Here is a 576,716-nt window from a genome sequence, read left to right as displayed (position 1 = left end):
CCCGGGAGCACATTGCCGGTTTTCCCGTGCCTCAGGGGGAAGCGTGTCAGCTGGTGGGTGCAGGCTGGCATGTGACTGGCGTGTGCCAGGGCACTGGGGCACGTGGCTGGGCTGGCACTGAGCCCACTTCTCTACAGCAGGGCTGACTTGAGAACCAGGTTAAAAAAACGAGTTTGTGAATCCTGCCATTGGTAAATCACCCTAATTTGGCCATTCATCTTTTAACAGATATGTGCTTTATCATTCTGTAGGAAAACTCCATCAAGCAACTGAAAGATTTTCCCCAGTGAAATGCAGCCTGCTGTGTATTTTCTTTTCTTCTACTTCTGGATTTCAGGTGGCATTAAATAGCAGCATATTTATATTTCTCTGCTTTTATTTCTTTGTTCCTATATCTGGAAAGACTCCTTACCTAGCAAATTATTTGAAAAAAGCCCTCTTACACTTCTTTGTTAGGACAAAGCTGCTGCTATATCTGTACAATTGCAGTGAGATTTGGATGCATGTGTACATGTAATTTGTACAATTAGCAAAGCCACACCCTATAAAAGAAATTAGTTATGTAGGTGGAAAGGATGTATGTCAATACTGGGAGTAGCTGCCAGCATAGCTGCTTCAGTCAAATACCTCAGCTCTGTCAGTACACTTTTCTCACTACAGCAGACTCCTCTCACTGACCGCCATCAGTCATGGAAGGCATGTGATGAAAAGCCTTCCCTCTTCTCCAGTAAAAAGGTACTTAAGAATATGTGTGGTGCTTTTCTGAATTATAGTCCCTGCTTTTAAATATATATAAATGAGCAGTTTAACAAGTGAATTTACATTCTGCAGCCCTCAGCTGCAGCCCTGTCTTTAAATTCAAGGTGCTATCCCTAAAACAACAACATTTTTCTTCCTTGATTGCACCTACATGATGTTCCTGTGGGCGCATTTAGGAATACTATCATGGCAATTTGCATATCTATTTTAACTCTTTTAAACTGTGTGTTTACAACAATACCATGACAAAATTTGTCATCTCACATGACATTCTGTTTCTGGAGGGTCAGTGTTTTGCATTTTTTGTTTGAAATAACACAAGAGGTACAGCCAAGGGCAGGGGATGAAAAATTGCTAGACTCCACAATCAGCATCAGGAGCATCCACAAACAATAGTAATAATAGCAAACATGTTCATCTGTGAACTCCATAGGATATCGTTAAAAGCTGCTTTCCTTTCTCTTTAAATAAATACTTGATATTCTCTTTTCAGTTTAGCAAAAGCAACATTTAGGAATCATAATATTTTTCAGTGGTTTTCATGTGTCCCTTGTTGGAGTATCTTGCTGAGAAATAACTAGGAGCTCAGTATCTCTGAGGGGTTTTGCACATGTGAAAAATCTTGAACTCTGAAAGGGAAGGGAAGCAAGAGAGAAAAGAGGAATGGAGTCAGAATTCCCATCCTCTAGGGACGCTGTCTGACATGAGTTAGACCTACTTAAGTTTTAGATCACATCACCTTTACTCATTTGCTTCTAGTTTCACATTACTCTGGATCGGTATCAATTTGCCTAATAGATTATTCTATCCCTGACAGCAGCCAATACTGGCTGTTCAGAAGAAGGTACAAGAAACACATTAATGATCAATTATGGAAGAATCTGCCTTTTCGGCAGCAATTCACAATTTTTATATGCTAGTCACCTTTTGCAAAAAGGATACTGGGTGTACCAAACCACTACATGCAGATATGAATAATGGGTTTTCTGCCTTCTCTTATAAATGTTCTTTGAGCAGTCTAATAGTTTAAAAGTCTATGTTGACCACTATTAAATAAATTATGATCCATTGTGTTTTTCTTGAACTTTACAGGGAGTGGTAAGGTGAAGGGGGCCTCATGGCTATTGCATACATAATACATCAGGGTTCCCTTCTTCTAGCAAAAGAGAACCTGAAGCAGTCATTCTGGCATTAGGCTGTTTAGAACCCTGAAGAATAACTCAGAGATGTGTGGCTTATTCTCATCTTTCCAGCCTCAGTTCATTTGTATGACCTTTGCAGAAGGCTCCATTCCTCACTTTCAGAAATTATGTGGAATGAGGTGGTGATCCTAGACACTGAATTCTGTTTTGTGGGTTTACCTCCATGCATTGTACATGATTAAACAGAAATCTTGTAACTGAAGAAGTATGAGTTAATATTCCTTGATAATTTTTATTTGAAACAATGGGCATGTGTCTGAACTTAACAAAAGCTTTTATCCTCTTGACTTTTGATCATGCTAAGATTTGGACATTTTTTAACCTACTGAGTTAAATCTATGTCTAATTTTGTTTTTTAGGGTGTTTTTAATTCTATTTTTTTCAGATTTTTGAGCTGATTCAGATTGATGCTTTTGGGCATTGGTAGAGAGACCATATAGCAATTTTTTCAGATTTAAACAGATTTTTAAGATGGAAAGAATGTAGACAAAATAATATTTTTCAGTGGTTTTCATGTGTCCCTTGTTGGAGTATCTTGCTGAGAAATAACTAGGAGCTCAGTATCTCTGAGGGGTTTTGCACATGTGAAAAATCTTGAACTCAGAAAGGGAAGGGAAGCAAGAGAGAAAAGAGGAATAGAGTTAGAATTCCCATCCTCTAGGGACGGTGTCTGACATGAGTTAGACCTACTTAAGTTTTAGATCACATAACCTTTACTCATTTGCTTCTAGTTTCAGGACATTTTTCATTGTCATACAGTCTTAGTGCTTTGCTTTTCTGTTGAAAAAGCTGTTTTGAGTCATTGCATTTACTAATGAAAGTAAAACCAAAAAAGAGTCCCATTTAAGCACTAAATTCAGCACAGATTGCAGTGGAGGCACAGCTGCCTGGGTAGTCCTCTGCAGCTGGGGACAAGGCTGTGAGTCAGAGATCTGCAGGATTTAACCTAAGGGGCAATGGAGCAGGCCATCTGCTATTCAGGAAGGCCCACTTGACATAGGGAGAGACTGAGGTGGGATCTGCTGTGCAACTAACCCAGTAACAGTGACAGCACTGAAAAAACAAATCTGATTATTATAATCTTTGTGTCTCTTCTGAATACTACCAAAGCTGCTAGTCTACAAATGCCAGGCAAGTCCCCTGGGTATTGCTCTTTTCCCTATTGTGCTTAATGACTGATCAGTTCTATAAAATAGGTACAACACTCTGATAATGCTTATGTAAGTACCTGTTTAGTAATCCTTCTCTGAACATCAGGTTTTAACTGATGGAATTTATTAACATTTATATTGCCGTAGTGCTGAGAGACATCAGCAGGGTTACAGATACGTTGTGCTAGGTACTGTGAAAAGAGATAATATCAGCTGTAGTGGTGTAGTTTTGGTTTTATCAGTTCTATTTATGTATTTGTTCCTTGCTTTTATTCTGGTTTTATATAAGTTATATTGGTTTGCCCCATGTACCCCCATGTTAACCCCTTCATGGTTTCCCCTGAGTTATAATTATGTGTCAATCATAATTATGGGTTGAGTCCATCACCTCGAAGCCTCACCCTGATGTCTAGAAAGTTCTAGTGAAGGCATCGAGTGATTGCGCAGGGTCCCTGTTCTCCCCTCCCTTGCTTTATTGATTTGTTATCATATTTGTCATTTATGTTCAGGGTCACTCCCTTCACCCTTTGGATTGGTCCCAAGCTGTACCCTACCCACTGCTCCTTCCCTGTTAATAAGGTGCTGTACAGAGCGGAACCCCGCTTTTGTGGTCAAACTCTCTGGTGTGGAAGAAGTCCCACGTGGACTTAATAAACCCCAGCTACTGTTTCCCATCAGAGTCCCTCCTTTATTCCTTGTCGCTGTTCATGCTTCTGTGGGGCAAGAACCCACAGGATCAGGGAAATATCCCAGGATACAGAACTGTATGTATTCTGTGGCTGGTGCCAGGGCTGGCCAGGACGTGGGACACGGATCCTGAGAGACGCACCGCATCCCCGCAATCAGCATGCCACATGAATCCTTGCTCCATATATTTATTTTATTAAATATATCTTCTATATTTTCATTAATGCAAGGTGACAGAACATTGTAAAATTGGCCAGCAATTTATAGCTTCTTTATTTTTTAATTAAAACCGTAAATATGCTTCCATGTAGCAAAGAAGAAATTTTCTAAAATGAATTCAGAATTACTTAACCAGCTTCATTCCTTCCACCCACAGCTATAGAGGAATTTTCCATAAAGATATGGAAATAATTTGACTTAAAAAAAATATCATGGAATAAATGAAGAAACAATCACAAGTATTTTATCAATTTAGGCTAATATAGCAGTAGGTGAAAGATTAACTTTCAGTAATGCACAAATAACAGTTCAAAGCTCACAAACAATGCCTTTATCAGTTATCGAGGAGTAAAACATCATTTTGACAACCAAATGTAGACAGAAACCTTGTAACTATCATCTGCTCAGGTGCATGGGAGTTTGGGAGGAGACACAGCCAGGGCAGGTTAACCAGACTGACCAGAGGGATATTCCAGATGATACAACATCATGCTCAGTATATAAAGTGGATGAGGAAGAAGGAGAAAGTGGGGGTGTCTGTAGCGATGGTGTTTGTCTTCTCAAGTCACCATTACGTGTGATGGGGCCCTGTCTCCTGGAGATGGCTGAACATCTGCCTGTCCTTGGGAAGCATTGATTTAATTCCTTGTTCTGCTTTGGTTGTGTGCATGGCTTTTGCAATGGGAGACGAGGATTCAGTAGTTCGTAGTTCTGCTGCTGGAACTGGTCATCAATAAGGATGAAATTGAACTTACTATATATGTAGTCTGAGGAAAACTCAGAGAGCTGAATTATCTCAGTGCCCTGAAAGAGCCAATGCACAGTCAGAAGTGGGATTGTTCATGATTCAGCTGTAAGAGATTTTTAAGCAGAGTATGATTCTATAAGGGGTTTGAAGAATAGCACTTACATTTAACCAATCAGAAAAAGTGAGCTAACAGACATGCACTTTTGCCTGAGTTTAAGGAAGGAAAAATTGAAGACATGGAGGTAAGTGGAAGGTAAAAGGCAAAAGGGTTTTCTGAAGAGAAATTTGGCCAGGCCAGTCTGCTATCTATTCCTGGCAAAGGCACTTTTTAGACACAGAAAACACAACTGATCTAATCTACCACACATCATCTGAAGGATTCCTTGATACAGGATATTGATGCTTGAAGTTTACATAAATTCCTATAGCAAGCAGAAAAAATCATTGAAGAAAAGTCCCTCTAGGCTATTAAATATATATATACACCTATTCCAATTAGGAAGTCAGGGAGCCATGGAGCTAAAGAGACATTTTGAGGGAAGTAAAGCTGCATACTCAGCCCATTTTTATTCTCTTTTATACATGTAGGCTATTGACAGATAGGCCTTTAGTCTGATCAGTGTGACCATCCTCATCCTCCTGTGTTCTTATCTGAACTGCACTGCATTTTGTGTGCAGGAAGTTATTAATTAAGCTGGAGAAGATGTAGGAATAATTCAAGAATTTTAAAATGGATAAAGCCAGGGTTGTATTAGCTATCACAACAGTGATTCTTCCCAGTACTGATGAGGCCATTCTCGGCACCATTCTAGGCTCCTGAGAACAAAAGAGATGTGGAGTTTTTCCAGAGAGTCCAGTGAAGGACAACAAACATGATAAAGGGGCTGGAGCACCTCACATATGAAGAAAGTCTAGGAGAGCTAGAACTATTTAGTCCAGAGAAGAGAAGATCCAGGGGCATATTATTAATGCATATTGCACCCTCCCCCTGGAGAGAGGGTGCAAAGAGGTCAAAGCCAGGCTCCTATCAATGATACCCAGTGGCAGAACCATAGGGACAAAAACCAACAGGTACAAACTGAAACAGAGGAGGTGCTGTCTGAATATTGGGAAACATTTTGTTACTGTCAAGGTGACCCAGCACTGGCACAGGTTCCCAAATAGCCTTGACGTGGTTCCGGGCAATGTGTTCTGAAATTGATAGTCCAGCCAAATAATTCCTGTGGGAGGTGTGTATTAATTACCTTTCCCCAACTTGAAATAATTAAACATGAATTGCATTTAAAGTGCCAAGGTCAGAAAGAAATCAGCTATTTACTGTCATAAACTTGTTGAAAATACTATTCTCAAATCTAAGAGAAGCACTGAATGTATTGTGGCTAAATCCAGTTCTTTACCAACTAAAGTTAAACATATTTTTCTGTGAGTGAATGATGTGGTTGAATCTTTCTGGGGAAAATATTTAGTGGAAACATTTATCTCAGGTACATTTCTGAACTGATTCCCAAAAGCACACATCAATATCTTCATAGGAATTAGGATCTTTTTAGCTGTATTCCACAGGGTGGAAAATATTTGACAGGAAATATGTTTTTTAGCATGTTCAGATAAGCTGTCCTCTGGTTGTTTAAGCTTTAAGTTCTTATCAACTTAATAGTCATTCTTGCCAAAGCAGATACGTGAGCAGCTGAGGTCTCTATTTATAGAGACTTATGTTGAATCCTAGTATTTTGTTTAGGAAAAGGTGATATTGGTAAGTTGTCTCAAGGGTCAAAATTTACCACTGGAGCAAATCCAAATGGATTTTAAAAGACTGTCAACACAGAGGCTAGTGTGATGACTAGTGGTCTTAGTGTTGTTTCTTTATGGGGCACTGCTCAACACAAGGCCTGTAGATGTCTCCAGGAGAAGAGGGAAGATATGGGAAGAAGCTGGTTAGGCTCAGCTTAGCAGGCTGTAAGGACCAATGTAAAGCAGCAAATATTTTTAGGAGGAGAAAAGAAAGAAAGCTGGAGGAAAAGACACTGGAAGTCCTGAAGGTGGCCATAGGAGCAAGGAAGGAGCAGCCTGATGCAGATGGAACAGGGGCAGTGGTGCTCTGTTTCTGGAAGTAAGGTGATGAGTTTAAAACTCTTACTGGTGGTGCAAGTGAGACCTTCAAAGTCTATGAACTGCTGTCTGGTGGGTTGAGATGGGAGCTGGTGGTACCTCCTTCACACAATATTTAAAGCATTATGCTCATGGCAGTTCCACTGTCTGTGTGGAAAGCTCTGTGTGTGATTTGCCAGGATACGGCTTTTTATATGAGCCCATGGAAGGCTCAGGTGGAGGAAGGCTGGTGTTCAGGCACACATTTTGGCCCTGCTCTGACTTTGTGTTTTCTCTGCACATGTCGGCACATCAGTGGGCCTCATGTTCACACTGACACAGCCCAAAGAGCGGTCAGTTGCATTATTTTCTAAATCCCAACAATGGATCTGATGATGACACAAATATACACTATTTCTGAAAAAAGAACTGCACCGAGAAAAGCAAAGAGGATGGCAGATGGGAGCTGCATCTTACCAGGTGTGGAGGTTTACAGGGACTCCTTGTCTGGAGTTTTTGCTCATTATCTTTCATATGGTACTTATCATATGGTACTTTCTCAAAAAAAGCCAATGTAGTTCTGGTCTCTCAATTATGTATTTGTGTGATTGTATACATGTACATAACTATCTGTAATCTTTCTTTGTAATACTGCCAGCATGATTTTTAAAAAATCAGAACAGTTGCCAGTAGCTCTGTCTCTGTCTCTCTTTTACAGTGAAGGTACAATTTCACAGAGCAGATCTAACCATTCTTATTTCCCAGGATGTATGAAAGTTTGATCTTGTTAAAAGGAAAGACAGGAAAGGCACCTTGAGTATTATTGCTACTGCTGCTTCTCTTTAATGGTTATATGGTGACACGGCTTCACATAGGATTACTGTCACTAGCACAGAGGGGATGGGAGATTGGCTGCCTTGAGGAATGAGATGATATGAGGAAGGAAAGAGGATGTTACCTCTGCAGCATCTGGCTCCACCTCTCAATTTTCATTCCATGTGTTCTTTGTGGAACCAAAGTAGGGTTTGTAGCAGTTTCTTGCCTTTGCACCACTGCCATTGTTAGGCAACAGAAAAAAGAGTGAGAGAATTGTGAAAAATCTATTTTACTTAAAATAGCTGTACTGTGTAATTATTCAAGAGGGCTTGGTAAGCAAATGAGATAAAGCCAAAAGTTAGGCAGATCACCAAAGGTACAGAATACAGTGACAGAGTGATGCATAAAATTCTTTGGAAAGCATTGATGTAATTATATTACTTATATACTCATATTGCAGTGAACAAGATTTTCAGAGTGCTGTCTTTCTGCTTAACTGAAATGAAAGCCCTAAATTTATTAACTAAATTTTTCTTTGTGCAGCAAAGGCTGATTTTTTCTGCAAAAATCAGATTCCAGTACACTGACCCCTATGGAGTACAGCAGTTAGAGCCAGTCTGAGCCACTTTTTCTTCAAGTGTATCAAAAGTGTCACAATTAAGACTGTCATGGTAGGAGAGAAAATTGTAAAAGGAGTGAGAAGCCCAACAGAAAGGCATTGAGAAGAGGAAATGTTTTAGCCGACCTCCACTTGTCAGAACACGTTTCCCTCTGCAGTCTGGGCCATGCATGTGTCTTGAGTTTGCACCTGATGCCAAACAAGCAGCTGCTCTGCCAGCGGTTTTACCTTTTCACTCTCCAAAGTTGTGTCTATCCCATATATTTTAAGTAAAAATTTTGTCCCATAAAAAACTCAGTAATGAGAGATTTGAGCTTTCTATTGAAATTTTCTTGTAACAGTCTATTAGTAGATGTCCCTTTGTTTCAGGGAAGGGTAATTAAAGAGACAGAAGATAAAAGAAGGAAAAGAGGTATATCTCACCTTTCTGGCATATTTTCAAAGGATTCAATTAGGGACACACAAAACAAAATTTGTTTAAAAACATGATTGATGTTGGAGTTTTAACAAGGCGCTGTCAGTGGATAGAAGGGCTTTTTATTAATGCATGTGGTGTGATAGAAATGTGTGGGACAGGATGCCAGGCTGCTGACAGTGTTTGTGTGTTGTATATGTTTTACATGAAGAGATGGGCTGTGTAAAGACACTTTTTTTTTTTCTTGCACTGATTCATTTTTTTAATCTGAACTGAAACTGAACTGGAACTGAAAGATCTTATTGTGAGGCAAGCAGTTTTGAGTGAAAAGGGCTGTTAAGAAAATCTACCTTGAAGGAGAATATTTTATATACCGATTGTTATGTTCCCTAGAATTGAAATACTTAAAAGCTTAGTGATTCCACTCTATATCATGCATACTGCAGAGGGCTGAAAAAGCACTCATGATCATTTGATGTTCCTGAATTTCTGTATATATATATGCACATATATGAAGATGATATTTCATATTTCATATACATATATTCATCTATATACATATACATCTGGATGATATGTAAGAATGTATATAAGATACATTCATATATGTATATATATGTCAACACCATCAATAAGAGAAGTAAAATGCTGTTAGCACTATCACAGCTTTTAGAGGTAGAAGCTGTTTCTGATGGAGGGAAGGCTTTTCATCACATATAGGGAAGAAAAGCAAACTGTGAAATCCTTATTATCTTTGAAAATGCACTTCAAATCTGAGTAGTCTTTTTTTTTTTTTCTTACGGTCATTTAATCTGTCTATAAATAGACATTCTCTTTTTATTTATTTATTAATTCAGTAGTGAATAGTTGCCTTGTGCCACAAAGTAACCCCGATAAAATTAAAAATTTGATTGCTTTTATTAAGAGATTATAGATACATCTTGCAAACAGATCCCAGTAGCTCTGGGGAAACCTAAGGTGGTCTTGCAGAGTGTTGGAAGAAGTTAAAGTGTAGATACTAGTCAACAGTTTAAAACACACTCTGGAAATACATACAGTGACATTTTTCACTTGGCTTCTAAGGAAGATTCAGGCACTAGTTAAAGGTTACAGAAAAACAGAATTTCTGTTCAGGAAACACTAAAGAAAATGGTTTCATAAATTGGTTAATGGTGATTTGTTTTAACCCAAAAAGAAGTTGGGATTTTTTTTTGCTTTTCTTCCTAAAGATCTCTGAGATTTTTTACTTCAAAATGTGGATGAACACAGTAAATACGTTTGCCAAGAATGGGATTTGAAAGTGCTAACACTTAAGTACTTTATGACATTACTGAGATTTGTGTTACTCATTACTCAGAATGACATTACTGAGATTTGCGTTTGACCAAGTAGGTATACATAATTTGCCTTTCACCATGACTTGATCTTTTGCTTGGATCCAAGTGCTAAGAGCTGGCCCTGGAAGGAGCCCAGCATTACTCAAAGTGGTTTCATGTAAGTCTTAATTCAGAGCCCCCTTTTTTTTGTGATGCTTTTACTAACATCATTGAACACAGCCTGAGCAGCAGGTCCATTCACAAAAAATTGCAGCCAGACAATAAATCTTTCACACCTGCTTGTGTGATTGCTTTTGCTACAGCACCAGCTACTTAAAGCACTGAAGAATTGTCCAGTAAATAAAAGGTACTGTTAGAAACTGCTAATAAAGTTTAGAGAACCACACAGTGACAAATTCCAAAAGAGCAGTCTTTCGATAGAAATGATGTGACTTTAACACAAGTAGGAAAATTATCCAAGGGGTAGAAGATGAAAGGTTCAGAAAATCTAACTTTTTATAAAGTGACACACTCAGATACATTTCCTATAGGTCTAAAATGGAAATTGCCATTTAAGAATAAAGATTTTGAACAAATGGCAGAGTTGGCAGAAAGAGCTGCAGGACCTTGGAATTTGGAAAAAATACCTTACCACAAACATGCTGTGTACATATTACCAGAAATAAGGAGGAAAAAGCAATAAAATAAAACATTTGTCTGAATATATGTCACAAGATCTGCATTCAGACAATGGAATTTTTTGTCTATTACATCAGAGCCATTGGATGAGCTCAGTAAATTTACTATTTGAAAACAACCGGGAAAAATACAGCCACTTTTTCAATGAAAGAGCTGTTCATATTATAGCCAGCATAGGTATGAAAAAAAATGTTTGGGACAAAATATCTGAAAAGGAAGGGACTGGGCAACACTGTTAGGAAACAATTTTTCTATTGAAGAATCTCCTAAAATTGGCCAAATGCCTTTGCAACAGACAATGAGCTATATTTTCTGACTACTGAGTCTGAGAAATTCTTAATTGCCCATAAATCCATGTACTAGTAAGTTTGGAAAATTTAATGAGTTGGCAACAGACTTCAAAGAAAAGGATATCATACAGACTGAGTTACTAGAAACTTAAGGACAACAGATAAATAAGGACTCCAGATGAAGTCTTGGGGATTTAGGACAAACTAACCCATATACTTTGTAGATTAAATCTTTTCTTCATGGCCAAGGATATCTGTCTTCTACAATGATGATGACTTCTACATATAGTTTGAGGAATGAATTTCAAACAATAATGCATGTCTTGCCATATTGACGCTCATTTTCCTCACTTGTGTCTTTAGTTGCTTGAAAAAGAAGAGTCACATAAAGGATAACACTATAAACTTGTGAGAGTGATGAAAGGTAGTCAGGTCTTTGCATGGTCCCGTCTTCCCATGCATACTAACACCTCAACATAATCATTGTCATGTTTCTTGCACGCAACCGAGAAACTTCTACTACTCTCGAAGCTGTAATAGGATACCTCCTTGCTGTAAGCTGTTTTTATTTCTCTGTTCGAGAGAGAGAGTTTGACGCGCCCAACTTCTCATGATGATACTCATATATAGAAAAGTCTGGTTTTTGGAGGCTTGGACCTTGCATCCTTAGACTTGAAATTAATATGTTGATTGGGATGCTGATTACATGTCTGATCACTTCTTTAAAATCTATGTGTGGTCTATTAGAGCACTGTTCAAAAGCTCCTCCTTTTTCACATCTCAGTTAGGATTTGTGAAGGCTCTGTCTCCAACCTACCACTGAAGTGAAGACATTGCAGATAAAAAGCTTACAAACATCAGTTAGTGAGAGCAGCACTAGCAGATCATAGAATCATAAAATCTAAACTAAGGGTTGGAAAAGACCTTTAAAATCATTGAGTCCAGCCATCAACCCAGCACCCTCACCACGTTCATCATTAAATATGTCCTCAACCATGAGCCATGTCCATACAGGTCTTGAACACTTCCAGGAATGGTGACAACACCACTACCCTGCATACACATTCCAATGCTTTACATCACTTTCAATGAAAAAATTTCCTGATATCTAATCTAAACCTCCATTTCCTCTTGTCCTGTCTATTGTTGCCCAGAAGAAGAGATTGACATCCACCTGCCTGCAGCTTCCTTTCAGGTAGCTGTAGACAATGATAAGACCATCCCCTGCACTCCTTCCCCCCCCCCTCCCCCCCGCCCCGTGCTTCCTTTTCTCCAGATTAAACAAACCCAGCTCCCTCAGCTGCTCCTTATAGGACTTGTGCTACAGCACCTTCACCAGCTCCATGGCCCTTCTCTGGCCTCACCCAGGGACCTCAATGTCTTTGTTGTTGTAAGGGGCCCAAAACTGAACACAGCACTCAAGGTATGGCCTCACCAGTACAAGGGGATGACCACTACTTTAGTTCTGCCAGCCACATTATTTGTAATACAGGCCAGGATATCACTGGCCTTCTTGGTCACCTGGGCACACTCTGGCTCATATTCGGCCAGCTGTTCATGCACATGTTTGGCACCCCAGGCCTTTTTCCTCTGTCTCCAGCCTGTAGCACTGCAAGAGGTAGTTATGATCCAAATGCAGGACCCAGCATTTGGCCTTGTTGAACTTCATACAAATGGTCTCAGCCCATCAATCCAGCCTATCCAGATTCCTGTGCAGAGCCTTCCTGCCCTCCGGCAGATCAACACTCTCACCCAGCTTGGTGTTGTCAGCAAACTGACTGAAGATGCCCTTGATCCTCTCATCCAGATCATGGATAGACATTAAACAGGACTGGCCCCAATACTGATCTTTGGGGCTCCCCACTAGTGACCGGCCACCAACTGGGTGTGGCACCATTCACCAGCACTCTCTGGGCCTGGCCATCCAAACAGTTGTAATCCTGCAGAGTGCTGTGGGAGATGGTAACAAAGGCTTTACTGAAGTCTAGATAGAAAACATCCACAGCCTCTTCCTTATCCACTAGGCAAGCCACCTGGTACTGAAAGGAGATCATGCTGGTCAAGCAGAACTTGCCTTTCACAAGCCTGTGCTGGTTGAGCCTGAGCCCCTGGTTGTCCTGTACATGTTTCTTGATGGTGCTCAAGATGATCTGCTCCGTGACCTTCCCTGGAAATAAGATGGGATCACATTTGCCATCTTCTGAACACTTAGGATCTGCCTGGTGGACCAGGACTGCTGGTAAATTATTGAAAGCAATTTGGTGCGTGATACGTGAATAAAACCACAGAATGTGGTTCATTCACTTTGATAAAAATCTTGTAAAAAATGTTTCTATGAACATGTTACAGTATATGAAATAACTCTGCTTAGCAATGCAAATAAAGTTGTCCAATTCAAGTTTTGCCATCTCAGAAGCTATTGGATAACATTCCCACTAATGTGCTGTGAGAAGTCCTAAATAAAGCCCAGTCATTCCTAAGCTCAAATAAAACCAGTCATTTATGAAGGACTATGTAAATACAATAAGATGAAGTATATTGTGCCGTTTTAATTTTCTGTAGGTATTTAAGAAAATTTCCAAGTATTCTGGAAAATTTCCAGGTATTCTGGAAAACTCAAAACTATCATAATGACTACATGTTGCACATACTAAAAATGAAATTACCTGAAAACCCATTTTTCTGAGGCTTTGAAAATAAATATTAATGAAGCAGTTCTATTTTGTCTTTGCTAAAATGCAACAATTGTGTCCCCAAGAACTGGAAAGTATTTTTGAGACTGTAACTGCAGAACAGGTATCTGATTGTGGTTTATAATTTGTTTCTGATTTCTCATTGCTGATTGACTACCCTGCACCAGACTAGATTTTAGTTGAGAGTATTCCCCTTTTGCGTAGGAACAGGTCTGCCTAAAGACACAAAGAACTAGAACCAAAGTTTAGCCATTTCTTCATGTGTATTCTCTCCCCTCCTTCACAGAGTAACATGCAGTGACATTCAGCCAGATTTTTACTTGACTCATGGTGCCACGGAGAAAGATTACAGAGTGTTTAAGGCTTTCCTCCCTGGCATAAAAGGTCTGGCTAGTTAGACAGAATCTCAGCATAAAATTTATTCTTTTCTATGTGAGAACCCCAACTGAAAAAGTCACAGAAAAATAAAGCCTTTTCCAAACCATCTGCCCATAACTCTATTCAATACTCTTCATCAGTCTAGAAGTTTTTTCTTCATTCTTGGGGGACACTGACATGGTGGATTTCCAAAGTAAAAGGTGGCACCTGCTGTGAAAGCAATGGAGATTATTGGTGTGTCTAAATTCAAATAGTTTTCAATCTTTCAGTGATTATGAATGCTTCCTATCAAAACTGTCCAAGATGCTGTAACTTTTATATGGGTTCGTGCAAAAAGATAAACCTTGGAAGTTGCTGGACTGTAAAATAGCAGTACACTATAACCCTGGCAAATCTTTAAAAGATAAATCTTGGCAGCCACTGGACTGTACAACATTAACACATTCTGACACCTTTGGATGTCTGAAACTCCTAAGGAGGATCCTAGAGGTTGTTTTTCTCATGTAACAGAATGAAGAAGACTGTGTTACCTCAAAAATCCACCTGGTTTAAGTTCATTCACAACTATCCTGTGTAAGTGCATATATCTTTAGTGAACTCTTTCTAGAAAGGCAACAGTGACAATTACTTAGTTGGTTTATGTTGGCTTATACACTGTAATGATAGCTGTGAAACAAAGTCTGGCAATTCCAGTTTTCAGAAAAATGGCTTATCTTTAAAACATAAGCTACCAAAATAATCAATAATTTTAATGACAATGTAAAATTGTTAGTAATTTTGCAGGTTTAAATAGTTTATTCTTTTAAACGTTTCTAGAAATGCAACCTCTAACTCACTTATCTGAGACACTCTATCTACTAGAAACCTCTAGGAGCCTCTATTAGACTCAGAGTTCTCCATCCCTGCTGCAGGAGCAGCTACCTGAATTTTCTTTGTATGGTTTCACATAGGTCTGATGCAGCAGAATTTGCTTGACCTCCATACTTCCTTCTCACAAATTCCTACTTGCCATTTTCCTCTGTTCTGTTGCAGCACTCTGACTCGGCAATCTCCTCTTCACGCTTGTCTGCCACTCCTCTGCGTCCTTCCTGGTCCTTACATTAGTATCACTCAATTTCCTGTTTCTGAATGCATTTCCCCTCCCCACTGCTCCCACTGTATCTGGCATGTCCATATTCCTCTGTCCCCTGCTTGGTCCTCAGAGAGTAGCTAACAGACCATTAGCTTCCCTGATGACATCGTGTCTTCTGCTGGATTGCAAATAACAAGGAGTGGCATCCATCTTCACTGGTTTACCCTCACTTTGATCCAGAAACCTTAAATGGATCTGGCAACGAATCTTCTGAGTTAAGTATTGGCCTTGTCATGGTCTTGACGATGGGAGATGGAAAACATTTTACTTAAAGATCCAATTTCACAGGTTTTTAAATGAAAAAATAATAACTGTCATATGCTAAATTAATTAATAATATATTGGTAACCCCCCTCTAACTAGTCTTTCCTGTGATTTGAACAACAGGAAGGGTGGTGGTGTTGCTGACAGAGGTCCTGCACAACAACTGCAGAGGTGTGAGATTAGGGCAGACTTGAGAACGGGGTTTTTCTTCTGGTATTGCTACGACTGTGGTCCAGTGAAAACCTTACAAAATATTAGCATCATTACTGAACCTCAGTCCTAAATAAGTGAATCTTGCTTGCTTCACTGGCTTTCACCTCTCCACGGAAAGTTGTTCTGCGCTTTGGAACAATTCTGCCATTTCTGTGACAGCTGTCTGTAAAAACTAGAAATGATGGCAACCTCATTATGGTATCTCTTGCTGCACACCGTAGAAAACCAATCATGATCTAAAACTAATCCCTGGACCTAATAAAATATTTTGCCCTCTATGGCTTCAGAAGCTACATTTTATTTCTATAGCTAATCTACCCTTAATGTGTGGGGAGGGAGGATAATAGACCATGTCATCTCAGTGCAGGCTGGGAATCTGGGAATCTCAGGTGTGGTGGGTTTTGATAGTTTTGAATAGCAATCCATCACTTAACACACAAATAGAGGCTACAGTCTCTTTGCAGCAGCTCTTTTTCAACACCAAGATAACATCCATGTCCTCTGCAAAGGACTGTACGACGCCATCCTTGGAGAGGAATAGGTTTCAGACACGACTGGGCCTGAGTGGTCTGTTTGCAAGGTGGTTTGAGTGTAATTTTCTTCTCAAGAAACTGGTTCTCCAATGGTGAGGTGATATTTTTGTCACCCAAAGTTTTCAGCAAATGCATACCAAAGTACTATAACTAAATAGTGGATAACAGCACACAGAGGATAACAGACGTAGCTATATGTTACAGGGAAAACAAGTTACAGTGGCATATGCAAAACTCCATCTGAAAGCAGAACTGATGTAATGTGTACATCAGAGCAGTAGGTAATGATATCCTCTATTACTGTTCTTTTTGAGGAAAGTTTTGACACCAGAGGAAAATATTTGTAAAGACTTGCCTAAGGCAAACTGCATTTTATATATATATATATATATATATATAAAGTGAATTTACTGGTGAGTTCTTAAGAGGCTGGGATGCAATACAGCAAGAATAATTCCAAGTTGATTGTACAGTTAAACATTTTGACTCAATATAGTTCATCAAAGCAGCTGAGTTGTGTTTGGACTTTATTGTAAAATATACTGTGCATTTAACAATCAATTCCATGTCCTCATGAAGAAAGATCAAAAGTAAAATCAAAATCGAAATGTTAGATTTTCTTAATTATTTCATTATTTTACTATACAGTAGTTTTTTCATCATGGTGATCTTGTTAGAAGTCTGACAGGTCATTAAGGACCATGCTTTCCCATTATATTATGTAAGATACTTTACTCTCAGAGAGGTCTACAGTGCTTGCTTTTCACTTACATTTCCAAATAGAACTGTGGGATTATGCATCCAGGTATTTCCTTCATTATTTCTTATCACGAGCATGTGTTCTTTGACTAAATTTGAGAAGTCACTTGGATTGATAGACTTGAAAATTTAATCCATCAGGACACAGATTTAGCAAAATTTTAATATTAACAATTAACCAGTAGACTTGCTTGTTAAGAACAATTTCCCTGGAAATGGTATATCATAATCAAAAAGTAGTATAACAAGCCAAGAACTCTTTTCCAGCTGTATTTTTTGATGTTTATTCTGATAGAGAGGAACATAGTTATTGTTTAATTGTTTCCTTTTGAAATGTCCAGTTCAGTAGCTCTCAGCCATCAGTCACCCTGTGGCCCTGCAGCAGTAATTTGGCAGTTCCAAAGATTTTTAAGCCATCAGGGACCATTAGATCATCTTGTCTGATCTTTCTGCATAAAACAGGTCAGAGAATTTCATCTAGTTATCTCCTGTATTGAGTGGAACACCGGGTATGGAACCAAAGCTCATACTTATGTCACAAAGTTTACCTTTTTGTTGTTTCTAAATGGGGAATATTACCTTCTATTTCATACCTAAGCTGTGAAGATCCATTAATGCTTCTGAAGACTCTGAGATACGGGGATTTAATGCTCTATAAATGTGAACAATAGAAATATTTCCAGTGATGACTTAAACAGGATTTTTTAATCAATATGATGAATTGGATAGTGGGACAAATTAATCTGTGGTGTCTCCAGCAGGAAGGAGCTTTGCCAATTCAATTCAAGATTTTTTTATTATAATGTTTGCCGATAGTTTGGAGAAGGAAAGATATACAGTACAAAAATGTCATCTAAAAAATGCTAAAAATAAAAACGTCAAACAGAAAGTAATTTTGAATAGTCAGCTTCATTAAATTTAATTGATGAAATTTTCCTTAGATTTCAGATTAAAAATTCACAGTGATTCTCATTCCTTTTATCTTCATTAGCCCATATATGTGTTATTAATTAATTGTTAGATATTTCCTTAAACATGTGATGATATTAGTGGTGAGAATTTTAAACTAAAATTCTTTTACTCTAAGATGACTGGGACAATATAATGGAGCTTGCTCTGCTCAATGTGTGAGCCAAAGAGTCTCCCTCTGAATGCAGGAGGTATTGCCCAGCCTGTCTGAGATTGCAAAGTGCCTCCCAGTTCCATGCCTGCTCCTCTGCCTTTTCATCAGGCATAAGTAATTTATACACAAAGGGCTGAACCTCTGCAATGACAGAACAGGAGTAGATGGTCCAAGACATGTTTTCTGACTTCAGTGAAGGTAATTTTAGTATGCCTTAATCTTATAGGCTTTCTATCAATTGCTTTTGGGCAATCTACCTGACAAAAAAGCAAAGCTTTAGAAAAATACTTATGTTCACTGGTTTATATTTGCCTTTTTACCATCATTGTCCTTCAATTTTCCACACTGAGCAATATTGCTTTTTCTGCTTTGAGTCTTCTCTGGATCTTTCTTGAAGAAGTTCCTCTTCAAGCAGCTTTTGTGAACTTTCTTGATGGTCAGAATTTCAATTAACAGCAAATCTCCTTCGGAAGAGGATGTAGTCAAGGCCATTTCAGTTTATTTATATACTGTCTATTTATATTTACCTACAGTCTATGTATATTTAGTCTACTTAAAACACACACACAGAGTTATTTGCTGAACAAACAGTAGCTTCTCTCCCAAAGTTACATTTACAGTGAACAGAGTAAAACTTTTAAGGTTGGTAGTACCCGCATGGAGTAAACCACTATACGAGACACTAAAATTGGTGATAATGGTTTAAAACTCTGCCCTATCCAAAGATTATTTTAAAAAATATATAAAGTAATAAATTAAAGATACTAAGATTTCAGGCTTGTTGTTTTACCTCTGAACAGTGAATATGGCAATGTGTCATTGCCTAAGCCCGGCTGGCAACTAAGCACCAAACGGACACTCACTCACATAGCCCACCACAGTGGAATGGGGGAGAGAATCAAAACATTCAGGTTGAGATAAGAACAGTTTAATAATTGAAACAAAGTAAAATATAATAACAATAATAGTAAATGACAACAGCAACAACAACAACAATAATAATATAAAACCCAAGGAAAAATAGTGATGTACCATACAGTTGCTCACCATCTGCAGGCTTATGCCAGAACCCTGTCTCTGAAACACAGTCAGCCCCACTTCCAGGTAATTATATAGTGAGCATGCTGTTCTATGTGGTGGAATACCCCTTTGGCCAGCTCAGCTCACCTGTCCAAGCTATGCTCCCTTCCAGGTTTTTTGTGTTCCTCCTCACTGTCTGAGCATGAGGCATGAAAACGTCCTTGACTTCGGATAGGCACTTCTTAGGAACAAGCAAATCATCAGTGTGCTATTAACATTATTCTCATACTGAATCCAAAACACAGCACTGTATCAGAAACTGAAAAGAAATTATCTTAGGCAAAGCCAGGACACAATAAAAATAAATACTCTAAAATTTTTACGAATTAAGAGGAAGTTATTTCAGTCCATTGGAGATTTACAGATTCTGTAATTTAAGCTTTTGGGAAGCAGTAAAATAACTGCACTTCTTCATGGTCCTGTAGGATCTGCTTCTCTGAGCAGTTTGACTCTGATATCCACTGCAAGCAGCAATAAGTAGCTTACGGCCCTCTGTGCAGTGCTCCATTTCTTCCTTGGTATTTGAAAAGGTGTGTCCTTTCTTTGTTGTTCACCATAAAGGTGTGGAAGAGGAGGAGGTGACCAGCAGGGTTATGGGGGCCCAGGATTCCCAGACAATCCTGTGGGAAGGGAGTCCCATGGAGGAGACTGTCAGAACAGGGAAGGAATCTCAACATGAGAGCCAGTGAGCATTAGACAAATGTTGATGTCCTCCTTTACACAAAAACAATTAAAGCTGAGGGGAAAGAGGAATTCTAGTCCACTTACAATAGAAGAATAATACTTTTTTTTTTAAATGACTGTTTTGGAAGAGAATGTGGATAGCAGCATCATCACCATGCCTTCAAAAATGTAACTGGATTTAGCATATGTGACAGGTAACCCAAAAGGTGCAGAACTCAACATCCAGAATAAACAGAACAGACGACTGGGGATATAAGCATCATAAAGTCACTCTAGGACATGCTGTTATTCTTGGTTTAGGATTTATAACTTCATCCATATACAAAAAAAAATGTAACCCTTTTCAGAAAAAAAAATCATTAAAAAACTTCAGTGAAAAACAGCATAGATACTTACTTAGAAATAACAGAATAGAAAGAAAAGAAATCATTGTTAAGAACAATAACAAATCTTGAAGTCCTTGCAAAACTTGAAGTTTCCTGGCATGCAAAATTCCTACATTTTTCTTGCCAAGAGCAAGAAAATACATATTTCATCACAATGGCCTTAACTTTGACCTGTGCATTGTGGCTTTTATGTAGTATTTGTATTGTATTGATTTAGAGTGGAATTCATCTTCACTGCATTTAGTCATTTAAAGTTAAGGGTTTCATCTAAGCTATTTGTCCAGATTCCCGTTATAGTAAATGGAGAAAGATAAGATCCTCCAAATGGCAATTCATCCCATTTTAACATAGGTGTCTGAGATAGACTGGATGAATTACTCTCTACTTCAGTCTCTCTCCATTGCTCTAGAGGAGTGCAAGTGACTAGCTTAGCCCAAGCACCCAAATTTCAGATGGCTAAAAATTAGGAAAAATCAATCCCTCCCACATATTTTCTTTTAAGGGATGGATTTAACTAAGAAATATGTCATAGTCGATTTGCTATGTGTTATTTTGCTAAAATCTGATAACTGATACTTCTTTGGAATCATATACCTTAATGGGCAACCATAATATCAAATAATAGCAAAATTACATATAACTAAGTGGTTGACCAAAACCTGACATTAATGTGAACATAAGTCATTCTCACATTCTCTTTCAATGAAGTGCATTCATTTAGACTTCTGGTAGAAAAAAAAACTTGTTTTGTTTTTTTTTTTTGAGGGGGGGGTGGTTTATTTTTGGTTTTGGTTTTGGTTTTTTTTGGTGTGTTTTTTTTTTTTTAAGCACCAGTTATGATTTCATTTTAAAATATTACAGAGCTGAAAGAACTAAGTACCCCTGAAAAATCAGGCTGATAATATAATTTTTAGGGTCAGAGTAGGGGAGGAGTTGCAGTGTGTTTTTTTCTGTTTGATAGAAATAGTATGTTCAGATTTTATTATGTATGAGATGTATAGTACCCACAGCTATTAATTTCTTTGAGTGTCTGGGTTTGGAAATGATGCAATATATATCAACACTTGTCTCTTAGCAACCTCAATTAGTATTTGAAACAAAGGAGGGTTTGCAAGCTTTGACTTTTTCCCATGTGTTCACAAAATCTTGTTTGTGTGTGAACACATTAGTGAATGAATGCATTACTAACAATTTTTAAAATGGGGGAGACAGGCCATCAGCTTCATAAATTATGAGAACAAGTGTTGCAGGGCAAGCAAGAATGGCCCTTGCGGAGCCCTGCCTCTTTCCCTATGCACCTGACAAGATATGCACATCCCCTAGGTGGCTGAGTTAGCCATGCATGCCTGCACATCACAGCATGCTTTCCTTCCAAATGCTGGTTGGAAAGGCTAAAAAGTCACTGCAAATTAAGTGTCACACCTGGCAGCAGTGTAGGCAGCAGGTTTCTACCAGACCTTCTATTTCTTTCCTGTCAACAAATTGTCCTCTGACCTGGAAGGATATGTCTGGATGGCTACAAGCTCTTCAGAAGAGATAGGAAAGGAAGAAGAGGTGGAGGAGTGGCCCTTTATGTTAGGGAGGCTTTTGATGCCATCAGTATTGAAACTAATGAAGATGGAGTTGAATGCCTATGGGTAGGAATTAAGGGGAAGGTCAACAAGGCTGACATCCTCCTGGGAGTCTTCTATTGTCCATCCGACCAGGAAGAAGCGGTGGACAACTTATACTATAAGCAGGTGGAGAGAGTTTCAGGATCACCAGCCCTCGTTCTTGTAGGTGACTTTAACCTACCAGACATCTGCTGGGAACCTAACACAGCAGAAAAGAGGCAGTCTAGGAAGTTCTTAGAGTGTGTGGAGGACAAGTTTTTGTTGCAGCTGGTGAGTGAGCCCACCAGGGGAGGGACTATGTTTGATCTGTTGTTTGCAAATAGAGATGGGCTGGTGGGAGATGTGGTGGCTGCGGGCTGCTTGGGACAGAGTGATAATGAAATTATAGTGTTCTCAATATTTGATAAAATTAGGAGAAACATCAATAAGACTATTACATTGGACTTCCAGAGGGCAGACTTTGGCCTATTTTTAGTAGACTTATTCAGAGAGTTCCTTGGGAAGCAGCCCTTACAAACAAGGGAGTCCAGGAAAAGTGGGTGTGCTTCAAAACAGAGATCTTGGGGGCACAGGAACAGACTGGCCTTGTGTGCCAAAAGATGAGCTGATGAGGCAAACGTCCAGCCTAGATGGGAAACAAGATTTCAAAGGAACTTAACAATAAAAAGAGGATGTATCATCTTTGGAGGGAGGGTCAGGTGTCTCAGGAAGTATTTGAGGGGGTTGATAGGGCATATAGGAAAAAATTTTGGGAGGCCAAAAATCAGTGTGAACTTAATTTGGCAATTTTTGTAAAGGATAACAAAAATTTTTTCATGAATATTTAAATGATAAAAGGAAGGCTAAGACCAACCTTTGTTCTCTATTGGATGCAGGAGGGAACTTAGTAACTACAGATGAAGAGAAGGCAGAGGTGCTTAATGCCTTCTTTGCCTCAGTCTTTAGTGGGAAGATGGCTTGTCCTCAGAACAGCTGTCCTCCTTGGCTGGTAGATGGCGTCAGCAGAATGGTCTCCCTGTTATCCAGGAGGAGACAGTCAGAGATCTGCTGAGCTGTTTGGATGTTTATAAATCAATGGGACCAGATGGGATCCATGGTGATGAGGGAGCTGGCAGATGAGCTTGAGAAGCTGCTCTCCATCATTTACAATCAGTCCTGGCTCACTGGTGAGGTTCCGGATGACTGGAAGCTGCCTGATGTGACACCCATCCACAAAAAGGGTGGGAAGGGGGATTCTGGTAATTATAGGCCAGTTAGCCCGACCTCAGTACCCAGTAAGGTAATGGAGCAAGCAGTTTACACTGGGTGTCATCACACATCACATACAGGATGGCCAGGGTCTCAGGCCCAGCCAGCATGGGTTTAGGAGGGGTAGGTCGTGTTTGACCAACCTGGTCCCCTTTTATGACCAGGTGACTCACCTGGTAGATACAGGAAAGGCTGTGGATGTTGTGTACTTCAGCAAGGCCTTTGACACTGTCTCCCACAGAATACTCCTGGAAAAGCTGGCAGCCCACAGCTTGGACAGGAGCACTCTTTTCTGGATTAGGAACCGGCTGGATGGCCAGGCCCAGAGAGTGGTGGTGAATGGTGCTGTATCCAGCTGGTGGCCGGTCACCAGTGGTGTCCCTCAGGGGTCTGGGGCCAGTTTTGTTCAATATTTTTATTGACAACATGGATGAGGGTATTGAGTCTTTCATTAGTAAATTTGTGGATAACACTAAGCTGGGAGTGTGTGTCAATCTGTTGGAAGGTAGGAGGGGTCTCCAGAGAGACCTGGAATGGTTGGATGGCTGGGCAGAGTCCAACAGGATGAAGTTTAATAAGTCCAAGTGCTGAGTCCTGCACTTTGGCCACAATAACCCCCTGCAATGTTATAGGGTGGGGACGGTGTGGCTGGACAGTGCTCAGGCAGAAAAGGACCTGGGGGTACTGGTGACAGCAGCTGAACATGAGCCAGCAGTGTGCTCTGATGTCCAAGAAGGCCAGTGGCATTCTGGCCTGGAGCAGGAATAGTGTGGCCAACAGGAGCAGGGAGGTCATTCTTCCCCTGTACTCAGCACTGGTGAGGCCACACCTTGAGCGCTGTGTCCAGTTCTGGGCCCCCCAGTTTAGGAAGGACATTGAGACACTTGAACGCATCCAGAGGAGGCAACAAGGCTGGTGAGAGGCTTGGAGCACAAACCCTGTGAGGAACGTCTGAGGGAGTTGGGGCTGTTTAGCCTGGAGAAAAAATACTCAGAGGTAACCTTATCCCTCTCTACAACTTCCTGAAGGGTGGTTGTAGTCAGGTGGGGGTTGGTCTCTTTCTCCAGGCAGCAGCTGACAGAACGAGAGCAGAGCCTCAAGTTGCACCAAGGGAAATATAGGTTGGATATAAGGAAAAAGTTTTTTACAGAAAGGGTGATAAAGTACTGGGATGGTCTGCCCAGGGAGGTAGTGGAGTCACCATCCCTGGATGTGCTTTAAAAAAGATTGGATGTGGCACTCAATGCTGTGGTTTTGTTGAGGTGTTGGGGCATGGGTAGGACTCAAGGATCTTGAAGGTCTCTTCCAACCTAGTGATTCTGTGTGAGATTCTGTGTATTTAGAGTGAGAAATTATTTTCCCTAGATCCAAACTGATTCTATGTTCAGTTCAATTAAAACCAGGCTTGAAAGGATTTAAGTGCCTTTAACTCGTTGTATGCACCAGTTTCATTAGCCCTGAAATAGCAATATTTTCAATGCCTAGTCCTATGGATGTGTCTTACGGAAGTACAAGGTTCCTACTGATAGATAGGAAGATTTCACCAATAAAAAATTATTTTGGTTTCTTATTTTCTCTCACTAACTATAGCTATATCCGCTGACCATATTTTGTGAAATATCTCTTCCATCTCTAAAGTTTGGCACTTGCATATTCAAAAATAAATCACATTCCTGCTTCACAAGAGCTCGGTATGAATAAATTTGCATTCAGAACAAGTTGGTGGGGACAGAAGAGTGAGTCTGGCATTGTAATGACAGAGCTGTATTACTTATATTCATTTTGTGACACTTCATGTTGCTAGAATCACATCAAGCCCTGATACACACTGATGCCTTGGGAAAGTTGACCTGAAACAGAGACTGGACAGAGCTAGAGTATAAAGTAGGTATTTATTGGAAGGACTCCAGGACCCACCTTGGGCAGGACAAGAGCCTGACCAGGGCTACACCAAGGGTGGACTAAGAATGGTCACAAAATGGGTGACCCGTCACGAGATCTTACATTTTTATAAGTTTTGGTCCATTTGCATATTGGGGTTTAATTACAGCTTCAGATTGTGAGGTCTCATCCTTGTTTTCTCTCTTCAGTCCACCACTGTTTATGCTGTTGGAATGAAAGTTTTCCTTAGTCCTCAGCAGGAAAAGGTTTTGTTTTGTCTACCTACTCTGTGAAGAGAGCTTACTAGCACTCAATTTGAGGCTCAGAACTACACCCCTAGGCCAGCAAGGATCCGAAAATATGAAAGCTAAAGCTTGAGGCATCAGCACTCACTTTGCAACAACCATGGAAGACTATGTAGACTCCCTCTAATGCCTTGCCATTCCTTGGCTTGCCATTTCTTTCCTGTTCCTTCTGCTGTGCTAACACTTAAAGAAAAGTGAAGAGGAAACCTGTGTTCATCTCACCAAGGGTGATCTTATTAGGCACCTTTTACAAGCCTTACATCTCTGTTGCAACATCTCTGGCAGAGCAAACAAGCAGAGGATGCATCCAAGGTGGATATCCAGAAAACACATTGCTTCATTCATGTTGTTGCCTGTTGGCATTTACATCTTTTAATTAAAAAGGCAGAAGCACATTTTATCCAATAACAACAAACTGACTTAAGATTTTTTTTTCCTCGAAGCATGAATGAAAACTCCTTCAAGAGTTGAAACTTAAAGCTGACCATTACTTGGCCTGAAGCCACCGTAAAGAAGTCTGCTATTCTAACAAATGAGGATCCACAAATCCTTGGATTTATTACATATTCAAATGTTGACACTCACAGTTTGATTCCTTCAGGGAACTTGTGGGAAATAGGAGCTTTTAAAAATCCCCAAAAGTAAATTACTTAGTCCTCAAACTGGCCTATATTTATCATTAGTGTATCGAAAAGAGCAAAGTAATGATAACTTAACAGAAGAATATGTTTCTGCGTTATTTTTTATACATTTTTTTTCTTTTATGTGAATACAGCAAATATACAGTTCTAACATTCTAGCAGAAATACATGATGGCTATACATATAGACAGAGAAGTAGATGGTCACAAATGGATTGTCAGAAAGACCAAGCACAAGAGTAAAAAGAATTTCAATGGAAAAGAATGGAAAGATTTGCCTAGAGTGCTACAGCCATGACAACAGAAAACTTTTAAGCTTCAACTCTGTCATAAATGTCATAGAAATACAGTGACCCACTGTATTTTAGTGTGACCCACTGTAGTGGTTTGAAAGCCAAACAAATGAGAGGCTCCAAGTCAGAGATACAGTTTAATAGGAAAAAAGGAAAGAAAGTAAAATAAAATAGATGCAATAATACAAAAGACCACTGACAGAGTCAGAATACAACCTGAGCGTAGTGATGGAAGCAGTCCAGATGAGGTGGTCTTCCTGAAGCAGTGATCCTGTACAAAGGTCTGGTAGCTCAGGTCCTCTGGGAATCCAGTGGGTTAGCGCTCCCCTGGTGTTCAGAGTCTCAGCTTATATCCAGGCTGGAATGCTTGGTTCCTCCCTCTGGGCGGAGCATCTCACAATGGGATGGTGAGTCATGTGGCAAAGGTGCTGATGGGCCCATTAACAGGAGATAGTCCAGAGTGGGGGAGGCAGGGAGCACTGCCTCACCTGGTTTCCACAGTTCATGAAGATGGTGATAGAATATACTTCAACCCAGGACACCCACTTGTGTGTATCTGGTGTGCTGCAAATGCTTCTCCATGTTTTGTCTTCTCAAGGCATATCTTTTGTCCCTGGGTTAGTTAGAGGTGTCCACAGGGACTGACTTGCAGCTGATAGGACTGCAAGGCTGGGTGTGACGTTGGCAACCCAAGTCACACATAAACAGTGGAATTCCCCTCCGGCTGTGCAGACCCCAGTTGTGCTGAGGCTGAGGGCTGTCAAAGCCCAGCGCACTGAAAAACAGACCACGGGGCAGACCCACGTGGTTCTCACCCACAGGTTCATCCCTACACATCAGCAGGAAACTAATGGCCCCAGCCACCTGCCCTGTGAGGGAGAAGGAGGTGAGAAGCCACAAGCCTTGTGTGAGCCCAACTGCCATTTGTACACTGTCTGCTGTGACAGAGGACTGGGACAGGGCAACGTTAGCCACTGCCGGCTCTACCCACTCCAACAGCCCCTGTCTCATGCCTACCTGTCCTGTCTGTGTCTCTGACAGCTGTGGCTGTTTGCTAGTGTTCCCAGGAGCTTTGTGTCTGGAAATCTGGGATGGTACCACCCAAAGCAAGAAGATGGTAGAGCTTGCAGTTCCCATGCTGAACAAAAACACTGGATAAAGGCACAGGAGGGCAGACCAGAACTTATGACAGGGCACACTCCTTTGCATGTGGTCATCCACCTGGAAACCTCTGCATACAGAATACGATATCCAGTCCTCAGGGTTGATAACAGGCAGGGAGAAGAAGGACAAGGGGGTATTAAAGGGAAGGAATTTTAACCAGTAGGTGCTTAAACAATATGAATAGACCTTTTAAGACCCTGTAGCTCTCCAAAATCAGCAGTAGCTGGGTAAGAACTTTCCCATTGGAGTCCAATGATTTAAGTGCTGTGAAATTTTAAGTAGTCTGTAGTTACTTCCTCGAACGTCCTTTGGTGGCTTCCTTTATTGTTTCTTTCCTTTGGTAAATATGAATAACTTTTTAAAAAGCGCAAGAAAATAATTCAGCATTTGAAGGCAGATGCTTGTGATGACCTAACAAACTTTTTTTTCCTTTTTGTTTTCATCACTAAATACTTCTGTGGTTCTGTCAACGTTTCAAATAAGATTTCCAAGCACCAGTGAAATAGTTTCATGTTAGGGAGTTATTTTTATAATTCAGTGCATCCAAACTTCATGAAAAATATGCAAATCGCCTTCATTATAACCATATCTTGTAGCAACATGCAGCATACGTAGTGCCAAAAATGAATGCATTCATGGCATCTTTTGGGTCCTAAGATCCAATTATGTCTTTTGTTGTTCCTTTTTGGCTTTCTGTGTCAGCTGCATGCTCTGTAAAGTTACTGATTACTGACCTGTTGGCAACTTTACAAATCAGCTTTGAAATGCAAGCTGTCAGTAGCTCTTGAGTACCCCACTCCCAGGTTACCAAGGCCATGAAATGCTGCATTGAATTTTTAATCAGTTTTCCCTCTGCTTCTGCTTAGCTTTTTCCAGGTTAAGGTCAATTTTGAAACCAGCTGAATTCTTTAATAATCACTGTCTTTGCAGTCCTCACTGGGTTCAAAAGGAAGAACAAATTTTTCACTGCATTAATATTAATTTTTTTACTGTGGGGGCTTATTACAGGGGCATATTTTCTGTTTAAGTATTCATTGTTAGATCACAAAGTGCACTGCAGTCTAGCCAAAGTATCGCCTCATGAAGATAGGAGTGAACTGCCACTAACCAGAAATGTCACTGGTCCCACTTTTAAAATGAAGCAAGGCTGCTATTGCAACCCATTCTCCATTTTTTCCCTGCAGCCATGCTACTCAGAGCAGAAAGCTTGCCTCCTCAGACACATGTCCTTTGGCTCACCTTTCTAAAGGTGACAACTGTAGGCTATTTAGTAATTCCACCATCAAGCTTTGATCTCCATTTTAAAAAGCTGCAGCTCTTTGTCCAAGTTGGCAAGACCAGAATAAGTCTTAATTAGAGGGCTAGAAATTAGGAGCTAAACATGAAACAAAACAGTCATCTATATTTTCTCTTCAGTTTACCCACAAAAGAATTTATCATTTAAGAATTTGATTTAATGAGTAGGTGTTTATTTGTTTGCAGTGTGAAAAATCCATGAACGTTTTATTTTCAAGGATCCTAGTGATGCTAGATTCTACTAGATTACCTTGCAGCAATGTTTATTTAAAACTTCCTATGCTATGATGACACACTTAATTGGATTGCTAGCACCCTTTTTTCACTGTAGCTTCTTGCATGCTTTTACAGAATCTCATAACAATGTGATTTTTTCACCCTGTAGTGAAAAGACAGTTATAGTTACCCTTTACTACCAAGGAAAGCAGGTCAGTGGTAAGAGGAACCACTGAATGTGGTAGCATTTCTGGTTCAATAGTCAATAACTTATGATAAAAAGATGCTGGTATTTGGTCAGCTCTTGAGCCTATCTGTTCTCTTTGAGGTTACACTTGGAAGGACTGAGATTTCTGGGCACTGATAGCAGTACCACTCTAAGTGAACTCCTGCAGTTGTTTTAAAAGCTGTTTCCCCCATACCACTACGAATCTTAAAGCAATTGGTGACCATAATTGCTCAAGGGTAATCCAGGACATTTGAAGTCTGGAGTCCACTTTATGTCTGTGAGCAATGCCTCATAATATTGAATAGGTAGAGGTGCCTTAAAATAAGATTCAAGGAAGTTGGCATACTACAGGTATCTCAGAAAAAAAAAAAAAGTCACAAAAATGGAGGTAGCTGGGGAAAAAACTTACTGATTTTGAACACTGGATATTGAAAATTAGCTGATGATTCATGAATAACCTGCAAATAAAGCACCTGAAGAATCAACCACAAAGTTAAGCAAACAGTTCTGTGGTTTGCAGGTGGTTTTCTGTAAGGTTAAGTTCTGGTGCCTCTTTAGGCTGTAGTCAAAATTCTCCTGTGTCTGGGGTTTAATGAGCAGACCTTCCCCACACTATTTCTCATGCAAGTTGTCATTTTTTCTGCTTCCTTTTTATGGATGATGGGCAAGAAAAATAATTTGGTCAGTCTCTTCTAACTGATGGAAAATTTATTTTATTAGTCTCGAGGGAGCTTAATAATGTTCTTTTCTTCTGTCCTTTTCAGTGGAGATTCATCGATAGTTAACGTCTTTTGAGGTGGTAGGATGACCAGTGCATAGAAAGACACACTTGCTGGACTGTTATCAAAAGGTTGTTCCCTTATGAAGGGAACAGTAAAGATACTTTCTCAGTGACATTTACTTACAACATCTTTAAGGAATGTACTAATGACCTGAAAATTATGTCTTGTTAACAAAACAAAACAAAGCAAATTAGGTGCTTCACTGAAAATTTTAAGAAAAATTCAGATTTTCTCTCAAGTTCTTGTTGCATTGTGGAGCTGTGGGAGATCTCTTGGCTTCTGGGAGTTTCCTACTGTCCTACTGTTGGGCTTGGAGATGCTTATGTTCTAGTTTTAACAGTGGTCTTTAACCATCTCCATAGAGAAAATGAAGAACTGGGCAGATCCAAAACTGTTCAGAGTTTTATGGATGCAGGTGTCTATGCTGCTAAACCTGTCTTAATTTGAAACATTGGAGGTGATAGATCCTTTATAGATTTCCTATGAGCAGGCTGCTATGAATATGTAGTTACTGGTCTCACAGACAAGTTGGGACTTCACTTTACCACACAGGAGAAAAGCTTTCAATGAGAATTCAGTATTCTGGTGCCATTTGTAATTATTTTATTGAACCTATTTTAGTAAGTAAGTCCAGCACACTTTATTGACACAGTTGTGAACAAGAATGGTATCCCTTCCTCATGGTTTGGAAAACAGGACAGCATTGGAGAAAGAAATTATTCAAAGATCTTTGAAAGGAAAGAGGAGATAATAAGGCTGAAACTGAACAAGAAGTGTAGTAAATAGGAAATTTGAGGCAATTTCATTTTGAGAAATAACTCCTTAACCAAAGATAGCTGCTGATGACAAATAACAACAGTTATTTTTTTAGGTAGCACCCATAAGGTGGTAATTGATGAGCAAGCCACTTCTTGAAGGAGATCATTCTGTCATGCAAGATTTTTTAGATTTTAACTTTGTGGTTTTGATCATCACTTTGAGTTGATCATAGGAGAAACTATAACGGTTTCATTGATAAGTGACCTGTAAAGATGACTGATATCCCTGGGACTTAAACTTCAGTAGAGTCCACATTGCTACCCACACAGTGCAGAACTGCATAATGAGAGCATAAGAGAGAGTAATTATCTTTTCCAAACATGAACTCAGAATCTCTACCTTGGTAATATAAAAACCAAAAACCATGAAGAAAGCTTTGCTAACTGTTACTCTGACATGCTTTAGCTGGCAACTTTCAGGGTTTTAAGAAAGTCACAGAAGCTAAAGCGTGATATCAGTGTACTGTGAGGGCCATGAAGAGGATCAGGGCTGTTTGCACCTTTCCTATGAAAACAGGCTGAGAGAGTTAGAATTCTTGATCCTGGAGCAGAGAAGGCTCTGGGGAGAGCTAATTGTGACCTTCCAGTACCTAAAGGGTACTGAAAAAAGGAAAGAAAGAAGGAGAGGGACATTTTACTCCAGGAGACAGTGATACAACAAGGTGGGCTGGTTTTAAACTGTAAGAGGAGAGACTGAGATTAGATGTTAGGAGGAAATTCTTTACTGTGTGGTAAGGCACTGAACAATTTGCCCAGGGAAGTTATGGATGCCTCATCCCTGGAGGAGTTCAAGACCAGGATGGATGGGACTTTGAGCAATTTGGTCTAGTGGAAGGTTGCCTGACCATGGCAGGAGGTAGAATAAGATTATCTGTAAGATCTCTTTCAATCCAAACCATTCTAAGATTTTATGATTCTGTGACTATTATTTCTCATGGATATGAAATCCCCCATTATACCCCAACACAATGCCATGCCTCCCTACCATTTGGTATATCTTTAGAAGCAAAACAGCCAGTGAACTTCAGACACAACATTTCTAGTCAATGCTGCAAAGATAAACATCGTAGGGAACAGCTAAGTCAGTTTCTTTACAGCCCTGATGGAAAAGAGAACACTGCCATGTCCTCTTGCTGTCAATATTGCAGTGCTGTCAGGGGATGAGTTTTGAGAAGCAAACATACAGCAGGAAGTTTTAGAGGTACACTAAATTCTTATTTTACTTCCTGTATTGCAAGACCAAATTGGTAACGCTTGTTCTTAACTTAGTAGTGACCAGGGATAAAAAGCAGAGTTTGACTCATGCCATTGTGTACCACACCCTACACTCTGGAGTTTGGGTACAACCAAAAAGGTTAGGACTATTTTTTGTTTTCTGGCCTGGTTTTTGGTTTTGGTATTTTTTTGTTGTTGTTGTTTTTGTTTGTTCGTTTGTTTGTTTGTTTTTAGGGGTTTGGGGGGGTTTTGTTTGTTGGTTTGGTTTGGTTTGATTTGGTTTGGTTTCGTTTGGGGTTTTTTTGTTTGCTTTTTTTTCCCAGTCATCTATGAAGCAATGAAAAGAGATCACAGGAAAACCCACCTCTTTGCTCATTATGCTTTCTGCTGTTCGGTGTGCAGCTACTCACACGAGGTATGTATTTGCATGCAGCTTTTCCCTTGCTTTGCCTGTGACTAACCAGAGAGAGGAACTCCAAAGAGACTCGTTAAACCTATGAAAGCTGCCACAGTTTGTCACATGTGGCTTTGCACACGCAAGCAGAGCATTGCTTTTATTGTAAGCTGCAAGTCTCTCTTTCTGCAACAATAGTATTTCATGTCACTGCTTTAGTCTCAAGAGAAGCTGCTATTAAATGGTAGATGTTAGTTTAATATTAATAATTGTCTTAACTTCATACATCTACGGATTTTCATCTAGTAAAAGGGAGCTATTCATTTTTTCTCATAAAAACAACATTCCTCTGAAGGGAATTTAACAGATGTACGGAGGTTGATGGCAGGTGCAGCATAATGAAAGCAAGACACTTTGAACTGTCAGTGGCTCTCTAACTGCTCTTTGTATTACCCTGGCAGAGGTGTGCCTGCTCCAGTTCAAAACAGCTGCTCTCTCACAAGTGTACTCCTGGCTCCCATTCACCATCCTGCAAGGAAAAGCAAGGCTGCAGAAGGAGAAAAAATATAGAAAAAAAAAAATCTGGATCAGGTGAAAAACATCTGCCTGAACATCAGTATAGTTTAGAGCAGTCAAGAGAGCCTGTAATGTTTTATATAACTTGCATATTGTCATTTTTAAGGGGGAAGGCTCAGAAAATGAAGATTCATTAAAGCTGTAGCACTGGGTGTCAGGCGAACCTCTTTCATCATCCAGCACACCACCGTGGGGAGTGCTGCTCTTCTGCAGAGTGTTCTCCGTTTTTCTCCAGTTAGTATTAAATTGGAGCTAGGGCTTCTGCCACTTTTCTCCAGGAAAAGATATTAATAGGTCTTAGCAGTAAGGGATGTTTCTTTCTAGCTAAACTACAGAAAGTTTTTCTCCCATTTTATCTTATTTTAATTATGTTGCTAATTTGTAAGGCATTAAGAGTCTCTCTTTGTCCTTGTTTTTTACATTCTTCACCTTCTTGTCATTTGAATAACAGAGTTGCCTATATTCAACATTCTCCACTTATTAGTCTTTTGACCATTTAATCAATTTTGTGCCTTTTTTTCTTCATAATTCCCTCATTTCTGTCCATCTTTCCAGATGAAAATCTCAGAACTCTCTGCAATATTAATAAAGAATTCATAACACTGTAGTGAAAAGGTTTCTTAACATGGGTTTGGGGTGGCCTGTAAACCTCTTGTGGTAAAAGCATAATGTAAGCTTTGCAGCTAACATGAAATTATTAAGTCCTCATACTGAGGTTGCAAGATATAGAATATTGAGACTGGTGTGGAGGTCATTTCTAACGAGAAATTTCTAATGAGAAAGGGGCATCTCCCATCTAGAACACTGGTTTTAATCAATACTGATTCTGAATATCTTGCAAAACAGTGGATTACTCTACTGATTTAATTTTTGCATTGTATGTATTTGGAAATACATGTTTGACTGCATCTCCTATGAAGTAACAGACCATCCTACTTAAGACCATCAAGCTTATTGATATGCTTCATTCAAGAAATGGTGGCCCCTGTTCAGAAAAGCACTTAATCATGTGTTTAAAATTAAATATATCCTTGAGTATATTACTGAAAATCCCCCTGCAGAAGGGTTTTGCTGAACAAAAGTGGCTTTAGGCATATGTCTGGGTACTCTGCTGAATTGCAACTTGTGAGTCCTATTACTCTGTGAATTGAATGGAGTCACTCAAAGTGTATAAAATTAAGCATGTTTATGACATGTTTAGGGTTTTGGAGGATCAGTAGTTTATATCTGGGAGCACATATTCACATGAGGAGTCCTTTAATAATGAAAGGATTAGAGCTGGTCTTTTTTAAGCAGCAGTTTTTAAAAAAGTCCTTAATAAAAAGTGTAAATTGCAAAGTAATGATATTAGTTCAGTTCCCTAAGGCAAGCCTTACATCATCATGTTTGTATACAGTAAAAAGGCCTACAGAGGAAAAAAAATCCAGACCAATAAATGGATTATCGAAAAGAGTTTGGTAATGAAACTTTATGCAGCACAGCACTTGCCAGTGAAGGCAAAACGTGTGGCTGAAACACTGTTAAAAATAAAGGTTCTTTAGTCTGCCTAATATTTCACTGGCCTTTGAAACATACATTTACATAAGTATGTTTTCTTATGACCCCTTTGAAGAAGGGATTTAGTATTCGGATGCTGAAGATTCGTGCTGGCACTCTCCTTAAAAAATCCTTTATGCAACATGAGGAGAAACTCAGGAAATCAAGTTAGGAGCAAAACAATAAGGCAGGTCAGAGTGAGATGAACATATTTTGTCTTAAAGTGTGAAAAGGCAGACAGCCCTAAAGTTTTAAGTTTCTGTGTTATAAACTCGAGGCCCCAGTCATACGTTGTCTTGTATACATGAAGCATGAACTAATACAGTGCCCCTTTAGATCAATCATCTGCTTTTATTACCCTTCTCCTCTTTGTCTACTGGCAGAGTGGATTTAAGCTGTTTTTGTGTAATACAAAATTCAGAGCATCTAGCAGAGCAGAGGAAATCCAGATAAAAACTTCGTTTTTACAGACTGCTTACATACTGAATGAAGCTGCTCCCATCACCAGACACATGCTTTGACTCAAATACCTGTACTGTCCTGGTTTGTTTTCTAAGCAGTCAGTGCCCTTCTGTGATGAACATGGAGTACCACAAGGAGACAAAGGTGTAGGCTCAAGCAGTTGCTGCTCTGGCAAACACACTACTCAGCCGGGCTTTTAGGAAATGTATACACAGACAAGGAAGCTATGCTGCAGACTCCTGAGCTCAAACATTTATCATTAGAAGCATAATTTCCTGATATTAGAGGCTCTAAATTATTAGTCTTTTAATACATAATATCAATAGATGTAATGAAAAATGCACAGGATGTAGAGAATCCCCTGAATCTTAATGTACTCTCTGCCTTTGGAAGCATAATGCAGTGTCTATGTCAGCTGAGCTGGAGAAAAACAATGGGTCAAATGGTGAAATGGAGAGGAAGGCAGCAGCTAAACCTCTGATTCTGGTGTGTGAATGCAAATTGCCTCCATTGCCGGGGTCAGCACAAGCTGTGCCTCTGGAAATATACCGAGATGAGTGGGATTTCTGCAGCATGCATGGCTGTTCTGGCTCCTGCACACTGAGACGTTTCACACTGTGCACAGCAGATGGGAGCTGGGAAGTTCAGCCCAGGCTCTGAAGCTTGCATACATACACACACACACACAAAAAAAAAACCAAAAAAACCCCCCAAAACAACAAAACATGTATTGTGTGTGTCATCAGGCCCTGGCAGAGCTGCTGCTGGGAGCCTCTCACTGGACTGTATTGGGGTGCATGTGCACTTCATCCTTGCATGCCCCTTGCACATCACATGAGCATGGTTGCTCTACCAGCACATGGATGCTCACAGACAAGCAGTACTAAACCTTCAGGATCATTGCTGAGCCCTTCCTTTGCAGATTCTCCAGCAGACCAAACCCACTTTTTCACAGGGTATGGATATTGTGACTCGATGGAGTTTAAAGGTAACTTTCTAAGGATCTGCAATCATTGAAAGTAAGCAGAAATTTTATCTGAGTTTAAAAAATGAGTTGCCTTTTTAAATTGTAGCAGTAGCAGATGTAGCTGTGAATAACAACAGGCTGATGAAATCCCATACCCCTTGTTCTGCTTCAATTTCTTCTCTGCTTTAAGTTCTCAACAGGATATGCAGATGATCTTCAAGTGAGATGGGATCCTCCTCCTGTGTCAGGTTTTCTGAATCACAAATCCATCAAATTCAAAGAGACAACATTAACACCATATTAGTTTCTCCATCCTATTGAGTTTTCATATTGCCCTGTCCAGAAGCTTGGGAAAGCTGATTCTTGCAGAGCATAAGGCAGCCTCAATTAAAGCCAGCCAACTAAAGCCTCAGTAAAGCCAGTCTAACCTCTCTCCATTAGTCACGATCAAGAAGAGTGTATACTCGACCTTTTTTAACTGCTAGATGCACTTTGACTTTTAAAAAAAATTCTACTGATTCGGTTGTGCATTATTGCTGCAGTGATTTCTATTTAGGATAAAATAAAAGGCTGAATTTAATTTCATTTACTACCTTTATTTCCTCCACTCTTTTCTCCATTTCGTGTTTGCTCAAGTGTTGAGTATGTCTATATTTTTTATTATTGATTGATTGATTGATTGATTGATTTTCAATATTTTTAAAAAATTTTTGCAAGTTCTTACATGCAACATTTAATCTGTACATCATTGGTGTGGGAGAAAAATAACTTGGTTTTGATTGCACATGGCTGTGTATACTTGAGGACATTTCTTGATGCAGTGATTTCATGAGGTTAGTTGAAATGTCTAAATTGTAAACCAGCAGTAACCCTGAAGACAAAAAACTATGTTAAATTTCATTGAGAGGCTGGTTTCTGGAAAGATAGCCATGATTGAACAGACAAAAAGTGCTTTTTGAACTGATCTCTTCAAAAGTTTTTTTCTACCCAGATGCCCATGAAAATCTGAAATATACTGACACATATGGGGTTTCTTCAGCTCTTGCTTCTCCACAAGGCTAGTGTGAGAAATGTAGTTCCAGGGAAAGCCTTAAATATTTCTATTTTTCACTGCAAGAATCATTACTACCAATCCATCACATGAGCTGAGATTTCCAAACTCATTTCTAGCCCAATTTAGCAGACATACAACTTTGGATAATTGGGACAAGTTCTTTGTTCTTTTCTGAACAAAACTGTAGCTCCCTGAGCCTCTCCCTTGCCACAGCAGTTACTTCAACTTTGTTCCTAGGCAGGAAACTGCATCCCAGCATTCAAGTGCTGCTCTCAGGTTTTTGAAGCATAATGGAGCTTTAGGCCTTTGAGGGAAGGATGAGGAGGACTTGAAGGAGAAGGTCAGAGATTCCTAAATTAAGGCTTTTCATTTTGTTCTTGAGAAATGAAGAGTGAGATGCACCACTAGAAGCCAATTCACAGCTCAAGAGGCCAGAAGCATCCCCCGGAGATGTTTCTCCCACACTTCACTCACCATAGAAAGAGCCCAGGGTGACAAGGCTCCTGTTTAGGTGCCTGAAATAAGTGCTTAAAATTAAGTAGACTGGTCTCTCTCCTTTACATTATCACAAATCCCCTGTTTTTCTCTTTGGTAGAGCTGGCACAGGGCAGTTCATTAACACAATATTGATGTTCTGTGACAAGTGAAGAGGCCAATAAGTGAGGTGCTCAATGTAAATTATTTCACCCATTTGATACCTGTTTTTTCCTTAATTCTCTTAATGTTGCAGTGTGTTTTCCTATCCCCGTGACATTCAGTTGCATGTATTGTTAATATTGGCTTTGTAGCTTGCATTTAGATTACAGCTTGTGTGTCCCCAAAGTGGTATCAGTTGCCTGAAATCCTGACTCCTCAGTGTTGTGTGGCTTGCAGAAATGTCAGCTGGTCCAAGGGAGCGGTTTTAAAAGAAGCAGAGCTGATCTGACATTCTTCAAAGGAAAGCCTGGGAGACTCATCTCTGCACCTGGGTTTGTTATATACCCTGAGCAATGGGAAGAGAGCTGTGAATGCTGTCACTCGAGCAGTGAAGAGGGACAGGCAGCCATGTCAAAAATGACAACGTTTCTTTTACTAGTCTTGCAAAAGATGTCTGCAGTGATGTGACTGCAGATGACATCAAACAACATAAGTGGCTGGTTTCTGCAGTAGATTGAAATTCATCCAGTTCCCTGTGTTCACTGTGATGACTTTCAATGCTAATTCTCAGTGAGTGAGGCATGAAATATATTCACAGGCTATACACAGTTAGGATACTTTTAAGATATTTGAGGTACCTGTGATGTAAACATCTGTGCCTCTTGCTTTTGTGCATTTTTTCCTGCATTTCAATTATGCAGTCAAAGAAACACTGGAAAAGGGGAGGGCGAGTTTGCTGATCTAGTTCTTTTTCCTCTTTGAAAGGAAAGAGTGCCTCATTGTCTGAGTAGAGGGAAAAATAAGATAGAAACACACTTTCATCTTCACCAACAAGGAAGAGACCAGCTGAATTGATGCAAATGAGGTGTTTTGAAAGTGATCCCCAAAGCTTGCTGTATTCGTTAAACAAAATTGTGGGTTGCTTAAACTTTCATTTGGAAACCTAAATAATGTGAGATGGTATAAAAGATCAAAAAGTTTTAGCTTGAGTTTTACTGTGTGACTGCAATGCTCTTTGAAAATGAAGCTAAAGCCAGCATTCAGCACTGACAGTGTCCTGCACCTCCAGTGAAGCCTCTGTACTTCACTGTATTTTAAGAGGATGCTTCTCAGTCCTGACTTAAGATGACACTGCTTTTCTTAGGGTTGCCTGGAGGAGAGAGGCTGCAAAATGCAGGGAGAAAAGAGGATAAAACCTCCTGTGCCAGTGCAGAAGGTCACAGGAATGTGCTGAGTGAAACTGCTCCCTGGCATCTGTAGAACAGGGAGGACAGTCTGTCAGAACATCAAATCTAAGCCAAGGCAGGTAGGGTTATAGTTGTATAAATAGGAAAGCAATCTCTTGTTCAATATAAACTGATACTAGACTCTTTTTTTTTTTTTTTTGGAAATAGCAAAAAAACTTCTTTCTTTTTCATGCATTACAATCAGCATCTGCATTTTCGGTTAGCTCCTTTGCTATATACTCTGCTTTTACAGTCAGCTAAGAAGAAAGAGAGACATACTCCTGTCATGAATTTTGGATTTCAGTCTAATGGCTTTTTCACATAAAAGGCATATATAGCTTCAGCAGCAAGGGGCTGGCACTCCTCCCTTTCCCAGGGAAAAGACCTAGAGAGTAATGTGCAGCCTCTCTTCCTGACAGCTCACCTTGAAATCTGGGTTTTGTACAATGGAATAGCTTTTATAGGATAGGGTGAGCATATCTTCACCTTGAAATAGATTACCAGATGAGAAAAAATAATTTAAATAAAGAGAAGTACACTCAGGACTCTTGCAATCTGGGTGTGCATCCTCACCACTGAGCAGCTTGACTCACGAGCTGTGGTGGATCTCCCTGGAGCCCACCCAGAGGTTTGCACAGCCTGCCCTGTGACCAGGAGCTTCTGTTGGAGTGGTGTGTCAGTTCCTCAGCTCCTTCATGGCCTTCCAGTCTGCTGGCATTTCAGCCTGATGTCCTGGGCTGACACCTGCAGCACCCAAGCAGCAAACAGCCAGCTGGCTCCCTCAGGGTTTGTCTGGGGGCCCCCAAGGGACCTGCCAAGGCTGGTGAAGCAGTGTTGGAATGCTGAACCACTTGGTGGTGTTGGGCTCCTACACTGTAATAGCCTAGCAGGGGCTGTGGGTTGAAGTGTTGCTGGGAGGGCTTCAACAAACCTGCTGGATGGAGCCTCTCAGGGAACAGCCACAAGTTAGTTGTTTTTGGATCCTTCTTGGCTGCAAGCACATAAGATTTGTTTTCCTCCATCCAGGCTGAGACACCTCTGGGTGTGGGAGGAAGCAGAATTATGGGTACTTCTATTGGGATTCATCTCATCTACCTTTAGGCATTTGTCCCATGAATCTCTATGTACAAGCTGGTTACATCATGATCCCATTGATGAAAAATAGGTCCTGTTGGGATGTGATTAATCAGGCTGATGTTTTCAGCATCTTAGGAGCTTTTTAAAATTTTACTATGAGCCTCCTCTATGTTAGTATGCTTATTTGCAATACCTAATTCTTGTAGTCTTCTGATAAAGCTGCAGTAAGAACACTGTCCTTCCTTTTAAAAAATTAATTTCTCCAGATATCTGTTTCATAAAAGATAGCAAAGAGGAAAAAAGATTTAACTTTTCTCTCTTTTGAAATGCCAGGAAATAAAGAAGGGAAGTAGAGCTGAATTTAGATGGATCCATAGGGTCTATATATTTGTGACCTGACACAGTATCCATTTGCTCATTAATACCTCTTCAGCATTCAATAAAGTAGAATAAAGGCTTTTATTTTATTAAATATTAATTAACCTTTTAATATTTTTAGGGAAGGCTATAGGAGTAAAGTACTGATGGAGGGAGGTAACTGAAGGGATAACAGTAAATGAGACACAATTTCCCTGATTTCTAGCAAAAGCTCTCCTGGCTTTATGCTACCACTTTATCTAATTATATCCGATTTTTTTCAACAACAAAACATGTAGAGAAAGAAAAAGAGAAGAAAGCACAAACAGCTTGGCTCTTTGGAAAAAAAAGTTGTCACTGAAAGCAATTTTCCCCCCTCTTTGTTTACTGGTGAAGGTGAAGCAGTAACTCAACATGCAGGTACAGACGTGATAATTTACTTGTCAGTTAGGTGGTGGAAAAATCATTCTTAATGATAATTGTTGTATTAAGGTCTTTTTTTTTCTTCTTCTTTTTTTCTTAAATATGAAGGCAGCTGACTATTCTTTTTCAACAGTGCACTCTACTGTTATTTATTCCTGGCCCTTATCACCCCACACATATTTTTTCACCCATCAGAGTCAAAGAGGGGATATATTGTGTTTTATCATCCAGCAGAAAGGCTATTTGTGGTCCTGAGTCTGGTCTTCTCTATCCATTTGGCAATGCTATTCATGGCTGTTAAGGATGTGCAGATAGAAAAGGTACCTACGATTTGGTTTAATTCACTTGTTGACAGAATCAACCCTTACTCTTCTTTAGATGGCTATTTCTCAAATGCAGTACATTATAATCTTAATCAGTGATTTTAAAGTATCTTTTGCACATCTGTTGAACTTGTATACATAATGCATTGAAGTGATTTAGTTATGTATTTTAAGCATGCAAAATAAAAGGTAAGGGGAGCTACTTCTTTGGAAAGATAGTGTTATCTAATTCAAATGGCTGGAGGAAAAATGCAATTTTTTTTCATTTGTTTGCAGTGACGGGGATGGTATGCAGTTGACATAAATGGGAATCATGCAAATTAATTTGTTTTGAAAACCTTCACCCTGAAAATTCAGAAGATGCAGCAGCAGTGGAATGAGGCATCAAGTAAGCATCTCAGTTGAGAACCCAGTGAAATGACAGGAGAGCAGGTAAAGATTGCAGCTGTCATAAGTAGCAAAAGCTGTTCCTACTAAGGAGAAGAACATGCAGTTACAACAGAAGTGTGTTTTCTTTACTTCTAATTAAGCAAATAAACTAAAATAGAAAGGAACCTTGTGTCATACATCAGTGCATGCAGGAGGCAAGGTGAACAGGACACTGACCTCCTGGCTTGGCTTCTTTCTGTAACTCTGATGAGTAAAGCCCATGTTCATGAAGAATTCAAGTCCCAAACAAGATCTCTGATTAAAAGATCTGTGAAGGACAGGACTTGAGGTTATGGGCCATCAGCAAGGGAGATGCCACCAGCAACAACTTGTCATGAACACATATCTTTGCCAAACCCTCTACAACCCATCACCTGAGTGCAGGTCAAGTTACAATGCAACTATCCACCTCGATCTAGTGCAGCCCCATTGCAGATAAAACTTGCAGAACCAATGATTTTAATACGGCTACAAGTAAGACTTACACCAGGAGATAAGAATAGAAAGGAAGGTATGCTTTAGGGAAGGGGAGGTGAAAGATGAAGCTGGAGGTCAGTTTTCTGCTCCTACTGCTACCAGTGAGTTGGACAGCACAAGGGCTTAGCACGCTGCTCTCCCACAGCAGCAGTTACCACTCCAGAAACAATGATACTTCCCTCGAAAACAGCAAAAAGCCTGGCTCTTCAGGCCTGTAGTGTAACTCACGAGGTAAGAGAGGGTCACAACAATCTGGTTATCCTCAGCAGTTTTCTGTCTTATCTAACCAGATCCCTTGGCCCCAGCATGGCCAGATTGCAGATCTGTCCTGCCCAAAATGGGCAGTTTTCCTGTTCTTACTTGGGCAACACCACTATCCAGTCAAATTTTGATGCTGCTGCTTTAATAAAGCTGGAGTTTCCTTTTTTCTCCTTGTCTTCCTTGTGATATAGCAGAGCCCTTCAGAATATATTAGCCCTCAAAGTGAGACCTTCACAGAAAGAAAGGCAAAAACAATTTCCAAAATTTGGTAGTAATAAATAATTTCTTTATTAAATATATGGTAAGAATTCCATTTCCTTTTCACATCTCCCTTTTGTCTCCCTAAATCCATTTTATAGGAAGTTTTGCCACAAAAAACATTTACAGACAAGGTAGTCTTTGTGGATTAGGATGTTTTAAGCATCATTTTTCGTTTTCCACCAACAGAGGGAGTACAGTTATCTTTCCCCTCCAGAGCTTTTGTCCATAAGGCTTAGTTATGTGAGACCAGTAACTTCACTGTGGGTGTTACACGTGTTAGGGCAGGAGGTCAGTCAGGTCTTGGTTTGCAATCTTTAGAAAATCATGGTGCAGTATAAACCAGATCAGACAGTGTAAGATTAAATAAGAATATCTGGTACTGTGGGCAGAATGGATGCTGCACCAATTATGAGATGCATATCAAAATTTTGCAATGTGATGCACTCACTTAAGGACTCATAATGAGATCTGTTAATTGCATTGTATTATCTACTCATAACTGCACCATTACTGCATGTCAGCACCACTCCTGACAGGGCTGGCTTGAGGGGTTTTTACTGCCGTAGGCAAACTGGAAAGTGTGTGCCACTCTTAGCCGCATTTACTTCCAGAGTAAACAGTCAAAACAGTCAATTGTATCTAGGTCTCAATTTTAATTTAAACACCAGTGACTTATTTAAGTAATTAGGGCCATATTATCTGCCCCAACAGCCAGAAGATGTTTTATGAAGAGGGGTCTTCATAAGAGTAATTACATTTCTTTCTTGGTCCCCACTACATTATGAAGTACTTGTGCAATTGGACTGCCTAGTGAGAATTTGGGAAATGCAAAAAGCATGAGGCTGGGAAAAAACAGGTATTTATTGCCCAAGGCCATATGCTCTTTGTGACATCAGAACCTGGCTGACCTGAAGGGAAATGCCTGGAAAAGTTAATACTGGGTATGTCAGTGCTTTCTACCCTAAATTCTTCAGTGTGTGTCCTTTTGTGTCTTGCATTGCTCCCAAATTATTATAAGACATCCCCAAATTCATTACTTCTAATAAAAATTATACTTCTATGTACTATTGACCTCCATCATATATTTGCAAAGTCTTACCCATTGTTTTGAATGGAAATCATGATGAGTCCTAGAGAACCAGCCTCCTCTTTCTTGCACAAAACTGCCTCATGCTGCAAATTCACCAGTGCCCTTGAGAACAGGGCACTCGTTGGCTGGGCAGCTTGGCTCTGCAGTCTTGGTCTTGGTGTTAAACTTGCTGCTCTACCCTTCTGCCTGTATGGGAGATACCTCTGAATTCCAATGAGCTGCAGTTGACCATAAGGTTCTTTTGGTTACTGTGCACAAGGAAATGCAGATTTGTTGGCTCTATGTACGTAAGCTTTAGGTCCTGCTGAATTTCCCTCTAGATATCAAGCTGTGTGTGAGAGGAGGTTGGTATGCCTTCATCTTCTGTCCTGCCCTCAGTTTTGTTGTTTGCTACATGGGGACAGTGAGGGAATATGGGTGGACGAGATGTCTTACGGTAAAAATCAGAATCCAAGTATGTGGAGTGATTTTTTTTAATACGAGCTGAGTTATATCTGAGTTGGAATCAGATTATTTGATATAGCAAAAAATCAGGAATTTCTGACCTGTTTTTCTCCTCTGCAGTCAAAATATCTAAATTTATTGTGAGTCAGAAAGTTGAAACAATCAGTTTCATAACACAATACTTTCTGTAGTACTTTAATTGAAATTAATTATTTCTGCAATCCCAGGTTGAAATACTTCATCTCGGTGTACTGAATCAAGTTGAAATGTTTGATGCACAGTAACACTTCAGTCTCCAAAGGAAAGCTTTATGGGCATTGTACTTTGCTTGTCGTATTTTACCCTGCCTTGCAGGAAGGGCTAATTTGCTGTAGTATATTTACCATCAGCCTTGCAAATCATGAGATTCAGTTTCCTACATGACTTGCCCATAGGGGAAGATACATAGCATCACAGTCAGCCCAGGAAGTCCATGAGAAAACATGGAGTTAGGTAGCATCTGCATCACAGTTCCAGTGGGACTCCCACAAGGTGGTGAACAGATGCAACCTGACATCAGTATGATTCAAATGAAACATTTCTGCACAATAAACCAAAGCATTTTGATTGAGTGGGACCACCCTGGAACAAATAACTTTGTTTTTATTTTCCCAGTTTTTTCCTAAGCAGGTAACATAAAACATTTAACAAAAATCTTCCTGAAAATGCTAATATTTCCAATGCAAAAGAGTGTGTGCAAATGTTTGTGTACAAATACAGATACGTATAAATGTATCTGTATAGGCACCTATAAATTGAGGGAAGCTTGCATATGTTTCTCCTCATTTTCATTTACCTGGCCTGCTTGCCTGCATTTTAGAAATGAAGGAGAGGTGTGACCCCAGAAATCAAACTTGCTGTGTTAGACAAATGGGTTACTGTGGTTAAGAACATCAACTTGTTTCTATTTCCCTTCTTTTTTTTTTTTTTTTTTTTTTTAAATTGTGACTATGTCACCTTGAAAAGTGAGTTGATTTTGTGGTACAAAATATGCATTAGAGAGTGCTTGGTCTGAAGGACTGCCTGGCTCAAGGGATCAGTAATCTAATGTGGGACCTTTCACCCCTTAGCCACCAGTCTGACTCTGGCATAGGTGAGTAATAAAAACACAAATCTCTCTGCAGCTGGCAGCCATTTGGATGAATAAATAAACTGAGTTGATAATATCAATATAATTTGGCAAAAAAAAAATCCCACATCTGTGCAATAATTAGCATGCTTTTGGGTTATCTCAGCAAACATAGAAAAACCTGAAAGGGCAAGAGGATTGAAAAGAGCAGTGTGTTCATGTTTCTGTAATATTTCCCATCCTGAATTATACCAAAGCATTTTATAATTTATTAACTTTGGTCATGTTCCAGTGCATATCTCCCTGCAAATTCAAGACACCAGGATCTGTTTAAATCTGATCATCCACTCTACTTGATAAGGACACTGCGAACACTGAATTTGTTTGTATTTAAAATTTCCTAAAGAGGGAGTTCTGGGGCTCTGCTTGAAATACAAGAACACAAGGGAGCAAGGCGCTGAACTGGCTCCAGGACTCCCTTCCTACAGTTACTTGGCAACATGGCCCTGGCTCTGCCTCCTCGCCACAGTCCCCAGGACCTGCTTTTGGTTGGGGTTAATTAGATGTTGCTCAGTGCATTCCCTGGCTAAGGCTAAAGTCTTCTGGGACCTTTCTTGTGGCCTAAGGCTGAACTCACAATAACTATGCTAATGAATTAATGGGAACAAGCAGGAAAAGGGTGAGTTACAGAAAGCTATCTGTGTTTTTAACCCCTGTATGAGCTGGTGTTAATGTAGGGCTGGCAAAATCTGAAGCCTTGCTGGACATGAGCTGGCTTCCCACAGACCATTTGGATGCCTGCATTGCACTCCCTAGCACACTGGTTCCAGCAACATGGTGCGGAGGCACCCGGAGCTGGCTCTGGAAGCTGTACAGAACTATTTTTGCAGAGATTAAGCTAATAAGCTCTGCCAGACCTGGGCTAGCCTGCACAGAGCCAGTATGGATGTCTGCGTTTGTGGCACTATTTATCAGCAAACTGGATAATCTGCCAGGGATAATGGAGAGCTGACTATACATTGAATGTTTGTTTGCAAGGAAAATTATGTGTTAGGGTTTTGAGTCTAAAGTATCAGTGGATTAAAGTCAGACAGCTGACAAGATTTCAGCTCCTATCTGTCTGCTGGCCTTCTTCTCAGAGGTTGCTGCCCCTATGACAGGGGTGGCTTAAAAGCTCACAAAGCAGCCTCTAAGTAGTTTACAACATGTTGTGGTAGGGGTTTTTTTCTGGAATGATAGAAGTGATAAACAGTATTTGTGGTAGAAGTTTCAATAATCCAGGAGACTGATTCAGACACCTTGCCCCTTTTCCATTCTGTTTTCTGCTGGTATGTCAGGTTTTTCAATTGAGTTGCTGGAGAGGGAAATGTCTTGCTTCTGGATGCATTCACTCCATAAATGCTTAACTGTAGCTGCAGAGAGGATGATGAACATCTTCTTACATCCACCCCAAACTTTGCCTGTTTCAGAGCTGTCTGGATGAATTCATCACAGGCTTCATATTTGTGATGTCACATGAGCTTCAAGAGGAAGAACCATCAAAATACAACACACAGGCAGAGCTTTGGAGTTGCAACCCAAACATAACAAAGACCTAATAGTAGCAAGGATAAGAGAAGAAACTAGGAGGACCAGCTTCAAAGATTCACTCTTGGATGTTTTAAAGTAATAGACACAACTAAGAGCAAGTGCACATTTTCATTTATATGCGGTTGTGTAAGCATCCTAGAAAAAGTAACATTTAAATTCAGTAATGAAAGAAACATGCTGGAATTATAATATATACTGAAGTTCCCTATTGGTGTGATATGGCAGCCAGGAAAGATCAGATATTTAAATGTATGAGAACCAATTAACTGACAACAAGTACAGAAGTTAATAAATTATAATTTTATTCTATTTAAATATATGTATTTATATGTATATGCATATATATGAAGTTCGTTTTTCACAACAAAAAGAGCAAACACAAGCCCAAAAGTCTGTCACATCGGTTCTCGTGCCCTTTGTGCTTTTAAAAAGCAGGTAGAATAATGTTTGCACAATCCTTGTTGGGTGATGCCTCTCAGTCTGTGACTGCCAGTCATGGCAAAAGATTAGGTATGAATTTTTATGGCAGAAGTGTCTGTACAATCCATCTCCACACCATCTGAATGCAAGGTTTTGCACCTATTTTTCAGTGGAAATGCATTTTAAGCTGTAATGTTTTATTTGTTTTTTTACTGAAGGGAATGCAGATTTTTCCCCTGGCTTTAAGGTGGCAAGTACTGGTGCTTACAGTAGGGTCCCAGATAATACCGCAGTCCGTTTGTCCTCTCCAGGCTTCCTGAACTAAGCAGGAATCCTTGCATCTCTTTTGCACACTGTTAAAGTCATGGCACCTTTCTACCCCCACGTGCCTTACACAACACCATTAACTTTGTATTTTCATCTGTGAAAGATCTAATTCTAGGTACCTATTTCCTATTTCCCTTTTTAATAACGCAACCTGGGAAAGAAGACATGAGAATGTAAATTGCCTTGGGAAATGTTTTAGTAAATGTGTCATCCATATCATGTGACTGAATTTTTTGTCTGTTTGCAGCTTTCACACTTACATGAAATTTTAACAGTAAGGAGCTGATTCTAGCAAATACCAGTGCCCTTCAGGAGTACTCTGATGATCATTCATGTTACAATCCCTTCACAATGAGAAAAGTTTAAGTGGTCCTATAATAAACAAAAATGTGGCTAAAATGTTGGTGTAATTGAAGAAAAGACACAGTGTTGGTTTGATAGCTGCATTTTCTTCAAGGGTATGTATTCTTCAAAGGATGTATAAAACCCCATTGATAACTGATGGGCAGCAGAGTTCATGTTATTTGGCTTTAACTAGTGTGCCAAACCTGGTCTGTATTTGCTAAGCTATCACAGACACAGTTTTCATACTACTTGCTTTAATTCCAGCTGTTAAAGTATGGATACTCCTCCAATCCTGATGTGCTCATCAGGCTCAAGCCCCCACTGTGCCCTGCTGTGCACAAACTTGAAACAGTTCCAAGTGTTTTTCCCAAAAGTACTTTGGGCTGTCCAGTGGGTCGTGTTTCCTGGAATTAATGGTTGGGATGCTGGACCTCAAACATTTCCCTCTGGAAGATACTAGTTTTCATGTTAATCAGCTTGTTAAGGCCCTTATGACCAAAACATTAAGGAAGATGATCTCCATATGAAAAACTGTATTAATAGTTTTATTATATGTTATGTAAATATTTTCAGGATATAGAAGAACCATCTCTAAAAAACCCACCTTAATTAATTAGGAATATCACATTCTCAATAAAGTTACACAAAGAGGTCGGAAGTATTGGAATTAAGAGAGCAGGATTTCATATATTTTTATCCATTATGGCAGCCACAGCAAAAGTCTGTTACCTAAAACTCTTTTCCATAGCAGTCTGGGCTCATCCACACTGCAGAAAGATCCTCTTAGAAGGTGCCCTAAGGGATCACCTTAAGCTTCTATAGAGAAATGAGCTTTGTCTTGGTCTTAGGCCAAACGCAAGGACAGTCTTGCTGGTATTAAACACAGATAGGAGCTTCTTCGGACTCCATGACTCCCTGCTTGGTAATATAGATAAAGTCAATATGTTTTACAGGATCTGAGCATTTATTAAGTGCTGCTGTGGCCCAAATATGCTTTTAATGCAACAGTTAAACAAGACATATCAATGGAGAAAATAACCACTGGATTCACTGAAGATTGTTTCAGTCTCCTGAGGTTTCAGTGTAAATAGGGATATGTTCAACCCTATTGCTATGAAGTGAAACAGTCTGTGCATTATTTGTCTTAAGCAATCTATGATTACCCTAATGTTGTTCTGCAGAATCTTGGCTTCGAGGCTAAATATGAGGACAGTTGTGCAAGTTGTGTTCAGCCTCATCACTGAATTTGTCACTTAATAAGTGAAACAGTTTATCATGTCTACACAGGGATTTTTCTGTTATTTTCCTGCAAAAATTCACAAATGGGGATCATTTCATAATGATATGATAAGAAATTCTCTGTTACCCAGTGCACTTTTAGATTTTCAAAAGGCATGGGTTTCGATCAAAGGGAGGACCGTGAGTTCTGCACAGAAATGAAGTATATAAAATGAGGAGAACCCATATCAGATATGGAGCAAACAGAAACTAGAAAGTCTCCACCAGCTAATTACTGTTTGTTTTTAAATAAGAGCCTTGACCTATTTTGATCAATCCTCTAGTGTTTTTTTCTTGAGGTCCAAAAGTTCAATGTATGTTAAATACCAAACTGCCCCCCAAGATGTCATTCTGGATTTCTGGGTATACAAGGGATGGACTCAAAATTTCGAGCCAAAAGGCTGAAGATGAGAAGTTTAAAACCAGTCAGAAAAATATTCCCCAGTTTTACCTGTACTTAATTTTACTGCATTATGGAACAAAAATATGGGGAAAAATTCCTTATCTACTATTCACCATGTCAGGTGGAAATTTGGTACTGTAGCTACAGCCATGTGGTTATTCACAAAAGCAAAATTCATACTTAGAAAAATATGAAGAACCCACTGTGAGATATGTGTGAACAATATGGAGAAACATTACTTCCTTTTTTCTCTTAGGAGTTATTTCTATTACTACTATTTTAAATCTATTCTAGATAATGGTTAATGAAGAAGACTTGAAATAAGAAAAGAATAATGATAAACTGTAGTTCTGTTGCTACACAATTCAAACTAAAATCTGTGTTTGTAATAGTTTATCCATATATTTATTCAAATATATGAAAATTTATGCAAATTTCCACCCCATTGTTTTGTGCTTAGGTATACTATAAGGGATGTTTCAGGCTATGCAGCTTCCCTAGCTAACAACTCTCACTGTCTTCTGTTGTAATAAGATTCAAACAACAACTGATCTTGAATTTTAAAACTGAAGAAAGCAAGCAAAGGTGAAGTAATATTATCCAGGATCTTAGAAGAAAATGGAAGAGCTACCCATTCTTACAGGTGCTTTATATAACAAAATGCCTTTAGCTCATTTTTTAGCTTCTTGTGTCCATGCAGTTAGGCATTTAATTACCTGTTTACCAGTTTACATCTTAGACATTCAGCACTCAATAAATTGGTGATTGCATTCAGATGAAATTCAAGAGAATCATCACCACTCTAAATAATACTTACATTTATTGCAAATCTTAAATATCCCTTTCAAAAAAATTTAAGCCTCTAAAGTACATCCTTTCTTCTAAAAGACACAATAAATCACTTAAGCACCCCTCCCGTTCTACTGAAGAGGCATCTGATTAACAGTCTTTTTCTAATAGAGGTAAGAACCTGGGAGGGTCAGAAATGAAATCTAATGTCTCTTTTCAAAGCTATTCAGGAAAGAATCTGTGTAGCAGTTTGATCTGTATCTGCACTTGGATTGAGCAATTGTGTTCAGGCAGAGAATTGCCTGGCATTATCTTATGACTCACTTGACAGAGCTTACCCCTACTTTTCATTACCTGAGAAGAGATCATTACAAAACATACAAGTAGTATAATTTTATAGCAATCTATTTTGAACTGGCAAATTAAATGGGGAAAAGAGAGGAAATGGAATGCAGCAACCATAATGCTATGAATTGTGTTTTAAAGAAATAGGAGTTTAGCAGAAGTGTGGAAGAAAGACTGGGTTAGGGACTAGGAGTCTTTTCATTATCTTGTGACATGGCAGAACTGCACAAACCTGATCCATGCTGGAGAACCCTCTCACTGAAAAAGGGTGAGTATATGTGGGTGTCACAGGTGAAAAATATCTTCAGTTGTGAAGGGTAATAGTATGTGTGTATGTTCCAGCAAAAGTCCAAAATTGACATTTTGAGGTTTCAAACTGAAGCCTGCTGCTTACTAACTGCAACTAATACAAGTTGGCTCTAAATTTTTCTACGGCTTGGACTGCATAGCAATGAAATGTCTCAAGCTCTCTGGCCACCAAAGAGACACGTCAGGACCAACAACTAGAATAATGATCACATTTCTGCATGTAAACTAGATAGGAAGAACCCTGGGCTTGGGGTGGCCATAAAAAAAGGAAGTTGAAAAACTAGGGTTTCCAAAGAGAAAAAGTGTTTTGGAGATAAGAAAGACCAGGAAAAAAGATGTGGAGAATCCTGAATGGGGGAAGGGTGCTGGTAGTCAGAGAGATGCACAGAGATGGAAACTAGGAGATGCTCAGGGACTTTCACCAGTGATAGTCCAGAAGGGTCACTGTGAGCAGCAGGAACCCACAGAACTTCTGCCCAAGTTTCCCAGAACAGCAGCAACTTCTCTACCAGGGTGGAAATTAAGGGCTAGAAAGGGTGGAGTTGGAGAGCAAGGGAATGTAAAATAACCAAGCAGGCCAGGAACTCAAATCTTTCTGGTTATTAAGCCCGGTATACAGGTCCACTACTAGTTACTGTTTATTCTATCTCTCCTCTGGCAGTGGAAGAAGGTCAAGGTGACAAACAGAAAGGCTTGAAAGCCAGGCTTGGGGATTTGAAGGACTGCATTTTTTATTAAAATCTGTGAGGAATGGCAAAACCAACTAGAATCACTGTCCTCTAAATTCACAGCTGAAGCAAATCCTTCTTGAGAGAGGAATTAATTAGAGGGAGAAGAATTTTCCAGCCGAAGTTTTCTCATGCATTTGGTTTGGAGAACCAACATTAATGAAGTGTAGGGTGGTACCTAAAAGTGGGATCTCTCCCAGCCTTCCTGTGGGACCATCTCACCTCGTGGCCCTTTTGCTTCCCACAGATAAAGGTCAATATACCTGCAAGTCCCAGAAGTGAAATACAGCCGATTTTATGGGATATTCCTGAGAGTTGTTAAGTAGTCAAGGTGGTTCAAGCATCTACAAGATATAGATAAAAAATATAATCAATGGAGGAATAGTAACAGAAGATGCTGCAGAGACAGCTTTGAGCCTAAGGTTTTATTACGGAGACACTCAAATTGACTTACCAGCAGGACAGTCAAAGCTGCCTAGAAGCAACTTATCCACATGGTTTCAGGCACTTTTCTAGTACATGGATGCAGAAGGTATTTTTACAGATAAGATAGTCTTTAGGCAGAAATGTAAGATGCCTTAGAATGCTTTAAAGACCACAAGGCATTTTTTGGCACTTTGGCAGCTCTTAACTCCATGCTGAATGCCTTTGAATGAAATACAGTCTCTTTGAAAGATGCATCAACCTTCCCAACAGCTTCTCTGTTCCATAGAAAGCCTTTCTTCCTTCATTCCCATGACCTGCCTGTCTGCTCCTCTCGCTGCCAGCATCCTCTCTGCTGGAGCCACAGACTGCCAGCTCCTTGCTGCAGCTGTAACAGGAGGATTGCTCCAAGGGCAAGAGTCAGCTCCCAAGCTTCTTGAAAGGTCTCACCTGCTCTGGTCATTCCTCATGAGGGAAGACAGCCTGCAAGCTAGGAGCACAGTGCAGCAAGCACTGTCCTCTCTGCCATATCCACACTGAATTGAAACAGAAACAATACTAGCACAGGGACCAAAATGTGGGAATTCTACATCTTTCATTGTGGGATCTTATATATGCCTGTTTTACTTCTGTGTCCTCTTTCCCTGTGCCTTTTCTTTCACAGACACACACAGCTACAGTGGAAAGGTTTCAACTATTCCCCAAGCCTCACGTACATTCTGGTGCCTTCCTCCTGTAGGTTTGGAAAGGTGAATTTAAATTAAGTTAAATGAATAGTATGGCCAGGTGTGGCCACAGCTGTCTCCTCTGTTTAAATTCATGCTGTAGTCCTCTCAGAAGAAACCGTCACATGATTTTTCTGGAGCCCTGGGAGGAATGGGAAGAAAATGAACCTGTTTGGAGAGGAAGGGTGGCAGAGGCAGCAGGGTGCAAAAGCAAAGAGCCACAGCAGGGATCCAGGAACTGCAGGGAGGATTTGCAAGGGTAAATGACTTTGCAGAGAGAGCCAGAAGCAAAGGCACTGTGGGCCAGGGGGAGAATTGTGCAGAAATCTTCCTGCTTTTGTTCTGTTTGTCAATTGTATACTTTGTTGTATACAGCTGTATACTTTGTCAATTGGAGAGATTTGTCATTAAAGATATTGATCCTACTATAGTTCTAAGAAAAAATTGCTTTTAAGAGGTCACTATTAGAAGCCTAAGCAGATCTATCACAAACATCTGGCCTGCTCAGGGTCTCAATGCACTTAATGCCGACATGCGTGTTCCAAGAACAAGGTACTGACCAAAAGATTTAAGGCATCTGCAATTTCTGCTTGTTGTCATGGTCTAACCCCAGCCAGTAACTGAGCACCACACAGCTGCCTGTTCACTCTGCCACTTCCCTCCACCTTCACCCTGTAGGATGGGGAGAAGAAAAAAAAAAAAAGGTAAAACAGGTAAGTTCAGAACTGTTTAATACAGGAAGTAAATTTTAAAAGGAACTACAATGATAATAGCAATAACAATGACAATAATAATAATAATAATAATAATAATAATAATAATAATAGTAATACAGTGAAAGAGAGCAGGAGAGAGACAGAGAAAAATAAAACCCAGGAGAAACCAGTGATGCACCATACAATTTCTTACCATCTCAGAGATCAATGCCTAATCAATGCCTTGGTGCCCAGTCTGTCCACCAAGAGCAATTGGCGGCTCCTAGCAAACACTCCCCAATGAATATACTGAGGATGATATTCTTTATGAATTAATATGCCTTCCTGGCCATGTTTCCTCCCAGTTTTTTGTGTACCTACTCAGTGGGAGAGCATGAGACACTGAAATGTACTGTTAGCTGTGAGTAATAGGTACTCAGACTTGGGGCACTTTTAATAGATCTGCGTTCTTACAATTGGAGATGCTAAAGATAACCAAGCAGATAGTTGGGAGGCTCTTGTTCATTTTAGCTAATGATACCAATAGCATTTTTTTCAGTTCTTTTCATCTACTTTGTCTATTCTTTCTTATTAAAGCCAATTAGAAAATTTTCTAACTGCAATGTATTATCTCTGATATAATTACAAGTAAGTCATGAATACCAGTCATATGACTGCTAATGAAAAGCTGTTCTGTTTCTTAAATTAGCTATCTTAATATTTTCTGCAGTAAATTTTCTTCTTTATTTTTTCTAAATTAAGTTTGGAAAAGTGCAATAGAGCAGTAATGGGACAGGGGTGCTATAAAAATCATAGTGAATGGAGTAATTGTAGCATTTACAACAGATGAGATGTTTGCAATTAATTTTACAGTTACTGCTTAAGACAGTATTTTGGGAAATAAAATATTTTACTAACTTAAATTAATACTGTTTGTCGACATTTCATGTTGGAAAACATTGGGTAAAAATTTATTCTTCTGTTCTCCTTAGATAACTAAAAGATACATGTTACTGCCACCTTATTAAACTAGTATCAGCTCTGTGATTTCACCTCCAATATTTTCCTAAACCCTTGTTTATATTTTTAATAAAATTTAAGGTTTAGGTAAGGGAATAAAATTATAACTAATACAAAAGTTTATCTCTAAAACAGTACCAAAATACAAAAAATGTTTATGATTTAAGGTTGTTATGTGCCTGCAGTAAACAAAAGAATGTGTATGATGCAGCCACTGAGAATGGAAGTTATTTTCTGGAGTAGTACCTCTTCTGTTAATTTTTAAAATTGTCTCATCTTACGGGCAGACAAAAAGCCACCATGCACATGGACATGGCTATACCACAAAGACTGAAGTGGGGAGGTTCATGTAGTGCTAACGAAAATCTAGAGACTGAATGAGATGAGGAGTCTCCTCCACATGACATGTCATTCCTTGCCTGCAAACAGAGCCATTGCACAAAGGTGAATATTTCCCACTGCTTGTACACCCAGCCAGGCTCCTGCAGTCCCCAGACTGGCTGCAAAGAAGCAGCAGCAGCTATTTGTCTTATCCATTCTGGGACTGAATGATGTGAGAGACTCCCAGTTTTGTGAAAACAAACAAAGAAACAAAGAACCAACCAACCAAACAAACAACCCAACAACAACAACAACAAAAAAAAAACCCCACCAAAAAACAATGACTGGAACAGTCCAAATAACGTTATCTGATAAAATGGACATCCAAAATGTTTCCTAGGGTTTTATATTATACTTAAAAAGATAATTTCTGAAGGAAACTCATTGTACTGTGACTTTACCATGTATGATTTTAAATCTTGTCCCTGCCTACCAAAAGTTAGCAGCACTGAAAGCCAAGGTTCACTGTATAGCATTATGAAGACTGCAGCCCCATTAACATAAAAGTTCCAAAGAGTGAAACTAGTTGAGGCTATTGCCTAAAGCAATCCCATCAGGTCTCCTGCTGAAGGTATATATTCTACTGAAGAGAAACCACTATATGTGCTTTCTGCTTTGTAGCAATGCTTTTCATTTTAATCTAGCTGTATTTGTTCTTGTGCTTTTATTCCAAGCAAACAAAAATGAATTCTTAGCAATCTGGGAATATATTTCCTAATGCCCTGTAGCAAATACATTTTTTTCAGCGATACAGGCTACTGGAGAGGGAAAAGGAACACTTTATGTGGTAAGAAAAGACATCTAAAAGTGGAAAAGTGCAGGGGATGTTTTCTGACCAAGAGTAATTACACTGAATAGAAGTATTTTCTATTCACAGAGCAGGTAAGCTTAACTCCCCTTTTCTTCATGTTTGATCTAAAGCAGGAGCTGCAGTGTATGATCTCCATGGAACTGAAGTGCAAGAAGGTCACTCACAGACCTGGCCTTAAGAAGAAGAAACAAGCTTTTGAAACTTGTTTACTTACCCACTCTCTGGATGGGACATATATATAGTTTTAATGGCTCCATGTGGAAATGTGAGATAACAAAATATACAGTGCAGTTGTAGAAGCATCAAGTAAATCTTCATCAAAATATTGTAGCTTGTAGCACTACCATAAACTCTGCAGGCCCAATCATTAATGTGAAAGCCTGCATTAACAATAATGGAGTTTTATTGGCCTAAGAATGTGGCGTAAACAACTGGCATGAGATGATCTTTGTTGTTCTACTTCATGGTCTAAAGCACTGAATATGAAAGACAAACTTCAGTGGGGCTGGGAGGCAGAAATCAGGAATGCACTGCCTTGATTTGTGTTACCCAGGTTAATGCTCCTCTCCAGCCACATCACTCTGACTAGCGTGTCAGGTGTGACTGTAGGCTGACCCCTATCCCCAGCAAAGGATTTGCAACACTTCATGATGGGCACTTTGACCCCTTTTCCAGTGCTCAGGTTAGGCTGCCTATAGGTAGGTGCACGTCCTCATTTTGTACCTCAAATCAGCTACATTGTGTTATTTTTGTGGGAGCTTTGCCTTTGAGGAGCAATTCAGAGTGCCCTCAGTTACCTTTATTTTTAGATAAGAGAACACAATCCCTGTTTCTCATACTGCAGTTCAGTGGCTGGAACACCTGCCCAGGAGGTGGAAAACTCCTTTGGAGTCTAGTGCCGTTGAGCTGAAATGTCTGAAACCCACTTCCCTGCCCTATCCGCAGCAGCCTGCAGCACAGGCAGACAAGGTGAGGGCTTTCCTCCATGCCTCTTACTGCGACTGTGTCACTACAAAAAATCAAGAGTCACAGGAACTCAGAAAACTGGAGCAAAAAAGAAAAGGGGGCTTCGAGGTTTGCCAGTTAGCCCACCAGTAAGAGCAGGAATGAGTAGCAATGGCTCTTCCATTCCGCCATATTCACAACCTTCAGACAAAGCACATGAATCAGTCCCATGGACTTCAGAAAATGAAACAACCTGTTGGAAGCTTGGTCAAAATCTACGTACTAGGAGATAAGAATTGCTGACTTCACTTCCATTAGGTGGCTTTTGGACACACTGTTTTATCTAAGTGTTCTACAGCGCTGGGGGAAACTGTGAGCTACTGCAAGCTAGACTGATTTCATGTATACTTGTTCAAAAAACATTGTTTGCTTAAAGGTGGTTAAAGGTCCTTCTACTTTATAAATAAAGAAACTCTTAAAATCATCTAGACCTCGTCTGTTGTTGCTTTATTTTTGTGCACTTGAATGTGATTAATTGCACAGCCAGAGAGGACAATTATATTTTGTTGCTATGAGGAATTCCATAATCTCTGACAATGAAGTTATTTAACAATAGGCAATGCTGACACTTGTGTGTCAGGTGTATGCACACAATTGTGTACAACTGTAGGTACAATTTATAGTGTTTGACTGAAACAAACAGATCTATTTTGCCCTCTAAATTTCTAGTACATGATAAATATATACCACTCTAGTACTACCATAAGGCTGTTTTCACAAAGTCTGGGCAGTAAAGGGATTCATATAGAGAAAGTTCATGTTGCAATTATCAAGGCTTTCCATTCCTTGCACTGATGTTTTTCATTTTTATGTTCATTTTTATTGAAGGTTTATATTGCAATTTTCATTTCTGTAATGACAGTCCCTCTAAATAAACAGGAAATAAAATGTGATAAAACACCAGTCAGTCATTTTCTGGTAATTTCTTTGAAGACTAGAGAGCCCAACCTACATTATTTAGGTGCAAGGTAAGATGCAGTAAAATGTAACTGCTTTCCAGAACGCTGGACATAACTGTGATGGTTGTGTTGCTGAGAATCTTTGTATGGTTCTGTATGTGCTCAGACATATGTTCATTTCTCCATTTATCACTTGAGCTGAACATAAGCACATGTGGATTACTTTTGCTCATTCATATAAATTCAACAAAATTTCACTGGCAAGTGTTTTGAAATAATTTAGACTGGAGTTCTACTTTATGAAGACTTGTGATTTTCAGAGTTTAAGAGAGGAATAGCATTGTGTCTAGCCTGTTGCATGTGTCTGCACTGTTCCATCATTCATGTATCTCCTCTGACGCCTTCTCTCCCTGAGACTGGCTTTTTAAAAGCTTTTACCATAGTTGTGTTTTGAGGTGAAGTTTCTGAAGCTGTATAAAGACACACTTGTAACTGAGAAGTTTTGATTCTGGTTTGTAGGTTGTTTGCTCATAATTTTGGGTGAAGCAGAACCGTCTCTTCTTTTTCATGGATGGCACAGATATTCAAATATTCTTTATTTTGTATCTAGTTCATTTTCACTGAAATGAACAGTTACATCTACAGGATAACAAGTAAAAAAAAAAAAAAAACTAGTTAAAAACACTTTTAATTACATCCCTGTGTTTTTTTCTCCAACATCATAAATGTTAAATGTTTTGAGAAAAAAATTGTAATTACAATGCACTTTAAATTCACAGTTGAGTTGCATTTGTACATGATACCTCCGGTAGCAGAGTTGTCAATATACTCTTGTTTTCAGCTCTTGAGTGTGTGACTTAGGGGTTTTGTGTTTCTGGAACTCCCGGTGTACTGCATGTACTGTTCTTTGTCACTGATTCATACCATGATTGTTGTTGGCCATGAACTCTGGAGATATGCTCTGACAACCTTGCCATTGATTATACTACATACATCAGATTTTACTGAGACAAGCAACACTTGAATCAAGTGTTCTTCTCAAAAGGAAAAAAATAATGGAAAAGTTGGAAATTAGCTATCAACCAGATGTTCTGGAAATTGCTTTAAAATATCAGCTTTGAATGGTGGCTTTGTTTGGATTCAAATAAACATTTATGAAATTTTATTACAGTTTAGAAAAAAATCCAAGATTCTCTTTTGCATTATTATGTATTTATACTAGTTATTGTGGTGTTAGAACTGTGGCACATGCATTATTCTTGTCTCCCTGGAAAATCACATTTTTCTGAGGTAGGAGTACAGGACTGCCTCTGGGTCCTAGTAGCCTCTCAATTTCCTGTAGAAACATGAGAAACTCAATGGGCTCAGTCTACAGAAACCACAGGTGGGCCATCTACACTATGATATTACAATACTGTATCTTACAGCAGTGTGGAAGGGAAGACCAGCCAATACTTTCTAACCTCATCACTAGTGTAATGCTATGGTTCAATTTTTTTCATGAAAAACATACAATAAACTCAAAATTGTATCAAGCAATTTGTAGGACACGTGAATCATTTGCAAGTCCAAAATGACTGCAAAGCTGTAGCTGCTTGTGTAAGCAGGAATAGAGTCAGATATACTAAATGTGGTAATTAATGCATGCTAAGTGGTCAGGCATTAGAAGAAGCTGCCCAGGGAAACACTGCCCCTAGAAGTGTTCAAAAGGTGGATGTGGCACCTCAGGACATAGTTTTGTGGTGAACATGGTGGTGCTGGATTAATGATTGTACTTGGTGATCTCAGAGGTCTTTTCCAACATAACTGATTCTCTGACTATAATTCTATGATAAATGCCTATCAGGTACCCAGGATGCATGGCTGAATTTTGTTATCTTTGGGATTGAGCTGGGAGAGCACCCAAGGGGACATATGAAGGAGGAGGACTCCAGGCAGGAGCTGGTGCCAGCACAGTAGATGAATGGTGCCTGTTGGACAATCTCAGCAGAGAGGTGTAAAAAAGGAACGTCTGGAGGCTGCTCTGAAAAGCCATTTGGGAATCCTGCATGAATTTAGCAGATGGTTTTGTTGAATGCGACTGTACAGCCTTTACCATATTCCTGCATAAAACTGACCATTTTAAAATTTTTTTTTCTTAAATGATAGAAAATTCCACATATACAGTGGAATCCATGTGCCTGAGCCTTCAGCAGTAGTCATGCTGCCATCTGAGACACTGTTCTGTTAGCACAATCAGTACAGGCTGGGATATTTCATGTCAAAGTGGAATAATTTTTGACCACTGCAAAAGAACATCCCAAAACTTTGCTGTCACCACAATGGTTTTGCTGAATCCATACCTGCAGTAGAAATGAAATGCATCCCTATTTAAAATATGCCCTCATGCTGACTACATGAACAGCAACCACATGCTTGAGACCTTCAGCAAATATATGAGTTATGAAGCTGTGTGTAATTGCCCCAGTGCCCGAGGATCTTCCACACACTATCAATGGACAGTGACATCCCCCAGAGCTCACAGGGGCTCTGGCCTTTCTTGGGGCCAGTCGTGATGTTGCAGTTCTTGACCTGAACAGCAATACATAATGTGTGCTGTCCTCCTTGTAACACCCAAAGCAAGAAATGAAACTGCTGGCTGTTTACTATCATTTCTAATTTTGAATGAGTATTCCCTAAATATCAACCCAGCTAAATATCAGCTGGGTTTTTACACCAGTGGTGTGTTGGAACTTGCTTCCTGAAAGTAAAATATGATGTAGGCACTGCACTATCGACTACATACCTTTTCTCAAGTAGTACAGCCTTTTGCTAGGCAACCATGAAAGTGTTCTCAAATGCTCTGCTGCTGAGGTTAACTCTATATTTTCTTTAAAGTAGGCATTTAGGCCATTTCTGTTTTGGTTGAGTCAGCCCCCTCCAGAGTTACATGTCCCTGCCAAGAGGGATGCACAACATGTAAAGTTCACTGATACAGATCTCTTGAGGCCTCTGGTTTGGCTTTAGGGTTGAGAAAAAAAGTTCAGAAGGCACAATGTTTGAAACAAAGTTAGCTTTGCTTTTGCCTCTAGAGAATAGGATCACGGCAGATACGAACACAACTGAAGGTGCACTAAACCAACTGAAACCTGCTCCCTGCCTATTCCTTTAAAACAGAAATGTGAGTGCTGTGCTGAAGAAGTCCCACAGGACACTCTTCCCTGTAGCAAGCAGCATCTTCAACCTCCTATTGATTCCTTACCAAGGGATCTGTGTACATATACAGACTCCAGCAAAAAAGGAAAGGATAGATATCCACTTAAAGATACAGAGTGGTTCCAGACTACTACAATGATTTCACATGATACGTGTCTTTTATTTCTGTGAGATGTCCTTGATACTGTGTTGAGGTTACTTGTTGGTTTCAACTGGAGAAGCAGGCCAGAAAAATTTGTGCATGTAGTCTTGTGTTAGTAGCAAGATTTGTTCCTGCACATTATTACACTTCTTTAGAAGGTCAGTGAATCTTGGGTAATGTTACAATGTCTTCAGGCAGAGCCTCAGAAGTCCTAAAGAGATCTGATAAAATGTAAAATAATTTTTTGTGTATTTCATCTGAAAAGGAGTTTTTGAGACACCAGTACTAAATGTGCACATACACATATATGTGTGTGAGTAAATACATACCTCCATACGTGGTACATACTGATGAATAATGTTCTATGCTAGTTTACTAAAAGCCAGACGATGCAATTACTTTAGTGGAGTCAAACAGCCTCTCTGAGAATACAAAAATCTTTCAGAGGCAAGGCAGAGTCTTCACGGAGTGTTGTACATAGTGTTCTGAGGTCTGCTGATATGTCAAGTACTGTTTCCCATTATCCTCACACTTCTTGAGTTGGGCTGTACACAGTATGGAATATCCACACAACAAAATGTTAGGTGCCTTGATATCCTTTACTTCTTGTAGGCTGAGCCTGCTTTTTCATTGATTCCAAGACATAGCACTGCAGTGCACATAACAGAACTGACCTCAAGCCCTTGCCCTTGAGGCAAGGAGTCCTGATTCAGGCACAGAGCTCCTGCCTTTGTGGTTCCTCACACATCCCAAGGAAACACAGGTGTACAGGCAGAGTCTGTATGCAGGTCTATGTCCAGCTTTGGATGCAAACAGGGTATATCTGAGGACCAGGACAACACAATGTACTGTAGACTGCAACTCCAGGGCACTCTACAGTATCTGACAATGCAGATACTATACAGGCTAGGGACACTCGTGATTCAGGCCATCAAAACAGGAATCAATTCCTAGCTTTAGTGCACTTAGTATTCACCAAAAGGTTTTAATTATATAAGAACTTACATTCCTAACCTAGGAATCTGCATTTAGATAACCAACCTTTCCTTCTCCACCCAGTGAGGAAGGAAAGAAGAATCTGGTTAAAAAGCACAATTATGTAGGATGAGGTCAGTGTTAGCAGCATTAGAGCTGAAAAATTTCAAGCATTTTTCTTGTTGGCATTTATATCGAAGTTTGTTTGCTATTTGCATTTCTTTGTATTTCACTGTGAGTCTAGGATTAAAATGCACACTGAAACGCAGCTGAATCCATAAAGCATCCACTATAAAAATTCATGCTCAGTCAGAAACTTTGCAAAATTTTAATGAAACCATAACTAAATTCAAAGTTGAGTTAGCTGCGCTTTGTTACTTTGTAATGAAAGTTCTGTGCAGCCTTGCTCAAATGGAGAGGACTGCTGCTGCTCCTGTGATTAGTAAACATGGGAGACACGCTGAGCCAATGTCTCCCTGTGGCATTCTCACTGAAGTCAAAGTCACCCTCGAGATGAATTTGACCTGTTGAACTCTGTGTTTTTAGAACTAATAGCATAATTTCTTCTACATACAGCTACAAGGAAAAAGACTTGAAGGCTGAGTTGTATGCATTCAGTTTAACAGTGTAGAGAAAAGGTATGGAAGACAAATCTGCCACAAACCAGATTAAATTCTGATTTTCTGAAACGTTGGCTGAACTCCACCCCCCCCCCCCACACACACACACATTTCCTGCTTAATCTGAGGAAGAATCAAAAGACAGGACAAAGAAGCCAGTGTTTATATAGAACTGCACGTCGCCCATGAAAAGTTCCATGAATCACAGCATGATTTTTCAGTAACTTTTTTGTTGTTGTTGCAAAGTCATCAAATCAAATGTTTTTGAGGCTGTGAACCATTTTTATGGGAAATTATTTATTCTTTGTTTTGATGACACAAAAATTGGTTTTATGTTTTTAAATTGGTTTAAGTTGGCGAACTTACTCTTCTCTCAACCTTAATTTTCCAGTTTAACAGCTAAACGAACATAATTAGTAATTTATATAAGAGATTGGTCATACATCATTGGGTTTTTGTTTTTTTTTCAATGCAAATGATCATATTTTGAACATTCCACTTTGAACTATTATCATTAGGATGTTTTAGTTGATACATCATCAGTAATTTTCCTGTGGGTTTTCTCTGACAGCAGAACCACAGCATTTTTGGTCCTAACACCTGCAGGTCTTTAAATACATGTAGAGCAAAGGAACTTGGAGGCTATTTCTTTTAATAAAGCTTCACTAAATCCACAATCCAAATGGAATTGCATTTGGAATATCTGGCAGCAATGAAAGTCAGTATTTTGTTAATGCTATTGCTTAAATACAACTATTGCCTTGGTAAAAAGAATTATTTCTTTTAAAAAAATTAAATAAAGAAACACCAAAATAAACAAAAAATGTGGTACAGTCTCAAAGAAGACCCAGAAAGATGACATTTCTATATTTTTTAGATATTCATCTCTCATATCAAGGTGACGTAAATGTCATGCACCTACAATTTCTAATTTTCATCCTTTGAGAACAATTGGCCTGTTTTTTCTGTGGTGTTAACCTAAGTGGTCACAGAAAACAGGTTTGTTTTTGTGAAGTGTCAGTCATGAGACAATAAAGCCTGTGAAGATTGGAAATAGTATACAAAGGTGTCTCTTTTTCAGCTCATAATATGTTGTATGGATTCATCAGAATTATTTATGTACAACCTTCCAGGAATACAGGAATGGGAAAACCTAGAAATGTTAGTACTAAGAAAACCTGGCCAGCCTAAGGGAAACCTTCAGGACAAAGTAGATAAACCTGCTCAGTAAATACTCGTATCTGGAGACAAAGAGAATCAAGAGCAATTAAAACAGGCACGACTGAACAAACACGCTTGAAAGGATGACCTTGAATTTCCTTTATGTTTGCTGGAATTTGTTGGCCAGGATGAAAGACTGTGTTTTATTTTGCTGGATTCTGTGGTATCCTGGAGAAAAAGCAGATGTGATACACCATAAACATCTGGCAAGGATAGAGCAACCAGCCTTTTTTAGTGTGTAGGATGGTCAAATGGAATTAAGAGGTCCTGCCTATTTACAGAAGTTACCCTTTTACTGTATATGGGATAATCATATCAATATCTTACTCCTCACTTTCATAACTTGTTTCTACTGCACGTATTCTGGAGTTATCCATCAGACTGTGTCAGTTATCCACTGATCTGCATTTATCCATCAGACCATGAGTGAAATTTTCCAGTACTTGTACTGGATGGACCACTGTGCCTAGATATTGAGGAGGGAATCAAATGCAGCCAAGTTCTCAACATTGGTTCAGGCAATTCAAATACATCCCTTTTATAAAGCATAATCCATGGCTGAATCAGTAAGTGTGAGACTTACTAATGACTGTATATGATAAAATAAAAATGAATATAACATGTATGTGGTTTCTATGTATATAGAAAAGATAGTTTAGAAAACATCATACTTCACTTTCAGAAGCAAATTAATGAGGGTAACAAACTGGTTGGTTTTTTAAGACCTTTCTAGCATATTTGCATTGCTTTTAAACCACAATAATGGAAATCTTCTGCAGAGGAGAAAAAAAAAAGTGATGTTACAAAGGGACACATAATCATAGTGTTGTTTTATGAAACTATATTACATTGTAATCAACTGGAAGAGCTAGCAGGTTTTAATGCCAAGTGTGTTTTCTTATGATAAACACTTGTCAATATAACACTATCTCGTGCCTGCTATATCTTGTTTCCACCATGACCTTTCAAACCACATGCATGTTCTTTTCTCTCCCTCTGAGAAAACCCTAACAACATTCTAATCATCATGAAGAGCAATTAACTGTCTTCAACCAGCTGTGCTACTCAGCTCATCTGGGAATGGGAAAAAACCTGCTCCTTAGTGCAGATCCGCCTAGCCAGGCATGGCAAACAAGGCTAGTTCAGAGCAGTTCTAAATATGAAAAACTGGCACTTTCACAAAGTTTGGAAGCATTGGGTGAAGAGCAATGGTATCTCTTCTAGTAAAGAGAATCCTCTTTCCTGCTTGCTCTACAGTCTCTGTAAGATAATGTATTAGTTTTAATAATGTGCTTTTTAAAGGTCAGCATTTGAAGAACAGCAGTTATTTGTTGACATCACTGCAGAAAGCAGCCTTCCCTCACTGAGGAAAACTTTGTGGCAGAGGTATTTTCTGATTGCTGAAGAAAGAGAAATAGCTTCTTGAATGTGCAGTTGCTGAAAGGGCACTGCAGAGACTTTCAGAAACATTTTTGGAATTGAATTCTATCAAGTTGTATTTGGCTTCTTTCTTTTTTTATGAATGTGGGACTAAACTGTGTTATGTATCAGTCCTAAAGCTTTTGCAATTTTTTGTCTATTAACAAATGAAACAATAGTAAACACAAAGCAAGTAAAATTAATCTGTATACAGAATGCTTTCATAAATTAAAAGGTGGAGGCAAAATTAGTAGTTAACATTTGATAACTGGTTTTTTGAGTTTCAAAATAGGATAAAAAAATCAAGCAGACCATATGCTCTTTCCTGAAATCATCAGGGATTTTTCTCTGTATAATTGGAAGTACACATAAAAGAGGTGTTCCTTCATTTTTAACATACGTGTATTTCAAACAAGAGAAGTATTTTTTGTTTGTTTTACGTGGTCATTTTAATAGTTGCTCCTAACTGCCTTGCAGATTGCTCAGAAATTTAATCTAGCTAAACAGAATGTCTGCGACATGCCTAATGAAAATTCAAACATAATCGATTTATAATGGGGTAGATCCTACAGAAAATTTTTGTAGTTCCTTGAAAACTACAATCTTACTTGATTTTGTTTTGTTTCTCATTATTTTTACAGATATACAGGTAGAAAAAAAAATTGTGATTAACACATTTTTCACAAATATCTCAATTACGATCTTGTGAACTAGAATTAAACATCTGATGGAAGTGTTTACTGCTTTCCCTCAAGTCTGAACCTTTGTCAAATTGCTGATTTTTTAAAACTCAGATCTTTGTTTATCCTCGTGCTGTATATTTTCTAAACATTACTTTTTTTCTGACATTTTTCTCAGGAATAAACTACACATTATGACCCATTCTAATGTGCAAGTCTACGTGCCTACCATTTAGTTCTTGGAAGAGAACTTTTCTCACATCACTTTTCTTTAGCAGCCTAACCATGGGTTTAAACACAGATGTATCTAGTGGTTTTGAGTTCAATGCAACCCTTTGTGTGCATGCATTAGAGTAGGAGGCCAGGTGCAAAGTATTCACCAAGAGTCAGAATCCACCTTCCATTATTGAAGATCAAACTGCATGTCAACTAAATTATTAAGATTAGCAGTAGGTAAGCTAAAAAAAATCTTGGTATAACTTCCAATGAATTTTCAACTTAAGGGATCTCCAAAGAAACAGTTTTTAAAAAATGGGAAGGAAAACAGATTTAAAAAAAAAAAAAAAAAAAAAAAAAAAAAAAAAAAAAAAAAAAAAAAGCATGAGGCATAGTTCAATACAAAGAAGAAGGAAGATTCACAGCATATTACATGTGGTGCACAGAGAAGATGTATTTTGTTACATGGGGAACTAAGAGTAATTTTTACTATAGAAGTTCTTAAATTGCTTAAAAGGAGGGTGGTAGGTCAATTGCTTATAATTTTGCTATATTTAAAAAATGCTGCAGATTTTTTTTTTTTTTAATATTTGAATGGATTTTATTGGGAATATTTTTAGTGAAAATAGCAGAGCTGCTTCTGAGACAAATGGATCTTCAGCAGTATCTACTAGGACACCTGAGTTGTACAGAGCGAACAGGATAAAAGAACCACTGATAGCCAGAGGAAAGATTCTGTCTCCTTGAACAAATGGAACATATTCCACTTAGCAAGGTTTAGGCGGCTTGAGCAGAAAGCACCATATCCCCTTCATGCTGTGGAGAACAGCTCTCCCTGTCAGTGGATGAAGGGTACCGGCCATCTCCTTGGGCAGCCGAGCTGGTGGCCTGTAGAGGAAGTTGCTCAGGTTAGAGGGTCATGGTTACGTGCCTGTGAGCTGTAACAATTCATATCCTGTGTGGGATGAGGACACGCTCACTGAGGAGACATGAGGACAGCTGAGGATGAGATGGCGCTTATGGACAGTCAGCTGCACAAAAGCCACAATCTGGCGCTGGTAGAAATGAAAGGCTTCTTGGTTGTATCAACAATCCCTACTCCAAGACAGTATCAGATAAAAACCCAAGAATCTTTTGGTTTTGAGACCCTTCTATGCAAGAGTCTGTATTTTTAGTTCCTTCATGGGCAGGCACGTCTCAGTCTACCTTTTAGGTGGGTGAGGAAATGGGTCTTGACTGTGTGAAGCATCACCTTGGTGTGAGCAGAACCATTGTTGACACTTCTGGAATCCTTATCCCATTCAATAAGTCATTCTAAATATCAGCCCATTGCATTAACACAAACCTACAATGGTTGGTTCTCTGCAGCCCTGTACAGAGAAAGATTCTGCTTTCACCACAGAAGTGCCCTGTGTGGCCTAAAACAGTAATAGGTCTGTAAAATCCCAAAATGAGACAGGCAATACATTTGCCAGTGCTTGGCAGATGGCAGTGTGCTTCTGCCCTCATGGAGCCTGGGTGATTACAGACTTTGGATATAGCTCATGGTTCGGGATAATGCAGAAATCTGAAAAATAAAGGTGGAATAAATTGTTTTGCTGTAGATTTAGAAAAGTGAAGGTGAAATCTTTGGAAAAATTGTGGAAGATCCAGTTCCGTGGTTACAAAACAAAGTCCCTGAATGAAGACCTGCTCTGCTTTCAAAGGATGCTTTTTGGGCCTGGATGATCCTCTTTCAAAAGTTTATGGATTGCATTCTGGCTCAGAACACTTGTCCATGAACAACTGCCCCCTTAGACATGGATGCAGTCTGTACCTAAAATGATGAGTATTCATTTTAATGGCAGTAAGCAGAGCTGCTATCTATGAAGCACAGCTCTCACTGTCAGTATGATTAATGTGCTGCTCTTCTTTGTGAGATATCTCTTTTCTGACTCAGTTGCTGACTTATATCATTGTGCAATCTTGAGAACAAAAAAAAAAAAAAGGGGGGGGGCAGTTTTATTTCTGGGTGCTGTGAGACTAATTTAGACAGATTATTTGGAACCCTATTTCCACACTAGCTCCCCTGGCATTAAACTTCATTAAGGTCCAGAAAACAATAGTTTAGAGAGTGGCCTGAGAATAAACCTTTCTGATGCTCAAAGAGAAATTATGTACACTCTACACAATTAATTGTTCAAATGGACATACACAAAAGAGAAGTGCCAGAAATATCAACAAGCAGTTTTCATGCTGCTGGGAGGAATACTGAACACATTTGTTACAGCATGAGGAGTAAATATTCAGCAATTGAGAAAGCCTAGAAGGAGAATGGCCTATTTAGTTACTGAAATTCAAGCAGCAACTCCTGATTAATTACTTTGTTGGTTGATCATGGATTATGCATTGCTTTAGGAATTTCTTCAGCAAATGGAACAAATGGTAGACTTCTAAAATGAAATCCATTGCCTAAGATATGTCTCAGCATGATCTGCAAAGGGCATTTTGTGGCAGACAGGCTCTCATAGAATCATAGAATTGCCTGGGCTTGAAGAGGCCTTAGGATTATCTAGTTCCTTCTCCACTGCCATGGGCAGGGCTGCTTTCCACTAAACTAGGTTGCTCAGGGCCCAATAAAATCTGGCTTTAAGCACTTCCAGGAATGTGGCATCCACAGCTTCTCCAGAAAACCTGTTCCAGTGCCTCACCACTCTCACAGTAAAGAACTTCCTCCTAATATCTAATCTAAACCTACTCTCTTTCAGTCTGAAGCCATTCCTCCTTGCCCTGTCACTATGTGCCTTTGTAAATACTCTTTCTCCATCTTTCTTATAGGCTTTCTTCAGGTACTGGAAGGATGAAATTAGGTCACCTCAAAGCCTTCTCCTCTCCAGGCTGAATAACTCAGCTTTCTCTGCTTTTCTCCACAGGAGAGGTGCTCCATCCCTCTGAAAAACTTGGTGACCTCATCTGGACTTGCTTCACCAGGTCCATGTCTTTCCTGGGCTGGGACCCCAGAGCTGATGCAGCCCTGCAGGTGGGGTCTCACCAGAGCAGAGCAGAGGGGCAGAATCCCCTCCCTCACCTGCTGGCCAGACTATGCTGAAATGCAGGGTACCATGCTGATGGGCTCTAAAGCATGACTCTCCCAGGTAGATTCAGATATTATGTGCAGTGCATATGAGTTGAAAGATATGAACGAAAAGGAAGTGGTGAGTGCATGTGAGAAGTCTCATTGAAAATAGAACAGGCATTTGGCCTGGATAAAATCTTAGCCTGTGGCTCCCCAGGACAGAGTATAAAGCTTGGTCCAAATGAAGACAAACAGAATGAAAAACCTCTCTGTTCTGCGCTGCATCATTTCATGTTTTTTGGCTCACCTAGGGTGGACCAATATCTGTAAGTAAGAGAGGAAACATATATTTGAGGCAAGGCTGAATATGTCTCAGACCTAATCCTTTACAGCGTGCAAACAGAGATTAGCTTTTCACATTAAAAGCAGTCACCTCTCTTGGGTACTTTGTATGGATCAGTGTTTCAGAAACTAAGGATGAAGATGATCTGGATTTATTTTATTTATTTTGAGAATGTATCTGGCTTGTATCACCTTGGCATTTTGCTCATTGATTGCTGAGATTTGATTAGGGGGAACGAAAAACTGGAAAAAGGAGTGATCAAGTACAGAAGTGTATACTGTTCACAGTGTGCAAAAAAGTGCTAAAGCAGAAGAATGGTACTGCTGAGGGAGGACAACAGAAAAAGGATAGAAAAATAAAGAAATTGACTGAGGATAGTGATAACTGGTCGGAGCTGAGAGAGTAAGGGTCTTCTTAACTTAGCAGTTGAGGTAGGACCATGTATATAACCCACGAGATAGGCCCACTTTGTACATAGATAAGTGTGCAAAGATAATTTGTAATAGAATCTGTGTATGCAAAAGCATGCTGGAGCTTCTTTGCCATTGAGGTCTAACAAAAGCTTTATTTCAGATAATTTAACCAATGTTTCCTTCAAGCTGACAGCTGGTTTGCTTTCCCTTGAGGCTATGATACATTACTTTTTCTCTCCTCTTGAGTCCTGTCAAAAAAAAAGCCAAAACACGTAAAACCTAAGTTGCTTGTATTATCACTTGAAGTAAGTCCTTTACTTTTCATTCTTTTCTTGTCTCCAAAGGGAAATTACAAGTAACAACACCCTTTTATAGGAATAAAAACTAGACTATGAATCATTAGGATATTTTAAGGAACTGGTTTCTTACTTCAACAGTGACTTACCTTTATCATCCCTGCCCATGTAATTTTTAAAGTCTTTGAGAAAGATATAGCTAACCTTTTTCTGAAGCAGTACCAGTCCATGGACATCTGTGTAATGCGCACTTTATCAACAGTGGTCACAACTGGTGGATTCCTCAAAATTAACATATTTTATCACCATTGGAACACAATAAATGACATATAAATGCCGCTAATTTCACAGTACTTTTATGCAGTAACTAGTTCTTGCACATATTCTCGGGACTAAAGCACCCTAGAAAATACCAAATGAATGAATTCATATATTGCTCATCAGACAGAAGTACTCCCCTTGCATTTCCACTTCTGATTTTAAAGAGCCTTAAAATGTGGTCTAAGCACCTAGAAAGAAGAAGTAACATCAGTTGGAAAAAAAAAAAAGTTTCTTAATATGTTAAAATAGATAAGTGCAATCTCGACTGAGATCTTTGGCATTTACCTTTCTTTTTTCTTTACACAATTTAAAACATTTTATTTGGACTCTGCAAGGCCTTTAACAGGGTACACCACAATATCCATCTCTCTAAATTGGAGAGGGATGGATGGACTGTCCACTGGATGAGGAATTGGTTGGATGACCACATGCAGAGGGTAGTAGTCAACAGCTCAATGTCCAAATGGACATCAGTGACAAGTGGTGTCCCTCAGGGCTCTTTATTGAGACCAATACTGTTTCGTTTGTTCATAAGCAGCATAGACATAGGGATTGAGTGAGCCCTCAGCAAGTCTGAAGGTGACACCAAGATGTATTGTGGGCTAGACCACCTGAAGAATGGGATGGCGTCCAGAGGGACCTGGACAAGATTGAGACGTGTCCCATGGGAATCTCATCATGTTCAATAAGGTCAAGTGCAAGGTGCTGCACCTGGGTCAGGGCAATTCCAGTTACCAGTCCAGGCTGGGGGATGAACAGATCCACAGCAGCTCTGCTGAGAAGGACTTGGGAGTGCTGGTGGATGCAAGGCTGGATATGAGCCAGCAATGTGCATTTGCAGACCCATATCCTGGGCTGCTTAAAAAGCAGCATGACTGGCAGGTTCAGGGAAATGACTCTCCTTTACTTCACTGTGGTGATACAATTGGAGTTCTGCATTCAGTTCGGGAGTCCTCAGCACAGGAAAGTCAAGGATCTCTTGGAGCAAGTCCAGAGGAGGCCACAAAAATTATCAAAAAGCTATAGATCCTAAGAATATAGGCTGGGAGAGTTGGGGTTGCTCGGCCTGGAGAAGGAAAGGCTCTTATTGTTGCCTTTGAATACTTGAAGGAGACTTTCCAGGGAAGTTGTTCAACTGTGTATACACCATGATAAGTTTTTCTGTTCATTTCAGTGTAAGCTCTATTAGGTCTCCTAAACCACAGACTAGAATTGCAGTCAGTTCCCACAGCAGAGCTGGGAGCTCAGATATGGGCGATGCCCCTATTGTTAAGTGCTAAATAACATATTTGCACTCAAAATAATGAAACAGGTTAATTAATCCATCATTGAAAATGATCGAAGTTGTCTGGCTTTGCTCTGTGAGAATATAAGATTACTTAAGGACTCAAATACATCTGAAAAAAGCTTTTAAAAGTTGTACATTGTCTCTCCACTGCTAATTTTTGGTTCTCAGTACTTAAATTCTTGTCGTGGTAATGTTCTCCCAAGTGGTGTCCTGCCAAAAGGTATCATTTACATATCCAGATTATTTGGCTGTGAAAGTCACAACCAAAAGCTACAACAGTAAGGATACAAAGACTTGACAGTGTGAACTGCAAGCAAAGAAAGTTTCAAACCCAAACACCCACTTTGGCATATGCAGAGCAGCATGCTCTCATTTAGCTTTGCATACCAAGCATCAATTTGGGTGTTGCATCTTGGGTCAGGTAGAGTCTCGAGAAGGCAGGGTGCATCTTGCATGAGAGCACATGAGAACAAGAAGGACAGAAATATCCCATGTGAGGAAAGAGAATTTCTTCACAGACGTTCAGAGTGGAATCCTGATGAAAAACTTCAGCTTCCACAGCAGTTAAAGTAACCTATCAATAATAGAAATTAACCTGTTCTTTGTACTGCCATCTGAACATACTAGCATCTCTTGAGCCACTGCTTTATTCCACTGAAATGTTACTCTCTTGTTTCACCACCAAATTTCATTTTTTTAAAAAGGTTAAATTTATCTGGCAAAGTTCTTCAAACACAAATTCAATTTCTGTTCAAATTCCTTAAGATACTGTAATACTCTTTCTTAATGAGCATGCAGACCTTTTCAGGGTATATGACTTGGGAATTCTTAAAACATCATCATAAATTTGAGTTACATAGCCAATAAGGTTTCTGTAAAAACAAAACACATTATACTCCTGGTCTGGATTGAATGTGACACTAATTGCAGACACTATTGCTTATGGCAAATTGCCTCAGGGTGCCATTGTTTTAAAAGTGATCTCAAAAGACAGTAGTGTCTTCAGATTAGGCAAATTGGGATTTGAAATCCTTGTAGAAGACTGACTATCCTTTGGAATTCTTATACTAAAGAGGAATAGAAGATGTCCCTAAGTAATCCTAAAAGGAGACTACAGTTAATAATGTCTCAACAATCTCAAAAGAAGTTTAACAAAATAGTTGCAAAAATGTCAGAAATTCTCAGAGTTATCACAAAAAAGTAAAACTGTCAATGAGAGATTTGTTATAGAAACCTGAAACAAGATTTTAGCAACCCAACAGTTTTATATTAAAAATAACCCTCTATCATCTTTTCTAACTTTTAATAATACTTTTGACTTATACTGAGATTTCCAGTCGATGCTTGACAACTTTACAGATATTACTCATTATTTGTATTACTGTTTTATATGACTTTACATCCATATATTTATGTACATCCACATAAATAGACATATATATAGATATATGTACAGCCATATGTATTTGTGTAAAAAACTCACACACAAACGGTTTCCAAACACTCTGGGCCTATAAGCCACAGTTAACCCTCAGATTTATCAGCCACCTGCATTTTATATTTTGAACCAAAACAATAATGAATATTACTGCTTAATAAGGAATCATGGACACATTATAGACTGCTAATCCCCACCCTTACAAAACAAGAAAGTTCTGTGGTCTGGGTTTAAAAGCATTGCAGCATGACTGAGCGAGAATTGGGAATTGATTTACAATTACAAGATAATTCAGAAAGTTGGTGTCATTTAGTGACTTGACTAAATTTAGGATATATGTATTCTATTCTGTGCATAATTTTGGACAAATAAGTTCCTTGTCTTCTATCTGATAACTATTTTGATCCCTTTCACAAAGTGATTTGAAATCTACTAAACACTGAATAAGAATTATTTAGAGATAAATCAGGACCTAAATGTTTTGAAAGACAGGGAGACTACATTGCATAACAGACACAATAACCATGCCTCCTTTATCTTCCTCCAGGTCTTCCTACTTAAACATGTCTGTGGTTTCCCCTCAAAGGTTCAGAAAAAAAGATTCTAAATTTGCCAGATCAAGTTTCATGAGCTGCACACATTTAAAATTAAGTAAATTTTCTAAGTATGTTCTAAAAAGGGTTTTTAGCACCAGCATTCAAGATGAATTGCTAAACTTCCCTCTGTAATGTTGACTGTAGCTCAGTAAGAGTTCTTGAGAGCTGGAAATGCATAAATAACTTGGCAGAATAAGCTTCCTGTAATTATGAAAAAAATTCATATATTCAATCAAAATCTGATGTGATAAAATATTTTGAAATAGAAATATTTTTAAAAATTCTTTGAAAAGCAATTGTAAAATTGTTACATTTGTCAATAACATGTCTTCCTCCTTCTCCCAGGCCAGAAGTAGCCTAAAGATGAAGTTTAATTCTCAAAAGTCTATCTCAAAAGCACATTTTGACAACAATTTATTTCAATACCTTTCAACTAAACACAATGGACAGAAATATTTCAAGAACCTCAGTATGAATATGTGGGGTTTGGACAGTAATTATTGGCTATAGTGGACATTGTTATTTTCACTCTTCCAAGAAATTAGAGATACACACCTTCAAAAATGAAAAGTTCAATAAATGGACAGTAGCTCTAATGCCAAATGAAATGGCCATACTACTATTAGACAAAAAAAAAGTAGTTCTAATTTTGCTATCTGTGACATAATATTTCCTCTCAAGATATCCATAAATAAGTCTAAAATTTCAAACAATAAATGGTAACTTGAATTTCATAAGCAGGAACAAATAAATTTTTAAAAAATTGTTCATCAATAAAAACTAACAGAAAAAGGTCCAATATGGCTGTCAGTTAGAAAAATTCTGCCCTAAAAAAAAAGCACACAAAAGGAAGGATAAGAGCACAAAGAGAAAGGATAGTTAATATAAAATAACTGTACTGAGTGAGAGCAAAGGTCCATCTGACCAGTTTTACACTGACTGCCAAAGGAAGCTTAAGGATCCACTGTAAGAGAGCAAATATAGTTCTACCAGCACTTTCCCACTTTCTGAGAATTGCTCACTTAGGGACGCTAAGACTGTATACACAGTTCTTCATTTAACAGCCTTCTATGCAGCCTTCATCCAAATGGGTCTGATTTCCCTTTGATATTTTTGGCATGCAACAGACAATAAAGTATAAAAATAAGTTCCAGAGCATAGATATGCTCTCAGTGAAAAGGTATTCGGTTTACTCTACGGGCTTTGGTTGGTGTTTTTATTGTCTACTCCTAGTTCTTGTTATGAGAACTAGACTATAATTATTTTGTGAGCTGTATGGAGCAGGTGAACAAGAACTTAAAGACCTTTACCATATCTTTCCTTAGGAATCTCACTTTGAAGACATGGAGTCCAAGGCAGTTTAACTGAGCTTAGGTTGCATTCCCGAGGAGTGTGAAATGCATGGGATCAACACCAGCATGTTCTGGGAAGGGTTATGTGGCTTCCTCAGCTATGCGCTACTTGTGTTTTCCTGCTTGGGATTCTAAAGCAACACTCAATGAATAAGTGCACCATCTTCCACTCTTGTTTAAGAAAGCCTTTGAGAGTCATTTTGATACAAAAGAAATTGCACATTTGTGCCTCTTGTCTATTGTGACCTCATTTTATCAGTACCTTTGGCAATATATGAAAATTCCAATAATAATAAATATGCTCTCCTCAAAAGTCTCTTTCAGCCTGATCTCAGTATTTAACTACTTCCAGTTGACACCTCAATGGTTCTTTTTCTAAAAGATAACCTTTCTGTATTGCTTTTCCTTTTCACCACGCCAAGTCTTCAATACCTGGAATGTAAAGTTCCATGGACATGGTAAGATCAGTGTTTTCTGTAAACTGCTTGTGATATGAGAAAAATCAGCATCAGTGTGTTTTTATTTTTCTTCTAAAATATTTCATTAATGTTGTAGTCCATTCATCAGAGATTTTCTAAACAAATTCATTAACTTTTACAAGTTAATTCTCTTCCAAAGCCTTCAAAATGAAAGCAAAAGAAAGCATGTAAGTTTGAGCTTGAGTGATTCGTGTCTGGAATTCTCATCTACTGGTGTAATCCTTAGAGATCCTGCATTTTCCACTGAAAGAGACAGGATGGGAGAAAATTATTCATATTTTTTTCTTTTCTTTATTTTTTTTCTTTTTTTTTCTTTTTTTTTATTTTTTTCTTTTTTTTTTTTTTAATGCTGAAATAAGTATTTTTCTCTAGTATAAATTTACAGCTAGTTTGCTCCTGAACTGCATATACTTCTATTTGTGTGGTTATACATTTGAATCATAAATTAACCTGTTTGTGCAGAGGTTGCTGGCTGGGCATCAGCCAGATCCTTCAGAGGCACATTATTAAAAGTTTAGGTGAAGACACATTAACATTGATTTTCATTCAGTTTTGCTGAGGCATACACCAGTAATTAACATCCATTCATCAACACTGGCACCTATCACAGTACAATGATAGTACAAAAGCAAAATTTTTTTAAAAAAATCATTTTTGTATTTTAAAGTAAGCATGAAAGGTGTAATCTTGGTCTTTTTTTTTACCATAAGACTGTAAGATTTACGTTTCTTTTTAATAAATTGTCAAATATCTCAAAGCAAATTAAGGCCTTCAAAACATTACAAAACTTTACAGATTCTATGTAATTAGCATTCAATCATGCCTGTAAAAAAAAAGAGCTTTAAAATAGAATTTATAATATTGGAGAAAAGCATGTAGATACGTATATAACATGCAAGAATGGGATCTTGCATACTTTTAGCATTGTGTTTGCCATCTTTTAGGTACAGGCCCTGTGGTATTTCAGCCTGACCTTCTTGTAACTTTCCAAGAATTTTTTCCCTCCAGATTTCATCTGAGACTTCATAAGTGCATCTCACATCTTCTCTGGGGAAGTAGAAAGAAGCTATGGGATAATTTGCTAAAACGCCCAATGTCTGAGTGACACAGATATAAAATGAAGAGAGAAAACACTTTTTTCTCAGGTTTTATTTTCCCTATGTATTTATATAGAGAAAATAATTTTTTTCCTATTCATGTGTTAATTATTGACAAATTAAATGTAAACATAATAAATATATGAAGTTTAACTGCAGTCAATGATTTTAGAGGTCTTTTCCAATCTTAACAAGTCTATGATTTTAAGTGGAAGAGCTACTTTAAGTTGTGAGTGGAAAATACTTTATCATTTTTCCCTAAGTTTGTTCCTTAACTGAAGAGACAAAATAAAGCGTATCTAGTTGTAACAAATATTATATCTAAGACCCAAACCAATGGAGAAAAAGCTCAGAGTAACTGATGCATTTTCTATCCATTTCACTCTTCAAACTTTAGACTCTAAAATAGTGATAGATTAACTTCCAGACATGATATATCACTTTAAAATAGAAAATGCATTTTTCTAAAGCATAAGAAAATGAAATATTTAAACAAATGTTCACCAAGAAAAAAAAAATCCAGCTCATCTGATATTGTAAGAAATCTAAAAACAATGTTGTATATAGAGTAAAACTGGGGTTTTATGTTCACAGGGTTCAGGGATCTTTAGGTGAAGTGTCTCCTTTGGATGCTATTTTTTAAGTAAGAGATCAAGAAAAAAAAACTAGAAAGACTCTAAACAAGTTGCTCAGCTGGAGAGACACATGCAGGAACCAGAATCAAGAGAAAATACCCAGAATATATCTGTAATGTGCATGTGAAACATAAATGATGGCATTTATGCAACTTTGAACAGTGGGGTCCTATGCATAGAGGTTTTAGGGGACTCCCAGCCCTAGGACACAATAAATATGCTTTGATTTGAAAGTAGCTACCTAAAATATTAGAAATCAGTTTCTTCCTGATGAGAGTGAATGTATGCATTCTGACTGCCTGTGGAATTCGACCTGCTGCCTACAGGTTTGGTGTAGGCCCTTGGTCAGATTACCAAGAGAGTTTTCCTCTGTCTTTATAAATACACACACACACACACACACACACACACACACACACATATATGTATATATGTGTGTGTGTGTTAATCCACTATTTATTAAACATGCCATGAGAACACAAACTGACCAAGCACTGGCTGCACAAAACCAATGCAATGCAAACAGCAACACAACAATATGTGAAACCATTGATTCTTAATGATTATCAAATTAATGCTAGCTAACCTGGAGAGCATACAAGAAATTGCAAACAAGGATAGACATGAGAGAAAAACATTACTCACTTAGAAGAAAAATGGAAGGCCAAAGCTCAGCTGAAGTTAAAATTGCCTAGTGATATGAGGAGTAACAAGCAGATATTCTGTCAGTTTGCTCACAGAAAAAGGTTCGGAGCAAAAAGTTCAGAGGAAATGTGGCACTGTTGACAAAAGGGAGGAGACAGCCCAGTGATGGATGACACAGATAAAGCTGAAGTACTTCATGCCTTCCCCACCTCCCTGCTTCAGTCCCTACAGGAAAAGCCTGAGACCAGAACGCTGCATCAAGCCAGTCAAGCTTGGGAAGCAGAAGAGCAGTCAAGAGTGGAATTGTTTCAGGCTAGGGGCTACTTGAAGGATCCTGTTTTATTAAAATCCCTGGACCTGGATAAGATTAATCTGAAACTGCTGAAGCACGCAGCTGAGGTGACTGTAAAGCTGCTACTTGTCTGTGGCCAAAAAAAATTGAGGCAATCTGGAAAAACCCCTTAAAAATGGAAAAAAAAAAATAAAAGGTATTATGCCAAGCATTATAAATGGTAGGAGGAACCATCTGGAACTTACAGGCTATTCAGATTCATCTCAGTCCCTAGAAACAAATTCTTAGAGGATTTTTCTAAACATTTGTGCTGGCTGTGGCTCGGATAGAGGTTTGTTTCTTTTTTCAGAGTACCTGGTATGGGGCTGAAACAAAGCTGGTGTTTCAGATTTGTGACCAAAACAGTGTTGATAACACAGGGGTAGTTTTGTTACAGCTGAACAGTGCTTGCACAGCACCAAGGTATTTTCTGTGTCTCTCCCCACCCCACCAGTGAGGAGGCTGGGGGTACACAAGAAGTTGGGAGCAGACATGGCCAAGACAGCTGATCCCAACTGACCAAATGAATATCCCACACCATATGCTGTCATGTTCAGTATATGAAGATGGGGAGAGGCTGGTGACGGCCCCTCTGCTCAGGGACTGACTAGGCATTGATCAGTTGGTGGTGAGCAACTGTTTTCACTTGCATGACTTGTCTTTCTTGGGTTTTATTTTCTCGCTTTGTTATTTTTTTTTCCTTTTCCTTACTACTACTGCTGTTCTTTTTATTGTTATTAAACTGTCTTCATCTCAACCCAGGTTTTCTCATTTTTACTCATCTTCCCCATCCTGCACTGGGCAGAGTGAGTGAATGACTGCATGGTGTTTAGTTGCTCTCTGGTATTAAACACTGAAGGGCAGGTAAGGAACAAAAGTTTACTAAGGACTGATCGTGTTTATTATCTCAAGTGTCTTCAGTGATAAAGTGACTAGCCATGTGAGTGAAGGGATAATAGTGGATGTAACACAACTTAACTTTGCTGAGGCTTTGGAAATCTCTCAGAGCACTCTAATCCACAAGCTAAAGAAGAATGGGTTGTACAAATGCACTGTTAGGTAGGTTTAATATTGGCTGGACTTCTGTGCTCAGAGGGTAGGAATCAGGCATGGGATGTCCAGTGAACCCAGTAATGAGCATAAAACCTAGTGGGGTGACAATGGCTCCACAACTGTTTGGTATCTTTGTCAACAACCTCAATGATGAGACAAGAATTCTCAGTAAATCTATAGAAGATATTAAATTTGATTCACATAATAAATACTAAAGCTTCAACTGATGTAAAGATGCTGGCGAACTGGGCCAAAAAGATGCCCATGCAGCACATCCATGAGAAGTTGTTTCCAGACAGAATAATTCAATTCAGCTATGAGATGAGCAAGTGGGTGTGGAAGTGTAATAAATCCCTGGCTGAATCTAAGGCCCCAGTGTGTTCTCATCACACAGGAGGCAAAGTACATGCTGGGTTAAGTTAGGAGAATTTTCACTACTAGAAAGGAGCAAAGGAATTTATTATTCACTTCTACTGCATGCTGCCGTATCTCACCTATTGCATCCAGCTTTTGTCCTCCTGTTCAGGGCTGATGTGGAGGAACTGGTAAGGGTCAATCAGAAACGACATCTCCTATGAAGACAGGCTGAGAGAGCTGGGGTTGTTCTTCAATGTGAAGAAGAGGAGACCTTTGGGAAGATCTCACTGTGGCCTCCCAATACCTTAAGAGGGCTTATAAGAAAGGGGAGGAGGCACATTTCATATAGGCACATAGTGACAGGATGAGGGGGAATGGCTTCAAACTGAAAGAGGCCAGGTTTAAATTAGATGTTAGGAAGAAATGATTTACCCAGAGGGTGGTGAGGCACTAGAACAGGTTGCCTAGAGAACTTGTAGAAGCCGCATTCCTGGCAGTGCTTGAGGCCAGGTCAAATGGGGCCCTGAGCAACCTGATCTAGAGGATGGCATCCCTGCCCACAGCAGGGGGTTGGAACTAGATGATCTTTAAGGTCCTTTGCAACCCAAACCATTCTATGATTCATTCTGTACCTGGACTTGCTGCCAGGTAACCACCACAAACTACAGGTTGGGAGGATCAAGCAGGGCATTATGAATATGTTTTTCATCACCGGAATTCTGGTAAATGGTAGTTTAGCACAACACTAAGATTACACAGAGGAGTTGTGGATTCTCTTCTCATGAAGGTTTTTAGGATATGATACTCCTGCTTTTAGTAGGAGGTTGGATGAAATAATTAAAAGATCATTCCAATGATCCCCTTGTTCTGATTCTAACTTCCTGCTTTCTAATGCACTGAAGTTTCATACTGTTTCCATGTTCTTAAATATGAAGAAAATGTACTTTGACTTGTATTTATGCAGGCAGTGTTGTAGTCTGGGATGTTGGAGGTCTAAATTTATTTTGAAGAAACAGGAAAAAGTGATGAAGAAGTTAGAGCTGATTTGCTATTTATCTCAGTAAGGTGGTATGTATTACTGCTAGAAAGACTCTGACATGAATTTGAGTAAGAAAACAGCTTTTTGTGTCTTTGTTTCCTTCAGTTCAGGGATCAGGATCACCTTGGCACAACTATCTAGTAACCAAAAGAGCTATGGATGTTCTCATCAGTTAGATCTCAGTAAGTAGAAACTGTCAAACCGTAGACTGCAGAGAAGTATTCTATATTACCAGCCACTACAAGAACACTTTGAGTTATAAATACCATAAGCTTTAATGGAGAAGAGAACTGTGCCTGTCAGCAGAAAAAAAATACTATCAACCTGCGATGCCCTACACAAATAATGTCAAACCTGGGGCATGATGCAGATTAAGGTGCACTTTAAGCCATCTACTAAATGGAGTATTAGCTGGAAACTGGATTTCACCAACAATGAAACATAATTTAATATATCTGAAGGCCAGTATTGGTTCACCTATCTCAGCTGCAATTGCAGTGAAGAAAAAAAGTCCTTCTGACTGTAAGAAAGTACTCTCTTTTCTATTACTGATCTCAACAGTGAGTTTTGATCCTGATTGTGTTCCATGGCAGCATCTTGAAAGGAAAATATTTTTAGCCTTGAACACAAAAATACTCCCTGCTTCTCTGAGTATAATACCACTGTATCTCAATGGAGGATGAACAATGTTTTCATACCTTGCTAACTTAGAGTAGAAAAGGATGTATTTAATTTGACATGAGCATCTGATAGAAAATGTTAATCTGGGATTATCTACCCAGGTAGATAATCCAGGTTTATGAAATTAAAGTCTAATCTAATCAAATCTAATATATTTTCTGCTGTTATTTTGCCATTTGGCCTTTAACAAGATATTGGTCTTGCTCACCTACGTTAGGTTTACCCTACCTTAGTACTGTAAATAGGCTAACAAGGCCTATTCACTTTTTATAACACCTTAAGAACTGTAGAAACCAAAAATGCAAAGTATTTTAACAGGGAAGAAAAGATAAAAGGGAACATGAAAACAGTCCTTGACAATTCACTCTTAAGATTTTTAATGATTTACATGACTGTTCATGATAGAGAGTTTCTTTGATTGCAAGCACTTTCACTTTTGTTTTGTATGTTCACCCTTAACTCAGACATTTAATGACTCCCCAAAATTTGAGGCCTAAAGACAGGAATGAAAGAGTAAAATGAAGGGCACACAACTTACAAGATCCAAGGACAAAGTTAAGAAATTACAGAGAAAAATGCCAATAATGAGAGTGGAGTTATGCAGAGTTTTCAAGTCAGGAATGAGGATAATGAGAGGTTAATGACTAGGTCATAACAGAGGTTGTCCATAATGTAGATGATTACTAGACCAGCAGTTTGGATGAAATTGATAAAGGAAAAACAAGGAAGGCCAGTGATGAAGCAACTGAAGATCAAGTTTAGACCATATTTTGCATTGATACCAAAGAAAATCAACTAACTTTAAAATAGAGAAATTAAGGAAATAAAATTAATTAGAGAATTTAAAAAAGAAAAATAACTGGGGAGAGAGAAGGGAGAATATCTGTGCTGTATAAGCTTACAAAAAATCAAAAAAAAATGAATAGAGAGCTTGGAAGAATGCTCAAGTCAAGACTACAGCTCAAGAAGACAGATAGATTGTACTATTGCCACAAGGCTCTTATTTTCTCGCCAACTATGTAGTGCCTCTTGATTACATCCTGAAGAAATTCCATGCTTACACAACTAAAACTGATTCAATATTTGGAGAATACTTACAGAAATGCTTCAGATGGCATTCCAGACCTATGCAGACAGATTAGCTTCCCAGTTGTCTTACCAAACTCTGATTATCTTTCATATAACGTATTGAATACTACAAAATACATATAGTAAACATTCTATATTTAATGCGTATATTATACAAGTTAATAATATATAATATATTAAATCATATACAAATATGTATATATATAAAACATACATGGAGTATGCAGTTCTTCATACATGGAGTATGTATTTGGAGTTAAATTAAAGACATGGAGTTATGTTAGTCCTAAATTAATACCACATAGGTGAAGAAAAAGTATGCTGTAAAGTTTTTTACAGCATGTCATGATGAAAATGTATCAAATGCAGCCTTTGAAATGTTTGTGTAACAGGCGAAGTGTGGCAGTTGAGGTGGTGTCAGTAATGTAGGTTGTATGATAATATGGCTTTAAGAGAAAAAAGTTATGGACATGAAAAGATCCTGGAGTATCTGGCTTTATGTGGCAAGGTTTTGGTAACAGAGTGGCTACAGGGGTGACTTCTGGGAGAAGCTGCCAGAAACTTTTCCCATGTACCAAGAGCCAATGCCAGCTGTCTCCAAGAAGGATCCACCACACTGGCCAAGGCTGAGCCCAACAGCAGCAGTGGCAGCACCGCTGGGATAATATAGATAAGAAGTGGGGAAAAACTGCTTCACAATAGCAACCAGAAAGAGGACTGAGAACATGAAAGAGAAATAATCCTGCAGACACCAAGGTCAGTGCAGAGATTCCCCTGCAGCCCATGGTGCAGACCATGGTGAGGCAGCTGTGCCCCTGCAGCCCACGGAGGTCCCTGGTGGAGGAGAGATCCATCTGCAGTCTATGGAGGACCCCATGGGAAACCCACACTGGAGCAGGCTTCTGACAGGACCTGTGGCCCATGGAGACACAAAGCCCCTCTGGAGCAGATTTGCCATCAGGATTTGGAATTCTGTGGGGCACCTATGCTGATGCACTTTGTTCCTGAAGTACTGCACCCTGTGGAAGGGACATGTGCAGGAAGAGCTTGTGAAGAATGACAACCCATGGGAAGGACTTACCCTGGAGGACTTTCCTGTTGCAGGGACCCCACACTGCAGCACGGCAAGACTGCAAGGAGGAAGGAGCAGCACAGACAGCCTGTAATGAACTGACCATGACCCCCCTTCCCCTGCACCACTTGGGGGAAGGAAGTGGAGAAATCTGAGTGAAGCTGAGTCCAGAAAGAGGGATGACAGGGGAAGGTGCTTTTAGATTTGTTGTTATTCCTCCTCATCCTACATCAATGTAAATTGTTGACAAACTAAATTAATTTCTCCAAGTCTGTTTTGCCCATCACAGTGATCTCCCTATCCTTATTTCACCCCAAAAGTCTTCTATTTAATTTTCTTCTCCCCAATCCACAGTCCAGTTGAGACACTTGGTGGGCCTCTGGTAGCTAGACAAGGTAAACCCGCCAGAGATACCAAGGAGTTTTCTTATCTATTGTGAGTGAAAATAGGATGGGACTTTTGGATTTGTTGTAAGTTATCCACCGAACTGTTTTTCTCCTTTGCATTCTGTTGGTTATGAAAGAAGACCAGTTCAGCTCCAGAGCTACAATGCACTTTCCTTACTCCAACACATCTATCCTCCTAGGGATAAACATAATGTGCACAAGGGTGGAAAATAGCAGAGACTATTATTGACACTTTCTCAAGGTTTTACATAAGAACAAAGGAATCCTCTTGCTAAAACAACTTGTCTAGGTCCATCATTCAGACTGAGGGCTAGCAACAAGCTTCCCACAGGAAGATGTGTGATGCAAACCACGGGAAAAATGCTTCATTAAATGGCTCACGCCTATTCCCTAAGTCTGTGATTTCCTTAAGGCCTGAAATGTGAATTTTGATCTCCCTTTCAAAAATTCTATTGTTAGTAAATATTCTGAGACTTTTTTTTTCCTGCTAGGCATATAAATATCTAACTACCACCTAAAACCTGTTCAACTATAACCTTCAACAAAATTCTGTGACATAGATGAAAATTAAAGGCTTGTTACAGAGTGAATGTTTTGTTTCAGCAGTATGAAATTTGCCCCCTTTTGAATTCATTGAATATTTCTGTTCTTGTGATAGAAAACAAAAAAATACAATCACAAAGGGCTTCATGGATATTGGGAAGTATTCCTGCATTTGGAGCTGACTTGGAGATGAATGTTAGTTTTAAAAAAAAAGAGTCACAGGCTTTTCTACAGTTATCTATTTTCCCATTTAACTTCCAGTAACAAAGAGAAAAGGAGTACAAATTATATTGTACCACAACAGAATGATCAGTGACAAATGTCTGTCAGTAAGATTACCATTGCAGATAGAATATGTAAACATACGTTTCAAAACCAATTTTTCCTTATGCATTCTGTCTCATCACAAAGATGCCAACTGGATAGACTTACTTTGCACATAAGATGAGCATATTTAATAAAATGAGAGTGAAGGAATGATAACATTTTATTATCTTGTTTTAGAACACTTTCTTCAGTCCATTTTTCTGTAGAAATTGATTAAGAACAGTTAATCAAGGTCTGTCACTGGGTTGTGGTGGTGACTTTGTACACTGCAAAATAAAAAGGACAAATATAGCACAAAAGGAAGGCACATATGGAGTTGCTTGTGGTTTCTTACAGACTTCAAATAAAGAACAGATTTTTAGAGACTTTTAATAGAGAAACTCAAAATCACACTATTTTGTCTCTTCAATTGTTTCTGAAAGCAAATAAAAATATTACTGTGCACACCTTGCAAGTCCTTCAGCAAGGAAGGACTCCCTACCACAAGAATCAGTACCATTACTGGTATCACCCAGACGAGATTACATTCTCCTGTTTTCTAATATCTTTAGTTCTTTGTAGTGCTGTAGAACTAACTTAGGTTCATAATTTCCTTCATGTTTGATTATTATAGCATGCTTGTTAGCTAACACATTGCGCTTGCAAAGCTGTATCAGCACAATGAATAAACTCTACTGCAATAAGACAGTCATAAACTTGAGACCAGAAGATTGTTACTGACAGAAATCCAACTTTTCTTTTACTTTAGAAGTTTAGCTTAATTACTATTTATTAATTACCAGGAAAACAATTACATGCTGTAGATTTGGAACCTCACAAGGCTGTATCTACAGAAAGACTTTTAGAGAAAGCTGTCCTTTAGTAGTACATAGGCAACTTGTTTAAGTCAATTTTCTAGTTTACCTCTGTGGACCATGGAAAGAACTAAGATGGGACAAATCATTCTATAGAGGTGCCTAAGAAAGGTGTTTAGGAAGATGGATGTACTTCCCTCTGGAAGCAATGCTTTGTGTCTACTAAGATGGAATCTACTCTAGACTAGAGAAGTTGCCAAACTTCTTTAAAAATTTTTTAAAAAAGTAAGGTTTTTTATTTTCATCTGAATCAAACACTAGGTGACTAACTGTATAGACTTTTTTGAAGAGTGTTAAACAGAATCCAGAAGTCCTAATGCACTGAATTATTTTCTAGATTGCTATTTTCTTCATTGTATTTTCGTAATATATTTTTCCTATGACATATAGTATGGCTGAAAAATACGGGATTTTCTTCTTTGTCTCATCTAATCTGTTTCTTTCAAATATTTTCTTCAAATCTTATTTCACTTTATCTTAAACTGCTTTTCTTATTTGAGTTAATACGATGGTCTGAATCCTGACGTCTCTGAATAGTTCAACTGAAGTTGCAATGGTCTCATTTCTTCTGCAAAGTTCATACTTAGATGTGTATGGGCTTGCATCTTCAACCCCACTCATTGTGTAACTGATTAGGTTGGCCCTTATTGTGAGCTTCCTGATTTTCTTCTGGTATAAATTCACTCATTATAACAATGCACAGAACTGCAAGTTCACTGCTGTTAATGGAAGTCTGTGATGTTCACCAAAACAGGATCAATAATACGTAAGTTCTGAACATTCCATAGTATGAAGTGCTACAGTAAACATGTGATTTCAGTATGACAGGATTTATCACCTTTAAAACTAGGTAATTATTTTTCCTGATTGGAAAGTTTAAAATTATTTTCTATTTAGACTTTTAAGAGTTGTCTTATTACTCTTTCTTTGGTGCCAGTCTGTTTCACTGAAATGTATTAAAAGTAAAAATTTAATAAATCTGCATTAACTAAAAAGGAGGTTTTCTGTGGAATAGCAAAGCTAGACAGAGAGGACCTTCTTTATGTTCTGGTACAAGGTGAAGAATCCCCTGTGCTTAACTGACCTGGAAAGAGCTAATGCAGTTTTCAACGGACAGTCAATTTTTTTTTCCTTAGAAAAGACTTCCTATTTTTAAGAGGGAAAACGATTCCTATTGATTACAGTATTATCTAATGGTGAGGAAGAAGCTTGCCCCCCTGCTGCTGACTTCAGCTGAGAAGTCAATCATGACTGCTACAGATGAATCTGGAGGAAAACTACAAAGCATTTTACTGACTGAAAAATGGAAACTGGAGGAAAAGGATTATGTCTTACTTGGGACCAGGAAGCAAGAAGTAGTGAATCTTTATTTAGGAAATGTCCTGTTTCCTAATATTTCATTACTTGGCACAATCTATTCAAATTCCAGCTTTCAGATGTCATATGTTGGATGTCAGTACATGCACTGTTCAGAGACAGGGCATGGTGTTGCAGAATAAAAGGGTGCTACCATGAACAAGCAACACATCTCAGTTGTACAGAGACTTTCTCTGTGATTTACTATCTTTAAGCTTGTCACTTTCTGGTCTCTAAACACTAGTCAATAAGCTTAATGACTGGTAAAAAATTAGATGAAACTGCATAAGAAAAGGCAGGTCAAGCATGAACACTGCTGGATGAGTTTGAGTCATTTCCAGCGATCCAGGTATTTGCTATCAGGTTGCAGCTTTCTTGAGCACAATGGCAGGAATAAGCCAAAAGCAAAAACATAAGAGGTCAAAGAGCTACCTGAGAGATTAATTTAGTGCACTCATTTCACTTTCCATGGCTTAATGAAACTTATGTTTCCTTTGAATATTTCACAACTATCTGAATGAGATGTAATTCCATTCGAAACACATTAAAGACAGTTATTCTTTGAAGAAGGCTTTAAATAATAGAATCACATGCCTGAAAAGGACCTCAAGAAGAGATCAGTTCCATATTCCAGCTCTAAAGCAAACTGAACTGTGGTTATATCCATCTGACTGATGTTTGTTCTAAAAATCTCCAGAGATGGAGTGTGTACAATCTCCCATGCCACTACTATCTTCCTGGTTCTCTCTAGCCTTAGGACTGGAATTTGCTTCCTAACACCCAACTTTGTTGTAACTTAAGCCAATTATTTTTCAGCCTCACATACTGATGATAAAAACAATAAATTGCTCCTTTTCTTTGTGTGTCAGCTTTTCATTTATTTGGAGTCTATTGTCATACCTTGTCCTTAATTATGTACTGAGAACCTTTAGGCTTCAAGAGAAACATAATTGACCACTGTAAAGGTAGTGAGTTTATTTAACAGAAACAAATGTGTGACCAAGAAAACAAGAGTCTTAGTTAAGTGGTTACCCTAACTGATTAGCTGCTTCACTGATTAGCCTGCCAGCCTGTCCTTAGAAGGACCAGGATCATAAACACTGCTTCGTAATTCTCTTCTGCCTCCAATATTAATGAATCTGAATTCTTTAGCCAATTTTTCTTTCTTTACAAGGCCTACTGTTTGGGAAAGAGGCCGTGTTAACTGTAAAATATTCCTCTGTTATGCAATATTTGTCACCATAGCTAAATATACACCTATGTGTACGCCAGACTTATCTACTCACAGAATCTAAACCAAAACAAAAAAAAAGAGAGTACATATTCATTTTCCCCCTTACATCCTACCTTACACTGACAGTCTCTGCATTACTATCTCAATTAATTTTATTGCAAATCTGTTAAATATCTGAGTCTCTTCTGCCTAAGTCAGGAGCTTATGATAGTTAGTCTCTGGTTTAGGCCTGTAATCCCCCTTCTTACTGGCTGTATGACCTTCTTGCAAGATGGTACACTAAGCTGGCACATTTCAGTGTCTCATGTATTCATTTTCATAATGAAATAGAAGGAGTTTCTCCCTGTCCGTTTCAAAAGTGTTTTGAAGTCACTAACACCTACTTGCTGTGTTTAAGAGAATCCTTTTGTGGTTTTGTCCTTTATGACTGCTTCACAAAAATGCTGTGGGCAAAATATTTAGGACACTATTTTTACCTTGGATATCAAGTTTTCTACCAACCCTGCCACACTCAGAACCCTCTCCCAAGGTAACAGTATTGACTAACCTGCCTTTGAACAGTCTTGAAAGGATCTTGTTGCTTGGACTTGCAAGACCAAGTGGACTTGGTGGTCTAGGCACCTTACATAGTGTCTGTGCTTCACCCTCCAATAATTTCTTACAAAATATATAAATAGCATGCCAGGTGTCATATAAATACTTCAAACAAATTGATGATAGTACTATATTGCTAAGTGTCCTGGGATGACGTTGTGAGGTTTGTATCTCCAATCGTCTGTTGGGTCTGGGAGCAGGGGGAAGGGAAAGGCACGCGGTTTGTTTTCAGAAACTTACCTCCGCCGACTGGCCTTGAGAGTTGGGATGCAGCAACACACAGCGAGGGACGGAGAGATCTTCTTTTTTTTTCCTTCTTGCTTTTTTTTTTTTTCCTCTCTCAGTAGTTATTTAGTAAATTAGTGAGTAGCTAGCAGAGGGGAGAAGCTTCATTTTTTTCCTTCTCCTCCTGTTTTTCTTTTTCTTATTTTTTTCTTTCCTGTTTTTCTTCTTTTTTTCTTTCCTGTTTTTTTGTCCTCCTTTTTTTTTCCGCCTTCCCTTGGAACTGTTCCAATCTCTCTGGACTGAGGATACAGGGGAGCGCCATGGGGGCTCGCACCTGGAATTCACCAAGATTCCACCCTGTGCAGCAACGTTTCCCAGCACCAGAGGGACTAAGACAGAGCAACCACCTCCAGGAAGGACTTCTTTACCAAATCTGTCATCTCTCCAGAGTGGCATGAAGTTTTTGTCATCGGGTATTGTTCAATTTATAGTGCTGGGGAGTGCTTTGCCTGTTTAATAAACAGGGTTCTTTCCACTTCTTTCGGAGAAGTTTTTTTTTCCGAACCGGTTGGGGGAGGGGAGGGAGGGTCCCTTTTCCTCCCAAAATCTGACTTACACCTTTAACACTAAGTTTAAGAGTTTTGTGGCTATAGACATCACTCTAACAGAATTTTACTAGCAGATGTAACTGAAGAAGTTGTTTTGAATTTAAAAAACATTTTATTTTTAATGAAACATTTAGAGGAAATTTTTCAGCCCATCAAGCTAAACAATCAATAGTGGAAGTCCAACAAGGATTTAGTTGATTCCATTCAGCAAACATACTGTTAGCAATGATTGATGTAGACATGGTATAAAGTGTTAAAGCTGCATGAGAGCCCTGTTGGGTTTCCGAGAGGCCAGTGAGGGTGACATTGCAGAGAAAGTGCATTTCTGATCACCTGATCAATGTGGTGAAGTGGATAAAGTCTACTTCAAACATCCAAGGAAGTTTTTGGATCCTGTGATGCTGGTTCTTATAGGAACTTTGCATCTCTTGGAAGGACACTGTGGTGAGAAGCAAGCTATTCCAGAGGTTTCTGGATTGTATTTGAGGTAAACTCATGATGCAGACACTGGAAGGGCCAACCAGCTGATTCTGACATTCACTAGCTAGCAACAGCTCTTTGGGAATATGATAATCAATAGAAACCATGGCTGTAATGACCACAAAATAGCGGAGTTCAAAATCCTGAGGAGACAGAGGAAGGCAAGCAGTGCAGTACAGAGCCTGCACTTCAGGAGGGCAGACTTCAGCTTATCTGGGGAGTTGAAAGGTAGGATTCCATGGGAGGCAGCTCTGACAAACAAATGAGTCCAGGGAATCTAGTAAGTCTGTAACAACATCACCTTTCAAGCCTATGAATATTAATGCTGATAGTCAGGACATCAAGTACATTTATCAACAGACCGACTCAAGACAGAGATCCGCCAGAAAAGGCAGCATAAAGGAGATGGAAGCAAGGATAGGCTTCAAAGAGGAATTTCTGAAACATTGCATTAGTATGTAGTGATGGTGTCAGGGAAACCTAAGCTCAAATGGAATCAAGGTTTGCCAGGGACATCAAGGCAACAAGAAGAGATTGTGCATTACTAATAAAAGCTTGAAAAGGGGAAATTTATGTACTCATTGCTGAATGAAAAGGGTGATTCAGCAACAGTGGCCACTGGTAAGTCTGAAAGCCCTCTTTGGGCAGGGCCTTGTTCTTTGAGGCCTGTGTGATTAATGAGAGAGAAGAGAGGGAATACTAGCAGTGGATAAGGATCAAGTCAGAGATTACTTATGAGAAGTCAACTCATAAATGCACATGGACCTGACAAGCTGTACCAAAACTTTATAAAAGTTCCAAAAGGACAACTCAGAGAACTAAAGGCTGTTCATCCTTACTTCAATCCCTAGTTAATACCCAGAGCAAATACTCTAGGAACATATTTCTGTGAACCTGAAACAGAGGAACTATGTGATGGACAATATTGTCAAGTTTTCAGCCTCTTATGAAGGCTACAGTTGAAGGACTTGAAAGGCAGGTTGCCATTTGGAGAAACCTATGGGATGAATGGACATCAGGTTCAGGGAACAAAAGCTCTTCAAGGAGAGACAGAAGGAAATAGAACTTTTCAGTCTGAAGAAGAGACAGTTTTGAGGGGACCAGCAAACTCATAATACCTAGGAGGAGGTTATGAAAAGAACGTTGCAGGTTTTCCAGTGATGCATGTCAGAAAAACTAGAAACAATAGACAAGAATGAGAAAATAATGTTTCCAGCTGGGTATACCACATGAGGACACCCAAGAAGTGAAGTAGGTTACTTAGAGAGGGTACAGAGACTCTACTTTGAGGTTTTCAAGACCAGGTTGTGTAAATCCCTATGCAACTCTGTTTACAGCAGGATTTTACCCTAAATCTTTCCTGAGGTTCCTTCCAACCAGAAGTATCTTATGTCTCTATTAAAAGGAAAAAAACAAACTTTTATTTCTGAAACAAGTGGAAATTTGTTTTGTGTACTCCTTTTCTTCTCATGTGAAAGAGTGCTTCATTGGTGCTGTTTTCCAAAAGAGCAAAATGCCATGGTGGTTCCAACCATTTTAACACACTGGAACCATCCAGATTGTAAGAATGGAAGTTTAAACTTCCCAGAACTTGATGATGGGGTATTTGACTATTATCTGTGGCTGTTTCTAAAAGAAGCACTTTCTAACTTCTGCAATTGTGAGTTACAGATTTCATGGAACTACAATATAAATGTTGTATGTGTCTTAACTATTTGAAGAACGTGAAGAACATGATACTATTTTCAGCACTTTCATGAACACTGGTTGAAGCTTTATGTATGAGAATTCTGGATTGTATTCTGAATTGATATGTTACTATAGTGTTTTCTACAGTGCTATTTAATACTATTTGTTCTCAAGAACATATTAGTACATGTGACATATTTTGTCTTTTGGCCATTACCTAACACAATTCTTAATACTGTGTCTATATCAGTCATTACCAACAGTATGCTTGGTGAATGGAATCAGCTAAATCCTTGCTGGGTTTACAGTCTTGATAGGTTGGCTTGATGGGCCAACAGCTTCCTATTTACACAGCTTCATTTCTTTTACAAACCCTATTTGCAAACACTGTAGCATTGCTAGCATTTCTTGTTACGTGTTGTGAGTCTTTAAGTTTAAGGTTGTGAGGTGGTTGGCTGTTTTCTTTCCCCTTTCTGAACACCATATTTATCTCTGTCATGGAAAGAGGGAACCTGTATCATTACATTCAACACCATAAACTGCATGGGAAGGTCTTTGTTCTGACTCTGTGACTATACTCCTGTACATGAAAATGAATATTCTCCTATTCAACTGAGCATTAGCTGCCTGACTGTGATTTCTCTAGAGATTAGGCATTTTGTGGTGTGACAAGTCTGTAGAAAACCTCAGTTTATCCCACTGAAATATTTTGGTGCTCTAAGGTACAGAGGGAAGCAAACATTTGTCTCTCATATGGTCTGTCCTTTTTTTTTAACCTTGCTGACAAATATGTGAGACATAGACCATTTGTCTTAGTTTTCCTGTTTTCTCCTGGCTCAACACTGCACTCATTCAGTGTTCCCTAACTTTTAACTCAGAGGTCTTGTTGGCTATACACGTCGATAAATAAAATGGGTCTAAGGGCGGTTTTCTGGCTGTGAGGCTCAATTGCATACAATGGCTGCAGGCATACTACATAACACTTGGCCTTGAGTGTCACCTCAAGGGGATAAAGTGTCTGAAATAATGTGAGGGTCATATTGCAACTTTTAACACAGGGGTTTCTACTATGTAACAGAGAGAATTTGCTGCATGCTGTGTGTGTGGCAGGAGGTATGTGTCAAGGTCCCAAACCTTCAGAGACAGTTTCAGAGAAACCATCAAGGGTGATGCTGGGTATTGAGAGCGATTCCTGGAAAATCCTATCCTCATGCCTGGGCATTGTCTGGCAGGGTGCTGGTTAGCACCAGGCAAATCAAGGAGAATGAAGTCTGTTAGCAGTCAAGCAGTGTGATAAGCAATGGTCCAGTGCTGGAATTCAAGCTCTGTTTACACAGTATTATGGCTATACAGGCTTAATGCAAATGCATGCTCAGACACTGCGTCTCTGTATTTGTACAGGTACATGCAGGCTGAAGCCTTTTGTATAGCCTCTGCCCCTCCTTGTTGTTTGCTGTGTTTGGTGCTTCTCAAGGAAGTACCGTCACTTTTTGTGTACAGATTTCAATGAGAGGCTGTCTTAATCTTGTTCCAAGAAGTGCTCGTAAGTTGTGACATATTTAGGCAATGTAAACCTCAGTGGACCAGAGTGGGAAAGGGATAATAACTATGGATACTGATCCCTAGACAAAAAATGACATTTAACCACAACTATGTCCATGTAAACTTAAAAAATGTTGAGGTTTCATTTCATATATAAACAGCATGCATAGATTTATCTGTTGGATTAGAGTACTTTGCAGAAAGAACTTAATGTGAATAGTTCGGATGCTACAGATTTAATTAGCAGTGGAGAAAGTGATGTCCTATGCTAAAAGCAGACCACATAGCTATGAACAATTTCTGGAGGCTGTTAAGTTTTAAGCTCATTCTGTGGAAGCCTTTCTGTAACCAGCTCTAAGCTTCTTTATACAACAACAAGGACTAATTGTGTAGTAGGGAGGGAGCAGACAAATCCCCGATGCCATAGCACTTTTGCTAATGTTACTCCAAGCTGGGTAAATATAGTATTCCTGGCACACTAGAATGAATATAGTTAGTGTTACAGATTAAAGAGCTATAAACATATGAACTGAACATGTCACTGGGACAGGAATCCTTTATGTCAGCCATTTGCAGGCTCCATCAACCAAAACTACCAGTGGATTAGCTGTAGAAGTTGAAGGGCAAAGGCTCTGGTTATGAGGAGGAACAAAAGTAAGTATAGTACTGATAATACTGGGTAATAATAGATCTCAAAAACAATGCAACAAAAGTGGCTCTGGGTGGACATACTAACATTTGAGGAAAAGCAGAGGAAATATTTCAGGCTTGACTGAATAGTGGAATTAAATCTTGGTTACGTTTCTCCAAATAGAAGAGTAAGCACATCTTGGACCTCCTGTTGCTGAAAATCAACAGTGAGTGAGTACAGTGAACACTCTTCTGGAGGTCATTGATCCTGGGAACAGAAGTCCTAAGGCAAATCCCGAGCAACATGTGTAGATTTGCTGTTTATGGGATGAGGTAAAACAGTGTAAAAGAAGGAAACTAGTGCACGTATTTGAATTAGAAGAACTAGATACAGACTCTTCCCTGACATGGCCTGCTGTGTAGTGTTTTACTTCTTATAGTGCAGCTGCCACTATTCCTGATTTTTTTTAATCTAAGGTTTATATTTCCAGATTGTTGTTCCTCTGAAGAAGGAGTCTGTTACTAATATTGACCCTAGACACTAACACAGGCTAGGCCTTTTAGAGATTTCTTGAAATCTAATAATTCAACTTTGTCCATGCATTTTTGGGAAACAGGGAGGCTAAAAGGTGAAATGCCAAAAGGAAATCTATTTTAATTTTGTATTTCTGCTACTACCTGGGAAGAGAGATACCCCAAGAAACTATCCCCAGTCAAATTTTATAGAAATTTTCTCCAAGCTTAGGGAACATGTCTAAGCTTTTGGGCTTCTCTGAATCTGCTGCATGCTATAATACATGCCACTTATCTGGGAGGCAAGAAGCAGGCAACCAAGGGCTTAAAACAAAGGGAAGTAGTGGTTTTACATTCATTTTTTCCCACCTATAAATTTTCCTTTGATTTCATTTAATTTGGTAAACCTGGCAAGTTGCTGACAGGTGGATCTCCTACTCAAGTCTGTCTCGAGATTTCATTATCCTTTTTATTTCTAGCATCATTATTCAGACATCTCTGTTTTCTCTAGCTAATTAGCTGCTGTTTAAGAGGTGCACGTTTCTCAACATATGGTACACAGTTGCACTGCATGTGTGCTGTATTTTCATTTTCTAGTTTGAGTCTTATATTTCTGATACAGTATGTCAGAAATATCAGACGCCTATCTTACAGAACAGCACTTACAGCTTCACATTGAAATGTGCCCTAATTATACTTTCGAAATCCTTACATCCCCATGTCTTCAATTAAGACATCACAGCCATTACAGTACTGTGACAACAGATTGTGATTTAAAGATGATAGTATTTGGAGGTCAGAATTTAGCAGGAAATAAAAGTCACAGGAATTAAGTGTTTAAAATAATTAAGATTAAAAAAATGTACCTTTCCAATTCAGTGGAGAAAACTTAAACCCCATACAAAAATCCTCCACATGGCGTGATACTGTCTCTTTGAGACACTCGCATTGCATGCAGCTGTTATAAATCTTCTTCCTGTGTAAGACTGCAGAGGGAGGACCTGACTGGCAACACAAAGGAAGGAGCAGGTCTGTTTGCCTGTCTGGGAGAGACAGAGGGAGAGGAGCGGGTGGAGGGGGAGTGAGGCGCGCGCACACGCACACACACACACACGCACACACACACACACACACACACACACACACGCAGCTGAATACAGAAAGATTCACTCCTTCTGTACAGCCCACAGACCATCTATGCCTAAGTGATTCTGGTCCACCATTTGCATGATACATTAGCCTTTCAAGCTGTCTTGCGGAATTATCTGAGAGACCGTAGCTTTTGCTTTTGGCTAAGCTCATCTGCAATTGGTTTTATCTCCAGCACGTCTCCATTTCTAACTAATATTAACCTTATAGCAAGGAAAACAGCATACTTAGAGCTTTGTACATGCTGAAAATACACCAGTACACTCTAAGGGCTGAATTAAACAGCTACAGTTACATAAAATTAAATTTCTGTGTCGTTTACTGTACTGGCAAAATACATTTTTTTGCTTTTTTTAAACAACACCAACAAAACAATGAAACCCAACATTTCAGCTATATACAATGTCTCTGTGAAATTATATATATTAAAAAAGAAGTATTAATTCCTGAATAATTGTGTTCATATGGGTAGTTACACTCATATAACCATATCAGCTTCACTGTGCTGGTGTAACTGATAATATGTGCTGTACTTACTAGCTCTCAGGTCCCTTGAGCTGCAGAGATGCAGATGTAACCTTAAATTCTTTCTAAAGCAAATCCTGCAGATGCTTTCTACCTCCCTCATCCTCCCTCAAAAAAGCCTTCAATTGCCTCTATAGGATTAGCTTTCTTCTGTACCTACCCCCTCCATAGCGCGTCAAGCCTGAATCGCTGTCAGTCATCTGGTTACTTCCCAGCTCCTCCAGACATCCCCTCCAGCCAACGCACATATCCCTGCAAGCTCCTGCCTGAATCATGAACTGACAGCTGCGAGACAGGTAGCATGAGGATCATATCCAAGAGATGAACGAAAATTTTCAACAGAAGCAGAGCACCTATCCACTAATACACCATTTCCCTAACAAAAAGGAAAATAACATCACGGGTTTTTTTCTTCTTGTATAGCTAGCTTTTTTATCATGCACTGAATACAACAGAATTATAAGATTTTGAGTATTTCTGTGACAGCAAGTGTAACCACAGAATATATAAATATCTGTGAGATACACAGTTATTTCTAACGTCTGGGTCAGACATGAATGCTTCTTTGTTCTTATATCAAAGATACAACATGAGAGCAGAATTCCATTTAACATAAGGACTATACTGCACAGCAAGGGTAAGAATTATACCAAAATGGCTGCAAACATTTTCCAGCCTGTGGGTACAGAACAGAGCATCTGAAGAACTGGACTACTTTTCAGTAGTAGTCAGAGGCTGCAACTGCTATTGATTTAATGCTCAGCCCATTTAAAATGCAAGCCTTATTTAGATGCTTAATATAGATTTAGGCGTCTGACTGTAAACACTTGATTAAAAATATTGGCCTAGGTTTACAAATAAAGGTCAAAGGAAACATATTACTGAGCACTGGAAAGCAAGAGTAAGACAAGGAATAAAGACAAAAGGAGTTGCAAGGATTTACAGAGGACAAAAGAAGGAAGGCACTTTGATGCTATTTATTAATTTTATTATTAGTTAATTTCTATTTCATTTATTGAAATTATATAATTCTAATACAGCCATTGCTACTCTCCCACTTGTTTTTATTATTCCTTACTATTCTTTGCACCTATTTAGCCTGAATGAGAGCAGAAAATTCTGTGTCGAAATCCTGAGAGACAGCCTGTTCACATGAAACTTTCATCCAAATTTTAGTAGATACCAAAGGGTGAACCTTTAATTGGGCAAGGAAGGAACTTATGGATACCTAGATAAAGCTGTACATTTTCAGATGTTCGCCTGTCATAATGATGTCCTGCTGCCACACTTTCTACTTTTTAGCCGTCCAGCATGAAAATAATAAAACAGAGCCACTAGCAACCACCAAAAGAACAAATGCTTTTATTTATTATTCACCTGGATGTAGGATTTCAGTCAGACTTCTAAAGCATGTATGTGTAAATGCTGTCTATGTGGTGGTTATCCAAGCTTCCTTTGAATTCTGTCCATCCATTTAGTCAACCCTGCCAAGTCAGTCTCTATTACCTGTACCTACTAAGACATGTTTTAATGGTGAAAGTAACAAGTTGACTTAATAAAAATGCTGGCAGTGACACCAAGGAATGCTGGGACTTTGCTAATCTGAAAAATAATGACCTGAGGGGAGCTTTGTTCCTCCTTCTCATGGGTCCCTGCTAGAAACAGCCAAATAATTATAAAAAGGAACCAACTCAATAAACACAGTGGGAAGTACTGTGGATGTTATAATATAAATGCATTATAGATATTTTTCAGCTTTGATTTTTTAGATATGAATTTGCTAAAACTTTTCATGCTGATTGTTTGGGGGATTTTTATTATTTTTAATTTTTTATCACTACTTCAATTTGTATTACCAAATATTTTTTAAAAACTCAGGCAAATATTAAAGAAACCTCCACCTGAATTGAACAGGCCAAATACCATGTGAGTGGTATTTAAGAAGCTCTTTTAGTTGCACAAAAATAAAAACTTCAGATACACTTTTGTATTTAATTCCATACATATGGACATTTTCAGGTTAGATTTATCTCCCTTACACTGGGGACAATGTATTTTAAGCAAAGGCCAGATTAACTTCTAGTGTCAGTGGAGGCCACAGTTCCTAAGGGGTGCCTATGGCTGTGTTTATGGGGATTAGGGAAAACGTGGATCCCAGAGTGAAGGAGCAGTTGGGTCAGGTGTAATACTGTGTAAACGCATGGCATTTGTATAATATTCCAGTAGTATTTATTCACAACCCTGATTTCAAATAGAAATGATTCATGAAATGTTCCCCAAACTGATACATCTTTTTGACTTTGACTGAAATCTGTTTTCCTAACAGCATATGTCCACAGCACCATTTGTCTTGCTCTCAAAAGAGCACTGTGCCTATACTGCAAAAAATGTTGCCATAAAAAAGCATGCTCTCTGTTATCTGTTCAGTGAATGGTGTATGTGCCAGATATACAGAGGACAGAGGGACGGACATGAAGAATTTTGTCCCCTTAAGCCCATCATAGTGAAGAAAAAAGAAAAGAGGTGCTCTTCCATCCTGACTATACATTTGGTTGACAGTTTCTCTTCTGTCTCATGGCATCATATGTGTCATAGATATAAGTAGCCTCAGCTAAGTCAGTCAAAACAGAAAGCTTCATGCCATCTAAATAAAATAGACCTGCAATAAAGCACTGATAAAAGAAAAAAAAAGTAATACATGTACATAAAAAATGTAGTTCTCTCAGGATCTGGCTTTTTTACATAAAGGTGAATTTTAATCCAGTGGCCAATTCCCTTAGAACTCTTTGTCACAGCCTCTAGCATCTCTTTGGAAACGTTTTCACTAGAAAAGTAGGTTAAAAGAAAAAAAACAGAGCCATGTTAATTATCAGACTGAAAATCAGTGTCAACAGGAACAATTTGAGTTTACTACCAAGATGGGAGTTGATTGTGATTAACCCCATAGTTTCTGTACTGTTTAATCTCAACTCTTACATTCTATGAGTATATTTTTGCCATTATACTAATTACACAATTATGATAATACTGTGTTAGTTGAAAGAAGAATTCACGATTCTATTCTACTACGACAAAATATTTTAGCAAATTGAGGCACTGGAAACTGAGGCTGGCTTGCCACATGTTCAGAAGGAAAGCTGTATGCTCAAACAGTAGTTGATACTGCACTTATTGGGTTGGCTCCTTTTAATAATTATGTGTCTAATCCTAGCAGGGACCTGTGAAAAGGACAAAGCTCTCCTAAGGTAATTATTTTTCTATTTTAGTAAAGTCATAGAATCATGGAATCAAAAAATGGTTAGGGTTGAAAGGGACCTTGAAGATCATCTAGTTCCAACTCCCTGCCATGGGCATAAACATCTCCCTCAGCAAGCTGAGGTTGCTCTGAGCACCCTCCAACCTGGCCTTCAACACCTACAGGAACGGAGCATTCACAACCTCTCTGGGCAACCTGTTCCAGTGCATCACCCAAGCATTTCCTAGTGTCACTGGGAGCTTTGTTTTTAAGTCAGCTTGTTACTGTCACCATTAGAACACATCTTAGTAGGTAGGGGCAATAGAGACTGACTTGGCAGAGATGACTAAATGGATGTATGGAATTCAAAGGAATCTTGAATAACTGCCACACAGACAGCATTTACACATATATGTTTTAGAATCTGACTGAAATCCTCTTTATAATGCTCAGAAGAAGCTCTGATTCAAAGTTAAAGGATGAATATGGCACTTTGTCACGGTATGTCACTAAGGGTAGTACTTTAGGAGCCAAGATCTTCAGTGAATCAGAAACAAAATAATTTAGATTGAGATTCATCATTCCTTTTTCTCCGTGTGAAGACATCCAAAAAACTATGCATGCCCCATGGTAACCCAATTACTTTCATGATGGTAGCTCAGAACAAATATCAGAAAAGTTTCTTATTTCATGAAATTGTTTTTGCAATGGGCATGATCCCTTTTACTGATTACGTTGGTGGGACACTGATGTGGGCAAGGCCCAGGGTAACCCAAAGAGGCTCCTGAGAGACCTAAAATTATGAAATATTTTCATGTTGTGCTTTGCTGGATGTAAAAAGTGGGTGTGATTTCACCACAAAATTTCTTAAAACTTTCACAGAACACACTCCTCATCACGGCAACATGATCCCAAAAAAGGTATGGAAGAAGAAAAGCCCCAAAATATTAATAGTCTTGATAAATATTATACAAATTAAAGATACTTTTGATCTCTAACTCCTAATAGCATAGAGAAAAATCTTTCTGTGCCACGCAAGGCAGGAATTGGGGTGAGGTGAGGTAGAGGAATTGGCAATGATGGAGTAAAATCGGAAAAGAAAGAAGAATTGGAGCATTGGAAAAGAAGGAAGATGGGGTGGAGGAAGGTGTGGTTTAGGTTGTCAGTGTTTCTCATTGTCTACATCTATTTTAATTGGCAATAAATAAAAATAATTTTCCTTTAGTCAAATCTGTTTTACTCAGAGTGATAATTGCTAAGTGATGTCCCTGTCTTTATCTCAATTCATGAGCTTTTCCATGGTATTTTCTCCCCCTGTCCAGATGAGGAGGGGAGTGAAAGAGCAGCTGGGTGGGCGTCCAGCAGCCAGCTGCTCAAGCCACCACAAGTACACTGACTGGTTAAGTGGAATATTCAACTATATTGATACATTGTAGTAAATTGTTTGCCTTTAGTGAGCAACACAGAGTGGAGAAGTATTGTGTGCAGATGTTTAGTAGGATTCAGATAAGATTCCATATAAATTCCACAAGTCTTTGCTGATCTAAGCCTTTTGCAGTTAAAAAAAAATTACTCTTTCTTGATCTTCTCTCCTCCTCAGCATTCTCCAACACTTATTTTTATAATGCACTATCCAACTCATATTAGAGCTTCTGCAAAACACTACCTGTGGGAAACTCTTGCAAAGAACAGTAATAGAGGAAAGTACAATCAAAAGCAAGGAAGATTTTTGGAATATTTTATAGCTGTTGATAAAAATATAAAAAAGAATATTTGCATTAATCAATAGCAAAACATGAGAAATCTTTGCCTTTTATCTTGTAAGAAGGAATCTGAATAAATAGTTCATTAATTCACAGAAAAGAGTGGAAATATTGGAGGAATCAGAGAAGCAAATGCAGTATTCCTCTTCAGTGAAAAAAAAGCTACACACTGCCATATTGCAAGAGTAGCTTCCCAGTAAAATAGCTGACTATATGTTTCAAAAAAAAAAAAAACAGAACAAAAAGCCCCATAAATTACAGGATGAAAAATTAAGAACAATTCATTCCATAAAATCTTTGACCCTGAAACTCTAAATAAAGTAAATACATCAAGAACCTACTCTTGCCAATTTGCAGGAAATAGCTGTCATTTATTTCTATCCCAATCTTGCTCCTAAGGTCTTTTGTCTAGGACCTTAATTTCAAAGAGGCTGTAACGTATCTCCCAGCCTGATTGGAGCAAATTGAATCCACCTGACACTATCATCCAGGAATAATAATATTGCCCTTTCACAGAGATGAGAAGCTCCTGAGATCAGAATAATTCAGAGATTCAAGTTCTTACAGTCAGTTGCTCCACTGGAAAAAACTGTCATGGCTCCATAATGGGCAATAAACCTGTCACTATTTACACTCTCTAAGATTTTTTTCCTCTTATCTGCCATATCTAGCCTCTGGCTACAGCTTTCAACAGAATTGCCAAATGGGTAACAGCTGATGTACACATATATACCTTGCATATTTAACAAGTTCTATTACATATACTCCACATATTACTGTATTACAGAGGAATCCTCATCACAAACCTAATTTTTTCCAAGAACTGTAGTAACTCAGAATACAAGAACTTATATTGCAATGCAAGAGACAATGGTTGGGTAGCAGAAAACCCAAACGCAATGAGACCATGTTAGTGATATTCTCTTAATAATTCTTTTATTCTGAATTCAAATCACCTTGGATAGGAACATCATCACGTAAATGAAAACTATCCCAAAGATCTTCTGTGTGTAAAAAATAACAATATATAGGAGCATATGACACCCTTTGCACAAAGTTGCATTGATTTAGCGTAGCTAACAGCAATTCATTAATGAAGACATACCGACTACGAACCAAATTCTGCTCACTTTTTGCTTGAAACAAAGAAAAGGTGTTCAAAACAGTGGGAAAGTGAAGGCAAAACAGAGACAAAAAGCCACGAAAAATTTGAGAATGGTCCTTTACATTGTCTTAATGAGCTCCACAGATTTCGCCTACCAATAAATATTTTTCTCAGTGCTTAGCTACCATCCATGTATAAAAACACCATGTACAGATGGTGTTTTTAACAAGCAAAGAAAATCATGACAGGAACCAATGGCTGAAAGTTGAGCAAGGGAAATCCAAATAAATTTCAAAAGGAATCTGATTAACTTTTGCGAAGATACTAAGGCAAATGTTGAATTCCCCATCTCTTCATGTCCCAAATCAACACAGCCTTTAGAAGAAATACAACCAAATTTAGAAGCAAACTACTGGGCTTCAGGTAGGGCAGCTGAGTATAAGGTGTGCCACAGCACCTCCTGTATGTACAGGAGGTCTGACCCTTTGATCTTTGTATCTGATATTCAGATCTACAAAAACTTGTCAGCAGATTTACTTCCTGAGCATAGTCCCATTATAACCAGAAGATTATTTTATGAAAGTGCTATTCGTAATACCAGAACTTAAATTTGCAGATACTGTTAAAAGGAGAAAAGTTAGTAGCAAGATACAAGATCAAGGGAAGGAAAAGATAAAATAAAGAGCCCAGCTGCAAATCAAATTCAAGTAGATATGAAGAGTCCAAAGTAATTTTCATAGAAATGGTATCAAAAAACAAAACAAAATTTCAATTTGAAAATGAAAGAGCCAAATTTACTGTGCTTTTGCTAAAAGTCAACGCTTGTCATTTTCCACAGTAAAGTGTACTAGTATATATCACAAATGTAAACTTTTGAAAATAGGAAAGTATATACTAGAATGAAAATATTACTTTCCAAGTGGATGTCTTTATCAAATTGAGCAATCATAGTTAGAAAAGATTAATATCAAATGAAATATAAGGATAGTCACAGGTGATAAATTTGACACAATGATAAGAGAGGTTTCAACCTGCATATGTAGTGTCATATCCAGAAGCTGATTCTCTCTTTGTTTAAGTGGGATCACTGAGGTGAGTCCTGAGGCAATGAGGATCAAGAAATGTCAGGAATCTATGAAGTGTTTATGGAACACCAGTCAAGGCAGTGGAGAAACTAAAGTGTAAGACAATAAATATGAAAAGAATTAGACTGCTGTGTCCTAAAAATGCAGTGACCTAGAAAAATGTTCCAAATCCTAACATGAGCAATTAGTCAGTACTATAATTTTACAATCAGTTTTATAAGATGAAACTGTGTAGACAGTCACATCATTGATGACATACCGTCACATTACTTCTCTCATGACACTAAAGGCAACGGAAATGAAACTGGGAGAAATTTCTTTTTCCAGCATTCTCAGTACTTTTTCTTTTGCCACATTCTATCAAAATGGTCCTGTGTTTCCTTTGCGTCCCACTCTCATGTTGTTCAGGCTCTCTGCATACCTTTGGGAAATCAAGTCAAACAGGATAACTCCCTGCCTTTGCAATTCATGTCAATACAGCATGACATAGATATGATTCTGGTCAAACTTGTGTTTGGTTTATTTCATTACCGTATCTTACTACAAAAGCCACCATAACTATTTCTCACATTTATCCTTGGGAAAAGCTTTTGCCAGCTTTCTTCAACAGCTTCAATCAATCACTGACAGAGTGGTATAAGCTAAAAATCCCAAGATTTCGAAGAGAAGACAGGAAGTAGGAAGGAGGAATTTTTAATACAATCTACAAACATACAATGAAAAGTGGAGTCTAAATTAAGTGTTAAAAAGAGAGCAAATATCAGAAAATACTTTTCTTTTATACCCTAAAATATGAACGTTTTAAGCAGGTTGTTAAAATGAGGATGAGAAAAAGTAATAGAAATGATAGTGCACCAATGATCAGAGAGAGCCAATTATTTCAAACTATTTATTGTTATGATCTATTTCTTTGTTTCCTGCTCTTTACGTTTTATGACATTATAAGCTCACAGTCCTATAAACTCAGTTTGAGTACTAGTTTTGAACTACTGAACAGTGGCTATGCTTATCTGAATTGAAGAAAGAAAGAAAAGTTTTCTACCTCTTTTTCCTTCACAGTGTTTGCTTCTTACGTATGTTCTTAGAAATTTGTATTTTATTGAACCTTCCCAACATTTCTGAATGCCTCCAGATTTTGTTTTTTTTTCTATCTGAGATTTACCAAAACTGTACTATGATTTTGTATAATTTTACACTTTTTATTACTGTTGTTCATTCTGGAGGGTGGATTCACTCTGGAACCATTTTTTTCCTGCTCTGATTTTCTTTATTATATTTTAACAACTCTGGAGCAGCGTGCCTTTTAGGAATGGAGTTACTACCAGATCCCAGTCAGCTTCTCCAGTGGAAAGCCCGCTTGGGAAGAATTCAGGCAAAGCAATCAAACTCATACATCCACACATGCCACATGACTAGCTCAGCAAGGAGAGGCAAGAAGGCCTTGACACCAGATCAGTTCCAGGCAGGTTTATTTCCAGGTGCCAAAGGGGGATCCAGAACAAAAAGGGGCAAACATGCTGCGCTCAAGGTTAAGTATGAGGTTCAGCAGCCAATGACCTTGATGCATGGGAGTGGTGCAAACGCAGGTAAGGTCAGTGTCCTATACGGAAAACAGGGCCGATCACTGAGTCCCACAACCAATGGAGACACAGGGGAAAGGAGAAACCAGAGGGCCAGGGGCATTAGGGAGGGGGAAACCGGGGCAAACCACTGTGTGAAAGGTACCATTGGGAAGTCCTCTCTCTCAGGCTGGGCAGGTGACTCTGTGGTCTGTCCTGCCAAGGCCAGACCCTGGGTTTTATGTCGAGGGGCTGTAGGGACTCCATGCAAGTCTACAATTTCTCTGCTGTGAGTGTTTCAAACATGTTCTATGCAACTTCCTCCCTATTTTCCCTGAAATTTGCAAACACTTTTTAAAAATGTGAAAATATGAAAATGAATTTTTCATTTCATCTGCTAAAAATATTCAGAAAGCCATATCCTTCACCTGTTTTAGCATTCTAGCTTCATGGTCACCTTGGACTTAGAAAATTATTATTTCCTTTCCTAGTACGTATGTTTTCTTTTTGTATTTTGTCTTTCTCAACATTTATATTGCATGCATTAGTTTCTTGTCCTAATATCACTTTAAATGTTCCACATCTAATAGGACAGTCAGGACAAGAGGCAACAGACAGAAATTGATGCACAGGAAGTTCTGCCTGAAGATGAGGAAGAACATCTTTACTGTGCAGGTGACCCAGTGGTGGAACAGATTGCCCAGAGAGGCTATGGAGTCTCCCTCACTGCAGATGATTTCAGGAACCATATGGATGCAATCCTGTACAGTGTGCTCTGGGGTGATCCTGCTTGAGAAGGGAGATTGGACCAGATGAGATCCACTGTGGTCCTTTCCAACTTTACCCATTCTGTGATTCTTTGACAGGACACTCACCATACTGAAGATTACAGAAAATTGATATGCTTACCTTCTCCCAGATACAGTTCACTCCATGATATACTTAACATATACTGTAATCTTTCAGAACTTCCAACCAGCCACACCAAGACTGTTACTTACTTAATTAAAAAATGTATCATTTGGAGTAATTCTTAAGGGAAAGTAAGTATTCCAGATGTATGATCCAAAAAAGCTACAATCCATGAAGAACCACATAAACTAATGTGGTTGGAAGAAAGGAATAGAAATGTCTCTTTAATTGTGATAACCCCCCAAATATTTGTATTTGAATGATTCAAGCTCCTTGTTCAATCTTTATGCTTGCTCCCATTCTTTCTATTAATTCTAGTCTCTTCTCTCCTATGATTCTCCATAGTCTCATGTCTTCACTGGTACAATTCTGAAGATGTATTCTGGCCTGAAAATGTAGTTCATAAAGGACTATGCATTCCCCATTAGATAGATATTATTTTCTTCACCCTCTTCTCATAAACAGCTGAATAGTTAAATTATAATTATTGGAAAAATATTTGTTTCAGTGAAAGGAAAGTGAAGGAAAATTCTGGCTTCTGAAAAATCAAATTTTCCATAACAGCCAAACAATTTGATATAATTATGATGGTGAAGACAACTAATATGAAAATAAAAATATTAATAAGAGTAATAATAGTTATTATACTTCTTGTTGTTGCTGCTGTTGCTGTTATTATTATGAAAACTCAGTAAAAAATATTCAACTAGTCCAAAAAGGAATGAGTAGCTAACTTTAGTTAGTCCCGGAAATTTTTGATTTATATTGTTGAATATGTTTATTCCGACTTTATTAAAGTAATAAGGGGTTTTTTTCAGAAAGTATATTCAAAATATATTATGAAAGTAGTTAAACTATCTGATACATTATGCTTAGTTTATCAGTAGGAGTTAACTACTGAAAGAAAATATGACCAGAGGTCGAGATGTAAAGGTTCATTTTGTTTAGGTAATTCTCACGATTTAAAAAAATCATTTTTTTTAAGAATTTTTTAGAATTTTTTTTAGAATATTTGCTTTCACATAAATAAAGGTAATTAACAAAACTCATTAATTTCTCTGAAGGGAAGCTACTCACATTTCAATTTCCAATATTATTGTGAAGGAGGCAGAGACCTGTTATACCCATCTCTTCATTGCACACCTTCAGAATATTAAATGCAGGATGAAGGCCTGACCCTACTGAAGATCAAGACTCCCACTCTTAGTAGCAGGGGGAAGGATTTCACTCCCTCCTGAAGTATGGGGATCTACTCCAGGCCACAAAACAAAGTATTGACAGAAGGAAGATTTTTGTACATAGGCAGATATACATAAGAAGAGATCAGTTGAAAACACAGAAAGATGCGGGAGGCAGAATCTTTTTCTCCCCAAAGTTCAATATTCGATTGAGTATTTTGATGATAGCATTACGGTTCCTTTATCCAGGAGTCAAACAAATCTGGTTACGTATTTGTCCTGCTTTAGGTTTAGGACACACAGAAGCTAGATCAGCAGCTAAAACTTCATGTCAGCAATAAAGGATAACAACATACACAGTGGAGTTTCCTTCTCAGTGTCACATCTGTAAAAACATGACAATAAGATTACTTTTGGCTATGTACGGTTTTCTCTATATCTGTAGGAACCACGTTGTTTCTTTCTTCATTTGCCTGTTATTGATTCTACATCTCTAACTATATCACCTTTAAAAGTGAAAATGTTTTTTTATGACTGGAGAAGTCCATCTCAGTATGAGAGAAACACTATTTACAACACTGAGGGCTTGCTTGTTTACCATACTGTAGCAGGGTGAAAAAAATAGGCACAAGCTCTTTCATGTCTACTTTTGCATTGTGTAGTATGGAGCTGCAAGCTTCCTTTTGCTCTTACATGGACTCAAGTTGCCTGTTTTAGCTTCCATATTTCTTGCTTGACTGGGTGGTTACATCAACTACTGCCATTAATGGACTGCTAAACACATTTCCGTTCATGGGTTCATGGTGTACTATATGGAGAATGTGTCTACTGGAATCTGCTGCAGTCGACTGTATGTGAGTAACTTCAAACATTTTTTGATTTATTCACTGATTATAACTGAACAATGAAAAAAAAATGCAATATTGTGCACAGGACTTTATATCTAGTGGTCAACTAGTTCACATAGTGAGGCTGGTGATAAAAGTATAGACAGAACAATTTAGAAACTAATATCCTATACAAATATTTTTTATGCTTGAAAACAGGTTTGAGTCCTAAGAACAGCATGCCTTCAGGAAAGGCTACTGCCCTAGCACAGCGTGTTATCTCTAGCTGCACCTTAGAATGAGGATACGAACAGGAAGTAATTTTGAGGAGATCAATGTTTTCCCCACTGTGTAGACAATACGGGCATTTGAGATTTGGAATTGCAGCTTTCTTTGAAGGTTTGAGGGTGAAAAGATGCAGCGAATGAAGGAGAGAGAGCTGTAGTTTTTCCTCATTCAAGTAACAGTTTTATTGTTCAAAATCTACATTTTCAATATGGATTTAAGGAAAAAAAAAACAAAAACAACAAACCACCAATCATATATATTCCCGAATATGGAATAGAAATGAAAATATTTAGATTTACAGATTTGATCCAAACAAAATAAAGCATACTTCAAGCCTATTCTATGCCACTCATTATTAGTAGCATGGCTGGAGTGTGGAATAGCTTACTGTTCATGCAATAATACGGCCGAACTATGACTGGTCTGTTTGCTTTCTCAAACCATACTTATGCAGTGCCCCTGACAATTCCTAATTACAGCACCATGAGGGGTGTCTGCATGTGCATCTACTTGCGAGTATAGTGAGTGGGGACACACTAGTGAATTTGACTTCATATCAGCTCAAGAGGAAGAAGAGGACTTGGCTGTGGTCCTGTCAGTGTCACATGTGGGTGCTGCAGAGGGCAGCACCTAGTCCGTGGAGGGACATGCAGCCAGCTCTGCCTCTATTCTGTGTGTGACTGCACATGCCTCCAAAACACATGCTCAGCCCTCTGGGCTGAATCTGCAAATGGGAAAGAAGTAGACATCCTTCAGCTTGGGATGGAGACTCCTGAGTCTCTAGGCTGGGATCCAGTGCCTGGGTAGATAGACCCTTGGCTCTGTAGCTGATGGAAGTGGCATCTGTTTATAATATCCATTAACAAGAGTTAGGTATGAAAAGATATTCCTGTGATGTATTCTTTTGTGACAGCTTCTCCTCATCCAACATGCAGGACGTGAATGAACACCTAAAAGCAAAACAAGTTTTATTGTGGTTGGAGCTTAAGACCTAAGCTCTGAGGCTCACTGATTGAGAGGCTCACATGCATAGCCTCTCAAACAGACACAGGCACAAGCAAAACACTGAATCAAGGGTCGTATTTCACAAGTACTTTCACTTGTCATAACTAGAACACTATTTATCTAGAACTCATGGATGCTTTCCTCCAATCATGAAATATTTGGAGTGTGTGAGCTAAAAGTTGTTAAAAGATGTGGATGACATGGTCTGGCTGCATGCAGCTACCACAGAGCTGCAAGAGGAAATACCAGTCAAAAAACCATACAGTCCAACACAGCCTCAAGAAGAAGCAGGTGGCAATAAGCTAAGGAGAATGACTTACTCTTCTTCTTTTGTGATTTATTTTTGAGACATATCTTCATTATATAATTTGTTTAGTTGTAAGCGGTGCATATAAAATCTGCTGATTCATAATTTAAATTTCAGTGATATCTGCAGAGCAAACCAATTCTGAAGAAAATAAAAGGATATATGTGCAAGAAATTCTGGTGCACATTACAGTTACTGGCTCATATGAATAGAAACTCTTCTTTTAGGCTAAAAAGGACCCACTAAGGAAAAAAAAAATTGAGCATGTGCTTAATGCCACACCTCATCCAGGCTGCTTTATTAAGCAGCTCTATTAAGCAGCTTGAAAACTCTGTCAGGTTAGAACAGTTTTCAATGGCTTGGTTGTATTCTAAACAATTCTTCCTCTCACAAAACTAAATATATGGAGAATTCTCAACTTTTACTGCCACTGAAAGTTATGTAAAAGTAAATTTTTGGCAGGCATATAACCCTGCTTCCCAGTCAATGCTGTTGCTATCTACATCTGAAGACAAGATTTTAAAATACAGTACAACCTAACACAAATGGAATTACTTTGACCATTTTTACTGACTACTATTACCTTAATTGAAGGAAAAATAGTTTAAAGAGATGAGAAATGGTTGTGAGTGTACACAAAACTATACAGCAGATTTGTTTCTGTTGGAGAGGTGAGTATACCTGGAGAAAATAACAGCCACTCTGTCATTGGTACTGATTCATCGCATACTTAGCATTATATTAGAATTCCACTTACAAAGTATAAAAAGAATACTTCACTAAAAAAAACCTGCAGATAGAGTCTTGCAAATTTTTTAAATGATACATTTGTTTTTAAAAGGGTATTAGGCAAACTGGGGATTTCTAACGCTGCGAAACATGTACAGTTATGGTCCAACAGCTTTGCTGTTATCCATGCAGTCAGATTACTGAAGTGCAATTCTGTTTTGGGTTAACTTTATTTCTACACGGGTATTTTAGAATGGGTTGTTTTTCCTACCTTTATCCTGCAGTGGAACCCAGCATCTAAATTTAGCTAATGATAAAAGGAGGAGTAAGGCACATAAATGTTGAAGTTAACATCCACAATACAAACTCAACTGACATGCCATGTGCATTGACCAACCTAGGTTCGACACGTAAATGCACTTCTGCCTGATTAGTGGTTGCCTAAATTAGAGGCTGCACATGATTTCAAAGTTGGAAGATCCAGCAAAAATAAATGAGTGGTTTGTACCAGGAATGTTTATCTTACAAAGCAGGCATGCAAAGCCTAAGTTGTTCAATCAAGGTAATTGTTACTGTATCAATTAGCCTCACTCTATTAAATATTATTAGACTAACATCACAATTGTAGCTAAGGACAAAGACTGGAAGCAGTCTTACAATGAGTGGAAACATTAAGCAAGAAAACCGTAAAAATTCTGTGATTCACTTATACAATTAGGCAGTTTTTTTTCACAAAATTATGCGATCATGTGAAAAATATTATTCTGTAATTTGCTTGGCTGCATCTTTCCATTTTTGTTTCATTTTATCTTGCATTTTCAGTTGCTCTAAAATTCATCTGTACTGTGATAGTGCAAAATAACACTAGTCATAGGTGAGGATAGTGCTCAAATGTGCACCAGAAAGGTTACAGTAGAAAAAGAGAGCTTATCTCATCACATCAGCTCTCCAACAGTTATCATAGCATTTCTGACAGAATTCTAGAAGAAGCGACTTTACTGTAGAATGACAGGTTTCTTGTGCTCTTCTGAAAATGAAATTGTATGTTCAATGTGATGACATCATAAGTTGACTGAAGATGAGAGTCAATATCCCAGTTCCATGCACAGCTTAGAGCAAGTTACCTTGATATCTCAAAGCTCTCTCTAGCATGAAAATATTCTTTGAATGCCAGTTTCATGTCTGAGTCAATTCATGTACAGTGAACGAAAGAAAGAACTGAAAAAACTCACATTAATAAATTCCCTAGTCTATATGTAAGATGTTGTGCCATTCCTATATTCACAGATACCACATGTACATTACCACAACATATATGAATAGATTTTCATGCATGTGATGTCTATCAAAGACTTGCAGTCCTTAGAGGGACATGCCCAACCAAGTGTTTGAATGTGTTCTAAGTCTCATTAGTAGATCTAAGTGCCTATAATCAAGGTAACATAATTACATAATTGCAATGGATATTACTGCTTTATCTTGAAGAACTTCCTGGGCAAGGTACTCTCAGATAATAAATATCTCTTGCCACAGGGTAAGGTCTTTTCTAGCAGGGCATTCCTACATATGCCATTGTTCTGTTTTGAAGATTTTCCTAGGTGAGGTAGGCATACAAAATTAGAATAATACCTGACTGTCAGCGTGTCTTCCCTTCTTATATGGAATTCCAGATAAATCTGGATGCAATTCCAAGAAACTCCTTCTACATAGCTTTTTGTGAATGGAGTCAGTGAAAAGATTATGGTAAGGAAGTGGCATTTACTGGTTGCTATCAGGACCACTGCAATTGCACAGCAGATAGCAATCAAATACTGCTGATGTGCTTCAGACTCTGCTGAAAAATGTATACTAAAGCAGATGGCACAAAGATCTGAGGCCCAATATTAGTGTCTGCAAGATCTGCATAACACTTGCAGGGGGTGGGAGATGGCTGATTCCAAGAGCACATCTTACTCTGTTATCAAGCTGTGAAAACTCAATAAAAATTTTCATAAATAATGCGACCTAAAAAGAGTTATTCTGAATCATAGTTTGAATGCAAACAAGGTTTTCCATGTATTCACTGAAGATTAAGCTTACACTGCAGAGGTCTGTCTAACTTATTTTTTCCAGGGCCAAGTCAATGAACAGAGAAAGGTTCCTTCAGTAAACTAATTCAAAGCACATGAAATAGGCTCTAGACTGCCCTTCAGAAGAACCATTAGTCAATAGAGCCTTGGGAGGAAAGCCTGCTTTAGCTAAAATTAGCCTTTAAGGTTACATTCCTTAATGCAATAAAGAAATTCTTTACAGCAAAATGCTAATGAAAAACCAAGTACTAAATCTATTATGGTTATCAAAAGGAACAAACTTTTCTCACATTGGCCATGCATACTTAGTACCTTTTAAAACCTTCTGTGATAAGTTAATTCCAATTGTTTTTAACATCTCTCTGCTTCTCAAGATGGACACTTACAGTTTTATCATGTCCTGTGGATCCCAGTCTTTGCTCCACAGTTTCTTTGATTCTGTACTTTTCACACAAACACATAGGCTTGCAAATTCCATGGGTATGTACTGAATCCATAGAGAAGCTCTAATGGTTCATACAATGTATTCACCTCACAACTGCATGAGCTTTTACACTAGTATGCCATAATCAAGTTTAAAATATAAAATAGCTTGCCGCTACTTGACTTGTGTTTTTTAACTTTAAAATTCCCTTACATATATAAAATACCATGAAATCCTAATTGCGCCAGGAATTACAGAAACATAATAGAATGCCTCCCCCCCAAACTGCTTTAAATATCAGACAACTCAAAGAGGGGAAACAGCAACAAGAAAATTTACTGCAGCAAGTCCTTAAAAAACCCCAAGTGTAAACTTCTCACTAGCTAGTGCGCTATCTTCTAGACCACACAGTTCCTGAAATTTGAGACAAATGAAGAGGTAAAACATCACCATCTCCATTATTTTTATTAGACTGACTTGTACAGAAGAAAACTAAAGTGAACATATGTAGGAAAGAGCTTTCTGAATAATAAAATGAATTACTTTCAATACTTAATGAAGAAGCAAGATATTAAAAAACTATGTATCTTCTCTTAACATATGATAAATATATGACCTTTTAATACTGTTATTCTGATAAATCATTCGCACAGTCATATTTCTTTCAAAAGAAATCACTGTAATCTAATCAGTGCCATTAGAATTAAACTGGCAGAAAAAAACTCTTTGACCAGAAGAGAAGGACTTTACAGGTTACTTGGATGTATAAACTTAATTGTGTGATCTCACTCTATTCCACTGTCACCTCAGGAATATTTTCTTCTTTACAGTAAATATTATTCCTTAGGTTTTTTCAATATTTAATAGAGATGTTGCATTTGTTTCTCTGTTTTCTCTCTTGGGAAATGAAAGTGTTATATGTAGTAGGTCATTCTACACAACTAACGTTTTTATGGTAGACAGAAAAATGTCAGTACACATTTCTGTTCCAGAAGAGAAACATCTTAAGTCTCTCCATGTGAAGTATTGCCTTTTTCAGCTGTAAAGGAATGGGACAAAATGTAAATTATAAGGTCTTGTATTAAAACTATCCTCTACTTGTTCTTCTCTATAGATAGCACAATGAAAATTTTCTTCCCTTTCCCATGGTACAGAAAGTCAGGAAGGAAGACTTAGACAGGAAGTCCATACAGTTTTAACTTGAATAATTTAATAAAAAGAGGGAAGGACCATGAGACATGAAGTGATTTTCCCAAGCATCTCAACCTAAAGGGTCACCTGGACTTAGGGTGTGTTGAGTTGCAACCATATGTTCATAGGGTCCTGTAATACACAACAACATGAAAGATTTATCCTCTAAATTTTTCTACTATATTACAAATTACCACAAATACCACACACATTGCTACTAGGAAATCCACATCATTAATGAAACCCATGTAATTAATAAATGAATATCTATAAATATATATACACAAGCTATTAAATTACTATCAGCAATCAATAACTAGTACCAATCAGTAATATATTACCAATCAATATTGCAGTAGAACCATTAACAGCAATAACCAAACACTACTACATGTTACTACAAACATACCAGCAGTGTAACAGCAGATATGATAGGTTATCTATAAGAATATATAAATATTATCAGCAAGAAGTGAATTGGACAGATTTCAGAAGGGGCCACACTATCCAAAAAGAGGGTGGAGGGATCCCAGAGGGATCTAGTCACCCCAAAAAGGGGGAGGACAGACTGAAAAAATAAGGTAATAGTCTTCCTTCAAAACTGATCCATGTTATAGAGCCCAGAGTCAGGCAGGTGTTCCCAGTGAGAGCCCAAAAGCTGATAGAAAGTTCATGTGGGAGTCAGCTGTGAAGTTCTCAGAGACCAAGAGGCTCCATTTTGAATTAAAAAATAGGTTCTTTTTATAACACTGTGATATTGTAGGATACCCTACTTTCAGCAACAACTAATTTTGATTATTTTTTTGCCTGTAACAACCATTAGATGATGGTGGTTTTTGTTCTTTCAGAGCTAGGTGATTTTCCACCTTATCAGATTCTAAATTGCCATTGAAGTCCCTAGGGTTTGTGCTTATCCATGGTATCTCTGGTTTCTATGTGCCCTGGGTGCATTTGAAAGTGACCAGCTGCACTTTTCAAAGATGTCAGTATTTTTCAGCAGATAGGTTCTTTTGTTCAGTATTTGTCACCTTCCTATCAGGCCACTTTCACGGCTACTCACATCACCAAAGCAATTCAAATACGAGTGCCTGAGCCAAAAGGGAAATTCATGAGTTGTTTTAAGTATTCAGTAGTCTTTTCCACAGAACACCTTGCTTCCTAATACTGAGCTACTGCTTCTCACCTTAAAAAACGAAAATACTATCTGCACTTGGATGTTATGACCTCCATCATTCTTTTGTGATGAAAAATTACACCAATGCCTGGCACAATGACCAGAGAAGTAAGTCGAACGTTACTGAGTGAGCAAATGGAATAAAATTATACTGACTTTTCTGATTTGGGCATATATAAATACCAGCAGCACAACACAAATGGCCTTTAGACACTGTACAACTAAAACTGTCACATTCCCTCTTCTTTGAATGCTTTGATCTTGTGCATCCTGCCTAGAAATAATAACCCTCAGGTCTTGCTGCAAGATACAGTTACTCCTTTGCTTCATTCCTTCCTAATATTGATTAATATTGTTCCTTTTTAAGAGCTGAGTATCATTCACTGAATATAAAGGCTCAGAAAAGCGACCACTGTTACTTTATTTGATACCTGTTGCCCTTTGCAGATGGAAACCAAAGGAAAAACAACAGAAAATGACAATTCATTTAACAGATCAAAAGCATGATACTAATGTCAGAAATTCTCTAACTAATTTTCAAAAAGTTACTGACTTCAAGAAGAACTACTTTCTCTCACTCACTGCTTTTGCAACTGGTATTTCAGGGCAGTGGTTTCTAGATTGAAAATTGTGATAAAAAATTTTAGTTATTTTTCCCATACAGTGAAAAAAGAAAATAGACAGAGCTATGGTTCAACAATTAAGCCAAAAGAGTTCTATGTGAGTCAAGCTGCATACTTAATTAATTATCACTAAATGTTACCTGAATTTGATATCTGATTTGAATTCCAAGTAAGCACTGGTAAACCTCCCATTATATGAATAGTCAAACTGGCACTACTAAGTGAAATTTGTTTACACTGTTTATCTGTGCATCTCTTGGATGTATAGGATATTTACCCTACCTGTTTTTTCCCCCCTCTTTCACAGGTGGGGAGTGAGCAAGTGCCTGTGGGGCATAGAAGCCAGCCGGGGTTAAAACAGAACAATTGGTAATAATTTATATTAATGTTCCCAAGTCGAGTCCGTTTTTCTGTGATGGTAATTGCTGAGTGAGCTTCCTGTCCTTATCTTGACCCCCAAGTCTTATGTTCTATTTTCTCTCTCTCCTGTCCACTTGAGGAGGGGGAATGGCAGAGCTGCTTGGTGGGACCCTAGCATACAGTCTACATCAGCTCACCACAAACAGGAATGTCTAACTCCTGACTGCTGGAAATATTCAGAAATGAGGGGATTAAGTAGGGAAAGTGAAAGTCAGAATTAAATTGGATCTGTGACCTGACATCAGGATGGTCAGTCAGCTAAATTAAGAGCTAAACTAATCCTGTGCCTGCTAGAAAAAAAGATTGTAATGAACTTAACAAAGCTTTGGATCAAGACCTCTATACTGGAAAATTAAGGTACTCTCTAAAATCCAGAGCTGCCAATGGATCCTTCTGAATACTCAATGTTCTTTACTGATCGAAGATATATTTTTCTAGGGTGTGAAATCATCCTTCTCATGAGACCCTACCTTCAGTGCTGCATCCAGCACTGGGGTCTCCAGCACAGGAAAGTCATGGACTTGTTGGAGTGAGTCCAGAGGAGGTCACCAAGACGATCAGAGGGATGGAGCACCTCTACTATGAGGAAAGGCTGAGAGAATTAAAATTGTTCAGCCTGGAAAAGGGGAGGCTTTGAGGTGATCTAACTGAGGCCTTCCAGTACCTGAAAGGATCCTACAACAAAAATGGAGAGAGGCTATTTACAAGGGCACATAGTGACAGGACAAGGGAGAATGGCTTTAAACTGCAAGACAGCAGGTTTAGATTAGATACTAAGATGAAACTCTTTACTCTGAGAGTGGTGAGGCACTGGAACAGGTTTTCCAGGTTTGCCCTATCCCTGGAGATGTTCACGGCCAGTTTGGACAGGGCTTTGAGCTCCCTGGTCTAGTGGAAAGTGTCCCTGCCTGTGGCAGGAGAGGTTGGAACTAAATGATCTTTAAGATCCTTTCCAGCCCATTTCATGATTCTGTGATTCCAATGATTTTCTCTGAAGTGCCTTGGATGCCCTGTGTAGGAGGCAGTAGGAAGTGCCTCCTTGCTTTTGTTCCAGTGTTGTAAGCAGCTGCAGCCTCTCATGTAATACATAAACCAACATGCGAGGGACAGCTGCAGCAAACTAAAATATGCACTGAAGAATTGCTACTGGCACATGGCATCAGAGACATGGAGAAGGGTGCACCCTTTCACTGCAAATCCATGAAATATGGCTTTTACTGTGGGAAAACAGAAGCACAGATCACCTGAGAAAGCTATGCAAGCGCTGTAAACCTGCAACCAGCCACACTGCCAACTCCATGCATTAAAAATTACCGTTTGGATTTCCAAGAACAACTTAGGGATGTCACATGCCTCTGACTTTTAAGTCTCTCTTCACATTCCCCTGCTTTGGCAGACCAGACCTGCCTTCGAGGACTGCTGAAGCTTCTTACACACAAGCAAGGGCCTGCGGGAGGCAGGAAAGGCCGTGGTCTCGCCCGGCAGGACGAGATGCCGGCCAGCTCCCCTGCCTGCTCCCGAGCCCTGCTCCGTCCATGCCTGTGGTCCCCGGCGGGCCCTCCTTGCGGCATGGAACCATGCCTCTGGCTTCCCTCGCCCTCACCACCACGGCAGGCACTCCGAGAAGAAGCGGGGCTGGAGCTCAGATGCAAGTTAGGCAGCTGCTTCTCGCAGCCCTGCTCTGCCTTCTGCTGCGCAGCTGCTCGAGGTGAAGCGGAGTCGGAGGTAAGCTTAGTGCTCAAGTGGGAAGGACAGGGAACCCCAGGGATAGCTGACCCCTTCCATAATGCTTCCCTTCACCCTTACCACAGCGGAGGGGCTGGTAGACGGCCCTGCGAACAGCATCGGAACATTTCTGAACAAACCCCAGCTCCTTATTTCACTTTCTGCTGACGCTGTTGTAGGGAAGCAGCTGCTCTGTCCCGCTGCTGTGAGCTGTTCCCAGTCGGGGGCACAACAGCGGTCCATGCCCTGGGGACAAGCCCTGCGTGTGGCCTGGGACAGGCTGCACAACACGCTGTGTGGATGGGGCTCAAAGCAGGTACGGCGTCGCCGTTTTCCTGCTGCCCTGTAAAGCTGGGAGGTTCGGTCCTCCCTGCGGCCGCTCCTTTAAGGGGAGGTCGCGGAGCCTCGGCGCCACAGCCCGCGCGGGTGTGTGAGGACAGGGAGGGAAGGAGCCGGAGGACCCAGTCGGAGAGATATTTGGCGGTGTTTTCAAACATTTGAAAAACCTTTGGGGACAAAGAGAAGTAAAGGTGTGGGAGGATTTGTGGAGTCCTAAAAGAATGAGATAAACTTAAGGCGGTATAGAAGTTCAGGCGGAAGGTGAGAGACCCTCTGAGAGGCTGTGAGGATGTTGCCTTAAACTGACAGAATTGTGATGAGGTAAAAGCACTACCTCAGACAAAACCTGCAAATATGTGGTAGAAAACAAGCTCTACTTAGAAGCAGTGGCGTTAATAATAATTGTTTTGGTTGACCGTAGGGTCACAAGGACGATCTTTGGAGATTTCTGTCAGCCGCCCTAATTTTTACCCTTTGAATAAAAGGGACTACACAGGGGTGGGCCTAGAGACGGTCTACTCCATGGAAGCCGAAGGGCTGTGTTTACATGCAAGTGTCTTGGACTGTCTTAAATTACAAGTTTTGCTGGTCTGTGAAGGTGGCTAAAACCACAAAGAAACCTGACCTACTGATATGGGAAAGAGCAGCCAGTCAGCTGTTACCAGTCAAATTGCTACTCCTCGCCTATCATTGTAAGGCATCATTTGCCTATTCCAAATGCTTTGCATCTTCACGTGAAGCACACAACCTACAAAGACATTCTGTATCGTTTTTCAAACTGATTTAGATAATTTGTTCCCTAAGTTTGGCCTTTTCACAGGGCTTGAATAGGACTTCAAAACGTCATTATCGGTTCGATCTGAGTGCTTCAAGTGCATCAGCGGTGTTAGCCTTTGGAAGGAATGATATTTGCTTTTTACCCCCTTTAATTCGGTGCTGCTCTGGGATTTTTTGTTTTCCTTTTTGTCAGGACAAGAGATCTCTTCAGCTGCTGACTGACGTTTTGCAAGCTTGTTGGTAGGTATGTCTCAAGGCTCTGTATAAATATCTGGAGACCAGTGCCCATGTACAGGTAAGTTTGAACACAGAGTGGGCTGTGTGCTAGTGTCAGCGAGGAAAACATGTTGACGGCTCCCTGGCCTGCTCCCACAGGCTGACACGTTTCTGCTGTGTAGGTAAAGCAACATATGGGGTCCTTTTCTGCAGTCTTAGTAAAACATTATTTGGAAGTACATACATGGACATGTTCTTTTTTCTGCTGTGAACTTCCAGCAATGCTTGTATTTAGGTGGGAAAAAATGAAATGTCAGTGATCCTCATTTCTACCGAAACCCCAAAAGAAACCTGGTTACTTATACGCAGGGTCTTTTTTCATTCTAGCTGAAAATACTTATAACTGGAAAAAAACCCCCCACATCTTTATTTCTTCCACAGACATATGAGTATTCTAGAAGCAGCATAATTATCTTCACAGCTATTATTCCTTAAGTACTCAGAAACTCTCGAGTTTAAATGAAAACAGAAAATTTCCACAAGGCTGTATGAATTTTTTTACTTAAATTTTTTCTATTTTCTCTCTCCCAGTCCCTAAAAACTTAATCTTCTGGTAAGCTGTAATGGCATTGCTGTTGTTTTTCTGAACAGTTAAGGAAAACTGAGGTAGGGATAGTAAGCAAAGGATGTAGCACAGTTTCAATGGGAGTTTTGGAAAGGCTCTGAAGTGCCCTTTAGGATGCAGTGAACTGCTTGTAGAACTAGTGTTGGAAATCCTGGTGCTGAACAAAAGAAGAATTATTTTCAAAGCATTTCAATGTAAGTTTGTTTTTTTTTTTCTAACACAGGAGAAATTCTAACACAGGAGACAATTTCATTGTCTGTTGCATCTAGCTTTTAAAGTAAAGTATCAGGTACTGTGAGATTTTCAATGTTATTAAAGCTGGCAAAATAGTGTTCTAGTTAACATAACTGCACAGGCTATCTATACCAGTAGAAATGGACTCTACATTTAAAATAAATGCATCTTGACTTTTACTACAGTGGAACTTCCATGCAGGGATGTTCCCTTCAAAAGTTAAAGTATTTTTTCCACTTTTCCAATTTAAAGTTTCACTCCTTAATTTGGAATAATTTCTTAAAAGGGAGGGGGGAAAAAAATTCATATTGACAACTAAGAGATTCCATACGCAAATTAAGTTACAGCTTAAACTACTTCCGTAGAAAGACATTAAATTTTCTTTAAAAAGTGAGAATATAATGAAGAAAACCCCGCTGATCTCAAATATGGACTTAGTGTGCAATTAATTTTATTTTAAAAAGTAACTGCCTCTGATTTTAGTGAGTATGAGTAAGTCTAAAGGAAGAGTGCCAAATGCAGTATTTTTTTACCAGGGGCTCTCCCACTCGAGTATGTAGCATCACATGCAGCTGAAGCTGACTGCCTGGGTGAGCCTGAAGGGCATAGTTTAGAATACTAGCAAGGCTCCACCATAAAGAATCTGTCCTGTGGTTACATTGATGCCCATTTCCTGCCACCTAATCTGCTACAGTGGTGCCTCGCGTTGTTGTCCGACTGCAATATGTATTTTTCACAGAAAAAAAAAAAGTAGAAAATGTGAATTTTGCCTGCATTTGCACATTAAAATTGTAAACATGTGATACTTTTGAGTAGGCATAAATTTACTTGTGGAAAACACAGCTATGTTTGTGAAACATATAGCTGTAAAAAAACATGTATTAGATGTTAAAACTCAACATATTTAAAAGGTTTAATAGATACTCATTGTCTAGTCATATTCCAAAATGACTACTCTCTTTTATACTCTCTTTTATGCCTGCCTCAAAAATAAATGTTCTGATAGAGAGGTTCAGTCCAGAGCACTTCCAAATGATTTTTGCTGAGTAAGAGAAACATTTTTTGAGGCACCTTAGACAAAGGTTTGGCACTAAGAGTCTCCTCCACAGTCATATCTGGCATTTAAAAAGCCCACAAAAAGTTTTTAAGCATGGTATTAGAGGGAAGGGGCTGCAGTCTGTAAAGAATGTCTGTATCTGGCTTCTTATCAAAGTGTTGCAATTATTGATAATATCTGTAAGGCTTGCAAGCTTTCATGCTTGCTTGCTTTTAAAATGGGAACTAGCACGTGGCTGATTTGTTATATAGCATCTGAGCAAGTGTGTGCATGGGCAGAGTCAGAGACCAACTGGAAGGAAAGGAGCTGCTAAGTTCTTAATCACAGTGTGGAACCAGTGAATATTTCACTCTTCCTGCATGTGGTACACTTATTTAAGTATCTTACTGGTTTAAAACTTGGATCTTACAATTTGACCTTTTCTGCATATTTCTATTTCAAATGAAGAAATAAGCTTTTAGTTTGAGATTGAACCAAAACAGAAGTGCATTGCTTTTTCCTTGCAGATCCATAATTAATTTTCTACATCATGTTCATCCTCTCTGTATGTCATTTATCTTTCTTTTATGTGCCTCGCTTTCACTGAAATAGGTTTAAAGTCCCTCACCTGCTCCTCTTGTGCTCGCATATATAAAATAAAAGCAGTGTATCTTTTAATTCAGGATTTATGTACACATAGATTTCCAGTGACATTCAGCAGTCAACAAAGGTCTCTTAATATCCAAACTCTGCACTCCTACATTTGACAACATTTGAACAAAGCCCTGCTAGGGAAAAGGAGCAGAGTAGAGACATTCAGTGAGAAAATTCTGGTGGCTAAAGAGTAAATTTCACCTGTAGAGAAATTACTTTATAATAGACATGGCCTAAAATGACAAACATATAGATCATTGCTGTAGCTGTTCTTATAAAATTTGTCTCTAGAAAGGGTGTTTCCAAGAAATAATTTCCATTTTGCAATTAGAAGTGTTAAGCAGTCCTGCAAGTGATTAACTCTATGTAGGGAAAGAATCCTCCATGTATGATAGAATCAAAGAGCAGATGAGATTGAAAGGGACCTCTTGAGGTCATCTGGTCCAGCCCCTTTTTCATCCAAGGACATCTAGTGCCCAGGGCCATATCCAGATGGTTTTTAAATGTTTTCCAGGGAGGGAAACTCCACAGCCTCTCTGGGAAACCTGTGACAGTGCTTGATCCTCACAGTAACAAAGCGCTTCTTGATGTTCAGACAGAGGCTCCTGCATTTCAGTGTGTGCCCATTGTTTCTGATCCTGGCACCCCTGGAAAGTGTCTGGCTCTCCTCTTTGCACCCTCCCTTCTGGTTTTTACATACACTAATGACACCCCCCTGAGCCTTTTCTTCTCAATCCTGAACACACTCAGCTTTCTCAGCCTTTCCTCATAGGAGAGATATTTCCATTCCTTCACCACTGTGGCCCTTTGCTGGACCCTCTCCAGTATGTCCACGTCATCCTTGCGCTGAGGAGTCCAGAACAGGGCCCAGCACTCCAGCTGTGGCCTCACTAGTGTTCAGTAGAAGGGAAGGATTACAGGCTTCCACCTCCTGCCTGGGATACCGTTTGCCTTCTTGGCCTCAGCTGCACATTGCTGCCTCATGTTCAGCTTGGTGTTCACCAGGACTCACCCCCTGGCCCTGTAAAAACATTTATTGATTTGTGGGTTTGGGGTTTTTTTTTAAGTGAGAACTGGCTTTAAAGAATGTTAAGTTAGGGCCTAAAGATGAATAATATTTTAATGTAAACATATAGGCAAACCAGTCAGTCTGGTTTACTGTATCTCTGTTTTGAAAGTACACATGTATTTTTCTGCCCTCTTTAGGGATGATAAAATAGCTGCAGCCATCCAAACAGCAGTGCATGCTTTTTGGTGGAACTGTTTTTGGAAATTAACTCTGAATCTTTACCTATTCTATAGTATTATGAAGTGTGGAGAAGAATAGAAATATTAAAGCATGAATCCTCTCTATTGTTCAAGACCAGCACAGACTGTTTTCTAACAGTGCATCTATGTAATATGCTTTGGAATATGATAACCACTAGCAATTTCTAACAATACATCTATGTAATATGCTAACCACTCCTGCTCTGTGGTTAGATCTGTATCTTGCAGTTCTAAAATATCAAGATTATTTTGTTCTTAAGCACACTTTTACATAGTGTTTTGCATGTGGAAGCTAATGATCAGAATGTCTAATTTCTAGCCACACGGATAGATATCACAAGATACCTACCCTTGTGATGGGCCTTGTCAAAGTCCTGTCTGACTTTTGCTTTGGGAATATGCTAAATTGGGAAACTTGGCTGTGAAGGCAAAACAAACAAAAAGTATGTTTTAAGGGTTTTTAATAACATTATTCTTTCCCCTTTGTTAAAACATGAGGTAGTAGAATAAACTGCAAAGTTTTAATTTCATAGTGAAATGTCATGCCATTTCTAATAGCTCAGGAGTAACAACTTCCTGAGCAATGTAAACACTGAACACACAACATGTTTTCTTACTGTGATAGGACTCTCTGGTATTGTTCTGCCTGTCCCCATCCTTACAGTGGGTATATGCAAAGAGATCTTCAAAATGTATTTCTTATTCTGATGAAAACCTATTTTTAGAACAAGTAAAGCAGAGAGAAATGCATCAGCTGGGTGAAAGAGAACACAGCACATCTTCCCATCACCAGCTGTGTCTTCATGGGTTTTATTTTCAGTCCTGGTCTTATCTCAGTGACTTTTGGAGGCTCCCTGGTTTGCAGCAAATTATAGATGATCCTGTTTGATCCCTGGGAAAATACCTTTTTTTTTTCATCTTCTCTGAAGCCTGATTGCTTTTGTACATCTTGCCACTGCACCCTTATTCCTCTCTGCTGTGGGCAAACTGGTCTTTGCCCCTGCTACGCCAGAAGCTTATTTTTACATGGACTTAGTAGGTTTTTTGGGGGAAGGAGGTTTCCCCATTCACTCCAGGTGGTTCCATCTTCCAGGTCAAAGTAAACAGCTGCTTTTCCCCCTAAACTGCCCAGTTGCTTGCTGTGAAAGGAATACACATATTCAGGATACTGCTAGCAGCCAAATGAAAGGAAATACTTTCATTCACAGCCTTACACTTACTCTTTTCCCTTGTCTGAGATGTTCTTAGATAAATACTATATTGCATATCCTATTTGATACCCCACATTAAAGTCTTTCAAAAACACTTCATGTTTTTGCAACCATCTCATTACTGACTGCAGATTTGTGTGGTAGTTACAGGGCTATTTACCTATATAAATAAGTAAATAAAATTAAATAAGTGGGTTTTTTTGGTTTTTTTTTTTGTTTGTTTGTTTGTTTGTTTTTTGTTTTTTTTTTTTTTTTTAGAAATGCTTTCTACTCTACCCACATTTAACTTCTGGAACTAGATTATATAACACCTACCTAAATTATGCCAAAATGTAATTTTTGACTTTATCTGTGGAAGCCAGTAACTCATGTAGTGTGGAAGGAAATGCTGTAAGTCAGAGAGTGGCAGCAGCAGAAACAGAGTTAAGGTGTGAGAGATTGAGACGGGAAGTGAGGAAGGATCATTGGACCAGTGTGAGAGGGTGTGTTTCAGACCACAGAATGGCCTTTACTTGTTCATGAACACCATTTAGTCTGGCCAAGTTGTAAATTGAAATGTGGTGTGATTATTTCAAGGTGGGATATTTCAGATTTTTTTACAGTAGTAAATGGATCTGGGATGAGAATTATCCTCATGTTTTGTGCCCATTTTCTCACTTCTCTAAAGACAGTGCCTCCTTTTTTCTAATATTGGGGTTTTTTGTTTGTTTTGCTTCCTCGATCAGATTGTATCCTATACTGTGAATATTTGCCTGAAATGAGGTTTCTTCTCTTTGAAAGGAGACTTCCCCCTTGTCCTTCACTTCCACTCTTATCTGCAAATGAACATTAAGTCATTTTAAAGAAGGAGGAATGGGATTAGCAGAAGAAGATGAGTCAAAAGTTTTCTCTCTGTGTATACTATTGTATTTCTGGATCTTGTCTGGAAAAAAAATAATGCAAAAAAAGGGGACAAAAAGTTCAGCAGCAAATTGGAGAAAAAAAAGGACTTCTTATTTTATAGTGCATTTCCCAGTCACCTTTTCCTTCTCACTCCTTGTGAAATCACCCTACTTTGTTGCTGCCATTTTTATTATGAGTGGTGTAAACTATATTTCTGTTTAATTTCTGATTTTCTTAAAAGTGAGGATATTTTAAATGGGCCAGGGGACTCTTTATAAAAAGTCAGTTTGTCACAGGCAGCTGATTCTTGTGAATGAACTACTGTTAATGGCCTTCCTTCAGGATAGCAGTGAGGTAGTTTGAAGGTTTCGTGTGTAGTAGAACTTGGTGAACTTAAAGAAACACCTGGACATAGGAAACATAGGAAAGGGAAAAGGGAAAGAAAAATGCCAGTACCTAGAAAATGGAGGAGAAAATGAGAATAGCAGTTTCTGTTGAGAAGCAAATACTGTGCGCTCTGAAGCACTGAAGAAAAGGGGGAACAGCCATCAGGATGTGTATAAGGAGGGCAGAGAAAAGGAAGGTAAGATAGAAAGGAGTTTGAAAGGAGGGATGTAAACAGGTAGTGTCTTTTTTTTCCTTCTATTGTGCTTTTTTTAAATGGATTTTTTTCTTTTTTTTTTTTTTTCATAGGAGGATAGATAGCATAAATTTTCAGAAGTGAGTGTGTACAAGCTATTACTTTTATAGCCAGTTAAGAGTTTGATTATTTATGAACAGCTGCTTAGTAAAAATCAGGAAAATTGAACACTGATCTCAAGAGTAGCTTCTCTTTAACAACAGTGCTAACAATATATCTTTTTTAGTTTGGATTCTTCCAAAGAATCATAGAATTATGGAATATCCTGAGGCCTTGGAAGGGCCCCAGAAGGATCATCAAAGTCCAACTCCTGACCCTGCACAGAACACCCCAAGTGTCACAACAAGTGCTTGAGTGGTGTCCAAAGGCTTCTTGAACTCTGTCGTCAGGCTGGTGCTGTGACCACTGGCCCAGGGAGGCTGTTCCAGTGCCCAGCTACCCCCTGGTGAAGAATCTTTTCCTGATAGCCAGCAGAAACCACCCCTGGCACAGCTCTGTACCATTCCCTTGAGTCCAGTCATTGCTCAGTCTTTGGTATTTCTTTAATGTTTCTATATATTACTTGACCAATTAATGTTAGCACTTCATTTTTAACTTCTCTTAGGAAATGAACAGTTTCATCCTGTCCTGTTTCACATCCTTTTTATCTTCCTTGTGGCTGACTTTTCCCCAATAACACTTTGCCTTCTGTAAAAAAAGAGATTAAATCCCTATTGATAATTCTGTTTTAGACTGTTTAGAGTTCAGATGCATGGAGTTACAAACAAGTTTCATATGTCAGACATAACAATGCATACTCCAAATACTGGTTTACATTATGACTGTGTGGTTGAGGGTATAATCTTACCAGTAGAAACCTTACCTCTTACCTCATTTGCCTTTTCTCAGCATAGGGTATGCCATGTAGACCATGCTTAACAAAGAGGCAAAATACTAGGATGTTTAATTCTGTTTTCTTCATGGATTGTCCTCTATTGGATAAATTGCATTTCAGTTTTCTCCGAGATTTTTTTTTTAACTTGAAGGTAATGAATTTACTCAGTAGAGATTGTAAAAACTCAAACTCGATTTATATCAATTCCCCAAATATAATAAACTTCTGTAACTTTTCCTAACAAAAGCTCCAGTCACTTTGCTGTTGTCTGGGTTTTTTATGTACAAGGCCATTACTTCAATGAACCACAAAATAGAATACAGGAATGTGGTAGAGTATTTTCAGACCTGGTTTGACTCTAGCAGAATGTGAAGTGATTTGCATATGCTGAGAAGTTCTTCATTGACTTCCACGTTTTCAGTGTGCAGAGGGGTTGGCTCGGAGGATGTCTGTATAGAAGCTGATGGAGAATGCATATCTTTTATTCTGTAAACAGGGCACTGGTGAAACTAATAGCTGTGTGTAACTAATATCAACAAGCTTGACTTGTGTGTTTCCACCTGCATGGTCACCTAGAGGCAAGATATGTAGCATAATCTGCAGGTAAAAAGAAATACGGGCTGTTTTTTTGTTGGGTTTTTTTTTTTTTTCATTTCAAATAAAAAAATTTGAAATATCTAAATAGAAAATTATTGCGGTCACCCCACCCCCAGAATGATAATGTCAGCTTAGTTGAAAGAGCTGTAATTTTCTTCCTGTATGGTTTTGCAAAATTTGTGTGAAGTGAATTTTCAAAAAAAAGTGGAAATTATTAAAAAAGAATGCTCTTGATTCTCCAAAATTGAGACAACTAGCAAATACTTGCTTACATACATTATACTTTTACCAGTGTAAAGTTTGTACTTTTATCAGTTTCACCAGAGGTAGAATTCTGAAGTTTTATACCAAAATAGAAAATAGCTTGCAGTTGAAAAAGGTGAACATCTCACCTGCTTTCAACCTCCTGATACATTTCATAATGTTAACATTAAATGGCATTTGGAAATAACGAAAAGAGAGAATCTGGAGTTTATGCATGATACTTTCTGTTTTAGAAATATCCTTAAAGTGAACGCTGGTAGAAGATTTGTTTCGGTTTATCATAGATGGTTTTTCCAAATGTACATTGTTGATTTTTATTTGTCTTGAAACGTATGTGAAGTTGCCATTGAGTTGTGGATAACTGCAGGCAGAGATACCTCTTTAATGAGGCTATGAAAGTCTTTATTTCCAGAATGCGTACATTTTAAAAACAGATAAAGAAGTTCAGTTGGCCCTGTGAATTCCCTTGTACCTTTAGCAAATATTTTATTTCATTGCTTTTTTATTTCCATGCTTTTTATAGACTTGTGTATGATACACAGGCTTTGGACAAGACAGTGAAATGAAAAATTATTAATTTCTCCATAGATTCTGATCAATTTGCATGAAAATAGAACACAATAGGACTTAAAGGTCAATTCTTGCTTCACACTAAACCATAAGTTTTTAGTTTTCCTTCAGAGAACTCTGAGCACTGAAGTGTTCATTGCTATGTGTAAAAACATACTGTGTCCTGCCTGTGAACAATGGATAAATAAAGGCAGTATATCTAGAAAACAAAAACCAGTTGAATACAATGTAGAAGTATGCTAATCTCTCCAGTGCTTTTGAATCCTTCAAGTGAGCTGAGAAAATGCTGAATCGTCATCCTGATTCATTGTGGGATTTCTGCTGGTATGATTGCTTCTAATCATTGTATAACCCTTCTTTAGCACAGAAATGAGAGCTCTTGTACAGATGGACTTTTTAAAGATGAAGTGATAAGGAACACGAGAAGGTTGTTTGGTTTTTTTTTTCTAACTCATTAGTGCATCTTCTGTTTGGGTTTTCTCTGAGTTCAGCTCTTTTATCCGTTTTTCAGTTGGTTCATGAAAGAGCCCTTCCTGAATTATTCCAGTTTTGTTTAAGAAAAGCGACATCCTATAAGCTATTGAAAATTGTAATTCCTTTTGAAGAAAATAATCTTTCTAACATATGTGAGTAGGGGAGGGTTAATTTTACCATAGTCTTCATTTTAATGCACGGAACTTTTTTTTCTGCTTAGTATACTCACGTATCCATCCCCTTTCCAGGTGTTGTATGTCCTTTCATTTCATGCTTGCCTTGTATCAGATTAACTGTCATCCATTTTTCTTTCTCCCCATGCTCAGCAACATACATATGCATGCTTTTCTTTTAACCTAGCTGTGAGCCTCATGCTGGGCACCTATCTGGGAGGGAATTCACCTGTGCCTCTTCTGTACAGACACGTGTGGGAATAGTAACCAGTGCAATAAAAGGAAGGGGGTTTATGAAGATGTTCATATAATTGTGTGTTAGCTTGACCTTATTCTTGCTGAACAGACACATCTGATTTTGCTACACTTCAACAGTAAACTCAAAATGGTATTTATGATGTTAAGCTGTTTCTGCTTTTGTTCTTCTATGTCTTCAGCTTCTTACAAACTTCTGACCTGGTGACACTCTAGATCTTGCCACCTTTGTGGAAAACAGGCCCTGTTTTGAGCTGGCAGTAAGTGATCTCTTTTCTCCTTACGGATTTTAAAAAAATGTAGGGGGTTCAGAAATCCAGTTTGGATGTTAATTCATTTCTGTGTACTCTCAAGATTCAAGAAAGGACTATACCATGGTATTCCTTTTACAATACCAATATAGTGGCAAGTTGAGAACAGCTGTGACAACAAAAAAAGGTGCCATTTTTATTAGCACCTCTGCCACTATTAATACTGCTAATTAATCTGTGTAAATGATACTAGTAAAGAATTTTTATATGCCATTTATCAGATAGTCAGTAGTTAAGCAGAGCTTTATTTATTAAAATAAATTTCTTATATATAGGCATAAAAAGTTAGTTTCAGAGAGAGGGTTATAACCTGATCTCTTGACTTTGAACTTACAGGTAGTTCAAACGTGGATTCTAGAAAAATTTTGCTTGTCTTTCATTGGAAAATTTGCCATCTTAAAATCTTTTAGATTTTTTTTTCCCTAGCTGTTTAGCGACTTACTGAAACTCCATTGTGGTACCATTGAAAAATGGTGTAAACTATTATTTATTATTTTTACCTGAATTGCTTTGAAGTGGGGAACAGTGCACTGTGAACTAAGTTTAATTGCTTCAGCTTTGCCAAAAACACTTAAATAGTCTTCTACTACAGGAAATTCATGATCAAATTAGTGTGGATTTTGTTTCATATATAATTATATAGCTGTGATGGATGCTTGAGTTAATTACAGAAAATACATAAATTAAGAAATTGATGAAAATTACAAATAGTGAAAATACTTCAGAAGCAAAGAAGCAGAAGCAGAAGCAGAAGAAGAAGAAGAAGAAGAAGAAATGACAATGACTTGCTACAGATCATTTGCAGAGCCTAAGGGTACAAGTTAAGTAACAAATTTTTTTCCTAGATCTGAAGTTAGTGCTGCACTGACAGTCTGGCCAAGAGCAGGAGAGGTGCAGTTTTTACTCCTGGGCAGAAAATGAGAGATTTTCTAATGTGCAGAAAAATGAAGTTTTATGAATGGAGGAAAGAGTACAAAGCAGAAAGTGTGCTCTGAGCTTTTTTGTGCACTGAATTTTTAAAATCCCTATAAGATAAGGCAAGATCTTCTGTTGATGCATATTGCCACAATTGCTGTAATTTAGAATATCTGCACTATTTTCACTGAAACTGAGGATTTAACACATTTTGACAGTCTCAGTGACAGAATATGTTATAGATATTTGCTTGACAGAATTTGTACAATTTAGAGTTGGCTTGCATGATTAATTCTTTGTGCTTGTGCCTGCCCCCTCCACCAATTGTGCTGAGGGCTCTGTTATTCAGCTTGACTCCAGTCTATTCAGTTGAGCAGTGGCTGCAGGAGGCCAGACTGCGCGTCCTAGGGCCATACAAGTGCTATTTAGCAGGATGTACTCTGCAAAGCCACAGGCACTCAAGGGACTATAGAAAGAGGCACATCACTGACATAACGCTGAGAGCCTGAGCCATGTTATGGAAATGCTCATTGTGATGAAGTGTTTGGTATTTGTTCTCATGCTGTTGTATGTATATACAATAGGTTGCTGCTCTTTGCAATAAATAATTGGCAGCTAATGTTGTTGACAGTGCTATTGATAAAGTTTAAAACGTGTTAGGTGGCTGCTGTTCTCTTAAAACCTCTTTTACGTTATTGGACAACTTTCCTAACTTTCTGTATGCCACTAGAAAGGAGAATGGAATGAGTTGTTTGAGGTATACAGAATTAAGGGATGGGCACACATCCAGGGAATCTCAGAGGGAAATATGGGCTGTGTGCCATGCACTGAACTTGATGCTTATGTGCACATCTGATCTAGCAAGCACACACTATGCAGATGGTTAGCAATAGCACAGATCAGCTCCACAAAGCATGTCCAGATCCCACTAACCAGGGTGTCTGGAAATCCAGGTCATATGGCCAGTCTGTGATTTCTCTCCTCTTTCGTCTTCCCAATCCTAAAATTCTGTCTAAGGAAGGAGGAGAAAGAAATGAAAAAGAGGACATTCCAAGGCAGAAAGACATACCAGGCTCATGTTAATGTTGGACATGCTGAAAATGGTGAGGTTACCATAGGGCAATGAGCTTCAGGACCTCAGCTGAGCCTTAGTCTACTGTGTGTTTATTTTTACTTAGCTGTTGCAGTGTGAAAAGTATTCACTTCACTTAAGCTATGTCATAATAATTTACTGTAAATACTGAAATAAAATGCAAATTAGATACAGTTGGAAGAGAGCACATGGCAAATTACTGTAATACCACTGATGGCTGGTAACTCATATGCCTATGGTGGCATGACCAGTTTTGGTCAAGTGCTTTCCCTTTTAATCTACTTGCTCTTTAATAATAGGCCTTCTCTAACTAAAACCTGCATCAATTTATGGTTCAATTAATGTAACTTTTATAAGTTAGACTCTTTTCTTAACCAATTAAACCATAATTAAAAGTAGAATATTTTCTAAATCCTTAAGGCCTCTTCATTAAAATGGAGAAAATTCTTCTTCACAAGACTCTGGCTCATTTTAATTTCTCTAAATAAAAATATAGTTCATGTTCTCAAATAACTCTGCCTAAAAAATCTACTTGCTACTGTTTTAAAGTATCAATCTAATTTTAGGTAGTCTGGATATTCTCCTATTGGTAAGCAGATGTTTATGCTAATAATTTGCATTGAAAATTTTGATGAGTCAAATCAGGACTTTGAGCTTTGTGAATATGATGCCACATATGTACATCACAAGACAACTTCAGGGGGGTGTTTTGGTGTTTTGTTTGTTCAGGATTTTTTTGTATCTGTGTGCTGCATTTAAAAATCCATCTTTTTCCATCTCAGGATTTCTCCAACAGGTGTAGTCTCACTGATATCCATGACAGTCTCCTCTTTTTGACACTACAGGTTTACTAATTTTCTGAAGAGTTACACATGTGAATTATTTATCCACTTCATAATCCCAGGCTGTTGTGCACCCAACTCTGATTACCAGGATTCTCAAGCTCTGCCTGTATAAATGGTGAGCTACATGAGTAACTTAATTTTTGTAAGAGGTAAGACTTTTTTATTTGCTAAACGTTTTGGTCTGATAAAACCTGCAATACAATCAGAGCACCAACTCTTATGGTGCTGTCAGTCTCTCTTAAATTATCATTCATACTTTCCAGAAAATATAAAGATAACATCCAAAGAACAGAAATCAGTCTGATCCTTTGCATTGCACATTTACTATTCATTTTGTTAGAATTATACTGCTTTTTTTAGTCATTGGTCTTTGAATGAATTACCTAATGGTCACCTGTAGGTGTTTTAGGAGAATTTATTTAGTCCCGTTCAGAGGCCTTTTAGAAAATAATGGTAAATCATGTTTAGATGAGAGAAAAGCAGCTATTCCTTCAGGAACTGGAACTTCCTGTGCATAGGAAAAAGTACCATCAGACTTGGCTTTCTCTCATATTTCCAATCGAAAATATTAAATTAATTCAAGAGTTAGTGTATGAATATTTAGGGGCTTGTATCTTCCTTCCATTACACTCTGATTCTATCTAATTTGAGGGGTAAAACAGAGTTCCTTGATGCCACCATTACTCATATTTGGGCCTAAGTTGAATTTGTGTGTTGCATAGATGTAGCTAAAAAGAATTAATTTTCAGTGTTCGGACCAAATAGCTATTTTCTTCCCTCTTTTACTTGTTTTTGTAAGGTAGTCTGTTGTAACCCTTTAGGGGAATGGTCTTTCCCCTTTTGACCCTTCTGGAATTTCCTCCCTACATGTCCATACCTAACCGGCTGAATGCCAGGATCCTCCCAAAATAGGAGACTAGATAAGACCCCTGTATTTTCTTCGTTCTCTCTCTTGCTGCCCCTGGACCCCTTCGAGGAATAAACGCCTTGGAATAATCTGGGGGTAAGAGCCTCTTTTGGATCTTTTCTCCTGTCCCTTCGGAGATATTCCTCCAAAGCCTCTCCAGAGCTAGCCCCAGGGGGGGCTGCGGAGGGAATATTTCAGTAGTCAGTGAAGAATAAATCACTCTATCACAGTGAAGAGGGAGTTCATCTAGTAGAATTAATAATGCCCTATACAAGTGTGATATCCTCTGTGATTTTCTTCTGTTTTTCACATGTTGCCATTTCTACCACAGAAAGAGTTTGAAAGTAGTTCTCACTTTACCTAGAAGTGTATACATTTGGATTACATGCTTGTATGGAAATCTTTATCTCTACCCCAGAGCACTATGTTCATGAGTTCTTAAAAATGTTATCTATTCGTCTTGTGTTTGTCTTACTTCCTTTTAAGTTTCTCTTTAACTTTAGATCCTGCAGATGTTTCTTCCCTTTAAAATTCATAGCTTTTATCCCTTATTCATTTCAGAGAATATGCTTTGTTTTACAGATCTATGTTGCCTATGAATCTTGATTACAAATACTTCTATGTGCAGTTAATAATGTCATCATGTATAAATTTATAAGCAGCATGTTTCGTGCTAATTAATTTTTTGTTAATGCATTATTGTTTGAGGTATTCTGAGTGCAAACATGTAAATTCATATGCTGTGTAGTGTCTATATATATATAAAACCTTGGTCAGGTTACAGCAGGCCCATGCTGTCTTTTTTTTCTGTCTATGCTTAGTTTGGGAATGCCCAACTAATGCTGCCTTTTTTTTTTTTTTTTTTTTTTGTATCATATATATTATTGCTACTGGTCTGTAATCTAGCAAGTACGTTGTAGTTAAAAATGGTTGTACATCTTTCTGAAGCTTAACATGGAGATTTTCTAGCTGGGAATTGAACTTTTTAAAAGTCCTTGAAAAAAAGACTTAAAACTTTGAAAAAGTCCTTGAATTTTAATTTTGAATATGTAATCAGAACTACCAAATGGTTTAGGTTGGAGGGGATCTCTGGAGGTTATCTGGTACCACCCCCAGCTCAAAGTTGTTCTAGCATCACAGTTAGAACAACATGCTTAGGACTTGCACAGTCAAGTTTTGAGTATCTCCGAAGATGAAAATCCCACTATCTTTTTGTGAACCTTTTGAGGACTGACTGATCCCAAGATGAGGAATATTTTCCTTAGGAACTTCCACTGTAGAAATTTGGGACCATTGTCTTTGTGCTGTTTTTGCACCTCTGAGAAGAGCTTGGTTGTCTTCTGCACAACCACCTGTCATATTGTTGAAGACAGCAGCTGAACTTAGCCTTCTTTCCTCCAAGCTGATCACACACACACACACACACACACACACACTTTTCTTAGTCTCTACCCATATGTCATATGCTCAAGCTCCATAAGTTGGTGGCCCTTCTCTGGAGTTGCTCCAGTTTATTTATGTATTTCTTGCAGAGTGGAATGCTCCAGAGATAGTCTCAGATGTTCCATTTAGAGGTGAATAATATGTTCCGTAACCCTGCTGATTATATTCTGTCTAGTACAGCCTAATGTGCAGACAACCTTCATTGCCTCAAGGGCATGCCACACACTCCTGCTCAACTTCCTGTCCACCAAGATCCCAAGTACTTTCCTGCAAAACTTTTGTCAGCCCTCAGTCTGTACTGGTGCATGGAGTTGTTTTGTTTTTTCACGTGCAGGACCTTGCATTCATCTTCATTTGAAGGGAGGGGAGAGGGAGAGAAAAGGAGCTAAGTTTAGCACAATGGCTGACAAAGTGATAGGAAAGGAAGGAGCAGGAGCTGGGAACAGGTCTGGTAAAGATGTGGTTTAGAAGGTTATCGAGTCACAGATCATCACTGATGCCACTTGCATCCTGTTTTGTACTTAAGCCTCTTCATAATGCTTGTTCTTCTTCTTAACTGCAACAACAAATGATGTAGTTAGAGTTTGTGTTTGATGGTTACTAATCTGGGAATCAGCAACAGGTAACTTTGGAGTGTCCCAGAATGCATCAGTTTTCATGGTTCTGTTTGCAATTTTCAGATATGGCTTCATGCGACCTGAATTTAAAGAGCTTTTGGTGCCCAGTTGTGAGTGAGGCAGACCACCTGTTTTAAAATACCACTTGCTACTGTGATCCTTGAAACTCATCAGCACCTCTATTTGGAGGCTTGGGATTTAGAGTCTTGCTCTCTGACATTCAAAGCATAGAGGGAAACCCTTAGTCCCTGGACAAATATTCTTTTTAATAAATTGCCATGTAAGGATGAGCACCGTTTCTTCCTAGTGTAGCTTCTTTTTTTAAAAAAATATGGTTGCAGTTGCATGCAGAGAGGATAAGGAGGGAAGGTGTTCAGAAGTGAGCAGTAGCTTCTGTGTGTGAACTTTCACAGACAGAACTACTTTGCTTGGCATTGAGATAATAATGGAAAAGGGATATGGGAGGGATGATCCATGAAAGCCTGAAGGGTGAGGAGAATGAGCTGATTGGCAAGGCAATATCGGAAGGGGAAGATTTTTGCTATGATGCCTCTTTTATTCCCCATTCTTTTCTAGTCTGCTATTTTTTGCTTAATTTTTTCACATCCCCTTAGGAGGCCCACTTATTGCAGGAGGTCCTGTTCTCCTGAGTCCTGTCATAGAAAAAAAATTCCTACAACTGTGGAACGTGTAGTCAAAACAAAGAAATAGGTTATAATCTCAACGTTAAATCTATGAATTTTGTCACAAACTCTTCATTAGCTCTCTTTTATTTAATTGGTCACGTTCTTTAAAGTGTTTAGAACTTCACATCACAATTTTTTGTCTGTGTGTCCATCAACTGCTTGGTTAAGTTATAAACCACTGCAGTAATGTATATAAATTAAATATATATGAGTAGGGAGAAGGACTTCTTAACGTTATTTAGTTATCCTCCACTAAAGTATTAGTAGCAATTTTAAGTCCAAATTCAGCAAAGAATTTAAGCATGTTTCCATGCTAAAGTCATCACTGAGAAAAGCAAAGCATGCAATCTGACAAGATTTTTTTTTATTTGCCTGTAAAATAGTCCCCCCTGTATGTAACACATGCCTTGGTCTGATGGTAGTCTTATCAAGAAGTACATTAAAGATTGTAGTCTTTTCAAAAACCACAAAAGCCTTGAGCTTGTAAATTTTGTAAAATAATAAAATTACTTTCTGCCGAGATTATTTACTTAGTTTCAAGCTGGAAAATTTCTATACTTTCTATAAGGGCTTTTCTTGATCTCATTTTTTTCTCCATTTGAGATTTTTAATACCATTTTTGGATTTTTGTTTAATCAAAAGTGTTTACAGTAGGGACTATCACTTAAATAGGGATAACAACTAATAGTCACTAGGAGTCATGAAAACTAGAAGCTGAAAAGACCTATTATGTTGTTTAAATCTTTCCCCTGCCATTTTATGGTTGTTTCTTGTAGTGTCATTTCCAGTGCTTCCTTTGGTCCAGTTCTACTTCCTTACACTACTCACCTAAGAACACTATCACAATCTTGTCATTCCCTCACGTCCAGAATTTAGCTATGACAATTTTAACTTACTCTGACTTTTCCTGTATGTGTATGAGGTATCTCTTTTTGTTACCTTTAACTTCTCTTTTTTTTTTCAGTTTTGGACCTTCCACTATCCTTGAGGTTTCTGCTCTTCTTTAAGTTTGTATTTGCATTCTGTGAGTTTAATTTTTAATATTTTCTCATAAGCTGTTCCTTCCATTTCCATAATTTTTATTGCTTTTTAAAAAAATTCTGAATTCTCCAGTTTGGTAATAACTCTGTGGGCTTGCTCTTCCTTCTTGTTGAAGCCAGTGGGAAAAAAAATGAAGGCATGCTACTGCTCATAATTCTTTCCTGCAATTTTTATCCTGTATCCATAATAATTTTTTTTTTTCAGCTGACTCAAATGTATGAGTATTTTGCAGTTTCTGTATCCAATGGGACTAGGACTTTTATCTATCCTGAATGAACATAGTCATCACCTCGCTCAGATGATTCTTCTAGCTGGCAGGCCTTTTATTAACTTCACTGTGTCTGACTGGCTTCCAGACCTGATAGTTTGCATTCTGCCAGCTGGAAGCATGGGCAAAATTTGCTACTCAGTGTGCCTTCATGGAAATATTTTGAGGACATAATCAGTAGTTTTGAGCAGCTGAGGCCAACAACACTGATGAAAACGCTTAGATTTTTTTTTGCTAAATATTATAAGTACTGCCTAAATGAAAACTCCAGTGTGAATATTTTGAAAATGTCCGCCTGGAGATACCTGCTACTTTAGGTGCTTCCTCTCCAAAATAATGCCAAGTGTTTGTATCATTCCAGACAGTAAAATGTTTTCTTCATATGTATGGCGCCAAATGGAGAATGCTCAGGGTAAGTGTTTAAATGGAGCCACCAACATTTTTGCTGTGAGTGGGCATTTGATTCCTGTGATTCTTTTACCCATTTGTAATGGCTTTTGACATTTTGGACCATGTATTTGAGAAAAATGTTGGCTTTCGGTCTAACAGCAAGCAGTTACTCAATATTCTATGGGATTTCTGCACATACAGTTGCACTCATACACATGTTTTGGTTTTTTTGCTCAGTGATTTATGGGGACCAGACACTAGACAGTTCAATATAAATACTTAATAGCTGCAAAAACAAAGTAGTGCACCCCACTTTAGATACTAAAAAATATTTATGCCCCCCATGCCTGTAAATTACTTGTTTGAGTGCAGTGTGAGCTGTATTTTGTCTCACAACTGAGACAAGTTCTGCTTGAAATAAAGGAAATTATTTTCCTCTGATGTAGTGGTGTGTTTTGGGATTTTACCAGTTTTATATATACATCTGTTTTGTGCTGTTTCACAATGGTTCCCATGTACCCATTATGGGTTACCCCAGTTATTGTTATTAATCGATCATCATTTATGTGATACCTGGGTCCTGTCTGTCACTTTGAAGCCTCACCCTGATGTCTAGAAAGTTCTGGTGAGGACGTTGAGTGATTGGCAGGGTCCCGGTTCCCCTTCCCGCTTTGTTCCTTGGTTTGTTCTGTGGGTTGTCATTTAGGTTCAGGGTCACTCCCTTCCCATTCTGGATTGGTTCCAAGCTGTATCCTCCCCACTCCCCCACATATTCACCACATATTTAAGGTGAAAACCAGCGGGTTCAGTGGGCTTCGGCGGGCTGACTCCTAGGTGGAAAGAAGTCATGTGGATTTAATAAAACCCAGTTGAGTTCCCCACTGGAGTTCCATCCCTTTATTTCTCGCACTATTCACACTACTGCTGAGGCAAAGACCCACAGGATCGGAACTGTATTCCCAAATACAGAACCGTACCTTATTGCGATGCCAGTGCCAGAGCTAGCCAGGAAGCGTGAGTGAAAGCCCTGAGAGAAGCACCGCACCATCACACTCTGAGTCTTACCTGTATTTACCTTTTGTTTGGGTGAAGCCCACTTGTTTAGATGCACTTTCCACCTATATTCCTGTGCTGTGCTGGAGCAGTATTTGCAGGATGTTCTGTGGATTCTTACCAAAGTGATCTTTATAACCTTTTACTGGAGGGTTATAGTGGCACGGTGTAGTTGGAGGCCTCTCACAAGTGCTGTTCAATACTGGGCCTAACACTGTTGAACATATTTATCAATGACTTGGATGAAGGTGCAGATGCCACCTCAGCAAGTTCACTGACGGCACAAATCTGTGAGGAGTGGCTGGTACCACAGAGGGCTGTGCAGCCCGTCAGAAGGACCTCAGTGGGTTGAAGAGAACTCTGAAATTCAACAAATGCGGATGCACGGTCCTGCACCTGGGGAGGAACAACCCCATGGACCTGTACAAGCTGGGAGCTGATCTGTTGGGAAGCAGCTCTCTAGAGAAGGACTTGGGGGTCCTGGTGGACAGCAAGCTGCTCATGAGCCAGCCGTGTGTCCTTGTGGCCAAGAAGCCAAAGGTATCCTGGGATGCATTGGGAAGAGCATTGCCAGCAGGTCACAGGAGGTGGTCCTGTCCTACTCTGCCCTGGTGAGGAACATCTGGAATGCTGTGTCCAGTTCTGGGCTCCTCAGGACAAGAGAGATGTGGAGCACCTGGAGTGGGACCAATGGAGGGCTACAAAGATGACTGAGGGACTGGAACATGTCTCTGATAAGAAAAGGTTGAGGGAGCTGGGCCTTTCAGCCTCCAGAAGAGATGACTGAGAGGGGACCTCATCAATGTCTGTCAGTATCTGAAGGGACGGTGTCAAGAGGATGGACCAGGCTCTTCTCGGTGGTGCCAAGCAATAGGACAAGAGGCAACAGGCAGAAACTGATGCACAGGAAGTTCCTCCTGAAGATGAGAAGATCTTCTTTACTGTGTGGGTGACTGAGCACCAGGACAGATTGCCCAGAGATGCTGTGGAGTCTCCATCCCTGGGGATATTCAAGAACTGGCTGGATGCAATCATGTGCAGTGTGCTCTGTGGTGGCCCTGATTGATCAGATGACCCACTGTGGCCTCTTGCAACTTTACCTATTCTATGATTCTGTTAATACTAACCTGCTGCTTTAACAAAAGTCACTAAGCTGGGAAAATAGCAGAAATTATAAGTATATTGGCAAGGCTGTTATGGACTAGGAAGGACTATTTTTCAGATACTCATGGATTTGGAGGTAGGGACTGAGCTACTGGAATGGCCAGTGTGTGCTAAACACTTTGTTAGAACCAGCTTTGCTGGTTAATCCTTGAGAAGAATTTAGCGAACCAGCCCGTGGTGTCCCTTCTCATCTAGAGATTTCATGGGAGCCAGACAATAATTACCAGAGGGGTTGCTCAACTTCAGATGAAAAAAGTAGTTACTTGATGTACAGATACTCAGCAACTGCTCAGGCTTAGTGGCTGTCCTAATGCCCTGGGCCAGTGTTTCTGCTGAATGCCAGTGTTAGGAAAAGATAGGGAAGATTAAAGAATGTAAGGATTAGTGGCACTGTAAGGGCTTTCTATCCTTGGGCAGTTTCCACTGTTCATTTTCACTGATATTAATAAATACAGCGTGAGCCAAGAGGTAGTACCTTAATAGCCTTATTATGTGAAAATCTGCTCTTTTTTCCCCCCCTAAAAACAGTATAAAAAAGGAACACATTTTAGCATTTAGGTTATAGTTCAGACTCTAATTTCATATTCCAGGACGCTAGTAAAACTGTATGCTTTAACTTTTGCCTATGATGCTATGTTTATCAGTCTGGTAAACAGTCTACTGCTAGGCTGGGCAAGATACCTTGTAGCTCTTGAAAGCATACACATTTTAATGGACAGCAATTACAGTACTCTCACAGCCTGAGCTTTCTGTCCAGTAGAAAAGGGGTTAAAACTTAATAAGGGGTTGGGCAGGAGGGAGGGAAAAAAATCCTAGGCACAATGTCTCCACACAGAGAAACTGAGAACAATTAATTTGTGCTCCAAACTGCTAAGGAGAGCAGAAAAAAGCAACTAGTATAAATAATTAAAGCAGAGATTAGATAAATATTTGGGGAGGGGGTACTGTGGTGATGTAATTGCTGATGTTAAGGAGAGGTGGACTTCTGTGCTTCCCTTTTGTTCTAAGGTTTCCTACAGCCCATTTCTTAGTAACCTGCCATATGCCATAATTTTTAAACCATGTGTTTTTAAAAGCTTGCATAAGAAAGAACTCTTGAACATAGGCTGGGATGTGACTTTGTCATGCAATATGGCTTCATGATTCATTCATTTTCCCAGACTTTATTTCTCCAGAGCAGGTCTTGGATTGGCATCCTGAGCCCTGCAAAAGATCCACAGGGCTGAGTGGAAGGAATATATAATTGCTTCACTGGAACCAGACTTCGGCTGGGGCAGTGGCTTTCAATACACTGATGTTGAAATACATAGACGGGGAGGTGGGGGAGGTGTTCTGCAGTGTTGCAGATCCCAGGAATACCTGATTTTAGGAATAAGTAGAGAATTAGGATTTTTTACATGTTCACTATCAGCATTGTTTCTTGTTTCAGAGAAAACAAAGATCAGGAAACCAAGCTTGGGGTTTATTGTTTAAAAGGGGAAAAACCCAAACATGTTTTAGTAACAAGGGGTGGGTTCACATATAAATATAAAAATACCTGAAGAACATAGACAATTAAACTGGAGACTAATATTCAACAAATTAAATACTCTTCTACTGAAGGGGAAAGCAAGTGATTTACATCAAAATACTAAATGTTCAGTGGATAATTTCTAAAAAAGCCATTTAAAATAAAACTTTCATTAAAATACTCTTCAGAGCTCAGAAATACTTGCAAACACATCAAAGGACATAAGAGCTCTAATAATCCATCAGTTAAACTGCTGTGATTTTTGGTATCTGTTTTTCTATGTTCTATGTATGTATTCTCATCTTTCAAAATATGAATGAGTAACCTTATATAAACATCCTGTATAAATTGTGGGGTTCTGTGCCCTGTCAGTTTCTGTGGTAATCGGGGGGAGTCCTCCGGTACCTGCACGTACCCCGAGCTGAGCTCTCCCTCGCACACTGCAGCCAGCGTGTGCGGCGAGCCCAGCCTGGTGATCTTGGAGACAGGGAGATGCAAGGTACCTTTTTTTTTTTCCCCCCAGACTGTAAATGATTCCTATTCTTTGCTCCACAGAACATCCGATGTGGTGCCCAATCGGCTGAGAAAGCTGCACAGACGTCACTGTGAGTGTGTGTGTGTGTGTGTGTGTGTGTGTGTGTGTGTGTGTGTGTGTGTGTGCCTGCACAGCCAACTGCAGCTGGAACCTCCATTAGAGCAGCCCTATTGATTTCTGGTTCACACTGCAGTAACAGGGCTTGAGTGCAGGGCGGGGGGAGAAGAAGGCGGTGGGGGGAGCGGGCGGGGTGCGGAATAATCCCAGTGGTTTAAAAACAAGACTTAACTGAAGGCACATCGGGCTGTATGTGCATATGTATACATGCCAGTTTCCAGAGATATGCCGCTGAGCTACTTTCTTAAAAAACCACCACCAGAAATTCCCAGACAGAGCAATTACCAAATCTCATGAAACAACTGTCTTCCTGGGTTTCAGATCCCCACACACATGAACTAATGTCTGATGCTTTCTCGATGATGGGTTTGTACACCGGAGCTGGGCGCAAAATATTTTTGTTTTGTCAAAGGACTACAGGAGATGCGAACTTTAAATGGCTCTTTCTCTATGCACACATTCATCTGCCTGGGGACTATGGGGGGGTTAGAAATCCAGCTTGAGTGTGTCAAGCACAGGGCAGAGAGAGCTCCAGGAAGCTGCTCTGCGTTTACTGGCAGTCATTTTCTCGTGATGCATAATGCACAAGGTGCCAATGCAAGCTGAGGTGTAAAAAACAGGGGCGGGGGGGTGGTGTGGTGTGTGTAAAAATGGTGTGTCTGGTAGTGACTGAGCTTTCCTCTTCATCTGAGGATTTTTTCAGCTAATATCTGGGAATAATTTATAGCTGCATCTTAATATATTCTTGGTATTTCAGCACATCTGTGAAGAAAATCCTTGCAAAGCCAAGTGTGTCTTTTCACAATCACTGCATGTCAGTCTGGCAAACTCTAGCTGTAAGCAGTATACAGTGAAGGGGGGGAAAGCCCCCAGCACCGTTATCTGTTTAGGGGATGGGGGAAGGGGCGACGGTAATACCTTTAAAAACCCGAAAGGCGGTAAGCCATTATTAGCAAAAGCTATATTGAGCATGCTTGCCAGACAGGCAGTGCAGCGCAGCTCAGCTCTAGTTCCGCCCAGACATGTGCCTTGCCGTTTTCATTTTAATCAGTCTGCTCAGGATGGCTGCTGATTCATTTTGCAGGATGGCCCCCTGGGAGCCAAGGTGAAAGCCTGAGGCGAGCTGCTATTGCATCAATGCAGCACTCCACATCAGACACAGGGAGGGGAGGCAAGGCTTGGCGGCAGATAGAGTTCAAAATACCAGCCTCACTATTAAAAAAAACAAACCAGTACTCCCCTTCAAAATAAACCCCCAAAACCAACAAACAAACAAACCCATACAAAAACCTCTCTGTGGAAGTAATAATATTAAAAAAAAAAAAAAGAAAAAAAGAAAAAAAAAGAAAAAAAGAGAGTATAAATCCAACACCCCCCTCCCAGAATCATCACATAAAACACAATTATTGGAGAAAAATCTCTTCTGCTCCTTCCTTCCCCTTGTACCCTGTGAGATCTGGAGCTACAATTTCTTTTCAGTGCCTTGTTTAAAAAGAAAAAGGATGCTCTATATTTTTCTATTTACCTGATAACTAGTGGGGGGTTGGGATACCTGATTTAGCTGGAGACTTTGATTTGTGGGATTGACAACCTTATTATGCAGTGAGCTTATTATTGATATTATTCTGCTCTCGGTTGCCATGACCACCTTGTGAGAGACATTCAATTTTCTCTCTTCCATCATCATTATCTATGAGGCCATCTGTTGTGGAAAATGAATTCAGCCTCATTTGCATGACTGATAAGCAAATTTTTTTTTATCTATTTAACAGAAGGTCATATGCCGGGGATTTGGAGCTGGTGGAAAAAAAAAAAAAAGTGGAGGAAAAAAAAAAGGCATCTCGAGAGGATGAGTGGGAGTGCGTGCATTAGAGGATGTATGTGGAAGTAAAACAGATCCCTCAGGCCTGCTAGCCTATCCTACTGCATTTGTCATTCCTGCCAGGGCGACATTTTTTCCCCCTAAGCTTCTGCACACTAAAGAGAGTGAGAGCATTTTCCCTGCAGTCTTCTTGAAGCCCCCCTGTTTTTTTTACTCAGTGTTGGTGGGTGTATTTTAATATATATATATATATATATATCTATATATTTTTTTTTTGATTCCCTGGAATATGGGGTATCTTTTCAGTGTTCAGTGAAGAAAAAAGCAGCCTTTTCTGGGTCTCTGTGGTATGCTTCTTACTCCTCATCCTTTCAAAGTTGTAGTAAGCCAGGCGTTTCTTAACCATGCTGAAATGTCTTGCTTATGTTTAATTTGTAAATGGTTAGCAGTGCAGGTGTGGGCTGTGTTTTGTGCAGGGGGGGGTTGACTCTTGCAGCTAACTGGGAAGATTATTGTGATTTTTTGTAGTCATTCTGTAGCTTGTAGTTAAATGTCCATTGTTTGCTCTTTTCAAGTTCTTCTGGCAATACTGCTGTGCAGTTGAAATTGTATTGGGCTGTAGACTAGCTGATAAAAAAATCCTAAAGAATGTGTTTGCTATATGACCGCATAATGTTGCATGCATTAAGCATGTTGTTGTTTATATAAACTTGCTGCATGTGGACAGTACTTGTTTGCTGTGGAGAACCCAAGACAGAAACTTCACAGATTGGAATGCTCAATGACAGCTGAATGCAATTAAATAAAAGACCATAAGATACTATATTTTGCACTAAAATGACTTCTGAAAACATTGGATTTGTACTTTTAAGGGGAACACTTGTATAAGAGTAGCATTTTTGAAACAACACTATCTTAAATGTTTCATATCTATAATACATTTTTTAAAGAGAAGAAGCTTTGTAAATAAGGAGTGGTTAATTCAGTTAACTCTCTGAAAACAGGACAGTATCTATTTCGATTATAAAATAGTTGTAGTAAGTAGTCCACGTACATTAAGTGCAGACCTGTTAATCCTATTAATTTAGTGCTAAAATATAGCCAAACAGTATAAAAGAAAACAACTTATATCAGTAAAAAAGAAACTACCTAGTGTCTTAGAGAAGAGGTGTTACACAGGTTTGTTTCTTTTAATTGTCACTAACAAAGATTAAACTCAATGGAACAGATGCATGCCATTTTCTTCTGAGTTCTGAACAACGTGCACAGCCTCATCTAGGCAGAGGAGGTTTTTTAAAACCTTTATTTGTTTTCTGAAGAAGTAATGTGTGGATAAGGCTTTTTATATGTTAAATGCTTTGCCTGGTTGATTATACTCTTTTAAAGGCAGAAAAGCAGAAATGCAGTACTCTCTTTCTGGCAAATAAATACCTACGGATCTTATTTGTAATCTATGGGGATTTTTTTTTTATTTTATTTTTTTTTTTTTGTATTTCACACTTGCCATGGAAAAATGGTCATGGGTGCTGGATTTCAGGTGGTGAGAAGTTTCACTTTTATTGAGGTCAGCTAGAGACTAGATCTCTGACTTGTCTAAATTAAATAACTTACCCTAAACTACTTGATTAAATTTCCTTTTTTTAAAATGAGTTTATTTTTGTTTGTTTTAGAAGACACTCTGCAACTATCTAGCATTAATCTGCAAGATCTAGCATTAATTTGTTGTGATAATCTATTGCTGATAGTTGTTTAAAGGGAACTCTTTTTTCCTATCACTCTGATTTCAGAAAGAGCATCTTCCTTGTACATTTTTAAAAAGGAGTAAGATTTAATGCTTTTTTGGCATCCGCCATACTTATCATGCCTATTGGAATCTGTGGTGGAAGTTAGCTCACAGAACTAGTTTCACACTCAGCTCAGCCCAGTGCAGCTCTGGCAGCTGCAGGGGAGTGGAGGGTGTCTGAAACGATGCTAGTTTTCTCAATGGACTTCAGATGGAAGTAATGGGATACTGTGCATTAGCAGGCTGTCTTGTAGCACACAAAGGTTGAGGTCTCCGTCTTATCCCAACCTCCCCCTCCACTTGGATTGTCAGCATCTTCCAAAGGCTGGTGAATAAAACGTGCTAAACTTCAGGAAAAGCCTAACCGGTAACGCAGTCGATTCCCTTCCCCTGCCCCCCCCCCCCCCCCCCCCCAAGTTAATTACCGAGCTTGGTTGGATTCCTCCCGCCACCCTGACATTTGACTGCTGCTAATTCACTGATTAATCTCATTAATGTGATTATAGCAGGATTTGGAGTTGGCTGCCATTGTTCTGCAGACAGCGCTATTCAGCGCCAGCCCTCGCCGCCCCCCTCGGCGCGTCGTTGCGGTTCCTTCAGCACCGGGAGCTGTCCGGTTCACCGGGAGCTGTCCGGTTCACGGGGAGCTGTCTGCACTCACCGGCCCCGTGCCCAGCGACTGCTCCCGGAGGTAAAGGCAGGAGAGGCTTCATGCCTTCTAATTAGGTGGCGGGAAGATGGCTGTGGTAAAGCGCCAGTCTCTTAATTTAAATGCATTTAAATTCTTCCTCTCTTCCAAGAGCTGTCTTCGTCTGCATTCTGTTTTCTGGGATCGATCCATGGGGCATTGGAGTTTTAACAGCACTTCCTTGCAGCAGTGCAATTTAACTTTCAGAAGGTGAGGGACATTACAGGTGTTGTCATACTTAGCCAGACATTTTCGTCCTAGTAAAAAGTGCTTTGTTAAGCTACATGCTTTCATATATCTGGTGGGTTGTTTTTGGGTTGTTTTTTTTTGGTTTTGGGTGGTTTGGTTTTTTTTTTGTGTGTGTGTGTGTGTGTATGTGTGTGTTTGTTTTTGTGCAAAACCCCCCAGCATACTCCAGCTTGTCACCTGAAAATTTATGTTTGCCCTCACCAACACTACTGTGCCCAGGGTCTTTCCTGCAACTGCTCTGCAAATGCCATTTTCCAGAGTTTGACAATAGGAAGCATTTTATTGATTTAAAATTGATCTGGAAGATCTTTTTAAGGTCTCATTATACATATAAATGACTTTTGCAGTCTTCAGTTGCAACACTATTTTACATTCAAGTTTGTGGGTTACACAGTTTTAAATCAGACTAGGAATAACTCCTTTAAAGAAGTGAGTCACTTTAGCACTGGGGCTCTGCCCCATTTGGTATTTTTACTTTTATTATCTAAAAGATACAGTGTTATCATTTAATAACAGCCAACTGCACATGCGCAGTAACTTTTTTTTACTATCTTCTCTTTCATTTGTATTCTTTATGAGCATGACCCTGTACTGGGAAAACTGAAGCCACACATTAAACTCTAGTGTGTGAAGGATTTGCCAGGACAAGCAGCAAAGTCCTGCAAACCACTAAATTCAAAATACTTTAAGAGAAATTGTCCTGCTGAAATAAAGGTGGGATCTGTTAAAGAACACACTGAATTTTAAAGGATTTGAGTGTAGTAAATGTCAGTGAAACATCTGCAGGCATTGCAGTCTATGGGTAAATAACAATTTACATTCAAAACTGAGAAAGTGCATTTAACCCAAAAAAGTCTGTCCCTGTTTTCTACTATGACTTTCACAGTGTTTCCTAGTCACTGATATTATATTCTTAATAGGGTTTCCTAATTTTTTTATTTCCTTTTCTTCTCATTTCTTTTTCACTCAAAATCAAAAGCCCAGTGAGTATTGTCTCCTTAACTGCTTTAGAGAACTATACGTTTAAAGGATGTATAAAATAGCATTGCATAGGAACAGGTTTTAACAGTGACAGTCACAATATGCAAGCCAATTAAGGCTGCTCGTTAGCGGGTATATTCTTGTAATACTCCTGTCAAGCTGAAATTGTACTCCCTTATTGACAGTAATGGGTTTGTCTGATGCTTGAATTCTGTTTTCTGTATTTTTCTAATGTTTCAAGACTCACTAGATACTGAAACTAGCCAGAAAGTAAAAGAAATGGAAGGTTTTCAAGCATACTTTACCTTAAGTTTGCTAACCTGGCCAACTTAACCTGCAGGAAAAATACTGTGCTCTCATTAACGCTGCTTAAACATGACCTGCATCTCCTTTTCCCCATGGATAATACACACTGATGAGACACAGGCTGGGGGAGGGAGAATCCAACCCACAGCATTAAACCCATACTCTAGTATCTTATGGAGGATAATTAGGCCAGTGAATAACCAGTCTCCCAAATTTCTTTCCAGACTGTTTTTTTCTTTTTTTGTAAATGCTTCTAATTTATGCAGCGGCCTCCCCCACCACCCTTAACACTCACCAGTACAGTATTTATATACATCTTGTCCTGATTAGAGAAAGTACCGTTTTTGTCTTCAGTGGGAGAAGCACTGGGCCTTTTCTTTGTGTCACCAGAAAGGCTGGACAAGATGATGAGGGCTTTTTTTTCCCAGATAAATCACCTTTCAAAAGTTTAACAACACTTGTCCTGATGCATGTACCATATAGTTGCCTTCACTATCCTATTAAGGCTAGCTAGGATCTCACATAAGGAAGCTAGCTTTAGCAGAGGAAGAAGACAAGCCTTGATTTTTCAAATGCAAATACCATTATCCAAAGGTTCTGTGTGTAAACCTGACGCTAGAAAATGCTGAGATTCATCTCTAGGGGTGTAGATGCCTTATACACTTACAGGGGGGCCCTTTCATTGCCACGTGTGCATGTGTGCTTCTCAGGCTACGTTGATTTGTGTGGAAAAAACCCAAACTGACATGTCCTTGCTACGACACAAACATGGTAGCTCTCCCTCCCCGCTACGAGGAGGCTTTTCTTCGCGCAGACCGCCTCCCGCCCCCGCCCTGCGCGGTGCTCTCCGCGCTCCCCGCCCGCACCTGCGGCCCGGGTGCTCCCGCGGGCTCCGCGCCTCGGTCTCGGGGGAGCCCTGCGAGAGCAGGGAGATGTAATCAGAGATGACAGAGAAAAAAATTAAGGGAAAAAAAAAAACCAAAACCAAAAAACCACAACAACAACAACAAAACCCCCCCAACCTCCCCCAAAAAACCCACCAAAAACAAAACAAAAACCCAAACAAAAACCCCAAACCACGAGCGAGGTGGAGATGACAAGGGGGGGGGGGGGCGGGGGAAGAGACACGTAAGTCCCTTGGTTTTTTTGCGTTCTGGGGGAAACACTGCGTTTTCCACCAAAAGCGTGGATGTCGTGAGGACTCTGCTATTGTTAGTCCCTGCCCCAGCAGGTTGGCTTTCCTCTGAATCCCTGTGAAAAACTCCCCCCCATCCCCCCTCCCCTGCCATCGGAGTGTGGCCGTGGAGCCGCTCTGACGGCTCGGGGTGCGAAGGGCTGGTGCGTGGAGACTCGCCTTCTCTTCAGACCACAGCGTGGTGGCCGGCAAGGCTGGGTGGGGAGGGAATAGCAAGCTCTACATGTCTGGTGTTCACACGTCAGGCAGAGCGGGCTCGGGAGGGGTTACCTCCCAGGGTCTGAGGAGGGTGTTCCTCGTGACTTTTGGGTCAGTCTCCCCCGCTTCTGTCGCGGCCAGCAGGGGCTGCCCGCGGTGCCCTGCCAGCCGCGGGGCTGCCCGCACCGAGCACCGCGGAGCAGGGCGAGCCGCGGCAGGGAGGGAGGGAAGAAGGGAGGGAGGGGTGCGGGGAGGAGGGGGCTGCAGCAGCACAATGGCAACGAGGAAGGCAACGAGACCGGCAGGCGCGCGTGTGTGTAGGGAGGGCGTGTAGGCTGTGTGCGTGCGCTAGCCAGGGTCCTTCCCGTGCGAACAGCCTGCCTGCGGGGATGGACGCACAGGGCGGGCGGGACCCGGCAGGAGGCGCGGCGGTGCCCGGGGCAGGGGCCGGGACACGACAGGGCTGAGTCCGCGGGGGCGTGCGGAGTCGTGCTAAGGCAGGGGGGAGCCGCCGCCTCCGCGTAAAGATCACAGCCTGTCACGCTGCTACCGAAATGACATTTCGGGGACGGGTTTAAACGAAGCGACTCCCCGCTGTCAAGCCGCTCCCGTCGCAGGGGCATCCGGCAGCCCGGGGGCGAGCCCTTTGGGGACGCTGCCCACGGGCGGGCGAGTGTCTCTGCACAGCCGTGGAAGGCGGTGAGGTGTTTCTTCGCAGTCATTGTGTTTGTGACACGTTTAGTAAAGCGGTCCCTGGCTAGGCGCAGGCAGCGAGAGCCACAGGATCCACGTCAAATTGCTGGGGAAACGCTGTTAAGGGTTTGTACATGCAAAGCTGGCCCTTTATGCTTACGAGTCCTGGCTTCTGTTTGGGGTCTCGGTCACATAAAGCTGAGCCGCGCAAGTTGCTAATGGTGTAAGGCTGCTAATATTTTCTTCTGTAAATAGTTAATGTCTTTTGTTTCAAAGGGGAGAAGATGGTGTGAACTGGTAATATAAGCAAAGCTTCAGCAGAATTAACTCTAGAAACCCTGGTGAGGTACCCCAGCAGAAAAAACGATGGTTTCGATAATTACTTTCTTTAAAATACACATTTAGAAGCCTAATTTTTGGGACTTCTTTTTTATTTTTTTTTTGGAGGGGGAGAGCTTGTGTGTGTGTGTGGGGGGGAGTTCTCTATCGGAGACACCATTTTACGCCAGCACAGCGGCAGGGGAGTATTTTTAGCGGTCTCCCCTCCCGGGCGGCTGCGGCGTTTCGGCGTTCCCCTCCATTGGGTGGAACACAGCGCCGGCGCGGCGCCCCCCGCCGCCGGGGAGCCCGGCCGGGGTGCGCGGCCCCAGCCCTGCCCGCCTCCCGCCGCGCCGCGGGGGCCGGGCCTGCGCGGCCGCGCCGGGCACTGCACCGCGCCGCGGGGCCGGCGGGATGGATGCGCGCCGCGCTGCTTAAAGGATGCGGGCTCAGGCGGGGTAAGTCAGCAATCTGCTACGGATGCTGTTCTGCTGCAGTAATGTGGTCTCTAGGGGAACTAGGGCTTGATGCATGCTACACTGCCTAGGCTTCCTCCAGCCCGTCGCCTCTCTGCTGCTCTTAAATGGAGGTTACAGCTGATCCATCAGCCACAGAGCTGCACGCATGCCCACCTTCTCAGCCTTCAGTGGTGGAAACTTATTAATTTCTGCCTTCGACTTCAGGCCCGTTGGTTTCCTGTCTGAAAGCATTATTACTTTTGTCCATGTGGCAAAATAATTAGCATACAGATGAGAAGGGATTCTGCCTCTGAGCCTCAGTCGCAGGAGAAGATGTGCAGTGGAAAGTTGATTGGATGAATGGAGAACAAATGGTGGGCGTTCAAAAGCATTAGGAGAGTTTTGTTGTCGTGGAGCAGGTTTGTCAGTTTTCTGGGTGAATCTCGTAAGATGGAAGGCAGGGTGGCTGGTGCCGAGACGACTGCTTGACAGACTGTGGCCTACTTGAAGGTGCACGTTTGGACTGCATGCATAGATAATTCCTTTGGACTACTTTGTTTTGCAATTCTGCGGCTTTCCCTCTCCTGTTCCCTCAAGGTAAATATGTCATTTTATCACCATTGTTGTTTGCAGGGCACTTTGCTGTTGTTGACAAAGTGATGGAAAGTTCAACTCTCTGGGCAGTTAACAAAGGAATAGCTTGTACTTCTCCCACCCCAGCTCCACAGCACATACTCCTGTGCACGGAGCTGGAGGAGGCTGAGCAGCTCGGGGCCCGATCCTGCTCTCCCTGAAGTCAACGGGGAGTTTGACATTGCTTCCAGTGAGAGCAGGATCGAGCTCTCAGTGATTGTTGTTTTAATAACGACTGCTGGAAATGTCAGATTTCTGCTTCCTTTTTTCTAGAACAATGTGGGCAGACCTGTAAAATTAGCAGCTACTGTTTCAATGAAAGCCCCGCTGTGATTAGTTTTGATTGGTGTGGTATGCATTTTCTTGGTTGAAAGGAAAAAATATGCTTATTTAACACAAACTCACCAGTATTGCTAAAGCCCAAGTTGCAGATTGACAAATTACTAGTGATTCTCTCAGCTCTAAATATCTCCGCTACATATGTGTCCTTATAAAGGCTTCTTATTTTGAGAGAAGAAAACAAAAGAAAAAACTAAACAACCTATCTGTGAATTAGGTATTTTTTTGTCAGATAATAATACTGAGTCAGGCTGGAATCCCACTTCTCGAACAGAGCATCCATTGATAGGCATTTCTTATATAATTCTGATGCTGTGTATAAAATATGGGGTACTTGAGCCTTTAGTTACGTTTGCTTTTTTCATGTAGTCATTTAGAAATATTTTTATTCAATTCTAATGATTCCTAATCTCGTTAAAAATGGTTATTTTCATTTTAACTGACCTAATTTTGAAACTGCATTTAAGGTTGGGGTTAAGTGAGAATTAATATCTGGTAATTGACTTTACCTAGTTCTTGTGACTGTTGTAGAACAATTTAGTAGTTTATTTGCTTTAATTTGAGTGGTCTGGGGGTCTAGTTACCTTTAATTATATTGTTAGGGAGAACAACAGCTACAGTTCCAAATGATGTTTAGTTTTTGCCTTTCTCTCCTTTTTTTTTTTTTTTTTATTTAACTGCCATTTCAGTTCCATGTGATAGTTTATTTTCAAAAATTGCCGAACAAATAGAAGTCTGTCATGTCACTCTGCAAAGAAAAAAGCCCCCCAAATATTGGAACAAACTGTTAACCCTTGCTGGGCAGTTAGCAGGTACCTCATATGATTTATTAAGGTTGATCAAGTTTGGAATGATAAGGTTAAACTTGGTTGCTCTGGTGTTGTCTAATGACTATATACTTGTTTGCAATATGACACATTTAAAAACAATTTAAGATGGCAACATAACACTTTGAACATTAGAAACACAGTGTGATGCAAGACTATGTAAAAACCTAGGATCTTTCTAAGTAACTGTATTTTTCTAAAAACTACATTGATTTATCAAATGAAACAAAGGGAAAAGTAAATGATTACAATGATTAAATGTAGAATAAGGTATTTTTTAATCTGATCTTAATAGTAGATTCAATTTTGTATGTATTTTACAGATTGAACTTTCTGGAGAGTGAATATTCTTCCTCCTCCTTTCTCCCCCCCTCCGCCCCCCCATTTTCACCAACAAGGGCAATAGTTAAATGCTAAACATTTGGAGCGGTTTCTTTGTTTTAGATTAAAATACCCAGTTATATGCCCACATTTTCAAAAAGGGCATCAGTTTTATTGTAGTAGTTCTTGGTTCATAGTATGACTTTGTTGTTTTACTCTACAGTCTTGGATGTTACATATTATAAAATTGAGCAACTGTGTGTTTGGAGACAAAGACAATTAAGAAAGAGGAGCTACTTCAGTATAATCAGAGATATATGATTTCTTCAGATTATTGAGGGCTATTTTTGAGGGTTCTCTGTTCCTGTTCTCTTGTATTTTGTTTAATTTTTGTATTGAGGAGGATGAGTAAAATATGCGAAGGAATATTTTGATTATATACATATACATGCTACACAAATGCGGCAGACTATTAGCAAGGCATAGAAACTTTGCTATATTAATGGCAGAAAAAGAACTGTTTTGAAAACTGTTCTGTGCTGGTCAGGCTTTTATATGGACTCTAAAAGAAGGAAAATAAAATTCCCATCCATTAGCATTTCCGTGGGAAATGAGCCACGGGTGTTTCTTTCTAAGTGCATTGCACAAACACATTTATAAATCAAAGTTGTCTGTGTTAGAATCATTTCTTGATCAACTTTGACAACAGTCATTGTTTTGTTGAGAGAGTCAGTGGTGGAAAAGTACTTTGATATTAAATAGGTATGCAGCATTGAATATCCTTATGGAAATACTGAGTTTAATATCATTTTGTCTGAACTTGATAAATGTTTGCATCATGTTGATTAACTTTCAGGAAAGATGTGAAGTTCCTGATAGTATAGTACTAGAAAACTTTATGTCTGTGGATTACTTACTGACCTTTTCTTTCTCATAATAGGAGTGATGAGAAATGCTAATAAGATTATCAATGGTGTTTTAAACAGAAGTGCAGCCAGATTTCTATGGAGTAAAAATGGGTGCAGACCAAATAGCATCATCTTCTCCATATATCCTAGATTAAAAAGTCACAAGGAGAGCAAATCAAAGCTTTTGTAGCTTGTTGACAAAGATTGTGTCTTTAGAATCCTTCACAGTATTCTGCTTTGATTAGAATCACTGCCTATTTTAGCCATAGAGGAAAAAGCAGCAAAATGTAATGAAACTGAAATGAAGGGGAGAGATCTTGGGTGGGGAGGGGGAGTTGAATATGGAGACAGAAAAAAATCACAGTAGGATTTTTAATCCCTTAAAAGGGATCATACTTCTAGTCATGAAAACAGTAAACATTATTATGAGATCGGATTTAAAATCTGATCTCGGATCAGATTTTGAGTGTGTGTATACTAGTTTAACATGTTTGCACTGAAGCTACAGATATGGAACACAGTCTCCAAGTAAGGAAGCTGGTCAGCTTGTTTGTGGAAATAACCAGGGCTGCAGGGTGCCCCAGAGAGAACCATCAAATCAGGTCAGTATAGAACTGTCTGGTAGGTTGTAAACAATAAGAAATCAATGTTGTGTCTGCCAGTAGACCCTTTGGTTTGCTGAAACTCCCACCTGCCTAATGCATCTGGGCAGTTGGTTTCAGAAACCAGTTTCCTTCAAGATGCATTTTATGTTTCTTGAAGGTCTAGCATAACCAAATTGATTACAGTTCTGCACCAGGCAAGTGCATAAACATCTGTAAGGTCACAGATTCCCAACCAAACCAGCACTGGGGTCTTTTATTTTGTGAAGTATTAAAGGTCTGCATGTCTCATACCTTATGTCTTCCTGGCATTTTTTATCAGGAAGTTGATAAAAAAGGGCATGGTATACAACAAATATATATATCTTCTCTTGGTATGGCTTCAGCTGGTTCAGTTTGAATCTGGCAAGTGCTGTCCTTTGCTTGGTGCAGTAGTGAATAAAATTAGGGCAGAGCAGCAATTTAAGAAAAATTATTTTTATGAGGGGTTTTAAAAAGGCTGCTGTTTTGCTCATACTTTGCATGATCCTGCTTCTGACCCCAACGAAAAGAGAGCAGGAACAGGCTTGTAATATCATTTTCTAGAATGACAGGCCAAACATATTTCTCATGCGGCTCCAGTAAAATCAAAAGAAAGCATCTCACTCTCTTAAGATTTTGTTATTAATAAGATTGTTTACAGGCGGAATGTAATTGAGAGTATAGTTACCATTCAAAAAAGACTTTAGACTGCTCACTGAATGGCTAATTTTTTCCAGGCTTTCTGGAGATGTCATCTCCCTCACATCCCATCCCCCTCAATAGAAATAGTGATACTATTGCAGATGTAATACTGCAATATTTATATTTCGTATCAACAGCTTGCTTTATTTTTCCAAGGGAAATCCCCTTTTTTCTTCCCGTCTCTAGCCAATACTCGAGGGTATTACCAAGGGAATAAAATTTTATGCCTAATTTTAGTGTTCCTCTGCCTAATGTAGTGTGAATAAGTACCATGTTACAGCATTTAACCTAGTCCATCTTTGTCACTTTCTGAACAGTTCCTCAATTCAGATAAAATAGTCATAAATGCAGAAAGAGAAGATCTCCAAAGATCTCCAAGGTTTGTTTTGAGGATAAACTAGGGAGTAGATGTTCTGGCATTCCTTCAGTGCTGCATCAGGGCATTCTCTCACCTAAGGAATACTATTGAAAGGGGTTTCCCAGGCCTCTTGTGATACTGTAAATCAGTGGCTCATCCTTTTATTTCACGTCTCCTACGCCAGGATTGTTGAATCCAATGTGTTAGTTTTCAGCACTAGTGATTTGTTTTAGTAACATTTTCAGAGATACTAGCAATTCCTCTGTTGTCCCAAGAGGAAAAGACCATGTTTAAATATGAAACTGTGTTTATAACAACTTTGCATACATCGTGGATGTCATGTCCTATGCATAAACACTCAGGATTTTTTTGGGGGGTTGGGGGGGTGGGGTATGTGCATATTCAGGAAGAAATTATACTTTTATATCATAGAAAATTTTAAGGTTGACTACAGGGCTTTTTACTTTCTTTGTATCTTTATAATACTCTTGGTATGTCTAACACAAATTGTTATGAATTCAGAATTATATTTCTGCAGTGTCTTGGTTGTGCTGCATAGTTTGAATTAAAACTCCAGAAAAACAGATTCATTGGACTGGGAATTGACACTAAAAAGTAATGCTTGTGTTTTTTCAGCACGTGCAAGCACAAAGTCCATTCCGGGTCTTGCTAGGAAACACCCAGAGTTTACACAGGTCGAGTTAAAATGCCCTCACACATAGAAAAAGATGTCTGTTCCAGCAGTGGTAAGATGCCTGCACAGTTGATATGTTACATATTTACTAAGAGAAACAGATTTACTGTTCTTCAAGAATTTCACAATCTGCTGATCCTTTGACTGTAATCAACCTGCACCCAATCTCAAACTCCAGTTTTCATCAGACTCCAGATCTCATCACTTCCAGTGATGAATGCATGTTTTTCTCAACTTTTTAAAATACTCTGCGTGGTTGGATCTACTTGAGCGTAAGGGCTTTACTCTGGAGTTACTGGACCTCCATATTCCAGGAAAATAGCATACTTCAGTCCTCAGGGATAGTGGGCACAGGCCAGGCTGCAGCATTTTCACAACAACTAAGGTGGTTTTTGGACATTGCACGTGTAAGATGGAGAGGTTGTGATGAGAGGAATGAGTAACCATGTGACATCAGGGAAAAAGAATCAAACATTCAGTTAAAAGGAAACTGCTGGTGGAAAAACTGAGGTTCTGTTAGCCAACATACAGAGTTTGGATGCTAAGAAAAATTAGAATTCCTTGACCATTGGACATATGACCTCAAAAAAGAGAAGGAAAAGAACCTGAGAAGTGGATATGGACAGCAAACTTGTTAAGAAGAATTACACAGAGGAGTCAAGAGATGTACGCAGATGGAAGTCAGGAGTACTTCATGAACCCAAAGAGCAGCTGGAAAAGCAAAAAAGCTCAGGTAAGTTTATTTTTGTATGCTACTTCTACTTGTTTGTTTTGTTTGGTTTTTTCCCCAGCTCTAAGAACTTGTTCTTTTTCTTCAGTTCTTTCATTGCTCTCTTTGAGTAGTGTCTGATTACAAGGGGACAGGAAACAAAGAAAATGCCTTTCAAATAGCCAGTTTATTTTAGCACTCCTATATGCACTGTCAATTTTAAGTAAAAAACCCCAAAAGATAAAATACATCACACCCAGTATTCATAAATGTGTGCTAAATATAGATAAAAATATGTGTGCATGTAGAATTTCTGTGACTAAATATTAGTTCTTTGCATGTAGGGGCATTAACAATGGCAATGAAACTGACACCTCCTTAGTATGCCATTAAAACAGATGAGAAACAAAACTATGAAAAGTAGTCTTATAATTGTTTGCTAAAATTGTGTTTGCTGTGAATAAAATGTATACATGTAGTAGAACCTTCATACTTGCAGTCTCTTGCTTTCTGACAGTAAAGCAAATTCAAAACTTTTTTTTTTTTTAATTCAGGGAAACAGAGCCATTTTGATGTTGGTTCAGAGAAGCTGCTCACTGATTTAAACAATAGCAGCTATCCATTTCCATTCATGGATTTTCAGGTTGATCTTTGCATGAACATCCCCTTTTATCTTCAGGACACTGTCAGCATTTTTCAGCAAGTATTCTTTAAATGTTGAGAGTAAGGAAGGCCTCTTTTACTTCTCCTTTTACAGTGTGCTACTGCTCACCTTTATCAGCTCTGGAGAAGGGCTCATAGTAGAAAGGCTGGTAACATGTCTGGGTGAACTCCAGCTGCTCTGAGGAACCTTCTCAGGGGTCTCTGCCCTTTCTGAACAGATTGTTGTCTGACTTGGTATCTGTGGTAGTCCACACTCTGTATGCAAGGTCTTCAAAAGGTGCTAAATTTAAAGTAGCCATCATTGACAGACTTCCTGAACTGCCCACTACGGGGCTGATCCTTTTCATATCCTATGAGGAAAAAAAAGAAAAAAAAAAAAAAAAGAAAAATGGGAAAGGATGGAGATTTTTATCTACAGCCTGTCCAGTCTAACAGTGCCTTTTTTGTTTTGTTGTTGCTTATCAGTGACCTTGCCTGAGAAGAAGCAGATGATGTTTAGAAGAAAGAAAAGAAAGAGAAGGGTAGATATTTTCCCTAGATCTGTTTGGCCTTTGTGACACAACATGCTGGAGGAAAGGCACACTTGAATAGTTTACCTTGAAGACTGAGCATCCTGATTTAGCAAATGCAGGCACTGCAAAGCATTATGGATAAAACTGCAAAGCACTGGATGAAACACCCAGTCATTTCACTGCAGCAGTCACTGTGTTTCATAGACAGCTTTGCAGAGCAGGTCTCATCCCATATACCTTCTTCCTTTACCTCCTACCAGCCCAAGAGCCAGCACACATTGCCACGGTGTTAATTCCAGCCAACTCCAATGGAAAATAAGGGCATATGACAAGATTGCACGTATGTTAATGACTCATGCACCCTGGACTTTTTATTTGTTATTTTATCTGTTATTTGATATAGTTAATAAACTTTTATTTTCCAAAAACTGTGATGGATGTGTTCTGTTTGAAAGATTGGTATGGGACGTCCTTTTCCTGTGCCCCTGCTTCTTGCCAAATTCAGTAAAATGTGGTTAACTTGAAATTCAGGGTTTTTTAGCAGTCATAAGTGCAGCTTACTCAAAGAGCAGAACAATCAGATTCAAAGCAGCACTGCCAATAACACATATCAGAGTATGCTTCTGAGGCTTCCAGGAATTGTATTCAGATTGACTCCTATAATTGGTCCTTTGTATTCAGAATCATAAGTATTTCTACTCTTACTGAAAGTGTCTTTATTTTTGGTTTTAGAGGTGATTTTAATTTACCAAATATACATCAGAAGTCACTAAGCAATACATGTATCTTTGTTTCCAGATGCTGGGTGAATCACTTCAGGAACTAGGAAAGAAATGATAGAGCAGCTTTTTGAGAATTACAGTTAATGAAGTAGCTATCTTTAAATACTGTGGTCTAGGAAACTGCCTTTGCATTCCAATATTGCAAAAGGATTCCTAAAAATATGAGGTCTACATAGACTTCATTATTTAATAGAAGTTAGTGAGCCACTTTTTCTAACTATTCAAAGTTTCACTTGTGTTTATGTGCTTGGAAGTTAAGGGAAGTGTGAATGGGATACCTTGCTAACTAATTTGCTTGCTTTTATATGCTTTACAAGAGTCACAATTACACCTTTAAATAAATATATATATATATATATATACACACACACCCACCCACCTATTTATAACATATAAGATTTTTCAATACAAAGTTGCTAACCACTGCTAAACAGTTAGAGTTTGCAGGTTCCCAGGACCACCATGCCACTAATTTATTAGTGTATAAATGCTTTTTATTTTGTGGCATTTCTGTTGAAAGGTTGATATAAACGTGGCGCTCAATTTAGAACTTGAATTTCAATGTCCTGTACCTAAATGCTTTGCTTCTGCTATTGATGATGCTAGGTTTCTACCATGTTTGTACCAAGGGCTAAATATCATGAGGCTTGGTGTGTTTAAATCAGTTGTGGAGTGCTCCTACTTCATAGCAAGTTTTATTTTCTGCCTCCATCTTCTGCTTTACCTCAATTTTATATATTTCTTTAAAATCTGATAAAATTGAAACTCTGAACATGCAGGGAAAACAGGTACTAAAATATGAAAAGATATAAGAGCTCCACTGCTTTGTTCCATATGTTTGTAATGGTACTATAGACTTGAGTATGATAACATGGAAACATTAATATGGGGAAATGAAGGAAGAACCAGGGGGTCTCAAAAATAACTCCACAAAGAAAACAGGAATTGGGGGAAGCTGAGTTTAAACTCCTTAAAAATTCCTTAAACAGAGTTCTGGGGTTCCACAATGCTAAGCACTTCCTTCCAGATTTTCTGCAGATTGCATAATCTATACTGAATTTCAATATTCTCTTGTCTAATGGTGTCTTTTATTTGTATGGAGCTTCATGACTCCCTGTATGGAGTTCAAGGAACATCTGGACAACACTCTTAGGCTTATGATTTACTCTTGTGTAGTCCTGCGAGGGGTAGGGGTTTGGACTCCATCCCTGTGACTTCCTTCCGACTGGAGACAATTTGTGGCTTTATGATTCAGATAACTTGAGTTCTAGACAACATGTATTCCCAAGAGCTGTTGAGTGGCCCAGCTGCTTACTGGGAAAAATTTCTACTGTTAACTGGAGTTTAAAAGTATTTGTTGTAGGAGAAATGGGGCTTTTTCTTACTCATCTGTAGTATTTTGATTTAAGGATGAAGTAAGTTGGGAGGTTCCACCTTTTGCTCATTTTTACTAGCCAATGGATGAATAGGAAACAAAAATTTAGGGCTAGAGATTGAGAAAGCAAAATCAGTAGCTTTCTTGACTTTTTTTTAATACACATTTTGAATTTTCATATACGAGAATTACAGATTTCAGATCATAGTTTAATGTTTTTAAAGAAGAAACTTTCACCTCACTGTTAATTGTAAAAAATGTCTAAAAAATGTCTGAGTGTTCAGTCATACACTTAAGTGTTATTTTTCTGCTGAAACATCAGAATATTAGAACCATGGTAACAGCAAAAAGAATTTGCCAGATATCTATATTAGTACAAAGAGAGAGTACATTTGCATGGCCACATTTACAGAGCCAGTGGCCTAATCCTGTTCCACTGAAGTAATTGAGAATTTCTTGAAGGGAGGAAAGCATTCTGTGTTAATTTCTAGTTTTTTCAGCTGTTGACTGACTTTTCCAGTATGGCTTTTAAAGCAATTCCATATAAGATAGAATTATTAACCCATGCTTTGTATATTGAATTCTTGATTGCTTAATCATTTTGCCCAAAGTTCTGAATACTAAATTTGATTTTGACATTCATTGCTCTAAGTTGTCCTTTCATCAGCCAGTACCTTGGTTGTGATATGCTTGAAAACAACATTCCCCAAGAGGCATTCCACCCATGACATAAGCCGAGAAGTAATTTTCTGTCCTCTCTGGAGGCATGTTGCTGCCCCTGTTTACAGGTAGCCTGAAACACTAATGATTAAAACAGATCAAATTTAAAGGAATAGGATATCAGTACTAATCAGCCTTTCTCATTAGTTAGAAATGCGTAATAATGCATTCATAATTGTGATAAGATCCTGACTATAAAGTCATCTTTTAAATACAACCAGCCTCTATTCCTTCATTTTCCTTGAAACTGTTTTTTGCCTTGAACTATGCACAGAGCTTTTACTCACAGAAATAAAAAAAACCCTGAATGCAAATGAAAAACATACAATTCGTTATAAGTACATAAAGTTTTACATTCCTCATACAAGACAGCAGATAAGTTGGAATGCATTGCTGCAGATCTTGAGAACCAGCTGTGTTATATATTAATAGTGCTGGAAACATTGGGAGGAATCTCATGCTTTAGAAAGCAAGATGTCCGTTTATTGACAGAACATAGCAGAATAAAATCCTCATTCCTGTATGACATCCTGGCCTGGGTGTTCATATTTCATAGGGTCTATCAGTCTGCTGCTCATAACTTAAGTGTTTACAGAATTAGGGCCTAGGCATATGAAGTTTTGAGACAAAATGAGCTGTATATTCACTAAAACCAGCAAATGTTTTGAGTTCTTGTTGCGAAAAACTGCAAGTAGAGCAATAATGGAAAAAAAATCACAATATTTCTCCTTTCAAATGAAATAGTTTGATTTTGTATGAGAAATGAGTCTTTTAGTACTTCCTTAATTTACATTACAAAACAAACTTTGATTATGCTCAAAATTCTTTTCTTTAAATCAGAGGATCTCGTTCGACTCATATGACTTTTCTACTGTTTGGTTTGCCATAGATCTCATTTTAAATTACTGAGAATTAATACGTTAGCCTTACATGAAAAAAAATTCTGGAGCTGAAATTTGAAGGACTTGTGGGGTACTGTCTCATACAAGTTTGTTTAGTCCAGTGGTACTGATATCTGTGAATTACTAAATTTTGTGTAAGGGGCTTGTTTTTCCAAGCATTCAGCAGGTACTGCTTGAAAATCTTATGTCTCTGGTTAGAAGACACAAGAGGAAGGGGGTTCTTTGTACACTAGACATCTACATTTAGGTTTGTGTGCTTAAAAAATTGTTTTCAACAAAAGAGCTGTAGTCACTTGAGGATCATTTATGGTTATAGAGATTCCTACTTTGTCACTGAATGGCAGAGATATTGGAAAATAGATTTCGATACACCTCATTGCTTGTGTAATGTTGTGCAACTTCTTCTATCTTGTGATATGCTTATCTGAATTACAGTTAGCTTTGCATATAAATTAGCTGTATTCTGCTTTGCAGTACACCATTATCCTGATCCTTTTTCCCTTCTGCGCTTTTTTAGATCTTAAGAGAGTCGTGGAATGGCTTGGGTTGGAAGAGACCTTAAAGACCATCTAGGCCCAACCTCTCTGCCATGGGCAGGGACACTTTCCACTAGACCAGGTTGCTCAAAATCCCGTCCAGCCTGGCCTTGAATGTTTCCAGGGATTTGGAATCTACAGCTTTTCTGCACAACCTGTTCCAGTGCCTCACCACCCTCACAGTGAAGAATTTCTTCATCATATCTAATCTAAACCTACTTACTTTCAGTTTGAAGCCGTTCCCCCTTTTCCTGTCCCTTGTAAAAAGAACCTCTCCAGCTCTCCTCTAGGCTCTCTTCAGGTACTAGAAGGGGCCTCAAGGCAGAACAACCCAACTCTCTCAGCCTGTCTTCATAGCAGAAGTTTTCCAGCCATCCAGTTTTCTTCATGGCCCTCATCTGGACTCGTGCCAATCACTCCATGTGCTTCTTATGCTGGGGGCCCCAGAGCTGAATGCAGTGCTCCAGGTGGGTGTCTCCTGAGAGTGATGTAGAGGGGCAGAATCATCACCCTTGATCTTCTGGTCACGCTGCTTTTGATGCAGCCCGGGATGTGGTTGGTTTTTAGGCTGGAAGCGCACAATGCTGGCTCATGTCCAGCTTTCTATCCACCAGCAACCCCAAATTTTTCACCTCAGAGCTACTCTCAATTTCTTCTCTTCCCAGTGTGTATTTGTGCTTGGGATTGCCCCAACTCAGATGCAGGACCTTGCACTTGGTCTTGTTGAACTTCACAGGCCCACCTCAAGTCTGTCCAGGTCCCTTTGGGTGGCATTCTTTCCCTCCAGCATGTTGAGTATGCCACACAGCTTAGTGGTGTTGGCAGACTTGCTGAGGGTGCCCTTGATCCCACTGTCTGTGTCACCAACAAAGATGTTTGTCAATGCCAGTACCAACTCCCGAGGAACATTACTTGTCACTGGTCTCCACTTGGATATTGAGCTGTTGACTGCAACTTTTAAAGTGTGACCATTCAGCCAATTCCTTATCACTTAGTGGTCCATCTGTCAAGTCCATGTCTTTCCAGTTTAGCGATATGGGTGTTAAGCAGGACACTGTCACAGGCTTTGCACAAGTCCAGGCAGATGACATCAGTTGTTCTTCCTTCATCCACCTACACTGTAACCCCACCATAGAAGTCCACCAAATTTGTCAGGCATGATTGGCCTTCAGTAAAGCAGTGCTGGCTGTCTCCAGTCACCTCCTTATTTTCCATGTGCCTTGGCATAGTTTCCAGGAGGATGTTAGTAATAATCATTGCATCTCTTTTAGTACAAAAGATAGTTTGCAAATTGACAGTGTGGCTTGAGAGCAGACGTGTTAACACAACCATTTCTAAGCTGGGCTGCTTACTAATTTTAGTGGCTTTTTTTAAAACACCTTTCTTTGGGCCAACACGGAAAAGAAAGTGAGGAGGAAAAATCACAATGGGGTCTCCTTGATGTTGGTAAATAGAGTGGGGGTGTTTTTCAAATCTGTGACAGGCTTGAAGGGACTTCAGTTTGATGGTACCACCTGAGAAGTAATTTGAAAAATAGCAAACGGGAGTAAAAGTGTTAGATGAGTCTTTACTAGCCTTTGCCTGGTGAGCTGGGTGGAGGGGTGTGGTTCCTTCTCATTCTGTTTAGTGAGTTTCCTTTCTGTCATCTCCTTATTTGCCAATAAGCCAGTAAAAGTATGTCTCCATCAAAATGGTCAATATGGGTGCCTGGTGTGCAAGTATACCTGAGCTGGTATTAATCACTGACTTTGGGCTGGAATAGCTGTAGAAGGTGCAAGGTGGTTGAGATGATCCTCAGTTGGTTTTGTTTTGGGTTTTTTTTTGGAAAAGAGTCAATAATTTAAAATTTTATGAGGCGGATAGACTTATCAAGATAAGCAATCCCATTGGTTAAATAAGCATATTTCATGTTTCCCTCCTGTTGTGTGTTTTGCAAATAGGCTTTTTTGAGAGCAGGTTGATTATTAAGTGCCTGAGATGGCATGTTATGATCAAGTGACATGAAACATTTGTGCCTGATATGCCTTAATGAACTGTTAAAGCTGTGTATGCTGATCTAAGAATTAAAGAAGTGTAGAAGTAACAGTGCTTTATTTGATAACAAAAATAAAATTGTATTTGTGCTAGTCCTTGTAGGGGCATCCGCGGATGGCAGGGAGAAGGAATTCTGCTGACCTGAGATATTCTAGAATACGTGGTTTTATTGCAAGGGTCGTGGGGTAAAGAGGGCCTTGCCTTCAGCCACCAGCTTTGGCTGAAAGGAAGTCCCAAAGAGAGAGGGAGAAAGAACAAAGGGTAAAAGTTAAGAGAGAAAGGAGCAAGGGAGCAAGGTGGCAGGGTCAGAGAGCGGGGGAAGAGGTAAGAGAGCAGGGAGAAAGAGGTGAAGAGGCAAGAGCAGAAGAGGAGCTAAGAGAGCGATTTCCTTGTTACAATGCATTATATCTTCTTTGGTGATGAATATTCTAATTTACAATGGCCAACCAGTACAAGACACAAAATCCTATAGAATCTACATATAGCCTATAAGAACTATTATATTACCATACTATGTTATATTTTAAACTCTAAAAACTACTCTTTAGACTTTTCTGTTTTGCTACATTGACCTGTGGTTTCTTAGCCAGCAGAAAGGTATCATTCCATCGAAAGGGATTCTTCTTCAGCTGGCTAGGCTATTGTTTTCAGGTTATATAGTAACTAAGACTCGGTATCCTACAACTCAAAGTAAGCTTCCATTTCTGTTTTGATTATAGGTTTCATATTTTCAGAATCTTTTGCTAAACAATCATATTTATAAGGTTTCCCTGATTCATCTTGCCCAACATTGTAGTTAATGCTCATCCAACAGCTCATTTGGCCCTAGAGACCATATTGTGTATAATTCTTAGGTTTGTAGAAAAATCCTATTGAAAAGGAAATCTGAAGGTCCAGTACAATCTTCTTCTCAAAAGCATTGAAATCAGGATATAGCCATAATAATGTCCAAAATTCAGTCTACACAGTGGCATGCAAATATTGTAGAGGCATATGAGAGACTGTGAGAAAAAGGTGTATTTAAAGTCAGGTTGTCTAACTCTGTTTAAATGTCATGTTAGAGTGTGCTCCTGTTTATATATATATATATATATATATATATGTATATATATACATACATTTAAAAATTAATGAGTTCACCTGATATTGCCATGTACAGGTAATTTTATTTCTGGCAACTCCACATGTCAGTGGGAATAGAAATATCCCTAGAGTCAAGAGCTGACTCTTCTGTTGGATCAGGTGTCGAAAGGGAATCCACAACATCTGTGCAGGTCAGAAGGGTGGGAGGAAAATGCAAGCCTGAAGGCTATTGTATCTGGAAAGTATCTTTAAAAAATCCTCTACCTACTTTCTCTGTTCAAAAAACCATTTGGGAAAGGAAATTCTGTTTTAATCATAGAAACACGTTTCTGTTGCAAGTTAGAAAAGATGCAGTAGGAATCAGTTCAGCACCAATGGGGAGATACCATGGCTGACCAAATACGTCCTCCCATTTTAAGTTCACATAAATTGAAGTCAAAAGTTTGAAAAAAATACTTAATGTCAGGAGAAGTTGGACTACACAGGTAGTCATACACTTCATTAAACAGCTTAGAAACAAGATGGAAGTGGGACATTTCAGATTGTTTGGTTGATTAATAAATCTCTATTTAGTATTAAGGAATATTGGCTTTAATGTAAATATTGACACTGTGAAATAACAAAAGCTAGTAATTTTTGTGTTTCCACAGCTCAGCATCATGCTGCTATGTTTCCTGCCTGTTTTTATGCTAGCCAGTGTTGACCCTAAACATTTTTTGATTTGTGGGTCAGAGATGACACTGAGATGCCTTGATAAAAAAATGAAATGGAAAGAACCAAGATTCCATTTCTTTTTCTGTGCATAGGGCACAGGTGGGTTTCATTTGTTTTAGAACGGCAGCTTTGGACCGCCCTGGACACAATTAGGACATTAGGGATCAAACTTTTCTCTTGCAGTACTAGTGTAAATACAGTATTTCCAGTGATTGTACTGGCTGTTTTGAAGATATCCAACTCCTGCTGCAAGAACAGCTTGAATAATCTGGAAAGGACTGCAGGCCTAGCAGAATGTCAGGTGTGAACACAGAGTAGAGTTACAAATTTTAATTAAATATAAACCCCCTATCATTTATAGTTTAAAGTAAAAATCAAAATTGGGAGGTCCTTTTAAAGAGAGAGCTTCTTTCACTAAAAGCTCTACTTTTTAAGCAGGCCTTCAGGTACATTTCTAACCTCAAAATACTCTGAGGTTTGATATGATTTAGCAGTTTATGGAATCATCGCTCACCTTTAAAGTTCAGATATTTTTTCATGTCACACATGCCGTGACATCTGTTTTGCAGAAAATAAGATTGTTCTCAACAATGTCAAGTGGAGATAAAGATGGAGTCATAGGGGATAGTGAGATGTAGAATCACTTGAAGCTGTATTTTAAGGCTTTATGGCTGACAAAACAGATGTGCTTTTTCTGCAGGGACTGTCTTCTTCTTCTGTCCCTTTACAGCACTTAGCACAAAGTATTCAGTTGCACAGTTTGGACTGCTAGAAAGAATAACATATGCATGTTAGAAATCCTGTAGAGACAGGACTGATGTTTCACTGTGAGTCAAGGTCAGCTGTGGGTGAAGAACATGGTGTTGACTTACTTGGCTAACTTGTGGGAAATGCAATTTAAACTGTGTCTCTCACCATGGATTTGAGAGTGAAACAGTTATGTTACAGTGTTTTAAAGGAAACAACATCCTTAGTCTTTGTGTTGTCCATATCAATAACTACATAGTCAAAACTGCTGGACATTAGTTTGTATATAGTTATAGATATTGTATAGTTGTTTTGTATGCTGATGCCATCCAGCTGAACTTTCCATCATCAGTTGTGCTTTACAACAGTGCGTTCAGGAGAATGTCCAGTCCCTTACCAGCTGCTGGTAAGGTAAAAGACACTATTAAAATTGTAGGTGAGGCACAATTCCCATTTGCCTCAAATGCAGGTATGCATGTAAGTGATCCTGTGCGGGGCACTGCTGAAGATAAGCTATTCTGGCACATCTTTTTGATATACAGTGCTCTCTGTACTGAAGACTTGGTGTACTTTCATCATTCCACACATTTTCAGCCATAATCATCTCTGATTTTTGTATTATATCGGTGTGGATCTCTGTGGCAAGCTGAAAATTCAACAAAAGTGTTAGCTAATTATAAAATTCCTGAATAAATGATTTTTCTAAAAATATTTTTGAAATTAAAGTGTAGCAATATGTCAGTCTCTGTAGTTGCGAGCTACGACTTGTTGCAGGTTGTTACTCATTCTTGGAATGAGTGATACTGTTTGTTTCTTATAGCCTAGGAAAGACTATGTGATTACTCAGTTTTGTAGATAAGTGGCAGGAAAAAAAAAAAAGCTTTTATTTATAAAGCAGAAAAAAACCATTCTAGTAATGAGGTAATCCAATCTTATACATTTGATTTTTTTGGGGGGACAGAGAAGTGAGCAGATGACCTTTTTCCTATGGCACTGTGACTGCATAGCTGCAAAAGAAAATGTGAGAAATACAAAGAAAAAGCAATGCAAAGAGGTGAAACTGAAGGTTTTGGGCTGTTGAGTGAGACTGATCCTGCCTTTCTGTGAACATGGAGCAGGTGGAGACTACTAGCTTGCTGCTGCAGATATTGGTAATGATCTAGTCACACCCCTGTGGAACTTTGTGGCAAGGAATTTATCATGATGCAAAGTGAAAAAAGTCTTATCTCTGATTAACTTAAGCTTTGACTTGGGTCAGTCTCTTAGAAGAGCAAACACTTGAAAACTAAGGAAGTTTTGTGGGAGAAAACTGCAAGTCACCTTCTAATAAAAATATATGCAAATTTTTACACATCTGGAAGAATTAGGTGCATCATGTGATAATCTAGGACTATCATAATAGATAATTTTAGAGATAAGGATAACCATCTTCCATTGTTTGGTTTCTCTAGCCAATATATTTGGTAAGTAGACAAATCCTTAAAAACCGAAGCTCTTCTTTGATTCAGAATTGAAACAGGATCTTCCACAAGGAAGCAGCTGTGGTCTGAAAGCTTGAGAATTGTAAGCAGGATGCAATGGTTCCCCTGAGTCAATCTCCACATGGTATTAGAGTTACTTGCAGTAACTGGGATCTGTTGGTGGTTTAATATTTGTATTTTGGTAGTGTTTAGGACATCAGCCAATTTTGGACTTAGGAGGAGGTTCCTCAAACATGGTAGATAAAATCCTCTTTCCTAGTTTGCACTCAAGGGATGTAGGCTGAAACTGTTAGTCTTTTTGGATTCATCTTTAAGCAGGCTGGTTCTTTTAATTGCAGTAACAGATGACTATATATATATATATATATATTTATCTCCAATATTTGCAGTGGGTATTTAGAGATTCAAAAGTGAAAAGGTTTCTCAGCACCTGTACATGCTTGCATGAGTGGCATAATTTGTTTCCTGCTGACTTGTTTTGATTATTAGTTGGGCCTCTGCTGTACATGTCCAAAGAGACTGGCAAACTGTACACATGATAGTCAGTATTTAAAGACTGATCTTTAGACCAGTAGAGAAGGCAAATAGTTTGAAGTGATGATGAGAAACAGAAGATAGGATGGTAGTTGACCTTTTGAATATGTGAAAGAAAGAAGGATTTCTGCTAGAGGCAGAAAGAGTTCAGACCAAGTGAAGTAATTGTTACCTGAGATAATGGATCCTGTGGCAAAACTCTGATAGCGGATCAATGTGCCTGTTTACACTGGTGATTTAGCATAGCAGCCTGTGGATGGCTACAACTAAAATAAAGAGGGCTTCTGAAATTTGTAGGAGTTAGGATGATGCTTATTTAGTGGACCTAGAATGCTTACAGAACTGAATTAATTTTTTAATGCTTTAATTAATGCTCTGAGATACAGAAGAAAATATTTAATATGCAAAACAAATGTGCAGACTTTGTTAGACATTTTTCCTTCCATATACTTGCATAGACATACTTGAATGTTTTCTTTCACATACCTTGTTTCATATACTCCCTTGCCAATATACTCCTCTTTCTTTCTTTTTCTGATGGTATTAAATTTTTCCATTTTACAGGGTGGCCTAAAGATGCCTCTAATTCCAGTTTTGGTTCTTTGTGCTTCATCCTGTGGCCACTGACTATTGGGAAGACTTCTGAGACCTTCTGTGTTGGAAATGCATTTTTTTCCATGTATCTGTTTTCTTTTCTCAGAACTACCATTTGCAAAAATCCGTTGTGGTTCTGTTATGCAATGATAAACAGAGAAGATCTGAAGAAAAGACCACATGAAGCTATTAAAAAATAGGTCTTCTTTTTGCCCTGTAAAATACAATAGCTATTAATGGATAAAGACTGCAGGGCAAGATCTGGCCCTTCGAACTATTGTGACTGACTTCTCATCAGCACTTTCTGCAGTGTGGGAGACAAACCAATCATCAGAATCAGCAGTGCATTGTCCTGGGACCTCTTGGGGTTGGAGAATATTCCAGAACAGAAGTCAGGCTGTACTGCAGCTGAGAGTAGTGATCACTCAGTCCCAGCCCACACAAGGAGCATTTTGGAATCTGCTTGTGATGAAGCCATTCACCTTCTCCCCTGCTATGAGCAGAGGTGTTGCTGTGACAGATGCCTGAGGTCAAAGGGCTCAGAAAATGTGAGAGAAAGGGCTCCAGAAGAGAAACCAGCTTTAAGCAGTGAATTGTTTCTTTGGCTTCCATTAAAAAAAACGAAACAAAAAACCCAAAAAAAGACAAAACAAGACCCCAAAAAAGCCCCAAAACACCACACCCAAAACGAACAGAAACAAACAAAAACCAAAACAAAGCCAAAATCAAAAAACAACACACACACAAAAAACCATACCAGCAAGCCCAATGCTTTAGTACAACAACAAGGATAACTGTAATTGGAACATGTCTGCACTTTCATAATTAATTAATCATTAGTTGCAGTGAACATTTTATAGGTCACAAATTGTTTAAAGGTAAATGCTCCCATTATGTGAAACACGTATACCCAAGTCATATATCCTATCAGTTTGCTGTATTGATTTTCACCATTAGTATTTTGAGAGGAAATGCACATTAGTAGATGTGTCTTGGAAATGATTAGTGTTGGCTAGAACTAAGTATAGTGCAGGTGGGAGTGTGCAATCTCTCAACCAGTACTGCTCATGCACTGTAGTGATGGCAAGGCAGTTCCCCTAATATGCCACTGTTGAATAGCAGCTATAATTTTGCTGCAAGCTGAGTAGGGCTTCTGTGACAGAGATAAAGCCAAGGACTATAAGTACTCTCTTTACATTCAGCTATGCTTTTTATCCTAAACTGGGCAGGGACCAAATGCTTAGAGGTGAAATACCAATCCATTAAAGCACTGCACCACACGGGTTTCAGAGCGCGCAAGAAAATGCTCCTGCACCTCAGTACGAAGTCTGCTGTCTTTAGACATGCTGAACTAAAGCTTGATTTAAAAAAAGTGCTAAGAGGGAGGTAACAGTCAGCTCTGGTAGCAGAGGGCAGCTCTGAATGCAAAGCAATTTTGTATCTGAAAGCAGTGCTAGTGATAGGACTACTTTAGGAAGTCCATACTCCAAAACTTCGCACAGACCTTTATTCTCAAAGAAATCTTCAACTGAGTCTCAGGTAGAGTGGCAAGAACGTAGTCCACAACAGCCTTCTTTGAATCAAGCTTTCTAGTATGTATCTGGGGATTCTGGTTCTTGTGTGTTTTGCACCAAGAGCCCAGTAAAGGCTATTGGACTTGGAAGGAGGCCACAATAGGCTCAATTAATATTTTATTCAGTATAATCCTGCATTGGGTAGAATTTGGCAGTCCTGTAGTGAGAGGCTGCTGGCCTTAGTTGTCCTGTGAAGTCTCTTCCTGTCTCGTTGGTTCCCTTCTTTCACTGTGTATAGAAGCTGTGTTTTCATATTGTCTGATGGTGATAGAATCCCTTTAATTATCTCCAAGACTGTCACTCAGCCAAAGGGATTAATTCTTCATTCTTGTGGGATGGTAAAATCTATGCCTTGTTCATTGTTATGCCCCAGCAATACCCATCTGATAACAGTAACTTGGAAAACAAGTTTCCCCTTTTTCAAGGGGAAGAGGAAAGATTATGGCTGATTAACCAAAGGATATGCCATCTCTGAACTTTGTTTCTGGGAGTGCTCAATTCAGAGTGCAGATCTTCACCTGCATTCTTTACAAATGAAATAGAAATTACCTGTATATCTTCAAACATTTCCTGTAGTTTAGAGATCTTAAATCAAAAAGAGGATTGTGATGGCTTAGGTCTGGTCTCCTCTGTAGTACACAACATAGATCCTCAATATTTTATGCTTTGAGCCTAGCAAGTTCCAGCTGAATACTTTCACCTGGCTCTTGAGTTGTCATGTTCTACCAAAGATGCAAATACTATGAAGTGGATATTTGATGGATATGTAATGGATATCCACTGAATAAATGGTTGCATTGAATTTAATAAGTCAGAATTCACAGGATCAGAGAATCAGACTGGAAAAGACTTCTGAGATCATTGAGTTCAGCCTGTGACTTGGCACTAGCGTGTCAACTGGACCCTGGCACTAAGTGCCCTGTCAAGTCTTTGCTCAAACAAGTCCAGGTGCAGTTACTCCAACACCACCCTGGGCAGCTCATCCCAGTGTCTAATCCCCCTTTCTGTGAAAAATTTCTCCCTATTGTCCAACCTAAATGTAGCCTGTCACAGCTTGAGGCCATCTCATCTTGTCCTGTTGCATGCTACTGGGTTACAATCTCCTTTCAGGCAGTTGCAGAGAGCCATAAGGTCACCCCTGGGCTTCTCCTCCAGGCTATGTAACCCCAGCTCCCTCAGCCGCTCACAGGACTTGTGCTCCAGACTGTCCACCAGCTCCATTGCCCTTTTCTGGACTTGCTCCAGCACCTCAGTATTCTTCCGGAGTTGTGGGGCCCAGAACTGGATTACAGGACTTGAGGTGTGGCCTCACCAGTGCTGACTGTGAGGAGACAATCACTGTCGTGATCCTGCTGGCTGCAATATTGCTGATTCAGGCCAGGATGCCACTGGCTTTCTTGGACACCTGGGCACACACTGGCTGTGTTCAGCTGTGGTCATTGAGCACCCCCAGGTTCTTTTGTGCTGGGCCACCTTCAATTTATGTTGTGCTCATTCTTTCACATGATCTGTTCATACCTCTTGGAGCAATATAAATATGCAAGTCTACGTTTGTGGAGCATTTTTTGCTTTGAATGCTGTAGGGAGTTTTGCTAGTTTCTATGGCCTCGTGTCAACTGTGTGGTGAGGTTCTGCAGACTGATTTGGGGCTGTTTACTCTACTGAGCTATCCATCTGAATGCATCAAACTTTGTCTTCCTTGGAAGAATTGAAGATTTGTTAGTAGTAGGAGATGCCAGCTACTGTACTACTCAAATATTAAGGTCTTTCAAGGTCTTTTTTTTTTCTGTCCTGTTTAAGTGATAAGCATAAGTATGAATGCTGATGAAATGCTAATGTACGTGAGCAGGTGAGCTATGTAACCATTTAGCTTGCAATGCAGTTCATGAGCAGGAGCACATGCAGAACTCCAGAAAGTAGTAATTGGGAAACTACAGGCCCCTTATTTTTCCTGTTCCTTTATTCTCCATTGGGTAAATCTGGACCTGGTCCTCATAATTCTAACATCAAAATAACTTTGAATTGAAGAAAGAATGATGTTTCTTCTCTTCCATATTACTCAAACTTTTCAGAGAAGTATCCCAACAGGCCAACTGCCAATGAAAGATTCTTTTTGTAAACAGCACACCATCATTCTTATATGTTTTCTTAATTTCTTGGGCAACTGTGAGGTCAATCCAAGTACCTAAACTACTTCACTGAGGACTCATCCTTTTTAATAGGGAAAAATTGTCTTAATTTACAATTGTCATAAAATAAAATGTCACATTTGTGCAATTAAAGTGGGTCGAGTTAACTTCTTAACTCCAAAGCAACTTGTTCATGTATGTGACTGTGTAGATTTTAAACCTGTAAATTTTCAAGATGTTGTAATAGTTAATAATCAAAGAGTTTTTCAAGTATCTTCTGTGATCTTCGATATCTACATTGAAGTTGGAGGATTTTAGATTAAGTAGTGATAAAATTATCAATTGATATCTATCTATAAACTAAAGGAAAAAAATAGATTTTTATGGTGATTTAATTTGGACAACAGTTTCTGGACATGACAAAATTATCAAGAGTACTTTTAACATGTTAGCAGATACTTTTTATTAGATGTTCAGTAGCCAAAATGGTACATCTCACTCTTGGATCTCATTTAAGATGCACTGATATGAAATCAGTACGTTTCTAAGTATTTTTGGTCAGGACCTGGCTACACTTCTTTATTGCGTACTAAATACAACACAAATGATAAACTATTGAAAGGAAGAGGGGGCAAGGGATACATGCTTAATCTGGTATAATTTAGTGTTTGTGCCAGCTTCTTACATGGCTGTAAAAAAACCATGGTTATAGGTAGCCTATTTTCTTGATAAAACATTCAAAGCAGTTTAGTAATTAATGCAGAGGATGTGTTTACTATGGAAAAAATATAATCACCTGGTCATATAATGACCACAGTGCAAAATGCACTTGAACATACGAACAGTTGAAAGGAGTCTTTAGGTAATCATTCCAGAATATGTTCTCTGGTATATATACATGCATAAATACTGTGATTTATGTGAAAGATAATAGTGGACTAGTGTATAGAATGAGGAGCCTGAATGGTTTTCTTCATGTTCTTGGATCAGACCTGGATATCAGCATTACCTCCCACATACTCAGTTACTGGAACTCTGCAGTATCATGCCTCAGGACTTAGTGCAATTAGCCAGCTGTATGGACAGCTCTCTCAGGCACATGGAATGATTCTTGGGGTTTTCTGGTGCAGGGCCTGAACTTTTACTTGGATGATCCTTGTTGGCCACCCTTCCAACTCAGGACATTCTATGATTTTGAGATGTGTTTTTTTGTAATTCATTAACACAGTCTTTTTCTGAAATACACCTCAGATATCCATGGTTGAGCACAGTTAAACACAAGATGCCGAACAGGACAGAGCATTGTTTCATAGCAAAACATAACTTTTTCTTTCTGAGATGCAAGGCTATTGTGTCTTGCTCACGGTCTTAAGATCAAACCCCTTGCCAAGTATGTGATCAGAGAGGAATTTTCTCAATGTCATTAAGAGAGTCTTCTGTGTCAGAGACTTGGAGGATTTCTCTGGAGTATGAGGATTGTTGTACTTGCTGAATCATCTTGGTGTGTTCTAGCTGATCAGTTTCTCACCATTTCTGAAGGTATTTCTTATTTGTGGCCAAGTTATAACCCTTGTGATTTCCTTTGACACAAACCAGATCAAAAGGTGATAATACCATTTTTATCTGATACCACTGAGGCCACAGTGATCAGCCTGAGCTTAGACCACATGATACAATAGTTGTTTAGGGTTATAATGTTACTGAAACCTTTTGACAGTTTGGACGCTGATAGTGAAAATTCTCTTGCTTGACCCGGTATTTTTGGTTTGGTTTGTTGGGAGTACTGGAAAGACCAGTAATTAGCTTTATTTCACAGAAACACTGAACTCCACATTCATGCATATACATGCAATCAATAAAGGCAGAAATGCCCTAGTAAATAGTGAAGAAGTTGCCTCTGATGAACAGAAAATTTGTTACTCATATTTCACAGTATTGTTATAAATAGGATTGCCATAAAAAGAAGAGTTTATATTGAACTTACCAAAGATTATCAGTATTAATAGAAAACAAGAATTGGCTGAGTGTAAACATTTACATACATTTTGGATTCTGGCAGCAGGCCATTGGGGCCATCGCCTCATGCTAGGAGTCCTCAATGATGAGCCAGATTCTAAGGGAACTGGGAGGGAGGAATTTTCTGGGTGTGTTTCTTGAGTGGAGGAAGGGAAAAGTATTTGACCTTTTGATAAGGATGATAGGGCAGAGAGTGGCCTCTAGAGGAAGTTTGTGGGTACAGACATTTGTTCTCACTGGTCCTGAGAGGCCAGACTCCTGTGATATTTCATACCTTCTTATAAGTGATCTGGTTAGATTTGTTGGAGCAGCTGAGGATGATGAGAATGTTTAGAGACTGGCAGACAAACAGGAGGGGACATGACTACAAGGGAGCAGTGGTTGTTTGGGAAGAGCAGTGATCCTGTACTACTTGGTAGCCTGCAAATAGAGCAGTAACTAACCATGGCTTAGGTGTTGGGGTGGTCCAAAGCAGCAATGAACTAACTCACACTATGTCAAATAATAAATATGCCATTAAATTAATTTTCAAGACATGCACTCAAAGTTTAACCTGATAGCTGATGACTTCACAAGAATCTACATGTCTAGCATATCTGCTGTGTATGGAAATTGGATTTGTTAAGTGAGTAAAAGAAGAAAAAAATCTTTACATATTTTTTGAAAGATAAATTCACTTGCATTTAATGTGGTTTTCTTTGTTAATTTGGGATTCAGTCTTTAAAATGTGTTTATTGCTGCTTTCTTGTTTACCTTTTTCTGACATTTGAAACATTTAAAAATGTGGTGCCAAAGAAAAAACAAACAAACAAACTGATGTCATGGCATAGCATTTTTAGCATGTCCTTAATCTGAAAAATATTAATAGTCCCATTAAACAGAGAGAAGATATTAATAATCTTCAAGCTGAATATTTTGGTCTTTGAAATATTTAAGACTCACTGTCCTTACCTTAATAATCTTAGACTGGCTGTCTAATAAATTCCATAATGTGCTTCAAGTAAGAAATCTGAAAAAAAGTGAAAGAAATATTTTGTTAGGAATTTTTTTGGTAGTCATGGTAATTTGATGGGCTACTTGTAATATAGTGATCAAAAAAACTTTGAGCAGAAGTGTAATTTTCAAACTGTTGGTACCCATTTAATACACAAAATGTTTATCCCTCTCTTAAGAAACTGAGTACCTAAGATTTAGTAGGTGATTTCTTTTCTCCTCCAGCTCTGTGCTGTTAATCCAGGGCAATGCTATTTGCTTCTGTTTCTCCAAGGGCTGTTTGATGCATTCTGAGGTGGTAGAGAGGGCTTGTTTACAAGTTACACATGCACTTTGCTCTACATGTTTGTGCCTCAACATTACTTCAACAATAAAGCTGACTGGCTACGAAAAAAAGAGCAAGATTGGAACTGATGCAGCTAAATTGCATGCAAATATCACTTCAAATTGAAAATATTTACTATTCATATGTTGAGAATTAGTGAAGCCCTTGTATTCTGGCTCTAGTGTTTGCAGCAATTCCAGTCCCAGCAGGGTGAACAGCCTGCATGATCTGTCTCTGCTGACTTCTGTCCCCTGCTGCTTTCCTTGCTTTAACAATGTCTGACCTCGCTGCACTATTGTCATTTCCCCCTTTTCAAAATGTAAGTGTACCAGGACCTTATCAATAGTAGGAAGAATTAGAGAGAAGGCTGTGTGGTTTTATCTAACATGGATGTTGCAATAAATCCTTACGAAGTTTACACAGTACAGTGTTGCTTGCTCCATGGGACAGATGTCTTCAACTGGGTTTAATGCCCTAATTTTGCAACATAATTAGACTTCTCTTACCAAAATCTAAAGAGTGCCAGAGTGCCAATTTCCTATGCATTCCCCCTCTCACCTTTAATTTACCTTCTGAGTGTGCACATCCCTGCACGTCTTCTCACATGTGATCTATTTGTATTCAGTGTAATCCCATTACTATGGTTCCCATGCATCTGGCAGTCTTTAATGTATTTATCTTCATGACAGTTTTTCCAGACAGACATGTGTTTTTATCCTGTATTGCAGAGGAGAACCTATGTGCCTTTTTCCAAAGTTGTACAGGAAGACTGTGACGGAGTTGGCATGGTTATTGGACATGGCACTTGCTTATCCTTCTTCCTTTTAGCAGCAATATTGTAATCTGGCAGAAGACTTGAGTACCTTTAGTTGCTGTGTTAGGAATTCTGAATCCCTGTATCTGTTTGCAGCAGCCATTTTACTGGCACTTACGACAATGTCACACACTCAATGAGAAAATTTCTATGAGCTTTTGTGAAATGTTTAACAGTTTTGTGATTTCGTTCCAAATGATCTGAAAGATCAAAAGTACAACTAAAGCAAGTGTCAGTGAAAGAATGAGTTTTTCAGGTGGAGATACGATTGTGCCTTTGAGAAAACATGTCATGATAAAGGAATCAATGACATTGGGTAAACCAGGCAAAAGGGTAGGAGTGCAAGGGAGATTTAAACAAGATAAGTAAGATAATGAGGACAGCTGGGATATCTATGCATAGCAAACAATTTGCTTGGCAAATTTGTTCTTATTCCTTCTTCGTGAATTGTGTATGAACAGATTTTTCTCGATTTTTTAGTTACTCAAAACTGTTTGACAAATGTATCTTTTGAACAGATTTGTCAGACACATTGCTGGTGGACTTTCTTTGTACCATGTTCTCATTACTACTGTCAGATGGCTGGTGGCCATAGCCACATAGGGTTGGTTCTGTTCTAACACTAGTCAGGGTACTGAGCTGCTGCTGTGTGACCTGGGTGACCACTCTCAGCTGCTTATTCCTTGCAGTGTACATTCCAATAACAATCCATGGATAAAATTATTTTTAAGAATCTCTCTGATAAGATTTAGGAATACTGAACACTGTCAGTAAGGTCAAGGTCAGTTTACATAGCAGGAAAAAAAGGGCTATTTTTCCACACAGAGTATATTTGCAGTGAATAACTTAGCTAACTGTAAACACTGTAAATCCACTTTGGCAGATGGTTAAGTCTATGTTGTGACCCTCTTTCCTGCCCCAGGGATTGTTTCCTGAGTATGGTGTCATCTGGGTTGGCATTTTAATCTGAAAATATTTGTTAAGATGCTATAAAGCTGTCTAGATGAAGTTAAAAAAAATCAGTAAATAAGAAATTTAATTTTTTCTGGAAAATCAACATACACCTCACTTGTTTTAATTTTTCATATTTCTCTCAACCTGCTTAACAGTGAGTATTATAGTAATAAGCACTATTTATGTAGAGAACCTTATAGGTTTTATGGGGAACTTACTAGTTTTATGTGATTATCCATCTGTCCCAGCAAGCATTGTTTTTATTATTTAAGAAGTACAAATAGTATGGTAGAAGCTCTACTGAAGTACTGCAAGATTTGGCGATTCTAGCATATCTTTTTTTTTGCTAACAGAATGTATTTTGTAAAGAAGGCCAGCATACAATGCTTAATCTTTTTTGCCCTTAGCTCACAGATGCTACTGTAGGAGTATTGCAGAGGCTGACGTAGTTTTTAGCAGTTATGTTGGTGTAACTTTGTCTCTGTATAAAAGACACAGCGAGGAAGATCTGTTAGGCAACAAATAAGGCGAAGTACTGTATAGACTTCAACAGCTTTCCAGGTCTCTGGTATCAAGAAAGGAGCAATTTGTTTAAGTGAAGACCATAATGTTACTCAGCTGGCTTTTACTGTGATGGTGGTAGAGACTCTTACGAAGTCTCACCAGCTGTGTCAAGTGGTGCAGTCTCTACTGGTAGACAGGTCTGTCCTTCCAAAGTGGAGGCAAGGCTGCATAATGCAGTCAGCATCAAGTAACTCTTCCTTTAGCACGCAAAGGGCAATCAATATCTTTAGCAATGTGTATTGTGTGTAGGTGGCAAGGTGGTGGGGGGGTGCTGCAGGGGTGGCCTCTGTGGGAGGTGTTCAGGGTCTGCTGTGCCAATTTCAGGTGGTTCCTCGATGTACCCACTGCAGGACACCGCCGAGCCCGTCAGCTAGTAACATCTCTGTGGTATCATAAGAACGGGCAAAAAGGATTGCATAGGCAGGGAGAAGTGAGGGGGGAAAAAGTGTGAGAAACTCGCAAACACCAAGGGCAGAAAGGGGAGGAGGCAGAGGAAGCACTTATAAGCGCCAGGGCAGATACTCCTTTGCAGCCCATGGAAGAGATGATGGTGGAGCAGGTATTTTCCTGCAGCTGTTGGAGAGGATCATCGTGGAGCAGATACCCATACTGCAGCCTGTGGAGGATCCTATGCCAGAACTGGTGGATACTTCCAGAAAGATCTGTGGTCTTTGGAGAGCACATGGAGGAGAAGGTTTATTGTGAAGGCCTGCAGTCTGTGGAAGGACCCACACTAGAAGAGGGGAAAGGCAGGAGGAGGAGTGGCATAGAGGAGCTGTTATGGACTGACCTCACCCCTGCTTCCTGATTCCTTTAGCAGTTTGGGGCAGGAAAGACAGGAGGTAGAGTAGGAAGAAGTGAAGTTGAGCCTGGAAAGAATGTGGAGGTGAAGGGAAGGTATTTTAGATTTTGTCTTTGTTTCTCACCATTCAAGTCCATCTTTAATTCTCAATAAATGAAATTAATTTTCCCCATATTAAGTCTGTTTTGCCCTTAATGGCAATTGTTAAGTGATCTCAATGTTCATTCTTGTCTTGACCCATGAGCCTTTTCATCTTGTTTCCCCATTGTCGTGAGGAGGGGGAGTGCAAGAGTCATTGGGTGGTTGTCATCAACCTACAATCATATTACCAAAGGTTGCAGTTATGCATTTCTTAAAGTAATGTATCAGAAGGAGCAGCTCAGTAATTTGTGCTGAACAGCAGTGTTAACAGTATATAAACATTAACAAACTAAAAGAACTGGCATTGTGGGATGGTTATAATGTTGTTGCAGGCATTTGGAAATACAGGTTGAGTTTTCAGAGTTTGCATTCTGAAATGTTCCAGGATAAGTTCCACTCTTTAGCTTACATGATAATTTTGCTCTTTGGGTTGAGGGAATGAGAGGAAGAAGCAGGCTTTACTAGAGAAACTTTGTATAAGCAAAAGAGAAGGAAATATAGCCCAGAAAACATGATTAAACTTGCAAATTAGTTCTGTTTGTGGGTAAGTTTTGTCCCTGTTCAATTTGACATTATGGAAGTCTAGTTCTTAGAGGTTCAATGAGGTTAGGAACTAGCAAGTTTGGATAACTGAAGTAACTTAGGGATGCAACCTGTTTTATCATGTAGATCTGTTTACAGATCAACTGTTGATATAAACATTCACAAACATCTTGGGCTTTTCTGAGGTTGGTTTGATAGAGAGATGGACAGACAGATAGGCATTGCCTGGAGAAGTTGTGGAGCTTGTGGATGCCCCATTCCTGGGACTGTTCAAGGCCAGATTGGATGGAGCCCTTAGAAACCTGGTTTAGTGAGTGACATCCTTGCCTATGGCAGGGGGGTTGGAACTGGATGATCTTTAAGGTCCCTTCCAATCGTTCTGTGACAGTCACACAGGCACACATGTATATAAAAGTATTTTGAAAAGTTTTACTTCTCTGTACTTGTTTTTTGAAAAAGAAGCATGGAATCTGAACACATGCATACACGCACAGAGACTGCTTTCTCTTTGGTTCATCTTTTCCAGATACCTGAGAAAAAACTTCGCCTTGTGCAGTTTCTTGCATAATTTTGCTGACCAAGAAGCTGAACTCTTTTACTCACATGAAAAACTTCTATTTCATTCCATGATAATAAGAGTAATAACATGTGACAGGTACTGCTTAAAGAATATATGTGATTGGTGCAGGTTTGTATGTTTTCTGTGGGTTTTTACGACCGCAGTGGTTTTTAAGTGCATTTTAAAAAGATACACATTTCGTGGACAACTCTTTTAAATCTTCAATTTTTTTAAAATAAGGGCAGATACATTGGTTAAAGAAATCACGTTCCATAAGCTGAAGCCAAAATTTTACTGTATGAGGATGACACTAGGAGTTATCATTTGACAGTTATTTCATGTATTCTGTGAAAAGCGTGGATGGTATTAGTGCAGTGTCTAGTGAAGGGTTCAAAATCACAAATCCACTACCTTGATTAGTGCGAATTGGCATCCTTGTTGGAAGTATCAGTAGAAAGGCCAAGGACTGAATAAGCATGAAGAATGAATTAGCCTTTTGCTCCTGGGATGGTATCCTCCAGAACACATGAGGCACCCATACTTAATAGAATGTGGACTAAATGTTGAGCTGAGAATGCTGCCAATCTTTTACTTTTTGGGGGAAGTACAGTTATTTATGAAAAAAAAAAATTGGATTACAAAAAATAACTGAAAATGTACTCTAATTATTAGATAAACAAAATAATATTTTAATCTTTAAAATATATTACAAAATAGCCTGAGGGTCTAGTAGCCAAGAAAGAACAAGAGAATGAAATAAAATTGTAGGATTAATCTGGTGCAGTAAAACATGTAACATAAATAGCCATGTGGATGAAGGACTTGTTTTCAAAAAGACTTGTTTTTAAATGACTTGTGTACATGATTACTGCCTGTGCAGTTTTACACACATACCAAAAAAAAGTGAGAAAACAAGTCAAAGTGTATTTTCTACATCTAAACTTTTTTCTTTATTAATTTTGCCTTTCTTTCTGTAAAAGGAATATATGTATTTCTGTGTATCAGGTTGTGTTGTGGCACTAATGTATGATAACACATAGCAGTGGATACACCCAGTATGATAAATACTGAAAAGGTAACATAAATCAACCAGCAATTTATGCAGGAATGTCATTGCTGTGATTCTTCATACTGCACCTGTCCTCTAAGATGTCTGTGAGATCTTCCTGTGTTTATTATGTTTCAGTGTTTTTTAGCTCTAAACTTTCAACAATTTGGATTTGGTCTTTCAGTGATGTTCTGTTCAACGGTTGTACTGGCTTTCAGTGGTATTTACTGCTGTTTTAGAAGATACTTGTAAAATCAGCTAACTTCATACATAGAAAAGTGGGAGAAAATACATTTATTCTAACAGCTGCCTTTAAAGCGTTGCCAATTGAATATTTGTGGAGTCCAGCTTTGTGGGCACCTTTCTTGTGCGTTTTGTGGGCTGCATAACAAGCCCCCTTCGTGAGCTCTGTTTGCTTCCATTCCTGTAGTTGACTTAGTCTCATTAGAAATGTTTATTTCTTGTGTTTGATTAATAAATCTCCTTTCAGAGCACTGACTCTGTGAGTGGTAGCAGTGAAATTCTCTTAAAAATCAAAGGGAAAGTCGGTCTAGATCCTTGAAATTTAGATCTCTCTCTCAGTTTCCCATTCACTCTTCCTTCATCCAAGAGAAAGTCACACAGTATAAAAGGGTTTTGTGGTGTGAGTTAGTTAATGAGCTAAACTAGCAAAGGCATTCTAAATTAACAGCATGGTCTCACTCAAAATGCCCTGCCTTTGGTATCTCTCATTGTATACCGGAGAAACTGCTAACTGGAGTACATCAGTTCTCAGGACGCTGATCACCTTTCAGACCGTCTCAGAGCACTTGGTTTCTCACGTTTGAAAGTGTGTACCATAGGCCCCCTTACTGACACGCTCAACTGGAAGGAGGAAAGCTGGTTGTTGTGGTTCTGACATCCCTCTCTGGAACCTGCAGAGACCCGTGCTTGCACTGCAGCTGGTACTTGGCAGTGCATTTGCTTCGGTGAATACACTGCAGTATAGATAGACGCTTACAGCAGGGAGAAGAGCTATTTCGGCTAAAGGCCAGTACTAGCACAAGAGTTAATTGGGAGTGAGAAGAGGATTTCAGACTAGGAGATCTGTAAGTCTCTGGACTAGCTTCCGGGAAGGAGTTTTATGGGATACTTGAGGGTTAATTTGTATCTATAAGCTGTCTTCTCAATAGGAAGGGCCTCTGATCCATATCTATCCTTAAAAGTAGCCAAAAAATAGGAATGTTGTCTCCCTTGGCCAGGTTTCTACATTGAACTATAAGACAATATATATCTTCTGGTTACTTCTATCTGATTAAAAGCTTCATTATTAATTCAGCTGCTTACTTGAACACTGTCTAGGTTTTCAGACTGCTGTGGCAAGACTGTTGTCTTGTTCCAGGAGACAAGACTGTATCACCGCATCCTGTGTCACCTTCATTGGCTAATTCACCTGATCTCTCCCAAATCCAGCTCTGCCTCTGTTCCTTCCCAGACTGTCTCTGCTTGTGTTTTCTGTTCTTCTCTGACCTTCTCCCTCCTGTTTCCTGATGTGTTACTCAAGTTGTTTCTACTCTGGGTACTCACCTCTTCTAATGACAAACAGGGACAGGTCACAGGTGCTTTTTTACACGTAAATATTTCCCCAGCTCCAGTTACACATCTAATTTCTATTCTAAACCTTCCTATTTATCACTTTAGCATATGATGAACTTTAAAAGTTGTTAATTTAACTTCGTCACTGGAGCCATCTGATCTCTCAAGTTAGTGCTCTATTGCTTTTCTTTTCAGCTTTTTTTTTCTCCTCAATCTTCCTACTGTATTTTCAAAAATCTCTTACCTTTATTTTTTTAGCCTTATAGCATTATTAAATGTGTTTGTCTCGGAAGGATTTGCCTTTTTTTACGTTGTTGGAAGGAGCCTGCATAAGGTGCATGTGCACAAGAATTATATACTATAAGAATTATGTTAGAGAGCTATTATATTTTATGCTTTATCATTCTTCTGTGTGGAGAGGAGAGAAACAGAAGTTGGTATACACAGACATATATCTACAATTGATTAAATGAATTTTGAGGAAAGCTAATAGTCTCATTTGTATTTGGACCCACATAAATACTGATCAGTTAAGGAAAAAAGTTTAAATATGGGAATTGCATAAGCAGCCTAATTTTCATTCTTCACATGAGGAAGTAGTCTGATTAGGGACTTGGTTACAGGAAGAAATAAAAGCTGTTCCTTGTCTATATCAGGGGATTTGGAAATGGTGCAAAGATTATGTAGTAGTTAAGCAGTAAGGAAGATACAGTTTGGAGACTTTGAGGAAGTGCACAAATGCACTTGCTGTCAGCATCTCTTCGTAAGTCCTGATGGAGTGCTTTACTTGACACTTACATTGAGTCAGTTCCTGAGTTTGCAGCCTTAGTCCCCTTACAGAGTTGTGCACTGTGTAACCACACTGGCTTCAGTTCAGTTGTTCTTGATTTCTGCTATATCTTAGACCAAACAAGAAACATCTTGTCACGCAGCCGTGCACAGAGAAATGGCAGGGAATATATTTGAAATGTGTATATAGAAAGATTTTTCACCTGTCTACTTAAATGTGTGTTTGGTATCCGTGTGATAGCCCTGTGAGTTGTTTCCTCCCTCAGTGTCCTTCTGGTCTGCGGTTCAAACAGATGCTATCCTGAAAGGCAAACCCAAAGTCTGCTGCACACTCTCAGGCCTGCCTGCTGAGAGTTCTGTTAGCCATTTCCTATTTTCCCTATTGCTCCCTGAAGGACACTGGAGCAACATCTGTCCTGTTTAGTTTTAATGGGTTTTGTTCACATCTGCAATGGTCTGTTCTGAAGTGACTATACATACAGTAATGAGGAAGAAAGGCCTGTGGCATATACAGCACTCAGGTGGCCATGTTCTGTTTTCCAAATGCCTACATTCAGATCACATAAAATTGTTTTGAAAACAATATTGGAGTTCTTAATAAACCATGCACAATTATTTTTGTGGGTTATTTATTATGTAGTGTATATAACTCTTCATAAAAGCCAAATGTCATTCGTATAAAATGGTCATCAGTCACCTTTCAATGTTGCTTGAATCAGCAATCCTGCTGACTTCTGAAGGGAAAAAGAAATGTGATAAAGACAGAATGGTGGAGTGCTGGTCCTCAGATAAAAACAGAGCAATCGATTAATACCTAAATGAGAAATAGAGATAGGATGATAAAAACAAGTTTAGGGAAGGAATTATTTACCAGAGAGTAATTAAAACAGGAAAGAAAAAAAAAAAAAAAAAAGAAGAGGGCTGGTGTGTTGCAGTAATTAACACCTCTTACTACCCATTGTTTCATCTAACAAATTCATTCTGTCTCCTATTAGACCTTTATTTTCTATAGCTCCTGCCTTCTTGCCACCTGCTTTGGAAAGAAAACAAGTAATAGTTTTCCATTTAATGCAGTGTAGAAAAAAAAAAAGACTTTCTGAACTTAGAAGCTCGTGTGTTTGCTTTGGCACTGTTAGGTCTGCTGATGCATACCACTGAAGTCAACCTGGAGAATAAAAAATTTGTTACATTCCCTAGTTCTTTCATTCAAATGGGAGGGAAGTTAATTTGGCTAGTTGCCATCTGATATAAGATGCTTTACAGTTATGGGATTGAAAGCAATATTTTTTTTTTTTTTCTTGGAAATGAATTTCCTAAACAGACCTGTAAAGTTACATAAACAGGTCTTTACTAAAATACATTCAGAAAGATTCCTTCTTCACGCTGCAATATATTTAACCCACTTAATATATAGGAAAAATACCATGTGTGCTAAACAAAAATAAAATACACAAAAGAATGCAAAATGTTGGTTTGAAAGATTTGTAGTGCTTATTAAAGGTGTGAAAATAATTAAAATCAGAATGTTGCTTATCTGTAGAAAGACACTTGATAACTGAGTGCAACTCTGTCTTTTATCTTCCAAGATTTAGGTTTGTAACTCCTTTGTACAACTTTAAAAAGATGCCCTATGTGCCACTCTGCAAATTTAGTTTGGAGGGCTGCTCCCTTTGCTTCAGTGTAATCTCTCTGAAGAGCAGCACGTTTTATCTGGAACAACAGAGTCTGCAAACTGGCTGCGAGACGGAGGCTGGAAATCACACCCTAGCATGAGCAGGGTTCATGTGTTAATATGCTGATCCACTGTGTCAGACACCAGCTTAGAACTGAGTCTTGCCAAAAAGCACAGGTGAAATACGCTTGGTGAGCTGAGTGCTGCCCTGGATGAATAGAAATTCAGAGCTCAAAAGCAGTTAATGCCAGCTGGGAGGAATATGCAGGAGCAAATTTAGGTTGTAGGGAGGAAACACAGGAGCAAAAAAATCATTACTTTTGCTTATAAAGAGTGCTCTGAGAACGTCACGTAGGCAAGGAATTACGTAAGAGAGTTTGCTTTTATCCACCCACACAAAAATTTGCCTGTGGGTGCACATGAGGATTTAAATCTCTGTGCAGTGTTCAGAACTCTTTACCTCTCCAAATTAAATGTAATGCAAGTTTTGTGCCAGGTCTTTGTACTGCCACAGCTTCCTGATCTGAGAAGCAGGACACAGTCCTAAGTCAGAAACTTGTCTTTTTACTCTTTAGTTCCTAGTTTCATTTAAAACCAATACTTTAATGTGCTTGTGAAAGAAGTAGTACAGGGACAAAGGGCCTGGAGTGCCTAGCTGGCTCCTTTGGAAGTTCAGATAGTTTGGACAGATAATGAGTAATTTGTTAGTCACTAACTAGATTTCATCTGTATTTTGATTGTGTTGAGGCTACTTTATGGATTCATTTACACACAGCTTACATCAGCAGGAGGCTGATCTTCGTAAGGTCCAGCTATCTTTGCATATGTACTACCACTTCCTTCTGCAGTCTGTTCCAATGCTTGATAATCCTTTAAAGGGAATAATTTTTTCCTGATATCCAATATAAACTCCCTCTGGCACAACCTGAGGCCCTTTCCTCTTGTCCTGTTGCACATTACTGGCGAAGAGGCTGCCCCACCTGACTGCTTTTGAAGTAGAGAGCAATAAAGTCCCCCTTAGGCCTCTTTTTCTCCAGACTAAACAACCTCAGCTCCCTCAGCCTCTCTTCGTAGAACTTGTGTTCCAGATGCTTCAGCAGCACCTTTGCCCTTGTCTGGACTCACTTCTCAGTGTCTTTCTTGTAGTGAGGGGCCTGAGCTGTGTGTACCTTATGGTGTCCCACTAAGAAAAGCCAGGCATATGTGTTAACACATCATAGCAGTGATAATAGTAAGATTTAGATTTTCACCTTCTACCCCAGCTGCCCAAACTTGCTCTTTAAGGCTACATCCTCGACCGTATCATGTCCTGCGAGCCCGTCAAGCTAGAGGAATAAAAATACATGACCATCTTGATCCTGAGAAAGAGATGCTTCCTCGGACTTCTAGGAGATGTTGCCCTGACAGGTGCAAAGGCACACCAAAAACCTCTGGGTGTTTTGGGGTCAGACAGTGCCTGAGGAGGGTGAAGAGAACAACATTCCACTGCAGTGCCTGCATCCATACAATTTCCTGCCACTGCCATTTGATTGCCAAGCCTGTCTCCAAGATCTTTATTCTGGGCTAAGGATATACTCCAAATCACTACACCACTCTGTACAATTTGGTATTAACATGTATGCAGGCACTTCTGTGGGTGAGATTGGGTGGAGAGGGCTGCCTTATTATCTCTTTCCCCTCTCTTCTGAAGCCAGGGCTTCCAAAGGGTTCCTCCCATTACATACCTGGAATAGCACTGGGCCTGGGGGCTTTTGTTCACCTTTTGATTATGCAGTGTGAGAAAGCTATGTGTTTGTATAAATGTATATGTAGATACATTTTCTTCAGAATACTGTACCTTTTTTAGGTCTGAGAAACCCACATAAGCAGATTTTATAGGTAACTTCGCCACTTGTTTTCCTTCCCCTTAAAGGCACTCCAGCCCTGGTTTTGAAAGTTGATGTATGCTGGGAGATAAAAACTATGACTAGAATCGGAGTCCCTGAGGCTCATGTAACTGGAAAGATACTTCCCAAAGGCTTAGATCCCATACTAGAAAGAGTTCAGTATATAGATATTGAATATTCAGACCAATAAATGAATCAAAGCTTTTTTTTTAACTGCCTAGTAACATGCCATTTTTTATTATGGTCATTTCTCAGTTGTTAACTATATTGCTTGGAACCTTGATTGAATTATAAAATGGTATTATGAGTTTTGCAATTTCATGCCATGTATTTATATTTTTGAATATTCATTTACTGAAAATTTGCTACTTATCTTGCAGTAGAATTGCTTAACTTTAAAAATTCTGAAGCCTCTAGTGAGGTTAAATTTAAAGAACTTAGAATTCTGGTAAGGGTAACCTTTCAGGAAGTTTGGCAATGAGGTGAGACTACAGGGATGGAGTACAAACATGGTGAAGTTGTTTCAAGGGAGGTGCTGAAATAATAATATTCCTGATGAGTTTTTGATGGTGGTCTGGTGGTAGCTTTATAATAGATATTTTAAAGTAAGTATGTGATTTTGTTTTAATAGAGTGTTTTTATGTCTATAGCTGTTGGTATATTTTAACTACTGTATCACAGCCACAATGTACAAACTAGGAACAATCTAGTTTTTTTAAAAGTAGTGTAAAGTATTGCAGAACCAAGCAACAAGGTCATGTAACCCAGACCTGTGTTTATTATTTAGAAGCACACAACGGTGTATGGACTCCCTGTCATAGAAGAGCTTACTGGTATGTGTGCACAGTGTACACATCTCTCAACTTGGAAGAATTAAGCCCTGCACGTCAGTAATTCAAACACTTTTTTCAAACCACTGGACTTGTTCATAATTCACAGATTGCAACTGTTTCATGCACTTGTGGAATAAACAATGTGTCCTCTTAGAGACACAGACAATAGAGATCTTCTGCCAGCTCATGATTTTACATAGGTTTAAGCTGACTCAGAGATCTGAATATAAAATGTAGTATTTGGGGATTCTATATGTTTGTGACAATGGGGAAATTGTTAAAAGCGGATAGACTATAGACTCTTTTATCTGTTTGGTTGTTTTTTTCAAATTGCTCTGCAGTATTAGAATAGACCAGATTGGAGTGATTCATAGTGGGTTATCCATATAAGCTGCAGTTATTAGTAACTTCATATAACTGTGGAATATAGACTATGCTTTTACAAACTAAAATCGAACAACTTATTTGTGCTAGAGAATAATTTACAGTAAGTACTTTATTCAGTGAATTATTTCTTAGTACATTGGCCAGCTGATTATTTGCCTTCAAAAATTTTGTTGTTTGATGTTGGCAAATATTTCTTGGCCAGTAGCACTTATGCAAGTAAGATACACCATTTATTCATTGGAATATCTGACTGCCTACTGGCATTTTTTTTTCCAGTGTTAGTTGCTCTGAGCTGTTTATAAAATCAGGCAAAGAAAGATGAAATACATCCTGTATTAGGGGAATCCCTTGTACATGCATAATTTGCATGGCGTGTATCTCTTAGCAGATGCAGCAGAGTATAGGTGTCCTAATTGCAATCACTCAAGTTTATTAATTCAAAATACGTTTTGCAGATTGACCTATATTCATGGTAAGAAATGTGTACTTGTACACTCCATTACACGTTGTGGTAGACATGGCTGAAAAGAGAAAAAACGCATAAGCAGAAAACAGGTTTTGAAATAGCATGGAAAAGAATATTCTTTTACTATTTGATCAGAATTATTGCTTAATAAAATGTGTGGGATGAGTGAAACGTTACAATATTGAAAAAGTCCTTGCAAAGTGAATGGTCACATCAGCTTCTGAATTGTCTGCTGACGCATAGTGCTGCCAGAATAATCTATTTTCCCAGACTCAAGTATAAGTTCAATTTTACTCAGAATCAAGGAACACCATACAAAATGTGCGAAACCAGGATGCAAAGTTAAAAGGATATTGTGTTGCTCAGCTATGAGTGGTTATGATGATCAGAGTTCAAAAATGCATGACAAGAAATTATTTCAGTTTGAAGAGACTTTTGTGAATGAATGTGCAACCTGCAGTGTCAGTCACTGTTTTTTTTTTGTCAAGCAACAGTAATCTTAGTGTGTCATGCCAGGGGAAAAGGATGTATATCATATCCAGGCAAAATGTGGAACACAGGTCAGATTGTTGAGTTTTTCAGTGCTTTTATAAGACTCATGAAATGCCTGAGTTCACAAGAGAACACTATTACAGTCATGTATTGTCTGTATGGGATACCACAGTGATCTTGTGTGATTCATGCTGAGGAAAGGTGTTCCTGTATGTAACTCCATGGACTACAGGCAGAGGAAGCCAAATGAAATCAGTACCGTGACCCAGAATGGTGCGAACTTCCAGGTACTACTGTTCTTCTGTGCTGAGGAATCCAGCTGCCATTTTCAGTGCTCCACTTTGATGAATTAGTAGAAGTGCCTCTAAAGGCCTATTTTCCCTGTATCAAAGCAAATATATAGTTTACTGAGAACATAAGGTGAACAATATCCTCTCATTCCCAGAAAATTCAAAGGCTTTCATGGGCTGCACCTACTAGAATGTGTACTTGTTTTTTTTTATACCCAGTCATGACTGATAATGAATTGAAGTGCTTCTTAGATTGTATCAGGAAGGATTTGATCACAAAAACATAAACTGAGATTATGTACCTAGGAGTGGGTTAAGTTTTACATTATGTCGAGCTAGAGATCCCAAAATGTAAAACTGCTTGTGAAGAGTGGTATGTAATCAGAAAAGCAAACCTGTTCCATCAGCCAAGTTTTCATATTAAGATACTTAGTCAAATCTTAAGAACTGGGATTGGCTGTTTACCTCAAATAATACACTGTTAGCCTATTAACCATATGTATGAGTGTGTATTTGTGTGTGTAAATAGCATTTGGACATTTTTATGTCTCCCCTGCTTTCTGATTTTCTTTCCTCCCACAGTTTCCCTACCTGGCTTACTTTTGAGTTGGAAGCCTTTTGTTCCTGTCTTGTTTAAATGACCTTTCCCCCACTCTTCTCTCCTAGAAAGATACATAATTTAGAAATTGTTCCTTTTCTGCACCTGATTTCATAGGACCCACAGTAATGCCAGAAAAAAAGGGGATGATGGAAATGGTTTTGACACTGTATTTTAGTACATATATAGTGCCAGGAATGGAGGAGAAAATCCATTCCAGCATCCCTGTTTGGAGGTGAGAAGTGGGAGGAGGCTGGAGAAGAGGGAGTTTTTTGTGCTCTGGCTTGAGAAGATTGTTGTGAACACACTACAAGGACAGAAAAAAAAAAAAAAAAGGAAGGAAAAACATCTGTAATCCTAGCTTTTGCTTATGAAGTTGCAGATGAAGTGTGGATCCTTTTTTAAATTCCAGGAGGAACTCTGATACTATTATCCTTTTCCTTAACTCACCTTATTTGGAGCAGGGGTGTCAAGCTTGTTCTTCTAGAAGAGCTAGGGGCTCCACCCATGCAACTTCACTACTTGCCCTACGTGGCTTTAGGTGTTATGAGGTACAAAAAGTGGAAAAAAAGGTTGAGTCTGGGAAAAAATACCACATATTCTAGCTTCATCACAGTGCTGTTGCAATGTTGAATTTAAATTTGAAGTGAACATACAGATAATTGACTTTGTGGATTGACAATGTCGTGTTGTATAAGGACTGTGTTTAAAGCTGTAGGTAGCAAAATGTTGATTACAGTTTGAGCTTTCTAACATCCTTAAGGTCAAATTCTGCCCTAATTTAACCATCATTTAACCCTTCTAATTCTCCTGGTATTGCCCAGATTGAAAATGAGAGCAGAGTGTCTGTTCCAGTTTTACTACCTGCCCTACTTACCAAAAATTAACCACGTATTTAGTTATACTGTCTGTCTTACACACTACACATAACAACAATTTCAGTAAATGCTGACATTCTAAAAGGAATGGCATGAACCATTTGGTTAACATGTTCATAAACACATCTGCTTTGTTTATATCTTTTTTTTTTTTTTTTCTGTACTGACTGAATGAGTAAGGAAATTGTTAAAGAGAAGTCAGGCAGGGAGACCCAAGCTGAACTTAAAAAGAATCCAGTTGGATAGACTGAGATTTTGTTGACTAATTATTTATTATGAAGGAAAGTTAGCTTTGTCCATACTACTTATATGACTTGTAGGCATCTGAATTCCGTTCTAGCTATGGACGTTTCAGGAACATTAATGATCCAGTAATAAAGACTGAATTGCCTAAATCCCCTATTTCTGTCACTCTCTGTAGCACAAAATTAATTCTGAAGATCAAATGTGATACCTGCATGGAAAAAAAAAAACCCAGTCGTATTTTCCATTTTTTTTTAACATATCTTCAGTTTTCCCAGTTTTATTTGTAAATGTCGTGCAAGTTTGGAAATTCAAAACTTCAGGGATCAAATGAGTTCTTGGGTCAAAAAACTCCTAATTGTTAGAAAACATGAATCATGCAATATTGACTAGAATTAACAAGGAGATAGGGATCTGTATCTGTCAGGTCCTGAAACTGAGCATTTGCCTCATTGCCTGTTCTGTAGAATTGTTTCACCTTGTTTATAAATATAGCTTCAACATTTATGAACTATGATGTCTTGAAAACATGATATTTCAGTGACAATAAGATAAGTTCTTTACTTCATCTACTTGAAAGGCATCACTTTAGCAACAAAATGTAAAATCATACAGGTTACTAATTTTGCAGATTGTTTACTTAAGTAAGTCTTACCAACGTTTCAGCACTTAAGAAGCAATAGGTATAATAGAAGCATTATGTATATCCTTTTGTTGCTGAAAAAGCTTGTTGCTGTGCAATCCTTGTGAGAATTTCATGGCAGCATTACAGAATCACAGAGTCAATTAGGTTGGAAAAGACTTTAGAGATCATTGAGTCCAACCTATGACCTAACACTACCTTGTCAATTAGACCATGGCACTGAGTGCCATATCCAGTCGTCTTAAACACCTCCAGGGATTGTGACTCCATCGCCTCTCTGGGCAGCCCATTCCAATGCCCAACCACCCCTTCTGTGAAGAAATTTCTAATGTCCAACCTAAACCTCCCCTGGTACAGCTTAAGACTGTGTCCTCTTGTCCTGTCACTGGTTGCCCTGGAAAAGAGACTGACCCTCACCTCACTAAAACCTCCTTTCAGGCAGTTGTAGGGAGTGATAAGGAGGCTCCCCTGAGCCACCTCTTTTCCAGGCTAAATAACGCCAGCTCCCACAACCACTCCTCTTAATCTTGTGCTCCAGACCCTTCACCAGCCATTTGCCCTTGTCTGGATGCACTCCAGCATCTCAACATCCTTACTAGATTCAGAGGCCCAGAACTGGACACAGCACTCAAGGTGTGGCCTCATCAGTGCCGAGTATAGGGGAAGAATGACCTCCCTGCTTCGGCTGGTCACACTATTCCTGCTCCAGGCCAGGATGCCATTAGCTTCTGGGCCACCAGGGCACACTGCTGGCTCTTGTTCAGCTGCTGTTGCTCAGTCCTTGGGTCTTTTTTTTCCTGGGCACTGTCCAGCCACTCAGTCCCCAATCTGTAACACTGCAGAGGGTTGTTGTGAACAAAGTGCAGGACCTGACACTTGGACTTGTTAAACCTCATATTGCTGCATTCAACCCTTTGATCCAGTCTGTCCTACCCTTCAGCAGACCGACACTCGCATCCAACTTGGTGTCATCTGCAAATTTACTAATGGAAGACTTGCTCCCCTCATCCAGATCAACAAAAAAGGTATTAAACAGGTCTGGGCCCAACACTGTTCCCTGGAGGATATCACCAGTGAGCGGCCACCACCTGAATGTGGCACCATTCACCACCACTCTCTGGGCCTGGCCATCCAGCCAGTTCTTAACCCAGCAAAGGGTGCTCCTGTCCAAGCCATGGGCTGCCAGCTTTTCCAGGAGTGTGCTGTGGGAGACAGTGTCAAAGGCCTTGCTGAAGTCCAAATAGACAACATCCACAGCCCTTCCTGCATCCACCAGGCAGGTCACCTGGTCATAAGAGTGGACCAGGTTTGTCAAACTTGACGTACCCCTCCTAAACCATGGAGGCTGGGCCTGAGACCCTAGCCATCCTGTAGATGCTGTGGGATGGCACTCAAGATGACCTTGTCAGGATCCTTGTTTAGTGGATCCTTCTTCCAGCTCTTCTTGTGGATGAGCATCACATTGTCCAGGTTAACTTCCTGGTTAGCCAGGACTGCTGATAAATGATGGAGAGTGGCTTGGTGAGCTCTTCCACCAGCTCCGTCATCACCCTAGAATGGATCCTGTCTGTTCCCATGGAGTTGTGAGCATGTAAGTGTCTCAGCAGTTCACTAACTGCTTCTTCCTGGATTACAGGAGGGCTGTTCTGCTCTCTGTCTGCCAGCTCAGGAGGCCAGTCGTTCTGAGGACCACCTGTCTTATTGAAAACTGAGGCAAAGAAAGTGTTTAGTACCTCAGCCTTGTCCTCATCTCTGGTGACCATATTCCCCCCTGCAGTGGAGATTTTCCTTGCTCCTTGTTTTGCTGTTAATGTATTTATAAAAATGTTTTTTGTTATCCTTTACAGAAGTGGTCAGATTAAGTTCCGGTTGAGCTTTTGCCTCTCTAATTTTCTTTCTCCATGACCTAACAACTTCCTTAAACACTACCTGAGTGGGCTGCCCCTTTTTTCAAAAGTGATGCATCCTCTTTTTTTTCCCTGAATTCCTGCAAAAGGCAGTTCTTGCTCTGCACTTGGCATATATGAATTACTTCTGAACTGGGTTTCTCCAATAATTTTTTAGTACTAACCTGGCATAGCATGTATCACTGGCTACAGAATGAAGCAATGTTCTGTGGGAGTTAATCTAACAGTTAATTGTCTTTACTTCCTATAAAATAGAACCCTGGGTAAAAAGTGTGAAATAAAGTAAACTCTGTTCATGCATTTATTTCCTAGCTTTAAATATTGTCCAAACCAATATTTATTGTGTTTGGACCAGCATTTTCTTCTCAGTTCTGCAACATACTGAAAGTGAAACTTATTCAAGCTGCCTAATTATAAATTAATACCAAATATCATTACTTTTCATGATCATAACAGTGTTTAGTAATGAATTAAGGCCTTAGTTCAGGAAAAATCTGTAGCTGAGTAGATCTCTGAAGTGCTTAGCAGGAGAAAGTATGTCCAAATGGGTAGAGAAAACCACAGTTCAATACAGAGAAGTATTGAAACATCATTGCTCATTCATATAGAATGATAAATAAGCCTTTTACTCTGTAGTTGCTAAAAGATGAATGGAGCAATAGGAATAGTAACTACTTAAAAAAACCCCAAACAACCCAACCTCTTTCCAGATTTAAGTGTCAAAGGAAAGAAAATGCTGAGGAAGAGGAAAGGCGTGTGGACACACACACACACACACACACACACACACACACACACACACACGCACACACACACACACTTGGACTCTAGAGAGAGGAAAAGAATTGTGTCTTTTTTACAAGAAATAGTCTATTTCTGTGATCTTTTCTAAACTCAAGTAGTCTTTTATTAGTTCAGTCAATATCACACTTTCCAATCTGTGTAAAAAGAAATCTTCAGTACACAAATGCCAGAGTGCACAATTTATCTTTCATCTCACCTGTGAAATGCCACCCACCATACACTAATTGAGCTAAATGTCCTCAGAGGAGATCAACTAAAATGTTGGCAAGCTTATAGCTAGACTGGGAGCTCCAGAAGGAGCCACAACTGGGGTATATCTGTATTGCAATTGCAATACAAATTGTGATGAGACACTGTAGTGAAATGTAGAGATGCTTTATCTTTTAACTATAGCTAGGCTAGTTCCGATACTGATAGAAAGGAATGGGGTGTGGGCTACATGCCATGTTCCTCTTCAGTGTTATGAACATACTTTGGATGACAGACAATATCACAGCCTCAAAATTTATTTTTATTTATTTATTACTGCTTTCTTAGGAAAAAAAACTTGTGCAAGAAATTACAAGTAATTTTCAGTACAATACAGTGAATTAGAAAGAAGTCAGGTCCAGTGAATCACATGGCAATCACCAATAGATATTAATAAAGGGGAGGGGGAGTTGTATGCATACAAATTCATCACATTTTGCCTTTTTAGCTAAGCTTCATTGTCATTCTGTAAGGAAATACAGAGGATATATTAAATATCTTAGCTAAATTATGCAATTAAAGACAAAAAGTGAAGCATTCAATGATGTTCATCCTTTTGCATGTGCACATATGCATCCCACAGATGTTTAGAAAAGAGCTTGGCTTTTGTTTCCCTAGCAGCATTACCCCAAATGTATAGTATCAGTTAAAACTAATCTATTATGTTAAAGCTTAGAGTCTCTGTGCTCCTCTAGGGGAACTGAACCCTTGGGTTATGGTAGTTCTTCCCAAGCAGGATCCTGAAGTCCTCAGAGTTATCTGTGCTGCAGATGTCTCTTCTTTTTTCTACTGGTGTTAACGAGCCTCTCTGGACTTCATTTCCCCATTATTCAGTCCCTGTTTTGAAGTGGGGGTCTGCCAGAACATCATCTTACCCAGACTATTTGCTAAGTCTTCCTTCATTTGACTTCTGCTTCTTTCACCTCCATCAGAGTGGAGGCACCCTATGGAATCCTCTTTCATGGTCTTTTTTTCTCAGATTTGAATTTTAAAGTGTCTCTTTTTCACTGTGTTATACTGTTTCTTCCTTGTACTTAATGCAGTATATTCCTCTAAGAAATGGGAATAAGAGGGTTCAGTTGAACATCAAAACTTTCTATGACCACTGCGGCTTCAGTTAATAGTCACCTGCCTCTTTGCTTTTGTCCTCCAGCCTTTTATGCATCACATTAACATGCATCACTGTACTTTGAAAGTCTTTCATAAAATACACTCTTCTTCTCTGTCATCTCAGGTTTATTAGTGAGCTGATTTTTTCCTCAAAACTCGCTGTAAGTCTTGCCTACATGGAAGCATATAGGCATTTTCTGCTGTGCTTTTCCTTCATTTTGAAAGCACTATCCTAGTATTATCTCAGTTTTCTCTATTATTCCCCTTCAAATCCATCTTTAAATGTCTCTTTTGTTGTGGTGCCTGCAGAATCTTCTCCAATTTCAGACTTCTGAGCTAGACAGATGCTGTTCACTTTTTGTTTTCTTTGCTACAGTGCTTCAAAATCAATCCTAAGGTATTTCTGGAGAGCTTCTGATTCTTGTTTGGAAACTTGGCATGTTTTATAATTAAGTGTTTTATGCACTGAGGTGAAAATCAGCCCCACACAGAGAGCAGGCTGAATGTGCATCATTTAGATCCCAGAAATGCATTAAAGTAGACTGAATGACCAATGGTACAACAAATGGTAAATTCTCACATTTTAAATGCATGTAGTTCTGACAGGCTGCTTTGGCTACTGACCCAAGAAATTTTGACTGTGGACAGCTCATTTCAGTACTGTAGGTGGATTTTAGGAAATTCTAAGGTTCAGTTACTTTAAAAGTATCAGCATCTTTGAATACAGTGGTAGTAATACTTAGAAGATTCACCTTTTTTTAAGACTCTCCCCATATCCTGAATTTGCATCTGATGAACATGCAGAGACCAAAGATTAATTCCACACTGAAGCAGTAGAAACCTTGCTGGATGCAGTGAACAATACTTGGACCTCGTTCCCAGAGTTTCATACGCCGTTGCTGTTGTAAGTCATAGAATCATAGAGTGCTTAGGGTTGAAAGGTTGAAAGATCATCTAGTTCCAAACCCCCTTTCATGAGCAGAGACACCTTCCACCAGACTAGGTTGCTCAATGCCCCATCCAACCTGGCCTTGAACACTTCCTGGGATGGGGCATCCACAGCTTCCCTGGGCAACCTGTGGCAGTGCCTCAACATCCTCTAAGCAGATTATTTCTTCTATATATCTATCCTAAATTTCTCCCCTTTCAGTTTGTACCCATTACTCCTTGTCCTATCACTACAGTTCCTGATGAAGAATCCCTCTCTGGCTTCCCTGTAGGCCGCCTTCAGATACTGGAAGGTTCCTATGGGGTGTCCTATGAAGGCTGTTCAGCCTTCTCTTTTCCAAGCTGAACAGCCCCACCTTTCTCCGTCTGTCTTCATGGAGGAGGAACTCCAGTTCTCTTACCAACTTTGTGCCCCTGCTCTGAATTCTCTCCAACAGTTTGATGTCTTTCTTATTTTGGGAGCAACAGAACTGGATGCAGCACTCCAGATGGGTTCTCACAAGAGCAGACTAGAGCAGGAGAATCACCTCCCTTGACCTGCTGATACTGCTGCATTTGATGTGGCCCAGTTGATGAGGACAGACTAATGCAATTTTGTGTTTCGAACCAAACTTCTACTTTTTTGTTTGTTTCTTTGTTTTTGAATCCCTTAAATAATTCTGCAAGCTGGGATAATAATTTGAATTAAAGCATGCCACAAGAGGCCTGCTTGGATGTGTACTGCTGCTTTCTACTGTGTGAATATGCATGTCACTGCAGGGCAGTCTGTTTCCCCGTTCACCACTGCATCTCACCAGGCTACCAGAAATACTGTGCTACTTGCCTGCTACCTCCCAATCGTGATTTACAGTAGAAAGGTGAGACTTGTACAAATTATTCTCTGTCTGTAGACCCAAAGGGCTCTATTAAATGAAGCTCCATCAAGGTGTATAATCTTCCCATTTATTTTTCAGAAATAAATGTGGGGTTTTTTTCTGACTAATGCTAAAAATTAGCAGAGTTAGTAATGATAGATACAGCTACTTCAATGACAGCTTTTCATGGGTGCAGGATTTGATTGTATTTTTAAAATAACATGGTAACTTTGTGTCATTTTGCTGTAGATTTTGGAAACTACCGTAGTCCATAGGAATGTTAGTTTGCAGTCTTAGCCCTGAGAAATTTGGGGTTGATTTGAGTACTGGATATTTTATGCTATCTTGCAACTTAAAATTTCTGTTGTGTTATTTGTTTCTGTGAAAGCTTTGAAGCTGTGCTTGTTTAGTTCATAGCTAAAAGTAGCAATCAAACGTGAAGAAGCAGATTAATACAGTAAAGTAGATGGACCCTGCTGTTGACAAGCTATGCAGAAGACAGTAAAAGAATGGTAGCATGTTGCCTCTGAGATGAGCTCAGTTGGTCAGAGCATGGTGCTAATAACCCCAAGGTTGTGGGTTTCATCCCCTTATGGGCCATTCACTTAAGAGTTGGACTCGATGATCCTTGTGGGTCCCTTCTGACACAGAATATTCTGTGATTCTGATTCTAGGGGAAAAGCAGTGCATGTGATAGTTCTTGTTCCCAAACAAGTGGCAAGGGCAGCTTTGTGCTTTCCTATTGCCTCACAGAGAGAACTGGAAAATCAATGATTCTTCTTATGTGGTAACAAATGTATAAGCACATGCAAAAATTAGACCAATTACACTATTAATCGAGTTTTTAAAAAGGATTTCTTTACTCTAATGAAGTAGTAGAATAGTGTCTAACTGCAAAACTCAGGCATACGGAAACCTGGCATTTGTTTTGAATCCCCTCTTAAAAAGAATGATTTTGAATGTAAAAAGAGATAAAACTTTGCTGGTTTATTAGCATACTGAGTGTGCATGTGTGAGCAAGATGTTGAACTCTATTTACCTGTTACTTTGTCTCTTAAAGGAAGTAAAAACCTGTTCTTTCTTTTCTTTCTTTCTACCTTAATGTAGCTTTTTTACATACAAGCAGGCACAGTTTTATATATGTCTCATTTATTCAGTCACCATGCAGACTCTAAAATGGATCCTAGCCAAGTTGGCAAGGTACAAAGCAGGGAGTGCCTATATTTTCAAAATGAGAACTGAGACCCAAGGTTGTAAAGAAACTGCAAACATACACCCAACTAGAAACAGGAAAAAAGAGAGGCATTTTGTGTACCCTTGGCACAATTCAGATTTATGGCAGTTTGAAGGTGAAGCTGAAAGCAGCTACAAGAAATGTTAATACTTTAAATTGGCCATTTAACTTTTCAAAGAATCATGAAATTTTTAAGAGATCATCAAGATCATCCAGCCAAACTGTCAGCCCAGCACCACCATAATCACCCATCAACCATATCCCCAAGTGCCATATCCAGATGCCTCTTGAACACTTTCAGAGATGGTGACTCCACCACTTCCTTGGGCAATTTACTTCAATTTCTAACTCCACTTTCACTGAAATTTTTTTTCATATATCTAATCTGAACCTCCTCTGGCTCAATTTAAGGTAATTTCCTCTAATCCTGTTGCTTGAGACATGAGAGACCATGCCCACACTTCAATACAACCTCCTTTCAGGTGGTTGTAGAGACCAGTGATGTCTCCCGAGTCTCCTTTTCTCCAGGCTAAACAATCCCTGCTCCCTCAGACTCTTTTCATAAGATTTTGCTCCAGATGCTTCACTGTCTTCAGTCTGTGTAGATTTGTAGACCAAAGCACTTCACTGTTCTCTTCAAATTGCTCTGAAGAGAGGGAAAAAAAAGTACAATGTGTTATTCACAGACCAGTTATGGGAATTATTATAGAAGTTCTTTTAGAGTATTTTTATACCGTGGTGAAAATGTTTTGCCACTGGCTTTGATTCCAACTGAATGTTGTCATGTTCAGTGTATCTTGATTTCTGTACTGAGCTAGCTGTAAGTCGGGTGAGTTTTTTGTGCAACGTACTGTTACCCCTTAACCTTTAATATGTGAATTGTCTCAAAGTGACTTTTTTGGAACTATATTTTGCAACTCTTACTCAAGCTTTTATTTAATTCTAATTGTCTAAAGTTTTAGACCTCTGTCTTAATATAGCCCCATAATGGTCAGTATCTCTCTCCAGTCTCTGTAAAGAAAGGTTTTAGATGCCTCTTCCTGTGGTGTTCACCAGAGAGCCATCTTTGTTACATGCACAGTCTGAGGACATAAATGAGCCAAGCTTAGTGTGAAGAGCTATCTTGTTTTAGGTCAGATCAGTAGACAAATATTCAAGACCTTCCTTGCTTCTGAAGTACAGGTAGCAGTCTGTGTTATCCTTAAAGTACTTTAGCCTGAATATCTGATTTTTAGACATCCATTGCTTTATTAGGAGACATGCAAATAAAGGCTGCAAAGTCTACATGAAAAATGGCAGAGAAAGGGAATGTATCCTGGGAAATAAATTGTGTGAAGTGTCTCTGAAAATAGGAAAATTCTTGATCAAATTTAATCCAAATGTATATTAGATCAGCTTGGGATAGTGTTTAATCTCTTACTGTAGTTTTACTGAATAGGAAATTAAATAGCTGCTGGATGCTGCAGACAGGTGTTTGCAGAAAGTCTGCTTTTGCACATTTATCACATACCAATTAACACTCAGATGTGGTAGCACTCTCCATCCTCTCTATGCCTCCTGGTTTTTAAGTGATCCCCACATAATTCAGTTATGCAAGGAAGATGTGGTCTGCTGTGCCTTTTTAGAGGTATAGGATTCAAAGAAGCTGAAGGAGGTGACTGTGTGTAAGAAGACATTCCACAAGCTGAATTAAAATGCAAGCAGAGTGGCTCTAGATAAAGAAGAATGTTTATTGGTAGAGTAGGGATTCTACTGCAGTTTGAATGACTTCTGCTGCTCTTTCTTTATGTTAGACTCTCACCTAGTAAAGAAAATATGTAGGAAAATTTGAGAATTGGTTTACCTTTGGTCAGAGGCAGAGGTAGTCTTTGTGAAAGAGCAAAACAGCCATTTATGCACAGAGGTATTTTCTGATGTAAGCCAAAACAGACTGGCTGCTCTTTTTAATTTCAGTCAACTAAAGTGAAATTAGGCTTCCTGTTGTTTTTGTTTGTCTTCTTTGAGCAGAGTCCAGGACAGGAGATGAAATCTCTGCCACAAATATTGGCAAACTCCAGGGTCAAGCTCCTGTCTTTTCCATTTATTAAAAATGAGTGTTCATAAGATCTTGCAATCACATTGTTTAGGGATTAGATTTAATCTTTAAATTATTTTTAGTTAATTGATCTTGAATATACTTATTTGCCACCAGGTTAAATAGTAAATATAGAAGAGCATAGGAATATATATCTACCGAAGCTCAGTATTGGTATGTCCTGAATTTCTCTGGAATTCACATTAAACGCTTCTCTTTTTTTGTCATTTCCTTTGCCCTATTGTCTAATTTTATATGCAATGTATTTGAAAGTCTGTGGTCTTCAGATTTCTGGCAGGTAGGTGTTTGTATGTATACTTGTATTCCCAGTGCTTCTGCTTTAATTGCAGCCCCTTTTCCCTTGCAGCACGCTCTTGCTGACAGCGGGATCAGCTGGTGATGCTGGGCAGTGCTATTATGGCAGGACTCCTCACTGTGGAACTCCTGCACTGAGCCTCCTGTGCTGACTGCCAAACAGGCAGAGTTTTTAGACATTTGTTAATTCCTTCCCAAGTTCTACAAAGGCATTTGTAGAAGATGTGTGGGGTTGTATCTCTGGCAAAGCTCACTAGCGAAGGAGGGAACCTGGCAGTTTCGTTGTGAAGGTGGCCTCGCATCCAGATATTGTGATGGTGTGCTACCAAACAGTGCTGTGAGCACCTGCCATGTGTCCTCCATGCAGAGCAGCTCATAATATGTTACAGCAAGCATCAATTAAAAGTGAAGAAAAGTAATGTTTTTAATGAATCATTTACAGGAGTTGTCTTGGGAGATAAACTGGGGAAGAAATTACAGTTACACAGAGCAGCATAAATAAAAGTGTGACTCCTAACTGAAAGAGTAGTTTTCATCCTTAGAGGGCTAGGGGACATCCTTACTCAAGAATATTACATGAATTGCTTTTAGGAAAAGGGATTTACAGATGTCAGGGGCTCTTATATCCTCTGCTGATGTAGCATCACATTTTCTACAAAGTGTAGATACAAATTAAGGTTTCTGTTTGTGAACATAATATAGGCTCTTGCATACGAAAGAACAAGGCTGTAGTCATTAGGCATCAGAAAACTTTTTTTTTTTTTTTTAAATTTATTTACTTAGAAAATAAGTCAGTTTCCCCTATATTGCATCACCAGTACATACATGCATGTCTTCCTTTTCTTGAGCTTCTTGACTGTTACTGGCTACAACAAAAAAACTAAGTTCGGGGTAGGATTTTCCTAGCAGGTTTATAGTATCACTTTAGGATGTAAAATGTATCTTCTTCTTTTGCCTTCTGCCTTACCTATATACATGGAAAGCATTTCCTCATTGCATTAGGACAGAAAAGCATTGAAAAACGAGTGTGCACACACATGCATGTGGTTTCATAAAGATTCAAATCAATCATTGCTGCTGCTTTTCCTGTGCTCCTCCATGGTAATAAGAGCCACACATAGCTTTTGCCATGCCTCTCAGTGCATTTAGACATTCAAATGCATCATTCTTTCATAAAATATGAGTAAGTAAAAGTGCATCTCAGGTAATAGCACTGGAAGTGCAGATAGGAATTCTTCACCTCCAGTGCAGATTTGTTACTGGGTGGCAAACTGTTGCATTGGTGACAGTGAAATTTGTTCCACCATTTTGTCATGCAGTTTCAGAGCCTGCTTTTTAGCTTGCTTTCTCTATGCAAGTTGGTCTCCTAATCATACAGATCATAGATAATTGTTCCCACCACCTCTGTCTGGAACATCTTTGAAATAGTTTTCTTCTCGCTATTTTGAATGTGGGTTTTTATAAGTTAGAGACCACATGTGAAAAAAAGGGATACAGAAAAATAAAAGAATTGAATTACTAAAGAAATTGCTGATGTTTGAAGTAGTGTAAAGGCATAAAGGAAAGGTAGTATCTTTTAAAAAATGTATGTTAAAATCTGTAAGAAATTCACCAGTTTCAGAAGAGATTGCACAGAACCTCCAACAAGCAGAAAAGAGTGGAAATACTATGAAAAAAAATACATTTGCTAACTTTCTTAAAAAGGTTGTTTCCAAGTGCCATCACTTCTGTGAAAGTTCCTGTGTTGGCAAAGCCATAAAAGAACATAATTTTGTTGTTAGTTGGACAAGTGCAACAAAACAAATTGTGATGTGAGGGGGTGAGAGGGGAAGTTGGTGAGGTTTTCTTTTCTATGTCCAATACCACCTCAGCCTACAAAGGTTGCTGCTTTCCCAGTTTCCTAAATACCAATATGTGTGTCAATGTAAATAACAATGAAAGATGGCTTAACATAAATTTTCTTCTTGCAGTTGTTGATATGGAAAAGAAGAAAAGTCAGAGATAAGCGGTCAATCCCAAAGAGAAATGCTTCAGTTAATTCACAATCATTCTGAAAGGGATGGATCTTTCAAGAACGTGTCTGTAGCACTGTGTAACTATGCAGAGATTATTCTGCTTTCTGCAAAATTTTCCTGTGGTCCCCTTTGAACTGCAACATCTATATGCAATTGGTACAATTATATCAATTAATATGTACAAGTTTCTAGACTTGATAAAAGAAATGGTAGATTCTTTAGGTACAACCATGGCTGGGAGTGGTGCAGTCTGGTTCCACGCAGAATACTAGGGCCTTATCAAGTATTTCTATCATAGATTTTGAATCTACAAGACCCAGTTCAACTCTGATACCATTTTGGACTTCAGTGAAATGGTGCCCACTTCTGCCAGGTCAGAATTTGATTTTACAGAGATGAAAAAGCAGGGTATTTTTTTTAGAAATTAGACTACTGTAGAAGTGTATGGTGAATTTAGAGCTAACAGAAATGTTGCTAAGGATTATTTATGATGGAGGTTTTCAGCAACAGATGCAGAGACAGCATCAAACTATTTGCTTTGTAGGAAGCCTTTGAGTACGCTGTTAGCATCAAATGCAAACAAAATTTAAACATTAGTGACCTGCTCAGCTGCTTGGTGACTTAAAGGAGAGAGATCTATTACCAATCCATGAAATAATGTCTTCATTTACAGTGAATCTTCAACTCTAATACATTAAGAAAAATCACTGCTGTGTGGCCATCAGACTCCTATTCCTGCTTATGTGGTGGTCTCTGATGTCTGTGTCGCAGCTGGCAAAATGAGGTGCAGGTGAGCTGCCACCAGAGCTAGTTTTCTCAGCCTGCCCTGCCTGCTTGTGCCGGGGCTCATGCAGCAATGCCTGCCGTGAGACAGACCTGTTCAAATCTTGCCAACTTTGCTATTGTCTCACCCTCTAGTGGCTTGTCTGGGAAACAAAATGCAAATCATGGTTAAATTTGAGCACTAGTACTTAAATTCTAGGATGTTGTTCCCTGCATTTTCAACTGACAACTGTGTGTGGATGTACTTGCAAACTACGGTGTAGTGACTTATTTCAGTCTGCCCGAAATTAAGATGCTGTCCACTATGCTAAAAGTCTTGATTACATGGAATGTCAGGTAGAGTAGGGTTTTCCACTGTTTTTACCATTTATATAAGCCTGAAGTGTGTCTGTGGCAGTTTGAAAAGGTGGTGTTTTGATATTATTCATATCTAAAATAAAATCTCTCAGTATGTGTCTGAGACCTATGTTGTTGAAATGAGGTCATGGATTTTATTATCAGAGAAGCATACACACTATGAGGTCAAATTACACAAAATCAGTGTGAGGCAGTGCACTTAGTTTGTTACTTGCATAGCTTTTTTATTTGAGCTCTGTCTCTTCATGTTGATAGAAGGACGTTCTTAAAATCTTCTGAGGTCCTATTTATTTGTAATATCTATACGGACATCCAAATAGTGATAGCTGAACAAAAGAATTGTGAAAGCATGCATGTGGACAGGGTATTGACTTCTCACTGCTCCTACTCTATTGACATTCAAAATTATATGACAGAGGATTTTTTGCCTACAATGGATGGAGATAAAATATTTAATACCTGATGGCAGGTGAAAATCAAGGTGTTAATGGAGTTACAGAGCTTTGGAAGTATGGATCTGTTTATGCTGATCCTTCTTTTGCCAGAAACAGGTTGTGTGACAGCTTTGCTGAAAATGTGTTGCTCACGGAACAAGCAAAATTGTCACTAGTACAGTATAGTAGTTAATTTATGATATATTACTTGTTTTAGTTTTGTTCCACTTCTGCTCTTGCATTATCTATTTAGGTAGTGTTTTTTCAGGGTATGAGGAGTTGGTCAATGAAAAAACTTCAGTGAGTTAGATCTCATTGTTCTGCACACAAGAAAAAATTTTAAATTGTTTAAATTCATAACAGTACATCCTTCACTATAAACAGAGTGCTTTCAGATTTCAGACTGTTGAAATCATTGCATTACTGTTTCTCTCAAACTACTGTGACTGATGTTCTTTATGTTTCCATTGCAACTTGTGGTCAGTCTAGGATATGTTTGTTATTGATTGCTCCTTACCTTCAACAGTACCAGTATTTAGAGGAGTGAGCACATAGATCTCCAAGTCCAGAGACAAAATATGGCAAGATTTTAAAGCTTTTAAAGGGAACTCTTGCCAGAGAAAAATTTTCATCATTAATTTTCTAGCTTCTATAATCTTTCTTAAACTCTCCATCTCTTTGGAGATAATGCTGAGATAGTTTTTACTTTAATGAGAATATACAAACAGGTGTCTTAACTTTTTGCAGGAGCTGTTTGTGTAAGTCTGGGGTTTGTTCTGCTTACTCTGAGATTTACTCCAAGGAAGCAAAGAAGAAACACTCATTAAAATGAGCAACTACCTTTAGCAATGTAAAGCACAGGCAGGAGTGGCTGTGTGTTGCAGAAGGAGGGATGCTTGCATTTGGCATTCAGCATTTCTGTGTCTTGCTCTGTCAAAGGTCTGAGCCCAAGGAAGTCAAAGGTGTATGAATCGGCCAGTATGGGATTATTTGCTATTTTTGTTCATTTTACGTAGAGATCTCTCTTCTGAAAGGATTTTGGAGAGAATTAGCCCAAATTAGGATAGGGTAACTGCCTCTGTCATGAGCCTAAGACTGTAAGTGCCTTAAAAGTGAGACTTTTGTCTGTGGAGTTATGTTTGTTTATTTCCTAATAATACATGTGTGGAAACCAGAGCTTCCAGGCGTGATTCAGGTGCTTTCCCAGGCTCTGAGGATATACAGTATCTATTTGCATCACAAATTCGAATGCAGTACAAATAGAGTAATTATTCTGTCTCTAAAGAACTTGATTAATCTTCCTATCTGCCCACAGCAGAACTGTTTCAGCTCAGCTTTACACCAGAAGGATATATATTGTAGTTGGGCATAGGAAAGCCCCTGTTATGAAAAGTGTACAAGGCACTGGAAGCGGTGGGCCATAAATTTTGGATGGAAGTTTTGTTATTCACAGGTGGAATTCCTTAGAAATTATGTCTTTTAAAGGCTTTTGGATAAGGATGTGTGAAAGGGTGTTGACTGCCATATCTCATTTTTTCCAGCCAGTATGACTAGGATCAAACAGGAAAGAGGGAAAAAAAAAACCAAAACAAAAACCCAAAAACAAACCAAACAAAGGAGCAAGTTGCTGGTAAGGGGAACTTGCTCTGGGAGCAAAACTGCAGTGACAGAGCTGGTCAAGAGGTGACATGAGAATTTGGTGGGAGAGAGGAGCAAGAGAGCTTAGGAGGAAGGGGAAAAGCAGCTACAGAAAAGGAATAAAACATTTTGTAGTTAGCTTCGGAAAAAGCTAGGATAGGGTGAAGAAAGAGGTCAAAAGGCATTTCATTTGATGATGTAGTAGATTTGATAGATTTGAGATTTTAATCAATGTATTTTGACTCAACACCACTGAAAAAAGCATCACATACTTGTAAAACTTCTCAAGTATTTTTTGATTGGCTTTTTAGCAGTGATTTCAATACTGTACTTTCAGACCCTGACAGTTCGTGATGAGAAATCCTATTACATGATATAACTCTGGAATCTGTTGCATTTTGTAATTTTTTTCACTTGTGTAAAATTTTCTAGCTGTAACTTGCTGCTCACTAACCTTGAAGTGTAATAGTTTCATCACTGAGGTGGTGCCATATTTTCCTTCATGACAGAAAAAAAATGATAGCACAAAGATAAGGACAGATTTTCAGACTTTATGAATGTGAACTTCACATGTTTATTGATCTGCTCTTTTGAAAATGTAGCAATGTATGCCAAATCAAACCTTAAGGCATTCTAATTTGGAATCTTGCTCTCCTTGGTTTTCCAAGAAAGGCAAAGCAAATTTGAGGATTACTTGAAAGTGATTATAACCATCTCTACCTTTGTTCTAATCTTTGTTCTGATCTGGCCCACATTTTTCAGAACAATTAATACTTAGTCCAAATAAGGAAGCAGGTCAGTCACTGTTATTCCATACCATATGTACACTGTTATTCCACACCAAATGTACAAGCACGAATTTTTGCTTTGTACTACCTTTCAGTATCCCCATCAGGCTATGACATGAGGCAAAGCTTGTAAGGGCCCCAGGAACAACAGGCTCCTGCTTTCCTTTGGCTTGAACTCATGGCAGAAGAGGTAGTGTAGTGTCTGAAAATGCTGCAGTAGGTGTTCAATCAAGGTTTTGTCAGCTTCTACAAGGTGAACCCTGCAATTACCAGTTTGTGTTCTGTCTTGCAATGGAAATCTGTGTATTTACACAGATTTATTTACACAACAGGATTTATTCTGATACAGGTGTAGTGTATCATTATCTCCGTGTGGGCAAAGGTCAGTGAGCCCAACATTTGCTTTTGAGTTATCAGAAGGGAGGCACTTGATGATTTGTGAATAGCCATCAGATTTAGTTAAACTGATTATGGTTTTGTTGGGTCTGTCCTGGGGCCAGCTTCAGTGCTGCTGAACAGGAGAATCTGGGAAAGATCTCATTTTTAACATGTTCTAGAATTTGTAATGTATCCTATAATCTTTTATTTGCCTAAAGAGTTTAAAAATAATAAAAAAAAAAACCTTGGTTTTTTTAGGGGTAATTAATTCCATATTTAAGAAGAATTAGAATTGATTTTCTGACTTATGTTGCATCTTCTGGCATTAAAAAATGAAAGGAAACTTCACAGTAAAAATTACTATAGAGCTGCTATCATCTGAAACTTGGGAACAGACATATTTAAGGAAGAAGAGGGTCACTGCTTTCTTAAAGGTGATAGATGCAGCCCCCTACTTGGGAGTGAATGGTTTTTGGAGGCTAGATGAATTCCTGTAAGCTGGGCTTGTCAATAATGCTCCTTGAACTTATTTCACCAGCATTTGGTCTCTTCTATTTTTGCCCCAGTCCCTGTTCCTACTCTGCTGGCTAGCTTGTAGCCTTCCTGTTCTTTGCTTTCATTCCCTCCTTCCAGCCTCCTGGAGTGTCACCTCTCTGACTCTGGGATTTGGCTGTGCGGTAGAGCTCTGCTAATGACTGTGGTAATCAGGATGGAAAGGAAGAGTAAAGTCAGCCATCTTGGGAGACTGACACATTACTATGCAGATTGAAAGGTACCTGCAGTTCTGCCTTGTGTCATTTATCGGGCTGCTTTTAGATCTTGCGTGGTTTCCCAGAGTATCATGTATCAGTTTGTACCAATGCTGGGTGTGTTATGTAAGTGGTGGGAGAGGTTATCTCGTGCCAACGTCTCAAGTAATGCATATCATGACTCTCTCTTTGTGTGGTATCACCTCATACTTTAAGAAAGCACAAACACACAGGGCTCATAAGAGATTTACAGAGGAACTTTTTCTCAGGCAGATAATGATATGCAAATATCTCAGGATCAAAGGTAAGTCAAAGAAAAATGGCACTGAGTAGAATAAGTCAACTCAGCTAGCAGCCTAACTACGTGATAGACCCATGGGCAATTCCAGAATTGTCAGCTTCACTGCCTGTAGAGCCCACTAAGGGGCCAGATGCTGCTGTTGGGTGACAATTTTCAGCAGCTTGGCATCTGGGCTTTGTGATGGCCTGTCTGTCAGGTTGGAGTGGGAACTTTCACTGTGCTGCTGGGGTTGGACACAAAGAAAAATAGATTTTCTGAGGTTATGGTAATTAAAAATCAGTTGCATTTGGTTTTAAGTCAGATTTTACCTGACAGTTATTAAAGAGCAAATCCACCTCCAAAAAGAAACCTGCAGTTTTTCTTTATTTAAAGGCACACATTTAAATTGCGTGAACTTGCTGGTTTTTTCCAGGTTTTTGAGCAAACATAGGAAGCATGTCCATATACCTTTAAGCACTTATAAAAACTGGCTGGCCTGAAACTGAAAACATACTTTAAAAAGAAAACATAAAGTATTTGACTATCTTTTTGTTGGGCTTGGAGGTAAAAAGCAAAGGCTAGATTTCTTTTTTTTTTAAATAGTTTTTTCATTTTTATTAACACAATACCTCACTGGCTGAAATCAATTAAAACTAAACCAAGCCAGTGTCTCATCTTAGGAGAGCTCTTGCCGTCCGCGTTCTGGTGTAACTTCCACATAAGTTGCTATAGTCCAGGTAAAGATAGTAGGGTTTTACCCTGTATGGGTATAGCCAGCTGCAGGTGCAGGTAAATTCTGCATTGGGTGGGCTTTGCTTAGGGTTGAGCACATTTCCTTGTTAGCAATCAGTGGCACTGATTTGACTGAAGACATGTTCCACAGCTGAGTAAGTTCAACCCTGAGTAGGGGACTAACATACAACCAGTAAAAGGCTTGGATACTGTTTAAAATTTGCAAATGAACATGCCATTTGGACAAGAAAATGTGTAATTTGGGTGAGAGAATTTGCTACCTCCAATTACAAGTTTCTATTTTGAGTTGTTTCCTCAAACATAAGGGTCTTAATTTTCAATTTGATTTTTTTACCAAATCTAGTTTCATATTTTTTTTTTCCCTGTGAAAATGAACAAGGATTATTTTGCTTGACTTGTGAGTGGTCAGAGAAGCATTTAACAACATTTCAAAATGCATTCAGAAGCTACCTGAGATGCAGAAAATCCAAATACTTATAAAAGCCTTGAACTGTGGGATGGTTGTTTGCTGTAATCCTCCTCTCCAACACAGCAGCCCTATGCCCCAGTGAGTTATTCTAAAACCCATTCTAGAAAGGAAATGTAATGGCCAGAACATGAGTGTAACAGATTTTCCAGAATGTTTATGACTACTCCACAGAAGCCACTTTATATTTTCAAACATGTTGGTTTTCATAGATTTACTAGTAACAACTGAAAAATTAAACCTACCTGAGGTTAAAAAAAAAAAAAAGCTAACCTGGGAAACAATATTTTTGTGAAAATTCTGGCTCTGCTTTGATGGACTCCATCCAGTTTGCAGTCTGGAGTAAGATTTTTCTCTTATATTAGTTTTTGCTGCAGTTCCTGAGTCATCTTTCATGATATCTTTTCATTGACTGTAAAAGAAACTGAATCAGATGAATGAGTTGACCCTTTCATAATTTCTGAACAATCTATTCCATTGATAAATACATATTATGATAGATTTAATCAGTTTTGATAGTGCAGGCAGTAAAATACATTGCACCCTGATGGGAGACCTTTTGAAATTCTAATAGTAATAGTAATAATCATAATAATAATCAGGTAATTGAAGTCAGTTCAGTGTCTTTTCAGTACTACTGTATGTTTTCTTTCTGTTAAGTCTGAAGTAAAAACAAAGTTTAATAAGAGTGCTATAAATTAAGTTACTTCATTCCCTTACTCTTGATTTTGTTATTTAGCTGGTTCAAGAAGTTCCAGTTACTTGTATTCCTCAAAATATCATAGAACCATAGAACCATTTGAGTTGGAAAAGACCTCTCCCAACAAACAAAGGTAATAATATTGTGGCAGTTGTGTATTACAACTACATTGTTTCTGTCTTGCTGTGAAATCCTGATTTTAATGGGAAATCAGTTGTTTGAATCTAGATATTAAAAAGCCCAAACATTAAGTCTTTATTGAAGTGGGCAAACAAAGTCTTGATCAAGGGCTAATCAAGCATGTTGCAGCTTTGTGGGTACAAAATGTTAGAAGAATGAACAGGAGAAACCAGTGCTGGTATAGGTTGCCCTTCGAAGCCATAGATGTTTATCCTTGATGGTTTTCGAGACTCAGCTAACAAAAGTCCCTGAGCAACCTTGTCTGGCTTCAGTATTGACCCTGAGTGGAGAAGGGAGGTCTCTTTAAACTTGAATAACTGTGATTTTCTAATCCTATAAAAAGTGAGTTTGTGAAAAGAAGGAAATATTAAACGAAATGTTGGTATCAGGGTATTTCATAAATATATCTCTTGATGAAATTGTCTGTCTCTGCTTAGAAAAAAAAAGAAAAGAAAGAGATTCCCTGTGCCCTGCAGGGAGTTACAGTGGATTTGAGATTGTTCCCAAAGGTTTCACGTCTTAAAGTTTCTACTATAGGGTGTGGTATTAGAACACTGAAGATTACTCTGACACGTTGTTCCCAGCAGGTAATCCTATCCTAGCCTGGTAGTGTGATGAATGATGTCCTATCACAGTAGGCAAAGAAGTACTAAATTATTACCTCTGATTTAGCCAGAGGAACTGAATTGATGAAATTTTTAAATTGGGGTTTTGGAAGGAGTAACTGACCAAATGCATATTTTTTTATACAGTTTGACCTGTGACTGTGTAAACTCTTGACATAGGCCAGAAATGTTTGTTGCGTTGGTAGTGTTCCTGACTAAAACATCCACTGCTGTCACTCCAGAGGGTTCACAACTGGTTTTACTTCTCTTGTTTTGTATTTTTTCTCTGTTGGTATCTTCAGAAGGCTTCTTGGACTAATATCCACTGTCCAAAAGGAGGTATATATCTCATTTTTGCATAGATGCCACTTAATACCACTGAAATGACTTACAAAGAGAATTGCTCTTGTAACTTCTAAGTTTTATGATAGAAATTACTGTTTATGTTGAACAAGTCAAAGAAAAAGTATTTCTCAAATCAGAACACCTTTGAATTGGTCAGAGACTAATCTGCCTCATATGTCAAGCTGTTCCATAGAAATTCATAGTTCATTAGTTTATGTCTGTGCTCTTCATCATGTGCTAGACTCCTATACTAGTCTTCTTAGCAGTAGCTCATGTTGTGGTGCATGGTGGTACCTCAAAAGAGACTTTCTCATTAATTTGTCAATTCTGCTAGCAAGTGTTCACAATTGGATGAAGAAAACAAAGTTGAATTTGCCATGGTAAAGACAGAGAGAGAATTGCCCTGTGCAGACAGAGGTACTCACAATTCCTGTGTATTGAAGGTACCTGCTTCTTATCCCTAAAAACAATCCAGCTGTATTTAATTTTCACAAAATTTTGTTCTTTAAGCAATGAAAATGTGTTTCTTTGCTGATTGGAAAACGTTGATCCTTCTGACACTGCTTCTTGGACAGAGATTAAACCAGTTATGTCCATCATCCTCATAAGGGATTACCAAAATTTTCTGTCTTCGGGGATTATGCTATGCATAATTGAAAGACTACACTGTACAGAGAGAGCAGCACCTTTCTGGTGAGGTCTGCTGTGAGCACCCTTTCTGTGCCTTTGCCTTCTCCTCTGTGAAAGCCCACTTGTGGTGCCAGTTCCTGACTTTACTGCTGATGTCCTATTTGAGCTGTATGTTGTCTCTCCTATCTCCAGTCATATGCTGTCAAAACTGCCATTGTTTTGGACCAGTGCAGCTTGACAAAGCCAGGGATCAAACAGGAAAGATCAAGGAAAAAGAAGCTTTCAGAGACAAGAATTCCAGAAATTCCTAAGTCCATTGGATTTATCCCAAGTTTGACTTTCCTAAAAATAAATTGTGGGTTCTTTTCTATTCAAGAAATCACAGAATCATGCGGTTGGAAGAGACCTCCAAGATCATCAAGTCCAACCCAACCCCAACCTCAACTCAACCATGGCACCGAGTGCCACATCTAGTCTTATCTTAAACACATCCAGAGATGGTGAATCCACCACCTCCCCAGGTAGACCATTCCAATACTTTATTACCCTTTCTTTAAAAAACTTTTTCCTAATATACAGCCTGTATTTCCCTTGGCGCAGCTTAAGACCCTGTCCTCTCATTCTGTCAGTTGCTGCCTGGAGAAAGAGACCAGCCGCCACCTGACTACAACCACCCTTCAGAAAGTTGTAGAGAGTGATAAAGTCACCCCTGAGTCTCCTTTTCTTCAGACTAAACAACCCCAGCTCCCTCAGTCGTTCCTCACAGGGCTTGTGTTCCAAACCCCTCACCAGCCTTGTTGCCTCCTCTGGACTAGCTGAAGTGTCTCAATGTCCTTCCTCAACTGGGGGACCCAGAACTGGACACAGCACCCAAGGTGTGGCCTGACCAGTGCCCAGTACAGGGGAAGAATGACCTCCCTGCTCCTGCTGGCCACACTATTGATAATGCTGTAATCATAAAGATGTCAAAACCAATTATCTTTTAATTAATTTTCCGTTTGGATCTTTCTGTACCTTGTAGAGGATGAAGAATAAAAGGTTGAACAATGGATGGACTCTACTGTAAGAGGTAGCTTTACAAAGAAAAGGCTTTTACAATTAGCAGCGTGTCACTTTCTGTAGAAACAAAAAAAAATGCAAGTATGTGTATTCCTGAAATAAATCAGTGGCAAAAGAATTTATTTTTACAGAAGTACAAAGGTGAAAATGCATGAGTATAGCTGGAATATGAAATGATATGCCTTAGATTAGCGTAACAGTGGTTCTGCCTCAAATAACCTAAATTGGAAGTCTGAGAAAGACATTTTCATCAAAAACAAAGTCTTAAACTGACCCATTTTTTTTACTTGATAGTGTAGAGAAGCATGAACCTCTATGTTGCACTTTACATGAACTCACACACTTTTTTTTTCTGTGCAGCTCTATTTATTCTGATCTCTGAGTCAAGAGAATGATTTAACAAAGAAGAAAGATGTATGCAATGGCAGTAGATGATAGTAAACTATGAAATAACAAATTTGGAAAGCTGGGAAATTGGCCAATATTGATTTCAGACAACATAAGGGGAAATGGTTACTTTATGTCCATATAAAGCTATGGATAATTATTCAGTTTGCATTATCTTCCACTATTAAAGGTCACAAATAACAATCATTGAGATTTTTTCAGCCCTTTGCAGATTTTCAAATTCTTCTTGTCTAGCTATAAAATTATGTAATCAAAGATATCATGAGGTGAGAGTATATCTCATAGATTCTTGAAAACTTTTAGAAACAATTACGAGTGTAAGTCCCTTTTTTCTTTTTTTTTTTTTTTTTTTTTTTTCTTGTGACTGACTTCCTGTGTAAATTTATTCAGGTACATTAGATGATAAAACTCAAGTTTAGAAATGTCAGTAGCTCACACAAGTTTATGCAGACGTTTGCTCATGAGAGGTGTTGGCTTGCAATTCCTCAGTATTCAGTATGATTTCCCACTGCCTGCCAAGTGGATATTGGTACAGTCCTAACTGTAGGGATACGCTGTTGCAATATTTGTAAACAACACATACGTGAAAATTATTTTTAGAACAGCAACTGTCCTTTTAAATGTAAATATTCTTTTTTCCTGCCACAGTGGCAATTTTAATGTGGGCAAGTATGATTCCATTGGATTTTTTTGTAGGTGGTACTCTCAAATTACACAAGAGAAGGTTTCCCTTTCCCTTCCTACCCCAAGTATGCCTGTTTACTTCTAAGTTTAAAACGAAGTTGATTCATATGAAAGGTACTAAATTTTTGTTAAAAGAAGTTTGGGGTTTTTTATTTTGTTTGTTTTTGTTCCCTATGCTGTTTAGGTGGAGAACTACTTCTGCTTACATACCTTCGGAGGCATTTAATTAAATTTTTTTACCAGGTAATGTTATTTGGAAGAATGTTTTGTGTGTTGGATGTCAGAGACAACCAGTATTGTACTGGCAGAGTGCAGAAGGTAGTGGTTTTGGTTCTTAGGCAATTGCTTAACTGCAAACATGTGAAGAAGAGGCCTCTAAATTGCATGGACTACAAATACATTTATAAATGAACTTCAAGGAAGCAGTTGTCTCAAATAATTCTTCCAACATATGTACAGAGTAGGTTCTATTGCTCCTGAAGAAAACGCTGTTCTTGTTTCCTGAGGCCAAAGAGGGAAAAATAGGAGCTCTGAAATGAGGAGGCACACCTGTACAGAAAAGCAAGGCATGTGATAGTGAGTATGTAAGAATGTCAGTTATGCCATTATATTAATATTTTATGTTGCTCCTTTATTTTCTTACTGTCCTCTCCTTTTAGTCTCTCAAAACAGGAGTATTTCTGAAATCACTCCAATTCAGTGTATGGATATTTTATATTGTGCTCTTTGTAAGACCTTAAGTTCATTTGAAGAAAATAATGGAGATTTCTAAATAATTTGGCTACATCTGAAAATTTTAATTCACTTTCTTAAAGGCCTTACTTTAGAAAAATACTAACTTAATTCTGTAAATAATTTATATTATTAGGAGAGTTGTTTGCTTTGAAAGGACATTCAGAGATGGGTTCCACAGAATGGTCTGTCACCAGTATCTGTTTTACTTTTCATTTTATTCTTAGAACCTGTTCAGTTCTGTGGTGAGATATCTGGGTACAGAGCATAGGACAAAACTCCCTTTTCAACAAATGCTGTTATGGAAGTACCTTTTCCCTGCCCTTAAAAAACCAAGGATTTCAGATACTGCAGTCTAACCTCATCAGGAACATCAAACCATGCCAGTAAACTTCTGATAAGCCACTGGTACCAGTTCTGGTTTTTTTAGTGTTTAGAAACTTCGATGTTTTCGGCATACTTACCAACGCTTCCTCTAACAATTGCCTAAATGTTTTTCACTTTTAGATTTCAAATGTAATGCATCAATCTTCTGATCTGGATATGCAAGCATGGGGTTCTTTAAGAATATGCGTGGATGACATTTTTCAGTAATCTTTCTACTTAGGTACATTTCATATTCTTTCAGCACATTGTGTGACATGGACAGTCCTTGGTATTTGGCTGTTCTCTGTGTTCAGGTTCATTCAATAACATATAGGCCTAAAAGTTTCCTTATTTTACTTTTTTTTTTTTTTTAGACACTGAAGAAGTATAGCATTGTTCTGTCAGCTGTTTATAAGTAAGACAATATGTATATTTGTGGTACAAAAATGTGTCTTTTGATTTAGAATCAGAAATTTATCAGAAGAGGCAAAGACCTCTTTCTAAATTAAATGGGTGGTGCTTGAAAGAAATTAATCAGGTGCACTTTTAAAATTCCTTGGAAGGAAGAAGTTATATAACTACAAATAACAAAACTAATGCTGAAGAAAATTGAGAGTAATAAAGCTTTTTTGAGTTGTCTACACTATGCTATACTTAGAGCATTTTAATGGCAGAATGGGAATTACCTATTTAGTACTTTGTCTTTCAATGGAAATGGAAAAATAGTGCTAAAAAACTTAGATCTCAAAACATGCAAATAAGATACAGATACCGTAAAATTACCTAAACTCTATTGAAACTATCTGAGTATGTTTCAAATATATGGCATGGAAGCCTGACTGCTTTTTTCCCTCTTAAAACCAAAAATCATCATCAGTTTTTAATCTCTTGTTTTGTTGGTTTTTTGTTTTGTTTTTCAGTTGGTTGGGATTTTTTTGTTTTTTCCTTTTTATTTTTTTTCTTTATATTTCCAAAATCAAAAGTTTTTCAGCAGGTAAATCTTTCTATTATTTCCTAACTTTGTAATATTTAATTTTGTATGTATTGTAAGCTGGATTTGTATTCCATAGCCAATGGAAATAAATCCAGCTTATAACCAATGAAAGTGAATGACAAATGAGATGTGTCTGCTGCTGTTGTGTCCCTTCGTCTTATTTTGTGTCAGTGTTTATTTTCTCATTTCATTGATTTCAAATTTAGTATCTTGCTGAAGCTGAGCTATTGAAATTTTCAGGATATTGGTTGCAAGAGGAAAATTGTATATCTTCTGGATTGGGAAGTGGGTAAAGAAAGGGCTATGTATGGATGGTCACTGTTTCAGGTAAAATGCTTAAAATTGATGGTAAAATGCTCAGTGACCAAAGTGGTCTTCTATCTGTTATACATGTGCATATTAATTTTAGATATAAAAAAGGCGGACCAAGAACTATCACGTTTCTCTAGTTACGTAAGACATGCAGAAGCTAGGTCAAAATATATGTTTAAAAAATCAAATGACTAAACAAGGTTTAACACTTACCATGACTGTAATATTGTATCAACAGCCAATTCCAGATCCAGGCCTCCTCCTAACAGTTTGGTCATTACTATTCATGCTTTCAAGTCTTATATAAGAAATGGTAAAAGAGGTGACATTTGGCTCATGGTTACAGTGTGGTACTTACTGATAATTCAATTGATTCAACATATATAAATCCTGTTGCTAACTAAATGATGATTTCTCATCTGCTGTTCAATATGGAGACAACTAATCTAATGTGAATAGATAATTGTTGGGCAAAGGCTTGTGAGTGTGTGTACAGTTCTCTTAATATCTCTGTTCAAGGTAAAGACAAGCAATTAGATGTACAGGGGACAATGAGAACACTCACAGAAAAACAGAAATGCAAATATCTGAAAAACAGAATGCATGACCTAAAGAGAGACTTTCTGCAGTGTCTTTTGTGGATTATACAATGATCTCAGCTAAAGAAGGTGTCTTCTGAATTATCAGACCACACAGATCTGCTATTGAGTTAGAAAATATGTTTATAGAAAGATTTTAGGTGTACTGTTCACTCTTTCACTGTCTAAAAATGTATTTTTATATGTCCTTATTTTTCCCTGCCAATCACATAATCAGTTAGTCTCTGTTTCGTTTCTTGTGGGGCTAAGCTGGCTTCCTCATTTTTGCAGTTCATCAATACAAAACTGATTTGAAGCTGAGCTGTATAATAATAAGCCTTTCAGCAGCCAGGCTTGACACTTGCCTTGTAATTAAGGCCTTGATGGTTGTGTTGATGGCAAATGAAAGAAAATGGCTTTGTTCTCAATTCCAGAGGCTTGATTGCTGGTTCTCGTTCTCACCTGAATTCGACCCATTCTGCATTGTGCACATGATTGCTGGAGTGTGAGTAATTGCAGTGCTGGCGGATGACATTTTCATGAAGCACACTCTGCACTGCTCCAGAGGGAATTTACAGAATTTATAGCTGGGGAAGCTCATCAAACATGGATTTAGGAAATGCCTATGTGAAAAGTGGGAGCCCACAACTAAATATCAGAGCTTTTCTTTTGACATTTGCTTTTACATAAAGGACTGTCTGCAACCTGTCTTACCTTATGGTAGCAGCCTATTCATGACTAGATTTTGTGATTAAGTGAAGTTACTGAAGTTTGTTAATGCAATTTTTTGCATGTTTTCTTGTAATTTTTTGTTTGCTTGGGAAAGTAGATGGAAAATGGTTTTCTCATTTCCATTCATATTTTTACATTTCCTTAACCTTTCAACTATTTAAAAATTTTCACATGCCTCATGATATTTATTGACAGCAATGTATGCTTGGTTTTATTTAAATCCTCTTATTTTCACAACCTTTTTGCATTCCAACATATTTTGTTTATTTTAAACGAAAATGAATGTACATTTTAAATAGTTTTTTAAATAAAAAGGCTTCCACAATGGAAATATACCCTGTCATTTATAAATCAGTTCTTTAGAAAGAAATATACTCTGTCATTTATAAATCAGTTCTTTAGAAAGAAAACATTCATGACTTTTGTATTGACAAGTTCATGTATTTCAATGAAGGTTGTTTCGTTTGTTGTAAATAAGAATTGCATACTGAAACTTTGCATTATAGGTAACATATGCCATGATATGCATAATCTTCCCTCTGCCTTAGTACTTCCGCATTTTCCTCTCCATCTGACAGTTTGTGCCTGTCTCACATTCACCATGTTGGTTTCTGAGCCCCTGGTGCTTCTCCGTGCTCTTGTAACACAGTCACGCTGGAGTGAATACCTGTCGGTTGTTGCTGTGCTTGTACTTGCCCCTGTACCTGAACCAACACAAACATGTTTGGAATCCTGTTGACATTTTTCAATCACAGCTGCTTGGGCTGTCACTGACTTTGCACGTGAGGATGCATGACTGCTGTGACTCAGATGTACTGTTATGCTGCTGTCTGCCTGGCAAGCCAAACTATCTGCACTTAGTTTGTAATAATTCTTGAGGCTTCTCCATCATGGCAAGTCAAGAGTCTTTCCTCCTTGTAATTTGTATTACTGAAAGTCCTGAGCAATTGAATGATTGAAGGCTGCAGGTTTTTTTTTTTTTTTAAATTAGGTTTATTGATTAACTGCTAGGAGAAGTTGGGTGAGAAGTCCTTTGAGTTTCTGCAATAAATGTTTGATCCAGAGTAGTGATGATTATTTAAAATACACAGAAAAAAATCTGAGGTCTAAGGTGATGATGTTAAACAGTTGTTTTACGGCCTAACTTACCCTCATTTCAGTAGTAGAACTCTTTATCAACACTAATGAATGACAACAAGAGGATAATAAATCTAAACTGCTGACAGTTTTTAAATTTATGCTATACTCCTCAAGTAGTTTGGTAGCACAAGGGGAGACTTTCTAAGTGTCATACCTAAATTCATGGATGTTATGCTGCTGTCATTTACTAAAAATAGGGGGTTTTTGTAGTCTTAAATGTGAGCAAGATGAAACCTTTTGTAAATACATCTTGGTTTTAGTCATATGTAAGAGATTCCCTAATGTACTGTGAGTACAGGTGTTAAATACTGCTCCTAATCTTAAGTGTTCCTTAGGTAATCACTTAAAGCATTCAGGTTCAAAACCTCAAAAGTTCTTGGACATGTAAATCTTTTGAGAATTTGGGTTTCAGAGAGCCACTTCTTGTTCTTTGAAGCCATGAAAATAACCAAGGTTTAAGGCTGTGAACTACAGAAGTCTGTAGTTCATCGTTTCATCTCATTGTTACTGGAAAGCTGAGGTGCAGCCAGATACCTGAGCCCTAGCTGATATTCCACTTGCAGGAATGTTAGGGACCCCTCCGTGTCCATTACGGCAGCCCTCTGAGGTGCAGTTCTGCTCTCAGTTTTTTTCTCTTGCAACAATCCCACTCTTCTATTGCGATTTGAGTGGCAACTCAGCCCCAAGGGAGGAATCTAGTGTTGGATTTCACATTGTTTGTAGCAAAACAACCCATACCTGCCTTGGACTTCCAGTAGAAAAAGAGCAGCTTTTCAGCCTCTGTGTCCTTAGTCAGGACCTGGATGTAGAAAATTATTTCCTTTGTGGAAATGAGACCTGGATCAAAGAAGAACATGGTGAGAAAACCCTGGAGATTCCTAACTATTTTTCAAATCTGTTGCAAAACAATAAACTCTGAAGAAAGAAATGAAAACAATAGGCAGTGGACTAGAGCAGTGACATATGGCAGTGAACAGCTTTTGAACCTTGCTGAGTGAAGAGAAAATACTATTCTCTTAATTATGGTGATGGTCTGGGATCTGTTGGGGAATGGTGATCAAATATTACTCTATGCAGACTGGTTTTGGGTAACACTGGTATCTAACACAGCAGCTGTAAAGGTAAGAATCACCTTAATGGTTTAAAGTAGAAGTTATAATATTGCAAATGATGGAAAATGTTCAGCTGGTACTCTCATGGCCTTCTTGCCACTACCTCTGAACTTGAAAAGCTTTGGCTTATTTTAATAGATCTTTCTCTCACCCCATTTTAATTTTCACTTTTTACACATCTCGTCTTTCTCAGCAAGAATGTTAAGATCTGATTTAATTTTCTCTGACATCCGTTTATGCTTTTCTGCCCTATTATTCTCCTGCTTCTCCCCCTTCCTCAGTGACTTATCCCTAAGACATCTTGTTCCCTTTCCCCATCTCTCCTGGCTTCTCTGTGCTTTGCTCTGTGGCTTTTGCTTGGCAATGCAGATGTGGTCTTCAGCATCTCAGCACTGACTCTAAATTTCTCATGTCTCTTGCATTCCCTTCTATCCTTCACACCTACGGGAGAGAGGTCCTCATCTCATGCTTTATTTTCAGACTGATTGTGAGATGACCTTTTGGCAGGTGACAGGGAGCTGACTGTGGCTCACCCATGGCTCAGCCTATTGCATGAGACCATGGACTATTTTAAAATATTTGTGTCACTGTCTCTTTCTATAAATCTTAAACAGTTTTACTGTAAAGGGAAGAGTTTCTTACCTGATCTGCATCTTCTGCGCCCATTGCAAAAGCCATTGTTTCCTCTGGCACCAGACAGTATGTCCACATTATCTGCTCCTGTTTTATGATTTTCCATCCAGCACAATCATCAACAATTGCCTGTTTCCACTGAGAAACCTGAATTTCTTGGACAATACAATGAATGAGAGAAGTTCCATAATTCAGGAGAGATGATAGAAGGGCAGAAGTTTCCTCCCACCATTTATAAATGTTAGGACTCCTGTGTTTTTTTCTTAAATTTTTTTTTAAGCTAACACCTCTATCTGTTACGCTCTTAAAATATTTTTGTATCTAAATAGAATTTTAGCTTGTCTTATGCTGCAATATCTGTTAATCCATAAATTATTTATTCAACACCTGGTCTACTGGCTAGTCAAGCATTTTCAATTTCTCTTTCAATACAAATTTACCAGTACAGGGGTAAAACATGCTGTAATGTATTAGCTAATGGATTCTAAACATATCTCAGTAAGGATATAGTTTTTGTATCTTTGGGGACAAGTTGTACACCTGTTGGTGTATCTGCATCTACCGATAACTATTCCATTCAAGAATGCTTTACATTCACTCTCCTAACAAGCTAGTTCAGGTCTCCGATATGCACTTCCCACTATAGCTGATACATCAGCTTAGTTTTCTGCTTTTGACGGTATTGGAAGTCAGTCTGTTGTAGGAATTTGGCCTACGAATATTCCATGACCCATGTGAAGTCTTGTATACCAACATCAGAGGACACTGAGGCTTTGTCCTCGTAATGCATTTGTTCATAAGCATATTCTGATTTCTTGACTCTTTGCTACTGGAGGTTCTATGTTGTGTTTATGTTCTGTAGCTGTTGGCCTTGTCTGTCTCCAAAGGTGGGATACCCCACCTTTGCATCTGAGGCACTGCTTTAATTAGTGATAGCAGTTACTGTTCTCTTACCTTTCAGTACTAGTGAATGTAAGGAGGAAAGAAGAGAGGGTTACTGGGGTAAGGTCATCTGAAAGGTAGTCTGAAACCATAAATTGCTTTAACATGCATTAATAATATCCATGGTTAGATTTGACTGTAAATGCATTTTGGGATTAATTTAGTTCTCTAATTTGTTCACAAATAATTTGCAAAAAAAATTTGATCAGTAGGAACATAGTGATTTTTCTCCAGTGTTTTCCAGTTGTTTGTGCAGACAAATGTCAGCCTTACAGGAGAGTTATCTTTTCTGTTTACACTTAAGAACAATTAGTGTGTGAATAGTCATGTATAGTTTTAGTCTTTGATGAGTCAGTATTTATAACAACAAAGTAATTGAAGGGCAATGAATAACTAGCTGTAAATACTGTTTTTCCTTTCAGGATGTATCATCCTGTAACTATAGTCCTAAGTGTAGGCCAGTTTGTAAACATTATTTAGACTTCTATTTTTTTGTCAAATGTCACTAAAATATAAATTATTTCCATTTCAGGCAAGTCTTTGAGTACTGTACAAAGCAACCGTAAGTTTATTTGGAGCAGTACTTTCTGTGATGTAAATCACTGCAACTGAGTATACATAACAGTAATTTTCAAGTTCAGAATGATATTTTAGCATTAGCTTATATGATGTGCTACAAAAATGCTGAGAAGAGCATTTCTTATATATTTGCTACAAAAATCAGTATAGCACTAACACAGATTTTCTTTTGCATTTAATTCAGTTACACATAGTTTATCTGTTGCTTCTGAGAATTGTAATATTAAGTATCTTCACATACGTTACTATTACAAAGAGGAGTCAGTTGAGATACATCAGTTTGAACTGGCCAAGGGACATAAGAACTTGCAGCTTCCAAGTGACAGCTCTAAGGGTGACAGAGTATGACAGTGAAAGAATCTCCCCATATATGTTTCTTTTCTGTTCTGACAATGGTAAGGCAGATTTCAGCAGTATGATATATGAAAATACCTCTGCTTGATCAAGCTTGTTTGATATGGCAAAATAGGAGTAAGGTTTCTGTGTGCCCTTCCTCCTTGCCCATTGTTTTCATTTTTTCTGGGAATTGCTGGAAGATAAAGATCAGTAGCTGTATACTGATTAGCCTCTCTTTAATATATCTACATTTTTGCTAGTTAGGCTTAAAAGATGTGTCAGATTTTTTTTAAACATGGCTCAGGTACAACATAGGACTTTTTAGATCACCATCAAACTGAGACACTGGAAATGGGTCCAATGTACAAATGCAGTTTTCTGGACCAGGCTCTGTCTCTTTCATTTTGGCTTCTTTATGTTACAGTATTGCACTTTTACTTTATTGTTCAAAAGATAATCTTGCTGCTAAGTGATTTCAGTTAAGGATTAAAGGAGAGAGAATAAAAATTTAATTTGTGGCAAGAGATGGCATAAATAGGCCTTTTCCCACAGAAGAGTCAGTAGATGCTTGGCGCTTTCACTTGTATTCATTAGGTAGATCTGACATTGGTGCACAATAGACTATGGAAACAGCCCTGCCCAAAATCTGCCGCACAATACTTTGCTGCCTTTGCTGGTAATAGAACTCTTCTCCAATAGTTGTTGGTGAAGGAGGATAAAACCCAATCTGCTAATAACTCTTGCTGTATATAGTTCGCAGTCTGTCGTGTGTAGGTCTACAATCTGTAGGATAATACTTGTTATACAATTCCATTTTTTTTTTTTTTTCTCCTTAAGATGCCATTACTGCCTCCAGCTGGCTTCAGAAAACAGCAGGAAAAATCTGGAAAGGCAAATCAGTTCTCTACCCTACACTTAATTTATTCATTGGAAGTTGTTTTGATTACTTGCCCCCTGATTTTATTCTGCTCTGGCTCTCTGGGTAACTTTGTTTTGAGAAGGTGAATCTGCACACCCAGAGGTTGACCTTGGAAATGCCTCCAAATCAAGAGCTCTTAATGTAATTGCCTTTTGCCTAAAATTATTTGCTTTGTAGTAGGATTTTAAAGTGCAGCCCTGTGTGCCATCCTCCTACTTAAAGGCAATTTTCAAATTCCATATTGTCCTGGAAGTGAACACGCTGTTCACTGCAAGAGCCAGTAACACTTTGTGTTTTCACCATCCTCATTACCTTCTGCAGTCAGGAGAGCCTCCTGTTTTTTCACCCAGGTATTAGTGCACTGTTTTGCACTTTCTCCAGTGGGCTTCAGACAGGAGATAACTGTTTATCTACCATGTGAGGGATGCACACAGCCTTTCCAAAAAGGTCCCCTCAGTGTCAGTTGTGTATTTTCCTCATTGGTTTTAAATCCTTGTTTGGCAGCAACTGATCCTTTGAAACATAAATCCTAACCAAGCTACACTTCACCTAAGAAACATGGCATTCAGTATTAACAGGGATGCTCATCAACTGGCTGCTTTCAATGATAGTATTCATAAATTTTCCAAGACCACCAAATGTCAACTTTGGATATCTTCTTCCTTAAAGAAGAGCATTCACACACCTGTTTTTTTATACTGGAACACTTTTTCTTAATCATGCTTTTTTATTTATAGATGGAGTTTTATAAGTTTAGGAAACATTTACTTCAAAGCAGGGTTGGCACTAAGACTGTCTATTGGTGGATCTACGTGGAAGTTAATGTAAAATCTCACAAGTGCTTTGTAGTTCGAAGTGTGGCGTTGAGTGAAGAAAGTAATACACTAAACATAATGTTAGGGAAAACATTTTTTCACCGTAAGTTCTTTGTTTTCACAGATGATTTAGAACTTTATATTCTGATTGGAAAATACTTTATTTGCTATTCACTTAATTTTTTGATTGAATTTTTTGTAGCTATATTTCTTGGCCTTTGATTTAATGTTTGTTCTAGAGGTTTGGTTGTGGTGTTATTTCCACTGAAAAGTGAGACAGATGTCTGTCTAATGTCAGCAGTAGTGGGACTAGGCCCATGTATTTTTATTTATACATTATTCTGAATAGTCAGAAGCATGACTTCAGTGACTAAATTCATGCAAACTGTTATTTTCCCAAATATGTTGATAATCACAAATAACCTCATAAATCCTAATATGAGAGAAAATATTTAAATAATTTTTAAAACTCTCAAAGCACTTGAAGTAGTTGTAATTATTTCATCTTGCCTGAGAAAAACCCCCAAAAAACTAAAGCAAATTATTGCCAGAAATAACTCAAGTGACCACCAGTGTTGAAATACATGAAAGGAAGTACACAGTCTCTTAAAGGCAGGCAGTATTTGCATGAGAGGTGGATGCTTTCTTGTGATTTTATTTTAGTGGTTCAGGTTGTTTCCCGCACCTTCGGGGATAATAAGAACTGGGGGCTCTTCATGACCTTTCTGGGAATTGCTGGTTCTCAGCATCAGTCAGAATGTAACCTTTTTGTGAGATTTTTCTTGTCTGCTACTAAAATATCCACTGCTTATAGGGATAAAGTATCCATTCCAGGTGTTTTTGCCATTCATTTGCAAAGAGCGTAGCTTAGGGCATCTCAGAGCCCATGACATTTAATCTGTCTTTTAAATGTGCTTTGCTTGGGTGCCAAGCAGTAAGGAGAATCTGTACCTTAGCATCTTACCCTATTTCTACTTCTGCAAGGGTAACTGAATGTTTTTTTGGGTTCCCGAAACAAAGCATTATTATCATCCGTAGAATAGGAATGGATAACTGTGGGGGCTTTATTTTTCAGTATTCTCAGTGGCAAACGAGTTGTCTGTGGCTGTCTGTGCATTTGCCAAGCATTTGGTATTGAGGCAGACTCTGAGTGGGTATTCCCCCTGTGGAGATTTATATATGCAAAACAGTCACCCCCAAAACCACGTGACTGCTTTTGGATATTGGCTCTTTGGCTTTGAAGTGGAGGGTCAAGAGAACATAGTGGAAGCCAGCATTGTCAGAGCCCAAGGTCTGTCTGGACATATTTCAACAACCAGTTTTCAGATCTGTTAGTTCTTTAGTTCTCATTGTTTCCAAGAATTAAAAGTCATTGGTAGACATCAAAATAATGGCATTGGGAGAAGACTGGAAAAAACTTCACCCATATTTTGATCTTTGGACATGCCTTGGACTGAGCAGGGTGTTAGGATGTGGAGAGCACCCAAGGTGAGTGTCGTGGCGGCTGCTGTCCGTGTGCTGCAGCCCGACCCCGCCACGCTGCGCCGTGAAGCCTTCTGCAGTTTTGCCAAGGCCTTTCTTCTGTAGATAATGATGTTTTACACAAAGTTGTGTTTATAATTGATGTTACACAGCATATTGCCGCCGCCTTCTCCTTAACAATAAATCCACCTATCCTTATGTTGGAAAAGCTTTGTTCTAGCATCAAAGACACAAAAAGATCACTATAAAGATGCATGCATAACCATATATAACACACTTCTTTTTAACCAGTACATTTTTGGAAGGAATGGCTTATGCGTATTTCCTAAGATTAATTTATTCCCTCAGAATGCCACCTTAAAATCAAAAAAAAAAATCAAACAAAACCAAAACCCCATGGTGCCTTGGGAAGGCTGACCTGAAACAGAGACTGGACAGAGCTAGAGAATAAAGTAGATATTTATTGAAAGGCCTTTAGGGTACACCTTGGGTAGGACAAGAGCCCAACCAGGGCTACACCCAAGGTGGACTTAAAATGGTCACAAAATGGACGACTGGTCACAAGGTCTTACACTTTTTAAAGTTTTGCTCCATTTGCATATTGGGGTTTAATTGTCCGATTACAGTTCCAGGTTATGAAGTCCCATCCTTTCTTATTTTCCTTCTTCAGTCCACTGTTGTTTATGCTTTTGAGCCTGAAAGTTGTACTCATTGTTCTTGGTCTTCAGCAGGAAAAGGATTTGTTTTGTCCACCTACTCTGTGAAGAGAGCTCACTGGCACTTAATATGAGGCTCAGAACTACCCCCCTAGGCAGCACAGAATCTGAAAAACATGAAAGCTAAAACTTAAGGCATCACTCAAAAACCAACCAAACAAACAAAAACAAACAATCCCTCCAAAACAAAAAACCCCCAAACCCTCAAACCCCCCGACTAAGTAGAAATCAATAATTTTGAACTCTCATGAAAGGTTATTTGATTTATGCATAATTTTATTTTAGCCAGTTAAAAAACGCATTTGAAAAATTAATATTGAAACTCGGTTTTTAACTTATAAAATAATTTTATGAGGTAAATGATGATTGTTTTGTTTAAAGGCTCTGTTCCTGGGTATGATTTCAGAAATTTTCATATAGATTCACACATTATTTTGAAGATTAAAAGACCCTCTCTTTGTTTTTTAGAAAATTGTAAAAAAAAAAAAAGTAATAGTAGTGCATGTAAATATTTAGTGTATTTACATGCAAAGTTTGTTTAAAAGAAAATAGTACCATCTTCTAATCTCATAGAATATTTCCTTGCCTGAAAAGTAGCAAATAAGGAATTGAGTACAGTATCTTTTAGAGGATTTATGGTAATGCTGCTGAATTTAGCTGAGCATAAACAGCATGGTGAGCCCCTCAGGGTCTCTTCATTTTCCTGACACACTCCAGTGCTGCCCCATTAACACTTCGTCTGTTATTGCCATCTACTCTGTTTAATGAGTATCTTTGAATTTGAAGTTCTCTGCAAGAAACAATAGCTAAGATAACTGGTACACGTACTCTAGTCTTCGGCAGTGTATCTTATTCCCTTTGTAATTTTTTAAAAATAAAAAGTACTTGTATATTCTTCAGCAATATAGTTGTATCATGACATTACCTTTAATTACAGTAGGTGCTAATCACAAGCATTAAGTAATGACTACAGATATGATGCTGTATCTGTCTGTAGAAGGTAAACACATGCTGAATAGCTGCTAAAGGAGGTTCTTCGTAACTTCAAAATTCGTCTGGTTAATACTTACTTTTTAATGTAAAGAAGGAATAATTCTGCTGGAGACTTTGTGCTATCAAAGCAAAATATTTCTTCTTCAATCATAAGACAGAATGAGTAGGTGCTGTTATCTGGTATGTGGATTAATCCAGGTAACTGATATAAAAGGCCAGTATGTGTCTTACTAGATTGGATTCCTAAAACTGAGTTTATCACATTCCTCAGTATACATGAATGAACCATCTTAAATTGTTAAACAATAAGCCATATTTTCAGATGAGGACTCAACCTGAATTAAAGCTAGAATAATATTGCACTGGGATGCATCATAAGATTTAGTAACAATTCTGATTTTGCATTGACTATTAACTGATCAGCAAAAGCACTCTAAATCACTTAGATATTCAGTAGGTCTGGGAAGTCTTTGGAGGGCCAAATAAAAAATCTCAATAATCGAATAAATTTCTGTTCTAGAAAATTGAGGGCAATCAGTTGGATATTGAAACATGTTTTTGTATTAAAAGGATTAATTGAAAACATATTTTTAAAATGTAAAATAACGTGAGTGATTTTTTGTGTTCTGGTAAGCTTGCCGACCGTCATTAAAGTTGTTTTGTTTGTTTGTTTTTATTTTCAGAAAATGAGTCTGAAAGAAAATTGGTGAATTCAATCCAGAGGACCTACCAGCACTCTGACAGGCTCAGAGAGCAGAGTCTGTACCAAAGAGCAATTACCCCACCAAACGATTTCAGGTACAATTGACCTAAATATAGCACTCTCTTGAGATTATTGACAAGAGTTCATTTCCTGTAGTGCTTTTCCCATTTGCTACCCCTGGTAACCACTGTGATCTTATCTGCCTGGTGCTGCATGACTTCTGGGATGCAGTTAAGAATTCTGCTGTGCATTATCTTTAAACAGACAATTCATGCTAAAAGAGTCATTTGCAGTTAAATTAGATGATGCATATATTATTCTTGCTGCTGAAGTTACAAAGAATAGGAATGAGTGCCTGAATCCTTTTGGACCTGAGTGCACTGAAACTCTTTCTGCTGTGAAATCAAAAAGGTAGTATTAATTAATTGTAAATAAATAGGAAATTTTATTTTGTTAAACAGTAACAGTAGAGGCAGATGTGCAGGATGGATAGGTTGGAAAACTTGCTATTTCTTTCACTGTATCTATATTTATTATAAAGTATGACGTCCCCTATTGTCATCCTACTATGTCCAGGCAATCACAGTAGTTCTCTCATGCTGGCATTAAAAACAAATGAGTGTACAAATTGAGTGTGTAAGTGTACAAAATGAGGATTAAGTGAATTCAGAGGCTCGTAATGATGAAATCCATTTTAGTTTTGAGGAATGCATTTTTCTTAAGCATTGCTTGCAAACTTATTAAAAATGCTGGATATATTTGCATTCCATATATGTGGAATACAGAGAAAATAGATGGTATTCTCTTGGTGTTCATCACAGTGATTTTTTCTTGAATCATTTTTCTTCTACTGAATTTTTATTCATAAAATTGATAAATTGTCCAGAAATTCAGAAGGCTGGTATCAGATTCCTTGCTGATTAGCTGTTGGAGGGCCATTTGTCACAGTCCTTTATGAGCTAATATTACAGGACGCAGTTGTGCTGTGATTTTCCTGCATATCCCTTATGTTTTCCCAAAAGAACACCAGAATACTTTTACTTTATTAGTAGAGTATACTCTGCAATATAATTACAGGTCCCACTCTTCAAAGGAAACTCAAGAAGTTCAGTTGAAAACTAATTTATAAGATAGAGACATATGTAAACTATATCGGTCCACTGACTTGGTTCATTTGATGATGATGGACAGCAGTTATAAATGTAAACTCAGAAGTTCTATACTATAATAAGATGAAGCATGAATCAGTTAATTGCATTAGACAGTAATTAATTTATTATAGGGAAAATTTGGGTTAGATATAGAAGAAAAATTATGTGTGATTTATGTTTTGCCAATGTACTGTAAGGAGTTGATGAAACACAGTATGTCACAGTGGAAAGGAGTGGTAATTTGAAATAGAAGTGTAAGAAGAAAGCAGTAAAAGAATATGTAAAGGTGGCATGAGAATATACAAGGCATGATTAAATGGATTCTCAGCTCAGGTTGGTTGAGCTCATGGAACTTCTTGTGCTCCAGTTTGGGATCATGAGGCAGCTGTGTAGTGCTTTCTGTTGGACTGCTAAAGAAAAGAGTGTTGAAGTTTGAGATGAGAGGGAATGTACATGAGGAATTAATATGGATTCATGGAAGGATCTTTCCATTGTAGAGTCTTCTACAGAACCAGACAATTAAGGAACATGGGCTTAGGGGTGAAAAAATAAATCAGTGCTGCGCCAACGCAAAGAAAGAGAGGAAACTCGTAAGTTACCAGCAGCACCAGAGTCTAAACTGAAATGTTTACCTTCTAACATTTGATATTTTGCAAACAGAATTTCTCATATTGACTCTTGCAGTGCTGCAAAGGCTTACCTTAAAACTTGCTGTTGTTATTTTTCCCGTTTTCTTTTTGCCATTTTCTTTTAGATAAAACATATCTAAAGCTCGATACTTTTTTATCTGTAGAGATTTTCAGATGCACTCATTTTGTTAATGATTATCTTGGCATTCCAGAGACCTGACATGGCTGACATACAACAGTTGTACATACTATAGATGATTAAATCAGTTTGAAATTTAGAAACTAACACTAGAAAAGCCCATGTAAACTGACTATTCTGTGTGAATGGTCTTTATGAGGATTGCTCACTTCAGCTGATAACAGACAGAAACATCATTCTGGGCCTTATATTAAGCTTCATTGTGTAATATGGACCCAGTCATGGGTCTCAATGAAATTATGGACCCAATGAAAAGTGCAGCATCTTAAGCATTTTTTAATAGTTATTTTACATGTTGAAGGGATATTCTGGGCTCTTACAGGATGCAGACCCGTAGAGGACAGTATCACAGATTAGGGATTTTATACTTGTTTCTATATTCAGTTTGCTCTGCCATGGTAGTGAAAAAACATAGCAAAGCAACCCTAATTAGGCAATGTAGGAATCTCTGGTATGCAACATTTTTCTTAGCCAGCTTTGTATTATTTCTGCCTGTTCTGTGGTGCCTCAGGGAATGAAAAAAGTCTGGCCCATTAATTAGAGAATTAGTTTAAAGTTGGAAAAGATGAGTTCAGGTTTTGCCTACACCACAAATTTTCTACAAGACACTTAGCTAAGTATTGACCAAAATTCAGCACGACCTGAGGATCAGGGATTGTGACTGTACTTCCTCTGCCTTTGAAGCAGAATCACGTGTTGTTCTTCCTTGTTTGTGGCATCTTAGTTACCCCCTTAACAAGCGAGTAGTCAAAAATCCTCCCTCACCTCATTAGCTGAAGTCAATTTTGCATCCTTCTCTGTTATACTTGTCTTGTGCAAGGATACTGATGGAATGGCAGGGATGCACAAAACCGAGTGACTCCTGATGTTAGTTCGGGTAGAGTATTACAGAGATACTGTCATGGTGACAAGATAACATTGGCTCTTGGCAGTGTAAGTCTTCCTAGTACGACCTTCTGAAAAGGTGAAGTTAACCAATCAAAGTGTCAGATGTTGCTAAATTTGCAGTTTATAAATTGTCACTATAAGTGTAATTAGCAGGAATCATCACATAAAATTGTACTTCTTTTTCTTTGTCTCTTTCCAGACTTAAATGGTTTCAAAAATGAGGCAGTAGGATCTTTAAATTGCAATTTCTAGGCAGCATCTCTGCTCCTGTGAGCAGGCATGGCTGTTCTATTGCATGGCCCACCCAGCCCACTGATTGATCATGGGCTGCTGCTGATGTTAGCATATCAAAGAGAACATAGGACGTTAAAGGTAAAAATGCCAGGGCAGGGGCATATCACCACTAAGAATTAGAAAAAAAATTCTTGTGCTTTATTGGACGCATAGCTCAGTCTGACAGAACATCTAATCCCTAAATCATCTTGAAAATGGGTTGGGTTATAAAATCAAATTAAACCAGCTATGAAAGATCATGGTCTCTCTTCACTGCACTGGCAGCTATGTGTATAAATATCAATCCCAGGTCAAGAGGAATACACCACATAAGTACAAATGTTTTTAAGAGAAATCTGATGATGATAGAGCTGATTGTTTTTGTAGAAAACATTTAGAAAGTATTGGAGTAATTTGATTAGAAGAGGTAAAAAATTTTTGCTAAATCACTACATTTTCTTAATGTTGAATTCCTTCTTTGCTCCTACTTTAACATTTTCTGAAGAAGGGTTACCATGTAGCTTTATTTTTATTAGCTTCTAGTTACTGGTTTTTATCTTTATTATGTGATCTTAAATGATTCTTTTGTCCTTATCAATACTGGGTACTAACTTCTGGTGGGCAGAAGAAATCTTAGCACCCTTAGGCAGATTTTGCCTTCTTCCACTGGAGTTGGATTACTGTGCATTGCTCTAACTGAAGTATTCATTCTCAAGCCAAGAAAGACAGAAGACTAATTTGAAAGCCAAGTGAAGTTCAGAAAAAGACTTTATTGATCAAGTAGGGTTTGGGTCACAGTTTAGTTAGGTCAGAACTCTGCTTCTCATACACTAGAAATAAAGCTTTTATTAATGAGTCTACATATCAAAAAGAAAAGACTTTCATATACTGAGACCAAAGAGATGCAGAAGTGCATTTTCACAGCACTTCATTCATCTTCAGTGCACTGAAGAATGTCAAGGAAAGGAATATGATAAAAAAGATAAAAATTCTTATCCAGTCAGTAGCTAAAGCCAAGAGAAGGTACCCATTTCCTAGCTAATCAAAGCTAGAAAGAAACTCTCTTTAAAAAGTCTTTAAAAGTATGGCTGGAGGACAAAGCTATGAGCAGATTCTTATATGTTCAGCAGTCTTCTCTGTGTAGAAACAAAAGTACAGTTTTTGACTCCATATTAATTTTATTGCAAACAACACTTAAAGAAAGCAGTGCACTCTGAAAGTTTCCTCTCTTCTTTCCAATATATTTTTGGGAAGGTGTGGAGGGAGTAGATACTATTATTTCATGTTTACCTTGCACATTTCATGAGGGAGTTTCTTCCCTGTGGTTTGGGAGAGACCAGTCTGTGCTGCTTAGCAGCTCTCCAGTAGTATTGTCCCCACATGACCTTGTGGATGGATTTCTATTTCAAAATCATACAGAAGTTAAATATTGCCGAAAATAATGTTCACCCCTGTTTTGCTTCTTTCATAGCTTCTGGGGTGAAATTTATCTGTCCTAATGTAATGTCTTTTCTATCAAAATTATCTTTGGCTAGGCTGCCTTTATAGTCAATGGAGAGAAATAGACACTTTCAGGGCATGATTCATCTCCTCGGAAGGTAGACATCTAAGTAGGTCAGATGAATCAGACTGTACAATAGCACATTCCTTACTAGAGAGAATAAAGGAAACCTAGGGATCAGCTTAGATGTTGATGCATATATTGCAAATATCTAAAGTTAAGTGAAATTAACTTTATGTCTATAGGAACTAAGAGTTCAGTCAGAGGAAAAAAATCCTACTCTTCAGGAAGCACCCTTTTCTTCTGAGCTTGTGATTTCACTGTGCTGGGGTGCATGTTCATAGTCATAGCCATGAAGTGATAAATTAAAAAAAAAGTATTACACCCCCTCCTTCTCCTAACTTTGTATTTTAAGTATGATTTAATATTTAAGTGATGATTGAGTAGACTGAATTTTGTGAACAGGTAATTTTTATACATTTCTCATCAGTGATTCCACTGGTTCCACAGTGACATAATTTTTTTACCAGTCTCTGCTAATAATCTCTATGTACGTGGTTTCAACATGGTTTTTGGTTTGTTCTTCTGAACCATTTCAACACCAGATACTTTTTTCTCAATCAGAAAACTCTGCAAAGAGAAAGAGAAGATACGCATTTAATTTAGGGTAGTAGACTAATTTAAATTAGTCCTTCATAATAATCATTACTGTTAGTGCCAGAGTTTCACTAAATGCCCCAGTAGATGAGGTGGTTAGTACAAATATACCTGAAAGTCTCAACAATGAATACTTTCAAGGGCTAACAAATGAGTTTTGCAGAAAGGGTCTTCATTTTGGTTTGTGTTTGGTTGTATCAACTATAGTCAATAAAACGGGATATACAAGAATGAACAACATTATTTATTATATATTTAAAATACAAAATCAACAAATAAAGACTCACCTAAACAGCAATGAAGCTTTTTCATACACTGTTCTTCTCCCACTGTTTGCAAAACTCCAGATCCAAGCAAACCTGCAAGACTTTTGTCAGATGCATACCCAGGAGCAGCACAAGGATGACAGCCTGGAGTAAGCAGATTGATAGTGAGGCTAGCAGGTGCCAAAACATGCTGTTTCATGACCCAGTGTAAAGATGCCAAAAATAATCTCAAATGTACTTCAGTAAATAAAAGCAAAAACCCCTCAGGCTTCAGAAATAAAGTGTGTAGAACTGTCTGAGATTAAGCAAGAAACCTGAAGTTAGAAGACCACCATTCTAATTTTTTGCCTTGCAACAGATTAGCTGTGTTAAGGCAGTGAGGCACTTTGGCCAAAATCTGTGTTTTGCTACTTAAATAGATGGCATGGATTTTGAAAGAAAGTGGGAACAGAATTACAAAGTATTCCACAGATAGAAACATAAACTTAAGGTGAATCACATGCAGATGTTGACTAAATATCTACCTCATTTCCCATGTCTTCCAGAGTCATAGTATTTAGCTGTCCTCATTTATGGTAATTCTAAATGTGTAAGCAAAAATAAAAATTGCTTTGTAAGTTCAAATGTTCTAAAACCACTTTATCCTCAAGTGCAAGTGTTGTAAAATTACTTTTTGTAAAATCACTATATCACTGACCAGGTTGCTCAGAGAAGCTGTGGTGGGCCCACCCCTGGAGATGTTCAGGGCCAAGTTGGATGAGGCTCTGATTAACCTGGTTTAGTGGGTGGCAACCCTGCCTATGGGAGGGGTTTTAGAATTAAATGACCTTTAAGATCCCTTCCAAGCCAAGTCTTCTTATGATTCTATGACCTTACTGTTGAAGGTAAAAGTAGACTCATAGCTTTAGAACATGTTTGTTTGATCAACCTGAAAACTATTTGCTATAGATCAATATCCAGATGTCCATGTTAAACATTTGAATTTAACTTCAAAGACAGTGATACCAGAACTGTGCTAAGTGAACTTGTACTTGCAAAATGCACTATAAAGTTGTGAGAAACATTGAAATAGTTGGGACTCTGTGTTTGGTATGTAGTATAAGATCAATGAAATAAAATATATATCTGATATTGATATAGAGTCAGGGTTGAAAATGATCTAAAAAAGCAGCTGAAAAAATTTATTTGCATTTTAAACATTGTATTTAATTTTTAAATCCTTCTAGTATTGTAGAGCTTTCCATATCTGCTGCTGATTGTATATTGTGTAAGATATCTAGAAGTTTCTAAAAGATAAGGGATAGTAATTATCATTGAATCAGAGTATTCTGGTTTGATAGTGACTCACAAGGATCATTGAAGTCCAGTTCCTAGCCCTGCACTGGACCATCCCAAGTGTCACACCATGTTCCTGAGAGTATTGTCCAAATTCTTGAACTCTGTCAGGCTTGGTGCTGTGACCACTTCTCTGGGGAGACTGTTACCATGCCTACTGTTCCAGTGTTCCAGAACCTTTTGCAAATATCCAACCTAAACCTCCCCTGGCACAGCTCCAAACCATTCCCTCAGATCCTGTCACTGGTCACCAGAGAGATGAGATTGGTTCTTGCCCTTCTTCTTCCCCTCTTGGGGGACCAATGAGGTCTACTGCTGAGACAGAGGAATTGTGATTGCTGTAGTTTGACAGTTATGACAGGAATGATGGTTGCTGTAGTTTGTAGACACCCAAAGAAGTGCCCATGTGCTAAAATTTTCAGGGTGAAAAATTATTTTGATGGTAACAAGCAACTTTATCTTAAAATTAATTCATGAATGCAGAGCTAAGGAATCTAAATTTTAAGAGGTAAGGTATATTAAATGATTAATGAACATGTGTGTACAGTGCATGCTCTGAAGTTCTGAATGAGATGGCTCTGTGTTCTGTGAGAGATTAGAGAAACGAAATCTTCTATGTGTTCTGCCTGTCCTTCAGCAGGACACATAACTTAGCCCTGGTAACCCAGGCAGTGCACACAGAAACAAAACCAGAATACATCTTTTAAAACTGAGGTTCTACCTTAAATAAGTAGCCATATATTACAAATGTGATGGATGATATCTTTGAGTGCAAGAGAAAGTAAAGAATGAACTCATACTACAAAATATGATCTCTGATTAAATATGCTGGTGTAAGAGACATGGTCATTCTTAAAAGACAGAATATTTCAAATGAAAGCCACTTAATTGATCAGATAGATACCTATTTATCGACCCATATGTACACAAGGAGCCTGTGATTTTTACAAAGAAAAGGTCACATCCATATGAAAAAATGGTGGCAAAGGTTTGATTTGGCTTACACTTGTATGTGTTTGAGCAGGACTGATAAAAAGAGCCACATGCATTGGCTCTACATCTCTTGAAGTTAATAGAAGTTGAATGTACTCTTGTGAGAATCATTCATAAATTTTGTCTTGAATTCATGTACTTTAATTAATTTAAGGGACAGTGGTTGGCTGCAGGAACTACTGTGCTGTAGCATATTACATAGAAGATGTCTCTAACCTGCTTCTCTTGCCATTTATGATCCTAAAGGAAGTTTTTGGCTAAAATTCAAACTTTCTGTAGAAAATAGGAATAATTGATAATGAAATAGTCATTCCTATATTCCAGTTGTCATAACTCATTCCAGCATTGCATTTCCAATAGTCAGAAGTAAATTCTGAACTGAACGAATAAAATATAGATGGCTAATATATGTCCTTTAATCAGATCTCAGCTGGATGTTCAGTTATTTCATATTGTGTGTGGAAAATCTACATTAAAGAGTCCAAACACTCGAAAGCTAATACGTTTCAGAATTAACTTTGTTAAGGCAAGTTAATTTAATCTCCCACATGCATATGCATTGTGAAGACTTCTTTAATTATATGATCACATATTGTTTTTTCTTACAAAATCTCTTCCTCATTCAGTTCACAGAATATATGATAGTCACTTAATGAGCAGCTGTTCCATATTTTGTTTTCATTACATTGTTTGTGTGTGGCCCCACACCTTGTTTACTATAGAATATTTAAGCCTTGCTCTGGAGACATAGTTATTAATAATTATTAATTTCCTTTTGGGATTTTCCTAGGATCACAGTAGTGCCAAAGTGATGAGCAGACATTAAATTGGCATTACTGCAGGCCTCTGAGATAGGCAGACAGTATGATTTCAATTTATGGCTGGGGAACCATGGCCCAGAATACTGTGTTCAAAAACTGCCACTGTTATGCAGGACCATCCTGTGCTGCTGAGGTCCAAAAGACTTGACTCATTACTGTCACATGAAACTTTTCCAACTCAGGTCTTCCTGTCTCCAGCTATGTATGTCTCTAAACATTCATCTCTTCTGCAAATTCAAATCCCTCATCTCAGTGAACCACATGGAAAATGAAGAATATACTTTAAGTGACCACCTGTGAAAAGCTGGTTTGAATTACTATAATGGAAACTTTATGTCAAGGAAAGACAGAATCCTGCTTTCTAGACTGACATCCAGTAACTCTAACTATTCTTGTTCTTGTTCTTGTTTTAATGCTCTCCCATTTTTAGTGCATGTCTTCAAAATTCTTTCCCAAGTGAACCGTCTACAGTACAGAGTTCTGATTCATCCTTGCAGCAAGGCTGTCTTGTGCACTGTATGAGGAGGGTGTGTTCTGGTGACAATGGATGTGAGTCATGCCATTAAGTCTCCATGCTCATTCACACGATGAGGGGAAATTTGGTTATACAGGCAACCTGGCATTTTTGGCACCTTTGCTCTGGATTTGATCATGTTAAAAAGGTTTTTTGAAAATGTGTCTGTGCGAGAAAGAGAGATGGAAATAAAAACAGAGGGAAAGCACACTTACCGTTTTAAAATAGAAACTTCTGAGAATGTCTCAACCTCTGTCTAAATTGTGAGATGCTTGGAACCTTAAAATCCCCCACATAATGTTGTACCATTCTTCTATTAAACAAGTTGCATGGAATAATATTCTGCAAAACACTACTGCTGAAGGAGTAAGATGCAAGATACTTGTTTTCACTACCATCAGACTGCAGATGTATTTTCTCATGGCAGAGAAATAATGAGAAACTGAAATTTGATTCCCAGAAGACCCAAAAGGGGGTTTAGTTATTATTGATTCTCTGCTCAGTTCTCGGTGACCTTTTCTACCCCTGTTCACTATCTTTTAGAACTCTGAGTATAACCCAGTTCTGTGTCCTAAGGAGGACAGTTCTATTTCTCACCGCCCCGCTGGGTTCTTGTCCCATGTTCTTTTTTTACCATAAGCATAGTCTAGGTACTTGTTCTTTACCTCCTATTTTCAGTACCTTTCTGCAGTCAGTTGTCTGTATGCCTTTATCTGTCATTCCTCCAGGACTGGATCCCCAGGCTTTCTCATTCCCACTGGCTGTCTAGCCAGAACTCCATTGTCAAGGTGTGCTTCCAGTTTCTGTGCCTCCAACCATCTATCATTTGTTTCTTTGCACTCCTGTTCGAAATACTGCTATGCAGTGTTGGTTCTTCCCCTCTTTTCCTGTCTGCTGCTTCATTTTACTTTGGGCAGTAGGGAACTGATAGAACTCTTTGATATTTGTAAACATCATTGTAAATTTGAGAGCAGAGCCTCTGCTCACTTTAGGACAACTTGCATGAGCTTAATTTCTTTGCTGAAAATTTGAACTTAAATCTACTTATAGTCACAGAAGCAATGTACCCACGACTGATATTCAAGACCTGATCCTAGTCCAGGCAAACTTTCCTAGTCTTGCTGGATTCATATCATGTCTGCTTCAACTCAGGCATTTCTGCTTTTTTTTCTCCATTGCTGGTCATACTTTATCTGATCATCAGTCTTGAATCCAGATAGTTTCTGCTAGATGAAGCCACACTTTCGGGATGTTACATGGGTGCAACCCCAGAATTCACCACTGAAATTAAACTAGTTATTTATAATTACCAGTTATTTGAGTTACAGATGTCCCTCTCAACACATCCCAGTAACAACTGGGCAGGATAATCTCTTCTGCAGAATGTTAACGTAATGTAATAACTTGGATGGAGCCTATGCAGAAAAATGCTGCAATTTGAATTTGTGGGAATTGTACAGTGCCAGATACTATTCAGTTTACTTTTTGTACACTCATGTAAGATTTGAATGTAGAAGGGATCACTAGTTTATCTGGTGTCATCTTGCTTAATATAGGTTGCATACTCTTGAATCACTCTATAGCTGAAGAAGGCGTACTCATTATTTGAACTTAAATTTGAAATATCACACAATGGTGCTTTTGTCTCTGTCCTTCATAAGTTGTAAAGCTTTTCATAACTTCTGAAATATCTTTAGAATTTCTGACCAGCTCTGAGAGGGACTGATCTAGTATCTTAATGTGAAAAGTGGTATCTCATATAAAAGGAAAAAGCTCACTTGGCATTGTTTAATTATTGTATTTAATTCCCATGCTTTCAAAGTGCAAAATGTTTTAGAAGCCTCACAAAACTGCCCTCTGCTTCTTCCAGTTTCTGACTCTTTTACTCCATTGCACTTTGCTTTGTCATCTAGATGCCCCATTCTTTTCCTGGCAGGAAACTTGGAAGAGCACATGATCAATAAAAGATTGGGGAAAAATAGATGCCAGAACAGCCTAAACTTCATAACGTAGTCAGTGGGAAGTATTTTAAATCAGGGCAGGGATATTGGATTTGGGGCAAGACAATAATGATGGTTAGATTGATTGGAGTAATTATGGGAGATTTGTTCTCAGTTCCCTGCCTTGCTCACATTGGTCGTCTGCTCTTGTCTCTCTGTGACACAGTTCCTTATCAGTAAAATGGGAATAGTGCTGTCTCACAGATATTAGAATAGTTGCTTCACAGATACCATAGAAAGAAGGAAAAAATAATTACACTAAACCTAGTGTGTATTATGGCTTGTATGAGTACTGTAATACTTCGGAAGTTTTAAACCTGAGACAACTGAATTTTTCCAAACCTTTGTTTGCACAGTACTCCTCATTGTTTTATCTTCCCCTCCCCTTAAGTAATGTTCATGCTTTTGTGTTTTGTATTACCTTCCTCGCAGCACCTCATTACTGCTCATATTTCAGTATTGCTCCTCTTCCTCCAGAATTCCCTTATACTTTAAATTTGTGCATTAGACATGGTAGCTTCTCTCCTTGAGCTGTCTGTCCCAAGTCAGTATTAAAGGGCTTCTGGGCTGCATCAAGGTGGTGAGGCATTGAGCGTGCACGTACCAATGACAAGATGAATGAAGTAACAGTCAAATTTAGTGCAATATATTACTGTCTATGGGGAAGGAAAAATATGCATCTGATTTCACAGCAGGAGTCTCTTAGTTGTGTGAAGTATTTGTTTGATCTGAATGGCATGTTCTTAACTCAAGAGGAATTATTTGTGGAGTTAGGAAGAGCTTAGCTGTAACAGAGAGAAACAGCTTGGCACTGACCATGCCTGGACTCATTATGCTTTACAATGTCCTGTTTGTCTTCATAGCTGGGTTAGCCCAAGCTATGTTGATACTGCTGTGTCCTCCTGGCTTTGTTGCTCAAGGTGTGTATTTAGGGGACATATTCTGTAGCTGTCTGTGCTGAGATGTTTTAAAATTATTGCCAAGTTAATTCTACTACAAGAAGGCCTGTCTGTCTTCTGGGAAGGAATTGTTCAAACAACTGAACTGAACCTGTGTGGAAGTGAGTTGAGTCTCTTTTCTTTCTGCAAGACCTGCATAAAAAAGCAGGGGCAGTTTCCAGCTCACACAAAGGATAACGATGTAGGTTTATGTGCTGTCAAAATTACCTGATTTTCCTGTGAAGGGTTAAAATGAAAAATATGTAAGGCCCAGATCAATTACGGCTTTGACAACCGCCACCACCTCACTCAGCTTTAAGCACCTTGAGCAGTTCCCAATTCACACTGACCTTAAATATTGACTAACAGGGCATGATAAATAGCTCAGCATTTTGTAGAGGTAACTCAGAACAGTTTTGTAGAGCTAAGGGTCTATCCATGCTAGGTCACACTGGAGAGCAAGGAAAGGCAGCATTAATCCCTTTTTTTCTCCAGGAAGTTGGAATTTTGTAGATCCCAGCTGCTATGAGCTGGCAGTGAAGAAAATGAGTCCTCAGAAAAATAGCAACCAAGACTAAACTGAACAAAGAACTCTGAACAAAGTAGACTGGAGACAGGCAAAATCAGTCTATTTTGTATACAGTAGAGGAAAATGGGACAAAGTGTCATGCTGGCTGTATTTCTTGCCAAATCATGGCTTAAAATGTAGCTGTGGACCAGGAATATGATCAATGTAGAGAAGTAATGAATTTTCTAGGAGCTAGTAAATGTTATCCTCCCACTAGCTTAGTACAAATCTGTGTGTTAAAGGCATAATGTCACACATGGCACAATATGAAACAGAAATATTCCTTTACAGAATCTTTTTTATCCTGACAAACATGTTTGAGTTCAAACTTCTACATTTTTAATAAAAAACAGGCCAAATTTTCTGCTCATTTGTTCTGAATCTGGGAAATGATTTTTTTAAAATTAAGGATGATGAGCCTGATTCAACAACCTTACTTACGTGAGTAGTCCCTCAGTGACTACTCTTTTTATCAGTGCCAAGGATATCTAAGATCCCAAAGCACTTTCCTTTCATTTCCTGCAAAGTAAGACAGAAATCTTTTCCAGTTCTTAAAGAAGTTTTAGGATGCTTGTGGTCCATCATAACTGAATTTACAATCTGTAATGATGTGCAACATTGTTATCTGTTTTGTTTCTGTGATGCATAGTAAATACTCTAAGCACAAACCAAGCTAAAACTGGGGAGAGTAAAATGAAATACATATTGATACAAATAGAGTATTATCCTCAGTCAGAAGAGTCGTGTTCAACTGAAAGTATTTCTCATGCATTACCTGCCTTTCTCCTTTTCCTTAGCTGGCTGCCAAGGGAAGTGGTTGAGTCACCATCCCTGGAGGTACTTAGAAGATGTGTAGATGAGAGATTTAGGGGCCTGGTTTAGTAGTGGACTTCGCAATGCTCTGCTAATGTTGGACTTGATGATTTTAAATGTCTTTTCTAACCTAAATGATTCCATGTACTTAGATAAACCCTTGAAAACCAAATCTTCTTTATTTAGCATGGTTTGGTGGGAAGTTTGTTGTTCTGCTGGAGTCACATGCCAATTCTTGAGTTGTTAAAGGCAAGAGGTGTTAACATCAGAAAATAAGCCTTTCATTAGCTAAATAAACAGCTTTGATTGTGTTGATACAGAATGTGGAAGATACGGCATTTTCCTACACCTATGCTTGTCAATTTGATTAAGATCATGCGCCACTAAGTTTTCATGATGTTGTTATTACTTAGAGACCTTTTATATTACAGGATACCTCTAAGAAATATATATTTTTGAATATTCAGCAGTAAAGCTTGCTGCAAACTTGAAGTAAAACTCTACCAGTGGTTCTTAGAGATTGGAAATGGTAGTTTTATTTTTTCTTAATGTTTATTTTGAAAGAACCTGAATCTTCAGTTTACCAATAAACTGAAGAAGATCAGATTATATTCCAAGCAGATAATAAAAGAGAAGATTATATTCCAACCAGATATCCTTCAATCACCATTTCTCCTATATTTAATAATTGGTAGGGAATATACTTGTTGGATGACCAAGGAACATGAATCCTGTGAGCATCTGGAAAAGATTAGAGCAGCCCCTAAATTGCTCTTAACTGTATAAATTCTGCCATAGAAGATGTTACACTGAAGTTGGGATCCTTGCTCTCTTCTGCATAGTCAGGAATCTGGTCTCCAGTTTATACTTTTAGCTATTTGACATTGAAACTTCAGAACATGTATTTTGGTTGGCAGCACACATATGTAAGGTATAATTTACAGCAAAAAGTGTCTTTAGAAATGCAGGTCTTCTCCTGCATCTGTTCTTTCCTTGAAGAAGTGCAGTGTTACATAACCTGGAAACTTGAACATTCTGTCACAACACACTCCTGGCATTGCTGTCAAGCTTCCTTTCTCATAAACTTCCAAAATCCACACGGAGTCTGGGATTTTGATATACTCACATGTCACACTGTACACATCTCTTAATGTCAAAGAATGAATCTAATCTTGAAAGATTAGTCTAGATCCTGTATTGTTAGCCTATTTAGTCTTTTCCAGAGAGGCAAAAGATACTGAAATGTGAGTGTGGTCATTAACTAAAGAATATTTCATATTCAGAAAAAAAAATTCTATTGTATTTGAAAGAGCTGAGATTTCCAGAAACATATTGCTTTTGACTACGATAAAAGGATTCTAACCTACTTATACTGGTCTTACTAATTATTGACCATTGAAGCATTATTAGGGAGAATTTTATAGGAAATATATCTATTAAATTGTTATTTAGGTGTAGTTTTTCCATCAGGTTCCTTTAATTTCCAGTTTGGATCCACATATCCCAATACCTTGAAGTCAGATTTCAAAGGTGAATGACATTAATTAAGACATATATAGTACTGACTAGTATTTTATAAAGGGCCAGACTGCTAAGCTGCTTATATAGGCAATCCCACCTCCATTGCTGAGGCTAATATATAAACACTGCTGGAAGTAAGAGTATACTTACTGGACTTTTGGGTGTGCAAGTACCTTCTAAAAGCCCATACTGTACATCAAGCTACATTAAAAACCTGATGATTTCTTCACACACAAAGTGTGAAATAATTATTCCATCTCTTCAGTCTATCTGCTCCTCTTCTGTCTTTACACAGAATAGCTCGAGTTGGAACAGATCTCTGAAGGTCATTTAATCCACCCTCTTTCTCAAAGCAGAGCCAGCTTCAGAGGTAGATCAGATTGCTTGGAGCTTCTTACTGCTTTCAATGCCTCCAAGGATGGAGGTTCCACATTCCACAGATCCATCTTTATGTATACCCTGTTCCACCTTCATTGTGAGGTGTTTTTTTTTGTTTGTTTGTTTGTTTTTGGTTTTTTGTTTTTGTTTTTTTTTGTCTTTTTTGTTGTCATTTTTATATTGTTTTTGTACAGCTAGCTAGATATGATACTCTTCCACTGGTATTTTGATGCAGATGTAAATGCTACTCATCTAATCTTCTCTAACTCTTTTTTTCCATAGTCATCCCTTTTTTACCCTATTTCCTTACCTCTCTTACACTTGCTGTCATTTTCTCCTGGTTTTCTCTTGACCATGTCTTGTTTCTTCCATTCATAATTCGAGAGGATATTAATCTTTATAAACATTCCCAGTCCTTAGAAAGCCATTGTGACTCTCTTTACCTCTGTCATTTCCCATTGTTCCATGATCACTTTTGCCATTTGCACATTCACATTGTTGTGTTCAAAGCAGGTGATTTCCAGTGTTATTGTGAACTCCTTCTAGTTGGCTTCTGACCTTCTTGTAAGCTGAAACCACTCTCACAAAACTACCTAATGATTCTCTTCCTTCTCCTTTCACACTGGAAGTTTTGATCTCGTTAAATCTCATCATGGTTTGTATCTTTGGCTCCATTCTTGTCTTGTTTTCTCCCTAATCCTTTCATTCATCCTTTGAAGTTCCTGATCTGACTTCTGCCATAATCCTAAGGATTTTTAGTTTTGATCCATCTCTTCTCTCCTTCTACACATCACCTCTCCAGTCTTATCCACAAATAAATGCAACTGACTTGTCTGTGCTGCTAACCCAGATTTATATCTGTACTCCAGATATTATAATAACAGCTCAAGACAAGCATTATAAGAAAAGGGTTTCCCTCTTAGTCCCTCGTTACTGCTTGTTTTCTTAGTTCCCATCTTTTCTGTTAGGCCACTAATGCAGACATTACTTTTCATTCAGGCCTCTTCAAATTCTCCTATCAAAGTTATATATAAATGTCTCAGATTCCTTTCTTTGTAACACATCTAGGCTGTGGTTCTTAATCTCATACCAGTGGATCTCTTGAAGTTCTTTTAGGGAATATCTACCATATATTAAAAAATGCATTCTAAGGACCTGGCACAATGCAGTTTTCAGGTAGAAATCTTTGGCAGTATAATGATAAAAATAATTTATATAGGCAAATAATATATACGAGTGGGTAAATTGTGCATCATGTACATGTGTTTGAATATGGGGCAGTTTATATAAGAGAGTGGGGTAACAGGTGAAAAAGTTGTGGTAGGCAAACTCATCTCAGGAAGTCCACTTCATAAGTCTTAAATTTCGCTGTCGGGTTTTATATTCTAACTTCATCCTTGTCTTTCTACTGCACTCAGGATGTACAAATGTGTGTTACTGCTATGTTGTTTATCCATCATTTCTGTTATCTTTGAATTTAGCTTGGTGTTACTGTACATAGTTGCACAACAGGGAGGAAATAAGGATGGATCCCTTGTTTTGGTTTGGGTTTTTTTGGTTGTTTTTTAAGATACTAATCAATGCTTTAAATTTTGATTCATATTGCCATATTAAATCCACACCAAGAATTTGCTCTCCCCATAAGGCAAACAAGATCCTGAAAATTTTTGTACTGTTTACCTGATGTGCTTCCTCTTAATCATGAGATTAAATATGGTTCTGAGGCTGAAAAAGAAGCTTACCAAAATCAACATTTATGCCAGTAATGTAGTAGCAAACGCAAAATGTTTTCAAGCTCGGAAGTCCATGTAGGTGATGAAACATACAAGTTTAATTGTTTCATGTTCTAAGCATATGTGTTTTGATCCCTGAGATGGATAGTTGGCTGTCAGAAAGACAAGAGGGAGGAAGGGTAAAGAGCAGGGCCATGAATTCAGTCTCCAAACCGTTTTTATTTTGAAAAGCTTTTAATTTCAAAAAACATCTGAGAACTGAGATGAGAACACAGTGAGGTTAAAGAGTTAAATTTGCCTAACATAATTTTTAAGTATTTTAATTTTTTTTTTCTTTTAAATGCCCCAAATCATGTGGGTAATGAGAAGGACAGTATGAATTGAATGATAAAACTTTAACAAAGTAAACCAACAATGTTAAATAAATAGGCATTTATTTTGCTTTAAGTTTTAAAAGCCCACAAATTACTTTCTTCTTTTTCATCAGAGATGTTTTATGGGACTGTCTCTTTTAGCTCTACTGTATGTGACCATTAGTAGCCTTTTTTCCATACAAATATTCTTTATGTCTTCCTCTGATTTGAGTGTTGTTCCCTCATCTGTCATTGGGGTTTTTGTCTGTTTTAGAGTAAAGGTGATCAGATGTGGTTATGCTGATCTGCAGATTATCTGGTGTGGTACTGCAAAGCAGCAGAGCCAAAATTCTATTGCACTTGTAATAGAGACAGAAGTTAAGCTTTCTCTTAGTAAGGACTACTTTCAAGGCTTTAAATAGTCTCAAGAAAGTATTTCAAAGCTGTAGTAGAATTTTTATATATATGTCATCTATATATCTATATATCTAATCTATCTATCTATCTATGTGGTTGTAAGCAAATGCCCTGACTGTATGAATATGCTTTCAAAATCACTTGCTAATACATTTAAGTGTAGTCTATTGAAACTGTAGAGCATGGAAGAGTGAAGTGCTGAAAGCCTTATTTCAGTGTAGCAGGGCTGGGACAGAGAACTGCAATTAGGAATAAACACAATCCATAGAGTTGATTTGTTCTTCTGTCCTTTGTCATAAGTATAATACTCCCTCTTTTTGAAGAGGGAGTCATATCTTTTCCTGTGCTTGTAGCTCATCCTGATAGCAGTCAAGGTCCACTGGTGCTCCTGCAGGATAAATTGCTGTTCTGTAATAAATGTAAATGCCCTCTTCGCTTATGGTATTTACTGCTTGCAGAGAATAAGATGCTATTCTTCGGGCTTCTTTTTCCTCTCTTGAAGTCTAAGGAGTCACCCTGAAAAATAGGCAGAGGAAGAGTTGTGATTTGACTGCTAGTCCACAGGGTGCTGGTCCAAATAGTTGCATTCATTCCACATGGGCCACTGAACAGCTCTCAGACCTCAGCAACTTCTGTTATTTTAACTGGGTTGGATTTGAACTAGTAACATAAAGGTGGACAGCCCAGTGGACCATTATCAATCCCCAGTCACATAGACCTCTTTTACCTGTCACCTTAAATTTGTGCTTCATCAACTGTAATTCTGGCGCAAAGCATCCAGAACTTTTGATATGGACTACACGGACATTGTAAAGCACCTAGGGACACAAAGGGAGTTTCTCTTAATAATTCAGGCTGACTTTAATGCATCACATAAACTAGATTTTTTTATACATTTAGTGCTTACAATTCCCATTAGTTTCCCCCTTGTTCCCCTACCTCTCTTTCTCTATAATAATATTTTGTGTTGATGTGAAATTTTATGAGATCCTCTGTAGAATTTTTGCTTTTAGTTTCTTTCACTATTTTTTTCTAACAGAATAATGATGTGAAAAACAATGGGAAGAAAAATGAAATTATATTCACACTGTGATTTATTTATTTACATTATCTCTTCCTGTGTGTGCTTGTGTGTCCCATGTCCACATCCTTGCTATCTCTTCTTAGGATAAAGTTCTGGGCTGTGTTATGAACTCCATACAGCAGCACTGAAAGAAAGAACCAGCCTTACTTTAGTGTTACTTTTAACTAATAGTGTAGGACCCTTTACATACTCAATATGTAATTATCACTCTAATTTTGTGTAATCACACTGGGACTGTAATACAGTAACTGTCATAAAACCTAAATGACATCTTCTGAAATCTGCATGTTATTTAATACAAAGTATGGAATACCTGTTGGTTATTTATATCTTTCAAAGCCCCATAAATAGTTATTATTCAAAATCTCTGCAACAAAAAAGCCCCAAACAAACAAAAAACCCAAAATCAACCAACCAAACAAAAAACCCCACCCAAAACACAAACCAACCTAACAAAAATACTATTGCTCATTAAAGAAAAAAATAAATCAAAATTATAGGTATTATTACTAACCTATAAGGAGGTTTCTAACTTACAGATCAATGTTTGTTCCTGTTTCTTAGTGGGGAGGGTGTATTCTTTCCACATTTATGAGGAAATTTATGTGTTTAATTCAATTAAAGGAAAGTTTGTAGCTCTGAAGCTAAATAAAACCCTGGAAGTTGTGAAAATTGGCTCCACACTCAGTTAGCCCATGCAGCGAAGAATTAGCGCAAATGGAAAGGCAATTAGAAGCAAAACTTTTATGCAGCACTAAGCTGTAGGCATTGGGTTAGCCGACCAGGAGTTGTACCGACTACAGAAATTAATTCTTTCTCTACTGACACACACATACAAGGAAACCTTGTAAATCTCTCTGCTGATCCCACCTTACTACTTAGAAATCACATGTAATGGTGCAGAAACCAGCATCTTTTCAAAAGGGAGCCGTTTCTGTAGGTCTCCATAGGCATAAGAAAATGGTCCCGGAGTTCACGTGGTTATGAGTCATTAGACTGTGGTGATCATTAGCAAATATCCACCCTCAGAGCAGTATTCATATATTGAAATTTAGGCTCAGTTCTGTCACTGTCGGGACTGGGTTTTCTTTTAATATCACGATTCTGGATTTTTTTAATCTGTATAATGAGGTTGTCATTTTTACGTAGCACTTAGATGGTGAATCCACTTTGCATGCTGAGAGCAAGTATCAGCTTGCATGGGGAGGCTTGCTGTGCTTGCTGTCAAGACTTTCGTGGATGTCAGCCAGGTCTGCCTCACCACTCTTGGGCCTTTGTTAGCACAGCCCCTTGCCTGAGCTAATTAATCTCTGACCAAACCTTTTTTGTGTTTGGCCAAGTCAGAGCATGGGAAGAAGAGCTGGAGTTCTGGGCACTCATAGGCAAGCTCAGAAGGAGAGCTGGGTGGGCAAACAAACAATTTTCAGTAAAAGAGATTGGCAGCTTATTCCATGGATCCAAAATTGCATGAACTCCCACAGCTTCTGTTTTATTGACATGGATTTCTGTTTTCCGCCTCATTGTGGAGGGTCACACTGAGTGCCTCACCCTGCAGATTAGTGCCCTCTTTACTCTGCATGTCAGGAAAAGTTCTGCTAGGGAGGCTCTCTAACCACTGCAGAGAGAGCAGGATGTTTATCATACCATTTTGAATTCCTCAGACAAAATGTGGAATATGCATACAAAGTGTTATTATTTCAGGGTTATTCAGAGTAAATATTGAGTGCAGGAAAATGAATTTAAGCTGCAGTCCTGTCATTGCATTGTCTCTTGACCCAATCAGGCAGCAAGATCCTGACCATAATGAGACTGTATTTGAACAAGGACTTGAAAATCAGCTTTTTAAGACATCTGAATATGTGTTTTTTCACTCCCCTGATATGAATTTGGCAGCAGCATGATTCCTGGGGGCTGTCATTTCAGTGATAGTTCCAACAGAAGACTTGGCCTAATGACCTGTATCAAAGCGAGAAGAACCATGCTGCAAACAGATACACAGAAAGCTGCTGCCGCCAGGAGACACTGAGAACTGGGGATAGTTTCTAAGCCACTCAGATGGAGGATTTACCATTAGCTCCAAGCTGTATTCTGAGCACAAATTTTCTATTATTGGAATGCAAGAAGCAAGGAAAAAAGCACAAGAAAACTTCTAGTACTTCTGGAGAGTGGTGAAAGATCTGGTACTGATTTGTGTCTTTGGCTGCAGGTTTGATTTCCTTGATCTATCTTATTATTTTCATATTTCATGTTGAAACATGTTTGAGATCATTTTAAAAGCAGCAGTTGTCAGATACTTAGCCTTCGGTTATTAAAAAAATGAAGCGACATTCATTTCTAAAGTAGTTAGAACAGTATTTACAGTTTTCAGCTGGTTTTTGTGCTCTCTAGGCTCCAAGGCATTTTAGACTTTCCTCTTAAAGTGCTTTCCTGGATGACCAGTGACTTATATTTCTCTTAACTGTAAGTCATAGAGGAGAAGAGCAAAGCCTTGTTATTTATACTAGTCTTGAATGAGATCAGAAGTCAGAGAGGTCACTTTGGGAATTCCTTGAGAGTGCACTCAGTATGAGTTATGCATCTCTGTTTTGCTAACCTGGGGTACATTCACTTTTCACTTAATGTGTTACACATTGTTCATAAAGTCTGATATGTCACCAGTTCTCTAATGGTATTGCTTATTCTTAGGCAGGGCATAGATGGCTATGGCCTTGTGATCATTGCAAGAAAGAAGAGGTATTTATACCACTCTAATCTTTGTTAAAATATATAATTTCTATCATTAAACATGTCTTGATACATTTATAGAACATTTGTCATACCTATTTATGGTGTATTTATAATGTCCAGAAACTTTTTTAGCTTTTTGGTTTCCTGATTGTCATTGTTTTAGTATAATACATTATTTAGTACAGTACAAATCTGCCATATAGCAGTTACAATTTTATTCCAAAGTACCAAGGGGAATTATCACATGACATTAAATCAGTTCAAACAGAAGTTTTTCAGTTGTTTTCTTCATACTTCGGTAGCTTGTCAAGGGTTTGTAGAGAAACAAAAATTAATATTTTTTAATTTCTTTAAATGTTGCTTTCTTCATTTGAAGACCACCCCAAAAAGTAAGGCTAGCTGGTTATACATGAAGAAACTGTTCCAAACTATATAAAAGAGCATGTTTCCATTTTTCATCAGTGGTCTGAGAACAGCTTGCAATCTGGAGTGCTGTAAGATGTGGTCTGAAGTAAGTGTCTGGATCACACTGGGCTCTTCATGCAAAGGACTACTGCTAGGTTTTGACCCACTTCTCTCTCAGGAATTTCTCTAGGACAAAGTCACGGCCTTTTGTCTGTCCCTGTGATGTGACATTCAAGATGTGATCCTACTGCATGGCCTGTGCACACTAATCACTGCTGTCTATTCCAAAAAATAAGTCATGAATAAGGTTTTTCTGTTGTGGTCTAAAGGAAGCGATTCATTCACTAGGCCAAACAGGATTCCATTTAATATTGATCAGCTTACTCTTAGTATTGTTTCACTTCTCTTTCTTTATGAAGCCTTGAGAGGCTATGTAGAACAGAGGCTAGACAGAGTTGAAGGAATAAAGTAGGTGTTTATTAAAAGACCTTCAAAGGATACACCTTGGGCAGTACGAGAGTCTGGCCGAGGCTACACCAAGATGGACCACGGGTCACACGTTTTCACACTTTTATAATTTTGGTCCATTTATGTATTGGGGTTAATTGTCCAATTACAGCTTCAGGTTATGAAGTTCCTTCCTCCCAGATTGCTCTCCTCAATTCACTGTTTTTTACACTTTTTGGGCCTGAAGCTGCAACAATGTCCTTGGTTCTCAGACTGGAAAAGAGTTGTTTTATCTAAACTGTGAGGAGAACTTGCTAACACTTTATATGAATTTCAGCGTTACTAGATACTAATGCAGTACAGAATCTGGAAAATATGAAAGTTGAAACTTAGGGCATCAATTAAGATTCTGAAATTCAGCCTCTTCCTTGGCTGTGGCTAAAAATGTGCAGAAATTGGTTAGTTGTCAGTTTGCTTCTGCATGTTTATGTCTTTTCTAGTCCTAAATCCCTCCATCAGATCCACAGTATGGATTTCAGATAAACAGCTTCAATGACATACTGGCTGTAAGGTGTCAGAGGGTATTCCCAGGGTTCTTTCTCACCACACTGTTTGCCCCTGGACCTAGACCTCTTAATACAAAGGCTGTTGGGTCTTCCTTCATAACTGGACATGTAATCATATGGGAGCAGGTTGATAATGGTTCCAGAATCCAAGCACGTTAGTTGCCTTTTACTGCTTTCTGCCCAGATTTCTCCTCTCTTCTGTTGTACACAGATTAATGGAACAAGACCAATTGAGAGAAGGGGGAATCATCAGCTGGGCTTGTTTGCAGTTTCACTGTTCAAGTTACTCGCAATTTAAAAATAAATTTAAGCTTGTGAAGTAAGGCTGTCTGCTGAGACTGCCATGGAGGAAACTGAAGTACCTTTCTTTATGCTGGTGACTTAATATACTACCTTCAGGAACTTAGGATATTAGAGTTATTGAATGCAAATTCCCTTGCTCTGTACATAAGCGGTGTGCTTAGAGTCTAATACTCTGATGAAAAACATTGTAAAGTTTTTTACTTTATGCAGTGATCAAAATACTGTTGGTGTAAAGGAGGAGTACTAATATAAAAGATTTAATGACTCATGTTGGAAGATAAAGATGGTATAGAATAAATAAAACAGGACATTTAACATTTGCCAGACATAGGGGTGGGCTTTGCTGGTTTCCCATATCATTTATAAAACTTTGTTTTGACTTTGCAAAACAACCCAAACTTGTAGGATTTATAAATGGCCAGATTAATGGGTAAGCCACTCTAGCAACCACTCTTGGACATTGTCATCTTATCAGTTAATGTTTGGGAATAAAGCATTTCGAGCTCTAAAAAAAGTGGGTTTTTTTTTTCAGTAAATCAAATTATCTCCTTCACACTTTTATCCTGCAATATTTTTGAATTATTTAAAAATAACGTAGAGATAACTGTGGTAGTTACTATCACTTGACATGACATTTTTTCTTTCTCACATTAAACTATAGTCTGTTTTGCCTATTAACATCCCTTACTCTCACTGCAGTAACCTGCAGAGATTAACTGGAAGAATGTAAGCCGTGTGTAGGATTTACATGCAAAATGGAAGGCAGAAAGTGTTGTTGTGGAATGGTCACCTCTGCCCTGATGCTGCTTGTGCTCATCAGGCTGCCCACAAGGCCTTTGTACTGTGGGGATGCTGGGACCCAGGTGGTGCCCCCGAAACCCGTGCCCTCCCTAAACTGGCTGTGGGGAGGGCTGAGAAGAGGCAGAGGCTGCCGGCAGTGGAAATAGCTGCAAAGCAGCCAAAGCAGTGACATTCGTGTAGCTGTTGCTGAGTGTTTGCTGCCTGGAGCTGAACTACTCTTGTGCCCATTCATTCTTGCCTTCCTGCACAGACTGTGTACCAGATTTGCTCCATGTCTGTGCTTCCTTTTTTCTCCCTTGCCTGGTCTTCCTTTCATTTCTTTCAGTGTCCCATCTTGCTAGCCTTTTCCCCATTTAGTTCATCTGTCTGTACCCAGCCACCCCTAAATGGACCCAGATGGTAATGGCACTTAGTCTGCCTGTGTGCTCACCCCCTTGGCTGCCTCTTCTCTGCTCTCCCTCTCCAGACTCTGAGCTTTCCTGGCAAGTGCCATCTGATGCTCTCCACTTGTGCAGTGCTTGCACAATAATGCCACCGTCTTGACTGCTCCGCTGGTCTATGCTAATTATTAAGATAATTAAGGGTGTATTATTTTCAAAATTTCTATTAATTTAATGTGAAACTATTTCAACATTATGGAATATATACCCTTTTCCTTGAAGTGAGTGTGGAGATACATTTTAATTTGTTGCTGTTGTTCACTACTTTTAATAATATACCAGTCACACACAGTCTTCATTTTCATCTCCCCTCTGAATGAATGCACCTATTACTCCCACAGTCTAGTAGGAATATTAGCAGGCTTCTCATAATATATTGCCCTTTCTGAGGCTGTACATTTTTTCACTGTACTTTTCTTTAGGTTAGAATGGCAAAATAAAGCACAGTGTTCAAATATGCGGTGTACATCAATTAACATTGCATATTTGCAGTCTGTTTTTAATGTTGTTCAATAACCTGTTTAAATTTTTCTTTGCTTTACTGTGCAGAGGGCAGAAATTTCTCTGAGAATTTATCATTCACATTATTTCAATTTAAGCTGGGGCAGGATGAATGCTTGAGCCAATAATTCCTAAAATATGAAAAGAATTGATAGAATACACCTGGGTACAAAGAAGAAGCCCAAGAAACAGGAGAATTCTAAAAAACACTAAATACTGAGCAGATCTTTGCCTGCAAGTGGGAATGCACAAGCAGAATGGCTTTAGAAAGTACGGAAATACTGTAAAATATTAATCTACCAAATACACAGAGAAGCATCTTTATTTCTGAAGAAAGGGAATATTGGGACACATGCTGAAAACAAAAAAACATGACACAATCAAAAGAAACCAAAAAAGACAGGTGTTTTTGGCCTACTAAGCTTTGTCCTTACTGGAATATCTAATGTTCTTATGTTCACAACTTCTGCAATTCCCATTGTCACAACAATACCTCTTCCAGAAAGGCTGGTCATCCCTGTGGCTTTAATGGACTGTGTCCCAGGGGTGAGAGTGCTGCAGCCAGCAAGCAGCCTCTTGTCCTCTTTGCTCCTGAGACTGTAGGCCTGACCTCCATAATGCTGTGAACATTGGTTGTCACAATGGCCTTTAAAATATGTAACCAAGAAACTAAATGGAAGAGCAAAAGGAACAAATTGTAGGGGAAATGTTAGACTGTTTTTTTTTCTGGGTCTGAAGCTCTTATAAAATTTCTTCACCTCCTAGCTTTTTCCCTGTCATTTATTTATCATCATTATCAGAAGAAAGGTCTAATTTCCTCTAACAGAGGCAGAAGTACATTTATATCTGAAAAATATTTCTTTATACACAAAATACTTTCTTTTTTTCATATGCCAAACCTTCCCTTTTCCTCTGAATTCCATCTCACATCGCTTGTAAGGCATTTTTTCCAACATATGTATCTTGTTTTTCCTGAACTCCTTATTTTCTTAGACTTTTTTAGTGGGTTAATACCTATTTATTTAGTTTTATACCTATGAACAAATGAATATTGTTGTGATTCTCATGTGATTTGCTTTCTCTTCATTTCAACTGAATGCATTTGTCATTCCTCCTCTATGTGCATGGTGATATCTTTTGAGCAGGTAATTTTTTCACTGAATATACGGCATATGCTTAAGACTTATAGTAATCCATGGCATTATATATGCTTAGAGCCAGTGGGATTCTCATCTCTAACAAAATTCATAGCACTTGCGAGAACAACAGCATCAATATAATAAATAAAACTAGTAATGGTAGTTTTCTTTTCTTTCTTTTTCCTTTTCATGAAATGCAGCCATGACATATGGCAAACTATCACAGAATTCTGTCTTCTGAGCTAAATGGCTTCTGGTTCCCTAAGGCAGGTCTTTGTATAGTTGCAGCAGTGAGAACAAGCCTAACAGGTGTTGATTTTAGTTTTAATGGTGTATTATTCTGTATTCTTTATCCAGCATCAGCTGAATGTGATTTTCAGGCTGCACTTCTTTGTTTACAACCTAAGCATCAGAGCAAGGCTCACCCCTAGTGAAGAGGGAGTTAGGGAGCCCCTTCTGGATGTACTTAAGTCCATGGGGCCTAGTATGATGCACCTGTGAGTGCACAGGTTGCTGGTTGAGGTAATTTTGGAGCCGCTCTTGATGTCAGGGTCACAGTGCCTAAGAGAGGTTCCTGAAGAGTGGAAGTAAGCCAGTATCACTCCTATCTTCAAGAAGGGCAAGAGGAAGATCCAGGGAACTGCAGTTCCTTCAATTTTAAAATTCTTGATTGGTTTCTCTGCTGTTTTCTGCCCTAGCACTGGAGCACAAAATAAGATTCTCTACTTTTAGTTTATAAACACAGATTTTTCAAAACACTGAGTGTTATGTGGAACTGATTATGCTGAAAACAGTGTTTCAGTTGCCGTTAGTAGGAGTGTCTGATCCTGTTATTCCTGCCAGTCAGGCTGTGTGGTGCCAGGTTTGGAATCAGAGGTGAAGAACACAGATGGCATCACCTGCTCCATGTCTGGTTGGAATGACCTGACTGCCATGACACGGTGGCTCTGTGGCAGAGGCAGAGACAGCTGCAGACTCTTCTGACAAGGTTCAGCTGCCTTAACCTTCCTGTTCTGCCTCATTCTGCTCTAGTTCTGACATACCTAGAAGATGATAACCTACTGCTGCCATCAGTTGCTTCATATGCTTCCATGGTAGTAATTAGTGCAGTGGAACAAATTATTCCAGCTTGGCAGATAACCAGTCTTGACAGTGTAATGCCATGTGATCAAATTCTAGGGGTTTTTGTTTGCTCAGAAAACCAGGAAATATTTAACTACCAAAAAAACCCCCCAAACAAACAACAACAACAAAAAAACTGCACAAACAAAAAACCTTTTAGAAGAATGATGTTGGCCCTGTTATTTTCCAGTCTTTTTGTGTTTGGATTTTTAAACTTAGTGGAAACTTAGTTTTTCCATTCTGGTCATGTTGAAAACAAATGCACTTCTTTAGAAAGTAGCAAGACAACCCAAAAATCTCCATTCTTAAGAAACTGTAACTGTATTTTTTTTCTTTTCATATTCCTGTTCAACCATACTGTATTATATTAGAGTGTAAGCATACCACTGTTGTCCCTATTGCTTTTTTTACAATTCCTCTTCAAGTGGTGAGTTTCATCTATGATAATGTTTAATTTTGTGATAAATTATGACATACTGAAAAGGCCTTGAAATGGCATAGCAAGACCAACACAAAATCACAAATTGCTTGCCTCTTCCACCAGAAACTCCTTACTTGTGCCAGAGAAAGATCAGACCTAATTGAACTTCAAACCTTTTTTTCTGAGATAAGAGAGTTTTACCTCGTTTAAAATACCATGTTCTTACATCATTATGCTATCCAGTTTTTTCAGAGTTTTGTATGCTGGTCATATTACTGATCAACCAGAGGAAAACAACAGCACAAAATTACAAAAGCAGATTAGTTCCAGAGTGTTTCTACTCCTATTTGTTGAAGCAACAGACACACTTCAAAGAGAATTTGAATGATATGTGTGCATGTGTATATATATATATATATATATATATATATATATATATATATATAATCTCAGGAGGTGAGGGAAGTAGTTTAGTGTGAACTGGTGGGTTTTAGACCGTAAATCGGTTATTATGTTTTGCTGTTTCTGTCTTTCTGTCCCTCCCTCTCCTGATTTTCTTTTTATATTTATCTGGTATTAATGGTTAAAAAGAAGGAAAGAGTGAATACTACTCTTCAGTGAAGGACTGTCAAATGTACCTGGGAAACAGAAAGGTGAAGAAATAAGTTAGATGGGTGAGAGCTCCTTCAGCCTTTAAGTATCTACTGAGTTTGGGAGAAGCCCCATGGGCATGGGCAATATGGGATAGTCCTGAGAGTCTGTATAGTGCTTCATGAAGTCATGTTGTGTTCATGTGGATTGGGGTGATAAGAGCCAAGGCAGGTGGAGAGAGGAAGTAATTACCCCCTAAAATGTCATATATATATGTACACACATATATGTATGTATGTATATGCATATATATATCAGCAAAGAGAAGCTGATAAGACAGTAGAATTTTTTCATGCTTGAGAGCCAAATAATTTAGTTGTTTTCATTTATGTAAGAAGTCTTAACTGTGTGCAGTTTTGTCAATGTGCCTGTGAGGGAGAGTGGGTTGTTTTGGTGTGAGATTTTGTATGAGGAATAAAGTATGTAATTCCCAGCTCTGTTATGTTTATTTGGGCCATTGTAAACTTGCTGTATCATGTTAGAAGCAGGGCTTCTGTGTCTGAAAAGGAGCCAGGTCATTCAAACAATGTGAATGGAAAGCCAGAGAAACCAGTGAAGCATAAAAATGTACAAATGTACAAACGAGGATGAGAGCATCACAGATACATAGCAATAGTATTGAGAAGAAGATCTTAGGAAGTCTAAGTGAACAACATGTAACTTGTGCATGTAAACCAAGAGAGATATCCTTTACAGAGATGGGATAGTTTTAAAAACAATAAATGACAATAAATGGCACACTAACATCAATAAAGCTGAAGACTAATTCTTGTCCCACTATTTCTCTTCAGTTTTGATTTTGTCTTAATATTAAAGTTGTTTTTTTAAAATATTGATTTATTTTTTTTTTTTTTTTACTATTCTCTTTCTTATTTTAAAATATAATTTTGCTAACCAGTGGAGCTACCCCTATGAGTTTAGGGGCATAGGGAGTATAACAGCATGGGCAATTGTGCCTTGTGTCAACAGGTTTTTCCAGAGAGGAAAAATCAAAGATACTCAAAAGTTCAGGTTCAGTGCAAAGCTGCCTGCGTGCATCCTGGGGCTGTGAGGTGTTTTGCTTTCTGATGTAAATGTGGGAATACCAAACATAGAGGTACTGCTCCCACTTACATGATCTGAGCAGATTATATGACAGGCAACAGATAAATCAAGCAGGCTTTTGTGTGCACATTTGTCCATGAGCAGAATGTAATGCTGGATCGTTCCGTGCTGCTAATGACTGAACTTAGTTGATATGAATGAACTTGGTAGTAAAAAGGTTTAAAAAATAAGAGACAAAAAATCAGAATACAGCAGATGCTGTTATTAGTGGGCAAAATTAAAATAGGTCTAACCCTGTTTAAGTTACTTTTAAAAGAAGATGATTGCCACATCTTCTGTATGCCTCCTCAATCCCCAAAATATACACCCAACAGGTATGGTGATTCTCTGATTTCTACATATTTGCTATAAATCTTTGGCTTCCATAAAGTGAGTCAGATGCCACACTCAAGTAGCAGTCATTGTATCAGCATAGTGATGTCAGAAGGAAATTGGTTTCAATGTCTATGTCTATACAAAGTAAATAAAAAGCACCCTGGCTTCCTGAGAGCAAGTGGCAGGGCATGGCATACATCCATATGGCTAAATTTCCTACTTCACTGAAACGTGTCAGCCTTGCCTGTATTACATATTGCGGCCATCCCAGGCTTGCCTTGCCCTCCAAACTGTGCCCAGATGTTGCCTGGAAGAGTGCTAGTTCCCCTGAATCAAATCTATGCCAAGCTGTGTACCAGCAATTAAATTCTGTGGACAGTTTCACGCCATAGTGCCCAGGCCGTGTTTAGTTCAGTGATGATGTCTGCAATGGAAGCTGCTGGCACAATTAAACTGGTAAGAGCTGTAACTATTAAACTGTTGGGATATCAGTTAGCTGGATCTTTACAGGACCAGCTGTAGAGTGAAGAGAATTGAGGGTAATCCTTTCAGTATGAGTTTTGTCACTCATAATAGTACTAACAACAGTACTGTTCTGGAATAAATACTATATCTCAAACACTCTAATGTTCGACTATGCCGTATCTCCATTCTCTATACGAAAAGTACACATTCAAGGGCAGTTTTACACCTTTATTTTTCTCATTTCTTTGCTACCTATGGCCAGTTCTCTTTCACAGAATTACAACTACTGCTTATTAGCCAGTATTTTCTTTGGTGGTATGAAGTAAGCTTAACCAGTTTCTCTAGATAAAACACAATGGCGGCTCCTTTTAATATTTTTTAGTCTTGCCTTGCTTCCAGGAGACATCTCTGGGCTTACATTAACAACATACATAAGAAGAACTTTTCAACTGCTTTCATCCTTCTTCCAAAGCTATGAGACAGTTGGCAGCTCTAGCTAAGTAGAAGCTTTCCACTTCAGCAGTCCATTCAATGAAATAAAGCTGTAATTACCAAATGATTCAATACATTTTTCATCAGGAAAAAAGACAAGGACTATGGAACCGTATGGTTCAGAAAAAAATTTCCATCATGAATATTCAATACTTTACTTTGCCTCTGCAAATGCATATATTTTAATGTTGCAAGGCATGCTTATCTTCAGTCTACGCCACTGCACCAATCACATGTAGAGGACTTCCAGGTACAAGATGAAATCAGAGTCTATGAGACACCTGTGTTGCTTTCAAACTTTATGCAGGAAAACAAAGGTATGTGCGAAGAAGAACTTGGAAAACATGGGTGTTTTTGTCCTGATTTTTCTTTTGGAAGCTGGATGGAAATTACATTGGAATGTAGTGAGATAGGGGCAGCGAGGGGATACAATCTGATTATTACATCTCTTTTTTTTTAAACTGTTAAGCTAATTATGTAGCAAGCTAATTATTTATTCTGATTCCACTCACTAAGGTGAGGGCAAATTTATTTGGCTGCTGATGCCAGTGACATGTGTATTCATATGTCATATATCACAACCATGTCAGATTGAAGGCTTTTCTGCCACTGGTGGATAAAGAGAGGCTTTATATAGCATTTAAGGCTTTTTCCCCCTGCTCCAAGACCCAGCAGGTAATTGGGGATACAAACCTCACAACGTCACCCCAGGACATTAAGCTATCTGGGAAATTGTACATGTAGTTTTAAACTTTGAGAAGAACAAAGTGTCCTTTTGAAATGATTTGTGGAAATCTATTGCCACAAATAGAAAGCCTCTGGGAAAACTTAAAAAGCGGGAGACTGAAGCCGCATAGATATGGAGTAAGAAAATCTAGTGTTAATATTCTTTTCATGACATGATTTTTAAAAATTCAGCTTTGAACATGAAGTTGATATTAATTTCTCTGTAAAAGGATCATCCTTGTAGGATCTTAACTTGACCTGTATGGAATTAAATCTCTGTGACTGATTAAGAGGAATAGGAGATGAATTGTTGGACCTAAGTAATAAACAAAAATCTTTAGGACCTTCTCTTCCTGCTGGATATCTATTCTGAGCATGCTCAGTAGAAATTAGTAACATTAGTCATTTATAACTGACAATCTACTTAGAACAATGCTTGAAAACCTGCCACATTAGTTTCAGGCTTGCAATTCTTAAAATAGGTTTCTGAAGTAATGTGTTCTCAGATCAAACCCCTGCCTCTTATAGCACAGAAGGAGCTTCCCTGCACATTGAAAGATGCAAGAAGGACTCTTAATCAATGATATATTATTTCTTCTGATAGTGAAAACTGGTCCCTGAACATTTTTGCATCAGGAATAGGAATTAGTAGATAATTTTGTTAAAACACATTTCAACTAATGGCAATAATAGATATATTTCAATAAACTGTTTTTGTTTTAAATGTATTTCTGCTAATGTTTGCTTACTATACCTACAAAATGGGTTTGTGCTGTTCTTTCTCTCCTGGAGGATGTTAATGTTTAAATGAAAGCAGTTACACTGTTTATGTTTAGGTTTGATTTAAAGATCTGTTGGCCATTTGAATGACTCCTTCAAGAAGTTAGGGACTGCTCCTGGAAACTGCATTCATTGCCTGAGGTGAGAATAGACTCGTATTTTATCTAGAATATAGATAACTTAGTTTGATATATTTTTAACATACTTATGGCTTCCTAGCTTTACTGTGATCTTCAGGTGGATTGTCTCCCTGTAAAAACTATAAGCTTTTTAATTGCATGATCAAAAGGTAGTGAAATATTAAAAGCAAAGGAAAAGTATTCTTTGAAACTTTAGATTATCTGTCAGTTAATTTTTTTACAGTCTCTCATTTTCAGAAGGCATGCAGAAATGTGCATGTCCATTAAAATTATAAATTATTTTCCAAGGTTTGATCCTTCTTAACTTGTGCCAGTCCTGTGACATGGTTATTGAATGATCTGATCTGGAGGGAGTGAAGGTAACAAAAACTTACTAGGGCTAGTTTCCAAGATAATGGGGAGATGAAGAATTCTTGGAGGAAAGCACTCCCTTTTACATACACTGGTCTGTCATCCCATAGAAGATGTCTGCTTGCATGGCTATTCATGGAAATACTTTTTTTAAAGGGTTTGGTTTTTTTTAAGTATTTAAATACTTTTAAAATACCTTCTTTAAAATATTTGATGGCAGAAGATGAGTGGGAAAAGGAGAGGCCACAAAATCTTACTTTTAAATAAGAAATGCAGATGGAAATAATTGAGTGAAATTTTGCTTAACCCTCTTTTCTTAGTCTTCTTCCCCCCGTCTTGGTTTGGGAAGACAGGTATCTGCCAGGTAATAAAAAAAACCAACTGGAGTTTCCTTTGGAATGGAGAGTGTAAGCCCCCCCTCCATCCCTTTTTTTCTTTTTCAATTATAAATTTACAATCAGAGTCTCTTAGGCAAAGATTTGGGAAATAGGAATAGCAGTTCTTTACTAGTATGTATTACAAAGCAAACAAACACAAAAAAACCCCACCAAACAACTACAGCATTAATAACAAATGAAAACAGTACCAAGAACCTTGAGGGTTTTGTTTTGCAAAACCCAGGGCAGTTTGGTTTCGGTGTCCCTGCAGGATCCTCAGAGCACCAAGCTGAAACAGTGGAAAAGTCTTGGGCTGGTAGCTGGGATGGCAGGGTGTCCCGGCAGCGCAGGGGGTGCAGGGTCACACTGTAGCAAGAGGAGCAGCGCCGAAGAAGCCGAAGGTGAGGCAGGGCCGGCCCAGCTCCCGCGGGTGGCAGAGAAAACTCAGGATTCAGGCCGAACCGGTGATAGTAGATTTCCCAGGACTGGATCCCTTTGGCCACAGTGAAACTCTTCCAGCCAGCAACAGCCGTTCTCTCTCTCCCCAAACGCCGGAAAAAGAAGAGCCCGCAGCTGCCTCAAGCTTTGTCTTTTACCTGCATTATCTCCCCCTTCCAACTTTGTCCACCTCTTTGTTTCGGTTAAGTACTCTCAAGTATCTAACACTTGGTCTCCTTGGTAACTTGTGGGGAAAAAATTCTTTAGAGAAAGAAGGAACAAACCTAACCCCCAACACCCCCTGTACATTTTTATTCTTTGCCTTTCTTTATTGATAATTTCTTCTAACATTTTGTTGCTTATGATAGCCATTACCCTCTCTTGCTCTCATAGTAGCAACTTACAGTAAGAACATACAGTAGAAGATTTCCTTGGATTTAGCCAGGAAGACATCTGCATGAACAGCTGGAGAACTCATCAGCAAACAATTATCATAGTAATTCTAAAATTCTCTAAAATCCAACTTGAAGTCAGATGGAGAGAATTTATCCCCATGGAAAAAGCATTTTTCCTATGCTTTTCATAAATTTTGGCCTATTTTTTTAAAGATCCTGATAGCTGCAACTGTCATCATCTTTGATTGATTTACAAAACTTTAACAATTGCAGCTGGTAGCTTTTGAACTCTTCACTTATTAGAAGGGAGTGAAGCTTTCTTGAAAATCTGGCATCAAGATTATAACAAGATTTTATAAAAAATAAATTCGGACTTGGAATTGTGTAAGGATCTCTAGTTTCAGACTTCAAGGGTTATTTGTTAGTGTTTGGGACTGACATCTGTGTTGGAGAAGAGAAAGCTGGGAATGGCCTTCTATGAGGAGAAATTTCTGCTGAATAAACCAAAACTAAGCTTTTCCAGTCACAAGAACAACATTTCCCCAAAGAGGCTTTCCTTTTAAACAGGACTTCACTTCACTACTCCCCCACACCAAAAGAAACATTTGAAATGTTTCCAAAAAAAGCAGGTGTATGCTAAAGACTTCATACCACCAGCTTTTAGCATGTAAACTGTGTTCTCTCAATGAGACTAATCACATGATACTGAGCATAATAGTGATACTGGGACCCACTTGGGCTGGCAAAACTGAATAGAAATCAGACCAGTCACTTGGCTGGGACCTGTTCCAATTTTATTTTGGATGAAAATCAATTTTCTCTTAACCATTCCCCTCCATTTTCTATCTGTCTCCTCCAAGCCTCTTCCTTCTGGAAAAAAAAATAGTAATAATTGAATTGTTTATTTACTTATGTTGTTAGGCATCCAAAAGAGATTGTTTGTCACCAACATTTTCTTCTATTTCTTTTGGACCACCTCAGTGGTGGTATTTTTAATAGAAATACTCTTCCTCTCCATGCAGAAATGATCTCTACCATCTGTTTTTACAAATGAGACTAAGTTTGTAGACTTCAGGACTTCTGATGTTATCTTAAAACTTCTGCTCCTTTGCTCTGTGTGAAGTCAGGGATACTATCATGGTGGCTTAAGTCTAGGGGTTGGCCAAACTGTCCTAAGTCCTGAAGGTCCTGTCCCATCTGCTGCTGCCAACTTCATCCTTACACAGAGATTGCTGCATCAGTGTGTTCTGGTATGCATGTAATTGGAAGCATTCAGCAATCTAGCAGGATGAAAGCTCCAACCTAAATGTAAATTATTATTATTATTCTTACTCAGCATATTAACCCAATATTAAAATATAGGGGGGTTGCAATTTCAAAATACAATATGGCCAAGAGACTTATAAAATCCATTTCCAGTCCATATCATTCATTAATGGGATTTTATATTTAAGCCTAGCAGATGACTTAACAGTCCTGGTCCATGTAGCAAGTATGAAATATGGCATGAAAGTGTCTTATGATATATAAAGCCTACTGACTTTGGAAAAGAGGTGTCCATGGAACTACCTTCCCACATCCCACCCCAAATCCTGCAGCTTTGACATTTTCTGCTGTCTTGAAAATAATTGAAGAATAAGAGCACATCAAAGGTGAAAAGGCTGAAACCCCAAATCTGCAGTAGGAAACAGAGGTGCAAACTTTATCTTCTTATGTGACCAAGTTGTGGGCAACAAGGAAGAAAAGAGTAAAACACACTATTCTTGTGACAGCCCGAAGATGTTCTTCATGGCTCTAATGCTGGTAACAAAGTTTATGATGTGGAAAATACTTTTCCATCCTCATGCCTTCTGATTTCTCTCTGTAGCAATTTGTCATTAGCAGGTCCTAAACAGGGGGTAAACAAATTCAGCTGTCAACAAATACAGGTTCTGATAGCCAGTGTCTTCAGGAGATTTTGGCCATTCTGAATTATCACAGAAAAAGAAGCTTTGCTTTATGAGCTGATAAAAACCCATTTGAATAATGTTAGTCTTTGATGAAGAGTACTACTAAGCTCTTGTCCAGGCCTCAAGGGTTCCCACAGCCCTGCTAGCCCCTCCTGGACTCTCCTCAGGCCCCAGTCTGCCCCCCTAATGGGCCCAGCACTGTGGAAGCTGATCCACGGGCAGTGTAGTAGCTTGCCCTTGTAATGGGTGCTATGGGACTGCTCTTGCCACAGCACTAGACCTTACCTCAAGAGTCTTCCACAGCTGCAAGCAGTGCAGGTCACGACAGCCAACCTCTAGAGTGGGGGGTCATAGCCCTGCACCTGCAGCAACTTCTGAACTCAGAACCCTTCAGAGGTGACTGACAGGTGTACGGAGTCATTTTAGTCTTTTAGACGTTTAGGTTTTTATGTTAGATGTCCCTAACCTTTGCTGCCTATGTCTTATTTTGGCAGCTCGTGGTTTGTGGTGCTAACTGTAGGCTGGGTCATCCCTGCAATCCTGGCCTCCAGAACTGTCAGCACTGTGTTGAAGAATTGACTGTATCAGGAAGAGCATCTAATAAATTCTTAAATAAAGTCAGAAAATATAAAGGGGAAACAGACATCATCCAGAAGCACTGCTATAAGGATGGTGGCTGTACATACTGACTCACAACAACAAGTCACCAGACAGGTCTGAGTCTACTGAGTCGAGGTTGAATGACAGATACCAAGAAGGTGCAAAACCTTGAGAATAACCTTTCTCTTTTGGGGTGCACTTCCATGACTTAGTACATTGTTGGATTGGAGTTCCCGGTCTAGGATTAGGAGATGTGGATCATGTTTGGGGTGGACAGCCTCACTATTGTTGACATACTTCGACCTCTCATGGCCATGCAACAGCAATGGGTATTTTGCACTGTCCTGTTTAGGATGTTTTGTGTCAATCCAGATGTGTAGGTAAGCATGAATGTTGTTTAGTGCATCACAGAAAGTGGTATTCTTGACCGAGATTGATTCCTTATCTGATAGTTGCTGTAGGAGGGATAAAACTCTAACATGTAGACTGCAGTGATTGCTAACTTCTTACTTCATGAAGGAGGGGAGTGCAGTCCTCCTTGTATATGGTTGGGTTTATAAAGGCCTAAAACCAGTCTTATTTATCATTGGGTAAAGCAGTGCATCCCAAACTGCAGAGATGAACAGCAGAAAGACCCAAACTGGCCTGTAGTTGCTATGAGCACAAGGCAAGGCATAAGACTTGTTTGAGAATGAGCAAGTACTAGTAGAAATAAAGTGGCACAACACTCCAGTGAGAAAGTCTTGCTGAGCAGCCATCTCAGCACAGTGATAAAGCTTCCCCACCACAGCTGATCTGTTCAGATGGTGCTGCACACCTGTTATTTACCAGGTGTAGGCAATGCTATCCAGCGGGTATCCTGGGGTCAATGTATAAGGGAGTACCAAAAGGTATACTGTACTGGTTTTGGCTGGGATGATACTCATTTTCTTCATAGAAGCTTGTATGGAGCTATGTTTTAGATTTGTGACCACAACAGTGCTGTTAACATATTGGTGTTTTAGCTATAGCTCAGCAGTGCTTGGACAGCATCATGGCATTTTGTGTTTTTCATGCTGCCTCACCAGCAAGCAAGATGGGACTGCACAAGTAGTTGGGAGGGGACACAGCCAGGGCAGCTGATCAGAGGGATATCTCCCAGCATATGGTGTCATGCTCAGCAGTGAAAGTTGGGAGGGAAGTTTGCCAGGGCTGCTGTTGCTTTGGGAACTGGCTGGTCATCAGTCAGCTAGTGGTGAGCCATTGGGTTTCTTTGCATCACCTGTTTTTCTTGGGTTCGTTTTATTTGCTTCATTTTCATTTATTTATTACACTGTCTTTATCTTAACCTAGAAGTTCTCTAACTTTTATCCTTCCAATTGTCTCTGCAATCCCTGTGGGAGAAGTGAGCAAGTTCCTATGTAGCATTTAGCTGCCTTCCAGGGTTAACCCACTACAGATGGGTTAGTACATCTGTACAGCATTATTTATTTAAACATCAAGAGATAAATGCAGAAGTTTCTAAAGCAAGTTTATATATTTCTATACTTAAGGTGAAAACCTACTTTCTAAGCAGACAGGTAATGTTTACTTATGTGACTACAAACACTGTACTTAAATACTGGTAGCTAAGGATTACAGTAGCTATGTATATTAACCCATAATTAATCCTTGCTGCCAGACTGTTAATTTTTCATGGTTCAGAAGAGACTTTTTTGAGCAGTATGACTTAATTGTTGTGGATATTTGAATTTTGCCTTTCTTTATACATTTTCCCTTTTCGTGTCATGGAAAGAGGAGATAATAGTTCCCATCTGGTAAGAAAAGATTTTGTGCAATAGTTATATGTTTTTTGATGGAGTAAAGTAAGAGAAGGTAGTAAAATAGAAATACAAGTATAACCACTTAGAACTTTGTTGTGTGTTCTCATTTGAATCCTTTAGGATTACTTGTATTCTTCATTCATCATTACTTGTATTCTTCAGAACAAGTTGAAAGATTTCAGAATTTTAATTTCAGTTCATTGCAAAAAAAACCCCCAAATGTTTACTTTCAGTATTTATCTACATACTCTGAAAACTCTATTAACAACTCTGAAGTACTCCTATATTAGAAGGGAACAAGAAATTTCCCGGATTTCTGAAGTTAGAGGCTTCTCTGAGTAAGAGCTGAAAGAAGCCTAGTAAAGCCATCCAGCATGTTCCTGAAGCTGCCAGGCTGGGAAAGAAGGCTGAAGTTATGCTCCAATTGTTCTGGAGCTGCAGCTAGTCTGAGACAATTTTGAATAGCTTTGAGGCTGTTTTAAATGATGTTTGAGACCAAGTTATGCTCTCATGTCAGAGAGACATGAATAACTTCCTGCTTTCTCATCTGAATATTGAGGAATTTTATTAAAGGAAAGAGAGGAAGGTACAACTTTATGAAAAGAGAGTATAATTACTACTTCACAAAAAATGGAAAACACGTATTCAGCTCTGATGTACAGTATAAACACATTGATCCCTAACTCAGATTAGTATCCTATTGTGCCATATGGACACAGAGCTGAAAAATGCTACCTGCACAAATATATTGCTATCTGAAGAGACAAGATGGGAGGAAAATCAGGATAAACTATCATTATTCCCTTGCTGGGGAATAATGGTGGAGGGAGGAGTCCTGTGTTATTCTGAGAATTTCTCTACTGCCCGAGGTTGGCACTTGGAGGTTTCGGGTCTGCCTTCTGCTCTCACCACAACACAGCTCTGACTCTGCTGGGGGGCAATGATTGAGGGCTCCAACTTCCCCTGCTGTCACTCTTCCTTGGCACCCCATGCGTGCCTTGGCACGCAACAGGAAAGAGTTAGGTCTTCTATGTCTTACTATATATTGTATGTACTTCTAGTGCACCCACTACTTTAGCTTGGTGACTACTGTTGAGCAATAAAAAAAAATTGATGCATTTTTTGCTGAATATGGTTAACTTTTCCTGGAGCATGGGGTTGTTAAATGAAGATTGAGCAGTTAAGAGAGGCACTGTGTATTTTCATGTGTGAAGTCAAACCATGGGTAGCAGAAACTAAATTTTTTCTTCCAAAAGTGCTTACAAAGGTAACTCTCAACTATTAACCAGGTGTGACTGAAGCAGCGCTGACTGAATTTTGCGGAGCTTTCAGCAGTACCCAGTAAGTGGATTCTGTCATATTCAGCTCAGTTCAACTAGGCATAATTTACATTTCAGTAGTGTTAGCTGTTTCAAAGCTGATCAGTGTTCATTAGAAAAATGTGCCATGCTGTGGAGATCATGACAGTCTATTGTGAGAGACATGTTCCTGTAAGGTAGAAGGAGACAAGCTGAATCTAGTCCAAGAGCCTTGTCAGATGTTGGAGTGATGTGGAGGAGGAGCCTAATGGTCTTGGGCAGGGATAATATGAATATTGTTTAAGTATCTGTATAATTTTCTATGAATTTCACTGTTATTGCTCCAAGATAGATCTCTTAGCCTTTTCTGTGTCCCTGAGTGCACTAAATATGTTGAGGCAGTCATATTCTCTCTGCCCTCATTTTACATAAACCTGTTTTGCATTAAACTAATACATTAATCTACTGCATATCACAATTACTGAAGAAACTGCATGTTAAACACAAGCTAGGCAAGAGCTGCAGAGAATGGTTGCCTGTTTGGCACTGCCTGTTCTCAGCGTGCCAGCCCTCTGTTCCAGTTAAGCCTAACAGACCAATGTCATCCATGCATCTAAGTGGTAATCAGGGGATACTTCCAAACCCACCAGAGCCATCTTGTGGCATTCTGAGTAAAAATTGGCTTACAGATGCAGCTGAGATGTTCTACTGCTCTCCAAAATATAGAATCACAGAATCATAGAACAAGGTGGGTTGGAAGAGACTCACAAAGATCATCACATCCAACTCATGTCCCTGCACAACACCATCCCAAAGAATCACACCATGTGCCAGAGAGCATTGTCCAAATGCTTCTTGAGCTCTGTCAGGCTTGATGCTATGACCACTTCCCAGGGGAGCCTGTTCAGTGCCCAGCCACCCTCTGGGTGAAGAACCTTTTTCTAATACCCAACCTAAACCTCCCCTCACACAACTGCAGGCCATTCTCTAGGGTCCTGTCACTGCTCACCAGAGAGAAAAAATCAGTGTCTGCCACTCCTCTTTCCCTCACAAGGAAGTTGTAATTGCAATGAGGTCTCCCCTCAGTCTCCTTTTCTCCAGGCTGAACAGATCAAGTGACCTCACCTCCTCCTCATACAACTTTCCCTCGAGGCCCTTCACCAACTTTGTTGCCATCTTTTGGAAATTCTAATAGTTTATACATTTCTTACATTGTGGTGCCCAAAACTGCACACAATATTCAAGGTGAGGCCGCCCCAGTGCAGAGGAGAGGGGACAATCCCCTCCCTTGCCTGGCTGGAAATGCTGGGCCTTATGTACCTGAGGTCAGGGTTGGCCCTCCTGGCTGCCAGGGCACTGCTGACTCATGTTCAGTTTCTGTCAACAGGACCCGAGGTCCCCTTTCCATAGCACTGCTTTCTAGAATCTCATTGCCCAGTCTGTCTGTACGGCCAGGGTTACATTCTGCCAGTGCAGAATCCAGCACTTTCCTAACGTCAGGGGTTGGGGAACTCCGGCTAGCTCTCACCCTGACCATGCTGGTCAAGAGCGGCCATCCTTGGACTGCTAGCAATCCAATTAATGGTGTAGAGCAGAAAGAGATGCCTTCTGCTCTCTACGGTCCCTGTCAGCATCTAGGTTTGAAGCAAGATTCAGAGAAGGCTCTATCAGATGTCTTTATTCTCCAAAGGTGGTGTGAGAGAGAGCGAGAACAGGGTCCCGCTCCTACTTTTAAACTGGGTGAGAACAGGGGGTGGGTACAGTTTTCCAACCAATCAGGGACACAGCGGTGAAGGGGGACTGATGGACAATAGGGTGGGGGAGGGGAAGACCTGGGGGAAAATCAAACAAACCAAAAAACATCGGGGGGAAAAGAGGAACAAACCATTGGGAGAATTACTTATCAAAACTTACCAAAAATGCACCACCACACTTTCCCATGTTGAAAGCCATACATTTGGTGAGTGCCAGTCCTCCAAGTTGTTGAGGTCTCTCTTTAGAGCCTTGCTGTCCTCAAGGGAGTCAACAGTTTCCAGTTTTGTATCATCTGTGAATTTGCTCAGTGCCCCATCCAGTCTCACAACAAAGTTGTTCATGAATATGTTGAAGAGCACAGGATGGAGCCCTGTGAAACCCCACTAGTGACAGGTCACCGGTCTGATGGCACCCCAGTCACTATAACTCTTTGTGTCTGACCCATGAGGCAGTTGCTCACCCATCACATGATGAATGCTGGATATTTTATCCAGAGAGATATTATGAGAGTATTGAAAGCTTTACTGAAATCCCAAAAGATTACATCAGTTGGCTTCCCTTGATAAACTGTGTGGGTTATCTTGTCATAAAAGGAAATCAGGTTTGATAAGCAGGACTTCCCTCTCATGAAGGTGAACTGGCTGTGACCAGTGACTGCTTTTTCTTTCAAGGGTTTTTCAATAACTCCCAGAATAATCATCCCCATAATTTTACAGGCACTGAAATGAGACTGTAGTTTTCAGGGTCTTCGTTCTTTCCCTTTTTGAAAATTGGACATTTGCCAGCTTCAGGTCAGCTGGGACCTCTCTGGATTCCCAAGACCACTCAAAAAATCATCAAGAGTGGTTTTACAATGACATCATCTAGCTCTTTGGAATTCTTGGAATATTATCAGGTCTCATAGATTTGTAGGGATCCAGCTAGAAAAACAGATCCTAAACCATTTCAGAGTCAAGTGGGAGTTATTTTTCTCATGGTCATGGTCTTATAGCTCAGGGCACTGAGATGCCTGTGGTCTGTCATCTGTGTTAAAGACGGAGGCAAAGAATGTGTTTAACGCCTCTGCCATCCATGTCCCTGTTTGTGAGGTGACCATCCACATCCTGTACTGAGCGGATGTTATTTTTACACTGCTTATTCCCATCAACATATTTGAAAAAAAAGAAATCTTTCATTGTCCCCCACAGTTCTGTCACCTTGAACTGCAGTTGAGCTTTGGCTACATGGATTTTCTCCCTACAGTGGCAAGCAGCAGCTCTGTATTCTTCCCATGTCGCCTGATCTTGCTTCCACTAGGCATGTACCTTCCTTTTCTGCTTTATTTCCAAGAGAAGAATCCTGTTCAGCCAAGAAGGCCTTCTGCCTCATCTGCTTGACTTATGACATTTGGTAATTGCCTGTTCCTATGCCCTTTGAAAGTGGTGTTTAAAAAGTAACCAATGCCCATGGATCGCAGCACCTGCAAAAGCATTTTCCCAGGGGACTTTAGTCACTAGTTCCTTGAGCAGCCTGAAGTCTGCTCTCGTCTAGAATGTTTTCTGGACACTTTTCCCTCTGTCAAGAGATTTTAAACTCAGTTGTTTCATGGTCGCTGTGGCCAAGATGGCCAATAGGCACTTTGCTCATGACATCCTCTCTGTTGACAAGCAGCAGATCAAGGGGGGCATCTTTCCCAGCTGGCTTCCTTAGGGCGTGTTCCATAAAGTTGTCATCCATTTTTTTAGGCATCTTCTGGCCCATGTTGTGTGATGCTTCCTGTTAATTTCTGGCAAGTTGAAGTCCCCCATAAGGACAAGAGCAGTTGTGATGCCATGCCAGAGTCTAGGGCTAGTTCTCTGTCACCCCAGCACTGGTGCCAGAGGTAGACTACTCCCAGGCAGGCTGAAGGGAGTAACGGCTTACAGCTGTTGCTCTGCGGCACTGAGATGGTTAACAGGCACAGGCTGGAAGCAAGAACAAAGAGGAGACTGTACTGCTTGTGTAATCCAAAGGGTTTATTCGGAGACCAAACTCTCAAAGGGACAAGGCAGAGGAGTGCAGATCCTAGGATACACCAACTTATAAACAGGGGAGGACCAAGGTGTGGAAACCTGAACACAACCAATCAGGGAAGGGAGTGGGAGGATTTTAACATAGAATGACACAGTTTGAGAGCCAATGGAGAGGAGAAGGGGAGGAGAAGGGGTCACACAGCCCAATGGGGTGTCGTGGTTTAGGGGAATTCCAAAGAGGGGTTTAGATCGGGGTTGGCCCAAGGGGGAGACTGACAGAGAACAGTCTGGAAAAATGGGCAGGGCGAGCCCAGATGGAGAACTCAAGGGAGGGTACAACTTCGGGGATTAACCAACTTCAAAATGTGAACAGGGGGGTACAGAACTTAGAACCATTAATTACTTTAACAACTTAAATGCACCACCATACAGTTGACTTGGAAGTGTCTCTTAATTCCTCAAAGGATAATTCATCGGCATCATTGTCCTGACTGAGAAGTCTGTAGTGGAACCCTTGCTGACATCCGTATTATTTGTTTGCCCCTTGATTCCTCCCCAGGGGCTCTCAAGTGTGCCCTTGCTGACTTTGAGTTCCATATGTTCTAACCCTTCTATCACATACAGTGCCACCCCTCTGCCTCTTCCACTTTGCCTATTCCTCCTGAGGAGCCTGTAACCGTCCAACAGGGCACTCCAGTCACAGGATTCATCCCGACAGTTTTCATTTTCACCAGTCATGTAAAATATCTGGGATTAGACCAAAGCTTTGAGCTCCTCTTCTTTGTGCCTCATGCTGTGTGCATCAGCATAGAAATATTTCAGGTGTGTTACATGGTAGCATTTTATAATGTTTTTATGATACCTTTTTTAAATTGAATTTTTGAATCAGAAAACTGATTTCTCCTCAGTTTTTAATTTTTTGAGGCTGTTTGGTTTTTTTTTCCTAGGAAACCAGACTAAATCAGGGTTAAAATTAAAGTAGGTTGAGCCTTATTTTTGGCTTAGGAAGCTTATATGAAATGGTGGACAAGACCCTAGGAGACCACATATACACTCTTTTAATTTCTGTATTTGATTTCCTGTATGAAATCAGGAAATTGTGTTGTCTTTAACAATGATTAAGGTAAGTTGAAGATGAATTACTTTCTCAAATCAATAGGGTGCTCTTCAAGAAGTTAGCATGGTTGCTGACATAATTTTGGAAAGACGTCCTGATGTTGCCTATTGAAATTTTTCTGAGCAAACCTGGATTCATTCTCTAGTGCTGTCACTCAGTACTCAATACTCAAAACTCATGTGTCCAGGATAATGGCTGGAAAACTTTTTTTATTGCTGTTTCTGAAAAGAATGGGTGTTATGTTGATGCAAGGTGACTAAAAAGCTTCTGAGTTTGGGTCAGAATCGCATTTGCCGAGTTGTAGGCACAGTGTAGTAGAAAAAGGAGAATCGTACATTTGTGTGTTGGCTCTGTATCAACAGTAATTTTGGCCATGGCAAGCAGTCATTTGAACCAAAGGAATCTTGTCACTAGCAAACATACCAGGTTCAAGTTGGAAGGCATGGGAATAGAACCAATTTGTTGCTATGCTTAGAAGTTAACCTCTGCTCTTATGTTAACAGACTGCATCTTACCAGCAAAGTCTTCCTTCATAGTTCTCTCTGGTGCACTTCTGGTAAGATGGTCCAGCTGTACGCCAAAGCATTTATGTCCAAGAAAATTGTATTGTGTCTGCAACATGTGCACATTTGCTTGGAAATGAGATAAAACCATGTATTTGAGACATAAGAGCTCGATATAATCAAGTCAGGATGATCTACTGCATTGTAAATGCTCCATTTTCTATATTCTCTGGGTTAATAGATTGTATTCAGATTGAAGAGTTTTTTAGGATCATAGAATCATCAAATATGTGTCAGCAGCATTTAGGGCAATGAGTTTAGGATGTTCTGTATTATAGATATCTTCATTTGATCAGTGAATTCTAAGTCTCCAAAAACTGAGAGGTGAAATATTTGGTGTAGTAGGCTGTTGAAAGCTTGGCTTCATATGCCAGCAGTAGTTTATAAAAGATTTTCTTCACCATTTTTAAAGCTACTATAACTGCTTTTTTTTTACATAGAGGAAACATTTGTATGGAATGTCAGTGGTTATAATGGGCAGTGCTTTTTGTCAATACCAGACTGAGAATTGAAAGCAGTGGCAGTATAACTTAGAGGTTATATGGGTCAAGGTGAGGTAAGAAAACATGTTTTTATATGGTCTTTGCTCTATCTGTTCCGTGGATAGAGACGAGTGGATTGCTTACTTGCTACTTTACCTTTTGCATATATATTTATACCCATTAAAAGGCTAAAAATCACAGCCACATTTATTTCAGTGTTCTAATTGCACAGATGCAGGTGTCCAGACCATTGTCTCTCATGCACATACATAAATGCTTAAAGAGTAGCTCTAATTACAACCTGACAAAGAAAAGCTGTGTTGTAGTGGCATTTCGAGTTCAATTAGAAAGCAAAAGCTTCTGCTTATAATTGTTTCTATTAAGATCTGTACATTTTTCTCATTCTTAAGAACTATGTGGGGATTAAAGCATGCCTTTTCAATAGTTTGTAAGCTGCTTGTTCTGTTCCTTAAAATTCTAACACTATTAGTTTATGAAGAAATGGAGTTTAGTTTTTTGGATTGTTTTGGTTCTCAATGATGAACATTTAAAACTTACATAAGATTTCTGTAGTAACCAAATTGTATTTTCTATCATGTAAACAAAGTTGTAGAGAGTCATGTATTACATGTAGCTTTGGTGGTAGCAACATAAAGCTAATATCAGTAAATGAGGGAATGGGAAATCAGTTGCCTTCTCTTTCCAGCATGCAATCAGAGTAAGTGCCTCTATGATGGGCAATTACCTTAACTGCCTGCCTAAAGCAGCAGCGAGTTGCATGATCAGTCCAATGCGCAAGATTATACCCTCCCCACTACTTAATGAAGAAATTCAGTCTGCACTGATCACTAGCGTATCATTCCAGTGTACTGCTTTTAAATTTGTTAAGAAGCAAAGAAAAAGTACTAAGATAACCCAGTTGGAAAGCAATGGGAAAAATAACATTTCAGTTATCACAGAACTGCCCAGGCTAGAAGTGACCTTCAGAAGATGATCTGGTCCAACCTTTTGTGGGAAGGGGACCCTCAATCAGATTGTGTAGTGTCCTGCCAAATTGCATCTCAAAAACAAGTATCAAGAATTCAAATGTCGAATTCTTATTGCTCATTGCAAAGAGTGGTATGGTGATGGCTCAGAATCAGACTGTAAAAGCTTTCTCTTTCTGCCGAAAAATGCCAGGTATGTTCATTTATTTCCATTAATTTTATTTAACAGATTTGACTTTACTTTAGTTGAAACAGGTTTAAAAAAATAAAATGTCATACTTAAAGCAATTTATAATACAAGATATCTCCCTCTGGTTGTGGTATTTCTAGCAAAATGAAATCATGAGCATTCCTAATCCTTTGTTTCAGTCTGTGCTGTTTAGTAATCTGTGAGGGAAGAGAGCCAAATAAACAGCTGGCATGTTTTAGCAGTTACTACCGGCTTCTCTCTTGGCTGTCTCTGTCGAATATGAGGGATTGCCTGGTGAATTTAAAGGCAGGGCTGACTGCCACACATTCTCATCTTACACTTTGACTCTGCTGTTACGCTGAGCAGTTCTGGCACAAAGGAACTCTGCAAGCAGTGTGGCTGCTCCTTGGTAGGAGAGAGTGAACCCTTTCTGGGGCAAAATACACACTGTGACACCAACTCCTCACAATCCTTTACAGTTCTGCTCCTAGCGTAGGGCCTCTGCCTCTGGCCATAGTCACTGAAGTAAATACATGCTAACAAAAGAAAAGTAACATCCCTCTTTATCTCAAAAGGGAAAAGATACTGTGTACTTTTTGTGGGATGATGAAATGACCGTAAAAGGGATATCAGTCATGAACAACAGGTGGTGGGAATGCAATATGAGATACAGCAGTGAAGAAGTTTGTTTCACTTCTGAGAATGACTTTTCCAACAAGGCAAAATTTAGACTTACTTAATATTCATGAATTAGTTTGCATTGTAAGTGCAGTCAACAGAGCATTTGCACTGTGTAGCAATATTCAGACTCTTACCGATTATTTTAATTCTATCTTCCATAATTTCTTTTTTAGTGTTACCACTTTCAGTCTGTAGAAATTGAGAAGATCAATATTACTTTATTGCCTCAGTGTGGTTTTAAAAAAACTCACCAATTTTGATTAATGAACACTAATCAATTTCACATGATTAATTTTCATCATCCTGTTCCTATCTGACAGTATTTTATCTCCCTTTATTCCTATTCTTCTGTCACTATCTCAACTTGCTGCATTTTCATTTCATTACACAAGTAGCTAGTACTGAGTTACACACTGATGTGAAATCAACTTTACCATTTGAAAAGGGAAGTGCTACTCTGAAATTGTAATAGTTTATATTTATTAGTGAATACAAAATTACAGAAATTGCTTAATTGAATTCAGTAAACGTTATTTTGTTCAGCAGGCACTTACAGGTTTGTATCATGGTTATCATGAGGAGGTTCCATGTCTCAGTCTGGCATCTAGTTGGTGCTGTAAAACATTGAGCTATGAGATTTAACAAAGCCTGAGTGTTACCTATGGAGTGGTCAACTCTGGCTGTGTTCTGTTTTCATTTTTTATGGCAACCTTTTTCACACAGGATTTCATATTCTAGAAATTGGTTTTTATTTTAAAATCTTGGTTGTAATACAGTGCAAAATGCTGTGATCCCTGACCTCTGTTTTGTCTTCCTGGTCTTTATGTCATTAGTGATCACTTCAGATAACTGTGTGTTTTTCTGTAACTTGTTCAGAGATCAACATAATGACTTAAGTCTTAGGTCCAGTGTAAATTTTCAATGTAAAATTTATGTTAAAAAATGTAAAATTTATGTAAATTTTCAGCTGAGGCCTCCTGTTTTCACTAATTTAAGTTACACTGCTAAATATAGGTGTTTCTATATTTCTTTGTCAGAATCTGAGTCTGGTGCAACTGTCCATACTTTTATATATATCTTGTCTTCAGTTTGTGCTGAGTGAATCCTGTACTTATTAGTACATTAACTGAATTGCAGTTATATTTCAGAATATTGCAAAGCAATGCATGCAAATAGGTGCATACAATACTTTCCTATGTAGAGATTTTAAAGACACAGGTAATGATTTTTTAATTTGATAATTTAGTTATCTAAACCCTGCCTTAATTCTAAGTGTTAGATTCTTATCACGTTAGATTCTTATCAACTTAATCTACAAAGATATAGCTTCATTTAGATATGCAGTGTGAAAATACTGTCTTCTGTAGCCAGTGCTCAGTCTGCCTTATTTCAGAGCTTCCTGCTCTTTGTACCCTCATCCACGACTGTTCTAAAGTCTTTTGCCTGTAAATCTCCTTTAACCCATCCCTCAACCCTAATGAACTCTGGTTAATGTGTTAAGTCATCTGCCTTTTCTGTTGATGGTAATAAATTAGTTTTGCAACTCAATTAAAATGTACATACACAGTATCTTTCTGAATGCTGGGATACAGGCCATTCAGTACTAGAATTGTATATTCCTTTTCACTGACTGAATCCTTTTTACTTATTCTGGTGTCACTCTTCATTTCATTAATTTTTCATTTTCTGCCTCCAGGAAACTTCTCTCTGATTCTGGCATGTTTCCCTCTTTCTCCCTAGTGAACATACTTGAGACAAAGAAATCTTTTAGCTTTGCAGCACTCTGTGCCTCATCTGTCAGCAACTCGCCTCCATCCATCACACCAAGAGACTACAGTCTCCCTCAAAATCTCCTGATCCTTACCTATTTGTAAAACCTCTTGTTTGTCCTTATATCTTTAGCTAGATTAGTTTTTAAAAATTCCTTTTTACTGTGATGCTTTTTGTTTTTGTTGTTTCAACAGATGTCTCAATTATAGCAATAGTAGTATTTGACTACTGTTTGTAAGCACAATCTTGTGAAGAAAAAGAAAACATATAGTTAACAGCTGCAACATGCTTCAGGACTATATCCTCTTGCGGATTTTACACAAAACATTCATTGACTTTCCTGAAGCAGCAGAAGGCTTGTTTTTCATTAAACAAAGAAGCCGAGGTATATAATGCACTGTTCACTGTAATGGCAGGGACAAAAGCTCAGTGCCTCTGAATTGCCTTAGCTACACTAAAGGTCATGATTTAAACAGTTTCCACTGGTTTGCATCAGGTGAGCTTGTTCACCACAATGTGTTACGCAACCAGTGAAACCAGAAATGTTATGTTAGGTGACCAGAGAGTTGAATGAGGCTCATATTCCCAACTGTGAATGTTAGCTACTAAAGATAGCAAAAGGAAGAGATGGTCTGAATGCATCCTAGCTGTGAACTATGGCCAGTTATGTTAAATTGTCTGCCTTCACAAGAATGTTCAATACTCTCTTGCGCATGGATAAGTTTAGGTTTCAGATGAAGTGATAATTACACCAATGGATTTCAGGCTTATTTGAAATCTTCTTTAGTATCAGCCAGCCAGTGCAGTCTGAAGTACCATACCAAGAAGTGCTTGGATGTGAGAGGCAGGGCAGGTGGTCATCTACTTTGCATAATGGATCAACAATTTAGGATTAATGTGTAAATTGTCAGCATGAAACTAAAAAGTCTTTATTTTCAGAACCTTTATTTAGGTTCTTCTGAATCACATGAATGTGTTTTAGCAAGCCCTTCTTAGATAAAGGTTACCATTCTCTTCTCTATAAACAATCCCTGAACTGAGCACCCCTAGAGGAGACAAACTTTAAGTAATATTAACTTAGTTACAACTAACAGTTTAGTAAATAGTTTAATTTTTGAAAATTTTATTATCAGTGGCATTTTATTCTTGGCTATGGACAAAGAGGTCAGTGCTTGCCATCAGCTAGGGTAGACAAATAGAGTAGAAAGGCAGTCCTTACAGTAAAGAGCTAGAAATGTGCAGGTACTGTACAGCAGGTAAAAAGCACACGAATGGTGAAGTGCAAGCAAACTGGAAGACGTTCAATGTCCTGCGTTGCAAGAAGTGCTCACACATCACACCTGCTACCTAATCTTTGTCAAGGGTTTGCCCAGGCTCCACCACATATAAAAGACTCAAGGAGCCATCAGAGGTACTCAACTACAGAGCTTTGCATACGTCAACAGGAAACAATAATGTACAAAAGACAACACAGAGGAAATGTCAGAAAGTGTTAGAAAACTGAGTAGTTGGATGGTAGAGGCTAGCATTTTTACTTCAGAACTCTTTTTTCCAGGCAAGAGTAATGTATATATGGCACTGGCTGCAAGTTTCTTGTTGCCTTCTGAATCTACATGTTATCTTCTAAGTCTTACAAGTTTGAATACTCATTATCACTGTTACATAATGTTGTTTTGATTAACTGATACATCATCACCTTACACTTGAATTTTTGCAATTCTAATCTGAGATTTCTTGCTCAAATATCTAAACTACCAACCAACTTGTATTTGCTGATAACCCAGTCTTTTGTTTAAGAATATACTGAGTTAAATTGGAATATATTTCTAATATGTACTATTATATATTCTAATAATTAAAAATAGTAAGTATGGTTAACCTCCACCCTTACACCATCCTGATAATTTCTAAGCCTAAAATCACATTTAGAACATATGTACTGTCTCAAAAATGAGCATTTTCCTGAAGAATTTCTATCTTCACATGTAGAATTAGAGAATCATAGATTATGGCTGGAAGGGACTTTCGCAGGTATAGTCCCATCTATCTTCTCAAAGCAGGGTAAGTTAGAACAGATTTCTCAGGGTAATGGCAAGGGTCTCTCGAAGTTATGTTCAGCTGGACTTTGAATGTCTCTACAGATGGAGACTGCACAAGTCTATGGCCAACCTCTTCCAGTGTTTGATCACAGTAAACAAAGCCTCAACAATTCTAATGTTTAAGTGGAATTTTCTGTATTCTGCCGATTGTTTGTTCCTATTGCCTCTTTTCCTATTATTGGATATCATTCAAAAGAGTTTGTCTTCCTCTTCATTTCGTGTCCCAGTCAGGCACTACATTTCATATACATAATTATTTATAGACAGTGGTAAGATCCCCCTAAATCCTCTGTTTTCCAGGACAAACAATCCCAGCTCTCAGGCTCTCCTTGTCCAAAAGATGCTTCAGTCCCTTCATCATCTTTGTGGACCTTTTCAGGACTTAATTTAGCATGTCCCTGTCTCTCTTGCACTGAGGAGCCCAGAACTGGATACAGCAGTCCAGGTAGCAGTCCTCACCAGTGCTGTGTAGAGGAGAAGGATTACCTCCAATAACCTCCTGGCAATGTTGTAGGCCTTTTTTGCCACAAGTGTGCATTGCTGACTTATGGTCAACTTGTCCACCAGGAGCATTGTATTCTTCTCTGCAAAACTGCTTTCCAGACAATCAGCTATCTGACTTCTCCAATGTTTGGGTGCAGGAATTTTCATTTACCCGGTGATCAGGTCCTGCTTGGTCTCTCCCTTGCCTCATTTCTATGAAATCTCTTACTTTGCCTTCCTGAGATTCTTCTTTTACATACAAGTTTAGGATTTTACATTGTGTACTTTTTGAAGACTTTGTCACATTTGAATCAGATTTAGTTATGAGCTAACCAAAATTCTAGGAGTATTCAGATACAGATTTGGTTTCTTACCTCAAATTATTTGGTTTTGGATTGTAATATTAAACAACTGTGAATGTTTTCTGATTTGTAGTCCTAGCCAAAGATTTTGCAATCCCTGCCCATATCTGTATTTGTGGAAGACTAAGGACATAATGGAGTTCTACATACTCCTTCCTGACAGAGCATTTTTCAAGAATTCTTTACTATCTGGTTATTTCTGTTTTCCTCTTACACTTTCTGACTTCATTACTAATTTTCCACAAAATATTGGGTACCAACTCCTCTGTACCCTGCTTTACCTTTCAATAGACTTAATTTAAAAGCCCCTTAAGGTTCCCAGCACAGGAGCACTTGTCATGACACGCGCTACTGTGTTGTCATATGACACTTGATATTTTCATGCATGGTATTTTTCTTCAGAAATCCCATGGTCTGGGCAGAAACTTCATGTCTGTCTTTTACAGTGTTGTGGTATTGCAGTGTCAGGTCTGTGACTGCAGCAGCTGGTAACCTGGAGGATGTGGTGCCTGGAGGACATATGGCCCTTCTGTGGTTGGAGAGCTGTCAGAACCACAACTTTGTCAAACTCATACAAAAAACCTTCCTGTATGAAATAACGTATTTGCTTAGCCCAGTAGGGCTGGCAGTTGGGAAGCAACCTCTTTGCGATTAAGAAATTAATAGAAACACACAAGGTCAGGAAGGGCAACTTTTGGCTGGGACAGGGAAGCATTCAGTATTCCAGGAAGTCTCCAAGAGGGTGACATTTAGCATGTAGGTGGCAAAATGCTATGCTGGGAGACTTTCACTGGATAACCACACACTTCACTGGAAGATTGAAAGGCAGAAAGTTGTCCTGCTATGTGCAGCAACAGAGAACTTCTAGTACAGGTATCATATCATCAGCTTGGCTAGGGACACCATCCAGGAGCAGTCAGGTGCCTCCCTCCAGTGCCAGAGAAACTGCAGCCCTGGGCCTGCAGTAAGACACTGCTGGTGGTCCTGGGTTTCCATCAGCCACTTCCAATGCAGTCTGCCTAGACACCAGACCACTTGCTCCTCCCAACCTGAGACCACCATAACTTACTAGACACCCACTAGATCCCAGCTAGATTTTCAGCTAGCTTTTTTCTCCAACTGCCCTGCATGACACAAACTTCTTGGTATTTGTTCCAAGAACCTACTCCAGCACTTTTGGGAAAGACTGAAATGTCAGGCCATGAGAAGCAGCACAACTTGGACAATGAGAGAGCAGAGCATTAGTGAGTCTTTTTCAGTTTTTTCAGTTTCAGGAACTGGGGACAAGGCTATACCAGGAAGAGAAATGAAAGAAATACAGTTTTTAGGTGTTGATTACACAAGAAAAAAATGGGATAAAAATGGGATATATTCTACAAACAAGCCTTTCCCCAATCTCACATTTGCTGCATTTGCCCAGAAGCCCTTGAATAAGAAATTACTGTATAATTTTATGTTTCAAAATATTACTACTTGTTAACACTATCCCTTTGTTTATCTAGTAGTGAGCAATGTTTGTTTTCTTAAAAACATCTTAGAACCATCAGGGCTATTTTCTGGACGTAATGTTATTTTAGTTTTAAATTTATCCTTTCCTTCTCTCAGCCCAGAAGACAAATGCCATAACTGTATACCCTGGGTCAAGCTCTCAGCTTCTGATATATAGAAGAGCATCCTCAGATGACACTGAAAGAGTGACTGGACCAAGAGTGTGTTTGCAAGATAGAGCACCGGCATCTGGCATCAGAGCCGGGGAGCATGTGGAGGGAGGAGAAATGCTGGAGTGTGGCTGGGTATCATCCTCCAGTGAGACACTCAGAGTTGGCGGGTGCTTGGGGCAACTGTCTCTTGCTCCATGCTAGGTGGTGAGCACAGCAGTGGTGCCTACTCACTGCTTTCACAGGTTTGGAGCCATAGTTTTAGCATGACTACTGGAGGAAGGCCAAACAGGAACAGATGGGTAGGGAAAGATGTGTGTGAATATAGATGGTGGAGTTGGCATAAGCCTTCATGCAGAGGAGCCCAGGGTACAGTTAAATTGTGTTTTAGAAAACTTACATTTTTAGCAGTTGCATGGGCTGAGAATCTGTCCATTTCCACCTAAGGTATGTCCTAACACTTGCAGACAGATAGGAGAAAGAGTGTACAGGACAGAAGAACAGGTATGTATGAAGGCAGTTCAGCCTGGGTTGGATGATCTTGTCCTGCCTTTTGTGGTACAGCCTGGAAAAGTTTATTAAGCTTGAAGGTTAGTTAGCAGAGAAAAGTGGGATGTAGTTATTGGGAGAAGAGGAGGAGAGATTTAAAAAGAATGGTGACAGAGGTTTTCCTTTCAGTTTTTAAGTAAGTGAGTTGGGGATTGTGATACCAGGTGTGGATGCAGAGGAATGACCTCCCCAATGTATTTTCATTTTGGATTTGTATCACTTTTGCTTCTGAGACTATATCCATTGAAGTTTTACTCAAACTTGTTGATAAATAGGTGAAGGCCTTCCAAAGACTACAGTGAGGCAGAGGGTAAATGTGCACACAGAGTGTAAATTGGATGGGTTCTGGTGTTCACCGAATCCTGGAATCAATTAGGTTGGAACAGAACTCTGAGTCTGACATGTCTCTGAATATCACCATGCCAACTAGACCATACCACTAGGTGCCGCATTCAGTCTTACAAACACCTCCAGTGACAGTGACTCCACCACCTCTCTGGGCCACCCATTCCAATATCTAATCACCCTTGGTATGAAGAATTTCTTCCTAGTCTCTAACCTAGACTTCCCCTGGTGCAATTGAAGGCTTTGTCCTCTTGTCTTGCTGCTGGTTGCCTGGGAGAAGAGACTAATTTCCACCTGTCTACAACCTCCTTTCAGGTAGTTGTACAAAGTGCTGAGGTCATCCTTGAACCTTCTTTTCTCCAGGCTAAACAATACTAGCTCCCTCAGCTGCTCCTCATAATACTTGTGTTCCTTCACCATCTTCATCACCCTTCTCTGGATTTGCTCAAAGCTGGACACAGGTCTTGAGGTGTGCCATCACCAGTGCCAGGTACAGGGGGACAATCACTGCCCTGGCCACACTGTTTTTGATACAGGCCAGGATGCCATTGGCCTTCTTGGCCACCTGAGCACACTGCTGGCTCATGTTCAGCTGCTGTCGACCAGCACAACCAGGTCCTTTTGCCACTTTACAGCCACTCTGTCCCCAGCCTGTAGAAATGCAGGGAGTTGATATGATTCAAGTGCAGGACCTGGCACTTGGTTTTGTTAAACCTCATACCTTTGATCTCAGCCCATCAATCCAGCCTGTCCAAATCTCTCAGCAGAGCTTTCCTACCTTCCAGCAGATGGATGCCTCCACACTCCAACCCAACTTTGTTTCTGTGAATTTTCTAATGGTAGACTCAATCTCCTCATCCTGATCCTCAATAAAGATATTAAATAGGACAGGGCCCAACACTGATCCTTGGGGGACACCACCAGTGATTGGCCACCATCTGGATATGGCACCATTCACTACCACTCTCTGGGCCCAGACATCCATCCAGTTCTGAACCCAGCAAAGAGTGCACCTGTCCCAGCCATGGGAAGAAGCCAGTTACTCCAGGGGTGTGGTATGGGAGACTGGCATTGAGCCTGACTTGTGGGGACAGCTGGCAGGCCTTGTCCTGTCAGCACCGCTGGGTTTCAGCTGCCCATTGTGTTGGCTCCACAGGCCATCTTCTAGAGAGTATACCCTTGATCTCTGCTGAGACAGGGTCTAGAGGTAGGTGTATCATCTCTTTTGTGTCACTACTAATATGATGTAGACAGGAAGTGGTCTTTCATATTCCAGTTAATGACTAATTTAAAGGATGTTGTGAACATGTAATGCAGATTGTGAATGACCAGTGCTGTTCAGAGACAATGACCCTAACTTTGGTGATGGTAAGTCTCTGCCTACCTGGACTTCAGTGAGGCCTCTGTCTTTTCTTCCCTTCACCATATAAATATCCAGTTGTCACACAGAAGAAGTCACAGACAGCTGAAGAAGAGGAGCAGATGGGTCTCTTTATGTCGGGTTCACTAGTGATTCAGGACTTTGGATGTGTGAGGGGGACATGCACCAAGTGCTACAAAGGCCTTTCTAAAGGATACAAGAGAGCTTAGAGAATAGATACCACTGCTGGTGTTACCTCATTCCTAGTCCGCAGATACCCTAAAAGAGCCTGAAACATAGACAGGTGAAATATTTCCATCTGGGAAGCTGTCTCCATGCTGATTTAGCCAAGGAGGTCTCCTAGATGGATATATGAATCGGAAATAAGAAAAATTCTTGTAATTGGGGTATGGCAAAGTTATAAAAAAATTTGTACCATGAAAGAACCCATACCTTTTCGATATTAGCTCGAACTTGTAAAAATGCTTGTACCATGAAAAAGAAAGCTTCATCAAAATACTAGTACAGAAGGTAACTATCTAGTCTTCCTCCACACATACATTCCCAATTGTTCGAAGTGAAAAGGGAAGGCAAAAAAGTTGTAAAGCAGCAGGTGCATTCTTCCCTTGTGCTGAGATGCCCAGGCATCTTTTTTACTTCATAAATTTTGCACATCAGTCAGGATGTTTGAGAAATTGCTTTTTTCTTATAAGCTTTAAAAGTTTTTATGGTAAAAGACTAATACTTTTTCCACACTAGAACTTGAGAACTGAGATCTGCCTTTTGGTAAAATATATTGATAAATGCCATAAAACATTGTAGATAACCTACATTTTAAAGCTGACCTTTGATATTATAATGTTGAGGGGTTTTGTAATAGAGAAAAATAAAAAAAAATACCTCTGGTCTGAACCTGGGATTGATTATACATGTGTGTACTTCATTTAATCATGAAAGTCCAATTACATACTTCTGCGTGATTCAGGATAAGATGAGAGGAAGTCTGCATTGTTACTCAAAGTAAGATTTCTTTTTAAATTTAGCTTCTTAGTTCTATACTAATACATATGTTTATTTCTGCAGTCAGTGAGAACAAAGGACTGTGTTTTCCCAGTGACACCAAAACAATGTAGTAAGGGCAGTAGCACCTTCTGTTCTGTCGTGTGTCTGTTGCATACTGCTGCTTAAAACATTATGGAAGGAAACTCATGCTTTCAAAGCAATAGACAAATGTCAGCATCTTCCTGTCTCAAGGAAAACATAACCTTAAATTACTTTCATCATTAGACCTTTTATTAGTAGACTGTTAAAAGTACTCTCAAGGTATTTTGATTCTTTGTCACTAAATGTTAATTAAAAAGGCCTTCTAAAGTAACTTAACATCACTTACTTCACGTATTTTCTGCTTAATTTAATGTATTTTCTTCTTTCTTGATGTATTTTCTTCTTTCTTGGTGCTGATAAGCAGTGAAAGTTTGTGAAATTCATGTGTTTATAACTGAAAGCTATGTAATAGACCATGTTAAATAAACTGATCCACAGAGTAAAACTGCACTAACTTATGTCTTAGGGACACAATCTTAGGGACACATCTTTCAGAACTATTTACTGACAGATACACTGGGCTGTTTGTATTTTGGTTTAGTGCTCAACTTATTTTTGGCGTATTGGCAATATTTAATAACAAAATATAATTTGAAGCATTTAACATAAATGTTGCAAACAGCAAAAATGCAAGCCATGATTTTAAGTTGGTAATATTAAAGGAAGTGGCTCACATTAAATGAGTACAAAGATCCCAAATAATCGATTTTTCTGAGCCGAATAAACAACCCACGTGTCCCTCAAAAAAAAAACCAAAACCAGACAAAAAAACCCCAAACAAAACCAAACAAACCAACCCTCCCCTCAAACCCCAAAACAACTCACCCCCCCCCCCCAAAGCGTCAGACAACCAAAAAGCATCAGACACAGAAAGGCAGAGTAAGAGCATTGCAATTTAACAGTGTGATGGTCAGAGGTTTCTTCCGTGCAGAAGATGATTAGGCTTTCAGAATGTATCAAATTAAGCTCTGGAGTGATGCCAGTACTGCAGAGTCCTTAAGAGAGTTCAGAGGTGTACCCTAAGAGCCTTTACCTTTGCTGTGCTGTGTCTCCTCTTTAGATCTTGCTCTGGTGTTGTTAACTGTTTAATTACCAAGTGAAAATTGAGATCTAACCCATAGGAATAATTTATAAAGCATGTATCTATCTGATGTGGATTGTCTGATTTTACTGAGCAGAACAATTTTGTGTTCTGTCCTTGAGTGTCACGGTGGTGAGCATAGTAGATATAAATATCTAATCAGAGAAAAGAAGTTATACTCACTGATTTTTTTTCTTTTCTGAAAGGCATGCAAGCTCTCCTTCAAAAATAATTTTCAAAACTTCTGGGTTTAGAATTCAGCATTGTCCTTGGACCTGAGAGATGCTAGTCTGCTTAAGACATGAGCAGGTTGGTTAAGGAAGTGAAGGTCAATAAAGTGAGAAAAATAGTAAACTATTTTATTCTATCTTACTTGAATGCTTGTTGTCTGCATGTTGTTTATTTATAAGAGATATTGAGTATCTGTGAGCAAAGTTTTATGTGCTAAAATGTCCTTGAAGCACATAAATTTAGGACAAGTAGATATAACACAATGACAGATAATTTCTTCCACCCTGATCCTCCAAGGTAATTATGAGCAACTCATTTTTAAATGAAAAATGGTATGTATTACTTAGGCCTAGAGCACTTGCTTTTGAAATACTAATTATCAATATTAGTTATTTGGAAACTTGTGACTTGTTTGAATTAAATTTTAGAACTCAGTTTTATAGAGACTTGGGATGTTTCACAATCAAAAGATCAGTTTAGATTGATTAATCTTAGTTATACATGTCTCCTGTTAAATTATGCAGGTCTTGACCTATAATAGGGTTTGAGATGACAAGGGGGTTGAGAAGATTATGTTTCCTTGCAGCAGTATATATATTCATGCAGAGCTGAATCCAGATACTCATCAGCAAAGATCCTGTGGTCCAGTGCTGGAACAGCTGGACATGTCTGACTTCCACTGAAATCCATAGACCTAATAGATGCTGAATAAGGGTTATTGTCTTGTAATTGGTACAAGACTTGAAAACAGAAATACAAATCTATGCAGATCAATTCTCTTTACTGTGTTTTAACCCTTATTACCAGCTTTTTCAAGTTCTGGCAAATGTACACATGCTTAATTTACTACCATAAGTGTTTCCTTTAGCAGTCCCATTAAAGTTGATCTGTAGGTACTTGCAGATGGGAGCCTTACAGTGTGTTTCATCTGTGTAAAATAGTCACAAGATTGAGTCCACCATATTTTTGTACAAATTACCATGATAATTTCTATTTCTGGTTCTTGTTACAATACATGTCACAAGTAATGCATTATTATTTTGACATTTTATTTTTTTGTTACTGAGCCAGAATGGATTACCAGATGACTCTTTTGGGGAGACCCCCAAACAGAGACTCCAGCCATTAAAAAGTGAATCTAACTCCATTTTTGTCACAAAGTTTTGTAAGAAGAAAACCTGGCATACAGTTAATCCCCAGTTATGGAACAAAATAATTTAATATTGCCTCAAAATAATTATGATTACTGCAAATATAAGCAACCTTGTTCATTTTTTGGTAACACATATTCTAGGATTGCTCTATAATGTGTTGAGGTAAATAGATGTATTTTAAAAATATGTATTTGTAAACAGAAAACAGTTATATTTTGAGTGCATCTGGTACATGTTTGAGATGAACTTTAAAATCTATACGAATCGTGTAATGTTATAGCTGGTAGGAAATTAGGCTGATTTTAAATTTAGTTTTACTTTTAATGTCAGTCATATTTTTTAAAAATGCTATTTAATGATAGTCATCTTTATTGTCACCAGGGATTAAATTAAAGAAAAAAAAAGTTAGAGTGAGCATCTAGAATTTGAAATAGAAAAAAAGTAAGACTGCAATCCACCACCCTTTTAAATACCAGAAGAAGTGTTCCTTCTGACTTTGGTGAGAACTGGATCATGAGAGAGAACAGGCAGAAGCTGTGGCAAGCTCATTTTTATGGAGCGGTCGTGAAGAGCGAGGCAGCTTCTGTGCTGCCAAGGGGATTCCAGCAGTAGTCTACTAAATAATAATGAGTGGTTAATCAGGTAAAAACAAGAGAAATAGGAAGACATAGAACAAAAAGTGTCCTTTAAAGGAAGCAATGATGTACTGAGAAGAATGAAAAAGGAGTTAAAATTATATTGGGAGAAAACATTGAAATACCTACTGCAAGAAGAGAGTGGTGAAAAGGATGTTAACACATGCTGTGCAGTGTGAAGAACACTGGGAAGTAGGGATAAAGCAAGGGACTGTGGAAAGTGGAAAACCACAAAAGATGATTTCCTTCCCTGGTGGTAGCAGCAGCTCGGGATCCTTGGAAGAGATGAGTGAAACCATGAGCTCTGGCAATGGGTAGAAAAATCACCTCATGAAAGGTAGGAGAGGAAATCTGGGACACGTTGAAAAGTGGAGGTAGGTAGGAAGTTGAAATGAGGATTTCATACAGTAAAAATGTTGCTGTTATGTTTTTAAGTATGTGAAAATTTAAGGGTTTATTTTGACAAACTAGCCAAACTTCTTTGCACATTTGGGATCTCTAGCAGCTCAGCTTTTGAAAAGCTAGGGAGAATGTGGACCAGAAGCATTCTGTAGGCTAAATTCCTGCATTCAACCTTACTTTTAATTACACTACCTCTTCAAGGTATTATACATGATATCTCTGTGTACTAATGAACCAAAAAGCTAACTAATACTAACAGAAATGCCAAAATTTATCCTTGGGGTGTCTGCCAGATATGAATTCCCTCTATATTCTTAACTAAGTCATTCAATGTGAAATTCAGCTTTTCCTGGCATTATTAGCTCTGCTGTTCTGCTAGAATTGGTTGATACTACAGGCACCATAGGTCGTATTCCCAATTTGTTTCTATGACCATTAGGTCTGTTTCAAGAGTTGTGGACAAGGATTAAATCTAAACTGTTCAGTGCATTATTTCAAGTTTCATAACTAGAGAAATGTTGAAAAAGAACAGAAAAGATTTGGTAGTCTCCATTGAGCAGCTGGGAGATAGGACCACCCCCACCTGCACCTCACGGTAGAAATTAATAGTGAATTAAGTAGTAAGAGCTGTCCTGGGCACTGCTAAGTCCCTGTTCAGAGCAGAGCATTGCCTCTGAATGGCATCACCTTTTCATACTGTGTAAATGCACAGGAGTGATGTAAATCCACAGGAGGTGGAAGGAAAATAAGAAAATACTGAATTTGGCTTCAGCTTCTGGATAATGAGAATAAAAAAGTCCCAACAATTTATTTTCTTGGAAGGATCTCAATCAAGTGGCCATCTAATGCACAGCTTAGACTGCCTGCTATCTGAACACTAGGGCCTGGAGACAGTCTATGAACTACAGGCTGTTTAAACTTCTCTTTTACTATCTATTTAAAATATAGTACATTTTTTCCAACTTTCAAAGGCCACAGGCTGTATGGCTAAAACAAGGTCCAAAGTCAAGAACTGCTGAGTCATCTGCCTCTTCTCTTACCAGGTTTTCTCATCATGAGGTTCAGACATTTGTTCAAGTACAAATCTGTGGAATGTCACAGCCAGATTTCAGTATAAAGAATAGGCAGGTTGTTACGAGGTTTCTCCTGTCTCCCCGAGTAACAAAACCTGATACTAGCATCATGTGCCTGTCTTGATCTTGATAACAGTGGCCAGAATGACTCAAACTGAATAGAAGGTGGCTGATGAGTAAAGCTGATGGAAAAGTAAGAACTGTGTCTTCCTGAAATAACCTCTGTATCAGAATCATTTTCCTCAAAGCAAGTATGTAAAAGAAATTTCCATCAAATGAATTATCGGTGTTATATTACTTTCCACTTAAAAGTGAATATTTATACCTTGAGGTATTTTTTGGAGCCTCTACTGTGTTGTGTCCATGTGCACCACCAGTGTCTCCCAGAGAAGTCAAGAGTTCAGGAATTTTCATTATACATTTTGCTCCAGGGACAGTATCCTTTGTCTGGACAATATCTTCCATTGTGCCTTGCAGTTGCGATAGTCCTGTGATTCCTCAAAGGTGTTGATGTAGATGACAGAATAATATGGATGGGTTTTGGTCACTGATCCCAAAACAAAAGCAAGTAATGTTGATATCCAGAACACTGATAAATGTTATGAATACAATAGTGCTTTACTTTTGAGGTTTTTCTGTGCCTTACTGTGAAATACTGATTAAAGTCATACTTCTGGTTGGTGTGGGAGGGCAAACTCCTGGAACGGTTAAGGTGATGCTATGGAATGCTATTTGTATCACTGGTATGAGGGGAAAAGAGAAAAAAGATTCCTAAAATTTGAATTCAGGCAGATAAAAGAAAACTTAATATAGAACTAGTCTTGTAGTTCTTTCTGAACAGATTCAGCTAAACAAGGACAAACTCACGGTCTCAAAGACAGTTCAGAAGATATTGATTAAAGAAGGCCATTTTTCAGAAATAAAAAACTGAACATAAATACTGTTTTGTCTGAATTAAAGTATAACTACTTTTAGCTTGTCATTTTAACAAAGCTTCAGCTTAGTCTAACTTTGAGGGGAAAATGATGGTTGAACAGCACATGCAAAACCACCTCTCAGTACAAGGGAATTAAAGAATGAGAGAAGAATGCAGAGGAGGCTACTGAAACATCTGAAAATATCATGGTAGGATCTTTGTCAAAACCAAAACCTATAGCTACAGAATACAGGAGAGAAAAAAATAGCAGCTGTAAACTTTTATGAAACAGATTTAATTCAAATCAGAATAAAAGAGGAAGAGTAAACCAGCCCACTTTTCTCTGTGAAACAGAATTGTGTGTGAGAGCCTTGTGTACAAAGGGTTACATTGGTTCCAGAAAGAAACCAGATGTTCTTAATGAAGACAATCACTCAATCATACCTGTATGGGTGTAGATCCGTAGTTGTAGCTATGCCAATACAGTAAAGAGGGCTTCCCTTAATAAAGAAATTGAGTACGTAGTATTGAAATAGATCAGTTTATTATCTCTTACGTAGTTAAGAATAATATTTACACTCAGAACAGTCAAGGCCAACAGAGAAAGAAAATAAATATCTTTGTAATTGAAAATAATTGTAAATTATCAATTCCCAACCTATATTTGACATTACCCAAGGGTCACAAGTCTCCTTCTGTCAACTTCAGGAAGCAAATTCTGGAATTGGTAGGCCCTTTTATTTTAATGTGGTTTTTCTTTTTCTACAGGGACTGTGTAAATTGCTGCACTTTGTGTTATCTGTACAGAGAGGTCATTTTTGTACTTCAGCTGTATATACAAAAATACACAGTTGGAAGAATCTGTTCAGATATATATTAGGTTCACAGACTGTGTTGATATATAATGAATGAAAAATTAATAATTAAATAGACATTAATCTATGCAGTGATAGATGTTTATACATAGCTTAAATGCACCTAAAATGTAACAAATGTAAATGGGATTTTCACTGCTGACACAAGGAGGAATCCAAGCACTGAAGCATGTAGTACTATCATCAATATTTTCTCATGCACATGAAATTTCCTTTACCTCACAGAGGAGGTAGTACTTTCAATGCAAACATGTAAAGAAAAGAATATCATTGAATACAGTAAGATTGAATCTATTTAACATGTCTAACTGATGAGACTCATGAAAGACTGAAAAATGCCACTGTGAGATTAGTCTGAGCAGAGAATTTCTGTCAAGTATCCAGACAGTAGCAAAGATTGTATTTGGAGTCAGTGTTAGTAGCAAAAATACATATGCTGATGACCTAGTTATACTTTGTCATAATAAGTCATTACATTTGCATAGAATATGTCTGAAATATTGGTTGGAAAAAGTACTGTAAATTCTAAGAAATAAGAATCTTATTATTTCTTCTTGATCTAGAATTTTTTCCAGAAGTTTGGAAGCAGATAAGTAGTCTCTTTTTCTTGAGGTCAACAGACCAAGCCTAATGAGTGTTATTTAATACTTACATTTTCCTGGAAGATAGGGCTTAACTGTACTGTGCATGGTTTGTTACTAAAACCACTGGAAAGACTTGATTGCTTCTGAGATGATGAAACGCTTCTAGTGAGTGTGTATCTCAATGGGATCCATTCTATTTGGGACACTTCAAAATCTTACTTGACACTATCTGTAGCACACAGCATAGGGAGCCTCCTATTTTGCATCCCTCTGTTCAGAGTATCCGATAATCAGTGCTTATGCTATGTGGTCTTATCCTTTTCCAAGACCTGTCAATAATAAGACCCATGCAAACCCTTCCTTGGTGGGATAGGGTGGAGAAAGCATGCTCCCAGCTGCACTTTGGATTGGACGCTTTACAGCTCTGCTGGGAGCTTACAAAGAGCATGGAGGGAACAGCTGCTGTCCTTGGTTCGTAGTCAGAAACTCCAGACTGTAATTATACACCTCAGCAAGATAGATGAAATTGGCATCAAGAACTACTGTTTGCCTTTTCATTAAGGCTAAGTAGTCTGGATGAAACTGATACAACGGTTCCCTTGGTCTGTTTTATCTGACCTCTTTCCACACTGGGTCTGATGGAAGAGCAGCAGCACAGCTGTTTCACAGGTCACTTAGGATAACATTCACTGGGCCATGATCGTATTGTCAGGCCATCTCAAACATATCTTCATGAGTAGTACTGTTTACTTCCAGTAAGGCAAGTTCTGTTTTGTGGAAGAATGAAAATGTTTGGCTTTTATTATAGTGAAAGTGAATGCAAACTTGAAATATCAAAAGCTAAGCAAAACAAGATATCCATTCATCACTTCCCATGCACGGGCAGGTGTTCAGCCATCTCCAGGAAAGCAGGACTCCATCAGGCATAAGAGATACTTGGAAAGACAAATACTGTAACTCTGAATGTTCCCCTGTCTTCCATCTTTCACCCAGATTTTATTGCTGAGAATGATACCATATGGCATGGGATCAGTTGGGATCAGTTTGATCAGTTGGGATCAGCTGTCCAGGCTGATCTACCTCTGATTCTACTCATTCTTTCTCTTTGCTTTTCAAAATTAAAACATGTTTTTAGCTGGTCTTTTCAAACAAGAGAAGTCTAACATGATGAAAAACATAAATACTTGTTGGTAGTCTTTTATACCTGTCTCAGATGACAAGTACAAGAGGACAAGCAATGCATTTGAAAACTGATAATCTTAATTGAGATCAGTTTTCTTAAAATCTCTCTTTAGCAAGTCAGATACTCTGCTGGGAAACTTTACTCATCTGACCACATTTTTACACATTAAAAAAAATAAAAACACTGCCTTCAGTTGTAGTGCTATTTGATTTGTTAAAATGTGGTTTGCTTATATGCACATTTACTGACACAAATGTTAAGTCTGGACTAACCAGACTATTTAAAAAGCTCAGTTATCTGTGCTGATTCTAAAGGGTCCACTAGTCAAATTAGCTGTATTTTTTTAATTACATCTCCTGCTTATCAACTCTTTAGCTGGCCGAATAAAGTAAGTGCTATTTAATACTTCATCTCTGTACTAACTTTGTCAACAGAGCTTCTAGATCATTGAATGAGTAGCATTGTTTCAATTGGAAGATACAGTCCAGGTGAAGTCAAGGGGCAGTGACAAATATTCAGCACTGTTAAGTCAGGACACTTACTAGAGTACACAATGACTGGGTTTAGGGCACAGAAATGCAGCTACTGTGCTTTTAAAATGTCATCACTGTTCCATAGCCACCCTGGCCCCTTTACGAATCCACTGAGCTGTTGCAGTAAATGACCTTACTCTATCTACGTAGACCTTCAACTGCTTATTGTCGTTTAGTATTCTACTCAGGAAGTTAACCATCTCAAGCATATGTGATAAAGCCAGCAGTTGTCATGGCAGGTCTTTAGAGTCCATTTAAGAAGTTCTTAGTAAATGGTAAAGATGGCCTCTGCAAGGAAAGACTAGTAAGGCCTTGAATACCTTGTAGATATACCATACCTACCAGTATGCAGTAGGACCTTACATACCAACTTCAGCAGCTGAGCCTTGGAAGATTTGTCTGTTGAGTTACTATTACATTTCATGGGCACTAAAACATGAGCATCAGCAGAAAACTTTCTGCAAGAGCCTGGGCACTCCTGATTTCCAGCTGGGCACACTTCAGTCAGGTACATTGAGGACCCCAGCTGGCTTAGGTGCTCACAGTAAAAATAATTTGCTTTGATATGATTTACTACAATAGTACTGAGTAGAAAAATTCTTAGAGGGTAAGACACCTGAAAGAGAGGCACGGCAAACATTTTAAAGTATTTAGAAAATGTGAAGGGCCATCGAGATTCACTCAAAACTAAATGCCTGTCATCCCCAGAGAAAAGCAAAGAAAGAGATCTTCAAAAAGTATCTAGGAAAGTGTCCTACAGGATTTCCTTTCTGCATGTTAAATAGTTTTTGAATGGGTAGTAGGCAAGATACAAGCTTTTTAGCATCAACATAGTAACACAAAGTTTTCTTTCCATGCTTTGATGACCAATGAAGAAGCTTCTCTGATGGCTTGAGATTTGTCCTGAGAAAGTATGTTTTACAAAACTTTTCAGTAAAGAATGTATTAATGTGTTTTATACTAAAAGCTGTATGTTAGATGTTTAATTTATGGGTAAACTGAGGTATATAAAGATTATGTCATTTGTCAGTAGCAACAGAAGAACTCATCTGGAAAAATAAGACCAGAACTTGCACTGCCGGAATCTCTTTGTTTAATTCACTGTGTCGCACTGCTCTGCATTCTTCAGCAGAAGTACTGTTCCAATTCTGAGTACTCTGTTCTTCATTGACCCTTCCCCATGATAACCCAGAGCACACTCAAACTAATGATTTTTCCAGTGAGGCTGTATGATTTTGAGATGATTGCTAATACACTTCCTTACTATATTTTGTGAAAAGAGTACTTCATTTGCATTCATCATGCCTCTGAAATCGTATGATACTCATGTAACCCACTGTAACTCATGTTATTTATGAATAATAAGCAGGAATTACAGAGTTGCAGTCAGTTCAGAAGTTTCCTTCTTATAATTCATAGAGGGGAGATTATTGTATTCAGAGAGTTTGAGGACTGGATCAAAAAGCTATTAGAAGCAATACAAAAACCTATATCTTGAGCTTGAACCTTCACTGAGTTGTACATGGAAGCATTTTTGTTTTGATTTGAGTTCCTTCAAATCCTATGAAATGAGATCATTGAAAAAAGGAGGGGAAGAGTGGAGAAAAAGACGGCAATTAAAGGTTATATGTCTTAGGTGGCTGGCATGTCATGCAGTTTAAAGTAGGGTGCAGTTTTAAACTTGCCTTCTTTCCTGTCTCTGTTTAGCTATTCATTTCTAGTACCTAATATTTTAAGTTGGTTTCATAAGGAAAAAAGGCCCATGAAATCTCACTTTCACTGCCCTCCACAGCAATAACTCTTGAGACTTCTCATCAATTAAACAGTAGAACAAAAGCCTTCAATTTAGTAGAAGCTGGTCATACAAATTGTTCATGAAAATGAACATTAGTCAGGAAGAGACACACGCACTTAAAGCCTTGCAAGACTCAGATCTTGTATAGCCTGGTTGGCCAAAATTACACACAATGCTCACTGGCTCATCAGTGTGCCAGAAGGGTAATAGGTGGAAAAGGCAGGGTGAATCAACTTAGTTCCTGCTGTAACACAGATTGACTCTAGGAAACCGCATCAGAGTTGAATTTCACTCAGACTTGTTAGAAAGAATTCAGGAGCTCTAACTAGTTGCAGTCGTAATAAGCATGGTTGGGGCTTGATAGTAGCCAAGACTTCCCAATGAGTAGCCAAACTGAGCTAACAGGTCACGTCTCAAGAGCAGTGAACCTAACTTGCAGGCAGGGGGGAGTGGGCAGTGAGACAGGCTGTTTCAGGAACTGCGCATCAAGGAGCTCCACTGACAAACAAATCAGTTCTTATACAAAGGTAGCAGAGAAATATAACTTGAAGGTAATGAAATGAGAACAGAAGGTGGAGTATAAAAATTCTGGAATTTTACTTTGAATACCTTCCAGTGAAAGCACTACCAAGTCTGTTTAGATATCATCTGTAGAAAGTGGGAAATAAGCTAGGCAGATGTAAGGCTCAACAGCCATTTTCTTGGATATTCTAGTTCCATATTATGTGATGGGTTTTTTAATAATTTAAATTAATCTCATTTGAAGCTATTAGTTTAAACTATAAGAAGCAAACAAAACCCCTTCAAGATGCAGGATACCTGTTCCTGGTCATTTTTTGAATTGTGGGTCAATGCCAGTGGACAGCTAATAACCACACCAAATGCTTACTCAGTTTCCCCCTGCTACTCCCAGTTGGATGGGGAAAGAGGGAAGGAAGATTAAAAGCAAGAAAACTTGGGATCAAGAAGAAAAATAAGAATTGTTTAGTAAGTAAAGGAGAAGTTAAAGAGAGAAGGGAAACAGAAGTGATGCAAAGACAATCGATCACTACCTCCCACAGGTAGCCTGATGCCCACCTAGTTCCCAGAAAAAGAAGCATAACTTCTGTAGTGATTTCATGTTCACTTCTGGTTCTGTTTCGTAAATTTAGTGTAGTGTTTTAAGTATCTTTTCTGCTGAGAGGTAGGATTAGGAGAAAAAGGTAAAACAGACCTAATTTAAAGGATACAAAGATAATTTCAGTAACACACACCAAAAAGAGAAAAAAAAATAAACTTCCAAAACAACCCCTTCTCCTGCCACAAAATGTTAACTTTCCCACAAACAATGCAAAGAGGCAAAACTCAGAACTCTAGGTCAGTACCCCCTGTAAAATAGTCTTTGATTCAGTCTTTTTGAGAGAGAGAAGTCTCTCCTGATTTGTTTTGGTAACTTTCCACAAGAGAAACAGACTGCTTGTGGCTTCCAACTCTCACAAAAGCAGCCTGCCCGGGAACTTCTGCAGTTGTGGGCCTCCCATATCATGTAGCCTTTCCTGTGACTACATATGGGCCGTGGACTCACACATATTGGTGTGTCACCTTTTAGATGTACAACTTCAAGGGCAAAGGATTCTTCATCTCAGGGAACAGTTATCTTCTCACTTCTTCACTGGTGCAATGGGTTTCTTCTAATCTCTCTCAGTTCAAACATCTCATGGGATGACTAGATCACAGTTTCTAATCCAGTATTCACTCAGTAAATCACAGATACTTTTGCTCAAAATCCACAAATCTATTAATCATCTCCCCAATTCGTACTGTCCACTATTTAAAGGAATACTCTAGCTTATTCATATTACTGTTACCACAACCCGTAGGAGATTTTCAGCCTAGGACCAAGGCAACTTGTCATCTCTTCCACCTATGGGGTCACTCTTCCTTTACTGACTTTGATATCTTCATATCGTCCCTTTTCAAGTTGCCAATTTGGCCTTTTCTGTCTCTCTGAGAAGGATTAGAGTTTTAAAAAGTCTCAATCTGTGTCAGGAAAGAGTTAGCATTCTTGCCTGGGCCTGCAGATGGTCAGGTGATCTCTGCCGGGCAGCAGCCACTAGGATTTTCAAAAGCTGCAGGAATGGGGGAAGAGAACGCAGACCCAGAGATCTCCAAGCGGCCTGGCTGGTGGATGTCTCAGTCTCATCTGGGGTGGCCCAGGTCAGAGCTGCAGGCTCCCCTTTCTCACTGCCAGCTGTCACTGGGCCGGGCCATGGCCTGGCTCCCTCCTCTGTGGCCCCGGGCTTGTGGCCAGCACTGCCGAGCTGCAGCCTCCCCTCTCCCACGGCGGCAGGGAAGAGGGGCTCAGCCAGCTGGGCTGCTCCCCCCGCGCAGCGGCTCCCGCAGGCCCAGCCAGGCCCAGCTGCCCAGGGGCAGTGGTGTTACCCGGTGGCCCGCCGGGAGGAAGAGGAACTTCCCAGGCTTCCCGGGCTGGTTTTAAGCCTGTGTGGCCCAGAGGTGCATACCTGTATTTAATTGGTCAATCTGGCCATCAGTCTTAAAAGTCAATCACTAATTGGTTTTTTTACCATCTGTGCTAAACTAAGACACTTTCTAAACCATGTCTTTCCCTTGCTGTTGCTGAGTGTGATGTGACGCGTTGTGGAACACGTCGTTGGTTAGTTTGGGTCATCTGCCTCCTGACCTACTGTGCCCTCCCCTGTTCGCTGCTGGGCAGATTAAGAAACCAAGCAAGCCTCGATGCTGCGCAGACACTGTTCAGCAAAAGCTGGAACATTTGTGTGTTGCCAGTATCATTTTGGTCAAAATTCTAAACCCCACATGAGCGACTACGATGAAAATTAATTCTCTCCTATCTGGACCCAGTACACTTGTGTAGGAGATTCTTAATTCCAAGCCGGTAAGCGGGTGTGCTCTTTTTCTCAAGAAAGAGACCTTTCTCAATAAAGTGTTATTTCAAAAACACCTTATTTCCATTCTTAAAGAAAAAAAGTCTTAGTTTTAAGGATTTCATTAAGACTTTGGTGGATACAGAGACCTCAGGATGCTTGTGGGAGGAAGGCTGAGATATGTCTGTCAGTTTAAATGCATATTTTAGGATGACTTATATTTTGTTCTATCAGGAAGTGCTCTTCTCTTACTGTTTTCCTACCAATAGATCCATGCATGGGTGCTGCTCATTTCTCAATTCTGACGCTGTCACTTTTCTCTCTAACCAGCCTTCTGTGCTGGTGACTGCTGCTATAGCACTTGTGCTTTGGCTGGGCAGGCAAAGTGAATCCCAGTGAAGCAATTCATCAGTTATAAAACTCCCACCAGAAATTTTAATATCAGCACCTGTGATCGATGAAGACAGTCTTCCAATCAGTGTATGGAGCATTTTAACACATAATTTTCACAGTGTTAAAGTGAACTTCTCACGTAAATCCGCAGCTCAGTATATGTATGTGGGGAGCTTAGCTGCCTTAAAGAAAAGCTAATGTATAATACATATTTTATTCAGCATTACCATTCTTTCTCCCTATCTTTCAGGGTTGCTTTCCTTTGTCACTGCCCTGTCCTACACATATGTAATTTAGTGCCCTAATTTGGTCACAGCTCTTCCTATTTCATATATACCCATGAACATTTATGTACATGTCAGTGTAATACATGCCTAAGCCATCTGGTATCTTTCCTTGCAAATGTTCACACAGAAAATTGACTGTGAGTAAGGTTCTGAACCTGCCTGTCCAAATGGTCCATATTTGTTTGATTTTTCTAGCAAATGCATAGATCCTATTAGTGAGACTGATCCAACATATTTCCATGTGTCAGCTGTACCTGCTGCAAGTGTCATTCTGTTCAGTGATAACAGGACTTGCATCCTAAAATAGAGAGAAAACAAGAACATCAGGTCCTTTTGAGGATCTGAATTGCTTTTTCTACCATCTGCTGACCAATGCTTTGAAAGAAAGAAAGTCTGTGTCTGGATTGACACCTTCCTTCTTTCTAAGCCAATAAAAGATCGGCCTGTTAAAGAGCCCAGACATGCCATGTTTGCAAGAGAAGCTTATTAGAACGTAAAATGTGACTATTATCATATGTTTGCAACTCATTTCAGTGTACAGGAGCTGATACAGGTATTCTTTTAATGTATTTGTTACATTTAATTATTCTTTGAAATGGCTGAATTTAACTGTGCAATAAAACTATTTTATTTTTACTTTACTGTGATACAGAAATTACAGAACAAGTTACCAAGTGGGAGAAAAAGATGTGAAGAGAAGTGATGCTTGACTCCCTTGTTTTATTGTTACATACACTTTGGAAACATCTTTCAGATATTGCTGTATGAATATTTTTTTCATTAGTAGGTACATAACCAAAGGTGGAAATTGTAGGAGTTAGAAGATACAATGCAGGACCCAGTTTAATTGTCATTATGAGTTGTAGAAATGTTTGCATGACTGCAAGGGGTGTTTGGGGCGAAGCAGCTCCTTTTTCCAAAGCATTTGATGCTAACGAAAGAATAGTACAATTGTAGATGGATCATTTTTCTATTCTAGCAGTGTTTATAGAATAAGGAAAATAAAAAATTTCCCTGATATTCAGATTGAGATATTCTGCATTTCATATATGTAGCTATACATTGACACATTATGCATTGTTTTTTCATGCCCAATTCATTTCATGTGAAATAAACCATTACTAAATTCCATTTTATATTATCCAATAGGGCATCGTCAATCACTCAGGGAAAGGTGATCTTACATATTAGTCCAATAACATCTCTCTTGCATAACACATTAATTTTAATTGTAAGCATTTCATTAAAGCAGCATTTACTTGGTGGTAATTCCCCTGTATTCAGGATAACACTGACACAATGAGCTTTTTTTCTAACTGCATGGAAATTCTCCTGCATTCTAACCTTAAATACAGTTAGCTGTATTGAATTACTGTGGAATTCTGCCTGGAGCCTGTAGTCATTGCATCCCTGACCTCATAGACAAAGGTCTAGTGCTGAATCAGATCACCTTTGTAGTTTCACAGTCCCAGTATGCACTTGATACTGGGACAGACCACGGCTGTTTTTCGCTTCTGTTGGCTTATGAAACACTCTATTGCTTTGACTTGAGCACAGCCACAGCACTTTTGCTGTGAAATTTTGCTCTTCCTGTTATACAGTGCAATTTTGGAGGCAGTCACACAGTCACCACTGAAAAATCTTCCTTTCAGGGCTTTGTAGGTCTCTTTCATTGTTTAGAGAGGTTGGAGCTCAGGAAGAAATCATTTCACTGATCTAAGAGTGACCATACTAAGAGGTGAGCTAAGCAGCTATCTCTGCCTCTGCAATCTGTACCATACATGTTGTTTTCTTCGCCATTTGTGACACAAAATGCCTGATATTTGCTGAGGCAATATATATCTACTGATCAGCAAGGACGCCTGTAGCAAAATTAGTGGAAGGGATTTGTCTTTATACTTCTTATTGCGGGGCTATTTGAATTCCCTTCTGCTTCTTCCCTTGTACCTTGGATATCATCTGCACAGACTCTGAAGCTTCCCTATAACTGTATTAAACATTAGAAGGAAATAGTCATGTGCATGTGCACTGTTCTTGTAGGACAGATGCACTAGACCTATGTGGTATGCTAGTGTGGCATGATGCTGCAATGGTGTGCATCTCATGACCCAGAAAAATCATAACTGTGTTAGCATAACTGAGCAAAGGCTAATTATCCCTTGCTTTGATTAATGTAAATAGTCTGATGGCCCTGAAGCGCCTGGGATTACTGTACCACCTTTGGTGCCAAAGCTGGCTCATCTGGTGCTATCTGGGAGGAGGGAGCTGGGGACCTCTTGCAGCAATTTATTGCACAGTGCAGGCATATGCTTGAAATCTTCAGACACATTTTATTCTCTTCCACTAGAGGCAAAGACACCCCTAAAAATGTTTCTAACAATTCTCCCTAGCATTCTTAGCTCTCAGCCATATCTATCTCCCTTAATCTGTCCGCCTCCTGTACTTAGTTTTGCCTTTCTTATCTGCCTGAAGGTGTTTCATCCCTACTTCTGCTTATATCTTCTCCTTGCCAAATTCCTGAGCTCGTTGTTATAGCTGCTGGTACTAGACCCCTTCTTCAGTTGAATCATTGACTGTGCCTGGCTCTGCTTGCGTGCCTCTGGAGAGGGTGGCTACTAATAATTTTAACATTTCATGCTTTTAATTTCCTGCCATACATCCATCAACTTTGTCTTCTCGTCTGGTTTACATTTAATTTTTTTTGCTAAAGAAACCAGAGGAAAGGTGATAAGCAGTGAGGGCATGAGGGATGGACTCACAGTACTTAACCTCTCACCAGTTCCCCTGCTGTGGGAGAGGTGAAAATGAAGAGAGAAAGTAGTTTGGGCTGATAGCCAGCAGAAGCAGGTGACACCGGCTGCATCGCAAGCGCGCCGGAGAGCAGGGCAAAAAGCCAGAGCCTAAGTGTAAATGCTAGAGTTTAGGCAGGCCTGGGTTCCAGTCAAACCTTCATGCATGGACTCATCAAAACACCAATCAAATTAAAATAAAATGTGTATATATTTTCATGCTGTAAGAGTCTCATTCTCCATAATTCCCTTCATCATGAATTAAAACCCTTGTACTTCTTCCATTCTCCCTGTCCCCTGATCTATTCTCACCTTCTTTTTACACCTGATGGCATTTTGTCTGCAGCTTCACTGGCATCTGTGCTCTATGGGTACTGCTAGTCTGTTCAGAAATTCACAGGAAATGAGCTAAAAATTACTATGTGGCCATCTCTTATCCAGTCTGCAGAAAGAAATGTGATATTTTAGAAAATCACAGTAAAGCAACACTTAAAAATAACATGTACTGGAATGTGCAAATGACTGTTCATTGAGCATATTTTGACTAACAAAAAGTGATTTTTTAATGTAGATTTTACAAAGAAATATACTAAAAATGTTGAAGACAATAATTAATACTTCAACTACTAGTGTCAAAATAGTCTGACATGATTACTCTTGTAGTTTCAGTCCATTTGCTGTTCTTTATTATCATTACTTATTGTAGCATAGAAAGATTATGGACACGTGATTGGTGAAGACATATATAGAAACTTATCAATAATCATCTTTTATAAAATGGGGAAAAAAAAGTATGCTTAGCTTTTCATCAAAGCATGGGTTGAATATTTAAGGGAATTTTCAGAAGTATATTTCCAAGAAAGCTGGAGATGTAGTGAAAATGGGCCTGTCTTCTGCATGGCTCATTGCTTTTTCACAGGAAAATTCCACATCACCCTTGGCCTGTGACTGCACAGATGTATCTTATAATGAATAAATTTTGTCTGTTAGTGAACTAAGGACAGATGGCAGTGGCGCAAAAGACCAGAATAATCACAGCCGTGATATCACCTGCTACCACCATGAAACAGGGCATCATCCCTTCCACTCCTTTCAGTCCCTTCTCAGCTCTGAAATGACTAGGTCTTATGTTACATGTTTACTCCAGAGAAAGTTAGTTGTTTTCATTTCTCTCATGTTTCTTTCTTGGAAGCCCCCTTTAGGTCCTGGAAGCCTCACTGAAGCCTTTTCTTCTCCAGGCCCAACCACCCCAACTCTCTCAGCTTGTCTTCATAGGAGTGGCATTCCAGCTCCCTAATCAGCTTCAATCCAGATAATTAAGGGTGCTGGAGAGCACTTAGCTGTGGGAGATTGTTGCAGATAAAGGAGCACCAGAATGTGGCAAAGCAGCCAGTAGTTATTCTGGTGAATCTTAGGTGGGAATTTCAGATGCTCTTTTATAACAGCATGTAGCTGCAGGTATATAACTATTTCCTAGGGCATCTACATGTATAAGGGCTGAGAGACTCCCTCAGTTTCATTTTGTTCTTTCTCAATGGCAACTTCAAGGTAAACCACTTCTAATTCAGGAACTTTACGTCAGCCTGTTTGGAAAGAAATGTTCTCCATCTCAAAAATATATTTGTGCCCCTCAGATTAGTTGTGGCATTACGTTTTTCAGCACTGAAGCAATTTAAGGAAGTATTTCTGCATAGCTGTTCCTGGCTACTTATTTCTACCCCTGTGCTCCAGGTTGTCATCCCCTTAGTTATGGTAATACAGCTAAGTGGAGCTTATCTGAAAACCAAATCCACCTAAAGAGGAATAGTTTCAGTGACTGGGTTTACAGCCTAGTAACACAAATTGCTATTTGTCAAAATGCCTTACAGGCATAGAATTAAGAGGTTAGATCAGGAAATGGGCTTCTTAAATCTGTTTCACTGCTGATTATCTCATTCAGGAAAAGATCTTGGCCTTCCTGTCCCAGTCTTCTCTCTCCTCTAGTTCCAGAGGTGCTGTGTCCTGATCATGTGCAGTTATCATGTGCCCCAAAGGTAAACAAAGTTCAACAGCTTTGGCTGAGCCATCAGTAAATCATTATTCCATTCTCAAGTAAAATGTTAGTAAGGCACCACAATTGGTCAGAAGATGCTCAAAGTTCAGTATGATGTTCTTTTCACACTGAATAATGTGTTTCATATGAATGTGCAAATTGGTAACCACATTTCATACAGGCACAAGCAAGATAACTTGCTACCTCTTGTTTCTCGCTTGAGAATGGCTTAGCAGTAACTGAATCACTTTGGGAAGATAATGCCTTTAGCCTATTGGTTCAGTTTTTAGGAAATACTGTTGACAGTGGTTACTTGGAAATGTTTTGTTCTCGCATGACCTATAGGAAGGAAATCTATACCTGGGTGAAGGATGACTGTGGAAATGCAGTGATACTGAGGCACAGTTCTGCTTTGTTCCCCTGGGAAGGCTGCACCTCCAAAGGTTTGGTGAGCCAGCCTTCAGCTCAGGCTATGTTTTGTTCATCTTTTGATAGAGAAGTTAGATAGTTTTCTAGGCCCTGTCGTCAATCACTATTGACATTCGATATTTCTGTGTAGTATTCTTCCTCATGGAGAATGTAATGGAGGAGGTTTGTTCTCCTGCTGGAAACTCTTTAATCACCATCTTTTTTTTATTCTCTTCTCTCAGTCTGAAAGATTTTGTTTGCTTCTTAATAGACTATATCACTTGGAAAGGACCTATTAATAATTTGCTATTTCCTGCCATGTAGCTGACAAACCTAATAAGGAGCAGGAGATACCACTCTCTGCAGTCTCTCTGCTGGGCTTACCATATTGTTCTGGATACTCCAAGACTTCCATTGAAAAATAGTCCAAACACTTTTCAAACACCTCAAACATTGTGACTGTCTGATCAGAAGAACAGTGTGCCAAGTCCAGCAGTGAGCCTGATGCAATTGCAGTGAAATCAACAAATATAATAGCACAGAACTGTTGCCAGGTAAGAGAGACTTACTCAAACTGGGTAAAGTTTTTTAGGTCTTTTTTGCCCTCATCTGAGGAAGTTTAAGGACTGTGAAGGTTCTGTTTTTCAGCGGTTCATTAACAAAACCAAAAAGCATTTATGTCTCCGTACCAACAATTACATGAATTTTAGTTATAATAGCAAATAACAAAATGCCATAAGACCCTGTAATTTTTGTGTAAAAAGGCAAAAGAACTGGCAGGAATCCTCAACATCCAAATAGAGGCATGGTCTTGCTACACTGGGAGTTCTCTGTAAATGGTCTGTCATTCCTGAAACCAAGCCTTGCACAGCAGTTGATAGGTCTTTGGATATTAACATTAATAGAATTTTAAAACCACACTTCTTTCTTTTTTTTAATTCACCATCTGTGTAGTGAAGTCAACAGTAGAAAAATTAGGCTCTGCTTTAAATAGCTGTGACTTGCTCAATTAATTAGTTTCAGAACATTATACAGTACTTGTATTAATATCCTGGGCAGCTTCAAAATTGTATAAAACCTTATTCTTGCAGAGTTCTATGTATCTACTACAGCAGTAGTTTACATGGGTTCTTTTGAGGTGCAGTCATGGCTGGTTTTTTTGGCCCTAGTGTTATGTGTAGTATTGTATTCTGTGTATTTTTGTTGTTGTGATGACTGCCTCATGTATCAGCTGTTCAGACATCCAGCACCATGGTGTGAGTTGGATAGCCTAGTTATTTTTCCCTTGTGTTGGGATTCCCAGTCATTTCCATGGAAACCTGAAAAGCTGGAGGAATAAAGCACAGAAGCTATTGCTGTGTTACAGTATGTGCAGCTTGTGCCTGTGATTGCCAGTGTTGTTGCAGGTATGACTGGGTTTCCAGTATAAAACCTGTATTTTTAAGGGTTTAGATTTATTTCTTATTCAAGCCTGGTTTTATTTTCCTAATGAATGAATGTGTTATAAACACACGTTCTTATATACACGTTTTTTAATACTAATAGAATGGTCACCCATGCACATAAGTGCATACTTCAGTATGTGTATATATATGTGCATACATTGATATAGGTACATACACAGGCACACCTGCACACGTCTCAGAAAAAAATACATTCAGAAACAGAGGTATTAAAGACTGTAAGAGATGTATAACTTAACACAGTAATTCTAATAGTAATTATTCGAAGGCTTCTCTTAAGCCAAACAAAAACTTGAATAGATTGACAGTGAAAGATATATGAATATGACTACATACACTTTTTAGTGAAATAACCTAAAATATGTGTATTTTACATCCTTCACAAAAAGTCAGAGATTTAACCATTTCATTTTGCTCCTGAGCAGCTGGTTCACAGCAAATTCTCTGAGTGAGTGCAGAGACAACCAGAAGAGGTAACAAAATGGAAGATGAAAAAGAATTTAGAACATAAATGAATGTGGGGTCACAGATCAAAAAACAGGCTTGATCAGGGCAACCATCTTGTGTGTTACTTTCTCTGTGTTTTCTCTGTGTTACTTTTCAAATCTCACTATGACTGCTAGGTAAAATATGAAATTGGTTCTTTGGCTTTCTGCAACCTATACTAGCAGTTTTTACTCCTTCCCCTTATGTTGTAGCAGGAATATGTGACTGCGCTTTGAAGTCGTTTGTACTATGGTATGCTGCTATTTTCTTCAGCCACAGAGACACAGAAACTGGAATACTATGACCTAATGTGAAAATTTAATTTGAAGATACCAACTGTGATTAAAAGACAGTTCCTCCCTCAGATTGGTTATGCTCCAATTCACACCGGGTGTGATGCATGAAATCAAGAAAGAAGAAAGAACAACAGAGGAAGTAGTCTCTAAAACTGCTGTTATATAAACTACCTGTAGATGTCCTCAATGATTTCAAATAAGTTTGAATAAAACTTGTGAAAATATGGATTAAATACAAAGATCTTAGTGTACATCTAAATTCCTGTACCTTTAGTTTCCTACTGCCTGGGTTTCAGCTCTAGGAGCCACCTCAGCAATAGCAAATAAAGGTTCTAGGATTTAGATGGAGTTTAAGATTTGTGACTGCATCCTGTAGGTAGTCAGCTAATTCCATAACCATACTATTGTAGATCAGCTTTGAAGAACTTTGGAAGAGGGGAATGAAGATTTTAGAGGAAGGCTCTTCATCTGTGTCTTAAGGATGAAAAAGCTCTCTGAAAAACAGTAATTAATAATATTAGATGATTTTCTGAAGGATGCTATTTGTAACATCAGTTGCACATAAATGTAATTTTCTAAAAAACATAGTATTTGTAGGTGTTTTGGTTGCAAAGAGAAGCTTGAGAGCTGTAACATAAAGTGCTGATAACCAGAAAGCAAAACAGAGGAATAGAAACTTAAATATTTAAAATCTTGTAGTGCTAAAACCAGTCATTGGAGGAAGCTGAAACATGCTTTCTGAAGGTTCGGAGTGGAAGTGCTGGTGGTGGAAATTCATGTAAGGTTCTAGAGATATTCACAAGTAGATTTCAATCCTTTAGGCACTGGAAGGTGCTTTGCAATCTCCCTGGGGCTGCCTTTTCTCCAGGCTGAACAGCCCCAGCTCTCTCAGCCTATCTTCATAGGAGAGGTTCTCCAGCCCTCCAATCATCTTCATGGCCCTCCTCTGGATTTTCTTCCTCTGATCAATGTGCTTGTTTTGGGGACTGCAGAGCTGGACATGCTCAAGCTCTAACCTAGAGTTTTGCTTTTTTTTTTGGCTTTCTTCTCTGTTTGCATGAAAACGGTTGAACGATTTCAAGTAAAGTACATACATTCTCTTCCTTTACTCGTTGGTGCATAAGGAGTTGTTAGGCTAAATATTCCTGCTGGGCTTTGAAAACATGAGTGTACATGCACATGTAATTAGTTGTATTGCTTGTAGTGTTATAGTGCATATGGACTGCAATCACAATCCAGAACTTTATTTTGCCAAGTGCTGTACAAACATATGCCCTGCCCGGAAGACTTACAGTATAAACAGATAAATATGTTTCAGTTTTTATGTCAGTGGGACATGACATGAGCTCAAGGATCTGAGTGTTACATTTCATTATGGGCCAGTGTGGTCTAATATACAGAGCAAGCATGCATGACTTTCAGCACATTGATGTGGTCTATCCTTTTATTGAGTAGAGGCATATTTTCAGATATTTTAACTCTTACATTTGTACATCTATATGTATATATATTTACCACATCTGAGTTTGCATGTGAGTTTAGTTTTAGTTCTTGGTGTGTATAATAGTGGTGTGTGATACTTGCATCATGTATCAACTCTTTAGGATGTACAGTTCAGAAGAGTAATCTTGCATTATACCTTTATAATATGTGGTGTTAATTATTTTGATAAAACTTTGAACAATTTTGACCTTTTTTTATTCTGGAGGTCTTCTGTAGACATGCCAGCCATTGGTTTATGCAAGAAGTTGTCAAAACTTTATAAAAATCTCAATAATTAGAACATCTGAGCCTTTTTGCTGTTGCAAATTTTATAAAGGCAGATTCCTATCCTGCTGCTGGCACTGTTCCTTTCCCATAGGTGGTAAGAACAGCCAGAACTTTGGATGTCCTCTTTCAATGGCTTTGGGAGACAGAATGCTTTTTCTGCATAAATGGCTTTCTTTGCGTTTGCCAAGAAACATTCTCTCACCCAGACAGCATAATAACTATATTAAAAGTATATTGTCTCCTCAGAAATGCTGCCTCAGATACTACATTTCATGTTAAGGATTTAATGTAAAATTTGGGAAGAAAAGAAGCCCAGGAAGTGGGGAAGCACCTGCACTTTACAACACTGTCTTTGTCGTGCATCAGATCAACTCTTTCAGAGTGTATGTAAAATAATGCACATACATTCTTCCATAAATCTTCTTAGGTTTATCTCCGTTACTCAAGGATGAAAGGGACCTCTTTTTATGCAGAATTCACTTCAGTCCTTTCACCTAGTTGTCAAAACAAAACCTAATGATGCAGTTTCCCATCTTTACAACATGAATCAAGGAGATAAAATCTTTACACCGTTGGTCCTGTGTGGCTGGTGGTATAATAGGAGAGTATGTCACAAAACTGACATTAAGGATGCGGAGATGTAATTTTGAAAGTTTTGGTTTTCATTCTTTTATCCTCATAGCATACAAACATGAACAGAGTTAGCCAGATTCTTTCTCACTGTTGAATAACTGTATTAACTCAAGTCAGAAAGCAAAGTTTTAACTGAGGGCAGAATATGGATTGTTCTACCAATTTGGTCTTGTTTGACCGCTTTGAATTATTTAACAACAGTTCGTTCTAGATCTTGAAACCAAAAAGGACAGCATAAGAATCTGAAGCAGGTTATCTGTTTTGTGCCTTGTTAAGAATAAATGTGCTTTTCAATTTGCTTAAAAGAATCCATATTTATAATAATAGAATTTACAGGTGCTTTGATGTCAGAGTGACAACAAGAAATGAAAGAAAATTGAAAAAAATAATAAATATGTATTAATAAATTAAAATAAAATCACTTCCTGGATGTCCTTTCATTCCAGGAGTTAAAGGGACACTCTTTATGCTAGCTTAATTGCATTCTAAAAGTCATTCAATCATCCAAATTGCTAACTGTGCTGGTAATAACAGGCCTACTTTAATGTAGCACTTTTTCAGGCCTTGTGTGGGCCACAAGGTCACTGTGCAATAGTTATCACTACACTTGTTGTCATTTCTGTCCTATGAAGATATCTGAGGTTTACTGTACATTATGCTAAAAAACCCTGTCCATTTGGGCTGTGTTTCTTCTTTCCTTTTTTTCCTTTTTTTTCTTTTACCCTGGAAATTGCTATAAACAAGTTTTGAGCAGAAAATTACCAATGAATATTCATTATTCTTGTGGTCTCTTTTTTATGTTTTGAGTACTGTGTTGCATAGTTTTATTGTTAAAAGCATTCAAGTTATTGAACAACTGAAGTAGGTGCTCTTGTTTTATGCAAAAACTTCAATAATCTGTGATCCTGTGTAATTTATGCTAATTATGTTAGAAGGGCCATGATTGATATTTTGCTTGCCTGCCTTATTAATTTATCAGTTAATTGTTGCACTTCTAATAGCTGTAAGCTATTTATAATGTACCCTTTGAAAAGCAAAATGCCCTGTACACTAATAGTAACAAACACTTCTGATACCATGTAGTTCTGAAATAGTGTTCTCGCCATTGCTGTGATTAGACAAAACCTAAAACCAGAAATTGTACTATTCTGTTGTTGTGAAGTAGTGAATGGGGAAGAAGGGATGCTAGTCTGTTCACTTAATAGTGACAGCAATTAACTAGTTTTAACAGACTAAGATTTTTTTTTTAACTATCCTGTTTTCAGTGTGCAGATTCTTTACTAAACTGCGAGGCCTACATAGATTTCTTTTGGAATTAAAAAAAAATAAAATTAATAAATGTGTCCTTTTCTATATCTGAAAAACTTGTGTTTTGCACGGTACATATCCACTACAGTTAGCTTACATTTAATTGTGTTTAATCAAAACCTTAAACATGAGTCCCCAATTTTTAATAATACCTATTTCATGTGGTGCTTTGGTCTGTTTTGTTCAAAAGTGATTATAGATCTCTTCAATCACTAAGTCTGATTCAGTACCACTGAAAATACGACTGTTTTTTACACTGGAAGCAAAACTGGATCAACAAACCTTAGTATGTGTATTAGTTGTGATATATTTTTGAGTTTGGGACACTAGAAATGAGATTTTAAAATCTGGTATTCTAGTTTTTTAAGAAGACAAATAGCATATATGTATGTTGGAGCATACTTATACTCACTAATACCGATTTGTGGATGTGGTGACTGGCTTATATAAAAGCTTGTTGTGGGCATTTTTAATCATAAATATCTGTGTATGCTTCTCAGTGAGAAATAATGCATGACAGTACTAAATACATTTAAATTGCTTGTTCTATTTTCTCCTTGTATTCAGAAAAAAAATATATTTTTATACATTCCTTATTTAAAGGGTGAATAGGTCAAAGATAAACCAACAGTCTCCTCAATTCATTACAGACTTAGTTAATGTAGGTAAGTTTGAGGGGGTGAAACCTAATCCAATTTGAAAAAAATTCACAAGAAGCACATGTAAACGTACTTTTACTTCAGAAACACTATTCCCTCTTTGAGGGGAGGGCAGGGTGAGCCTGTGGCAGATTTGGAAGTGAAATTTGCCTTGCAAAGTGGGAAAGCTGAAGCCTTTCCTATCCCCTCTTGTTTCCATAATGATCTTTTGGTTTACAGCTTTTAAGAGCTCTAACTTAAAACTCTGCTTCTGCTGAACTGTGGGAACAAGTCAGTCACTTAATGTTTGTGCAGAGCTGTGTGCTTTTTTCCAAGCAGTTTGCCAAGCACAGCTCTGGGAGGTTGTTCCCCATCAGAGAGCCTCTGGGCCTGACCTAAATGTGGGTGATTCAAGGCAACAAAGAGGTTGAAACACAGCATGATCGTGGTTACAGTCATTAGGACATTCAAAGATAAAGCTAAAACTCTAAAGTTATGACCACTTTGACCTGAATTTCAGTAAATGTACTTTGGCTTGTTGTCATCTGGTCTTATTTCTGCATATGGTGATAGGTAGTACACTGCATGCTCCTTAGTATTGGTGCAGGCCCCATATTTGGCTTGTTCTTCACTGGGATAGAGGTGAGGCGGGACCACTGAGAGATGTTTTAAAAGGACGATCTATTGCTCTTAATCTTCAGTCTCAAGCGAGTGTGAGAATGTCCTTACATCAGAAGCTGTAGTATCTCTAGTTACAATGCCTTATATAGGTTTATTAGCCAAAAAACTACTGCCACAAAGTTAGTATATTTTATACCAATAATTGTTTTTTCTTTCATGTTTTTGCCGCAATGCGTCTCTTCTTAACCAATCATGTAACACCACACAAATCATGTAACATCACACCTACATTACTACACCTTAAAACTTCTTACTAATTCTAATAACAAGTACTATTGCTAAACTTTAAAACTTTTTAGAACTTCTGTTATCTAGCTTAACATGCTTCTTCTTGAACTACAACTCCACATTCTTGCTTTAGGTCTCTCAATTTGGAAGCCTCTTCCAAGGTCTTAGATCAAACCCTGTATTCATTTCCAAATCTGGGCCTGCATGTACAGTTTTGGGAGTTTTCTGTGCTTTGATTTCCCACAGTTCTTTATTCTCTTAGGATTGTAATGATAATTCAAAGATGTGTAGTATGAATATATTTAATGAGTTACAGGAAAAACTCCTACAGCCCTTCCTTGGTAGGTATCTTTCAGTTAATGAAATCAGTGCTTCGATAAACATGGATGCAAACATATTAGACAAATAAAAATATGGAAACCTTCATTAAGTTGCTGTGCCCTAAAGACCATTGTATATACTTTTAAGATGTATATTAAGTGAAGGTGTTTCTCAGTTTTGGAGCTTGTCCAGAACATGGGCTTCCGTGAAATTAGTCTTTGGTGTTAAATCCTAGGAGTTAAATGTAAACCTGTCTTTGGAGCACATTATACCTCAGGACCTGCACATAGACAGTGTGTGCAAGAACAAGTTGCACACGTGTGCCAAGGAAGTGTTTTATAGAGATTTCACCTGCCTTGCGTGCCTTCCCTAAGTTAGTGGGTTTTAAGCCTAGCAGTGGAAGTGTAGAACATTGTGAGCCCCATGTCTGTGAAATCTAACTCTTTGTATTTCAGTAAGTCTTACTGGCTTCCTGATTTCTAAAAATGAAATATTTAAATCCATTTTTTCTTTCAAAGCACTTTTCTTACCAATTTCCTTCCATAATACTATGAAAAAATAGGTCTGCCATGACCTAAATTATTTTTCTGCCTTTGTTCCCATACAAAATATAACAAATTGACACATTTCAAATTTAGAATTAGAAAAATAACCTTCCTGATGCCTTATATCTGTTGTTTTTGACTACATTGTGTTTGAGAACAGGATTTTAGAAGAAAATGAATCATGCCAGATTCAACAACTCGAAGGGAAGCAAGGCTGCTCCTGATCCATGTCCCTGAGTTCAACTGGGAGCAAGGCTGAAGATTCGTTTACAGCAAACACACAAAGCCCATGTGTGCACTACATGTGCATATACATAAATATATGCTTACATGGCTGCTCACACGGATTCTAGACAGACAGAGAGCTCATGTGGACACAAATATCATGCACACAGCCACACACCCACCCAGACAGAAGGAGCAAGAAGCCCCATCTTTTATATCATTCTAAGTGTAACTAAGACTTTTGGATAAATAATTACTATAATGTCTTGATTTTTATAGAATCATGCTAATAAAATTTCTATAATAAATTCAGTGAATTTGGTGCAATTTTTTTTCAGAATCACCAGCAATACAGAAAATAATCTTCAAGAAATTTCATTTTATGAAGTTACTAAGGTTTAAGTTGCTTATACCCCCACTTGAAAGTAGCATCTTCTAATAGCAGAAGTATGCTTCTTCTGTTCATGACAAGGAAATTACAGTTCTTTTAGGTCCAAATTATTTCTCTTTACTTTTTGTTTGATTCTTACTATAAATTTTACATTCAGCTTTAATCTGTGCTGCTTCTGAGTGCTTTGCTGGCTGTGCTGGAGAAATATGTAGACCTTATTTTTCCTTCTGTTATATTTAATTTCATATTAGGAGGCCTTCAAAATAGAGACTGCTTTCTTTCAATGTCAGCATCAAATGCAAGGAAATGTGAATACTTGTTTAAGCCTATCTCTGTAATCAAAATTTTAATTGTAACAGGAACTTTAAAACCTTTAAAGCAGTTCTTTTTTTTCTTCTTATGTGAAAGATACATAAGTCCCCAGTCAGAAATGCTTATAAATAGGAGGGGAGGAAATGAACATGACTAACTATAAAGCTCCTGAGTCTTCAGTATTACAAGGTCCTGTCAGCATGTGCTGACATTCACCACCCTGACCTTTCACAGATCGAGTGGCCTGGCACAGGACCACCGTCAAGGACTGGTTGAAGGATGTTGCAATTTGAGTTGCTCAGCTGTGTGGACATATTCTGGATGTCTTCTTCCCAGTGGAAATTCTGGTACATGTCTCAGATCCTGTTCACTGGACATATCCAAAATATCTTCATGGAGGCAGACTGATGAGTGGATATCTTTGCTCCTAAGAAGGAAGTGCTGTAGATCCAGTGCTATTTCTTCTTACCTCCTTTTTCCACACTTCTTTCTCCTTCCTCATATCCAAGATAAAAAGAAGTAATAAGAGAAAGATGCTCAAAGGACCTCTGTGCACTTTGGGTCTTTTCTGCTCTAATCTGAGGCCAGTGAGAAATAGTTGAAAGGGTTCCCTGCTTCCCCCCAGGTTATTTCATTGATGTATTCCCAAATATATTCCCCCCCCCCACCAAAAAAAACCCAAAAAAACAAACAAAAAAAAAAAAAAAAAGAAAGAAAAGAAAAGAAAAAGGTGATATATGAGGAACTTGTGAGTTTAACCAGAATTCTGCTTATTTTGGGCTGTATTTACAGATCTGGCTGCAGCCTCCACTGTTCATTTGAGGGATTGGATTCCCTCTGTGCATTACAGCAGGAAAATGACTCTTACTCAAAGTTTCAGAACAAGTCCTGAGGATTATTCTCCTTTTGTTCTGAAAGAAGGACTCTCCTTGATATTAATAAAAGCTTTGTGTGTTCATCACAAATGGAAAGAGAGCAAAGGAGTAGTTTATATTCTAGTCATTCATTTACCCACATGCTTATTTGTTTGCTTTGTATTATGTACCCTCAACTTGTAATTTTTATCTTCGTTGAGTTCCCCCTGGAACTCAGCTCTGGTTGTATGCTGGTATTTTCCTAAGGGGAAGATTCAAATACAGTAATTATAAAGTTTGCCATTTCCTGAAAAGGGTACTCTAAAATATTTGAACTAAATTTTAGATGTCCATCTGAAGGCCATGGGTTTGTGGGGTGAAGAGTCTGAAAGGAGAGGAAATTGACTTTCCCTTCTGCCTAACTTTTCCTTAAACACTCCAGTAACTTCTTAGAGTAACTTTCTATCCTGCAGTTTTGTGTCTCTTTTGTCTTGTAGATCTTAAAATAAGAAACAAGTATCTTAAATGTGTTTGGGAGACTCAAACGGGTTTCTGTCAAAATCCAGATCTTGAATTTTACTGTGGTCTGTTAATAACAGTAATAGACAATATTTAATCAAGATGATTGAAATGCTAAGAACTGGTTTTAAAGAACTGACTTTGCAAATACAGTCATAATGAAAGACAAGAATACTCGGTCAAAAGCCTTGTTAAAACTGAGCTGAATGCCATCAACTACTCTCCTTTAATCCACAAGTACACACATTTTATCCGAGAATGCAACTAATTTACAGAACTATGATCAATAAAGCATAAATTAAGATTACTGATTCAGGTTTGGTCTGGTTAGGGGAGAGGACAACCTGCAGAAGCAGATAGTGCTATACAACAGAGATATTTGGGGCCCATTGAAATGATTGATAAGTGTCTCATTTTACAGATAGGTTAAACTGGATATAACAAAAGATACCCAGTTTATAAAAACATATTCAGATTACCAGGAGTCAAACGTGAGAAATTAATTTCTTTTGGAATACACAGACATGCTTGAAAAGAGGTTATGTTACAATTTGGATTTGCCTATTGTTTTCTGAGGAGAGAAATAGAAGGTCAGTTGGCAGTTTTTTTAGGAAGACTGCACAAAGTACTTATATAGTATAGGATACACTGCTTACATAAACTATTCATTGTTTTCCAGGTCATATTTCTTTGATTATGGATATAGGAGCATTTTAAATGTGGAAAATACATTTGACATATTTTGTTTTGTTTTTTGAGACACTAAATTAAAAAGAATTCTTTGAATCCTTTCATTTGACTTTCACACAGAAGAAATAACATTTTCTTTAAGTTATAAAAAAAGAGATGCTAAGCAAACTTTGGCTATAAAAATAATAAAGAAATCTTACCTGTAGAAATTTGAATCTTGCATCATAGGGGCTGAAAATCTGCCTTTACTGAGTAACTTTAGTGACACGGAGATGTATTTCAAACTGCCATCTTTTAATATAATAAACACATTACATTTTCAGGAAATCATAATGTTTTTCTCCAAACATTTTACTTTTATCATATTATGAGTATGTCTAATATTGCTGATTAGGGAAAAGCAAGATTTCTAATAATTTTAAGCAACATTCTTGATTGACAATAACAATTATGCAGTAATTCTAGAATTTAACAGTAATTTCCATAGATTTTTGAGATCACGGATGATCATCTACAGAATCACAGAATGAATCAAGTTGGAAGGGACCACAGTGGGGCATCTGGTCCAACCTCTCTGCTCAAGCAGGGTCATCCTAGAGCACATGGCACAGGATTGTGTCCAGATGGTCCTTGAATATTTCCGGTGAGAGAGACTCCACAACCTCTCTGGGCAGTCTGTCCCAGTGCTCAGTCACTCACACAGTAAAGAAGTTCTTCCTCATGTTCAGGAGAAACTTCCTGTGCATCAGTTTCTGCCCATTAGCTCTTGTCCTATTGCTGGGCACCACTGAGAAGAGGCTGGAAACATCCTCTTGACGCCGTCCCTTCAGATACTGACAGACATTGATGAGTCCCCTCTCAATCATCTCTTCTGGAGGCTGAACAGTCCCAGCTCCTTCAGCCTTTCTGTTTAAGAGACGTGCTCCTGTCCCTTAGTCATTTTGTTGCCTGTCTCTGGACACTCTCCAGGAGCTCCATGTCCGTCTTGTCCTGAGGAGCCCAGAACTTTATACAGAAGAGACAGTGAATTCTCTGCCTCAGTAAACACTAGACATCTTTTGAGAGTGTTTGTATTTCTTCAAATCAAATTTTTGGATTTGAAGAAATACAAGTAAGAAAACAACTAAGAAAGAAAAATTTTAGAAGTCCAGATCTAAGTTCTTTAGCTCTTTTGTGGCTTTCTAGCCTTCTGTTACATCATGGCTAGAGAGAAACCATTATAATTCACTCAGAAAGTGTTGGCTGACTGGGAAATTTAGGAACTTGGGACTGAACCTTGCAGTTGCCATGCCTCTAGCTAGAATTTCAGAAACCTTGAGAATTTTAACGGGAAAGATCATTTTCAGGCGTACTTGCCATCAAGGGAAGAAACTGCTGAACTACTTCCCCGCAAGGGAGCAAAAATCACAGTTTGTCCTGGAAAGGAGACTTAGTCTCTTGATCATTTTCAGCTGGCAGCCCTGAGAAAGTCCATATCGTAGATATGTGAGTGTACGTAGAGATTGGGAGAGTGGTACTGGTTATGAAACTTTTAGGAGCTCAGGTAGCTCTGTGGTGAGACTCAAAGCCTTGGTATCTGCAAGCCAACAGATGAGGTCCTGTTGAAAACTTGCTCTCTGTTCTTAGAGGTTACTGACCGTATCTGAAAAATTCAGTGATTTTCTGGAAAATTAATGCAGCCTTAAAGGATGTGCAGCTACAGATCACATTCTGCTCTTCAGCTGCAGCAGTGTAGAAGTTGGTTGTGCTCACCTTGTTGTCCAGATTCACTTCAGTGTTACTGCCTGGCAGACTGGGATTTCTGTCTCTCAAGAATGGCCCACAAGTATTGTTCATACGTACAGGAGCTTGAAACCCGCATTTTTTTCAGATGGATCCAGCCTGCCAAGTGACACAGGCCAGTGTATGTAACTGGCCTTTCTCCAACATAGTTTATCATTCCGTCAATTTTTCTATTATCTGCATATTTCAGTAGCATATGATGTTCCAGAGTACTGGTGAAGATACTAAATATTGTAGGGCTAAAATGTGTGTCTTGGGATTATATTAGAAAGGCTTTTCTTAAGTATATATTTTTTTGTTTTTACAATTAGTTTTGTATAAAAATAACTTCTATGCAAAATAATTTTTCTGGAAAAAATATTTTAATACATAAATTTTTTTTCTGGAGAAATATTTCCTAATTGATAAATATGCTGATTTTATGAAGCACTTACCTTATTGTCTGAATGCTCAGTAAGAGAAAACAAAATGTTTCAAAAGTATCTAAGGATATGGTATCCTGACATAGCTACCTTTACTGGCAACTTTTGGAGTGTCCTCAAAGTGCAGTATCGAGTGGTTTTGATTACCGATTTTCCATTACAAATTGTTGACTGATGCTAATTATGTCATCATCTTGTATCCCATATTGCTTTTGTATGACATTTCTAAGGGTCAGCATCAGGAACATTAACTTAGTGAGCCACACCATCCCCTCAACAGTTAGTAAAGGTTAATTTTAAAAGTTACAAGTATAATTTTTTCAGAATTTTTTTTCAATTCTCCCTCATTCCCCAAGTAACAGCATTTTATTGAAGATCTATTAGCCTGTGTTTATTTTGAGAGGTAAATGTTGTCTGGGACTTTGATTTTAAAATGATAAATAGTGAGAAATAGCCCTTTAAAAAAATTCTTGTTGATTACTATTACTACATTTTCAAATAATGATCAAATCTCTTTTATTAAAGAATTCTTCTCTTATGACTGTGTGCCTTTCCTATTTTTAACATTTAATGAAATACTTTCAGCTGCTCACAACTGTAGTAATTTTTTAAGATTGTGTTTTTCTCATTTTGTCTCATTATTATTTCCAGCTTTCAAATACTGACAATTTAAAAGCACCCTGTGTTTGTGTGTGTGTGTAGTAGTAGTAGTTACTGGTATATGATTCTGTACAGTAAGATGTAACAAGTCTTACTGCCTGCACGCAGGTGACCGTACAGACATTTGTTTTGGTTTTGCTCAGAAAATATATATTTAGTGTAGCATTTTGTGGTTTATTTGTTAGAGCACTTTAACTATTCATGTCATGTTTCTCTAAATCTTCAGTAACATGAATGCACATAATGGTGGTACAGAGTTCCTAGGTCCCATTATCCTAAGTAAAGCATGTTCAATAATTTAGTTATTTTAAATTCTGATTCGCAGATTTAATTTCTACCTAGACCTCGTTTATATTTTCCTTCCGGGAACTGAGAATCGTAGAGTCACCGAATGGCCTGGGTTGAAGGGGACCTTAAAGATCATCTAGTTCCAACCCCCCTGACTCTGCAGGGAATGTTCCACTGGACCAGGTTGCTCAGAGCTCCATCCAATCTTGCCTTGAACACTGAAGGGGACGGGCATACACAACTTCTCTGGGCAGCCTCTTCCTTCCAGTATCTTACCACCTTCACGGAATATCTTCCTGATACCCAATCTAAACCTGCTCTGAGGCTGAAACCATTCTCCCTTACCCTGTCACTACATGCCCTTGTGAAAATTCCCTCTCCATCTTTCTTGTTGGCTCCATTCAGGTACTGGAAGGCCACAATTAAGTCACCCTGAGGCCTTCTCTTCTCCAGGCTTAGCAAACCAAATTCTTTCAGCTTTTTCTTGTAGAAGTACTCCACTCTCTAATCAGCTTAGACCTTTCCATTTTCATTTCTAGATTTTCTTTTTGAAGAAAGGTTAAAATTTTCTTCTTTCTCTATTCCTGATGCCTTTCTCTTTGCTTTGATACATAATATTAGATGCCAGGCTAAGACTGACTCTAGCCAGCATGTCCTCCATGTCCACAAGTTCTTTTCTGAAACAGAGGCTAAGTAAGAGTTGAGCTATAGAGCTGTAATTTAGAGGTCATGAAAAAAATAGAACTACTAAGTTGAACTCCTTGTGAGACCAAGGTCCACATTTCCTTTTTCTGCATGTGAAAGTGATGAGGAAGTCCATGTGAGATTGATGGTCTTGGTAGCAGAGTTCTGATCCTGGCCATGAAAATGCCAGGGAAGCCAGTGAGGACTGCAATGGTAGGCTGCCAGGTGACTTTACTTTTGCAGAACCAATGCAAATCTTGCTAGAATTTCAGGAAGTTTCTTGCTCCCAGCATTCAAAATGTAATTCATGGAGGAATGAAAGCTGAAGTTCTGACATGACTGAAAAAGATCTGTGAGCAAGCATATAAATATCAAGGTAAAGCAAAATTCCGTTGACTAAATGTAGACACCTGTCATCATTTGATGCATCCTAGAGCATCCAAGACTCACATTACCATAAATGAGAGGGCATCTAGGTCACAGACAATGGCAAGTCAATTTGTGCTTTTCTGAAGAAGCAGCAGACAGTGTAGGATACACAACAAAATTTAAAATAGCATTGTGTGCCAGCAGTTTTTATAGTGTTTTTGTTTCTTTGACCTGCTTCTGGATACGGATTGTGTGGATCTTATAGGGGCTTTTCCCACTTAGTGATTTTTTCCGTGATTGTCAGTGTAGTTAAAAGTGCACTATACTACCTTCAGTGTTCTTGAAGTGCTTACTTTGGTTTAGGAAAACAGATAAATCTGTTTTGTAGTTTGTCCCTTATAAATTTACACAGACTATCACAATAACTGGGGCAGCCTTTCCAGGTTAAGATCATAATAGTTCTTTCAGCAGGTTTTTCAGTATTGACAAATGAGGCTAGATAATGTTTTTCAAACATTTCAAAAACATACTAGTCTGAAGATCAAGTAACTTCGCTTCTGGTCTCCTGTCAAGTCCTTACACATTCAAGAATTATAGAATAATACAGTGCACTTTTTTCTTATTAGCAAAAAGAAAAGAGTATCATCATGTAGTAAATAATTTTTATATTCCAGAAAAGCTGTTATGTGCTTTGATATGGCAGCTTTAAAAGGTTCAAATGCCTCTCAAGTCATTGGAGCTAAGAAACTGGATAGGATGCGAACTCAAAGTGTAGGATAGATATTTGTGGGTGGGTTAAAGTTTAAGATTCAGTTAGGGTGCCTATAGGAGGTATCTACAGGCATGCCAAGTTTATGCAATAGTTGATGGAGAGTTAGACAGTAGAGACAGAGGTGCATAGAGACTGATTTTATCCAGCCTGAAGTAACATCATGTAGTTGATCAAAGGGGTTGGTCCTCCAGCTCTGCTGGCTGGGTTAACCTAGAGGTAAATTCAGTCGTCTAAGCATAGGCAGTTAGTGCCATTTCTGATGCCAGAGAATACCTGAAACTTCTGCACAGGGTTGGTAGATACAACAAAGGATATATCTGTACCCTTCCATACTTTTCTGGACTGGAAGTTGAAGGTTTGATGGAATACCTTGTGGGATCTCAGATAGCATGACTGGTTGATGAAGATGGAAGCTTATACTCTGAATGTGTCTGCACACAAATAGCTAAATATAGGTTTCTTAATTTTAAAATGAAACCCACTCCAAGTTATGCAGAGGACTGACCGGAAATCCCCTAAGAGAGGCTGGTGCTCTATTAGCTTTTATAATATCAGCCTGTTTTAAATCATCCCTTTAGTGTGGAGTACAGCACACCACAGGAATCAGGTGATGACTGCCGAGAAACTGCCGAGAACTACATCAGTAGCACAGTCTTGTGAGAGTGACACTTTATTTTCACCAAATCTCTGTCACCCACAAATTTTGTTGAGGTGATTCTTTCTACCTGCTGTTATGTGTTGAGGGACCTCTATAAAAACACTCCTGATTTCTTCTTTCCTAGTTACTTCCCAAATCAGTTGCATTAAGGTACTGCCAAAGAAAGTTAGGTGATTAAAGGGTTAGCTGCAAGTCACTTGGACCCTTTTCCATGTTTTTGCATGAGATATATGACATTCTTAGCAGATATCAATCCAAGGATATTGCTATAAAGGGGGTGATTGATTTTTTTTCCCCCTGGGGGAACTAGAGCTCCATGGTCTATTTCTGTTCTTCGTGACCTTTACAGTATCATCACTATGTATGAAGCACTGTAGATCCATCTTGCCATCTTGTTCTTCTACAGCCAAAGGAGCTGGTGATACAGCTACTGCATATATTTTCCCTGACTCAGTCTCTCAGCATAGTTCAGTGCAATTTACTTCTGTTGAACAAAATCCTGAACTCTAGCTATCCTATTCAGCTTACCTTTTAAAGTCTGATGACAATTGCATGTAAAATCAGAAGAAATTAAGTGTGTCAATGCTAATTAGTATAGATCAGTGTTTGTGGTACTTTCCAAGATCTAATCTGCAGCCTTGCCCCTGTCTGGTAAATATATAAGATTTCTATATATTTATTACTGCACAAAAAGCTACACTGGATAGGCAAGCTGTTTGTAAAATGAAGATAAAGATCTAGTCATGTAGCAAGTGAGCCCATTCCTGAAACTTGAAAAACACAACTAAACAATGAAACATGCTGGCAAAGATTGTAAAGCCATATTAAATAACATGAAGTATTTGAAGGTCTAATGATGAATCTTCATCTCATTTTCAGTCATTACTCCTTCCTCTCTTTCCCACTGTTAAGGGTTTGGTTAGAAAACAACCTGTGGTGTGTGACCCCTTGACTTTAGTTTTCAACTGTATAGAAATCTATTGAATCCTTGTTTTGGAATATATGTGGGTAATGAAGGGTTTATGTCAGAAGTATCCCCTTGAAAAGAGGAATGAGCACTTAGTTGCACACGATTTGCCATGAAAGTGGGGGACAGAAACTGACGGTTTACAGCAGAAATTACTGCATTTTCTGTTTTTAAATAAACACAAAGATCCTAAAAATCCTCTGTAAGGAGAACTTTCCCTTACAGGATAAAATGGAATTAAAATAGTGTCAATAAATCGTGTGAGAGACTGTATCAGTCTGTGCATTGATAGTCTGTGCATGCAGGATAAGAACATTGACTGCCTGCTAATCTATTCCCAGATGGAGGTGGATGCAGACGAGAAGCGCCATCGCACACGCTCCAAAGGTGTTCGAGGTATGTCTTTTGCTTCAGTAAATCACTCAAGGCCCCTGCTCAGGGTGACCTTCATCTTCCAGAATCTCTTTGCACAATTCATTCTGACCCTGGTTTTACACAACCTTTCTGGTAATTTTCTGTAGAAGAGGGGTACTTGTAATAGATGATAAATTTTTATATGTTTTCCATCTCTCTGCAGTTCCCGTGGAACCAGCCATACAAGAGCTGTTCAGGTTAGTGCTCTGAGTGTAAAATGTATCCCCATTAGCAATTTAGAAAATTCATGCCTTTTAATGGGTATAATGCACTTTCAAGTTCATTGGTGGTTTGCTCATGCCCTGCTGCACTGATGAAATTAATTCCCTTGAGACTTGCTAATAAAAAGCATCCCCTCATTTTTTTTTCCCCTTCAGTTATTTGATTTCTCTTTCTGTCTTTGTTGCCCTCCATCTCTGTAATACCTACTGCTTGCCTGCTTTTAGGATAATCTTTCTGCAGCACACCAGCACCTATATATTAATTCTCTCTTTTGCAGCTGTCCCACGCCTGGCTGTGATGGCAGTGGTCATGTTAGTGGCAAATATGCAAGACACAGAAGGTAATATCTGTAATTTTTCATCATTTAGTGAAGAGATTTGGTAAACAAGTTATCTGGCATGACCTTGATAAACCAAACAATGATAAAAATTAGCAGTTAGATATTCTAGAAGCCATTTAGAGTTAGGGTTATTTTTTCTTACTGAACATAACAAAATTTAACGCACATTTTTGCTGAGGAGACTTACTCTCATTGTCAGTCTTCTCTCAATTTTTGCATACAGTTCTCTTGCTTATGTGTGGTAAATTAAGATATGGCCCTACTTACATATTGGCATTCATGTTCATATTATTTAATGTGTTTCATAACTGAATGAAAAAGAGCTTCTGAGCTTTTAAAGTTCAATGATCAGGTTAGATTCAAAGGTCAAAGCTTAAGGCAAATCAGGGATAATAAGACTTCAGGGTTCGAATGTTGTACTGTAATATAAATACCTTTACTTCAGTTTCTAGACTATGAAGTGTGGAGACATCTCCTTTAAACAAAAATCCAGCTGTTTATGGTTAATAAACAACAAGGTAGCATATGTTACACATACTGCATGTGCTTCAAATTAATTTAGGCCTCAATCTTTACATTTTTGTGTCTGCAAGGTCAATGTTCAGTAGTGTTGTACATCTGTATAAACACCATTCCTTTCCTGAATCATTTGTACATGAATTTTTTGTGCAATATTTTGAACATTTATCAGCTCTAGAACACATGTATTTTTCTCTCATTGCTGTCCATTTCATTTGACATATTTTATACAGCAGCCCATTGTAGGAGATAAAATGATTGATGTTTAGGCCATCTCTTTTCTCAGTTGAGGGAAGTGTTCAAACCCGTGTTAAATTATCCTGAAACTCTAAAGATTTTATTTTTCGTTTTTGATTGTTCAGCTTATAAAACACTTGTGTTTATAAGAGTACATATTTCACACCAAATCTGATTACTGCATGAAATGGGCATATAAGATCTAGGAGTTAAATTGAAATTATACATTTGGGGTTAAGGCATTTATTTGAAATAGGTAAAGAGACTGAACAGTGCCACTCAGTCCACCCATACTCCTTTTTTCATACCAGTGAATGAAGCTTAGGGACAAGTCCAGAAAACACTTTGAAAGTTACACCAAGAACAGTGATATTAGAATTACATTGAGTTACATTTAAACTGTATAAACCAGAAAATAATTATTCACATTTATTTTCCTAATCTTTTCTTCACTCATAAGAGCAGTAACATTTTAGTGGCTATTTGAAGGCTTTTGTTAAATTGGAACACTGATTTAGGAAAAGTATCCAAAATAATTTTTTTTAAATTCGCTTGTGACTTCTCATTTCAAACCATGATTTTCTTTTGTTTGTTTTATTTATGGAAATACAAACCTCAGAAGTAATTAAAGAATGGCACTAAATCCTTCTTTTCCCTCAAAAATTTCATGACCTGTCAACAGTTAAGTAATATGATTATAATGTCCTTTCTAGTTACAAGGTTGTAGCTACATACATTTCTTTACACTTTATGGAATTTCTATGCAGATATCAAAAGGAAAAGTTTTAAAACATACAGCAAGAAACTATGTAGCTTGAAAAATTATGACTTCTGAATTGCTCTAACTTTGTGTAAGAATTAGCGTCTGTGTTTGTGTAAGATCACCCTTTTGCAGAAAGAGGGAGCAATAAATGTGAGGTTTGGAAAGATTACATGCAGTTTTGAGATGTTAATTCCATATTTTGCTTTCTTGACATGATTCTGGTATGTCAGTACACGAACAGACTGAATCTCAGAGCTGTTAATTAAATGAAATTTTCGGCAGATGCAATAAGAATAAAAATTGGAAATACATCAAAAATTCCTTTTTTTCTACTAAAGAATTTGTTGGGCTTTTATGTTTTCTTGTCACCATGATTGCCAGTCCACTAATCAAAATATATTTAACCAATATATGTCCTATTTAATGTAAAAACACAGAGTTCTTTGTTGGGGTTTACTTTATACATTCATCTAAAATTTCTGTTTTCTAGAAGAGCAGTAATATTTATTCACAACCAACACCTACTAGTTGGTAGGTTTTCAAAGGTAAATTTCAAAAAATTTACCTTTTTGAAAGTATTTGAAGGAATTTTCCTCTTTTTCTATTTTGCTATATGGGTGGAAAAGACCCTCAAACGTTTCTTCCAAGGAAATCAGACTGTCTTAAAAATGTTATATGTTCAGGGAATTGCATATCTCAGCTGATGCCCAACTCAATTCCGTTTAGACCTACAGAGTATTTTAATGAGGTTAAGACCTTTTCATTCACGATACCAGATCAGCTCATTATTAGGAATGAAATGCATTTGCTTCCACTAGATGTAGTCAGAGCTCTCCAGAATTCTGTTTCTTCTAAAATGTCTTGAAGTCTCTGGAATTCAGAGTGTTGGAGGTTTTGTGTTTGTTTTCATTGTTGCTGGGGTTTGTTTGTTTGTTGCTTTTGTTTGTTTTTTATTTATGATTGTAATTTTATCTTTGTGACAGTGAAAACCATCTTCAGGTACTACATTAAGCTTGAACTGAAATAAACAGATCCTCAAACTCAGAGGTTGTTCAGCTGATAAAATATTATATAAAAGTTAAAGGAGAGTTTTATCGCAGGTTTTTGCCTCAGTTGTATTTTTAATTATGAAAGAGCTTCAATGTAGGTTTACTAAGGGAACAAGCAGACTTTCTATGCCATTGATGTTTCCTTTGAGATGTGTGAAAACACAAGACTGGAACTAGGTAGGGTAACAGTGGTAAGAGCTTGTCGTGTCATTTCCATCTCCTTGATGTTTTTCTTTGTGTCAAATCTTAGCTGGAAGGGAAGCAAAACCTTGCATGACTTGGTTGGTAGCTTCCTCCTGGGTCTGAAGTTCAGTGCCTGATGTCGGCTTGTTGGCCAGACATGCTAATAGACAGCTTAGATGGACAAGTTTCTCTAAAGCACACTTTGGGGCAGAATGCTGGGATCCATAAAATTAACACAGTGAAAGCCCCTCTGTCCAGTGGCTGCATGGAAAGGTCAGAAGGATTAACATCCCAGTTTGGGCACTGAGGAGAAATACCCAAAGTTGGATGGTGTGCCTGCCTTAACTAGACCAGACCCCTTTTTTTTTTTTTTTTTTTTAATATTTTAGTAATACCTGTAAACCTGAAACTAACATGGACCCTCTAGTGCTGTCCATGACACACAGGATGAGTTAATGGTCTCAAGGTTAGAGTTTACACAGATAGAAATTCAGTAGCTGTTGTTTATGTTTCATAGCACCTGAGGCCAACTGAAAAATAAAAAGAAAACAAAGGTTGTGAAAGATCTGAATGCAAGATAGAAAAAAACCCAAAAAAACCCAAAAAACAAAACCAAATAAAAAAAAAAAAACCCTCAAACAAACAAAAAAACTATAAACATGTTCAGGTAGTGGTGGAGACAAGAAAAGAATTCAAATCTTAGGAGTGAAAACCAGAGCATCTCCAGAAGCCATGACTGATGCAGGATTTTTTAGTCCCTTGGTAGCTGTTCAGGCCCATTGTGCATAGCAGCTCAACAATGAACACTGCTCTTGTACCTTCACTATTGTGAATTAATTTTGAATGATAAGTTTGGTCCAGATCCTTGCATACTTAACAGCTGTGAATAATCCATCTGTATATATATCAGTGACTCTAACCAGACCAGACTGGGAGCGTGTTCCCACAACTGTGTTTTCAGTATGCCTTTTGACTAAGCATCTGAAGAAAAGCATAGATTCAAGTGTTCCTTCACTGCGATTAGAAGAAACTTTGCCAGTTTCATTAATCAGCTTCAGAGGCAACAGGAATCACATTCTATGTATACAAATACAAATGTAAGACTCCAGTTCCTGGTCTGTTCTGCAGGTGCAAATCCCATAGTTACTCTAGAGTAATTGAGTGCAAACTGGCCCGTGTTACTTACTGAAGAGATGTGAATGACGGTTTCAGGAATATTGCACTTTACTTCATTGGTCTTCATTTAGCATCTTTTCGAAACAATGTCATATACCAAATAGGTGCCAACGATTTGCATGTAAGTAGGTACGTAGACACATCATAAAAATCCTAACTAGATTCCATTTAAAAATACTGATTGCATACAGTGGCTTATTTAGAAGCTTCTTAACAAAAAAGTTTCTTTTTTTTCAAGTAACAAAAGCAAATAGATTCTGTAATGGATTAATCACTTGCCAACTGCCCCATGTTTCTAACATAATATTCTAACAAATAATGTTCTAACATATAACATATGTTCTAAGATAATACTCTTACAAATAAGAGACCTATAAAAATCTTAAGGTATATTCATTTAGATCTCTTTTAGAGCATTCAACAGTATATATTTGAAAACAGAAACAGCCATTGTATAGAAGTTAAAGCAAACCAATTGTGGTCTGAAAAAATGTGCATAAAATTTCAGTGAAGAATGTTAAGACCAAATGATAAACCCTTCATATTTAAAATGGAATTACTGATACAACTTTTACTATATTATTAATTTCTGTTTGATTGCTGAAAATAAGAATTCAGATGAAATAAACCAACTTAAACATTTCATCTACCAGGGAAGTTTTCATGCCTTTTCTTCCAGTCATATTTTTTTTGCAAAGTATTTCTTTAATTACTGATACAATGTCTTGCAAAAAAAGGCTAGTCTCAAAACCAAAGAGGGATCATAAAATGATGTGTGTATCTGTAATGTATGAATTGTCCCTAACTTTATAGAATACATTGCATTTTAATTTTCCACCAAATTTCATTATACTACCAGTTCTTTACTGCTTTTCTAGGCTGTCTCTGGTTTATTACATTATACAGATAGAATTGTTTTGACTATCTTTTCATTTTTAGGCATGGGATTTGTCTCTTCATATAACAATTTAAATTTATAAACACCTTAGAATTTAGCATTGCTGTTTTGATTAGGAAAAAAACCCAAACAAGTACTACTGTATTGCCTTGACATTGTATACTGTATTTTAGTCTGCATTTTCTAACAGAGTGAGTGAAATAATTCAGTCTCCCAAACTTCAAAATTAAAAGGCTCAAATATCTCTCTGCTATTAGAAAATTATTTAATTTCTGTGCCTTGTTGTGCCATATTTCTTATTCAAATTTTTTCATTTCATATACCTTTTCACCCACCAGTTTGATTGCCATGGCTGCAGCCGTGGGTGAATAATTGCCTGTCTTCACAGGAGCATGTTCTGGAGCTAAAGTCGAGTGCTTGCTTCCTGATGTATGCCTCATTTGGATTCTGCTGACAGCCTAGGGGCTGTATTATTCATGCCTTGACAGATAGCACTCACTAAAAGCATTGGAACAGGGCCAGGTACTGGCAGAGAGATAGTGGAGCATTGCAACTTGCAACCGAGAGGAGCATCTATAATACAAAAAAGAGAAATCCTCATACCTTCCTTTTACTGGTCTCACTTTGATGGAGAATTCATTTGCATCAAAATAAAATACCTTAAAAATAAATACACTTTTTCTAAACCACGCTTCAAAGTTTAACACAATTTTCCACATTTAATTGCAAAGCTGATTTTAATTAGTAAGGCCCTGCATGTGAAAAATGAAGATTCACTTGGGTGAGTGTAACACATTGCAGTGTCTGCTGAATGCTCTAATTAATGTATGGCTGCTGTACAACAGGGTGCACTGTGGGATATTTATGAAAAATTCTGTGCACGCAGCCAGTCTATCTGTATTTTAGTTCTTGAATCACAAGAATAAATAACTTTTCCCCCTTTATTCTTTATGAGACATCATTGTGCGTGCCATCACCCTATCCATAAACTTTATGGCATGCCTATCCTTTTTACTATTTGTCAAAGATATTATAAATCAGAAGCTAGGACATACATATTTTAACATTAATTTGATAGCACAGCATGGTTTCATGCTGTGCAGAACCAGAGGTCCACTGATGCTTTTGTGCTAAAGCCTGACCACAGAACACTGAGGTCCTTACTACTGCTTGCTTTCGTGATACTGTGAAAAATCCTACAGGATGCTGGAATTATAGAGAAATGTATATTCCTTTTTCTCTCAGCTGATAGTCAACCTTTATTATAATGTTTATAATGATAAAATAATTCACTGATAATGATAAAATAATTTACCTGAGGAAATACTCTGACACTGTCTGTGAAATTTAATTCTATTTTCTCTAACGGCTTATTTGCTAAAGACTTTTTTAAGTCATGGTAAATACCAGGAATAATATTATAAATATATTTTTTATTAAGTAATTCAGCATTCAGGGTTTGTAAAAAATATTAATAGATGAAGCTTCATTGCTTTGTTAAATCCAGCTAAAGAGATATAAGTTAGCAAGTAAATAAGTAAGTGCAAGAGCATAGGTATTTTCAAACAGAACACTGCAAACAATAAATAATTGCGCTGACAGAGAATCCATAATGTATTAGAGGTCTGTATTGGCTGCTGTCTGGATTCAGCAATAAATCCTTTGTCTGATTGTTGATTAATGATTAGAAAGGTACAAAGCTGGGTCTAAACCATCGAGCAAATATACACCAGCAACTGGTGTGAGGCTCTGCATGCTAGTGGCCATTGTGTAGAGGTGACTACACAAAGGAACCACAGCTCAATTACTGCCACCACCATCTGGGCTGGGAGTAGCTATTGCAGTGGCAACAAGTTGCAGGGCCTGCAAGTACTAGGAGTACTAGCCTTATAGGGGCAGGGGAAAGAAACTAAATCTGAGGCTGGGGCATGGAGAGTGTTGACCTAACTGTGCCACAGCAGCAAAGAGCGGATTTTGGATGTGCTTTCTGCAGTGGGTGCCCTGGCTTGTATGTTGCTGAAATGATTTCTTTCAGCAACACACAATCTTTCAGCAATGATTTCTTTCCTTTTCTTTCAAATGGAAGGTGCTGAGCATATTTCTCATGCAGCAGTGCCACTTGCAGCCACGGGGTTTTCTGTGAATGGATCTGTCTGGAGATGTCCCTGTCAGCCACAAAATAAGTGAAGACCATGCAGAGAGTATTGGAAAGAAAATTTAAAAAACAAAACAAAAGAACAAAACATCCAGTAATACTGGGGAGATAATTTCCCCAACAAGATCGTGGAAGTAGCTATACATTTTTTCCCTTTACCTATGGGAAATTTATTTGGTTGGCCTGGTAGGTTTGCAGAGTACATTGTGTTCTCTTAGGAGAGAAATAAATTGTTTGAGGTTGAATAACTTATGCTTTTCATAGTGGAAAAGAGTATCTACAGAGTTGATTTGCACATGGTAGGCAAGACATTTCATCTCACTATGCCTCTGTTTCCCCATTTGTAAACAGCAAGCAAATTTTAGGCATCATGAGGTGTAAAAAGAGAAGAATGTATGGGGGATTATTACAAATACAGTAAAAAGAGAGAAGTCTGGCTCTGATGTTTATCTGATATTTAAAAAAAGATCTGTTGAATCATCATTGGTGTCAGAGAAAGTAACTTTACAAAAATTCAGTGTTTTTTTTATCAAAACATTTTTCTGGATCCTAGAGCAAAATTCACTGATTTGTCATGATAAGACAATTTTATATTTAGAATCTCGTCTAGTTTCCCAATTGTCATATTTTGCCAATTATTTCTACAATATTTCTGTAAAAATATTGATTCTGAAGCCTGAAAAGCTGGAGGTATTTAACAAAAAAATTTTATTATTGTGTATTTTAGTGAAAATGCAGTGAAAGTTTTTAACCTTAAGACTAAACCAGAAAGCCACAGACAAGGTAGTGCACTGACTATAGGGTGCTGTGGAGCTGCCTACATCCTCCTTCCAGCAGTTCTGAGCAGCAGCCATAGCTACTGTGTGTTGAAAAATGGTGTGTTCATTGGAGCATCCTAAGTCAGAGTTTTAGAGAAAGGAGAATTTACTGGTGAATACTGGCAGCTGGATGGACAGGGAACCCCATCTTATTCCTTGCTCCAGTGTCCATGCAAACACAAATAACACGTGACTTTGAAAATGTTCTATCTGTAGGTGGCACCCATGCTATCAGAACGGCATTGCCCTGCTCTTTCTTCTCCACCTCAGTGAAAACATTCTGGACTCTTCTAGAATCATCAAAAAGGAGGCAGGAGAAATCATATCTGTAATAAATAAATAAAATTATAGTTACCTGTTCTTTTGAATGTTAATATTTTATGAGCTCAAGCACCCTAGGTATTACCTGAGGTAGGAGAAGAATATGAAGAACATAAGAAACCAAGTCAAATATCAAGGAGGCCTAAAAATACACCATGATGTGACTGTAAAGACTTCTTCTGAGGTTTTTCAATAAGTTGAGACAGCCTTTTCAAAGACATCACTTCTTATTAGTGGTTGATATGAAGTACTGCTTCTAGTGATGTCAGCTCAGGACAGGGAAAGGAGAGGTAGTCCTGAGTGTCTTTGATGGCAATAATAAATCTAAAGAAATACATCCACAGAATTAAAAGTGCTCAGGGGATAGATAGCTCCTGAAGGCGTCCTCAGCACTCTACAGCCTATGTCACTGTAAATGGTGATAACTTTACCCAGGTGACTGGACCAACAAAGTTGGTTTTTTGGCTATTCACCTGAATCACCTTCCCGAGAAAGTCTTAAAGCTTACGGGTGACATGAACAGGGGTTGCAGAACCTAATTTCCTTTCATTATTTGCAAGAACTAGCAGTGTCATGCTGTAAGTGTCCGTGGAAGAGTGTCAAATGTTTAAGAGAAAATATTCCTATGATTGAAGTTAGGTCTGTGTCTCAAATCCATGAACTATGATAAAATTTTAAATACTATAAAGGACACTGAGATATGTTTGGCTTTAAATGCCAATACCAGTCATTTATCAAAGATGTTTTTTGCCTTCAGTTCCCTGGGACTGGGGCAAATTTTTCTACCGTCAAATTTTTTGTTTAAAGTAGTGAGCAGGCCACTGAATTGGATGCACAAGTAGTGGATGAATGCTTTCTGTTGAGCTGATTCTTTTGGTGGAAATTCACCAAAGATATGCACCTGCTGCTGTTTTTCACTCTCTTAATGTCTCCAGGAAAAAATCTTGCCTGTACTTGATGTACGGGGAATGCGTGTTCAGAAAAAAAGCTAGAGATAAAAGCTGCCATGCATTCAACTTCTGCCTTAAGTGCAAAGGGTGGACTGTCATCAATGTTCTCTTGTTTTGTGTCCAACTCTGAAGTCATAGTAGAACTGTACTTTTAACATTAGGCTTGTCCAAATCTAGTCATAGAATTGTTAAGGTTGGAAAAAGACTTTTGAGGTCTTAGAGTACAACCATTAACTCAGCAATGCCCAGTCCATCACTAAACCATATCCTCAAGTGCTACATCTAGACGTCTTTTAAATATCTGTAGGGATGGTGACTCAAACACTTCCCAGGCCATCCTGTTCCAATGCTTGATAATCCTTTCACTGAAGAATTTTTTCTCTGTACCCAGCCTTAAACTTCCCTGGCACAATTTAAAGCTGTTCCATCTCATCACTTGTTACTTAGAAGAGACCAACCCCCACCTGCCTACAACCTGCTTTCAGGTAGTTGTAGAGACCAATAAGACCCTTCATCCTTCTCTCCAGCCTCTGCAACCCCAGTTCCCACAACAGATCCTCATCAGACCTGTGAAAACATTTATTTGGGCACCTTGATGCCATAATAACTAAATATCATAGATAGGTTGTCTTTAATCTCTCATCTGCTTATTTCAGTGTAGCAAGTGTATTTAAAAGCCCCTCAATTTGTGATCTGTACCAGCATGCCACTCTCCCACTGTTTTTTTCTTTGTCAATAGGGTTAGGACTCCATCTGGATTTGGTTGGAGATGTTTTCTCCCATCTTCTGGGATCTTGCATTCTATACTATAAAGAAGTTAAGATGTCAGGATAACTGCATTCTTTTTTCTTCATCTGTATTCAAAAGGAGAGGGAATGATATAGTTTTGTCACTTTGAGCAGTCAATTGGAGACACAAGGACTCCATTTTCAGTCCCAGCATTAGCACTTCATATAGGAAACAGTAATTTTTGAGACAAATTGAATGAATCCTTCACTGGTAGTAAAGTACTGGTAGTACAGAAGATGTCAGTGTTTTATTTTGCATGAAGTATTAGAGAAGTGTGCACTCTAAACCCAGAGTATTATGAAATCTCATGTGCAAGCAGTCTTCTGAGAAGTGCAAAACAAAACTTCAGTTACCCCTGGCAAAGGAGGATATTAAACATAAATTGCTCACACATTTCTGTGTGTTCTAGATTAGATAATGGCTAAGACTGGGGTTGTGATTTCTCCCCTGACCATCTCCAAGTCAAACGACTGAGTTAATCTCTGCTTCTGTGAGGGGGGGGGGGGGAAAAAGAAAAAAAAAAAGGCTTAGAGTGATTAATTACAAGAGTGGAAATCCCCCTCTACAAAAAATACCTTCTACCAGCCTGAATTACAGTGTCTAAATTCTGCTGTGTGTTAAGTGCCTACATACCCCTAGGTATTAGAAGAGGAGCAAACATACCTCACTTGGATGTCAGAACTTCACTGTTCAGCTATGCACAGAAACAGAGCTGTAATGCTTTTGCTCCCTTGATAAACCAGGAGTTCGTGACTCTGCTACCACACAAGAAATTTGCATCCCTGACAGAAGTTGAGTCATGCCTCGGAATTCTACTCCTGTGCCTCTTGCTGTAGACTGAACTTTTTATATCAAAAGTTCATTTTTACAAAAATTATAAAATGTTTTCTTGTTGTTTAGAATTTGCAAGGAAAGTAAGAAAAATGTACTAGAATTGCTTACATTTAATGTAGACCTTGCTTGGGCATGGTTTGTTCTAGAAAGATGAATGAGGATTAATGGTTTGTTGGTTCTTAGTAACCATGTGTACCACGTCAGAAGGAGACAAGCAAACTGTCATTTCAGACAAGAGGATATAACATGTATCATGACATATGTGATTCATTTTCTCTGACACGAGTCTTTCAGATCTTTGCACATCAGCAGCTACCACAAAACCCCTGATTTTGAAACTTCTCATAAAATTCTCTATATATCCCATACTTTGCAAAAAGAAGTAGAAGATACAAAGCCCCAGTGAGACGGACGGCTAAGTGCAGCCAGTTTACCAGGGTAACTGTATTTTGCGCTCATAAAGCTTTTTCAACAGTTAATTTTAAAACATTTCACAAATGTAACTCAGTAGACTCAGTCCGTTTTGCAGTGTTAAGTGCTAGATTTCAAATGACACCAAAGGTCATATTGCTTATAATGTTGTAATGCATTCCTAACACCACACTGACTCACAAGACTGGTTGTAGCAACTTTTTACCAGCACACATTTATAGGGTACAGGGCTTGGGATGGAAAGAAAAAAAAATAGATTTTTTTTCTGTCTGGAAATGTAGGAAGGATTGTGACAGAATGTAATTGCATGAGTTTATTTTGATTGGAGCTTTGGAATCAGCATTTCTAGTTCTCAAAACAAAGACACTTAGCTCTTCTTTTTAATTCTGTGTGACATAAGGAATTACCAGTTTTACAGTTCTTCTGTCCCTTCCACAATGGTGAATTTGTTTCAGTGCTTCTGGCAAGGCAAGTATACTGCTTTCTGAATTGCAGTACTGTCTCTCTGCAGCATCTAGGTGTTCCTTGGAAATACTGACATTCTCGGAACTGACATGCCCTGGCCTTGCTTGGCTTGTGAGAACTAAAGAGATCTCAGAAAAGGACAGACTCAGAAACTGAGTCAGAGTTATAAAACAAATAACATTTTAGAAAGAATGCAAATAAATTCTGACTGCTGTGTTAACTTCAAACCTTAGCAGTCAAGCTTGCAGCTTCCAGTTATGTTATTAAAAGGATGTAGGAGGAAGGGCTGAACAGTGAAAATGGCATTGCCTAAAAGTGGAACAACTTATTTAAAATGTCATCATTTAATCAAAACTATAAAACAGAGACAACACTTAGCTTTTTCTGTCTACTGTAATTGTTGATCGTTCTTTAAAAATTAAAGCAGTCAATCAGATTTAGAAGTTGGTCTCGGGGAGAGCTCGGTAGAACCACAACAGAAGAGGAGTCTTGGTTAGTTTAGATTTGTTAGAAGCTATTTATTTATTTATTTATTTATTTATTTATTTATTTATTTATTTAAGGTATACTATGGGTTAAACACTTTTGAAAACAGGAATTGAATTTCATTCCTCTTACACCAGGGCACTTTCTTATGATGTTGCTCTAGAACTCTATAAAAAACCACAAACCCACAGAAATACAAAAGTTTATTGGTTGGTCTGAGAAATAGGGATAATGAGATTATACCAACATCCCTATTTTTTGAACAAACAGGAAATTTAGAATTACATGGTGAAGAGTCAGGTACAGTTTACCTACTGACTACATTGCAATATAGCTTTGCATGATACCAGATAATTTGAAGTGACATCATACCTGTGATGCTTTTCAGCCCTACTTTCAAAACCTTCCAGATATTTTTAACACAAAGTCTCATCTTGCACCTCGCTTGTAGCCCTGGTTTCATGCCTGAGATGTTTTAGTTTTCTAAAATTCTTTTCCCAGGGAATTTTCTGTAAACAAGAGAAATGTTTTGTAAACTCCACCTATGTTACTCATTCCTTTTCCTAAGAGGGTCTTTTTCTTGGTGTCCCTCTGGTCTGACCAATATGATTGAAAAGGTTTGTCTTTTTGTCACCAATCAAATTGGTCTGTGTAAAATAGTATATAAAAGAAACACATCCGAAAAATAAAAGAGTCATTTCAGCCTTCTGAAGCTCAGAGTCTGTGTCATTATAATGGAAAACAGCATTGCTCACTCACCTTCTGTTTAGTGCATTTGCCAGTCAATTAGAGATGAGATAAGAGTTTTCCACCATTAAATTTCTACACCTGGGATTTTCACAAAAAGCATTTCACAACATATAAATCAGAAAATAAGCACAAAATTCTAGAGCACAACTACAAGTAGACCTTTGGTACTGAAGCTGAAGACGAGGATCCACAAAATTACCAGGTCTGTAGTTGACCAAACTTGTAATAGAAAACCAATTTGTGTGTTTCCAGGAAGTGCTGCCCGTTTATCTAAGCTGTGCTGCTCAGGGCTTTCTACCTGCCAGAATGTTTGAGATTTGCAGGCTGCAGGTGCCAGCTTCCTCTGTTCCAGAAGACACAGCAGGTATTCTCTGCTCACGCTAACATGCAGGCACCTCATCTCTACAGACAGCACAGCAGTTACACCACTTTCACTGAAAGAATCCATGGTAGTTGTGCATCCTGGACAAGCAGTTACTTAGGAAGCAGCATATTGCTTTTGTTTTTCCACTAGCCTGAATCGGTGCAAGCATCATGTTAATTCTCAAGCCAGAGCCATAACAAAATGATGACGGTGAAGACTGGCAAGGATCCTTCTGTCCTGGCTGTTGAAGTCAGGCCTTTGAACAGAAGGAAGTGTGATTTTTTTTACAGAGAACAAAGAAAGAGGAGTTACTCTAATGGTTAAAGGACTGCTCTAGAGGAACCAGATTTGGAAACATAAGAGGTTGTCTGGGTAAAACCAACCAACCAACAACAACAAAAAAATCACAAAAAGAAAAAACCCACTCCCCTCAAAAAAGAAAAAAAAAGAAAAGAGAAAGAAAAAAAAAGACAGGGTGTTCCATTTGCTTGAAATTTTTTTTCAACCTTGTTAAAATTATTGAATTGTCATTAAAAAAATGTCAGATAACAGTACCATACCACCTGTAATCAAAAGAGAAAGCAATAAAATAGCCTTCCATACTACGGGCATGACTTTTCTACCTGAATCAGTAAGTGTCTTTTTTGGATTATGAGTCATATTTTCAAGATTATGCCTAATTCAGAGTTGCAAGTATATGCAGATATCAAGAACAGAAAAGTTATTTTAGAAGCATTCTTTTCACAGTACTTCGTATTTCTTAGTGTGGACATAGCATATGATTGCTCTTGTGACTCCCAGGCTTATAAACCTACATGTTACCAGTGGGGAATTTATATTATCATGATAGACCCCCAAATATAAAGAGAACGCTTTTAAAAGTAACTAACTCATTGCTAACCAACTTCCAGTGACATGTGCTAAACATCACATACATCAAACTTAAAAAAAAAAAAAAAATAGAGTAGCCTTTGAAGTGGCACACACTTTCTAAAAAGTTGGCTTTTATCTTTTAAAACTCAGGAATCTTTTCCACCTCTTGCCATCTCCCTGTTACACATTCCTACTTCCAATCATTTCTCCATTTTACTCTTTGGTCTTTGGACAGAATGTAATTCTGGACTTTTTGCTATTCAGTCTTGCTACCTTTCCTGCCTATGCATCCTTAAAACTGAGCAGCTGAAATTCAGAGAGGGAGAACTGCCACATTTCTCTTAAAAATCTAGCCATAGGAGGTATATTGGCAGTAGATTTTCAACGGAAAACGCCATTTCCTCCCACAGCCCAGCTGCCACAATTAAAACATGCTGTGTGGGGCTTCCACTCCTTTGGGAGGATATTTTCATTTTCCTTCAGAGATTCTTCTACAGTCTAATGGGACTCACTTTCAGCTATAAAAAGCAACATTATATGCCATAGTATTTTTTTTAATTGTGATATGACTCAAGTTGAAGCGTTCTTACTCTCCACCAGAATGTGATGGAATTCAGTTTGACTTTTTTGTTTGGGTTTTTTTTACCTGAACAGACATCCTTCCTTTCATCAGATATATCAAAAAAGGCCAGATTAAGGCAAAGCCATTTAGACATCTGGCTTTTAAAGTTACATGATTAACCTAGAAGGTAAGCTTTCATTTTTAGACTAGGGTGTGTCTAATTTGCCTAATAATGAAAAATTAAAGCTGAAAAACATCAGCTGAACATGAGATATAAATTTGTCCCTTGAGTCTGCCAACAGCTTGAACCAGTTTCTTTATGATAGGTAAGCTTGTAACTTAGTGGAAATACTACCTGCAGTACTCCCTAATAGTACTGCAAAGAAACTTCCGTGTGCTGTAGAAGGATACTAGTTCAGTAGATTATTATCATGAATAAATATATACCTTTCAGGGTGTAAGTCATGGCAGGGGGGCAGAGGTTCTCAATCCTTTAACAACCAGAATTTAGGACATTTTGCACTTGAATGACTCCTAACCAACCATGCAAGACACAGAGCAGTATCCTGTGGCTTATGCTGGAGGTGAGACTCTGGTACATAAGCACTGAAGTGTTTGCAGCCTGTATCACTTTGCTTTGGTCATTTTTTTCCTGTAATTTCAGATGTTTACTGATGACAGTCTTGTGTTAGAAGGCTGCTTCACACCATTACTCTTTTCCATTGGTTATGTTCTGTAGCTGTTAGCTATTTTGATCAAGTAAGAATCTTACTGCTATAGTTACAGGAAAATTGTTGCATCATTTTTCTTAATTCTGACCCATATGTCGTTCTTAGTTAAAATTAAGTTGGGAGTCAGTGCCATTGTGTAGCATGTAGTAAGTACATGCTAGAATATAGTTTGACGCATTCTGTTGTTGTTAAATGTAATACATCAAGTCTATGTCTAAGGGTGTTGATTTTACTAAAAGGTATCTAGCCATGTTTTTGAATGATGGATGGTATAGTTACATGAACCACCTTTGATTTCCAGCAGTTTATTTCTCTTGGTTTTTGAATGCTTGAACATAGCGTGCTGAATTACTTAGAGGAAATCACATTTAAAGTCTTGAAATAGACTTTAAAGATTTCATATCTTGTTCAAGGCTCAAACATTGAGACTGTGCAAAAATGTTTTGTAACTGATAGATGCACTCTTGTAACACATTCTGACCCTTTCAGATTGGTCGTGATTGATTGTGAACTTTTCCATTTTATGATATTATAATGAAAAATAAATAAATTGGAATTTGCCCTTCCGTCTACCTGTAAGCAAAGCTGTCATTACTGGTGAGGCTGAAAACACAGGATACACACAGATCTGGACACCTCAACAGTTCTAGATGATGCTTTTATTCAACTCAATGTAGCCAACATAATTTTCGTCTCTATGTAGAAAAATAGAAGGTTTTCTTTCCCAAAGTTTTTCTTCAAGTTTATATATATATATTTTAGATAAATGTGGACCTCAGGATTTTGAGTTAGTGCAAAAGTCAGTTTTCTTTGAGTTAGTGCAGAAATGGTCACTGACTCTGCATGCTCCCACTTTTATGTGTCCTGGTTACACATAAATCAATATCAAAGTGCGCAGAATCAATAACTACTTAGCAAAACTTAATGATATGTATTTCCTCTAATGAATCAATGAGTCATTAAACCCGTGGTCTTTGCACTATCCTGCACTCATTGACCAGCCCCAGTATTCAAGGATCTGGCAACGAGACATTGTCAATTGTCTCTATTTGCTCTTGAACACACAGTTAAGTTGGGTATTTGGCATCCTAAGATTAGAGGGAAACTCCAGCATTTTTTTGACATTGGAACATACAGGTGGTCTTGAAAAGATTGTGAAGCTATAGAGGGGAGGATTATTCAAATTAAGTGATACAGCAGCTGTGAAAAGGAAAGAAACAGGTTTTTTGGTTTCTCATTATGAAAGTATTATAGTACATGGTTTTACATTCTATTAGATATTGTCTTTATTGAATCTGGACAGACAGTTAAAAAGAAAAAAAAGAGAAAATTCTTGGACTTGTTTCACTTTTAGCAGATTCCTAAGTGGAATAATACAAGAAATACAAGTTAATCAACAACACCTCCTTTTATTTTCACTACACAAAGAAAAATACGATGAATAGCCTCCTAGGAGACTCCTGTTTCTCTGCCCTGAGTTAAGAAGGTATCTTAGCATGACGTGTAGACTTAGGTTTTGGAAGCCATGGGGTAGGTGAGAGATGAACCCCATCAACGACATCATAAGTCATGGGGCAATCAGACATTATATTGATTTATTTGTATAAATATTTTTGAATAATCAACAGCTGCAGGGCATGTACTTTGCTAACCTATGCTGCCACGTAAGTTTTTAGTCTCATCATGTGTTACATATATTTTTTGTATCTTGCTTTAAATGAGCCCTCCATGGCTGAGAGATTTCCCGTATATTTTTACAACATGTAGAAATGGATTGCTGTGCCTCATTTTTCTTCACTGAACAACTGTTGTGTTCAACCAATTAAATAAACTTGTTTGAATGGGTTAGTTGTTGCAAAACTTAAAGTTTCCTTTTAGTTGTCATATCCCAAGAGCAGAGACTTTGGTGATGGGTGAAATTATCTTACTGGCTAGAGGGCAGGTTAGTTTGTCAGTGTTCCTCCCAGTGTTCAGTAACACCAGTGAACTGTGATGGGGAGATGCTTCACATGGAGATGTATAGGGACCAATGAAATAAAAGATTCCTGCTTTGACTTAATTTACGGTCTCTGTATTAACTACACCATAAACATAAAAGTTTTCTTTTAAGTTTTTCTACTTTTTTAAATTTGTTTAAAAATATATATTTCAATATATGAATTTATAAAAGAAAAGATACTTGAGTCTTGAGGTCCATCTTTTACTTGTGGTACATCATTCTATCATATTATTTGTTACTTCTAAGCCTTTTGGCAATGCTGGGTTTTAGGCACCGGTTTTTCTTTAAGGTACATTTAGTTAAATATTGCTGTACACGGGTGGATCTGTGGTATGTTCATGGCTATTCATATGTTTTAAAAGGCTCTGAGTTGCAAAAGGATAGAATTGGCTTTTAAAACTCTGTGAAGAAAGTATCATGTCTTTCTCTGCCTTTTGAGATCCAGCATACTTCTGAGCACTTCTGTAATTTTTCTCACTATTTCTTACATTAAAGAACTATAATGTGGAAGAATATTTGCAACTCCAGAAGGAAAAGCAGTTTGAGTGTTCTACATTTCACTCATTCCTGTCACTGTAGCTTAGGCCTATTAAGGTAAATTAATAGTTTTCACTGAACAAAGTTACTACTGCATAGTCATCTAAACTGAAAAGTCAACTAAGTTCTATTCTTACAAATAAATGAAGTAAAGAAGGTGTGTTTTGATACTGCATGCATAAAAGTACTTTCTGCTTATAAGAATCTGATTTATTTAATCAGAGGCAGAAACTCATGAGAAACCGGAAATACAGGAAAACTGTAGAGATGAGTTTATTGTATTTTAAAAGATAATGGTTAATTTGAATTATAATTTAAACACATAAAAGCATATTAATTTGGTCACAATTTTCCAAAAATATTTAAGTGTGCAAAACCAGATTTTCCAAAGTACTGGCTCTGGGTTAGTGCCTAACCCCAGCTGAGAAGATAGGGGTTTGGGCAGTCATTCTGTAAACGGCCTTAGATGCCATGGTGCTTGGAAGTGCAGTGGTTGCAAGAAGCATGCCTGATGCTAGAACAATATTCAGGGCTCTGGCTCGGTTGCCAGCAGGCTCCTGGAAAGCAGATTTGAGTAAGCCTGTCTTCTAGATTGGGATTCATAGCACATAGAATGCTAGCACAGGGAATTTTGATTCATCTCGTTGGAAGCACTAAAACCAGTGTGTCCCAGCTCCATCTTCTAGGCCAGTATTAGCCATCTCTAAAATAAAAGTCCCAAAACTCCATGTCTTGCTTGAACTTTGACTTGTTATTTTTTCCTGTATTATCTTCTATAGCTTAAGTGATTGGACTTTAGCTTTTACAGCCTGGGAAGGTTTGACTCAACACCTCTCGTATTCCATAAAAGTATGCAGGCATTATGTGAGACTTTTGTGGGATAGAAAAGATTCCTGACCAGTGTGGCTTAGTGAAGTAATTTGTAATTTCCCACATGAAGTTTGACTTTACCACCCTGCAATTAGCACTGTCCACTGCTGCTCATTCCTGTAGCAAGTTGGCATACTTTAAGCAGTATGCAAATACGGATGGAAAATCATCTTCAGCTGAAGAAGTTTATTCTTGCAATTGAGTAGGCAAATCACTAGGCTGGAATTAATCTCTTTTTCTGAATTTATTATCATTTTTCATTCCTATCAATTCATTGATCCAACTTCAGCAGGAGAGCTACTAACTCTTCTTCATAATAGTGCATAGTCTGCTGGGAAGGGCCTCCTATTGGAATGCAGGGAATTCAAGCTGTAGGGTTTGCTGAAATCTAAATATTTTTAGGTCAACTTCTATCAATTGATGGCATCAGCCCTTTCAAGCTAATAGTCACCGTCTTGAGAGTGATTTAAAACGTTGCAGTATTGTGCAAACTAATTCGTTCTGCTGATTCTTAAAAGTCTGGATTTGTTAGAGGACTTATCTGATAAATGCCTGTTTTCTCAGTACTCAAAACTCTTCATTTGGAGGTCTGGACTTGGAAGTTGTCTAGTCCAAACCAAAAATAATACTTAACAATATCCAGGAGGACAAGTATAGGTGCCTTGGGAACTTTCTGCCTGAAGCCTTAGGCAGAACTTTGCTTCCAAGCATATTCTGCCTAATTTGCTATGTTAAAAACTCTGCATAAAATTCCACCTCACAAACACTTCAGATACTGAAGTACTTAATATAGTCTTTCTGATAACCTCATTAGGTGTTGTATAGCAAACTTTTAGATTCTATTCCCTACCAAATGTTTTGGTTTCTGTTAAATTAAATTCTTGCAAAAAAAGAATGCGAACACTGTAACTGGGGACACTTTTTAGTTGGAAAAAAGGTTTAATAAGATTTTTCAAGGTGCTACTAAGAAAGAAAAAGATAAAAATACTCAAAGTATTATTCTGATTTATAGCATAACATTGGCATTATCTTATTTTTCTTCACTTGGATCTTATAGCATGAGGTATCTGAAATAATAGATTCAATAGAAAAGAGAGACAATTTAAAAAAGAATTCTGGTAAACATGGCACATAGGAATTACTTTATCCAAACTGAGTGTTTAAGTTTACTGAACTCTTAGTAGTCATATAACCTCCCTTTCTCATGTTCTCATATTCCTCTAAGAGAAAAACCTCCCCCAGATAAAGGTGTCATGTTCTAACTTTGGTGAGCAAATTGGCAGGTTGTGGAGGGAAAAATATTGGTCAGTAATCTGATTTAGAAAACCCCTTGTATTTATTTGGTCCTATACTATGTATATTTAAAAATATTTGTTAGTTTTTTATAGATTAGAAATAATAGCCATACTAATTATACTGAAAATTATATTAGTAATAAAATATATTAAAAATCAATATATTCAAGTCTAGAGAAGAAATACTTATTTCCTGAACTATGCTCCTACTGAATGTACCAGTGAGTAGCATCATAAAGTTTTTAATGGAGAAAAGTTGCATGAAAGTAAAAAAAAAGAGCCGTAAGTTATCTTCTAACTAAGGAGTATAACGTGATACATTATTTCTTCCATTTCTTTAATTATTAATGTCTGTATGTCCTCTTGGAGCTTATCACTAGGAAATTCAACAACATTCTTTCTACAAGAATTATTCATGACAAATTCCAAAAACCAGAGATGACTGAGACACACAGCAAAGCAGTGTAGAATATTCAAAAGTGTGTTTCAGGAAGCCCAGATATACACCCTGCTGAAAGCCAAGAGAGCTGAAGTGTGAGGAGAAAATAAGACAAACCCATCTGACCAGGGAAATACAGGGAGCAGTGATAGAATGGATAAAGGCAGACACGGCACATAAATCAATGGGGTCAATGCTCTGAGCAGGGATAAGGAAGTCTAAAAATAACCAAATAAGGGGATGATCACAGAAGCCAAAATTGAAAATATAGAGAAAATTGCAGAAGCTGTAAGGACAAACAATAACAGCTTTCACAAATACACGAGGAACAAGAGGTCAGTGGGAGAGACTGTCATCTCTGTATGTGGGGAAGTCAGTGGCACAGGCTGCTGGGAAGCCAGTACAGCCTTCCCCTTGGTGTGCTTGCTGGGACACCACAGGGAGCACGCCAGAAACAGAGAGAAGTGTCCTGGAGGCAGAATCTGAAAAATTAATGAAACAAAGGATGAGAGCGGAACAGGTTAAGAAAGAAAAAGAAGAAAATAGGGCAACTGAACAGTAGGCTTTAGGTCTGGTGGCCTGTTTTCCAGGTTTTTGAAACACATAGTGAGGGTTTTTTTAACTCTTTCAGTTTATGAAGTCTGCAGTATATGAGGTATGTATAAGCTGTGTGGTGTATACAGTTAAAAAGCAGAAGGAAGCCAGTGCAAGCCAGTGTTGCAAAGGATTTATACGGAAAATCACTGCAATGGTGCCTTTATCAAGTATAAATCCAAGTACAGACAAAACCAGATTAAGGTTGCGGAATATCTGGTACAAATTAATTAGGAGAGTTTACAAAGCTGAGTTAAAGTTAACTAGTGATAGGACAAGGAGTAATGAATAGAAATTGGAATAGAAGAAATTTAGGCTGGATATGAGGAAGAAATTCTTTGCTGCGAGAGTGGTGAGGTTGTGGATCCCCCATTCCTGAAAGTGTTCAAGGCCACCTTGAACAAGGCATTGAGCAAGCTGATCTAGTGGAAGATGTCCCTGTCAATGGCAGAGGGTTTGGAATAGATGGTCTTTAAGGTCACTTCCAACCTAAACCATTCTGTGATTCTTTGAACTAGCATAAACCATTCCCTCAGCAAAACTACATGTTTCTAAGCCTTGAGGTTGGATCCAACCATTAAAATATACAAATAGTTATTTCTCGTAGTTGCTGAGGTATCGTCAGTTTTAATTCTATAAGCAAAGACACTGACAATAGATTCATAAAGATAGAAACTAAAGTCAAAGTTCACAACTTTACTTGAATAGCTGAGTTCCAAATAGTTATTTTATGAGATTTATAAAACATCAAAGTCATCAGACAGCTAACTGAAATTGATTTCCATTGCCAGTTGTGCATTTTCTAGGGGGCCCTGAATCCCAACTAATGCTACAGATTCTCACAAACTATATAAAATATTGTATAGAAGACAATAAAGATGAGACAGAATATTAAAGGTGGCAAAACATTAAAGATGACAAAAAATGGCAGTGATGATTTCTTTCTACCTTTGACCAATAATTTGTATGTAAAAAGTCAAATTAGTTGTCAAATACAAAAATTAAGCAACAGTGCAAACCAAAAAAGGTATATTTGTTATTCCCCTGTCCTCTGCCTCACTTCTTACACTTTTGTAAATTCCAAAGAAAAATTGTTTTGGGACATTACTAGATGAAAACTGTTACAAGTGTTTAGTGTTCTTAAATGAAAAAAGATTGGGGCAGGATGGAATTAGTGTCCTGGCTTTAGTGTGACAAAATGGCCATGGTTGGGTGGGACTTTGAGCAACCTGTTCTAGAGAAAGGTGTCCCTGCCCATGGCAGGGGAGTGGGTCTTTAAGTAGATGTTTTTTAAAGATCACCTTTAAGTAGATCATCTTTAGGGTCCTGTCCAAACCAACCCATTCCATGATTCTATGAAAAATTCTAGTTTGTGTGAATGCCCATGGGGAAAAATGTTCACAGTTACCCATCTGTGGGTGCCCTTTTATTTCAGAGCTGCCCAAGTGTCATCAGTGCCACTTACAAAGTTCTAAGAAGGTTATAATAAGAGGAAGAAAAGAAATCCTGGGGATTTCTGGGGGTAAACCTACTCACATCTTTGGAAATAAAGACCAGGATTTTGAGAACATATATTTTAACAAATTGAAGAAGCTATAGTGAGGGTAGTATGTGTCTGAAGGAGAAGGAACAGAAACCAAGAAAGCAAGACACATCCATTCAGTAAATGTTAATCTGTCTACTTAAATAATATTGAACTGATATGCAAGTTTAAATCATATTGAATGATTTGCAAGTTTCTAAAACCTGCCTGAGCCCCAGGACATGATCAACTCTTGTTTTCTAGGATGCAGCCTCTAAATGAAACAGGTTCCTCCTAATTATCCGGCCGTTTTCCTCGGCACAACACACACTCTGAAATTCTCGTTCTGAGGAAAAATTCATCCGCCTTCTCGCAGAGCTTCATGCAGAGAGTTTAAATAGGCAGCTGCTGAAACCCCGTAGCACCAGGGAAAGCACCAAAACGAACCTGCAGTGGTCAGAACTACAAGAACCCATGCATCTCTTTCACCCCAGGTTATATGCAGTGTCCAGGCTGACGAAGATTGAATCCCTGTTTGTGCCTTAACTGTGATGATGTGGGATGATTTCCATGGAAATATGTCCTACATTTCCCCTTGATTCTGGGCAGCTGGGTCCTGACCAAAAGGAGGACTCACAGGACAAGAGGCAGGACAGTCATTTGGCACTGAACTGTGGTGATCTAGGACAGGGATTTCCTCTATATTTGTAGGTTTTACTTTGAAGAGTCTTTAGATAGAAACAAATATAGTCCAAAGAAAAGATACCAGAAGCTTAGGGCTCCCTATTTTTTCAGGTTTAGGGCTCTTAAAATTAGTGAAGATTTGGGCTTTTACTTTCATGTTGCATCAGTTTCTTGCTTCCAGGTGCACTGGGGTTCATCTTCCGTAAGAGGACACTCTTCCACCAAATGTGTGTTCCGAATGGAGCAAGGCTCTGTAATCTGGAGGTTGTGGATGTATTCCCCCTCTAGCCTGCACCACTAGGCCTCAACTTTGATGCAGGTGTCTGGAATCTATATTCTGCTAGGATTACTATCCTACTCCTAAATGAGGTGTATTGGAATCCTGCTAGGTGGATGTACTTAAAATTTATGCAGCATTTCTCTATAGTGTTAATGCACGCACGTGTTTTTAGGCATGCTGGATTAGACTTCAAAGACACCTGTTGTCCCCACAGAGAGAAAGGTGGCTTTGTTGCACAGAGAAGTTGTCCTGTAGCAGGTTTTTCATGAATACCGTATTTTGTGACTCTCTATGTTCCTTAGATATATGTGTGCCAGGCAGACTGTGAAAAAATGGTTTGAAATTTAGGTAAGACAAAACCTAAGTTAGGCATTTAAATAAAGTGATTGGGTGTTTAAATAGAATTGTTTTTACTTAAGTAGCAGTTTAAGTAATCAGGGTGAATAGCTGCTGGGATGCAATTAAATTAGACCAAGATCAGGACTATGAGGACACTACATAGTATAGTACTAAATGTGGTGAAGTGCCAGATGTTTCAGTGGTCTGTCAACAGAATATGAAGTATTACTAGAGTGGAAAAAAATAAAAGATCCTTGGTGTATTCAGATAAAGGGAGAAAGAATATAACATAAAAGGGCAAGTTATTAGTAGATATGCAGAAAAGTTATAAAGAATAGTTGAAACATCCCAAAAGTAGTTAATCACAGGAAGAAGACTAAAAACTGATATTGCTTGAGTAATGTTATAATCACGCAATGAAAAAGTTCAAAGAGGAAATTCTTTGAACAAAAAGTAATGAGTGTGTGCAGTCACTTGGCACAGAAGGTTATAGAGGTTACACAAGGGAGATCAGGTTCAACAAACACAGATTATGTGACCATTGAGAAGCAGGTGGCTATTCTGGTAGAAGACCAGGACTCTGAAATACTATTTCTGTTACAGTACATTAAAGTGATTGATAAGGAAGTGGTACTCAATTTTGAAAAGTCCTTCTTCATTGACAAAAGATTTAGTTTATTGTTTGATTTTTTTTTTTTAATATGAGAATACTTGTAACACTGGCCATGTTTGGGGTTGTTTATGTTGGGGAGCTTGCTTTCCCATTTTTCCAGCCTTGTAGCATATAATAGAGAAGAACAGTGGGGAATTTATTTATTTTTTTTTGTATTATTATGTTATTATTTATAATAATAACATGCAACAACATTCAGTATTATTATTTATTATTTAAACATCATTGAAACATATTTGCACACAATCAAAATACCGAACACTACAAAATTATGAAGCTTTGAATTACTCCTGAATGTTGAACTCCTAGCTACAGGTAGGACAAGATTGCTATTTTTTTAACTATATTCATCTGCCTGAGAAAGGAGTGTAACATGTAGTAGATAAAAATGAATGAGAAGGAGAAAGACACATTTGTATCACTTTTGAAACTGTTACACTGTCATGTATGTGTGACATTTTCAGGCAAATAATAGTCACTTGTATTTTTACAGGTTTTGTGTCCTCCCCCTTGATCATCATTGCCTAAACATAACTTTACTTTGAAAACATGCATTTTGTGAACAGTAACTAATCATGATGTAGAATTAATATGTATGACTAAATAAAATCTGAAGGATAATGTAATAATTTGCATTTTTTTTAACAGTGTTTATGGCTGTCCATTGGCAAAAAAAAGAAAAACACAAGATAAGCAACCCCAAGAACCAGCCCCCAAAAGAAAACCCTTTGTGGTTAAAGCAGACAACTCTTCAGTAGATGAGTGCTATGAAACTGATGGAACAGAGGAAATGGATGAAAAGGAAGAGGAAGAGGAGGAAGAGGATGAAGAAGAGGAGGAATATTCTGATGATAATGAGGAGCAAGGTGACGAGGAGGAGGATGATGAGGAGATAGATCGAGAAGAAGAAGAGGAGATTGAGGAGGAAGAAGAGGAGGATGAAGAGGAAGGTGAAGATGTGGAGGATGAAGAGGAGGAGGAAGAAGAAGAGGAGGAAGAAGAGGAGGAGGAGGAAGAACGTGGTAATAATCAGAGTATTAGTAAAAAGTAAACAATGTGTGTTTTCTGGGTTAATCTTCTAGTGTGGTGTGTGAGGATTTAGCTGTTCGGTTCTCATTAAAGCTAATGGAACTCATGCAGTTAAATCTCTCTGCTCCACACTGAAAATATACCCCACTGTGTTCTCTTAACATTTCTTTTAATGTCTGTCTTCCAAATATTTTTAATACACCAGCACTTACATTTCAAACAAGGAGGGTGGAGGTGTGTTTGTGCTAAAAATGCTTGCATAAAATGTAATCCTAGTAGTGGATTAATGCATGCAGTTACCAGGAGAATATTCACAAAGGTACAAGCAAAGCATCAGCTACAGCTGGGTGCCTGTACTGATCATTTGCAAGGTTATTTTCTAGATCTGTTTATAGAATTCCAACAATTGCCCACATAAATTCTGTCACAAGTTTGCAGATAATTTTTGTGAGCAAAAATAGATGTCTTCCCTTTGAAAATTTTACCCTATGCTTCCCCCTACCCCAAGAAACTATTCAGAACTAACTGTTATAATATACTTTGGGTCTTTTAGGCTTGAATTCTGTGTGTTTTAGTTGATTCTATTCAAAATACAATGAGTGACAGGTTTACATAAATAACATCTTTCTAAAGTTTATATATTTTTGTTACCATGCTATGGCATAAATGCCGTTTAGAAATACAGGTCACTGGTAGTAACCAAATTAATGCAGTAGCAATGTGATTAGCCTATTCAACTTTCTCTTTTTTGGGATATTGGACTTTATATAATACTTTCAAAATATGTAATCACTGTCCATTTATTCCTTATGCTGATGACAGACATCATAATGCACTGGGGTGAAATGAAGGAATCATGCAGAAATTAATGAGCTATCTAAAAAGTATTTTGTTCCCATTTCCAGGGAACACGTTTTTGGTTGGGTAGATTCACCTTTCTAACCAATAAAAATATAAGAAAAGCTTTCAGCACTCCTCAGTTGGATTCCTCTTAGGAACCAGGTATGAAAGTTGTATGACTTTTGTTTCAGCATTCTGTAAGGTCAGATCTTAAATCTTAAAGAAAGACTTTGAAAGTATTCTTTCCCTTTGGGCGAGATGGTGGCCAGCTGGGTGGCTATCAGAGTTTTCTCAGATACTGCATCTGTAGCATTTCCTTAATTGCCTGAGTTTACCACAAAATTGGTAGAGAATAAATAGTCAATCTTAAAAGTTGCATGAGTTTGATGCAACGAGGAAGTAATTTCCATTTGCAGGGAACTCTGCTGTTTCAGAACCTGGAAGAGAAGCTGTGTTGGATGGGGCTGGTGTGCAACTGCTGTTGCTCTTTTCACGAGCAAGTGCAAGATGTCCAGCAGCCTCTTTAAAAATAGCGCTGATTGTTGGTCTTAGATTATGGTGCAACTGCTGCTGTGATTTCAGATGACATTAAAAACTTTGAATCTACACTATCAAAAATGATGAAAAGAAAAACAGAAAACTAAAGCAAAACTCAAGAGCTCAAATAAATTGCTTCTGGCAAGCCAGCAGGCTTGATACTCAGTTTATTTTTCTATAATAATGAAACACAGTGGTTTACTTACTCCAACACAGTTACACATGCAGTTAGTGGTCCTAATCAATGTGAAGAGACTGACATTGTTTCTTGACTGCTTTCCTTCCATATATAGTAGGCTGTGGTTAAGAACTGCAAAAAATTTACAAAGGTACCTCTATTAGCTGCTCTGCGTATTACTTGAAATTAAAACTTACATCAGTCAAGTTTTTCTTAGGAACTCATGGTATTCCAGTAATAAAACAAATGTAAATTAATAAATAAATATATGTTCTATCTAAGTGATTAGACATTAAGAAAAACTTTGCATGAAATCACAAGTAATAATAGAATTTTATTTGAAAAGTATTTCATGATCCTTTTGAGTATCAACATAGTAATCAGTATGCAACAGTCCCAGTTAGAGTAGTGATGATTTACAAAGAAGAGTTTCTAGCAATTAATTCGGAAGGTAGTATGGAGTTCCTTATGTCTATGCCAAAGAGTAGAGAGTGATAGCAGTTTGGTTTTGGCAAGGTCTAGAGACTAATCATTAAATCATATTTTTTTTTAAATAGTTTCTTTCCTATTGTTTCCTGCAGGGATACTGATTTTTCACTTTATCCTGCTTCTAGCATAAGCTGCACTGATAGAATTTGGACTGCTGCTTTTCCAGAAAAAGGAGGTGCAAAATTAGGTATTCTTATACTACATGGTCTGAATAGGACTCTTGCCTTTATCTCTTGACTACATGGAAAATTAGATCTGTCAACTATGAATTTAGATGTCTCAATCACTTTTTGCTCACTTAAAGGTTCACTATAATATTGTAGCAAACCACATTATAAGTTACCTTAGCAGGAAGTCTTAATGTGTCATAGTATTCCTGTCCCTAAAAACGAAAAGCAGAATTATCCACTGGTCACCAGGATGCCTACACAGTTCTCATAGTAGTTTCTGTCACTAGTGCTGTAGATCATAGCATTTCAGAAAATTTCCAGAAGTAGCTATAGTCTAGGTGAACAAAACAGTTAAAATCATAAGTATTGCTCACAGAAGAATTCCATCAGCAAGTGTAGGATAGGACTATAGAGGCAGAAATGGGGAAGGGGGGAAGGGAGAGTGTAGATGGTAAGGGTAAGGTGTTTTACCATTTCTTAGGTCAAATTCAGTTTTCTAGTACAAAAGGTTAAGTTCTGGGAAACTTAGGTATGTCACTGGTATGTTTTTGGTATGTCACTGGCATGTTTTTGGTATGTCACTGGCCCATTACGTTTTTGTTTAAAGGAATGGGAATTTTGGATGGGGTTCTCAGCAGACATAGATACTATGTAGGTAATGTAGGTAAACAGTTCCTATTGAAAATACTCAGGCATTCACTGAAACCATCACCATTTCCTGAAAATCACATCTTTGTAGCCTTGTCATTGGTAATCTAAGGGGCATGGAAAACACAGATGCATCCTTACAGTCTGATAAATCTCAAAATATCAATTTAAAACTAAAGGAAAAAACCAACCAAACTTTTATTGATGAGTCCTAAATTCTGTTCTTGTACTTCTATACATAGTCCATTGAATCAAAATTCATATTTTAAACTCTCCATCAATGGCTAGCATATCCTCTAAATTTTCATTAAATCTGAATCTCTTTGAAGAGCAAGTATTTTTCCATCTATCTATCTATGGAGAGACCTGAGAAGCCCTTATGTTCAACACAGCCCCTAAAGGAAAGACGAATCTTTCTGATTTCCCTTCTGTCCCAGGTAAAAAAGGAAAGGTAGAGATGACCTGTGTTACCTGGGATACCCTAACCTGTAAATCGAAATACAAATGGGAAGGAGTGAGAGTAAAGGCTGCTTTTGGAACACCCCTTCTCTGTGATGGCAACTGCCAAGAACCTTTGGATTCAAAACTGAAGTGTTCGTTCAATTTTCAAGGCAAACCAAAGGACCTTCTTCTGAGATGAGCTTCCTTCAGGTAGTTGGCTCCTCAAGACAGTTTCACAATGCTGTTCTATTTAAAAAAAAAAAACAACAAACAAAACAGCTCCCTTGGAGCAGCTCCCAGAACAGATGTTCAAGGAACCATTTAGTCCATATCACATGAAGGCATTCAGAATGCTTGTACTTCAGGAATTTTCTAATCAGTAACAGGTGGAGTTAGGTTGATTCTAGACCTAAGGAAATTGGATACATAATTCAAATCCATTTCACAGATGATGCTACAAAAACTATTGAAGTTTCTTAACAGGTAAATTAGGAGTCTTTCAGATTGTACCTTACATTTTCTATTAAACTCAAAGTAGTTGGCATAGCCAGTATACTAATATGTGGCATTGTACCTAATTTTTTAAGTGAAATACACTTCAAAAATAGCTGTAAACCACAGATAGCAGTGTGTATTCAAAGGAGACATGGAACAGGTTTTTCTAATAAGAAGAACTAGCACATGGAATAGAGAAAGACGTTCTACCCGTTTTCATATTTCATAGAATAATAAAATTATTTAGGAAGAGACATCTAAGATCATTGAATCCAAGAGTATTTGTTTAAATTGTAAGATTATTTTTAAAAAATCTCATCATATTTTTGTGGTTTTTCTTTCATTTGCATGAACTCAACGCAGATAAACCCTCAAAATGTGAAATCCACCTATCAGCTCTATTAAGATTGCTAGTGTCCTCCACTGTTTTCCTGATACCCTTAGCAGATTGCATCAGAAGCACTTGTGTCCTCTAAGTAAGAGGAGACCCAAATGCCAATCTAAAAGATGAAAGAAGCCCATGTGCTGAGGAAAACATGGTGGCACACAGCTTCCCAGCTGTGCAGGCTGCTGAAAACACTGCTGATAAAGTAAACATCTTGATGAAATGAAGGCAACCTATTGGTGTTAGCAAGGTCATCTGTCAGCCTGCTGACCACTAATCATACTCATTTATTCAAACTGCTTGAAGGAAAGTGGTCATCTATTTGGTGAACACAGTAGGTGTTGGGTCTTAATCAGAGCAGAGAGCTACAATCATGTGTACCTCACAGACAAAACATCTAGTAGAAGTAAATTATAGCTTTAAATTAAGAGCTCGGTTGATTAGAGCATAATGCTAATAACACCAAGGGTGTGTGTTTGATCCCTTTATGGGCCATTTTCTTAAGAGTTGTACTTGATGATCCTTGGGGATCCCTTCCAACTCAGAATATTCTGTGAATCTGTGATACCTGCTTTTTTACATTGAAGAAGCAAGCATGGATTACAACATGTTCTGCTGTTTAACTTTTATATTTCATATTGAGAGTTTCAGACTCAGCCTTTTAACTAAATTTTTTGTTGGAAATAATGAAATTAAAACCTTTGGTACTGGTAGTTTGGGCCTGGAAACCTTTATTGGAGTAGGGTGGGGAAAATAGCTAGCTGGTAAATACCCCCTGGATACTTCTAGTTCTTCTGGAAAAAATTTGGATCTTTGTGTTGCTGTTATGTGTTTGTAGTTCATTGGTTGGTTGGTTAGTTGGTCGGTTGGTTTGTTGATTGCTTAAATATGACCCAAGTGTTAGTAAGTTCTGCATTTTACTGTGTTCCATGCTCAAGGTCTCTAGGATACATAAATTATATATAGACCATAAAGTTTAAACTCATTATAAAGCATTATTTAAACATAATTTTATAATGCTCTGAAGTAAGATTGGGTCTGATACTGAGCTTGTTTACATCAAGACAAATCATGAATAGCTTTATATCAGTAGTGTTCCATTTATGTGAGATGATATGTTGCACATGTCATCCCTAACTTTTCCCCTGTTTGAATAACTGTTTTAGAAGACTTCCTTCGATTTGAATGTTTAACTCAGACGGTCAGTAAACCTTCTGGGCTGTGTCTAGAAACTTAATCGTCTTCTCTATCTTAACTTCAACATTTAAAGAAAAGAATGTACTTCAGTATCATTCTCATGTAGAGGTTTACGTATTAAGTCCTTTCCTACAAATAAAAGGCCTTGAATGATGATATGAAATATCTGATCCTTCAAAAGCAAATGATTCAATTATAGCTTTCTGCAGTGTAAAGAAATTATTCACCTTTGATGAGACAGATTATACATCTCTGTCATAGACAACTTTAGTGGATGTAAGCAGAAATTCTGTAGAGGACATCAGCATACTTAAAGAATTCAGGATCTGAACTGAAGGCCGTAGTGAAAGCACCTAGGAACACATTCAGCACCACATCTGATTTCAATGCTGCTTTATTTTGAAACTGTTTTACATGGCATGGGGCTCCTTGTTTGTATTTTTAATACACTAAACTCTCCCTTCAGTGTTAGCTGAACTTGGGATGTTGAGCCCATTGTACTGTCAAATTGTCTCAAGGCTTGTCTGCAACCAGAGCTTTCCATCATCTTGCCAGAGCAGTAGGTTTGGAAAGGAACCATGTCTCAGCAGTGCTGCTTTGGAGTCTCAGAGGTTGCAGTCCTCAAGAAAAGGCTGCCTTTTCTGCATTTCCATTGCATCCTTCTGTCTGCAGAAAAATGCTGTGTATATCCTTGATTTTTTCCTATTTTGTTTGTTGCCTGGCAAGATCTTACAGTAAAATCAATTCTTTCTGGAATAAGATGGATTGGAGAAGTAATTAAAGTGCTGTAGTCTTAGAGCCGTAGCTGTGTTCTCAGACTCTCTGTAACCTGTAATTGCCAATGATCTCCTGGTTTTGGCACAACTGTGCCAAGAAGCCAGTTGGTTATATGATGTAGTGCTTTAAAGAACCAATAATTGGCTGAATTTATATAGCGGCTCTTTGCATCCTTATCTGTAAATGACTTGACATTGTTGTAGAAGGTCTCATGTCTGGAATATATCACTTTTAGAAACGTATTCAGGGGTTGTACAGAACTCTTCATTTTGCTTTGAATTCCTTTGTCTTTCACAGTGCTGCTTCAAAAAGTCCATTGCCCACACTGTACTGCACCTTACAACGACCACAGACTCTGTGTGAATCCTTCCTGACACTACAGATGTAATGATTCTTTAAAGTAACATTTGCTTGGTCAGCATTAGAGGTTCCTGTTTTTCCTCTTGGGTTTAGAGTGCTGCTCTAAGAGCAATTTTGAAGGCCTTATTAATTCCCAATTCCCACTGGGCTTACAGTTTTTTTTTCTAAAAGAGTGAACACAAATGGTAGCTTTTCACCCTAAAAAGCAGAGAACTTTATCTGGTAACTGTGGGAGTTAATTTTGCTCTATTGGAGCTCCTCCAGAAGATAAGAAAATTAAATAAAATTACAGATGGGATTGATAATTTCTTCTGATCCATGTCCATTTTCACAAATCAAATTTACAGTCCTAGAAAATGCCTCAAAATGCCACAGAAATTTTGTTTAACTGAAATATATAAACCTTTTGAAACAAAAGCATTGATGTGTAATGAACATTTATATGTAATTTTTAATACTTCTGCATTATGGAAGCATTTCTTCCTTATGTTACAGGTCTCAAAACAATTGACATTTGTTCTTTTGTCATTTAAATCACATATGACATAGTCTTTTTTTACCATAAGAACTACTTGCCCTTCTGTAAATCAATTTCTTTTCCTTGAGAGTCGTTTCTGGGGCCTACAATTAGTGAGCTGGACAGCAAGAAAGGCCAAGTCATTTAGCAGAATACAAAAAAATCCCAAAACTAATGAAAGGAAAGGAACCACCTAAAGGAGGTTGGGTTTGGTCAATGTTGCTGAAATCCTCAGAACTACATGGTTATGTTAAAGTTTCATGCAGAAAGTACTGAAAATAGTCACTACCATTAAGCATTTCAAGTATCCGTACCACCACATGGAGAATGTGGCAGATATTATATGCTGTCTGCAGTAAATATTATTGCTATAGCAGAAATTCGTGGTGGCTCTGTCAGAGAAAGTTAACAGGATTGACGACTCAAGAGTTAGTGGGGGTTTATTAGGTGAATTCATCATCTGATAATTCTGTCATCCCAAAAGCTTAATTTTGCAGGCTGTACTATTAAAGAGGAAAAGAGGAAGGGTAAGAACTAGTATTGCTGTGACAGTAAAGGAATGCCACAGGAGAACTGAATTTAAAATTACAAAAACAGACAAATCAAGCAGATATTTTCTTCCTTGTCCTCCACAGACACAGATTACTGACAGAACAAGGGCAAGGTCTGTGTGCCATGAACACTCTAACAGAGGAGTGTTTGCAAAGCTGCTCAGGCCCATGTCAGACTAGGGTTTTGTCATTCCAAAGCATATGTGGTGGGATTCCTTACTTGTCATATATACTTTAAGGCAAGCTGTGCAACTGCTTTTCTTCTGATTTCTATTGTATCAAATCTATTGTTTCACCAACTGCTTCCACTTATTTTAGAAGTTCTGTATAGACAAGATACATCTGCTAAGCAATTTCTTGGACACCCTGTAAAGAACAGGGCTGAAGATTTACTGAATATTGTCATTCTGTCATCTGCAATAATTACAGCATTGTTCAACTTTAAGGCTGGCATCCAGTGGAAAGTTAAAAATTGTTTCTTCTTCTATTGCAATGTGTTGTATAAAACTTTGCCCTCAGATCATTAAGAGAAAAATACATTTTTAAAAGTAATAGTGGAAATAGAGAATAACAGATCATTATTAGGAATGAGGGTTAGAAATAGGGCTGAAGTTGGACTTACAGAAAGTATACTAAAGTTTATAGTAGTGTTTGTTTATAATCTAGTGAGCACAGTCTGTGAATGTCTTTTGATGGAAATAAAGCCAAAAAGGACAACTTTTAGATTAATAGAAACTGGAATCCTGTCTTAGAAGCTAAGGATCCTGTTACAATTGTGGAGTGAGATAAATGTTTCACAATAGAATGGAATGAAAATTCTGCCCCTCTCTGTAATGCAGGTGCTTGAGTTAAGTGTAACAAGTGATGCAGGAGTTCAATGCCATGTCCTTCTTTCCTAACAAAATAGGTTGGAGACTAGACCAGTGACTGCTTTGCATAGGCAGTGCTCTTACACACATTGCTGGAGCTCTGTCACACCCTAGAAAAAAACATTCAAGAACTGCCATAGGCCAGAGTGGGTCATTCTCCTGAGAAAGTGGGCCGTGCTGAGATCTGTCTTTGCTCCAAGGAACCTCTAACCATCTTATGGCTTGACTTCTTAATATTAGGCTACAAAACCAGTCCTGGGCACATGGAACAGGCACTGTATTTCTCTCTTCAAGGCAAGTGTCCTTGTATAATATCTACAGCAAAGACATTGTATTTTTGCATGACCAAATGGCTTTTAAAAAAATAGTATGGGTCTTACTCTACTCTTGTGTTTTCTGCTTTCCAGTGGAGCTTGAATCTAGCCTAGCTTTTATTGTGGTGGCTAGAAAATGTTTTTGGTATGGAATCTATATAAACCATGAGACCTTATACTCTTACTCTTCTGGTTCCTTAGTGAGTGACCCACTAAACAATTTATTTACCTGGGCAATGTGCAGGTGGGGGTGAGCAGGGGAAATGAAAAAGGAAACAGGCTGTTCTTCACTTGGCTACAAATGAAGCAAGCTAATCAAAGCAATATTTCATGGGAAGCCTTTTTCTTTCAGGTGTGCATTAGAGCATACCTATTGGATTAGGTTTGTCTGGAGATTTATGTGTGAAAAGACCCGGTGTCTAGAATCTTTTGGTGCTTAAATAGCAGATAGGTGGAGAGCTTTGTAAGGCTGGAGCTGTACACATCATAGCAGAGCTTTGAACAGTTGATCAGTGTTAAGGTGTCTCCCAAGTTTATGGCACAGATGAGTATAGACGTAGTTGTATCACCAAGAAAAATAGAAATATGACTGTTCCTTTCTATGCAACATTCTACATGAGAAGTCAAATCTGAAAGTGTTTTAGACATTACTGCTGCTATTCATAAGTTGCCTTTTTTTTTTCAAGTGGTTCATGTTGAAATCTCCATTAAAGATACGGTATGAGTTTAAGAAAAAGCTTGATTCGGTGGCTGGAGGGTCTTCGGACACAGAAATGGAAACAATAACTTCCAAATGTAAAAAGGGTGACAGGGCTTATGCAGGAGAGAAAAATACAGAAAGATGTAAAGAAACACTTAGGAGGTCAGCATGGGAATACTGCAGAGAGCAAATGAAATATGCTCTTAAGATTCCTTCATGGACAGCAGGAAATGACAGATGTGAAAGCTGCAATAAAGAATCTGCATTATGTGAAATCTTTAAATTAACAGTTAAAAGGCTTTAAGATGGAAGATCAGGACTAAACAAAATGCCCACACCAACAGGTGATGCAGCACATTTTTTTTCTGTTATATTTTCTCCTCCCTAGTTATATGTGAGAATTTTCCTATAGTTCATGATGTGAAGTAGCTTACTGTGTCTTTTTTTCTTATTGATAGAATTCTTTATCATTGTCATTAGTAGAATCAAAACTAGACACATGCAGAGCACTTTTAGAACCCCATCCAATATGTGTGGACTCTGATACTTTTTATAATATTGTAAACAAGGATTTTTAAACTATACTTGATGTCTGTATAAGATACAAACAGCAATGAGTCAAAATTACTAACTGTTTAAAAAATGCATGACTAAAAGTAATAGCGATACATTCATTAAAGAAAGAATAACTGTCCTCTGGCAAGTACGTGTCTTGCTTGAAATCTGCAAATTGCACGTCATTGAGAAGATAGACAGTTTAGAAATAATATACACAGTTTATCTGGGTTTTAGGAATGGATTTGATTCAGTTCCATTTAATAAATTCATTTTAAGTCATAAGACATAATACAGCACCAGATACAAAGGAACAGAGGGGAAAAGTTCATGTTGGATAGGTTAACTCCATTGACTCCTAAATAGCTCAGATACTTTAGTGCACAGAAAGTTAAGTTAATAAGACTAGAACCTAAAAATAATCACACAAAAGACAATTGAAAGGGCACAACATGATAAAGTGAAAAAACCAAAACAAAACAAAAACAACAAAAAACAACAACAAAAAAAACCCCAAAACAAAACCAAACAAAAAAACCAAACCAAAAAAACCAAAACAACAACAAAACACCCAGAAATAATTTAAGGCAGAAGTAAAGGTATAGGCTTTTTCTCATGTACATTATTTTCACCAGAGAACTTCAGCAAAATAACTTCTAAGCTGAAGCATCCTGAGACCAGGCTCAGACTCATGTTTTAGTTTTGTATGGTGGAAGATTGTCTCTGTATCTGCATGCATGTATTTTGGAAAACTGGCTATTGTGGTTATTTAATTTTTTTTTGTTGTTGCTTGTTGTTTCTGCGAGGATAGTTATTTTCAGCACAGATACTGTGCACTGAGTCTGTGCTGCTGTACTCAGTTTAGGCACTGTGAGACTGGCAACAAAGCCACTGCCATCATAGCTGGTAGGTACATATTTAGTTGGAAATCTGTAGAAATGTATGTAAATATGTAAGTTGTTATTTGTCCAGTAAATACACTCCTTTTAAGAGATACAAGCTTTCATTATCGGGACAGATATTCCTGTGCAAATCTGAACAGCAGTGTGAAATCCCTCAATTTCTAAAATTGAAGCAGTGTGAGGACTTTAGGTAGACAGGTACTTGGAAGAGCCTCTCTGGAAATATCTTTTCAGATGCCATAGTGACATAAAAGGCTGTCTATATCTGGTACTATAGCATACATTTCCTGCATTTGACAGCTGTCTGGGACTCTACTCTCATTCTTACACACTTCCAGTCACATGGGTCTATACACATAGATGGCAAATAAACAGAAGGTAATAAAGACTTTTTGTAGCTAGCTAAGAGCCAGTGAGTCACCATTTTCTCTTTTTTGAGGTCCTCTGTATATGTGTACTTGGCCGACTGGAATAGCATGATTGGCCAAGGTTGACCCTGGCTAGATGCCAGGTGTCCACCAAAGCCACTCTTACCATTCCCCTCCTGAGCTGAGGTAAAGTCAGGGATAACTCAACAGATGTCATCAAAGGTAGAACAGAGTCAGCTTGGGGAAATTATTTGAATTTACAAATGAAAATCAGAGTAGGATAATGAGGAGGAAAAGAAAGCCTCTTTCCAGGGTCTACCTGCTCTCTCTGTGGGTGCAGGGAGACAGGGAATGAGGGTTACATGAAGTTCATCACAGGTTGTTTCTCCCACTGCTTCCTTCTCAGGAAAAGGAGTCCTTCCCTTACTCCACTGTGGGGTCCCTCCCATGGGAGACAGTCCTCCATGAATTTCAGTATGAGTCTTTCCCATGGGCTTCAGTTCTTCTCACTGGTCCAGCATCGATCCCTTTCTACAGGGTGCAGCCCTTCAGGAGCAGAGTACTCCAGTGTTGGTCCTCCATGGGAGGAGCAGCAGTCCTGCCAGCAAACTTGCTGCAGCATGGGCTCCTCTCTCCACAGGGCCACAGATCCTGACAGGAGCTGGTTCCAGTGCAGCCTTCCCACAGGGTTACAGCCTCCTTCAAGTATTCACTTGCTCAGATGTGGGTTCCTCCACAGGCTGCTGGTGGATCTCTACTCCACCAGGTGGATCTCTGCTCCCCCATGGACCTCCATGGGCTGCAGGGGCACAGCTGCCTCACCATGGACTGCACCAGGGGCTGCAGGGGAATCTCAGCTCTGGTGCCCGGAGCACCTCCTGCCCCTCCTGTTCCTCTCACATATTCTTGCTCAACTCTTCTCTGTCTGCAATTACTTCTGCCCAATAAATTTTCTTTTTTCCGTCTTAAATATGTTATCACAGGGGTGTTTCTACCATCATTGATGGGCTTGGCCTTTGCCAGCAGTGGGTCCACTGTGGAGCTGGCTGGCATTCGCTCTCCTGAACAATGGGGAAGTTGCTGGATGCTGTAGCCCACTGTGCTGCCCAAACCTTGCCATGCAAACTCATGGTAAATGGTTCATATTTGCCTTACTCATTCCTTCTGAAATGTGTTTTCCATTGATCCCAGCCTACACATTTTCCTGCCTTTGTCCCTTCAGTCACATTAATCAATGACTACATCTATGTAAGTTAATAAAACTGACCATAGTCCACTCATTTAATGCCAAGTTCAACTGTTGCATGATTTGGGTGCATATACAGCTAATCTTTTACCTTCTAATATATGTTCACCACATTCAAGCTCCTTGGGAATTGTCCCTAACTGGCACCTATTCACTTCATCTGGACACTGCTGGAAAACTGCTAAGTCACTCAAGTCACTCAAAACCATGCCAGAGTCTCACTATTTAATGGGGACAGAACTGAATACTAATAATAGACAGTTATAACCGAAGAGGTAAAGAGTCCTTTGTATTTACTTTCTTCTTATACTATGGATTATTTCTCAGCCTTCCCTGTCATGAGAATATAGGGAATAAGAAAAATGTCAATTTAAAAGCTAGATGAAGGAATAAAAAAAAAAGGAACTAACCCCTTAACTAAAAGATTTACATTTCAGATGAAGTCAAGTCAGGCAGTTGTGCATGTAGATGTCTTTGTCTTTCCAGATTCCTTGGCACTGAACTCATTGAGGGAATAGAAGGAGAGACAAGAATAAGAAATTTCAGTGATATATTTATCAGTTCTCTCCTCCTCTAGAATAGTAGTGATATATGCCTCTGTCCCTTTGGCCAGTCAGGTCAGCTTATCAAAGCACAAACAGTGTTTCTTTGATAATCAAACACAACTATAAAAAAGTAGTTAAACTTATAATGGAGACCAAGAAATAATGTAAATCATGCAGTCATAATCATATATCCCATCCAAAGCATCTGTAGTATCCCATCCACACCTGCCTTTCCTGATATATCTTTGTCTATCCACAACCAAAAAGTAGTTCCTTTCGGGTAGCTCCTCATTCCTTCCACTCAGCAGTTCCTACTGTGTCATACTAAAGATACCACTGAAATTCAGCAAGGATCAACTTGAAAATTTTGAGTAAAAGCAATAAAGGTAGGATTCACCCCATCAGTTTAGTTGATAACCAATCAAGATAAATAAGTCACTTTTAGGGGATAATTCAGCCAGTAGATACCTAGGTTAGGATGAAAAATCACATCCCAGGATGCATGTTTTTGCCCATTAGCTGTAAATGGAATCTAGATGTGTAGTTCATATGGAGACATATTCAATATCGCCTGACACTGGGTCAGAGATCTGAACTGAAACCAAAACAGTAAAAAGAGATGATGTATCCCTGTACTAAAGATTACAACCTCTCATCTCAGAGATCTGTGTGTGAGAAAAAAAAATACTGCTTTATAAACTGAAAAATGTGTTCTTCAGGCTACATACTTTGTAAAGCAATGAATATGGAGATGGATGTAGGCACGGGTCACTGTCTCTGCAGCAGTCTTAGGAATAGCCCATGAAAAGCTCTGTACCAGGAGCTCTCTGAGTGGGTGTTTTGCCATCAGTGCAGCTGGTCCTCTGCTCCCCTGCTGTCTTCCTGCTGCATCCCAGTATCTGGAGAATAGATTTCACTTCCTCATTGCCTGGTGCCCTGCTGAGCTGTGGAACCCTGAGAGAAGGCAAGAAACTGCTGAACTCCAATGAATCATTTTAAGGCTATGAGATAAAATATCTTGCCTCCCTCATATCGACTTCCTGGGGAGAAAAAGTAGGATGACATGAATGCCAGCCATCAGCTAAAGCAGTCTCATTTTCTGCCCAGACAGAAGTCAAGTTAAAACAATTAGGGGCTGCCCGAACCTGATTCACAAAGAAATGTGGACCAGGTGGGAGTGACTAGCTAAATTGTCCTGCCCTTGCAAACCCAGTGTATCCACTTCTGTTCACAGATAATCTCAGAAAGGTCCTTCTCAAACCCAAACATATGCCTTCATCTCAAATATGGCAAATACTGCAAACCAAACAAGCAGACTTCATACCAATCAGGGACCTTTCCTACTTAATGGGATGCTGGTAGGTTACCAGAAAGTGTTTTCTGCTGTCTCTGTGGTGGAGGAAAGCAAGATAATTCCCAGAAAACTCATTGCCTTTTGACTTTTGCAAATATTTTTTGGCTGTCAAGATGGAAAGACTTGAGAAACAGAAATCAAAAGAAATTATTATTCCATTTTATGCAGCACTTACACTTTTGTATGTGGAGTAATAGGTCCAGTTTTTGGCTCATCAGCACAAGAAGGTCTTGAAATATTGGACTCCAGTGATGAGAAACCAGGGTGATTAAGGAGATGGACCATATGATGTGCAGAAATACTGAAAAAAACCAGTTTGTTCACTTGAGGAAGAAAAAACTATGGGGAGAACTTAGGCTTCAGCTACTTGTACGGAGAGTGTAGATTTGTGTAGCTTAAGAATAAGAGACAAGACACAAGTTGTAACAAAAAAAAACCCACTTAGAAATAGGAATGAATTTCTCACCGTGACAGTGGTCAAACACTGGAATAGATTTCCCAGAGATGCTGTGGTATTTCTATCCTGGAAGACCTTGAAAGCTGAACTAACAGAACAGGACCCTGATAATTGCTCAACAGAATTGGCCCTTTTTTTGAGCAGGTGTTGGACCACAGAGCCTCCCTAGGTTCCTCCCAGCCTCAGCTACTGAGTGATTCCATGGCACCAGTGCACTGTCACTAGCATGTGACAATATCTCAAGATCAAAGAAAGACAAGCAGTATCTTGTGGTGAAATGACAAAATCTTAAACATATTGGCTTGAGTCAGAACCTAGATAACTTTTAAGAAGCTCTTGCAGTCTGGCACTTGAAGCAAAATTACCTCAGTCATGATCTTGTCAGGAGGAGCTGTCAGATATCAGATCCTTTTCCAAAACTGTACTTATACAGGTAGCTTGTAGGGATTTGTATTGGGAAAACGGGTGAATAACAAATGACAGAAAAATTTTAACCTATGTTGCTCTGTGTTACCTGTTGCTCTCTGTCTTCATATTAATAGAAATAACCCAAATAAGAACATCTTATTCTACCAATACTTACTGTGAACTTTTGTAGATCAGGATGCTATTCGTGCAGGTGTGACGTAAACAGAGGCATAATAATAGGTCATACAAAACGCAAAAAAAGGAGTAGTTTTTCAGGGCATTGGTTATGTGAACCCACCTCTGCCTTTAGACAAGAATACACTGATTTGTACAGAAAACTAAATCTTGAAAATGCTTTTATGCCAAAATAATTTATTAATATTCTTTTTAAAATGTGTTTAAATGGCAAGAAGATGAATTAAAAAGGAGTATCTTTATGTGTTGGTCTTTTTATGTTAGTAATCACTCCACAAAAGGAAAGAAATTCAGATCTGTAATCACTTTTGATCCCTTGGGAAAATTAAAAAAAAAAAAAAAAAAAAGAAAAAAATAAGGTAGCACTTAAATTTTCAGCAAGCAAAGCCAGATAAAAAGTGGAACCTATAAAAAATTTAAAAATCAAAACATGACAGAAAAAAAAGGAATGAAAAGGTACTTAAGGTGGCAAATTGTGCATATTTAAAAGTCTGTATGGGCTTGATGCACTTTAGTCCTCACTATTAATTTATAAAACTGACTCGTACTGTAACGTGCTGTGTTCTTCAGCTCAGAACTTTTTTGCCACACTTAATGACTTCTAATCTCCATTTATTTTACTTTGATCATTGGTTATTAATTGAATACTATAATTGTAGGAGAGTCTAAACAAAAAGTCCCAGTATTATTACTCTTGTAAGTAGTTGTAGCAGGCTGAGGGGGAGAAGTGGAAAAAAAATGGAATGGCTAGAGAGAATCAATCAACTAAGTGAACAGTTATCTTTTTCTTTTGACTTCCGTTAAGTATGTAAGGCCCATAAAGGAACCAATTGTTATGATAATCAAGTTTTCCACCTCTTCAGTTTCCTTACTCACAAGATTTTCCCCAAGACAGCAATGTACAAACGATCCCCCCTCCCTGTATTATGCTGTAACTTTCTAAGATTTGGAATTCATTTGTGCCGACATTGTCTTGCTAAATGTTTCTCATAGGCCAGCTATCAGAGACTGTAATGTGGAGATGTGTACTTTGCATTACAGCTTAAAGAGAAAAGAATGGTGATGCAGTAATATCATGTGCTGAGCACTCAGGAATTGACGAGTAGCAGTGGCAAGAGCAGTGAAGTGTTTTAAATCAGGAAACGCTGCCTAGGTAATGAAACCATCCATCTGGGCAGGAAGCCTGTGTGACCACATGTAGGTTTCGCTTCTTAGCCATCATGTTTTCCCATGCTTGGAAGAAAAGTGAGTAATTTGATACACAGACCACAGATCTGGGAAGTCTTGTTTCTGAAGTCTTTGTCCTTTGGTAGTAATGTAGGTGCTATTTCTGAAGTATCATTGCCTCTCTCTGCAGAATCTCTCCATCTTTTCCTTTTCAAAAGGAAGGTGCTGTTTTGCATGACTCCCTACACTAAAACCAGCAAGCCATTTCTTCTGACAAAATATTGCTTAAAATTGGATGTGATAGGAACAAAAGGAGGAAACAGTCAAGGATGTAGAGGATATAATTCTTATTCTCCCGTGACTCCTGGTATGATATGGAAAGAGTCACTCAATTTCTCTGTGTCTCAATTTCCCATCTGTAAAATGGGGTTAAAATACCTACCTCACAGGGGTGTTGTGAGGCTTTTTAAAATAATGTTTGTAAAGTGCTTTGAGATCCTTGGATGAAAGGTGCAATAAGAAATCAAATTATTCACTTTTTTTTAGCGCAATACAAATGCACTTCTGTCGAAATGGCTAAAGGCTTCCAGCTCTTAGTAGCTGTTCTACACTACTCCATTATAATTTCCTCCTGCCATTTGTTATATCTGCTGGGAGTTAAAAAGAACAAATTTACAATCTAGAATATCTAAATTGTCATGATATTTTGTGGAAGAGGGCCAGAATAATCTGATATTCTTTTTAAACTGTGTTGTGTATTCTTTGTCCATGCAGCCCTAAAGTTAACATAAAAAGGATATATTACAGCTGTGCATTCTTCACCTAAACTGGCTAGCTTGTGTCGTTGTGAGATAAACTCAATCTCTTCACAAAATAAAACCTTCAGTTTGCTTTGCTGGTTCCAAAACTTATGCGAGGGGTAGAGTAAATGTTCTACCTCTCTGGGTTTTGCAGTCATTTAACAGACAGCCATTAAATAGCACACTGTAAAGATAGTTACTGAGTTAAGGATCAAATCTAAGGAATCACAGAAATGTGAAAGGAAAACAGGATTAAATTTTACAGAGCTGAATCAAAGAAAAGGCATATAGTTCTCATAGAGCTGCTAGTGTAACATACTTCCTAGAAGACCCTTAACTAATACACAAACTTATTCAGTATTTCAAATTTCATGTTGATAAACAGATGATACAGGTGCGTCACCAGAGCAAGCTTAGAATCCAACTGTTATTGAGGAGATGACATGACATACATAAATATCTTCCTCATTAACATTAACTGCTGCATGGAGATAAGAGACATGAGTAAAATAGTCGTTAAAGAAAGGAGATGCAAAAAAAGCCCAAAAATTAAAATTATGAGAAATGAAACTTAAGTATTTTGCTTTTCCACCTCTCTCATCTGAGATTAGTGCTTTGCACTTTCTTCTCTTCCACTATGTTTTCCTTCTTCATTTTCTGACTGAATGGATGGGAGACCAGAAAAGGATATTGCCAAACAAACAGAATAAAAAATACTGTAGTTACAGTTTTCACCCAGCTTACCTGCTCAAAGGGAATTTAGATGTCTTCTGTCATACAATACACGATTCATATTTTGACTTTTCACTTGTGGAGGCAAGGTATAACATATTCCTCCCCTTGGTGATCATTTACCAACACCCCCCCCCCCCCCCCCCTTTTAAGAAACAGTCCCTGAAACTTTCCACATTTCAAAAGTTGGCCTAGAACAGTCACTGCGTACCTAAGCAGTTCTGAGGATGACTTAAGAATTTTTATTTTCTACTTTGCATTTCAATATCATATTACAGCTAGATTTGGACTGATTTCACCAGTTTTTGTTGATACCTCATCCTAAACTTGAAGGCACTGGCAATTTTGGAGCTGTAGCTTATTGCTTCTTTAATTGCTTTGATGTTCCTTTGCTGCATCTGACTGCCCATCAGTGTAATTACAAGAAGCACCCCACAAAAGCCTCCGTTTCTATGAAACAATCTCCTTGGCACCAGGTTTTATCCTTAATATTTAAATTAATTTGGGACTTGTTTGTACATTTGACTTTAGAAAATTATTAGTGTATTTGCTTTTCCAATAGCACAGACTAGTCATCCACTAATCCTTCATTGCCTTCTTCTATTCAGTTATTAAATATGGACATTTTTCAAATAGGAAGTGTAAGTGGCAGTCCTTACTTGTACACTGAAAATCTGATACTCTGATACCCTTAATTTTTGTGGCACTGAAACATAAATGTGAATTATGATGATCTTGAAAAAATAGCAACTAAAATAAAACCACCTTTTATGATAAACAGATAACCCTCTACTGGCTTGGAATATCTTGTGATGTAGAAATACCATACGATCTTCCTTATTAATTGTCTTTCCTCTGTATTCAAGCAGATAATATGTAAGATAAAATATTTTACCATTAGAGCATTTTTTTTCTAGACATAGCCTAGTCATCAACCGGTTCTGCTGCTTAACTACAGCCTACTATCATCCCAGGATCCCTAACCACTGTGTAGAAGAAATACTATCTTGTGGCTGAAATATTAATTATTGTGCTGTTTAGCTTTGTATTTACAACTCTCGATTTATTATCTTGTCTGCCAACATAAAAACTATTTTTATCAAACGTTATTTCCTATTACCAAAATGTTAGTGCACAAGCCACCTACTACCTGAAATTTCCCACTTTGGTTTGTTTAACCCAAATTATGAGCCACACTTTAGAAATTGCTATGTGTTTAGGTGTACTAGTGTTGAAAATACATCTAAGCTGAGAAGATGCTATCAGAAGTTGATGGACTAGCTCTTGAGCAGGTGTTAATTATCCTAGCTCTACTGGTTCTTTCAGTTTGCACCAGCTGAAAAACTGGCCTAGCATGTCACTGTAATGACAGATCTAGGAACTTTCTTTTCCGGTGCTGGAAAATGTTGAAATATAGCTTGGGTAGCCGATTATCACAATACAAGTTATGCAGTGTTCAATACTCCATTATTATGAATGTGTGTTTTAAGACTGGGTCTAATAATGACATAACTTCTGTGTGAAGATGAGATACCAGAAGATGCGCTCTGGATGATATTCATCTGACTGAATATGGGTATCTTTAAGGTGGGCATCAAGTCTGTGTCCCTTTGTTGTCAATGAAGAGAAACAGGCACTTGTAGCGGTCATTAGTTTTATTCTCAAGAGGATATCTTAACCAGATCAGGTGGGCTGTGTCTGTAAAGTGTCTGCTTCTCTTACTGACTAAGGACCAAACCATGGGTGTAGATGTAGATGTCTGCCTTGCTCATGTCGAGAGTTAGGTGAAGTCAATCTCCTCTTCAGGGCCTCTCATTGGCTCCATCTTAGTAAGCTCTCCCTAATAATTACTAGAAAAAGCTGAGTAAAATGTGGTAACTCTGCACCATTCAGTTCCAGTACACAGGACAGTAAATAACAGCCCTATCATACATATGTGACTATAAAATTTGGGCTAGCATATTTACTTAAAATTATATTGTGCATATAATTTCTTCTATCCTCCTTTCATGTAACAATTCTTTTAAAATTCTTAACTTCTCCACAGTTAACTGAGAGATTTTGATTTTACTGATGGATACACTAAGTAAAATGCCATTTTAATCTTTGTATATAGCTACTGATTAACTAGTGTTAACTGTGTGTATGGTGTTAAAAATGTGACATTTGCCTTCTTGGAGTATACTCATTTGGTGAATGGCATTCATCAGTAAGAGAATACATTCAGTAGTACTCACTCGTTTGCCATCTACCATATTTACAGGAAGTACAGGAGTGAGAAAAGTTGGAAACATAGGCAATTATGTAATCTGAATAATGTGATTGTAATAAATCCCATAAAACTGAATATAGAAGTGAAAGGAGAAACATAAGTGTTTATGCCTTAATATTTAGCAGTAGTAGTAATTAGCATTTTGATTGCCTTTCTCTTATCAGTTCTGGGAAAGAAATTCATGTGAATAGCAAATAAACAAAAAGTGCTCTATGGACTATAGAGAACTCAGTTCAAATGGGTCAGCCATAGTGTTCTAAAATTGCTGTATGATTAACAATATTTGACATGCAGTTTGTTTTCTGTCCGTGCAAATGCAACAACAGTTCCAATTGTAGCCACTTTTTTCTTTTCTTTTCCTTTTTCTTTCTTTCTTTGTTTCTTTCTTTGTTTCTGTTTTTTATACAGAAGACCATCAAATGAATTGTCACAATACTCGAATAATGCAAGACACAGAAAAAGACGATAACAATAATGATGAGTATGATAATTACGATGAACTGGTGGCCAAGTCATTGTTAAATCTTGGCAAAATTGCAGAGGATGCAGCATACAGAGCCAGGACAGAATCAGAAATGAACAGCAATACATCTAATAGTCTGGAAGATGATAGTGACAAAAATGAAAATATCGGTCGGAAAAGCGAGCTGAGTTTAGATTTAGACAGTGATGTTGTTAGGGAAACAGTGGACTCCCTTAAATTATTAGCACAAGGACATGGTGTAGTTCTTTCAGAAAATATTAATGACAGAAATTATGCAGACAATACTTCACAGCAAGACAATAGGAATATGAACTTTGTAATGCTAGGGAAGCCTGTGAACAATGGACTTACAGAAAAAATAGTGGAGGAGAGTGATGAAGAGGTGTGTCTCAGCAGTTTGGAGTGCTTAAGGAACCAGTGTTTTGATCTGGCTAGGAAACTCAGTGAGACAAACCCACAGGAAAGAAATCAACAGCAAAACATGAACACTCGTCAGCATGTCAGGCAAGAAGATGACTTCCAAGGAAGAACACCAGACCGGAATTACTCTGATATGATGAACCTAATGAGGCTTGAAGAACAGTTGAGCCCCAGATCTAGGACTTTTTCTAGCTGTGCCAAGGAGGATGGTTGTCATGAAAGAGACGATGATACCACCTCTATTACTTCAGATAGGTCTGAAGAAGTGTTTGATATGACAAAAGGTAACTTAACCCTGCTTGAGAAAGCAATTGCTTTGGAAACTGAGAGAGCAAAAGCCATGAGAGAAAAAATGGCAGTGGAAGCTGGAAGGAGGGATAATATGAGATCATTTGAGGAACAGTCTCCAAGACACCTTTCTGGAGATGACAGGAAGCCTAAACCAAGTGACGGCCATGTCAAAAAGCCATATTATGGTAAAGGTAATATTTCTATATACCGTATGTTATGTCATGAGAAAGTGTGAGCTAACATGTTAAGTTTTTGCATAGATTTCTGAAATGAAGTTATTAATTCCACATAACGGGAACTTTATTAAAATTGTAGTATGACATGATTGTAAAATAGCATCATACTATGATTAGAAAATAAAAGAATTCATTCTGTAGTGTTAGAAATATGTACAGTATATCATTGGCTACATTAAAAAAGTAACTTCTCAGGGAAACAAAACAAGAGATCATGTTGAAAGAGGCAAAGATTTTTCTCAAGGTTTTAATATATTTTATGGTAATAATTAAAAAAGAGAATTGTGTTGCAAACTATATTGAAGAGGGGGGTTTTAGTAGCAGATAGTCAATCAGCTATGAAGTGAATACATTACAGATTGGATTGGGTAGGTGGCATTGTGACTTATAAAATTATCATCAAATGACAGATATTGATGAAGCCTCTCCCATCTAAAATGTAGAATTGCCTGATAGAAATTGAACAGTATCAAAATGACCGATAACATAAGATAGGGGCAGTGACTGCACATTAATTATCTTAAGATAGTAAGGTAATGGAAACCATTTGCTATGCAAGGCATGGTGTGGCCTGGGCTGAGATCAATAGCAATTTCTTTCGTATGTGCATTCCACTTCACTGGTTTCATTCCATTGTGGAAACAGTTAAGGTGCTGCCTTGACCATAATTCAATACAAGAAAAACAACAACAACAACAAAAAAACAAAACAAAACAAAACAAAACCCAAAAAAACCCAAACAAACAAACAAAAAAACCAAACAACAAAAAAAACCCCAATAAAAATCAAACCAACCAAACAAAAAAAAAACCCTACAGAATAAAGGTTACCTTTAGAATGCCTTTTAATTTGCAGGATTATCATGGTGATGGTGTGTTTATATTATGACACCCCTCTTTAATGTGTTTACATCTGTACATGTAGGGCAATGTTGTATTAAGTGTTCAATACCTCCTGAGATTCATTGAACACCCCAGATTCCCATTGACTTTAGTGGAAGTTGAGGATGTGGTATTTCTTGAGAGATGCTAAACAGGGACTGGGTTTACCTTATATTTGTTGTAAAAATATTTGGTTTGCTTTCTACAATTGAGATGGTGGGCATTTTTTTCTTTTTTTATAAATCCCTGTTTTGAAAAAGTAATCTGCCTGTGACATTCATGTAGGCAGACAACATCTTGATCCAAGAAAGTTTTGGTCATTTTTCACAATCTTAAACAAAAGTAATGATCAATCTTTTAGAAAAGCATGTAAATTACTGATGTCAAACACTGCTGCAATGTATTTTAGTGAAGTTTTGTTTGTTCTAACCACAGAAGTAAAGTCCAGTGTATGCTGTAGTAACTTTGGGCATTTGGGGAAGACAACTTTATTTAGTTAGTGTATTACTGCATAGCCATGTGGATGTTGTGCTAAATGTTGTTCACATGTGACTATTATGGATGCATTTCCCTGTGAGTACATGTCTCTAAAAACACAGAAAACATGGCAAACAAAAATTAATTTTTGATCAGTTTTTAAATTCTGCTATTGTCCAGCCTTTCCAGTCTAAATAGGGCTGGGAAAACAGTTTTGCATATAGGCCTGCTGTCTCCACAAAGCCTATATAATTTCTGATGGTGAGAAATATATGGATATCCTATTTTAGTAAATTCTATAGCTTCTTTGAACTATCCTATTTCTTGGGAGCTGCAGGCTGAATTGATAATAGGTTCAAGGCTCAACCAGGGACTAAATACTGTGGGAGTTAGAACCATGAAACTTTGTGGAGTAGATCATTCTTCACCTTTTTAATGAAATTTTTTTTTAAAAATCCCTTATATAAAAAAAAACCCAAAACAACCAACCAAACAAAAAACCCCACAACAACAACAAAAAACAAACCAAAACAAACCTGTGGGAAACATTCTGGTAGTTGTTCAGAGAGGAAGCTTTAAGTAAGATAGTGCTTATATCATTTGTTCTCCAGTCACCTATCTTCCAAATACTGCTGGAAGATACCTGCAGTGAGGTATGATACCTACAGAGATGATGGTTAAGTGGGAACTTCCTTGGGAACACAGGTTTGCAGTGAGAGCTATCTCTTGGTTTCAAAGATCACTGAAACAACCATTAAGAGACCACTAGCCATTTCCCCCCCTGCCATTTCAAGTTTTCTAAACAGGTTTTCTTCTGAAATTTATGCATTTTGAAACCTTTTAAAGTCCTTTGAAAACCTTCACTCAGGAAATACTTCCATTGTGGCAAGGAGTGAGGAAAGGTTGCACAGTTCAGTAGAACTGCAGTATTTCTCCCAAATAGCAGAAGAGGATTTACAAAGCAGTGTCCGGTGCTTTGTATAAAGCTGTGAAAAGTTTACTCAAATGTCTTCCATTAAAAGCAATGGGAAATTGTGCAAGTGCAATTTTATGCAAGTTTTGAAATCATTAAGAGTAGTATACAGCATCTTTTCTAACTCATTAGACCATAAAGGCTCTTAAGGATCTGATATGTGCTATAACTTTATGACGTAGACTTGAATACAGAGCAGGATTTGCTTGACACTGTAGGATTCAAGTGTCTAGATCCTCAGCTGCTCTAAATTACAATACCTTCACTGACTTTGGTGGAGTTCTAACAATGTCGAGTAGCTAAAGTTCCTCTAGTTTTAAGCCTATAAAAAGCCATTATGGTCTATTAATCATCTACATTTTTTGCAGTCCTTGAATATTGTTATATTTACATAATTTATATTTCATTTACATTATCTATTCGCTTATCTAATACTTTTACACATCCTGAAGTACTTGACTTGATGAGTTGCTTAGAGTTGTGTATGTATGTAGCTGTGGGCTTGCTGTTCTAGTGGTCTCAGCACAGGCCTATCTGGCAGGAATTCAATTCCCTCCTCTGACATATGCTCCTTCTGTGGCCTTGGGTTTAACTTCTTGATCTCTTTCTTCAATTTCCTGATGCATGAGATTATGGTCTTTCCAGGAGTGTTGTGATAACTGTGTAGCACATTGGAGATAGATTTATATGTTTATTTGTCATTAAAGAGCATGGAACAGAGAACTGTGTTCTACAGTCCACATACAAGTTAAGTAAAATAAAACTTTCATAATTAGGGATTCCATTTGCAAAACACAAGGTTTAAGTATGATATTATATTTTAAGAATGGATTTAAGACATGGAGAGTCATTACAATGAGCTAAAGGTTCTCTGTAAAATGAAGCTCTTTTGGAAGAACTTAAAAAGTAAAAGTACATGTAAAACCTACCAGAAGGAAATCAGGGAAAGATAAGTCCAAAACAGAATGTAAACTCTGGATTGTATTGATTCACGATTAAAAGAATGGGTTGTATGTGAAGTTCTACAAGTACTGAAATTTCCTCCTATCGTACTGAGGGTTCTTTTTGTTGAAGCTGGGATGGAATTTAATGTAAAAAAAAAAAAGGCTTACTGGAAAACAATAGCAAAATCTTATTTTATGGAAATGAAAGCATAAATACTGAAGCAGAGAAATTACAAGAGCAACATAAAATTATTAAATTAGGATAGTTCAGATTGGGTATTGAAAAGAATGATGGACTAAAAAAGATGTTGGTGATCTTGAGCCAAAATTGTAGCAGTTCAAGTATCCTGAATTTTATCCCTTTAATACTGGTATGAAAATCAGCAATAATGTCCAAAACCTGGCAACCATGGTCAAGATGATAAGATGTAATTTGTATTATGTGCTTATCTGGAAGAATAGATATTCTACACATATTCTGTTAAAGGAAATAAGCAGATGAAGTTGCATGAGAAAGTTCTAAATCAGGATAAATGTCACCAGTATTCCATTACATTATTGGCAGAAAACTTTATTTTGTGGGGAAAAAAAAAAAAAGTCTAGTTAGACTTTTCTTTGATTTGTAGTCAGAAAATCCAACAACATTCCAAAAGGTCATTAACCTTTCAAACATATGAATATTCAAATGTTACATATGCATGTTGGTAGTAGCCCAGATTTACAGCGTAAGAGATAATGATTACAATGTTTACTCCACCATAATTTATTGACTAGAAAGGAATATTTATGTAATTTTACCACTTCATAAGGAATTTAAAGAAAACCAGAGTCATTTCCTCATTGAACCTTGGAAAAGGGATTTTTGTAGAATCGTTTTGCTGAAGAGCTGAGTTTGCTACTCTCAGGACATTGAGCTGTTATGACAGTACATTTTCAGACCTTAATACAGGCAAATAAGAATGTAAAGAAGGGAAACTCCTACTAAACGGTTTCTAAATGACCTTGCACCCTTGAGCTAATGCTTGCCAGCAGAACATTGATTGACAATGGTACAGCTTTGCTATAAAAAGGTCATTTTCCAATCATTGTGAATGGATATTGCCATGATCATGGGAGCCTGCAGTCTGAGAAGAAGATAACAGGATAAAAGTGACAGAACTGTGATAAGAAGTAGAAGGGCTTTTTTTTTTTCCAGTTTTCATAATAACATTTACCAAAGAGTAAATGACATGATTAAATGAACCTTCTTACAGAAATGTGAAAAAACTCATTCACTTGACACATTTGTTGTAAATTATAGATCCCTCAAGAACAGAAAAGAAAGAGAGCAAATGTCCTACCCCTGGGTGTGATGGAACTGGCCATGTAACGGGGCTTTACCCCCATCACCGCAGTTTGTCAGGATGCCCACACAAAGATAGGGTCCCTCCAGAAAGTAAGTTCACATTCTTTCATGGAAACTGGGGATAAAACTACAAAAACTTTTCTAGCATGCTTTTTAAATCTTTTATTTAAAAAATTAATTTCATTTTTCAGTATGGTTTGTCTCAACTTAGTCAACTGTTCTGTGTTATACTTTTTCCTTTATTCCATCTTTTCCATTCTTTACTAACTTTACACTAAAAGAACAACTTTTAAAGCTGTATTCTTTGATTTTGAGAATCCTAGGCTATTTTTTAATAGACATATTTCGACAACAGAGAAAAAGGTTTCCAGAAGATGTGCACTGCTTTTGCTTCTGCGTGCTAATGTCACATCAAATGTCCTTATTGTCTTGTACAGGAATAACTATTCCTGAAAAAACTTGCAACCCTTTTCCTTTGTTATTGTTGCGTCTGAAACATAATTTATATTAAACTAGTACAGATTATAAAAAATAATAATTTGGCTGTTTACTTAGTTACAGAATTCAGGATTTTGAGCAAACAACCCCTGTCAGTCACATGGGTTGAACTTCCTGCCACGTCAGCAAATTCCCTGCGTAGGAAGTTCACCCATATGAGCTCGTGGACACCCAGCTGAAGGCAGAGGGCTTCATTTCTGGAAGTCACTTCCTTGGCTAGAGAAATCAGCATAGTTCTCTTGAAGCTAATTACACTGTGCTGGTTTTCATCGGGAAGTGTCTAGCTAAGATCCAATTCTCTTTCACACCAGTTTTAAAATGGAGTTATGGATTCCATTCCATATGGACCTAAAATCCTCACTGTCCATCAGCAGTTACAGACTTAATCTCAGTGAATTTGCAGCAGCCTTAAGGAAATGTTATAAAGACGGTCAGAACTAAAGTGGTCCCCAGTTTCCAAAGGAAAATAGATTCTGATGGACAGGAAAATAGAAGTAGATTAGCAGTGTAAGAGTGGCAGACATAAAAAGTCTCCTCTTCCATAGTACAGTGGCTTTTTCCAGAAGTTAAGTGATGAGGAAGTGCTTTAGGGAACTTCGCTGTAGTTTGGTTGGTCTCTGAATACAGTACAAAAAACAAAGTAATTTCTCTGCTTTCCAAGACCCTGTAATTTTCTGAAATACAAATATTTATTTAGTTGATCAAAGTTCTATAATTTTTTCAAATGGTAAATAAAAAGCTCTTTAGAAGACTTTGTAAATCAAAGAAGAATATAGCTTTAAACTGTTTGCATGCTCTTGTATCTACTAAAATGACAAAGGTGAGCTCATCTTTTTTTTTTCTGTGATGTTGGCCTTGTGAAGCATGTTTCAAGAACAGCTTTAAATATTAGGAATTTCAGAGTGAAGCTTTTGCATCTATACACATTTTATCACACTGATGATGGGGTGATGATGATGATGGTTGTCTTTTAATAAGTATACATGGTTTAATTCTCAAGTCTCTGAACAGCTTTTATTCAGTTCTTTACTCAGTCAAGGTATCTATTGATTTTATTAGATTTTTTTTTCCTTTTTTTTTTCTTTTCTTGAGTGAGAACTAAATACAGGCTTCCAGACCACTTCTTGTGTGAGAAAATGAGAACTTCACAAGGGCTGGATGGTCTTTTTCCATTGAGTGATGCACTGCCATCCAGCTCTGAGACATGGATACAGATGTGCCTCATGTCATAAAAAACTCTTCAGTGTTCCCAAAAAGTTCTTGATAATTTGGCCCTTCATAGCATGAGCTTTATGATTTAGAGGGGTACTGCTCTGAGCAGCCTTGGAGTAAGTTTTCCATCCAGCTTGCAGTGGATGCGGATGTAAATCAGTTTACTTGCTTAAGCTTGTACCACTTATTTATTTTTTACATTTTTTTTTCTGCCATCCCTCAATTTTTAAGTGCTTAATTTTGGTTCTTAGTATTTTGGAAAAAAATAAATCACATGTGTAGAGAATACAAGTGAAAGCTAAAGGATCCATTCTGCCTGCCATATAGATATGAATGATGTATCTATGTGGAAGCGAGCAGAACTGGCCCCTAGCTCAATTGGGCTGCCTTATAGTTAGGGTTAAATTCTGTTCAGGGTTGTACTGAGGTGCGTTTGAAATAAATCAGTGTTCCACCAGTATAACTTGAGAGCAGATTTTCAGCTCATGAGTTTGATACTACGTCTATAAAGCTATGTATTAAGAATACATACATTTCTTGAAAGAATTTTCCCAGTCTGTAATTTTGTTTTGTATGGTTGCTAGCTCACCTTTTACTGTTGAGCTGATCTTTGCTCAGTGGTTTTGTATGAAGAAGATGTTGGGCGTCTTCTGCTTCACTGTTGCACCAGAGATGCATTTGTTTATAGGTTCTGTAATCTCCATAACTTTCACTGTTGCCCTGTGTTAATGAGCATAGGGTCACAATACTTACTTTCCTCATCAGGCTTTATTGGCTATGTGTGTCACGTGTATTTTGAGGAATGCTGGTTGTTAATGAATCCTGCTTTGTTTTAAAATGGTTTCATATATACTGGGATTTGATTTTTTTTTTCTTGTTTTCATACTCTGCTGTTTTCTCTTACTCTCCTTGTCAAGTTCTTGCCATGCATGAAAATGTTCTTAAGTGTCCTACACCAGGCTGCACAGGCCGGGGCCACGTAAATAGCAACAGGAATTCCCACCGAAGGTAAGGATGCCGTCGCTGGACACCAATCTAGAGGGAACAGTGCCTCCGAACTGCAGCCCTTCTAGCAGTCCACTGGTGGGGGGGAGTGAGTGTGTGTCATTGTTCTGTTCTGAGGATTGACAGATGGTGCTTCGTGTGCTTTATCCATTTTAAAGAGTAACATTTATTCATGTATTTTCTGAGGAGAAAGAGTGTGCGTTTGCTGTAGTATGGATGAATTGATCCACAGAAGACATTTTAAGCATCCTTATCTTTTTGAGTGGACTTTTTTTTTCTTTTTGTTTTGATATTTGCTGTACAGCAGTGGTACAAAACAAGTGGTATGAGTCCTCATGGGTGTGTTGCAGGGAGAAAGAAGATTTTGTCAACGTCATCAGGACTAGGACAGAGTTCTTGTCCTCACACTTCACTCTCCTCAGAGATCATTTTCTAGTGCATGAAAAAATCTACTCTAATCCTAAATTATGGGGGATTTTTAATACATGAGAAACAGTATTTTAAATACACAGGTGTTAGCTTTGTTACTGACCACAGTCTCAATCCTGAAGTACTTATTCAGCTAAAACCAAATTACAATCTTGGCTCTTTAAGAAACATTAAGAATGTGTCATTACATTTGAAAATGAGAAGGCAGAATATTAGAAAAAATATTGTATTTAAAAAAAAAAATCCAGGAAAAAAGCTACTTTTCCATAGTATCCTAAGATTAGTAGTGGATTCTTAGGAAAGGGATGCTATTGCCAACTAAATTCTGTCAAACAAAATTTGAAAATGTTACTTTAGTGTTCTGCATATCACAGTTTTTCCACAGAATAATAATAAAATCTTGCCTATTCCTTTACAATATCAAAAATTAAAAAAATGTGGATAAGAGGGTATAAGGAATGTGCAATATTCCTATTATTAAATTCCTTTTTACTGTTAGTAGTAGCGTGAAGTCTTAAGGGATTACAGGTACTGGACATTCAGTCTTATCAAGCTCTGGGTTACTACAGGCCCTCATATCAGCTGCATTTCCCCCAGAAGACTCTTGTGGGTACCAGCCTTTCTGCAGTAAGCTCTGGTACCCCTACTCTGCAGTGATGCTGCCAGTAGATGCAGCAAAAACCTCTGAGAAGGCTTTATGGGAATTACTGCTGCTTGAAGCAGCATTCACTTCTGGTTGAATATCCACTCGAATATTTGAGGTGTCTGAGGAAGAGCCTGTCAGTGGAGCGCAGCTGCCCCCTGGCATCGCTCCAAAGCTGCACAGAGCTCCCTCACCCTCTGCAGAACTAGGGCAATGAGGGCGGGCAGGGGGGAACACTCTGCAGTCTGTGCTCACCTCTTTCTGCAGCTTTTGGGGCATTTTTCTCTACTTTACTTTTTTTCTTTTTTTTCCACTTATTTCCTGTAAAGAAGGGAACATCTGGGAATGCACTGATTTGCCTTTCATTTTAATTTCTATTCCTGTGGAGAGCACAGAGAGCTGCAGTCACATAATCATGCAATGGACTATGACAAGGAAAGGAACCCCTCCATTGTCAGGTCACAGGGTTTTACAGCTTCACTAAGAGCACCATCTGCTGGCATCAATATATTTATTTTTCACAGTTCTAAATCTTTTCCATAAGAATCAGGCTTATTATTGCCACTTCAATAATAGTTCAGCATTCACAAATTTAATTGAATTTCCAGTGCAGAAATGCTTTTGATTTTACATCATCTACTATTAGAAAGCATACTTTAGTGGCTGAAATTCATGAACAAACACTGACAGTTGACATATAGATTTAACAATCCAAGGCAAAATTTTGCTCTCATTTATATGCCTAGCAAAAAGATTGGAGTTAATGGAGCTGAATGAGGTGTGAAGCAGCACAAGATTTGGCCTATATGGCGTTGTCATTTAATTGTCTTCAGGAGCCATTTCATTGGCAACATTTGTAGATGCATAAAGGTCACAAGTCTGCTAGCACAGCTGCACAGTAGATTCCAGTTTATATTCTCCTCTCCTACTGGTATGTTCTCTGGCTGACATCCATGAATAATCTACCCATATACTGTGAGAGAAGAAGAGCAGATGTAAGATTTACCATGCTACTTTGAAAGCAGAAGAAAGGAAGTCTATTCTAGAGAAAATACACATGACCAAACATTTTTGGAAACCCTTTTCCTTCAGATTCTTCCTGATGCTGGCTAAGGAGGAGAAGGAGTAATTGGATCAGTGCTATAATGTGAAACTATGCAGGACAAGACAATTAAATTTCCTTTCTGTAATTGCAGCCTCTCTGGATGTCCTATTGCTGCAGCAGAGAAACTGGCTAAAGCTCAAGAGAAGCATCAGAACTGTGATGTGTCAAAATCAAACCAGGCATCAGATCGGGTTTTAAGGTATTAGAAATCACTATAATACTTATTCTTATGCAGATTTCATCACACATTCAACTAATCTGAGAATTTATATTTATATACATTGTATATACATATATATCTCCTTTAAAGAAGAGTTAGAATTAGGGCTTCTGGATCCAATTCTCACAGTGTATTTTTCCCACTCAGTTTTCATGGGGGAGGGTTGGTAATTATTTTGGCAAATACATGTAAAGCTGAAAAGCTCATTTTTGTCTTAGGCATTGTTTGGTGTAAAGATGACTGCTGGAGTGCAAAGTCTAAGAACAGTGTGAAAAAAGTTGGTATCTTTTGGGAATAAACTAATATTTACCGGTAAGTCTTGGTTTTTTCAGCAGGCTTTTACTAGTAAATATCAGTTTAAATTAAACCAGAAGCCCTACGTGCATTACCAAACTGGTAGTACACCTTTTGGCAGGACACTTGGAAAAGTACCAGGTATAGCTTAGATTCCAAAATAACATCATTCTTAGTTCTTTGTTTCTGTCCCCCCCCATTCTCTGCCAGAAAGGACAGAAAGAGAGAAAATTGTCCTAAATTTTCATATGGAAAGGACCTTGAACCAATTTTATATGATTATGCTCCTTTTCTTCATCCATGAAGGATTCTGCGTTTATGTGAAGTTGTATCCAGCTTTGTGCTATTGTCTCCTCTTTTGAGATATGTGGGTGGAAAAAATATTTCTAAGGAGCTGAAGTGTGAAGGATGCATGTAAAGCAATCAAACTTCTGCATGATTTTACCAGCCTTATGCTGATGATGCCCCAAAAGCTGCAGAATCTCTCCATGGATACTGCAATATCTGTGGGCTGGGTAGGTACATCCCTCCCAGCTGCCTCAAAGAGCGTGGAGGAAGTGCTGCAGCTTTAGTTCCCAGAATTTCGTACTTATCCCATAGGTTTCTTCATCTTCAGCTGTCTTCTAGATTTAAGAACCGATTGGGCTACTTAAAATTTTCTACTGTATTATCAACACCATTCTTTGAATATTCTCTTTAAAGTTCATCTAATCTTGATGGTGTTTTCAAAAACCAGCATTTCCATGAAGCTGGGAACATAGAATTATGGCTCACATCTACAGAAGATTTTTCGTCATTCCTGTTGACTATGCTCACCTTCCACAGATTGCTTTTGATGGGATTTATCTTAACTGCCCCTAATTCAGTTTGCACAGCTTGGCATACAACGTCCCACAGAGGTTTCTTAGAGAAGAGTTCTTCAAATCCCATTAGTAAAAAAAATTTCATCCTTTGAGAGAATAAAACAGTTTCTTACTTGATGGAAACAGACAGATCAAAAATGCAGTGGCTTTTACCACTGCTTACTACAGAGAAGTCACTGAAGTCTGTTGCCATAGAAGGGAACTGCTCAAAAGCAGCATCCAGTTTGCTGGCAAACTCCCTAGGGTTGTTCTGCAATCCTAACTTCACTTGTGAGCTGCCTTGTGTTTCAGGTTTTATAGGCAACTCAGATAATTCTTTCATCTTGTCTCTTGCACCCCTTTTACCTTTAAGTCATTGAAGTACTTAAGATGAACTTGGCAGCTATTTATAGTATTTGCATGCAGGCAATTGATGGGCAGACACAGATGTTTTAAGAGTAAATCTTGAATATTTGCTTTCATCCCAGTTTCCATCGTACCTGCATTTGAAAGTTCTTACTTAAAAAGAAATCAAATTCATAGGACTTGTATTACAGTGAAATTTTGGATTTGCATCAAATGTTCAGGATCTAAATTGCAGGTTTTTGGCTAAATATAGATTATCTTGAAACAGGACCAAACTATTATTCATATCAGCTCATTGTGTAAATAAGCCCACTGTATTTTGTGAGGAAGAAGTGTCTAAAGGAATGAACATACATAAATCAAAGGGAATAGTATGACTAATATGATTTTTTGGGTGAGCTTTACATAAATATCCTGAATAAATTCTGTGAAAATAAATTCATTCAGAAAAACATGATCTAATATTCAAAACCTATTTCTTACTATTAATCACATTTCACTTTGTTAGTCAGCATGATGATACTTCTGATCTATACTGAATTTATGTTCCTATGATTGTTCCTTCCATTTCCTCTGTTTATAAATGCAGTGAAAAAAATAGAAGAAAAAAGAAGAAAAAAATGCCATAGGCTTCTTTGTTCCAGCAGAAGCACCTCAGGTGTGCTGTTCATCATCCTCACCTCCTGCGAAAGGCAGCAGGTAGACATGCAGCATTGTGTAGCAGTTGCTTCCTACAACCCAGTCATGTAACACTTCCTTATATCTATAGGGTTTGCAGGATCTGACCTTCGTTTGCCTGCTTTGAGCTGATGAATTCTGTGTCCACATGCAGAAGGTGGTGTGACAGTGGAGTTCACTGCAGTGTTCTTTCACTGAGATTTCACAAGTTTCTCAAACGGCCAAATAACATCAATCAGGGCTTTTTCTGACTGTCCTCCCTCATCCTAAATGAAAGACATATTTAAATGAAACAGTTTTATTTTGTATTCATTCTCAGGACCTTCCTTGAGGTGTGCATCTATGTGTCAGGAATCACAGCTTCTGCCAGAACCTTGCGTTTTAGGATGAGCAGGACCTGCAAGGCAGCAGCTCAGAGTCAACAGAGCTTCTGAGACTCTTCTCAGGATGAACATGGATTTGTATATTGAAGGATGAAACAGGAATAGTTACTTTTGAAAGCACAGAGGAAAACAGCACACAACTCTGTTGGAAGAAATTTGGAGGAAACTCCATATATTAGGTGGAGCTTCCAGATCTACTTTTTCTTTTCGATATTTAAAGAATTTGTCCAAAACTTCTTCTGTCAGTCTGCTTGCCCCTCTTTAATTCACCTCCCAAAAGAAAAAATGTTTGCTATGTGGTGCAGTTACATAGGGAAAGGGAAACCCTGAAGTATTTTAAAACAGAATTTTAAAATACTTTTAGCAGCAGGATACATTTAGTGGTGTTAGAATTAATTTTGTCTAGGCTTTATTCAAGGAAATAAATTTTGTTTGTCTGCTGAAAATAACCAAACTAAGGAAATGCAATAATATATTGCTGTCTCTTGAGTACAAGAAATAACTAAGATTTTCTAATCTGAACTATAAATTATGCACAAACATAGTAAACTGAACTGCATCTAACAAACTGTACATATCTTTAATTTCTAGGCCCATGTGCTTTGTTAAGCAATTGGAGATCCCTCAGTATGGCTACAGAAACAATGTCCCCACCACCACACCCCGCTCCAACTTGGCCAAGGAACTAGAGAAATACTCTAAGACTTCGTTTGAATATAACAGTTATGACAACCATGCCTATGGCAAGAGAGCCATAGCTCCCAAGGTGCAATCCAGGGATATATCCCCCAAAGGATATGATGGTAGGAGGTGCACACTCTTATACATGAGAGACAAGTTTGCAGTTAATCATGTTGTTGTATATGTAAACATCATACAAATAAGACATGTTTTCATGTTCATACAGTATTATGAGGAATGCTATCATATGTAAGTTATTTTAAAGGCCTTTTAAAAAAAGTGTTGTTTTATACGGTGCTTGCTTCAGAATTGTTGCACTGTTAAAAGGCATCTCCAGCTTTTAAGCTCCTGGGATGTATTGAGATGGCAATAAAAGCTAAGTAGTAGAGATAATGTTCTTATGTTACTGTCTGGGAGACCTGGCCTCAAGGGTCACGTTAGGATTCTCGCTTCCATGCAGCAGTTCAGGTAACCCAGAAAGATAACATGCTTGCTTTGTGGGGATACGGAAGTAGAAAACCTGGGCCTCATTGTGCTTAGGAAATCACTACTACATATTTAAAGTGGCATTCTTGCTTATTCTGTCCTCACAAATACACTGGTTGAATTCTCTGGATAACCTACCATACTTAACGTGTTTAGGAGAAGGCTGATACTAGCATAAGTTCAGGAGAAGACAGTGGATGGGGATCAGTCAGGCAAGGGGGTTTTTATTAGGGGAGAAAAATTGACTCCAGGATAAAGAAGGATTGTAGCTTTTGAAGACATAAGGAATTTTTCAGAACAATACATTTATGTATGCATATATATTATATATGTGTGTATATATATGTACGTATATCTCTATATAGAACTAAACCATGCCTTTTTTTTTTTAATGAACACTAGCAGTTTATTTTTTGTTTGAAATATTTGATACTACTCAGTGACTACTATGAGAAATTTCAGGCAGGTGTCACGTTTTTTGTTTAAGAAAACAGAAAGAAACATACTACACAGTACAATTTATCTATTGCCTGAACACAGATTGTCATTTAAAGGTAGTTAAGTGAAGAAAGAGAAAATTACTACAGCTCTTGCCTTCATGTGTTTGATATTTTGGATATTTTACTTTCTCATAGAATTAGCAGACATATTCTTACACTACAGCAGAAAGGAAGAGGGTTGTGAAAGGAAACAAACCTATTTTTAGTAAAAGAGCTTTATTTCCTCATACCTTCATCTTATTTGTCTGTATCAGAATAAGGACTTGAACAGAATTAAAAGTAAAGCACTAATTTTAACTGTGGTTAGGAAGGTAATGTGCATACATTAGTATAAGGTAATTTAGGTATTAAATATTATATATATATTCTGTCTACTCTTGCAGAAATGAAAGCATCACAATACTGCTGGGGTTCCTGTGAAAAAGCTTATTTTCAGATCAATTACTGATACATAAGCAACTGATACATATTTTTCTCATTTAAGGCCCCTTTTTCCATATATAATGACAAACTTCAGTTTTTCTCCCAAATCACCAGAATTTGAAAATACATGTAACATTAAGCACAAGTGTACAGTGGCCTTAAATAATAAAAGGCTGTGTGATACAGGCCACTGTCTTTATGCACACTCCTCTTCCTTTGATATAAATAGGATTTTTTCTTGGCTGTAGGACTGGTTCACTGCTCAGTAATGTGGGCCAGAGGGGACTGAGGGACACTGCATACATGTGCTTCATGCTGGCTTAGCAAGTGTAGGGGGCTCTTGTGCCCTCAGAGCAAGGGAGGCCTGTTAAAGCTGGAGCGGGTTGATTGCCAGACAAAGGCTGCTGTGTGGCTTTGTTCCATCGTCCTGGCTCTGCTGCAGGCAGTGCACGCTACACCTGGTTCCAAGTGATGTGTGAGCTGTTTGGCCAGACCTGCCAACGTGGTCCCAGAGGTGGGGCCTGGCTTGCGTTTTTCTTTTCCCTGTTAGTGATTTTCATGAAACCTCTAGGATACACATCTCCCTGGAATTTCAGAAGTACTCCAACATATTTGGCTTAAATTGGCTCAGGAAAATCAGTTGAATTCTTAAAATGATGAAGCAAAGTCCTGGGCACACTGAAATTTTTAAATCATTTTGGCACTGACTTTCAATGGAACAAGGATTCTGCTGACGGTTATTGTAAATAACTGAATATGAAGGAGATTTCAGGAAGAGACTCTTCACTTAAAAGAGCCACTTCAAAAAACTTCACAGTACTTCTAGATCATTTTTTATTTGTATATAAAAAAATTATTATTGCTACTAAAGACTTCATGGAGGTCCAGAGAGCACACCTATTATGTATGTCAGCAAAGTTTGTTTATATAAAAGCAGATTCAGACTTCTGAAAAGTCATCCTGAAAAACCCAAAAGTACATCTAAAGCTCTGGGGGGAATGTGCATGTAAACAGTGCTTTAGTCCTGACTATCTGACTGAAGTAGTCTTAAGGAAATGAAAAATCAGTAGCTTCGCATCTCAATTCTTTTTCAATTGTCAGCTAGTACAGTATTTTCATCATCAGAGAAAGGGATTATATCTTCAGTAAGTGTACAGTTGGGAGTGAAATGAACATAAATAGCTCCTTTGAATTGCTTCCTTGATATTTTTTACAGTATGGTTTACTAAAAAACAAACAGAAAATGTATACTTTGGATTGCTGGGTAGGGTGATCTAACAGTTCTTGAGAATTTTTTGGGGGGAGGGGCTTGTTTTTCCTTTGAAACCAGTTGCATAGTGTATTGGATGCTGGGTTTATGGTATACAGCAGTAAAGATAACAAAAGCTGGACACAGCAGGAAGTGGTGGGGCAACATTTTCAGTTGCTTTGGTGATGACAGGAATTGTTGTCATCCTGCCAATAGGCCTGGGTCATTCTGTCAAAACACTGAAAAAATGTTATGAGTGGGATTCATCTGGCCAAATCCAGAGTTTTATAATGTCCCCGACAGCTGAGTTCGGCACCCCTTTCAGATTAAAGAAGAAGGGTAGATAATTCTCTGATTCAGTTCATCTTTTTCTGAAGTGCTTATTTAAAACTGGTCAGGTGAATCATGGCCAGAAAGTTCCTGTTTTTTTCCACTGCTTGTATAGGAAGCCTATAATGATTGGGTCAGGTATCTGAAATTAGGTGAGATGAATCTTTCATTGTGCAAGTCAGAAAAAGTGTTGAAACCCTAATTAATTTATTAAAACATTCAGTATTTACACCATGTTGGGGATGAAGGTGTCTGGGCAGAACTGAATTCCACTCCAAATACCTTCCTTTTGCCTTTTTCTGTTTGGGGTTACTCTCATTCCCCCGCTGTTAATTAGTAAGAGAAGCCTTTCAACTTTGAGAGGTTCTTTGTAATCAGCCCTCCCTGGCGTATCGGATGGAAGCCCAGTTTGGGTGTGCAGCTGGTTGGACACGTGTCTGTTTTTAGTGGGGAAGATGTTCTTCACTTTTGGTTTCACTCTGGGTTACAAAGCGTAGGTGGACTGCAGAGCTTTGTAAACCTGGTGCCACAGGGGTGGGCATTCTATCAAGCAGAACAATCTGGTATTGAAACAGTGCAGCTTTCCCTTCATTAGCGAACAGATTGATTTGATTAATTATAAATTGATGATCTTTGTTTCTCCTGAAAAGCTAATGTGAAATGAACAGTCTGGGTTATGTGACTCATCTTCAAATGTACAGCTACAGTAAAGTTAAGATAACCATGGCCATTTCTCTCTAAGTAAGTTTTGCTTAAATTATTGGTAATCGGAACGCTAATAATTGTGTAGCATGCTTATAGCACTTTACATCTGCAAAGTGTTTTACAAGTGAATCACAACACAACTAAATTTTAGAAGCAACGTTCTGTTTATAGAAAAAATGAATTCAAGAGATAATGCAGTTTGACCAAGGCCACAGAGGAGCCCATTTCAGAGTCTGCATGAGTTTCTGATGGTTAGTCCTATGTATAAAAGCTGACTCTTTCCCTCCCTCTATTTAGCACACATTCTCATATATATACATATATATAATTTCCCATGTAATATGTCTCTTATGTCTGTTTAAATGTGACCTGCTGTAACAAGACTAACATTTTTTGAAAATGACAGAAGTCTTATTTGTTCCTATGATTTTTGAAAGATACTTCTAATTTGGCAAGTTCAGTGGTACAGGGTGGTTGCTGTGTTAGCATAACACAGTAGAAAATGAATTATTAAATTACTTGCTTCCTTAAGTATAGGAAAATTCTTGAGTGTCTTGGATACTGTAACAAAGTAACAATGGATAAATGCTAAATTTTTAATGACCACCACTGATGACTATATTAATAATGAAACTCTGAAGGAGCAGTTCACAAATTTATTATTAGTGGATAGCCTGCTAGTGTAGTGCTACTTTGTGTTCAAAACAAAAAAAAAAAAATGTGATGAATGTTTAGCATTCACTTCACTTAAAAAAAAAATCACACCCTGTGCATTATGTGGCTTTCCTGAGAAAACTCCATCTGTTATGATTTAAGTGAAACACTATTTCCTTTGCAGTAAAAATAACGCCGTGATTTTTTTCAGTTTTTTAGAGAAAGGAAGATGACATAAGCTCTAGCAGAGACATTTTGCTTTCAGATTCTTCTTTTGAACCCTGCCTGCCTACCAAAGCAGCCCATGGTTCACAAATGGGCTGTGCTCATGGGAGCAGATTATTATATGTATGTCTGTTCAGACAAATACTACTGAGGAGCCTGGCATTTAAATGGAGCCCATCACGGAAGAGCTCTGTCTAGGGCCTGACCTTTTTTGTATTGCTCTCTAATCAGCATGCTAGTTGGTTATTGTTACACTGTGCTATAAGGTATGATCTCTGCAGTATACATTTCCATCCTAAGGGGAAGTAGTTGCTGTAATATGCATGGATGTATCCTCTGACCTTGACTTTTATTTTGTTCTGAAGATACATAAACTTCTACATTTTGGAGACGAGCTCACACTTTCTTGCATTTTTATAAACACTTTTCAAACAGCTCATCTGGGAAGAGGGTTGGGGAAATAAGTGGGCTAACAGGGCTGCTTTCCCTTACTTCTGTAATACCTTTGGCTGCAAAGAGCATTACTTAAAAGCAGCAACAGCACTGCCTTGTGTTTAGATAGGCTGGATGTGAGCACTGTCTGTGCTTTGGCTCTTCTGTGACCACCTGTGGCTTGTGTCAGTCAGAGCACATCTGGGCATCACTGCCTGCGGTGGGAGCAGGGAGGGCTGTCTTTGGTCCTTACTGGCTTTATGAAGAGTTGTAGGTGCTCAAGTTGTTTGAAGGGGGAGCGGGGGATTTTTCACTTGTACCTGTTGCCATTTAAGCAGCCATTGCCTCTGCCTTTGTGCAAGTCATGGTAAAACTAACACATGACAACCACCTTTTTTCTCCTGTCGTGCTCCTGTCTTTGAGATGGCCAGTGCCATAATATTTGCCTGTGGTATTGGAGGAGATTAAGCTTTTAGGAAGCATGAGGTGTTTGAGGACATAGAGTGGTGCTGTGGTCCAGAGGCCAAACTTATCAGCCTTCCAGTGGGTTTGATCTCCAGTGACTCTGGGGAGTTCTAGGCCTTAAACTAACAGCTCCTCGTGTAAATAGGGAAAGGTCCCGTAGTGTTACATTGCCCGTCATTAATAAAAATGAATGAGCTGAGCAGATTGTACCTTCTGTCTGACTATATATGTGGGGTAAAAGCAGTGTTTCTGTGTTTTTATTGTTTTATAAATCCAGCCTGTTTGTCAGAACAATTCATGATCATGTCATGCAGATTTTTACAGGAGGTTATTTCATATGATCTCACACATGTAGCATATATAACTCACAGACAGAAATCAAGAAATACAGCCATCATTCTTATTGCGGGCTTTTTTTTTTTGGCATTGGTTATTGTTCCTCATTATAAATTTCACCTCCAGCAGTTTGTTTTCCTCTTCACTTATGCAGAATGCTCCTTCTTTTGAGTCATCCTTGTCATATTTCTTCCCACAGCTAAACGCTACTGTAAGAATTCAAGTCCAACCAGCAGCACAACAAGCAGTTATGCCCCTAGCAGCAGCAGCAATATGAGTTGTGGTGGAGGCAGCAGTGCCAGCAGTACCTGCAGCAAGAGCAGCTTTGACTATACTCATGACATGGAGGCAGCACACATGGCTGCTACTGCTATTCTGAATCTCTCCACCCGCTGCAGGGAGATGCCTCAGAACCTCTCCACTAAGCCTCAGGATCTCTGTGCAAGGGTAAAAATTAGTAAATCTGTTTGTTGATGAAATTTCTCTTAGCTGTACTTCCTCTGTGGCCCTGATTGAGAGAAAAGCTTTAGTACATCTTGCCTTTTTTTTTTCTTTTCCTCAAGATTAACATAATCTGGCAGCTCTGCTAAAGCAGGGAGGAAAAAAAAAAGCAAGATACAAATTGCTCACAAGTATCGCAGGAAATCATAATGGTTTTATAAACTAACAATACAGGTACCATGTACTCCTTTATTTGTCTCTTACTATAATTATAAAAGATGTTTGGATTGCTCAAATGGTATTAATTTCACTGCTGTTTGGGTATTTGGTTTTTTTTTTTTCAAAGTGCAGTGTAGTTCATACATTTGGCGAAAGGACTAAGATTTAACTCTGCATTTTCATTTAAAAGTCACAAATGGGACCTAGGCTTGTAAGATTTCTCTTGTGCAGAGAAATCTGTGGTGCTGTATGTTACAATTTCTTGCCTGTCTGTGATACCAGAGTTCTTAAGTCAATGCATAATACATTTGAAATTAACAAATCCTCCAGTACGGGTGACTTAAAATGTGCATAACAGTCTTGCAGAGTGACTGATTTTCTGTATGTTCATAGAGCCTCAGTATATTATAAAATTGTCATACAGATACAAATAAAATATTTTGTCATTAAACTTCCCATATTAAAAAAAACAGTGCACTATTAACATTTGTTAAAGATTTAGGAGAACTTTCAAGTTTTGGCTCAGATAGCTGTTCAAAAATGAGTATTTAACATGAACAAGCAGACAGGACAGTGCTGCCTACAGAAGACCACTAGATGGCTGAGCAGACAGATGCAGTGCAGAGGAAACATTTTTATTGTGCTTGTAGAGAGATTTTGAGCTGGCAGACATGTTCTGTTTTACTCCTGTAGACAAAGGTTTGCTTTCCCTTTTATTGTGAAAACTGCCTCATGTTATGATCATTCATAACAAACTAAACCTGTGGCAGTAAGTATTAGTAATAATCATGCTCTAAGCCAGAATGGACTTTGTTTTCAAATGCTGCTTTTTATATTAATTTATTTAATACTGTTCAAGAGGGATATCTCTTTCTGGCATGTAAATAAATGCAGTTCTTCTCTACTCAGTCGGATGGGAGAAGTTGGAATACAATGCTAAAAATCTGTTGCATCTAAGCCAGAAAGGGCCTCTTTCCTAATGTGTCCCTATATTGCGACTGAAGGAATGAGTCTGAGGAGATAAACAAATACTTTTGAAATTAAATTAGCTGGATAGCAGCAATTAGATATAAGCTCTAACAAAAGGCAGTAATTCAGAAAGAGAGACTTGCATTCACAGTGGCTTCCTGCAGCTCTGTTGTTACTCAGGAGGAAAGGAAGTCACCGGACATACAAGTAGTCAGTCAGATTCACATTCGTTTTGAAACCAAAGTTCTCACAGAACACATAATTTTTGGAAAGATGAGAGATTCTCTGTGGGCATTTTTATCTTATCTGTCCTTAGTTTTTAAATTTTTTGTTCATTGTAAGATATCTAATTTCTCCTTATCTAATATAATAGACAACACTTGTTTGTTTCTGTAAAAAAGCCCCATACTTTTCCTATTTTTCACAGTACCAGGTGTCACAGAAATTGGCACAAATTATTATCAAGATAGATACATGAATTGTTAATATGTGTTCATCAGCAGGGAAGGAGCTGTGAAACTTAAATGCATTTCCTCATTGACAAGTGGTGTCCAAAAGGACTTCTTTTGGTACCCTACCTCCCTGTTTAATTTTCTGACATTATCTATTCAAGCATTGACTGCTAATGCAAAAGAAAAAAAAGAAACAAAGATTATTTGATGTTAGCTGGTTTTTGTTTCTCTACTCACCCAGACAGGTGCCAGAACTGAAAACAAGAATTATGCAGATGTTATCTCATAGGTTACTTCACCTGTCACAGAATGAATCAAGAGCATAAGGACAATGGCAAGAAAATACATTTAGAGCTTTCTCCTTTATATATCAGATTTTGCACCTATGTTCTGGGTGGCAGGAGGGGTACTGAAGACTCTCCCCTTTCCCCCCAGACATCAAATTAGCCATTCAGGAAGAAATTTACTTTAACAGCATTAATGTTGTGTAACAGCATCATGCTATGTGTAGGAGGGGGCTCAATGCTTACAATCTATACAGGAATGGAAAAGCATTTTATCATTCTGCTAGGCAATCAGATTGAAGAAGAGGTAGCAGTTTGCCAGGGTGAAGCTGAATTAACAATATTTTTCTTATTTTGACAGAATCCTGATATGGAAGTCGATGAAAATGGGACATTGGATCTGAGCATGAACAAGCAGAGGCAGCGAGATGGTTGCTGCACCATTTTGACCCCACTGGAGCCAATGTCCCCACAACGACAAGCTGTGATGAACAACCGGTGTTACCAACTGAATGAGGGTGACTGCTGGGACTTGCCAGTGGACTACACTAAAATGAAGCCAAGTAGGATAGATGAAGATGATTCCAAAGAGATTAATGTATGTCTTTTTCATCTATATAGTTCTTGTTGCAGTCTAATTTTGGTAATTCATTATTTTTCTGAAATTTGGAGGGAAATAGGAAGCAAAATTAGTATGTGACAAAACTGGTGATTTTCTACAAAAAGGACTTTTCTGCTGGTTAATCTTTAGGACTATATCATGCTGGCACACTTCTGATCTGTGACTAAGTTCCATAAGACAACATTTGAACCATGAATGTGAATCATGTTTTCTAACAGCATCATCTTGTTAACAAATATTTTCTGCAGTAAAGATGTTTTGCTATATCCAGATTATGTAACTCTGTATGAGCAAGTTGACATAACTGTGTAATACTGGGATAATCAGCTCTGAAGACAAGATATTCTCCTGAATTTGAAAACCATAAATGATGTGCTGAGTATTTGAAAGCTTGTATTACTTAGAAATCAATTTAAACAAAGCAGCAGAGTATAATGTAAGCTTTCAACTATTTTAGCTAATCTTCTAGATTACTTATATACTCTTGATAGCTCTGTGTAAGGACCTGTATTAATGAAATACTTCCTTTCAAGAATACAAAGAAGGGATATAAGAAATCAGTGTTACTTTTCTACTTATAATACCAAGACAGCAGCAAAACCCTTTAAACAGAAGACACAAATATAGAAAACATGTCAGTGAATTTTTATTACTTTTCAAAACAGAATAGACAGGACACTGAATAGGTCTGCTGACAAGGCTCAGTGCTCCTGCTTTTTTCTGTCAGGATTTTTCTTAAAATCCTGCATTCAATTCAATTTAGTTTTTTGAGGACTTAAAGAGATTGATTTTTCTTGGTTTATAGCCAAAAATTAGGCTAATCATTTGTGTGTAGCACATCTCCTGCCAATTTTAATTAAACCATAAAGCTATCCTCAGTATCTTTGAAATATATTAACGAAGTGGCATTTTCACTAGATATCCTGAAAGCATTCTAGCTTTGGTGATACAGTTTTGCTATTAATTTCACTGAAGCCGGCAGGAAATCTGTCACTATCAAGGAAATGTGAGGTAAAGCAGCGTGTTTTTTCAGAGTAAGAACTCCCTTCTACTATGTTGTTTATAGCACCATCTGCAGGAATCCCTGAATCCCTGCATTCAGCCACTGCATTCCTGAAATAGATGGATTTGAATTTCTGAGCATCACTAAAGTTAATTACAACTTATATCATTCTGTCTGGCCAGACAGATCTATTGAGATTGGTCCCAGACTGACCTTCTGTGTGCAGGTCTTAAGATTGCTTCTTTTTCATCTTTGAGATGTTCTAAATCCTTGAAAATGCTATTTAAGATGGCTTTTTAATGCATAAGATACTGCATTTAGTCATCTATTTTGCCTTTCCTCTGATTTGCAATGACTTTAGGGAAAAGACCTGAGTCTTTAGAGAAAAATAATATGACAGCTATAGAAAAAGGTGAAGTTTTTCCTTTTTCTTTTTCTTGTTATAAAATTACATATTTCACTTACTGTGAAGTCTTCATCAAAATATTCAAATCTTATTTAAAAGTTTAATGAAAGCATATAAAATAATTTCATTAATTTTCTCCATCAGAATAGGATAAGAAGGAAATTACATCTGATGACTCTGCTTTGCATTATTTTGTGTAAGTTGTGACCTTATCTAGCTGAAATTTATGTGTATATATTTGCCTGTAGCCAGAAGATTTGGATCCTTTCCAAGAGGCACTTGAAGAAAGAAGGTATCCTGGTGAAGTTACAATCCCAAGTCCTAAACCCAAATACCCTCAATGCAAAGAGAGCAAAAAGGATTTAATAACGTAAGCATAATGTGAGGTGAAATTATTTATCTCCTTTTAACTTTTTCTCTCTCTTTGTCTTTTTTTAAACCAACGAATACATATACGCCTTGCAGTATGAGCATGCAACATTTGCAGCATATAAATGTTTCAAACTGCCAGTTAAGTAAAGTGATAAGCTAACGTGTATTTGCTTGTTCTTAATGATGCTATATTGTATTGAGACGCCATTTTCATTTAAACCTGTTCATTTTGCAGCTTTTCGATTAGGATGCTTAAAACCCCTTGCAGTCATTGCAGCTAAACTGGAAACAATGAAACTTTTAAAAGTTTTTTTTTAAACATACTTACTATTTTGGCTGTTTTTGTTTTTGTTTGGTGGCAGATGTCCAACACCAGGGTGTGATGGGAGTGGTCATGTGACTGGTAATTACGCCTCACATAGAAGGTGTGACTTCATTTTTTTCATGGTGGATTCTGTCTTTTCAATTTATTGTTTTCAGCTTACCTCAACAATGCTGTCAAAGTAAAACGTTGAACTATGTGTTAACCCTTTGAGTAATACATGTTGATCTTAAAAGCATGCTAATTTGTGTGTTGTATAAACGTCTTTTATTTTTAAATAGATTACTAAAATTTCCAAAGTATTCCTTAAGCATTGAAGTAGTTAACCCAGGAATCTCCAATATTTTTGTTATATTTTTCTAGTTCATAGAGAAACAAACAAACAAACAAGAACATTTACAGTGTGTAATTTTGGAAGTAATATTGATAACTGAATATATTCAGAGGGTTAACTATATTACAGAATTCAATATTACAGCACTTGCCCCATCGCTTTTCTGCATTACAAACTTTTACTTTTTAATTTTTATGTTGTGTTTGTTTGGGAATGTTCAGGTAATGAGAAGATTAACATACTTGTATGTCCTGCCATGTCTTACAGTTTATCTGGCTGTCCCTTGGCTGACAAAAGCATTCGGAGTATGCTGGCCACAAGCTCCCAAGAACTCAAGTAAGATATAAAGAACAAATATTTTCTTTATAAATATCTATTTGACCGCAAATTGTGTATAGTTGTGTCAGAAATTAGAAATGCTGTCTGGAGAGCTGCTGCAGAAGGGGCTGATCCTGCTTGGAACATGCACTGAAGTCTCTAGAAATTCCATACAGGGGGGCTCTGTACACAAGTCTGTTTACCTAGTATGTCCTTTTGTGTGTCCATTAGGTGACAGGGATGGACAAAAGACAGAACTTCTGGAATTTCATCTTAATATCTGAATTCCTATTTATTCTTTTTCTGAACTTTAAGTTTGCTAGTTAGAACAGAAAATGCCCATACAATTAGACTGATGAAACACTTCTGATTACACAGGCAGTAAAGCACTGCAGTTTCTCAGGCACAGTTGGAGGGAAAACAATTTGGTTTTTTTCCCAAACGCTTGCATGATTTTCCCCAGGTTCGTATCATCACTACCAGCCGAATGCATTTTCTCATGTGACTATGTTTTTTAATGTTTACATAGTTATCCCCTGCTTAAAATGAGTTCTTCACCATTCCTTTCAGTTCTTTGGAGTAGCAATTTTGAGCGATGAACGTTAGAGAATCATTAGACTTAGCTTTGCTCTGTCTTCCTGCACATATGCTCTACTGCAACTCTCTGTGTGGAAGCATTTATTAGTGCTATGACAGGACGGTGCTCCTGAGCTGGTAATTTGATTAAGATGGAAAAATGTTCACAAGAAATGAGGAAAATTCAATAGGGAAAGTATGAGTGGATACCTTATACTGCCATACTGCTTAGCAGTATTCTGTCTTTACAATACATTTCTAGATCTCAGTACTTACATTGATTAAAAATAACAAACAACTCTTGATGTAAATCGTGGGCAAACTAAGAAAGCAAGCTTGAGAAAATTGCTGGAGTAAGATTGCTCTCTAGTTTTACCTAATCTAGTTTCTAGAGGTAAACAATACATGCAAAATTTACATCTGATTTCCCACAAAGTAAAAAAAGTATTTTGAAACTATTAGTTTAGGTCATGCTGATATATGCTGCCAGAAGAATTTGTGATATGCAAAAGGGGATGTAAATGAGATCAGGGAAAACATTTAAGCATAAGGAGAAAAAGGCATGTGCACCTCAGAGTAACTCAGATTTGGACCTGGATTTTGGGTTGGGATGGGTCAAATGGTAGAAGTTTGAGGAAATGTGAATGCATAAGCAAAACAGTCAAGACTCTTGAGGCAGCATGAATATTTTAAGCAAATACTTTGCTGTTTTATCCCTTTATAAGGTTTCTATTTATCTTAGGAAGCTGTTTCTGAATTACTTCATCTCCTCTGCTTTTCTCAAACATCTGCAGTCAAGGCCGCCTGGTAGAAACCAGGAAGAAAAAAATCCCAAAACACCTAAACTTGAGATCCCACTTCCATGTCATGCCACTCTCTCTAGATATTTCAGGCTTTTCCTAAGAAAAAAAGCAAGATTAAGTAAAAGTAATATTTTTAGATTTTAAATCTATTATTTATTATTTATTAGCATAAATTATTAATTTAGCAGTTATCATTATACCAGTTGAACACATAAAACTCTTAAGTTCCAAAATGACAGAATTTTAGGCAGGCTTACTTAATTCAGTTCTCTTTTGTATTTGCACTATATGACAATTCTTTGTTTTCTGATCATATATTTTTCCACAGGATAACAAAGTAAATTATTGCACAGGGCAGATAGTAATCATTGCATGAGCAACTAATTAATTTCTTCTCTTTTCCTTTATTATCCCATGTGAGGCCCTGTCTGTTATTCACTCTGGTTTTCTCAAACTGCCCTCTGAAGACAGACCTATTAGTTCACTCACACATTTGTCACTACCATCACATCTGAGTGTTTCCTAATTAATGTAGTTATAAAAGAATTTTTTTTTTCATCTGCAGTTGTATTCTGAAGTAAATACAGCATTATCCTCATTTTAAACCAGAAAAATTAGGTATATAATTTTGATTGCTCAGTTGGATACTTGTAGGACTCAATTTGTCAGTTCTTCACATTATAGAGAACTGTAAATGTTCAAATCCTTGAATTTGTTTGGAATTATGGGAATTTAGTAGATCTGTGTAATGTAATTGATCCTTTGTGAAAAGGGATGAACTCTGCAGAAAAAGAAGGAGAGTCCAGTTCCAGAGCAGCCCCACTGTCCTTTCTCCTACCCCAGAACTCTGATCAGTCTCATCTTCCACTTGGCCCATTTACTCTGTCCTGTTTTTATTCATCGTTTTTTCTACATTGTTCCCTGTCTCAAGCTCCCTTGTCTGATCAGCCCATCTCCTGCCTCCATCACATTTATATTTTATTGTCCTCTGTCTCTACATTCTGTGAAGTTGGTACAGAGACAGAAATAAAGCATCTTAGCATTTCCCACATATATTTGAAAGCAGGGAAGTAGGAGTCCTATGGATGGCAGCATCCTTTATACAGCTCTCATTTATGTTCTTGTTCTCTGCTTAAGATGGAAGAAGATGTGATCATGTAAATGTAATGTGCATGCACAAAGCAGCTGAACCAAAGCTACATAAGTGAATTTGATTTTGAAATTTTTGAACTGTGAAGTACTTCATTTACATCTGTTATAATTCTGTGTGTGAGGTCTGGGAGTATAATTTCCTTGTTTCTAAAATGAGGAAGCAGAAGCTGAAAAGAAGCAGAAATTCCATAGTAAAGGATACTACTGGCCATCTGTCAGACCACCAGCCACTATGGAGAATTTTGGTGTCTGCTCTGCTGTCACAGCCAGCAGCAGTGGAAGCTTTAGTGTTCTGCATGGACTGACACCAGGAGGAGATGGGAAACATTGCTGGGATGTTTCACACATATTTGCTGACAGCCGAAGAGCAGTGAGAATCAGTAACCTTGCCTCCTGCCCCAGGCTGTAGAGAGAAATGTATACACATTTTTACCTATAACCCAAGCTGGGATCCCTTTCTGTCCTGTCCCAACCAATCTGCACTGTTCTCATCTCTTCTTCATCTTTTATTCCTTGGTCAGGTTTTCAGTGTAGTTTTTTCCCTTCTTCCATAAAGATTTCAACCTTTGTAAAACTCTTGGCAAATAGTTGTTTAATGTATAGGGTGCAGGGAACAGTTGATAGTCTAGTAGAAGAAATAATAGTGCAGGGTAGGAATAATATTTCTGGACTGCATAATGTGGAGGGATTTAATACTTCTATGGTTTCACCATGTATCAAATATCACACGTGCTGGAAAAGCCTTCATATCACATTTTACTGATACATGATCTCTTTGTATGTACTTTACAACACATACAAATAATGTTTAATGCAGCTTTCTAACTGGAATTTTGCTAACACAGTGATTTATTTTCATTCCCAACTAAAATATAAAATAGCAGACACTTCAAATAATATTCATTAATAGTATCAGTCATATAATATTCACAATTAAAATAATATAAGAATCCTAAAAGGTTAGAGAAATGTTTATTTTGCTTAACAGTTATGCTTACTGTATTGCCTTTTGGAAGTTGTGGCTCCAAGATTTCATTACTCACATTTCCTGTCTCTCAGAATAATAATGTTGCAACTTTCAATTAAATTGTTCCAGGGTCAGCATAGTTATTCCTTATTGCTCATGTTTCTCATCTGTAAGGGTTCTTGCTCAGGTTTACCACGCAGGTTGCACAATTTTTCATTTTTGCCCAAAGGTCAAATAGAAAAGTGAGAGCCTTTGTGCATAGTTTGTCAACAAACTAAAGCAGTTACAGCCTGGTCAGTGATCTCCAAATAACAGAACAATATCTTCTGCTTTGATTCTCAGTTACTTATGCTGGGGGGAAAAAAAAAGGGGGGGTTGACGGCTTTAAAGCTGTCTGAAGAAATCAATATCTGGCAAGGAACCAAACTTTTCCAGTATTAAGAGTTTGGTTATAGTACTAGTGAAAAGCAACTAATTTTTAAAGGACATAGGAACACTATATTGATGGGTAAAGTTAAGTATGATGTGAAAACAGTTAACAGCCCACCCAGTGACAGCTACCAATATTAAAGTATTCATAAATTAAATTCCAGGTGATCTTACCAAGGGGCTTTTTCTAATCAGTTTTCTTTATTTATTCCTTATCATAGCAGGTTTTTCAAACAGTTGCGATTACTTCTAAACTAACAACATTGTGGAATTAAAAATACTGTTAAAAACAACATTTTGAAGCACTTCAAATCTTACTCAAAACAAATTTTAAAAAACCCTCCACAATCCAAAGCTAAAATTATTTATTGTTTTAAAAACCCCCCAGAAAGTGACAAACATATTTCTACTTAGTTCTACTTTGATGTAAAAATAATCACAGTTTTTCAAAGGCTATTATATATATATGGATATACATATACACCTTATGTGTATAGGTAACTAAGTGTTAGCTTGGTCTGCTGTGGAACTAAATATCCCATCCTCAACATCTGCTCTTGTTGTCTTGGGTCAATTTTCTGCCAGACAATTCCGTTATTGCTTATTCTGAACAATCCAATCCTCAGGAAGATTTCCAGTTCAACCAGGTGCCTACAAGTTTGGATACTTCTTGATACTGTTTTAGTATGCCCAGTCCTTCAGTCTCAAAGCATCTGTGTGGATTTTCTTGTTTTCTCTGGTGGATGTCTTTTGGTATTTCCTATAGAAGGGCGAGTGCAGTTTCCTTCCCCTCACTACATTGAAACCTAAGAGCTTTTGTTTCCCACATCTCTTCTTAACTCTAAGTGAGGAGCTCAGTCTATTTTTGCATATTCTCCACAATAAAGTAAGAGTCGGAATTTCTGTGCTTCCGTCTTTCTTCCATGTCATTCTGCCTCAGTGATTTCCATATTCTTATTGATCTTCTACTCTTTCTCTTGACTTCCTTTCACTCATCTCCCTGTTCTCAGAGGTGTCACCCTGGCAGTGCTCACATAGAAAAGTGAACTTCTCTGAAGCTCTCCCTTTTAGCCATGATTCTTCTTGAAAAACAACTCCATGCAGTACAGTGTTTTTGTGATAAAAAGGATATCCTTACCTCATACTTCTAGGGAAACTCTTCTATATTAATTATTTATCTATTATTTAATTTTTTTACTGATGTGATTTTGCTACAATTTGCTCAGCAAGAACTGGGAAGAAGAGACAGCCTCCCAGAAACTGAGAAGCTTCTGTTGTTTTTATTCTGATTGATATATAAAATAAAATATTACTGGAAAAGAGTAGCATTTTCCTCCTTGCTGTAGTCATCTGGTAAAAAATAGGTCTTCTCCAAATATAAATTTAAAATGTGTAGACAAAAATTTTTAGGATCTATTAGTAAAACACCACAGTAACATTTCCCTCTTTATATAGGTAACCACATTATTCTTGGACATTGACCAGTGCCCATACTATTTTAAACCTTGATAGCTCTCCCAATATACAGTCACTTTATGTACTCAAACCAGTTATTTCTGCAGAATTCTGTTTACCTGCTGGAGTGAATTCTCCACCTACATCCTGTGTTTTCCACTTGAGGTGTTTCTGATGTTTAGTTCCTAGATGTGCATTTGTTGTTTCATCCGCAAAGAAGTCTTATCCCTTGCCTTGCCTTGCCTTCTCTTTCCCACCTTCTCCTTCCCTTTTCCTGTTGAGATTACATCTGTCCTCCTATAAGAATGCAGCAAGCCTGAGACCCATTATGTAGTTTTCACTGACTTTTATCTTAGAAAATTACTCTTTGCTGCAAGTGAAATGACCATTTCCATTCCTATTATCACCTTTTTACTCCTGTGGTTTATGTTTTTTGTCTTTGTTTTTGTTTTTTTTTTTTTTTAACATGGAAACTTAATAGAAGTTGTCATTACAGTTTTTCTTGAATGCTAAGGTTGTTGAGCCTAGTAAGTAATCTTGTGTTAAGTTGAAATACTCCTTTGATGCTCAGTATGTATTCTTTGAATCTGCAGACACTTTTTGAAATTCCTTGATGCTTTAGCTAACTTTTGTATAGGAAATGTGATTCCAAGAACCAGATGTGATGTATTTGGAGAAATGCTAAAAAGTGCTGAAATGAGCCATTTGTAAATGATAGTATTTTATTAATTTATCTGCAATGTTGTGGTAAAAAAAACCTGAACAAACTGTAGTTTTTGATGTGTTCTTAAATTGCAAGTTAGTGTGCTAGTCTAATTTAAATTATTAAAAACAAAACCAAGGAACATAGATCCCCAATTATTAGTTCATCTATAAGGAATAATCTTCCCCATTTTGCTCAACAATCCTTGGGCCAAGTGAAATTAGGAATCTTATGTGGTTTCAGTGGGTTTTTTTTGCATTTTTGTTTCCTGTATTTATTGCAGATTTCCACTTGGATACCTTATCTTTGATGGCAGCATGCATGCCTGGCCAGAACAGAACACCTTGGGCTCTGTTCCTGCACTTCTCAATACTCAAATGGGCACTGTAGGTTATACCTAGCATTTCCAACCTCATGTTGTGTGGTGTTATGATAATGTCCTTTGTATAGAAACCCATCATCTGCAGCAACTTCATCTCTGTAGTCGCAATAAGTTTTACATATGGAAGTGGCTGGGCTTTTTCTCTGTTAGAATAACTCATTCAGACTCCGGTAAGGTTGAGTCATTCCATTTTTCTCACTTAAGTTTGTCAACTTTTGTCTCTGAAATGGAAAACACTTGAGTTTTGTTTACATGAGACCCTTCATCATTGTTTTCATTACTCCGAGGTACTCTTAAAAGCATGAACTCTCTAAAAAGCTCCTTAAAATACCAGTATGTCAGTATCTCTGATGCTGTGAAATGTTCCATGCAGGCACAAAATTGCTTGCATGAAGCACCTTGCAGAATCAGGGCCTTAGTAAGTTGTCAATAGTATGAAATGCTCTGAAATGAGAGGCTTCCTTTGCATAGAGGTATCTACAACAGCCAAATAGTTAATGGCCTGTTTCTTTATGTACTTAATTATTCAAAACAAAAGATAAGCGTAGCTTGTATTTTTTTACTGTTTGGATTTGGATTTGAATCAATAAATATTGAACCAATATTTAAAACCATTTGCCACTCAGTTATTACCAAAATAGTCTCAATTCAGATAAACAGTCACTGAATTAGAGCAATTTTTTCAAAGGAACCTGTATGACTTAAAGAGTCTAAACTGGTTTTTAGAAGGAATGTAAGTGGTGGGCATCCACATCCCTGTAATTTCTATATGCCTAACTTTGAAATTGGAATTCAGTGTCTGCAATAACAACTTAGGCAGTTTTGAAGATACACTCTTTAGTTCCTAGCTCTTCACTAATCACCAAATATTTCAGTGTGAATGTTTGTTTGATGGTTTAATTTTCAAAGCCTTTCTCTTGTCAGTCATTCTAGTGCCATACTGTGCAGTTTCTGAGCAACTATTCTGAGAGGAGAACTTAATTGTGATTAATTATAAATGAATTTGTTTAGCTATGTTAATATGCCCAATGAATCTCTCTAAGGCCTTCTTGTCTTGGAGTTTTTTCATTTGTACAGTTGCCTCTGTCTTCCTTGGGTTTGGTCATACTTCTTTGTCATTGAACTTGTCCTACATAATTAATCTCATTCAGCCTGGCATTTGCTTGTAATCAATTCAAGGGTCTTTTCTTTGGCACAGTTTGGTAATTGTGCAGACTCCCATTGTGGTGTTGATCATTTTTGCTTTGAATCAACAGATCATAACCAATTACTCATTCCATCCAGATCTGCAAAGATCTGCAACATGATGCTGTGGTATATCCCAAGTGCTGAGGTGATCCCCATGGGAAGTTGCATAAACTATACAGTTGCTAAAAGGGGAATTAAAAATGCAGTGGTTTGCACTTTCTGTGTTTGGTCAGACTTGCCAAAACCCTTTAATATATATCCCAAAATAAAAGTAATTTTGTCACTTGAAGTCCCGAACATGATTGTCCAGATCCTCAGTTGGTGTAAATTAGCATAGCTCCACTGCCTTTGGAAGAGTTACGCTAAGATACAACAGTGATGATCTGGGCAGATGCCCTCAGCTACTCTCTTGGGCTAGCATTCATGTTTGATTGCCTTATTTAAATCTTTTGAAGTTATAAAATTCCTTACATGATTTGGTTTCTTAAAATGGCCAGTTGCAACTCGATTATGTGGTGTCTGTATCTGCACAGTAACATCTGATTTTGCCATGCAGTTAAGTTCATCCCTTTACTTTTATCTCAGTGCTATTGGGACTTTATGTGGCACACATTTTTTGCAGCACTGTAGTATCTATATCAATGTTTTATATCTCTAAAATATCCCATATCCCTCATAAACACCTCATCGTAATCTTCTTTTAAAATATTTTTGTATTCCCAGTAAGTGGAATTTACATTTGCTCATCTGCATGTAAAAACTGCTCTCCTTCCCTAACACACGCAGAATTTCCACTGCTTCAAAGTCTGTTGATTTCTCTCCTTCCACAGATAACAACACTGTGCTCTTTCAGCATGGCCTCAGTTGTATGAAACAACCTTAAATTTTGAGGAGTACTTTACCGCTGGCCATCATTAATTATTCTTGTATGCTTGACTGTTCTTGCACTGTACTCAGCTTCAGCAGTATATGTTTTCTGTAATAAGGAGGCAGAGGAGGACTGAAATATAGGCACATTCCTATGATTGGGTATTATTTTTTGGACTGTGGGAAAAAAAGGAAAAATCCAGACCCTTCAAAAAATTAATCTGAATAAATTATATTTAAGATGTAGTCTCCAGAGTTATAATATTGACAGAGTTTCATTTGAATAATGAGCTGTAAAGTAGTCAGTCAGAGTCATATTTAAAATGCCTTCTTCAGGCTTCAGAGTTAGCAGTACACCGAGATGAACAGAACCTAGTTTCCAAATTTTCAGACTGCAAATTAATGGGAATGTCATTATGAAAGCATATGATCAGCTAAAAGAACTGTAATTTATTCAGAAGAGATTACGTACCCAAGTATTTTTCTTCTAAATTAAATAGGAAAAGAATCAAAACATACCAATACAGTTTATGAGAAAACCAAGTTATAGACTTTCTTTTCTTTTTTACAGGTAGAGAACTACTTTTTTTTTTGGCCAGTCTAGCACTTCTATATGGTGCACACCAAAAGTATTCTAAAGAACAATTAGAAAATCACAACTTATTCCTTTTACTAGTAAGCTATGAGCTTAGGATTTTTTGTTTTCTTGTATAAACTGATGATAGCCAAATGAAATAAAATGACCTCGCATTAAATGCAATCTATTGAATGCTGAATTCAGGGTTTAATAGGTAAAAAACATTCATTTTTGACTATGATTGGAGTCCCAATTTCAGTAATGAATCAGACATGATGTCAGACAATAGGTGAAGAATAAAGAAAATCTTCATTATTTCTTAAAAAAACTGTATTTTTTTCTTTTAAATCCCAGAGTTATTCTTCAATGGGGAGTGAATTCAGAAACTGCTGGGCATTTCACAAATAAGTTTTAATTTAAAAGCTGTAAATGTTGATAATGCTAGACACTGCAGAGATATGCTGGACACTGCAGAGAAAACTCACTGGTTTGTTTCCCATGAATAAGATTTGTAAAAAATTAAAGAAAAGAACCTCAGGGGGATGATAAAAAATTATCTGGAAATAACTAAATAATTTTATAAATGATAGATCATGGGTTTTTCCTCAAGGCTTCTCCAGGAACCATTGTAGGTGGTGGTTTGTTTTCCTCTGATGCACTAATCAAGCACCATCTGTCAGGAAAGCGTAAGTATGTTCTATAAGTATAGGTATAATGAAGGAGGGGCAAGGGCCTTGCTTTTGAATAACACGGAATACAACTTTTGTGACTTGAGTGTGAAGAATCTGAAAGAATGAAGTTATTAAGAATATTTTTCTTTTGCTTTTTTAAACCGACTAAGGTTTAATCCTTACCATTCACATTCACATAAAAAGTTCTTTATTGTTTCTAATTCTTTACTAAGACCTAATTCAAAATCTTTTTAAGTAGTAGAATCATAGAATCACGGAAAGGTTTAGGTTGGAACGGACTTTAAAGCTCATCTAGTTCCAACCCCTCTGCCATGGGCAGGGGCGCCTTCCGCTAGACCAGGTAACTCAAAACCATCCAGCCTGGCCTTAAATACCTCCGGGGATGGGGCACCCACAGTGTCCCTGGGCAGCTGTGTCAATAGAACACCTCCCACTGTCTTTAGCCAGCTTTGGATCCAAGATTATGTTCTGCAACTTTGAAAAGCTTTCTCTTAGTAACATGTTTTTAATGGAGTAAGAACAATATTACAAGGCCGAATTCCATGTAGAGTTTGCACTCCTTCCACTTGACAAAAGCAGTTTCAGGTTGATACTGTCATAGACAGGGTCCTATCGCTATTTGTTTTTAAAGAAAAGAGTTTTTTTAAAGTTTAATTATTCTAGAATTGGTAAGAAAGTTCTTAACTTTTGTTGGAATTCTATTTGATAGAATAAACCTCTGTAAATTAAAAATTATTGATATTCAATACAAATGAGAAGTAATTTTCTGCATTTTTTAATGTGAAACTGTTATCCAGAATAACAGTTTAATATATTATTATTATTATTATTATTATTATTATTATTATTATTATTATTATTATTTGTTTAATAATAATTTAACTGATTTTAATTTCATCTTTACAAATTTTTGTGTTAACTCTACTGAAGCCAGAGTAAATGCTGATGATTCACAAATTCTAATAAGGAAACATATCAGGACCACGTATCTCCAATTTCGAAAAATTCTTGTGAATGCTAATGTACCACAGACCAGATGTGTTTATACCTTCAAATAAGGTCTTACATAATCAAGAACAATCTCAAAAATATTTTTATTCCATCTTAAAATTCAAAAGGAAATGGGATTGTCTTAAAGGCTAAGAAATTTTTTTTTTATCTGTTCATGTCAATGAAGATACTTCCATTCAAAGGTAAAGTAAATGTAATGAATAATATACTTATCCAAGGGTTGATTTTTCTTATAAGCTTCTCTCACCATGTAAAGGGGAAACTGGCTGTTTCTAAAGACCCTGCCAATGGATTACGTTCTGTGCAAAAGATACAGTTGACAACTATATATTCCCAGTTGCCACTGGGAAGTATATGTGGGAGACATTTCTGTAAGATGTAGTTTGCTGGATAACTTATTCCACAGTTGACCTTCTTGTGATCCTGTATTCATCTTGAAATTAGAGGTTTTCCTATGTCTGAATAGGTGCTGAGTGGAATTATGCCTATCTCTGCTTCATGTAAGAAGGTTAAGATGTCATGTATAGGTGAGGATCCCAACCTCTGAGCTAATCGAAACAGAGAATTCGTGTTGCAGCTAGGTTCCTGCTTCATGTGATATTCTTCCAAGTCCTTGGCAAGGGGCTTTTATTTAACAGGAATGGTTGCAAGGATAGTGTTTTCTTAAAAAATACTTTGGCAGAGTTTGACTAGAAGATGCAAACGTTCACTCTGGTAATAGAAAATTATGGTTCCTGGAAAAAGAAAAGTAATAATCAAAGTTTAGACCAGGTCTGTATCAACAGTAACCAAGTCAATTAGAAATCAGAGCCAGGAGCAGTAAATACATGCCCAGGCTCAACTGACTATAAACACACTAAAACAGGAAGTGGTTTTGGAAAAGAAGTTTATTGCTTTGAAAAAGTCAGAGGGAAACCTTCTTGTAAAAGTCATGTAAGGCTAAGTTAGCCTCTCACTGAGAGCTGCTTTGCTACCTGTGCAGTGCATGGGAGCTGTGAGCCCTGAGGTACAACAGAGCTTTATCCCTGGCTGGAACCTCCAACCTCCCTGCACTGTGCGGCTGCTTGGGAGACTATTCCTGCAGCTCTCAGACTGCAAACCTGATGTAGCTCTTTCATGAGATGTTTACAGTATAAACCAAGCTTGCACTGCCTTGTCCTATGGGAGCTGCAGAAGGGGAAATTGTACAAAAGCATGGACTTTCTGCCTTTGTTAACTTTGATAAGAAAGTAAGGAGGGCCAAAGTAAAAAAAGACACGAGAACATATCCCACGACAATGAAAAGCAAAATTTATTCTCAAGTGCTCTACCTATTGATACCTTGGAACATTCGTATGGAGCTGGAATTACTACTTAAGTGCTGTTCAATACAGTCTCAGATTCCAACAGAAAAATGAAGATATTACTTTGAAAGAGTTTTAATAGTCTTATCAGTTTCCTGCCCTCACTGAAGGGACGTCTCCTTTGTTCTCATAATGTGCAAACTGCCTCATCCACTCTGACAGGTTAGGGTGAAATGACACCAATTTCAGGTTATTGAATGCTGTACTAAAAGCTCTGTTGTTTCCTTTGCTGCTACCCAGACAGCTGCAGCATCCTTTCAAGGGGAGCAGGAAACTTCGAAGCAGAGGCAGATGGATGCCCAAAGTAAAAGCTGAGAGTATTATCTCGGGTACACAGTCCCTCTCACTGATCAGGATATTTGTTGTGATCCACTTCATCTACCTCACTGAGAATTTCTGAGCATTCATTAACTCTGCAAGCTGGACTTCAAAATCATCACTTTCATTTGTTGAGAAGAACATATACAAATTCAAAGAAATACACAAATACTTTGAATACATAAAACTACACTGATAAATTTCCTGATGGTTGAAACTCGAACTATCCAGAAGGGACTGGAATCAAGGAAAAATGATAGTGCATGATGTTTCTGGAGTAGAGTCTCTAATTAAAGGCTGCTGGAGTATTTTGCTCACTGCCAATAGGAGGCCAAACAGTATTCTCTCTGATACAGCTTTTAAGATGCATTACCTAATCATAAAATCATGTAGCTCGGGGTATCCAAATGTTAGTTAGTCTGTACTCCTGCTCAGAACAAGTCCAGTTGGAATAGGTTGCTCAGGACCTTGTGCAGTCAAGTTGTGAGTGTTACCGAGGTTAGAGTTCCCACAACTATTCCAGTGTTTGACTAGACTGATGTTTGGGTTTGTTTGGGTTTTGTTGTGTTTTTCTTTTTATTATTTATAATAAATTGGCTTTCCTATGCTGAACTTTGTCCCCATATTGGATGTCCTTCAGCTGTGCAGCTCTGAGAAAACTCCTGTTATGCCTCCACCACACCAACCTGTTAGGTATTTGTAGACAGCAGTAAAATTCCCGTACACTTTTTTTTCATAAGAATGAAAAGCTAACTGAGGAAGCTAACTTTCTCAGTCTTGGATACCAAGTCCTTCAGGCACAAAACCATCTGGCAATGTCTTGTGCAAACCTGCACCTTAGTGTTTGTGGTTCTGAGAGTGCTGGGGAGAAAACTGTACGTTCCTAAGTGTTAATTCATTGCATCTGGTTTGTCTGCCCAGTGTCTACCAGCAGAGTCTACCTCGAGGCAGTAGGATGGAGTACTTGTAGGGATGGGCACAACTGTGGTAATGTCCAACTGTCCTCCTTGCAGACAGGTTCATAACTGGACTGTCACTAGGGATTTTTCCCTTCAGTATGAATTAAATATGCTTACTACATGTCTGAGGTAAGTTAGCACTCAGTGTGGAGCATGAGTCTAAAGTCAGCCACATGAAAAATTAGAGCAAGTCTTAGAGGGTTTCAAGAATCAGTATGAAGTCACATAGAAAAACAGTAACAAAACTGGATTTCCCTTAGCTGCACTGTTCATTAGCCTTCTTACTAGACCAGACTGCCTCTCACAGTCTGATATAATTCACACTCAGTATTTTCATATTTCTTCACTTAGGCTTCTGACAAATGTTTTTAGGCCTAGAGGGAAAAAGCTGCTTGTTTTCATGGAATGAAAACTGAAGTATTTTGCTCACTTGCTGGAGATGCCTCACCCCAAAACAGAAAATAGTATCTCTGTTTTATCTGTCTGGGAAAGTGAAACTCCTGAGTTTGCTCCCTTTATCCAAATGTTATCCTGTCCCTGTTACTGGATGATATATGTTTCCGGAGAGAAACACAGACATGCAGAAAACATGTGAAAACCCATCCCATGTAAGGAACTTCATGCTACAATAGCACTTCTCAAGGTTAGTAGTGAGCACAATGCAGTGGCTGCATGTGAAGCAAAACAAGTCTCAGCTTTTAGATGCAATTAGTCAGCTAAACATTTTACACCAAACTATTATTTTTACGTTACCTTTCCAAATGTGCACTGAAAATCATCTTTTCAGTTGCTCTTTTGAAACAGGAGTGTAAGAAACAAGCTGTTAATAGTGAAGAAAATCCCTACCCATTACATTTTTTGTCACTTGGATTATTTTAATGGGCTTGGGGGTTTTTTGCAAACACCGTAGCCCTCATGCTGCCCAGGATGTATTTCCCAGAGAACTCCCAGATGTTTACAATCCTACTGATTTATGGCTTTGCCATAATACTAGGCGGAGAGAACTCACATTAGAGGCAGGACTCTTGCTTCTTTCTTTATTAGGTCTAGAAGTATTTTGTAAGCTTGGTCTCTCATACTTATATTAGATACACCATTTTGAAGAAGGACATATAAATTGGACTTTCACCATGCTCTTTTTCTTTTCATCCTTCCCATTCAGCCTTTTTTTTTCCCCCCTGCATTTGATCCAACTCGCTTCTTTCCTGTGATCTTGTAGAATCCTTCTCTTGTTGTTTGTGCATGGACAACTTGAACAAAAACAGATAAATATAATACCTAAGGAATGGCTGATATTGGCTTGGCCGCAATCTCCTACCAACAGCTTCAGTGGATTGTTAAGGCCACAGACTACATGAAAGCTGGTAATCTTTTTTTCTCTCCTTTTAGCAATCCTAATCTGACAGCTTTTCTCAGCATTCCTTGCTGTGATGCTGACCTTTTTGAGTATTCCAGATTCATAGATTTTGAAGTCATTCCAAACCTCCAGGAAACTCACAGAACGTGGCAACTTCAAGGTCATACTGCAGTGCCCATCAAACCCTTTGTTAATTGCTTTACCTAGGACAAGATACACAAAACACAGAAGAGCAGAGCATGAGAGAGTCAGCAGCACAGAGATGAAAATTCAAGAATTACTCTACTGATAATTTTAAGGTGTTCAAGGTAACCAGCAGGTTACTGACTGTAGTGTACATTTCTTATCAGGGAAAAATTACCTAGTTTGAAGAGTGAATTTTTAAAGCACTCAACATTCAGTCTAATTTTAATTTAATTTTGAGCTGAAACTCCCAATTTCATCATAAACAGAAAAGTTAAGCTGGTTATATGAGCTTTTGAAGACACTTTTTCAGGTGAAGAATACCAAATGTTATACCTCTGTTACTGTCTTCAAGTGCTTCACTTGGACCCATTGTCGCATGCAGGGAGCTATAGAAATCATATCACTGGCTGTTTTGCAAACCTGGACCAATCTTGCTGTGCAGTGGCTGAGTGGCAGATATTCTTGAGAGGATTGCTGGTTCCTACAGTAATGGACCAACCAGGAATGGGATCTTCTTCTTCAGACACAAATGTATCCACATACATTTACTGAAGAAAAGCCCATATGCATTTTTGATTAATTTTTTGGTTTTTTGGTTTTTTGTTCTTTTTTTTTTTAGCACAGGCTTACAGCAATGCTACTAGGAGACAAGAGAATCTGCATGGCTTTGTTCCTTTTTGCAGGGCATGTTCTCTTCAGGCTGTCTTCTCCTGCACTTTTCCCTGTGCCTCCATCATTTTATGGTATTCCTTCACATACAAATGGAGCTTTTTTCCAAAGGCTGAGCTGTTTGGAAATGAACATTTGAATTTGCATATGTTGGAACTGATTCATCCCTGCTGCCAGGAAGTGCTCTCTGCTGCAGGGAGGGGATCTGCAGCTGCCCGGTGCTGCCTCCAAGGCAGGCGATGCTGGCAGGATAAAAAGTGTGGGCAAGATGCCCAGGGGGAGAACTGATTCACAGCTTCCCCCTGGCATCTTCTGAGCACAGAGCACCCCCTGGGTAGCGCACAGAAGCTACTTCACATTAGGCACATACCCTGCCTTTGGCAACTGGCATGTTAAGGGGGTATGTGCTGATGCTAGATGTGAGAACAGCGGGCAGCACGTCATGGCACTTGCTGCTGGGAAGCTGGGAAGTCCTGACTGGTAGCAAAAGAGGCAGCATGCAGAGGTGGTAATGGAAGGCACAGGAATATTTTTTCTAAAGCAACATAATTAATTTAAACTCAATGTGTGCATCTGCATTCGAGTGCATGGAAATATTTTATGTGCCAGCATGATGCATTTTAGGCTGCTTATAGGAAAAATAGATTTCAGTGTAATTAAAAAACATATCAAGTTCTTTCTCACACAGTTCAAAAAATGCAGAAAGGCAGTATAAATAATGGTAGCAGCTAAGGACAGAAAAAATAGTACATGCAGAAAATCAGGGAATTAATTAAATCTTACCTGAGGAGAGAAGTATGCAGTCAGCATGCCCCAGTTCAGAACCATTCAGTCGCTGGGGATTTCTAGAGGCAAAGAGAAAGAGACAGAGCAATCTCTGCAAAGATAAAAGAGACTGAAGTTACTCCATGAAGCCTCTGAGCCAAAATTATTTTAGTCTTATGCCTGGGCTAGCTCCATAGGCCTGGCATTGTTCCTTCATGGATAGAAACACTGTACAGTGAAAGTGGCAACAACAAATCTTTCCATTCTACACTTCTTTCCAATCTCCAACCTGTACTTCTCCCAATGTCTTCTGAGAGGGCTCAGTAATGCCCCACCAGGAGGGATCCTGGTCTGGATCTCCCTGCTCTCCTGCTTATTCCCACTGGAATTGCATTGGATCCAATGCCAAAAAAAATCCTGACAAGATGAAAAAAAAAAAAAATTAATTCACCCATTTGCCCTTCCACCACATTTTTTTTTCTTTTGCTGGCTCTTGTAATTTCCTGAAAATCCTCTTCCTTGTATCTGCTGTGGGTTTGGCATTTAAATTTCCCTATTACCTCCAGTGAAACCTGTCATATCGGTAGCATTCTGCTAAGTGAGAAATGCTAGAAGTATTTTACATGTAGAAAAGTGATATTCAGGACTTTTGCTAAAACTAAGTTTCTGTGCTTAAATACTCCTTCTAGCTAGAACAAGTGGAAGGAAATAATTAACATATGAATCTAAATTTAACTTCTTTAATTTTTCTGGATTACAATGTATTTTTATGAAACTTTGATATTTATACAGGACTGACTTTGCACAGTCATTATAGGTACATTTTTGAAGATTGGAACATAAGTTTAGCCTTGAACATGAAACCAGAGTAGTAAAATCTCCTGAAATATTCATTATCTGCATGACTGTCCCATAGAGTTTGTGTTGCCTCTTGAACCAATGCAAATGAGCTCAAATGAGCTCTGAATGCAATTTCCAGAAGTGCCCAGTGTTAGCCTGGTTCTGCTCCTTTTGAAGCCAATGATTAAGCTCACAAGGATTTCAATTAAAAAAAAAAAAAAAAAAACAACAACAACAAAGCAAACAAAAAAAAACACCAAAAAACCAAACTAACAAACAAAAAAACCCACCCCCCCCAAAAAAAAAAACCAAAACAAAACAAAAAAAAAAACAAACCAAGAAAACAACAACAAAAAAAACCAACAAGGGCAAGATACTTAAAATGACTCATTGAGTCTTGACAGGCAATAAATTCTGTATTAGGGTTTCACACACAGCACTTTCTCCTCTGACACAAGGGCAGAATATGTATCCAGTCATTTCAGCAATGTGAGAGGACCACAAGCAATGCAGGTGGCAGGAATGATAAAATCAGCTGGAAGAAAAGAGGAGGAGAACAAGAAGAGTGATGAAAGAAAAGATAATGGGGGAAAAAAAAACAAAGAGGAAGGAGGAAAGAAGAAAGAAACATCGACTTCAAGGTTATTAGAGATCATGAAAGGATGAGAGATGAGGAAGGAACAGAGATCGAACGCATCAGCCAAAGGGAACAGAGAAAAAAAAGCAAGAGAGAGAGAGAAAATGTTAAAGAGGCAAGAAGAGACAAGAGAAAAAGGATTTGGGAAACAAGGAAGTAGCATGCAGCAGAAAAGTGCTGGAGAGGAATATGGAAAGCAAACTATGGAGCAATAGCAAATGGAAGTACTTGCTTCACTTCAGGAAAAGGGTTGAAAACACAGTGAAAGGCACCAGGAAAGAAAATGGAAGGAGTGAAATACAAGAAGTGTGTAGATATGGCACCTCTCTGAGGAAAACTAAGGGAAAATAAATCCATCCTAACAAAACTGTTTTTCATTGCAAATTCATAGACAGATTGTGTAGGTAGAGGGTTTTGGTCTAGACATCAAAGGAAAGTATCATCACTGGAATTCAAAAATCAAATGCTATGGTAAAAAATAGACATTAAAAGACCACAGAATTAAAATGGAAAATATCTGTGTTCCTACTGGAATTAGAACAGGCAACAGCTTTTTTGTGTCATCATGAGGAAAAGAATCAGCAGCATTCCCACTTCACATACTTAATTAGGGCTCAACAGTCTACCGAAATACCTGGGACTGGAAATCAGATTTTTACGTATTTACATATCCAGATTGCTTTCACAGAGCTGGCTAGAACAGTAATGGCTGGGAGTCATTGCTCTGACCACTCAGAAGAATAAAGACAAAATGAGTTGCTGCTATCTGTCCAGTTCCTGCTAAAGAGGTGTTTTCACAACAATAGCCAGAACACTGGTTCTTACTGACATACCTGTGGCCAAAAATCTGTACTGAGGACCACAAAGATTTGTTCATGATCTTGTTTCTCACCCTGGAGTGCTCCCTGCAGGTTAGTGGTGACTGGCATAGGAAGGAACTGGAGAAAAGTTTGTTCTCTCTTTTGGCTCTTAGCTAGTTAAAAAGAGGACTTGTTTGTCAAGAGCTGCAAACCTGTAGTTTTTGACAAACCCTCAAATTTGTAAAGGGATAGACACTCCATAAACCTACTATACTCCACAGAAAATCCAGTATTGAATTTGATAGAGCTTCTTCTCATCCTTTTCCTTTTGTGCCCTCTCCTTTTATTCCTCCTCTTTCGCATATTGAATTCAAGGAACTGCAAACACAATTTCTTTAAAATTTTACTTTTGTAACCTTTTGTTTTGGGACTACCTTCCTAGAAACACACACACACACACACACACACACAAAAACCCCAAACAACAACAACAACAACAACAAACCCCACAATAATAAAAACCACCACAATAATTTGGTTACGAATCTACATATAGTTTCAGAAGATGTACAGCTTTTTAGCTGCAAACAGAACAGTGAATAAGAATCTATACCTCTAGCATATTTTCCTCTTCTATGTAAAGTAATTTAGACTCTTTATTATCCGTTTTTCCTCTTCCAAATCCTTCCCCTTTCCAGTAATGTTTTTAAAATACTCTCAGATCTTCAGACAAAACCAGAAATGCAAGTGTTACCATGTCTGTCTTCCAGCCTCCCAACCTGTGAATTCCATTCCTGGTAATTCAGTCAAATAAAGCAGAATCTCAAATAGGTGGAAACCACCAGACAATAAAAAATTCTACATTCTGTTGTGAAGAAATCCCACAGGAAACAATTATATTTTTCTAGCCTTTCTGAATCTTCAATAGAAAATCACACCTCTACTATAGAGATTGACAGCATGGTCAAAATAAAACTATGGGAAGATATAATTTTCTATTAATCCCTGTTCTTTTACAGTGTGGAACATTATGGAGAACCATTCTGAATTGTTGCACAATTTCCCAATTTATTCCCGTGTTCAATTCAATATGATTTTTCTTTTGATAGCTACATCTGCTTTAAATAGTTAGTGATTTATAGGATATTCTCTCTGATAGACTGTATTATTGATACATGTGTTCACAAGGGAAGATTGGATGCACAGCATAGTAGGTGCGAAGTGTTGTAAACAGTAAAGGTAGCATCAGTCTTTAGTGTTAATCCATCAGTTTATGGGTCATGAAAGGTATTTTGTAGGAACTCATTGCAGTTGGCCAGTGTGAGAGAAACTGATGGTTTAATTCTTTTCCATGGGAGCCTATATCCTCAGCACAAAAATGAAAATTTTGAAGTTGTTTTTTATGTCTTTATTTTATCTCTATGTTATGGATCTAATTTATGTTTTAAAATAATACGAAAAAGTAAGTCAACCAAAGTCATATACAATAATGAGGAAACTACTGCATTTCTGTCTTTGCACTTTGTATAAAATTCTATTTGCTCTGATGCTAGTAAAGCTGTGAATCTAATTATCTACACTACATGTAAGCTTATCTTGCCCCTGTAGACCTAGATAAAAGCCTAGGAATATAGGTTTAATTATGGGTCTTATGTGTAGTGCCCTGTGCTGGTGAGAGCTGGGGCGGTCTTGTGAGCTGAGGTTTCAACAAGACTTTTAACCACTGGCATTTGGAAAAACCCTCCCAGAGCTCATTTGGGCATTGCATCCACTTCCTCCCCAGTCTCAGAAACCTCCCTGAGTTCTTCTGCCAGAAGTTTGTTTTAATTGCTGCACACCTTCGATCTTTCCTTAGTGAGGAATCAGTAGCAGGGCTTAAGTGTATTCTCAGTTTAACTCTCACCCTTTTTTCTTCTGCTGTTGAATCTAAGCCCAATACTGAATCCAGCTGCCACAGCTGTTGCTGTTCTGCTGCCTGCCCCACTTCCTGCTTCTGCTTATTTTCCCAAAAATGCTTCTCTGGGATGATCTGTGAAATGAATGGGACATTAAGGCACTGCTAACTGCATTCCCCTTTCCTGACAAGCCCTTTCTTTTGCTGGATGCCCTGAATCTCTAGGCAAGTGCTAGTATTCTGTGTCCTGAACTTCAGTCTTCACAGAGTCAGTTCCTTTTCTCACCTCCCTCATTACAGTACTAAAGTATTTCCTGTGCTACAATAAGCTATTATGTAAATTCTACGAATGGGTTTCTGATCCTGCCAAAACAGATTTGCTTTAAGTAAGCAAGGAGAACTGCAGCTCTCTTTTTCCACATGCTCTGTTAGTCATATTCAGAGTTTCCCATCACCTGCCTCTTACAAGCAGTGCATACATTTTTCTGGCATTGTTGTTTGACTTATAATTAAGTCATATGCATGTAGGTAATAAATGATAGCAAAGTAGTAAAGTATATGCAAGTCCTGCATATGCTCAGACATTTGGAAAATACAGACTCCCAATTCCAATAGCACAAGAACTTGGGGTTGTCTCCTTATCTGATCTGTTTAGGATAGCAAGTAAATATTGTAATAGCTTCATAGTTGTAACAGACTGCTGCATATCTGCATCCTGTGTGTCACACTGTTGAGAGCATTTCCCATAGAATGGAAACAGCAGAAATATAAGCGTTCCAGAGTTTTAAATGTTCTTACCAACTGCACTAAACCCTCATTTAATCTTTTACATGAAAGTAAATATAAACTTATGAGATTTTAAAATAAATATTGTAGTGCCAAAATCAAAATTTGAAAGGTCTTTCTGAAATCCTTGCCAGCATAAAGATCTCATCTGGTTTAATCAAAAATACATTTTTAAACTGATACTAACTGTGCAAAGCCATTTCTGAAGATACTCAATTCAATTTACAGCAGGATGATTTCTTCTTTAGCTTCAGTTGTTAATTTTTTTTTTTTTTAATGAAACGGAAATAAGCTAGTTTTTAAATTGTGTAAGACTGTCCAAATGGTTGAGATGCAGTGGTCTTATTTTAAGACAGATGGACAGGATATAGTGGTGCATCTTATAAATCCTTTTTGTAAGACACTATTAATCATGCTGCCTGTAACAAAAAGTCTTGGAAAAGATGGGGAAAAAAAAATGTTCAGTTTTGCTAATAGCTTATCCTCAAAAGGATAGAAAGTGTGGAGAGGAAAATGGTGGCTTCAAATCATGGGCTGATAAAGAAGAAATCCTTGTAGTACCCCAGACAGACTGCAGAGGAATAGTCCCATATCTCCAGGTTCTCTTTTATTCATTTAAATGCTGTGGACATGTAGAGCCAAAATTTAGTCAGTTCTTTTAAATAATTCTTATCCCCTTATCTTTTGATTCAGCATCTTAGGGGCTTTAGTCAGGCTTCAGTGGTGCAGCTAGTCTTGATGGAAATAGGCACTGGAGAGTGCTGAAGCTACCAAGCACGAAAAAAAAATCACATGAAGCAAGAGGTTATCTCTCTGTAGATCTCAAAACATTTACCTAAGAAAAAAATAACAATGATAACATATATGTATATATATATATAGAGAGAGAGTATTTAAATTATAAGACCCTTCATATTAGATGCCCTGACCTCTTATTTTTTGAAAAAATAACCAAAGTTTATGCTAGCCATGTGCAACCACAACCAAGAATGAAGGGCAACAGGCATACAGACTGAATCTCCTTTATCAAGATCATAGTTTTACCTAATTGCTATCAGAAATTTCCATGCAGGAATTATGGGCTTTATCTTTCTATAAGAAGAAAGATTGATATGTGATGTCAGCCTGTGTTTTGGTCTTTAAGAGCTATGTTAATACACCTGTCATGCAAGATCACAGTAATATATTTGGTCCTGTGCAAAGACAAAGCAGGAGAGAAGGAGAATTGTCTCTAAGCACATTGTTTAGATTTCTTGTCCAAAGTGCACAGCCTGTCCGGGATGGAGAAGAGAAACTTGGTGTTGTAGGGAACCCCATAAGTTTTACCAGCTAACATCCAAGAACTGCTACCATATTTTGATGTTTTCTATAGAGTAACTAAACTGGTCCAGATGAAGATTATATGGGAACTTCATTGAATAAGATCAAGTTTAATATATGTCTTTCAAGGTAGGAATAATCATGTTTGAAGTTTAGCCCTGCTGAACTCCTCAGAAGTAGGTGATGCTTACTAGCTTAAAATAGCTAAAATTCATCTTAATGGAACATGACAACTCCATAGCACTGAACTCTGGGTTACTTATTTACTGGTTTTAAGAAATGTTCAAGTCTTTGTAGAAACCTTGTGAAATAAAAGCTTACCAGTATGGACCAACTTTGAGGAAAGCACACATGTAACTAAAGGGTGAAAGCCAAAGTCTGCATGAACTCCTGATTCAAATAGTGGAAAAATACAATGTTATGGAAATCTGATGTTATAGAATGCAATATCTGAATTTGTGAGCAAGTTTTTTTTGAATTTGAATGCTTACTTCAAATAAAGCCTTAAATAGCATGGCTAAAATTCAAAACTCAGGCTCAAGAAAAGTGACTTTTTGGAATTCATGTAGCATTTGTCTGTTCAGTAAAAAGCATATAAATTAAGTCTTTGTCTTTTCTGTGATTTAGTATAGCAGTTCAAATACCAGCTAATGATTTTACTTAGCATTATAATGTAGCTTTTTCTGTGATGATCGCAATCATCTTTGCGATGTAGAAAAATCCATCCATTTTCTTTGATGGCTCTAATGTCATCCCACTATTAAAAATTCCACTCAGGGCTGTATCATTTCTGTCTGGTGCTGTAGCTTGGTGTTTGGTACTGTTTGGGTGGGTTACTATCTCTCTGCAAGAGGCTAGCATTACTTCCCTGTCTACACACTTCCTTTTTCTTAGGCATTTCCTTTGCTTCATGGAGAGGTGAAGGGTTCTCTTCACTGTGAGGTGTGACCTCATGACACTGTGCAGTGATTAGAGCAATAGCTTCAGTGAAAAAGAAAATTACTGCCATGTTAGCCACTACCTAAGCATACAGCACGGGGATAGTCCATTTGCTGTCAATCCAACTCACTCCTGGTGGTGTAGGGATGTCAGATTGCTGGGAAATCTCCACTAATCTGCCAGTACTTGAGGTATCTAGGAAGCACTGGAGTGGGCAACTGAGGAGTAGCAAAGAAAAACATTTTATGAATGAAAAACTATGTTTGTCCCTGGTGTGGAATTAAGCTCAGGTTTAGCAGTGGCTAGGGGTCCCAAAGGCTGACTCCTGAGGAAACAAGGACTAAGCCAATGAATAATATTTTTAAACAGACAGTTTCATCTTTCCTGTCAGTAACTTCTGGGTGTCTTTTCCATTGTTATTCTAGGTGTCCCACCCCTGGGTGTGATGGCTCTGGGCATATTACTGGAAATTATGCTTCTCATCGAAGGTATGTAAAGACAAGGTTTTGTTAATTAAATCATATAACTGCAGGGCTAGAAGGTGCTTCAACTGACCTAACTTCACTCTCTGAATACTAAAGTAGGATTGAGTGCTGCACAGACATACGTTGGTCTAACTCACTTTACTACTAATGGATAATATTTCTCAGCTTCAGCATGACTCACCAAATAGGTAGGAATATTTTTGCTAATATATAGCAAAATCTTTATACAAAATAAATTCACTTTCTCTGTTGTCTCTAGTAGCCTGAGGAAGCAATTCAACATTCATGTTTCTGTTGCTTTACATTCTGAACCTCTTAACTCCTCACAGTTTGGACTCAAATTCTAATCCTGCATCTTCTTGCCACAAATTGTATTTCCTGAATGTTTGTGTCAGTCTCTTCCAGATTCACTCCATATTCCTTGAAATGCAAAAATAGACTCTGTTCTGTACCTCCTCTCCCAGGTGATGCTTTATAAGCTTTAATCAGAAGGGGAAGGTACATCTTTCATCTAATATGCACCAGTCTTGTCAGCACATTTCAGAAAACTTTGGCTTGTTCTTAAATTGCAACACTTCGTGCTACATCAGGCCAGAAGAATGGCAAAAGAAACTTATGGGTGGAAGCTGCCTAAACTATAATTTTACCAAGGGCCAAAAATTCTTCTCATGCACTAATTAGGATATTGATCAGTTATATTCTAGAGGTAATGGTATAAGTGCTGTGTAATTTACAATTCCCCTGCGGCTATTTGAGAACTAAATCAGTAGAGAAAAGTTGTGCCGTATTTTGTAAATATCTATCCACTGTTTAATCAAAGAACAATAGTGGATAATAGTGTACTCTACCTCTCTTGTGTTAGTAAAGACTCTTTAGTCCCATGCCAATTTTACAATGGCTATCACTAGTCAATACACATAATCCCAGTTTAGATGTTTTCCTACTAAAAGCAGCAAACAGTTCTACATCAAAACATAAATAAAATTAGATGTTGGGAACATGCCATATTTTACATGCTGTGAAAATGAAAGTTTACAATATCAATTTCTGTAATGCAGTGTTAAACATCAAAAGTACAAAAACATTAAAAAGAAGATGTAAGTGTTTTAAAAGCACTTACATTATGCAGGAGATTTAATCACACTTTCAGAGGAATTTAAGGCCAAATTTAGAACTACATTTAACTATATGTAAATCTATCAGCTACCACTCTACCAGCATTATGCTTGTTATAACTCTACCCCAACTTCAAGGAAGCTATTTATGCGTTTGATCATCTATTCAACCAGAAGCAGGTGGGAGAGTGAAGATGCAGAAGAAAAGTGTTACTAAGAAACCTAAAAGCTGGCAAGGTTGGTAGGGGAGAATCACTGAATGTTGATTCGTTTTTAAAACTTTTTCCTTGTGCTTTGTCTCCTGGCCACTAAAGGACTGGACAATGAGCTGAATGGTGTTACCTACTTTTCTTTGTAAATTCTTACATTCTTGTATTTTTGCAGATGACTGCTGGACCAAGTTTTCATTTGATTGTGCAGCATAATCAAGTATATATAAAGATATAAAAAGTTTTTCTACAAAATAAACATATCTGGAATTTGCTCAGTCCATTGGGATTTAACACATGCAGCCTTTCGAAATGCCACCATGCCTATATTGACCACATAGCTCTTTCATTACTTTTCCTAAAAGGCCTCTGGCAACCCCACGTCTTTGGCTGCCTGCAGGCACAGAAGCACTGACACGTAGTCAGTGAAGTAACATTTTCTTTGCTTAAATCCACGGATGTCCTCAGGAGACCTGTCACATTTACACAGAGCCAGCCTTACCCTGTTCAGATCATGATATCTGTCAAGGCCATTTCTGAGGTGGGGAGGCTGGCAAAAGGAATGCTTTTGAAGGGTAGCAAACCTGTAGCCTAAATCTGGAGCTGTTAATCATGGAAGACCCCACAGTATGTTGTCAGTTGGGCTTTCTAATTCCCAGACTGAAAATTACCATTTAGCTCTGCCTGCATCTGAGTTAGCATTTTTGTTTGTATTTGACACCATCAGTTACAACCCTCTCAGTTTCAGAAGGAAAGGAATGACAGACTTCTCTCTTAAATGGCTGCTGAGATGCCTGGGTATCATCAGTTTTTAAAATGGCTGCTCAGCAGCAAGCATACGTGAGGCAGATTTAACTCTGCCATAAGTCGGCAGTTCCACACAGCTTTTCAATAAATGCAAGGAGTTATAGCACCATGCACTGCTGCTGAATTTCCCTCTTTTATCTTTTGTCTTCATAGATGAGGAATTAAAGTCATAGAAAAATGAAGTAATATGCTTATCTTGTAGTAACTTTGGTTATTACAAAGGTAAAAAAAGGGCTCATCCTTGGCATATGTTTTCTCAATGTATCCACTGTCAGAGAAAAAATGAATTAATCACAGCCTCAGAAACTAGCTATTGGAAATGTCTGTTTAGAAGACCTGAAAGGTCTTAGAATTTTCAAATAAATCATAGTACCAGAATAAAAAGATCCAGAGAAATGATGCACCAAAATACCAATCAGTGGGTGTTAATTAAATTGATTTAATATGTAGAAAGCTTTAAACCATTAGTCAAGACAGAAATTCTTTGTTCAGATTTTGTTATGAAAATGTCATAATCTAGAAGCATACCCATCTGTATACCTACTAAAAAAAGTACTGCTTTCTGAGGAATCCCTGTTAACTGTTTAGTTTGCAGATGCAAATTGTGATTTTTCTCACACAGTAAGTTCAACTGCTCTGAGGGATATCTTTAACTCCAGTCCCCCCCACCCTTCACTTTCTGCAGACCAGGTTGAGTGTCAGGCAGTGAACCAGCCTGGTCCTGAGCTGTTCCCTTGCCCCAGAGCCATCTTCCTCTTATTCTGAATCCCTTAGACTTTCCTCCTCCTACTTCCTTCTTACAGACAACTTTATTACTTTTGAATAAAACTGTTCTTCATTGGCACAGGCTTTCTCAGATTTAGTTTGTATACAAGGAACTGTGGCACTTTGGTGTCCATGATGCAAGCTGGAATAAACAGCAGTTTGCCTTCAGAAAGAAAATGGTTGGTTACATTTAAAATGGAAAATGAAATGGGATGAGAGCACAGGTCCATGTATCAGAGTGCAGATGCCTATTCCACTAATGCTGACATGGCCCCTGGCATGGCGCTGGCATGGCCCCTGGCATGGCACTGACCTTGGGCCAGTCTCCCAGGCAGTTCTAAGATATTATTTGGGGCTCAGTGTGGGTCCAGATCATTCTTTACAAACAATATGGGTGTGGCTGTCCTGCTTTACAGAGACAGCTTAGCTGTACAAATGTGAACTTTCTGATCTTGGGTCAGAGCAACAGTTCTTGGTCCCTTCTATTTAACACTATAGCTGTAGCCATGACATCTCACTAAAAGTTTCTAGGTAATGTCCAATATCCTGTGCCAGCATTCCCCTCTTTCTTTAGTTGACTTATTTATGACTTTGCAGCATGTAAACTCTGGTTTTGTCTGTTCTTCATTTTCTAACACAGAATTCTGTCTGTGATTGCATCACCTTTTTCTGTGCTTCTTCCCCTCAGTCCTCACTGGTTTTAACAAGACAAAATAACTGAAAAAATTTTTACCACTTTTTCTGTCTCTTCTTTGCAAAGACAGGACCTGCTACACAAAACTCAAGTACATTTTCTTGTGCTGAAAACAAAAATTCGATCTTCTATTTTGTTTCTTTCTCTAGGGATTTTTTTCTTTGGTGACACTTCTTTCTCTCTCATGTCTACACTTGAAGGTGTTCTACTGGTGGATTTCTTTTTTTAATGTGGATAGCTAAGATGGAGATAACATTTAAGTAGAGGACTAAGCATGATTTTTTTTTAATAGACATACTTGTGTCCTCAGATAACAACTACCTAAAAGAATCTTTAAAAATCTGTTAAGATCACTGTCAAGTCTAAGTGGTTTCTATAATTAATTCTTCATATGCAAAGGGAAGGAAGATGAGCTTGTGTAGTTGAAAATACATTCTCAGTCTTGTTACATGTAACATTGGTTAACCTAACATTTAACTTTGTCTCTACCATATCCTTTTATCTGGGTGAATTCTGAGCACTTGAACCCCTTCTCTGGAAGGCATTGAAAGCTCTGAGCTCTGTCATGTTTTTATTCATTCATTCTATAGAATTGTTATGTGATGTTCAGGAAGTTTTGATAATGTTACTAATGTGCTCCCAAGAGAAATCTTTAGTCCTACGAAGAGATACTCCCGTGTTTTCTATTCTTCCATCCCTCTCAGACACAGAGGACATAATGTCTCTCAGCCCTGGCTTCTATTCCTTTTAAAGATGCCAATTCTGCTGCTGAGTCAGCTGAAGGAATTATTAGGCAGAGGGTTAAGAGCTGCCTTCCCTGACTCCTCAGGGACCTCCTGTGTGTGTGGACTGCACAGTGCCACGAGTCCTGCGTGTCACAGAGCCATACATGTGGATCCCCTGGTGGCTGTTGCAGCTCTCCTTTTTAACCCACCTGAGCTTTGATTGTGGAAACTGGACAGGATTGCCTGTTTTGTTTCTCAGATAAAGTGTATTCCTGTAAAGTGTACCCAAGAATGAGAGTTGCATTCTAAAATGTTTTCCTTCACACAGTCTTTCAGGCTGTCCACGAGCAAAGAAAAGTGGAATCAGGATAGCACAAAGCAAGGAAGACAAAGAAGACCAAGAGCCAATTAGGTGAGAACAAATATTGTCAAAGGGTCTTTATATGTTTTACAAAGGTCTTATATATCTTCAGGGTTTTTTAAGACATAAACGTTATTGTGGGATAGTTATCCAAGGGCAGAAGACCACACTGATTTCTATGTGCAAAACTCTGCTGATTGTTTCAGCAAAGGATACAGCATTAGCCAAGGATACAATCATCTGTAATTTAATAGTTTAATTCTTCATCTTCACATGATATTAAAAAATCACTTAGATCTTTATCTCCTAAATGCCCCCTAAACATGTTTGCAAACCATACATGCTAAATAAAGGTAGCTATGGGAATATGTGTTTATATGAGACTGCTGCAACAAATCTGATTGTTCATGCAGTTTGCAAGGGAAACAAATGCCTACCTATAGGTCTTGGTTTCTTCTTGCAAGGCACTCTGATATCAGTGGCCACTGAACTTGGTGGATTTAGGGACTGCTTAGACCATTCAGGACCAGATCCTCAATGCTCAGTGGAGAGCTGCAGGAATATTTTAGTTCACAAATAGTGAAGTAATTGGCCTTTAGTTTAGATGTGTGTTATGTAGCAACACACTGAAAAAAAAAAAAGCTGTCATTTTCTTTAAACATTTAACTTTGAAGATTCTAACCTGTTCCTTCTAACCTTGGTTATTTGGTTTTCGGTATACAGAGTATACAGAGCAGTATACAGAGCAAATGTATACGGGGATTCCCAAGTAAGGATAACCATCAGCTGAATACAGAACTGCCTTCATTGGTCTCTGGGCTGTAGCACAATTTCATATCATCACCCCTATTCAAAGAGTGGTTAAAGGAGCTCAGCATTTCTAATGAGGTGGTTGGATCACATAATAACTAGCTGCGTGCATACATGACATTTTCATGACTTCAGAGAAGTCTTCTTTGGGTTCCATACCTATAAATAAAATGTACCAAGGATTGTACTAAGTAGTATTTTGTGCCTATAGGGGTTTTATGGGCTATTTCGCTGCTGATCAGAGCTCAGTAGAAAATATTTCAATTCCACTGTGATATTTGCTGTGATAAACACCTGCAATTCAAATACATATCTCAGTCTTTTTGTTGCAATTGTATAATGTCAACAGCTGTGACTGCATCTACTGGCTATTCTCCTTAGGATTTATCAAAGAACTTTTATTTTCTTCAACTTGTAAAGTTCTGCTTGTCATTTTATCCACTGCAGGGTATCTTAACTACTTTTGTGACCACAGTGTAGGATAATTCTTTCCTTTTTGTGTCAGGTTTATTTTGACTTTGTTGTAGAGGCTACCAGGTACATAATGGCAAGACAATAAAGTTTATCTCGTCTATCTGCTCTACAGATGTCCAGTTCCTGGCTGTGATGGTCAGGGCCATATAACTGGAAAATACGCGTCCCATCGCAGTGCATCAGGGTGTCCTCTTGCTGCCAAAAGGCAAAAGGATGGGTACCTAAATGGCTCACAGTTCTCTTGGAAGTCAGTGAAGACGGAAGGAATGTCATGTCCAACACCAGGATGTGATGGCTCAGGACATGTCAGTGGTAGTTTTCTTACTCATCGTAGGTGAGTAACTATGACTTACGTTTTTCACGTATATTTTTTAAATCAGATTTAAAATACAGCTTTTTGCCATAGCATTTCTCTGTTCCTTTTGAATTTCATTATTACATCAAAAAATAATCTCCTTACGTTTATATGTCAGTAACTGGAAATCCAGACATGCAAGTTTTTAATGCAGATACAGACCTGCATTTAAATCTATAATACACAGAAAATTTTAGGGGAAAAATCATGCATGAAAGTAAGTTCCTATTGCTTTATTGCATATTTCCGGACAAATTACCTTGTGGTAGACATTTTAAAACATATCTGAGTCCACCTTATTTTCAGAGGTTTCAAACAATTCTTGATTCTCAAACATCAGAAAATGGAACTGAAGAATATTAGGAAACACTTATATAAAACCAAAGTACTTTTATTCGTTTGGTAATGAACATGTTTGTTGAAAACTATGTATGTAGAATTCAGAACATTGTTTAAAACTAATGGAATGTAAACATTTGACAAAAGAAATACAAAGCTTGATTTTTCATGAACTTGGCAAAAATAAGAGAACTTCAATGATAACATTTTTCATGGCTTGTAAAATGAGGAGAAAGTGGCCAGTCTGTTAGGGATAAAACTTGCAGCCATTGTAGATATTAGATTATGAAGAAACAAGGATTTTTTTTGAGCTCTGACTGGGAATCTAGGCCTGAAATGACTATAATGTCAGAGCAAATTTCTTATTATATAATCGCTAATATAGAACTCTTTACTTCAAATATGTCAAGCTGATGTCCCTAATTTGTCACCCTCTCCAGGCAGACCTCAGTTGAACTTCTGTACCCTTCAGTTAGCTAAGCCAATTTGATCTTGTTTTGTAGTCAGTTCTGGACACAGAGGTGAAAAGTGTGCTTCTTCCTTCTCTTGCCTATAACTATTTCCTTTGATTCTTTCTTTGACAATCCTTTACAGCTTCACCCAGAAGCCTTATCCTTACTTCAACCCCTCCAAAATTTGTGCATATAGTTCCTATTTACTGTTTAGGCTCAGAGTTGTTTTTCTACTCAGTGTTTTATGGTATCTACCATGAAGGGATTCTGGTCCATGACCTGAGGTGTTACCTGAGTAGCCAAATGTATTCCACAGCCTGCAACTCCCAGAGGCTTTAGGAAGTAGGAGACGCAAAACTGACCATTTATGCAGATACCACATGTGGGTTTAAGTTTCTGAATTTCAGTAAAACACCAGTATTTGTGTTCATATTTCAGTTTGACTTTCTTCATAATGGTGTAATATTCATTTAACTCAGAGAGATCTGTCATTAAAATTTTGAAATTATTTTACCTTTACTTAAAAGGTACAGTATAATTGCTGGGAGATTGCTTGCAAGGAGTATTCACATAGTACTTACATTTTTTCAAGGAGAAAAATCTTGCGAAAAGAATAACTAACTTCTAAAAGAAATGTACTGACAATAAGTTTACAATTTAAAGGGCAAATTGTGGCTAGAGATTTTTTTTTTTAAGGAATGCTTTAATGAAAAAAAAAAACCCTAATAGAGTAACCTAAATATGATATTTAGCTACAGAGCAGCCATGTGGGGGTTTTAGTACCACTATTTTAAGTACAAACAGACTTGTATATGGCTTACCTTGTAAGATCAGGTTTTGGGCAAAAAGGTCCGTTGTTAGAGGAGAGTACCACAAGATGAAAGGTTGCTTAAAAAGACTGATGAAGTAGATTGATCCTACTTAATTGTCTTGATGTAACAAAGGGCCAGCATTCTAAGTTGTTAGCAAATGAGCAAATTAAAACAACTGCTTGAAGTTTCCGTAAGCAGTGGTAATAACAAGCCATATTATTTTAAAAATACTCTTAATTCTTGTAGAATTCTTAAGGCTGTTAAAGTGGTTGGTTCATTTGCTCACACAAAGAAAAAAACACATGGAGCCATTTTAGATGCCTTTGGGTTACTTATATGGTCTCCAGCTGCTGCTCAGAAAGGTAGGTCCAGTGTAATATGTATCAGCCTTAGTGATATATCTTCTCAAATAGCATTTCATGCCTGTATATGGACAACTATATGGCCTGTATAATCAAACCCTGGATGTAGGATTGAGTATCAGAACAGTTCACCTACCTTAAGAATCTGCTTGTACAAGATGTAGGATGCATTTACTCCCCTTCCAGGATGGATGGATCCTGGAGAGTTGACCACCTCAGTGAAGTAGGCACTGGCCTTTAGTCAGTTGTACCGTAAGTGTCACTGAGTGTGTCAAGAGGGAGTGGTTTCCCCTGCCTACTTTTCAGGCACTTTATGCATTTGAAGTGTTAGGGCATGCAGCAATACTGGGCTGGCTGAAATGACTGAAGACTTGTGAGACACTCCATTCTTTGATTATGACAGCTGAGAGCTGAATGTGCCTGGCAGGGGATCTACTGGGGTGCAGGCCTTGTTAAATGAACGGGTCCCAGAGTTCCATGGCAACTTTGACACATAGTTCTCATGCAGATGTTAAACCCAGGTGTCATAATCTGGAGCTCGATCCCACCTAAATCACAGACTCTCCATTTCCTTACGTAAGGATGAAATACTCCCTTACTTCAGGTGTATCCATTCTAACAGGCTGTGGTCCCATCTTCTACCACTAATAACATTTTGCTGTACAGCCATGGCTGTAAATTTCAAATTCTCACCTTCTGAAGAGAAGTAATGCTATGCCAGTTACACAGTGAGACCAGGTTTGTGGACATTCTTTTGCAGGTAGAGGTGGTTTCAGTATGCACAGGGGAAAAGCAGGGCTGTGGCCTTTAACTGAGCCAGTAAAAGCTCCTCAGGAAGGAGTAGTTAATGTCTTCATTTTTGCCTGTACACCTTGGTGCTCTTCTATTAGGACTTTTTTCCTCCCCTGTGGAAATATTTTTCTATCAGCAGACTTCTCTAAGCTTATATATACATTCATTGCATGTGTAGTTGTCCTTTATGTCTTCTCCGAGATTTTTATATTTTGCCATTTGTAAATAGCTGTTAAATAGCTTCTATTGAAACAGCTGTAATACTCTGGAAATGAACAGCAGACTGGCTTATGAAAATGATGCCAGCTGTTGAATTTATCAAATATATATTAGGAAAGATGTTTTTCAGGTAAAGATTTCTCAGGGCTGCTGTTGACATTGTACACATGATATCATTGCACTGGTATCAATGGACACCAGAGATGATCCACAAGTAAATCAATAAAAACCTTCTCCAACCGGTATGTAGGCGGGAATTTAAATGTATGCATATTCCTACATAAACACTAATAAAGAAGAATTAAGTAGCCAATGAAAAAAATCATAAATTTCAGTGAATTTTGAATCCTACCTTATGATCAAAGTACCAACAAAAGATTTTCATTTTTAACATTTCATTGCCTGTTTGCAGAAATTTCTGTAAAAAATTTCATTTTGTCAAGGAGTTTGCATTAGGAAAGAATGGAAACAGGGTTATCAGGAGGGACCTAAAGCATAGGATTAAGTGTACTATGCTTCATAAAGGAGCCTCTGCTAGGAAGAGAGGCCAGTGTGAAATTAGGTGACCTATCAGCAATATGAAAATGAATTGGAAGGCATGTGAGCATGGAATCAGTAGATAAATAGGTTGTAATAAAATGTAAATTGCCTATTATATTGTAGCTTTGCAGTTTAGTTCTTGAAGAGACCCTTACATCCCTATATTTGATTTAAGAAGGTTTTTATGGATGGTATCATTTCTAGTGCTGTGATCAGTGGGGACTTTCTCAGAATATATTTGGATTTAGCAACCCTGCTCCTTAGCACAGGGAGTGAATGTGCTTGTGCTGACTTCAGTGGAAATTACCTGCAGAAATGCCTTTTCAGATCTAAAACTGTGTTCTTGTTCCCATCTTCAGCTTACTTTTATTTACATCAGTGTTCACCCATTTCAAACACATTAACGAAGCTTTTAAATTCCCTTTACTAAGGAAAACTGTTGTGGTTTAACCCCAGTTGGGACCTCAGCCCCACAGAGTTGCTTGCTCACTTCCAGCAGGATGGGGGAGAGAATCTGAAGTGTGAAAGTGAGAAAACCCATGGGTGGAGATTAATAGGTAAAATAAATGCCACACTCACAAGCAAAGCAAAACAAGGAATTAATTCACTGCTTCCCATGGGCAGTCAGGTGTTCAGCCATTCCCAGGAGAGCAGGGCTCAAGTAATGGTGTCTTGGGAAGACAAACACCATTGCTCCAAATGTCCCTCCCTTCCTCCACCTTCTTCCCCCAACTTTTTATATTGAGCATGACACCATATGTTGTAGGATATCCCTGGGGTTAGTTGGGATCAGCTGTCCCAGCTATGTCCCCACCCAGCCTCAAACTTGTGCACCCCCAGCCCTACCAATGGTGAAGTGGGGTGAGAAGCACAAAAGGCCTTGAGTCTGTGTGAGTATTCCTCAGCAGCAAGAAAAACATCCCTGAATTATCCATGCTGTTTCCAACACAAATCAAAAACATAGCCTCATACCAACTACTCCGGAAAACATGAACTCTATTCCAGCCAAAGCCGGTAAAAAACATGTTAGTAGAGCTGTAATATACAAGAGATGATCAAATTATAGCTATTTTTCCCTTTATTAAGCTAATGCTAAATAGAGATGAAAGCGTAGAGACGGGTGATTTTTCTTTAGTGAACTTATATCCTTGCTGAGGAGAGTAGAACTCCAAGAGCCATAAAAGAGTTTATAGAATGAGATTTTTATTTGAGCAGCAAGGGCATGCTACTGTGTTTGCATGCCTTCCAAATGTCTAGATGTGCTGGGAGGAAGCAATGGACATCATCTACTGCCTTTTCCCTTCTGAAGGAGTATATATAGAAATCATCAAGTGGTTATGGGAGATGATTACATATGACACTTGTTACAGGCTATCCACTTTATCCATAGGAAGATTTAGTTAACAGTAAGGCTGTCAGAATGCCCACAGGAAGTTCTCTCAGTTCAGCCATTAACACACATGCATGTCCTGAGGTGAAGGAGCACTGCCAGTGTTGTTTCATCCAAAAATTCTGTGTTGGTCACAGCTCTTAGTTGCACAACTGCATTGCTAAGCATGGGAACAGACAGATTATGAAAAGAGGAAAAGACAAACAAAACCCCAAATAAACCTCAAGGCAGGAGCTGCCCTCTGCAGCTGCTTTCTGGAAGCTGGCTGATACCTACACTCACATGGATCCTCAGAAGACCTCTAAGTTCTCAAACACTCAAAGCATTTAGATGAGAAATGTGAGGGAAGAAGGTTGGAGATGTAGATTTTTCATATGCAGATCATTTTTCTCATTAAATATTCTTTTCTAGAAATAGATACTGCATAAAAATCCTCTGTGATCATCCTCAGCTTCTGAAGGGAAGATTTGCAAATACCACCTACAGTCAAACCTCCTGGTGCTCAGGACCATAAAAAAGCATCTGACCCCAGAGTTTATCTGGGGTGTGTGCCCCCAAAGTAGCAGTAGCTCTGTAATACAGATGCTTTACAAAACACAGGCTAGTGGCTGCAAATTTTCTCCCAAATTGTTGCAGAGCTTTCAATATTTACCTGAAGTCACATCCTGTCTTAAAAGCAGCATTTTTCAGCTTCAGCATTTAAAAAAATAAAAATACTTATCATTAGGTCAGCAATGGCTCTCCAGCCTGTCCACAGCTTTTTGCACAGTGTGAGCCTAAACTGAGCACCATGTTCCAGGTGTGGCCTGACAAGCACTGAGTGGGACAATGACTTCTGTGTCTCTGTGGTGATGCCCTTGTTGATGCAGCCCAGCATCTCACTGGCTCTCTGTGCCACAGCAGCTCCACTCACTTACACTGAGCTTGTCATCCCCAGGATGCCCAGGTCCCTTTCCACTGCCAGGTAGGTCCCAGCCTGTGCTACACTCCTGAGTATTTTCCCAGGTGCAAGACTTTAGACTTGTCTTGGTTGAACTTCCTAATGTTCTTGTCAGCCCACTCTCTCAGCCTATACAGGTCTTCCTGCAGTGTGACTTTCCCTTCCAAAGAGTTCACTTCCCTACTCAGTTTGGTATCATTGTCAAACTTCATCAGGATACACTTGATCCCATTGTCCAGATCACTTACGGAGATTGTAAACAGGGTTAGCTCCAGGGATCCAGTATGGATCCCTGGAAGACCTCACTTGTGGCAGGTTGCCAGTTTGAAAAGGAGCTGTTTGCCACCACCCTGTGTGCAACCTCTCAGCCAGTTTCCTACCCATTACACAGACCATTTGTCCAGACCATAACACATTTCTCTAGAAGGAGGCCATGGGAAACCTTATCAAAAGCCTTGGAGAAACCCAGGTAGACAATGTCCATTGGTCGCTGCCCCTCCCCCCCCTCCCCCCCCAATCAGCCAAAAAGGTTACTTTTGTCACAAAAAGCAGTTTTGGATTTGCAGGTTTGTCAAGCACGGCTGGCCCTTGGTGAATCTGTGCTGGCTTTTCCCAATCACGTGCTTCATCTGACTTGTGATAGCCCCCAGAAGGATTCATTCTATAATTTTCCCAGAGACTGAAATAAGGCTAAAGAGCCTGTTGATCTTTCTTCAAGCCCCTCTTGTAGGTGGGGTTGTCACTGTCTCTCTTCCAGTTTTCTGGGATATCCCCTGATCTCCACAACTTCTCAAAGATTATGAAAAGGCTTGCAACATCAGCCAGTTCTCCTCACACCCCTGGGTGGGCAACGTCAAGGCCCATGGATTTGTAGTGCCAAGCTCCTGTTACAGTTCACTTGCAGCTCTTCCATCAGCGATGGTCGGTCTGTGTTGGCATCAACCTGGAATTTGCTCCGAAGGCCTGGGGCCCAACAGTGTTGGTAAAGACAGATGTGGAGGAAGTGTCAAGAACCGCTGCCTTTTCTGCATTGCTGGTGGCTAATTCACCTCTCCCATTTAACAGTGTGCCAATATTTTCCTTCTGTTTCCACTTGCTCTCTAGGTACCTAAAGAATCATTTCTTGGAGGTTTTTACATATCTCGTCAATTTTGATTTGAGCTGAGCTTTTGCTATTCCAGCTGCATCTCTGCATCCCCTAGCACCAGCCTTGTAATTTCCAGTGGGTATTTGCCCACTTTCCATCTCTGGTCCACTTCTCTTTTGGTTTTGAGCACATCCAGAAGCTCACAGTTAAGCCAATTGCGAGCATCCTGTAAAACACAAAGGATCCAAACAGCCAGATGAATTCTCAAGGTACTTTAAACTTCCAAAATACCCTATTTGTCAGGAGTCTCTGTCCAGCAATATCTTTTGAAAGGTGTTCCTGTGCTGTACACTGAAAATCGTAAAACCTTTGCAGAGAGAATTTTTTTTTTCTATTTATGAAACATAAATACTGTCAAACTCCAGATTTGTAAGAAGCTTTTATTATGCAATGCATTAAAGTATTTGATTGCATCCATTTCTAGCCAGGTCTCTTGTCAGGTCAGCTCTTGTCCATGCTTTTATTTGTTGCTACAGTAAGTTTACAGAGTGCTGCATTTGTGTCAAAATTAATTCACTCTTAGTTCTCATTGTTTTACTTTTTCTCTGGTAGGCTTTTTAAGATGTTTATGGTGTTTGTTCATTTAGTTTTAATCTTCCTGTCCCCTCCCTGCCATTGATTTATTTTGCTGTTTCCCATCTCTTAGTTTTTCCTACAAGCTGTTCTTTGCAATTCATCAGGAGAACGTCATACATCAAGAGCATAGAAGAACTAACCAAATTCACTACATTTAACAGTAACTACAACTGACAATGATGAGCATCATCATGATGACATCATTAAAAGATGACAGGCGTGGAAGACATGACAGGCATTTCCAAGAAGACAAGGAAAGAAATGTGGCGATTAAATGTAATAATAATATATGTAAAGAAAAAAATTAAAATCTGCGAGGTGGGTCCTGCAGTGCAAAGGATTTTTTTACTTATTAATTTTTTGCTGACCTTAAAGGAAAAGAGTCTTCCTAAACCACTTTTTGACACCTTCCTCTTCCCATCTTCCTTCTCTCCTACTGTAGTGTTCTGGCCCTCTTCCCTTCTCTGTCCCTGTGGGTCCTGTTCAGTCTTCTTACTTCTGAGCTTCTCAGTCCCCAGCATTTGCAGTAGTTGGTGCACTGGCAGAATAGGACAGGTAGTCTCAGGCATTGCTTCCAGCAATCATCCTTCTGCTCCAGGCCCTGCAGCCCTGAACAGGGCTGGTGGCAGGGAAGGCTCCCATTTATGCACACAAAGTACATGGAGGGTCTGGCACTAAACACTAGCTCACTTTCACTTAGCATGTCCAAGGAACAGTCTGTCAGAGGCCTATAGCTCTGCTCAATCTACTTTTGTTTTTGTGAGGACAGCGGAATGCGTCAGAGCAACACCCTATGAAATGTCATTTCTTGTTCCAATTCGCAGACAGTTATTCACGGAATTATTTGGACTTTTTTGTTCTCCACGGTAGGGACAAAACAATGTATATAGACAAAGCAGTGGTATAGAAGTATATTCTGAGAAATAGAAATATTTTTCCTGTGACATTTGGGAAAAAAATGATCCTGGCCTGACAGTTACCCCTGAAGATTTCAATCAGATCAGTTAAAATTTGGCAAAAGTTAGAGGTGACTAAATGCAGAGCCTGCTTGTTGGAAGAGTTAGGCCCTTTGCAGGTAGTTCTGCCAGCTTTTTTCATTATGAGCTGGAAGAAAGATGGAATAACATTTTAATCAGATGTACCATTTGTTAAACTGGAAGGCTCTTGATAGTAAGATAATCTAAAAGGACTTAAGAGGTTTACTTACCTTGGGAAAGTCAGAGAGAAAATAATATGAAATCCATATTAGAAAGAGCAGAGTGAACAATATAAACAAGAAAAATCATTTTGCTTAGCAGACCTGACAAATTATAGCAGACAGCAATTGTACAGGTGTTTGCAATGTGACACCTCCTTGATTTCAGGCACTTAGCAGAAGCTGTCTGGTTATAAGTCTGCTTGTCCTCATTCCAGACACAGCTCATAAAAAAGCAGAGAATACAGGATGGCTTTTTAGATTTCAGGAGGGATGAATTTTCCTCCTGAAATACATTTTTTTTCCTTGCTGGCTATACAAAGTGTTTAGAGAAATTATGCTTCATTTTAAGTGCCGAAGTGAGCTGTACTTGGTCACTAAATAGATCACTTGAAATTTTCAGCCATCTAAGAGCAGTAATCAGAGGTATGTGGCTAAACCTACATCTTACCTATTTGTACACAGGGAAGTCTCAACCTTTCTTCCTATTCAACAGCCCAGTAAATCCACTGGTCTTCAGGCCATCTGTCCTGTTGTGGGCAGTCACAAGACAGGAGAGAGGCTAAGCTTTGCAGAAGCCAGCCCCCAGTTCTTGGGACACTCAGGTGCGTCCCATTAAATGCCTGGGTTAGTGCTGGGGGCACCTGTAAGTCATGTAATGTGCTACACTGAGTACTCACTCACCGAAGAATAAATGAGAGATTTTTGAACAGTTGCTGCACATTGGGCAAGAGCCAAACCTCTTTCCCTCTTCAGGGATGATACAGGTCAAAGCTCATTAACACATTTGAGAAGCCCACCCACAAAGCCTCTTTGCTGACTAAGCAGCTTCAGTTAACTAAATATGATGTAAATTTGCCAAGGGACTACTGTGCCCAGCTGAAGGGCAACTTTGGCAGTGCTCTTACAGTTCCAGAATTTCAAGATTCATTAATCTCTTTTCTGGTGTATATTTATGCCCCAGGGGGATTCTGTTCAAATTGAGTCTGCTCCCTGGGCCTTTTCTTTCAGCTTTGCCATGTTAACAATTCTGAATAATTCCTATTTTTGTTTTTTCTTACCTGATGCCTCCTTTGTTTTTTTGTTATGAGGGATAGGCATAATTACGCTATCTTACCTTTTAAATCTCCAGGAAAAAACCCAATACCTCATCTTCTTCTGGGTGGCCATTCACTCTCTCTTGATGTTTATTTGGTGCCCGACTCACCAGATTTTAATGCTAATTCAACCCTCCCCTCCCCCCGCCGCCCAAAAATAAGAATATAGTTCTTTCCAGAACGTTTTTCTGAAACAATGATCAGATATTATTAAAATAATTTTGAAAATCTTGCATTTTGTTTTAATCGTAATGGCTATATATTTTTATGGCCATTTGTTTAGTGGTTTGATTTTTCTTACTTCTGAAGCAAATGTTTATTTAAACAGAATAAAATCTCAGCTACTTTCCTCAGCACCTTTGGAAAACAACTTGAATTAGGAGCTGTCACTTTCCACATTACATCAGGCTTTTAGTATTTTTGACTTAGATTTCCCTCCTGACTCAAAATTGAAGTTTTTCACAGCAAGCATTCAGGTGTGAGTTGTAAACACACCCAAAGAAACCCAAAACAAAACAAAAAGAACCACAAAAAACCCCAACCAACCAACCAGCAAGCTTTAGTAAGGAAACAAGACCTATAAAGGGCCACATTAATAAAAATCATTCTTTTCCAGGGAAGAATTTTGAAATTGAGCTGAACAGATGATTTTTTTCACCCAACACCACACAAAGGCAGCTAGAGTTGTGTGGCAAGAAGAAATTCCTCTTGTCACAGCAATTTCCATGAAAACAAAACTACCTTGTTTGCAGAACCTCTCTCCTGGATTCCCTTTGCTTCACATCTCAGTAAGAACCTGGGGAAAAGCCAATCACCCTTGAATGTAAATAAAAATGAGTGCTGGTTTAGGGAGGGTTCCTTTTATCTCTGCTGGAGTTGTGCATAGAGTATTTCATCCTTTAAGGTGTGTAGCAGAATTTACTCATGGGAATAAGGAAGTCACTAAAGCTGATACCCTTCCACACAGAAAAAAAAAGAGTAGTTCATGGATTTAATATTAAACCAAGGAATGGGCTACTTTGATCATTGAGTTTGATCTCTTAACTTGAACTTCAAACATTAGCAAATAGTTGAGGAGCTTAGTTGTAAAAGTAAGGTTTCAGCCATTAACAAAATAAAAGTCATTCTCACTGTGATCTGTATTTCCCTGAATTTCAAAAGGATTTACATCTGGGGCTTGTTATGAATATATTTCTAGTTAAAAGAGGTCTCTTGAAAGTGACTTGTTCCTTCCTCTAGTCTATAGACAATGCTATTTTTAATAAACAGAAGAAATGTTCCATTTTCTTTTTGAAAAATCACTGTGGTAGTGAATCTATAAACATCTTGCAGGGTTTATAAAAATTGTCCTCAGGATGCTTTTTGGGTACTCCAGGTTGAGGCTTTGGTTTCTTTACACAGTTATTTCTTTCTTTTTAAACTTCAACACTTGACATACCAAATATAAAAATAAAAAAGGTAATATATTTGACCTTTATCTCCTCCTTTCCCGTATACCTACTTCTCTATTTGGAAGATATTTTCTTCACTTGACAAGCCAAGTGTAAATTTTCCAGCTTCTAGAGGGACTCAACTGCATTGTCTACTGAGGAAAAAAATATATTTAACACACAGCTGGAACCCAGATAACTAAAATCGGTCAGCCAGACAACTGTTCCACTTGATCAATGATCCTTCACTCTGATGGCCTCTGTTGTTTGCATACCTGAAGACAGTGCAATTGCATTCTTGAAACAGTTCAGGATTTTAGCCCACACTTACTTATTTTTAAACTAAATTTCTTGGTAAATATGCACTGAACACTACGTAAAAACCCCTTTTAAATCTTTTTCCCCCACTCATTTTCATTTTATTTTTAAACAAATTTCACCCTATTTCCAAATCCACTGAATATATGGTGAGGCACTGGTTGCAGTAAGATAACCACAGTGCTAAAAAAGAAAGAAAATTTGTTCTTCACCTTATATTCAACTCTAATAAATACAATCACCATGTAGTCTTTATAGCATTTTGTAAGTTATGGCAGAGGGTGGTTTTCTAGGATGATGTTCCAGACAATACTTTTCTTACTGAAGTTAGAGGTTAAGCCCAACAGTAGAGATTTATCAAGAGCCAAGACACGTTGCATGCCAGCAAAATAAGGTGCTGATGGTCATGTGGTTGTTGATACAGCAGACACTCACAGCCCTTCGTGAATGAGAAACTCACAGGGAGTCAGGAGTTGGTTGCTGGTGCTTCTCATAGCCCACCAAAATGCTGCGGCTTCAAGTCCTGTGGCATCCAGAGTCTGACACAGATAATTCATGGTTTGGTACATTTATACTGAATTTATTACAGCAGTACCCCAGTAATGTTGTTAGAAAACCTAACTCATTTTTACTATGGAAAGAATACTCAATTTATATGTTTATATGTGTTTATATGTTCTTATGATTTCTTGTGTGTATGAGAATAATGGCAGGAGCAATTAATTTTACTAATTCTTTGCTGGAATGAATAATTGTGTAAAAGTCAGTGTAAAGTTTGAAAACCTATGACAAACATCAACTGTAAAGGCTTCAAACTTCATAGTAGAATACCCTGAGTTGGAAGGGACCCACAAGGATCATTGAAGTCCAAACCCAAGAATCATACCAGGTGCCTGAGAGTACTGTCCAAACACTTCTTGAACTCCATCAGGTTGTGACCTCTTCCCTGGGGGAGCCTGTTTCACTGCCCAACCATCCTCTGGGTAAAGAGCCTTTCCTAATATCCAACCTCAACCTCCCCTGATACAGCTTCATAGCATACCTAATGTGAGGATAAGTATTGTCCTTAACAAAACTACTACCTAGATATTTCTCATAGTATTTCTTAAAAAATTTTTGAAATATTTAAGCATTCATTGCGTAACTTTTAAAGCACTGAAATAGCTTTCATTTTTATTCTTTTGTTTGCTAATCACAGGAAAAAAATAAAATCATATCTACTCCTGTCTCCTTCTATCCTTCTGTCTCCTTCTACCCCCCAGTGTTCTAGAAATCTCAAGCAACTCTCAGTCTCACTGAGATCTAAATCAGCTAATTCTAAATTCAGCTTTAAATTCAGGATCTAAATTCAGCTTTTTTTTTTTTTTTTTAACTTTATTCCTCTGTAGGGTTCAGCCTTTGTACAACAGCCCACTTTTGATGCAACACTGACTTCACCTTGTTTTTCCTCTTACCTTCCCATATATCCTGAGCTCTTTTGGCTGTTCTCAATTCAAAGAGTGGTTGCCTTCAGTAGAAGTAAACATAGTCAGTAAGATAAAATGGAAGAGGTAGAATGTCCTTGCAGAGTATAAGCTTATTCTAAAAGTCCTAATTTACTTTTTAATTACTTTAAACAGTTTTAGGTAACTTAATTAAGAACAGAGCAAAGCAAAAGGGGTACACATTGCTATCTTTGACTAAATCATTTCTGAAAAATTTAGACAAGTTAAACAAACTGTAGTGAAAGGCAATACTCTTAATTTAGGTTACGAACTTGGTATTTGCTTCACTGAAACTGAAAGTGCCTGGCTCAGGAAACTGAGCTCATCTGCTTGCAATGCAATATACAATTAATGAAGAGACAGAATTGCCAGAAAAGATCTGCAGAGGAAGGCAATGGCATCTTCCTCTGCGCAGGATACCTTTGGGAATTTTGAATGCTTTCTTAAATTGCATAAAACCACTGGAAAATTTAGGACCATCTGTTCATTCATGGCCTCTTCTAAGGACAGACATGGAACAAGCTAAAGGAAGTCATAGAGGTGCATGATGCACATGTTAAAGGCATGCATGTAAGGACTGGGGAAGCAAAAAGAGGAAGCTTGTATATTAGGCATACAGATGCATTGCAAAAAAATCATTTTGGTCAAAGACCTCCTCTGTCTGTACATATTGTATTAGATCACCAGCGGGTTAGAACAAAACTAATCTGGTTACAGAATGTGGAAGCCTTCTGCATCCTCACTAGTATGCCCAAAAAATAGGCAGCCCTTTGCCTTTCCTCTCACTAATTTATTTTTCATCTGCGTGCCTCCTGAAGAAGGTAGATAATCCATGCAGAAAGACTCTTCAACAGTTCCAGCAGCAAGGATGGAGCACAGCACCCAGATCTTTGTGGTTCAGTTTAGGCAGAAGGCATCTGGTGCCAGGGTGCCTGAACTGCAGCCAAGCTATAGGTGCTCCATATGTGGCTACCCCAACAATACACCTCTCTCCAGTGGTGCTGGGCCATGGTCTGCTGCTGTTTGGCAGCTACAATGTGACCATCTTATTTTGTGGAATAGAAAAGCTTAGTATTGCACATATGGAGCCTTGTACCTGGGGCCTCAGGGTGAGAGCACACCCTGGAGCACCCTGGGCACACCAGTGGAGAGATAACCTTCCAGACTAGATGAGAAGATACCTACAGGTTTAGGCAGTCCTAAAAACTGTGTATAGAATCGTGGCCGGGACTAAGACTGGCTCCTTGGCATCAAAATTTGGATTTAGGCACACTGAATTACACAGTAGATTTCTAATACTTCTGAACAAATTTGATTTGTTTGATTATTTTTCTTTGCTCTCAGGTGCGCTGTTCTAGCATCCAGGTTTCATGTTGGTCTGTTTGAATGCTGTACCTATAGGCTAAGGGCTGATTTTATTTTGAGGGGTTGTCATCAGTCAAGACTTTTAGAGAGGAAAAGGCTACAGAACAAGATGCGAGTAAACTAATACAGTTGTTATAATGCCCAGTGATGCTAACTTCTTGTGAAAAAGAGTGAGGACAAAATATGAGAAAATTCACTAAATCAACTGAAAGGTTACACCAATGAAGTCAGTTAAATGATGCAGAAACTTTGCATATACTGTTATCCCATTTCTTTCTCTCTGCCAACATTTTTTTCACAAAATGCTAGATCCTCTTCTCCTTAATCATCTTCAAGGCTCCCTTTGACACTCCAAGAGGACAGTTGTTTACAATCACACACTGAATCTGAAGCAGACCTTGGAGTAGTTATTTGGCATCCTACCAACCAGGCTACAGCCAAAAGCTACTAGGTCATGACATTTCTTGATACTAGTATTATTTTATTATACGTCTTCTTAGTCACAAAGCTGTATAAAATGTTGAAAACAGATTCTTTTGCTGAGAAAATAATTTTAATATATTTTTCTAAAAGCAGTCCTTTTTTGTATGACTGCACTTGATAGCCCAGTCCTTTCAGAGAAACATTTTCAATAATCAAACACTATAGCTAAATCAGAAGATTTCATTTAGAGGGAAGTTGCGTCTTTACTTAAAGAAATGCTTTTAATCAAAGACACCATTTTCCTCCATATTACAGGGCAATTATTTGTGTATTAGATTTGAATTTGATTTTCACAATTAAAAATTGTAAATTGTAAAAAAAAAAAGTCTTCCTTTGGATCTGGAGAGGAAATATCAATGTGCCTGTATGCAATGAAAAGTACATAACCTTACTCAGTTTGCATGGCTATGAAAACTGAAATGTTGAGGCAACAGGAAATTGTTTAGCAAACTTCCAAATTCCCTTCGCTAAAGCTAAAGCTTCCTCAGAATAAGAATATAGTTTTCCGTCATTAAATTAGACTGAATATGTATTCTCCTTTATCTGCAGTGGTGCAACTACATAAAAGATGTGATTTTGGGAAAAGAGGGTAGTTTGGTGTGCCATTATTTGTTAAACACTGAACACTGTCTGATCCATATTTTAATGTTTACAATAAAGTCTCCTAAGACTGTGTTTGCTATCAAACTGTTTTGTACAATGTAATTTAAAAGTTTAATATTTTGGCAATGTGAGAGAGAAGAGATAACTGAATGTACATCCATAAATGTAACAAATGTGCATTATAAGACATATATATCCCCCATTAAAACAAGGTCATTTTTATTGGAATGACTTTCCTTGGGCACCAACAAAAAGCCAACACATAGTTACTTCCATTTGAAGAAAAAAATTTTTAAAAGGGCAATTTAGCCAGCTCAGTAGATGATATTCACAAAGAAAAGCAGTTTATAAGAGCTAGTCATTTGGATGTGAGAGGTAGCTCATGTCCTCCTTCTCTCAGCATTCAGTTCCATGTTTGAACATATGAATCAAAAAAGAGTGGAAGTTCAGAGCAGGGACATGTAAATTCAGTTGGGAGTATTTATACAATAACTGCTTTTAGAATAAAACATTTTAGTAGAAGTATTTTGTCTTAGGAAAATTGAACTGTATATCTGACTTTTATATTAGCTGTCTATGCAAAAACAATCTGGAAGAAAAACAAAACAATGAAATCACTACTGGTAAGTCCTTTTTCTTTTCAGACTAGTGCACTCTTTCAGTGCTAGGCAGTGAAGATAAACTGTGTCTCTGATACTGTTTTTATTACAGGTTTGGATTACAGATTTCTTTTCAATGACCTGTCAAAATTAACAGGCTCCTTACTGTTCACAGTTTATCAGGATGCCCCAGAGCTACTTCAGCAATGAAGAAAGCAAAGCTGTCTGGAGAACAAATGCTAACAATAAAGCAGCGGGCCAGTAATGGTAAATTTTTAATCGTTACGTTCTTAAATACTAATTCTCTGTAAACTAAAGTTACTGTTACTCTATTACCTTTTTCCTATATGTACAAACCCACTCTATATAAATTGTGAACTCACTGTCAGTATATGTGAAACCAGGTCTTATGCCCTGGAAACCTGAGCCAGGAGTAGAGCAGTTGGATTGAGTTATGTCTATATAAATCTAAAGCTCTAAAATATTTCAAAGTAGAATATACCCTTATAATTTGCTGGTTCACATTTCATTCATCAAAGAGCGATAGTTAGTCTTATATTGTTGCAGGATTCAGAAGAGAAAAAGGGTTTGTTTCTAGAATGTCAATTCCTACTGAGCTCCCTTGAATTCATTTGGACCTATGGCTCTATAACCCTCTGGCAGATGGATATGGCTTTGTGCCATTTCAGCTCCAGGAATCTGCAGTTATTCCTGGCAACCTTGAGTTGCAGGGACAATGATGAAAGTACCTTGGATGAAAGTCAGAATAGTACCCTGGTAGTTGAAGGGCAGTAAAAGCAAAATGTAGGTGCTTCAGTTCAAGTAAGTAATATCATAAAGACTTGCCTGGGAGGTGGTCAAGTCCTGAGTTTTCTTGGAAAACTATGTAGTCACTTAGTCTGTGACAGTGCATGCCTTCTTAACTGTAGGTATTAACTGCATTTAGAGCCACAGAGCATTTGAATGCAGTGCAGGAGGACCTCAGCCCACATGGCCAGCATAGCTGGAGAATGCACTGGCTGTCTTTGTTCAAGAGCTTGTAACCATGGAGTACAAAATTTGGATGTTATTTGCTCTACAACCTGGGTAGTATTGAAAACTATAAGTATCTGCCATGCCCAGGAAGAATGCCTTAAGGAGTAATACGTGGATATTTTGGCTCCTTGGACACATGGCCTGACTGAGCCACCCAGTGGCCTTCCCATGACAGGTGACTACATTAATGGACAAGGGAAGAGCTACAGATGTCACTTACCTGGACTTCTGTAAAGCCACAGCCATGGTCTCCCACAACATCCTTCTCTCTGAATTGGAGAGAGATGGCTTTGATGGGTGCACTGTTAGGTGAATAAGGAATTGGTTGGATTGTCACATCCAGAGAGTAGTGGTCAATGGCTCAGAGTCCCAATGGACATCAGTGACAAGTGTTGTCCTTTAGGGGCCTTTACTGTGGCCAGTGTTATTTAATATCTGCATTAATAACATAGACAAAGGGATTGGGTGCACCCTCAGCAAATTTGCAGATGACACCAAGCTGTGGTGCAGTGACACTCCTGAAGGACAGGATGCCATCCAGAGGGACCTGGACAAACTGGAGAAGTGGCCCATGGGAATCTCATGTTTAACAAGACCAAGTGCAAGGTGCTGCACCTGGCTCAGGGTAAACCCCAGTATCAACACAGGCTGGGGAGGAACAGCTCCAGAGCAGCCCTGCCCAGAAGGATTTGGGGGTGCAGGGCGGGTGAGAGGCTGGACATGACCCAGCCATGTGCTCTCACAGCCTGGAGAGCCAAATGTGTCCTGGGCTGAACCAAAGGCAGCGTGGGCAGAGGTGAGGGAGGGGATTCTGCCCCTCTGCTCTGGTGAGACCCCGCCTGCAGGTCTGCATCAGCTCTGGGGTCCCAGCACAGGAAGGACATGGATCTGGTGGAGCAAGTCCAGACAAGGCCACAAAGATCATCAGAGGGATGGAGCCTCTCTGCTGTGAGGAAAGGTTGAGAGAATTGGGATTGTTCACCTTGTAAAAGAGATGGCTTAGAGGTGACCTAATTGCAGCCTTCGACCACCTGAAGGGATCCTACAATGAAGATGGAGAGGGACTATTTACAAGGGTACATTGTGACAGAACAAAGGAAAGGGCCTCAAACTGCAAGAGAGTAGGTTTAGATTAGATATTAGGAAAATACTCTTTACTGTAAGAATGGTGAGACACTAGAACAGGTTGTCCAGAGAAGCTGTGGATTCCTCATCCCTGGAAGTGTTTCAGGCCAGGCTGGATAGGGCTCTGAGAAACCTGGTCTAGTGGAAGGTCTTTCAGCCCATGGCAGAGGGTTTGAAACTAGATAATCTTTAAGGTCCCTTCCAATCCAAGCCACTCTATGATTCTATGACATCTTTCCTATCAGAGTCGGGCACTATGGGAAAAGGTGTGAAAGAATCACACCAGCAGAATGAGAGTGGGAACATCAGTTTCTCTGGCTTTAGATGTTCAAGTCACACTTTGACTTGAGAAAAAAACAGATCTGTCTGTCTCTTCCAAGTATTATTTTATTCTTTGTTATATTAATTAAAAGGATAAATTAAATAAACTGTTACCATTTATTCCTGTCTGAATTCTTAAAAATGCAGGTACTTCTAAAATTCTGTGGTTTTTAATATTTTAATATTTTAATATTTCTCAAAAAATGTGAGAAAGCACTTCCATTTTGCAAATTACTCTATATATTTTTATTTTATAACACCTTTCTGAACCCTTCATAAACCATTGTGAGCCTTCATCAAGCATTAAAAACAACTGCAGAATCATAATATATCCCGGTACATCAACAAAATTTCTCTTTGTTGAGAATTAATTCTGAATTAGTTACAGGTTCTCTTGATAATGCTGTAATATGAAGAGATTACCATGTTAAGATTTTTTTTACTTTCTTTCAGAAGATCTGTAAGTGGACACACACTTTAAATAAATTACATATGACAGTGGAGAAAAATTTCTTGCTGCAGGTGCATTTCTTATAGCATGAAGTTAAATGAGTGTATATGAAGTTAAAGGTCCTTTTGATCCTCCAGGCATTTTCAACACTTTTCACTGGAGAATTACTGCAAATTTAAAAGGAAAAGTAGTGGAAAATACTTTTTTTTTAACTGCAGAATAAAAGTTGGAAGAATGCTTCCTTTTTCTTTTTTGCTTGAAATAAATTGATTTTCAAATATAGAAATAATTAATTCACTGAACTGTGATTTAAACCTTAATTATTTTAACACCCCTTTTATTTTTATGTCACACAGGTATAGAAAATGATGAAGAAATTAAACAGTTAGATGAAGAAATCAAAGAACTAAATGAATCCAACTCCCAGATGGAAGCTGATATGATTAAACTCAGAACTCAGGTAACAGTTTTATGAAGCCCTAAATTCAAGCTGCCTTTTCTACATGACTGATTAAAAAATATAGGAAATATATTGTTCCCTTTTATGTTTCTTATATATTGACATCTATGCATAATTTGCTATTTATAAAATTTTAAAACAGTGTTCATTATGCAATTTTCACATCAGTTACCAATAGTAAAAAAAAAAACAAACAAAAAGAACTCAGCAAAATACATTCTTTAAAATAATGGCAAAACATGACCTGTCATGGTCAGCTTGGTGTTTCCCCTTGATAAGGTTATGCCTTTCTAATAGCAGTTAAAATATTGTGTGACAGCATGGTCATTAACATAAGCTACAAGGTGAAGGAGCCTAGATTAATAACATGGCTTTTGCCACGTCTTACAAAGGAAATTTAGACAGAGAAGTGAGTACCTGTTACACTTCATGATGTGATACACTAAATGCCGCCCTTGGCAGCGGTAGTGGTCCCAGAGGTCCAGTTTAATTCTTTTTTCATTCCACATAAAATTTTTTGGGGAAAAAAAAAAAGCAGAAAACCTAACATTAGACTATTAATTAAAATTCCATTATTCAGCAGTCCTAAAACTGGATGGAAAAAGCAAAAGAAGAAAATCAGTTGAGTTCCCCTAGAATTTTTCAGTGTCCAGCATAGATTCTGGTGCTTGTCTCTTCATATGATTTGCACACAGGCACCAACAGTAAAATTTGTCACAGTCACTATTTGTCAGTCTTTAGTCCCACAGTCACAGTCACCCAAATGATCTCAATGGAAACAGAGTAAACCATTTGTTGTTCTTTGCTGCTTCTGGAGGTGGGCACCATGTTCATTCTCCTTCTCCTTCTCCTCTTGTATAGTCATAAATACAAGGCAGGATGTGCTTCTTCAACTTGGTTTTTCTTGGATTTCTAAACCTTAGCCAGATTGATATTGAAACCTCACTTCTTCCTTATGCCTGCATTCAGAGTTCTGCTGCCATTATTCAGCCTTCATAGGATTTGATTCATGGTTTACACAGTTTCCTGATCTGACCAAATATAACTGTAGGGTAATGAGGACAAAATCTGCAAGAACATAAAGCAAGAATAACCAGTGGCAGGAAAATTACATATATTTGTCTTGAAAAATTTGGTCATAAATTTTGAATCTGGCAGTTTCCAATTGCCTTATGCTTTCTTCTGCTTAATATGCTGAAGATACTATTCACATACAGACTAATTTAGCTGAGTTTTTAAAAAATGTGAAGCAGTTTGGCTGTAACGTGTACATTAGGTAAATGCTCCAGTTGTCAGTAATTTACTGCACTTTTATATTTTGCCAGATGAATTGAAAAATAAAGCCATGATAACACTATGGCAGGCATGAACATGTACTGAGTTTCAGAGATTTATCTAGGAATTTCACATCAAGCTTTGTTCTGAAATGACTACAGAAGCCATACTTCAGTGGCCTCAGTTCCAGATTCAGACTGTGAATGAATATGCCATTGCATATTCTTAGAAATCAGATTAGGCACTTGTGGGACCACTGAATGTTCTTGGTAAAAGAAGGCTCAGCTGGTGATTGTACCATTAAGTAAAAGGGATATTTTTCACACTTAAGTGCAGCAGATTTAGGAAAAGGGTAGATTAAATGATTAATGGGATTTTAAAAAGTAGAAGTACAAGAGACCATGAAAACATTATTTTGTCTACCAGTCATCCTTACTTCCTAAAATTTTCCTAAACTAAACCTGACAGGTGCTTGTCTAACCTGTTTTTATTTCCCGTACTAGAAATTCCACAATCTCTGGGTAATCTGGTCTAATAATTATCTGGTTTTGCCTGACTTGCTACTAAGGCCCTGTAGAGAATCCCAAGTTAAACTTCACAAAAAAATTCAGAGGCCTTAGCTTTGAATTCATGCACTCTCCTAAAGATTAGAAATTTACATTTACAATGCATAGAGAGTTACATCATAGTCATTATCAAACTATTAGGAGGATCAAAGTCAACAGTCTCCTTTATTTGCAAAAGTAAAATTATATTGGGCATAACAAAATATTTGCTGATAAATCGTTAGAAAATCATTGTGCAACTCAGTAAGACTTGACAGGTGGGGAATATGCAATGGGAAAATAGTGGAAGTTATGTGAATACCAGAAGTAGCAAGTCTTTTTTGATACAGATTTGCAACCCTTATGATTCTAAGTGCCAGTGAAAGTTTTTCATATGACGGGAACAGGAAATTCTTCCACATAGAATTTTTCTATTTAATAAAGTGAAAAGTTAAGCTTTTTTCTTAGCTGAAGCAGTTGTAAGACTCTCCTTTACTCAGCTGCCTTTTTACTTAAGACTTTGGAGAAAGAATTTTTAACCCAAGATCTTCTAGTAAATTTGTTCAAATTTAACATGCAATAATGAGAGGAGCAGAAACACATAAAGGGGAGAGGGGAAGAACAAATCTGCAAATAATTATGTGTTTCATACAAGCAACAGATTATCCTATTTTCAGAATACATACAAGTAAACATTTCTTAGTTTTAGCGTAAAATGTGGGGGGGGAAAGTTCAGCCTTTAAGCAAAAAAATACAATATTTAAATTTAAAACAGATGAACTTACAGATGCATACTAAGTGAAGTAGTGAGAAATGCTGATCATCTGCCACTGTATTTGCAGATACTCAGCATCTCATGAAAAAAAAAGATTATTCAAGTTGCAATGCTCAGCTAGATAGAAAATCTGTAGATTGTCAGCTCCTGCTGAAGTTAGTGTGAGGTGGCTGCAGTAGCCATATTGAACTAAGCCTTCATTGGTATCAGACTCCTCATTCTGGTCTTCAATATAAAAAGAAAATTAGGATAGATACTGGAGTATGACTTGACTCTAAGAAGCACCTATGAAAGGTGTTTTGCATTTGGATACAGCACTTCCCTCCAATATAAACAAGCTGAAAGCAAAATAAGAAAGGAGGATCAGGTGTCCAGGTTCAAAGATGAAGACAGTATTTTCCTTACTGATATATTTGGTGGAAATAGCTCAGAATCAATGAACTGTGACAAAACCAAGTCCCTACAGTACTGGCAACTTGGATTAACTGCAATATGCACCCGTAGTCAAAGCAAGAGATACTTGGAGACTGTTTATTTAGACACATCACTTTTCAAAGTTACTTCTATCAACTGATGGGCTGTATTTCCATAAGTAGACTGAAACTTTAGGTCCAAAATAAAACATATCTCAGACTACCTGACTGTGCCACCAGTTTACAAACGTTTACTCACCCATGGTCAAGTTAATATGCGCTTAAGGACCTATGACCTTCTGCCCATTACTACTGCACAAACCTCTGACCTTGCCATCAGCATTTTAATTGTATCAATTCTTCCCATAGCTCACTCTCTAGGCCAGTGTAGAAATGGATAAACCTCATTTTGAGAATTCAAAACCTTGTGTTCTTTGGCATTTTTTCCACTTCACTGGCTTCTTTTTTCTTGTCAATGCATATTTTTACCTACACACACACAGAGCACACTGTACACTCTGTAATAGATGTTAACAGTTATCACTCCATGTGGAAAGTAAGGACAGGGCTACAGAGGAAAGTGCAGACAGATATGAGTGAGCTCTGCATGTGCTCTTGATGAGCTAGACATAAGCCAGAGCCCATCTGAAGTCCTTATAACTCCATTAGCACAATGCTCTCCACAAGCTCAGGGAAGCTTTCTCTCAGCAATGCTTTTAGCTCAAGCAGGGCACCATGCAAGGTCATAGCTAATGTGTTTGGTCGCCTGGAAACACAGACAGAGCACAGTCTCGGTTGTTTTCACCTGTACATGAAGCAATGCCACAGGGCTATGTGCAAATATTCTTCAGTTTCTTCAGTTTTATAAGTCATTATATGTGTTGGAAAACTTTCTGAATTTGTACATACATTGCAATAACATGCGGTTGTTGCACAGAATCATATTATGCTTTCAAAGAGCTGAACACTGGCAGCAAGGAGCTGTGCATGCTTAACCAACAAGATATACGTGTAGCTGAAAATATAAGAAAAGCATGACACTGCAGAATGCCCTTAAGGTTGGCTTCTAGGAGTTAAACTGCATGGGTGAACTTGCAGAACTAAGGTCCTTAAAGCCCTTTTAACTATACAAGAAAAGCTCTAAAGGAGTGGAATCAAATCCAAGTTCATTCACTCACTATTACCAGTATTGAAAAGACAAGCTGTTAAAGTTATGCAACATACAGTGGGAATAAGAAAGCCTTGGTGATGGTAAGAACTGCAGACTCAAGCAAACCTTTTTAAACATGAATGAATAGACCTTTTCTCCTTTCCCTGGTATTTCAGTTCTCTTTCCTTTCAAAGAGTGCATGCTTTGTACCAGTTTGCCTTATGTTACATTGTACACAAATTTGTCCATTTTAGATTACCACAATGGAGAGCAACCTGAAGACGATAGAAGAGGAGAACAAAGTAATTGAACAGCAAAATGAGTCTCTTCTTCATGAGTTGGCCAATTTAAGCCAGTCTTTAATTCATAGTCTAGCTAATATCCAGCTGCCACATATGGTAAGTGATTGAGAGCACAAGTTAAGGAATTTGGCGATCTTCAGTTCACCTCATACAATAGATACCTTTTTTTTATGTTTATGTTTCATCAACCAGTTGGATATTTGTGGTAACAGCACTGAAACCATAGAGATACATTTAACTGCTAACAGACATGGAGGGCCTGTTCCAGAGTATCCTGTAAAATTAAGTAAGAACTAAATAGGCTTTTTAAATATTATAAAAATGGTGGCAGTATGCCTTGCTAATATGTTATGCTTAAATGAATATACGATTAAGAAAATAAAAGTTGTATATGAACTACTATTTAATATCTCGTAGGAACCAATCAATGAACAAAATTTTGATGCTTACGTGACCACTTTGACGGACATGTATACAAATCAAGATCGTTATCAGAGTCCAGAAAATAAAGCCCTACTGGAAAATATAAAGCAGGCTGTGAGAGGAATTCAGGTCTGAACAGCTGCTATAGTGATGAAAATCTTGCTTAAAAAAAGGATGCCTCTTGTTTTTTGCTGCTGTAATTTACCAGAAAGTGTTATATATTTATTTCTGTTTGAAACAGTGTTACGCTTACAAGACTTCATAATGATTTTATGTCTTGCTTTAAAGATAGTAACTGCAGAATAGTTTTTTGAATACATTCACATTTTGTACGTTTTCATATAAGCTGACATAGTGTGATATGCCATGTAATGTTTATAGCTGCTAATGTATGCACATTTTTGGGGTATATATATTTCTGAAGAGGTAAGCTGATCAAAATAAATAGAGTGTAAATTCTTTTTAATGCTTTAGTGATTAAATGTTTTAGTATTTTGAACTGAAATGGACAAAAAAAAAAACAGCTTTGAATGACAATGTTGCAGTCTGCAGCCACTTTTTAAACACTATCATTTTGCCTCATGTTGGAGGATTTTATGGGATTTAAGAAGTACATTTTGTGTGCATATTGTTTCATAGCAAGAATTGGTTGCAAAAATGCTTTATTTTTGAACAATGCTTGAAAATATTATGTGACTTTTGTTTTTGAAGGATGGTGTGTGGTGGGGGCAATAAAATGAGGTTTTTTGAATTCCAAGAAAATGGCATGGATTAGATGTAAGTTACAAAATGGGTAATTTATTGTAAGACAACATCAAGCCATGGAAACTTGACAGAAGATTCAAAGCAGCTTAAACAGCACTTTTTAATTAACTTCTAAGCATTACATGGTATGAATATGGGAACTTCCATTATGAAAAGAACTATATCAGAGGTGGACAACGTGAAGATTTCAGCTTTTGTTTTCAAATAAACTTTGGAGCCAACATTCTCTTATTTCTACCGGACTGCTAGTGCCCCTCTGAACTATCTGTTCTAGCAATGTAGTTCATCTTTCAGAAATTCTGTGGTTTCAATTCAAGATGGAGGACAATATTTAAAAGTCAATATTGCCTTTTCACATCTTTAATTTTGGGATAAATACAAATGATCTGTGTCTGTTAGAGTTACTGAACTGCATTCATTGCTGTCTGTAGTAGGAATGCAGTTCAGTAAAGATTTTCCTTTTGCTTTGCCAAACATTTGATCCCATTTTTAACATTTTAATATTTATGTTTTGCTTTTTGTTGGAGAACAATCATTAATGCAGCATTCACATATGCTTTGTATTTGTTCTACTATCACCTATTGCAAAAATGAATGCAATCAAATTTTTAATGTAATTAAATATACTTCGGCACTTTTTTGCTTTAAACAGGATCATTTTAAGGTAAAACTTATTTGTACCTTCAAGATTTGATTGTTTTCTTCAAAAATGACTGCACTATATGTATGCATAAGACCACTTTTTATTACTACATTTTTCTTTTTTAAGTAGTAAATTTGGTGATGTGTTGTGTTTTACAGATGTTGAATTTATTTAAATTTGATAGCATATCTTTTCCTTCCATGTCTTGATGTTATGCAGAAAGTACAAAAGTACTTTAAAATTTTGTTATGAAAAAGATGGGTTTTGTAAAAAATAAAATATTTTTAGCAGAACAGGACTTACAGGGTCATTGTCCCCACAATGTGCCAGTTGACTATTTGCACTTACCTTGCCCTATATATCCATACGGAGGTGTGCAATTTCTTGTGTCATTAGCCTTGTGACACTAAACCTGAACAAATTATAGTGGAAGCCATTATGGCCAATCCAGTAATATTGCTAAGGGAGACTACAGGGATCTCACAACAAATATTCTGATACAATACTCAACCTCGGTATATATATATATGTATAAATATATGTATATCCCAGCGGCACTTTATACTATTCACTGTACAAAAGCTTACAGTTTTCCACGAGGACTTTAATAACTAGCTGGGAAAAGATTATGTAATTACTTTGGGGCTCTGCAGTATCTTATCTGTACAGTGCCCTTTTTCTGTTGTGCTATTAGTTGTAGCTGCCATGCTCAGAATTGCCTTTTTGAGAGCTGAAGCAAGGTGCTTGTTGTTCACCTTCTGCCATATATATTGTACTTTTGCCCTAGCCTCCTTTTAGGGCTTTCATTGTTCATAATGGCATATGCATTTTTCCACTGCATTGTGTCTGCAGCTTCTTTGCCAATATAGTAATGCTTTCAGTAGAGTAATAGATAGTATCAGTTTTGGATTCTTATTGTTATCACCTATGTACAATGGAAAGGGATTTTAAGCACAAATCTGCTGCTCATCTAATGTTGGTACATAATATCAAATCAAAAGTTATCTGTGACTATTATATAGGGATCACAAAAGTGTCACATATTAGAATGCTGACCTTTCATATGAAATTATTGTGAGTCATCAGAGTTTATTTATTATAACTTATTGTTCATATTCATTTCTAAGTTAATTTAAGTAATCATTTATTAAGACAGAATTTTGTATAAACTATTTATTGTGCTCTCTGTGGAACTGAAGTTTGATTTATTTTTGTACTACACGGCATGGATTTGTTGACATTTTAATTTTGCTATAAATGTGTGGAATCACAAGTTGCTGTGATACTTCATTTTTAAATTGTGAACTTTGTACAAATTTTGTCATGCTGGATGTTAACACATCTTACTCTAAATAAATAAAAAAATGTGTTGCCACATTTGTAGCACAGTGGTTCTATGATCACTTTCAGCATTTTCACTTTATTTCAGACATGACATTACTACAAAGAAATCCTCAGAGACCTTTTTATCAAGAAGACTTGGCTGTTGATTCCTCAAATTCTGCTCAAATGATGCTCTTCCTACTCTCCATAAATGCATAAGCACAATATATTTGTTCTAACATTTTGGGACTTCCTAGAAAGAAATTGAATAGTATTTTCTTGGCCCAAATAGTCTGACTGAAGTATTGTGTGCAACATATTTAAATACATTGATAATCAGGTTCCTAGACTCAGAAATAGTAATAAGGCAATGGAAAATGAACCTTAGTTGGAAAGCTTTTCCCTTTCTTCTGATCTGCACTAAGGCTTCAAGCTGCTTTTAGAACCAGTCAGCTGAAGAGTTGAATGACAAGAGTCAGCCAACACTTCTGGTCATCACTGCCTGTGACAGAAACTGAGACCATCAATACATCTGTCACATGCCATATTCTGCACCATGATGTAACCCATGTTACCCCTGCAGTGAATCAATAACTGCATAAGATTTCACTAGCAGTGTTATAATACAACCTAATTAAAAACATCTTCCTTGAAAACAAACAAGTGTAACTACACAGAGAATTGGTAATTAATTGATTTATAAACATAATTACTACTTTACCATATGCTTGGGTTCCTGTATTGAGTATATATTAAGTCCAGCATTATGCAGTGGTGTCAATAATTAATGCTGTACATTATCCCTGCCTGCCATTACTCTTAATTGCATTCCTGAGCGATCATCCTAAACGACCAAGACAGGAGCACCAATACAAACTGTAGAGTGTCTCTCTCCCCCTAGCAAAGGCTGGTCAGCTTCTGGGGGAGTGGGAAACATAGGTAGGAGGGTCTAGGACACCTTGCACAGCAGAGTGCAGAACAAAAAGGCAGGAAAAGCCATGCAGTCAACTACAGAAATCACTGCAAGAAAGAGGAAGATAATCTGTGTGTATACACAATGTGATACAAATGTTTTTGTAGGTAAGATGGGGAACATCTCAGAAAATCTGATCTTCAGCATCACATACAAAATTTTATTCTTAATCATTCCTATATGATCCATTTTCTTAACCTTATGACACTATGATCATGTACAGCCACAGAAGTTTATTTCATATTAGAATTTGGTACCTCCAACTGTGAGACTTTTATAGGAATAAAACCAAAACCATAACAAAACAGCAAACCTTAAAAAAAAGAATGAGAAACTGCAGGAGGTGAACAGATGAAAAAAGTGAACATTTTGGAGGATAACTGTGTTTTGAATCTCAGTACACCAATGGGCTGGTATGATGCAGAGTACATAAAGGCGTCATGTTCTCTACATTAGTAGTCAGATGAGCAGTGAAGTAGTTAATGCCACTCCCTGCCTCTGTCTCCTGCCAACATCAGTATCTCTTCTGACAAATCCTTTTGCCAGAGGATATGAGCCAACTCCTCTGGTCTTGTTAGGACCATTTTTCCATTGTTCCAATCAACAGGCTATTCTCTGTGCTTGTGGACTTAATCCTTCTTGAATTTTTTTTTTACTTAATCCTACTTGAGCCTCCTGTGCCCAGTATCCCAAATGATGTCTTCATAAACAATGTTAGATCTCTCTATTCCTATTGCTCAGGAATACTTTGCAAGTCACTACATCCTTGTATTACATTTTGCTTTTTCTTGATCATTCAGACAGCTCTTAGACCTGTACCAACTGTTACATTTTCATCAAGTTTTGTAATAGATCAAAAAAATGTCTATTATCTCTAAGCAATCTCTAACCTTGCCTTTTTATTTAGTCCATCATATCATCAAGTCCTTTATGTACAATATATCAATTCTGTGCTGATATATCAATCTTCTCATCTTCGGTAATTTCTGGTTTTGTTATTTAAAAACAGTAATGGGATTGCATGCCTCAGTAGTACCAAAAAGACAAAAATTATGTCAGAAACTGTATGCACAAATAACTTTGAGCTCTGCCTTGTCACTACTATATATAGAGTTTTACTTCCTTATAAAGCAATGGGGAAGATGTGGAATGGAGCATGTGCAATCAATTATTCATTCAACACTTCTTGTGGAGAAAACCAGATCTAAGTCTAGAGCAAGAGTTTTCATTACAGACACTTTTTTCAATGGATTGAAATTGATCTCTAAGCAGAACATTTAACCCAGCTGACAGTAGACTTGATTTTCTTAACTACCTCTCATGAATGATAAGAAATAATCTGGGGATTCTCCAGATACACTGACTTTATATTAAAAATCACTCCTCTTGCAAATGCCTCCAAAAAGCATGATCAGCCCAACTGTATGGGAAAGGATCAAAAAAAACCAAACAAACAAACAAACAAAAAAAAAGCTGCAGAACAAGTAAACATGGTCAGTAAGAAGCAAAAGAAACAGAACTGTCAGACCATCAAAAATGCAGACATGTAAAATGGAACAAGTAGCAAAAAAAAGATAGGAACACTCGTGATGGGATGATGCACAGCCCTCTCAAGAAGGAAATGAATGCAGGCTATGGTGGAGCCAGAGGATGCCACAGGCATACCAAGTGGATGTTTCTCAGAAGTAATTATGTTTTTCTGATACTCACCTATTGACACTTGCACTTACTCCTTGTTTTTGCATTATGCCCTGGACTCTGCCCTGTCCAAAGGTTTTGCTACTTTTGCTACATGATTCAGGCTGCCAATGAGAGAAGCTCTAACCTGAAATTAGCTTTAGATGTGTCTCGCTTTTGTGAGCTGAAAATAAGAAACTTTTAAGACTAAAAAGTCAAACTGCTTCACTGAAAAAAACTGATAGTTTGTCTCCTACTGCATGCCAAACATTAGGGCCGCACACACTGACACTGAGCATATGTCTGAGGAGCAACCAACTGTGCAGTGGGGGTGACTGATGAAGTTTCTTTCTTCAGCCCTGAAACACTCTCTATGTTGGATGACCTAGATTTGTGGGTACCTGTTACTTTGCTCAAGCACCCACTTTCCTTTTGACACTTAAAGAAAGGGAGTATCCCCCTGGACGAAAGAACCTCGGGCCAGGTTGTCTTCTTTGTCAGACCTTGTAGCCTCACTTGAGGATTTCCCTTGCTTCTGGCTCCTCTGGTGATGCTTGTCCTGCTATTCCCTTGCCAGTAGCTCTGGGGCTGCTGGCACTGAGTGGTCCCAGAGGCAGCAATACCTGCAGCAGCTTTGGGGAGAGCAGCAGCTGCAGCAAAGATCTCGCTGGGGTGACAGCAGCACTAACTGCTTCAAACTGTGCTTCAGAGAACACTTCCAGTTTAGATCCTTTCCTATGGTTATTTGTTATGAAAGTGGGGCATAAATTTATATCCAGCCATTACTTAAAATAGGAGCAATACAAGAAGCAGTATGTTTTTTCCATTTTTTATGGTGATTATGAGATGGCTGTGGTTATTTCTAAATTGGTTTGTTATTTCAATTAATATAGGTAAACATGTTAAATTCAATGGTATCTGAGCAGTATGCAGCTGGGAAATAATGTGTCTTATAAAGAATGAGCTATTCACTGACTCTTATAGCATATGGAATTGCTTTTATTTTGTTCTTCACTGACCATGGCTTTTATAATGAGAGAACAGAAGTGTGCAAGTCTCTACTGGATTTACACATTAAGGAGATACTAACAAAATGAAAACAGATTTCCAGACACAGATCGTTTTTTGTATGGACCACCTTGTCCTTGCTTGAGACATTTTTCCTGAGGAGATTATTCTCTACATGCATGAAACTGAAGATTTAATTTTTTTCTTGTAACATTAACATGAAAGACCAGTGTGTGCACATGTGCATATAATCCTAAATTGTGAAGTGTGCCCCTTCACAAAAATCCACAATCATGTCTTGGAGCTGAGACTATGCCCAGATGGATGCCCAAGAAGTGTAAGTCAAATTCATATTTAAGCAGATCATTGTTAACACCTCCACCAGCATGTTCAGGCCTAGACAAAAGTATGGTCTTGCTCAGATATGAGTAATATCTAACCTTTACTGCTAAAATAGATGTTTCAGCTCTTCTGACTACACATGACATAATTCATATTTGTCTCTCATGTCTATGTTTTCAGATACATATGTAGAGTTAATTTCTGATTAAAACTGCTGATACCCCAAAACTTTATGTTTCCTAAAAAAAAGATGGAGAGCCTTTCTACTCTATACTTTTTGGATCCAGGAAAAATTTTATCTTTTTTTCACTAACACTTTCATTAAACTACAAAAAGAAAGGTTCACAGTAAAATCTATTTTTGCTGCTCCTCCCAGGAAAATGGCATGGCAACAGTAATAGCAGGAAATTTAACCAGTTCAAGCCTATTCAGGAGAAACATCTTTCAGGTGCCAATTTCTCTGACTCTCACCTGCTTAGTTATATGGTCCTTAACAAAAAAATTATCTTCTGAAAATCTCTTCCAGTTATTTCACTCTTTCTCATTTGCACCATCTATGGTTATCAGAATACACCAGAGGACAATTTCTGAAAATTACTTAGGCTGAATTTCTATCCCAGGAGGAAAGTCTGGAACATACTGTCTGGAAGAATAATTCATTCTAGAAGAAAGAAAGGAATGATCTTTTTAAGAAATTGCATTTACTGTAGGACAGCTGATGCAAAGTACTTAAAACCAAGAGCAAAATGTGATATGTCTAAAAACAGATATTGCAGTATCAGCAAAACTGCTAAGTTTTTGTAGTCATAATTTTCATGACTGTATAATTATAAGCGATTTTGAACTGACTGGCATAAAAAGGGAATCTTTCAGGGTAGCTGGGTAAATAAGCAAGAAGTGATAGCAACATTCAGGGCAAAGGTTGCTCCTCTCACTGGATGTGCTGACTCAGGTGAAGCTGCTAGCATTGCACAGGAGGTAATATCATTTGTAGATAGGGATCATGAAAACTATTCCATGGTGCATCTTGTCCACACATGATCAGCAGCAGTCTGAACAGAGATGATCAACACCTTGGGAAGTCATTGTTCTCACATGCTTCCCTTTGAAAATCCTGGATAAACCTTGATTTTTCAAACTGCAATTTGAATTCAGCCACTATTTCCTAAGGACTCCGATACACAGTTAAACACTCATGACAAACAAACCCATAGACAGAAGAGTAAATAAAAATGGTAAATTTAGATGAAACATAGATAAAAGGTAAATTTAAAAAAGTAAAAAGTAAAGTATTTATGCCACCTATAATACTGTATATGAACATATAGCAGCATATATACTCATAATAATACTCAGCTATTAAATGATCTGTTTTAAATGTTTCCAGTGTTCTTCCTCCAAATCTCACTGCAGTCAAGAGAAAGTTTGACTTTAATGAGTAGGGCTGCAAAATATGAGTGTGGCAAGATCCTGAGCTGGCTTTGAAAAGAATCTGCTTAGGAATTCTTTTCCAAAAGAAGACCAAAACTACTTTAAACACAGAAAAAGATGGGTTTTTAACAAAAGTAGGAGTTTTATTTTTTAAACAACTAGAAGATAAATAAAAAGATTTTCAGGTGTTCTCAGGAGGTCCTTGCAAGCATGTCCTTGCTTCCAAGCTAACCAACAACTTTCTGAGTCATTGACTAAGCCCTGGCTTATTCCCCCTGTCCTAGGCGGCTCCTCAAACCTCCTCTGAGAAGTAACTCCATCTGTCTGCTCCAAGTGTCTCAAACACTAACTGCTCCAGGCCCCTGCATTCCCACAAAGGGAGCAACCCTTGTGCTTCTGTGCCACAGGATTCACCTTCCTTGGAATGTTTCAATAATACAAATTTATAAGAGTCAAATAAATTGAGCACCGTGACTCAAAATAGAAATGGAATTAGGAATCACTCGAGCACCTTCTAATGTTTTGTTTTTTAATCTAAGACCTAAAGCCCTTGTGCATTGAAGAGAAGGGGCAGGGAAAGCGTGAAGAAGCATGAAAAAAGAAAGTTTGAAATGGAAAAATAATGACTGTGTCCTTTTAATTCTAGTGCCTCTGAAAATAGTTACAAATAATTATTAGAAGTGTGTTGTTCATGTTGGTCTTAAAAATGATACAGGGATTTTTTTTTCAATTTAAAGGCTAGTATTTTGTACTAAAATGCCTGCCAGCTGCCAGCTTCTTAACAGATACTTGTTAAAGAGGACAAGGTCTCTTCTGGTCTGTTTCTCTCTAGAACAGGACTTCTTAATTGCACTGGTGCTTTCAAATATTTTGCTTTTTTTGATAAAACAACACAAAAAAGCAATTAAAAATCAAACAACAACCTTGTCTCTTTCGCACTCATTACTACCTAAGAGCTGTTTTGGCTGTTGTTCTGCTAGAAAAATGAGAGTGAGAATAGAGTGGGAATTAGCAATGAAAGAAAACAAAGAAAACCAGAAAAATCAGCAGAAAAAAAATTGGCTGATTTTCTAAAATCCTTCCACCCAACTTTCAAATTATAAGGATAGATATTAGAGCCTTAACTCATATTTTAAAGATATTAACACTTTCAGTCAGAACTGGATGGGAATAAATTTTGCTTTCCCCAAGCTATGCAAAAAGAGAGAAAGGAACCAAATGAGCTAACTGTCCATTTTGTGGATGAGATGGGACAAACAGATGAGTGGAGGCCAGTGGAGCATGTACAGCAAGGATTGTGGAGAATAAGATTACTGTCTGTGCAACTGAAGAGACTTGTACATTACATTGATTTGCATGCAAAAGGTGCCCAGATTGCTATAGGTTTTAGTAGTGGATTCTTTTTCTCTATTCATTTCTTTACCATGCTCTGTTTTCCTTACTCTTATCTAAGTCTTGCATGTGGAATGGCTGTTTTGCTCTCTTGGCAGATCACTATGAATTCAAGGGCCAACAGGAAAACAGCATTGCTGCAAACCTGATATTTTGGTCATGATACCTGAGTTACACGTCAAGATCCCGGATTTCACTGCCATTGTACCTTGGAGTTGGCCCCCTGGGGCAAAGAACGTTGTTTTGTTTTGTTCTCTTTTCAGTACTTATTTGTCTGCATTCCCCTTCACGGGACTGTCTTACTCACTAAAATTACTTAATTCTAACCAGAGACTCTGTAACAAACAACAGAACATCAAAGGTGACTAAAGGAGGAAGATCAAACAGCAATTAGTCAATCCGGGGAGCAATTAGAGGACATTGAAAGTGCCCTTAGGGAGAAAACAGGACTGAGCTGGGCCACCCTAGTTGAACAGTCATATTGGCTTTGATCAGCCTAGAAAGTGTGGATGAATTAAGGGAGGTCTGTTGATAGCCTCAACCTCAGACAACCTAGCTGAACACACCCTCTTACCCCTTGGTGTACCTTGGTATTTGACCCGAAAGTTTGAGAAACTGCATCTTTCTGGTATATTATTTTTAAACACAAACATCTATATAGAAAAATGTATATTCTTCTGTATGTCCTGTTAAGTATTGCATTACTTCTGATTTTCCAAAGACCTTTGTTAAACTATTACTCCAGTCAAACTATGGTAAATTAATTTTGCTCCAGAAAAAACATTGCATTTCACTGGAAGCTAAGGTCATGATGTTTAGGGCAGACCATTCCCGTCCCAGATTGTGTCATGTTGGTGAAGTTGCTCGTGACTCACTCTTGAAGCTTGTGAAACATCTTGCCCAAGCTGGTCACCCAGGCCTAGCTTTTGTTAACAATGAGGTGTCATTGCCACAGGACAAGTCAGGTGATGAAAAAAATATGATGCCTGGAGGGGATATCTGAAGACCTCTTGGCCAGCCTCCTGCTGAGGTAAGGGCTATTGCCTGCAATCTCTCATAGCAGTCATGGCTTTGTCTAATCAAATCTTGAGAAACTCTTAAAAAAACTCTTTAGAAATTCCCAGCATTTCCATGTAACCTGTGCCAGTGCCACACTGCCATTCCAGTTAAAAATATTTTTACACAGTATCTAACCTAAATTTCTCAAACCACAATTTACAAACATTACACCTATATCACTTCTACTGTATCTTCTGTCACTGCAAAAAATGGCTTTGTTTTATCAATATTTGTACTTCCTCTTCCAAGCATCACAGGTTGCTGTTGGATCACAACCTTAACCAAACTTCACCAGATGAAATAAGCCCAGGTCCTTCAGTCTATGCTCACAGGTCATGTACTCAAGGCCATTTGGCATCTTGGTGTTCCTCTTTATAGCCTTTTGTCATCCCCTTTGATCTGGTAAGGCACAACAGGATGTGTCCTGCCAGGCGGGACCTCACATGCAGCAGCTGTGGCAGAAAGCGTCTTCCCTCAATCTGCTGCCTGTGTTTCTCCTGATGATGCTCATTCGTTTAAAATTAAGAACAGAAAACATCTACACTGCTCTGGAGAGTTGAACAGCACTTTTTCACCACTTCCTCCAGGACCCTTCCTAGGATCTGGTCCCTCCTGCCAGCCAGGAACAGGGCACCCAGCCCAGGGCATCAAGCACCTCCCTGAGTACTGGGATGAGCCAAGGCTAGGTAGGATTTTGACCTGTGGGCTGGGGTTGGGGTAAGGCCCATAGGGGGAACCAGTGTCCAGCACAGCCCTGGGATGTGTGGGCAGGGCTATGGGGATGGGGATGGGCTGAAGCCAGGCTGGAAATGGCAGTTTGTTTAACAGCAGGTCTGCCTGCCCTCACAGGGGCTCTGGCCTTCCCCACAGCAGCTTGCTCTGCCCAGGGACCAGCTCTACTCTTCCCAGATTGTCCCAGCACCCCAAGAGCCAGGCCCCTGGGCTCAAGGTGCCCAGGATCAACCCAGTACCCAGCTGGGAAGTGGGAACAGTCCCAAAGCATTCATCTGTCTTCAGAGAGGGCATTTGGTTTTATTTATGATTGTAAAACATGCGGCTGGTGACTCTGATTCTCTGAGGCCTCCAGGCACAGCTGCAGAACAAATCATAGCCTGGAATCTCTTCTGGGTGAGATATTTCCTCAGTGTAGTCAAGGGATTAAACTAATAATACCCAATTTCCCGCTATGCTGATATTAAGGAAAATTACTCTGTGGGAAACCAGGAGCTCATTGGTTCAAGTACATTTTCCTTTGGGAAACTCTTTCAGGAGAGTTTTCTTATTTTCCTTCATCATCACAGGCAAACTCTTCCAGTGTATGTTGGCTGGCCATGTTTCTCTGCATTTTAAGTGGCTTGCCAAAGCATGGCTTAATATTATTTATTTTTTTATTCAGTATTTCTCTTAGCATATAATTAAAAAAGCCAGGAGGATAAAACCAGGTTATCCTCCTGTGCTATCTACTTTTCAAGCCTGGCTTCACTAGCCAGTGCAGGTTGATAGGTGTTTTACTGCTACTGTGTTACCTGTGAGAGCTGTGTGGAATCAAACCAAAGGAATTAGGTATAATAGATCCTTATTGCAGAGCTGGTAATAAACCAAGCTTATGGTTTATTTTCCTAAATATCAGATAAGGGGTAGGCAAGGTACATTTCCTGCATGTAACAAAGTGTACCTTTGAAAGAGAGGACACATTAAAATACACTGGCTCAAAGAATATAAATATGTGGCAAATGTAAGTTATACTGGCTGATTTAAGACACAGTAAGCATCTGTCCTTGAACACATTCACTAGCACCAGGTAGTATGAAGTGAAGATTCAAAGACAACATTGAAGACAAGCTTTTCCTTTTTTTTGTAAGTCGCAGGAATTTATTATTATAAAGAAACTAACAACACTTGTTCAGGTGTCTGCAAGTCACTAGGCAAATAAAGTTACCCATCACATTCCACAGCTAGGCACACTCCTCTTGTTTGAACATGGAGGGAATATCTTTTATAATGGAATCAGTGAAGGAATAATTTCCTCCAGAAATTCATATAATATTCACAAAAGGAGAATGGCAGGTTTTAAAGATATCAACATTACTATCCAAAATGAGAGGGAGAAGAATTTGTGAGTATGTAGAGACAATGTCATCAATCTTCTTTGCTGTGCCAGCAGATATCGTAAACCCTCAAATGCCCATGGTCAGGGAAGCGACATTGTCTCTGACAGATCTGGCTATGAAGATGTGCGAGGTGTTTCAAGAACGATGTATCTGAGTATAGCCTAAGCTTCCCTGGATAGTTGAGAAATGCTTATGAACAAGCATTTGTGAATTTTAATAATTTAGCAGAGTTTCTGACATGCCATCCAGCTACTCCATGGAATTTACATTGCATATATAACAAATAAAAGGTAAGATTATATGCTTTCAAAACCAGTTTGAGTTTTGTTTTTTCCTTTAAAAAATAAACAATCATGTGTTTAATCTCTAGATCCCTGTACTGATATATTATCATGAAAACACTTTAAATATAAGTTTCTGTGGTGCTTCATTAGAGATTTTGTCAGTCTGGTCCTCTTAACTGTTCCTATTGACCAAATAGTAATTACTTAATTGTTACTTAACTGTTATTATTGACCAAAAGGTTCTAATTGATAAACTAGGTCATGATATAAACTAGTGTCTGCTAAAGACAATGCAAAGCATTTTCACAGTCAGGTATCTGAAGATATGTTGAAATGTCTAGAATGCCTGATTTTATATCCAAAGATAGAATGTTAATATGGAGATATAAACTTATCTGAAGACGACTTGAGTATATATTTCTTATACCTGAATTTTTAGAAAAACAAAAGAAAAAAGTTTTAACTATTTGATCTTTTAGAAAGTTTTTTTAATACTTCAGCAAAGCAAAATCTATAAAACCAAATAACTGATATGGAATAAAACCAGCAAGTGGCAGTATTTGACAAAAATTTGTGAGATGGATAGGAAACTTTTAAAAGCAAATGGAGATTTACACTATATCTAAGTATAAGGTAATCACTTCTGCTAGCATTCAGAAAGAAATATATCTGGTTTCCAGCATATATTTTTTTTCTCTTTTTTTGTTAGGTCAACTCTTCAACTAGAGAAATTGGAAACAGAAGACAAATTTCCCATAGATATTTATATGCAGGGTCAACAAAAATGACCCTGCACACTTTATAAAAATTCTTTTATAAAAACTGGCTAAGAATAGAAACATATATCAAAACCATTGGGAAGTTTTATTTATCAGAAAACTTCCCTGACACTAATTTAGAATAGCATGCAATGAATATCAAAATCATACAATTATAGAACTCTTTAGGAAAAGACCTTTAAGATCACTGAGTCCAACTATAAACATAACACCTCATTTTTCTGGATTCCAATGTGCATGAAAAAAAATCCAACCTAAGGGACTTGTGAGGCATCAATAACATATTAACTAAGAGCCTGGAAGTTGCATGTAACAAAGCAAATGGCAAGAATGCATGTTACATCTAAATTGCCTTAGGACAGTGAGATGAACTTTTATTTTCACTATCAGAATTACATGTGTAATAGCACAGATACTTCTGAGGCATAGGACAATAGTCTACCAAGATTCCCAAATACTAAAAACTTTTCTTCAGAACAATTTTACTTTCCTATAGAAAACATAATTTTAAGTATGTACTTTTTTCTGAAAAATAAATCAGTGTAAAGCACCAAAATTACACGAAGTAAATTGTCATCACATTCTCCTAAATGCTACGAATACCCAAATTTGGTGCTATCTCTATATTATTGTGTTTAATTATCTAACCTCAGATGTTCTGCTGCTTTCAGTACAGGCACCTCAGGATGATAGATTTACAGCTGCCAGGATGCTCTAATTCTAATGTGAGTGGCATTTCTGCAATAAAAACTTACTTGTGCTAACATTTGCACTTTGTAGGTCAAAAGTGCCCGAGGTTTTCTTGGACCAGGAAATAAATTTAATTTTCAGATTAAGACGTGCTTATATCCCAACACTGATTACAAATGCAGAGGAGGTGATACACATAGCAGCTGCTTGCTGAATTGACATTGAGGTGATGAACTTTTTAACCGGCTTATTCTGTGAATTCTCTTCTACTTCAGACTGGTATTCTCTGCTGTAAAACAGCTGAAGTGAATGTATATGAGTTTCTGAGCAAGTTAGTGTGTTGAAATAGAAGACTAAGCCCAGTCCTGCAACAGTATTTAGAAATGCACCCAATTTAGAAGTGTACCTAACTGGTAAGAGTCTTCTAGGAGTCTCTGACCACCCTAGAAACTCAGTAATCATACTGATGGCATGTCAATAAGCCTCCCTTATCTCCAGACACAGACTGAGCCCACAGGCTCCCAGTTAACCACTGGGATGGTGAAGGATCTTTTAAAGGATTCAGGACACAACCCCTGAACACAAACCCAACTTCTATACTTCTATTAGCTAACTGCTTTTTTAAAGACATAAGCCGTCATGTGGCTTAAGAGAAGGAGACATAGTGACTCATGAAAAACATAGTCAAAGATAATGAATCATCTCAGTGTCTTTTAGTTCTGGGCCCATTAGTGATTTCCAGCATCACAGCAGATTTCCAGGCTGTGATTTTCTTGATGAGGTATTTGACTTGATGTTAAAAAAGAAAAAAAAGTGTCCAAAAGTAATTCCCAGACTCATGGGCTATATAGAGAAAGTTTTCACAATGAGATTCAGAATCACAGAAGGGATGAGGTTGGAAGGCAACACAGTGAGTAATTTGGTCCAACCTCCCAGCTCAGGCAGGGTCATTCTAGAGCACACAGAACAGGACTGCATCCAGTGATCTCCAGTGAGGAAGATTCCACAACCTCTTGGAGCAATCTGTTCCATGAATTCCTATAGTGAAGTTTTAGGCAAGAATGGCCTCTACATAGTTTCTTGAAGAAAAAGAGATGCAGGCAATGCTGCAAAAGTGCCATGGCTTATTCTGGGGGTGGACCTGTGGGTGCTGACCTCCATCATTTATAAGAGAATGTGTTGTTGTTAGACATAATAGGTTAGTTGTGATCACTGTAATTGTCATCATAGAAATGATGTGCCAGTGCTTACCTGGGACAGACAAGGGCTGGAAATCAGGTACTGATCTGCTCAGGACTGACTGACATCATGTAAGAATGACAAAGTATTTAGGGCAATGTTAGAAATCTCAAAGGCATTCTACTTTTTTTGTTTTCAGGCAAGATTTGGTTTGAGAGAGTATTAAGATCATGTGAGCTGTGGCTGCAGCCATTATTCTTCTACATGACATTCTGTGCACCCACCTACCCAAAACCACCACCAGAAAGTAGTTCAGGGCAAATGCAACAGACTGTCCTGGCTCAGCAGTCGAAGTTGCAGCACTCACAGGGGACAGTCCAAGAGTTGTGTATGTGGGTTTTTAAAGCAGGGCCGAAATGGAAATTGGCTTGTTGGACTTGCTTCTTCCCATAAGGGTTTCTCCTTCCCTGATCTGTTTGTCCTCATCTTTTCTCTTTGCTTTCTCTTCTCCTTTCCTCTCCTTACCCTTTCTTTCCCCTTCTCCACTCCCCTCATTTTGCCTTCCTTCTCTCCTCTCCCGAGGTGCAAGCTGCCGCCCCGCTCAGGGGGTGCCTGCACGCTCTCCCTTCCGAGCACGGAGGAGCAGCAGTCGGGACGTCGGGCGGACCCCCGGCAGCCGCCCGGGCCCGGGCCCGGCTCTGCCCCGCGGTGCGTGCGCAGGGCGGCGCGGAGCTCCGCGCGGGGCGTCCGCCCATCCATCCATCCATCCCTCCGCCGGCCGGGGCGGGCCCACCGCCGTCCCCTCCTCCCGCCCGCGGGGGGACGGGATCGCCCCGCCGCCGACCCGAGCGGCAGCCCCGGCCGGGAGCGGAGCGGGTGCGACGCGGATCTGCAGAAGCCCCTCTACTCTTCCTCCTCCTCGCCCTCCGCCCGGCAGCATGGCCCGGCGGGAAGCGGCGGCCGCCCCCGGGCTTTGCCTGCTGCTGCTGCTGCTCCGCACTGGGGGGCTCGTCCCCCCCGCCGCCGCGCAGCCGCCGCCGCAGCGCGGGAGCGTGTGGTGCCCCAGCCGCTGCCTCTGCTTCCGCACCACCGTGCGCTGCATGCATCTGATGCTGGAGAGCGTCCCCGCCGTGTCCCCCCAGACCACCATCCTGTGAGTAGCCGGCGGCGGCTGCCGCGGCGGCCCGGGGCAGGGAGGGGGGCGGAGGGGGGCAGGAAGGGAGGGAGGGCAGAGGAGAAGGCGGAGGAGGGGATGGATACCTGGGGTGAGAGGCGCTGGGGTGGGTGGCGGCGGAGCCTCGGCTCTTTGTCTGCGGTCGGGGGAGGGGGCCGGACCCACGGCGGTGTCTCTGCCCGAGGGGCCGGGCGTCCCTGCGCTGCTCCGGGGCTGCGCTCGCCGCCCCCGGCCCCGCCGCCCGCTCGGCCCCGCGGTCCGGCCGTGCCCGGCGCGCTCCTGCCCGGCTCCGACGGGGTAGGGGCGGTCGGAGCGGTGCCCCCGGTTCTGCGGGGCTCTTAGAGGTGGATGTTCTGGGTAGCTTGCGGGCGTTGTGTCCCAGCTTAGTCGTCCCTAGAAGAATTTCAGTACTTCCTTAGTACCCTGTTTTAAAGCACATTCAGGCGGTAGGGGGTTCGACAGGACATAGGTGGCACTTTCTGCTCAATTATTAGACATTTGGGGCTGTACGACCCAACCGGGACCCAAACCCTGGGCTTGCTGAAAACTAACCCGGCTCAGATTCCTGCAGAGATTTGCGAACATTAGTTATTAACTAGTTTTTTAGTTCAGGCACAAATATATCAGTTGAAGGGCCCGGCCCTTGCTCTGGTCACTGTTTTGGGTGCGATTGCATTGGTATAAATTTCAGTATTGACAATGACTGACATTTAGTTCACATTGATTTGACCGAAACAGTTACCTTTCCAGGCATATTTCCCTGCAATAAAGGCAAAGTTCCAAATGAACATCACACGCTATTTTGTTTCGTGGCTTACTAAGAGGAGCGGATTTGTTCCACTGACCTGCTTATATGTTACTTGGGCTCAGAAAGCTCTTGGCACCAGCCCTACCCTTTCCTTACACACGCGCAGCCGTGGAAGCTGAGCAGAGCTTGGCCCTGGGAATTTTCTGCGGGGCCTCCTGTCATAAATTAACTTGTGACTTTGTCAGATATTTTCAAAAGGGGTCTATAAAGCCTTGCTGTGTTTCAGCTTCCAAGTATTATTTAATGTAAAGAGTACAGTCATTTAGTATTAACTGCATCCCTCTTTGGCAAGAACTGCAGACTTTTGGCAGAATGGGATTAGTCCTGCAGTACTTGTAAACCTTTTAGGGAACAGTACAGGAAGTGGGTGGTTAATGTTTCTTACATTTGAAACAAAGTACATTTACAGAACACCTTTTGCCTTGAGATTACAGGAAACCGTGTAAAGCTAGCTTTGTGAATCATCTTAAATGAAAAAAAAAAAGGTCTTAGAATGTGGAGTCAAGTCTTAATGGCTTGGATTCATCTTAAAGGTAGAAGGGTCTGCAACAGAAGAAAGTATTAGGTTAAATCTCGCAGGGCTGGAGCTCCTCTTACGGTGGGTATTTATAATCTTGCCGTGAGTTAGAGGAGAATGTGTGAACAATGCAAGCATTATACTCGTCTAACCCCACTAATATATCAAGTTGTCTAGTATCCCAAATCTGAATTATCATTCTGGTATAATGCAAGCTACCATGCTACAGAAGTAATGCGAAAGAAGTTAAAGATATGTTTTCAGCTTGACAAAGAATGATCGTCTTCAGAATGTGCCTGCGGATGACCAGCATTCTTCAAAACGTAGTGGTGACCTTACTTGTCATCTAGTAATGGATATTATCCTTTCTGGACAACTGGCTGGGAAACTATTATAAATAAAATAGGCAGTATTACATCTGTAAATAGTTACTCCTTCTGTTACAGTTCTGCGGAATGGTTGTGAATGGAAAGGAGCTGGGTCAGAAGATAGTTGGACAATATGAGTTTTTGGGACAAACAACAATCTCAGTTGCAGTTTATTTATTGAAGGTAGCAATCAGTAGTTTGAAGGTACCAATCATACATAAATAACTGACCTGTTTTATATGAATTCCCTTCTTACAGCTGTAGGATGTACTTTCAGAATAACTATTACATGTCTGAGTTACTCACCGAATTACCACTCTTTTTTTTTTTATGTACCTGTGATGTTGAACTGTAGTTCTTCATGGCAGTGTTACACTTCACAGAGGTAGCCCGTCACCCACAGAGGGCTTTCTACATTCAAGAACAGTTTCTTTTTTAAGCACAAAAGTAAGCAGTTATTTGATCTCTGGTTTGACTCTCAATGTTTGTCTTTCAAGTGGTGCCTGTATATTAAATGTATTTTCTTTAGTAGTGGTGTTGAGATGTAGATAATTAAAAATAATAAATTATTTTAAATCGATCACCTTCCCCTTTAAAACAAAAATTTAGGAAATCCTGCAAAGTGTATTGCTGATGGGTTAAGTCCCATTTTTACTGGCATTGATAAATTCCACATTCTCATCTGTTTTATTTCTTACTTAAAACATAGATTGACTGTGCAAAGTAATTTTGTTAAAAATATGACCACAAGTTTTTTCCTTGTTTATAAGTATTTTGCTGAGTACTGGTTCTGAAAAATGCCCCATTTTGGAAACTGGGTTGACTTTACTCTATTTCACGTACAATTTGTTGCATGGATTAAAACAGCACGCGGCCCAGACCAGTGGTGCAGCCAAGTGTTTCCCCCCACATATCAAAAATGTCTACTCCTAATCTCAGGCTCTCTTTTGAAAACTGTTCATAACATTACTAGTTGCTGACCTTGCCAGTGCTGCTTCTGGCTGTACATTTTCTCACTCTCCCTTGCTTCTCCCACTTTCTGGCACTTCACCTTCCCTGCTACTGGCTAGGATCCATGGTTTAGATTGCTTCTACAGGGTAGATTCTGCCAGCTTTGAAAGGGCTTATGGAGCCTTGCATAAGCATGTGGTTTTACCCAAGATGAGATTGTTACCTGTGCTCCTTTTTGGACTAGTGCCAACATCCCACTCCTGTGCTGACTTCCCGTAAAAATCGAGGCCCATGTACAAAATGGTTTGAAAAACTATTTAATGCCATAAATACAATCATGGAAATTTCATTTAATCTCTGACTAAATACAGAGTGCTTATATTCACAGAAATTGCTGAAACATATTTATATTAAGCCATTTAAACACTTAAGGAATGTAAAATTCTGGGTATCCCCTCTTACTGTCTCCTCCTCCCGTAACTGTATCCTGTCTTACACTTTTTAGGTGATTTCTGTGTTCTAGAGCAATTTCTTTTATGTGGTGTTGATAATTCTGACAGGAGACCTTTGAATATGGATGCAGTATGTCACTATTTGTATCTAAACACAGTCCAAATCCAAACCTATCTACAGAACTAGCTACACACTCTCAGACCAATACTGAAATTTGTTCACAGTTTTTCTTGGCAGCACCTCATTGCTCTCTTACTTCTTGCTAGCTGTACAAATAAAATTGTATTCACTGCACTTGAGTCTAACAGACTGAACAAGAAAAGAAACTAATGTTCTGTTAACAGCAGAAAAGGTAAAAAATTGACAAAAATAGTTGTCATGTAAGAAAGTGGACTTGATTTGCTGTGAAAAAGACATGCAAATTATTGAGAAGATTGCATTTTGAAATATGTCATTCTGTATTTTTTGTGTGATTATTAGAGTTGCCTGCATGTCTGCTATGAATAAAAAACCTCTTCAACATGCAATATAATTTTAAGTGATCAAACCTTAATAGGACTTCTTAAGTTGCAGCTATTCCAGCTGAATAGCTTTTGAAGGTAGGCTCTGAAATGAAATTGAAGGCTACAGTCTGTGTTGCTTGTAACTGCTTTTGTTACATTTTGTTACATAGTTTAGGGTGTGCGCTTTTTTATTTACTCATTTATCAATGTATTTTAATTTCTGGTTTGTACAGTAGATGTCAAAGGGAAAGGTGGAAGTGTTAATCGTTTAATTCCATGGTGACTTTCTAGACAGCTGAGTAAGAAGTACTTTTTTTTTTTTTTGTCTCTCCATAAGAACTTTTGGTGGAATCTAATGTACATTCATAATGGCAGTGAAAACCATTATTGAGGCTTCCCAAGTGTATCTGTCTTAATGCAATTAAAAAACCTGCAACACTAAATTACACAAATCACACACATATATTTGGAGAACATGTGAATCACTGAAGGGGTAGGGGTAATGGAAATGTAATGACATTTCGCATTTCACTGTTGATTTGTGCTAATATTACCTCTTAGCAGAGGCCTTCAGCAAAATGAAATGGGTGATATCTATGGAGACTGTCAGTGCACGAGTCTTTGGGCTGTCATAGCAGAAATCTTACTGTATGGTATTTGCAGATCTGCTATTTGATATGATTCATTTTCTGCTAGCAAACAACCATCCCATTTTCAATTGAAAAGTACCTGGTCCTTGTGTTTGATTAGATATTTAAAACACTTTTAGAAAAAATCCAATGGATTAAAATTTAGACAAAATAAAATAAACACACCTCATCACTGTGGAGGATGAAGGATTGCAGTCTCAAATGTTGACTGTGATTAAACTTGATCACTTCATGGGTAAACATCAGTTTGTGTCATTGTAGGTCATGAAAGAAAGGTGAGAGACTCCAAATATTTCAGAAGGCAAAGAGCATAGAAAAAAGGCTTTATTGTCTAATTCTTACTATCTTTTATAGGTGTTCTGAAACAGACTTAACATGATTGGTGAATAGGAACGACACCTCTCTAATCCCATTGGTTAAACTAGAGAAACTGCAAAACACCACCTGGAGAAAGATTGTTTTGAGAAAGGATAGTTGTTTGCCAAGATTGTTTTGAGAAGCTTTCTTGAGAAATTTTTCCTTGGGAAAAAGTTAGCAGCTGCTAGCAGGCTAAAATCTCTCAGACCCAGAAATATCAGGCCCACAAATTTGCATGTAGGAGTTAGTCAAGAGATAACACACCAGAAGATTTTATTCAGTTTGCAGGGATTTGTACATGCTTAATGTTAAGAAAAGAAGTACAGATACTGAAGATTTATTTGAAGGGTTTGAAAATAACTTAACACTGACACAGCTACTGCCACTCCTGGGTGGGGAGCAAACTGCAGTAGGTGCCAGTGGTATTTTGCTTGAATGATAAAGAACAGGGGGTAAAGCACAAGATTATTTCAATAAAAATTATCTTACATCTGCCTTCCTAGAAATTTTATGAACAAGTAAAAAATTCAATTTGAGATTAAGATATCTACATTTAGATCTATATACACAGGAGTTTACATGTGTATTTGGTTTGTTAATTTGCCTTCTAATAAGTAGCAACTCAGCCAGTACAGTTCATAGTGCCTGGAGCAGAACTCAGCTCACTCAAACGGGAACACCGTTATTTGAAATAATTTCTAACCTCAGACTAGGTCCCTATTGGGCCTGTGCCATATCTGCTTGCTCTCAGCCTAGTACATCTAAATCAACAGCAGGCACCTCTGGTCAGACAACTGAATTAATTAGCTACTGTTTGTGCAGTTTATTAATTTATTTGTGCCTTCTCCAGTGTGTGTTAACTAGTCTTCTGTTGACAATAAAAGGAGATAAAATGTCTGTGTGTAGATGTTGATATTTATTTGTCTAAACCAAAGTTTAAAATATTTTTCAGATGAGAATGTTTTCATAGAATTTTCAGTAAAAGGAAACTACTTGCATAGAGTAGGCAAAGGGGTCATAAGTGATTTTTAAAAATTACCTTTCAAAGTGTGTAAATTGTTGCTAAAAAGGAGAGTATTTTCTATTAGCCCCATCCTGAGTCCCAACAAATCGAGTGGATACTGCAAAAGATACCTATCCTCCCCAGCAAAGCAGCTGTGGAGGGTGTGTAGGATGTAAAGCCTGCCAAAGCCGTTCCCAGGCAGTCTGGTTGTACTGCTGATGGAATGAGCCAGGACCAAGGCATGAGTGTGTTAAGGAGACATTTGCAGAGCTTGCAGAATGTGTTTGGTCGTTAGCAGGGGGCAGAAGGGCACAGCACTGATAGTGTTTGACATTTACTGGGAGATGTTAGGCAAAGCTGCTGAAGGCTGCAACAGAAGGCCCAAACGAGTCTTCGCTTCGAGTCACTGGATTCACTGGTGGGAAGATATTTTTGTCATCTCAGCAGTATGTTGGACCTCATCAAATTCTTTGCTGAAGAATGGGAAAACATATGGAACAAAGTCATATCCATCATTTACTGCGAGTAACTTACTGTAAGCTTACCACACTGTCATCAGAGGAATACATTGTCATATATTACAGTGAATAAATACTGATTTTTATCTTGTTTTACTAAGATGTCTTTTTGAGCAGTAAATATGTTACATTTGAATGTTAAAATGAGGAATATGTGTTTATTTACAGAAAGATAATATGTGTTTATTTACAGAAAGATACCTTTAATAAGTAAACCCAAAGACCCATTTGACCTGATATCTGTTTTTTTAGGGTGATGGAAAGCACAGTTCATGAACAAGTAGACAGTATAGAACAGTGTATAGTTGTTTATACCTATAATTGCAGATACAGATTTTTGAGACTAAAGATAGTTCCATATTTTATATAGATCTTGATGGATCTCTCTTCTATAAATTGTTCAGCCTCTTTTTTCAACTGATTTAGCTGTTAAGTTACATTATAATTTCAGTGACAAGGAGTACTGCACAAACTACATGGTGGAAATTGCTCTCCTCTGTTTGAAGCCTGAAAATTGTTAGCTTCACTTAGTGTACCCTATTTCTTCTATTGGAAGAGACAGTGAGTACTTGATCCCTCTCTATTATTCCAATGCCAGCCGTGATTTTGTGATCTTTGATCCTAAGCTTCTCCATTCCTTTCTTTTTAAACTCGAGTCTTCTCACTGAAAGTTTAGTATTAATCTCTCATCATCTGGACTGTTGTTTCCCCACTCTGCTGTGTTTGGAGGTGAGGGAATTGTAACTTTGCCCAGCATTTGTATGGACAAATCTGGTATGAGGTTTCATGGACTAATCAAGGGTAGCTGAAGATCTTGTCTGTAGGTAGCAATGATCACTTCTAGGCCTGCTATTTTATTTGTAAAGTTTGGTTTTCTCCATATACATTATTTTGTATTAATACATGCATTAGGTCTGCATTTTAATAGCCATTATGGACTGTTGACAGGTCTTTTTTGCTGTTCTTCCTAGGCAGACTTTGTTGAAATAGATGAGTATCATAAGCAAAACTTTGTTCATCACTCTTCCATTTAGGAGTAAACTGAACAGTGCAGCACTCAGCACAGGTCTGTGTGAAACTGTACTGGTGACCTTTCCCAACTACAAAAGTTCTCCGCTTACTGCAAACCTCTCTTCATATGCTCATCTGGACTGCGTGGAATATTTGCTTTATAGCTGTTTCAAAAGATTGTCTTCTAATTCCCAAAGCTTTGGGAGTTTGGACTGTTGTCAGCACAAGATTTTTTGTTTGTTCTACTGAAATGTTTTAGAAAGCTATAAGGATTATACAGATCAGTGGATTTCTTGGTGTTGTTGTCTACATCTCCAGTTCAAAAATCTCAGTTTTAAATAATTTTCTGTCTTTCTATTTTAACAGAGAGCTTCAATGTCTCTGCTGTTACTCAGTTTTCCTGAAAACATAATTAAAAAGCAATGAGTTATACAAATTTTCAGCATTACTTTGGAGAATTTAGGGGCATGAGGGACAGTGAATAAGAAATTTTTGTGTAGCAGAGACAAACATGGGATTACTTATTGGAAAAAGAAGGAAATGGATGCTTGGACATCAGTAAATATATTCTTTCTCTCCTAATTCCCAAAGGCAGCTGCTGGAAAAAATTACAGGGAGATGCCTATCCTTACATCATCAGGAGGGTCTGGATCTGAAACACAGTGAGAGGAGTCTCTCACCTAAAACTGTGGTAAACACATGCCTAAGAGAAAAATATGATTAATGAATATTCTCACCTCCTCCATTTTCTGAGTATCCCCTACTGATTTCTCTCCCAGGTGAGATCACTGCTCATTAAGAGATGACATGGGGATGTCATTAGCCTGCAGAAAACTTTGTCATTTAGGTATTAAATAAATGTTAGGCTTGTTGCATGTGCTTATGGACTGCCTTGCAAGTAAGCTAAGTTTAAATTGAAAGGGTGAAAGTCTAGCAGAAAAGAAAACTAGGAAATACAGCCAGTAAAGAACAGAGCTTGGCATGAAGACAGAAGGAAACTGCAGAAAGAAACCAACATAATATAATAGAAGAAATCAATATTGCTGTTGTGACATGAAAATACAGCAGACAGCTATTCAGGAAATCACAAAAGAGGAAGAAAAACAGTGCATTATGTTTAAAATTGCATATTATTTTATTTTTTTACAAAATTCCTTTACAGGAATATTTTACTGTGTGTAATGGATAAAATGAAAATGCTAGATTAACGTTTTGAGATTCCAATTCTATTTTGAACAACTGAAAAACCAAATAAATTATAATTCCTCTTAATTCCTGTTTTAATATGGTATTTTTTCAATTATTTCTTTTTAGATTCAAATTTCTGAGACTTTCAAAGCTTACTGTAGTTTGTTTATAGTATTTTGTGATCAAATATTTTGTATGCTCTGTCTCATCTTGCACAACTTACACATAGCTTTGTATACATGACTAATCCCCAGGCTTCTGATTTTTCGTGGATGTGGACATTTGCTGAGTCTCTTTCCAGCAAGCCAAAGTGTTTACGTCCTTACAGGATAAAACTTCACTTACAGAAAAGATCCATTTATAAAGGTGACATTTAAAATCTATATTGCAGAATCTAAACATTTATAGTTGCTAATTTTTCTGGTGAAGTTTATGTATAAAAATAAGTTAGTATTTTATATACTTATGTGTATATGTGTGTCTGTATATTTATATATACACATGCTGTACATAATGTGTGTGTATATATGTACATAAATAGATATAGGGAAACAACTGAGCTAAATTGTCTTTATCATTTTTTCCATTTGGAGTCCATTTAAAAAAACCCAAACCAAAACAAAAATAACTTTTAAGGCTTTCTTATTGCAAATGTGGGCAGGGTTTCAAGACAATCCATAGAGATGGTGCAATGAGAGCTGACTGAGCTGGAACGGAATGACTCAAATATTTCCTTTTCCTTCGTTTGCTTATCAGGCTGCCAAATTTGTTTTCTTTTTGGTATGGCATTATTACTGATGCTAATGAGAGTCAAGTGATTCTTTCAAACAGAAAATTGTATGTTTATTACAAATAACTAAGACTCTCAAAATCTTGAGAAAGACACATGAAGGAGAGATTGATGTGATCTCTCATCTTCATGTCTTTTTGTTTAATCTGTATTTACAAAGATAAGCAAAGATTAGGACGTTGAAAAGTTTGTGCAGTTGCTGGCAGGGTTTCTAGAAACCATGTGAAAGTTTGTAGAATAAAAAGTGTAAAGTTTTGTGCAATGTAGTGTTCTCTCTTAGTGTTTTTTTTTTCCCAAGTTGTTTTTAAGTTTTACTAAGAAAAACAATGAGCAAATGTATTTAACTTCAAATTAGTTTTACTGCCTGTGACTCCCTTTTTTGTTGTGATCTGTTGCTCTAACTTTCAGATTTTTTATTCTCTTTCCAATTGCCACTCCCTGTATCTTTCCGAAACATTTTCTTTCAGCATTCTTTCCCCTTAAATCACTTATTACAACAGACTTCTCATTGCCTGGCTGGTCTGAAAAAGGAAAAATATTACTTGGGACACAGCATTACCTTAACTAATGACTGTTTTTGGTAAGCAGGATGATGACTGCTAAATGTCATGTTCTTTGCCCTGTGTTAGCCAGACTGGATTTAATAGCATTTTATTAGCCATTTTGCTGCTGGTTTCCTTTGTTACAGAAAAAATAAAGAATAAATGAGTCCTTGTGTGCTTGACTTATCTCTAGGCAGTGTGAGCATTGTGGCTGGGGCAGCATAAAATTCAGTGCAGACATCTCAAAACAGTTGAATTCAGAGGCTTATAGCCTCTGTCCAAGGTCCATCATGCTCTACAGAAGCAAATATTTCACTTTTACAAGATTCTATTTGTCCACTTTGATGTAAAATTTCACTATTTGGTGTCTCGTGGCAGCTTCTATTTAATGATAGATTTTCATGATAGTCTGATTAAATCAGTCACCAATATTCAAAATTTTAAATTAATGTCTCGTCATGTTTTAATGGTGAGGAGAAAACTTTTTTCCCCAATTTTTCCAAAATATTTTGAAAAATATGAGGGGCAATGTGTGTTCTGGCACACAGATAACTCTAGTGGGCCATTCAAAACTCAAATACAAATAAATGCCGCAATACATTGTCTGCTAAGATAAAGTAAAAAGCTAGAGCAGCAGTATGATGGGGTGACATATGTATATTAAAAAGTGCATGGCCTATCAAAGCAGGGTACCTTTTAGGGATATTTTGTCCCTCTTTGGGATAATAGCTAATTTGGTTTCAAGAAAGAAGTTTGGGTTTGATGGCATTTTGATAAAGTCTCCAAGAAATTTGAGAGGTGGTAGTATTTATTTATTTATTCCAGATATAAACTGAATGAAAAAATTGAGATCTTGAATTAAAGTGCCAGTAAAAGGAAAGACTTGCATCAGGCAAAGAGAACTGCAGAGCTACGACAGAGTTGTAAGAGCAGTGAGAGTGATTTGATTTTGTGGGTTATTGACTTGCTCTGGCCAGATTCAAGGCATTAACTTCCTGATTTAATTTTATTGCCCTGAGAAAAGCTTAAGTAAATGCAATAGCATCTAGGTAGGGGGTAAAATCAATTAAAATGTTTCCTAGTTAGACTTTTATGTATAGCTAAAGCATGTTAATTTATAGATTGGAGACTTAGTTGTCAGATTTGTAAATAATGGCTACCAGACAATTATTAAGGATCTGTAAATACCTTTCCTGGTATGGTAACATTTATAATTTATTTAAACCAATTTTTAAAACTCAGGATTTTTTTTTTTTTTGAGTTCTCTATCAATAATCTAAATCACTTGAAATTTCTAAAATGTTGATACATGTTGAAACCTTTTTCTTGATTCACTAAACAACAGTTTTGAAAACTTAGCCAGAAAATTCTCTAATCCTCCATTGTGATATGAGTATTTTCTTGGCTGTTTTATACTATGTCAACTTTGTGTACTTTCTGGAGCAGATGTTTTCTTTTTGATATCCTCTATTTTACTTAAACATTTTGAATACATCTTGCATGAGAATAATTGAATATAAGATTTAGAAAGAGAAAAAATATGTAAAAAGAGTCTGGGATTCATTAGAGATTTCCAGCTGAACAGTAATTAATTGGCTGAAAGCAAGATTTATTAAAAAAAACCCAAAAAACAACAAAACAAACCAGCCTTCAGTTTCAATCTTTATACTGATCATATCTGTGTAAAAGATATATATCCATTCATAGGTGTAAGATAGATTTGTCTTTTGAAGAAACTTGTGGGCTTGCCAAACACCTCAGATAATACAGGGGAAATTTTCTGCTTTTGATGAAGTTACAATGCGAACAACACTTAAAACAGATATGACAGGTAGGCAAGTGACTTGTGTACAGCCTCCACACTCAGGTATATTGTGTAGGCCAGTTTTATAACTCCATGGCATGTGTTTATAATCCCTTATTCATCAGAGAAAGAAATAAGAACTAGCTGTAGTTTTGCACTCACCATTTAACAATATCATGTTGAATTCAAACTAGTTTTGTCTTTCAATATTGGTAACATTTTGAATTCCCACTATGCATAGAATACAGTAATATCTTTGCAACCCAGATTTCTTAGACTGGACTTTTTCATTACCTTTCATTTACTTTTTTTTTTTTTTTTTTCTCTGATTATCCACAAGGAATTGTTTCAGAATAGTGCTAGAGTAGAGCGAGTACCTGTCTTGCATGTCAGACCTTGTGACAGAATTTGTATCCTGTTTGGTTCGTTGGTTCATTAAATAACTTTTATACACATACTGGCAGGCTGACTTCACTATAAAAATATCTGTATTTCTCTGAAAGAATATTTCATTTTTTAAGGAATCAAACTTCTGGACAGTATAAACAAAAAATTGCTTTTAAAATGTTGTGATTCAAGTGGAATTCATTTATTTAATTTTTTTTAACTTTGACATTTGGACATAGTTCGACATGATGGTAGACCCATAGAATAAATGGTTTTAACATCTGGATCCACATGTAAGAACTTTTTGATAGCATCAAGATTTGTATATCTTGTTGAATGCCTTTGGGGATTTAAAATTTGGGGTTTGTTTTGTTTTTTTCTTGATTGGTGTCTCTTCCATAATGTAAATCTGTTGGTTTTAACTGCATAGTGATGGAGCTTTGTTGGGCAGGTAATAAAAATGTTCATTCAGTTCAGGCTTATCTTTAGCTGTATGGTTTGGACATGGGAAGGACTTGTCTCTCCAGAGACCAGAGCACGAGTATAATCTCTCAGGAGAGATTTCAGCCACAGGACTACTGCAGTAGCACAACATCTGATGCCTGAGGAAACTTTACCAGTGGCAAGTTTTTCCCTTAAGTGCTGAGTGCTGGGTTTGTGGCTTGCAGTCTACGGCCTCTTCAGTTCTTGAAGTGTCTTAAGTATTTGTGGAAATCCCAGCCATAAACTGGTGTTTGTATGCCTTTGGATCAGAGGGTATATTTGTACTTCTGACCACTCTTAGAGCAATGATCATCAAACTGTGGGTCCAGAGGATTCTTGTGCAGTGTAATTTAAAATTTGGTAATTAATATTTTTGAGAGAGTTTTTTCCACAGGCTTTTAAGCCAAATATATGACATAGCAGTGGTCTTAGTCAAGTGGAATACTACTAATTTGTACATTTTCAAGTCATGTAGATATGTGTTTTTCAGTAGTAGAAACATTGTAAAAATATTTTATTCAAAGCTGGAAATTAACTGGTAGAAATATCTGCTTATTGAAACTAAGATTTTTTAAAAAACCTGTTTGGCTGCAGATAGTAGTCTTTTTTTAACTATTTAGATTGCATATTTAAAGAAAATAGTAAGTCTAATGTATTTAAGTAGCTGATCTATTTAGTAGATTAATGCTAGTATATACCTGCTTGTTTTCTTCCAACTTTATTTTTAATTTACGAAACAGAGATTTTTTTGCAGTAAAAAAAAAAAAGAAAACCAAACAAACAACAACTAAGAAACACCCTATGAGGTGTTCTTGGCTTTCTTTTGGCCAGCAGTAGCTGCTCACTCCTGCCCATGGTCTTCTTCAGTTCTCAGAGTTAGCTGAGAAATAAGCAAGGGAAGAACATTTGGTTTCATTCGGAATCGTTTCCCTGGTTTGGTGGCCTGTGATGTCTGAGAGAAGGTGGCCTGACAGGGGGCACGCGGTGGAGCTGCCTCCTGAGCAAACCCGCCGAGCTGCCCCTGGGGCCTCACCAAACAGGATCTGCCCTCAGAGAAAACCTTAAAATAAGTTGAGTCTGTGATACAGCTTGAAGGGGCAGGTTTGGGAAACAGAGAGCTGTAAGTGCCCCTCCTTGAGAAAAGCCCCCTTGCACTTTCCCTCCTTGCCAGGCTTGCCAGGAACGTGAGTACCAGCAGCCCCTGCTCTGTGCTTCCCTGGGCTACTGCACTCACCCGCCAGAGCAAATGTTCTACTTCAGAAATGTCTGCAATTGTAACTTTCACAAATTAATTTCTAATTAATGTCCCCTCTATTGAGTTGTTATGCTAGGTATTTATTCTGTGGATATGTTAAACCATCTGATATTCCTTAAAGGCAAGTTTGTACTTAATTTAATATTTTAGAGATAATTCTGGTGTTTTCATTCTACTTCGACAAGAGTAATCAAATGTTTGAACTTTTTCACATACACACTAGGTTGAAAGCGTTGTTCTTCCTGTTTGAGCAGCCCCATTTGCTATTATGTGTTACTGGGTAGCACGGCTCTCCGTGTGGCCCAAATGGTATTTATAAGGCCTGAGTATAGCTAGTTTGTATGGGGTAATAAAAGCGAGAATGTAAGTGGAAACGTGTGCAAAATAGAAAAATCAGATTGAATTATAACTTTAAAAATAGCGTTGCACTCTGAAGACTGAAGGATAGAATTGTCTTTGATTTTATTCAGAAATTACCCTTTTTGCGTTATGAACAGCATGGAAGTGTGTAAAAACATTTCTCTGTCTACAGATGTTTCATATTTTTTCTGGTATCTTCAGTATTGTGTCAATAGAATGTAATAATTACAGGGAGACTCAGAAGAGTGTTTTCTAATTGATTGTTGGCTTCATGCTGCCAATATTAGAACTGCTAGGAAGAGAGTGAATAACAGTGCAAAATAGATGTGATCTCCTGAGGCCACTGGAACTTAAAAATGCTGACAAACACAGAAGACTGGTAAGATTTACTTGGAAATTCTGAAAACTCTGGACTTTCAGATACATCCATAATTTTCAGCAATGCAGTTTTCCAAGATGTTTTTAAGATGGCCAGTCAGTTTGATTTATGTAGAGAAAGAAGAAAATAAATGTGCAGGGGAAGAAGTTGTAGGCTAGTATTACTTAATTCAGTTCTACTTTTGCAATGTGAGGTAAGAGATGATGGATATTGTCTGAGTCAAACTATGGAATATAATAAAAATGAATAAAGCATAATGTTTATTATTAAACTTTTATTATTCTCTTGATGCATTCGGTAAGGTAACTTGTGCATTCTGTAAGGTAACTGGTTCCCTAATGAGTAGTAGCTCCAAAACTACTTTTTGTTTGTAATTTTGATATCTGTGCGAGGCTGGACATGACATAAGAAGGGAAGCAATAATCTGTTCCCAGACAGAATGTCATTAGGCTGGGCACTTTGAGGTTGAATGTCTTCCAGTAGCCACTTGCCTTACTCTTCACAGGGAGAAAACAACTTCTCCCAAGGGACAGAAACACCCAGTTGCCTGCCTTGAGGCTGTCTGCACTCCTGAGGAATGGGGAGATAAATATCAGAGGAGTGCTAAGACCCATGTGCCTCTGAGTTTTCTTTGCCAGCAGCAGCAGGAGCTGGAGGCAGAGTCAGAAAGTAGCTAACTTATCTGCTCTTGCCGTCTGTTGTTAACCTCAGGAAGCAGAAAATTCCTCTCCAAGAGTTGCAGTTTTTTTCATTGAGGTGACCTGGGATTTCCATTAAGTGGAAGGAAGGAAGAGCTGTTGCTTTGTCTGAAACCAGGAATCCCGTCTGCAGCCAAGTGATAGAGTACCTAAATTTTTGTTGTTACTCTTCATGCATGCCAATAGTATTTCCATTTTAATAGTAAAATGTCCTCAGCATTCTACAAGAACAGCTATCCATATAAATTCTAACACCTGTAAGTATTGGAATCTAATATGCCTATCACTGTTGGAAACAAGTGGGAAGTACAAAACAGTTGGAAATACTTTCCAACAAAATCTGCCTAGTGTAGGGGGAAGAGTGACGCATAGATTTACAATGAATAAAAGCTTTTGAGTCAAATTTAGATGTTATTTTTAGATGCAGTAATTCCTTCAATTTTCCACATCCTTTGGCTTGATGTTGATCCTGTATTGCAGAACTTCTTTTTGAATTGAAGGAGACAAAGTGGGCATTCTTTAGTAAGGTCATTGGGATTTTTGATGCGGGATGTTATTTACTGGCATAATAAATATACTACAAGCTCACATGCACTGCATCAATGAGGCTGCCTGCCCCAAGGAGTGAAGTTCCTAAAACTGCAGTGATGGGGAAACCACACTCATATAACTGGCTTATTAGTTTACCTGTCCAGTTTGTTCATTCATTCACAGCCTTCACTCTCACCCCTGTTTTCAGATGTAGGGCCTTTGTTGCTGAGAGCTCAAGCCTGGCCTGATCCTCACCCAACATAAGGGGTACCCAGCTGAGTGCTCCTGTGGGAGAGGTGCTGATGTGCCAGAGTTAGAAGGAAGCTTAAGGTATTCTGGTAAAGCACAGGTGGTTATTCTGTGTTGGTTTTCAATTATGAATATGCACACTATTTGCATCCATTTTCCTGACAGTAAAGAGAGAAAGAACTAATCTGCTACAGAACAAAATTGGAGTTGTATTTTTTCCTACCCATGCCTGTTTGAAATTTTATGATTTTGTTTTTAAATCTTTCAAAATCTGCTAAAAAAAAAAAAAAAAGAAGGCATGAACTTCAGTGTTTGGATTTTTTTCAGAAAAATGGTCAGTGCTCTTCCTCACTTAAAGGTGTTTGTTTCTGCTGAGCAGAACCTGAAAACAAACATGTTCAAGTTTGGAAGCAGGTTGAGACTATCCCATTTTTAACAGTGAATATAGTTTACTACTAGAATGGCTAGCAAGTCATTAGGTTTTGCTTGATAAATGGTCTTGAATCACGATTTAATATATTTCTCAAAGGGATGGCTCAGCTCTGACTGCAATAATTGCCTTAAAACAGGAATTTCTCTATTGTGTGACTTGTGTGAGAGGTCAGGGATGATGTTTCTTTCTGGCTTCCAGTTCGTTCCTCTGAGAATATCAGTATTTAATGGATATGGAGTTTATAATTAAGCATCCCTGTGAGACAGAGAAGTCCAGAAACATTATTTTTTTTACAGAATGGTACATGGGAGGAAAATAAGACTAATTTATGAGTGTAGCATAACAGCAGAAGTTCTGTGGGCTTTTCACAGTAGTAATTCACAGGACTACAAACTTCAAAAGCAAATAAAACTAGTGCATTTCTTTCAGTGGTTCATGCTAAGCTATAAATTAGTCAGCTTCCTATTTTGGTGTCTTCTTTAGCCTACTGTAGAGGAGAAACTTAATTTTTTATTCAAAAATCCAGTTGAAGCTGCATATTCTTAAATATTAAAAAGGAAACCCAGAAAAGGTTACATCTCCAACTGTCACAAGCCCTCTAAAATATTTCAATGTATCATAGCTCTTAACACAGATTGTGCCAACCATTATTTTGACCCAAGACCTTTACTATCTCAGATTTGTGTTACTACAGCACGCAGACACAACTGTTGTGCTCTGTTTTATTGGGCATAGCACAAACACAGGACAAAAAATCAGCCCTTTCCCCAGGTTATTTCTGTGAAAAATAATCAGTAATGAAACATATGGCTCTGCTGTCAACAGCCTTTTCATTGTTTGGTTTTAGCAATAGATCCCCCTGAGAGAAATAAAGACAGATTTTGCCTTTTCTTGTGATTTCTCAGACTGCAGAAACAGCAATTGCATCTCTTTAAATTCTATCCATGCTGTTAAAAGGAGGGGGGTTTGGTTGTGTAAGTTTGGTTTTGTTTTGGTGTTTTGTATTTTTTTTAAGATAGCATGAGAATTAGATAAAATTTCTAATTTCAGAATAATTTCTATAGTGGATTAATTTTGGAGGACTCTGAATGTGAATGAGACAAAGCCACAATCACACCAGGGTAAAATTTCCATGTATAATTTTTGACAATTAAGCCTACAGACCTAAAATTTTGGACCAGCAAATCCCACTTGAGCCCTTTTAATAGCACTTTTAATGGCTGGTTAGAAGTATTGGCTACAAAGGCAGCACAGGGATCTAAAGACTTAGTAAGACAATATTGTATTGCATTTCATTGAATTAACATTTAAATGTTTTCCTTTCAACTGTAATAGTAAGACAATATTGTATTGCATTTCAATGAATTAACATTTAAATGTTTTCCTTTCAACTGTAATGGCAAAATAATTGTTAGTTAAAACAAATCCTTAGCTCTTGGAGAAGGATATATCATAAGCTCTGCATTCACCAAAGCTGTAGCTGATAAAATAGAGTCTTTAAGACATTTGAACTCAAAGTTCCTGTCAACAATTCTTACATATTTGTGCAAATCAGATATTATTTTAATTACATAATTGGTGTATCATCTAGACTTCATTATATGTATTTTCTGAAGCATGGGTTTATGATCAAGGCAAGTACTTGCTCAATCAAATGTTCTGCATCCTGTTCTACAGATTTCAATATTTTTGTGGTCTTGCTGTTTACTTTTGTTACTGAAATTACAGTATACTAAGTATTATTGACTATGATACCCCCTCACCATGTAAGAATAATGTTTTAATTTCCTGTCTCGAAATGCACTGGCTTTTTTTATGTGCTGCATGCTAATGTACAGATAATAAAAATATCCCAATATAAATTAGAGAAAATTGCATATTAAGTGTAATAATTAGACTGGGGAAGATTAATCCAGAAAATAAATTGCCAAGAAAAAGAAGAATGATATAATTTTGTTTGTAAAATAAGCTCTAGGGCTAAATCTGTAAAGGAGGCAAAAAAAAAAAAAATCTTGGTTTCTCTAGTACTCCAGCAAATGTTACACTGCTAACTGATAATTACTGTGAGTAGTGCTATAGCTGAAAGTAGGGTTTGGTTTAATTTTTTTTAAGTGGTGGCTGTGTCTTTGTTTGTTCAACAAAGTGACACATTTTTTTACAGGGCAGTAGTTAAAGCAGCATTAAAGTGCCATTGACATGATCCAGTTACTCCACTGACTTGATTATATAACCTCTTTTGTGCGATTTTCATGCTCTGCTCTGTTTGAATGTTTTTACTATGCTGATGGCTGTTTTTCATTTCCTGCTGGGATGACCTTGAATAAAAAAAGAATAAGAATAAAGTAGACATAAGCAATGTAGTCTTGCTAGCATTTGCAGATCTTTTGTTCTGTATTGAGAAACATAGCAGTTTGGTGTTCAAGGTATAGGTTATTTCTGCTGGGTTGTAATTAATCTGCAATGCTTAGAAAAAATATTGTCTTATTTTGTTCTTTTGGATTTAGCAATGGTAAAATCATCTGGTTATGACAATTCCTACCTTATGAACACATCGGAAAACTGCTACATGATGGCAATTCTTTAATTATTGATTTAACCTATTAAATCTAATATATCTACAAATCTAATGTTTATCCATTAAATTGCTCCCTTCTTTTTTTAAAGGAAAATGAGATTAGCTAGTTTGCACCTTTTTTCCAGATTCAGTATATATCACACAGCTGAAGGAATTGATTTTCCATTTTGTCACTTCTTGTTACCAATCAGCATTTCATAACTAGCTTTACAGATGAATGAGTGCACTGTATTTCACGTAAGCATCTTTTTCAGACTGTTTATATCCCATTTATCATGACAATGATGAATCCATAATTTTGGAGTAGCTTGCATTATTTCTGCCACTACCTCTTTAATCTGTCAGATTAAAGTAATGAAGATTATATTACCATACACTTTTTGACCACTTATAGAGGAAGTGGTTTAACTTTAAATAGTTTTCACTTGACCTTTTAGAAGCATCTACCTTTGCAGCAGATGTTGGACATTTGAGAACCTGTCCATTTTTAAAATACTTAAGACAGTAGTGTTCTTTCAGGTTTTTCCATTTTGCTGCTGTGGTGATTTCACTTAGCTGAGGAAATAACTCTAAATTTTAAATTCATTCATATGTTAAATCAATGCTAAAGTACTGGTTAACCCTTGAAACAAGATAATGAGATTCTTACCTTCGCTGCTAGTAAAAATCAGGATTTGGTTTCATTGGTAAATGTTTTAGTATTTTGCTTTTAAGTGAAGATTGATAATAAAAGTCATTAATGGGTCAGCATGGCATTTGAAACAGTGTATTATATGACTAAGCTGATTTCATCCAAATTGCCTTTGTGTTGTCCAAAGCTAACAGATACACAAATATTTTCAATTTAAAGTACAAAATCAGATGCATTCAATATGACAGGCTAAAAAAATGCAGCTCTTCAAAACTTGAATTTAAATACATTGTTCTGCTTTGCCAGTTGTAAATCTGATGCATTTGCTTTATTCTGTATTAACAGATACTGGTTTTGGAGTCACTCCTAGGATTTGTGGGGTTTTTTTTAATTATTTTTGCTTTACTTACTCTCCTTTTCATGTAGTGTTCCTTAGCATGAATGTGTGAACATGATCTTTAATCTATGATACCTGGGAGCAATATACTGGTCAATAGTCCCTTGATCAAATATAACAAATGTAAGTACAATTTGGTGTTTAGGTCATTCTATTGTTTGCGTTTAGTGTTATTAAGCAAAGTAAGAGGATATTTTCATTTTTGGACTAGAAAAGCTTATAACAGATGCTTGGAGATGAAAGAATTATTAATGGGATCTTCTGAAGTTGGGAAGTCCAGGCAATATGAAATAGTAGGTCTAACCAAAAAGTAGTAAGTAAAACATGACTTCATGTTGAAGAGTTGGTTGGAGTCAGTACAACTAATGAATGTTTGGTTAGACTAGCTGTGTGCCCTCCTCAGCCATAACAGTGAAGACAGTAACAAATTTATTCTTTCATGTGAGAAGGAAATAGGATCATTTTTGCATTTATCTTTTTCAGTATTGGAAGAGGTATAAACAGAAGATGAAATTACATGTTGTGCTTAAAATCTTCCTTTTGCATGTAGAATTCTCCTCTCAGGCATTTCTTAATAATAGGGGAAAAAAATGTCCGAAGCAAAGAAAGTTATCTCCCTCTCTTTAGTCTAAGACTGTGGGGCTGTGTTGGTGATTCTAGCAGCTAAGGTTAGAAACTCTTTCCTTTTACTACATTTTGTAAATCTTATTGTTACATCCAAGAAAATGAGCCTTAAATAAAATGAGTTACATTTTTGCTTTCATTTCTGTCCTTTAGCTAGGAAGATGGAAATGGATAACCAAGAATACTTTTAGTTGTGATACTAGATTTGAAGTCTCTTTAATAGTCTCATTTCTGTGACACCCAGAGTGAGTTTTTTTGTGAATGCCCTGATGTTATGCTTTGCATACATACAATACCTCCCAAGATTAATGTTTTTAATTGCATCATCACTTAAAACAGTGCTTCCATATCCATGTTACAACTGGCTAATTATGTGTATGTATATAGAGAAAGATGACTATGGAGGAAGCATCAGCATAACGTATTAATTTTGGGGTTTAATTTTTTAATTGAAGATCTAAATATTGTGTCGTGACAGGTTTTTTTTTCCTGACACAGATTAAAATTTTAAAAAATAAAAGACCTTTTTAATATTCTCTCTCTAGCAATGAAGGGATCTTGGGGACATCCTCCAAGCCCTAATAAGTCACAGGATGCCCAGTTCTCAGGCAGAGATGAGAAGTATGTGGTTGCGGAGGATCAAGCAGAGGAGAAGCCCTGGTGTGTTTCCTGCTGCTGGTCCAGCAGTTCTTTATAAGGAATTTTCTCATTTGTCCTGCTTAGGATGACACTTTTTGTAATAGCTGCTGACTAATGAGTGCTTATTATTTGAGATCAATAGGTTATCATTGGTGGAGTGATGACTAGGAGCGACCAGTTTTGGTGTTGAGTATCCACAATCTGATCCAAAGTTGGCTGCCTTTTGAGGTGCATGATGAGAGCACACGATATGTTCTTCACAACCCTACTTTAAATCCATTTGACTTGAAACAGTTAATAATTTTTCTGAATTTGATGAAGCAACAGGATCTTTAAAATTCAAGCATATGCAAAAAAGGATCTGAAATAATATTATTAAAATACGTGAAGTCTAACCCTTTATATAAAAAATGAAATAAAAGTCCTTACCTTTCCACCCTGTATGTTGCTTTGCAATAACTAGGAAAAAAAAAAAGATTAAAGGAAAAATCCACTTTAGGAATTTTATATAGAAAGTTACAGTTTTACATTCAGTGCATGGTTTGATCTAAGTAAAAAACAATCCCTTCTCTCAGAGATTCCTGTATTTCGAATAGAAACTTCTTTAATTCTTCTTGTAAGTTGCTTGATGTTTAAGGTCAATGTTGTACTGTTTGCTGTGTACCCTGTGTGACTCTCATGTGCCAAATATTTATAAAGGTCCTTAGTTTTTATAAAGTGTTATTTTTTAAACTTGCAATGAATTCATATGACCCAATGTTGCCATACCCCATCAGGATGTTTTAACAGAGAAACCCTATCTTTCATAAAGTGTGAGCTTTAAAGAATGTCCTCCAGTGCCAGAATATGCCACAGAAGCATTGGATCATATGTGACAGTAATGTTTTTTAATTTTTATATACTTAGAAATTTTCAGTGTGTTTAATTAGATAAAAATATTGTTAAAAGTTAATTTTCAATGCTATATTGGAAATAGTTAAAAATGGGCAGTCTAAGGAGAGGAGACAAATGGAGGCAGTTAGTTCAAATAAAGAATTTACTAAGAACAGGATTGATTTTCATCCAGACAAAAAGTTTCTGGAATGCATTTCTCATTTGCTTTGTGACAGAAAAGGCAACATATACAAATATTGTATTTACTTAAACGCCATACATCTGGGTCTCTCATATCTTCCCACAACCCTGTTCAGGTAACAGCATGTCGGAAGCCTGCAAAGCAAGTGTGTGTGTACACTGGCACATGTCCTGACACGGCTGTTTGCAGGCCTGTGGGACCGTGGCCATTCGGAGGCGCTGGAATGTGAATCTCAAGGGCATCCAATTGCTAAATTGACCGCCTGCTCCCTGGCACGTTCTTGGCCCACGCAGCCTCGAGCTCTGCCGAAAATTTCCTGGTCATGCTCCATGGATTAGCACAGAGTAGAGCTCCTGAGTGGAGCCAGGAAAATAACCCTGAGAGTATTCAGTTTACTGGCTGTAATGGACATGCTTTGTTTGTATTATTCAGGCAGGACATGCTTCAAAATGATGGGCTTAGCTTCTGTGGAAGCCTGTGCAGCCGAAGTGGGTTTTTCAACTTGAATTATGTTGTCTACAATTTTAAGAAGTAAATGTTTTCACTTTGAAACACATAATAAAAGAGACAATCTGAATTAGGTGTATTAGATTTTTATTTACAGACCAAATGCATGACGTTTAGCTTTGGATTGTTATGCAAAAGTTGTAATATACCCTCAAATTCAATACTGTCATCACAGATGATTGCATTTCTTTAACTGATTGTTTCATTTACTGTTTAGATATTGGGAGGGGGGAAAATGACAGAAACAACAGAGTGATTTCCCTCAGTTAGCTGTTTTCACCTCGTGGTGCACACTGGATGGTCACTGGGAGAATAGTCTTGCTCTGCCCCAAAGCACAGCATCCAGACAGGGTATGTCGGTTTGTAAGAGTGAAATGGGGAGCAACAAAAAAGATGAAAGGGAGTTGAATGGGCAGGGAACAGGCTTTTGTGAGTGAAAGTCATGTCGCACAGCTGGGCCAGAACTAGTCAGAAAACAAGGGTCAAGAAGCCTCATCATGCTGATTGACCACACTTTATTTCAGTAGCACAAAATGATTTTGAAGATCTGCTCCGTAATGGTCTGCTTGTGCTACCCATACCCATTTAACACAGTCCCCATTTCTGCCATTCACTCTGCAAGGGGATGCTTCCTATTGCTGATGGGCTTTTGCTCTGAGCTCTTCTGTTCCCTGAAATCATTCTGTTATCAAAAGCTGGAGATGGTGTCTGTGCTATGGGGGCATGACATTTCAAGCCTGAGAAATGGCACTTCTGTTTGGTATGGAATGGGTTTTTTTGGGGTTTTTTCTACTATGGTATGACAGTGGTGACTAAAATTTTTTGCTTTTTTTTTCTTCTGCTGAATCTGATTTCTGCCAATTCTGTTTGATGCAATCTTTCACTTCAATAACTAGTCTTGCATATCTTTTCCCCTAGCAGCTGAACACTTGGTTTACAGAGATTTCCTCTATTGTATATGTGAATGGCGTTTCCCACACTCCTTAAACTAATGCATGCAATATAAATTCTATTTCATTTTTCCGGTTGTTTGTTATCTTGTTATATAGGGAAATATGACAGTTTGACAGATTTCTTCTTTAGAAATCTTCAGTGGTTATGATTTGAGTTTTATCTTCTTAATTTTTGAGCTGCTTAACTCTTTATTTGGGGGGATTTTGTGTGAAAATTAATGAAAATACTTTGAGTCAACACTGAGAAATGTTACTTCCTTTGAAGAAAGAAATACTTTCTGAAAGAATGGACCAAAATTATAATGCTACATTTTAATAAGATTAACATTGTCTTTCCCTTCAATTTTAATGTAATTGTAGCATTGACTTTGAACAAAACATACTTTTTTTTATATAATTTTACTTACAGATACAAAATATACTGTACTCTTGAGAAAATTTGTGTCCTGTGTTTTATTGCAGCTCCTTTTTCTCATACCTTTACGTAGAATGAAAATGAACAGGTGGAATTTTAAACTGGATGTGTTCTTTAGCTTTAACAACTTCATGTGAGAAGGGCAGTAGTTTTAGGAGTTGAGATAAATACCACTGTATATGGTATTACATGCAGCAATAGTAATTTGTATTATTTTGCTTGGTGTTCCGAATCCCCAGTAATCCTCATGAATTACTGCAGAGTAGATTGGACACATCAAAAGGGGGTTCATTTTGTTGCTGACCCAGCGGGCTGACTCCTTGTTGCGTTCATGAAAGTCAAATTTTTATTTATTGTCTTTGCACCACTGTAGGGATTAGGCTTGCTTTTCGTATGGATTAATATATATTATTTTATATAATACAAAAGTGTTTTTTAGAAGTTAAATATTTCTAGTTTTAATGGTAGTTTGAAGCTTTTGAAAAATACTCAGTTTCCAAGATTCCGTTCATGAATATTGAATTTTTTACCCTTTTGGCTCTTTTAATCAAAACTAAAATGCTGCTTTGGAACACAATAAACTTTCAATAATCTAGAAAAAGCAAGAAAAGTAAAGTGGTATGTCGTGTCCAATGATTATTACAGAGGGATCTGCTGTATCCTGTGCAGGATATGACATGTAATGGTTGTTTAGAATATCTTGGCACCTGAGGTTCAGAGGCAGCAGCTCCATCTCATCAGGAACGTGTATGTATGACACAAAACATCTTAGTGATGAGCAAATCATAATGCTGTTAAAGTAGAACTAAAGAAGTTGCTTTTGTGAAGAACAAGTTAGAGCTGTGAAATATTGTGCTTCTTAATCTGGAAACCCTTGATTCACTGAGTGTTGTGTAAGGGGGCTGTCCGGCATGTCTACAGGCGGTTTAACTACACATGTAAATAAGAGATAGCAGTTTGCCTCCCTCATTCCAGTCACTGATCAAGTTTTTTTGGTTGAGTATAATGCAAACAGAACCACGTCTAATCCTTTTCTTGCAATGAACAGTAGGCCACATCCTAAACCATGTATGTCGAAAAAGGCCTTCTGAGGCCTTTATTCCAGAGCTGAGTGAGTCCTGGTGGGTGGATTCATGAGGAATGATGCTGGAGTCTGTTCTTTATAAAAGATTTCAGGGAAGTATACCTCCCATTACTGCAGCCTCAGCCAGTGGGGCTGTATGCAATTAGGGTGCAGCTGGTGTTGTCTGCTTTTCTGCTGCATTTCCTTTGACCAATTTGCAGAGAGACTTTAACATATTACCTGTTAAAATGCAGAGCATACTTGTTTCAATTGAGACCAGGTATGGTGCAAAGATTACAGTTGTGACATGTTTATGTCCTACTTTTTGAAAGCAATTGGTAAGTATGTGTTCTAAGATATGTGATCCCAGTCTTAGATTCTACTTACTTTCCATTTGCTTCCCTACTGTTTGCTTACCAGACACTCTTAAGGTCCTAGTGTCCTTGGTCTGTTCCTAGGGAAGAGGACAGAGTTATTACCCTGCTTCCTTTCCCCTGGTCCTGTAGTCCTCCTCTCACCTGAGTGCTCTCCCAGGACAAGCCTGTCCATTTTGCATATCAGGCAGAAAATTATTTCCTGGTTGTTTTGGGTTCTTTTGCATGGGTTTATTGCTGGTTCTGACCAGTCAGTTAAACCAATTTTGAGCTGCTGGAGTACAGTAGCTAGACATGGGGTCAGGGGAGAACAGGAGGTGGCAGAGGTGGGAAGCCCTGCTGCCTGCTCTCAGCAGAACAGAGGGATGAGTCTGGCACAGCCAAGGTGTTTCCCCACATCCCTACTCAGCTTCCACCTCGCTCGCTGTCCCTGCTTTCTCTGCAGAACTTTGCTTGAGAAATAGGTTTCCTTCTTCTTGGAGAAGTTCTTATTAAGCTACAGAGCTAACAGGAAACTGAAGGTGGTAGAAACACATAAAAAAATTAAGAGAAAGTAAAACTAAATAAGGAAATGTCTAGCTCCAAGCAGCTGGGTTTACATGTTTTAAAAGCAAGACAACATAAGGCACTTACTGAGAACTAAAGAATTGAGTAGCCTAAAAGTCTTAACCTGTCTCTTCTTTTTCTTAATTTTTTTTTCTGATGCAAATGTTTCTATATTTGTTAATTTATAAATAAGCATTTTAGTCCTATGGTATTATTTACAAGCATGCTTTTAAAGTACAGAGACAATTCAATTTAGTGTAATACTGTACAACCCATTACAAGTTGCTTCACTGTGGAAGAGAACATACTTCATGACTACCGGTTTAAGTCAGATACAGCCTTCAGCTGACCACTGAGGCTGGATTTGGTGAATGCTCTGCCTGAATTTGTCAAACAGCATTTGGATTTGTTTTGCTTTGGTCAAAAACTGTGGTTTATGTATAGAGGCTGGTCGGTCATCACAAAAGACTTGTGCTTAGTTCAGTTTTTCATATAAAAAATACGTATTTCTTAATAACTTTTTAATAACTGGGTTTTTTTTAATATTCTACAGGGACCTAAGATTTAATAGGATTAAAGAAATCCAGCCCGGAGAGTTTAGACGGCTTAAAAACCTGAACACACTGTAAGTTCTTTTTCAACCCTAAGACCCTTTCACTTTTGACTTAATATGATCAATTTGATAATGTTCCATACTGGCTCACTTTTCACAGGTAAGTAGTCTCATAAATTTGAGCTGTAGCGTTTACACAGGTGGGAGAAATGGGGGTTAGAACCAAAATTTTTGAAGGTAAAACCAGGTGTATGTCTATCAAAATAAAAAGTATTTGTATACTAGTTTTTTATTAATATACTTTAATTGAATTTAATGAAAAATGCAGATCGCTATTGATGACCTTTTTTTGACATAGTGCTAAATTGCTTTGGTGGAATATCACATAACAAACCATGGAGTTACAAGAAAGCTGTTCAAAGGCCCAGATGTGCAAATGTGTTACAGTTACAAAATATTTGACAAATTCTATTATTCTGAACTTTCCTATTCTAATGTACTTACCAGGACTGGCAGGAGTCAAATGGTTCTGTTCCTACTGAGCTGCCTTTCATGAGGTCTTTGTTATATACTATCGTGAGGAAAAGCCTTTCTAAAAGACCTTTTACAAGCAATAATACAATCAGTATGAGTTTTATCATTTTAACTTTGTATCTCCTATATCATTCTTTCAGGCATCACTTTTAAAACAAATGCACGCATGCTTCTCTTCTTTAATATATTAGCAGGCATGAGGAGGAATTAAGATAGATAGTTATTTTTACTTTTAAGTGTACATAACTTATGATTGCAAATGTGATTGTTTCCCAGAACACAAGTAGTGTATGAACTGAAATACAGTAGTGATATCAGTGAGCTTTGGATCATTATTTTTATCTGCAGGCATATCATAACAAATACACTGACACCTCTTGTACTCTATGTTCACACCAGAAGAATTGATAAGACTTTCCCCAAAATGTGTGTTGTCCAAATCTGTGCTGCCAAGATATTCTTGCTAACTGTCCCTATTTCCAGTCTCCTTTGATCATACCTCTGTTTGCAGTTGATCCCCAGTTTTGAATTTACAATTTCTGCCAGATATCCAGCTCAAGTTTAACTCTCCATATCACTGATATGATATCCACAAGTCCCAGATAAAGACAGAATACATTAAGTTTGAATTCCCTTCCCTTTGTAAAGGCAGTGTGTGACGGATGAGTGCAAATCTGTGCATACAGACAGTTGTGTTCCTGTCCGATATAAAGGGCCCAGTACACAAAATACTGCTAAGAAACATCTGGGAAAAGTCACTTCAGTGCACCTACTAGTGACAAATCTTTGTTTTTAGCAGTTCAAACTGATGTGTAGACTTCATGTGGAAGGTTTCTCTCCCCCCCCACCCCCATCTACATCTCAGTTACTTGCAAGAAACTATATTATTCCACTTTTGGGTGGGTCTTTTTGGTTTTTTTTGTTTGGGTTTGGGCTTTTGTTTGTTTATCTTTGCTGCTGTATTTATGTTTTTGTTTGTTTGTTTGTTTTAATTCTGTCTAATTTTTTCAGGTTTTCACCTACAAGATAGTGGTTGAGCAGCTGTAAGCACATAACCTTTTTTTCTCTAACAGTTATTCTTAAGGGAAAAAGCATTTTCTATTTAATATTATATTGCCCTTGCTTTTATACTTTTTTCCCCTTAGTGTTTCTTTATATTAAAATAAATGGTTGTTTATTTCTTTTTGTAGGCTTCTAAACAACAATCAAATCAAAAGAATTCCTAGTGGGGCATTTGAAGATCTTGAAAATCTGAAATATCTGTAAGTTAAATGGATGCCACTTTCTTCATCACTGTGTAACAGCTTCTTCAGTGGGAAGGTGTTCTAGTCTGAGATGCTGATTCTATCTGACTCACCAAATCAGGAGATAAATTGCACTGAAAATCTGTGAAGTAAATTTATGGGGTGGGAGCAACTGTGTTTCTCTAAGTAATTGCTAATAAAACACTGCTATCCGTAAGCAGTACATGTTAAAGGACTTACTAGTTGCTGTTTATTATATGCAACTTATAATTTAAAAAGGGATACGTTGAAAGGCGTAGGAAACCACCTCTTCAGTGGTTCACTGAAATCTCCACACAGGTTCTTTTTGTCTTTTGAAAAGTGGTTTAAATGTAGCTAATTAAATTAATTAAATTAAGCTAATTAATTGTGTAGACACAGTCCAAGTGTTGTGTCTGCAGAAGCATGTAACTTACCTAAGTTTATTAATTATCCCTAAATTTTTCACTGAATGTGTGAGAAATTCAGTCAAACCCAAAATACCAGAGTATGTATATGATTTGCTGTTACTTCTAGGTCTTCAGTCAACCTGTATATTTTAAGCCTAACTTCTCTCTTTTTAAACAAACATACCAAGGGTATTAATCTTATGAATAATCAAAAGACATTAATAATGTTATTTTTGTCTATATAAGAGACTAAGGCTGCATAGCAAGTTGTCATGGATTCTCAGCTCTAGTTTCTGGGGTGGACCTTATGGAGTGTCATTTAGAAAAGTTTCACTCCACTGTCTTGGAGTATTGATTGATGGTCACATCAATGACATAAATGACACACAGAAAAAAAAAAGGTCACATTGAGATTTCATTGCTTTGGAAACTATTAAGAAGCTGAATTTTCCATTCACTTTCCAAGAATGCAGCCAGAAGACCTCTAAGGAGGTGGGGGCAGGGAGAAAATCACATAAATTTGTGCAGACACATTACCTGGTTTTTCCAAGTTGTGCTTGATTACATTTCCTGCTCTTGTATTTCTGTGTATTGTCTTTCAGTAATGAAATTGTTCAACATATACACAATGGGAGGGAAAAGAATATTGAACAGACTGTTGCCAATGAATGATTAAAGTCCATGATGATTGTATTTGTTACAAGAAATGTTTGCATGATGGTTCTGGTAGTGTAGTACATAAGGTTTTACTATGTGAGGTTTGCTAAACTTCTTTCCATAGTTAGCACCTGTACAAAGACTTTTCTTGATTCTTATTACTTCTTTGTTTTCACCTGCTTGCCTTTTCCCAGATATAGTAAACCTGAAATAAAGCTCAATGATGCAATGTCTTCAGTTCAATGAAAGAGTGAAAAAAGATAACTGAGCTCTGATTTGTTTTCATATACATGTAGTAATGGTTGTCAGTATCCATACTGTGACGAGGAAAATGTTTTTGTTTTCCTGTTGTTCCCTGGAAAATTTAAATGAAAGGTTTAGTGTGGTAATTTATTCAACTACAGGGAGCTCTTTAAAGCTATCCTTTGTTTTACAAAAATAAACTTCAAGGGGTTTTTTACCTGTTTCAACAGCTGTGACAAATGTTTAAATTGTACAGCCTCAAAGTTACAAAATTTCTGGTAGTGGTCAGGTTATCAATGCAGAAGACATAAATGTAACAAATCAATACCCTTCAGCAGTGAAAGTTTCAGCTGAGTAACTGAATGTTAACTGTATTCTATGAAATGAAGGGAACAAAACAAAATATTTCTTTCCAATAGGATCCACTGAAGTAGAAATCGGGGAGAGAGATTGGACAAAAGTTAGAAATACTGCTTAGAATGTACTATTATAAAGTCAAATCACCTGGAAAAATTGAGGTTTAGTATCATGTGGTCCGGTGGATATTTGCAAACCTAACTTGTACAGGCATGTTTCATAAAACTAGATCATTGATCCGTGATGTTACTTCTGTTCTTATGACAACTTGTACTGGATTGCATGTGGTTCTGAAAATGTATAATTCCCTAATTTTAAAAAAAACTGTCATTTCTCAGTGGCCCTGATTTAGTAAAATGTGAGTATATATAAATATAAAATCTATAACAATTAGTAAACATGCATGTATAAAACTAATAAAAATATTTACAATTATATATTTTATATAAAATACATAAAATATAACACAGCATTTTTTTAAAAAAAAGCTGGTCTCTGATAGATGTTAAGATCCATTCCTGTATGACTGATGAAGATCAGCTTTTTTGCTTTCAAACAAAAATTTTTTGAGCAGGATCTAAATCAGGATTTTCAAATGCTTCTTTGTACTATTCCTTTCTGAAGCTGAGCTTAGAGTTTTATGAGGAGTGTTTGTTACCAGAACTCTCTGTCTGAAGAACATTTTTTGACAAAGAGTAATATTTTCTCATTTTTCTCTGCATTGTAAGTATTCATCATTGTAAAAGTCGGTCTTTACATCATAAAAAGAAAATTGTGCACAAAATTTTGAACCATTTTTCTGATACTTTTATTTTCTTGTCCTTTATGTAATTGAAATACTGGCAATTATAAAAGCAGTTTTGCGTGATGTTGCTGTGCTGGGTAGTAATTCGGTTTTGTATTAATATACTAAAGGTTGGAAAGAAAGATATGTAAGTATTGTTTTGTTGTGAAACTAAGAGGGTACTTTTTTTTTTCTTTTTTTTTCTTCTTGTCTGCTTTTCTGTGTATCTGTCTTTACTCCATATACCTTAGTCTTGGCAATAAGGCTCTTTACTAAGCTTCCCAACCTTAAAATATAGATGCAGGTAAATTTGTGAAAACTCGATAGGATAATTCTTCCTAAGCCTAAAAGTCAGTAGTTTATTCTCCGAAAGAGAAGATAGTTGGGAATTGAAGGTAGACACATTATTACTATTTCAACATGTAGAAGAGTAGAAGATTTGGAATCAGAAGTGGAAAAAATGAAGGTAAGTTTAAAAAGAAAAATTCAGGAGGAGATATGGAAAAATATATAATATAGGTTAGCTATTAAAAAAAACCCTTTCCAGATAAAGAGAACATGTATTAGACATTTACAGAGCAGTGAGCTAGAAGATAGCATGAAGGAAGTGAAAAAAATAAAACTGGGGAATGAAATTAACTTTGTCAAGAATATTGTGTGTTCGCTTGGTATGAAATGCACAGATGAGGAAACAGACATAAAAGTATTACCATAAGCGTATGGTAAATGTTAATTAAGAATATATGAAGTATATCAGTTCCAGAAATGCTAACAGGGAGCATGCAAGTTTTGTTTTATGTCTGGTGAACGAAGTAATAGTGGTAGATGGTGTGTTAGATGTTGGCCAAAATGCAGAGTTTCTGACCTCAGCCTTTCAGAATGAGAGTAGCTTTCCTGCCGTGCTTTCTGCCACTCTTGTTGTCTTGGTCGTGTTACTTTGTCCTCCAGGCACCTCCAGTGATTCCAGATCTCTTTTCTTTGCAATTCATGTTTGCAATTCATGTTGCTGGTTCCACTGTCTCCTTCATGTTCCTATGTAAACCTGTCTTGGGGTGTTTATTTACTTGTGAGATTTAACTCTACAATGCCTGTTACTTGTTGCCTTTTTTTCCCTCCAGTTCCAAACAAATATATCTGGATCTTACTTTCCTTGAATCACATGATTTTTAATATGGCATAATAAAAAAGAAAAAATGAACCCCCCAATAATATCCTCATAGGGAATCTTGCAGGCTTAAGCAGCTTTTAATTAAAGCTACTTCTTCTCCAAAATTTTCTGGTAACTGATTACCTATTTGTTAATTTCCTAAGTATATGACCAGTACCTCTGGTCTCTAGCAGCCTTGGTGCTGATGCTCGTTTTTTTCGTTTTTTTCTAAACCAATTCTAAAACTAGGTTTAGTAATTGTCAAAAAATAATTTAAGTCTTAATAGAATATATCCCTTTTTCATCTTACTCCACTGTTTATTCCTGTAAAATTCTAATATTCAGTTCTGTAAGAGAGCTTTTAGGTAAATTAAATGACAAATTATTTTTCCCTAATTGTACTAAATTTGTTTTCTGATAATGATAATTGAGATAAATTTTGAGAATGTTTGTTAAAATTTAGAAGTGTGTACAAAGTTTTACTTCTACAACACTGTATGTGCACAGTGCCATTTTAGAGGGACAAATATTTTTTGTGGGTGATATTTATTTCTACTTTATATTCTGTCATGTCTCTCTCCATTAGGCAAATTATTGTATATTTTTCTTTCTGTTAATATCCAATATCCTCAGTGAAACAGCTACACAGTTAAATGGAACTCTGGTTAACACATTTGTCACAGGACGTGTAGCCCTGATGTTGCTGGGATTTCTCTGTGAAGGGAGGATATGGTTGACTGAGGTTGGTTGAGTTTCCTGCAGCTGAGGGTTCTCTAGTCAGAGTGGAAAAGGCTCTGCTTTAAAGCTGAATCCCAAATAAAGGCTCACTGCAGTGGCTTGGTAAGAACTCCTAAAGGCTTCTCCCTTCCCTGCAGTATGGTGGTAAAAGTCAGTAATACTACAGTCATTATCCCAGTCTAACTCACCTCTGATTTTCACTCTTTGTCTTCTTTTGTCTGCAGAGAGTAAATAAAAGTTACATGAATAATTGTGGTAAAACTTTATTAAAAATCTGATTAATTCAGATTTTTTAAATAAAATTGTTGAAATGCCCACAAGAAACAATTAACTGAGGGTGGTTATCAAAGCTGTCTTATGCCCACTTTGGTTCTCTGGTCTGTCCAGAAGTTTAGTACTCAGAAATAAGAGAGATTTACACACTGCCAGGTGGAATTAAGTGTATTAAGAAAGATAAATAACACTTCAGCTGTTCAGTCCTCGAAATTTTCTAAGGAGTGAAAGGGTGTGTTTAAATTGTAATGACTCTGATCCTCAAATGAGTTGGTAAATCTAAGCCAAAACAAATATTTCAATACTTGTGAAATACTTTTTTTCAAATAAAATAAAAACCAGTTCCACATATAAAATCACTGTTTTAAAATTATTTTTAAAGTTTTTACAGTAATATCACATGACAGTAATTTTTTTCAGCTTTTGAATATTTTAAATATCTCAGAAACTTTTACTTCCATGTTATCTATTCTTGGAAGAGCTCTGATTTTTTATTGAGATGCATATCTACATTAATAGAGCACAGAGGAATCTCTGTATATTAATGTGTTGGATTCTCAGCGATCAGTGCATTGGAAAAGTTAATTTAGACGCAAAGGAAGAATACTACTCCTTATTGTTCCCCAGAGTTGTCATTAGTTGAATATCAAATACCTACACCTTCTTTCCTTGTTAGGGCCTATTGTGAAATGTTGCCCATTGTCACATCAGTGTAAAAACTGCCACCACCTCCAGCACAGCCAGTATTTTTTCTGTTGCTTCAAAAGGAGTTTGCAATATTTCCAGTAAGTTACTGAAAACTGTAATAACAGAAAACCCAAAACCACTACTAATAAGATGCCTGCTAATAAAGTCATTTGTGGTACAAAGTCTCTTCATCCCCTTTTCGTAGAAACCCATGCCTGATTAACTGAGTTTCAAATCATTTGTCAAATAATTGTGAAAAAGTTCTTAACCACAAACCTGTGCCTATCCTAACACAAAAAGAGTGACTGACACTGAACCCCAAAAGTATTTTCATTTGCTGCCTCCATACAGAAACTGTAGTCATTGGCTAAACTGTGTGATTTTTCTCCATTATCCCTTCACTAAACCATCCTTGCTGCTAAGAGCATGATGAACATGAGCACATACACTGATCCTTCCTGATTTAATTCCATAAAAAAGGTGTAGAGAACATGTGTGATCATACTGGTACTCTGCATGTTTATTCTGTTTATATTATAGAGTATCAGTGGGGACTTAATGTCCATCTTCTGCACAGTGATAAAACAAATATACAGTGCTTCTTTATAGATGTGATATCAATATTCTAACTTGTATTTTTTTGTGAATACTCCAAAGGTGACACAGGCATAGTTACAGAAATTTCTCACTGTTTGTTCTCCGAGTCCAGTAAAAGACTCTTTCTATCCTAATTTGAATATTTGTACCAGTATTCAGATGAGATATTTTAAAGAAAACAAGAGGCCAGTGGCATCCCTGGCATGTTCTGGTAAAGGCACTTCCAATGCAATTCTGTCCCATTGAGTTGAATTTACTTTGACTTTTGGCAAACCAATCAAGAAAAAAAGGGGAAAAAAATCTAATGAGTAATACTTTGAGCACTGGGAAGCCCAAGTCTATCCGGGTATCAGCCTCAGGGCCTTCAAGGCCCGAGACTTTTGTGTTTCCTAGTAGTCATTTGGGAGGAAATCTCAAGGACAGAATATTTTTATGTTTTTAGTTTTTGATTTGTATTTTTTTTCTAATATGTAGTTGAAAAACTGTCTTCACGTGTCAACTTAATTCTTCTTTTCCACCTTCATGTAGCTCTTGTTTGTGTACTAATATTACTGATTGTTTCTTGTTTCAGCTATTTGTACAAGAATGAAATCCAGTCAATTGACAGGCAAGCATTTAAAGGACTTGCCTCTCTAGAACAACTGTAAGTGCCTTTTCTGTGCTGTCATCTTCATGGTTCCCCTGCAGAGGAAAAGTGCACGCCTTGATCAGTACACCCTACCTGCATGCTCTGCATGTCTGCACTCCCTGGGTTGGACCGAGAGCCCCATAATCATTTGCATGTGGAAAACCACAGTTGATCTCTGTGTCAAATTCCTCATTTCTATGTTTGTCTTTTATTTGTGATTTGCATTCCTGATGTCCCTATACATTGTTGCATAGCCTTGACAAAGGAGAATTATTGTAGAAAATGTTGAAAACTAATGTGTGTTGCTTAGAGATAGATTCTGCTTTCATTCCTGCAGGTTTTTATAATACCTCAATTCCTTTGACTGCAGCAGTTACTTTGTTTTATGCAGCATAACTAAAGCTGAATTAGCCTCTGCAAGTTCAACCCAGTTTTGTTATACTTTGAAACAAGAATAGTTTTTCAAACTAGAACCTTGCTATTATTTATATGTGTTAATCATTGCCATACACAAATGTTTAAAAAGTAAGGAAGTTCATAATTTGCAATGTAGATGTTTCAGTAATGTCCTCCAGAAAAATTGATTAAAATCATACTTCTTTTCCTGTATAATGAAGAATAATTTCTACTGAAAAAGAATGAAGAATGCAGTCCTAAGCATAACAAAACCTAGTTGTATTGATTCCATTAATTTCAACAATATTTTGTTTTATAATCACTATAGGAGAGACATATTTGTTTTATGATCACTATAGCAGAAACATGTGAATTGCTGGTGTGAGTCCAGAGAAGGGCAGTGAAGGGGCTGGAGCACAAATCCTGTGAGGAGCAGCTGAGGGAGCCTGGGATTGTTTAGTCTGAGTAAAGGAGGCTCAGTGGAGACCTTATTTCTCTCTACCACTACCTGAAAGGAGGGTTTAGTGAATTTGGGAGTGATCTCTTCTCCCAGGCAACAAGTGACAGGACAAGATGAAATGGCCCCAAGTTGTACCAGGAGAGGTTTAGATTGGATATTCGAGAGAAAAAAAAAAATAAAATCATGGAAAGAGTTGTAAAGCATTGGAACAGGCTGCCCAGGGAATCAGTGGAGTCACTCTTCGTGGAAGTGTTCAAGAAATGACTGGATATGGCACTTGGAGGTCATGGTTTAGTGATGAACATGATAGTGGTGCTAGGCTGATGGTTAGACTTGAAAATCTTAAACATCTTTTCTAGCCTTAACAATTCTGTGACGCTATGATCAGAAAGCATTGCTCTATATTCATTGTGATAATGTTTAGAAAAATGAAAAAGCTGTATGTAGTTGTTTCACAGTTTCACTACCAAATAACAGTCGTAAACCAACAAGTTTTGTAGTGTATAAATTGGGGACTGAATATAAATTTTAAACTCCTGAAAGATATCAGTGTATTACAAGTGTTCTATATGTACCAGTTTCCTTGTTACTGTAAACATCTAATGGATATTAGTAGACACAGAGTATATATTAAGTAAAATGACACTTCATATGGGTACAAAATCATACATGCTCCTTTTAGAGTGCAATAGATGCCTTTTGAAGGAGGAGCTTCTATGTAAAACAGTAGCATTAATTATAAAAAGTATATAAATATGTAATTTTTTTCCTTAATGCCTTTCTCTTCCTTATTCTTTTACTCTAGAAATTATTACTGCACCATATTGACAGCAACTGGTAGGGCTTATTTGCATGCTAATAGCAATACTTAATTTCTGTGTAGAATTTGGAATACTGACGCCCATTTATTGAATTACTAATGTTTCCAAAATAATGTTCTTCCCCGTGCCACAAGCCTCACATGCTGCAAGTGGCAACACTTGTCCTTTTTTCTTGTGTTCTTTTTTCCTGTTGATCTATGTTATTGCTGAAAAACATGAATCAGTTTGAAATATTAACACCTTCTGAATGCACTTTTCCACTATGTGGCAGTTAAGCCTCTCTGCCTATGGTGATATCACACTTTATCAGATTAAGCTGAAAGTTTTGAGACACCAACACTGTTCAGTATGAAACTGAGATTCAAACTCAGGGTTCGAGTCTCATCTGTAGCTGGGAGGTATGGAAATGGAGCCTGGCAGAGTCACTGCTCATTGCCTGCCCGAGTGTCATGGCAGCACCTGCAGCTGCTGGGCACTGGGGTGCAGGTACTTCCCCACTGCCTGCATCAGAGCTCACTGCTTTTTCGAGCTCTTCTCTCCTAAGCAGAGAGCTTGCCAGTAAGGAAAATGGGAGCACATGAAGCCAATGGCAAGTACAGAAATAAATTTAATGGAGAGTACTCTTTGAGAATTTTACTTTACGAGGGATTTGAAATTTATGCATCTTTAGCATAAAAATATGTTCTGACTCTGCAGAGTCTGTTTTATCACATTAGCTTTGGAGAAAAACTGCTGACAAGACAAGGTTTACTCTTGGCAAACAAGTTCCCAAGTGTCCTAATTTCAGTTTTGAACTGAATTGACAGTACTAAGTCGATGTTTCTGCATTTGAGATCTCTGTGGTCTGAAGTTATCAAACACATTTTGCTACTGGTTGTGTTAACTCAGCCAAATGCTGTTCTCAGTGCTCAGCAGAGTTCTCAGAAGTAGGCACTGTGGACCACATTTCAGGGGAAGACTTGTTTCACAGCAATTTCTTCTACTCCAGTGAAGCAGAATTCAACTGATACTTATTTTAAAAAATGCCTGAACAGCAAAGCAAACACATTTTTGATGATTGTTGTTGTTATTAACAGAAACTAAATGTAGTTAGATTTAGGAGGCCTGTTGCATGTATAAGGGACAAAACCCCCCAAGTATTTACTGCAGCTGGCAGGTTCCTCCTTAAAACTCTGAAGCAGAATTCTTAGCTGCTGATGTAGTCAAAATAGCTTTTTCCTTTGGAAATTTCTGCCAAGTGAATAAGTTCTTTGAAACTTGTTAGTGCTAGGGTTAATTCTGGAGAAAAATTGGCAGTTTTAGGTACTCGAACACACTGAGCCATGCATATTTCGTCACCTAACTTTTCAACTGTGGCTGGGCATGAAGGGAGAGAGCTGATGAAAAGTAGCTGCTTAGTACCAGTTTAGACACTGTTAAATCTGCAAGACATATGTTTGGGTCTGGCAAAGACAGCAGAAAGCTGCAGGAAACTTACATTTTTTCAGAGCAGCAGCCGGAAGGCAGGCAGAACACCCAAAAGGCGAGGAGGGCTGCCTCTGTGTGCTTGGGCTTAGACAACTGCTCTGTGCCTCTTCTGCCTGGGCTTGACAACTGAATCTCACCTGAAATGTCACTAATACCTGCCTGGGAGGTCATGAGTTTTCATCCCAAGATCTAGCTCTAAATGGAGTCCATTTCCAGATGTGTATACATTGCTTTGCTTCTAAATGTCTGTCATATTTTTGAGATCTCAGCTTAGGAGTTGTATGTATCAGGGACAGAAAGTGTACTCTGCAGTATTTAACTAGAGGGATCCCCAAATGTTAATGGAATTATTTAAATCTGTTTACCTGATCCTAGTTATGCATTTTCTTTTAACTTTCTTATTAACATACTCATTTTGTTCTTTATAAGCTCTTATTAGTTATGATGTAGTTTATGTACATATATACATATTTAGGGGGAATTAATAGACAAAAACCTCAACTAAGATATAGTGATGCAGTTTGTTATATTAAGTTTATTTACCTCAATTCTGTTTTCAGTATTTTTGTAGTATTGCTATTTATATTCTTGTTCTATACTACATGTTCCTGATTTTTGCATAGCTATGTCAGCAGTTATGCACGTTTAACACAGAGCAATCTGTGTAAAGTTGCTGCTAAAGCTATCTGTGGGAAGGAATAATGAAAGATAATTAAGTAATAAACACATGAACCCGAAGGTGTGACAGGGGCATTGAGAAGTATATCCTTATTATTCTACAATAAGATCAGCTAGGGACAAGAAACTGGAATCAGATACTTGTCTAGCCTTATTTTAAAAGTCTTCAGTGAGGATTCCATGACCTCCTTAAGTATCCTGTTCCAATATTTTATATCATTACCACAACATACATTTAAATCTTTTTCCTTGTGGTTTAAAGCTGCTACTTCTTGTCTCTGAGCAGGGAAAGCTCTTTAATAAATATGGAGCATAGATGTTTGTTCATTCTCTTTCAGATAATCAAAAGGGCAAACATAAGTATTTCCTTATGTTTAATTCTTGATAGTGAGTTTAGGTTTAGAAAAGAAAGACATGTAGATATTTAAAAATCACTCTTGCATGCCTTTTCTTTGAGTTTTCATTCTGAAAGTCTTTTTAATATCTAATTTATTACATGATGCCACCATTTTTAGTGTTTTGTACTCTGAACATAAAAGATGACTATAAAGATATGCCAGTGTGAGATTATTTCCTGAATGTGATTACCTTGAAAGTGAATTTTAAATCAAAGAAATTACCGTATTAATTAAAATATTAAAATATACCTTTACAAAACTTTATGTGGTACACAGAAGAAAATAATAGAAGTGATAAACCTAAATGATAAAACAAAATTAAAGTGTAGGTCATAATGCCAATTTTTTTTTTATTGTCTTTATTGTAGACCTAAAATGCAATCTGGTTTCTGCATCTATTTATTTTGAAATACAAATTATTTTGGCCAGATATTTAACACCCTGTTCTATTAGTAAATTGTGTGGTAAGTTGCTCAGGACTTTTTTAGGTCATAATTTGAAGACCTGCAAAACCCAAGTAACTTGTGTAGCCCAGCTACTATGAAGCAGTTAAGAGTATTTTCCAGCTGGATTTCATGATTTGATATTTTTGAGCTACTTTAGACAGTGTGATACCTGATGAGGAAAGGTTAGCTGTTATAATGTTCATCAGCCCCTGAATTATTGCGTTTGTATCCGCAGTGATGTGAGCTTGTAAACAAGGCAAGATTTATAGCAAATATTTTTTTAAATTTCTTTGGAAAAATAAGGTAACTTTTCAGGCACGTATTGATTACATGTGTAATTCTAATACTAAGTACTAAGCCTACTAATCTAAATTCTAATATCTGAGTACTAAGCAGCCATTATGGGCTGCTGCTTTGAGTTTTGCAATGTATACACTACTTAAACCATCTGAGAGAGGTATTTTTTTTTCTCTCCTTCTAATTTCACCCTGATTTGTGGCCCTGAAGAAGGGGTTGTGTGCCTCAATGTGTCTGCTTTTACCAATGTTATTTTTTCTTTGAATAAGAGGTGCATACAAATCTTGCCTTGTCAATGCCAAAGAAGATTAATTATTTTAATAATTAAAAATTAATTTATTTAGAATATATAGAGGTATTTGCAAGATGCTCACAAACCATAAAAATGCAAGTAGAATTAAGAAAGTTAAAAAGACAAAAATCACTGCTGCCTGCAAAAAAAGTAGTGTTTGCATTTTTTTCCAAAATGGAAGCTGCTTCAGAGGTAACAAACCCTATAGTTGTGCCTGTTTTTTCCCCTTTGTCCTCTTTCATTGCAGTGATCCCCACCTTGCCTTGCCCCCTCCCATATGCTGCTGATCCTGGAAGATGGATGAGCAGAGCCGTGACTCCTGGCAAGCTGTGCCTGCCCACCTCATGGCTGGGCCATGCCCAGTCCTCGTCCTGCCAGTCATTCCTCACTGAGCTCTCTTCTCTCTCTGCTGGCAAATTGAATGAACCTTGCAGGAAATATCTGCCTCTGAGATTTGTCTTTTTAATTTAGAAGAAATCCCCCTGTATTTTTAAAGGGGAGATGAAAACTGGCAGTCACAGCAAGATTCTTCGATTCTTCATGCTAACAAGACCATACTTTATGCTCAATATACTCTATGGCCACACCTTGCACTGGCAGTAGGCAGACTTGACACTCTGATGTGCTTGATCACGCCCATGCTGATTTATTGGCCTTTTTGTGGTCCCCATTCACTGCTCCCTGGCATCACTCACTGGCTCGTGCTTGTCCTGGGAGGCTGCCAGGCATGTGCCTGGCTTCCCTCTGCACGCGCCTTCCAGGGCTCCCTGCAAGGGCTTGGCCGGAGTCACTGCTTCTTCCCGCTTTTCTGCCTGTGCAGCCATCATCTGGCTCAGCACAGGCAAATCCCCATGTCCTTGTCCTTTTCATGCTGAGGGATTGATGTTTCGGGAGATACTGAGCTCTGAGTTGTTCTCACTGTTTTTAAATGACAGGCGTTGTTGTTCTTCAGACTGCAGTGATTTCTGTATATGCATGTTCTCCAGAGGTTCCTGGATTTGTCAGACGTCAAATAGGAAACTTAAAGAGTTTTGAGTACATTTGGATATAATAAGGATCCAAAGGCTATAAATCATTTTCACATCTGCTGGTCTTATCTCTTACATCTTGTTTTTTCATCTGCAAGGTTAAGGAGTATCTCCACAAAAAAGTCAATGCTGGAATCATCCTGCCTTTGCAGTCCATTTTCACAACAGTTACAGATTAGTAGTCTGGTTAATTGTCTTGTTATGTTAACTTTCTCAATTTTACAGCATTAACAGCTCTGTAGATTTATTGTTGTGTAATGGTAATAGCTTGCATAAGCATCAAGAGAGCATCAAACAGAACCAATGCTAGGAAGGGCTTTGTCTAAAGTCAAATTAGTCAAACTTGGGTTTATATTACAAATCTGGTTTTGAGAGTGTTCACAGCTTTAAATGCCAGTTTTCATGGGCTAGAGAAGGTTATTTCTCAGCATCTTTTGAAATTTTCACTCACGGAAATGAAAATGTTGGCCTATGAAAAATGTTATTGTGCTGAAAACTGTAAATGTTTTCTAAATAACCTCTAACATTTTTCCTATAGAAAAATAATAATTTTCTTTTTTTGATAAATTTTTTCAAGCATGCATACAATGAACATCACACTTGGCAAAACAGTGTTCAAAGTATTATCTCCAAAATCTCCAAAGCAATGTTTAGGGTTTTTTTGCTTAAATATGTACACACACACTTACTGTAGTGTTCTGCAAGCCCTTCTTTGTTTGTCATGTCTTTCATTTCTCAGATCAAGTATGAGATTCAGATGATAAGAGAAAAAAGCTGCTACATCACTATGGCCTTTTAGATCTGTAAAGAGTATGGAAACAATAAATTCTTTAAAATATTTCACCAATTAAGAAAAGTGTTTCAGTATTTTTCTTTTCTTTTAACATATTTTCAGGTATCTGCACTTTAATCAAATAGAAACGTTGGAACCTGAATCCTTTACTCATCTTCCAAAACTTGAAAGGCTGTAAGTTTGTTTTTCTTGGGGTAAGATTCAGAAGACAGCTTGCTTCCTTGTTTGAATGAAATCAAGTGTTTGAAACTAAAAAATAACATTTTTATCATTGCCATAGATTGTTTTTAATCCAATTTTTTTTTTACTGTAACTACTGCGTGCTCTTTCCAAGAACATTTTGGTGAGGCTGACCTTAGAGGCATGTAGAAGTGAGCGTTTCCTGTGGTTTATTTTTTCATTTGCAAAACTATTTCCCAAAGATGTGTGATCAATGTTTGGCCTAAAATAAATGTTATGAATGAAGAACTAGACAATTTATTTAGGATTTTTTTTGTTGTTTTTTTTTTAATTTCTAATTTGAATGCTTATGAACTCCCTTCCTTGAAGTTACTTGTGGCTTCTTTTTCCCCACATGGACATACACAAGTACACCTTGGAGGCCACTTAAAAATAGCTGAAAATGAGTTGCTGAACAGGTTCAATTTTTTTTTTCTTAAGTTTTCTTAGATTACTTTCTCTTGAAAACCTTCCAGAAATATGTTAATGAAATGAATGCATCACAAAATCTGAATTATTACATGCATATTTCTGTGTTTTTAACAGGTTTTTGCATAACAACAGAATAGCTCATTTGATTCCTGGAACATTTAGTCACTTAGAATCTATGAAGAGACTGTAAGTAAATTGAATTATAATTGAACTAATGAAATCTTAAAGAATCCAATTAGACTGTATCTTCTCTTGCAATATTTATCTTCCTTGCAAATGTCTTTTATGGTGTAATTGTTAAATTTTTTTTTTTTTTCATAACTGTGCTCCAGTTGTTTATGCGCATGGATTGGGAACATTGTTTTATATCTATTTTCTTTAGTTACTGACTAAAGTTTATTTCCTCTACTGGGATTATTTGTAATCATAGTTTTATGGACTAAATAATATATATAGATTGTTCTTTGGGCAGTAAAAATGATACACATTCTTCTAATTGAAACTACCAGGAATGCCTATAAGCAAGTAACCATCACCTGTATTGCACGTGGCTGTTGTCTGTTTTCACAGATAAAGGCATTGCTCCATTTACAGAGCCATGTTCATCCTGGTGGATGGCTGAGGCTTGCTAAAAGAACTGTGGCTGCTCCTTGTTTTGTGCAGGCGTTTGGACTCGAACGCTCTTCACTGTGACTGCGAGATCCTGTGGCTGGCGGAGCTGCTGAAGACGTACGCGGAGTCAGGGAACGCTCAGGCAGCTGCTACCTGTGAGTACCCACGAAGGATCCAGGGGAGATCAGTGGCCACAATAACACCAGAAGAACTGAACTGTGGTGAGTTTGCCACTTTCTGATGGCTTACTTAATGGGTTGCATGTACCTAAACTGTATTTATTGGGGGAGCTAGAATTTGTTGTTCTGTTCAGCACTGACCACCTCTGGTTAATATTGGTTATTTCTAGAAATCTTTCTGTGTTCCTTTTCTGGTTTTGTGTGCTTCTGACAGAATTGATTGCTTTTACTCTTCACCCTATCTCTAATGAAACCAATATAACCATGTTTGAAATTTCATCTTGAAGAACTAAAGGTGATTATCCTGAAGGAGATTCTTTTTCCCTTTTATATATCAGTTCTGATCATAACAGGATTGTCAGCTGGGGTCTCTGGGGTTGCATTAATATTATTTGTTGTCGTTTATTCCCTTCTGTATGAGGGCAAGGAAAGAAAGAAGCGTTACTGAATTGCTCCTGATGACACAGTTCTTGCCTTTAAAATTTTTGTTAATGTAGGGATTGGGGTTGGGCCACTGAATTTTTTTTTATTCACCTATAATTAATAGGAGTGCCCCACACAGGCACTCTAATCCTCTGCCACTGAGGATTAATGGACAAGCACCTTTGTAATCCTTCTGTTTGTATTCCTTCACCCTCGGGGTGCCAAATCTTGGCCCCATGGGCACCCTGGGTCTTGGCCCAGCACCTCTTGTGTTCTCATCAAAATGCAGATTTCTCATCAAGCTATGGGCATTTGCCTGCCTGCCCACGTAATGAAGCCGAGGTATAAAATAAGCAATTGTCCTTTTGGTTATTCGTTGGATATAATTTGATCATGAGAACTATGATCATAAGGTTCTTGAAAAAGGTGGTACAAAGGGAATTTGGTGCAAGAATAATGCACATGGCATCCTGCCAGCTCTTTGCACATCTAAGGAGCCTGCATATGGAAACTGCAGGAAGCAAGCTGTACAAATTATTCTGTGAGGCAGGTTAGACACTGATACTTATCTAGAGAAAGTTATTTTAAATGGCACTTGCTGCTTTAGTTTTTCCTTCATAGGCAATTTGAGTCTCTATTCAAATAAATAAAACAGCTGCTTTAGAACCTGACACAAATTTGCACAATCTATTTCCAGTTTGCTGAAAGGTCCTGAGGAACAATGAAGGAGGTCAGAAATCCTACAGTCACCTTTGCACAGGGAAAAGGGCATTTAATCCTGACTAAGCATATACATATTTTAAGTCATAACATTTGTGAAAAATACTTTTTACAAGATGTTTGGAAATATTTTTATTTACCAGTTTTTAGTAGCTTTAAAATAAGTAAGAGTTCTTTGTGTGTTTTATTGTTGATATAGAGAGGCCAAGAATTACATCAGAGCCTCAGGATGTGGATGTTACCTCAGGGAATACTGTGTACTTCACTTGCAGGGCTGAAGGCAATCCTAAACCAGAAATTATCTGGCTTCGAAACAAGTAAGTTTAAAAGAGGAAGAGAGAAACTTGATGTAGTAACACTTGCCTCTGTGTGTGTTACATTTCTGGGTGCATGTCCATGTGCTGTATATGGTAATATGTGAAATAGTTACAGCAAAGAGATGGTATAATTAAAATAAACATATGAAGTAATGATGGCCCATATCTTTTTTATCAGTAATTCTAAATATAAAAGAGCTGGTAACTAAAAAGTATTATTGCTCTACTACTATTTGTAAGATGTTCAGCTGTAGTATACCTGCAGAGCTGCTCACACCTGTAATACTAAATCATTTATATATAAGTACCAGACAATCCACTGTGGACATGCTGCATGCACAGTCTTTGGATTACTTAGCATTTGCATATGTTTTGGGGCAGAGCAAAAGATACTTTTTTTAAGGACTGCAGCTGGACACAAAGTTTCAGACAACCCTTTCTTGGAGTCCTAGCTTCTCAGAAGTAGCTTCCCTCCAAGGTGTAGCTCTGTCCCAGGAGAGGAGAGAGTCATCTGTTTCCAGATGTTTCTTTCTTAAATCAGTACATTGAGGGCAAGCAAGTCTATTTATCATAAGATTGTAGTGTAATTCAGGTTGGAGAAGGTCTCCATGGTTGGAGGAGGTCTCCAGTGCAGCCTTGTGTTCAAAGCAGAATTATACCAGGTTGCTTTATCCAGATAGGTCTTAAAAGCCTCTAAGGGTGAAGATAGCACAAGTTGTCTGGGCAACCTGCTGCATCTCTTTCCCTCACCACTTAGAAGATGAGGGAAGGTTCTATAAAGGATGACTATCTTTCAACAGCCCAAGGGATAGCCTGTTGCAGAGTGCTTGCTCAGGCTGTTTCCAGAGCCTGGCTCCCTCCAGCTGCACTGGGCACAGAACATCTGAAGCAGCCTTATGCCAGCACATCACCCCCTTAAACTGGTGTGAACTTACAATGGACATGTGAACTGTGAATTTACCATCAGCAAATCAGACTTTGGCTTAATAATGCTCTTACACAAGTGGAGAACCTGACATGGAACATAAATTCCCTTACAGTTTATGTAATGCATTTTAGTTGGTTAGTTACTAATGAAACGGAACAGTTTTAGAGTCCTGGTTCTGTATCTTTCTGCTGATGTCAGTGAGAACCCCTCGTGCAGCAAAGGTACAGCATACATGGAGCATGTCAAGAACAGAGCCTTGAACTTGAATGGTATAATTATTTCTTTAAAATTTTCTCTGGCTCATCTGTTTATAATACACAAAGAAAATGTATTCAGAATACACATACAAATTTTAAGAAGAAACTTGAGCTTGGGATGAGGGATTATTATTGACTCTGGCTCATTTCCTGGCTGCATGAATGAGAGCAAAGCTCTTTGCAAGGTAGTTGAATATGGCAAGATTTCAGACAAAAGCCATGAATCTGTTGAGCAGTATGTTGAATAGATCAGTAGGCTGGGTTTTGTACATAAGAGGTGTGATCTCATCCCTCTGTGCTTTCTTCATCATGTAGTGAGGGGTGGACTGAGAAACAGTTCCTTTAATAAAGCTCCTTAAGACTTCTTAGATTATATCACGGAAACTCATCCATGACCTAACCTGAAGACCTGAGCTTAACTTATATTTTAAACCATTACAAATTATAATCAGGTTCATTAGTGCTCCTTGAATAATCCAGGCAGAGGTTGGCACAAAGATAGTTTTACAGCAACTAACCTCTCTCCTACTAGAAAGTATCTTGGATATTGAACTTGCATGACATACTTCCAGTGGAAACAGTGTTAATTGTTTTGCCAATTTGAACAGCCTTTTAAAGACCAATGTGTATTTGTTCACTGTTTTTTCCCTGTAAGCTTTTCTTCATAAATTATTTTAACTTTTCATTTTGAAGATGCATTACTTGCATAAATGAAATAGTTTAATGATTTGTTTTTCCTCTTCTTCTCTTTAGGAGGAAATTTCATGTTCCATTATTTTTAACAAAGTAAAACTTTTTTTTCCCTACAAATTATTTTGGGTAATTTATCTCCTGGGTTTTACTATTTAGCAGTTTTCTGCACTTGTGATTTAAAGGTTTATCTCTAGCAGATTCTTTTGCTAGATCCTTTTCATCCTTTTTCTTCTCAGTAATGAGCTCAGTATGAAAGAAGATTCCCGTCTAAACTTGCTAGATGATGGCACATTGATGATTCAGAATACTCAAGAAACAGACCAAGGCATTTACCAATGCATGGCAAAAAATGTGGCTGGAGAAGTGAAAACTCAGGAAGTTACTCTTAGATACTTTGAGTCACCAGGTAAGGAACATTAAGTCTGAATTTTGCATTCAGAGAGAGAGTTGTTTTGATAATAAGATTACTAAGAAATAAAATGCTTTGGAGCTTGATGTGTAAGTTTGTTGGGCTTGGGCATCTTTAAGAAGTAGATCATGAAGCTATAGTATCCCTAGAACAAAAATGCAATTCAGCTGATTAATTAATATGTTTATTGTAATATGCAATTTGATAATAATCTCCTAGGCAGTAGAAGGGTTATGAAAAGAGGGTTTACATTCCAGCATTGCTCAATGCAGTAACGTTCTCTCTGGATGCTGAAAACCACAAACTACTGAGCAGGCCACTCATGGAAGCTTCAGCACACCCTGTGCAGCCATCCTTGCTCAAGAACCTTTCAGCTTTGTCTAGCCAAGGCCTCATGTTTGCAAGGACTAAATTCCTGTCCAGGACTGTAATGTTTTTAAAACACAGACTTTGCTGTGAGAACATTTTGTTTTGACACACAGCATCAGGTAAACTTAAAATGTCACTGCAAATTACCCACGAACTTGAGAAAAGTTACTTAAAATGTAACTTAATCAGTTTTGGCACTGACAGCAATTTTTAACCTGTTTATGTGTTGGGTTCCAATGTCCATGCCTCTTAAGAGACCTTTATAAAGATCAGCATAGAGGAGCATAATGTTCAAAAATTGTTTTAATGGGAGTTGAGAAAAAAGAGTCAGAGCAATTTTGATCTTTTGTTTTAATCTATTGATGTCTGCAGTTAGATTAGACTTAAAGCAAGGCAGAGTTTGCTCCAATATTAGAGATATGTTGGAACACAGCTATTAATCCCCCTCGCCTTCCCCCCCGGTGTCCCCAGTTATAGACTATATTTGCCTAAATTGAGTTGTGTGAGCTAAAAGCTGCATTTTGGCATTGCTGTTTTCTCACAGCCCGGCCAAGTTTTGTGATTCACCCACAAAATACCGAAGTTCTGGTTGGAGAGAGTGTTACCTTGGAGTGCAGTGCAACTGGGCACCCTCAGCCACGAATTACCTGGACCAAAGGCGACAGAACCCCTCTACCAAATGACCCTCGTGTCACAATAACCCCGTCAGGAGGGCTTTACATACAAAACGTAAAGCAGGAGGACAGTGGCGAGTACACCTGTTTTGCAACTAACAGCATAGATAACATCCATGCAACTGCATACATCATAGTCCAAGGTATACAGTGTTGAACTAAGAGAGACATATTACTTGAAATTGTGTTGATTATTCTTTTCTTCTGAGTTGACAGAGCTAGACTAAAAATATGAGTTTTTACTTCTAATTGCACTATTGTAGTCCATAGGGAAGTTGCTACACATTTCACACAGAGTAAGATATCCTATACTATTTTTCTGAAAATTACATTTCATTGATTATTATCAGAACTTTAATGTTTTCAAATATTAACTTCTTACATTTTGTTTGTATGGATGAACAGAAAAGCAGTGTCAAATATTTGAACGATTAAATATTTTCTGTAACAGGCAGCAATGCTAGAGATTACAATTTGTGCCCAGAGAACTAGAAATGGAGTTTTGAATACAGATCTGTGCCATTAATCTTTTGTAGATACTGCAGTGAATGTGGAAACATTTTCTGCTGAGTTTAATAGAAACTATCATTCTGCCAGCTGAGGCATTAGCACAGCTTTTCTGAAAAACAAAAGTCAAAGTACTCTCTTGAAATAATTTTGATATTTTATGTCAGTAGTGTGATTATAAAGTATTTAAGATCAGCTATCAAAAGTCTCCTGTATATATACATAATATTTTTTGCAAAGACTTTCGTGCTGGAACTTTTATTTCCAAAACATTTTAAGTAACCTTTAAATTTGTTTGCTTCTGTTCTCATGATAAAATCTTCAGTTGGCAAGCAGTTAAGATTGCAAATGCCTTCTTAATGAGTTCTGAAGCTATACAAAACAACTTGTCTGTGTGGTTTGTTCATTTACTATTTACCAGTGGATAATTGTGTTTTGAGAGCTGAACAAATACTTCTCACACTGGTAGTGCACATTGTTACCTCAGAATCTGGCCCACATTCCACTCATTGCTATCATGGAAATAAAAAAGCACTTCAAGAAGGTTTTGATTACCTTACATTTTCTTAAGAATTTAACTGGGAGGTTTTGAGAGAAAGAGAAGATAGTATTTTTAATCAAGGGAAGACTTTAAATCAATCTGATTCTAGAAGTCTTACTGTACCTCTTATTTTGGGTCTGTGACAGTAAATCCCACATGCCTTCACTGACATCAGGGCCGGTTTTTGAGAGAGATGTTCCTTTTGCTCGAGTGGCTGCCTTAACTCTCTTCTCTCTAGGGGTCACAATATAATTCCATTAGCATCTCTCTTCCCACCAATATGAGCTATTTCAACTTACACAGGAAATAGTATGTGATTTAGTCATGCATTTTTCATTTTTTTTTTATTTTTAAATGGCTTTATTTCCTCTTCTGTAGCTCTACCTCAGTTTACAGTCACTCCACAAGACAAAATAGTGATTGAGGGACAAACTGTTGACTTCCCTTGTGAAGCACAAGGTTATCCCCAGCCTGTTATTGCCTGGACTAAAGGAGGTAAGCATGTTCCATTCTTACTTTCAAACTACTAGGATAGTTTAGCAGTCATATTGGAACCATTTCTTTATTGATAGGAACTGTATGTATTTGTTTAGATGCTTCAGTCTCTGAAGGAAACAGAGTTCATCTCTTTCTCCTTTAGCTGGGAAAGATAAGGTGTCCACAGGAGCAAGCTGCCTCCGAATTTTTTATTATTAAGTAAAAAAGACTCACTAAAATACATGTGTCTATAACAGATTCCTAATAAATGTTTAACATGAGGCAAATTACATGTAGCAGTATGTATCACTGCTGTTGTACTGCAGAAGAAATGGAGATGGCTGTCAGTAACTGGAGGTCTGAAATTAGGTGGGATGTGCTCTCTTCAGAAGCCAGAACGGTCCAGCCTGTAACTGGCGTCAGTGTACCTGCATCTCTTTCACTTAATGCACATTGACAGAAAAAACAGGGTGCACTCTGCTGACTATTTTATCAAGTTATGGCTCTAAAGGCATTAAGCCAAATCCAGCAGGAGGAAGTATTGTAGTGGATGTTTTATTGCAGGCATATTTCCAGTTGATTCAAGTGAAAAAACGAGTGGGTTAAATAACTCCTAGGAAATTCTAAATTATGGTACATAAAGCAGATTCGTAACAAACTGTTCATCATTTTGATGCTGATAACGTCTCTGTTTCTGCCTCTACTTAGACTGTTCCAATCAAATGAAATGTCCAGAAAGGGAGGATAGGGTACGGACACTGATGTGCATTCATTTTTCTTATATTCCATTTTTTTCAGGGCCATGTGTATTTTTTTGTGGATTATCTAGGCCTAGACAAATGAGATAAATTGTGTCTTACACACATGGTGATAATATCACATGAACAGTAACACATGTTGGCATTTTTATGCCTTCTCATTTGGATGCTTCAGCATGTTCCTTAAATGAAAATACTTGTTTCTACCATAAACAGAGAAGAGATCAGAATTGTGATTGTGTGAATACATAAAATTTGTTTGCTTTTCATGTTTATCTTCTTAGAAGTAAAGATTTCAGACTTCTTTTCTTGTTTGTTTTGGGTTTTTTTTAAGAAACTTTAATATTTTCCAGTGTTTTATCAGATTTAAAACCTTCTGGGTTTCGCTTTTTCTGACACAAAGAGACTTTGTTGCTATAAAGAGCAAATGATGTTGTTGTGTGTTTCAGGAGGCCAGTTGTCTGTTGACAGAAGACACTTAGTTCTATCCTCTGGGACGCTGAGGATTTCCAGGGTTGCTCTGCATGACCAGGGACAGTACGAATGCCAAGCTGTCAACATTATTGGATCTCAGCGAGTCGTAGTGTACCTGACTGTTCAGCCTAGAGGTACAGCCCATGTACAGCTGCTGGGAAGAAAAAAAAGAAAAAAGAAAAATTTAATCTTGCACTAAAATACACAGTACCATGTGTGATTGTTTCTGAGTATATCTCCTTTAAGATCCCAGGTGGTTTCCAATAAATAACATGTCTGGATATTTACCAGTATTTGTGCAGGATATCATTCCTTTAAAACATTCTGTCTTCTGGGAAAGAGGTTTATATGATTTACCTTTTTTTTTGGTAAGAAGTGGAGGTTTGCTTTGAGGATGACAGTATTGCTGTGCTTTGGAAAATATTTTATTTTGTGAAAAGTCTAGTTTCCCATAAGGCTCTATGATGTTAGTTAAATGATGCTATTAACATAATGTTTCATGTCCAGAAACAGAACACTTTATTTTACAGAAGCAACTTCACAAAAAAAAGTCATTCCTTATATTGAAAATAAACTGACACAAAAGAAAGTCCTAAAACACAAACAACCCCAAACTCCTTTTTTATGTTTTTTTTTTCAATTAAATTCTAAGCAAGTTACTTCTAGGATAAATTATAATCATATTACCATTCATAATTTATTTACGTACTTTGATGTTTAATTGAATTCAAGGAGATAAAACATATAATTCAAAGAATTTCTTTTTACTGACCTAATTTAAAACTGTGTATTAGTTAAAGGGGCTCAAATGAGCTTAGAAGTTTGTCAGAAAAAAATTCTATTGATTTTTCTTAGTTAAAAGTAGTGTTAGGGGATGGATTTGTCAACGTTAGGATGATTTTTTTAGCCTATATAAAATGTAGATTAAAATTATATAAAACAAGTATCAGTTTAAAAAAGTTTTATAGCTTTCCAGCTGTGTTGAATTCCACTGGACTTGAATAAAGTTTAATAAAACAATTTTTGTGCAACTCAGGTTGCAAAATTCAGTCACCAAAAGACAGTAAATACGAGATTGAAGGCTGAATATGTAGCCTGAAATTGGAGCTCTCCACAGATTATTTGCCTTGCTGTTTTCAATTGTGCAAGAGAATTTCTTTTCTTGTAGGCTTCTAACAAAAGGACTGTTTATCTGAGGAATGTCTAGACATTGGTCATAGTGGTTAAATCAGTGTTAATGAATACAGATTAATGGCCCAGGTCTGCTTGCTGGCATGACTCAGCTTGCATCCACAGAGCCAGACTCCCTTACCTCCCAGTCCTGGACACCTGCCTCTGTATGCCTTATTTGAACTAGTTTCTGGTCCTTTACAGCCATTTATGTACAGTTTACCAGTAGGGCCAGATCTGGTTAGTAGTATAAATGACTGCAGTGGAGCCAAATACTTCACTGTAAAAGCACAGCCCTCCACCCTTCTCCCACTCCCCCCTAAATATCAGTGTCATGGCATCAGTAACACAGCAGTATGTGTTACAGCAGAAATAGAATTCTTAATGTCTTCATAATCTTGTATGTGCTTCTCATGATGATATCTGAGTGCCAGGCATCAATTTAGATTTGAAGAAAATTAGAGTTTAAAAACACATTTTATTCACAGTGGATTTAGGTAACTGTGCTCTGTCCTTAGAACTGAAGGTGATTTTTTGATGCTTTAAGGGCATCAAAAGGCTCATATGTGTCTTGGAGGTAGGTGCTCTGTCAAGAATCAGTGCCTCAGCCAGTCAGGCTGAGAGATTCAGTTGAGGGAGTTGTGGAAGGTTTTGCTTTTGTCATCTAAGAAATTGTAGTTGTTGCTACTTAAAAAAATTAAAACAAGAAAAACAAAGATGACAGAAGTTAATGCAAAGTCATCATTCTGATGACTTTGTACAGATTTAGCTATAAACAGAAATATTTTTCAGAGCTCTAAATTCATGGAACTTGAGTGGTTTTGATGACTACTAGCCTATTATGCTAGAAATTAAGAGTACTTTAAAATCATCCTGAAGCAGGCATCATGAATAAGGTCCTAGAATCGTTAAAGTTGGAAAAGATGTTTCATCGTGTCCAACTGTCCATGTAGCACTACCACCATGTTCACCATTAAACCATGTCCTTAAGTGCCATATCCACACATTTTTTGAACACTTCCAGGGATGGTGACTCTACAACTTCCCTGGACAGTCTGTTCCAGTGCTTGACAGCCCTTCCTATGCAAAATCTTTCTCCCTATATCTCATCTAAATGTCCTCTGGTGCAACTTTAGGGCATTTCATCTTGTCCTGTCTCTTGTTACCTGCCCTTCTCTGGACATGCTCCAGTACCACAATGGCTTTTACACAGTGAGGGGCCCAGAACTGAACACAGGACTTGAGGTGTGGTGTCACCAGTGCTGAGTACAGGGGACAATCACTGCCCTGGTTGTGCTGGCCACACTGTTGCTGACACAGGCCAGGATGTCATTGGCCTTCTTGGCCACCTGGGCACACGCTTGCTCATGTTCAGCCATTGTCACCAGCACCCCCAGGTCCTTTTCCACAGGGCAGCTTTCCAGCCACTCTGCCCCCAGCCTGCAGCACCACAGGGATTCACTGTGATCCAAGGGCAGCACCTGGCTCTTGGCCTTGCTGTACCTCATACAGTTGGCCTCAGCCCATCTATTCAGCCCGGCCAGCTCCCTCTGTAGAGTCTTGCTACTCTCCAGAAGATCAACACTCCCACCCAACTTGGTGTTGTCTGTGACCTTGCTTAGGGTACACTTGTTCCTCTCATCCTGGTTATCGATGAAAATATTAAACAGGTCTGGCCCCAATACTGAGCCCTGGGGAACATCACTTGTGTCTGGCCACCAGCTGGATATAACTCCATTCACTACTATCTCTGGGCCTGACCATCCAGCCAGCCAGTTTTTATCCAGCAAAGAATATACATCCACACCATGGGAAGCTAGTTTCTTGAAAGAGAAAGAAATTTAATCCCTAAAACAAAATTATAAGCGACTAAAAGTGTGCAGACAGAATCATGTAATGGGTAAGGAAATGTTCAGTAACTGATAAAAACAGAGTGCTGGCCTATGTTTTGATTGTCTTTTGCACAAGTTGTATTTCATACTTAATCAGTGTATCATTTGGCTTTTTTAGTGACTCCTGTATTTGCCAGTGTTCCCAGTGACATGACAGTGGAGGTTGGCACAAATGTGCAGATCCCATGCAGTGCTCAAGGAGAGCCGGAGCCAGTCATTACATGGAATAAGGTACTAGATATTCAGTTATTACAGAAAGACACTGGCCTTTCCATCTCTTCAGAATTAATTATTGAAAGTGCACATTGTCTAATTATTGCTTCCTGTTGTGTCTGAAAACATTACCTGAAATCCAATCAGCAAGTATTTAGTACAGAGCTTGTAAATAGCTACTGAACCTGATATTTATATAGATAAATATACATATGTAGTTATGCAAATTATTATGCAGACCAGCTAAAATCCATAATGTATGCCTTATGTCTGTATTTAGTGACAGTTCTGTGTGAATATCCTACGAGTATTCACAGTTTCAATGATATTATAGATGAAAACCAATAACGAATGCTGTATTGGAGCCATTTGCTACTGTTAAGTTGAGACCAACCGGGACAAGCTTTTGTAACTTTCTGGTAACCTCTCTTTCTGGCTTTGATTTCCATTGATGTAATAATTGCTATATCAAACTATAAAGTATAGCAGAGTTACCAGTGAATTAATGAGTTGCTAATATTGATACTCAATTTTTCTGATTATATTCTTCTCTTGAATTAGTATTAGAAATTAAATGAACCTTAAATAGCTTCTAAATGCACATGAAGAACTGCTAAACATAACGCTCTTGAGATCTGTTTCAGTTGGTTAATTTTAAGAAAAATAAAATATGTATGTTCTCAAGTGATGCTATCTTATTTTTGGATCATAGATTTTATGTGGTGAAAGCCTATTAAAATACTTTGATTTGTAATAATGAGTAATTTTGGAAGTAAAGAAATACACTGTAGAATTTAGAAGTACATGTGATTTTTATATATAAGCTTATCTAAATCTATCTGACTGTGAACTTGGCATACAAAATAGAAATATAAAATAAATAAAATAAAAGCAGAAGAGAAAAAGATGACAAAAGATCAAGTATGAAAACAAGTGTGTTTTGAATAAATAAACTTTGGGCTTTCCTGCAGGATGGAGTGCAGGTGACTGAGAGTGGAAAGTTCCATGTTAGTCCAGAGGGATTTCTCACCATTCGCGATGTTGGCACCGCCGATGAAGGTCGCTATGAGTGCGTTGCCCGCAACACCATAGGATACTCCTCTGTTAGTATGGTGCTTAGTGTGAATGGTAAGATACATGACTGAGTATGACTTAATTATTAGTTTTGTCCTAATTGTCTAACATGTAAGATGAAGTTGTCAAAATACTAAATAAGTTATTTAATAATATTTCTGGTTTTCTCTCATGATTCTTTCTTTTTTCCCCCCGTATTTTAGTAAGATGTTAATGCCATAATAAAAATATCTCTAGGTGTTAAGCTTCAAAACCAGCTATGTTTTGGGCTCAAGTTATTCTTTCAACTTTCTTCTTGAGATACTATTTAGAGCTTTTAGAATTTGCTAGTCAAATACCCAGCCTAATTTTTAGAAATAACTTGACAAAAGTCATCTGGCATCTTCAAAGGGACACTTAGAGCATTTCACTGAAAATTACTGCAACTATTGAAAAACAGTTCAGGGAAGTCATACAGACCTTAAGAAGCTAAAAGAAAAAACAGAAAGAAAAGGAGAATATTTGATCTTGCTCTAATTATTTGAAAGCACTAATGGCAAATAATAGTTATCAATTATTGCTGTGTAATAAATGGCCATAAAGCAGCAAAAGAAGCTAAGAATTTCGTTAATTTGACAATAGCGCTTTTTTTAACTTACTGACTAAAACTGCTGATTTTTCAGTTTAATTTTGGTGAAAAATAAAAGAAAATGGTATGATTTCTGTCTCTCAGTGGGGAATATAAGACAATATTTTTGTACCTTCAAAAAATTAGTATAGAACAGTGATTTCTTTGGTATTTTGAAGATTGATGTGAAGATATCTTCAATGTATTGGATATTGTTTCCCAGTGTTATTTGGGATGTTCTGTATTTTGTTTACTAAATTGATAAAGATATATGAGTGATTTTTCTCATGTATTATTTGCCATGGTATCAAAAAAATGATGATGTTACCTGTCTTAGGTTGCTTGTAGTAGACTTTTAATCCATACTTTCCTGTATGAAAAATATTTCTTTAATCTGTAAAGATTATTCAGAGAAGAAAAATTGTAGGGCTAGGAATCATTCAGTAATAAGTTTCCATCTACATGTATGAAGTCAGCAAAGGAAAGAAAGTCGATAATCTGGCTACTCTGGAGATGCCTAGCAAAAAAGCATTTTTGTTTAGGAAAGATTAGCTGGTTCTCAAGTCACTAAGAGTGCTGAAAAATAAAACTCTGAGTTGAAGTAAAACACCAGTGAAAATGAGTTTCATTCACTTAGGTGTAAATTGATCATTCTCATTTGCTGAAATCAGCAAACTACAAAACTACTTATTTGCTGATTTGCAGTAAGTAATTGTAATGCGGGTAATTTCTTCTAAACTATAGCATAAATAAACCTAAAATTAGTGAAACTGTACTTAATTAATCTGCATTCCATCTGAAACCATAAATGAAATTTCTCCTTTAAACTAGTGGGATATGAGATGCTGTTTCACTTTGGCTGCTTTATAAACTGAGGCTGTCAGAAGAACAAGGAGGACAAGTGGACAGATTATAAGTATTGGTTAATTGCTGCGTAGATAGTATTTATAATGACATAGCCAGAAATGCCTAAAAACTTGCATGTCATCATTTCTTTTAAACAGGGCAATGTTTTATGAATGTTTCTAAACCAAAACACTTTCCTAAGATTGAGACTGAATAAAGGCAAGTGTATAAAAGCTGGGAACAGGTTTTGCTGGCTGTGTTGGATAATATTTTAAAGATGCTTTTTTTAGCCATTTTCTCCTGTCCATTCCCATTGTTTTGTAAAACTTATTCCCCCGCCCTGCCCAAATTAAAAAAAAAAAAAAAAGTATTGTGGGAGACTCTTACAAGGAGCTTTAACTTCTAACATTTATCAGTCTGAAAGAAAGAACTGCTAGCAATAAATAATCTAAACAAAAATGAAGTACAGAATAGTTAACATCTGACGAAGGTTTATAATTCAGCCCATGTATACCATTAATCAGAAAGATAGACCTGCAAGTAAACACTAAGTTTACATCTAATGTAGACAGCACTGAGGAAGGTAACCAGACACTGGATTTCTACAGACCACAATTTTGCACTGTTTCAGTCATTCAAGGCACACAAACACTCTGAAACAACTAAAATTGAAATTTTAAACCTGTAAATGACATTTCTTCCTAAAATAAGTATCTTATCTGATAGTGTTTCTGTATGGTTGCTGTTGAAAATGAAGCTGTCAAGCAAGGGCAATTGGTAATTAGGACAAATCAGAGACTATTGCCCTCAGGCAGCGTGGAAAGAGTTGGCTGATTTTGGATGCTGGGTATATACTGCCAAAAGGCTGAAACTGGCCTTAGGGCACAGAAAGGGGCTTCATCTGCAGCTTTAGATTTCCAAGGACTGTTTTATTTGATGGTATAGATGGTTACGTTTGATTAAGTGGGTGTAGACTATGAAACTCATGTGAATACAGTTTAAGCTGCCACTTAGGAAGGAGTAATTAAAAGTTGCCTAGGCAAAAAAAAAAAAAAAAAAAGCAAGGAAAAGCTGTAAACAACAGTTTTTATGTCAGATGATTTTGTACATCTGCTGATTTTATTCCAGTATATTTGCTTTGGACTTTTTCCCTGCTTTACCCTTCTTCCTGTGTGACTTCTCCAATCTAAACATGGTCTGGAAATTGTTAGCTGTTACCGCTGGATCTGGTAGTTCTTAGTTTAGACTGAAAGAAAGGTTATTAGTCCTACACAGTTTGTACAAACATCCAGCTGCAAGTAAGCACTGTACAAAAAGGCCTATGCATTAGTGAATTTCCAGTGTTGTGTACAGTTGTTAAATAGCATTTAAGCATGTGAGTTTTAACCTAGTATTAAAAAGATAATTTTAAAGTGGGAAAAAAGTAGTGATCTAAGTTTAAAAAAAAATTACTTCCTGCCCTTTAAAATTAATCTGTGTTGCTTATTATACTAAGATCAGGAGAAGAACAATGTTAATTTATGTTCATTCAATTATGTAAATTATGTTCATTATGTGCCACTTCCAGCACATTCCTGTAAGCCCTTTAAATTCTTATATAGAATAAAATACTAATTCAGAACTAGCTGAAATCAAAGGGGAAATCTGCATTGATTTCAGTGGGTATAGGTCAGGCTCTTGATACCAACACCTGAAACCTGATAATACACCAGAAAAAAACCCCTAATAATAATAATAATTCATTTTTGATTTGATCATCTGCATTTGAAATTTTAGGTCTAATAAAAGGACAGCTAAACACTATATGCATTTATCTTAACTTTATCTTGGTTTTGAGTTATAACTATATGACTTTTAAGTTTGGGTTACCTTTTTTTAAAATTAATTTTGTTCTACTTTAATATGCCTTGATAGAATTCCAGAATGGTTAAGAATTTTATATTTGGATGAACTAACATTTAAAGAACAAGGGTTTACTTTGTAGAACTGAAATGATGTCGTGTCTAGACTCTTTTTGTGTGTGGCCATTTTTACAATAACATGTGAATTTCTTTTTCTCTAGTTCCTAATGTCAGCCGAAATGGAGACCCTTTTGTACAAACGTCAATTGTGGAAGCAATTGCAACTGTTGACAGAGCAATAAATTCAACACGTACACATCTGTTTGACAGGTATCTCTTTTTTTTTTTTTCTTCTGTACTGAGGAGTCAGAATTCATTTTGTATGTACTAGAAATAATGGGGGATTTATTAAACAAGAAACAGTTTTATTACTTAAAAGACATTGTTAGTGTCTGTTTGGTTGTGAGAATATCAACAGTTTAACATGTAAGGATTCCTATTGTTTATACACTCCTGCTAAGATCTCTGTTCACTGCAGCAGTTCTTCTGCTGAGATAATGTGTATTAAAATGCTACAAAGTATTTAATTACTACTAAAAAATTAAAATTTTATTATTTTATTGAATTTTTTTCTTCTTGGTTTGCCTTCCATTTTGAGATGAGTAATCAAGGTATGTACTAATCACATTGCTGAACATTTACATGATTTTTGTAGTAGTGTTGTTTTGTAACTCCTGTGTACACTTACTATTTCTTTCCAAATTATCTATCAGTCGTCCTCGTTCTCCAAATGATTTGCTAGCCTTGTTTCGATATCCAAGGGACCCATACACTGTTGAGCAAGCAAGAGCTGGGGAAATATTTGAAAGGACCTTACAGCTTATTCAAGATCATGTACAAGATGGTCTAATGGTTGACCTGAATGGAACAAGTCAGTATATTTTCCTTATTTTTCTGTTTTGACATGTCTTTGCCCTTTAAGTCATTATACTTCAGGAGACATTAATTTTCTGAGGTTTGGTCCCAACTGCAGAACCATTACATTGAAATCGGTGAAGTATTTGACTTTGCAAAACTTTACCAAATTCCGTCCTTGGTTTGCACATTGTGCACTATGTAACTCTGAGCTCCCCAAGTGAAGTGGTTTTTTTCACATTGACATATTAGGAAAAAAGTTCAGATTCTGATTCTTCTTCTGGTCAAACTTAATATGATGGAAGTGCATAATGTATCCTGTTTGTTAATTCTCTGTATGTTAATTTATTAGGACCATTGTCTCATAGCAGAACAGATTTTTTTCTGTTGTGTGTTAAAAATAAGCAGTGTTTTGTTCCTGTTTCTTTAAGAAGAAACATTTAATATCAGCGTGCCTTGGCAAGGAGAAAAAATGACACAAGAAGGATTTGCATACCTTGCAAACCAAGGTTTCTGCATGTACCTCAATAGTATTCGAAGATTCATTTACTACTTTATGAGTGTCAGTAAACTAAGCTAATTGTTTTGTTTAACACTGACCTGATGTAATGACAAATACAGTTCTTGTTGCTTTTTGTAACTCTCAAAAAAAGTGTGAGGTTTAATTTCTGCCTTTTAGGTATTGTATTGCAGTCAAACTCATGAAGTCCAGCTGGAGTACCTACAGCTAATGTGTGTAGATATATGTGTGGATAGGCTTGAAACATAGGATTGAAGAATTTGGAAATAATTACAGAGTTTTAGGAGAGCTTTTGAGACTTGAGACATAGCCAAAAACTACACTGACAATCCAGAGGAAATACCTTTAATCATTATATTCTTTTTGATGTTTATAATTGAGTATTTATTGTAACTCCTGAAAATTTTAACACTGACCATGAACTAGCAAGTATTTATAAGACCAAAGACAGTAGGCTTTGTGGTGTATTGTCGCATTTGCTAGTGAAATAGTTTGCTTATTACTCATTATTAGAGCTGAGTAGATAATTTGTGATGAATTCTTTACCACAAAAACTTACTCAAAATTATTTGAAGGCTGATGTTTTGTAAGAGCTACCCTGTTTGGTTTGGTTCTTTAATTAGATGCATATGCAAGAATATTGAATATATATGCTATAAATACATAGTATTAGCAATATATAAAATGTGATGTGTGAGAACTGGTTGACTAGGATTCATAGTAGTGAAACACCTAAGGTTTACCAAAAACTGGCATTAAAACCTAAGGATACTACTTAATAAACACAAAATCAGGCAACTTTCTGTGATGCTGGAAATTCTGTTTGCAATGAGATCTTGCTTTTCAGACCTACAGAATCCAAGGAAACCTGGCTTTTGGGGAAACTTGAATAGTAAAATAAATCTGTTGTCATTTAAATTGCTCAATCCTCTGATTTTTAATAGTAATTTTTGTCCTTATTTCATTTTATTTCAAAATGCAGAGCCAAATGAAAGGTGTTATTTAGCACTTTTGCGTTGGGAACAGTTGAGAAACGTGAGAGTTTTCCAGTCAGAGACTTTTTTTGTTGCAAAACCGTTGAATATCCTAGGGAAATACTGTGGAGCCAAATTCTCCTCCACAGTGCCAGACTGTATAACAAGGGGAATTGCCACTAATGGCGGTTCAGATTAGATGTTAAGAAACAGTTTCTCACCAGAAAACCAGTGCAGCACTGGAACAACTAATCAGAAAGGTGGAGGAGCCTCAAACTTTGCAGATTTTCGAGCCTGCTAGACCAGGTATCTAGTGCTGGAAACAGCTCTTTTCAAGCAGAAGCTTGGTCTTGAGGTCCTTACAATCATTATTTCTATGACTCTATGAAACATCTTCCTTGGTTTGAAAAAAAAAAAAAGAAAATATGTGAATTGGGCTAGCCAGCTTCTAAGCACTGGAAATGCCCAGCCATTTAGACAGCAGAGGCAAAGTTAGTGTCTACAATGTGAGAGGTAATTAAGGATTAATAACTGGCATCAGAAAGCCAAAATCTAATCCATCATGAGATATTACATCCCACCTGAACTTCTAAAGAGAGAACCTGAGCCTTTTATTTTAAATTAGTACTGAAAGTCATTCCACCCAAAAGATTCACAGTCTAATTTTGCTCACAACTTGATTTCAGAAGTGGGGCTGGCAATCAGGATAACCACAAATGTTTATTTGAATGAATAATGATCATAAGCGAAGAATGTCATAATGAATGGCAGTCATTTAAACAGAAGTGTTATTATAAGGAAGATAAGTTTTCTGGATGTAGTTCTAGAATTAAACTGCCCTGGTAGCCAGGATATTTTAATATGCTATCGGTTATATCCTCAAAGTGTGTATTTTGCTGTATTACTCAGTGACACAGGTTTTTCTGTGTAGTTTGTTTTTCATTTTCCCAGAATGGAATATTCCATAAAATAATTTCTGTATGTCTACGTGAGCATGTTAGCTTTGCCTAATGCAAGCACTAATTCTCTGATATCATTGCTTTGACTTGTAAACCATGTGGAGTACTCATAGCCTGAGGCTGAGAAAACAACTTCCCTGGCTTTCCTGGCTGAGCACAGGTCCTGTCCCAATTGGGCAGCTGTGAGCAGCCCCATCTCTTTCAAGCCAAAGACAAAGCTGGGCTTTAGGTAGTTTGTTTGCAATTGCCCTACAATGAGGAAGTTGGCAGAGAGCCAGTTGTGCCTATCATGTGTTTATGTGTTGAATTAAGATGAAAACCATTGTCTTTGCAAGCACACTGGGACTGAGCTCAGGACTAAAAGTAACATTTCCCAACTGTGTGCAATTAACCGATACTGACCTCTTGCAAAACTGCATTCAGTTCATATTTCTGAATGTTTGCCATCATGCTGCAAACCCCTCAAGCCTGTGGGAACACAGTACCACTCTACACTCGCTCATTTCCTCTTTTCCTTTTGTCTTTATGTTTGTTTGATTTTATTCCTGACTGCAAGCTTTCTGGGTCAGGATCCATGGTGGTGTATGATGGTTTCTAGTTAGCTAAACTTACATCTACACTGCCAAATACTCCACCTCCTGGACTTTTTCCTGGATCCTGCAACTTCTTTCATCCACACTAAATCCATTAGTCACTCATGGTGTACCTTTTGCTTCGGATCAGAGGCTCCTTTTTTGAAGTTGTCCCCACTTACTGTGCTTTGGTGTGATTCGCGATATGGTCTTGGACAATGTAAATTCTTTTTAACTTAAATGAAAAATCAGGTCCAGGCCCACATTTAGTCCAGGAGTACAAAGTAAAGATGTTCTGAAGAAAACCTACTCCTGGATACAGTAGGCATGTCTTATTCAGCAGCAAAAATTTCACTTTACTATGACATTTCTGTTGGTCTACAGAAACTGACAACGTAGATGTAGCCAGAATTTCCCCCCCTGAAATTAAATCCAAATGTTACTAAGTAAAAATCACTTTTACAATGACTTCTAATAGGCAGCAAGGACAAGGCGCAGGCTGATTCTTCTGCTATTTGCAGTCACTCAACACTGTACTGGGAGGCCTTATGGTCTCCAGTCCTTCCACAGGCCATCATACCACAACAGAGACCATGCAGCACATAACCTTAGTTTGAGGTTCTGAAAACATAATTCCTGTGAATTACAGTACATATTTTGTATGTATCTTTTTTCTATGAACTGAGAAAAAAATACAGGAAAATGATATGTTTTAGTCCCAGAGGAGAATGGTGTGGATAGCAGAAGAAATCTGTGCCAAATGCTACACAAACACTGCTTTTCTATAGAAACTCATCCAGGGTAATGTGAATATGAGTTAGCCCACAACGTTTACCCTAGAGATCAATATGCATTTGGCTCTATTACTGGTGGTTATTTTATTTTTTTCATTGATTTTTTTTTCTAAAAATTTGCAAATTTCCCTGTAAGAAAGCAAAACAAAATAGTAATGTTCAGTGAATGAGCAAGTCTCAAAAGCTAAAGTCTTGAAGTCCATTTAAGTGTTACTGACATTTTTTAAATGCTTTTACTAACATGAAGAAAATTTGCTATTTGTCTCAATAGGAGACTTTTATTTCTGAAAGAATCTCTGCTTTCCAAAGTGACCGGAAAAGTAATGAGATCCTTTTGTGATCATTTTGTAAAAGTTGCACTTGAATTGACATTTTAGAAAGTTTCCTCCTGACCTAGTGGTGGTGAAGTTGTTCAAATGACCTAATGCTAAAATACACGTATATGGTTGTTGCTGTCCCTTTCTAAAAGTAAGGATGTTTAATCTGGTGGGAAATGTAAAATAAAATACAAAATAAAATAGCATTTCAAATACATTCATGATCTGTGGGGGACCATGAGTTTGTGAATTCTCTGATTGTATTCTTTCTTTGTTTTCTCTTTCAGGTTATCACTATAATGACCTTGTATCCCCACAGTACTTGAATCTGATAGCCAATCTCTCAGGCTGTACAGCCCATCGACGAGTGAACAATTGCTCAGATATGTGCTTCCACCAGAAGTACAGGACACACGATGGGACGTGCAACAACCTTCAGCATCCCATGTGGGGCGCTTCTCTGACAGCTTTTGAACGTCTGTTAAAGTCAGTCTATGAGAATGGATTTAATTTGCCTCGGGGAATTGAACCCAGAAGACTGTCCAATGGCTATGCACTCCCAATGCCTCGCTTGGTCTCAACTACTCTGATTGGGACGGAAACCGTAACTCCTGACGACCAGTACACTCACATGCTCATGCAGTGGGGTCAGTTTCTTGACCATGACCTTGACCTCACCGTGGCTGCGCTAAGTGAGGCCAGGTTTTCAGACGGTCAGCATTGCAGTTCCGTTTGTACAAATGATCCTCCGTGCTTTTCAATCATGATACCACCAAATGATCCCAGAGTTAGAAATGGTGCACGGTGCATGTTTTTCGTACGCTCCAGCCCAGTTTGTGGAAGTGGCATGACATCTCTCCTGATGAATTCTGTGTACCCACGAGAACAGATCAACCAGCTGACTTCATACATTGATGCATCCAATGTGTACGGCAGTTCAGACCATGAAGCACTAGAAATCAGAGACTTGGCGAGTCAAAGGGGTCTTCTGAGGCAGGGCATTGTACAGAGATCTGGCAAGCCCCTTCTTCCATTTGCCACTGGCCCACCAACAGAATGTATGAGAGATGAAAATGAGAGCCCAATACCCTGCTTTTTAGCTGGTGATCAGCGCTCTAATGAACAGTTGGGTCTTACCAGCATCCACACATTGTGGTTTAGAGAACACAACAGAATTGCCACAGAGCTACTGAAACTCAATCCACACTGGGATGGTGACACAATATATCATGAAACACGCAAAATTGTTGGTGCAGAAATGCAACATATAACATTTAGCCACTGGCTCCCTAAGATCTTTGGAGAGGTAGGCATGAAGATGCTTGGCGAATATAAGGGTTATGATCCCAGTGTTAATTCTGGCATAACTAATGAGTTTGCAACTGCCGCTTTTAGGTTTGGTCACACACTCATTAATCCTTTTCTGTATCGACTGGATGAAAACTTTGAACCTATTCCACAAGGCCATCTACCTCTTCATAAGGCATTCTTCTCTCCATTTCGGATTGTAAATGAAGGAGGCATTGATCCACTTCTAAGGGGATTTTTTGGTGTTGCTGGTAAGATGCGTGTCCCGTCACAATTACTCAATACAGAATTAACAGAAAGACTCTTCTCCATGGCACGTACTGTGGCTTTAGATCTGGCAGCTATGAATATTCAGAGAGGCAGAGATCATGGAATTCCTCCCTACCATGATTTTAGAGTTTACTGTAATCTTTCTTCAGCTCAGACTTTTGAAGATCTGAAAAATGAAATTAAGAATCCTGAAATCAGGGAGAAACTTAGCAGGTGAGCCTGAGGTGAAGAAAAAGTCAATTATCTAAATGTGCATGCAAAAACCATAGCTAAATGTGTTATCTAGAAAAAAATACTTGCTAAGAAAGACTTAAAGGGATATTTTAAGAAACTTCCATCAGTACCCAAAAATAGATGTCAACCATTTCCACATGCAGATAATTTCTCTACTTCTACATCTCTGTGAACAGTAAGACTATATACAGTATATATACAGTAATATATACTGTACGCATTCATGAAATTATTAATTTGAAATCCCTAATTTTGTAAGTGCTGTTAAATATGAGTGCTCTTTCAGTGTAAGGTCATATTAAATGCCAACTTCACACAAATATTTAGATGTTCAATTCCATTAATTCCGTACAGTGAAACAAATGTCAGTATCATCCACTGTACTGTCATGTGGACATCCTTCCCTATTAGTAATCAGTTCTTTGGAGAGTCAGTGTTTGAAATTAGGTTTACATCTACCTGACATCCCTAGCTTATTTGCTCAAAATTGCAGACAGAGCATCAGTCTCAGCTATAGTAATAGAAAAAGTGTGTACAAAGGCACAGGAAGGAGAAGCTATGAAAAAGAAACAATTCTGAGAAATCAGAAGAAAGCTGCTAGGAGAAAAAAAAAATTGCAGGCTGGACATGCAGACCCACGTGGTGTATACAACCTGCATTGCAGGATTTCTTGCAATACACCCACAGCTTGTTCACAAAAGATGTTGTGATATCACTACATTTTTTCCTGTGAGTTGGTTGTATCTCTTGCTCTTAGTTTCACCATGTACTGATTATTTTGTAAATATAAAATATTTGTTATTCAGTATTTGTGTTTTTCAATTTATAGGTTGTATGGCTCCCCACTGAACATAGACCTATTTCCTGCTCTAATGGTGGAAGACCTAGTTCCAGGAACTCGACTGGGGCCAACTTTGATGTGTCTGTTAACCACGCAGTTCAGACGTATTCGGGATGGAGACAGGTATATTAAAATACCATGGAAACCAAATGAATTTTAACTTAAGGATGCTTAATAACAGTTGCAACATCGTGTTTCCAAAACAAACTCCATTTTATGTTCATTTATGATTTTAAAGTATAGCTGAAAAGATGAAGAGTACACATTTAAAACTTTGTTAGAAACCATGATTCTTTATTAATTCTGTTGCATTTTGTGCTGTGTGTCATACTGACCCCCAAAAACACAACAGCCAATACAAGCTGAGTTTCCTTTTGCCAAATATGCAAGTCACTTGCCTTTTTGAAAAGTGCATGATACTTCTCTCATTGTTATTTAGTTATTTTATTGGCGAAGGAATTGTGGTTGTTACTTAAGTGTAAGTTGGAACAGTATTACTCTGTATATATAACCCCTATGCATACTACAGTACAAGCAGTCGGTGTACCAAAAAAGTGTTAAAAGAGGACAGGTTAATCCAAAGAGCACAATTTGGTAATTGTTTTTAAATTACTTTAAATTACTTTAAATTATAATTATTTGAATATATGCACACTGTACGCAATTTCTCATTTTCAATTTTTAGACTATCTGAAATAAGGGAATAGTCATTTCTCTTGTCACAGCAGCCAGCTCTCCTTTGCACATTTTCAGCACACTTGTTCAGCATCTGAAAATCAATGCTTCCCTCGTTTTAACATAATTTGTGACCTAGAATCTTGTTCTTTTCATGGCATGAGTGTACATAGGCTGATTAATTCAGTCCTAATGAAAGGAAAACAGGGGAAGAATTAGGAAATTAGATTTGATTCTCTTTATTTAATGTTATTTTCTTGAATTAATTTATTAAAGTGCTACTTCGGATATTATAAAGGCTTTTTTATTTTTATAGTCAGTAACACAAACCTTTTTCTGTGCTGTTTTAAAAGAACCCTCAAACTTTTTAACATAAAATGTGTTTAAAATAAAGCTGTGAAGCATAGAAATCTCATGCCTGGAGGCACAGAGAGTAAAAGGAGAAGAAATATATGCAGTATGAGCTCCAGGTTAATGGTGACAAGTACCTATTTGTGTCACAACAGGGTATCTATACTGCTTTTTGCTTATATTTTTTGCATTTTTTCAGCAAAAGCACCTTTTCCTGTTTTGTTTTCTGATACAACATTTAGAAACTATAGAAAAATACTGAATATTTAGGTAACGGGATTCTGCTGTCCAAGGAATACAAGTATTTGGAAGCAACATACCAGCAAATAGTAAAATATTATTAGACATAATGAAAGCAACACTTTCTTCTTTGAAAAGCCTTTTCAATGGGCAGAGGACCAAAGCTGGTAACACTATGCAAAACAGATGTGTCTGTGCATGAAAAAGGAGTGATATTTGAAGGGAGCCTAACTTCATGTCAAGATGGAAATTTGAGAATCTGGTCGTAGTACTTGGAAATTCTTTGACCACTGTCCAATACTTTATGAATTATACACTAAGTAGGTAAACAAGTAAAATGAAATTTCTTGACCATTCTTCTGAGTTTACTACTGGTTTTGAATTTTCATCAAGTTTAAAGAGCCTCTTTTTAAAAAAAATTAAATAGGTGAGAGGAAAAGTATCAATATTGATTCAGTTTTGGGAGACAGAAACAATGTCACAGTGAGCAGTTCCTGTGTGTTAGAATGGGTTAAAAATGTTTTCAAATTCTGGACAGTAGCTTAAGAAATTTTCTTTTCCATGTGAAGCTTGCTTTTTATAGTAATGTATTATTTCTATTTGCTTTTTATAATAGGCTTTTAGTCCTTTATGTATGAAAACCAAAATATTTGAAACTTTACTGTTTCCTTTTTGAATATAATGAATTAACTGAGCATATATGAGAAAATCCCTGAATCAATGTAGTCATGAAAATAGTTTAAAAGAAAATAAATGATTAGTAGATTAAATCATCTCACTTATCTTGATAGTAAATGAGATATAACCATTCTACTGATCTCAGCAGTTCCATCAAAATGTTTTCATGACCATAAGAAAGTTGCCTACAGAAAGAAATCATGGTCATTTAAGTTTCTTACTTCAAAGAGCCCTTAACTTGGTTGTTTGGTGCCATTTTAGATGTCCAGAGATACCCAGGACTTCAAAATGAGACTAAAGGGAAATCAATTAATTTAGTGAAGATTTCACCGCTTTCATAGTGTCAGCATGACACCAACTAGTGCTGAAGTGACTCCAGGAACTTAAATTTTTGCATTTGGATCAGTCCCTTGATACAATGTTAAGTTGAGAACAGGATTTATGAGATAATTCATTTCTTGCCGAACACAGTATTGAAATATCTTTGAAAAACTGCCTCTTGTTTTTTTCACTAGCAGACTTGTCTTTTCTGTGAGATTACAGGTTATGGTATGAAAACCCAGGTGTGTTCACGCCTGCTCAGCTCACTCAGATCAAGCAGACGTCTCTTGCCAGAGTTTTGTGTGACAATGGTGACAACATAACCAGAGTACAACACGATGTCTTTAGAGTGGCTGAATTTCCACATGGATATAGTAGCTGTGAAGATATTCCTAAACTGGACCTCAGGATGTGGCAAGATTGCTGTGAAGGTCTGTATAGAGGTGGATTGAGGGGCAATGAGATGTGTGCATTTGTTAAGTGTCTATTTCATTTTAAGAAGATATTTTACTAATTTTTGGGTTTTATTCAGATATTACAAATTCTAATCTGAAGCATTGCCCCTGTTAAGTGGGAAATTATTCCATATTTTATATTAAATAAACACCATATAAAAATAGCATAGATTTGATCATTGCAAAGCGCAGGCATTTCTTTTCTTGTTTTCTTTCTTTTGTGGATAAATATCCTTGTTCACTACCATCCTTCAAAAGTTAGGACTGTGGGGTAATTTGTTTTTCCTGAAAAATAAGCTTTTTTTCTCCTAAAATAGGATTTATTTAGCTGCATGGAGCACAGGACACTGCTTGGTGGCCTGTATGTTGGCTTCTGTCTCACAGATTTTCTGCATGGCCTCTCTTCAGCCATCGTCACATGAATTCACTGCAGCTGTAACACAGTTAGAATCCATTCCCAAGAGAATCTTCTGGATCATGCAGAATGATTTTCAGTAGCATCAACAACAAAATGCTTCAGAGGACAATGACCTTTCTTTCTTGAGATCTCCTTGACAATGTTATCATTTTCTTTGGACAAAATTCAAATGACATGCCCAGACTCTAAAAGTGTATTCAGGAATTTTGGGAACTTTGCTCTTGAACTCTGACTATTGAAAAATTGCTGTCAAACAAATTCCTAGTATGAAAAGGCTTGCTCTTATTTGAGAGAATAAGGGTAGTATTGGTTGATATCATTAGAATCTTATAATTTCCCTAGTATATTTCAATATTAATACCTTGTAGATTTGCTGATGAAAGGTATCTAGATCTCTGTTCTTCATCTTTTCTGCTGCTGATTCTCTTGAGTTTCCTACTGCTGAGTAGGCTATTCAATATTCTGTTGAAAGAAATGCATGAATAAAGAACTGGTGTGTTGCATTTTTGAGAGAAGTCACAATCTTCCACTAGTGTCTTGTCTACTTAACTCTTTTATTTTATATCAAGATATAATTGTCCACCAGGACAAAGTTCTTTTATGATATGGCTCAGAATTTAAGGCAGAAGGTAAAAGTTAAACTGATGGAGGATGTCTTTTCAGTCTGCTACAGATACAGTAAATACTGAGGAAGGATTGATAGTGGTGTGACTGTACCATGAGAACAAACTCAGATACCATTAACAATTAAAAAGGTAGATAGAGATTTACTATTCAAAGTTACTGCATAACTTAGCTTTTAAACTGATTAATGTATTGTCTTATCCAGTAAATAAGTCTTTAAAAAAAAAAACCAAACCACTCTCTAAGAAGACTCTTCCTTGCAAGTTGCTGTTCAAAATGTCAGTTATCAGTGTGGGACTAACAGAAATAAATACTTTAAATTTCAATAAGATCTTGTACAGTATTCCCCATATACAACATCTCTCAGACCTCGCTCTAATTTTTACAGCTTTTTTTTTTTTTTAGTTTAGTCGGGTTTTTTTAAACAAGGTTTATCAGATTTGCCATTCCCAAGTTAATGCTAATAGTTTCTAAAAAGCTAGACATGGTTGACACATTGCAATTTTAGTATTAAATCTTCCAGAATCTGTTCAAAAATTCCCTGACATATGCCAGAAACATTGGGAGAAAATCAATTATCACTCTTTAAATGCTTTACCATAAGTAAAGCACATTCTTCCAGTTCAGGATAAGTTCACTTTGCCATGGTTCATGGAGCTGGACAGAGAGTTTTGCAAATACATTTTTTTATATTCATTTGGAAAAATAGTAAAGTGTTTCTGAGAAATTGTGTGTTGATTCTCTAAATGTTATCACTGAGCTCCTTAGAACAGATGTTATCTTTGGAAAGTCTTTAGAGTATTGTTGTGTTCACCAACCCAGTTTGTATTTTCATTCAAGAAAGTTGCTACCAGAGAGTACCACTGGATGCGGTACAGTTAGACAACTGTCAAGCAAAAGAAAGGGTAAATAATTACTGTTTTGTAAAAAATTGCCTATATGTATGCCCTTTTTCTGAACTTCTGAAGCCTTGAAGGGGTTAATGAATAGAAAGTGAAGAATGCATGGCTTGAACTGCTTTCTTGCATGGGTGAATGACTGTGACATTTTCTGTTGGAATCCAGTTTAAGCAACTGATGTAAAAAGTTTCATTCCTTCTGTGGCCACCGCTCCTCTGACGTGGGGCATACACTCAGGAACAGCATTTACTTTGAGTTTAATACATTAAGGGGATTTGTTTATTTGAATTTTTTACTGTTTATTATTTAAAAGGGAAAAAATTAAACCCTTCTACACATTTAAAATGCTTCTAATGATTTTATAATTAAAATTATTCTAAATTTAAATTTTGAGCATGGGATATTGCTCATTGCACTTTATATATGTTTCATAAGTGGCCCATATGTTCAGCTGCTTCAGCCTGGTTAAAAGCACTTCTAGTTTTGTTGTCCTTCCTGTTTTGTTAAAAGTCAAAATACTTTTCCATATGAAGAATAGAAAAACTTCTTAGTTACAAAAGTCTGCCTTGTAGATTTTTTGAGTAAAGCTAGTATTTACTTCTTACAAAGCAAAGCATTATTCCTCCTTATAATAAAAAAAGATTACCCTTAGATTTCAGTTGGCAAATCATACAACAGAATTACTAGTTTAAAATACTAGTTATACTAGGCAAAAAGTAGGAGTTCCACTAAAGTGCACAAGTTTCTTTTGTTTTCCTTCACTTTCTACCTTTCTTTGTCTTGTCAGACATGATGAGTAATTGCTGGATTTGCTGCAGCTCTTTATTGGGGCAAAGAGCACTCGAGCTTCAGGTTTTCCCAACAAGAAACCTTTGGTGCTTTGTTTCAGGCTCTCTAGTGCAAAAAGTGTACTTTGAATTTGGTTTTGGCTTTGTTTTTTTTTTAAGTAATCAGTGTACACTTTCATGATTACTGAAATGTGCATTTTTAAAAGTTTCACACTTTTTTCTTTTGTTTTGGGGCCTTTTTCGTAAGTTGCAATAAAAAATTTCTTTAACCTTTTGTTTTATGTCAAAACCCATGAGATTTTCACATGGACCCAGGAGGACAATGGACAATGACCCTGGAGGAAGTGATTCAGATAAGATGCTTTGTAAATCAGTTTAAACTTAGAAGTCATCCTTATAAGTGTAAACTGATTTAGAAAGATTTTTCTTAACTATTTCTCGGTTAGTGAACAGCATATCTCCTCTGTCAGATATCATTCTTTTTGTTTGTTTGTTTAATTCAGAAATACAGCCTGAAATACAAATACATAATAATACAGGAGTACAAATTATGATCAAACATGTTTAAATCCCACTGAATTTCACTAGAAGAGTTAAGACACGTTGTTAATCTCAATGTTTTTGTACATGGTTGTTCAGTAAATAAGACCTATATTTACAGACTCCTGTACTGTAAGACCAGAGGAACAATTATGCTGTCTATTGCTTCACTACTGACCACATTAATCTCTTACTATGCAATTCTCATTATGTCCTTTAATCTTCAATGAGAATACTAAACAGAACTGAGCTAAGTACTAAATTCTGTGGAATATAGTGGAAATAGCATTTTAAAATATTAGCAAAAATCTCTGTGTAAGACTGGGTGTTCTTTTTTTGACGAAGGATATTGTTTACCAAGAACTCCTCAAAATATCAAAATGATGTGATTTATGCCTGAAAAGGTTTTGTCCTTACACAGCACTTGTATGCTTTGATCAGGTCATATGGTTTTGCTTTCTACATTCAAATTATCTTTTTACATTTAAATTTACAAGTAGCAGCTTTGTGAAAACACCTACTCAAAAAAATCTTTTTATATCAGATATTTTCAGTGTTTCTCCACCCTTTTACTGGTCCCACTGGCCTATCGACAAGTTCTTAATACAAATGCTTACAGTAACAGCAACCCAATTCACTACGAAAAATCTTGGAGAATCAAACTGGTATCAAAAATATAAATGTGCTTTGCTTCACATTTCCTCAATCCTTCAAGTGTTTTGTTTTAATCTACCATTAGATTAATTCTCCGTGGCCTAGATTTTGAGGAGTGATTCATAGAGAATTAAGACTACTCAATAATTCCCTGTCAGGTTTTTTATTATCCATTTTACATAATAGTTGCATTTTTAAAACCTTGTGGAAAGCAGGATTTTCTAAAGATGTGGACATGGATTCCATATACAAATGGAAATGACAATTTCTTTATGGAAGGGCTTGTTATACATTGAAACAGGCTGCCCAGGGAGGTGGTGGGGGAGTCATCATTCCTGGAAATATGATTGGATATGGCATTTAGTGCCATGGCCTAATTGACAGTGTGGTGTTTGGTCAAAGGTTGGATTTGATGATATCAGGGGTCTTTTCCAACATAAATAATTCAGTGATTCTGTGTGGTTCTGTAAATGGATCATCTTGACTCTTGCAGTGTAACAGCAGCTAACTGCTGGAAGAAAAAACTGTCCATTGAGTAAAAGAATTCTCGGAATTCTCTTTTACACATTCACTTTTTCTGCAGAAAATTATTTGGAATGGGTATAGCTAATTTGGGGACATTTTAGTCACGCTAGGAGAAAAAAAAGAACCAGAATTTCAGGGTTATTTTTTCTTATTTACTGCTACTGCTAAGGTATTCTTCATTAAGAGTAAAAGTTAAAAAACAACAACAACAACAAAAAACCCCACCAAACTTGATTTATGCTTTCTGAAAGCTGAAGCATTTTGTCCTGCACCTCTCATCTGTGACATTCCTCCCTGTTGTACCTGAAACAGAAAACAAGAACAAGAGCTGTGAATTTGGCAAGTTGACATATTTGAGTTTTAAAAACCACAGAAAGTCAGATCTGTGTACTTAAAGCTGTCACTGAACATGTGGTTCACATATTTACCAGTCCAAGGTGATAAAACCTTCCCAAGATTTCAGACCCTTGCTTCTAAGCAACAGCCTAGGAATAAAAAAAACAAACAAACAATGGGCCATTGTGTTACTGTACAAAATAAACCTAAATCTGTATTATGCAAGATGACCATAGGAGTTACTGAGCTAAGGAGGATAGCAGAAACCTTTCACATATTGCTTCCATGAGAAATTAAAATTTTGTGATACTCTGGAAAACTTTAAACAACACATTGCTTTAAGAAAAAAAAAATTCCTTTGACCAAAACTAGTTCTTTCTTTAGGAACTCTTCTTTCAGTATGATCCTTTTTCTCACCATACTAAATATAGAAGTGTCTAAGGGTGTTCAAAAATGCCTTCATGCCGAGCTTCTTCCAGACACATTGGTCTGTTCCCATCTGAAAGAGTTTATTTCTGAGTGGACAGCAAGGAGGTTGTGTGGGAAATAGTGGAACACACATGAAGAATGAACAATATGTTGGCAGCAAATACCATGCAGTCTTTGGTGGATGCTGCTATTATAGGAGGAAAGAAATGCATTCATTAAAGAATGGGACAAACTACAAGGAAAGAACAGGAAAGGGGAATTCTGGATAACTTGTGTTCAAGAACGATGTGTAGATACTATTTTGATCTGAAAATACTTTTTTCGGTCAGTCATATTTTTCTTTTTTTGTGTCTTGAATGATATTAAGCCATTAAGACAAACTTAAGTTTTTCCTAACAGAGAGATTGTAATATTTTAATATAAGTAAAAGTTCAACACAATTAAAAGTAGACCAAAATACCTAATTTTGTGTAATCAGAGCAACCTTATATTTGTGGCTCTAGTTGCTCATTTCAGCAGTGTTTATAGACTTGAAACTTTTGCAGTAATTTGTGTTAACACTTCAGGTATTCAATCTCAATTCCAGAAAAATACTTTATAAATGGCCCTGAGTTTCTGATTTGTTTTGGTGCAGATTAAGAGAAACATTATTGAAAATTACTCCTTCCCATGTTCAGTTGCTTTCATGGCTTATTCTGCTAATACCAGACTTAACTGAAAAATGTCTGTGGCATCCTGTATTTTGGCTTTCCCTTCAGTTTTAGCAGACTCTTCTTCTAGCAGTTGATTATGTAGTTTGTTCTTGCTTCAACTTGGCCCATTATAACTTTTAGCTTTAAAGCTTCTGTGAACAGAAATGAGAAAACTACTATTTTCTCATTGTCTCCTCTATCATGTGCTGTTGCAGTTTTATTTTGTTTTCCTTTTCTTTTTAAAATGGGACTCTTTCCAAATACTCACTGTGTTTGGAAGGCTGAGTAAAGTGAACTAGAAGAAAGACATATTTCATCCTGTCAAAATGTCCTCCTAGGATCTTAGGAGACTCAGGGTTGAAATTTTTACTCTGTGGTGGAAGGAGTTTTAGGGTCTGGTAATACATTCAGATTCCTGAGATTTGGAAATAAGACATGTCAACCTATAAAGCATGTCTGCAAATTTGGAATTTAATTGAAAATTCTCTTTCAGATGGCAAAAATAACAAATAATAATGGCTGGGATAGATGAAAAACCCACAGATTGATTTTTCTGTCATTGTTTTTCTCCGTATGTAGCTGCCCTGTTTGCCCAGAAAATAATGCAAAGCCAAGAGAGTAAAAATTTCAGAAGTGAAAAGAATAGTTAAATTTAGTTATATGGGTTTGTTAAAATTGTATTCATTCCTTTGTTTCACACTGAAAAGCTGGTCTGTGGGTAATTATGTTCTCTGCATCTAACTAGCCTAAATGTTCTATCACTGAGATATATTCATCTGCCATCAACCAGTTCCAGAGGGATCAGACTGAATGTATGACTTGCCTTTACCAATTCAGAAAACACTGCAAAACCGTATTAATATTGTACTGCTGAAACACACTGTAGTTTATGTGTAATTTCTTGTCTCTTTTCAGACTGTAGAACCAGAGGACAGTTTAATGCATTTTCATATCACTTTCGGGGAAGACGTTCTCTTGACTACAGCTTTCAGGAGGACAAGCCCCTGAAGAAAATGAAAATGTCCAAATCAGTAAAGTGAGACTTTTTTTTTTTTTTTAAGAATTATAAAAAAACATTTGTTTTCAAAATGGAATGAAACTGGATAATTTCTTTGTGAGCACTTTTTTTTCCAGTGTCTGATTTCTCAAGTTTATGATTGATGTATTTTATTCTGACACTTCTACATATCTACTAACAATAAACCACTTTCTTTCAAGCTCAAATTTCTGTGAAACTTTTTGTGAGCACTTTTGTTCTTCCTGCAGTTTTCATGAGGAAAAAAACCAGTGTATGAAACGTAATATGGGGATTTGAAATGCCACATTGCTACAGTGCCTGCAGTAACTAAATTAATCTAAATAATTTCATTTCCTATTTGGAGCTTTTAGATTCTCCTGTAGAAACAGGAGGATACCAAGTGGTGATTTCAGTTGCATAAAAAATTTTGATTATGGTACGGGTTGCTTATGGTACTAAATATTTCAAGCAGGAAGAGAGAACAGCAGTGCTAATAATATTGTTCATAATTCCCTAATCCTCAAAATATAGCAAGGAAGTAAATCATAGTTTCAGTCACAAATTAGCAGCTGCACAGGTTCCCTGCCCTTTTATGGGAATGAAAACTTACGTATGAAATAGTGACATGAGATGAGTTCTGCTCAGAGCATTTCTTATGAAGATCCTTCATGATGAACAAATTTGAGACACTTGAATTATAGTTCTTTCTATTCAGCATGCATTCTTTCAAGAAACAAAACTTTCTGTTTGAGTGATGATGGTGATGAAGCAGAGCCTACCCATTCTGTCAAGGAAAGCATCTAGGCAGATACATAAAGAGGTAAATGAATTTCAGCAATTTCAAATACTTTGGAGGTGTTACAGTACTTGAAGAAACACCGTGGTTATATTCCTCTTATTTGAGAGGAATCTGTCCTGAAATAAAAGATCCTTTAGGTGTTTAGGATTTTAGACAAGAGAACACAGCACCTATGTATAAGCTGGCTTATAGATAATATGAAAAGGTAGGTTCCTTTGAAGTAATCCTCGAAGAAGGATGTTTTGTCCATCTGTGCAAGTGAACTGCTAGAAAAGTTTACAAAACAGCAATTCACTTTTTAAGGATGCTAATCCCATAATCAAAAAATGTAAAAGGGCTTATTAAAGTAAAATGAAAGCAAGAGAGAAAAATAAACGCTTATATCTAAGTACCAACTTGTTTGACTGTGTTTCAGTCTAGTTACTAATTAGGAATACAAAGTAGTAGATTTAAAATACTGCATTTGTAGCATAAATAAAGCTAAAGCAGCCTCAGTCACTGAACATTCTCACGAGTTCTCATGCTCGTTGTATTTAAATTGCATTTCTGGTGAGAAGGGTTTTTTTCCTCCTTTTTTTTAGCTTCTCATTTTCAATAACTTGAACAGGTGGGGAAGATTAAATATTTTGTTATACAATAGCAGCTGGTTTACTTGAACTTTGGCATGTTATGTTGTTTAGAGTTCTTTTTCTCTAATTTAGATGAAAAACTATGGGAAACAAAGTAGCTTGAACCCCTGCCAGTAAGTGCTGTTTTAATTTATGCAGAAAGATTATAAATCCCAAGCCCTGATATATGAGAATTTCTTTGCCAGTTCATTCTTTGGGTATCCCTTAGCACTGGAGATGACATGTTAACAAAATAGTAATGGCTGTAATTATTAACCGATTCAAGAATCTTCAAAAAATGTAAATGGATTCAAGGATCTTAATGTAATAAGTGACTTAAAAATTAGTGTTGTCCATGCTTTTGAATGCCTGTTTTTTCAAGTGCGCACAGATAATATATTGTTAGTTACAGACTAACAATAGTTAGTTCCTTTTGTTACTCTTTCTCATCAACAGATTGAATTGATTAACACAATTTAGTGTTATATATCTGTTATGAGAAATCAGCTGGAAAGTAGTAGAAACAAAAGACTTTAGATTTTGTGTACTATAAGCAGTATTGATATCAGATGTTAGTTAAAAGTATGTTCATATCTAGAAGTACTTCTTATTTATTTTTGAAACCCAACTTTCTCCTTTTTAAAGCCATATTTCTTAAAATACATGTTTTGCTAACAAGCCTGTAGAGGAAAAGTCTGTCGTTCAGAATGTGAAATGTGAATTTCATATTGGAGGGAACACTTTTTAAGACTCTTTCACTTTAGTCTGCTTTCATATTGGGGTCTCAGGGGTGAATTTAAGGTGATGCTCTGTAGTGTCACTGGCGACAACTTTGTATGTACCCCTGCATGAAATGCATAATTTTTCTTAGTATAAGAAATCCCCTGTTGCTAGAGATATTGACAGTAATCTAGAGCTCACCTGTCCTGAATCTGTCTTCAGCATCATCTGGTCTTGTGTGCTGTTGTGGTTCATATTCCTTCATTTGTTGGTTGCTCTTCTTTTACATTTTTATTACATGTCCTAAAATACCTAGCCAAATGAAAATGAGTTAGATGAATATCCTGACTTGGCATTCATTTGTTGCAGTTCTGTGAAACAGAGTAAATATTTTCGTAATGCCACATCCGCATCTAAGGAAAATAGAAATGTACCCGCAGTGAATGACTTCAAAGAATTTGTTTTGGAAATGCAAAAAACTATTTCAAGCCTCAGAAATCAGGTAAGATGCCATCATGAACTAATTGTAGTCTATCATGTCTAATTGTAGATTTAATTAATAATGTTTTCCTAACATCTATCTTACATTTTTAATGTTTAGACATCCCCTGCAAACAAAACCCACCACATACTATCTCAAACAAAAACCAACACAGAAGATGGTGCGTTATTAGTCTTTATTTCTGTGTTCTTTTGAAATTGTACAGAAATACTTTACAGCTGGACCCTCTTGACTTTTGAACCTGAAGCCTTGTGTAAATATTGTATACTAAACACAGAATTAATCTTTCTTAAAAGAATTTTTACCATTTGAAATGTATACAACTTGTGTAAAGCAATGATTAAAATGCAGGCTTCAAAAGAAGTAATGTGCCAGATTACAGCTGTAAACAGAATCAAAATCTAGATTACTTAGAGAAGACTTTACAGTTTGCAGGTAAACTCTATTTAGCCGTAGTGGAATCCCATTTTTAAAATGTACACCATACAGAAGTTAATAAAAAATTCTAGTAAGCATTTTTAATTAAGGTGTTTTTTAAAAAAAAGTAATATTCACTTTCTTTCCAAAACAATTTTGACAGTTTAAATTTGTCTTTCTGTATATGAAACATGAAGTTTTTTTCTCTTTGTATGCTCTAGCTGAATATTCCAGTGGTAGGAAAGATGTATTTTCTGTTAGCTTTCTTTTGAAAGACTATCTCCATTACCTGTTTCTGGTCTTTTTGCATTATAAAAACTAAGTAGTGAGAAGAAAAATCCAGGCAAATATAACAAGGGTTGTATAGTGTCTATTATAAGAGAAAAACCAGAATACTTTACACAAATTAAAACCTTTTTTTGATTCAGTTGCTAACTTTTTTTAATATTTTCAGATAAAAAAACTTGAATCACGCCTCAGTAATTCTGATTGCACTGATGAAGAGGGTAAATCATATTCCAGCAATGAAACCTGGAAAAGGGATCCTTGTACTGTGTGTGAATGCAAAGTAAGTATGTAGAAACTAATTTCAAGATAGAAGTGATAATTTTGCTTCTAAAAGTAGCAGTTCCAGTTTTATGCCTGCTAATTTCTGGGTAATACTTGCCAATTTTTTTTCTTAGAGTTCTTCAGTTCTTTTTTGCAGAAAATTATATTATTCAGATATTCCTGCCCTAGACATTGTTTTTCAATCCAGCTGTTATCTATTGTACTTCTTTTTTTCATTTATCTATAGTTATATGGGTAAATTTAACTGCAAAGTGAGATTAAAAAAAAAAATCCAACCAAATGCAGAAAAATCAATAAAAGCTCATCTCTCTTAGTGCTAGATTGTCATCTTCTTCTATCAGAGAGAAATTTTTTAAAAAGATGTAAAAAAATATGTTAGGGCTTGGTACCCTGGTTGCACTTGAAGGTTAGACAAAAGCATATATGCTACTTTATAAAAGAATGTGGTAATACAGAGAGTGCCTTATCCTTCTCAAAGTAAATTTATACTAAAAACAAACTGTGTGGAGTTACCATATTAGGGAGGTTCTTACAGAGAATGAATGAGAGTATTTTCTGCAATAACATGAAAAAATTACATGATTTCTTGTTTGGAGCATATAGCTAAGTATGTTCTGTTATTTTTCTCCTGGCACAGGTTGGTCAGATTACCTGTTTCGTAGAATCGTGCCCACCAGCTCACTGCGAAGCACCTGTGAAGGGTAAAGGAGATTGCTGTCCAGTCTGCTTGCAACAAAATACTAATAAAAAGAAGCCATAAGCCTACTTTTTTAAGAATTTAGGGTGCATACTCCTCAAATCATATCAGTGCCTGCTGATGGCAAAAACAGGTAACTGCAGTCCTAACAACAGCAAGAAATCAAGATTTACAATATTTGTAATGGTGCTGCAACAGTATAACATAATGTATCATTTTATTTTCTGCCCATTAAGGTAAATCACAATGCAAAAATTAACAAAAGGGAAAATAGCAAACAGGTCAAAGTTAACTGTGTGTTATACTTCTCAGGTTAGACAAACTCGAACTGGTGCTACTTTCAAAGAACACTGTCGGGTAGTTTTAGGTACCCAAAATGACTGGGTTTAGGATTTACTCTAAAATGAACACTTTGTTTCCTATCTTTACTTAGCAACATTAAAAGTTTACTGTCCCTTTCTAGTACCAGTCTGTCTTGATACTTAACTTTTTGCTGTTATTTAGTAAAATGCCAGGAAAAGGAAAACACAGTCACTGTGCCTGTAGTGATGCCATAGCCAGGCCAGGTTTCTGCAAACATCAATGCATGGATATTCTGTTAAATCACACTATCACTGCTGGGCCTGGACCAGTAAGGAAATAAACAAAGCTACTTGATACCTTTCAACAACCTTTCCTTAACTTAAGGAGCAAAATTAACCAAATTTTCAAAGCAATAAAAGCTAGAATTAGTTAGGAAATACAAGTAACTGTAATTGGAAGGAAGCAAAAGCAACTGAATGTATATTATAGATGTAATTGACAGTGTTCCTCATTCTAGGGAAACATGCATGACAGAGTAGCATTTGATCTTAAAAATTAACATAATCCTTTTTGTCAAAACATTTTTAATTGCTTGACAACATTTGTTTATTTGTTTGTTACATTTATTTTAAATCTTTGTAACATAACCATCCAGGTCAGCTTGAAAGCATGCTTCTCTTGATCGCAGATCAGCTTCGTGTAATTGAATGGCCCTGTTTTAAAAATGTGAAAAGATGTCACATGCCATTTTGTATACAAAGATTCCTACTGATTCATTGTGCATATTGTCAATTGACATATGTTCCTGATTATATTGTGGCACTGTTGAAAAAAAGAAAAATCAAAATCAAGCAGCATGAATAATTGTGGATTGACTACTTTTTCTGACAAGGTATTTGATTTTTTTTTTCCAGTTTCATCTAATGAATATATATTTTTACCTCAATACTTTTGTTATTTTTGTTTAAAATGGTCCATCAATGGACTTTATGTCCCATTTAAATGTTTAACATTATAGAGTATATGTCTACACTAGCATTTCAAAGTTGTGTACTTTTTAGTATGCCAGCTGTGTATTTTTGACCAGGAATTATATTGAGTGAAGGACAACTATCATACCTCATTTTACAGCTTTTTTTTCTGTTTATTCAGAATTGATTATTTCCCTGAATACTTTCATTGTTAGAGTTTATTGCCCTGTCCTTTAGTCCTAAGTCAGGACTCTCTAGAACCAGAGCTAGTTACATGGTTCACTGACTTCTGAGTTTAAACATTTAAATCCGAGGGACAGTGATTGGGGTGTCAAAGAAATCTGCAAAAAATTAAACCTTCATATGTTAAGCATTTCAGATTATGCAAACAGACTGAGTACTTAATTATTGCATGGTAGAAAAAATACCTGTCTAATAACTAACCTATCATAGCAATATGAAATCCGCTATCATATTTTGGCACATAATTTCTCTGATTACTAACATTAATAATTTCTAATTTGATAAACTACTACCATGACACACATTCAAACTTTGGTGTAACTTTAAAGCTTACTACAGAAACTTTGTTTCATACTATGGTAGAAGCAGTGTGTACATGTGAGTGCTGTGTTAAAGGTGTGTGGTACTCATGGAATTGCAATTTATATTTTTAAGAATATTTTAATTGATTTTATATACAATTTTTGATTTATGTAATATTCTTTGTTAATACTTCTAGAAATTATGTGGCGAGCATGTTTGAGTATCATATGGTTCCTAAAGATTGTCATTACTGTATTTCTTTGATACTCGTGTTTTGTTGGCTTTTCTTGAGAGTCCAAACCACATGTCTCGTCCTGTAATTCCAGCTCAGATGGAACTCCCACTGACCTGAGCAGGAATTCCTCAAAGAGGAAGGGTTGCAGAGCTAAACCAAATATAATTTAACTGTCCAAACAGTTAAATAAGGCAGTAATACATCCAGCTGGTTACTACTTGCATTCTTTCTTTTCAATTTTATATTAAATAAACTTTCTCAAGTTTTACGCTTATAGGAGAAGAGAGTTTCCATTTTATAATTATAAAATAGTACTTTATATCTGATTGTTCCTTTACTCCAGCCTCCAGAGTAAAGTGGGAGGTTTTCTTCGTTGTTCACTCTTTATTCATATGGTATATAAAATGGGCTTAGGAGTCTGAGTATGCTTAACAAGTGTAACAAGTCTAATATTGAGTTATTTTCCACCATCCATCTGTTTATAAACCAGGAAAAACAGGTCTTTATCCACAGTCTAAAACGTAATCAGTCATGGATTGTACTAGTTCAGTTTTATTGCAGTGTCTCTAGAATCAGCGTTGATTTTAACATTTCTGAAACAGTGGCCAATGTCTAGATGACCATTTCCTCAATATCCACTGTGAGAATATTGCTGTAATATGATGCAAATTTTACATATTTATTTTCTTTTTTAATGTTACCTAAAACAAAGTTGTCGTTGTTGTTATTTTAACCAGTAAATTTACCAAAGAACTGTTTGCACTGTATAATGAATGCTTTTCAGTTAAAATAAAATGGGCCACATTTCCAAGTAAATTTCAAGATTTCTTCTTTTACATGTATTCTTTAGATTACTTGCTGAAGTTCCAATGTGTAGGCTTTGATAAGATACATATTACTTATCGTAAGCAGGATTGTCATAATCAAGACTGTTTCTGAGAAGTAAGCAATGGGCTAATGAGTCATGTAGAATCAGTAGTTTATGAAATATGACAACATATAAAATTAAAATATCTGTTAACTGTTTTCTTCTAGATGACGGGAAAAAGATACCATAGGCTTAGGAAGGATATTTAAAAATTCATTTATTCCTCAGCAAAATGCATTTTTAGACCTTAGTGCTGAACATTTTTTTTTTTTTAATAGGAATATCACAGCAGTTAAATATAAATACATACAAATTTAAGCCTGTTCTTACAGTTCTTCATGTCTCCAAATATATCCAGTCATGACTTGCCTTCCTAAAAACTTGATTCTACATTCATTCTTTTTTCTCATTTCACCAATGAATATTCAGGTTCATGCAATCTCAGCTCAAAATGAGTCTTCTGTGCAAAAGATATCTTCTTTATGTCATTTATTCTTTTTATCCCAGGATATGAATTACTGCTGGACACATGATGAGTTACTCTCATACTTTAGTGAGGTGTTAGGATCTCTAGGACATTAGGTCAGTTCCTTTGTCAAATTTACTTGAAATTCATTTGAAGAATTTTATGATGCAATTTCACTGAAATTTATATAATTCTAAGTTACCTTACTTAGAAAAGGAGAAGTTAAGGATAGACTCCAAGAGACAAAGTTAAGAATTGTGTTCAGGTTACAGTTAATTGCACTATAGTGTATGTAGTTTATAGTTTTTCATAAGACAAATCTAAAAAAGGAAAACTGCAATTGATCATTTGTGTATTTTTCTGCAGGCTGCTGAAACATACTGCTGCTCACCCACACTTAGTTGCCTAGAAGTTTGTTAACAAACCACTAAGTGTAGCCATTTAGAATAAAACCCTTCCATTGATACTTATATTTTTTGAGGAAGACTCAGTTACGTTTGAAATAAATCAAGTAAATTGACTTTATTTCTTTTAGTTGATTGCAGCTAAGAATCATTTGGCTGCAATATGAATAAAGTTGTCTTTATAGGGAATGACCTCCCATAACTTTCATTAACTTTGTTTCATAAAATAATATTTTGCTGCCATAGCACATATCGTTATATGATCTGAAGTATTTCTCTTCATGTTTTTTCTTTTGAATCCCCAACTAGCTTCATGGTTTTTGCCTACAGTATATACCAAATCAGTAATCTTTGCAGAGAGGTCATTAGACATGTTGGACTGTTCCATGGTTTTAGTTTGAAAACTAGATTAAGGTATCAAAAGCTGGTATATTTGACCTATTTTCTCAAAACATCTGCATTATTCTGTTGTTGTATTGTTAAAATAGTTTTATGCACACACAGTGTAATAAAATTATAAAATTACCAGTAGAAGAAAAGACTGCTTAATGTCCTCTAATGGTTTCTCATCTACAGCATGGAGTTCAGTGAAATATACTTCAAAATTCACTAGACTAATTTTTTTTTGTATAAGAAAAAATTGAGATCTGATATGTGAATAAAATGTGTCAACAAAAAGTAGTAATATGAGCATATGCACATATCTCATTCATGCTGGAAGTTTGTCAGACTCCCAGTGGAACAAAGCATTATATTTATTAAAACTAATGCAAACCAAGAAGTTGCTAAATGCTTAATCAATTGCTCAATACCAATACTGTCCTGACCAGCTTTGGATTATGATGTACCTAATCAGGAGATTGTTCTGAGTCATGAAAAGACAGCATTTTCATTTAACAGCATATTTTAAAGCAGATGTACTAAGAATACCACACTATTGTTTTGTAATTGTCCTGCCTGCTTAGCTCATAGAACCATAGAATAAACTCAGTTAGAAGAGACCCACAAGGACAACTGAGTCCAACTCCTGTCCCTGCATTTCCAAGAGTCACACCATGTGCCCAAGAGAATTGTCAAAATGCTTCTTGAGCTCTGTCAGGCTGGTGCTGTGACCTCTTCCCTGGGGAGCCTGTTCAGTGCCCGAACACCCTCTGGGTGAAGAACCTTTTTCTGATATCCAGCCTAAACCTCCACTGACTCAGCTTTGTGCCATTTCGTCGAGTCCTGTCTTTCACAACGTAATTCCTTTACTTTCCTTTTTTTCCCCACTTAGCCTACGATGACATGGCAAGCAAACCTCTGCACCTCCAGCATACTTCCCCTTTTCTTTTGGGCCTGATATATTTGCTGTCCAGCTGGCAGTGTTATGAATGGTCCTTTCACGAGGCTTAAGCATTACAGCCAGCTAACAAATGGAGCGGATTACAGGTCAGATATGTCTAAGTTACAAGAAGATCTGGCTAGCTGTATTTAGCTGAAAAGCTATGAATTGAATATCTGTTTAGATTTGGAAATGGAACAGCAATTCCTGCAATAAAAGAATAAACTTAATTGTTGCATTTGGTAAAGATGTTTGTGGTTTTTTGATGTCTCCCTTAGTGATACAACTTTACATTCGCACAAGTCATGTGCTGTTGCTGAGTTGACAAAAAAAATCTCATTGTCTACTTGTATCTTTATGAGATGCTGTAAATGCTTAATCTGGTGTGCAGCCATTCCAAGGATTGAAATGGCAAAGTACTCATGTCTCTTTTCATAGAGATAAGTATGCAAAAGGTGTCCAGAGGGGGAAAAATAAGTAGTCAGGAATTGTCCAGAGAAAAGGAAATAAACTATTTTTTTATTTTATCAGGGAGAAAAAAGGAAAGATTTCATGAACGCCTCTGAATTTTTTCATGCAAATGCAAAAGTTCATTAGGAATATAGCAACAGATTAATTATACCAAAGCAACACATATAGTAGACTGTGATAGAGAGTCCTGTGGCACTGGAAAGCAATTTCACCATTTACTGAACCAGCTACTAGTGGTAGTAAGGCAGGCTTTTAGTCCCCTACCTCCACTCTGTGCATTGCCTCTCTTGCAATGAATTTTTTTTTCTATCCTACCTACTTTCACAGCTAAAGGACTTAAATATGAGCTCAGGACTGAAGGTGAAGGTGTTTATTGGACCAAATCATCAGCCTGACCCACAATGGCAGGTCCTGGCTGGTAAACAAGGGTAACAGAGGCCTGAATGGAATGCTTCAGAGAAAGATTCAGACAGTTAAAAACATTTCCCAGAGAGACAAACAGGGGTTTCTGTTCCTTTCCTGTGCTTGGGTGACAGATTTGGCACTGTTAGTTATGGATTTCAGTAACACAGATTTCACACTTCCATGGGAGACACCAAGCTGTTTCCTAGGTCACTCTTTTGTGTAGAAAGCCATCTTCTTGCTGCATCTGAGAGGTTAGTGGGACAACTTTCATATACAGAGAGCAATTCCAGTTGCTAAAGGAATACTCAAACTGGATTAATGATTTTCTCTACCTCTGGGTAAAAATCAGGTATTTAGCAACCTACATTTTTATTTAAAAACTCAAATGTTGTCTCATAAAATAATTTTTTTTAAAATTACATTTTGTGGAAATAGCTTTCTTGACTGGAGTACAGCATACTGGAGACATTGTAGAAGTGGAATAAATGTTTTCTTCCAGCTGAAATGCCTTGGCATGATTGCATACAGCCTTACATGTTGCCAGCCTGTTCTCTTGTATTGAGAGTATTTAAACATTGCTGTGGGATTGTTCGGGTTTTCTTTTATATCAACAATCCAGGCAATAACAAACAATAGGTGCCTTGCAGTCAGAAAAGGATAGCTGGGTTCCTGCTACAGGCAAACAAACATTAATTTAGATTTTAAAACCTTCATCTTGTGTTCTTTTTCTTTCTTTCTTTCTTTTTTTTTTTTTTGGAAGTGGAATGCTATTTTTACCCCAAATCCTATCTCACAAGCAGTTAGTATTTTTTAAAATTAGATTCATTTATTTATTTCATTGATTATAAAATCAAATATATTCAAACATATATCAATATATTTTCAGATATGTAACAGAAAACTTCACCTTACTTTTTTGAGTTCAAGGGTTTTGCACATTGAGAGTGATAAGAAGAGACAAAGCTCCTACCTATTGCTTTGGAGGAACAGACTTTTAAAGCCCTGAGGAGTCACTGTAGCCTTGTGTAGTCAACTCAGTTTGTCCAGAGTTTCTTCATTAAAACACTACCTTGTGTTTGAATAGTGTCCTAAAAAGACTTCCAGTCCTGACAGAAAATTTTGAGATGTTACTTCCTAAGCACCATAATTTAAAAAGTGTAGTGGGGGTTACTTACTTGTGCAAAAAAATTCAGCCTGCAATAGTTTTATATTCTGCCATTGAACTGCTTATCCTAACCTGTAGTTTCACTTCTAAAATAGATCAGTCTTTTTTTTTGTTTTGATTTTGAAACAAAAAATTTTAGATGGGTGCCATTTACAGTGTAAGATGACTCTTCTTCACCAAATGACACCCAGCATTCATGTTCAGCCAAATCTTAGAGCTGCTTTTAGTTATTTTACAGGCCTGAATTTTTTAGTAGGAGTCACTTTCTATATTCCCCCATGAAGGATTTTGCATTTAACTATGTTACTCTAATCAGATAAACAGTCTAGAAAGTCATCCAGATTTATCAGTAATTGTTTTAATTTTCTTTATAGAAAGTAATTTACTTAAGGTTTCAAGTTATGTAATATGATATAGATGTTCTGATGCAGCTGCAGGTGAGTCCATCTTGTAGATTCTTTGTAGCAATAATTGCCAAGTATGACTTACCACATCTGAGAGAATAAGAAAGCAAAGGAAAAACAAATAAAGGCTGAGCTGCTGCTTCCCTTCTGTGGTGAGAAGATGTTCAAAACCGAAAAAAAATGGTGATGATCTCTGGCATTTTCCCCCCATATCTGCTGCTGTTTGCTTCACTCTTGGTGCACTATTTAAAGGTACAAGAACTTAGATAGAGGCTCTGATAGAAAGTCAGGATTTACACTGTGTAGTAACACGTGGTGTAGGTTGTGTGTTCCTAGTGATAATCTTGTCTCTCCTTTCCCTTTCAGCTTTCCAGTATTGCAACCCTTAGTTCTGTCTCTCATTTAAATTAGATTAAAACAAGAATAGTCCACATTTATGAAAGAGCAGAAAAATATGGCTGAGGAAACTGTTTATACTAGAGATTTGAAGAGTTTGGGCTATATGAAGCTGTGGTCAGGAATTTTGCATATTTTAGGGCTGGATTTGCACCACTGGAAAATAAAACTTCTTGGCCTGCAGAACAGCTGTGGTTGGCAGATGTGAGAACTTCCTAGTGCCTCTGAACTCCACCACATCTCTGGAAAATTACTCAGACACAGATGAAGACCTGAATTCATTCAAGCCTCCCTGTCTCTGTCGAGACTAACACTGCAAGTACCAGCCTTGGTGGGCTTTGTGGCATCACTTGTGTACAATCTGTTAAAAAGGAGTGTGTCTCTGTTCTGTGCTGAATTACTGGTTATGATTTTCCACTTCTCCACTAGAAACCCTCCAAACCATCTTACCTGTCTTGTGGAAGCATTTGTATTAGCAGTATTTAACTATGGCTACCTTAAAATCCATAATATTTATTATTTGGACTGTTAGATTATTTATGCATGGAAAAGTATTTTTAAAATTTATTACTACTTTAAATAGTAAATATAAAAGGGATAGAATAGAAGAAAATGGAAATGCCACAACAATTACACATTTATTTTGTAAACCAAATCTTGAGTAGTTGACTGCTTATTACTAAGTACAAACTAGAGTGTTAATCCCCGATTTTCACAGAAAATGTTACAGTTCTACTTTGGCAGATTCTTGCAAAGCAAACAAGATAGTAGTACTAAGTCTGGTCTGAAGAAAGCTGATGGCAGTGACTGTGACAGTTATTTCAACTGTTTTAAAATCATCATCTTAATTTTCCTATGGGATTATAGAAAAATTAAGTTCTAACAATTTAAGCTCTTCATAAGCTATGATCTTGGAAAAGTGTTATAGTGTTGCGGTGTGAAATTATTAATTTGCAATTTTATGTAGAATGGTTTGTTCCAGATTACCCCTGCTTCTAACCCCTTTGGTTTTTCCCTAGTTGTGGGTCCTGTCCATCTCCCTGCAACCCTGCCCAGGCTCTGGTGGGGGGCTGGGGTGATTGGCAGAGCCTATGACTTCTCCGCCCTGTATCACGTATCAGATGTCCTGCATATTGTCTTTCTGTCTTGGTAACTCCCTCCTTACCTGGTATTGGTCCTGGGCTAATCTCTGCCCCTTTCCACACCCCCAATACTTAAGGTCAAGGAGAGCCCATAGGAGCCACTTTTCACGTGGGCAGCTGGCAGCAATCAGGTTTTTTTCCACGCCGAAGCCACATTTCTACCTGAGGGCCAGGACCCACACAGCAAGAAGGTACCAGAGTTGCACCAATTAATGCGTGTTCGGGACCAAGCTAGCTGTTGCAGCTCCGAACGCTGCATTATTATGGAAACTGCTTCCCTAAGTGGACCATTATTTTTCTGTTTTGTCTTCCTATCTTCAACCAAACACATGGCCTTTTTTTCATTTTGAAAGCCCCAAAAAATCTGTTAACAAGAGAGAAGACTGGGCTGGAATCTTCTCTCTGCTAAATCAGTGTGGTGATATCATTGAAACTTAATGATCACTGCTGGGAAAGGCTCTTGTTGGGCCAGAGTTTCCACTCAATCAAATAATATTCCTGTAGTTCTGGATTTTGTGTGTCAAGAGGGAGAAGGAATTTGGTGTCCAGGATACAAGATCAGTAGATTAGTTCAGTGATGACATCTTACTACAGTTCACTATGACAGCACTGAACAGTATATTTTCATTTGGAAAAAATTGTATTCTGTGTAATGTCCCAGGCCTCTGTCCTAATTTTTGTTTGTTTACACAAGTGCCCAGTGCAAGTAAACTGAATAAACAGAGAAATTAGTTGCAGCTCCCAAAAACAAAAGTATCCCAAGGGATACTCATGACCAATTTACTTAGAAATCTTCCTCAATAAGATTGCCAGGTATAATATGTGAGTACAATTTAAGGACAGGATTTCACTAAATGTGTTCCTCCTACAGGACAGCAATAAAAACCTTTGCGATGTTGTCCTAGAAAATATTTAATTTTTTTTTCTAGGTAAATTTTGCTACACAAGGTCCATCCTTGTGAGTGCTAGCTAGAGATGAAATTGGAATCCACGTGAAAGCGAATATTTGTGGTTTGGGCAAGAAATCAAAAAATCCTTCACTCTTTAGAGAATATCTTTGACTCTCCCAGCAGATTCAGAGAATTCTTCTAGACAGCTTGCCAGACTGTCAGGAGGATGACTGCTATCTCAGATCTCAGCACATTTGGGTCTTCAGTGAAGATTCCCAAGGCTTGTAACATCAGTCTTGGCACAGCACACCAAGGAAGCATGCATCGGATCATGACTTACATGAACACATTTCTCTCTTGGGCCCTGAATAAAATCTCTGGCAAACAGGCAGAAACCCCATACTTCCCTTTTGTCTTGTAAACTTGAGATCCAATTAGTTAAATATCTCTATAGATTATATGAATTTCTAGCTGGAGGCAGGAAGGAAACTTCCACTGAAAACGGTATTCCTTTATTGCATGTATTTTCTCTTAATTATTAAATATTTGATATTTATGTGAGTTAAAGACTTTGTGACTGTAGTAATTTCATGTATTTATTTCTAAGATGCATATATTTCTTACGCCCATCTAGTGACCTCTGTAGTCCACGTGACTCTCTATTGCATGACACTGGTGACCCTGTACCTAAACAAGTGATCCAAAGTCCTGGTCAAAGTGTTCTGTCAAAGGGGATGGATTTAAGAGAAAACCAGCATTTATGGTCTCATGAGGACTGGTTTCCTAAGGGAGTTAACAGATCTTTTGCCTAGCAACCATCATGAAGTGTCTGAATATGGCAACAATTCACAATTATTTTGAAGAAAATGTTAGGAAAAATGGAAGGAAGGGGTTTTTTTGAGGTGGTTTAAATAAAATGCAATTTTGGGAGTAGAAAAAAGGCCATTGAGTATTGAGCTACCCTATTCAATTTGTCAAAGTGAGGAATAATCCCTGAAGTAAACTGAGGGAATTAATTTGTTCAATCCATGGTAAGATTTACACAAAAGTGAGTGCAGTAGGCACAAAAATAAATATATATTAAATTGTTAATTTTCAAGATTTGCAGCATATCTAAATACTTCATACCTGCTTTTACTTATATGCTGGTTTACTCATCATCATCTGGAAAGTTCATTGTGAAAGGAATACCACCATGTAAGAACTATCTGCAGTATTTAAAATGTGGTTTTTTAAGTGATAAGTTGCAATTATTGTATTAATAGATGGTATATTCCTTTGATAATGACTTCAACATGACAGGATGTAATGGTTTCACCCCATCCAGTAACCAAGCCCCATGCAGCCTCTTACCACTCCCACCAACGGTTTTGGAGAGGGGGTCAGAAGGGTAAAAGCCAGAAAACTTATGGGTTGAGATAACGACAGTTTAGTAGGGAAAGGAAAGCAAAACAAGGAATTAATTCAGTGCTTCCCAAGTGTAGGCAGGTGTTCAGCCATCTCCAGGAAAGCAGGGCCCCATCACACACAATGATGACTTGGGAAGACAAACATTCCCTCTTCTTCATTCCTCCCCCCACCTCATATGCCAAGCATCATGTTGTATGGTCTGGAATATCCCTCTGGTCAGTTTTGATCACCTGTCCCAGCTGTGTCTCCTCCCACCCTCCCAAGCACCCCCAGCCCCCTCACCAGCACGGCAGTACAAAAAGCAGGAAAGGCCTTGGCTCTGTGCAAGCCCTGCTCAGCAGTAACAAAAATACCTCTGTATTATCAACTCTGTGTTCAGTACAAATCCAAAACACAGCCCCATACCAGCCGTTGGGAAGAAAATAAATTCTACTCCAGCCAAAACCAGTGGTTATGAGTCTTGTTCCTAGTATCTGATATTAATATGTATTTTTCACATGTTTATCCATATATTAGTAGTTTTTCAGTAACTGGGGTTTCTATTCTCTGTTAACAATTCAGTTTCTCTGACCTGAAGGCAACAGACACTTGTATACTGAGAAGTGGAAAAGAACTGTTTGGAAGTACTCTACAGTCTGTACAATATAGCTTTTAAAAAATGTTTTATAAACATGATTGAACCAAATAAAATGTTTTTTAAAAGTAAAAGTCAGAGGTAGAATGCCCAAACTAGAATAAGAAAGCAAGAAAATGGTTTTCAACTCTACCAGTCAATCTGTGAGTTAGCCTAAGTAATTAAATGGAATTTAGGAAGAAGTTTTGCTCCTAAACACATTGGAGAGGACACTTGGCTAAGGGAGCTGCTCATCTTCCTGTCTCCAGAGTTACTGGATTCTACGTTGACACTATTTGACATCTTGATCATAAAAAATATTCTGGTTCAAGGCAGACAGAGGGAAAAACATTTCAACTATGGACTAGATTTGGAACAATTGAAGGCAGAAGAGGAGAAACAGGATGATTTCCTTCCTGGGTTAGCTTTTGACATGCTCAGGCAATTAATTTAAGCTCTCAATATTTACTTCTCCCATGTGTAAGAAAGACATAATAATGCAGGCCTCTTAAAGTCTTTTAAAATCTCTGAAGCTCACTGGTGGCATGTTGTGTCTCAGAAAGAGCTTACTGTTTTTCCTTCTAATGTGTTATTTCCTTTCCCTGTTTATTTTTCATTTTGGTGATCTTTGCCTTTATTTTGAATAGGAGTTTGGTCTATCAAAGGGAGACAAATCTACCATGTACAACACCTCCATGGACTTTTAACCAGAGGGGGAAGCTGAGTCTTAGACGATCTGATTATGGCAGAAGTTTTCCAGGTCTGGAAGTGGCTGATAGTGGCCTTGCAGTGCCTGTCATTTCCTAACAGCTGCTCTGTAGCGGAGATTTAGAGCTCCCTGTCCTTTCTTCCTTCCTCTCATAGAGATGGAGTTAGGCATGTGAAGAATTAGTGAGGCCATACTTGTACATATCTAATTCGGTCAGATAGTCTGTGCCCTTAAAAATAAATCCTCAAATCACTTGAACATCAGATTACCCATCTGGAACTAAACTGAAGGGAAAATGCCAGCAAATATAATTTGAAAGCAATCATAGAACATCCCAGAATTTCACTGAACCCCAATGAACTTGAAATCATCGTCAGACAAGAATATTGTCTCTGCTAGCAGATAGAATTAAGTTTTCATCAGTTTAATTTTCTGAGATGTTGGATGAGTCCTAAATTCCATCTTTCATCAGAATGTCTGATTTTTTTCAGACAATCTTCATCCTAAATTCATCTGGAAAATATTGTCTTCACATCCCGTTGGCATATTTACCTTAAATTTTCCCAGGCAAGCATGAAATCAGACAAGACATGCTTGTAACTTTCTCAAAACACTGGAGTTTCTGCAGCCATACAATGTTCAGTCATCCTCAATAACAAGTTTGTTTCTTCAAGTTCTTCATCAAGACCTGGTAAAGATGTAGAGATGTCCCTTTCATAAATGTACCTGATGAAGGATGAGAGATGGGTTAATTTCACAGCTGAATTCATATTCTTCTGACTGAAGATAGGTATATCTTTATAGCATGAATTATGCTTTCATCCCCTTTTTCCAAAAGTAATTGGCAGCTTTAATTCTATTTAAGAACTTCAGTTAGAGATTTCCTTGTAAAAAGTTGAGCATTAGTAGAATTAAGCAGTGTTTCTTAGTATACCCTTACTCTGTTAGTCTTTGAATTCCTTTTCTAGTTTGCATGGATGTTTTTACTAAAGGATCTATATGATAATCACCAGTGAACTTGTTACCCTGTGGCAAATTTCCTGAATGACCATTAACTGCTTGATGTCATAACATAAAAAGTAAATTTGTATTTATATATACTCCTAGTAGGAAGAGCAACCTTTTGTAGTTATCTAGATGCTGTTGACAGAAATTACTGTGTACAATGGTAGATGCTCAATCAATATAATATTTCTCATAGAAACACTATGAGAAATACTATAGTAGATATCTCTGAAGACAACTACTTTACGGGAAATACCACTAAAATTATGGTCAGAGAAAGACGTGATGTTAGATATTAAACTTAATATAATGCACAATGATAGTTAAGAAGCTAAAAATGGGCTATATGATAAAAGAATATGTTTAACAGTGAGCAACCTACACTAACCTGAAGGGACATTTTCCTTTATGTAACTGGGAAAAGACATGCTAGTGCTAATTTCAGCTACTTGATAATACTTAATGTAAAAGTCTACTGTGGTTTTCATTTTTTCTAGTGCTTTGACAGTAATTTGATGGCTTATAAGTGTCAGAGGAGGAGTACAGCAATGCAGTTTTGCAGATGTAGCTCATTATGCTTGAGAGGCTGAGAACTAGATGAACTAGATGGTGCCTAATATTAAATGTTCATAGAATGAAGACAGAGAAAATTCACAGACTTGGGAACAGCTTTATCTGAAGGCTAGGCTGTTCTGCATGCAAGAACAGCTGATTGTAGGCCAGGGCAGTGATGCAGACATGCAACTGACTCCAAGGGATCAGGTTGATGAAGCTCTGTATGACAGTAAATGAAACAATGCCGGGCTTCATACCTGTGAATGAGTTAGAAAGAACCTGCACATTTCCATCTCATTCCAACTAACACATTCCAAAAAGTTAGCACAAACAGGCCAATTTAAAGAGTGGGTTTAGTTGGAAAAACCAAGCATGTCATCAAGCCCCAGCAGAGCAATTTTGAGTCTAACATAAGTAGACATTGCCTGTAAACCTGATATTGGATTATATCCACGATGTAAGGATGACAAATGGCTTACTAAATAATAGACTTCATAAAGGCATTATCATTTCAATTAAATGTTCCATAGCATTTCTGAAAAGGCAATAAGATGTGAAATGTAGTGCAATTCTCTGCTGAGCTTCACAGACAGACCTAATTCTAGGTCTGTGTAAGATGCTGAAAAAACTAGTTGGCACATGATACCATCACCAGACGCTATAGTCATCACCAGAGATATAATTTGATGTATTTCTTGTGGTTAGTGGGCCACATTATTCCCCTTTGTATAAAAGCAATGATACATCTGTTAGGAATTGCACTAGGCCTTTGGGATTTTCAAATGCTGCTATGCAGTTTTGCAGATGTAGCTCATTGTAAATTGTTAGATAATGAAGATTTAGATTTGGGGGGGTTAAAGGAGAGGAATGTATTCCATATTTCATTTTCTTAGTATTATAGCTAAATGTCCCTGTATTCTAGCTCATTTAGCAGAGGAGAGGCTTGAAAAAGAAACATTTTATTTGGTTTATTTTTTTTCAAGAAGTGCCAATTTCTTTCATACTGATCTCTTTACACAGCCCTTTGCCATGTAAATGTCATAATTTATATTTCAAAGATGAGATGAACTGTCTGTAGTATAAAGAATTGGTCTTACACAACAGCCAGCACACAAGAACAATGCAGGAATTTTGTTAGTGATGCATAAATATTTGTTACAAAATCATATTTTAATCATTGCCATTTGATCTCTGAAATGCAGAAACAAAAGATAACTTCAGTTAAACTTGATATTCTCTTGGCAATAGATACAGATTGTTTTCTTTGAAATTTTAGAGTTCCAACGCAGTAAAAAAAAATAATTTCAATAGTTTGAAAATTCCAGTATATATGTCTTGCAACTGAGTTGTAACATGTAAAGGAGGAGTATACTCAGGGTTGTAAAGCCTGCAAACACGGCCGGCCAGAGTTTTTTCTTTTAGAATACTATCTACCCAAACATTATTTTTAGGCCAGCAGCCTAGTATGTCTGGTGAGACAACTGGTCTTTACATGTGCTGCTGAAATGTGTATATCTTGGACAAAACCTCTTGTCTCTGACAAGTGTTTTTGGCTGTATATACTATGTTGTCCCTATCCACAGCAGTAGTTAAGCAGCTTATCCCATTTACCTAACACTGATGACATTTCAGGACAATTTGTGAAAATAATTCAGGCAAGACCTTGTATATCTGAACATGGGAAAGCTGGTCTGCTTGTGAAGACACTTTAAAACACTTTTTGAAAGTAAAAAGTTTCTCCTTGACCATCTGAGAAATCCTGGATATTAAAGCACCACTACAGAGCTGCTTTAAGGGTTTATCTCTCCTGTCAATATCCTGGTTTTGTGGATTGGTGTGTAATAGCTCACGTCCTCTGCATACAGGAAGATTCATTATGCACCATCTTTAAGGACCAATGGCTACATAAGAGAAGCTCCGTCTGGAGCTAACTTGGGAATTTCTTGTTATGGATGTCACCAGGTCTGAGGCCATGAGATCACAGATGAGCAGAGCCGCAGGTGGAGCTTTGCAGCTTAGCAGGGTTTCCTTACATATTCCTGATCCCTACCTGAGGCTTTGCTCCAGCTACAAAGTCACTGTTGGCAGATGACGTCCAGTCATTCAGTCTGCTCTCAGGGCTGTGCACATAAAGTTCCTCAGCCTAAAGATAGACAGGCCCCTATCTCTCAAAGAACGGAATGGGGATTACAAAGGATTCTGCCACGTTTCATTATGTTGAGGGGAAGCAAAGGAGGACTTCAGCAAATGTTATGGCTGGTGATATTTGTATATGTGAAATAGTTTGCAAATAATTTCAAGGGCATTTACAACAAGTTGAACATCACTCAGTCTGGAGAAGTCCATTCTTTGGGCTGCCATTTGACCTTGGCCACTTTTTCTTTTTTCAAAGATCTTTTGCTCTCAAAAGTGTAAACTTCAAGTGAGTCTTTTCCCCAGTAAAAGAATTCAAGAATTTCAGACAACCTTATGAGTTTCTTCTAACTCCTGCTGAAACAGCCTAGTTTACGCTGAATTGCACACAGGTTTGAGGTCTTCTCTCTTCAGTTTCAGGTTTACAGGACAGATCTGAAAAGTACATTCACAAATACTTAATGTACCCCCAAATCAGGACGCTAGGCAAGCTACTGTGTGTTGATTTTATGCCTTGCAAACCTCCTGACATTTTTATGTCCTTGACAGAAAGCAGCAATTATACGTTTACTATTTGTTTTGCAGCTGAAAAAAATCAGAAATATTTTCTCTTTTATTAACCAGACCAGTTTGTGGACACCAGGGAGTCCTTATAAACCAACCTTTTTCAATATTTTACTTTCTTCCAGGTGGCTGAGAAAAATAATGCATCTGTTCCAAATCTCAGCAGACCCACATGTTACAGACGTTACAGAGCCCTAAAACAAACATGTTGTGTAAGGCTGGAAGTGTTTCAAGAGTTCCCACAATTATGAATTCATCTGACATTCACTTGAGAAACGTAACAGCTTGGAACAAAATATCTTTCTAAACTAGGTAGCTCCACCTGCATTTCCCTCGGTGTATAGAAGGGGTAGGAAGGCAGTGGGGCAGACAGAGGGGTTGAACAGTGTCCTGTACTGAGCCGAAAAGGGGCAGAGGACATTCCTGGCAGCCCAACGTCTGTGACTGGGAATGAGGTAATAAGTTACCAGTCCCAGATTTTACTCTCCTCTGGTGGTTTGAGCTGTAGTATCCATTGATTTAAATTGACAGTGATACATGAGGAGAGAGCAACTTCTCAATAACTCAAAGCAGATCCCTTCTGCCAGAATTAACTCCTTTGCTTACTTTATTGAAGCTATTTATACATGGTTTCATCAGGAAAATCCTCCTTGTGACACATTTCACAGTTTCAAGGATTTTCTGGGCAATCTTTATGAACCCATGAATATTTTAGCTTGTTTCTACTTGGGACATAGCCAATACCATTTATGTTTTCTGTGACAGGGCTTTTTAAAGAGATTTGTTTTTTTTTTTTTTAATCCCCATTCAAATAACAAAAAATATTAATCATAATTATTCTGGGCTGTTTTATGGTAACATCATTTCATATGTTAGTTTTTCCTAATTGTTCATCTTTATAGATGGCAAAACTAAAGCATTATTATCTCTTCAGAAGTGTTTATACTCTTAACTGCCTTGCTGTTACTTTGAGACAGAGTAAGAAACAATTGTGCAAAAATTTGTGTTGCATTAACTTAGTATTATTTAAAATGTCACCCCTTGTCAAAGACCCAGAAAAATACCATTGCTTATCATTATATTTTTTTTTAAAAATTGGTTTGTCTAAATAATACATTTCTGAGCAGGAAGAAAATATATCTGTGAGGAATAGGACCTGAGGGAAGTATAAGATGCATGAAAAAACAGAGAAAACATGGGAAAGAAAGACAAACAGAGATTTTACTCTGTAGAAGGGCTGAAGTTGTTGATATAACCAAGGCATTTTTACGACTTCTTTTTAAAGGTGACTGCCTTAAATTATTTTAAGTCCCATAGCTTGAACTGATGCCAGCCTGTCTCTATTTAGACTGTTGCTTGTTTTTTGACTTATGCCTGTTTCCAATTTCTGCTTTATTGTAACCTCTTTTCATCTTTTTGTATTTATTTTTCCTTATTTATAGTGTTCATTAGTTCCCCTCCATGTTTTGGCCGTGAAGTGTGTGGCAGGGAAGAGCAATGATTCTCTGTCTTCCTTTGTATAACTTCCTTAAGGCTCTCCCTCAGAACATGCAGGAGTGAAAAACAACTCTGCACTTGGATACCTGAGCTGGATGTCCAGCCCAGGATGTTATCAATACTTGCAGTCCTCACAATGACTGAGCGTGAGCTCTGATAATCCAAAGATCTTGTCCTTTCTCTTCTTTTGTCATGCTCTACCAACTGTTTGTTAAAAGTGATAAAATCCAGCATTACTGGATAAAAAGTACAACTTTGTAAACCCAGCACTTTTTTTACTACTTGATTAATGTGTCACTACTGAAGTGTGATTGAAGTGTCACTATTCTTTTTCCCAGGACTCTGTAGACCTAGGCACTTTCACTGACTTTTTAAGGGCATGAGCTGTGCCTTGATAAAGCAGATAAGAGGGTGAGTGCATATGTTCTTGCTTTGAAGTTTTGTCCAATGTGAATCTTACATCCATCTTCTTCCTGCTGCTGCTAACTTCCTTCTTCCATGACCACCACTTTTCTGAGACTTGTGTTCTTCAATGAGAGAGAAGGGGTGTTGGAAAGTAAATAAATTCAGCAAAAAAAGCATGAGGGATTTGAGTTCCCTGCATTATTGAAGATGGACAACAATAATTTTAAAAATTTCTGCCTTATGAGAAATAAGAGATGAAAAATATAATTTCTAGATTTGGAAATCAAATTGGTACATGCTAATACTATGCGCTAAATGTAAATTTCTTTACCAGATGGACATGTATGAGTTTGAGGATTACAGGGACACTTAAGGATGATTTGTCTTTTATTAGCCAATAACAGTAATTGCTATGGTGGAGGCATGATGTATATTGAGACTGTTATATTAACGGTATTCTGCTTACGGTTCACTGGTAAATCATGTTTTGGATGGACCAGACCTAGTGCTGGTGTACACTTCAGCTCTGAGAGGTCAGTCTGTGCATCACATGCAGTGGACCTCATGTGTCACAGAATCATAGAATGTGTAGGTTGGAAGAGACTTTCAAGATCATCGAGTCCAACGCATGCCCTAACACCTCAACTAGGTCATGGGATCAAGTGCCACATCCAGTTTCCTTTTAAACACATCCAGGGATGGTGACTCCACCACCATCTCTGGACCACTCTGTCCAGATCATTCCACATATGGTGGAATTCCAAATTAAGTGTATGGAATTCCAAAACCTAGCATATGTACATGTATCTTTGCCTAGAAGGTGCCACTCAAAAACTGCCAATAAAACAGTGTACCTTACCTAGGGCAGAAGGAAGGGATTTTGCATCCCCTCTGGTCTCAGCAGCTTTGGTAGTTCAGTTACATCTGTTGCTGAAGCTCTGGAAGTGATATGCAGGAATGAAAAATACATATTTCTCTATGTAGCACTCTAAATGTGTTGAATTTTTTCTTCCGGCTTTTCAAATAATAGGAGAGAGAGATTTCAAAAGACAATGCCTGCTGAGAATGATGAGGCGAAGAATTTCTAAATCTGTATGGAGAGCCAGTGTTTCCTAGATCAGAGACACAACATAAACGGTCCTTTTCAGCGGCAGTCGTTTTTCTGGTGTGAAGCCCAAAAGAACTCTACAAACTTTAGAGTGAGATGCAAGAAAATACTTTAAAGCAATCATTTGATAAAAAAAGCAATTTGGTAGTTTGAGCATTGTGGGATGCTCAGTGATTTAGAAAATTACTAAAATCAGTTAGGACTATGAGCTGTTCACTGTTACACTTATAAATATAGCTGTATTCTAGTGACATTTTTATATGTTTTGGTGCATTGATATATGTTTTTGGAAAGTATATTTAACATACGTGGTTTTAAATGTTTGGTACAGATTTGATGTTCACATGTAAAATCATGTTATGAACTTCAATTACTATGCCAGGTGTTCATTTTCCCCAGCTAGTTCCTCCAATTCTCTGCTGCAAATTCATGCTCCAGATCGTCTTCCTTTTGCTTGTGTTCCTCAAGAACATTTCCTTCCTGCTCTCTGAGGTCTCTACAGCAAAAGTAACAAAATTATGTATCTTCAGTATACCAACCTGGTGTCTCATACATTCAACATTATGAAAAATTAATACTTTTCTCTATGAAAATTCACATAAGATTATGCTGTGACAAGAAACTCAGCTTAGTGAGTTCTGGTGGGAATGCTGTAGATATCTAATGCTGGTGTTAATAGGTACCTCTGCCCTGGAGTAAGGAAATCCTACTTATGCCTGGAAGGCTTGGATGCACCTCTAAAGATGACTGATGTTGGGTGCTGAGCAAAATGAGCCATGGGACTTTGTTCCGAGGATATCCAATTAGAAACCCTGAAAGAGGAGAGATTAGTCTATGGAAACCTTGGCCGTAGCAGGGAAATAATAATAGGACGAAAATTACCTCTGTACCTCAAGCCCGATCATAAAACCACAGAGCCTTGTGCCAGCTCTTTATTTTCATCCCCTTTGTGATACTTGGATCTTTGGTTGCATACTTAAAGTCTTAATGACAGCATACATTATTTTTAGGAGGCTGCAGAGATCATGCCTTTTCCTTGCTCTAGTCAGAAAGGGTCTGTTTTTCTCATAGCATTTCTTTTCCACGTGTCCTCAGAGCAACTGATTGTTCCTTTGGTTACCATAGGGACTAGAAAGACATTCAGCATATTCATACACAGTATTTTTGGCAGCTGCCTTAAGCCTGCACAATTACAGTAGCACCACACCATGCTATCTTTATTTATGTAAAACTTTATCTCCTCTCTTAAGGAAATGTGCATTATAAACTCTGGACAAGCTCATGAGAATCAACAAGTAGCACTAGCCATATCCTTTGCTCATTTTTTTTCCATTTCTTCATTCTGTTCTTTAAAAAAACCTTAAAATAAAAAGGAGGGGTAGGGGAAGTAAATTCAACCCCTTTTAAAACCTCTGTGTCTAAAAGCAGAGATTGCCCTTAAGCCAACAGAATTATAATTACTTTTGTCTTACTCTCTTAGACCTAAATGACATACAGATCTAATCAAGAGGAGAGAAAGTTAACAGAAAGGCCTTATCTTTTATGCTCTGGGAGTAATGGAACAAGAATCCTTCCATGTTATTATTCATTAGATCAAAGCTGCATTATGCAGGAATGTTGTATTTCTGTTCTAAACTTGGATTTCCCTCAGCAAAAGGCTTTAGGCCCAAGCTCTGATGATTAAGTTAAATACGGGAAGTCTGATTCAGCACTTCAATGAAAAAATTAAAAAAATACTTGAACCATGGTTCACATTTATTTCTGTCTTATTTTACTGAAAAAAAAGGTAGTTTTTTCACAAGTATTGTAGTGGAATATTGTCCTGTTTCTTTTTTCAGCGCAGCTAATCATTTACATGTCAATTGACTTTTGATGTTTTGGTGCTAGAGCAGAGATGCACTACATGCTAGATGCAGAGATGCAGAGATGCAGAGAGCACTTTAAAACGTCCTCTGCTTGGCTTGCAAAATTTCAGGGATCTAAAACCACTCAGCAGTTTAGAGATCCTTGCCCTGTCTTTAAAACAATGCCCTCTTTAAATGGAAGCTCATCGTAAACTTGTTCTGTGGCTGAACCACTAAATTCTCTATCCCTAACACTGGGATGTTTTCTTAAATATTTTCCTTACATTTGTTGGGCTTTGGCATTGTAAGAAATGGTATGCTTACTCTTTTTGGAAATAAAGGGAAATCAAAAATGCTCTGGAAAGTTCCAGTTCAAATTTGCCTCTTTCTCTTACATGTCTCAAACTATGTCTCAAACATTCTCAAAAGCTGAGCTTCCCTGGGCTCTCTTTGTAAAGGTGACCCTGTTTTACTTCTACTGTAAAGGCCCTTAAAGGCTTATCAGATGATCTGGCCAAGAGAGAAGAAATAAGGCTTCATTTGTGGGCATGGGTCAGAAAACTACAGTAGACCTGTCAGAAATCTCCTATTTACAGAAAATCTCCCCTAAGAGAGAGACATTTTCTTGGAGCCACTTACAAAAGACACATGGCTGTCTGAAATGCACTGAACATCCAGCTTTCCCCATGCTGTCTCCAGGTTAATGAATTTTAGCTCTGCCCTGGGGAGTTATGCTATACCCCAGCTACCAGAGCCTCTCCTGCTTCTCTTCTCCGCTTTAATCTTACAGGTCTTTAGACCATTTGCTCCTGGATAGGAATATGCAGCGTTTGTGTGAAAAACACTCTGCAGGAACCAAGTTGTGTGCTTAATCTGATAAAGCCTCACATCCCTGACTCCTTGAGCTGTTCATGCTATGAGGTTACGTGAGAATTCATGCATACTTGGATGCAATGGGCTTCTAAAAATAACGAACTCCAATGTACATGCACACTGACAGCAGAAATGCCAGACATTCCTCACCGATCCAGGCTTTTCTACTGAATGTGTGTGCATACGAAAAAGAAACCAGTTCAAGGAATGAAACCACCTCCCATTACGGCAGAACTCCAAGAATTGATTTAACAGTTTCTTTGCTAATTGTCCATGGATTCTTTGTTTCAAATAATTGGCAGCTGTGGCCCAAAGTACTGTAGGTCTCCTCCTGCCCTTGGTTATTCTGTCAATTTGACTAACTGTGAAAAAAAATCAAAGGGAGTGCAGCAGTCAAAGGAAATTTGTTACTGAAACAAGAGTGGATCTGCTTCCCTCCTAGACTTTCCATGGACAAAAGGGTATTTGTTTTCCCCTTGGTACCCACTGTGGCATGGCTTTCATTAGAAAGTTAGTGGGCCAAGGTTACAGCTGTACAGGATTGCCAGCCAGCTTTTGAAGCCAAATGGTCTAAAGCAATCCATGGGAGCGCAGCTGCCTCAGAGTACAATGAGGTGAGGAGCACATGATGAATAGCTAAGTCTGTGTCTGTGGGGGAAGTGGGGAAGGAGAACAGATCACCAAGGATATTTCAGAATGCAAGTAATACAAATTATTCAGAGCATTTGCTGTCAGTGAAATGAGCTATGTATCTGATAGTGCCTAAAAAAAAAAAAATGGATTGAAGTTAGTATGTCACATGCAGCTCATCTAATCTCTGGCCAAGGGCAGGGAAACATTTGAATTCCCAGCTTCAACATAATTTCTTTGCTTATGGTTTCCAGTAAAATCCCAAAGCTGGAAGAGCCTGTTTCCCATTTGAGATGCAGCCAAGATTTTCAAAAAACAGCAATTCTTGGGAGATTTCATGAGATTTTTTTCTAAGACCACATAAATATTAGAAAAGATTTTGGCACAGTTGGTTCTGCCATCAACCGAAGATGTAATTTTGGTAAACTCCTAGGATAAGCTAAGACCAAAAATCTTTCTTTCAGCCCAAATTTACTAGAAAATATATCACAGGTTTTGCTGTTGGTAGAGATGTCTATATTTGAAGTCAATAGTAGTGAACAAATCATTGTATTTATTGAATTTTATCCATCTTCCTTTGGACTTTAAAATGCTGTGTAGCACCACTTGTTTTTAAGAACAGCTACCCTTAAAATCAGTTCCGATGTGTGTTAAATCAAGAATATGTAATTTTTTGTTCCTTTGAAACTTTCCAGAGCCATGAGAGAACAGATAGACCTTGCTAATCCTGCTGGCCTTCCACACCCCTTCCTGTAGGGCAAGGACACCATTTAAGCTTGGCCACAGGCTCTCTGTCCCTGTCCAAATTATTTTGTGTCTGTTTGCAGCTATTTCCAACTCCTTTTGCCCCTGATCAGATCCTTGGCATCAGTTGTGTACCTGGATCTGGGGCTGTTGACGGACCCTGCTACCAGCCCATGGTTCTGCCCAATTTGCTCAGCCCTGCAGGACAGAACCCATGTAGTGAGGGATCCCCTTTGCCCTTGATCACCTTCACCGTCACTGCCCTTAGGCAGCAGCTGGCCCTTGCTACTCCCTGGCATCAGATTTTTATCAATGGATGTCTTTTTCCTTCTTTTTCTGTTCTTTTTTTTTCTTTTTTCTTTTTTTTTCTTTTTTTCTTTTTTTTTTTCTTTTTTTTTTTCTTTTAAACAGAAGTACATGTTTTTTTGCACAACTCCACAGCACTCCTTAACTCTCAGCTGATAGTTACACTTGGATTCTGCCTTTAAAGAAACAGAAATATGGTCAAATTTTGTCATGAAATGATTTGTGTAGCTTGCCTCTGTTTCTGACTCAGCTCTTTATGTGGTGTAAACATTCTCTGTACAAATACAAGCTGATGCTTAGTATAGGGGGAAAACAAGGTTACAAGACTGGACAGTCCCCAGTGTTTGGCAGTAGCTTCACATTTTCTGAGAGTCTTCTGTTGCCAAAAGCCTAGCTCATGAGGGTGAGCTAAGCAGTAGTGATAGATGAACTGGCTGCATGGACCCTGCTCCTGATACACTTGCATCGGAGAAATAAATCATAGTGGCCAAACATCTTTAGTACCAATCAGCACCAGAAATGGCCTTGAGTCTTTATGTCCTCCTTGTTCTTTTTGTCACTTTTAAAGTCAATAAAGATTAGGTCATGCCAAGTTTTCTTTCCTCAGCCCTATCAGGATTACCCAGTCCTAATTCCTTCAACATTTATGGGCCATGTTTCTAAGACCTTCAGTTATTTCTGTTGCTTGTCTGGACTGACCCACATTTTTCTTAATCTGCACTGCCCAAAAATGGACATGGAGCTCCTTCTGAGGTCATGCTACTGACAAGTTACTTCATGTGTTTTGCAAAAAAACCCTGTTGTTTATCAATCCCAATATGGTATGTTCTGGTTTTTTTTGTAGCAGCCTAACAGTGAATAACTTTCCACTCATGGCTCACCATACTTTAGAGATGCTTTTCTGTAGTACCAGAGACTATAATTATTCAGCCTGTCATTATACAGCTGATTGCTTTTATGTACAGAACTTGACATTCACTCCTAATGAATTGCACTGTATACTTCCCCAGACAATGTCTCTAATATTGTTCAGTTGTTCTGTTGAAAGCCAATTTTAGAACCAATTTTGTTAGCAGAAGGTGGCTGAAGCCCCTGTCACTGATGCCAGATTATCACAGGTAATGTTTGCAGTTCCAATTCTGTCACTCCACTTTAGAGTACCCCAGACACTGATGGCACAAAAAGCACCTCCACTTAGATGCTTGGGATTAAGCATCTACAGTCATTTTAAGCACTTGAACTTCCACTGCAGACAATGAAAATATGGTTCAGTCAGACTTATGAATATAGGAGGATTGTTTACTTAATCAGCTATAAGTACAGTGATTCCTGAGTGTCATTTGAGATGCCATAGCCTGGCAGCAGAATGACAGAAGTCATACAGGAACTTGGGGACATCTAGGCCCAGTGATAGATGGCAGCAGGGTGTCAAAAAGGAGATCCTTTCAAAAGGTCATTTCAAATGGTACTGGATCCCTCTGATAGATTGAATCAACCCCCACACAATTAATATACAGTTAATCTCCAGAGGTCACTTTCAACTCTAAGTATTCTGTGATTTTGTGATGGTCAGGGGGCAACAGCCACACGTTGTAGCAAGAGCAATTCCAGCTGGATATGGGGATAAAAATTTCATTATGACATTGGTTAAGCACTGCAGAAGAAAGGCTATAAGATCTTCATCTTTGAAATGGTAGAAACTCGACTACTCAATTGAACAGCCTGACCTGGCTTGGTAGCTGGCCCTGAGACAGGGGTTGGACTAGACAGCCTCCAGACATACCTACCAACCAAACAGTTTTTATTCTAAACAGCATGCAATATTACTGTAATTTCTTTGCTATTGCATTCACATCACATTTCATTAGACAATAAAGAGACAGAAGAAAAAAGAGAAGAGTAGGTAAGAGAAGAGAATAGTAATTGAAGCTGTTTGGTTCTTCAATGGAGAAAAAACCGAAAGTCCATGGCAACAACTACTGTTTAGTTAATTCAGCACCCTTAATGGAAATGAATAGCATTTTTTTTTTATCAAGCCTCTTTATCAAGTTTATGGTATATTTATTCCTTACATGGCACTTCCTTACTGTCAGCCATGACCTGAGAAACTTAACAGATGGAGAAAGAACAGCAGTTCACTGTCAGACCTGGAAACAGAATGTGCTCTTCCAGTGTTCAAAGTTTTAGACAATATTGCCTGTTTCCTTTTGGGAGAGCTCTTTTTTAAACTGCTGTTTTAGTGGATAGTCAAAACTAAGTGAATGCTGTGCAAGTTCACACTTGGACAAAATACAGCCAGCTTGCTAGGTCATGTTAGCGCTTCTCCAGCAAGGATCTCTGCTGATGTAACTCCTAATTTATTTGTCTTAAATGACATTAATGTAATCTGAGTCCCCATGTTCTAGTGAATTCCTGAACAGAGTAAAGGGAAGTCATACATGGACTCTGTTTTTTCTCCCAAGATCCCAGCATAAAAGAGAAATGGGAAGAAATAGCCACCATAGGAAAAAGCTCTTCTGTTCCAGCTGTTCTATTATGACAGCTTGAGCCCCCGAACGTTTTGTCTCCTGTTGAGCAACTCCTTTTCCTGTCTTTTTTTCTCCAGCCTGACAGCTAATTTACTGTCTCCCTATTCAATTCTGCCTTCACTGCCTGTTTTATAACATTGCTATCCTTTCTGCATTCATTTTTGGGTCATGGTGGTGTGGACTCCTGGCAGGTCATTGTAATTAATCACATGCATGAGTCCAATCTGCTTTGCCTCTCTGAGGAATACAGCAGGATTCCAGTTTTTCTGGAAAGTTTTACTGTTTGAACTTTGGTATATTCTCCATAAGTTTTGACAGGACAGGATATCTTACTATTTGACTCTGCTTTTTCAGTTGGCAGTCAGACAAAGAAACCCAAAAATCAGGCACTATTGCATTACTTGCAAAGTTTGTACGATTTATCTGGATTTATTTTTTCCCCTGTTGGCTGAATGGATTTCTTGTAACTGAGTTTCTGACTTGGATGCATAAATCAATTTTTTTCCTACTTTTTTTCTATATGCATTCATTTGTACAGTCATACTTGATAAAAGATGATAGTAAACAATGGGTATGGCACCTGCAAATTCACTATATTAGAACTGTAAGTAATTGTGAGAAATGTTTGTGAAGAATTCTACTAATGATGAAAGCAATAAAAGATGTTAATTATTGTCACTGTATGTGTATTTCTGTCCAGCAGTGCTTGGAAGCAGATGTTTCAGCTTGGTGTAACAGGCTGCTGTGGCAGATACTACCTATGGCGAAGTTCTTTCTCCCTCAGCAGTTGGAAACTGGTTCATAACTAAAACCCGAGGACTTAACATATCATACAAAAGTTCTGTGGATACTTTCAATCCTCTGGATAACTTACTATTCATAGAAAGGTCCATTATGTTGGAAAACAGCTAAGCTATTTGGCTTCAATAATATCATGTTTGAACCCTGT

General features: G+C 38.0%; 2 protein-coding genes and 1 long non-coding RNA gene across 16 annotated transcripts; 2 read left to right on the top strand and 1 right to left on the bottom strand.

The window, feature by feature from the left end:
• The first annotated feature begins 150,800 nt into the window (after positions 1-150,800).
• On the top strand, positions 150,801-454,529 carry MYT1L (myelin transcription factor 1 like). Of its 13 annotated transcripts, none has more exons than XM_066179851.1 (23): positions 150,803-151,164; positions 229,384-229,498; positions 324,245-324,299; positions 324,481-324,514; positions 324,817-324,879; positions 350,115-350,488; positions 371,376-372,350; positions 376,971-377,105; positions 379,643-379,733; positions 381,999-382,106; positions 385,282-385,493; positions 391,376-391,623; positions 393,903-394,139; positions 395,821-395,942; positions 396,307-396,369; positions 396,868-396,936; positions 420,959-421,021; positions 425,662-425,745; positions 427,091-427,312; positions 443,652-443,743; positions 446,765-446,868; positions 451,281-451,424; positions 451,746-454,529. In XM_066179851.1, exons 3-23 carry the CDS (start codon positions 324,245-324,247, stop codon positions 451,884-451,886), a joined length of 3,636 nt encoding a protein of 1,211 aa, XP_066035948.1. In that variant the 5' UTR covers positions 150,803-151,164; positions 229,384-229,498; the 3' UTR covers positions 451,887-454,529. The 13 variants fall into 13 exon arrangements, with proteins under 13 accessions (XP_066035957.1, XP_066035948.1, XP_066035947.1 ...); XM_066179850.1 differs by having other exon boundaries at positions 150,804-151,164; positions 350,115-350,485; positions 371,373-372,350; XM_066179852.1 differs by having other exon boundaries at positions 150,805-151,164; positions 371,373-372,344.
• LOC136287841 (uncharacterized) lies at positions 433,708-436,674 on the bottom strand. Its single transcript, XR_010720374.1, has 3 exons — positions 436,549-436,674; positions 435,271-435,440; positions 433,708-434,492 (listed from the first exon to the last, which is right to left on the bottom strand). It is a non-coding gene; the product is annotated as an uncharacterized lncRNA (long non-coding RNA).
• A 13,788-nt stretch (positions 454,530-468,317) lies between the features above and the next one.
• PXDN (peroxidasin) lies at positions 468,318-554,163 on the top strand. 2 transcript variants are annotated; one of them, XM_066179845.1, is made up of 24 exons: positions 468,335-468,560; positions 495,172-495,243; positions 496,896-496,967; positions 503,432-503,503; positions 510,667-510,738; positions 511,330-511,401; positions 511,879-512,048; positions 513,349-513,466; positions 515,581-515,750; positions 516,667-516,939; positions 518,223-518,339; positions 519,529-519,687; positions 522,734-522,846; positions 523,800-523,956; positions 527,418-527,526; positions 527,970-528,127; positions 532,535-534,038; positions 534,889-535,023; positions 537,388-537,596; positions 544,441-544,561; positions 547,040-547,172; positions 548,044-548,157; positions 548,797-548,860; positions 553,923-554,163. In XM_066179845.1, the coding sequence occupies exons 1-24, from the start codon at positions 468,346-468,348 to the stop codon at positions 554,039-554,041; spliced, it is 4,518 nt and encodes a 1,505-aa protein (XP_066035942.1). In that variant the 5' UTR covers positions 468,335-468,345; the 3' UTR covers positions 554,042-554,163. The 2 variants fall into 2 exon arrangements, with proteins under 2 accessions (XP_066035943.1, XP_066035942.1); XM_066179846.1 differs by lacking the exon at positions 553,923-554,163 and having other exon boundaries at positions 468,318-468,560; positions 548,797-551,727.
• The last annotated feature ends 22,553 nt before the right edge of the window (positions 554,164-576,716 follow it).

Source organism: Chamaea fasciata, unplaced genomic scaffold (genome assembly GCF_029207755.1).
Source record: "Chamaea fasciata isolate MVZ Bird 193981 ecotype frontalis unplaced genomic scaffold, bChaFas1.0.hap1 SCAF_3, whole genome shotgun sequence".
NCBI classification, from domain to species: Eukaryota; Metazoa; Chordata; class Aves; order Passeriformes; family Sylviidae; genus Chamaea; species Chamaea fasciata.
The sequence above is the reverse complement of the archived record's forward strand: the minus strand, read 5'-3'. Positions and strand labels throughout refer to the sequence as shown.

Bases quoted from the DNA above. Each gene is read 5' to 3' on its own strand.
- MYT1L (XM_066179847.1), top strand. From the start codon at position 324,245: ATGGAGGTGGATGCAGACGAGAAGCGCCATCGCACACGCTCCAAAGGT. The intron at 394,140-395,820 runs GTATGTCTTTTT...ATTTGCCTGTAG, and splicing joins ATGATTCCAAAGAGATTAAT to CCAGAAGATTTGGATCCTTT. The intron at 451,425-451,745 runs GTAAGTGATTGA...AATATCTCGTAG, and splicing joins ATATCCAGCTGCCACATATG to GAACCAATCAATGAACAAAA.
- PXDN (XM_066179845.1), top strand. From the start codon at position 468,346: ATGGCCCGGCGGGAAGCGGCGGCCGCCCCCGGGCTTTGCCTGCTGCTG. The intron at 468,561-495,171 runs GTGAGTAGCCGG...AATATTCTACAG, and splicing joins TCCCCCCAGACCACCATCCT to GGACCTAAGATTTAATAGGA. The intron at 503,504-510,666 runs GTAAGTGCCTTT...ACATATTTTCAG, and splicing joins CTTGCCTCTCTAGAACAACT to GTATCTGCACTTTAATCAAA.